Source organism: Diachasmimorpha longicaudata, chromosome 12 (assembly GCF_034640455.1).
Source record: "Diachasmimorpha longicaudata isolate KC_UGA_2023 chromosome 12, iyDiaLong2, whole genome shotgun sequence".
In the NCBI taxonomy this organism is placed as follows: domain Eukaryota; kingdom Metazoa; phylum Arthropoda; class Insecta; order Hymenoptera; family Braconidae; genus Diachasmimorpha; species Diachasmimorpha longicaudata.
In genome coordinates this window covers 3774084-4312370 of record NC_087236.1, presented here as the reverse complement: position 1 = coordinate 4312370, position 538287 = coordinate 3774084, and the positions used below count along the sequence as shown (strand labels likewise).

General features: G+C 36.9%; 16 protein-coding genes and 3 long non-coding RNA genes across 35 annotated transcripts; 11 read left to right on the top strand and 8 right to left on the bottom strand.

Annotated features, from left to right (window-relative positions):
• The first annotated feature begins 31573 nt into the window (after positions 1–31573).
• On the top strand, positions 31574–54546 carry LOC135167980 (homeobox protein Nkx-6.2). The gene is made up of 4 exons (XM_064131746.1): positions 31574–32887; positions 34481–34591; positions 42333–42547; positions 51849–54546. The coding sequence occupies exons 1-4, from the start codon at positions 32197–32199 to the stop codon at positions 52044–52046; spliced, it is 1215 nt and encodes a 404-aa protein (XP_063987816.1). The 5' UTR covers positions 31574–32196; the 3' UTR covers positions 52047–54546.
• An 18868-nt stretch (positions 54547–73414) lies between these two features.
• On the top strand, positions 73415–74279 carry LOC135168108 (NADH dehydrogenase [ubiquinone] 1 alpha subcomplex subunit 12). Its single transcript, XM_064132015.1, has 3 exons — positions 73415–73575; positions 73729–73811; positions 73914–74279. The coding sequence occupies exons 1-3, from the start codon at positions 73478–73480 to the stop codon at positions 74156–74158; spliced, it is 426 nt and encodes a 141-aa protein (XP_063988085.1). The 5' UTR covers positions 73415–73477; the 3' UTR covers positions 74159–74279.
• A 269-nt stretch (positions 74280–74548) lies between these two features.
• LOC135168102 (protein abrupt-like) lies at positions 74549–78082 on the bottom strand. Of its 5 annotated transcripts, none has more exons than XM_064132007.1 (7): positions 77896–78082; positions 77046–77251; positions 76738–76957; positions 76072–76254; positions 75541–75862; positions 75158–75250; positions 74549–75084 (listed from the first exon to the last, which is right to left on the bottom strand). In XM_064132007.1, the coding sequence occupies exons 3-7, from the start codon at positions 76951–76953 to the stop codon at positions 74822–74824; spliced, it is 1077 nt and encodes a 358-aa protein (XP_063988077.1). In that variant the 5' UTR covers positions 76954–76957; positions 77046–77251; positions 77896–78082; the 3' UTR covers positions 74549–74821. The 5 variants fall into 5 exon arrangements, with proteins under 5 accessions (XP_063988077.1, XP_063988076.1, XP_063988079.1 ...); XM_064132006.1 differs by having other exon boundaries at positions 77046–77254; positions 77896–78047; XM_064132009.1 differs by lacking the exon at positions 77896–78082 and having other exon boundaries at positions 77013–77313.
• A 113-nt stretch (positions 78083–78195) lies between these two features.
• LOC135168097 (uncharacterized) lies at positions 78196–87368 on the top strand. The gene is made up of 4 exons (XM_064131992.1): positions 78196–78434; positions 78819–79030; positions 79208–79405; positions 79691–87368. The coding sequence occupies exons 2-4, from the start codon at positions 78840–78842 to the stop codon at positions 85365–85367; spliced, it is 6066 nt and encodes a 2021-aa protein (XP_063988062.1). The 5' UTR covers positions 78196–78434; positions 78819–78839; the 3' UTR covers positions 85368–87368.
• Positions 87369–87769: 401 nt separating this feature from the next.
• On the top strand, positions 87770–92371 carry LOC135168101 (transcriptional repressor protein YY1-like). Of its 2 annotated transcripts, none has more exons than XM_064132003.1 (3): positions 87770–88311; positions 89465–90059; positions 90584–92371. In XM_064132003.1, exons 1-3 carry the CDS (start codon positions 87825–87827, stop codon positions 90696–90698), a joined length of 1197 nt encoding a protein of 398 aa, XP_063988073.1. In that variant the 5' UTR covers positions 87770–87824; the 3' UTR covers positions 90699–92371. The 2 variants fall into 2 exon arrangements, with proteins under 2 accessions (XP_063988073.1, XP_063988074.1); XM_064132004.1 differs by having other exon boundaries at positions 87772–88311; positions 89504–90059.
• On the bottom strand, positions 87811–88864 carry LOC135168110 (uncharacterized). The gene is made up of 2 exons (XR_010299987.1): positions 88383–88864; positions 87811–88083 (listed from the first exon to the last, which is right to left on the bottom strand). It is a non-coding gene; the product is annotated as an uncharacterized LOC135168110 (long non-coding RNA).
• A 583-nt stretch (positions 92372–92954) lies between the features above and the next one.
• On the top strand, positions 92955–95916 carry LOC135168104 (zinc transporter ZIP9). The gene is made up of 5 exons (XM_064132012.1): positions 92955–93228; positions 93290–93428; positions 93899–94125; positions 94225–94359; positions 94623–95916. Exons 1-5 carry the CDS (start codon positions 93133–93135, stop codon positions 94872–94874), a joined length of 849 nt encoding a protein of 282 aa, XP_063988082.1. The 5' UTR covers positions 92955–93132; the 3' UTR covers positions 94875–95916.
• A 1456-nt stretch (positions 95917–97372) lies between these two features.
• Positions 97373–101003, top strand: LOC135168103 (spermatogenesis-associated protein 6). Of its 2 annotated transcripts, none has more exons than XR_010299985.1 (6): positions 97373–97829; positions 98101–98460; positions 98596–98715; positions 99068–99165; positions 99233–99672; positions 100400–101003. XR_010299985.1 is itself a non-coding variant. In XM_064132011.1 (6 exons), the coding sequence occupies exons 1-6, from the start codon at positions 97782–97784 to the stop codon at positions 100437–100439; spliced, it is 1017 nt and encodes a 338-aa protein (XP_063988081.1). In that variant the 5' UTR covers positions 97375–97781; the 3' UTR covers positions 100440–101003. The 2 variants fall into 2 exon arrangements, 1 of the variants encoding a protein (XP_063988081.1); XM_064132011.1 differs by having other exon boundaries at positions 97375–97829; positions 99233–99583.
• On the bottom strand, positions 100307–105617 carry LOC135168105 (ras-related protein Rab-30-like). Its single transcript, XM_064132013.1, has 5 exons — positions 105478–105617; positions 105296–105379; positions 104679–104862; positions 104421–104572; positions 100307–104066 (listed from the first exon to the last, which is right to left on the bottom strand). The coding sequence occupies exons 1-5, from the start codon at positions 105562–105564 to the stop codon at positions 103956–103958; spliced, it is 618 nt and encodes a 205-aa protein (XP_063988083.1). The 5' UTR covers positions 105565–105617; the 3' UTR covers positions 100307–103955.
• A 192-nt stretch (positions 105618–105809) lies between these two features.
• On the top strand, positions 105810–114642 carry LOC135168100 (neprilysin-2-like). Of its 6 annotated transcripts, none has more exons than XM_064131998.1 (10): positions 105810–105950; positions 106654–106898; positions 107827–108011; positions 108098–108343; positions 109290–109501; positions 109656–109805; positions 110349–111063; positions 111558–111802; positions 112066–113029; positions 114046–114642. In XM_064131998.1, the coding sequence occupies exons 2-9, from the start codon at positions 106879–106881 to the stop codon at positions 112402–112404; spliced, it is 2112 nt and encodes a 703-aa protein (XP_063988068.1). In that variant the 5' UTR covers positions 105810–105950; positions 106654–106878; the 3' UTR covers positions 112405–113029; positions 114046–114642. The 6 variants fall into 6 exon arrangements, with proteins under 6 accessions (XP_063988068.1, XP_063988067.1, XP_063988066.1 ...); XM_064131997.1 differs by lacking the exon at positions 105810–105950 and adding an exon at positions 106000–106174; XM_064131996.1 differs by lacking the exon at positions 105810–105950 and adding an exon at positions 106000–106299.
• On the bottom strand, positions 110402–114166 carry LOC135168109 (uncharacterized). The gene is made up of 6 exons (XR_010299986.1): positions 114027–114166; positions 112138–113681; positions 111550–111664; positions 111220–111453; positions 110674–110808; positions 110402–110531 (listed from the first exon to the last, which is right to left on the bottom strand). It is a non-coding gene; the product is annotated as an uncharacterized LOC135168109 (long non-coding RNA).
• A 3598-nt stretch (positions 114643–118240) lies between the features above and the next one.
• Positions 118241–119911, top strand: LOC135168106 (glutathione peroxidase-like). The gene is made up of 2 exons (XM_064132014.1): positions 118241–118398; positions 119099–119911. Exons 1-2 carry the CDS (start codon positions 118392–118394, stop codon positions 119698–119700), a joined length of 609 nt encoding a protein of 202 aa, XP_063988084.1. The 5' UTR covers positions 118241–118391; the 3' UTR covers positions 119701–119911.
• Positions 119912–120313: 402 nt separating this feature from the next.
• Positions 120314–144393, bottom strand: LOC135168098 (putative epidermal cell surface receptor). 3 transcript variants are annotated; one of them, XM_064131994.1, is made up of 13 exons: positions 144187–144393; positions 142803–143132; positions 142347–142680; positions 131080–131514; positions 130059–130542; positions 129252–129466; positions 127955–128307; positions 127314–127578; positions 125202–126422; positions 123995–124446; positions 123636–123887; positions 122348–122899; positions 120314–121493 (listed from the first exon to the last, which is right to left on the bottom strand). In XM_064131994.1, exons 3-13 carry the CDS (start codon positions 142465–142467, stop codon positions 121389–121391), a joined length of 4455 nt encoding a protein of 1484 aa, XP_063988064.1. In that variant the 5' UTR covers positions 142468–142680; positions 142803–143132; positions 144187–144393; the 3' UTR covers positions 120314–121388. The 3 variants fall into 3 exon arrangements, with proteins under 3 accessions (XP_063988064.1, XP_063988065.1, XP_063988063.1); XM_064131995.1 differs by having other exon boundaries at positions 122323–122899; positions 142347–143132; XM_064131993.1 differs by having other exon boundaries at positions 142347–143132.
• Positions 121761–123531, top strand: LOC135168111 (uncharacterized). Its single transcript, XR_010299988.1, has 3 exons — positions 121761–121904; positions 122355–122691; positions 122793–123531. It is a non-coding gene; the product is annotated as an uncharacterized LOC135168111 (long non-coding RNA).
• A 637-nt stretch (positions 144394–145030) lies between the features above and the next one.
• On the top strand, positions 145031–147669 carry LOC135167846 (CCR4-NOT transcription complex subunit 9). Its single transcript, XM_064131450.1, has 3 exons — positions 145031–145496; positions 145835–146229; positions 146499–147669. Exons 1-3 carry the CDS (start codon positions 145170–145172, stop codon positions 146698–146700), a joined length of 924 nt encoding a protein of 307 aa, XP_063987520.1. The 5' UTR covers positions 145031–145169; the 3' UTR covers positions 146701–147669.
• A 74-nt stretch (positions 147670–147743) lies between these two features.
• Positions 147744–156281, bottom strand: LOC135167845 (sodium-coupled monocarboxylate transporter 1-like). Its single transcript, XM_064131449.1, has 13 exons — positions 156028–156281; positions 155332–155491; positions 154812–154877; positions 154460–154579; positions 153494–153648; positions 153016–153156; positions 152600–152708; positions 152401–152510; positions 151053–151236; positions 150395–150481; positions 148537–148718; positions 148128–148314; positions 147744–148051 (listed from the first exon to the last, which is right to left on the bottom strand). The coding sequence occupies exons 1-13, from the start codon at positions 156216–156218 to the stop codon at positions 147986–147988; spliced, it is 1758 nt and encodes a 585-aa protein (XP_063987519.1). The 5' UTR covers positions 156219–156281; the 3' UTR covers positions 147744–147985.
• Positions 156282–166150: 9869 nt separating this feature from the next.
• Positions 166151–197883, top strand: LOC135168091 (metabotropic glutamate receptor 6-like). 3 transcript variants are annotated; one of them, XR_010299982.1, is made up of 14 exons: positions 166151–166392; positions 183239–183438; positions 184481–184640; positions 185864–186000; positions 187585–187733; positions 188427–188623; positions 189347–189663; positions 190281–190503; positions 190596–190718; positions 191544–191876; positions 192555–193037; positions 193622–193997; positions 194699–194779; positions 194857–194909. XR_010299982.1 is itself a non-coding variant. In XM_064131985.1 (14 exons), exons 2-14 carry the CDS (start codon positions 183280–183282, stop codon positions 194946–194948), a joined length of 2787 nt encoding a protein of 928 aa, XP_063988055.1. In that variant the 5' UTR covers positions 166151–166392; positions 183239–183279; the 3' UTR covers positions 194949–197883. The 3 variants fall into 3 exon arrangements, 1 of the variants encoding a protein (XP_063988055.1); XR_010299983.1 differs by having other exon boundaries at positions 193622–194001; positions 194857–194893; XM_064131985.1 differs by having other exon boundaries at positions 193622–193954; positions 194857–197883.
• A 756-nt stretch (positions 197884–198639) lies between these two features.
• LOC135168095 (protein grindelwald) lies at positions 198640–219918 on the bottom strand. Of its 2 annotated transcripts, none has more exons than XM_064131990.1 (5): positions 219761–219918; positions 213521–213838; positions 206183–206245; positions 204044–204192; positions 198640–203570 (listed from the first exon to the last, which is right to left on the bottom strand). In XM_064131990.1, the coding sequence occupies exons 2-5, from the start codon at positions 213723–213725 to the stop codon at positions 203283–203285; spliced, it is 705 nt and encodes a 234-aa protein (XP_063988060.1). In that variant the 5' UTR covers positions 213726–213838; positions 219761–219918; the 3' UTR covers positions 198640–203282. The 2 variants fall into 2 exon arrangements, with proteins under 2 accessions (XP_063988060.1, XP_063988061.1); XM_064131991.1 differs by lacking the exon at positions 219761–219918 and adding an exon at positions 219267–219285.
• A 1323-nt stretch (positions 219919–221241) lies between these two features.
• Positions 221242–520627, bottom strand: LOC135168092 (growth factor receptor-bound protein 14-like). Its single transcript, XM_064131986.1, has 13 exons — positions 519926–520627; positions 507254–507659; positions 487011–487195; positions 485227–485383; positions 477688–477818; positions 476848–476928; positions 476545–476676; positions 406803–406835; positions 282364–282591; positions 276077–276184; positions 231175–231443; positions 228420–228513; positions 221242–227618 (listed from the first exon to the last, which is right to left on the bottom strand). The coding sequence occupies exons 2-13, from the start codon at positions 507303–507305 to the stop codon at positions 227349–227351; spliced, it is 1740 nt and encodes a 579-aa protein (XP_063988056.1). The 5' UTR covers positions 507306–507659; positions 519926–520627; the 3' UTR covers positions 221242–227348.
• Between the last annotated feature and the right edge of the window lie 17660 nt (positions 520628–538287).

Genomic DNA, 538287 nt, shown 5'->3' with positions numbered 1-538287 from the left:
ATCAATATCTGCTAAATATTAATTTAGTTAAATATTTATTTATCGATATCTGCTGGGTCTTTTAATTATTTTTAAGATACCTCAGCCTTCATCATGAATCACAATCGTTATCACACCCCTGTAAACGATTTACCTGCAAAACTGGGTTTTCGCGCCCTGTGGAGTCACCCCCGGGGTGCCCTAACCCACTAGATACTACGAAATTTCCAACAAGACTGCATAGTAAAACGGGATTAATGCTTGAGGAGGACATAACGCTTGAATATTATGAATGAAAACGTAGTAGCAATTTTGTGAATGAAACTGCGGGCGGTGACTAGCTCAACCAGAGGAGTAAACCCGACAAAGGGAGACCAGTCACTAAACACTATTTTTCGGGGGTGGCGCACCTGTCCAACTGGATATTTTCAACCAAACTCACCTTCCAGGTTCATTCATGAGAAAGCAGTGAATTCCATCTCACTTCGCCTGGTACTAAAAACCATCAAGGACACCTTCAGGGAGTCACGTCCGGTCAATTTTTCCGTGAGATTTATACTCCGAGCATTGACTTGGACAAAGGACATTGACAATGAGAGTCAAACAATTTTCCAGTTTTTTCCGCCTCGTCTTCGTGATTTTCCAGGGGTGTCAACGCTGCGGTGCTCGGATTTATCGGAATTTAATCCTATTTTCTTCATCTGTAAAGAGAAAAATCGGTCAAAGGTGTGGTAAAATAAAACTGAGAAACTTTATGGAAAAATTTTGTGATTTTACATGAGGCCAAATGCGCGGGAAATTAAATAATTACGCGAATTACGCGCGTTTTAATGTAAAATTTTGTAGAAAAAAAAATTTGATACCGATTTTCTTTTTGTTTCGTTTGATCAAAAAACTCGTAAATCTAATGTTTCCAACAAAAATTGACCCATAAAGATGGTCAATTGTCATCATTGTCATTTTGTCAGAGGTCGAATTGGTTTTTGTTGAGATCTAATTTTTATCCAAAATTTGTTTCTATGTAAACAATAAATTTTTATGTATTTTTGGATTCGTGGTGATCAAAAACGTGCGCAAAGCCCCACTTTACCCACCACACGTCGAAAAACTTTGTATGAAACATATGTCATGATCACGTGACTATAAAAATCTCATTATTTTCCAACGCTCCCACTAAATTTTGTAAAATTTCTGAATTTTTTCAAAATTTCCAAAAAAAATCGCATGTTAACCACCAAAATTTTCAAATTCTCCGCAATTTGTGCCGATCTATTATCTCTCGGTATCGACCAAATCATCCCCAAAAATAAAAATCACGTTTCATCCCCTAAATCCCTGTACCACAATTATTTCATTCAAATAAATTCCTTTCAAATTTGTATATTGTGACGACAGCAATTTTCCACTCGTTTCACGATTTTACCACATCCTTCTGGCCCTTTACACATCAAAATGGCTGATCCGTGCAGATATATCAAGCTGAAATCCTATTTATCTCATCTCAAAAAAGAAAAATCGGAGACAATCGCTTGAAAGTATTCTGAATAACAAAAGTATCATTGGAAGGATGGGAAAAAGGGGATAAGACGTGTTTACCAGGGAAAACTGATACTGTTAAGCGAGAGGATCTCCGGGCTGCCACCTGAGGCACACTTATAGGGTGGCTTTTTTCAGGGGTTTGCTGGAAGGGGGGTGATAATCATCACGTGACTGGGTGTGAAATGTTTTCAAAAGCCTTTTCTCCGTTTGATGGTTTGCCTATGCACAAGGGAAAGGGGAGGAAGGGAGAGGGGGATGAAGGGAGAGGGGGTGGGGGGTTGACTTTTTTAGAGGGTGTATTTTTTTTAATATTATGATTTTGAGTAATTCCCGGTTAGCATCTGTCCAATGGCGCGACTGTAATCCCGGATGGGATTAATCGTGTTATCTTATCAATCCTGTTGGTTGTATTTTGACTGATATTGAGTGAGAGCGATAACACCGGGTGAATGGGAGATGATGAAAAATATGAGTGGCTGACTGATAATAATTGCGGTATCGGAAATTAATTGGAAATGTTAACGAATTCATGGAATCGATTAGCTCAATTATTCGAAATGTTTATCGGGGGGTTGGAATTTATGCAGGTAATTTACATTATAAATTGTTTTGTCGTTTTGAAGGGATATTGAACACTGCGGTATCGGTTCTATTTTTTTTATTCTCAAAGTATTTTTCAAAATTTTTTTGTCAGTAGGAATAATTCGAGATATTCAAACTTATCGGATATTTTTGGAGAGTTCAGAGGGATGATTTTTGCAGGTTAAAAATACCGAGCAGGAAGGGCGAGGGTTTTTCTGCGAAAGTTATCTCGATTGGGGAACGCAGGGAAACTGGAGGGAAATTTCTGATTAGTTTTGAAGGTCGAGGGGTAGTTGGCTGGATTATTTTTTTCATTACAATTTCAAGGAATTAAATGTGTGGCATTTCACGTCATGTGGTATGACCTTTCACTTGTAGTTGTGGCTCCACAAAATGCAGAGAATTGTTTCCAAATTGTGGCTTTCGTCTTCACCGTAACATTTTTTAAAATTTTTTAATCAATAATTTCCAAAGATTCTCCTCCAAATCAGCTCATGTCGAGGTAAAGTCTTTGACCTTGATTTTTTCTAATGACACTTTTGGGGTTTGAAACGCGTACAAATTGTTCATCAGACATTTTCATTGCTCAGCAACAAACAAGAAAATATTCCAAAAATATTTTACTTGTACCACGTGACAGGAAATGCCACCATTTGACTGGTTGAAATTCCGTTAAAAAAATACTCTATTAACATTGTCGTACAAAAATCTCGAAACCAACCACCCCTCGGGGTTGAAAAACCAAATCCAAACGAAACTAAACCCACCCTATCATCAATACCACCCCCAGAAAATCAAAATTATTTTCCATCACTCATCACCTCCTCTAATTAATATTAAATTCCAACAAAATCCCGTCACACATCCTCACCCCCCAAAATCCATTTCCTCCCCCATCCCTCTACATTAAATTATTTAACCCCCCACCAACCCCCTCATCATTCCGATCTTGTTCTCGTTGTCTGGAATACGGATTTCATCGGATAGCAATATAAAAAAGACTGCACACTAGGAGGGGGGTGACAGAGGGGGTGAGCGACTTAAGAGTAGCTGATGGGGGTAAGGGGTTGGAGCCAACGGGCCACGTTTGCAAGACAACGAACGAATGGCAGGCGCACCCATCGGAATATTAAAATAATCTGTGATTACTTTCATAAATCTGGGTCTACCCCTGCCTCCACCACCCCCTCACCCCCACCCCCACCCACCCCCGCCTGTTCATCTTTCGTTTTCTCTCTTCACAATCTATATACATTTCACATCCAACCATTTTCCTCGCGTCTCCACTAACTGTGAGCCCCTCTACCCCTCCTCAAGCCCACCCACCCCCTCATGAAGGGAAAAAAGAAAGAGAGAGAAGTCGCGCAGTCACAGATGTGACTGTACCCCTAATGAGCGCGCTATTTTTCACGAGTATTTTTATCCCGTTTATTGGCCGTCCGCTTCACAAACTGTCGGCTGGATATTAATCATCCCTTCCTCTTACGACTCGCCTACCTATCGTTCTCACTCACCCCAAGAGGGATTTTATTTCTTTCGAGGATAAAGGAAGGTAAGACGAGAGGGGTGACAACGACGACTTTCGTATATCCGCGAGTGAAAAAGGGATTTGTTGAGGGAAGGAAAAACGACTTGACATTATTTTTCTTCATTATTGTTATTAAAAAATTATGAATGTGGGATAGGATTACTGGTGAATTATACAGTTGCGTGTGAATGGTGGCCCTTTGAAGGGTTGAATTTTATCACGGAGGTATTTGTTTATTTATAGGTTTATTTATAGGTTTATTTATAGGAAGAAAAAATAGGGTAAATTTATTCAATTCCTGTTATTTAATTTTAAAAAATTTTTGTTTTATGATTATTTATTCATGTAATTAATTTATTGAAAATTTGATTAGGCTCAGAGTCAAATGGAGCACTGGAGTTTAACAACAAATGCTGTTTTTGATTAATCATCGGAGAGAGTTAAATTAATTCCTCAAGAATTAATTTCGTATTCTCATGACTAAAAAAGGGATTTGTCTAGGGGTGGAAGGGGACCTGGGGGGGGACTTGGCATTCTTTTCGTTCATTATTTTTATTAAAAACTCACAAATGTGAGCTAGGATCATCGCCACTTATACAGTCGTTTGTCTTGGATTTTTTTTCTTTGTTTCGTCACATCCGAGGGTTGGTGACAGAAAAGCACGTGGATTTGGACTAAATAGGGTGGGAAATAATTTATTCGGGAAGAAGAATGGATTTTCTCACTTACAGGTGAGGACTTGCATCTCCTTTTATAAAAAAATTACCAAAAAAAGTTACTCCTGAGATTTAACATAAGTCAAACTAATTATTAATTGAATAATTTACCCATTAAAATTAAATCGTTTATTGAATTTTTTCTTGAAGGAAATTTAATTGAATAATTAATGTATTCCATTAATTTATGTCTTGAGGGAATAGTGATTGCACAATTTAATTATTTAATAATTAAGACACTTTCAACGTCTCAAAACAAACAGAAGAAGACCTGAGTTGATAAATTTTCCTTTAATTAAACCTTAAACAGTTTAAACTTCATTATCCCCCTAGCCCTCAATTAACCCTCCCAAATCGCGACTACTGCAGACAAAAGTCTGCCAAAATGGACCGACGGGGCAAGATGAAACCCTGAAAATCCTAACAGGAGATGAGGAATGACCGACAGTCGGCCGACTGTCGGCCAGCATTGGCCAAATGTCGGCCCACTGTCGGCCATTCCTCATCTCCTTTTAGGGAACTCACTTCTTGACAAAACTCAAACTGTTCATTCATTCTCTCGTATATTTATTCTCTTTTATCACTTACAATACAATTTTATCATAATTAACATTTACTGTCACAGCGATGAAGGGGCAGAATATTTTTCCGGAGTATCCGGGGGGTAAAATCGAGGTTCCAACCGGTTAAGGGCTCATTCAACTCTCGTATTTAAGTTCCAAATCAACTCTGAGGTCTCAGCGAAGACCAAACGAGAGTATTGAGGCCCAGTGAGGGACTGAAATGTCGACTCGGGGAGTCTTCATCGACCATTAGCAAGTATCTCAATGCAAGGGTTTATTCGTGGACTATAAATCGTTATAATGCACCCTCTATTGCCAGACCGGTTGGGGTGTTTCTCAATGTGTGTTACATTGAATGAGACGAATATTCAAACAGGCGACGATAGTCATTCTTGACTTCTTTCAAATGTTTGTTATGCTAGAATGAAAAGAAAAGGAAGAGATGGTGAGGGCTAGGGGGAGGGGGGAGAAGGTGAGAGGGGGGAATACCTGATGTCGTGATTGTTGAAGAGGCAAATGTATTTCCGGTGCCGGTTAAGAAGGCGGAGAAGATGCTACTGTCACAAAGGAGAGGATTAAATAGATGGTTGACCGTTTTAGATGGTTGTTTAGTGCCTCTGACGAACGAAATAAAGCATCAACTTTTTTTATAGTTTCTCACCACCTCATCCCCCGCTCCCAGTCGTGTTGGTCAGGTATTTAGTCTTTTTCTAATGTGTGAGGAGATTTTTTAATTTATCATGACGACGAGAGATTCATTTTCAAAGGCGAGAGGAGATGATTCATTAGTTTTTTGGGTGAAACTTTGGGGATTGATGCAGTTTTCGAAATTTTTTTTAGTTTTTAAGTGAGAGGGTGTACGTGACTTTTGGTAGCGTGGAGGGGGATGCGGTTTTGAAGACAATTTTGAGGGAATTTTTTGGTTTTTTTGGGGCTGCGCGTTATTTTTGTGAGTTTTTGGAGAAAAATTAATTCTTTTAGTCACTTTTGCATGAGGTCAATTCGGAAAAAATATTGTTGGAGGTATTGGCATTTTTGTAATCCTCGGAATGTTGGCTTGAACACGGGAGTCAGTCGGGATTTTTTATCCGGTTATTGACGTAAAAAGATTTTTTACAATTCTGTAAAATTTTCGGATTTTCCGTAATTTTTATCTGAATTCTCCGCTCAAAATTGCGATACTGTAACATAAAATTACGCAAATCCATTCCATCCATTACGCAAATGTTGGAAAAGTTCCACAATTTTTGTTAATATTTTTCTCGTATTTTTCCGTCTTCGCAATTAAAAAAAAAAAAGCTCTTTTTTTATCGCTTATTAGACGAAAATATTCCGTCGTTTGATGGCGGATATGTATTTCGTACCCTTAGGTATTATTGTAGGAAAGAAAAACAGGCTCGGATCCACTGGTGGATGGAACACAGGCCAGTATATCCCCAGTGAACCCCAGACACCTGTACATCCGACGAAATCATTGAGATTCTTACGATATTTCGTTTCCAAACTCTGTTGTCTGAAATAACAGGGGCCCTGGAGGGCATTACAGTGTGTACTGACACGAATACCGTTCTGTCTCCAACAGTGACCCGAAGCCAACAATCTCCAATTTTTTTGTTAGCCCTGTCTGTTTACACTGCAAACAAAACTATCTCCTGCATTTTTTATTGCAATTGGTTTGTGACGAGAAAAAATACTTCCGTCATTTCGTCAAATTTTTTTTTCTGTTATCCTTTTTTTTTATTATCCTTTTTTTTTATCAACTGGGAGAGCAGCTGAGTCTCTGCATTCCTCTGACGAGTGCTTGAATGTCATTCGGGGAATCAATAAAAAAAAATCCCTGCCATAAACCATGTGTAACGTCTGCTGTAAAAATGACAGAATTATAAGTTAAATATAAAAAGGGATGAATGGCACCTTAAATCAGACGAATTACTCCAGTCGAAGGCACATTGTGCATCCAATTATTGGAGTTTTATTGGTGGAAAAATATATTTTCCTAGGAGAGAATATTTCTTGTTTGAATGAATTTTTTTGACAGGATATTTTGGTATAAAAAGAAATTTTATGGACGATTGATTATTTATTTGCAGGGGGGGGGGGGCACTAAATGTGATTTCGGGGTTAAAAAGTGAATTTTAGGGTCAACTGAAAATTCAGGTATTTTAAGAGCACATGAGAATGAGAATTGTTTAGTTTATCATAATTTACAATTTATTATCGACATTGGCTGTCGAATTATATTAAATTTCAGGATTTTTCCTCAATCGAATTCAGTTTTATTCTATTATCCCTCAAATTAACAAACCTATTTACCAGAATTTATTTGATTTACTATTTAAATAAATAAACAAAAAATTAAAAGAGAAATTTCCCGTTCTGTTTCATTTTTTTACAAAATCCTGAATTTTCAAAATAAAATCTTCTTTGATATCCGTAAATTTCCACCGTAAAATTCAGCAAAAAAATTCCCCAAATTTTACGGACCTGTCCCGGAGTTATGATTGCAAATTCTGTAATTTTTACGTAAATTATCACTCAAAAATTACGCTCCTGTCGTCCAAAATTCTCAATCGCCTCCGTAATCGACGATCGAACATCGTAATTTATCCAGAATATTTCTCTCCCTATAAAAGTACCATATTTACCATTTCACATAATCCACATAATGTTCAAATGCCGAATTTTTTAGTGACCGATGTTGCCGAGCTAATCGTACAACCCCCCAGGAAAAGGAAGATGGATATACGCGACATCGCTCCTAAAATAACGTCACGCGTTTTGCTTTATTGCCATCGGGAATATCCAATAAAAGTCCCAATAATAATGCCCGCGGATGTTTTCCGATGCACCATATTTGATTTAGTGTCGGCCATTTTGTGATCACATATCTGCCTCGTAAATCTCCGAGTGGGTGGTACACCCACACATGTCCATTTGTATGTGTGTCCTGTTTCTGGGGTGTTCGCGTGGCGCATAGTGGCGCCACCGCATAAAAATATCAAACGTCGATGCCCGCCGGGTTCAACCCCAATCCTATGTAAAATATTGCTTCGCGATTTCTGGATACGCTACCTCCTCTCCTTCTGTGTGTGATGCTGAGCGGCATCGAACACACGGCGGTACCGTGCCGCATGCAGAAAAGCTTCGGTGGGTGGGGCTCCATTGGCAATAGTAATTTTTTAGTGATTTAAAAAGAGAAATTCTTTCCGTCGAATATCGAACATTTTCTGGGATTCGAAAATGATTGTGACTCTAGACTATTCAACTATTGTTTAAAAATCACCCGGGAATTGTTGACTGAACTTTTGAACTTTGTTTAGAAGCGTTTAAGCATATGACACGAAGGTTTCACTCACTCGTTGAAGTCGTGTATGTGTTGCGCACGCAGAATTAATTGGATGCGCCTTAAAATAATGTAGGGAATACTGCACTTGTGTACGAGACCGAACGCGCGCGGAAAATGAAGGATGAGTTTTGTTTCTGTCATATAAATCAATTTGATTCACCTTTGATTCGTCCGAAAGCATTTGACATCAACACTTGAATCATAGTGAGTGAGTGATCAACACTTGAATCTCTCTCTCACGGTGAATCATAACGATCTTTACATTATGTTTTAAAATTAGCGCCTAAAATTTAAACGACCAATAGGATACTGGCTACATCTTTGCGAGATTTCGATTCGATTCGAGATTTTCGATACGATATGTGGCTCTCCTTTTTAGAATAGGACCCAGTCTTTGATGTGGGAATCGGTTAGAAGCGACTACTTGTTCCTTCGAATGTTCGAGTGTAACTGACTCTACAACTAATTTTACAAATCCACTCAGGGTCTCGCCTACTTCTTCTGGCACGAGGGATCCATATTGAGGTTTAAATTTTCTTATGAATTTCGTTGTATGAACGAACCCAAACTAAAGTAGTTGATCGTCAGGTTATGGTATTACTTGACCCTCAGTGAAGTGAAGGACGCATGCAGCCAACAGTTCCTTTACAACATGTCCTAGGAGATGAGGTTCGGGATTTTACAATTCAATGGTTTATTATATCAACTGCCAAAATACTGAACATATAAAACAATCACGCGCACACGTACAGGGTCCCAACAAACTTCTTAAAAATATCTGGGTTCCAAAGGTCGCGAAGAGCTTTTTGATGAATAAAAAAGATCTTTCAAAGGCCAATTCGTCCAGAAATAATTTATTCTTCAGTTCTTCGGAATATCATTTATGTTAAACGTTTCAGAAAGACTTTCTTTCCTCGGAGATTTTCAAAAAAATATTTTTTTGAAGATTGCAACAATAAATTATCTTTCGAAGACGGAGAAATCAATTTATCTGTCGAAGCTTTCATCTCCTGAAGATCTTTGCGATTCATTTCTCCGTTTTTTGCTATTAAAAAAGTCCCTTAAACTTGAGATAATCATAAACCCACGTTTTCAACTTCAGGTGATAACAAAAGTCATTTAACAACCAATCAAAACATCTTTGGAAGACAATTTCCTGAAGAATAAAACCATCTCCCGAAGATCTTCACCTAAATGAAGTATCTCCGCTGGAATTCGCCCTCTGACGATCCGTCTAAATCCCCGGAAAGTTCTTCGCAACCTTTGGAACCTCCTCCGTGGTCACAACCTCCAGCCCTTCACCCAGACATCCCCAACAAAATGATCCAGATCATCCACATCATCAACATCTTCTGGATCTTCACTCCTCACTTCATCTTCGTTACACCTTTCGAGTGACGCCGAAGGCGTCATTTTCCCGCCAAAATTCTTGGTAGCGGTGGTGCGATTGTTTGCTGACGGTTCGCTGAAGACAGTCCTGGAAAGAGAAAGGGAGAGGTCGTCTGTTTCACGAGGGTATGTCTGGATGAAGCAGTATATCGCAGTTATTGTCCATTAGGAGCGAGCGGCGGCCATCCACGCCACAAACTTACTTTATGATATTGCCGTGCCCCCACGGCACTGGTGCTTGCCATCTCTTCCTCCCCCTCCCTCCGCCCCTCACAAGCATCCACTTGGCCCACAGGATATTCCCACCAGGAGGCAACGGCGCCTAGCAATCCAACCTCATCCCTTTCTCCCGGGAGATAACAAATCGATCACACCTCAAGGAGTCAAAATGACGCATTGAATTGATACTTGACCTCGGGAAATTTATCTCCTCAACCAGAACGTCCCTGCCAATTCCTAATAAAACGAGCGGGAAAAAAATACGTGAGATATTGGCAAGAATTTAATGGAAACGTTGATTGGTGCAACACATACAGACATTTGTTCCATTATATGAGCGACAACCGGACGCCGAGAGGTCGTTAGTGGATTGGCCAGAAGCGAGTTATCCATTTCGAATCTCATATACAGTTTTATCATTGTTGAAATGAAAACGAGGGAATGAGTGAGGCTGGAGAAACTGGAAAGCCATCACGGTCGGATAATTCATAAAGTTGTAATGATCGGTTATTTTTCCAATCGGTGACTCAATTATTGATTATCGGGTTTGGGAGTTGATGAAGGTGGTTGTTGGTTGCTACGATTGGAGGGATGGATGGGAGGGTGAAGTAGATGTGATGTGCTGAAGGTGTTTCAGATGTTGTGGGAGAATCGTCGGAATGTTTTTGGGGGGTTTTCATGGTGATCCCGAAAATGTTCGTCGAAAGATTTTTGGGAGAATGTGTTACGGATTATTTTTTTATACCGATTTGAACCAGTCAAATGGTGGGATTGCCCGTCACGTGGTACAAGTGAAACGGTTTTACTTCGGATATTTTTCGAATATTTCTCTGTTTGTTGCTGAGCAATGAAAATGTCTGATGAACAATTTTAAGCGTTTCAAACCCCAGAAGTGTCATTAGAAAAAATCAAGTTCAAAGACTTTACCTCGACATGAGGAGATTTGGAGGAGAATCCTTGGAGATTATTGATTAAAAAATTTTAAAAAATGTTCCTGATAATACGGTGAAGACGAAAGCCACAATTTGGAAACAATTCTGTGCATTTTGTGGAGCCACAACGAGTGAAAGATCATACCATATGACGTGAATTGCTAAACATTTAATTCCTTGAAATTGGAATGAAAAAAATAATCCAGCCAACTACCCCTCGACCTTCAAAATTAATCGGACATTTCCTTCCAGTTTCCCTGCGATAATTTTGAAGGTCTTGGGGTATTGCCACTGAACACCCCTTTTTGAATCACATGTCTGAACAAATATTGTCAGTCAAAAATCACTTGACAATTCTCCTGAAGATTTCCATAAAATCTCTGGACAAATGTCGGCTTTTGCAAAGGGGATGACTTGACCTTTATCATTCCTCTGCTGCTCTTCATACATCCGCAACCCAACCAACTCCCACTGAATCATCCAAACTGATCAATTAAACATGGCGCCGACTCCTTGAACCTGACCCCACCACCATAATCACCCAAATTAAGGAATCTCACTCCCCCGAACATCATACCGAAGACCACCCTCCATTGAATTTCAAAAAACCCCCCCCAATCTCCATCCAACCGCGAAATTCACCTCAACCTCCCCCCTCCCTAAATCCCAAAACTCCCGCTAGGGGTCACCGCAGCGCTGTTTCTCTCACTCCTTCCCGCGTCACTCTGGGCCCATAACCTAACACCACCGAACTAAAAAGAAAAATGGCCCCCAATCCATCCACATACCCCCAAATCCAGACAATTCAAAATGTATTTTCAACCACCCATGAGAAACAAAAAGCACAACCGTAAATTGAAAAGAGTGAGCGAGACAAAGCGACTAGTGGGGGGCAAAATGAAATGAGTCTCGCGGCGCGCCGAGTAACGACCAATTAGATAACAAAACGTCAAACAATAAAACCCGTCATGTTTATACTGCCACGGGGATAAAACCCTGGGCATTCCTATTCCATGATTGTATACAACAAACGAGGATATATAGTGTATATATCTACGAGTGATGTGTTGTGTGTGGTACGAGGGAGATGCTATAAACTATACGTTATATACGAAATAGGGATATGGGATATAATGGTATTTCGAGCCGGTTTTTGCTCCAAAGTAAACCCCCCACCCACTCCCCTCATCCCTGCGCCCCCCACCCCCTCCTGTTCTCCCCCCCATTGGACACAATCGAGTAAGACCAAATCGAAATATAACTTTTAAAGCCATCCCCCTTCGTAGATAGCAAAATCTACCCTTCCCACCCACCCCTCACCACCTAAAAATGTTTTCCTTCGAATGTACCTTTTGCAGACTTTAAAATCCTTATCATCACCGCACCATCGAGACAGTATCGATATCCGTGGGGAACAATGGGGTGTACAAAATAGTAAATTCTAAAGTGTGATAAGGCCCCGGATTTTGTGGTACACCAATGGCTGAAAATGCTTCAGCCAAAGAAGATGAAAGCAATCTGTAACAACCCTCTTTGCTCGGCGTGTGTGTAACAGGGAATGAAGTGAGGGGGGTTGATAGGATTGTGGGGGTGAGGTAGGTGTCCTACGGTTGATGCTCCAAGCCCACTCATCCGAGGGATCAGGGACGGTTAATTGGCATGACAGATAGAGGGTGCGAGAGAAGTTGTCGCTTAGTTACATTACGCCAAATGATGAAACTGATATACATCCCTTGTAGGTAGTGCTGGAGGTCGGGGTACTGGTGGATGTGAAGGATTGGGTGAACGTTTCTGTTTGTTCTGATTGTCGATGAGAATCTAAATAGATTGCTGATCAATCGGGTGGGATCTGGGAAAAAGGTGATTGATGGTGGAGATTCGGGAAGTGCATGACGGTGATGTCTTTGGAGATCATAATGTTGGGGGGTAGGAGGTTTGTTGATCGATGATCGTGATGGTGATGATGGTGTTTGGTGGCTGGGGGGGTTTGGTGGTGTCATAGACTGGTGATTTGAGTTTGGTCGATTGGAGAATTCTCGTTGTCGTTATAAGATTTGGATGTCATATGAAGTAGGAAGATCATCTCTGAAGACATCAGAGAGTATTGAGAATGGTTGATATGTGTGGACAGTAATGAATCGTCTGTCTATAGGTGTTTTCAGTCCTTCTCAGTATGTTATGGTTTTTATAGTTTTTCTGGAAATAGTAGAGAAATGTTTAGAATGTTTTTAATAAATAAAACCAGAGAAGAAACAGAAAGGAATTAATGAACAAGGGCCTTTTGTCAAAGGGGTCTAGAATGATATCTTTGGTCACTGAGAGTCAGTTGATCTGGAGACATCATACCATAATATCATACCATCATACCATGGCGATAATAAATAATTAAAGTTAATAGTTAAATCGTTTTTTATATTATTGAGACAATCCCTATCCATAATCCAATAGTTTTTGGAATGATGAACTGAGAATAAATGAAAGACTTTAATTAGGACGATCAATCCTTCGATTTGTAAAAATAAATAAATTTATATTTTGTTGGTTTGGAGTTGGACTCTCGGTGTGCAACAATCATCCTGGACAAAGTTGGCTATAAAACCCAAAAAAAAATGAAATAATGAAACATTCCTCCTCACAAATAAAGTTTCAACCAATAAAAGTCAGTCATCGAAAATTATTATCCAAAATAAATATGTGATTTTAGTTTCAGACTGTTGATTTCGTGTGAAAGCTTCTGAACAATTGTACACGCATAATTTAGTTAGCACATACACTGGTCATATCGTTTACAGTTCTTCCCTTCTCCATAGATCATCCCCAGTGGATGGAGGGGGTTCAGCAAAATTTCCCATTCCCCCTTTTAACCCCTCTCTCAATGCTGACTTGTTATTAAATTAATCCTTCGTTTAGCCAAATTGATGCATTGATATCACAGAGCACTCATAACTCACAACCGCCCTCGTTCTATCCCTCTACCAAGCCCGGGGTTTGCTGTTTTCCATTGTCATCTCTCTCCCACTTGAATTTACCATGTATTCGATGCATTTATCTCCGTCGATTCAGTGTAACCCTCCATGTGGTCGTAGAACTACACAGTAAACTCTATGCGCATGTTTATTGATACGATCGTTCGATAACAGTGGGAGTAAAAAAATTATTAAAAATCACTATTATCCAGACGAAGAGAAAAGTCGGAAAGGTGACTGCCAGGAACTGGAATTGAGGTGCAACATGTTAGAACACTGGAATGTGTTTAACTCACACATAAAAAGTCCTATCAATACTGTGATTTTTTTAATAAATTATATGTAGCTTCGTAAAATTTACTAATCAGCACTAAAAAATTTGGTCTATCATTTTTTATTTGAGATTAAATGAAAAATTGACAGAAATCTTTTAAAAATTCCCATCTCGGTCAGTTTATCCTATCCTATTTATAAAAGCAGAAGCACATAAATGACGTTCATCCGAGTCGAAATCGCGTAAGGTCTTTCCCATTGGCCGATTAAATGAATGAAGTTTCGCATTAGTCGAAAAGACGAAAACGTTCGTGTTCCTAAAAGCATCCATTGTGAATCAAGTTACCTCTCTCATCATATTTATACCAACGACTTTCACATTCGTTCTTTTACGGTGTGATCGCCCTTCATCAGTCTATGAAAGCACAAGCACATAAATTAAATTAAATTAACCACAGAAGTCATCGACTAACTTCATGTGTAAGACTTTCTCCTAATTGGTCAATGTGTTTGATGCGGGAAATCAAAAGAGGGGCAGTCGGTCTCGTCTACTATTACTAGGCAGCAAAGTAATTGTTTACATAGAAGCAAAATTTTTACTCAAATCGTACTATAAAAATTCTGAGATTTTTGTCTTTATGCATAAATCACATCTGATTGCCACAATCGTCAAATGACGATGTCATCTGGTGGACAGTGCGGCCAGGAATGCCTTGGAACGTATTATTGTCCAAGTTTATCCTTATCCTTTTCTTCCACCGCAACCCTGAGACAAATCGCCTTGGGAGCCGTATTCTGTGGCTTTTCCTGTACCCACTTTTGGACACATTGCCCATCTGACAAACTGACCGAAGAGCACGCGTTGCGCTCTGGTACCTCTTCCTCTTCCACTCTGTCTTTCGCCTCTCCATGGTCTACGAGAAAAGGCCACATTATCGGACAACTGCGGACAGGTCAGTGGCCATTTGTACACATTCAACCAGCGATAACATTGTCTCGGTTGTCCGGGAATTAACGGCTGTGGAGAAGATTAAAAATTTGGTGAATTGATTTTAAGGTGACGGATGTGCTACTGAACTGATCCGGATGATGAGATGACCTTGGCGTTGGGTGCGGTGAAGGAAGTGTTTAATGGAGGGACAGAAAATGATGAAGAGGCTAATAATATTGTCTGGATGAGAAAGAGAGGACGAGGGGGAGTACAAACGATCTAGGGGTGATTGTTTACGTATTGCTGAAGAACGTTTTCGTGTTCAGGAGTGGAAGGGATGCGGTGTAGGTACTGAAGGGCTTGGGGTGGGTTCTAATTACTATGAGAGGATGCAGGATATTGGGTTGTGGGTAGGGATTGTCTTAATAATATAAAAACGGTTTAACTATTAACTTTAATTATTGATTATCACTATGGTATGATGGGATGATATTATGGTATGATGTCTCCAGATCAATTGACTCCTAGTGACCAAAGATTTGACACTCTAGACCCATTTGACAAAAGGCCCTTGTTCATTAATTCCTTTCTGTTTCTTCTCTGGTTCTATTTATTAAAACCACTCTTATTGAAAAGAGCAAAAACAATACGATCACATTACAGACCTATATAAGTCTATATCAATACTACGAGGTCATCATTTTTTTTGCGTCACCAACATCTGCTGAAGACCTTCCAACGATTCCTCCGATCACTTCTTAAAGATCTTCACACCAAAATTGATCTCCTCCGATGATGACCACATATTTCCATCAATTCTCCACCAGAGCATTTGGAAACCCCTTCCACAGGTTTGTTCCTCCCACTATTCCACCCAAACCCTCCACCAAATTTTCCTGAATTCCCACACCTCTCATCACTCCAGGAATTCTTGTCCAAAGTCTCCAGCATACACGTATCCATCATGAAACAATCACATTAAACCTCCGAAGTGAATGAACTGCGCGAGTGGAGACGCCCCCAGCTAACTTCCTGCCATAATAACGTACAAAGTAATTAAGGACATCGGGCGACAGCTACTAGAAGCAGCACGAGATGAGGATGATGAAGGGAGAGAGGAGAAGAGGCTTTTGGTTTGCCTATGCTTGGAAATTGTGAGGAAGGACAGGGTAGAGACACTGGCGGAGGGGGGAGGGGAGGGGGGGAAACGTGGGTTGAGTTAGAGCACAGGAGGAAGGCACACCAGCTATGGCCGTTGGCGGACAGGTTGGGGAATGCGACATTTACATAGTAATTAAATCGCGGACGAGCAAGTGGGACCACTGGGGGAGATACTGGCGCTTGGAGCCATTACAGACGCATTAGATTGCGGTAAGCACTTGTTTATGGCACACCCAAACCCGTAGTTTCTAGCGCCCCAGTAGCGCTTTATACTCTACTCGATTTCCAACCCAACCACCACTCCACCTACCCCATATCCACAATGATGATGCCATATGACTGCACCTGATTCTCATGCATTCCAAACTATTTTTAGAATGTTTTTTTTTTTTTTCGGTGTTGGTGCTTGCATCGTACGGGTGGAATTGTAGAGTGGAATTTTATGGTAAATTAAGCAGATGGGGTGGGGTCTCGGGCAGATTGTTTATGTGCAATGCAATGTGATTTATTTTATTATATCAGGACATATCGTGTATTTAAAATCAAAAGGTCGTTTATGCTGAGGAGCTGAATTTGTGGGGTACTTAAGTCTAGAAAGACGACCTCTCGCGAGTGCCTTTTGGGGTTTTGCGGTGATGGGATTGGACGACAGATGCCTCAGTTTCGATTCACATTTCAAATTCTGAATGGAGGGCTCTTTTTTATGGATTATGGGGAAGTTATGGTCTATTTATTTGGTTAATTACAGCTTTCAATCATTCGGGGTGGGATTCGAGGAGAAAAGATTTTGTTTGTCAAAGATGTCTCGGAAATCTGGAGAAGATTTGTTGACAGATCTTCGGAGGACAATTTTTGTTTGGGGATATTACATTTTCAAATGCAAAATTTAGGACATCTGGGGCAAAAATAGTCCTCCGAAAATCTTCTGAAGAATCTTTTACGTCACGAGGGAAATCTTTTGAAGATCCTTAACGATTCTTCTGATAATTTCTGGAGGATCTTCGACAGACAATTTTTTCAACCCCCAATAACAGTGAAAAAACCTCCCCTCGAAGACATACGAAGACGAATAGTTCAATAAAAATTACGTGAAAGTTCTGTAACTCCCGACTTATCGGATCCCAGATCCGATAAACATTACAAAGGATCCAATAAAAACTCCGGATCGCTCCGTAAAAATTACGCAACTCCTTCTGTACTTCTTCCTGCACCTTCCGTAATTCCCTGATAGACGCCGACGAATTGCCGACACTCCGCCAACACTCGACGCACTGTTGGCCGACCGTCGGCCGACAGTCGGCGTGTCTCCCTTGCCACCAGGATTATCATCTGTCACTTGCTTCGAAGTTACCCAACTTCTTCCCAATTTCTACTCAATATTTCTCCTTAGCCAACAGTCTCGGTATCTGAAAAAAATGTTTTAGCGATTTTAGTGTACCGTAGAGAGTTTGTTTCATTCGATCTTTTCAGCGCAGCCCCACATCCTCCACAAAAGGATCTTCATGCCATACCGAACACAGAAATCCCCCACAATCAGAATTTCGTGTAACATTTTCATTGAATACCACATTGACTAACTTATCTAATCAAATTTAAATGTGAAAACATAACTAGAGAGAGAAGTCAGAACAAACAATTGTATCCAAAAGCGAGGTACCTTAGTGTGTCTCCCAACACAAATGTAGCCATAAAATTCTCAACAACACATTGTTGAAAACGCTGGTTTGGCCTTACCCGGGTAGCGAGGATGGGTTTATATTCCGTATAAGAGTGAACCGAGGGAGAATGAGGAAAGTGGAAAGAGAGAGTATCGCAGTATCAGTTGAGGAGAGAAACAGTGGAGAATGGAGTTGGTGGTGGGAGGGTAGTCACCAATGGGGGTGAAATGAAGAGATAGGAGAAGAAGAGGGAAACGAGGAGGGGGTGGTTGGGGGTGAGAGCACGAGAACAAGAGAGAGAGAGAGAGGGAGAAAGGGAGAAATTTCAGGGGAAGGGGTGGGTTATATACCACCCCAAGATTCTCTACCCTGTTTTCCCCTTCTCGGGGCGAAATGGGCGGGTAAAGTCGAAGGCGAATGAGAGAGGGGTGAAGCTTGTAGACCAGTGGCTGTTTGAAAAGAGATGGCACTTGTACTTGTGTTGGTGTGCTTCTGACTAAGAGGCCCAACATTCAGGGTACAAAACCACCGTGTAACGTACGAAATTGAGTGCTGAATCCCGGATTACGCGAGAGAAAAGCTTCCCACCCATATTTCCGCTTTTCCTCGGGCTCCGGTGAGAGTGAAAGAGAGAATTGCTGGGTTTCGGCGAGGGGCGGGGGGAGGGGGAAGGGGGGAAGAGATATTTCATACGAAGAGCAAAAAGATTAAAGTTATATACACCTACTCTGGTCTTAGTTTTATGTACGAAGGAAAATTTTTGGTAACAATTGTCCTGAGGTTGTGATGAAGGTGTATTGTTTATAAAAAATTATGTGTAATTGTTTAATTCCTGGTTTTTTTTGGTGAGAAATATTTTCCTGGGGAATTTTACCATTTGAGGTCTAGGAGTTTTTGTCTAGATTTTAGGGTTTACAATTTTTGGGTGGGGGAACATTTTTCTGTTGGTGTTATGTGGGATTGTATATAATATAATATTATGTGGTACATGATGTAATGTGATGTATTGTAATGATAGTTCGGGAAATAATATTTTAATTATTATTTCATACATAAGATAAATAAATAATAAGTTTTAAACTTTTAAAAATTCATTCCGTTTTAAGATGAAATTATTTAGTGTAATTTCTGTTAAACAATTATTTTATCATATTAAATAATTGCTTATACTTCATTAGTATTCAATTCATTTGGAATGTAGAGGAAAATTACTGCAGTAGACCGAAATATTCCTCAAATTAATAAAAAATTATTTAAGCAGCGGAAAATGTAATTTTTACCGAAAAATTCTGTCTGCGCACGTATTTCCCGACGAGTTGTCTTCTGGCTCGGTTTGTCGGCCATTTCCGCCTATTCGGTGAGGAGAAGGGGAAGAACTCTACGTTTTACCAGCTCTCAGATTGAGTTTATTTTCCCTCTTCCTCGTGACACACACTATCGTGTTTCTCCGTCTCTTTTGGCCGGGGCGAGGGGGTAAAATGGTCTTGAATAATATCGTGGCGATGGTAACAAAAGTTCTTTTCCCTCAAACTCTCGGATTTTTCCTCGCCTTTTCCTCTCTCACCCCGTCTATTTTATTCTCTTACGTAACATCCAAAGTGTCTCTCAATTTGTAAGTGAGGTATAAATCTGTCTGTTCGTTTTCACATTGTCTCGATTTCTCTCTCCCAGGAGCACTTCGTGGCCGGTTTGTTTAGCATTTTATTTGTATTTATATGGCACTCGGAGAAACCAACATTTTCCCATATCTTTTTAAATTTGATTTATCTCAAGTTATTCTCATTTAATCAGAGTGCACGAAGAGAAAAATCTGGCAATTTTTATAGTTTCATTCCGATTACAATTACGGTACTGCCTTACAATTTCGGCGTAAACGCAACCCCGAGAAAAATTACTATGTCACTTCGCAAAAATTAAAAATTTGATGCAATATTTTCCACAATAAAAACCAACATCGGTAATAATCGGTTGTATTCGGCGCTCATCGTTAACCAATCACAATGACATACCGAAAAATTGCTGTGTCCAGAAACGGCAAAAAGTGAGATGCTCACCTTTTATGGAGAGGGATTGTCTCAATAATATAAAAACGATTTAACTATCAACTTTAATTATTTATTATCGTCATGGTATAATGGTATGATATTATTATGATGTCTCCAGATCGATTGACTCCTAGTGACCAAAGATATCACACTCTAGACCAATTTGACAAAAGGCCCTTGTTCATTAATTCATTTCTGTTTCTTCTCTGGTTTTATTTATTAAAAAAATTCTAAACATTTCGATATTATTTGTAGAAAAACTATAAAAATTATAACATACTGAGATGGACTGAAAAACAGCTGTAGACAGACGATTTATTTTTGTCCACACATATCAAGCATTGTCAATAACCAATAAAATAATTTGACCTAGATAAGAATTTTCTATCAATTTATTATTATTATTATTATTATTATTATTATTATTATTATTATTTTCTATTATTTTTCAAATAAAAAATAATATACCACATATGAGGCCACTTATGATTAATTATAAAATTATTACAAAATTAACAGTATTGATAGGAATTGTTATGTGTAAGTGAAAGACGTTTCGATAGTTTAATGTATCACACCTCGATTTTAGTGCACAGTAATTTTTCACAAACTTCTCTCTCTGTGTGGAGAGAAGAGTTGGTTATACTGGTGGATGTTTGAAGAGATTGTGGAAAAATCGAAAAGATTTACATTTTTATTAAAAAACATTCACGCGGATAAAACGACACTTGCGGGCGAGATAACCATGAACGAGATGACGGAACATTCAATTATCTCAGTAATCCGGCTATTATAGCCAACGGATTTACTAGGCGAATTGTGTAAGGGGTGGGAGGGAGGGGTTTTGAGTAGGATACCCTCCAGGGACACAAATCTAGGGAATTGTTGTCTTTTCGGAGGTCAGGATGTGGAGCAGGACGATGGAGCTTTTCCACTCATAACCAATTCAATTTCGAGGGAACAGTAGTGATTGTGAAGTTACTTTTCTCTTTGATTACTTCGGGGCGGCAATCGTTATTTACTCGAGGATGGGACAGAGTGCGGTGGAGAGAGGATAAGTGAGGAGTGAAGAACATTGATCTTCATTCGATTGTCGTTTAAGAATATCGAGGAATTGCTTCCGGTCGGTGGTTTTTTTTGAAGGAAAATTTGTGGTTCGGGGAATATTTTGGGTTTTCAGAGTTTCAAGTTGTTTCTGGCAATTTTCGGAAATAAATTCATGGGAATTAATTAATTAGCGGGGAGAGCTGTGGGGTTTTTTATTTTTTTTGTTGTCACTTTATTATTGTTGTCATGATAAGTGAGTGTTTATGGTATTTTATTTATAATTTTGAGTGTTGTTCAAGGTTAAATAGCAAATAAACAGAAAATAAAATTCTGATATAGAAAATTTATCTCTGTGAACCCCAGTTGTTTTTCTAAATTAAAAAAAATGGGCCCAAAAAAATTACTTGACCTCCTGGATATCCTTAAGGTCTTTGTTACTTAAAATATTAACTCCCCAGTATTTATTAAAATTGTTATAGCAAACAGTTAAAAAAAGTAGCAAAATGATGACTTTATGCTCGCGATTGTTCGGCTTGAACTTAACATACAAATATTTATAATTCGGTTATAAAATTTTCACGTGTCTAAATGAATTATCACGAATTAAAGTTGATTGGACTTGAAGCTTCATCATTAAATACAGTAAAAAAAATAAATCGACGATTGACGGTTTTGTTGTCGAGTAATAATTGCAGAAAGTTCATAAATTTTCATAATTAATACGAATTACAATGGCAAATATACAGTTCTATTTAGCTGTAGATGGACAATACAATCAATCAATCAAATGAAACTGTCAAGAAATTATGATTTAATCTGATCCGTTTGACAGGGCACAAACTTTTTGCAGAAACTGGCGCGAAAACCTTAACAACTGTCAGGGGTTTCTTCCGCGAAAATGCTTGTTAACGTTACTCCACCAGAAATGATAAGCGATAAATTCGTCTTATCGTCAATACCATCAACAGATCAATGTTTAACGATTTTGAGAGATAGACGCGCATTCTCTCTCGCGTTTCACCCGAGTTTGGCAAACATTTGCGCGAACCATTGCCGATGCCAGAGAAGGAGAGCGGAACCAATGGAATAAACGCTTAACTCCTGTTACGGCTGATTCGATAATTGATTGGTCTGCAAAACTATTCATGTCGATTGAATTTCATAACTGAAAACCTCAATCAGGATAAACTTTACCAGTTTACCATTCATGAGTGATGTGAAATTGGATAATACACTATTACGAAAATGTTTTATCGTCGACTATCTCGTGCGCTCCATTCGTACCTTGTAAGTAATTAAAACGCAGATCGATAGATGAGGGAGACAGGGGGAGGTGGGTGATGGAGTTTACTATCGTTCGATTCGATTTGATACGTTCAATCGGGTGGAACCGAGTCAACCGGGATTAAATTATCTTTATTGAGAACATATGATGGCTATGAAAGACTGATTGGAACATTCGACCGTCTGTCGTTATAGTTCAAAGTGAAATCGATGGATAAATTAAATATTGGGGTTGATAGGGGTATTTTTAGGGAATTTTTGCGTAGGGGGTTGGGAAAGGTCTTTTGGAAATTATTGGATTGTGGGTAGGGGTTGTTTGAATGATATAAAAACGATTTAATTATTAGTTTAATTATTTATTGTATGTCTCCAGATCAATTGACTTTTAGTGATGAAAGATTTGGCAGTCTAGACCCATTTGACAAAAGGCCCTTGTTGATTAATTCATTTTTGTTTCTTCTTTGGTTCTATTTATTAAAAATATTCTAAACATTTCGGTATTGTTTGGAGAAAAATTATAAAAACTATAACATACTGAGATGGGATGAAAAACAATTATAGATAATTCATTTTTGTCTACACATATCAATAGAAATATTTAGAAGAATTGACGGAGAGGAATGTTAAGTAACAATTACGTATTTATTTTATAATTATTGAGGAGATCACAGGAGAAAACAATTTTTGGTTGAAAATGTGCGCAAAAGGGAATTTTTTGAAAACATTTTCCAAAGTCAAATTTAGATTTTTTACGTCGACAACATGATCTTAAAAAATATTTAAAATTCAATTTAATGTAAAAAGTTCAAAAAAAAATTCGTGTTCCTCCCGGAATTTAATAGAGAAAAGTAATAGAGTTCGTTTTTTGTATGAAATTTCATAGACTGTAAGTTTCGAAATTTGGAAAAAATTCTGAAGCTGAAAGAAAAATCCAAAAAACCAATTGTCTCTTTAAAAACATCCAAACCATCTTTCTGGGGCCCCAAGAGATCCTTTCAACGAATTTTTGCTGATTCAATAGAAAATTTCTGAAAAATATTTCACCCCACAATATTTTTCTCCCCGAGCATTCGGCAAAAAACAATTCGTGATGTCCTGAAAATTAAACATATGTCCGACCAACTCAAAAGCCCAACATGGGCGTTTCGTTGTTTCAACTCAATCCTATGTACAATTTTTTTTCGAGGGGAACTCAATGGGGTGGAGTTATCGAAATGCCCGAAATATTGTTGCAGGGAAAAGCAGGGATTATTAATGCTCAGTCGGCAGGTCGTAAAAGGGCGTAGGGTGGCCGAGAGGGGGTGGTATATACACGGTGAAAAAAACAAGCCAGGATGATAATGCTGGGTGATATATAGCGCACTGTTACTCCTGTCGGTTTGTAAAGTATAGACCCTTGGATAAACTTTTGTTTTATTATTATTTAAAGTGTTGAAATCTGCACATAAGATTTATTTGCACAGTCGCTCTAACACTAAACTCTTAACTTACATTCCTTTAAATATTGACAAATTATTGTCTGCTCCATTTGCAAATTTGTTCACTGGACAGAGACAAAAATTATTTATTTTTATATATTTTTTCCATTTTTCAAGAACAATCATTCATTCACTAATTTAATTTCACATTAAATTCCTTCAACAAAATTTTGAAAAATCATATTAGATTTTAATGGAAATCAGGTTAATGAACAATAGACTTTTAATTAATAACTATTTTATTTTACAATTATGTGTTCACACTGCGAGAGCAGTCGTCGAACTGACAAACGATCTTGAAATTTCAAAAACCAAATCATCGTCATTATGGTTTTTTTCTTTTTATAAATAGACATTTGTTTATATTATTTAATAAACATTAATTAGAGTTTTCGTAGTAAGACCACACAGACCTCTCCAAGAAACAATAGCCTCATACTATAATAAATATAAACTCATACAAATCTGGAATTTGATCGCATTGTTATTGCTCTTTTCAATAAATCATTTCCCCCATTTTTTTCAAATTAAAAAATAATAAAAGGCAAATGACCCCCTTCTTGATGACTATGAATACATAATCATCCAAACTCAAATACATAAATCACTAGCCAATCACGTGCGACCTGCGCGTCCCTCCTTTGCAGTCGAAATAAAAATGTTATTCCCCAAAAAATCAGATTTGATTTTTTTCATATAATAATATGTGAAACTAATCATGAACGAACTACGCAGACCATAGGCCATTACTTCTGCGTGGATATCCCGCATTGAGACTCATGTATATGTGCTCACAGAGGCCATTTGCAGTCTCCTATATACACTTGTGACAAGAGAGGGCCCATGAAAATACTGTGGGCTGAGAAAGCCGACAGGGAATTAGGGGGAGAGACTAGGGGTGACCGAGAGACGCTTATTAAATTAGTAGTCCGTTACCTATAACATTAAACGCTCCTCCCCACCATCTCTTTCTCAACCATTTAAAAAATTATTGGTTCTCATTTCGATTACTTCTTTTTTAATGAATAAATTTTATCTCCTCGGGGGGGCTGAGACAGCGTGATTAAACTTTTATCGATTGAAATAATTTTGAGAATGATCGGGGAATGTTCTAGGGAATTTATTAGCTTTGCGATAACAGTGAGAAATTATTGTAATTTTCATTAAATAATTTTTGAATAACATACGCAAATTAGAAAATATATATTTTTAATTAAGATGTCGCCATTGGTTATTGTTGTTTGTATTGTAAAATTGTATTCTTCCCATAAATAGACATTTGTTTATATTATTTAATAAACATTCATTAGAGTTTTCATCGTACAATGACCTCATACTATAATAAATATAAACTTATACAGGTCTGTAATTTGATCGTATTGTTTTTGCTCTTTTCAATAATAATTAATGATGTTTTATATATTGGTAATTTGTTGAGTTAAGGGAAGACTTCATAATTAATTATTTTTAACAGTAATAAGGCCATTTGTTTTTGTATAGATCTATATATGTTGCTATTAAAGTAGAAGAGATTCTAAGGGAGGCTGGGGAGGATGTGAAGCAAAGAAAGACATTTGTAACATCAAGGAAATAAATAATAAATAAAGAAATAATTTTAACAGTAAATGTTGCAACTCCGTCGCTCCAACGCACCCTCTGCCCGACTCACTAGGACTGGACGATCAGCGTCTCCAGTTTGCGCGGAGAATGACACTATAAAAATCGTCAGATTTATCGGTCCGTGATTTCGTACATTGGGTCATATGGCCCAAATGTACGAAATCTAATATTCGTCTTCACACATATGCCATTTAAATCAGTCCTTCTCGTTCCTTCTCGACGCACGTTTCAATTGCATATGCGGCTTACTCCTGGATTACTGTTGCGGTATCCACAAGGGGCGGCTCAAGAGTAAAGCCCATCCAGTTTCTAACCACCCGGTCCTCTCCATCTCCATTACCACACCCCTTTTTTCACCATTAAATCCAATATGTTGGGTAATGCAATGGATCCCCAGGTCTGTACCTGAAAAAAGAGATGAGAATAATAAACTAGTCTACGGTTTTTTATTTTTTTTATTCTCTCCTGTTGGATACGTCTTGAGCGACATTTTCTGATGAATTAAGTAAACAGTCAACGTTTACTTTCCACTGACACATGCAGACGACAAAGCAGCTCAAAAGATCAAGGTGCCTAATAATGGACGCCCCGGAGGTAGGGGAGGACGACCCAGCGGACAAGAAAAAAGTGAGTGAAGTGAATGCCACTGTGTATTTGTATAATACCCCTATTATGTGCTGTTATTATTATTGCTATACGTGGTCGAGCATCGAAAGTCAATGCCAAGGGACAAATGGTGAATGCCGAGAGGGGAGATGACGCCCATACTGTTGACCTGTGCCGGCTAATTTGACGTCTGAGCTTCTGGTAACAATTGTCGGGGTGAGATCTGATTTTTTTTTTCTTTTTCTAACAACACGCTTGAAAGATCAAAATGTTTGAATGAAAATTTTTGGCGGATTCGGGGACTTTTATCTCCCGGTTTTCAGGATTTTTCGGGACACCGCCGGGTGACAGGAGCTGCCGGAGAAAGCGGATTAGGAAATTGGGGTGAGGAGTGTTCAATAGGTTTTTGACTTTTTAGGAGGTTTAGGGGAAAATTATATGGGTTCGAGGTGTTCGTACCCTTGTAACTATTTTCCGAGGAGAATTTTAACGTCAAAAATCCCCCAGATCATTTTCTCACACGATGAATGAGTGGTAATTTATCCTTAAAATTCCCTTCGCCAATCAATTTTGGGTGTAAATTAATTCCTTTCCTTTCGCCACTTCACTCACTGATTGACGGTCTCGATGTCGTCCGAAGGGTGGCATCGCCGACAGTCGCCCGACGTTAGGCCGACTGTCGGCTGAACATCGGCCCAATGTTGGCGATTCATCAGCGCGTACTGGGACGGTAATCATGAACAAATATTGAATAAAACCGTCGTAAAGAATATTTTTACACGTCCCAATTGAAATATTGAAATTGTTGTTTCTCAGGGTGCAAATATCTGGGATACGCCGCGTGTTTCCATCGACATTTATCATGAACTCCGGGCTCTAGGATAATTCATGTCGTTTTGTATTGTTTGATAATTTTTCTCATAATTTCTTCTTATGTCCTCCGGCAAATAGACAGCAGTGGAAGGAGTCAGGGAGTACTGAATAAAAAGGACAAATTGTAAATAAAAAGAGGAATAAAAAAATGGCGGGATCGATGAGGGCGAGACGCAAGTATCGCCAGCTTGAAGAGATTAGTCGCATCTGCTGTGGCGCCCCGAATGAAAACACTCATTCAATCGATGTTACATATACAGCACATTTTGTTATAACAGTTGACAAACGTGTGATCGAATATGCCAACGATGGAAAAATATCAACCACAATAATGATGTCGGCTTTCTGCGCACGTACGTAACAGATCGATCTTCCACTAGTTATTATTTAAGCCACAACGTGACGTCATTAATATCTCGTTAGGGACGTTGCGTATAAGGAACAATGACTTGGGTACTGTGACAATGATGCATCGGGCTCATCGTTATTCCTTTATTTTCTTTGCTCGCAGTTGGGTTTTTTTTGGAAATATTTTTCCCACAGATTTTTGGAGGTTCGAGCGAACGCGACGACTGAATTGGCAAAATGCATTTCTGGAAATTTTGATGGATCCATTTGGGTTGAGGAAGGCAGGACGGGAGCGAGGGAGAGAGATATTCAGGAAAATTAGGAAACTTAATTTTGTTTATTGAGTGCAAAAGTGGTCGAGAACATTTACGCAACAGTTTTATTGCAGTTTTTCATTGAAAATTTAGATAAAAATCACAGGTTTCTAATTTATTCAGAATATTAATTTATGGATTTTTACCGGAGATTGATGTGAACTCAGAAATTAGTATAAATTTATTCTTTTGAATGATAAATAAATAGTTGTAGTTGCATTACTAGTAGTTAAGGAGAAAGTCAAATTTAGTTGACTTTAGTACAAATGTCATAGAATATATAGACCGATATCCGATTAATTTTGAAGGTCGAGGGATATTTGGCTGAATTATTTTCTCATTCCAATTTCAAGTAATTAAATGTGCGGCATTTGACGTCATATGGTATGATCTTTCATTTGTAGTTGTGGCTCCACAAAATGCAGAGAATTGTTTCCAAATTGTGGCTTTCGTCTTCACCGTATTATCAGGAACATTTTTTAAAATTTTTTAATCAATAATCTCCAAGGATTCTCCTCCAAATCTCCTCATGTCAAGTTAAAGTCTTTGAACTTGATTTTTTCTAATGACACTTTTGCGGTTTGAAACGCGTACAAATTGTTCATCAGACATTTCCACTGCTCAGCAACAAACGCGAAAATATTCCAAAAATATCCGACGTAAAACCGTTTTACTCGTACCACGTGACAATTATATCCCTCATTAAATATTTCACCGATAAATAATAATTTTAATTCCATCCCCTTTCAATAAAAGACCCAAATAAATTTCCAATTGTTTCCCCTTAACGACTTCATGAATTCCTCCCTTCCAACAATTTCAAAAAAATTGTCCCGCTGAACAATGGGACCGCTGAGAAAACTGTCGAAAAATTTCTTGTTTGACATTTGAGAAGGTGAGAATTGAGCTCAACTACCGTAAAATTGGAGGGCAGTGGCTATACATCTGACGTTTGAGGTAAGTGACAGCTGCGGCGACCTCGGTGCTGCTCTTTTTCCTTCCTTTTCACCTTTTCTCCACTCTCCTTATTTTTTCCCCCCCTCACCACCCTCTGGGGTCCTATCGCGACTCACTGGGCGCATTGAAGCGTTATATGAGTCCCATTGACTCGACTCAATGCTAGGGCTATACATGATGATGGCACGGGGCGCCGGTGCGATATCCTCTCCAGCACTAGCGCTTCCACACAAACCTCCCTCCCTCCCTCGTTTTCAGGGGGGGAATACCCTCAGTGGAATTGGAACCGATTCCCGAACTGTCGTCGGGGCCCTCTACAAATTGCCGTGCGGAGTCAATAGCCGTGCAAATGGGACGATTAAACAGCGACAATCTACGAGCTTCGCTCCGAAAGATTGATGTCAATTTTTTTTACTCCTTAATTTTCGAAAAAATTGGGGAAAAAAATGTGATAAATGAATTTCGAACTGTTTGAGATGCTGTACATTAGGAGAATCGAAATAGGGTGGTTAGGGGGTTGTTTGGGGGGATCATTAGGGAGGGCTGAGGGGTAATCGAGAGTTTTGAAGGGACAGAAAAATTATTTGAAGTCACATTTTGGTTTTTTAGAAATTTTGAGGGATTAAATAGTCAGAGTAATTGGTATAAGGGTAGTTAACAGGGGGTGACAAGTCGTCAGCTCATTTGGGGGGTTATTTGCAGTCGGCGGGGGTGGGGGAAAATGAAAGGGCAGAAATTATTTTTTTCGGTAAATTGAAAAAGGGAAAAATACGGAATTCGCACGTGAAGGGTTGAAAAACACGAAACGGGAGGATTTTTATGTTAATTCGGGATGAAATTATTACTCCCAAGGAACAACAAAATATCAACACCACATAATTTTGCATCAACATCCCCCACATCATCAATTTTTCATTTACCCTCAAATAAAAAATAATCAACCCTCAAATTTTATAGTACCCCTTTGCAAAATTCTACCAAACCCCATATCCCTAATTACAAACTTAATTACAAAATTTAAAATTACTATTCTATCATATCAACCCCCCCCCTTCCCCACCCTCCATTCTACCCCCCGACACAATAATTCTTCACAAACTCTTCTCTCCATCCACTCACTCATGCAAAAAATACTGACAAATAACCCAAAATTCAAAAGTACCAATTGCCATCCAAAACCTGGGAAAGTTCCCTCTCCCCTTGCATATCCTATCAAAAAAAAAAAAATCCAAATTAACACATATAAGGGGGAGATTTGGGTTTGAGCGACTACCACGACGTGAATTATCCACGGCTGACTAACTGCATACCTAATCCATTAAGTAATAATGGTTCTCGCATCAAAAGTTGCATCGACGTGACTTTCAAGGGACCGGCCATGCGAAGGGGGAGGGAGGGAGGGGGGGGGGATAGCCCGGTGTTACCGCTTCTCTCATTCAATTCACGAGCAAACGTTCGTATGAAACACACACTGTTACCCCTCACTCTAGACCCAATGGGGTGGAGGGTGAGAGGGGGGTGGGGTGGGGATGTATTCTTTACCTGCCAAGTTGTCGTTAATAAAGTTTGATGTTGCGGAAAATTAGGTCTCAATTACCCCCAGGCCTCATTATTGTTCATCTCCTCACTACACCGTACCCCTGAAACTTCCACACAACGGAATTGCAGTCTTTCTTTTGAGGATATAAAACGTAATAAGTGAAAGATCAACATGAGGGATGAAAAACATTCAATCCCCCCCCCGTGTCCCCCGATGCCGTCCTCTCACCCCTGATGACACGCTTTTATTACTGTAACTGAATTCAATTGGAAATCATGGACAAATGGAATCTAATATGCAAGGCAATATGTGACGTTCAATTGTCAGTGAATTTGTCACATTTGTATACGTAATTATGATTGTATTTTATTGATTTATTGAATTATAACATATGTTGATGATGAAAAAAAAGATTTTTATGTTTAAAAATTTTTTTTTCATTGAAAAACTTTTTTTTTTTTGTTAAAAATTTCAATTTTTGGTTGAAGAAAATGGATGAGGTTTTGCTCGGATTATTATTCCAGAAGAATTATTTATTTGAATTAAATTTTGTTTATTAGAAGTTAGAAAAAATGAGAATTAGAAAAAATTATAAAAAATAGTTATTGCAGAGGAATTGACTTGTAAGAAGTATTTATTTATTAAAAATTCTATTTCTTCGGTGTTGTCATTCCCAAGAACAACCACCTTAGCTTTAAATTATGATAATCACACTACTCTAGAAGATGACCATTCACTACGTGACCTTGAACGAACTCCACTAATCATTATTTCGTTTTTAAAAATTTCCAATATTTTCCACAATAACAATTTCGACAAATCATTATCATCCAACGCCCACAATAACTGCAGGACTTATCTCCAGGTAATTACCACCCTAATCATATTCCAGAACCACAACTGACACTTCAAACTCGACCAGAATCCTCCCCTAATTACTCCCCTCCATAAATAAAAAAATCAAAAAATAAATTCCCCTATAAACGAATATCCAAAAAAAAAAATTTCCTCCCCGAGTGACTCTCCCCTCAAAATAGACCTCCGACCGACCAAATCACCGGTTCATCTTCAAAAATTCCCCACCCCCCAGACCAATTCATCCATAACATCCTAAGTAGATACCCACTAGCCATGTCCAGCCCGTTAGAATCACTTTACCCTCTCGCATTCAGCCAAAAGTAGTAAACCCCGTCGGAGTGTGCGCACATATCTCCCTCCCTCCCTCACCCCACCCCTACCCCTCCACACCGCCCACCCACCCACAAAGAGGTCCGAGAGTTGCCCATTTACCTCATCCCCGTTGGAAAGCGGTTCCACTGGGTAGTGGTGGGTGTACGGGCGCGTCTCTTGTTTTATTCAGTCGGGATCATAAATTACGAGTTTAAACACACAATGAAAGACGCTTAACAAGAAGCTAACGCGAGATTGAGAGGACACGCCCAATGTGAAGCGAATTGAGAACTTCCGGTGTAGCAGGATATTTTCCCCACCAATGGGATTTCACGTTGGCCACGCCTACTGTAGTAGATGGTCACCCCAACACAACCAGAATCCATTCTCTCCCCCCCCCCCTCCACCCCGTCAAATGGACCAAGAGATGATAGAAAGAGAGAGAAATGATCTTCTTTCCCCCCTTTTCTATTCACCAGAATGTGGTATTCCCAGACTGGTAACGCCTACTCTTCCAGCAGTTGAGGGAAGTGAGATAGATTGAGTCTTTGGTTGGTAGAAGGAAGAGCAGAAGGGGGAGATGGAAAACAGACTCACTCAACTAAACTGAAGAGAGAGAGGGGTGAGAGAAGGGGGAGGAAATATCATCTCACCAAGGATGCAAACGATCCTGAACATTCGACTCAGTGTTGTCCAGCCACGAGCACCTAAAAACCAAACTCTCAATAACCATCAAGGACATCAATTGTGAAGTGAATAGGAACATATTGATATGAATCGTAACAGTTCAAGTGGATGATGGTGAAGTGATTCTGCGATTGGATATATAATTAACAAGTTGATTTGTCGGGACCTAAAGGTGGTCGTGGTAATCACGAATCCAAATAGTTTGTTGATAATTACGAGGAGTCTAGATCTCCAGATCGTCTGGGATTGGGTAATTTGGTGACAAGTTGATGCGATGACATTGCGGTTGAATTGCCAAAGGATTTGATTGTAAACTCGTGGTAGCATCCCCATTGACAGTTGGACTGTCACTCGTAGTTGTCTTCTTTAGTCAGTCGAGTTAATAAAAAGTTCTGCAATTGATCTGGTGACAAATTTCATTTGAAATTATTATGCGCGTAGCGAGATGGTGTGCTCCGTGACTAGTGCTGAGGAAATCCGTGACAGCGGTGCTACAGAGACCGAAAGATTGAAGGATACGTCTCAGCTCGTTGGCACTGGATTACTGATTGACAGTATGTCATCGCTTAGTGATTCACATCGTCGTAATGGTCACATTGATGCTGGTGATAGGAGTTCATCAGCTGGTTCATCCCTGGGATCATGTTCACCACCACCAGCATCAAGTCATTCACCACCACCACCAAGACCACCATGGCTCCATGATTTTCATGCAGCAGCATCACCGCATGTTCTACAGTTTCTGAATCTCAGTGCTGGTGCTGGAGGAATGCTGGGGAGTCAGCCGTTGGCTGCATTGCACTCGATGGCTGAGAGGAGTCATCAGCAGAATCAGCATCTTCAGGTGCAGCAGGGACTGCAGAGGCAGCAGCAGATGCATTTGCCGGGTGGTACTGTATCAACACCACCACAGGGACAATCGTCACCTACTGGGAGTGGAAAGCATAGTCCAGCTACGTCGATTACGTCCGTCGGTAGTAATCCACATGGTATTGATAATATTCTGTCAAGACCAGCTGCTGCACATCCACAGGCACCAGTATCTGCTGCACATGCATTGGCACCAGCATCAACTCATCCACAGCATCTCACGGCTCCGAGATATGCTATGCATGCGGGATTCACCGCATCTACGGGTAGGGTTTCACTGATGTTGAATTGTCTGCAAGATATGAGTGATGGGGATTTGGAAAAAAATGACAGAGAATTGTTACGGTGATAGGAAGATGATGATGATGAAGTTTTAACGAATGGAGTTGGACGGAGGGTAGAGTTGGCTCCGGATCACCAAGTGATCATTCCTTGGGAGATGAATTCAGCATTGAGGGGCCTTATTTCCTTTTCCTCCTCTCAAGTGAACCCCTGGTTACCTGTTAACCAGATAATACATTTTTGGTCATGTTGAACTCTATGATTCGGTGATGGCAGACAGGAATCCCACGTCGCTGAGGTTACGCAGCTGGAACTTTGCCAAGTTGGCTATTCAAAAAGTGTGGGACTGTCTTTCCGAAATCATATGACAATATCACATGATCATTTTTGGGAGTTAGATAAATTCTGAGGGATTGAATGCCTTTAGAATGCCAACAAATTAAATGCCACCTTCAGCTGAATTCTTGTCATCCAACTTTTTGTCTTTCAGTTCCGAAGAGAAGAGATTCTTGCGTTCGGCTTTCCTAAATATGATTCCACACGTTGGATCAATCAATCAATAATTAGCTAATAATGATCGTCTCCGGTACAACCTGAGTCGAATTGAACGTTCTTGACCTTTTCCGGAGAGAAAAATCTGACAATTTTTGATCGTATGATTAGTGTTGTCTTACTATCTTGACACACACTCCAGGCGTGACAAAAATTACTATGCCGCATAGTAAACTTTATCGTCTTAGAAAAACTTGTATATCGACTTCATAAAAATTCAAAGTTGCCAACATTCGGCGCTCATCCTTAACCAATCGCAATGAGTTACCAAAAAATTGTTGAGTCGCACAGGAAAAATTAAAAGAGGCCCAATAAAATGAACTGACCCAGATAGGAATTTTTAAAAAATTCCTATCGATTTTTTATTGACCCTCAAATAGTGCTGTTTAGTAAATTTCATATAGAGCCTCGATTCTGGTACCCGGCACAGTAATTTTTCAGATTCTCTCTCCGTGGAGTCTTTGACTCTCCAGGTTCCCATCATGACAAGTCCCTCCACCACTGGAACACGACCGGAACTTCTTGGAACGGTTCCGTGAGACTTCCTGGTATCTCCTACCAAGAATCCTCGTCTAAGCCACTGCTTCCTTTATTCGTAATCCTAGATCCTGATGCGCTTGATCCCAATGACAATCAGCGATGATGATGATCATCAAAGTGTCCATAGCTTCCATACCTTTTCACCCATTTATCCAATTCAGAATCTAGTGAACCATCCTAACAGGAGATGATGAATGGCCGACAGTCGGCCGACATTTGGCCAATGTTGGCCGACAGTCGGCCGACTGTTGGCCGACTGTCATCGTCATCTCCTGTTAGAGCAACACCGATAGATCAGCACATCATCATCGGGTCATGATTACCAGGTTCCTCTGATTGATTCTGACTGTTGAATCTCTCCAATCTCGTCAATCTCCTGTTCACCCCAGGTCCACCCGTGATTAGACTCCTCCATATTTTATTTCAACAACTTGATGACTGTCGAGTGTTTTACAAGCCAGATTTTATTGCAGAGTTTCTTTCAGGTCTCGGGCAGTTTCAGCAGAGGACAGAGGCCCGTCATCCCGCGGTTTATTGGCCCGGTCTTCAGGGACTCGTCAGCGATCCTCTAGCGTGGCGGGCCAGGTTGCACTCATGTGAGTACATTTTCTTTCTCAATTCCAGTCTTCTGGAGAAAAGGGCGGGGGCGATTTCTTGTAAGACAAGAAACTGAATGTGTACATTGGGGGATTAAGACAACCATGAAACCGCGTGTAAATCGTACCGAAATTGCACGGCAACACGTGACACTGAGACGCCCTCACTTCCCTACTTCCCCACCCTCTCCAAAAGCATAGATCATGCCGACGGTGTGCCACATGTGGCGGATTGGTAGAGATGAGGAAAAATATTCCCGGGAATAGAAGAATTCAAATCCACAGTTGTTCCATGTGCTAACGCATCGGTTTTTGTCATTAAAAATTGGAAAAAAAATTATAAACAACAATTAATAGGTAAAATTCGCGGATAGTTTGGGGATAATTATTGGATTATGGATAGGGATTGTCTCAATAATATAAAAACGATTTAATTATCAACTTTAATTATTTATTATCGTCGTGGGATGATGGTGTGATATTATGGTCTGATGTCTCCAGATCAATTGACTTTTAATTACCAAAGATTTGGCAGTCTAGACCCATTTGACAAAAGACCCTTGTTCATTAATTCCTTTCTGTTTCTTCTCTGGTTTTATTTATTAAAAACATTCTAAACATTTCGATATTGTTTGGAGAAAAATTATAAAAACTATAACATACTGAGGTGAACTGAAAAACAGCTATAGATAGATTCATTTTTGTCCACACATATCAAGCATTGTCAATAACAATATTAAAAAACGTCTGAGTGAAATCAAAATTGTCCTGAATTCGGAATGAAAAACTGATTAAACACTTTAATTAGTATTTAACACGAAAATTTCTATTTTATTTAGATTTTAGTGCACGATATCTTGATTCAATTCTGTAATTCAATCCCACAGCTCTCGCCGTCGGTCATAAATTTATTATTAAACATTAATTTTAAGACTTTGATAATACGCGAACCTATAATTATATTTTTCATAATAATAATAAAAAATCGGTCTTAAATATCGAAAAAATTCCCACAATTTGAGGAATTTCTTGTGATTTAGCAGTGAAAATCAATAAAAAAAATGTAGTGATTAGAATTATTTATTTATCTCTGCATTTTGTATCGTTTAGTCGGAATAAATTCAACTTCCGAGTTTTTCCGGAATGTTCACGGAATAATTTTTAAATTTAATATTAATATTCTCCCGGGAACGTTTTATCCTATTTGACGCTTCGACGTATCGAAAGGCAATTGCGTTGATTTTCCCCCTCGTTCCATCAATGGAGGAGGAAAATCAGGTTGAATTGAATGAAATCGTCCACACGATCATCGAAAACCATCAACATCCACCCCAACAGATAAAAAGAAAAATCCAAAGATGTAAGTTCTTCATCTCTTCGTACGCCACATGTGTGCATGACCGCGGAGGGGTGATTGAGCTTATCGTGGTGGTGAATTTTTTTTCAACAGTGGAAAAAAAACCCCTCGGGTTTTTCTTTTTCCCCGAGAACAAGGGGGTGCTGAACGCCAACGGGTGACGCCCTCTGTTCGCCGTCGGATCCCTGATCGCATTGAATATTATGAGCCGTTTTATTCAATATGTTCAAATTTTTCGATGGATAGAAATTCATTTCAATATTATTAACGATGGCCTAATTAAAATTGCAAATAAAAATTAGAAGCGGATCAATCGTGATTAACAAATGACTGGAAAATCGTTTGATAAATTTGGAATTTGATTTTCAATTCTTAATTTATATTTTTATTAATTGTCACTCGATTGTCTTCGGTTGTTCTTTAAAATATATTTTATATTTTCAAAATCACTTGAATTCTAGAATTTTTCATGGAACTTTAAGTTTCAGTATAACGTAAAAATACACATAATTATTAACTAATTAGACATTTCCTGTTATCGTTGATATAGCGGTAATTATTATTTATATTAAATTCATTTTCTATTGGATAATTTGACCTCAAATTGAATCAAAAAAATTTACAATATGGATAACCCAACTGCAACACTTTCTTCATTTGAAAAAAATTCTTTCAACCCTCTCTCTCCCTCAGTAGACGATTTATTTCCGAATTCCCCATTTCCTAGCACAAGCAACAAACTATAAGAAAAAACTGCTAATTACTTTGAATTATTTTATGCCAACTGACCATTTACTTCATCGAAATATTTATTTATCCATGCAATCCTTTATTTCTAAAATCCAGTAATTCCATGACAATTTTAATTATGTTTAAATTGACATTAATTATATTGTTCTACCACATGATCATGTTCATTATAACTTTGAGTGAACTCCTGCAATAATTATGAGCCTTAAATAATTCATCAAAATTCTTTCCTCAAGACAATCAAAAATTTAGAAAAACAAAATAATTATTAATAAAACTGAGTCAGTGTCACATAGAAAATACTCATCCTCTAGCGTAATATAATTGTCGTAATTTAAACCCACCTCAAAATACAATTTTGAAAAATAAATACTTCTCCGACGTAAACGGATCTTTGGAAAAAATAATTTATTTCCATGCAGTAATTTGCAAACGAAACAGACTTAAATTATATAAAAATAATTTTTCAATATTTAAAGTCCTGTAAGTTAACAATTTGGCATTAAATCGAAAGTATAAATAAATCTTATGTACAGTTATCAGCACTTTAAATAATAAAAAAGAAAAAGCAAAAAAAACCCTCTCTCTTTCTCTTTCTCGCAGAACAACTAGATAATTAAAAAAATAAAATAATAATACTCAACATTTATTGATTCATCAATTTTAAAGTTATTTTGAATTTGTGAAACACGAGTGAATGACGAGTTATGTTGTGGTCAGATTAAAACGCGAATAAACTTGGTAATACCTGACCCAAGACTATCCATCAAAATCCAACGATATAGAGACTCAGATACCTAATGTACCAGAGAAACAGAGACAGTATGAGTGAGGAATACATAGTTCAGCACACGTGGATGATACGTTTCGAGTTATATATTTTATCCTCGTGGAGGTAGTGCCTCTCATCCTGGATGTGCCTCGTGAGGCCGGAACGATCGCCACGGGAGCTGGCTATTTATGCCCTTATACACCCATGGAATCCATCTATAAAACTCTTCCTCCCTCTCGTCGAGCATAAACGCTCGTGGATACACGGATATAAAACTATCATCTCTTCTTCTTCATTCCACCCCTGCTTCGCACTTTGATATCCTCGACAGAATCGTGTTATGACTCTGGACTTGCTGACGCGACTGCTCCACAGCTTCTGGTCGGCGATTTAATTTTCCACCGTTCGATCCACTCACATAACTGTTTATCTTATTTTTTTACGTTGCAAACGCTGTCATCGAGTTCAATAAATAAATAATATTTTCAGGTGGAGAAATTATTGTTTATACCGCGAAATAAATGAGTACACAATCAATTTAGGAGGAATTGGTCGGGTCATTTGTGCTTTCGTTCTTCGTAAAAAAATTACGAGCTTTTTTACAGGTAAAGGTGAGGGGGGAGTTTTGGAAAATTATGGAAAATGAGGGAGAAGTGATGGACAGGAGGAGCACTAAAATATTTCATCAGGAAAATTTGACGCGCGTTGAAGTCAAGATCGAGTGTTTGATAAGTGTATGATTACGATTATGTGATAGTGTAATAAATCGATAATAATCGATTGAATTATTAGTTCGTCGGGAACAATTACGTTACAATTTTGTGTTTCCCTCTATTGGATTATGGATAGGGATTGTCTCAATAATATAAAAACGATTTAACTATTAACTTTAATTATTTATTACCGCCATGGTATGATGGTATGATATTATGGTATGATGTCTCCAGATCAACTGACTCCTAGTGACCAAAGATCACACTCTAGACCCATTTGACAAAAGGCCCTTGTTCATTAATTCCTTTCTGTTTCTTCTCTGGTTCTATTTATTAAAAACATTCTAAACATTTCGATATTATTTAGAGAAAAATTATAAAAACTATAACATACTGAGAAGGACTGAAAACAGCTATATACAGACGATTCATTTTTGTCCACACATATCAAGCACTCTCAATATCCTCGATAATGTACCTAAAAATTCACTCGACACTTCAGATTTTTTTTCTTAATTAATTAATTAATCAACAGAATTTCTGCAAAAATAGGAAATTTTTCTCGTTATTTTTTCTGAATATTTCTCTCTGTCTTACACTACTCGTTTTACTGGTTTCATCATTGTTATTATTATTATTATTATTCAAGCATTTCTGACCACATAAAGCTCGATATTCACAGATATTTCATCTTCCATAAGTAGTGGACATTTATATGAATTGTTTATCATTATAATATTAAATCTGGGTCAAGTCATTGTTCAGTTTAGTTGTTTTGAGGAACATTTACGAAAAAATTCTTTGATTATTAAGAAAAGAATTTCAATTTAGTTTGATTAGAGAGTTCTATTGGGTTCTGCATCTGAATAAAAAGTTTATTGTAGATAAATTTGATGAAGACTTGATAGATTCGCATCCCCTCGCAGCAGTCGCACAATAGAATACAATTCCCGGGCAAAAGACATTGAACGCATTTGGTAGAGCTAAAAAGGACATCCCGACAGGGTTTGGAGATACCCAGGAATATATATGCGCCTAGGATGTGGTAAGCAGCTCGTTAGAACCCTCTCCGCCGACTGGCCATTATTGCCTCGTTCCGTATTCCGTTACAAATTGCTTTATTAAATTAAAGTCCCACCAGGGCCGCACACACACACAGAACTGCCCACATTAGACTCAACTGTATTCAGGTCTTAATTGCAGATGACCGTATTTCGGATTAATTCATTTTCTCGCGTGAGCTTTCGTGATTTGGATGATCTTGAAACGAATGATCATGAAAAAATGAAACGTTTGACGAATTTTCGAAAGGTCATTGCAACAAAAGAAAAATAATCCAACGGAAAATAGTTGTTGCCCTTAAAAAATAAATTTATATTGTCAATGGAAGATTTAAACAAATTTGGATAAAATTATGTATAAGAATATTTTTTAAAAATGTCTCATAATCGAAATGTTAATCTTTAAATGTCTTCTGATATAGAAAAATTATTTTTCACTAAAAATCTTCCAAAATTCTTCAGATTATTTTTTTCATCTCAATTTCAACCAATCAAATGGTGGCATTTCCCGTCACGTGGTACAAGTAAAACGGTTTTACTTCGCATATTTTTCGAATATTTTCCTGTTTGTTGCTGAGCAATGAAAATATCTGATGAACAATTTGTACGCGTTTCAAACCCCAAAAGTGTCATTAGAAAAAATCAAGTTCAGAGACTTTACCTCGACATGAGCTGATTTGGAGGAGAATCCTTGGAGATTATTGATTAAAAAAATTTTAAAAATGTTCCTGATAATACGGTGAAGACGAAAGCCACAATTTGGAAACAATTCTCTGCATTTTGTGGATCATACCACATGACGTGAAATGCTACACATTTAATTCCTTGAAATTGGAATCCTCGACCTTCAAAATTAATCGGATATCAGTCTTGGGGTATTACCACTGAAAATTCATCGAAAGACCCCCAGAAGATCTCCCCAGTGACCCTAAAAAATTATTTCGTCCATTTATAAGACACTATCTTCCCAAAATGTTCGAAATTTTTCTTCCAAAAAAATATTCAGCAGAAGCTCTCCTTCAAACATATCTCCAGCCCATAATCGTCTTCCAAAAATTCTCCAAAGAATTTCTCAACATCGCCTCAAAATCTTAAATCCCCCAAAGATCTTCCAACGACCCTTCCAAAGATTTCCAAAAAATCCTCGACACAGAAATTTTTTTCCACCAATCCTCATTCAAATCACGTAAATAATTAAATATTTAGCAATCCAATAAACCGATTGATCCCCAATTACCAGTTCAATCATTGACTTCTGTCCACTGTTCTCATGGGGAGGGGGTGGGGGTTGATTGCCAATAGAGAATCAAGTTATAGATCCACTCTGAGAGCACCAAATGGTTCGACTAAATCCTTCGGAGTGAACAGTTCATGAGCGTAAATTGTCCTGCCACAAATTGCGGATATAAATGTAGTAGACTGGGCGAATACATAATGTGCTTTTGGTAGGAATACATTATCACACGTCCCCTCCCCCCATTCCCCCGCGAGTTCAACGTATCGTGGCCATCGAGGGCTTTTACGTTTAATTTTCATGCGGATAACCTCTCATCAATTATAAATAATTACATGGATATTGTAACCGTTATTCATCTTTTATTGAATATTTATCGCGATTCAAACGTTATGAACGAATTAATCTCTGTTTTTCTTGATCCCTTTATATTCAGAATGGTAAAACCTTGATAGCAGTAGCACGTGCGAGTGAAGTATCAAATGGATGGGGAATTTATGATTTTATTTTTCATGTTGAGTTGAATTTTCAAATTGAGAAGATTTGAATACATTTCAAATTTTCATCATTCAATTCTGAATCTAATTGAGAGTGAAAAATTCCCATCAATCGTGAGTGATCAACGTTATTGGCATTATTTAAACATTGTTTAGTAATGGATAAATAATGTAAATTATTTAAGCTGTTGAAAACGTTATTTGTGGATGAGATGTTGAGTTCTGGTGGAATTTTGAAGATGAAATAGTTTGACATTTTTCAGAAGACGATTTTGGGGGAAAATTTGTTCAATTGTCTTCAATTGTTAATGAAAAAATAGAAAATTGTTAGTGAGTCAGTGGATGCATTGCGTGTCTCGTGATTAATATTTCTTTTGATTCGGTTTTTAAATAAATTAATTGCCGTGCACATCAATTTTTAAGTCAATATGATTTATGAATGAACTAATTAATGTACTAAAAAAAATAATTATTTGTTTAGAATTGAAAAATCGCGATTTAATAAAAAAAATATAATGTTAATAAATATATAGAGCTCTAGATTTTGGTACTATTTTCAATTTACCAGGACTCTCCTCCCCTTCCGAGCAATTTTTCATCCCTCCAGACTCCTACACCCTCTCCCCCTTCATTAGGAAATGAATCTTTTTACAAGATTTTCATCAATTTTTCATTTAACCTTAAATAAAAAATGATAGATCTTCAAATTGATGGCACAGTATTGATAGGATCTTTTATGTGTGAGTAAAAGATATTATATTCCAATATTTTAGGGTCCGGTATAGCAATTGCTATACCGGACCCTAAACAATAGCAATTGCTATTGCAGTGAGAAAAGTCTGTGAGAAATTAATTTTTCAGACTTTTTATTTCGTTTAATATTTTCAGGGATATTTCAAAAACAGATATTTTCCAACTCGACTATTCAGTCAAAAATACAGAAGATATTGTGGATGAAAAATACCGAGTTTATTATACTACCCCGCAAATATTCCTGAGCTCCTATAACAACGTTACAAGGATTTTATGGAGGCATATTCTCCCAGGGCTCCCACTTGGCCACTACAGCTTAATCCAACGTTGAATTCCTTCTCACTTTTATCGTACACAAGCTTTCTCCACAACTTTTGTAAGCAAACCAACCCTCTTTCGCCCAACTGCTGGCGTAATTACATTTTTTTTAATTAGCACATTTCCAACACTACTGGATTATTATCTGTCTCGTAACAACCATCGTGGCGTCCTGATTTTCCACGATTTTTATGAATTCTCTTCTTCATAATGTTAAAGATTAAAATGCCAAAATATGGAGACTACTTTTCTTCGTTTAATTAATCGTTAATATTCTGTCATTCAGTATCACAGCAGCTGGGATGTCAACAATCTATGGCAGGAGCAGCGGGTGGAGCTGGTAGTGATCACGATAATGGGAAGAAAAAGCACACGAGGCCGACCTTCAGTGGACAGCAAATTTTTGCGTTAGAAAAAACGTTTGAACAGACCAAATATCTCGCTGGGCCCGAGAGGGCCAAGTTGGCATATGCATTAGGAATGTCTGAGTCACAAGTCAAGGTCAGTCAAACATTTACAATTCTGAGTAGAAAAATATTTATCTATTTGAGAATCTTGGATTGTGGATGGGGATTGTCTCAATAATATAAAAACGATTTAACTATTATCGACTGACTCTCAGTGACCAAAGATTTGACACTCTAGACCCATTTGGCAAAAGACTCTTGTTCATTAATTCTTCTCTGGTTTTATTTATTAAAATCATTCTAAACATTTTGATATTGTTTAGAGAAAAATTATGAAAATTATAACACACTGAGATGGACTGAAAACAGCTATAGACAGATGATTCATTTTTGTTCACACATATCAAGCATTCTCAAGAGAGATTTATCATAGATCCTCAGAAGAATCATGAAAAAATCTTCGAAAAACCTCCCTGGTGACCCCAAAAAAATTTTTAAAAGACAATTGTTGTTTAAAAATATGTTAACAAGAGAGAACTCTTTGAGAATCATTTTATTTTTTAATTCTTTCAATTCTAAATTATGAATATTTAATATCGTTTCTCTTCAAAGTGAAGGTCAGACGTCAATTATCATCGGAAAAAAATATTCTTTCGAAACTCCGGCTCCCAAAACACTAAAAGACAATCCAATTGATTTACCCTCATCATCTTTCCAACATTAAAAAAAAAACAACAGAAAAATGTACGAATTCACCCTCATCCCTAACTTGGCAACCGCGACGCCACCCCCGCCCATCCAGTGGTCGTATTGTCCATGTCCCTATAGCTCACCCCGTTTTCATTTCCCAACTCCCTCCCCCAGCTTTTCCCCGTTTGAAAACCACCCACCGCACACACCAGCCCCCATATTTCCCTCTTTCCGCTCACTCACTCACGTTTCTCTCAGTGTTGCGCTGTCATTGGCTCGTTCCATGCCCGCCATATTTACATTTTTATTGAAAGCTATAAGTCTGCATTGGGTTTGAGTGATGGTGAAAAAGGGGGATGAGCGAACGAATGCGCGACGGACACGCGGTTTTATATACATGTATATAGGTATAAATGCCCAAAGGGTGGGGTGAAAAAAATTTTTAACGAAGTGAGATAGAAAAGTGAAGGATATCTGGAACTCACGAGAAGGGAGGGGGGAGGAGGAGGGATATTCAATTACCTTGGATTTTCTCCTGGAAAAGTGTGCGATTCGCTTCAGGGCCATATAAAGCATCGTTCACGCGACCGAGATTACCTTCATAGGATATACGAAAACTCGTCACAGTGACGCTTCGAGCATTTTTACAGTAAAATGGATTTTCCAATGGAAGTTATCAATTCTTTAATAAACGCGAGAATTAATTTATATATTTGTATTATATGTTATTATTATAATATATAATGCATATAATATATAATATATAATATAGATTATATACTTGATTTTTATTGCCGTTAGACGGTCCTCATAAGTCTAGAGATGTAATCAGCCTTCCGGCCATTTTACAGATTATATAATATATATGATAATATATATAATATATTATATTATATAATCTGTATAATCTGAAGCCGATGAGCTAGCCAAAGACGAGTGCTGGAGGCCCTCTCGGAGGGAAGTGGAGCACGTAGGCGTGCACACTGACTTTGTGAAGGACCTAGTCAAGGAACGTGGGGACAGGAGGATTGTGGTTAGATGGGACTCGGAAACGGGCGCCAGACACACAAAATCCCTCTTGGAAAGACCCACTAGGAAGATTGCAGAAGCTCTGTTGGGCCTAAACAGGGCTAAGCTCCGAGCTATAGTGGGGTTTATCACTGGACACTGGCCCCTGGCTCTGTACCTATCGAAAATAGGCAAAGGGACTGACCCCCTGAGCAATAGATGCGGGTTAACGGAGGAGGATCCTCTTCACCTATGCACAAGATGCAGCGGACTCGATGAAGTCAGATGGAAGGTTTTCGGGCCCGCTTGCACAGATATACATGTCGACAGGGACGGTATCAAGGGAATCTACGAATTTGCGCGTTGGGCACAGATACTCGAGACCATCGACTAGACGGCTGCCTAAGGCGGACTGTAAAATGGTCGAAAGGCTGATTACACTTCTGGACTAATGAGGACCGTCTAACGGCAATAAAGTCAATATATATATTTATTTATTTATAATAGTAAATAATAAGTTTAAAAAACTAATTGCAACAGTCAAAGGTCACTCATCTCTTCTTGCCACGTCGCTACTAACACAATACATAACGTACACTACCAAATGCATTCCACATAATATATTATATACCTCACATCATACATAATACATTACACATGATTAATTTTTTCTCAACTCAAAACCCTCTCATTTCCCAAATTAACTCTTCCTCCCCAAATCAGAAAATCCCAGCTACAATACATCGTCCTGCGCACACGTCCTCCTTAACAACCGTTTACCCCGAAAAACAGATTCAGAAATCACTGTCTCACCCCCTCCTCCCCCACCCTCACCATTTAATGTTCCAAGCTGAGAGGCTAGTTAGGGAGTGTCAAAGTGCCGTGACGGAAGTGAAAATCCCATCCCCCGCCACACCAAAGACCATATTGAGAGGGTGAGCAGGAGCAACGGGTGGAGGTAAAAGGGGGTGGCAGTTGTTTACGGCGGGGTAATCTGCTCGTCGACGTATACCAATATCGATGACGTCAATTAATACTCGAGGTACAATTCCAAACCAGCTCTCCTCTACTCGTCGTTTTAACGTTTCCCTTCGGCTATAGGTATGCACGTGATATTCCTCGGCCATTCCCCAAGCCTCCCATTTTCCTCACCCTCCCACCCTCTTCCTCCCACATGTATCATCATGGTGGGATAACGTATACTGGGAAATGGCATGGCACGGGGGTGGCATACCGTGGTGTGATAAATCACGCCAGCAGGCGGTGTTTCCCTTCATTCACCCGGTTCCACCACACACCACACACACACACACGAACCCAACAAACCCAGTGGTTGTTGGAGAACGAGAATTCGGGTATACGAGGCTCGTCTCCAGTGTTACCCCCATCCACTTTCGTCTCGCATACACCCATTTGTGCACCTCATGCACTTGACTCCATAATGTCCGCATTGCGTTCTTCAATTATTGGTACATCATTTTTCGTGAAAATGAGAAAATTTTTACGGGATTCGATGGGTTGTATGGAAGGTTGGTGGGGTTATTAATTGGGGGATGATTTTTATGAGGTGGATATTATGTCGAGGGGTGTCATGAATTTCAATTTGTCATTTGGGGTTGTGAGGATTTTTTTTTCTTTCCGGAAAATTCCGGAGTTTTTCTTGAGATTAGAGTTTCGAGCAAATCTATTCCTTTTGCGTTTTCTGTGTTTTGGGGGTAGTTTTGTTTGTTGTATATTTTGGTGGATGAAATTATGGAAATTCAAGATGACAACCACCGCTTTTAGGTGCATTTTAGCTGGAAAAATTAGACTTGGAGGGGTAATTTTTGGGATTAAAGTAACCTTCCTCCCTCGATTAACCCCCTGGAGGTCGGACTTTTATCGGAAATTTCTTTCGAGGTATAATATCGTTTCGAAAATATTAAATTGAAATTTATTCTCGTGAGAACAGAATCATAATTCTAGCGGAGCAGAGATAAATCGAAAACAGCGAAAAACACCAAAAAGAATGAGTGGCCCTCTCACTGGAATATATCGATCGTTTCAACATCATATATACACACAGATTCCCACCCCACTACCAAAGGATAACGTATAGACGCGTGGAAAGTTATAACGCTGTATGGAATATGTGTGCAGGTGAATGACAGAAGGTATAGTCGTGCGATAATACGATTCTCTGTATTCCGCTCTCGTCGCGGCGCCCCATATCGATATGTTTCCACTCTCCTACTATTCGAGAGGGCGGTATCCAAACCTACCACTCGCACCGCACGATATATAAAAAAAACGCGAGGTTCACTGGTGAAGGAGAAAAAGCCGAGACGATCAAGCCGCTTCTGAGATCAAATGGCTTCAGCGATTCGTGTTATCCCCTCAATATTATAGTTTTATATCCGGGAAAATTTTTATTCCCCTACGCATTTTGTACTGTAACGGGGCTAGACGAATTTCTCTATCCGGGGATAACTTCATTATTTTGAAATCTTCAACGATTTTTCAATTCCCACGTATTGGATTTTAATTGGAAGCCAGGTTAACGAAAAATATACGATATAAGTAAGAGCAGTTTTATTTTATGATTATGTGTTGACACTTCGAGAGCAGTCGACGAACTGACAAACGATCTTGAAATCTCAAAAACCAAAGTATCGTCATCATGCTTTCTTTCTTTCCATGAACAAAGATTTCTTTATATCATTTAATAAACATAAACTGGAGTTTTCGTCGTAAGACCACACAGACGGCCTCTCCAGGAACCAATGACCTCATAGTATTAATATAAACTTATAAAGGTCTGTAATGTGATCGTATTGTTTTTGCTCTTTTCCACATAAGGAAAACGAATCTTAATCGAAATACTAAAAAATGAATAATGCTTTAAATAATGAATAACCCTCAACTGTCATGTCACTCCGAAGTTACGAGAGTCTCCGTTAGAGGCGTAGTAGATGGCGTTTAGCGGAGGGTAGGTAAGCACCTATACTCCTAGGAGCTGTAATGTATCTCGGTGGCGTCCGGTCTTATAATATTTAACCTATCGTCCTCAAACCAGTCGGATAGGAAGCGCTTTCCGCGCCTCAGTAACGAAAATATAAACTCACACATGACGAAGAGTTACCGATTGCGAAAGTGATTGGAAAAATTGAGGGGGTGATGTAACTTTTCACGGTAAAAATTACGGAACGATACGAAAAATTTATCGATTCGTAAATTTTGGTCATAATTAGTTCAATAAAAAATCCATAACCCTCCCTAAAAATTACGTAACTCATTACGAATTATTTACAGAACTTTCGCGTTTTTTTACTGCGCGAAAAATTCCCTAGAGAAATTTCATCTGAGACACTTGACAGTATCGTCTTCAATATTGATTTAAAAAATAGAATAACACATTGTTAACCGTGGAAATCGACCATTTGCCCTCAACAATTGTACAAAAACCCCATAAAAATATTCATCCCCTCGATATTTTCCATCCTGAGGAATTTATGTTCCATGGCAATGAAATCGTACGGTGTTGGAATAAAAACCGATGGGGAAACGATCCGGAAAAGGCTTCAACCCCCTCCTCCCCCTCCTGCTGTGCGCTTTAAACGTCATTTCAACACAGGTCATCGGTCACCCATATCCTCAATACTCAAATGCATCACACTGCACCTTTTATCCTCCCTGTCTCTTTTTATTAATCCGGGGGTGTAAAAAATTGTGGCATAAAAAACACGAGATAAATCACTGATAGTGAAACAATAGCAATAAATTTTTAAAAATCAAAATAAAAAATGAATAAACCGCCCAATATGCGCAATTTTTTTATTCAACATAAATCCACCGACTATCAATTGGGATCGGATTGTTATCTAATTTAGTGGTGGGGGTGAGGGGCGGGTGCGGCCAAAATACGCGTTAAAAGCGTTCGAGGTCTCGTGGTTTTATACTCCAGCTTTAGAGGGCAATGTTACGGGCTTAGATAATCTTGATTTAATAAATCTAACAGTTGTGCACCGGTTTTTAGGGGGTGGTAGGGTAGGGGGGTGCAGTGCGTGGCTGTAGGGGATGGTGGTACCCCCTTCGGGCGAGAAACGACAACGCGTGCGTAACTAATACGCAGTTGGGGTAAAAAAAAAACCGCACATTTAATCCGAAGCGCAGGGGCTGCTGACACCCAGAGGCGATCTCTTTGAGGACTATTTTTCTGGATTAAGGGATGGATGAGTGGAATCGGTACAGTTTCGGTGATGTCATCTGATGGATGATTGAATGTTGGGAAATTAATTGGGGTCTCAAGTTCGATGAAAAAGAGAATGAAGAATAGTGAGAGTCTGTTGGGGTTTTATAAAGTGGGGAGTGCGCTGAAAATATTCAGTTAAAATTAATTATTTGGTACCTGATTGAGGGGAAATACGTAATGAGGTTGGGGAACATCTGATGGAACTGGTGGGAATTTTTTTGGAACATTTGGTGAATTTTTTTTGCTGAATATTTTTTGTTTGGGAGTTTTTTGGTTTTAATTTTGTGAAAAATAAATCGTAAGGTGTAAACGTTCCTTTACCGAACTATTCCATTTAGTTTATAATTAAATATAGAGTCGTATTCGAATAGTAAATAAAAAATAAAAAATAGAAAATATTGAATTGAATTAAAATTGAATTCTTTGTTTAGTTTAATTATTTCCTAATTTTTTATCAATATTTGTAGGTCAATATCTTGTGTGTTAAATATAATACACATAAAATATAATATATAATGTATTTATAATTATTATAAATCATTATTTATGTACAAGATATTTTTAAAATCATTTTATATTAAATTTGGCGACAGTCGACTCAATTAATTTCTTCTAATAACATCGATTAAATAATTTTAGTCACCAAAATTTATAATATTTCTGCATAATACAGTGACGGAGGTATTCAATTAATCTCAATATTGCATTGAATAGTTTTTCACTGGTTGAATTGAGGTTGATGAAGCGCATTGGCCGAGTAGTACTCTCAGAATGGCGATAAATCTCGACGGATTTTCGCCCAGTCGACGCGGTATGGTCGGGCTATTGGACGACTATATGTACGCATTTCTCTCCCTCACACTCATCGGCATTCGCAGCTCTTCAGAAGGGGTGGGTTATGTGTTTGTGTTTATATATGTGGGACGCAGTTGCGGTACGATGTTTCGTGTTTCGAGTAACGCGCAGTAAACCCGATACATCAAGCTACGTTATTAGCTGGCCACGCCACAAATCTCTGGGTCGTGTGATGGTGGGGGTGTGAGAAAACCTTATTCAACTGCTTCCAGAATTCACATTAACTTCATCAATTTATTTGGAGTAATTAATCGCGAGAAAAGTGCGCAGAAGAACCTCTCTCTTTGGGGCATACATATATGCCCCATTAATTATTATTATTTATTATTAATTATTATTATGAACCCAAACCTGACAATTTATTGTCCTTAAAAGGATTTACTAGAAATATTCAGAAAGGAAATTATCCTTCGATATTGGATAATGATAGGAATTGTTTTAATAATATAAAAACTATTGAACTATTAACTTTAATTATTTATTATTGTCATGGTATGATGGTATGATATTATGATATGATGTCTCCAGATTAATTGACTCTTAGTGACCAAAGATTTTACACTCTAGACCCATTTGACAAAAGGTCCTTGTTCATTAATTCCTTTCTGTTTCTCTTCTGGTTCTATTTATTAAAATAATTCTAAACATTTCGATATTGTTTAGAGAAAAACTATAAAAATTATAACATATTGAGATGGTCTGAAAACACCTATAGACAGACGATTCATTTATGTCCACACATATCAAGCACTCTCAATACTCAAAAATCTAAAAAATTAATTATCTCTGGTCGAAATCATCAATTAAATAATATTAAAATATCAGTTAAATAATACTAAAAATATCGAACAATATTCGAAACATTCTTCCAAAGATTTCCCAAACACATTCCAAAGCCACATATTTTTCTGCGCCCTTTCCACCCCCGAAAATCTAAAAAAACCCTAAAAATTATAATTCAGAAAATAAAACTCCACTCTCATTGTCAATCATAAACAACTAAAAAAATAAAATCCAACCCACCAATCTTCATACTCAGATTACCCTATCCTTAACCCCCCTCGCCTCCCCTCAGCCCCACGATTCTTTTGTTAGAAGAAAGGCCCAGGGATACACTCTCCGCTTTCTCCTTCACCGGAGTGTTTTAATTTTCATCCGAGCAGCTATTAACTTTTACGAGTAGCCGTTTACTTTTTAATCCGTTTAGCTCTCGACGAGCTGAAACGCTTATATCTTTAATTCAACCTCTCGGCAAGCGTCGAGCGGTTGAATACAGGAGAAAAAGATGGTGGTGAGGGTGGAGGGTTGGGGTTTTACAGTACAAGAGGAAGTGTATGGACTGGGTGAGCTAGTGAAGCAAGACCGAGTGGCGTCGGCCATCGAGAAAACTCTGGGGTTGGAGGGGGGAGGTGGATGACGGGAGGGAAAGCAAAGTGCTGTCGGTATACACAGCGAAATGAGGGGGAGGAGTGAAGGGGAAATAGGGGGGAGGGGGTGGTTTGTGGGTGCAATCGGTACGGTGGCGACTCCCCTGACGCCCGTTACGTTAATTAAATACATTGTTGCGGGGACACAGTCACTCCCAGTATGTACCCTCGTGCTTTATAGGTGTGAAGGGCACCTATCCCCTCCACCACTCCCTAAAACCACTCACCGTTGCCTCAGGGGATTTTTTTTCTTTGTTTTGATGATTTTTAGGGGATTTTTTTGGGTTTAATTCACGTGATTTAAATTGATTTCGATTTAAACGATAAAATTTGAGGTTTTTTGAGTGGAATGTCCTAGGGGTTGATCAGTGAAGGGCACGTAGACCCTCCACAAGCTGTTTAAAATATTCAATGTTTTTTCAGGGGATTTTTTTCTTTTTTTTGATGATTTTTAGGGGATTTTTTGGGTTTAATACACGCGATTTCTAGTTGAGCCATAAATTTTCAATCGCGGTGTCTGACCTCCGCGGGTCTTACCTACTGCGGTGCATGGATAAACAGTATCCGAAATCCGCGCATCAAAAAAATTCCAAAATGAACTTAAATTTTAATGTAATATAAATGAAAAATTACGCTCTGTTCCATAAAAATTCAGTGTAGTTTTAGGAACAACAATTAGACATAAGTGAGGCATTATTTACCCTAACAAAAACACTATCTTCCAAAACAAAAATAGCATTTGATTTTTATATATCAAAAATTTATGAAAATACTCGCTTACCGAACAAAACAGTAGTTTTCACCAAAAAACCTGCACCAGTTGTGTATGAACGGTACCTTATCCCCTTAACAATCTCCATCTCCACCTAAAAACAACATTAAAATAAAATTAAGTGAATACAATTTTTAGTCTTCACCAATGGCATCAGAAAAAATTCAAAGACAAATTTCAATTTTTCAAAAAAAAAACTAAAAAACTACGTTCTGTTCCACTATAAAAATTCCAGTAATTGTGATTAGAAAATTTGAGTAATTCCCCCTCCCCTCCAGTTTTCCTCTTCTCCTTTCGTTTGGGTTCCCCCAGGTCTCTGAGATTTTTTTCAATCTTCGCTGAACCTGTGGATAACTAAATTATAAATTAAATTATATTATAAATTAAATAAGTATAATTTTTGTAATTTCAGGTATGGTTTCAAAACAGAAGGACCAAATGGAGGAAGAAACATGCAGCCGAGATGGCAACCGCCAAGAGACGACAGGAGGAGGTTGAGGGGGTAGTTGGGGAGAATGAGGATGGGTGCAGTGACGGTGAGACTGAGACGAGCGGTGAGACAGCCGCCAAGAGGCTCAGACGTGAGCTGGAGCAGCAGTACGGACCGTGAGGAAAGATGAGGCACGGGGGTGGAAGGCGTGGCCATGGACTATAGGGGCGGTTACGTTGTGTAGGGCGCGAGGGTGCACTGGGCGTTCAGTGAGGGTGAGCTACCGTTGGTATTCCCCTCTGGACGGAGAGGAATTGCCGAACGAGAGGGAAAACCGAGCCCTTTTTTTTCAAAACGTTGATACTACCCTCACCCCCTCCCTTAAGTTCCGTTTTATTCCGGTCTTTTTATTTTCTATTTTCATCCCTCTCGACCTGTCTCTCATCCCGGTGGATTTTTACGCGCGATACTGCCGGCGAAAAAGGCCAATGACGGGGAAAATCTGCCGCAAAATCATCGCGAAGTCAGTGCAATAATTATTTCTTTCGTACGTTTCGATTTTTTAAGAGGGGGAGGGGTGGAATGGTAAATTTTTTAGTTGGTCTAGGGGATGAATTTGGAGGATGGAATATTTTCAAGGGAAATTTTTTGATTTGACGGAGAGAAATATTTAGGAAAAATTGCGTAACTATTAACGTTAGATAATTCAGAAACGAGCGAAATTTTGAAATATTTTTTGGCGGGAACGGACGAGAATAATTTCGAAATGGCCTGTAAGTTGTCTGGGCCTCGTCAAGTTTAATTGCAAGTCCCAGAACTATTGCAGCTCGGATAAATGTATTGGGGATATTTTTTAAGTTTTTTTTGGTACTGACTGAATATTTCTCTTCGTGTAATGAAATTTCTATTTTTTTTTGGTTTAAAAAATTTAATGGGAATCAAATCTCATGGGAAGTTGAAAAAATTCTGCAGATTTTGCTCCAGAAGTCTTCAAGTTTTTGTAGAAAATTGAGTTCATCAAATAAAATGTTTTTTTCTACATATTTTGTATTATTGCGGATTTTTGTATTATATCCGCAAATATTCAGTATTTGCGGATAATGAGTAATTATTTTGAGTGAAATATGATTGGAAAATAATTTCGTACTAATGCCCTACTGGGCTCATTCGATACAAAAATTCCGTTGACAAATTTTTAGTAAAAAAATATTTCTTCTTCGAAAACTTGAAAAGAGTGAAATTTAATTCTAAATTTAAAAAATACTAAAAATCTCACTCCACAAATTTTCCACCAAAAAAAATCTCAATCATTTCCTCGTTTACTTAAATCAATAAACAACGGTTGAGTTCAATTAAATCATTAATTTTCATAACATTTAACTCAGAAATAATGAACAAAAAAATCACGTTCGAAAACTTGAAGACAATTAATCCAATTTTCATTGTTATTTCATCAAAATTACTTAATTAACACTTTAATTTTTATTTTTTAATTTCTATCAAATGAAAATTGTTTCCTCTATCCCCGTCAACGACACCAGTGAAAGAATTATTATTAAAATCCAGAATAAAATTTTAATTTACCTCCCAACAACTTCCCTTATTTCATTCGATCTCGTCAAGTTTTCCTCTAAAATTATCTTGACATAATTAAATTGTGTTCTACCCAAAAAACGGACCGATTGTTACATAATTTGGGTAGTCCATCAAATTTCTTCCTTCAACTGAAGAAAAAAAAAAAACACTTGTATATTCTGTAGATAAAAATGATAACCGTGATTGTGATATTTGGCGTTTTAAATGCAACCCTTGATGTAAGTAGACGTAGGCAACAGTTGTAATATTAATAATGATCTCGCGCAAGGAAAACAAATTATTCTACTGATTGTTTTTTTGGAGGAACAAAAACCCAACAAGTATTATTACTGAATCGTACACGCTGAGAAAATGTTTTTCATGGTGAGTGAAAACGATAGATTATACACGAAGAGAAAAGCCTGAAAAATTACTGAACCGGTGACTAAAATCGAGGTGCAAAATGGTAAAAAACAGAAATGTATTTTCCTCACATATAAAAATTCCTACCACTACCGTAAATTTTTTAATCAATTTTGTAATTAATGATATGTGGCTTCATAAAATCTACTAAACAACACCATAAAATTTGAAGGTCAACCATTATTTATTTGAGATTAAATAAAAAATTGCTAGAAATTTTTTAAAAATTCCTATCTGGGTCAGTTCATGTTATTGGGCCTTCCCCGAGGTCGATACAGAAGTTTTCCTAAGCCGATAAATAAATTTTACTATGCGACATAGTAATTTTTCTCAGGTCTGCAGTTTGCGCCGAAATTATGAGGCGACACAGTAATTTCTATCGAAATCACGGGATTAAAATTGTTGGATTATTCTCTTCGTGTACCTGTATAGCTCGACCTGCACCGAAGGTCGACGTAAAATATTGAGAGAATGGGCTAAACTCATTATTTATATATCCAACTGTACAGTAACATTCGTTTAACACCATTGGGCTATGAAATTTTAGCGACAATCTGTATAAAAGAATTACAAGGAATTTAAGATTAATGAAATAAAGACACTGTATAAATTATACATAAATGTTACTCATCGCTTGTGTATTATATCTCTGATTTAATAAATGGCATGATATCCAATCATATCCGTCTGGAGTTATTGTCCCATTACATTTAACAATTGAAACACCTTTCCCGAAGACGCAGGAAAAAGATTTATTTTCGTTACTGAGGCGCGGAAAGCGCTTCCTACCCGACTGGTTTGAGGACGATAGGTTAAATATTATAAGACCGGACGCCACCGAGATACATTACAGCTCCTAGGAGAATAGGTGCTTACCTACCCTCCGCTAAACGCCATCTACTACGCCTCTAACGGAGACTCTCGTAACTTCGAAGTCACATGACAGTTGAGGGTTATTCATTATTTAAAGCATTATTCATTTTTTAGTATTTCGATTAAGATTCGTTTTCCTTATGTTGAAAAGAGCAAAAACAATACGATCACATTACAGACCTTTATAAGTTTATATTAATACTATGAGGTCATTGGTTCCTGGAGAGGCCGTCTGTGTGGTCTTACGACGAAAACTCCAGTTTATGTTTATTAAATGATATAAAGAAATCTTTGTTCATGGAAAGAAAGAAAGCATGATGACGATACTTTGGTTTTTGAGATTTCAAGATCGTTTGTCAGTTCGTCGACTGCTCTCGAAGTGTCAACACATAATCATAAAATAAAACTGCTCTTACTTATATCGTATATTTTTCATTAACCTGGCTTCCAATTAAAATCTAATACCTTCGTTTATATTGTTTATGGTTATATATTTTTCCAAAGAATAAATGGTTTTTAATTAGGTCTATTTTTGTCATTCAGTGGGGGTTACCACTGAACCCCCCCCCCCCTTCCCCCCACCCGGAGTAAAAATTTCAGCAATAATTACCCGAAAGTCCCGGAATATTCACTTAACAAACGCCAATTTTTCTCCAACATAATGTGAAAGAAATCTCGTTTCGTAGTGAAGAGACAAATTTTTTTTATTCAAAAAAAAACCGTCACGTCAATATTTTCCCTCTCACTGTCCTCATAAATATGATTAATATGTAACGGTTTGTTTTTCTTTTTCCCGAAAAAAAACTGACATCACATGGACATCTCCCCCGTCGAAAAAAATTAAGTAAACGACTAAAAATCACTTGACAATTGTCCCTGAAAAAAAAATTCTATTTTCTCAACTGTCCTGTTGCTGTCATCACGATGTCCCTCACGGATGTCCGCACCAGGGGGGGAAGAAAAAATCAGAATTTCCCCCAAAACGACCGGGTGATTGTCGTCGCTAGTTTCCGAAACTCCCTCCGAGTAATATGAATAAAACAAAAATTCTATTTTGAGATTGGGTGTCACGTGACTGTATTCGTGGCACTTGATGGAGCGATCTGAGAGTACGAGATGGGAGAGAACGAAGGGAGACCCATTCAATTCATCGGAAACGAATATCCAGGTTCCCCTCTCATCACTTTCGGTGTTTAACCACCATTCTGACTGTCCCTTTTCTGACATCAGTAAAGTCGCTACTGATTAAATGCCACCGACGTGCCAATTGCTTGGGAGTGAATCCGAACATTTCTTCTATTCCCGTATCAATCGATCGGGGGATATTCGTCGATTTTTGTTTTTCGAGGACATAAAATTAATTTAGAGGAGAAATTTTTTTTTAACAAATTTCAAGTGTTCAGTTCTGAATGTTGGATTTTTCATTAACTAAATATAAATACATATTTATTTATATATATATTTATTTATGTATATATTTATTTATTTATATATTTCCATACATAAATTAAATTAAAAAATTAAGAAATTCACACGTCTTTTGCACTTAAAATTCTCTAATTTTCCCGAATTTCAACCCCCAAATCCCATTTCAAAAATCTACACTTCCAAATATTTCTATCCACACCCTTTCATCCCCCAAACATTGCATCCACCTCCCACATAAATAAATATCCACCCAAAAGCGCTTCATCATTTTCTCAAAAATAATTTTCATCATCGCACATCAACCCCTTCCTATAAATAATGAACTTCCCACCTCCAAAAATACAAGACAACAGAATTCACATCGACAAGTGATAAATACAAGTGTACGACTAGAATCAATTTACTAAACGGTAGATTAATTTAATAACGAGCACTAAAAGGGGATCTGGGGGTAGTAGAGTAGTGGGGTAACAGTGTTTCACTGCGGGGGTAAAAGTCGATCGAAGTGGTGAGGCCAAAAGGGGGAAAAGAGAGAGAGGAGGGGGAGGGGGGGGCGAGGGCACATCGAGCGTAACGAGAAACGGGGGAATAGTTACGAAGTAGGTGCCCCCTTTTTCCCCCTTCGCCCTCACCCCACCCCATACTCACCCCACAGCTATTCATTTGGCTAACAGGCTGTTATGATTAAGTTTGCCAGACAGAGACCGAGGCAATCCGAGTGCCATCTCACTGCCAACCCCTCGGCTTTTCTTCCTCAATGCTTCAACATTTTCTACCCCCTACCCCTAACACTATCTTGCGCCGAGTTTTGTCCTGCCACTTCTCTCCTCCTTCATTCCACAGCCAATCCCTCGTTTCTACCAGTGTTGGAGTCACACTGTACGAATTAAACTACTGCACGTAACTTATCCCATTCCGTTTACGATCCACCAAAGGATCGTCCAAAACGTTTCGGCTAATAATCTGATTCCACTTGATGGGGTACGAGGGGCATTATTTGATATACATTTGGATGATTAATTTTCGTTCTGCAATTTTTTTTTTTTTCGCGGAGAAATATTGAGTGGAAATTGTGGAACAAGCTCGCGGGGGTTGCAACAATTATTGGGATATTTATGGGGTGATATGGGGATTTTCTTGGGGATAATTTTCATAGGAGTTAATTAGGCGACGATGTAAACAAATTTCGTGACGCTCTGGAATAAAGGAAAAGATGGAGAGAAAAATGTGATAATTTTTATGGTGTGAATTTGATTAAAATTACTGGTGCCTTGTAATCTGGAAGTAAACTGAAAAGTTGAGAAAAATTACTATGTCGCGTTGGAAAATTTATTTATCGGGTTATGAAAATATTTATATCGGTTGGGGAAAAATTCAAAGTCTCGTTCAACATTTTCCATGACGAAGTCCAACGTCGGCAATGATTCGGCGTTCATCGTTAACCAAAAAATGAAGTAAAAAATGAAGAAAGGCCCAATAATATAAACTGACCCAGATGGGAATTTTTTTAAAATTTCTATCAATTTTTTTTTGAATCTCAAATAAAAAATGATAAATCTTCAAATTTTATAGTACTGTTTAGTAAATTTCACGAAGCCACATGTCATTAATTAGAAAATTTATTACAAAATATATGGTATTGGTAGGAATTTTTACGTGTGAGTAAAACACAGTAATTAAGGTAGAGTAATTAAGGCACAATAATTAAGGTACAGTAATTTTTCACAAACGTTTCTCTCCAAGTAGAAATTTTCATTGAATATTTCTCTCCACGTGGATCTGGATTTTATTAAAGATAATTTGTACAATTGGATCGTTAAAACCTTTGAGGGTAAACTTAAGAGATAAATAATTAGTTCAGTCACAAATTTAATGACCTTTAACTTCAACAACAATAAAAAAAGAGGATAAAATCGAAGGATTCCCCTGAGAAAGACATAATAATCTTGTCAATCGAGGGCCCAACTGATCACAAAGGCTACTATTCTTAATTAAAAATAATTCTTAAAAATAACTTGAACAATCCATTTAACCCCCAGACCCAAACACCCCAAACTACCCCCCAATTCTCAAAAACTCGAACAAAACACCTTCTCATCACATTCACCACCGCCCTCCACTTTCCACCCTTCCACTTAATTACCAACGACCCCTCACAATTATCCTTCTCCCACTCACTTAAATTCCTCCACCCCCCCTCCCCCAAAAATCCAAATTCCACCCGTTCGACCCAAATAATCGCTCTCCACCCCCCCCCCCCAAATTGAACCTTCAAACCCAAACCTCCCCGCAGTCATCATCGAATTGAAAAACGTCTCCATGAATCCTCAACCACATAAAAAAAAAAAAAATCTCCCCAAAGATAAACTCACCCCCACCCCCTCCCCCGAGAAATCCATTATTAATACAAATATAACTTTTTTCAAGTCACATAGTGTCTTCACACTCGTCTGCACACATTCCCCCCCCCCCCAACCCCCCAGCCAATTCACTCGGCAACACTCCCTTATTCTCCACAAGCAAAACTTACCCCCGAAACCCCCAAAAAAAAAAAAATTCGTAAAAAGAGTGTCACACTTGCTGCTCCTCGTTCATACCATCGAAGGGTGAATACAGGAGAAATCTTCCTATTTCACCCCGAAGAAACATGATTTTTGTTTCCATTAGCGAGTGTTTTATCGCTCGTTGTCACAAATGTACAAGGATACGAGTGTCCTGGTCTATGTGAGCCATTAGAGTTTCCAAATCCATGGCAATAAATAACCCGACACGCTTTTGGTTTTCGCCCCGACACAGACACAGACACGAGTTAAACGTGTGGATTGAAAATAGGGGGTTGAAATTTTTGGATATGGTGTAACAATTCTCCCTCCCACTGGTCGATTCCATCCCCAGCTCTTGTGGTACCCTCTGAGAACAAGTGACTTGCCAAAAAGCTGAATGTCTCATTTTCTCACGACTTTTAACTCGATGACACGTCGTAGGCGAATGAAGATTTGTCGGTGACCGCATTGACAGGGATTTACACCTGTTTTCGATTTTGGAAAGTGTCTCGAGTGGGGGTGAAACGAGTTAAGGAATTTGGTTGGATGGGGGATGAAGAGGGAGGTAATTGTTGGAGAAATGGTTGATTATTATAAACTAGAGTTGTAGAACAAAAAATCTGTTTATTCATAAGAAAATAAATAAATTAAATGAACGGAATTTTTTTTTAATTAGGAAAATTGATATTAATTAAATTAAATATTTTAAGATATAAAATTTACACTTTTTGTGACAAAAATATGAGCACAAAGAGATTTTTTTGATAAAAAATTAAGTGACAGTCAATATTATTCAAGAAGAAACAAGGAGATTATTATTATTATTACCATTGTTAATAATAAATTAGCAATATTATCCAAATTGACATTCTACATATGAAATTAAAAAAATTAAATTATGTTTTTATCTCCTAATTATTATGTCTCAAAATTTCCCTCAATTTCCAATAAAACGACATTTCATAATTTTTTAATCACCAAATCCCATTCACTCCCAATCCCACCCTCTTAACAATCAATCAATCAATTAATTATTCATGACATATCATTATTTCTTCAACCACTATATCTTCTATCCGTAATTTAAACATTTTACCCCATTTCCCAAATATTGAAACATTAATGCATCCGTTTTATTGTTTTGTTTTCCTTTTGCCAGCGATATGGGAGTGACTGAAGTACGGAAATAAAAATAGGGTGGGAAGGGTGAGGGGTGAAGAAGCAGTAGAAACGATGCTATCGGATAGATATCGTGAAGCGACATTTTTATGCCTCGGACGGGGCGCCACCGACGAGATTTACTGCCAGTTGCTGTGGTATACCAGGGGCACCCACCACCAGTCACCCTGTCATACCATCGGTTGACGGGGGGGTAGGGGGATGAAGGGGGTCGATGGGACAGGCAAACATACCTACATCATCTGGGAAAAATCGGAAAACATTTTCGACGTTATTATGCCTTTTATTGGGATGTGGGGATTTTATTGAAATATACCTGAATCCCGAGGAAATCATGAAATGAATGAAATTCTTCGGTAAAATGTAGAGGATCGAGGAAAGATTGAGTAAATTGAGATGATTGATGAAACCATTGGGTGTCCGGCGATGAATAAAGTGGGTCTGATAGATTTTATGGATGGTTTTGTAGTTTTATTCTGGTGGAGGAACAAATTTTTCACGAGTCGTGGGACAACAAATCTCTGGAGAAAAATATTTTCCCAGATTACGGATGTGTCGCTTTATTACCGATTCTCGGTGTTTGGTGAGTTGAGACTTGAGATTGATAGTTGTGGATGTTCATTCTTGTTTTGTGAGGATTATGTAAAAAATTAAGAAAAATAACAGAATGTTTATGATAACGAATTTTGTTGGGAAAAGTAAATTCTACAAAAGAATTTTTATCAAGATTTCAATCATTTCTTAGAGATTTTGAGATATTATGGAGAAAATTAAATTAGAATATTTCTTAAATATGGTGGAGTAGAATAGTAATTATATAGTATAATGTAATAATGTGATATAATAATGATTATTAAGTATTACTGACAGTATTGATAATGCTTGATATGTGTCGACAAAAATGAATCGTCTGTCTGTAGCTGTTTTCAGTCCATCTCAGTATGTTATAATTTTGATAGTTTTTCTCTAAACAATATCGAAATGTTTAGAATGATTTTAATAAATAGAACCAGAGAAGAATTAATGAACAAGGGCCTTTTGTCAAATGGGTCTAGAGAGTCAAATCTTTGGTCACTAAAAGTCAGTTGATCTGGAGACATCACACCATAATATCATACCATTATACCATAGCCATAATAAATAATGAAAGTTGATAGTTAAATCGTTTTTATATTATCGAGACAATCCCTATCCACAATCCAATATCAACTAATAACAATTATTACTATCGCATTTCCTGAAATTTCATAAAATCCAAACCTCGTAAATTCAGCACAATTAAAATAAATTAAAAACACTCTCAATCCCCAAAACCCCCAACTAAAATTACCCCCCATTTTATTCCCAAATTCACCCCATAATCCCCAGAATATTCTCCAACCTCCTAGATGTCACTGCTGCATAACCTCTCTCCCCAGCGCCCCCTCTAAACTCCAAAAAATTAAAAAAATCCTCATCTCCCACACCTGTCGCCCTATACCCTTCCCCTCCCCCCAATTATCAAAAGTCTCAACCCCCCCATCCCCCACTCCCCTAATCCTCACCCAAAAAAACAAAGTCCCTCATTCAACGGCTCAATATTTTCAGTCCAACCCATCAAATCCATTCCCAATAAATATTTTCATTCTCCCCTCACCCCCACCCACCCCTTCGGGTATCTCAAGTGAATAGAAAAATCATGGATATACCATGAGCAAGCTGGCGGGCTATATACCCTCCTTCAGAAAAAAAAAAAAAAAAAAAAGAAATGGAGAACAACGGGGAGATTCACCAATAATAATGTAAGAGCACTATCCCCCGAATGCTCGGGAGTGATTGCGAGCATGATTGCGTGGAACGAAGGGAAAGCGAACCAACACGACTTTTATATCCGAGCTCCTGGATTTTCATATCGTTTTATCGCTCCTACATTTGCTCTACCCGTCATGTTTATCTTCCAGCACACTCTGACTGCCAGCGAGAGCGACGAGCTGAAGCGCGAGAGTCTCATTCGCTCCCCCTCTCGCGCCATTTTCTTTTTCTTCTTCTTTTAGTTTTTTATACATCTTCGTTCCTGTCGTCCCTCTCCACCCCCTCCGACGCTCCGTATTCTCTGTTCGTGTCTCTCTCTCTCTCTCGCTCTTCCTTTCTCGATCCGCTTGCGTTCTTACCCCTTGCCATACACCCGGTTTCACCCTCTCGTTCTCCTCCTCCAGTTACCCCGGGGCAATATCATTCTCATTCATTTTTATCTCCGGACTCATTCCAATCTCCTCTCTCGCAATGATCAGCGTCGCTGACTCTTCCTCCTTTTATTATTGACCCTTTTTTATGGATTTCGAGGGATGTATAAGAAACCCACCCCCGTGGTCACTGGCACTGAGTTTATACTGGAAATTTTTTTTTTTAATTTTTCGGAGATAAGTTTTTTATCGGTTGAGGATGAAAGTTTTTTCATCGCTTCAATTTTAATTTTTTCGTTACTGAGGCGCGGAAAGCGCTTCCTACCCGACTGGTCTGAGGACGATAGGTTAAATATTATAAGACCGGACGCCACCGAGATACATTACAGCTCCTAGGAGTATAGGTGCTTACCTACCCTCCGCTAAATGCCATCTACTGCGCCTCTAACGGAGACTCTCGTAACTTCGGAGTGACATGACAGTTGAGGGTTATTCATTATTTAAAGCATTATTCATTTTTTAGTATTTCGAATAAGATTCGTTTTCCTTATGTTGAAAAGAGCAAAAACAATACGATCACATTACAGACCTATATAAGTTTATATTAATACTATGAGGTCATTGGTTCCTGGAGAGGCCGTCTGTCTGGTCTTACGACGAAAACTCCAGTTTATGTTTATTAAATGATATAAAGAAATCTTTGTTCATGGAAAGAAAGAAATCATGATGACGATACTTTGGTTTTTGAGATTTCAAGATCGTTTGTCAGTTCGTCGACTGCTCTCGAAGTGTCAACACATAATCATAAAATAAAACTGCTCTTACTTATATCGTATATTTTTCATTAACCTGGCTTCCAATTAAAATCTAATACCTTAGTTTATATTGTTTATGGTTATGTATTTTTCCAAAGAATAAATGCTTTTTAATTAGGTCTATTTCTGTCTTTCAGTGCCGCCATACGCCGCGTGCATCGAACGCTATTTTTCCTTCCAAGTCCGCAAAACTCCACTTTCCATACGTCTTATAAAAGAATTAATTGTCCTTTACCCCTTCATAATTTCTCTTTCTTTTTGTTAGTAAATAAAAAAAACGTTGAACGCAACATCGCCGACAGAATTAGATATTCATAACAATATCAATAATCACCTGAATGGTGAGACGAGTGTGAAAATGCTACTGAACCAAACAGTAGTACCTCATTGGTCATCATTAGTGGATATTTTTTTTTTTCAACTCATACATAGAGACCATTGTCGGTATCCCATAGAGTTCCTCCTCGTCAGAGACGTCAGAGAGTTTAAACGTTTGTATTCCATGAAAAAAAAACCAGCTGAGGATTATTTCTAGTCAGTTTTCGAGGGGAATAAGAAGCGGGAGAGGGACCGGAGGGCAAAAGGATATGGAATCGGGCCTCTTCACCGCATGGGGGCTTTTGTCGCTTCGGTTGGATTATAGTCACTCTGACGATGACTATCCAACTCCTTTCAGGGTAATGTGCTTTTAATGTTGATTAAATTTACGAGAACTTTTGTGTGCATCTCTCAGGTGGGAGAATGTTAATGTGGTTGATTTCATTGTGGTTGGACTGCCCACAAATGGTTGGTGGAATATTGGTATGCCATATATTTTTACAGCTGAATCATGAGGCAACAGGACAATGACCAACCTTGAACCGGAATGAGGGTTGAAGGTAATTAGTTTTGACTTTTTGGAGGAATTCAATGGATTGACTGAAGGGAGCTAAAATTGAGGAAAACGGAGAGAAATTTTTTGGAAAAATTATACGACGAGTTTTGGAAAAAAAGATAATATATTGGTGAATAAATCTAATGATTTTAATGCAAAATTTTTTGGAATTTTTGAGAAAATTCGAGGAGATTTTGTGGAATTTTTTTACAGAAATTCGGGAAAAATTGAAATTTCAACCGAAATTTTTTGTAAATGAGGAAAATTAAAGTCTCGTCTTATTATTAAATAAGAGAGATCTTAATTAAATTATAATTAACGCATGGTCGCGTAACAAAGTAAAATATTATCGTACGAGGACGACAAGTAGAGGATTATGAAGACTGTGAAGTTGGCAACACGAGGCGTGACAAACTTCACACGATTAAAAATCCGAAGGTCATCTCAGCTCCGAATGCCATAATTCACTATAAATGTAAAAATAAATATGAAAATTATGTAGTAAAATTGTTTGTGCACCTAAACAAACGATAAATGTCCCATAAAACATGTGGAGATGATTTAAAAAAATGTTATCGTCCATTCGTAAAATCAAAATACTCCGAAATTAGATTTTAAAAGGACAATTTAAACTGATCACCCTCAGCCACGTGTAGACACGCCACTAAAACACCAGATAAACACAAGCGGCTTCAATCTCAATAGAACCAACAATTCAGAACAAGAGGGCCACGTGGCAAAACGACTTTCTGTATATCATTCGACAATCTAAAATCGCATCTTCCCGTTCACGGATCATACACGACGTGTCGAACAAGCCTGTGTACAATTATTAGGGGTGGAGAGGGCTGAATCAGGAGAACGATTTTCGGGTGGGATAGGAGCACGTGCCGGCACACGTTGTGGGGGCATTACTTTCAGTTGTATTATCCGGAGGTGATGAGAAAATGGGTGTGATTGAGCGAGTAATTTTTACCCGGTAGAGACTATCAGATGTATTTTAACACTGTCAATGATTCTGCGGTCAATTATCCCGGAAAAATTGACTCAAACGATGAAATAAAATTTTTCAATCGAACAATTTCACGTTAAATACGAAATAAAAAAAACCTCATGTTCCCGATTGTTTTTGCAATTTTTTCTGAGAAGAAATATATGAGACCGAGTTCTCGTAAAATTTTTAGAGCGATTAGATTTTTTTTCAGTGAGTTATGAATTTTCGAAAATTTAGAAGTTTTTATTTTTCAGAAAAAAGTGAAATAATTGAATTTAAAATTTAGAAATCGAATGTATTATATTATTAATGACTTTTCCAGTAGTAAAATATTTGTAAACTAAATTTATTAAATTTAGGATCGGTAATTTTAATTTCGAAAATAAATAAATTAATTTTTAATGAATTATAAATGATTATGCGAAGAAAAATTAGTAATAAAAAATTGTGAATTTGACACGATATTATTTCTATGTTCAGTTCCATTTTGGTCCAAAACTTGTCGGACCCTTGATAAGAATTTCTAAAAAAAAATCGGTCGACCGGTTGTAGAACAAGCGTTAGCTCAGGATTTTTTCGTACTGACACGTCAAGTTTAACACGAAAAAAACCATCTGGTGTAACACTGTCATAGTACTCGCTAATATTTCCCTTCACTCCTTACTTTTCACCCTCTTCCGTTGTCCCTCAAGCCCTGAGTCAGTTGAAAGTGGTAGAGCTGGCACTTTTAGGTATATATTATCATCATGAAAACTCCACGTCGCCAACACGTTACTAATGATTGTTAAATCGCATTCTGGGGGAGAAGTATCAAAGTCGACTTTGGTGACACACGTTTGAAATTTTTTGAAAGAAAATACGTATTCTCAATGCATGAATCTCACGAAGAAGGAGGAGACAAAAGTTAACATACTTTTGAGTTGTTCAGAAGGTGAAGACTATTCATGACATTTTTTTTTTTAGTTTTCAGTGTGCAACGGACATCTGACGAGTTGCGCTTAATTCAAGAAGAATTCACGTCGGTTTGGAACAGATTTTTCCTGAAAGGAATGAAAAATTGTTGAAAATTCTGTAAAAATTGTTCTACACGAGAAGAAAAATTCAATAAAAATTACAGAACCCGCAGTTGACTCCACAATTATACAATCGATTATGAAATCGATTATATTCGACTGTATCGTAATTTTTACGAACGACATTTCAACCATTTCCCTCGTAACGCATGAGGAGTGGCTGACCCTTGGCCGGTGGTGGGCTAGTCCTCATCTCCTGGGAGAATTGTTTATCCAAAAGAAATATGATTGACAAAATTAGAGATCGAAGTCGACCCTTCCCGAGTCGACATATCTGCCCTTCTCTGGACCTCAATACTCTCGTCTAGTCTTCAGTCAGACCTCAGAATTAATTTGGAAATCGAATACGAGGATTTAATGAGTCCTTAACCGGTTGGAACCTCCATTTTACCCTCCGTGTGCTCCTGAAAAATATTCTGCCCCCTTCATGGCCTCCTAAACTGTTTTTATTACTATTATTGTATTTTGTATTTATTATTAACTAAACAATACAATAACACTTGAAGGTATATCATTTTAGATTTACTATTACTATTGCTATGACTATTACTATTACACAATAACATTTGAAGGTCATTTCTATCATTTTTTATTTTCTATTACTATTGTATTGAATTTTTCCAAAATTTCTATCTCGGTCAGTTCATTTTATTGGGCCTTTTTTCATTTTTTACTGTGTCACACATTAATTTTTCGGTAACTCATTGTGATTCGTTAACAATGAGGGCCCTAATTCTTCGCAACTTTCATCCAACTATTTCTCTCCATTTGATTTTGGTATCTCCTTCTCATGACATGACTCACAAAATCCGAGGGGATAATGTTCAACTTATTTGTGAAGTGTCCGAAATCTTCATTGGATGATATGCATGAAAGAACGCTTAACGATCACTCGATTTTCCGTGTAAGGGGGTAACGGGTGATCGATCGTCGAGCGCTCTCTTTTTCCCCGTTAATGACAAGCGAAAAAAAAAAAATAAGTTGGGAATGGGGATGGTGAAGACGAAGGAGATCGTGTTGGCTAACCTCTCACTGGAGATCTGCATGAAAAATGTTGGGGATTTAACCGTCGTCAGCCACGACGCAATGATAACGATAATGCGAGGCGACAGTCCATTAGGATCGAGGGGGAAGAGGGGGAACGAACGATTCTTGCAGAGTTGTGACGAGTCTAGGTGGTGAGGAATGGGTGATCTCTCAATGTTCATACGTCATTGTCGTTATGGGGATATTCCGGGTACATAAAACCGGTAAATCCAGATGTTAGTGTTGTTTAAAAAGAAAAAAGAATTTTTAAAAAAATTTTCTCTTGTCATACTCTAGTCGAGTTTCTACATTTTTGCGGTACCATCTCGAGTCGACATATTTATCTTCGATTGCATCTCGAACTGAGAGGCCTATAACTCTGGTAGGAGATGAGGAATGGCCAACAGTGGGCCAAGACTCGCCCAGTGTTGGCCAACGCTGGCTTACCCTCGGCTGACTGTCGGCGATTCATCATCTCCTACCAGGGAAGGTCATCGTGAGACCTGGGGATCGAATTAAGAACTACATTAGTTTTTGAAGCTCAAAAAGACCTGAAAACACTAATTATTTCCTTTATTTTCATTCTAGATGTGAAATAGTAATAACAATAGTAATAGTAAATGCAAAATTATAGAGACCTTCAAATTTTATTGTGTTATTTAATTAATTTTACGAATCCACATATCTATATCTAAGTAATAAAAAATCCACCTAAAATTCCTCTAACCTCAAAAAACAATTAATCATCCCAATCATACCGTAATTATTCCCCAAATTTCCCTCCCCATCCCCTACACCAATTTTCCACACTATCACTCAAAATCATCCAAATAAAAAAAAACCCTTCGTCGTTCTACCAACGTAAACCCCAGACAACCCGACGAGTAACTCCCCCAATTATCTCCAATTATCAAAATAATAATTCAACCCCCTTAATCACGAAAATCGTAGTACCCATCAGAATCAAGAAATATATTTTCCATTTTAAACCCTTAATCACCACCACCCGTGTATACCAAGAACTTTCCTAAAAAATTATCAACCATCCCTTCAACCCCCCTTCCCACCCCCTTTCAACCCCCTAAAACTTCAACCGTCAACTGCAATATTTCGCGGGCTGGTTCTCACCACTCGAAATAAGCTTCACCGAAGAACCAAGGACCTCCTTCTCTCTCCACCCCTACCCCCACCCACCCCCTTCTACCCCTCACACCCCCACGGGGGGTTGAGTACTTGAGACTCGTAAATAGTTGGTCGGCATTTTTACGAGCGATATGCGTTCTTCGGGATTCGAGTTTCGACGAGTCTCCCACCACCCTCAACCCCCCCCCCAACCACCCCACCCACCCCCCCAACCCCCTCCTCTAGCACTCTGTATGCCACGTGATTAATATTACGAGAGTTTGCGTAACTCGTAAAGTTAACATACGTAGTTAGAGTACTTACGGGCGTTACTCGGCCGCTCGACACCCCCAACCCCCCCCCCTCCGCCCCTCTTTCCACCCCATCCACCCCATCTTCCTGTTTCCCTTTGGTCTCGACGAATTTTTCCATCTTTCTCATTCTTGGCTCTCGCGATATGAAGAAAAAGTAACGGAAAAAAATGGGGGTTGAGGAGTACGAGGGGTTGAAGGGTGGGGGGGGCGTTAACGTAAGAGGCATACCCATCGACACTGTAAATTTATTGTCGAGTTAAATCGTTAATATCTGCTTCCCGTTGGCTTTAAATCAATGGAAAATATTCTAATTGGAAATATGAAAAAAGTTGGCACAGCCTGAACGTAATGCCCTCGTCCTTCTCCCCTTTCACCCTGGCTTGAGACGAAAAAAAAAAAAGGTGGGGATGAAATGGGGAAAATGTTTAAGGAGATCATAAAGTCTTCGGGAGGGTAAAAATCAAATTGTATTTTCTTTAAATCTTGAACGGTGAGGATCATAAGGAGTGAATTATTATTTCTTCAACGTTTTGTTAAGTCTTAGGGGTGAGGGGGTGGGGGGTGGAGGTGGGTTATGGGAACATGTGAGCGGGAGTGGCTAGCAGATTTTCTCGGATGGGGTATGGTAATGTTATGAGTTGGATGTCGTGGTGCGAGAGGGTGAGGGGGAGGAGGGATGAGGGATTGGCGGATGTGGAATTTTATTTTTTGTAGATTTTTTATTTTACGGATTTTATTTTTCTACCGACGTTTAGTTTATGCGGATTTTTTAAACAAATTAACATTTTGGTTTAGTCAAGTGTTTCGTAAAGAAATTTTTTATTAACCGCGGAGTTTGTTTAAATTTTAAGAGAATAAAATAGTTGGATATCTTTTTATAATAATTTAAAAGAAATTAGTGGATCGTTTAGTCATCGTAATTTATTTTGGTCGTTAGGGGAAGTTATTGAACTGTTTAATGAATTTTACGGTAATTTCTACAGAATTTTTCCAGTAAAAATTACCAAGAAATTCCGTATTTTGCGAACGAATATAAAGATCGGATAAAAATTACGAGAAATGAAGCAATAATTACCCAACTGATCAATTAAAAACGTGTGATTAGCTGAACCCCAATGACTGTCTCCTAATTTAACATTTCAACGTCACTCTTCTGCAACAATAATAAATTAACATGAACAAATACTGTTGGAGTATTAATTTGACTGACATATTTTTATAAAAAACCAAATGACTCAATCGAAGGGAAAACAAATCTTTCCCCACCAGAAAAAAAATAAAAGACAGTTATTTGGAGGGGTTGAGCATTTACACTGAAAATCCTCGCAAGTGTCCGGTCGGCAAGTTGTCCTTACATTACCATATCATTGAAACTTGTAAGAATTCAATTTGTATGGCACACGTGGTCGGATGAAGGGATATTTGCAGATGGTGCCATCCCATGGGGGGGTATCGTCCATTATACAGATAAATTTTGGTCGCTACAGGGTATAGTAGTCCTCGACTGTCCGCGGTGAAGCTGAGGTTTTGGCCCTTTTTACCCCCATTTTCCTTTACCTTTTTTTATACGATATTTTATGCCAATCTGAATGGCTTGACCATCACGATTCCCGGATCATCTCACCATTTGTATTGTATACTTTTCAAATTTTTTTTGTCATTCATTTTCCATTGTCTCGTGAGAATACCAAATATAGAAAGGGAGACGAGCTTTGTTCAATGATCTATCAATTGATTGAAATGTAAATTTTTGGAGATCGACATTTAAATATTTGGAATAGAGGGTAATTTCGTGGGAACAATTTTTTAATCTGTTACTATTAATAGACTAAAAGAAAAATATAATGTTGTTAATCATGTTTGCTTTGGACAAACAAAAACCCGAAATTTTCATTGAAAAAACAGCTTCAAATTCTTGCCAGGGGAATATTTAATAATTGGTCAGACTGTGATTGACTAGATAACGAAAAATTAAAATGATTAAATCTGATGAATTTCAGAATCGCATCGTAAAGCAGAGAAAAATTATTATTAACGTATTTAATTATTCATTCATTGCTACGAATTCCTTTTAGAATATGATACTACATTGGGATCTGATGGCACACTTCTATTATAGTTTTCCCCTCCAAGTAATCACTACAGGATTTGTATTTTCTAATGAGATTTTGAGCCGCGGTGGGTCGAGGATTTTGCGGAGATTTTCAACAAGAGTTCAATTCTCTTTCTAATATAATTCAGTTCGCCGAATAAGGGAGGGCATATAGAAATTTCAATGAGTTTAGGGGAGGGACAGAGTAACGTGAACCCGTTTTTATTTGTTGGAGTGACTGTCAAATGACGCACAGGCGCCGAGAAAAACGCGAAAAACGTACACGAAGAGAAATTTTAGGTAAAAATTAGATATCCAGTCTAATTTTCGAACAAAACTTGACCCAAAAAATTAGTTGATGGCCAGTTCGTCCCACATTTGGCCCTCTAGAGGTCTATTATTTATCCAAAATGTCTTTAGGTGTCGAAGATAATTTTAAAATATTTCTGGAGCCATAAAAAATGGTAAATTGTCTTACGAATCCAATGCCATTAGATTTATTGCTCTATCCAGATTATTAGACTAGGCTCTTTTTGCTCTAGGGAGCCCAAGAGCTGAGAAAAACTTAATACGAATCTGCTTCAGTTAATCATCATGGCATCACCCCGCAATTAAAATTATAACGCCACCAATTTTAATTTTCAAAAAAACGTAAAAATTAATGGAATCTCCCAGCATTCCACACGAAAAAACTCTATTTTCCTGCACAGAGAGAAAAATTATAAAATAATTACATATCTGTTCTATAATCCACCAGTCAAAACAACATTCTATCAAAATTGTGGAACAGTAACGCACATTCTTAGTGAACTTTCAGGAAAAAATCCAAAAAGTTTCAGAAAAATTATGGAACGTTCAGTAAAAAATACGTAACTGTTTCGTAATTTTTACCCAATATTCTTTTGACTGGCAAATTACGAAACAGTTGTGTAATTAAAAAAAAATTTTCCTCACCATGTGTCACCTCCAGAACAGCGAATCTCAATCTTCACCAATTAATTGAGAATGTATATTCTGTTAATTGTATCACAGTACTGACATTGCCATGCATATCAATGAAATGCAGATGCTGTGAAGCTGTTAATACACCAAAGCTAGACTGACATTCCATTCGTATGTACCATGATCCGTCGTATCTAATTAGGTAGCTTCCAACGTAATGTCATCCAGTGCAATACCGAGAGACTATTCCAGCCTTCTCCAGAGGCACATTACCGTATATATACTTGTATGGCAATCCAAAACCCCTGTCTACCACAATCAATGATTTATTCACTCCAACAGTTTGATAAATCATTATCACAAAATTTTTACCCTGTGAACAATCAAACACGAATGATTACTAATTCGATAATATTTTTTTTTTCATCTGGATAATCATTTGAGTGGATACAATGCTCATTATCCGACACAGTGTGGCAGATTGGAGGATAATTTGTAGCTGTATTACGGAGATTATGATCATCATTTATGACTTTCACTTTGCGAGTTCTGAATGGCCGATTTATCACACCAGAATGAGAGGATTCATGGTAATAAGATGAATTGGAAGGTTGATTCGTTATTGTTTGCCGGTGATTATTACTGAATATTTCTTGAGGCACAATACAACTTCGGGAGAATAAAAGTTTTTTCAGAAGGTGTTTTTTTGGGGTTTCATTATTGATAATGTGGTATCCATTACTATGGCATTATCTGCATGTAGCAAAAAAAAATCGAATTGACAAAATAAAAATTTGGAAACAGATTTTTTTTTCGTGTTTCAATGAGTATTATATTACGATAATTAATGTTGTCATTAATAAAGAATTTACGAATTGACAGAAAAAAAATTTGGAGGTACATTTTTGTTGGGTTTAAATGATCATTATATTACGCTAATTAATGTTATGATTAATACGGAATTAAATAAATCATTGATTTGTGGTACTGGAATTAATGCAATTGTTAACCTCATGTTCTTATTTTTTTAAGTAATTTAATTACTTTAATTTTGATACTCGCAGAGTTAGAAATTAATTTTAGAATTTAGAAAGATTGATTTTATTTAGATTGACACTACGATAAATTCTTGTCCCAAAAATATTCAATTGCATAATTAATTTTGCAATTGAATTTCTCAGTGCACTTGGTGAATCGAGACTCCAACGAAATTTCCGAGGGACAGGATTTTTTTTCTATGAAATTCCCCCCCGTTTGATAAACAAAAAAGTTAAACTGCATTATCTACCAATAAAATCTCAATAAATAATTTTTGCCAATGTCATCTACGTGTGGACAGCTCATCCACAATTTGTCGACGAATTTTCGACCCATTATTTACTCGGTATAAATTTAACAAAGAAAATAACTTTCCAAATGATCGCCTAATCAATCGTTATGACTAAAAGAAACACACATAACAATATAATATTATTTTTTGTTGTTAAAACCATCAGAGATACAAAGAACTGAGGACAAAAGTCCTCAAGGTCTTCGCACTTGATAAACCAGACCAGCCCCCCCTCCCCTCGCAGAACCCACCAAAAATAGCCAGAACAAAGAAGAAATGTTCCTGGAGTGTCTGATAACCATTCAGACAGAAGTATATGATTATTATATTATTTAATACATTAAATTAATTGTAATTATTCCTTTTTGGAATGCTAATTTACCTCATTTGGCCAATTGTTCTCTGCTATTACAATTTTTCTTTTGTCTCGCCTCTTGTCCGCCATTTTTGCACAAAAGTGGAAGAGTTATACCCGGACAATAATCTTCACGATGATTAGTGTATTAATGCACCTTGTTATCATATTATCATGATATTTCTACCTTTCTCGTTCCACCTAGATTGTTGCTAGTTCTTCTTCTTTGTTTATTCACTAAAAACCAACAATAAAAACGTTTTTTTCACTAATCACACACAATAGCTCGACCGTTCGCCACTGTTGATTTTGGCACTGACTTCGCCATCTGGCGGTGGTGGGTAAAGCTTCACCTGTAGCTGGACCCCCTGGCACTTGAGTTTACTGTCGATAATGGCGACAACAAAAATCTTCTGTACCGAGACATAGAATTTCGATCCTTTATTGATTTTATACGGTTTACATAATCGGATATTTTTGAGGGAATTAAAATGAGTTTCGTAAAGAGTTATTTAAACGTTCTGACCAATGCTGGAAGGATCATCAAGCAGAATGGAGGAATCCTGGGCTGCGTCCGTACACTCTACAGGTAGAAACCCAAAAATATCTATCAAAATCACTCAAACTGACCCCGTAAACCCAAAATATTGAATAATTGTTTTGTCGTAGAGGTTATGTTTCCCTGACATTTACGTCCAGAAAATGTATGCTAATTTTATCTTCACATTCTCAATCAATACAGAATGGATGACTTGAAATGGGGTACTTGCATTGGAGAGGATAAATATGGAAACAAATACTACGAGAATAACTATTATTTCTTCGGTGAGTCGTCGACGTTTTACTTCCTCATTCTCCCCTAATCTCGAACTCCCTTGAAAATGTCCCTTATTACTCCAATTTCTGTGTATTTTGTACCTTTCCCAGGTCGAAACAGATGGGTAGACTACGCCCATCACGTCCACATGAACTACGATGGCTCCCAGGTACCCCCTGAGTGGTTTGGCTGGTTGCACTACAAAACTGATCTTCCACCACACAAAGACCCAAGCAGACCTCAGTACAAATGGATGATTGATCACCGGATGAACCCGTCAGGTACTAAGGATGCTTACATGCCCTACAGCACGACTAGGACCAAGATCGAGCCATGGAAGCCACCTCAGTGCTGAATAAGCAACAATCAGCAGTAGATTCTGTATTATCAATCCAAAATTTATAAAATTTAATATTCGTCGAGTCGTCCAGATGTATTGGACATATGTTCCATGTAAATAAATCGTCGGTCTGCAATTTATCGATTCTTTCTCTCGATCCTGGCACCTTCAGGAGGAGAATAAATTCTGAAATACAACTTCGTGTCCTCTCGTCACTAATTACACATGACAGAGATGAGCTTTTAATTTTTTCCATCTGTGAAGACTTTCAGACATTTCTCAGGCACTGTTTCCTGATCAAAAGGTGATTGGGATTGTTTTTGGAGGGACTATTGTAAATAAATAAAAACTATCACCATCAAAACGTGATAATAATAATCATAATGAGCAATCTAAACACTCGAATTAAAAAATAAATAATTCTTTTATTTCGGAACGTTATAACATCATCTCTACATGTATTTCATCCATTCGAACTCATATTTTATTTGAAAAAAAAAAATAGAGATCTAAACACTGATCACTCATAAAACTAGTTTGGCTACCTGTGACTGAACTACTTCAATCACACGTGTTTTGGATCCTTGGAGGTACAAAAATAGTATGAAAATCTTCATAAGACTGGAATGATTCAAGTGATCTCCCCTTGACTCATGTTAATACTCGTATTTTAATGATTCAATCTGTCTCCGAGGCCTTCTTCTTCCGATAATCCTGCTCGGACTGATACCCCGGGGCATGATTGTGCTCATGAACACCAGTTGGCATGAATCTCTCAGCTATCACAGCGCATTTACCACGACAGCCACGATGCTGCTCGGCACATCGATAATGCGAGCGATTCAACACGTCTGAACGAGATGTTAAATTGTAAACGTAGCCCTCGTGGACGAGCTGAGGACGACCTCGGGCTGATAGTCTATAAGTCACTGGTTCCACGTCTTGGTAAAGAAAATTATTGTTATTAAGAATTTTTTCTGTGGATTAAGTTAATTATCTATAAATTAATCTTACTTTCTTCCTCTGCGTCTCGCACACTATTGTTCGTCGGAATGGTTTCATCCTGGTCTTCAAAATCTTCTTTCGTCAAGTCGATAGAATCATCCGCTGATAAAAATAAAAAAATATTAAGTGAATTAAATAACTTAATCATTTATCGTTACCTACACTAACTTACGATAAAAAATATTTTAACACTTCCTTTAATTATCTACTATCGAATTAAAAACTATAGATCTTCGAATGTGTCTAGATCTATCAAAAAACGACGTAACAAATCTCAGATGGTCCAGGAAAATCCTAATAATTACTGTAAATCATCTTCAGGGATTAATTACACGTGAGATTGAATGGAATATCAATAATTCCAGTGTTTTTCCAAAATGATATCAACCCACCAGTTTTCTGGAGATCATTTTCAGTCGAATTCATCGACACATCACACACAGGATCAGTCTCCTGCTGATCATCATCACTGGGTGCATCATTCTTCGGGGAGAGACTCCTGACACTCCCCTGATCCCCAGAATTCTGGACACTTGATCCAGAACTACGTGTTCTCTTCAAAGGATTTGCAGAACCACTCGTCTGGAGTCTTTTCTTCGTCACTCTGTCTTGCTTATTCGACTTATTATGGTCCCCTGATATTCCACTGTTATCAGAATCGCTCTCGAATTTTGCAAGTCCATTTGAGAGACTCCCATTGTCGTTGGGCACGTGCTGCAATATTGAACAATCGTTAGTGGATTTCATTGCGTCTCATCATCGAGGGCGAAGGAAATAATCAGCAGAAAATAGCCCACAATCAGCCGGGCGCCAATGAATTACTTAATACACAAAATCAACAGACTGGTATTCAATTTGTTGGGGGAAATTATCCAGATTTGGGGATTTAGTGGCAGTAGAGGAATAAATAATTTGATGACAACCTTCAAATTTTGTTTGTCGAGCGTTAGACCTTTGACCTGGAGCGTTTCAGCGACTCTCAGGAAACTGGCCAGCTCCTCTTGTTTCACATTAACTTCCCCTTGATACATGAACCTGAGAAGTGCATCGACTTCGGCGTAGCTCATGTCTTTGAGGATCACTACCGGATGCTGGCAGGGGTTGGCCTGGAAAAATTAGTAGTTTAGTAATTTAAAGTTTAGTAGTTTATGTATCTCATCGTAAAAAAAATCTGGACATTGATTGCCGGAAATTTGTGGAGAAAACATTAATGATAAAAATAATTGGGGAATTGTTGTTGCAAATTGCTTTTAAAACAGGGGTTTTTTTTCTAGTTCCAAAGTTCGAAAAATTTAGTCTTCACTTCCATATGTAGAGTTTTGATTGGAAAATAATACATTAACAGAGGCCTCACGAAAATGTCATACAATTTGCAAATAAAATACAATAAATGTCATAAAAATTCGCATACGAAGTAAAATTTGTGTACGATTAGTGCACTGTCAAAAGTCTAATACACTTTTTGCACAAATTCACGTAAAATTAAATATAATTTCGTAAAGGAAAGATCAAGTTTTTCCATTAAAACATCTCCTACATGATCTGCCCCACCTTTTCTAAGATTAATCACTCATCTCTACGTCAATTACCTTGAAAATATCCTGGAAGTAACTACTACAAACCGACAGAACGAGCTTGTGTGCCTGTAGAAGTTGTCCTTCAACAGCGATTGTCACATCCACCAGGTCCTGATTGTTCAGATGTGTCAAGAAGCCAGAAGATAAATTATTTGAAAAATTGTTCCACCTGAGGGCGAACTGCTCAGACGATGGAAAACTGTCAGCCAGGGCCATTGTAGAATTCATTCTTCTTTAAAAAAAAATATGGAATTTAATTCATCACAAACTCATTCAAATCCACTCACTGATTTCCTCTCCCTGAAGTGATGAATTATCACCTGAATGGTTGGACTCTTTCCCGAATGGTCGAATCGACAAGCTCTTATCAAAATCCTCTGGTCAATTTTTCGGCTTCGCTAATCTAACGACGCGGAATAAATGCCTCTCGGTGAATTGTCTCGAGGAGACAGTTGATATCACATTGTGACTGGCCGTGACATCAATTCGTGCCTCATCACTTACGAATGAGTGTGGAGAACGTGAACTTCTTTTCGAACAAGAGGAAAAAAAAACAGTAAACAAAAAGGAATTAGTGACAAGCTATTTATCTTCGGTTGAAGAAAAAATGTGGTTAGTTGTGAAGATAAAAGGAGACAATTGACAATTATCTCAACTGTGGCGTTACTGTCGCCATTTCATGTTTGAATCCCAATAAATCGACGAAACTGCGACGTGAGAGAGAAAATTTCAGGTATATTTTCCTAGAGACCGTTGTTTCTCGTCATCATCCCCATTTTTCCATAAATAATGTTTATAATATTCGTTGGACATTGAACAAAAAATCCAACTATCCGTTATCATCGATTAGGGGACAATAAATTAGCAAATGGAGGCTGTCAACACGTGGGACGTAAGACAAAGGAAGTTATAGGTTATGTTTTCTCTGAAATGTTGAATATCACCTCACGATTCTTCGATATTCTTCATTATTCTCCTGCGCAGTAGACAATTTTTTTTAGATAATGTGAGGTTATGATCACATAACTCAGAAAATACCTTTATTTCTACTGCTCAGGGCCATAATAAATCATGATCATGTGATTATAACCTCAAATTCGTCAAAAACCACTCAACTGTCGTTAGGCATACGATATTTTATGGATCCAGAACAAAACCTGGGATTCTAACCTCACTTTATTCGATATCTCCCACATTCAATTCTAACAAGTCGACGAGAATCGATTGACCTGTTCGTGGAGACGTTCGATAAGAAAATATCATCAGTCAAATTTGGAGTTGAAAAAATCTTAGCAAAACACCTGAAAAAAATGAAAATAAATAAGCCTAGGCACAAAAAATGGCGTTGAACGAATCTCGATCTTCGAATCAGACTCAGAGTCCCACTCGTCCGTTATAGCAATCGTTCTGAAAATATCGAGTATCGAATCGTGGAGTATCGATACTCTAAATAATCGATGTCATACCATCCCTACTCCCTGCAAACCTCACACATGAAAACGAAATTACTGTGCCAGTATCGACTAGGGTACAGTGCAGTGCAAGAATCACCAAAACAACTCCAAAAAATCGAGAAAAAAATCATCAAAAAGAGGGATAATAACTCCAGTGGATGACTGAACCGAGTGAAATGTCTCCTACTCCCGAATTTTCTTGTCCACCAGTTCTCCGGTGTCCGTAGTCTGCGAGGGCGGCGTGGAACCGACGAGGTAAATACATGTATATATAATGGATCAATAAATTATTGGAAATGGAATATTTCCTCCGGAATATCCCGCATTGTTCGCCAGAAACCGTTAAAATACTGAAAAACGTCAGAAAAAAATTACTTCACATTTTTCTCGCGAAAATCACGATAGAGTCACAAAGAAATTTGTCAGAATCGATCGTAACCTGGACGAAAAATTAATGTTGGACTGTCTTCGGAGTCTCGAGTGACACAAATGGAATAATAATCACATCACTACGTGATATCACTCCAAACCTTCGGATTTGTCTTAAAACATATTGAGGAATTAATAGATTCATCGATGATGTGTCTCGGTGGAATTTAGAGAGGTTTTTTTTAACATGTTTTGCTTTGGTTCTTCAAGGTGATGATGATGGAAGAGTAGATGCGCCTCATGGCTGGAGGCACCGGCAAGAGGGGAAATTTTTACAGTGGAGACTGGACATGTGAGGGAAAGACTAGTCGGTCGATTGTTCATAGAGTTGGATTGAGTGAAACGTTTGAGAGACGAAAAATTTTGGAGAACAGACGTACTTACATTCACAACATTTCTACACTCCAACAGAGTATACTTAGGTAATTCCACGATTTGTTAATTAATCTGACCAATCTTTTTTTCAACAATTTGTTTCTGATTGGCGATTGGAGTTCAAGAGAGGTTTGTTACCCTAATGCAGTCATTAACTCATTTTTTTTTTATTGGAACAGTGGGGGGTGTATTTTATGTTGTGGTGATTGTTGTTAATTTTCTAGAATCTTTTCGGAGTGTCTGCATTGCGATCTTTACATTATACACGGATCATACTTACTACAAACAAACACTTGTATCGTTAAGACAAGAGCTCCGAAATTGTACGACGTGTTAGAGAGTTATTTCGTTGATGAGGGGAGACCGAGCAAATGCGTTCTACGTTCCTTGGATATTTTTCATCAGGTCCAGGATTTTGTGAGGTAATGATCCTCGAATATTATTTCATAAAAATAGGTGAAAATTTCTAATGCAACAAAAATTATTTGGTTTAAATTACCTCATTTTATTTGGCTTGATTTGATGACAAGAAAAAAAGAAAAATGTAGTAGATACAAAACATAAGATAAATTAGCTCATTTAGGTTGACCCTCTCATTACAGAGTTCATGCCCAACACATCATAAAACAATTAAGAAGAACAAGTCGTTAAGAAAACGAAAAAATTGTAAAATGTGGCTCGTAGAAATCAAACCAAATAAATTTCAGATTACTTTACTGCAACTTGGACATCACCAGGGAGGAGCTCTACCTCGTAGACTTACTGATCACCCAGGGAAATGACTCGTCCTCCCCAGTGGTATCATTACCCAACGATGTGGACCTAACTCCAGCCTCAGAAATGGCAGACTCCGGGCTGGAGACCGGCTCATTCAGTCTCCAAGAGACAACAGAATCCGAGAACTCAGGGACAGACTTCGAAGAGTCCCACATAACGGACTACATCTCCACCGACGATGACTTCATCAGAGTCTCGATAAGCGGAGACATCGAGAGATCAAAATCCCAGAATCAGAGATGCCAGGCTCCTCCAGAGCGAATACCCCAGCTCCCCAGGACGAGTAATAGTTTCCGTGGGGGAATAAAACCGGATCCTTCGTCGTCAGGTTGCTCCTCTCGTGAGGATCACGACCCGACGACCTGCGACGTCTCCTCAGACACCTCAAAATATGAAAGGGAAGTGTTGAACGAACCGTTCTACGATTCAGACCCCAACGACAATGATCAGGGCTCGTCATTCGTTCCCACAGGTTCATTCGAGTTCATCGAGCCTGAGAATTCGTTTCCCATTCCTCCGCACCCTCAAAAATATATCCTCGACAACAACCTTGAGGAGAAATCCCTAAAGCCCGAGGCCCGAAGCATGATCGTGGAGAAGCTTCAGCACGAGCTGTCCCACTCGAACGATCCCTCCCTGAAGAAGAGTTCCTCAAGCATAAACAGCTACTACTTCATCGACGCATCAAGTCTGAACGATGAGCCTGACATTGGACTGCTCCTCTCGAAGGACGAAAAATCCGGAACATCACTTCCCCCATACCTGGAGGACTACATTCCCTCGAGAACCGACGTGGACGGTGATAAAGCGAGGAAGTCCTCTTTTCAGATGCACCACGAGAACATCGCAGAGTTCCAACGAGAGTTGAAGCTCACAGAATATCTAGAGCCCATATCAGAGCCCAGGAAGGTGAGACGAGTAGATTCAATAACTGAAGAGAGAGTGGAGAAAGTCGTTGAAAAGGAGTCGCTGGTGGTGGAGATCAAGGAGGCTGACAGTGGTGAGAGCAATCATCCCTCCCCCTGCATTGATAACAATAAAAAGGCGAGGGAGAACGAGGTGAACGACATCTCCCTGACGAATGACATGTTCGAGGGGGCTGTCAACAATTCTGGTAACTCAAGGAGATCTTCACTGATAAGGGGAAATACTTTTGAATTGGAAACTGGAGATGAGAAACTGTCGAATCTTCGTCAGGAGTACGAACGTCGTCAGGGGAATTTGGTATTCAAAAATTCGATTCCTCAGTACTCGGGGCACAGAGTGGACGATGACTTGATGTCCTCGTCGTCGAACTACTCGATTTCTTATCCAGAGTCGGTGAGGGTCAAGGACCTGGGAGCAACTGGAGAGAGTAATGGGGTGTGTGGACTGTTGACGAAGAGTGCGAGTGATAAGAACCTGGCAGAGTGCTCAGAGACTGACGACAGCTCTATAGCAGACTGCACCAGTCTTCCAGCGACCTTCGAGCCACATTTCATGTCCAGCAGATCTGGGACACTGAAGAGACCCAGGAGGGACGAGATGACGCCGATAGTGTCTGGTGGTGTGAGCTCTGTGGATTATTCCAGGCCTGTGGACAGTCCCACTGTGAGGAGAAAGACTGAATCGACTCCAATAGTGTCTGGAGGCGCTGTACTAATGAATTCACGAGTGGAGAAGGTGGGAAGACCTACGAGAATGTCCTCCTCGATGACGACGTGGGTGGTCGACATGAGCGATTGTGGGAAAGTGGCGAAAACCAACAGCTCCCTGGGGGACATGTCCCAGAGTTTCTCTTCAGCAGAATGCATCACCAAGGGATTGAACAGGTCAAAAGGTAGTTTAGGATTTTTCGTCAATCTGAAGGACATCGCTTCACCCCAGGACGAGACAGCTGGGTCTACCTCCAGGAGGGAGGACGCCACCAAGTTCTTCGTGGATTTATCGTCTGAGGCGTCTGGAAAAACGAAGAAAGAGACCAATGGGAGGGAGAAAACTCCAGATAAGAAGAATATATTCTCGATGTTCATCGATCTGAGTGACTCAGACAATGGAAAAAATCAGGGGAAACCTTGTAGAGCACAACCGAGGAGCTCAGATGACAGTGGAAAGGAGGGAGGAAGTGAATCCTCACAAGAGTCCAGGTCCACTGAGAAGAAGAGTGTCTTTATGTATATCGAGTCTGATTCACCAGTGGTTAGACGAAGGACTCTTTCAACATCAAAACCCAGTTTTCAGAGGCACTCGTGGAATGTGGAGAAGGTCCAGGGAAATGGGCTCAAGGAGGCGCCTTTTCGTAAGGAGCACAAACGAGCTAGATCGGTATCAATTGATCCGGAGATTCAGAAAAAATTATCACAAAATACTGGGTCTGTTTGCTCCCTCAATCAGGAGAAAACTCAAGCACCTGTTGATCCTCCTAACGAGTCCTCGAAGCCAGAAATTCCAGAAATAGTTGATTACGAAATTAGAGATACTCCACCGAACTCCCACGTGGAGATCATCAACGAGGACATATCTCGTTGTGCAAAACGAAATGAATTAAAGGATCTCATGAAGAGTGATATGGGCTCCAGTACTGAGGCATCAGTCGATCCAAAAGCTGAGGATGAGCCCTCGGACGTCTCTGTCTGGGAGAAGACGGGTACAGAGAGCACAGAAGGGCATACGAGAAAATCGGAGACCTTTGACATCAGTAGTGGAAGCGCCAGTGGTCCCTCCTCCAGTGATAACCAGGAGTTCGAGATATCAGGGTACACAAAGGATAGACGACAGGAGGTGTCTAGCAAGGTGTCAGAGACCCACAAATCTCTGACCAAGACCATAAAGAAGATTGAGGATGAACTCGAGGAGGATTACGACGACTCCCAGAAGACTATTCCAGACACAAAGGAATCAGCCTCTTGTTCTGGATTCGTTAGACTCTCGGATCTGGACAAAACCCCAGCGAAGGTGGAGATCACTTCCTCGGAGGACACTACGAGAATCACCAATCTCTCATACAGAATGAGCAAGAGCATACCTGAGACCTCCTGGGTGGAGAGCAAATTGGCCTTGAACAGAACAAATGGCCCCTGTGCAGTGCGAACCCTCAGCACCAGGAAATTTACCTCGATAATGAGCACATCATTACCAGCTAAACACAAATCCCCAATCGACGAGTTCCAGAACGATCTGGACCCAGAGATGATCTCAGAATCAGACATCAGCAGTATGCAATCGAGTATGGGACGGTCAGGGGCTGATGTCAGCACTGAAGAGACTGAAACCTCGTCGTTTGCAAATGTCAAGCCCTACAACAGACTCGGGGAGGACCTTCTGAGGATGTTCCTTGAGGAGATTAATCCTGACGTTACCATCGACGTCTCTGGTAGGAGAATCAGGGCTCACAAGTGCATTTTGAGCTCCAGGTGTCAGTACTTCGCTGCTATTCTCAGTGGAGGTTGGATTGAGAGCGCTGGGAATGTCATCTCCTTGCAGGGATACTCGTATCCATCGGTTCACTTTGCTCTCTGTCATATATACAGTGGTGAGAGCAACATTCCTGATTCCATAAGTATTGTTGAGCTGGCAACACTCGCTGATATGCTGTGCCTCGAGGGACTGAAGGAGGTCATTGGATACACCCTGAAGGTGAAGTATTGTCACTTATTCCATAAACCCTGCCAGCTCTGTGCTGTCGGGGTTCTTGAGTGTCTTCCATTGGCAGCTACTTATGGCCTTGACGAAGTGTACAGGAAGTCGTTGAGGTGGATTACCAGGCATTTTGTCAGGATCTGGCCCTGCAAAGCCTTTGCAACTTTGCCAAGGGAACTCATGGACAAGTGTTATCATCAGCATATCGTTCACATGTCGGCTGACAATGTTCTCCAGACTATAATGGATTGTGATAAACTATTAGCAACTCTCCCCAATATACGATGGGCAGAACCAGTCTTCAGGATGGTGTCAAATCTGTTGGAGACTGGACTGAAGTTCATGAGTGATAATTTCTCGTCAGTTCTGAGTAACGACAGCTTTCAAGCTCTTGGAAGAGATTTATCTTGGAATATCAGTAGACTTGAGGATAATGTTCTTGCGTCAGCTGATAGACTTCCTCCTGATCAGGCCTGCAGGAGTTACTCGAAATTATTTAAGATGTTGGGGAGCGTTGGGTGTGAGGATCATAAGCAGTGGAACCCCCTGTTCGTGGAATTTCTGAAGAAGATACAGGGACGTGTGGAGAAGTGTCTGGTTAAGGAGGCGCCCAGGGCTGCCAGGACCACCACCTGGTTGAAGATGGATCTGGAGCTTCGGAGGAGGATCCAAGAGCTCGCCTGTCTCGTTATACTTCCTCATGAGGGAATGAAGAGGACCACGAGACACACCAACTTCGGGAAAGAATCGAAAACCCCTGGCAAACCCGTGGGGAACAGAAATGTAGATCTGAGGAAAGTGAAGATGGCGAGTTCAGATCACACTTCCAATGCTTCAAAACCCAGCACAAGTCAACCGAAGAAAGTCATGATTAAACCGAAGACAGATCCTCTGGAAAGAAAGATGCAGGATACTAAGGCTATTGTTCAGGGGGAATCATCAATGAGGCCAAAATCCTGGCCGAATAAATTGGAAGTTAAGTCTAGGTATTTGGAACCCAGGACTAAATCAGCTCCCAAGGATTCAGTTCCCCCCAGTTTACCTGAGAGAATAGGTGTCCAGCAGAGAAGGAAGATCATGATATCATCCTCTGATTCTTCGAGAACATCGAGTCCAGCGATGAAGAGGGCTGTTGACAAGAAACCCCCCACGAAGATGAAGCTGTCTGTGAAGAAGGATGTGAAGGCATTGTCCACTGATAGCTTGACGGAGTCCTGCAATGTCAAGGGCGTCAAGAAGGATGCTTCGGTGAGCAAGAGCTGTGGTATCACTAGGCCAGAGTCACCCTCCATGAGGGTGAAGGAGGGAGAGATTGGACTCTCTGTTGATTCATTGGCTGAAGTCAAGAAGAAGCCTGTGGCTGTGAAAAAAGTTACTGGGAAAATGGACACGTCGATGTCGACTGACAGCCTTATGGCTGATGTTGCTGGGAAGACGGCGTCGAATAAAATATCCCCGACGCTTGGAAGGATTGGCAAGACCCAGGAGAGGGTGAAGAAGTCCCCACCGATGACACAAAAGAGCCCTCTCAGTGTCGCTAGGCGGCCTGTTAGGTCGGTTGAGAGCTCCACTGCTGCTAGTAGAAATAGAGCTGCTGCAACTAGTGTTTATCAGGGATCACCTAGTCTTAGGAGGAATCTCCTGGATGCTGCCAAGATACCTGATTTTGGGAGGACTGTTAATGGGGGTTCAAAGGTTAGCACAAAGCAGAGTACGCCTTCCACGAGCACACCGCCTGTGGGGAAGAGGGAGAAGAGGGACAGCAATGCCTCCAGCAGCGAGAGCCCCAGCAAAAGATCACCGAAGTTGAATGGGGTCAGCAGACCTCTAAGGGTCGTTGGGAAGAAGACTGGGAAGGGAGTGGAGGAGAAGAAGACGAAGGTGGAGGCTGTCAAACTTGGAGTTGGCTCCAGGTCTGGGACTTTCTTGAAGGATGAACCCACTATTCTTAAGAAGTCGGATATGAAGACGACGCAGGTGACGTCGTAAGGGGTTGGGGAGGTGAATTTTCGTTTCATTTGGTGACTGTGGGAGCGGTTTTGATTTTTTTTTATTTATTTTCTGGGGCAAAAGGACGTCAGGTGATGAGACACGTAGTGGAGATTCTGGTAGAATGGAGTGTCTTTAATTATTAATTACTCGGGATCGGTAGAGTAGAATTCGCCGATTTTTTTTTCATTTTGACGACTTTTTTTTTATCTGTAAGTTGTGAAAAAATCATTCGTTTTTAATCTACGGATTCTGAGTTATTAACTATTGAAAACGTTCCATGTTGTGTCGGGCATGATTTTCTTAGGATGGAGACACGAAGTGGAGAAGTATTAACAACGTTTTTTAGTCAAGAAAATAATGAAAAAGTGGCTTGATAATACAGTCGTTCTTTCAAGTGACTGTTATGTCTTAGCACTTAGTCACTTTTCACAATGACAAGGTCATATCAATTTTTTTTATCCCGTCTTCGTGCTTCATTCGACGAAAATATTCCACACAGCAACTGTCAACATAATGGGAAGCGAGCATTCAACGAACTTAATGTTACCTTCAAAGTTTTTATGACTTCGAGAGCATTCGATATTAATTGAATATTTTCTTAATCTCGAGACCCAGTTGTTTTGAAAGAAAATCGTGAAGGAACTTCTCGTAGAACACGTTCTCACTGAGATAACTCCACATTTGATTCAGGTTTTATTAACGAACGGAATTTGATATTAACAAGTGGAGGTTTTTCTTAATACCAGAACAGTTGTTCTACAATAAAAAATCAGGACTCGTTTTAAAACAGACATTTCATCACCTGAAAGACGATTCTTCTCACGTTTTATTTTAATTCCTGATTATTAATTACTTACATCAAAATGAAAGGAGAATCCAATCGTTAATTTTTTCATCACCTGACGTTAGTCCTCTTCGTCCCAAATACTTAATTCAATTTCCTATTCTCATGAAATCGATTGAAAATTTGAAAAATGAAGTGATATACTTCCTCGAGACCCAAAAAATTAAAAAATTTCCAGTTTATTGGGGAAAGTCCTTGGGTTTTTATCACAAGCCCCAAAACTTGTGAAAGTGATAATTCCATGTGAGCAATACGTTAATCGTCCTATGTAAATTACCGAAGAGGAAAAAAAACGTTGAAACTTCTGGCTTTACGAATGGTTTTAATAATGCATGACGTGAAGGCATTTATCAATTATATATATAGTTTAAAAAAAAAATGCGTGTGCTATGAATTAACCGAATACTTGCCACCGTAGGCAGTGAAAAGTAGATAATTTTTTTATTTTCGATCTTCATTTTTTACTCGAAACAATCATTTCGCCCTCTCCCTTTGCAATTTTCTCGACTCTTCGTAAACAATTCCATGAAATGAAAAAAGTTATTGAAAAATTAATCATTGATTGTTAAGTGGCTACATACTTAGTAATTAAATAGATATTTAAAAGCCAGTTGCTGATACGGCAGATTAAAATGAATATTTCACACGATTCGATTGAGTAATTATTCAAATTCGAGAGATTGGAATTTAATTATCGATTAAAAAATGGAATAGCAATTATGTTCGATTTTTTCTAGTGAGCTTTGCTATTCACTGAATTTATCAATTATTTATTATGGCCAACGGATTATGGATTTTCATTTTTTTTGCGTAGAGAAGAGTTGAATATAATCCTGCCAATCGCAGTGCTGAAAAACTGTCATGCAGGACATGTTATGATTGGCAATTTTCCATTATTCAACGTATCGTGCTGATGAAAAATATTGAGGAACAGATCGGGGGGAGTTTTAAGACTAGAGGCAATTCGTGGCCATTTCAATGCGCAAGGTTATTTTCTCAGTGGATTTATTTAACGAGACATTGATATTGTTTTGCATTTGCAATGTACATTTATATGCAATATTTGTATCTAGTCATTTATATATTTTCAATCATTTGAATTTAATGTAAACGTTAATGATAAATATTTAAATACAACGGTAAAATTATGAAAATGTTTGTGACGTTTATTTGAGACCTGAGAACCTATTTTCATGAATTATGTCGAGCCCACGACTTTCACGTGCGTTAAATTAATAACTTTAAGTGCTAACTATTGAATCCACAATTAAAAATTCAATAATTACCAGTTAAACTAATAAAATGAGCCTCACAATGAGAATTTGGGAATATCCTGAAGCTCCATAAGACCTCCAATTACCCTCGATGCAATCACTCAGAGAAGAAATGAGTATTTAAAGCCTAATCAGTAACAAATAAATAATTATAGTGGAAGAATAAGCAACAACCGTCAAATTACATTTTGAATCGCCCGCCACAGGCGTCCCCTCCCCCCGCCCCCCGAAAAATACCAATTTTTCATTGTTATCGATGTGGCAACCCTGTCCCCCCAGTCCAGTGGTGCGTCGTGCGGCCCCCGTCCGCAGCAAAAGGCCATTTTGATTAGTAACATGGCGTCAGGCGAGATTAATATGGCGTCCTCGGACATAATAACCGAAGTTGAAATACAACCGGACATCCAAGAGGTAGAAATTGAAACGATACCAGTTGAAATACCGTGCGAAACTGTTGAAACAACAATTGAGGGTGATGATGGTCAGCCAATAATATCTCTTCAACCACTCCCCGAGCCAGGACGTGAGGAAATCATACTACAGACGCAAGAGGAAATTGTCGGTGGTGATCCCCTCAGCGTTTACGATCAAATACCTGTGCCAGACAACGATATTTATGTTGAATCGAGTCCAGGACCATCGCGAAAGGCAACAAAAAAAGCGAGAAAAGGGGGTAATTCGAGATTTCGAGGACCTGATCATACGATATTTGGAGAAATGGGAACTGAAACCAAAACGAGAAAGTGGGAACAGAAGCAAGTGCAGATCAAGACACTCGAGGGTGAATTTTCGGTGACAATGTGGGCATCTGGAACTGATGACGGTGAGTGGATACATATCAAGGACTTTTTATGACAGTTTGATAGGGCATTTTGTTTTCTCAATTATTCTTACCACCGACAGGGCAATAATTTTTTTTATCCCTCGAGTTATTTCACTCACACGTTCGTGTTAAGATGCCACTTGGATACACCGACGGTGACTACGCACTTCCGGTTTAATCCAATCGATAACTGCGTATTCGAGCACGTAGAAATGTGATAAATATGTTTAGGAGTGACATTTGGGGGATTTTTTGACTATTGAAATACCGGCGATCTCCATTGACAGTATCTGTTGTTTGTTTTGATCGTAGCAACGCCATTATGATGTCAGGGGGCAGCCATATTTTGAAAATGGCTTCTTTTTAGCGATCTTGGAAATGGGAATAATGGCGGCCATTGTCGAGCCGCCATTTATTGGACTGGGGGAACAAAGATCAGATTTTGTCACTGATTTTGTCGGTGAGAGTGATCGGTCGATGGAGTGATCTCGTTGGGACATCAGTCAACAATATCACAGATGTTTTTTATAACTTTTTCGGGCATCAGGGGGGACTTACAGAGGCCCAGAGAGGTCTACCGAATTTTTGGAATGTTATCATTAGAGATTTGTGTCTTGTGTCCGCCATATTGGCAATCCACAATGCACTGCGACGCGCCTATTTTTGGTTCAAATATTATTTGTGATTGAGTTGATATCATTGTTGTGAGTCGAGATAAGGGTGAGATATTTGTTTTTGTTTATCGAGACGGGGAATTATCAACTATTTTTTTTATTTACTTCCGAATGGAAATGAATTTGAGTTTTGGATTTTTGTGTTATGTCAGTCCCTATTATGTTCCAAAAACTTCAAAAATAGTCTGTAGACCGAACCCTCAAAGTAAAACGAACTTGTTCTCTAATTATTTGCTAATAACCCCCCTCCCCCATGAATAATCCCCTTTTTTAAATTTTTTTTCGTCTAAACTGGCGAGAATTTTGAATCGTTTTCGTTTCGTTTGTAGTCATGTATTAGACGAATAGAATTATAAAAAAAATTCACTCTCAAAGTCTTCCATTTGGAAGGAAAAAAGCTAAAATACATAAATATCTAGAGACATAAATGAGCAATGCCATAGCTTTTGTTTGGGTTTGCTTGTTTGTTGCTGTTAAAGGGAGTGTCCTATTAGCGTCTCACCTGGTGGATGTTCCAGATGAGGGCTCAAATCCTGAGCCTGATCCAGATTACACCGAGTACATGACAGGAAAGTCATCGACAAAATTCAATCACTCCGGGAGCTCTGTGTCAGATGGTATGCCAGGTCTTGATTTATCAGATCCAAAACAATTGGCTGAATTTGCCCGACCTGGTCATAAAATGAAAGTACGCAAACCACCGGCTTTGGATGGTGTTGAACGTACTATTGCCTGCCCCCACAAAGGCTGTACCAAGATGTTTCGTGATAATAGTGCAATGAGAAAACACTTGCATACACATGGTCCCAGGGTCCATGTGTGCGCCGAGTGTGGTAAAGCTTTTGTGGAGAGTTCAAAACTTAAGAGGCATCAGCTCGTTCACACGGGAGAAAAACCATTCCAGTGTACATTCGAGGGATGCGGCAAGAGGTTTAGCCTGGATTTTAATTTGAGGACTCACGTCAGGATTCACACGGGGGATAGGCCCTATGTCTGTCCCTTCGACGGCTGCAGCAAGAAATTCGCACAGTCTACCAATCTTAAATCACACATATTGACACATGCAAAAGCAAAGTAAGTTTTTGGGTTTTTTATTGCTTTTAAACTGTATTTTTTAAATTTATTTTGATTTTTCGATGGTTTTATTACTCATTAAATCTTTTATTGAATCTCCAGTTTTTTATTTATCTTTAAGTTATCAATTTTTCTGTTTATTGCGAAGGCCAGTCAAAAATTAAATGAAGTCTTCTAATAATTACACTGCAATAGATTTTACCTATTTGCAAAAATTTTCCTTTAGTCGAGGTAAAAAAGTATTTTTTAATTTTTTAGTAATGAAAATGAACGAGTTATTGGCAATTAAAAGTATCTGACTTGCAAGGTCACACCAGAAGGCCATCTATATGAAGATTTGTCACTTCGAAATACAAACATTTGTTCAATGGCATAAAACTCCTTCATTTTTCATTTTGTTTTGAAAAAAAAATGACGCATCCAATTTTTTTCTTAATATTTTCGTTTTAATTATTTTTTTTGATTAAAAAAATTATACAACGAGCCAATTTACTCTGTCACACCTAATCAATCGATAATTACAGATCGAGAAATTCCATTGGAAGGCAAGTAGCACAAATTCAGCTCCAACAGCCCCAATTCGTTCAAGTTGAAGTGGCAGACGTCGACAACCAGCAGTTCATCGTCTACGCAGATTAGCCCCCCTAAATCCGCCCTCCCCTATTACCGTTCTTTTCATCCCTTGACGAAATCTAATTATTCTCATAATATCGTAATCATTTACGTGAGTAATCCCAGAACTGTGTACATATTTACAAAAGAGAGACGAAAAAGAGAGAAAACGATGGAAAAAAAGGATTTGTGGCGCTTATAGAGAAGAATTAAAAGATAATTTTCACAATTTAAACTGTCAAATGATTTATCAGCTCCGTGTTTTTTATGATAAAAAATATAGTACAGTGATGATTGAAATTAACTGAACACCAGGGAGCACAACACGACTGCGAGGTTAATGAATTTAGAGTGAAGAAGAATAACTGAACAAGTGATCTAAACGAGTAGTTGTACTTGTTTTTGGGGGAAAATATGCGAGATAGACTGATGGCGCACTGCTCAATTTAATGTCAGATGAGAAATGATTAACGAATAAATGATTACATTTCCAACAATGTAGTGCGTGCTCGTCGAAATACATGACTGTATATATTTATAAGTGAAAGTTAAATATTGTATACAGTATATTTTGGAAGATAATGATTATTCAGAATAAAATCATGAAAGAATTTTTTCTCTGCGAGGAATAAATGGTAAAACAATACAACAATTGTCGAATGTTTGATTTTTCTACTGGAACATTTTTTCATTTGTTTCGGGAATAAATCGACGAGTTGAAATCATAAATTTTATTGGGCGAATCATTCGCGATTCTGCAGCTTCTTAATGCGTTTGTGATCTTCTCGGTTTTTATTTCAATTTTCTCGGGGACTGGGATGGGGCTGTATTTTTCCCGAAAATTTCATTTTTCATATGATATACTAAGTATTTTGTCGTTCCCTAAGAATTTGTACTAATTTTATGTTATTCGATGATAAATTAAATAATACTGTATAATTAAAGTTTATTAGTTTATGGAAAATGTTGCCTACAAAATGGAGTTTTAATTAATTTCATGAAGAGAATAAAATTTTTTTAAGCTCAAAATCTCAATTCCCTGAATTTCGATTCAATATGATTAAGTTCTACCTTGAATTTATTTCGAATATATTTTTTAAGTCTTGTTATGTTTTACGAAGAAAATTCAGGTAGAGATTATTCAAAATGACATTTCAGCTTTTGGCATTTGTCACAGAAGAAAAATTCTAGAAGAAATTGTTAAAAATTTTCATGCAAATGTTTTGAGGAATTAGTTTTAATTTTAAAAACTATTATGATCTAATCATTTATCAACACATTTTGGTTCGCGAAATTTAAGACAAATCGAGGAGAAATACAGCCCCGAGGGTTCCCAGGATGTGTCAGTGGATGGAAATTATTGATAATTGAGCAGTAAAGAGGGAAGAAAAATGTGCAAAAGTCGTGTTTTTATTACGGGTCTCTGATAAGGTCGAGTGTTAGCAATACGATGATTCAACATGTAGCCTTAATAATGAACTTTATTGAGTTTGTTGATAACAATACGAGGATTTAATCGGAGAGCAAACGCAAAATTTGAGAGAGAAAAATAATGAGCTTTGACATCCGATAATTCCATTGGCCTATTATATTAATAGCGGATATGTATAAGAGACTAGGAAAATTGGAGTAACTGTACACCTCGACGTTACAAATATTACCTTGGAGTTAAAATACATCATTAACGTTTTTCCTTTGCATTTATTCACCTTTTATTAATGATTGTGTGTGCGTGAGTCGGGAGAGTTTGGTGTGAATGGCCGATGCTTAAGAATTTGTATTTCTGATATCATTAGAACAGAGATAACTTTTATTATCAAATATAAAGAAATATTGAAATATGGGGTAATGTTGATTGACTATGTCACCAATGCAAGACGAGAAAATACAAATATTTCTATTGTATCGTAGATTGAGTTATTTTGAGTTGCTGGAGATGTTCCTGAGGTAATTATGAAGGTACGTTAAACATTCTGTTTATATTTATTAGATAAAATAACAAAAAACAATTGTTCTTACTGCACAGTCGATTGATCAAATTCCTTTGAGGTGTCGAGGGAATTTTTAAGATGATGTTGAAGATAAAAGTAAAGTTTTCTATTTTTTATTCATTAATTGAAGGTCATTTGAGCAGAAGAAATAAGAGATAAACAAAAAAATGTACCTTAAACTGGTGCTTGAGATTTTACTTTTTTTGCCACTTAAAAATTCGAAATGGCCTTGTGTCGCCTCACAGCGTCAGGAGTTGAAAACCCTGGAATCAGCTGACATAACAAAAAATGTGTCAACATAGTGTGTACGTCAAGCTGGGGTTAGGGATAATATTTAGTTGACGATCGTAGCATGTGGTGAAGTAATAACCTGTTGGACAGATGGTATTGTTGACGCTGGTATCATTGATAATTCTCAATTGAACAAATAAAGCCAAGATTCATTGAATTATCAAACTTGGCATTCGAGAATGGAGGAAACTGCTGTCCTTTGGATGCTAGCGGTGGTGATGCTGGTGGGATCGTATCTTGCTGGCTCCCTGCCACTTGTTATGAACCTCTCCGAGGTAGGAATCATTGTTGTACTTGTCTGGGAACTCAGTTGATGGATAATTTTTCTTTGTCAAGGATAAACTGCAGTTAGTTTCGGTTCTTGGGGCTGGCCTTCTAGTGGGTACCGCCCTGGCTGTGATCATCCCGGAGGGAATTAGGGCACTCTTCAGTGAGGCTACTAGCCCTGCAGGCCAACATTCACATGATGAGCACAGTATGTAATTTTTGGTGGAGATGAGAAGGAAATTAAAGTATAAGAAATGATCCAAGACCCTATTGGAGACGGAAAAGTGTCATTAGTTAATCGTAAATAACTCGAGTTTGACAGAGTGAAATATCGATTTTTTTATCTCATTTTCAAGATTTTTTGATAAGCTTTTAAATGAGCTGTGACTTGTAGAAATCGCATCATTTTTTCAGAAGTTATTGTGAAGAATGCGTGTATCAAAAATATTATTGAAATAATATCCAAACAGGCTATCGCAATTTCACTCTTCACATTTCGAAATCACTGGGGTCTGGGTTTAAAGAGCCTCGTGCTGATGACTCAACAGATTGCCTAATCCTCATTGTAATGTAGCCACCACATTACTCGCGGATTCAACAAAATTGTCTGCCATAAACAACAAAATTGTTGGACAATTCGAAGAACTATCGAATTCTCATGATTTGGGTTCATTTCAGGTGATTCTCACAGTCTCATTGGAATCAGTCTCGTCCTGGGCTTTGTTTTCATGCTCCTCGTGGATCAGTGCTCCAACAGAAGATCAGGGGGGAAGGAAAAAAGTATGACAGCTACTCTAGGACTCGTAGTCCATGCAGCAGCTGATGGAGTTGCTCTCGGAGCTGCTGCAACGACATCCCAAGCTGATGTTGAAGTCATTGTCTTTCTAGCTATCATGTTGCACAAAGTAAATATTCATGCGATATTCCTTATCAGCATGTTCATCCGTTATCACTCGTTATTAATAAGTGCACTTTAATCATTGATTGTTTATTATTGATTTCAGGCACCAGCAGCTTTCGGATTAGTATCTTTTTTACTTCACGAGGGAGTGGATAAAAAAAGAATTAGTCGACATTTATTAGTCTTTTCATTGTCTGCACCTTGTCTCGCGCTTATCACGTATTTTGGCATTGGAAAGGTATGAAAATAATAATTTAACAATTTTCTACTGCATAATTCAATTGACAATTTTATGTGCATTGTTAAGATTTTTTAAGTGATTGAACATAAATTATAAATCTTTGATTAACAGTTAGATATGAAATGAAAATAGATATTTTTATGACAGCGATGAATAATTTGCTGGAAAATTCATTAGATTTTTATAAAAAATCAAATGACAAAGTCATTCATTTCCATTTATCTTCGAACTATTGTTACTAAAAAAATAATTCCCCCCAGGAAGGAAAAGAAACACTCAGTAATGTCAACGCAACAGGTCTCGCTATGCTATTCAGCGCTGGGACATTTCTCTACGTCGCGACAGTTCACGTTCTCCCAGAGCTAATGACAAGGAATAACAACGCTTACTCCCATCTGCCCACAGCAGAGGGTGTGCCCGTTCCATCGTCAGGACTAAAATTCAAGGAGATCGTTGCTCTCGTAGTCGGCTCACTCCTCCCTGCCCTACTCACAACGGGTCATCATCATTGACACAAACGATTCCCAACATTTGATTTTGGTGATACTGCGAAGAACTGGATGCGTTGGTAGGAACTAAAATCATTCGTTGATTGGTATTTACGGAGTTATTGCTGATGTCTTCGCACTTTTCTGTTTCTCTTACGATTTTCTGAGGACTTCTCTTGGTCTGATTGACGCAAAAAATTTATAATTTCTCTCTAATTTAAAAACCGTAGATTTCTTTGGGAGAATCTCATCAACTGGTTCACCAGAAATTACTAAAGTAGGGGAAAAGTCTCCGGATATCGGCAAAAACTCTTTAAATAGTTTCGATGGGTAAGTGCAACTCACTGGGCAATCTGATAATATTCATAAACGTCACATGAATTTCAAATTCTTTCATACAACTTCTTTGTACGTGTACCTGAGAGGTTTTTGATATATTGTTGTTTTATTATCGTTTTATGATATTGGGACATTTTTCCATGCAGAATTGGGTAGGGTATCATTTCCATTGGGGGATTATTGAGTCTCTTCGCGTCACTAGATGTAAAATATGTCAAAATGTCTTAAATTCATTTAAGAAAATGTCAGGTCTTTTGTTGGAAAAAAACCCACTTCATTAATTCATTTGTCAGAAATCATCCACTTGAACGTTAATTATCATATTTTCAAAGTATTTTTCCGTTGCATTTTCATGAGATAGGGCCCAACTCTGCAGGTGGCTCTCTTAAAAAATAAGTCTTCAATAATTCCGAATAATTATGATTTTTTACGTAATTTATTCAGGGAAGTTATCGTGAAAATTTGTATTTTTATTTTCATGGAATTATGTAATTAAATCTAATCATGTAGATAGAATAATAAAAGTGATGTGTAAATACACTTCACATCAGTTGTCACATTCGTGAATGTATTCCGGGGACTGATGAATATATGGGACTGAGCGTGACTCTTTGATTTAGCTGACAATGTGAAAATTATACCATGATAAATCAACAATTTTCGTTGGAATCTGTATATTTTGTTGAAGTGGTGAGGATGATTGAGAAATAAAAAAAATCAAAACATATTTTTTTCTCAGTTTATATCCCTGAATTTATTCTTTGCTCTGAAGATTGTTATAATTAATTAATAATGCTTTAATGTCTTTGCGTACATTATTTATTTAAAAATGGCCATTTTGTCAGGGGCGTCTTTTAACCGCCTTTCGTTTCCACCTCTAGGCCTAACTCATCAGAAACTGCAGCAGTCATCTCATTAATTTATTATCTCTTCCATTGTTTTTTTTCACATTTTCTTTTGAAGATTCTTCATGGATCCAATTAAGCGCCTGTTTTACACTGAACAGTACGAAAAAGAGAATCGAAGTGTCAAATTGGTTGAAGACTTTATTCCACTCCCTAAGAAACAACCAGTAACTGCAAAATTCTATTCGAAATACGAAGGACTGACTTCGGAAAAGGTACGAGACGACGACTTAAAATTGATCGAGAGATTCACTGAATCAGTGCCATGTGACATCTACACTTATCATCCACCGACCACGAATATGCAGTCAGTAATCACTTTCCCAATATTAAAAATTCCGTTAATATCTCACACCATTTGAAGATTAAAAATTCAGATGTTCGAGAACAAATCAAATAAGTTGCAAATTTTAGTGTCATTCCTTGTTTCATTAATTTATGTCTCATTCTGCAGTTATGGATGGTTCAGTCAGCCCTTAATCCCCAGGTCCACTGATCCAAGACTTCACTTTCCATTGAAAGAATGTGAAGTTGTTAAAACCGAAATTAGAATTAAAGACGCAGATAAAGGATTGCCACGAGAAAAATTCACCGGAACGCCCTTTTACGTCTGAAAAAAATGTAAATGTTCTTACATTTGATGAAACTAATAACATGAGATAAAAATCGTTGCAATCATCGATTTTTAATTTTTTTCTGGGTGGATCGACGCCCACGTAAAGGAGTTGAATTAGTCGAAATTAGCTTCGTGTTGTCTACAGCTGAGTCTGTAATTATCGCATTAAAATTAATGAAGGTCTTCAAATGTCAGCTGATAATTATAATCGTGATAATGTTCTGGTCTTTTTTTGGTTCCGTTGATGTGAACATTTTTTTTAATTGACATTTATTCGTTTATTTCACTCATCAAATCGATATTTAGACATTTTTGTTGTATTTTCAGATTTATTAACTTTATATATTTTAAATTCATAGGTTTGTATTAGTGAGTAGATATTTTGGTTTTACATTTTTGAATTCACGATATTTTGTTGTTTACTATTTTTATTTTAACCATTTTTTTCTGTAATATTTTGTTATGATATCGTTTATATATTTTTTTTGTTTTCTCGTTTTCCATTCACGTTCAGGGAACAACGGAATTGGAATTCATCATTATCAGTCCCCAGGAATTTCTCAATTTTCAATAACGAAAAACATAACGGAACTTTCAATGGAAATTAAATAAAAAAATCTGTTAAAAATATAAATCTGTTAAAAATCTCTGGAAAATGCACCAGAAAATTTAGACAAATTGTCATAACTCAACATTATCATTCCCTCCTCGAATTATTGATGAATTCCCCAGTGAAATACGTCAACCGTTCGTCAGGCATTTCTTCTAACCTGACGATTCCACGTGTTGTGGTGTTGTATCTAAGCAACGAAACGTCGTCGACGTCTTGAGACGAAGGCCTTTGCACCTGTCACCAAAAATTTCGTCTGAAAATTATTTATTCCCCAAAAATTACCTCATTAAATAACTCGACACTGCCTCCCCCTGGAAACCTCATTAATTAAACATTTCTTCACAATATGTGGATAAGTATTACTTCTCAGGAGGTTGAAATCAGTTTCGATAATTGTTGAGGCAAAATGACGTTGAAACTGAAGGAAAAAATTTGTGACTATTTACGACTGGAGAATAATGGCAGCAAAAGGATTCTGTGTAAAAATAGATTTCGATTTGCAAGCAGTGAGTACTTATTCACTTTTAATTAATTTACTCCCAGAGAAAATATTGAGTCAAAAAAAAAATTCACTTCATTGTCAATTTCAATTTTGCAATTTACTAAAAATTCATAACAATTTTTACATCAATCAATGAATATTTTCATGAAATTCTATAGAATGAAAGGAATTATTTTAATTTTTTTTTTAATTATTAACGAACCCTCTGTTGAATAAAAGAATATTGATTGAAAATAATTAGATGAAAATATAATTAATCATTGCTTTTGCTTCAGATAACGTGTCCTGGAGTCTGGCTCTGTCCAAATGGCACAGTAGCCCTTCGTATCAACGCCTTCAACTCCCACATTCAGTCCCGGAAGACAACTCCAATATTTCCCCTTCTGTTTAACGATAAATTTTTGTTCAGAAAAATATTCCCAGGTGTGTGCAGTCTCAGTGATCTCCAATGTTGTTTGGAGAATGAATTTATTTATGCTGAGTTGATTCAGTGGCCATCGGTGGGATGTAAGGGCGTGATTTTGGGTACCTTTGAGACTAATCTGGTGGACCTACTGTATCCGGTTCCTTGTTTCAAGGGCCTGTTGTCCGGGACTGATGTGGATCTCTTAATGGAATGCAGTAAATATTTTCCGGTACGTAAAAATGTATTTCAAAAGGACAGAACTCTTCTAGTATCTAACTGCCCTCATTAACATTTGATTATAAAGTCCTTAAAAATGTTGACTTCACCCCTGAGCTATTCATATTAATTTTAATCTCTTCTTCAGGGCATCATAGCTCCAAAAATCGAAATTTCCACGAGAACTGTGATCGAGGAAGTCGTGGGAATTCGCGATTCGGATATCGCTGGATCACATGTCATAAACCCAAAGTTAATTAACTCAAAGGTAACAGAAGATATAAATTAAAAAGATTGATAAGAAGTTTTAAAAATTCTGTCGAATATTGAGATATGAAAATTAAGATAATTCAGTTTGGGAAACAGTTTTATTTGTTTATATGAATGAAATGTTGAAGATAATATCAATAGTATCCGAAATTTAATTTAGATAATGCGAGAATATTTGGAAAATTAATTAAAATGTTAAAAGCCTCTGATCCTGTCGGTGAAATATCGACCAGAGGGTGAAGCTACTTTAATCAGACTCACTCAATTATGAACCCTCACGTCCCAGCTCATAAAGAAACTAATTCATTAGAGTGACTCGTCTTATCCACTCGATTACTATCTGATAACAGGGACGTCCTTGTGTTCATCGAAAAAAACCACCAGTGGGTATAGTACGACAGAGAAAGGTGTGTCACAGCCAGGGAAGACCAAAGTCTCCATCGACCCGGTGATTTTTATTTCTCTTCGTCACTGATGATAAATACTTCTGCTCAAGGAATCATTTAACTTCACAGCTGCCAGCATCACCATCACCACTACTGCCTCACCGACTCCCTGCTCGTCTCCTCGAGGACTAAAAAATCGGAAAGTCATGTGAACCAGTGCTACCAGAATACGAACAAGTCATCGAAGTCTTTGAGTCCAGGTCCTTGTCGAAGAGTTCTCGAATCCTCTGCTCTTCATCATCGATACCATGATCTTGACGACTGTTCTGTCTGTGTCAAGTACAGAACGCTGTTCCCAAAGAAATCGAATCATGAGAATATCTGTCAGGGCGACTCCGATACTCGTAAAGAAGCTATTTACGGTGTTTGTGATGTTTCCAACTGCACTGAACACGCCTCGTCAAAATCAACTTCTTCTTTGTACGTAGAAAAATGAAATGTCCATCTGATGATCGGTCGGTCCCAATGAAGCGATTTTTTTTCTGTTTAGAGTGAGACATGTCAAGAGAGTGAGTTATTTGTTCGATTCAATTGATTTTTATAGTTAAAGTGGTTCTACTTTTTTAAATAAATTCAAAGATTGCGGACAATTAGACAAAATTTTGAGAAAACTCGATCAAATGTGGAATCGATTTTTTTCCTTAATTTAATTATTGTGTTTTTTAAAAAATGTTAAAAGATTAGAACTTGAACACAGTGGCATTAGACATAAACAAATTAAACAATTTTTTAACATTTCGTAGAAGATAATCCACCGTTTGGGAAATACGTTATATTATTTGTTTATAAGAAGGAAACGGTTCACAAGAATATCAATATTTGACTTTGAAAAAAATTTGTTGATGAAATTAGTTAGAAAATTTGCCGATTGAAAATATTCGAAAACGGCGTACCCGGTCGGTAAAATACCGATTTGATAGTGGAGATACTTTAGGGGGATCCCCGGAATAACTGAAAAGAGGAAATGGAAAAATTATTGAAGTAGGGGTAGGACGGGTTGGACAAGTGTTAAAATTACGATTTTGCGTTTTTTTTCATTCAAAAATGTTTGTGGACCACAATTTTCATTGGATTTTGGTGCATGAGGTCTCAAAATGTTCGGAATATTCCAGGGTAAAAAATAATAATAAATGAACTACAAACCACATATAATTTTCTCATAAATTCACTTGTTTCTCCTGTTACATAGGTTTGTAGATAAATTTTGCAAATATCAGTGGGTATTTTTGTTTTCAGACTCCAGAGAATGAGGAATCTTCAGAGATGTTCCAGATGACTAGGCGTAAATGAGGAACGAAAATGATAATAAAGAAAAAATCAAATTTATTGGTAAAAAAAAATTATGCTAAATTCATTCACCAATTTTACGTTCCTAAATTCAACTAATCAATTATACACATTTTTCAGTTAATATTTGCATTATTATTTCACATGAAAATGCTAAACGTAACATATCCAGCCTCCACCGAGAACAATTTTGTTCCACATTTTTTTTTAATTCCAATACTTTATTCCCACGGAATTGATTTAAAACTCAACTTTTGGTTCTGTTCTTTTTCTCATGCTGAGTGATGTATTAAGTGCATACAACGTATTCTAGTAATGATCATGGTAATTAATAATAATAGTTAAGTTCCCTGGTTCGTAGCACGCGCCTTACCGCATGGTAATGATTGCCGAAATGAACTAATAATCAGTTGTAACGCAGTGTAATGAGTGAGTGAGTACATTCTGAACGTTTACATATTCATTATGACTCTATCAAAGTCTTTAAATATTTTTCTCATCTCATTGAACATCACCTTATATTAAACAATTAAATTAATTTTCCGAAAATCAATGTCACGTGGTTGAGTAATTTTTTCCCTCCTGTTTTTCGTAAAAATTTCTTAGGATTTTACAGTAAAAAACGACGACTTTTTCGAAAATTACAATTCGATGAATTGATATGTTTTTGGTTTATTCACTGATTGTTCATTTATTCATATTCTTCAGGGATCAGGATCAACCTCAGGATTTAATTGACAACGAAATAATATTTTTTTTAATATCAAAACATCTTTCTCAGAATATTTTGCAATAATATCGTCAGAAGAATAAATTCATTACGAACGATTGATAAATAATTTCACTTCTAAATATTTGGACAGAAAATATTGAGAGACTTTTTTATAGCAACAGAGATTTTATGATTTTTTCACCTGAAGTCATGTGTCAAACATCATTATATGTTCGATAAATAATAGGGGTCTGTAATAGGGTAATTAAACAAATTAGCTCTCTGTAGCAACGTCCTGATCCCAAGAACTCATCGAAATTACAGTGAATTTTAGTGTTGCGTGAAAATGACTAATAAAAGCACAGTGACATGATTAAATGTTTCGAATGTATCCTAATTTGTTTATTTAATTATTGACTACGAACCAACGTGACTATCCCGCGGATTTCCACAATTCTCGTCTAGTTTATCACTTACAAACGATCAATTCCGCCATCTTGACCTCTCCAATTTGCTGCCCGATTTTTTAATAAATTATAATTATAATAAAAAATGGTGGATCAAGTCGGAGAAGTCGAGATCATGGGCTGATCGAGTTGGCATGTAATGCCCCAAATAAATTCTAAATAATATCTGTTCAATCAAATTAGAATATTCTCGCATGAATGCAGTCTACGAAGAACATTTTTAGGGTAGAATGGATAAATTATTTATCTATTCCAAATGATCACACAATTGGTAAACAATGCGAAGCGCGTGAATATCTCTTTACTTAATTAAATATGAATAATGAGATTTTGGGTGAAATGAGTGTGAAATACCATTCCATGAAATATGATGCGATATAAATGGAATTAATTTTTGTTTTGTAACATGAAGGAACTTCTGCAAAAAGTACATAGGGAGTACAAGTAAATGGTACATGGAGTTGATTTTTCGACAATATTCTTCGAGTAATTTTGAAAATTTTTTCGAAAGTCCCAACTCCCCTGTCCACACAGATTTGTGGAAAAAAAATTGAATAATAAAAGAAAAAAACTGAGGTTCGAGTGAACAATCTTAATTCCCACTCCCATAATGTTTAGTTTTACTGCAAAAGTTCCTTAAATAACTACAAAAACATTACGAATTAAAAACGAAATAAAATTGTTAACTCATTTCACCAAAAATCTCATGATCCATATTTTAATTGAATCCCTAACATGAAAATTAATACCTTTGTCCCTTAAACAATGAACATGTAAATTGTGTTAAGCAGCACCAGCTGTGATACACATTCATCTCAGTACTAAATTTTTAATAACATTTTTGAACAAATTACGACGACTAGAAGTGGCTAATAAAGACTCAACATTTGGTAATTGCAGTTGTTTCGTAAAAGAAAAAAAATTATTAACCTTGATTTTCTTTCACCTCGAATAATATAAAACTTGTAATATACTCTAGTTAAATTAATCAATTCAATTGTTAAACTGGCTAATAATTAATTTTCTCAGCTGTTTGTAATTAGAAACGTAAATGCAATAAATCATTTTCAATTTTATAACATCATGTATACAGAAGCCCTCTCAATTTTGCATTGAAGTTGTAAAACGTCTTATTGCAAATATCTACAAACTTGTTAATGATAATAACAATATTGATAATTGCATAAGAGTCATATGAATTATTTATCAGTTAAAAATTTAACGATAGTTCTGATTAATAATTATGGCTGTTCCTGTAAAAAACAATTGTTTAATATTTCCTTTTGGAATTACTCTTCTTTGATATAATCGGGGGGGCTCATTACGTTTTACGACTTCCATACAAAATCAATTACGAGACACCAAATAATGCTAAAACACTGATAAAATTATTCATCAAACGTAACAAAATTTAGTTGACATCCGGCAGTTAAAGTATCCTAAAAAAATTAAACAACGGTAAATAATAAAATCCCTTAAGGTTGTTGTCGTCTGACAGTCTTGTGCCAATCTTTTGACAGTATAATATCCTCACGTGATATACCTTCTATTATAACTGATTTTAATTACATAAATTAAATGTTTTTTTAATAATTTAATCTCTTACACTCCATTTAAACACGCGAAGTTACCAAAATTTTGCAAAAATTTCTATCTCAAGTTCGCAACGATCTCAAACAGAAAGTGATCATTTTGCAGCTCTTGTTCCAAATATTTACGACAAAAATTTAAACAAAAACTACCGAGCAAATATCGTACACGACAACAACCTTAGAATTAATGCATCTCTCGACCGTAATTAAGCGAAATGATTGAAAAACCTTGTCGTTAATTCCTACTCCTAGCGAGATAGATAAAAAATACAAGAAAATATAAAAATTTACTGCTGAATATTTAGTAGTTACGTTTGTACATAAAAAGCAAACGAGGCTAGACTTGTTGCAATGCAAATACGCGATGAAAAAAAAATCATTCCAATCTACGACGATTTCGATTGGACTTTCGTCAATTCTTTTGACTCGATGATTAATAAATAAATATAAATACATAGAATCAGTCACCCTCGGGAGGTTGAAACCCACGGGAATGAGGCATTGAATACCACGTGAATCGAATAGGTAACCCTACGACACTATTTATCACACTTCAGCACATCTGGACTATGAAAACGAGTCGTATAATGCTGTTGTGGCTAACGAAAGAATTACCAGTTGGTTTTTCGTGAGGACAAAAACTTCTTCAGGCCACCAGGTGTTTTTGCAGAACTTCCATTGCACCGTTAGTCGCATTGTTTGTTTAACTTTTATAATTTTTTAATTAGAGGTCCTTAGGAAAATCGACTGCAGCTGCAGGTACCGCTGTCTCCAATTGACGTTGTCTTTCCATTTATTGACGTTGCGTTTGTCTCGTATCGAGGTAATTCCTTGCTTCGTGCTTGCTGTTTAATAAAAAAAATAACAAAAGGATGTTCACTCAGTTAAGTCTATTTATATGGTGCATTACCTTGAAAAATCAATTGACTTCATTCTTCAATTTAATTTTAATGTATTTTTTTCTCGACTTAATTCGCTTTTCTATTTATCTATATAATCCCCTGGGCTATTTATTGTGCCAATATACCTTCGATGTTTTTAAGGGATAAATTGTATGAAAGATTTATATAGATAAATTTTTGAAAATACTTTTTCATCGTTTGTTCTCGAGCAAAAGAAATTCAAGTTCTTGGATTTCCTCGAAACCATAAAAACATAATAGTTCTGTTACATTTTACAACCGTCAGAATGTACCTCACCTCCATTAATTCCGCAGCAATCTCCAGAAACAATCTCTCAACGTTTTCAGCTTCTTTTGCTGAAGTTTCAAGGAAATACATTCCATGTCGTTGAGCAAAATCCTCTCCAACGTGAGTCGGAATTTCTCTGTCCTCTCTATCAATTTTATTTCCTAGGAAATTAATTAAAAATTAAGCCAGGGCATGAAAAATTAATGATAAAATGGTAGAAGGACAGGGGTTTAGTTCAATAAAAGGGAAATATTTTAGACAACTTACCAACCAATATCCTTAAAACTTTGTTATTAGCGTACTCTTCAATTTCTCTCAACCAATCCGGTAAACAATCAAATGTTGGTTGACAAGAAATATCGTACACGAGGATTAATGCATGAGCTGATCTGTAGTAACTGTGGGTGATCGATCGAAATCTTTCCTGGCCCGCAGTGTCCCATATTTGCAGCTAGTTCAAAGGCAGAGACAGGTCGTTACATAAATGTTAATAATGATGAAGAGAGAAGACAGAATATCCCATCATCCACAAATTTTGATATTGCAAACGTCCCTCAATGGGACATATGAGAAGGTCAAGTCAATGATTGTCATCATTCCCAGAAAAAACAATCAATTTCTCCATCGAAGTATTTATTTAATGAGTAGAAGCCTTTTATGAATAAAAAAAATAAACTTTTTCAATGTTCTGGTGGATACACATGACTTGACCCCAAGAGCTGATTCCAGTAAATATAACTGACAGACTAATGATTGATATGTAAGAACATGATATGGAACAAGAACAATTTTTCCATCAGTGAATCGAAGAATCCACTTTCTACTATGACACCAGAATCTTCATTACTGGACAAACATTATTTACAATTAAAAACCATATTTACCTTCACTTTTTCATTCTCGACCTCCACAGTTTTGATCATAAAATCTACTCCTATCGTAGCTCCCTGTCCCGGAGGAAATAAACCCTGAAACAGGCAACGAAAACGTAGAAACAATGTTCATCATGTCTTGAAAATTATCAATTTCCCTAAACTTATTTTGGATAAACATTCATTAAAATTACCTGTGTAAATCTACGAACGAGACACGTCTTTCCAACGCCGGCATTGCCGACAAGAACGACTTTAAACAAAAATTTATAATCCTCCATTGCATTTGTATCAGCACCACGAATTGTCTATATGTCCACCTTGTAACACTGTTCCATTTATCAAACAAAAAAGTCCCACTTTCCTTGTTCGCTCACCTTGACGATTTGATGAAGGTTTCCCTTCCGTTAAAAGATTGTGAAATAGCTTTCTCCAAGGAGCAGTGAGGTATTTTGACAAAAAAAATCCGTCAACACGAGTTCACCAATCGGATGTTAACAATTATCAGCTTCAAGGTGTGAGCAAACAGATGGTGATTAACCGATTGTTGTCACTAGACAATGATTTCGCGATGATGACAAGGAATCGTGGATCATTCTGTCACACTGACGTTTCTTAAGGACTGATGACCACCACCAACACAAACAAAGGGAGGGACAGATGTTGTGTAGGTGTCCCATTGACTCCAGTGGTGCCGTAGGGTCCCTATGACTGCCATTTTCTCACTAGATTTTACACCAGCGTTCAATTTCCGATTTAGAAACGCACAAGGACATAAATAAATTAAGTTAATTACATAAGTTATCAACTAACTTCGCGAGTAAGACTTTTTCCTGATTAATCAACGCAATCGCCATTTGTATACGTACAACGCGGGAAATACAAATTTTAGTAAACTCCAGTGATTTAATTTTAAATTAATTCTAGCGATTGATTTGTTTAAAAAAAAAAAATTCAACAAAGACATTTTGTCAATTAGTGAAAGGGTGCAACATAATGATGACGACAATTCAATGGTAATATTCTAAGTTCGTAAATGGTATTTAATAAATAATAAAAATTGAATGGAATGCCCGTCATTAATTAACCCATCAATGAGCCTCGGAATTTGATATCATTAGTGATAAGGAATATTAGCACTAGGTGATGTTCTTTGGGAACCATTAATAGCGCATTAAAAAGTACTTTGTACAATATCACAAATAACAAATATGGCAGTAATTTGTTTTCACTGATTTCGACAGAAAGTCTTTGATGAATTTCATGACATAATAATTTTCTTAACCGATTATTTTAAATGATATTAAATGGCAACACATGATGTAATTTTTTTTATGTAATAACTGAAATTATTGGTGATTTTATTTTAGAAAACTCCACATTATTTGACATCATCTATAGAGCTGCAAATTTTAATCTAAAAAAATAAATGAAAAAACGATAAGGCCCAGTGGTTACTCCATAACACAATCAGAGCATTTTCCTTCTTATAAAAGGGAGAAGGAGAGACTATTAAATACGAGGAAGAAATACGTGAGCTTATTCAGTCTAGCTCAGACACATCTCTGATCATCGTCGAATACCTGACGAACAACATGCAACAGTCTGAGACAAAGTAAGTAAACAAATTTTTGTCATAAACATTTATTCTACTATTTTATCATATTTTACATTCGACAAATTTTTTGTTTCGATTTTTTTTCTCAATCATTTCGACTCTGCGATACGTTAGTTTCTGGTGCCATTTGCAAGGGAGTGTAGGGTCCAAAGGGTGAACCTTTATACGAACCTGGGGGGATTCCCCGGGTGTGAGAAACGGTCCAGGTAAAAGGGGTTGACAGGTAAATTATTATATAATTGACAGGAGGCAGGAGGCGATGTAAAACAAAGAAAAGCATTTGTGACATCAAAGGAAGTGAACTGAATGCTAAATTTATACGATGGAATGTCTAGAAGACATCGTGGGACCTTTGACCAATGTCTGGATGACAGGAGAAAGGGATGTGATGTCTTGGTTCCATGAGAACCTTTGTGTTCCCTTCTGATGAATAAACAATGATCAAAGTATCGGTTCGAGGTATCAGTTGATATCAATACGTCTGTGGGATAACCGAGTGATTTAGTCTTTTTGAGCTTTTCCACAAATAAAAATGAGAACTTGGTTTCCTGGTTTTGGAGTGCAAAGTTGATAGGACATCCAATCATCTCCAGTGCTAATTAATAAGTGAGTGGGGGAGTCTTACAAATATTTCTAAGAGATATAGAGGGATGATCGTGTGACTGTTGATGGATGGACTTAGGGTTAGAGAGAAGACGTCTGGATCTGAGGGTCAAGAAGGGTCTTAAGGGTTAGCATGATGGAGACTGTCTACGAGGATTTATCTACGAAGAAACTCCAAATCAGAGTTATTTATTGGGGTATTTTAATGACTATTGGGGTTGAGAGGGGAAATGTGATTTTTCTACTGAGAATTAGCAGATATACGACACGTTCTAAACCAAAATTCCTATCAATTTCTGATTATTTTGTATCTTTTTCACAGAATTTTTGTGAGATCGAATCGTCAGTCGACCTTGAAACATGGACCAATGGTTGGAGTGGTGTTTCCTGTTTTTTTATTCCTAACCTCGATGATACCTGTTGGCGAAATGGTACCAGTACTGAATATGTTGAAGGATTCTAATGGGACAGACAACATCTGCACCACTGCAGTATGTCATCATATAGGTACGACTGGGAATAACTTCCCTGTTCAGTAAATGAACTGAAAAAAGTCTTCAAAGACAGAAAATAAATTTTATTCATGAATTCAGCTGACGAAGTAAAAAGGAAAATGGACCCAACCGTTCAGCCTTGTGACGACTTCTACAAATTCGCCTGCGGTGGATTTTTAAGGAATACTTTGATCCCAAGTGATCGAGGTGAGGTGACCATGTTCTCTGCCCTCAGTGATAAAGTTCTGGATCAGTTGAGGAATAGTTTCGAGCAGCTCAGCCCTTTGACGGAACGCAAACCATTCAAGCTTGTTCAGGACTTCTACAATGTTTGTATGAATGCGAGTGAGTTGATCATTTATTAGATCAATAATTATCTTTTGATTAAAAAATTGTATGAAATTTATTTTTCGTAACGTAAAGAACAGGAAATAGTTTGTTTAAACTGCTGCTCACATTTTATCTGGAAGCTCTAACTGCTTAGCTCCTCAACTGGGAAAATCAAGTCATTAAGGATCATTAAAGGATCTCGTGGTATAATGATCCGCAATATTGGCTCAAACTGTTGCAGAATATATTGAAATACTCCAAAATGTTGGAGAATACCCTGCACTAAGAGACCAAATAGTTTTTGTTAAATATTCATTTGCTGCAGAGAAGTATTTATTTTTTCAGTATTCCATTTCTCCAGTAAATTTATTACTATAGCAATACTTGTTCTGTTCGAATCATGTTAATTAGATTGTTCTAGAATATGTTCATATTAGCAATAACTTTGTGTGAACTACTTCAATAATTGTGAGCAAAAAATCCCTCGAAATCGTTCCCTCCGGAACATCAGAAATTCAGAGAAATGAAAAATCATTAACGGCTTTCATTTCAATTTCTGCGGAACGTTATCACACTCGAGAGCATTAAGATTGTTATCAGCGAAAGCTAATTAAGCTCCTCCGGGACTGACTCAATCCAAGAAATATAATTTTTGAGAAATAAATACTTCTCTCAAGTAAATGAATATTTAATCAAAATATTTGTTGTCTCAGTGTAAAATAAATGAAATTATTCTTCTTGTTCTGGAGATTCCAGAATATTCCAAAACCTCTGGACTAGATTTTTCTGTTCTCACCTTCGAGGTCGTTCTAAAAATCAAAAGTTTGAAGCTTCCGTTTAAAAACAAGAGAAGCTCAAGAAGTTTTTTGCGCTTTTCTCCGATAATTCCATAAATATAAAATAAATTTTGTGTAGATATTATCATTCATGTTAATTTATGAAAATTTATGATAAATTCTAGCGAATTGTGAACGACAACCCATTGAAACACTCCGCAAGGACCTGCTGAAGTTGGGAGAATGGCCACTACTAATTCCCAATAAGTGGGTTGACCAAGAATTCAAGTGGTTCCATGTAAACTTCAGGTTCATGTTGCAGGGACATAAAGAGAGTCCTTTCCTATCCTTCGACAAGGATGAAGTGTCAGGCCTCTATAAACTATCAATTAATCACGTACGTTGATATTTTCAATTCATAAACAATCCCGAAGATTCAATCGCGATTTCCCTACAATATAATTTCCATAAATCCAAACTTTTCTTCTCAATTTCTGTTTTCAATGGAGAATTAATTTAAATTAATATGATGTTTTTCTACTTTTCTGTAGAAACATTTGTCTACAAAGCAGAGCTTTAAGGAAAAACCAATGCACGCTTTAAATTTCATGGTGGATCTACTCGTAAATCTCGAAGTTGAACGGGACGTTGCCGTCCAGGAACTCACCAGCGCTATTGAATTTATGGAACATTTAAATACGGTAATCACATGGATTTTACTACGCTATATTATCAGTGTGAAAAGTATCGCTTTTGCGCACGCACGAGTAACTTATTTTATTCCTTTATACCTGGGGAATTCAGTCTTTTAGATGGTAATGCAAGAAAAGTCATTCATTAAAGCACAGAGTCCATAAAATTCAAGGTCTTCTTACGTAAAATAAATTTCTCGTGCGTAAAACGAACGCAGGATGAAAGAATTCGCGTTAGTGACGGTTCTGACGATTACAAGACGCCCTAAATGCGACAATTCCAAGTACGAAAACGTATCGAGGTCTTGACCCTGGTCTTTTTTATTTTATTAAAAGATTGAAAACGCTCCCAGAGATTATAGGGGAGATTGCTGACGGTTATGGAGCGACTTCAACCGGAAAACTTCCTATTTCTGTCGGTAAGGCATTATCAGGGAGAATGTGGCTAACTGGGTTGGGAGCTTTCTGATTTAGGAGCTCCAGGAGGCAGGAAAAATGCGAAAAACGTAAAAATAGATTTTTAAACAATTTAATTGTGTATATATTTTCCAGATATCACAAGATAAAAATTGTCACAGCGCAGATCTCTACAAAAACCTGACGTTGAACAAACTGGAGAATGAAATTCCTGGAATTCCCTGGAAATGGTTTCTCTTTATCAAAAATGGGGCTGGCATTGAACTAAACGATAATCAAGTCGTCATGATCCCTAACTGCACCACAGCGATCTTGGACCTGATTGAAAAAACACCGAATAAAATCCTGGCCAATTATGCTATGCTGATAGCAATGGACACGTTGGCGAAAATGGAAAACGAGAAAATCTATGCATTTCCTCAGTGGAAGAGATGTGTCAAAATTGTTTCCAATTATTTACCTGTAGGGGTTGAAGCTCTTTATGTTAAACACCACTTTCTCGAGGAAAATAAGGAAAATGTTGCGGAAATGGTGCAGTACATCAAGCATCAATTGATGCAGATTCCCCAAACGGCCGATTGGATTGAGAACGATTCTACGAGAAACCAGCTGCTTCAGAAACTCGCACTTTTGAGCGTGAAAATTGGTTATCGTGAGGAACAAATCAACGATACAATGCTCGATGAATATTACGAAAATTTGGAAATTAGTCAGAAGAATTATTTACAGGCGAGGTGGAATATAATATTATTTTATCGTGGGAAGAAGAACTTTGACAGTTCCTCCTGGGACGAAAATCAGCGATTAACTGCGGTTCAGGCATTTTATAAGTTTGTCCATAATACGATAGGTGAGTGAGCACTATTTTGACAATAATATAATGATTAGAGTTGATAATTAATTGAATTATTCTAAATATTAACGTCCGCGAATTTTAATTTGCTATGAAATACTGATATAGACAACCGATTTCTGAACAAATCAATTTTTCCGCCCTGATCCTCACCTTTTTCGTTCTGGGATTGGCACTGGCCCTTTCTCGAACTCGAAAACGTGAAAATCACTAGGGAAAAATATCCTTCATGATCAGTCCCCTAGGGATTTTTGGTCGTGTGAGATATCGGTCCTTACGTTCCCCTCGGACGACAATCCAATGTGACTAAAAATCCCTAGGGCCTCGAGTGGTCATTGGTTCCATCAGGAATGTTCGTAAGCAATTGATGAACTATTGGTGAGACAACTGATGACAATTGATGAGAATTATCGATAATAATTATTCATGAAGCTGTCATAAAATATCGGATTATTTATGCGCACTTGTGTTATCGGTACTGACTTTTTCAGAGGTCTCAGCTGCGATTCTTCAGTCTCCCTTCGTCAACAATGATCGTCCAAAGTACATGAACTATGGTGCCATTGGCAGCATCATTGGGCACGAGATGATTCATCACCTGGCGAAACAGATATCGTTCGATAACGAAACTGATCTGGTTGATTGGTCGTCATCAGCGAAGGAAAAATTATTGTCAAAATCTCAATGTATCATTAATCAATATGGAACCTATTCAGTGGAAGGGCTCAGGCTGAATGTACGTAAATCATCTCACACATCTGCTTAATGGTTTCTCTCAAATACAGACCTAATTAATTTTTCATTAAACTAAATTTTAAATACTTTCTCCGAGATTAATTTCGAGTGGAAAAATGATGAATTTTTTTCAATCCCAATTTTTTTGGCTGAACTCTCTCCCTAAATTTTTAATTATGAACTAAATTCGCAAAACACTATTGAGCCTTCAAATAATCACCTGATAAATTCCATTATAATTAATATTTCTTTGATTACTTGCAGCTAAACGGGTCGAATACTCATCAAGAAAATACAGCTGATAATGGTGGGACAAAATTAGCGTATCTCGCTTACAAAGATTGGTCCTCACGTAATCAGCAGGAGTTAATGCTCCCAGGGCTCTTCTACACTCCACAACAAATGTTCTGGATAAGTTTAGCCCAAACATGGTGCAGTGTTCACCAGCCTGAGACCCTCAAGCAACACATCAATAATGATATTCACAGTCCCAGCGAATTTCGTGTCCTGGGACCACTATCGAATTCCCTCGAATTTTTCGAGGACTTCCAATGTCCTGTGGGCTCTAAAATGAATCCAAAGGAGAAATGTGTGATCTGGTAATTGTTTAATAAATTATATAGGATAATAAATTGAATGACCGAAGTTTTCGTCTACATTTCCTTCAAATACTCCGGAGTCCTAGAGGACTTAGGGCCCAATCCGACCAGATTTTCGAGTTCCACAACTAGAAACCTTCAAAAATTACCGGGTGAATAGTTTCAATGGCGCCACTGTCGTCCTGGTGACATCGTCAGGGCCATAAGATTACTTGATGTGGGTATTTCACGTACCCATGAGGACGCTGAGTCACCTTTCTGATCTAATCCCTCAGTGTTATTCAGACTTTAACGTTGACAGACCCTGCCCTGCCCATCAGCTCAGACCATGGCTACTCCAGGGGCTGAACTCTCCATTGAAAGCACCAGAAAAACGCAAAAAAAAATAATTACGAGAAAATGCTGCGTTGACGGATGTCATAACACATCGCTCAATGCCCCACAGTTGAGCTTCCATGTGTTTCCACAGCCAAACTTGAAGTATTCTATTGTTACATCAAATAACCTCGAAACTCGTGTTGACATTGATATACGTGAAAAGTGGATTGAACTGTTGAAACCCACGAAGCTATTAAAGTATTCACGAGTGTGTAGTTCTCATTTTACGTCTTCTGATTTCCAATTTCCAGGTGAGTTTTCTCTGGTTTTTATAATTGTCTTCACCATTTATTTACAGACTTATATGTTTGTATATAGGTGAGGTTTTTTATGTCTAGTCGTCTAGTCGTTCAGTTATGACCTCATAAAAAATTGACAATGATTTTTGCAGTGGTAAAGAGACAAAATCTCATCTCTGGAATTTTTTTTCAGATTTTTTCAATGTTATTTTTTGAAGCTTTATTCATGACTTATTGAAATATATTTTTACATTATTTTTTCGTTTGTTTCCTGACGTCAAACCTTTTGGTTTATTGGGAAAAATTCAGAAAGCTTTGGAATTTGATGACAAATTTGTTGGGAGCTGTGACAAAGTGGTTGTCGATCTGGATGTCTTCATTTCTTTGTTGTTTGTTATCATTTTTTATTTTTCAATTCACAATGACATTGGAAGTCTAAAAAGGTTGTTATGTCATAAAATATTCTTAATATTTGTAGGAAATGAAAAGAAATGCTCATCGAAGACTTCTCCAATTGTTTGTGGGCTGTTATTATTTCTTTTGCTGTTTTTTATTTGTTTTTGTGTTCTCAGTTGATTCTGGCTCGATATTTCTCGTTCTTCTGCATTTTCTGATTTCATGATTTCATTTCATGATCCACCACCACAGGGATCATGAGTCATTACTGAAAATGTCTCAATATTATGATTTTTTGGGGGATTTTACATTGAAGGGTACGAGAAACTGAGGGTAGAGTGAACAATCTGAATCCTCATTCTTATAATGTTTGTAGTTATTCTAGATATTCCTTAAATAACTATTAAAACATTACGAATTAACGATGAACTAAAATTATTAACCCAATTTCTTAAAAAATCTCATGATCGATATTTCAATTGATTTACTAATGTAAAGTTCCTAAAAAAATCTGGAAAAAATCGTCATTAATTTTCGAAGAAGTCAGGGTCAATGACTAGTCAATTTAAAACAGAATACCTAAGTACATAAATATGTTTTGATGCATTCAAACCTTTTCATTTAATTTTCAGAATTTTCTGAGATATGCGGAACCAAGAGAAGGAGATTGAAACAACATGCCATCCCCAGTCGGAATTTACCCACATATGACGATGATACACCATCAAAAGCACCAGAGTTATACAACACCTCGTCTCCGAGAGTTAGCACATCTCCATTAGAGTTACTCACCACCTCAGAAGAAAATATCGACACCCCACCAGTTGCAGAAGAGACTGAATATCACTTTCCCCGATATCCAAAGAAAATCCGCTACACAGAATCCTATCGAACAGGATTTCTCAGCATCGAGTTTTCTGAAAATTATAGATAAAAATAATGGCAATTAATTTAAGGTAAATTAACGTTTGAGACGGTCGCATTAAAAAACATTCCACTCAGTGTTATTCACTTAAGAACATTTAATGAACGACTCCAGTTCGCTACGATAAATTGTGTTCCTCAGAGAAATTAATATTTCAAAACTGAAATAATTAGAGACACATTTAGCGATGAAAATGGACGTTCAGAATTTACGAAATTCTGGAATTCTTGAAGAATTATTCTGAGTGAAAATAATGTGGAGTGTTGGACTATTGTGAAAGAAATAAGAAACAAGTTGGACGATATGAATTTGTGTCAATTTTTTATTTACAATATCCCACCCCTTCTGACCAAAATCATCGAGTATTTCATAGTGATATAAACAATTAATTTTATCAAAAAATTTACAATTACCGACGTACAATTGGGTACAATTTTTTTGTTTTAACGAGATCACTTATACGGTAACTACCAAAAGGTGTTGGTTAACAACGTCAGTTGTTAAAGGTCCTGAAACTGAATTCCTACCTTACCATCTGCAACTACCAAGAAACAGCTGATCAACAGTTATTCGGTCAATTCGAACATCCATTGTTTTTCTGTCAACAAAGCAACAAAACTCTGTTAAAATATCTCAACAAGAGTAATTGTTATATCTTGTGAAAATAATTAAGCTCGAAATTTCCAGGAACATTAACATTTACGAAGAATTCTCGAACGAAACTCATCGGTTGATTGTCATGGAATCGTTTAGGGTCTTATCAGGGGAAGTAGAATCAAGTAAAAACATGAGGACCCACCTGGAGGTACCAATATGTATAACTTCTTAATGACAGGTCCCATTTATCGTTACGTACGAGAAAACCCGAGAAGTAAAAAAAAAATCGTCAGCTCGTCGATACAATCACAAAAAGGCTTTTGTCATGAGGTAAGTTGAATACTCTAGGGATGAGGGAAGCAAACAGAAAGGATTGTGACCTATTTAAAGGGCCACCTTTGAGAAGGGAACGTGATCAAATTGATTCTTCTAATGACAGTCAACATAATTTATTTATTTTAATAAAATACAATTTTTGACATGTGGGTATCACAACTGAATGTCCCAATTTGGGTTCCATTGAAATTACTAATTAAACTATCACTTGAATATCTAGGGTCACTGGAACTTCAATATTAATTGAAAGTGATAAATCCTCGGAGAGTTCTTTCATTTATATTATCGTAATCTGGGAAATAATTTTTCCTCGTCCCTTTTCAGGAGGAGAATGAAACGACTGCAGCAAATCCACATGTTAGCAAATACATTTTTGAATGATTCAAACGAAAAATGTGCTCTGAAAACGACTGAGGGACACGTAGACGAGGGGATGGACGACGTTCGTGAAAAATGTGATGATCAAAGTGGAGATTTTCTCGTTTTTCCTCCGACGAAAATCAAAGAAGAACCAGAGGATGATATTTACCTTCAAAATTCAAGACCAGAAGAGGAAATTTATCGTCAAAGGACAGGACCAGAGGACGATGACATCACTGGAAAGTTTCTGACGATTTACCAACCGGAAATGAGACTAGAACCTGAAGATTCTGATGACAATTTCGAGGATTTCCCCCTAGACCCGAAATTATCAGACGAAATGTCTCAAGAAAGTGGTGAATATTGTTCGAGGGTTCAGCAACTGGGATTTATATTGGAAGAAAGTCACGTGAGCAAGAAGACGTTACTCAGAAAACCTGCAGAACGTCGGTATCTTCCACCAACAAAACCCGGTGGAAGAAGGCGATTAGTACGTTCTGCGAAACGATACAGTCGGAAGAAAATTTTCCGCACTAAGTAGGTGTAATTTTACATAATTTTTAAAACTTTTACACTAATTTCTCAGACTGTTTATTTTCATGAACCATAAACAACGGGAATTCCAGGAAAAATCGTCTGGGAAATTTTTGTTTTACCCTTAGTAGAAATAATCTGTGCGAAATTTGATAATTAAAACCAGAGGTATTGACCAGAAATGGTTAAACAAATGATCAATTACACTGACTAAAAATTATGACAATGACAGCCAATGATTACGTCACAGTTTCCCATATGAATAATCCCTCAGTAAAATTAGTAAAAATTAAACCAATTTAATTAGTTAAAATTAAGTCTAAAAAGACAATATAACTTGCAACACAATCTTTGAAACGCTTCCATTAATTTATTGAGCTAATAATTGAATTTATCCATTTAATTCTACTAATTTCATTAATTTATTTTATTAATATTCCCGTTCATCAATCAGCGGTCTAAAGACCCATATTTATTCCCCTAGGAGGCTAATGAAGGCGTTGGAGCAGGCTCGTATTGTAGAAGCTGGACTTTTGGGCAACGTATCTCCAGTAGAAGACAGAACTGTCGAAATCTGTGAAAGTGTCTCCACAGTCCAGCCACAAGAAAATGAAAAACAAATTAGACTAATGGGAGATGAAGATTTTGATAAAATATTTGAGAAGGAGAGCTTGTTGGAAGACCTCGACGATCTTAACGAATTACCTGTTGAATTTAAACTACTAAACATGATACTCAGAACAGTGGATGACCCACCAGAGGTTGAAATTTTGGATTTTTAGGGGGAAAGAAGGGATGGAGGCACTTGCTGGACAGGTCTAGGCGAATGAAAGACCACGAGGGCGTGAAAAATTATGATACCATTAAGAGTTGATTTTCAGAAGTTTATAGCTCATCAAACAAAGAAGATGTGCAATGTTTTCCATTTTCTGTTGACGTTTCTTCGAAAAAAATTATTCAAACGTACTTTTTGTTTTATATAAACATTAAACCCAAGTTTTGTGGTCGTTATTTATTGACTTATTTATTTCGTTGCATCTGATATTCCTTCTAACAAAAGAAAAGAATAATTTTAATATATGGTAGTTTTGGAATTGTTATTAAATTTGATATCCTGTCTTTCTAACCTCAAAAAACACTTCTACTCGGCATCTACCCCTTTATTGGAGAATTATTTACTCATTAGGGATGTTGTACTTGAATAATCTTCTAAGTAGCATTAATCAATCTTCACTGATAACAATTTTCACCTGGGGGATGCTCCATTTTGTTGTTAATCCGAGAGAGAACGATGGCAACGTTATTTTCCGATTTGTTGGACCTGAATGTCCATTAAATTTTCGATTACAGACCCATTCTACCCCTGAATGGGCTCTCCATAAGGGTATGTACTTCGATGCAATTTTACATGGCCTTAATACTCACAATTAATCAACAAATTACTTAGCCCACACGTTCTGCTCTGAAATCGAGTTTGTTTTTCTCTGATTCTGACAGAAAAATGGGTCATGGAGAGGGGGCATAGAACTGGGGTCACGTGACACGTTTACAGTGCCATCTTTTTGTTAATAATAATTATGGATTGTAATTAATTTGCAAATGATACAAATATTATCACTATCATTTCCAAATTACTTCACATCCATTAAAGTTAATTTTTTTTACCTTTTTATTTGTTGTTCGCCAAATATTCGGTTCAATAGTTTTTCAACAATTTCTTTTGTTCTCTTAATTATGAAAATACTCTTCCACTTCTTTCCAAATTATTTCCTGAATATTTCGGTGATTATTTTTGCAAAATATGTGATTTTGTTTGCCAAACTTATGGTGATCTCTCATTTGCTGGCTCGGGCCTTTTGGACTTTGGGCTTTTTTTTAACTTCATGTTCATCCGTCGTATGAACTCCCTCAAGGTCATTTTATTATAAGTAATGAACACCCAAACTGGACCGGTTTGGAGTTTTTTCTCCGCGTAAACAAGTCCTCACAAAGAGGGTTAAACCATGATTTTTGTTTCTTTTTGTCGACTCACCGGTTCACGATAAAAGTCGCAGTTGCTTTGGCGAATCACTTCATATTCGCGAGACAGTGGAGGCAGTCACGTAGTCGCAGTTCATCGAGGAGTATATAAGCTCCGGAAATAAATCTTCTGGCCTGTTGTCTAGTTCTTTGTGTCTAGTTGTGGAGTTGTTGAATACCGGCGTCCATCACTCATTGTTGTACAAAATGTTGGGTGAGTGCAGTTCTGTTTGTGTCTGGGTGGGTTGGGAGAGATGAGAGAATAAATTTTCTCAGATAAATCTATCAATGTGGCTATAAAATTCTACTGAATTTTCGACTTTAGGCTTCATCTACTGAATTGTTTAATTGAAAATATTATGGAGAAAAAAGTGCAAGAATTATCGAATCGACATGTTTTTTGCCAAATTGTCGTGGGCCAATTTTAAATTGTAAAAAAATTTGTAGAAAAATCTAGTGAATTCAGACAATTTTTTGGATTTCTAGTAAATTTTCTGATTGGATTTAGGGGTATCTATTAAATTAGTTATCAAAAAATGTTTAATAGAAAAAGAACAAAAATTATTCCTTCAAAATGTTTCCCATTCTCTCGAAAATCTTTAAAAAAATTAGACGAATCAACAAGAGATCTCCCTGATGATCCCAAAAGATTCTTCGAAAGATCTCCAGAAAATAATTTTTGTTTCCCATATCTTTTAAACTCAACTCCCGAAGATCTTCGAAAGAATCTCCTTGGGCCACCCGAGAGCTTCTGAACATCTTCCAAAGAATCTTTTTGGATCACCAGAAAAATCTCCCAAAGATCTTTCAACGATTCTTCTGCAGAATCCTTCAAGATCTCCAACAAACAATTTTTTCATACAATACAAACTTCTCTACAATTCCCCTCTTTTAATTTAATCAAAACAATTAAGGTCTAGCTGTGTTGCTGTCCATGTGCCTCCTGGTGTCCGCTGATCTCTGTGAGAATGGAAAGGACGACCACTGCATGGCCCAGGATGGTCCCTTCAACCAAGACACCGACTGGTCCAAGGCCCAGAGCATCTACCAATTTCACGCCCGTGACATTCACGGACAGGACGTATCTCTCGACAAATATCGTGGCCACGTCCTTCTCATCGTGAACGTTGCGAGTGAGTGTGGGCTGACAGACGTAAACTACAAGCAATTGGTCGAGCTACACCAGAAATACGGGGACACAAAAGGCCTGAGAATTCTCGCCTTTCCATCCAATCAATTTGCCAATCAAGAGCCCGGTACCTCCGACGAGATTCTCAAATTCATTGAAAAGTACAACGTGAAGTTCGATATGTTCGAGAAAATCGACGTCAACGGTGATAATGCCCATCCTCTCTACAAATGGTTGAAGGAGAAGCAGGAGGGGCTAATAACCGATGACATCAAGTGGAATTTCACTAAATTCATCGTCAATAAGGAAGGAAAAGCTGTTGAACGTTATGCACCAACGACGAAGCCCCTCTCCATCGAGCAGGATCTTCTCGGGTACTTGAAATAATTCAAATTACACAGATAATTGGACTCTGTCTACTATCCCTCAGTAATCTTAATTTCAACTGAGTTACGTACGTCTGTTATTCGCGATGTAGACCTTGCTACTTCTTCATACCTAATAAAGATGATGTAAGACGTTTTAGAGAAGTCTAAGCCAAAATAAATTTTGTATTTCAAAGGACGATAAATAAAAACAATGATAATTGTTGAAAGAACGTTTTTGTGATTTTTTTGTTGTTTTTTCTGGAGAAGGTTTACTGGGTATCTAATTAAATAATTGGGGATTAGGTGGAGGAGTGTCTTTGTTGACTAATTAGGGATCTCTTCAAGGAAATTGGACAGAATTTTCCATGTGATCAGGAAGAGAGGCTGACGAATGTTATTTGATTTTCCACAATTTTCCTAATAAACTCGATTTGTTGTTTTGATTGGAGACTTTTTTTATATCTTACGATGACATGGGGCAAATTTTATAGAATTTTAGGTTGAAGATAAATTTTCTATCCACCAGTACAACAAATAAATTGTTACAAATGCCAAAGGTCAATTATTTTCGCTCTGAATTTGTCATGAAAGAAATATCAAAATTGTTGTCATGCAAAGAATATCAACGAAAATAATGAACGAATATTTTCTTTATTTTTCTGAATTCATATCTGTCAATATATATAGAAATTTCATTTTGTTAATACAAATATATACTGTACATTTTTTTCATCATCCCTTCTGGACAACGTACTATTACATAAACCTTACGCTCTATTTAAATACACGATAATGATGATAATAATTAGATAAACCTCTACTGATTAGATTCAATTCGGAGTTTCTGATATCAAGTTCAAAGTCTCCTATGACATGTAACATGATTATTTCGTTTATGTTCAGTCACTAAGATCGTGCGACGTAAGTTACATTATTGCACAGGAATTCTATATACACGCTTTCATGTTGAATAACAATAATTTCAATTATAGAGGAATCTCGAAGTGAAATTATCAATGAAAACGTTTTTTGCAGTTGACCCAGTTTTTTCGTGAAACATTTACAAAAAAATCAGTACGACCAATTAATAGACCTCTAATTTTCTCTAAAACTGGGTAATTCTGGTGAAAGCGGTCCCCTAAGTGGTTTTAGAATTAGAAATTCATGGGAAGGAATTTTTATAGAAAATTGTTTAATAAAAAAGTTGCATTAAATAACGTATTTCTGTGGAATTTGTCTGAGATCTATAGAATATTTTCGGTTAAAAAATGTGCAGCAAAAAAATGTTCATTGACTTTTCCGCAAAAGTTTAATAACAGAAGTTTATTTTGTTTAAAACTGATTCTATTGATATTATTCGTCGGTTTAGAAAAGAGAAGAGTGAAAAAACCTGTGAAATTCCTGTTGAGAAAGTCCTGGACTGACGAAAAAAAATATTTAAATTCCTCCTTAATGTTATCGGTTGTTATTCACACTTGGCAACATAAAATAAAAAAAAAAACGTTGTCGTATAAGTTATCGATGTCAAACCGAAAAGAATCATCAGCACGTTGAAAAAAAATGGCAGTTTTACTGGTTCTAAGTTCAAGAAATGAAGGTGATGTATTACGACACTGGACTGACAAATGGACGGATAATTTTGTATCTCCATCGATATAATGTTTGTAATACCGTCATGGATAACTACAATTTCCTGGAATTCCTCGATTAAACGCTCTCTTTAGTATTTGTATCATTTGAATTGATGGTTGACATCTCGTGCTCAGTGGCTTTGTTGTGACCATTCGTGATTGTGACTGCGTCCTCACAAGTCTGAAGAAAAAAAAATAAATTTATGTAACTGAGAGCGAACAAATGTAGTTCTTTCAGAGAGGCAAAAGTTTCTAGTATTCACAGAAGAGCTACTGACTCTTAAAAATGCATTTCTCTAGCAAAAATAATGGTAAATAGAGTCCAAGAGAATAAATTTTCGGCATTCGCTGTGAAAAAAAAATATTTCAAGGTAAAAACATCACTGGATGCGTGAAATGAAAGGAAAAAAGGAGAATTGAATTGACAAATGAACAAACGATCGTAATCGATGGATAAACTAATTGCATAATAAGCTAGAAACTTCTTTCTCAGCAATGCACAGAGAGAAAAAAATTATTCTCGCTGAAGATTGATATTCGTGACAGAAGAAAATATTTTCTTGGATATTATTCCTCCAGGGGAGGAAGTCAGGTATTTAGTTAAATATCTTAATTGGTTCTAAATAATGAATAACTTCATACCTAAATACCTGGTATTGAGTATTTCGTAACAAGAAAACAAATTAATCTGTATTATAATTAACTGATAAAATGTGGACTTTTAGATTTTTACGATAACTTTGTTAGTTCGTTCGTAGTTATTTAAATACTTAATCCTTAATGAATCCTTATCAGCAATTGTTTATTCAATAACAATATTCCATTTCCCGATAATTCCCACCCCTGAAAATGCATTTTCTTCACCAGGCGATGCCTATCCCAAAGATAAACCTAAAAGAAATATTTTCTTCTGCAAATACTCCCAATAAAATCAGAAATCACATATTGTTGATAACAAAATTATTTTCTCTGTGCAAATAAAGGAAAGATTGAAAGAGCAAATGAATTACCCATAGTTTCTTGTTGTATTTCTACCTTATAGGAAGGATTATCATAAGCTGACGTTGTTTTCCTCGGTGATATATCAGCTTTGCTGCTGGATCTCCTCTTCATCAGCATCATGAGTAGTATCAGAGTCGAGAGAATGGACAACGACGCGAGAATAGCAACAATAACCAGGGGACCATAGTAATCCCCCTCGTGAAGGGGAATCGATGCTAATTTTCCCTGATGAGTGACACCAGACTGGAGAATAACACCTGGCTTAGTCACAAAATCCTGGACATTGCTTTTCTTAATCCGTCCATTGGTGAGATAGACTTCCAGCCAGAGGCGATACCTGGTGCCTGGTTTCAAATCACTGATCAATGTCTTGGCCAGTGAGTCTCGTTTAGCTATTTTAAAGGTGCTCGTGTCCTCTTTTCCTGAGTCACTCTGATAGATCGCACGATAAATGTTGACGTATTTGTCCTCTGGATAGGGTACACCACTCCAGGAGATCTCGACGTCCTGGGATTTCACGGTTTTTATTTCGACTTTGACGTCGAACGAGTAGGGGTCGGGCTCCACTGCTGTTATTATCTCCACCTGGGGGAGACGAAAGGGAATTGTTGATTAATTGATTAATTGATTGTGAAGTATTTTTATCGAAATTTCTTAGAGGAGACGGGAAAATGGTTTCAAACAAATTTTAGATGAAAATTAGAGCTCTAAGGGGTGAAACGAGGGACGAAGGTTTGTTTTGATCAGCAAAATTACCCTCCCAAGTCTAATTTATCCAACAAATCTTGACGTAAAAAGTGATTGATTGTCATTTCCTTCCACGTTTCCCCCGCTAGAGGAATTGTAAAATATTGTTCCTTGAAAAATGATCAAATATTTCTAGAAATTTTTTAATTAGCAGAGTCTCATTCTATAATACGTAGAAACCTGGGAATTAGGAAAATTTAATTGACGTGGTGATCAACAGTCACTTTGCAATCCACCTGACAGCAACACGAATATGCCCACCCCTTCCCTTCTCTCGTAATAAAGTGACAGTTCTTGACATTTTACGGTAAGACTAGGGTAATTAAAAAATTTCTAACATTTAATAATTTTTCAGAGAACAATTTTTTAAAATAATGCTCCATAAAACCCCGCAGGAAATCATTTACTTTTAGTCCTTTTAATCCTTCCCCTGTCCTCATGCTCTGCTAACCCAGGCATCACCGGGTTTACATTTATTGCAATTATGTTAACATATAAATTGGAGAAAAACTATTCCAGATAGTTCAGTGTATCCAACCGGACGTTAAATCCTCATATTCAGGAGAAGACTCACCGTTTTATCACTGACGAGCTCAGTAGTTTGTCCCGGAAATGGAATAATCGAAATTCCAATTTCGTAGACTGTCGCTGGTTTGAGATTCTCAATTATGTAACTAGTGACAGCGCGATGAATGAGTGGTGTGGCAGCATAAACTTTTCCATCATGTTCTTTGTACCTCAATTGTACGCCGTCAATGAACTGCATCTCGTACTCAGTAAACTTCTTCCACATGACGTTTACCCAACTGGAATTGGTCTCCACGACCTGGAAGATTCATTATTGTGAATGAGTTTTTTGTGGATTTATCTGCTGTCAAAAGGATTCAGTTGTGATAAGTTCATTTTTATAAATAAATGTATGAAAAAAAATACCCGGAGCTCAGCGTCAATGGGAATTTGAGGGGGAAGAGTTGTCAGTTCCTCGTGTTTCTCCAGCGTCATTACATTATAAATTCTGCTGGTGGGGCTATTGGCAATGTCCTTGAGATTGACAGTGACTCGAATCTGGTACTCGGTGGCGGGTTCAAGGCTGTCCAGATCGAATTCCATTTGTGGTGTCTCGATGAGGTCATGGGGAGGGATGAATATCTGAGACTTCCAAGTCGATGGATCGTGGTTTGACTTGTCGTTGGTGTACCGTAATTCAACGCGTCCATGGAGACCAACGAGAACTGGGGGAACAGTGAATACTACACGAACTGTTCTGTCGTCCAGTGGATCCAGGGCTTTGATGACTATTTCGTCAGAGGAGGACTGGCTGACCTTGTCAGGATAAGAGCCGATTCCGTGGATGGGAAAGCCCGCTGGGAATCTGTCTGTTACTCCTATAATTTTTTATAAAATTTTGAGATTTTTTGAATGAGCACGAAATTATATACTTTTTAAAATTGTTGTGTGTATAAAATATTTCCTGGACAATTTTTGTTCACATTTTTATGATGAATAGGTACAAAAATAGTTGCAAAATAATCACTTTCTGATTGAGAAATTGTCCGTTTTGAAGTTGAAATATCAGTTTTTGAAATTTGATTAACTTCTCACGGATTTAAACGGAACGTTAGGGATTAGAATTTTTGAACAATCGACTGCTCGATTGTTTTTTCAATTAAAAATCGTTTGGGGGAACCTCTACCATTGACTACAGTCAAAGAAATTTAATCGATCGATCGTTTTGTTCTCGCGGAATAATTACAAAAAATTCAAATTAAGTTAAAATTTCCTCCAAAAAATGTCCAACAGTGAAGTCACTTTCAAGGCCATATGCTACCGAATATGGAATTCAATGAAATTCCCAGGAATTCCAAATTTCGAACCGTCAAGATGAATTCAAATTAATATTCCCCAGAATTTCCTTGAATTCATCCCACCGTAAATTGCGACAAAACACAAAAAAAAAAAATTCATAAAACTAATTATCATAAACTTAACAAACACCATAACATCTAAACAATAATTAACAATACCAAAAAATCATAATATGAACTAAAATGAAACGAAACATTTGAAAATTCCACTTTCCCCTCCCAAATGAAATGAATGAAAAGCAAATGACATTTTCCCAAACTAATCCTTCACGAACCTGAACTGAACGGATGATTCAAATGTGTGACAACTCCTGAATTGGCAATCTGTCCAATCCTGGGTGGTGGAGGTGGGCCATTCTGATAGTTATGAACAATAGCCGGTTGATTAGGATACTGTTGAAAGGGCCCAAGATTCGAGTCGTGCTGGCTGATATGAGCGAGCAGTTCCTCAATCTGATGAGGTGAATTGGGTACCTCAGACCTGTGAATATGATAAGTAGTTTCTCCATTTTCATTTTTATGAGCAACAACCTGCGGCCACTTCTTGATGGGCTCCTGCACCCCAAAGTAATTCGGTTGTATCTGATTGGTTCCCTGATTGGGCTCGCCATGATTCGATATCTGCTGATGAAACTCGTAGATACCAGGATGACCCTGAGCCGGTGGATGATCCAGTTGAGTGAGGCCAGGATGATGAAGGTTAATTAAATGCAGCAGATCATCCGGAACGATTTCCTGTTCTGGTTTACGCTGTCCTGGTTTTATTTTTCCGGCGAACTGACCCGGAGATTTTGTCTTGGAGTCGTCGGTGAAGCCCTCGATGCTGGGGACCTTCTTCTTTCCTCCATTGGTGGCAACGTACGGTGGCCCCACGTCGGCGTTGTCAAATTGATTGGGATCAAAATGACTCGGTGGAATGTTCTCGCCATTGGTGGGTGAGAAGGTGTACTCAGGTCGATCGTTGTGATTCAGGGAAACGAATTGGGGTTGATCTGGCCTCTTCTCGGGCTGGGAGAGTTTGTTGGGGTTTTTCGAAGGGACATCAATGCTCGAGGGGTCCTTAGGGAGCCCTGGGAACTTGCTTGGGGCCAGTGGTCCTGGGAAACTGTGACTCGGTGGAAGTTGCTCGACTCCGTCTTTGTGGGGCTTCGTTGGCTCCAGAGGTTTCTTCGCGTCTGGTTTTGTCTTTGATTTGTCCTTTCCATGGGGTATAACGGGCTTCTCTGGTGCTCGAGTCGACAGGCCGAATATATCCTCGATGCTGGACTCGGTGGGCTTGTAGCTGGGGTTGTAGGGGCCGTTGTAGTAGGGGATCATCGGGTGTGATACGGAGTTTATGGGGGGATGACTGTGGATTATCGTTGGGGATATACTTGTTGTGGTTTTATCGCTGTCTGGATGGAATGTTGATGCTGGGGAGGTGGTGTTGGGGGGCCTGAGGGTGTCTGGGGGATGTGGGGAGGAATTGGGGCCCGGTTGCGCGGACGGGTTCATCCCTGGAATGGAGCAAAGACGAGGGTCAAGTTTGCGGTTTTCAGGGTTCGCAGGCGAGTTTTTTTTACGGTGATAGAAAAAATGGGTTTTATCGAGATATTTCGTTTTTGTGACGAGTTGCAATTGCTGGAAATAATTTGAAATGCAGGAGATCTTCTACGGGGGGACGTCAATCATTTGTCTACGGTTTTTTTTTTAATTTAAAGGGATTTTCAATGTAATGGTAAATTATTTGAATAAAATTCTCTGGATTAAATTAATTTTTTCTATCGCTGTACAGAAGAAGTCTCAATAGAAACATGAAGACATGCAATTTTTGTCAGTCAAATGAAGTTGGGATCATCCGGGTTTTCGCTGATACCTCAAACAATAAGATGGATAGAGTAGTAAATCCAATGACATTCGTTTCCGGAGGTGATTTGCGATTTTTTTAAGACTCTGGCGATTCCCTAAAGTCGGTTCTGACATTTTTCGCGGTTTTTTCGGGTCCTGGGGCTCCTAGAGGAATAATTCAGCAAATTTTGTCTAGTTTATTCAATTGGATCTTCAGGAAGTTAAAGAAATTTTACTTAAGACACCTGATAAGGCGCCTGAATTTTTCATCAGTCCTTTTCGCAGATATTTTACAAAATAATATCGATAGTGCGATAAATGCAACGAGATTTAATTCGATACGCGATTTTTCTAAAGCTCCGGGAATATTCTAAAATCCATTTTCACGTTTTTCCCTCCTTTCTCGGCCCCTGGGCCTTCTACAGCAAATGAATGCAGATGTACCTCCACCGAAAGACATGATTAGTAGATCTCGTTGACTACTGGGGCATGTAGAAGAAATGAATGAGATGACATGAAGATGACAACGCTATGAAAAATAAATAAATTAAAAAACTTGCCTGGAATGAGGTGTGCGGCGTCGCAGACCCAGTGAGAGCAGCACTCATCACCAGGTAGTTTTCTCAAAACTGCTTGGTTGGATGGACAATGTAATGTTGAAGGTGGTAGAGCTGTAACTGGTGGACATGCAGCTTGACATGCTACTTTTCCCATTTCGCAGTAACATCTCTTCTCACATCCTGTTACGTTACTTGGTATTTCACTCCAGTTGTCGTACGTTCTTCCTTCATAATCGCACGAGCCATTGTTTCTGCATCGAACTTGCTGCGAACATTAACGTAAAATATAATTTTCAATAGTGTTAATTAAAAAAATTATGGAAACTGAAGTTGTAAAACGATCTAGAGGTCATTAATTTCATTGTATTTCCCGAAAATTCATAATTAAAATTGAAAAGAATCCAAATTTGTTTTTAATTTATAATTTATTGTTTAATTTCTCAAGCAACAATGTTCAGACATTTCCTTTGCCTTTGGAAGAGTTGATAATGCACCTCTAGTGTAATTAAAAATAAACCCACCCCCAGGTCGACCTTTTGCCGACTCGATCACCTGATTTTGAATATTTTCATTTCCCAAATTTTTCAGTTAATTGACGGAATAAAATTAAATAAAATATCTGGAAGATGAAGTTTCATTACCTGGGGACAGCACTGCGGCTCCTTCGGGACGAAATCCGGAGGGACTGTCTCCCAATCGAGACAGTGTGGATCCAGAACGTCCAATCCGAAGTCAGTGGGGCACTCAATGGTGACGCATTCGGTTTTTGGGCCCTCACTGCACATGCAAAAGGATATGCACTCGTCATACCACTCGGCCCCGATTTTGTAGGATTTACCCCGATGGAAACAGGAGTTTTTATCCATTTTTTCAGTTATGTTGGTCTTAATTACTTCCGCTGGAAGGTTCACACGAACTGCGGGTCCTGTTCTGATTCCCTCGGTGATCCGGACGTAGTAGCTGTGCGCTGGCTCAAGATTTGATATAATTCCATCTGTATAAAGAAAAATTCTGTGTTAATGGTTTTTCGTTTCAATTACAATCCTCATATTTACAAACTTTAAACACTTTAGCGCATCAGAAGGGGGGAGGTGAGGAACGGGAAATATCCAGAAGGTAAATCATTCTGTAATCAACACGTGACGACCAATAGTAAAATATTGTTCTCTGAAATTTTTTTTAATATTTTTTTTACATTTTTTAATTATCGTAGTCTTACCGTAGGATGGCTAGAGGCCCTGGGAATTAGGAAAATTTAATTGAGGTGATCAACTGTTGTTTTATTGCGAGAGAAGGGGAGGGGTGGCCGGGTTCATGTTGCTATCTGGTGGATTGCAAAGTGACAGTTGATCACGTCAATTAAATTTTTCTAATTCTCAGGATTGTAGACTTTTACGATAAGACTAGGGTAATTAGAAAATTTCTAAAAATATTCAATAATTTTTCAGAGAGCAATATTTTAAAATAATGATGTATGAATTGTTTAGGAAATCATTTACTTTTAGATACGTCTCCTCGCCTTATCCTCCGGTCAGGTTCTACATTTTTAGTTTTTTTAATTTTTTTTTCAGGATATTTTCTATTTTTCTGTTGCATCTCTACTTGATGGAGGACTTCACAAAAGTTAATATAAAAACAAAGACGATTTATTCCAGATATTTGAGTCCATCCAATTGGGCCTTAAACAAAGACCTCCTGTTGTTCAGTTTCTTTTAAAATAAAATTTTTCAAGAAAAAACGCTAAAAAGAAATGTCAGAAATAATATTATCTGCATCTAAAAAACATCGTCATTGAATATATAATTATCAACAAGAGAGATTGTTGTTTATGTCTTTGGAGCTAATGAATATCACGAAGAAAGGTCAGAAAAAAATCAGCAATCGCTTATTGTTGGATTTCATTAGTTCTTATTGTACGCAACGGAAAATAACAATTACCTTTGTCAGGTTTTCGTTGCCTCCAGACATGGCTATTCTCAGAAATTTCCACAGCAGCACCATTCGATAATTCCGAAGACAATTTGAGTTTAATTGCTGTCGAATTTAGTACTTTCACGTCAGCCAGATTAACCGTGAGATCAGCAGCATTCTCTGATTTGATCTCGTGCTCACCCAAGCTCACATCGCACAACGTGATAGTGCAGCAAGAATCTCTGGTTAAAAAAATAGTAATTGGTATTGTAGTAGACACTTGAAAAACAATTAAATGATTATGAAAAGTTGATATGATGATTACGATCTTGGAATTAAGTAAAGTAGATGAAAATATGCGGAAGGAGCGAGAGTTTTCAGGTGAAAGAAATTAATAATTGCGAGAAAAAATCGGCGAGGAAACGTGAATGGCAAGTGCATAATTAGAAAGCCCAAGGGTATTATTATTGTCTTTGTTATTTATTTGCCAAAAGGCTTTCCGGATTATTGAATTTATAAAAAGTAAAAAGTTTTTTAAAATAGACATTTAAATCCTATTTTTCCCATTTTTTTGGTGCGATTGATGTTTACAAAATATATCAATCTGCCATTTTAATTAAATTATTATTAAAGTGTGTCATTATTAAACAATAATTTCACTTTTATTCAAAATATTTAGGTCAAGAACCTCCCCTGGTATTCAATATTTATCTGCTCCTTGAACTAATTAACTTAATCACTTCATTACCGAAATAAATGAACTAGAAATGAAGATGAAATGCAGGAAAGGAACAAAGTCTTATTTTGCTCTGATAAAAATAAATAATTAATCACCTTGGATCTGGCAGAGCAACACAACGATCATGTTGCTTCAGTCCCGAGCTGGTATCATTGGGTGGACACCTGGGTTGGCACTTCAGAATGCCCCCAGCTTCGCAACCACAGACCTGGGAGCATCCATCCTCGATTCTCTGACCCCTCATCACCGTCTTGTTCCCAAAAACACAGTTCTCCTCGGGTTCTGGTGCTGAATCAGCGCAGACCAAGGTAACACAACATCCATCTGCATCAACATGATGCTCCTGGCACAATGGATCAAGAGTTCCTCGACCTGCCCTGAAGGTTGGGCTCACACATCGTGGCTTGCAATCTCTCACAACTCCACCTTCACCACAAACACACGTTTCCTCGCATCCTCTCAATATTTTCTCACCAACTGGGTACATCTTGTTTCCATCTTGACAAGTAATAACTGGAGAGGGAAATGTTGGGTGGATTGTGGATTTACTTGCGTTCTGGTTTGCTACGAAGTCACCTCCTGCGGATAGAAGTAAATTGGTATGTGAGAGACCCAGTAACCGGACGGTGTCGTATTTCCGTGATTGGAAGCGGAGGGGGGGGGGCTGTTCATAGACTGATTGGGTGACATCCTGATTGCCAAGTGTGATCGATTATTCATGATTACTAATTATTTCCCTGATTACCGATTTTAATGAACTAGAAATCAGGGGAATCCCAAGGAAAATTGTTTGGGGAATTTTTTTGCTTTAAGAGGGGTAGGGATGACGCGCGGGAAATTTGAAAATCAGCAGTGATGGACTGACAGGGAAGTCATTGAACAAATGATGAATTGCGCTGACTAAAAATTATGACAATTACTATTAATGATTATGATTTAATTACGAATGCGGGAATGTGATTTCAATGATTACTCGCATTTTCTCTGTGAATAGTCTCTCGTGGAGGGCTTGAAGGGTCAGCTTCCTCGAGAGTTGAGGATAATCTTCAGGAATGATCACTGATGGTGATGATTAATAAAATTGTGATGAGTTTTAGATTTAAAAATAAAACAAACCTTCAATTTCTTTATCCTCATCATCCATACTGACATCAGACAAATCAGTCAGGTTAGCATGCAGGGAATTGGTGGGCTCTGGAGCTGTAATATTCAGGGCTCGGGCCCTGGAGCCATCCGAAGTCGTGGTGATGGGCTCTCCGCGAACCAGGAACGGTGAAATACTTTCAATGTGAGAATTTGTTTCATTGGTTGGAGGTCTCACAGTTGGAAGGAAAATAGGAGATTCATCAGTTGTCTTCGACGTCAAACTCTTCATCAGTTGCTCCTCATTCTTGACATCTTTGGATTTTTGATGTTTCGTTTCATCCTTAAGTTTAAACTCGGTAACTATCGTTAATTTTTTCTTTATTTCCAGGCCGTCCTTGGAGGGCTTGTGGACCTCGAGGGTGGAGTTGTTGGGGTCGAGAGGAAGAACTCCAGGAATTTCTTGATCTGAAAAAATTAAATAGAAATAATTAACTCAGTTAGAAATGAGGTTTTTAACTATAATTACAACATTATGATTATTATTTCTCTTAACGGACACCAGCTCTGGGGAACGGGAAAGTTGTTGTCTGTTAAAAAATTTTCGCCTAAATTTTCCGGGCGAACATTGGAAATTTTTGTTGCAAGAGAAATTCAGTGAAATTTCAGAAAATTTCGTGGAAAAATCAGACGAAACTTGAAATTTCCGTAGCATTTTCCTTTGAAGGCGAAAGAAAATTAGAAATTTCTGGCAAATAGATTCTCGAATTTGGAAACAGTGGGGGGGGGGGGGGGGACTTCATTTGAGCGAAAAAAATCGTGAAATTTGTTGCACGTCATCAGGGTCTTGAGTCCGAAAATTCGGCCCACTATCTCATGAGACCCACTTGGCGAACCGGATGTCTGACAAGGCCACCTGGCCATCACTGCACCGGTGGATAATGTAACAGCGATGCCCCAAAAACTAGTATGTGACACAGCAGATAATGAAATGGACACAGCGTTAAAAGTCACCACAGGAATTATATTGTAATCGTTACGCATCACAAAGCGGTTTTTCCCAATGCCATGTGCAGACACGATTAACGGTACCCGATCATGATTCAGTGGCGGATAATAGTGGGTAAATCAGCGGTTCATTTTACACTCGTTGATCGACAATATGTTCATCAAAGTGAACTATCATTGAACAATCATTACTGTCTTCCCAGAAAATATAATTTTAATTAAGAAATTTTCAATATTGAGATTAGAAAAAAAATGAGTTCTACTGAGAAAAAAAATATTTTTGTCAAATATTCATTGACTTGGGGGAAGTATTTATCTATCAACAATTTTATTCCCTAAATTGGGTCATTCTCAGAGGAGATAATTAGTTTCTAATTATGACAGTGTTATTGCTCTTGAGTATGACATATGATTTGAATAAAATTTTTTGGAAAAGATTTTTCAAAATACGAAAAGAACTAAAAATTTAGTCGTCACTATCCAGACAGTTTAACACGATAAATAATTATTGAGTATAGTATTTCCATTAATTTTCACGTTAAGGTATCGCACATGTAAACGAACGAACAGTAAAAATTGTTAATACAAAGCATTCGCAGTTAATTTTTTTCTGTACGTGTGAGTAACCATAAACATTCAATCTCGCCATTCCGTCTAGTGTTGGCAGTACAATCTGCGAACATTCTTCGTAGATCCTGATGCATGTATTGCTGCAGGCATCCTATATATTTCTTGTCAGCATCTGTCCAAGTCTCCAAGGTTTTCACTGGAAAAGAGAAGGCGCCTGGAGGTGCGTTGATCTTTCGTAACTATCCGAGATGCTCGTTGTACGGCATTATGCAGACCAACTCATTCATCCGATGATTAATTCATTAAAAAATCATCGTTGCTCCTGTAATCCATATCACTTAATTTGTTAATTATAATACCGAACAAGAGTGAGCCCATCTTGACCTGCGTTTGCAGGGAAATTATTGAAAATAATATCCTCATTGGGGATGAGGAACAATCGAGGGTTGTATACAGGTGAATTGGATTGAGTTGGTCTCGTGGGGCGAACAAAATTGTCATTGTTGTCTTCATGAAAATGGTGATTGGAACGTGTGCCATCAATTAATTAAAACTTTTATTCTTTTCATTTTCGAAATTTAATGACTCATTATACCGAAGATATGATTTGGATTTTTGAAAAATTCTTGGATTCAACGGGATTAATCCAATTAATTTAAACTAATCTCATTACCAAATACGAATAATTCACTGGGGTTAATCCAATTAATTAAAATTAATCTCATTGCCGAATACGAATAATTCGCTGGGGTTAATTCAATTAATTAAAATTAATCCCATTGGATTAATTGGGTTATCACTCATAGGACAGACCCTGCATTGTCGAGGACTCACAGAGAAAGCCAATGATGAAAGAAAAGGAGAAAAACAGTGCATTTTCGGGTCTTGAACATTGGTATTAGTTTAGTGTTTTAGTTGTGACTTGACCCTAACATCCTAATCATCAAATGATCCTAACATCATTTTGACTGCATTGTACTTTAGAACATACTGTTACCTTCATAAAATAAACTTAATCATATCCTTTTTATTTGACTTGATCCTACATACGTATTTCGGTAAATATTTATCACAGACACATTTATCAGTGAAAAACTCCCTAGAGGGAGAGAACATGGAAACCCCGAGTTGAATGTATAATTCGCACGTTTAACGGCTGCTGTTTCGCAAGGACAGGTTGGTCACGCAGTTGTAAAACTTTCGAGAGGCGTCGACATATTTCCCTGTCACGAGAGAACCGGAACGAGCTAGGTCGCTCCCTAGGCCAGGTTTATATGCAATAGTTTGGTCTCTGACCGCTCGTTCAGTTTCCCAAGTGGAAAAATGATAACCGGAAGTCTTGGAAATTCACGGTTTGTGACGTCATGTTTGGATATTATGGTTGAAAAATGACATTATAATAACTAAAAAAATGGTGTAAAAAATGTCATTAGGGCATTGAGTACTCGAATTTTTCTCACCAGGTGAAAATTATGGGAAGTAAAAGTGTAATATAGCTTGTCCTGTCTTGTATTACGGTCCATGATTGCCCTCATCATGGAGAATACTATTATAGAAAATTATCCAACTGAGAGGACGTGAACTATTTGGATAAAAAATATTAAATTCATACTAATAGAAAAGATTTTTAAGAGAGGCTGGAGAGGATGTAAAACAAAGAAAGACATTTGTAACATCAAGAGAAATAAATAATAATAATAATAATAATAATAATAATAATAATAATAATAATAATAGTATTAAATTCATATGGTGTCTTGTCTAAAATTTAAAAATAAAAAAAAAAACTGAATCTTCAAGAATTTTTTAAGTTCAGAATGATTTTGATTCATTTCACCTTCAAAATGTTATAAAAATACATTTTTTATTAAAAAAAATTAGGTCTCAAATGCAGTTTTTGGAATTGATTCGTTCCAATAAATAATTTTTTTCTAGGGATTTTTTTGTTGCGTGATATTGTCGTCCGAGTCGAAGACGAGGCAACAACACGTGATAAAAAATCCCTAAAAACGTGAAAATTACTACGGGAAAATATCGGTGTCATAGGGATTTTTAATCGCGTGACATTTTCTCGCCTGCGAGTCGGACGGCAGTACCACGTGAGTAAAAATCCCTAGACGACTGAAAAAGAAACCAAAATTCAGAAGATTTTCGGGACGGAAAAATAATAGAACGAGAATAAGAAAAATAAAACCACTAGCTCTGTAGCTTCGTCGTTAATGTAGTGGTCTCACTCGAAGAAAATTACGAGGAATGAAAGTGTACCATAAATTGGCATCTCTCACATTACGACCCATGATCACCCTCATAATGAGCAATATAATTGCACGAAATTCTACAAATGAAATAAACGAGAGGAACTACCGCCGTAATAATTATAAAGTACATGTGACTGCATTTAGAAACGTGAAATAAGATAAAGTGAGGAATTTAAAAATATTGAAAATTTGCATAATAGTTTAATAATAGTTCTTGTTTAACATTTAAAGTGACATTACAACGCACATATTTTATAATTAAAAAACAGTCCTCGAGCGTATTCTTGTAAATTACTGAATTACTCACTGCAGTAAAAATAATTAATACAAAACGCACCATAAAAAAAATTAATTACACAAACTGGTGTCAGAGAATTGGAAATATTTTTAGTTCGTGTATCCAATTTCCCTCAATTATAGTAAAAAATGGCATTACAATGACGTTAGAAAAAATGTCATTAAGGTAATGAGTTTACGAATTATTTTGATCATAAGAAAATGATGAGAAATGAAAGTGTAGCATGAAGTTGTATTTTTTATGGTAACATCCGACAATGGGCCTCATGATGAGCAAATGAGCATCATTATAAACAATTCCCTAAATAAATATAATATTTAATGTATAATATATAGAATTAAAAACACTGGCTGCAGAGGGATTCAAACCCACGGCCTTCACGTTATTAAATTATTGATCGTTTGACAGAAGATTACAATAATTTAAATTAAAAAAAAATTAATTAGCAAATGGAAAATTTGCGTAGTGACTTTATAATAATTTTTGTCACCTTCAGAGTGATACAACAACGCCTACATTTTCAAACTAGAAAATTATTGGTGCAGTAAAAAGTAATAATGTAAAACAGTCAATAAATATAAAACCAAATAACATCTGTAACAGGAAAATAAAAATAATATTTTCTGCTGAACAGCTAGTTCTACGGTACTCTACCCTACTTACTCTCCCCCATCATAATAATTATAAAATAATTCCAAAAATTAATGTGACATATTTATTTAATTTTCATTTGATGTGTTTGTTTATTACCATGAAAATGATCCGATTATTTTATTAATATTTTAATATTTTCTTCGTTCTGTTTTTTTTTATTTCGACACTTTGTCACACTTTTTATTTATTGGTGTCTCCAATTTTGATTCTGGACTTTTAAAAAAATTTTGATTGAACATTTACTCCCACAATCAATGGTAAACTCTGTCGTGAGAGCCCTCCGCGTCCGGAAAGGGGGTACGGCCGGTTACTGGGCCCTTCATGGTATATGCAAACGACGAGACGAAAAAAAAAACGAGAACGATTTTATCAATTGTCAGGGGAAAAATACTATTCACGGGGATCTTCGGGCACGATCCTGGGGGTGCATGGCATGTGCTACACGAGTATATCGCCTGAAGGATATTTTTGTCCCTCCAGGACACGATTTTGTATAATGACTTCTCTCCCGGTTTATTCTCCTGGTCAGTCCTCTTCGACGACCTGAGAAACGTCGTCGACTGATTGGAAGAATTCTGCGCATCACGAGGCAGATGTGAGGGATATACGTTAAAATAATAATAATAATCATTTGCACTAACAAAAAATGTTGTTCAACTAAATTAAATTGAATGAAGGGCCAGTTGGATAGACTGAAGTATCTGGAATAGATATTTTTGGTCTTAAAAAAAAAATGAAAATATGTTGAAAGAAAAAGTAAAAAAAAAGTGAAACCCGGTCTTTTTAATTAATATGTTACGATAATTGTAATTAATTGAAAGTGTAATTAATGCTTGATTTGGTGGTGGAGGGGGACAGGGGAAGGATTCTAAAAGGAAACGATTTCCTGAGGGGTTCGAGACGGATTATTTTATTATATTCTTTTCTGAAAAATTATCAACTATTTTTAGCAATTTTTAATATCAATAGTCTTGTTCTATAGTACGTAGAACCCTGGGAATTGGGAAAATTTAATTGAGATAGTGATCAACTGTCTTTTTTGGGTGAGAAGGGGAGGGCGGATGGATTGCAAAGTGACCGTTGATCACCACCTTAATTAATTAAATTTAATCAACGCCTCAATTAATTTAATAAATAAATAAATAAAATTAATCACCATCAATTAATTTAATTAATTGAGGTGGTGATCAACTGTTACTTTGCAATTAACAATTAGAAAATTTCTAAACATATTTACTAATTTTTCAGGGAACAATATTTTACAATAATACTCCATGAACCCCTCGGAAATTATTTACTTTTAAAGCCCTGTCCTCTCTCCCTCCCCCACCAAATCGAGCATTAATTAGGCTTTGCATTTATTGTAATTATCTCATTACTACAGACTACACTTAATGTTAATCTCTTAATGTTTATTTCTTCAGTATCACAGAGAGCAGAGGAATAAAACAAAAACCAAAATTTCTTAAATCTAATTTGACAGCAGAAGTTAACTAAATTTTAAAGTTGCAAATAAAATAGAAAAACTAAAAATATCTATTGTAAATGTTTCAGTATATCCCATCGGATCATAAATATCCCCTCAATTTATCTCACAAACATCTACATTTTTAAATATAACTAAATTAAATTTTATTGAATGATAAGTTCAGTAATACACAATACATATTTTATATACATTATACATATGTATAATATACATATCACACATATCATCTGCAAAAAACCTTATCCTCCTCAACCCCTTCCACAATTTCCAAAAAAATATCCAAATTTTCCATAAATTACCAACAATTAACTGTTTCAACAATGTTAACTTGCAATTTACCTTAAAATTTGCTATCGTACAATTTTGATGATGAAAATCTCTCAATAATTACACACCATGAGTCCGTCATAAACCCATCCAACTAGTTGCCTTTCCCCACAAATTTTCAGAGTAATGGGGTCACGCTGTCATCCACGAAATCCCCGAATGAACATGAGGCAGGTGAACCGTATAAATATAGTGTTAGACGCACATAATAATCACCCCCTCCCCCCGTTTCCCTCGGGGTAAACAATCTGAGACATGAGATTTTAATCGCGCAACAACTTCACGAATTAAAAAAAAAACATTCTCACGAGGTAATGAATTACTTCGAGCCTCATTTCCTCAGCATCAATGACCCAATCTCCTGGGTTGAGCTGTGTGCATACGTTGGTGAACACCACGCGTTAATGATATCGTCCGTTATTCGTGCGAATTCTGTGAACGCATTGGAGAGTGAACAAAGTGGGAGAAACTTGAAGAATAATGAAAATTGAGATCACTGGGTACCGTGATGACTTTGGATAATTAAGAGGATGAGATGATAGAATTTTTGAAGGTTCAAGAAGACGAAGTTGAATTTTTTGGTAAATTTTCTAGTTTCGTTCCGCCAGGAAAATTATGGGTTTCAAAAGAATTTATTTTGGGGAAAAAAGTTGGAGATGTCCGGGTGGGACTGGAAGTCATAGCCTTCGGATGACCGGTTTAAATGGCCAGTGAAACATATCTATATAGTTTGTAATATTTAATTTTTAACGATTCGTTTGCTAAATAATGAAAAATAAAATGTTTGTGAATGTCAAAGGCCAGTTCTACGATATCCAAAAATATTCATTCATTGAATTTTGGTGGTATTTGATCATCTGTTTTGTTGCATAACAAATCCATTGATTTTTTACTTTATTTATGAACATTTGATGTGGATTTAATTGTCTTATTATTTAATAGCTCCATGAAAATATGAATATTTTCGCGAATAATTGCTCTGATTATCTTAATTAAATTATTTATATCCTGAGGGATGGAAAAATTCTGATTTTAATGTTTGAATCCACTGGAAATGTTATTTTTTCCATAAAACATTCTGTTAAATTCTAGTTTTTTTTCAATTAAAATTCCAAATGTGATCGAGTTTTTTTATAATTTCATAAACTTTTCGATAATTTCTGAATTTTTGCAAAGAGTACAACAATTTTAATGAGAATAAAAATAATATCTCGCCCCCTATTTGGCGCAATTGACGTCATTAAACATTCCTTAAACAAATAAATTCTTATTCATGAAAGAGCGGTAAAAGTCACTTATGCTCTAGCAATTACCACTGCCATTGCAAATTGTTCTTCTAGATAATGCTCTGGAGGCGAGTGAAAGGCCCATTGAAACAAGACAAATAGCTGTTTTTCGAGCTCCTCTCGAGTCATCATCGCCCCAGGTAAAACCCAACCCCAACCCCGACCCAATCCCACCCAAAACTTCATCTCCCATTCAAAAACGTCTGATAAATTGCCAAAAAATTCCCCTGAGCCCCAAAAAAAAAATGAGTGTCACTCCGGAATGTACTCCAGGATCCTTCCCCCTCCTTGGAGCCTCCAAAATTTAGAGGTCACGGATAATTCGATGATAGAATATGCGCAGAACTTCGACAGGTGAAACCAGACCAATAGAGAGACATCGACCAAAAAATGGTACACATGAAATTCAAAGATTCGCCTTTCTTGGACGTCGACTATTTTTTAGTTGATTATTTATTTATTGGAGGTTCGATCTGAATGTTGAACTAAATACTTGATAATAATGTATTTAGTATTTAGATTTGATCTAAATACCAAACAGGTTTTTACTTGATATTTCGAGATGTGTCAACTACTAAGTATTTCGAGTGTTGATGAATAAACAATACTCAACTAATTAATTACTTACACGTAAAGAATCCAAAATATTTAGATAATTCGTTACGTGGAAAATATTAAATCGAAAAGTATTTAAATACTTTCTATTTACAAAAGATCTTTCGGCTGAAAACTGTTAGAATTTTTCAAAGATTTTTAAACGATTTCTCTCCCCCGAAAATACCAATTAGTGATCAAAATTCCAAATACTTGATTATTTATTTATTGGCTGTTTGATTTGAATGTTGAACTAAATACTAAACAATAATATATTTGGTATTTAGATTGGATTTAAATACCAAAGACGTTTTTACTTGATATTTAGAGATGTGTCAACTACTAAATAATAAAAAATTTAGTATTTCGACTATTGCTAAGTAAAAAATACTCAACTAATTAATTACTCACACCTAAAGAATCCAAAATATCTAGATAATTCATTACGTAGAAAATTTTAAATACAAACAATGTAAATTCTTTCTATTTACAAAATACCTTTCAGCCCAAAACTGTTAGAATTTTTCTAAGGTACATTTTCAATCCGGATTTTCAACCGATTTCTCTCCCCCGAAAATACCAATTAGTCATCAATATTTCAAATAGTATCGAGCCAGCACGTGGGTGGATGACACTGTCCCCGCAATCACCTTGTCCCCCGAATCCTACTCCTCATGAATTCATAACACCTTTTCTACTTAAGTTTTATGAGTCACTGAAGAACTCGCCGAGGTTTTGCGCAAAGTGGTTTAACCCATTCAATGGAAATCGATTGTTGCGTAAATATGTCCACAAAAAAAAATGAAACATCTCCCGGAAGTCTTGTTTGCCGACGCATATCGTTTACATACTTTCCATGAGCACACGTTCACCCTGATGAGCCTGAGTACTCCACAATATCCGCCCTATTTTGAGCCAACGAGGAGCTCGAAAATGGGATAAATTACAGGAGTCGAACAACATAATGAGAAATAAATGAGAGAAGTCAGTTCCACAGAGGCGGATCGGTGAGACTCGATTTCCCCTGTGGAATCCATCGCGCGTTGCCGACTTTCCACACGCTGAACAACGTACCCTATGTGTATCGATAAACAATAAAGCTTCTAGTGATATTTAAGGTCGTTGCTGTGCGACAGTCTCTGGAAAAAGTTGATGGCCTGCAAAACGATCCCAATTATAGCACAATTTACTGACATTATTTATAAAATTTTTCCAATTATTACTCGAAAACAAAACAGTGAATCGATTATATTTCTTTTTGCTTCATTCAATGATGCGATTGTTGTCCTAAACAATTATTGTTTGAATTATTGTTTGAAAAATTATCGAATCGTTGATTTTTTTTACAAATTTTAACTCGTGACGTTCCTTTCAAACAGGTGAACTATCAACAAAATTTCAAAAATTTCTGTTGAAAGGACAATTTCAAACCGAAACTGATCGTCTTGGAGTTACTTTGTCGAACAATTCGCCCTAAAAATTTAAACAAAAACTGTCGATTAAATATTTTACACGACAACAACCTTAAGCCTAAACTTCAATATGTGAATTTCAAATTTTTCCCATCGAATTCGATCCAAAATATTCGAATCATTAACCCGTTAAAATTAAAATACCGAACACTTTGATTATATTCCGAGTTCGATAATTAATTAAGAGGAATTAATTTACATTCAGTCAAGAGGTGAGTTGTCCTCCGGATACTCAACAAAGATTAAACTAAAACTGGTTGTCAGGGCCTTTCTCGAAAAACTGTCGGGTCAATAAAGTATCCACCCCCTCAAAAAAACTTCCCTTCCCCCTCGACTACTTCTGCTCGTAAAATGTTACTCATAATTAAGGAATGATAAACATAAATTAGTGCGTCGTGTAGAAAAATTCTGTGCGAAGTTTTCTCATTCCATTTCCGGTCCTAGGTCAATAAGACCATAAACTATCTTTCAAAAGCCAGAGCCATAAAAATATGGGATGAACGATTTAGACAATCAGGTCATCGTTTTTTATTTTATTCGTTGTTAACGAAAATTTATTTGCGCCAATAAACTGAAGGTGTTCGGGGAAAATTTGGAGTTAATTTGGAAAATGGTGAGTTGTATTGTGTACTAGTGCTTCGAAATTATCAGATATAATATATAATATATAACATATAATGTATATATGTTTATAATAAAAAATTGTAAACAATTGGAAATGTTTGAATACTAAATGGGATGAAAAAAAAACCTAAATAAAGTGTTGATTTGATGATTAATCTATTATCTTAATATTAATTTAATATATTTTATACTGAAAATGTTTATTAAGACAAAAATATCGTATTGGATTCGTATTCTTTTGGATTAAAAATAATCCTATTCGTCTAACGTTTTAATTTCCCTCAGATTTAATTAATCAGTTGGAGCTACACTTCATCAAAAAAACATAAACTTCGTCTATATTTAAAACATCTCTCTATAAATAAACAATTGTAGTAAGACAGAAAAAGTGTTCGCATAATTGACAGGTTTATTACGATTGGGTTCAGAATTTTTGATTTTTTAATGATAAAATAATTATGAAAATAAATAAAGAAAAAGTGTGTGCATGAGATGAGAGAGATTTTCCCGATCGATCGTCTTAATTTACTCAAATATCAACGTCTAAAACCTATTAAATAAACATCCTACTCCCCCTGCTGTGTATCCTCCAAAAACTGGGGTAAAAATACTGAAATTTTTACTTCGAAAAATCTCCAAAGATCAACAACGAGATTATTCGAAAGATGAAAATATTTAACGTACGTTAATCGTCGTAAAACCCTCGTATAAACGACTTACCAATGACATCCGATCGCACAAATCTCAGTCTCGCACGATCGACCTCTGCATAGCCGTCCCCGTTGTGGAGGCATAACGCCACCAGGACGAGGAGGACAATCCATATTCCCTGAATTCGCATCCTACCGCATTCTTCCCACTGATAACAACAATAATAATCCACCGATGTTATTTCAATCCCAAGAGACAGCACTCACACCCACTTTTCCACTCTGTAATTCTGTGTCACTGGCACTGATTTTTTTCTCATCAAACTCGATAAAAATTCTCCTAAACAACGATCCCAACGTCTTCCAGACAATTTTCACGAGACATCAGTTGTCTTCAAACGATCCTACAACAATTAATATCTTACAATTACACTGATATCTCCAATTAACATAGAATTATCTGCAAAATACTGATTGAATGAGGTAAATAAAGCGAAATACAGAGCTCGAAGAAGCGGGACTTTACCTCCTTGAGGTACCGAGTACGGCTGAAGACGATTGTACAAACGTGAAGGTGATGGAGGCCTTATTCCTCGGAGCCCATTCCTCCGCCTTCCTTTCTACCTCCAGTTCAAGTCTCTTTCACACACTCATCGGTTTAAATACATGAACCGAACTACAGTGAAAAGCCGATTGACTGTCCCACTCTGGCTTTTACCTCTGATCCTCTTTCACTCACTCCAACAGGTTCATTGCTTTTTCGTATTCGGCTCGGCATCGTCTTGGACGCTGAGTTCTCTTGTGTACAATTTTCTGGCTCCCTTGTCCCGCAAACGTGAAGCTGTCTCCGTTCTACCTGAGGAATTTTAGACGAGTTGAGGCACTCTTTTCAACAGTTTACAGCAGGTAGATACAGTTGCACGGTGGAATACCGATAGATGCTGTGAGGGGAATTACGGATCGGGAAGTGACCTGATCTTTTTTTTTTTCTTTCGTTTGGTTGATTTTCTGGAATTTTCCAGAAGTGGGGATGATAAATTGCAGGTGTTCAGGGACATTTTTGGAGATTATTTGGTGAAGGGGGAGCTGCGTTGTCGACTAGTGCTTCAAAATTATCAAATATGATATATAATATATCACATAATACATATGTATTCATGAAAATATTTTTTTTTTAATTTTAAAAGTTGTATTTGGTATTTTGAATGCTAAATGGAATGAAAAAAATTCTTAAATGAAGTGGTTTTATGGTTAACTTAGTATATAATATTAATTTAGTATATTTTATGCTTGAAATATATATTAAGAGAAAAATATTGTAGATTTTACAGAATATATCTTGTTGGATACATATTTTTTTGGGTTGAAATAAAATTCTATTTTTTCAACGTTTTAATTTTTTATTTTCCCCTTCGTAACGTTTTTAGATCAACACAAGTCGATTTATTCGATTAATTATTGAAATTCGATTAAATATTGAGGGAATGCGAACCAATATGCGATAAATTCGAACCCTCATGTGATCGAGGCATGAGGTTCCTGTTTGGAGCCCTCAGAATCAACGATTGAAAAATACAGTTCACTTCAATCGTCTAAAAGTGCTGATATATTTCGTTAAATCAATGAATTCTTTCGTCGTCACTATTGGAAAAGACTTATTGTTTCATTTTATCAAATTTTCCTTTCAGTGAACTTGAAATAAACATAAAATATACTTGAACTAAGTACATGATTATACATAACTCTAGTACATTCGGTTTCCAGTGGTAAAAACGATAAGAAAATGATTGTCTCCCCATTTTTTTGCGTACTATTAACTGATCAAGTAAAACCAAAACGTTAATCATTGATATGGGGACATAACCTCTTCTGAATGACGAAAAAATGTCGAATAAAACACAATAGCTTACCTTGGAAGATTTTCAGCAAAGGCTGCAGCTGCCATAATGTTAACAATCTACTCGTTATTTAGTATTTGTTGATTATTCACTTATTGTCCATTCACTTCACCTTTGGCATCTCCAAGACACCCCTAATCCGTCAATCATTGACTATTCGACACCTGACTGTCACGAATATTCAACCGAATTCACTGATTCAAGAAACAAACAAAGGAGTCGTGCAAAATGGCGACATTCAAAACAATGTCAGGAGCGTACGACGTAACGAGCCGGTTTGGATCCCTCTGGCCCTCGCCACATGTAGTCACACAATGGTACGGCCATCTTGCGTTGGTTTCTACAACATCCACACGACATTGAAGATAAACTCTTGAAGTATTTGATCTAATTACAGTAAATTCGTATGTAAATACCCGAAAAATCATGAAAAATCCAACATGGCCGACAGATCAGTGATAATTTATGTTTTTCAATAATTTCATTCCATATCGATAGGGAATCGTTTGTAGTTCAATAATTAATTTGCCTAATTATTAGTGAGTCGATAATGTAGCACACACAGGTCACTCCTAGAGACGCCCTGTCAGCATGAGGCTTCGCCTGCTCCACACAGAGGTCGCCACGTATGTTGAACGTGTGAATATTTATTTATAAATAAATGAGAATTTATCGAAATATTCTAAGTTCAGCATAAATGGGTAAAGACCTAGTGCAAACGGTAAAATTACTCCATTTACTGAAAATCAATTCTCTGGACAAATCCATCGACTGTCGGTAAAGAAGATTTATCCCCTCGAAGTTTAGTATTTCTCCGCAATTCCCTTCTCCCAAATAAAACAATCCGACGCTCTACACCGCGATCGTCATCAAATTCAGTGAACCCGCAAGCGAGAAAAATGGAATCCTAACCAATTTCTGATAAATAACAAGCAACACTTGTTTACCAGTTCTACCAGTGATAATAAGCTTCAATATTCATTGTGCAGCGTAAAATGAGCTCTCAACAAAGTCCAGCGTCTTTGCAATCGTCGGTTGATCGTGAAAAAGTATATACTTGGATCATTGAACTATCAAATCCGGAGACTCGTGAAAATGCACTTCTAGAGTTAAGTAAAAAACGAGAGGTCGTGCCAGATTTGGCACCGATGCTGTGGCACTCGTTTGGCACAGCTGCCTCATTGTTACAAGAGATTATTAATATTTATCCAGCTATCAATCCAGCTACTTTGACTGCTCATCAAAGCAATCGAGTTTGTAACGCCCTAGCGTTACTCCAGTGTGTCGCTAGTCATCCAGACACTAGATCAGCATTTCTTCAGGTATGTTTCATAAATAACTACGTAAAATTACAGTAAAAATGATAAATATTATTATTGTTCAATAATTTTCTGATTTTTTAAATGAATAATCAAATATTTCTCTGGGGACAATACACTTGAACTGCGGTTATGCCAGCTGATCATCTTCACTATGTTCTGAACCAATGATCCAATTTAGATGAGTTACGTCTCATTTTCAAGCTCGAAAAAAGCTCTTGATTTTGACAAAAAAATAAGAAAATTTCACTCTGCCAAAGTGTCATTATACCTGTCAACACTCACCGGCTTTCCGACATAACTCAGAAATAAGAACTAAAACCTGTTAATTGTTATTACAGGCCCACGTTCCTCTTTTCCTCTACCCCTTTCTCCACACAGTCAGCAAAACACGACCGTTCGAGTACCTGCGTCTCACTAGTCTCGGGGTTATTGGTGCATTGGTGAAGACAGATGAACAAGAAGTGATAACATTTCTCCTGACGACAGAAATAATTCCTCTCTGTCTCCGAATAATGGAGAGTGGATCCGAGCTTAGTAAGACTGTAGCTACGTTCATTCTTCAGAAAATATTACTGGACGACAGTGGTCTGTCATACATCTGTCAGACATATGATAGATTCAGCCATGTTGCCATGATTCTGGGAAAAATGGTGCTGTCACTTGCCAAAGATCCTTCAGCGAGGCTTCTCAAACATGTTGTGAGGTGTTATTTACGACTGTCTGACAATCCTAGGTAATTATTCGTTCATTATATTGACTATTTGTCGTTCACAAATGCCTCAAATTTACATTCCTAACATTAACTTAATTAACGTCAATTTCTACGAAAAAAAGTTGGAATTTTTTCATCGGATTTTGTTGTATTTTCTGTATTTTAACATTAGCCCATTAAATTACGTATTTGTTCACATCCCTTTCGCAATAAATTTTCAATAATTAAAAATAATGTTCCACGCGCTGTCCCCAATTTTTATAAATAATTGACTCTCTGAATTATTTCAGAGCTCTCTTGGCTCTTCGACAATGTCTCCCAGACCAGCTCCGAGACAATACGTTCGCAGCATGTCTCCAAGAAGATAAATCGACAAAGCACTGGTTGAATCAATTGCTGAAGAACTTGGAGACAGGCCCACAGCAAGGCCCCCCAACCCAACCAGGCCAGCCTGATCCTAGGGCCATTGGGATGTCACCTCTCACATCCTAATACAATTTTTTCGAATGGAAAAGCCTCTAGGCAGGCCTCCACGATTTATCAGAATGAAAAGATAAACATGATTTAAATAGTACAAAGGGTACGATAAACTGTCACATTAGTCAGGTACTAGGAACAATCGAATTAATACCTGAATGACATCTCAGATATGAAGAGTATGAAATATTATAAGGCAGCCTTGTGATTTTGATACTGGCTCTGGTAGATTAATATGACGTTTCTGATTAGTAATGTAAAGATTCGATAACTGTAATATTCGAGGATGAGGATGGATACATAGATGCATCGACAAAATGATTATAGAGTTGTAATTAATGTCTGGAACGTTATATTCGTGTATATACTGAATGGAGTGATGAAGACCGAAGATGAAAATGAGATAACTTCGGCTGAAAAGATGTACATAAATTAAAAATAGGCAGAAATTAATTGCCATTATTTTTTTGCCTCTTGAATACATCTGTACATTGAAGACGACCTCCAGATAAATTGTTTTTCTCTTCTGCCAAATGATAAATACCGGATTGTAATTAAAAATATTAAATTAATTACGTATTTCATGACCTCGTGGCTATCAGTATACAATGGGGGTTAATATTATCTTTACAATATTTTGTATGTTTTATCGAATTTAGTATTTAGCATCGTGTACCGGTAATTAATTACTATTAAACTGACTTTGTATTTATAAGAGAATTATGTATTTTTTCATTACTTCTTAAGTTTTTTGCTGTTACCGAGTGCATTGCTGATGAGTTCTTGGTATTTGAATGAATGAAATTTCAATTGTCGGAAGTGGAATGCAATAAATTGAGGAAAAACTATAAAATTGTTTGATTTATTGACCGCTTTCAATTTTTTGCGTGTAAAATAGTTTTGTATAGTTAAAAAAAAATTCTGAACGCAAAGTCTGTAAAAACTGAAGGGAATGAATAACAAATAAATAATACTGCGTTTAAATATTTTCTAGATTGTTTATGAACGTTTTCACATTGTTTTTCGATTTTTTTTCATTTACAAAATTGTGCGATTTTTTTTTCTCGACAGATTCTACTATAAAAAATTCAGCTCTAAATAAATTCCAATAATAACTGTAAAATATAATAATATATAACATCTATCTAGACATGACTCTGTAGATGAAAAATCATCTGAAAAATAATGTAACTAACATTCGGAGGTGGTTGACTGGTCCTGAATAACAAAATGCTGGGAAGTTTTCAAATAATTAGACAAAAAATTTATCTAAAATTATATTTTATTACATTTATTTTCACTAACTATTCATCGCACGTTGATTTCCTCCACCATCGCCATTGATTTTCCCCAGCTCCGTGGAGCCCTGAAACATAATCAATTCTACAAATGCACTTAAATTTTCCAACAAAATAAGTTAACAAAGTGAGTAATAAAGTCACCAATTTGTCTGGATTTGTTGGAAACAAAAATCTATGAACAATCGGTGTGTAAAGTTTTTTATCGGCTAGTTCGTATTTATTGCTTCCGGTGAGCCAGGACACAAAGAGACCGACGAGGATGGCCGTTATAAATCCTATCCATGTGTACCACAGGTACGATAATCGATACAGGAAAAATGGCTCAGCCCTATAAACAAAATCAGTAAAATTATTGACATTTTGTGGCGAAAAGTCGCCCCTTTTCAACGATTTTCCATTCCACTCTCAATGTTGTTGTCCTTTAAAATATTATTTACAGTTAATAATAAGTAATAATGGCTATAAATTATTTAAAAGTAAATGACAATCGGTAAATTTGTAAATAAAAAATTTAAATATCAATTGGTAAAGTATGATGAAAATTGCATACGTCATTGAGTCGTTCAAAACTCCAGTAAAATTTGAAAATTTCCTCTGGATTTCGGCGGAACATCCGTCGGTCGATACCGGTTTCATCGGATACGTGATAACTCCATTGGCGAGTGCTGTTTGAGTACCCAGTGATATCCAAGCCACTAGATTCAGACTCAGGATGGCACCGACCAAAGCGCCCTAGAGTTCATCAACAAATTACCATGTTAATGAGTTGTGTGAAATTTTCACTTTGATAAACATGCGCATATTCACTCCTATGGTATTATATAAAGTGGTGTTTGTGCTCCAGTAGATAGTGAACGAATGATTCTCTCGAGCGAATCTAGACCTTATGCGAAGTGTTATGTTCATTTTACTATCATTCCTGCACATTTAACGGGAGATATCAAAATTTACGGAATTATAATTGATTTGATCATTTTACTAAATAAATCGGAAAAAACAGAAAAGACATTTAAGGTCCGGTTGGATAGACTGAACTATTTGAAATCGATAGTTTTTCCTCCTTGAACCCCTCAGGACGTCATTTACTTTTCTAATCCTCACCTCTCCCCCTTCGGCATCAAATGAGGCATTACCGGTTTTGCATTTATTTTAATTATCCTAACGTATAAATTAAAAACGCCAGGTTCCATATTTCTATTTTATTTTCAAAAAATTTTCATTTTTTTGCATCTCTTCTTGCACTGGACTTGACGTCCAGGAGGACGTCAAGTCCGTTGAACAGAAAAAAACGAGGAGAATAAATTAATTAAAGTCCTGGAGGCGTAATGGTTAATTTACGGGATTAATATAAATTTTTCTTTCACGAGAGCAGTAAAACCGATAAAATTAATAAGTTTAGACGCGTTAATATATTAAAATTTTAACAATTGATTTAAAGAATTTGATAAATTTTCATTTAATTTAATTTCACATAAACATTTTTAACGAGAACTGTCTCTTCAAATTGTTTAAATGAAAATGTCTGACTTTTAATTTTTTTTTGTCTTCTGAGTGAAGGAAAAGAAGTGGAAGATTTAAGACTGGAAATTTTGTTCTCGAGTGAAAGATCATTTTCCATATTTGAAAATTATAACGTGAGAGGTGGCGCATCGGTTACTACAGGAGAATAATTACACAATAATTAATCAGGAAGAGGAAGACGTCCAGGACTGCACGTCCTGGACGTCCAGGACTGCACTAAGTTGCAAAAAAAAGGAAAAACAAAAATTGTCTATTCCAGAGAGTTCTGGGTACCCAACTGAGCTTTAAAGTGATTTCTTGGTCCACGAAAAGCGTTAACAGCTGTCTATTTCCTAATTTCGATTAAATTAAGTCTCAATTAAACGATTTTGATTGAGATATTTTTTTTCTTGACACGAGCCTCACAAACCCAGATTTTGTTGTGATAAAATCAATTTCTGACTTCTTAAAATATCGAAGCAATTCTGATAATCATTCAAAAGAACTTCAACAGATCTTCAGTTAAATTTCCCTCGAATAGCCCTAATTCCCCATTGAATTTCGTCGTGCGCTTGAAGAGTGTATTCAATATTCCACAAAAAGTTCAGGCATCACTCATTCCAGAAATGATGAAAAGCTTTAAAAATAATTCACCCCCAATACCGCAGTCATTATTCCATATTATTAACTCGTCCTTTTCATCTCTGCTATGAAAAGAGAAGAAAATGAGAAATGGTAGAACTCCTTTAATCATCCTCCGTCCCTCTTTCACTCAGTGCACTCATGACCTCTGATTTACGTCACCACTTTTCATTACTTAGACGCCACGAAGAGTATGAAATCCGCAATGAAACTGGGCATGCATAGAGACACATATATATTAAAGGAATATATTCGTCTTGAATTACCCGAGAATTTGCCTGAGGGAAAAACATTCCCAAAGTGAAAATACCCAGCAATGGTCCGGCCGTTATGCTCGAGAGACTTTTTCCTGCCTGAAAGAAAACGTCAAAGATTAATAAACTCAACGAATTAAGACACTAATCAACTCATTCACTAATTCACAATGATTTTTAAAATTATTAATTGGGTGTACTAGACTGTGAGGAGAGTGGAGATTAAATTTTGTGCTTTCGGTGGATCAAAAAATATTTTCTTCACCGATGATGCCATTTTTGAGGCCCTTATGGGCCTATAAATATTTTCTTCACCGATGATGCCCTTTTCGAGGCCCTTATGGGCCTATAAATATTTTCTTCACCGATGATGCCCTTTTCGAGGCCCTTATGGGCCTATAAATATTTTCTTCACCGATGATGCCCTTTTCGAGGCCCTTATGGGCCTATTTTTACGAGCTAAGATGCAGTTTCTTTCATCTCAACAGGGATTGGCTGTTTAGAGTACGTTAAAACGGTTTTTCCGGTTTGGTATCGTCGACTCCAGGCGACTCGCGGAGGGCGAGGAATAAAAACCCTTGGGGCACTCGTCCTCAAATAAATAATTATTTAACTTTTGATTTATTTAAAAGTTAAGGTCGATTAGAATTAATTTAATGGTCATAAATACCTGAATCAACCCGGTGAGTTTCTCCACAAGAAATACAAGTCCGACGCAAATACATCCAATGAAAACAACTAGGAGTTTCATGATTCGACTGGCAGCAACTTGAGACACAGGCCTCTTCAACAATGGATTTATCATGTCTTCATAAATAACTCCTGACATTGAATTCAATCCCGTTGACATTGTACTGAAACACATGAATTAAATTTTGTTGCGGTTAAAACAGAACAAATTTTCATTTTTTTCTAGCAATAAAACATTTAAAAATAACGATTAATAAATATATAATATATTCTTACATTATATATGTCCTATATATAATAAATAACAATTGTATATCATGGAAAATCATAAAAACATATCAAAGAAAATGTTTTGGAGCGTTTTAACTTGAAAACGTGATAAACTTTTTTTTTTTAAATAATCGTATTTCAATTTAAAAAAACACATAAATGTTTTCACATTGTCATAAATATTTTTTAATATTAGGGTCGAGCTCCGTAATATTATATTTTCGCTGGATTCTCCAGTTAAAAAAATAGTAACATTTTTTTTCTAAACGACATTATTATAATTTTCAAAATCACAACATTTTTTTGCTGAATTGAACAGTTCCTCAGGGCCACAGATGTCTCTACCCCTCGCAGAATGTTATATTTTTCATTATATCACTCGCTAGTATCAAACAAAGTATTTCTATTTTTATTACGTCCGCCAGACGCAAATGCTCTAGAGAAGGGTTGGGATGCCGTTCCCCTTTTTCACTCGTGTTTACGTGGACTTGTTGTGCACGTTATTATCGAAGTGCCGAGTTTGCAGAGTAAATATTATTGCATCCCTGTAATTTCCCTGAGAGGGAGCGCGTCACTAGCAAAACATGTTGATCATTTGGAAGTCATAATGCGCACTGACCATCTAGGATTGTTATCACCAATGTAATCTCGACTGAAAAGATTTGTTCTTCTGCATATCATGATTTTTATTAGAAGATTCTGCTGGTTTTGAATTTTTTAGTTTCATCCAGATTTATTACAAAAAAAAATTTATAGAAAATACTTGTCACATGATTTCGCACAGTAAATGACGAATTAAATTGTCTAACGCAAAATAATTAATCAAAAAATGTCAATAAAACCCTAGAAATTCGTATAAAAAATTTAGTAGACTTTTCCATGATAATTTTTTCAATTAAAATTGCTCAGTTCTTTAATTAGAAATATTGCACTTTAGGATATTTACCCCAGGATTCGGAATTTTCTAATTCTGTTTATTCTCTTGAAGAGATTAGTTTCAGTTGAACTGTTATTTTGTCCTGAAAATTCGTATGTGAACAACAACACAATACATTTACCTCAATGCAGCACTGAATACACCAGAGACAAACACTCCAGGAAGTCCAGGAACGGACTGGGCGATTTCCATTACGAAGAATGGGAGGAGTTGATCCGGCTTGCGTATTTGCTGATAAGAAATTTTTCGCTTGAAATTCACAGAACAGAGAGACATTCGAAAGCATGAATTTTTTTTTATTGATATCGTCCAGTACTCACTCGGGTTTTCACTGGATCGCAGTCATGAAATGCAGCATAAATGACTGTACCCGTGTAGCAGCTGAGAGAGACTATCGATATTATTCCTGCAGCCATGATAACAATAGTTCTGAAACAAACAAAACATATTTATAGCTGAGGAGTAATCACTGGAGTGATATTGATAATAAAACTGCAACACGTCAATTTTGATTTTGAAATTTCCCGCGCACTATTCCTACCACGGGTACAGGGAAAATTCCCCAGACGATTTTTCCTCGGGATTCCCCTGGTTTATGGTTCAAGAAAATCAGTGGAATCGATTAAAAACTAATAGATTCAATAAATTCAATAGAAATTTAGCAGATTTTTTCAGAAAATTCGTCGTTTTTTTATTGAGTTTGTCAGCGTAATTTTTAAATAAATATTTTACTCACATTTTTGCTTTTCTCAGGTTTGGCATTGATAAGCACCGCTGAACCATCATCTGGTTTACCGAGCAGGAGGCGAGCCAATTGACGTAATTGCCCACTACCACACTCCAAAATGTGTGTCTAATTGTGGGATCTGGATCCATGCTGTTCGAACAATTAATTCAGGGGTTAATCAAGACGACAGATAATTCGATTTGAATGATAAAAAATTAAAGGATTCCAATTAGCTCTAGTGTTGACTAATCTACTGCTCTACAATTCTCCAACAAATATCTGAATAATCATGAATTGCATGAAACTGCAATTAATTCCTATTTCTTTCTCAATTCCATTCAACAATCACAACATTCAATCCTTTGCTTCTCAGCAAAAACAAAATAATATCTCATTCCCTGAATTTTTTCTCATTCACTCGAAGCTTCGTGATTAAACTCGATAATTATCGGCGAATTTTCACAAGTTCATCCTCCTAGATAATTACTTGAAGAACTCGATTCTCCCGGAGTGTACATTTCTACTCCACACTTGGCTGAACCCACCAGCTTTAATTGTCCCCAGAATAGCGACAATTATAACTCCACCGAACATAACAATCGTTTGAATTGTGTCTGTCCATACGACTGCTTTCAGTCCGCCCTTGAAAATAAAAAGTTTTCTGAAAGTTAGTTCAGCTGAGAGTATTCATTCGTCCTGAAATAAAGAGTTTTTAGTTGCAGAGGAGGTACAATAACAGAAGTTTTTTCACGCGGAGAGAATATTTTTAGAGAAATATTCCAGTGAATAGTGGGCAGAGATCAATGAGTGAAATAAATCTCTAGGAAGATCCATCAAATTTGATGGATTTATGTAATTACAGACGTGAACTCACACTTTTTGTCGAATTTTTTACGAAGAGAAGGATTATGGTACAGAAAACTAAATGAATATTCATCGCTACTGAGGATTACTATGTTATAGTAATCATTACTATTACCATAGTAATCATAGTAGTTATTAATGAGTAATGATAGTACTCATAGTAATGATTAATCATAGTAATGATTAATATGGTAATAGTAATTTTATTAATAAAATTATCAATTATTTTATTACTATTAATAATTACTGTGAAGGTCAACCGAACAAATCGTTGACCATATTTTTATGATAAAGTCTCTAACGTTACTGATAATCTCTTCCATTCACTTCCCCCCCTATTTGTCTAGTGGATGATCTTCCCAGACGTCATTTTGACACTTTTCGTCGGTCATTTTAATCGTCTTGTTATCTCCGCCTACTATCAAGGAAATTGACAGACATGAATAAAGGAAAAGACCAATGACACTGGAGGAAACTCTCGTGCACGTCCTGGGATTTCAATTTTTCAATGTTATTAAAATAAAAAAATAATCAGTATCATAAGCAAAATGAGTCAGGAAGTAATTAACATATGATAGGATTTTCTTACCAAAGTTGTGTAGAAGATGCAAACAGCGCAGACGATAGGAGAGACAATGTGCATGTCAATTCCGGTCACATGATTGAAGGCTAACGCTGGTACGTACACCACCATTGGAATATAGAGCAACTGCAATTTGAATCAAGACGAAAATTATTTGTTCAATGCCCATGGCGCCACTCACTGTGTGGATGAATGGAGTAATAGGGTGATAGTGAGCCTGACGATGATATTTGGACCATTGACCTTTTTCATTCACAAAATAGTGCTTTCATTCACAAATAGATTTTATGAATATTTCATGGGGTATCATCATTATCATTATATTACCAATATTAAACGTCAAATATTTCATTATCACCATTTTTATGAGGAATATTATGGAGCCGAGTAGTCGCACCGCTGGACTGAATCGAAGTTCTAAATACTGTAAACAAAATAAAATAATAGTTCAATAAATTATTTAAAATGTTGTCGATCCGCCAAATTTAATTAATTTTAGTTTAAAAAATTTCGCGTAGGAAATTAATTGTGAGCCGAAGATCTTCTTGGAGAAGCAAATATATTCATTGGAAGATCTTCAAAGACAATATTACAATACAGTGAAAGACAAAGTCTGCATTTGACTTTGAAAAACATTTTTAAAAAGCTCTGAAGCGAATAAATATTTTAAAAAATTGTCTTTCGAAGATCGTTCAAATAAACTTTTAAGATCATCAGAGAGATCTTCCGAGCTTTCGCTGATTCATCTGAAGATTTGTAGAAGATCTTCGATAGACAGAAATTTCTCTACGTGGGATAATAAATAATAACAATTCTTTCGGCGAATTTGACACAATTTCATTGTAATTCTCTACTGATTTTATTTGTTTATATTTTACCTCATAGGAAGATGTGATCTGCAGGCCGTAAAAGACGGGTAAGTATACAATAGCCATAGTGAGTGATACAAGACCATCTCCAATCACAGTTGCCCACAATTGTGTTCCATACACGTACATTTCAGCGGGGAATCCCAGTAGTGCAATTCCAGATATGTAACTAGAAATTTAATGACAAAGAACTGGTTAATTTTCACCCAATAAAATCTATTCTATTACTAGAAAACGACTATAAAATTAATACTAAAAACTTAATGCCAACAAATACTTAATTTTCATCCAATAAAATTTATTTTCAACTTCATTCGACTGCTGGAATTTTTTTTATATTTAACAGCCGTTCTCCATTGTTATTCAGAATAAATAAATATTTTAACAAACATTAAAGTTGACATTTTCCCCCACATAAAACCGAAAATCCCCCGACCGATCTGTTCCAAAATCTAATCAGCGCTGAGTCACGTGAAGACCTGTCGATCGCTTCATTAATCACCTCGAGCTTATAATTTATTATTAATAAATCATTAACGGAAGTTTGGGTCCATACAGTGACACCCACACATACAGACATCTCTTGGAAAATGGTCGAGGATTGCAGAGCCCTCGAAACGTGAAGATACGATGGAGAATCGAAATTTGCTTGTGGAGATGCTAATTTCCCTGATGGGAAATTAATAAAAATTTATCTGTCATTACCTGGCGATGAGTGACATGCTGATTGGAAATATCGTCATATTTTTTCCTCCCACGAGGTACTCAGCGACTGCATCAGGTGTTTTTCTATCCTTCCAGGCATAATAAATTCCAACAGCTGCCGACACCCCCAGCATCATCACGAATATCACACAGTCAAACAGATCAAAAAATCGTGTCTCATCCATTGTCATGTATCACTGACAGTTCTCTTCACTGTGATTCTTCTAGGCGTGCTCTGAATGACAGAACGCACGAAACTGTGATCCAGATTGTCAGCTTTTCAGACGACAATCATACACAGGAGCACGAAACGACCCGGGGATTGAATAATTGCAGCATTCGTCTGTCTTCATTGGTAGCACCACCTCAGGTTGAACCATCTCTGTTCATTTTCTGACAATTGTTCGTGTATAGAATAACCCGGTGGCCTTTATAATCACGAAGTTACAATCCACGTAAGTTCAATTGGATAAAATCCTTTGTAGTTCGCTAGGGGAACTGCAACACGTGGTGATGTTTTTATAGGATTTTGTCTGGATCTAAAAATAGATTAAATGATTTTTTGTTCATTGACGGGTTATTTTGAACGAAAGTTCGCATGGTGGAATGTTTTTTCGACGTGTCTACTGGGTTAGAGAGAACAAATTAATGAATTTACAAAATAAACTAGTTGATTACGATAATTAGTAGATAATTATGTTGGATTGATATTTACCTATCAGATGCATTCGATTTTTCTATACAATTTATTTGATTCCGATTTTTTCTGAAGACATTTCTCTGCTTTATTTTTTTTTTCGTTTTGGTTTTCTCGTCCAGGGGCTGGCCCTGGGTTGACGATATCCTGCGAGTAAAAATCCCTATGACATTTGTCCTGAAATAAACTATTTATGACTGAACATTCCAAGAAGTTTAGGGTATGGTGTGTATGCTCTGTCTTCTTGTCTTTAAACTGAGTTTCATGATTGGGACCTTCGTTAATGTGTCATCAGTCCCAGGGGGTTGTTTTCCTTTGTCATTTTATTTAGTTCCTCTGAGGGAACGAACCGAAAAGGACGTCCCTTCCAAGTGTGCAACTAAAAAGAATTAATTACTTCACTTATTAACCAGTTCGAATTATTTAAAATAAATTAATCCCAATTTAATTAATTCAATGAGGTTAATTAAAATTAATCCAGCGGGATTGATCCAATTAATTAAAATAAAACCAGTGGGATTGATCCAATTAATTAAAATAAATCCCATTGTCAACTACGAAGCAAAAAAAATGAAGAATTTAAAAAAAAAACAAATCATATCTTCGGTCTAATGAACCATTAAATTTCGAAAGTAAAAATAACAAAAGTTTTAATTGATTGGTGGCACACGTTCCAATCACCATTTTCATGAAGGCAACAATGGCAATTTTGTTCGCCCCACGAGACCGGCTCAATACAATTCACCTGTATACGACCCTCGGTCGTTCGTTATTGGCAATGGGGGTGTTATTGTTGAGTCCGAAAATTCATGGACCTCCGTAGCACAGAGAGATGCATTTACGATCCAGCCGATGGGATATGCCAGGGAAATCCGATTAGGTAACTCTCCTTCCCCCGTCGTTCCCTCCTTCCTCGACATCCATTTTACCTCATCGGTGGCACCTCCACACCACAAATGCATTTCCCAACATCGCTGGATGCTTTGTACATAGGGGTGAAACCCCAGTGGTTGTACACTGTGGTTAAGTTTTCAGTTTGTACGATTGAATTAAACTGGAACAATGGAGTTTCGTGAGTGCACTTCATTATAGCGAAATTTAGATTAAAAATGTCTTGATTTTTTAATTTTGAGTCAAATGTATTTTTCGAAGGAAAACAGGTGGAATGTGGGTCTTGTGCTGCATGCAGAACGTGTCAGGGTGCGTAATGGGGTGAGGTAAAGTCAATCCAATCCAATCAAATCGTGATGTCACTGCTTGGATTAATCACTGATAATGGTCCTAAAATTAAACTAATCATGTGATTAAAATTTCTTAGTTATTACGTTGATTTTGATTTTCAAATTTCCCGCGGGTCATTCGTACCAACGGTACAGCAATAAATTCCCTAAACGATTTTTCTTGGGATTCCCCTTGTTTAAGATTCATGAAAATCATTTAAGACGGGGAAATAATCGATAATTACCGAATGTAATCGTGAAAATTATTGATGATTACGAGGAATCGATTACACTTGATAATTAGGGTGTCACCCAAATCGATTGTGAACAACCCTTCGGTATTTGTAGTGATATTTTGAGAATTTTCGGGGGGAAACGGTTCATGGGATTCTACGTTATCAATTTCCATAATCGGGAACTCTAAAAATTATTGATGAGCTGTATTTGCGGATTACCGACCGCGTTTGGTCATGAAATAATCACTGAATATTCGAAGGGTCGATGAAATTGACGAGAAGCGACAGAGTTGGATTGAGTTAAATATTTGTTCATCGTTTGTGCAGCCATGAATAATACAGAAGGAATGGCGCAGTAACTGGCACATTCGATTTCACATCCACCCACGTGCGAATGGTGGGTGTTGATCGAAATGATGGTAATGAAAATGTTGGAGGTGTTGGGGATGCAGCCCACGCAGACGACGAGCTTTCCAGTATTCTGAGAGCCTTCCAAAGTCAGTGAAATGGGGTTATTCAGAAAGTTGAATGGATTAGGTGATTGTATCATTCATTTTCTCGAGTCGTCCTGGGGAGGAGACGTACAAAGTTGTCAAGACAACGACGACTCGAGTAGAAAGGTTTCTGTCGGTTGAAGATCCTGGGAAGACAATTTTCAGTTGGAGATGTGTTTAGGGAAGAGCTTCCTGAGAAAATTTCGTAGAGGCACAATCAGAACATCTTTGGAAAAATATATTGTACACAGAAGAAAAAATATTCTTGAATCAAGGATATAAACTGGCACCTGGACCAGTGAACTACCTTTTTTTGTTGGGGACTACTTTGACTTAAAAAAAATATATGTTTAAAATGTAGAAAACGAAAAAAAAAATTTTTTTCGTACATTTCAAAATACAAATAAAAATATATTAAAAAATCAACATGATTGAAGTTTGTGGTCGCATAAAAAAAAATTTTCTAAAAAGTGGTAAAATATAGACGTTCACATGAGAGCAACTCCTTAAATACGACACCGAGTTATAATATAATTCAAGCACCCGAATTCCCCACAAAAAAAAAATTTTTTCATCAGGCTATTGTCTTCTGTAAATAAATTAAATAATTCAGAAATGTTCATCTTCGAGATGTGTTCTCAATGCCCTAAAAACGACCGCAAGACGGTTCCACTGAATTTTATCTCCTGATGACAACAGGACTCGTAACTGCTCATTACGTTCTCCCCCTCCGCACGAATTCACTAGTAAAACCCGGAGAAATGTCTTTGGCAATCGAATTTCCTGGAGACTGGAGTTGCTGGAAATACCCTGGAATAACCGCTTGGAGATGGCACAAATGAACGCTCGGTGAAGGGACAATTTTCGCAGCAATTTAAGAAGACAGGAAGAGCAGAGAGGTGATACAAAAAAAACATGAAAAGGATGAATAGAGATTGCTTTCCACGACTGGAGCACATGCAAACTCGGATGTCATGTAGGCTTTACGGCTCTCAATGCGATCCATCTGATTCTGCGATAGCTGGCCCCGCGGCCCTGTGTCTCATCAGCGATTTTCAGGTATCGATTCCACTTTGCACTTTCAGCTCCAACGTTTCAGTTTTTTATGTGCGGATATTGGGGAAATGAGGATGTGTTCGTGTTTTTCGAATCCTTGGAGTAGCCAGATTTTTCAAGGACTTGATATTTATTTAGAACTTTGTCTCGAGGGATTATACATTTTATAATTGAGTGACATCATGATCCTCAGGTGAAGCTGAAGGATTTTCTATTAAAAAAGGCAGTGCAGCGGTTTGTCGAGACGATGTAGGGGGCCCGGGGCAGAACGGGGAATGACTCCTAAAGGATAATTTTTTAAAAATTATTTACAGGGTTCAATCTTGATTTATTTATAATTTATTTTAGCAGTAAAGAGATAAAGTGTGATAAGTTGAAACCGAAATTTTCGAAATTGTCCATTTGTCTCGTAAACGAGTGATTTTAGGAGAAAATGTCAAAAGACCTTTTTTGTAGCTGATGAAATTTTCTACAAAAAAGTATTCTTCACATTTTCTTACAAAATGGCTCCCTTCGGAGATAAATGCTCAATAATCGAGAGTTTCAATGTTAACTTTTTGTAGTTAAGCACTTCACTACTGATCTGATTAATTTCATTTATTTTATTTTTAATGACTCGTATATTTTACATGTTTTCAATTCTGTTTTATTCCATTTTTTATTGTTCAGTTGCGAGCTCTTCAGGGTTACAAACGTTTTAACGAGTGCGGAGTGAATTATTTTAGATATTGCGCCCTTATTAATTCATGAAAAAACGGTTTTTCGATAATTTTGAATATTTTTACGGCACCCCAACATGCCCTGGGTAACCCGTTATGCCCCCGACTCTCTTATAAAGATTGTAGAGACCTTAGAACGTGAATATCTGACAGAAAATCGATATTCGATTTTTAGTGTGACTACAATATCGGAAATTAAGAAATAAAAACTGGAGAATAATATCACTTATAATCCTAGAATAATTATTTTATAAACTAGTCCATTTCATCCCCATTTTTTATAATAATTTGTCAATAATAATTTTACCGATTTCAGACGTTTTCCTGGGAATCCCGAGACTAGAAATCGTTCAATGTCTCACTCCTCGCCTTTTGCTGCTGAAAAGTCCAATCGAGATCTACAGAATTTTCTACGAAATTCGTTTGGTATGTTAATTAAATTTTTTAATATGCAATTAATAAAATTTCTATACTCCATATACCTTCGATATACTCGATATACGTTATGATCGATTGGAGCTGTCGAGTGCGGTGACATAAGCCAATCACTTCCTCCTCTCCCGTCACCTCAGCCTCGCCCTTCTGTTTTCTTGAACGATTCCCTCGAGGAATGAATAGACTCCAACATCGTTTTAATTATTCTGATGAATCTATTGTTTACAACAATAAAAAAAAATAAATATGGGTTTAAGCGAATAAATAAATTCACTACCGAAGTGGTAAAACGAGATAACTGAATTTCTGCCTTCAGTTTTTGAGTAATATCTCAGAATCTAAGAGAGATACCGCAATTTTTGTCATAACATTTATTGTAGTACTGAAATCACTCTACAAAAAAGGTTATGACAAAAATTTTGCCATCTCCCCTAGATTCCGAGATATTCACTTAAAATCGGTCAGCAGTCAAAAGTGACTTATCTCGTTTTACCACTTCGTTACTAAATTATTCTTCGACGCTGCGAAATAATTTATAAAATATTATTTATTAACACGTGGAAGGCACCTCACCAGGGAACACCTTCTTCAGGAACTAACAACAATAATTTTATACCCACAAAGCGACACAGTTTTTTTATAGAAAATTTAGCAAATGTTTAGAGTTAAAATCGCTCTCGAGTGCGGAACGAGATCGATTATCAATTATTCCCTCATCAGACCTATTTATATTTATAATTAATATATTTAACGTATTCATTACGAGATGTAATCAGAAGTGCTTTGGTTACTCTCGACTGCGTCCTAATTCTCCCCAAGAGTTTGACTTTTTGCAGTTCTGTTTGATTTGCTTCAACTCTTCTAAGAGACTTTGATGGGGATATTTATGCTGCCATCTGATGTTAGGATTCCTCTGCTGCTTTCACCCCTACATCATCTTCAGGAATCGTCGGGAAAGTGTCGCAATCGTCTCCCATAAAGCGGCGAAATGTTCCAGGTTCCTGGGACATTTTAAATTTCTACAATAAATGCAAAACAATATTTTTGCGAATGAAAATCAGAGGAAAGCAATCTTCGAGTTCCTGTAGATGTGTCCATATGTCTGTTCAACAGGAAATCATGGTGAGAAAAACACTCACGACACCAATTTCACGATTCGTTGAGCGTCTTCTCCTCAGAAACTTGATAAAAATACTCGAATTTTTCCGTGAATGCATCCTTTCATGTCATGCTGTGCTCTTTCATCCCTTAAAATTGAATTCAGGAGTAGAGAAAAATCATAGAAATTCGTCCAAACAACTCTGGGTTTACCTACATTTCGTATTACGTGCACCTTCAATATCAGAATTTGCTGGTTGCAAGGAGAACGATTATTTCGTACTGCAATTTATTAGTTCTAAGGTTGAGATCACTTAATTTTTCGTCGAAAAATAATTTTATCTCGAAAAATAATTAAGAAATCGTTATAAATCCGACAACATTAGATTCATGAGTTGATTTATGATTTTTCTGAGGCCCCGGAAATATTCTAAACTCGATTTCCACATTTTTATTAGCTCCTGGGGCTTTTAGACCGCAAGAACCCAAATTTGGAATTATTTTCGCACAACATTTAAAGTCAGATGTCCTATTCTATTCTTAAAATTTAATAATAATTATATAATAATTAATTACGGTTGTGAACCGCCCAATTTCATTAACAGTTGAGCCAAAAAATAAACAAAATGAAGATAATAATTTTTATAAATTCAGACTCTTGAGGGTTTCAATGATTAAGACCAGGTGAAGAGCCTCCAAAGATAATCTCCTTACTCGGGTGAGAAATTAATTCGAGGTCTGGGTGGGATAGCTCCAAAGGTCCTCCTCATACTATAAATTAATCTAAACTCTGCATATCTTCAACATCTCCTTTTTTCCCAGTTCATTATCCCAAAAAGTCCTTCATGACAATAATTCACCCAAATTCCAGTCCAAATAACGAAATAAAAAAAAATAGAACTCATTATTCAATTTTTTTCTACACAATCGCAATAATTCTCGATTAATTTTTTTTTCCTTAACAGGATCTCGTGCAAGGATGTAACGGTGTCCTCGGGTGGATATAAAAATTCGTCGAAATCTCCTTCTTAACAAAGATTGATCCCCACGACTCGACGATGATTTAGAAAAAATGCAAAAAAAAGTTGTGAGAGGTAAAAACTCTCACACCGCGTTTGCATCGACGATCCCTGTAATCTCGAGTGCCATCAGGAGCGAATTATCTTGAAACGTGGGTGACGATGGTGGGTGGAGTAGGTCTATGTGAAACAGGCAAAGACGACGTGAGAGCCGCGTATCGTGTGGAATTATCTTGACATTCTGGTGCAACCGCATATCGATCCACCGTAGTATTTCGCTAGGGAGGTATCTGTCTCGGTTATTTTCTTCCACATGGCATGACGAATGCTGATGAAACTTGACGGTTACTTTCATGCCATTTATATCCATAATCATGAAAAAATTATCGATACTATAATTAAAGTAACACTTGATTTAATCGAAATTTTCAGGTAAATTACTGGGCATTTTTTAGCATCAGGACAATCATCAAGAGGATCATCAAGACAGGAGAAACCTAGAGGAATATTCAAGGTCAATAACACTGATCATATATCCGTCCCTTTATTCACATACATTGAGGTACATACACCACATACTCTGACGTATATTATGATATAAATCTCCTGGGGAGATGTACATAGACGTAATATATAGCGAGAATCTCGCAATGTTTTTACGAGAGTCGTCTCGTGGAGCTGTTCGAATTGCAAGTAGAACCTGTGCTTTATGTAATGGCTGAAGGGATGTTACCCACTGGCTAATTGAAACTCATCCCCACTAAGTCCTTTGAGGGATTTATCGTTAAACCCGTGGACACCATATGGCTGAAGATGCGTTCAACAATTTGTTTTTAATCTCAAAGATAATATTTTTTTTTATTATATAACATAATTATATCTATAGCAAAATTATATTATAATAATAATCATTGTCTGTAGTATATAATATTCATGATATATTATATTATATACTACATATATATAGGATGATATATTATATTGAAGGTTTTGCTGAACGTTTCAATGATTAAAATTTTAAATTAATTCAAAATTATAAAATTTAATTCTTCAAAAATTATTATTATTATCTATAGATTCTTTACAACTAATGGAAAAATTTAAATCACTGAATTTGTTAATTATACAGAAGATTATCGAGGGATCGTAATTATTTAGGTAAATAGTGTTGAATTTTGAGCAGAAAATGAGTTCATTTTTTCAACCAAAAATTTCAATTAAATTTTTATTGTAAAATCTTTGTTATAGGAGTCTTTGTTATGTATTTTTCGTCGTGTACATTCAACATAAAAAATAGAATGTTCTTTTCAACCGTTAGTATGTAAAAAAAGTATACGACAATCTTACAGACGGTTTACATTTCACGAATCCTTTCCAGGAAGGGAGAGGCTTGACGAGAAGCTTCCCATAAAGTTTCCTGAAAGAAGGATAATAAAGAAACGATGAAGAAAGAGTGTACACGTCTCGGTGAAAAGAAAAAGCTTAAAGTTGCACATAACAAGGATCTTGGGATTTACGTTGTACAAGAATACTTTTCACCGTTGCTTCTCTGTACACGTTTAATACCAGGGGCTGGGTAATTTTTGTCTGGTAAAATGTGTAAAATTTGTCGTGAATAACAGCTTTGACAATTCTACGAATGAGAGAATTCAAAAGATTGGAGAATTCTTCGTCGTTGAGTTTATTTTTCGAGGGTCTTAATTTTCTGGAAGTCTCGATCCTTCGGTCCTTTTGTCAGAGAATTTTTAACAAACTAATGAATGACTCGGTTTTATTGAAGTTTCAATTTTATGGAAGTTGCTTTTATCGTTCTCGAGCTGGGGAAATTTATTCATCTAGATAAATTGAAAATACCGAGAGCAAACAAAAGGTGGAAATGCAATCAGAGGGAGAACAACATTGCGCGTGGGTTTTATTGCGGGTTTAGATGAGGAAAAATATTTGGTTGACGGGGTACGAGTTTTTTGGTCGTTTTTGGGAGTGTTTTTGCAGGATTTTTTGATTTTTTTAAATTTACGTAGAGAAAAACATTCAGACTCTGTCAAAGAAGATTTTGCCAGAAAATACGGTATCATAAACTCGATCGATAATTAACAATTGTTTTGATTGTTAATATTTTATTCGTCTTGCTATTGGCCCATTTTTCCAAACGCTATTTGCGTGACTACGACCACATGGAAATAGTTTATTTATATTGATTGGGATTTTCGGAGAAAAATTAGAAATCCAAGAGATTTTAAAATTAATTAGCTCTGCGTTACACTTTAAAAATCAATTATTTTTGCCAAATGTTTATTTACTTCAGAGAAATATTTATTACTCCAGTATTATATTTCTCCAGTAAAGTCGTTACACCAGCAACTCCTACTCATTAGGCTTTAATTATGTTAATTAGATTGTTTTAATTATGAGCAGTAAAAAATTTCTCGATAGTCTCTCCTCCAGTAAATTATAAATTTAGAAAAACAAAAAATTGTTTACGGATTTTATTTAAAGTTCTGTGATCAGTGAAGGCTGTCATCAGTGAAGGCTAATTAAGCTCTTTTGGGAATCACTTAATTCAAGAAATAATTTTTGATAAATAAATACTTTTCTCAGGTAAACGAATATTTAATAAAAATGATTTTTTTTTCGCAGTTCACCCGAGGATCTATCGATCGCGTCATTGATCACCGCGAGCGTATCATTAATTAGTGATGAATCGTTCAGCAAATTGATGTGTAAAAATTGCAGATATCGTGAACCGAAAAAATATTATGGAAAATCGATTTTTGGGACTAATTTTCACCGATAAAAATCGTCTTTTAATTCGAATGAAGTCATTATATTTATTAATAAATTACTCATTAAATCTTATTATCGGAAGGTTAAAGAGCGTGAAATAAAGTCTCCTCGAGTGTCCTTTGGATATTGGAAACTCATCGTAAATAAATTAAAACAAAACTTTGCAATCACAGTCGGACGAGCGGAAAACGCAAAGAGGATAGAGTTAACTTTTATCTTGAAGGGTGAAGGGATGATAAAGGAGCCAACCACTGTACACGGCAATTGGCCGACGATGGTGGTTGTTTCAGCGCGCGCGCAAGTTTCTCCAACTGAAACCGAAAAGCTAGTCTCCAACATTTAGTGTACGTCGCGGCACCGTACGCACTGCGACGATAGCTGAGTTAATTCGAAAATGGATCAGTAAATCATTGGACTCGAGGAAATGGAGTGAAGTGAAGTTGGAAAATTAAAATTTTTTTATTTCCTTATTTTATGGAGAAGATATTTCAGTGGAGAGTTAATGCATCTGTCGGTTTGTCGAAGGGAAAAAATTTGTTTAGTGCTTTTCACGAGCTTTTTCACGAGAAGAAAAATGACGAGTTGGTGGTGGCATTGAGAGCTTTCTGTGAGTAGATGCTCATCTTATATTACATGCGTACCGATTATTTCAGACGTCACTCCCTTTGAATTTGGAAAGATCAGTCGAATGATTTTAGTTATTTAGAATATAATTTGGGGAGTGAAATGGAAAATTAATCTTCTTGAATTATTTATGATTTTTCGATTGCTTTCTGCGATTTCGATAAATGTTATTTCATTTCGAAGGTATTTTTATGATCAAAAGAGAAAATTGATGGAATTTTTAGAAATTGATGAGTTGATTTTTTAATGAGTTTTATGCTGTTGAATCGTTTTAATTTTTTCAGAATTTTTGCTGAATATATTGTCATTGTTTTAATATATTTGAAAATATTTAAAGAATATTTAAAAAGTTCACAAGTTGTTCCTTCAAGCATTTTTATTCTGTTGAATCTCTCTAATTTCCACATAATATTTAATAAATAAATTGTCATTTTCTTCTGATACATCAAATTAAGTCTAATTATTTAAACTTAATTTTGAATAACTTTGAATTTAATTTTTAAATTTTTCATTATGATTTTTAGAATTATAAGGCGGTCTGGTAGACATTCGGTCTCGTATCATCAACAATTATTTATAATTATAATTAATTTATCATCGATGTTATCATTGAAAATCGAATACACGAGGATCGACTACAAAATCCAGTTGATTGAAGTGTTTTTTTCCTCATTACCATCGGTTATTATTTATAATTACTGAGGTCATTATTTACATCAAGAAAATGTTTATTAATATCTAAGAAAATATTTATCCAACGCAAGTAAACCCCACTCACTCGACATGTTTTAATTAATGTCGCCCCATGATTTTATTGATCAATTTCTCGACTTAACGTTCCTCAATTAACTCGTGATATTTCTAACAAATTGATTCCCCTAAATTAAGCGAATTGAGACAATTAAGTAGCTAATAACCGACGTAATTGCTCAGTGACATAAATAAATGTCTATTGACCGAAAAGGAAACCTCAGTTCTGAAATAACTTCACTGAAAATCAAATGAAAATATAAATAAAGGATTTCATTGCGTCTTTTAATTGAAAATTTAATGTGAAAGTCTTTTAAGGTTTTACACTTTTTATGGCGGATTCTGCGACTTATCAATAGAATTGATTCGTCTGGTCCTTTCACCGGTGTGAATCCACAAAAAATTAAGGATTGGGAATTCAATGCTCGATGCTGAAAGCTAAAAATGAAGAAAAATAGGGCAAAAGGAGAGAATAGTAAATGCGTTTTCTTCTCAGTACGAGGGGATTAGAGTCAAGTGGTGGATAAGGACCACACGTTCTCATAGCCATTCGTTATTTATGAGGATTTTTTTTTCTAGTGGATGACGAAGGGAATAAGGGTGATTCACATTGATCTTTCATCATTCATATTCAATTCGTGTTTCCCGTGGAAAAATTCATTTTCAATTAAGTCAGACGCAGGAAAATATATTATTGTTGATGGCGACTCCATGATTACCAAGGGCAATCGATCATCTGTGATTACTCTGATTACCCGAGTGATTACTCTGACTTCCATTGCCGTTATTGCTAATGATTTTCACGATTACCTTCGGTGATTACCAATTATTTCCCCGATTACACTGACTTTCATGAACAAAAACGAGGGAAATCCCATAAAATCCGCTAGGGAATTTTTTGTTTTACCTTTGGTAGTTATGATGCGCGCGAAATTTGAAAATTAAAATGAACTGGGTGACTAGGGATGGATAAACAAATAAATTACACTTACTAATAATTATCTCAGTGATTACCACTGATTGCCGTGTGATTCTAGGGCTATAGGGATTTTTTGTTTGCAAGACGACGTCACGCGATGACAAAAATCCCTGTGCTACTCGTCCTGGGAGATATTAACGTTTTAAAAAAATGCAGAAAAGAGTTCGCATTATTTTTAAACTTTATAATCCTTTAAATAACAATAAAACATAAAAAAATATCAATTTTTCGGATGAAATTTAAAAAAAGTGTCTCAACTTTAGAACGGAAAATCTCAACCTCAAAATGATAATTTTGCACTTAATTTTTTAAACTATTCACCATGAAAATTTCAACAAAAACTCTCCAGCAAATATTCCACACAACAATTGTTATTCAATATATGTCCCCCTCCACGTACATAAATAATCGAAACGATCAATCGAAACATCTCCTATTTGTGAATAAATATTTCGTCGAGGAACTCGTCAATTTCCCTCTGACGTTGTATAAACGAACAAACGAACTAAATCAAGTAATTACCCCTATGTGCCACATTCGTTGGCCCCCAGGGGTTATAGGAACCGAGGGTTTGCCGGAATTTACGAACCCACGTTGTATAAACCTGGGGAAGTAAGAAACTTTACTCCGCTTGAGAGACCAAAAGTGATTACCACCTTGCCAGGGACAAGTTTACTCAAGCACTCCTCTTTACTCACGAGTTGGTGTTGTTCTGATAATAATGCGAGAGGGAGTCAGAAATTACGGAGTTCTAAATACTCAATCTTCTTGGTGACTTGTTCGTGAAGGTCTATGGATCATCGTGTCAGGAGGAAAATTCTCTCAGTATTTATCAGAATGTGAAGGCTTTAGACTTTGTAAGTCTGATTGTACTTCATTTTAAGACGAGTGATATAGGGATTTTTTAGTCTGGTGGGGGTTTGGACAATGCAATGGCTAGGGATTTTTATTCGCGTGGCATTAAGTGCAATGTCTAGGGATTTTTTAGTCGCGTGGCATTAAGCGCCACGTCTAGGGATTTTTATTCGCGTGATATTGTCGCGCAAATCGAAGGCCAGCACCGATATCTTAGGCCAGTAAAAATTCCTAGGACACTAATAATAATAATAATCAAAATAATAATATATTTTTTGGCAATAGTTCTGGTGAATTTTTGTGGTGTCTAGTAACTCGGTCGGTAAAAGTGAGCTCTTCCATGTTTTATTTTTGCTTTTGACTCGGACGACAACGTCACGTTCCTATAAATCCCTAGGGCACTAATAATGATAATAAAAATTACCCTTAACGGCGTTTCCGGTGAATTTGAGGGGGAATTCCTGTGGTATCGTAGTCGGTAAGAAAGGCCGGTTCCATATCGGCAGACTCGGGTTCGATTCCCGAGTGTGCTAAAGCGGAATTTCTTTGTTTCTAATTCTAATTCTCTTTGATTTTTTGTTCTCATTATTTTTTTTTCTTTCTGAGTCTGGTGTTGGCATCAGTCGACTTGGGGGAACCGATTTTGCTGGACTCTTCGGGGGTTTTCCTCCCGAATTGGCGAGGGATCCTGGCAGTCGATGTGACCTTTCTGGATCCTTGGTAGGACTGGAGTCAGCATTAATTGTTGCTGCGGTATTCGACATGTTGTTAATTCCAATTTGGTCTCTTCCTCCCGGGAATCTGTAGATTAATTATATTTTATATATTTCTTATGTTCTATATATTTATTTAATTTTTTTATTTGTATTCTTATTAAATATTGCATATTATAATGATTTTTTTTTCGTTAATTAAGAGTATTCACTTTATCGATTGAGATAGGAACGAATTTAATTGAAAGAAAATGGCATTTAAAAATTACTTTGTAAACAACAAATCGGTTATTTGTTCATTCATTGGTATCGTCACCAGGTACTGAAATATCTTTCATCGAAATAGAAAAGAAACTTTACATTTTACCTCCGCCATTATCGATATCAGCTAATAATAGAGAATAAATGGAGAAACGATGAATGAGTACAAAGATGGAAATTATTGAGGGGAAATTGACGAAGGAAATCACTCGGGTGTTGCGTTACTTTATCGTCCTGCGGGTAGGAAGTGGGTTGGGGTCAGTATTTTTTGCCTTTTGGAGCCTTGAAATAAAGTCAATGAAACCGATTGCCTCGATCCGACGTTCACTCTCGTCGGGGATGATGATCACCGATGAAGTTTATTTCGGTGTGAATTGCGCTGATCGATAGGGTTTTCATTATTTCACAATCGAAACGTAGTAGTTCTCGAACGTCGTTTGTGGGGGGAATTATTATTTCAGCTGGGCCGAGAGATCAATGGGTAATTATTATGATAATTATTTGGTGTGGTATATCAATCAGGAGGTAATTAAGAATTTTAAATTCTTGGAAATTGTAATTGAAGAATTATTTATGAATATATTAAGTGAAGTTTAATTTTCCCAGGGGAGGGCCTCGGACATTTGGTGAGGCACGATGTATTTAATTGTTTAAATAAATCGGTTTAAATCAATTTATTTAAACAATTAAATACATTAACTGTTTAAATAAAAAATAATAAAATCAAATGAAAAATAAAATGAAATAAAATAACATAAAAAATAATTAATTGATTGAATAAATCGGTTTAAATTAATTTATTTAAACAATTAAATACCTCGGGCGATCACTGGGACGACATCGGCCTGGAGTTGGAGTCAAGATGGATCAAATACGGATTGAAATAATTGGGTGAAGTTCTGAGGAATTGGGGAGTGGAGTTGTTCCTCCGGATTTGGTGAGATAAAATTGATCTGAATTTGATGAAATCAATTGATTCGGTTTTGATGATGCTTGGTGGGGCTGATGGTATTCAGAATGTACATACTCACTTTTGATGTGAACGACTGATTCATGAAACAATCCCACATCAGGTGCCCATCGAATTAGAATCAGACGATTGGAGTAAAGGGAAAAGGGATTGATCGAGTTCGTTTCACAGGGTCTATCCCTTACTGGCGTTAGTGCGATCAAATATTATCGAGTCACATATTTGTAAAGAATATATTTTGGGTTTAAAACATTTTTATAGAACAATTTTATGGTAATAAGTCAATTACTTATTTCTATATACATTTTCCATGAACATCAATTTGATCAGGAAGAATTAAAAATTAATTAAGTTGAATAGAAAATGGACTGCGATGTCATACTACTCGTTGTCATGACAGTTCCAAAATAAATCCTTTGACAACTGTACTCAGATGGGTTTGATCAGATTTAGATGAGAGTAGTTAGAGTAAATTCAGGAGATCATCATCAAATTTGGATCAGAATGATTTCTAGTCGTCTGACAGCATGAGATCATGTCCACTCCATCAGATTCTGATCAGGATCTCCTCAGGATCTGCTGTCATTATTTTTTATCAAATTTACAAAATCAAAACCTGATCAATTCCCGATGAGGACCAACCTGATCTCGATCGAATCAACTTCTGCTCCCACCTCAGAATTTCCCCCTTCAATTCCTCCTCAAATACCTTTTCTACTTAACAAATTTTTATCACCAACTTTTCCACATTTTTCCCTAAAAAACAACAAAATACGCGTTAAAAATGGAAATTCTCCATCGAAAAATGAATTCGTTATCTACCTTCTATTCAATTCTCTTCTACATATTCCCGAATTTTCCTGTGTGCGTGGAAATTGTGCTGGAAGAATATACGATAATTTTGGTGCTCTTGTATTACCTCTGAATAAACCAACCATCGAACGACAATGCATCGATTAACTGCAGACCTCGGGCTGCCGGTATTCATGTTCTACATAACCAGTGTGTACCGAACTTTTTCATGAACCAGGGAGAGTCTATTCTTCATGTTATGTAGGTTGCCCCCCCCCTCCTCACCCCCTCCCAAATGAAATTGAAAAATGAAGGCTCACATTCTTTTGTCTTTGAAATCGATCTACTGACGTAGGACACGATGAAGTGATGAAAAATATTTATTCTGGAAAGACTTGCTGGGGGTCGATCTATCTCGCACTGTTTGACGGGATCACGATAAATATATTTGAACGGTTTTTTGGGTCGATTTTTTTTATTATCTTGATGTGATTAAATGGTAGGGAAGAGGGGGTGGGAGGGGGGAGGGGGAGTTTTGGATAAATGAAAATTGTTGTGAAGATAAGTTATAATTTAGCGAGGGGCTGTTTACAGACGAATTGGGTGACACTCTGATATTGCTGAGTGTAATTGATTACTGCTGATTACCGGAGTAATTAGTCTAATTACTAGTTTTTATGTGATTATCGTGATTAGGAATGATTTTTACGGTTATATCCAGTGGCTAACGATTATTTTAACGATTACAGGGATTTTCATGTATCAAAAATAAGGGAAATCCCAGGAAAAATCGTTTGGGGAATTTTTTGATTTATCGTTGGTGGGAATGATGGGCGGGAAATTTGAAAATTAAAATGAATAGGCTGACTAGAAATGATTAAACGAGTGATAAGACACTGAATAAAGATTATGATGGTGATTATCAATGGTTATTACATAATTACGAATGGGGGATTAATTTGGTTCTACGATTACCCTGATTTTATCGGGATTATCAGCGATTACCACAGCTAGTGACAGCCCATCACTGGAATTTCTCTAGAAAGTTGCTCTGGGTGTAAGTCGTCACGTAAAAATAGGAATCGGAAAACGTTAAAAATATGGTTCTGAGTATTTAGATTATAAATTTCGCTACAAACATGAACCACCCGGGCCTTCCACTCGTAAATTAAACGAGTTTTTTTTCTGCTTTCCATGAGTTCAGAAAAAGATGGTACATCTTTAAACAGAAAGTGGAAATGAATGTTCTACTCGATATACTCTAATGCAAATTGAAAAGTTCGAGAAACATTATTTCTTTCAATTGAGGGGAAAGAAAGTTTTCGTATTTCAAGTTGTAATTGAACTAGTCCTCTTTCAGAGCCACTTCAAGCGAATATGCAACATTGGAATTCTGTTTGTCGGGTGGAAGTTAAAAATTTTATGCACAGAATACTTTTGGCCAGTTATTTCACGAAATGTATTGAAGAACAATTTTATCAAGAAAATTAATATTTTCTTGACAGACTATTTCAATATTAAAATTAATAAATGGATGTGAAGACTAAATCGATGAAGGAATTTTTAAAAAATTTGTTAGTGAACATTGAAACTCAATTTATTGGTAAAAAATTAAACGAAGTTGATTTATTAGATTTTTTTCATTTTTTTCTTTTTCTATTTTTTATTAAATTCTTTTTTTTTGTTATTTTCATTTTTATCGAATGTTTTTCCAATTGCAATCTGGTCTCTTCCTTCCGGGATCCACAGAAATTAATTATACATTATATATTTCTTATATTCCATATATTCCATGTATTTATTTAAACTTTTGTTTGTATTTTTATCAAATATTATATATTATAACTACTTTTAATATTAAAATTAACAAATGGAGGTGAAGATTGAATCGACGAAGGAATTCAAAAAAAATTTGTTAGTGAACGTTGAAACTTAATTTATTAGAAAAAAATTAGAAACAAACAAAAGTCAAAGTCATTAAATTCTATTTTTTTTTGTCATTTTCGTTTTTATCGAATGTTTTTATTTTTTTCAGTGATGTAAAGACAAATTCCTATAATTTCACATCCCCTTTTCCCACAACTTCTGATATAAAACTGAAGTACACGAGTATCTTGCCCGGAGCAGGTACCTCTCGAGAAGTCAGAGAGTGGAGGCCACCCCGGAGGGAAAATTAAATGCGTCTAAAAGGCATAAATAATATCTCGGGTGTTGCATTACAGTATGTGTATTGCTGCGATAACCGCAGCCCATGTTCTCATAGAGATGTTAATATACGATCCATCCTCTCATACACTCCTCCATTACCCAAATTAAATTCTATAATTAACACTTTGAATAAATTCGGAATGATGCACAAGTGGGAGAGGCTATTCCTGAATCTCGAGTCCGACATTATCCCTCATGAAGTTCTAATTATGATGATGTTGAGGGGAAAAATAGTGAATTTTGATTCCACGAGGGGAACTCTGAGAAAGGCCATAGTAGAGACAACTATAATTTTTTTATTAATTAGGGGAAAATTTATAACTTTATACAGTTGAAACTGTTGCCTGACAGAACGATTTATTTATTCCAAACAAAGTTCGTTAATTATTAATGAATGGTCCAGTTGGATGAGGCAATCGATGTTTATCAAATATATAGTTAATAACTATTGACGAATGACCGTTTGGTGGAGACTAATGAATCCAAATAAAAAATCAAAATCCATTCGTTTGTGATAATTAAAAATTTGTTTTTATCAAATATTCATATTCATTAAAATTATTTTTATCAAATATTCATATTCATTTGCTTGAGAGAAGAATTTATTTTTCAAAAATTATATTTTTTGGATAGAGTCATTCCCAGAGGAGCTTAATTAGTTTTCACTGATTACAATCTTATTGCTCCTGAGTGTGATAACGTTCCACAGAACTTTAAATGAAATCCCTTAACGATTTTTCCTTTTTCCAAATTTCTGATTTTCCGAAGAAAAAAAATTTCGAGGCATTTTTTACTGCTCATAGTTATTTAAATAGTTCACTCAAGGCTGTTGCTAACATGAACATGTTCTAGAATACTCTAATTAACAATCTAATTGACTCTAATGGAAAATAGAATATTGGAAAAATAAATTCTTCTCTGAAGTAAATGAACAGATCAAATAACTATCGTATACTAAATTATATTTCGTCCAGTCATCAGTTCTCTTTCTTCCAGAAATATCTCTGTTAATGACAACGAAAATCCAATTTTCGTGAAAGTTATTAAATGTCTTTCTTCGAAGTTAATTGATTGCCTCCAGCAAATCTGTTCCACTCTTTCAATTATCCTCATGTGGACCATATAATTTTTCTAGGGATAATCTCCTCTCAGTCTGATGACAATTGACTAAATAATGGGAATTGGACGGGAAATCGTGGCTTTGACAACTGCAGAAACAGCTGGAATTTATGCTGCCACTGGCTTTCATTGAAAACGTGATAATATCGACTGAAATGTCGAATGAAAGTCATGAATTATTCAGTGAAATGAATTCAACATGAGCAAAAATTGAATCTGCAATCTATCCCTGATTTCTATATTTAACTATTTCCATTGATCGTCATGTTGGAAAGAAGTTGAGTTTAATCCTTCAATTTATAATCACATTACTGTCAACGAATCGAAAGTGTATATTTTTCCACCGCATACCCGACTAGTTTCGTCTCTAGAATTTTTATTTTTAAATTCCAAACTAAAACTACAATTTTTCCAATATCGAGTTACTCAGGTGAATTTCCATCTCCAATGAATTAATCATGAGTTAAAAAATTGAGTTTATCATTTCCATTTTTGCATTATGAAAACAGCCACCGGTAAATTTTCTATTTATATTCAGTCCGTCTTCACTCTCGTACCTGGGAAATTGGAAATAATGAGGAAATGTCGGCTCCTTCCAAACCAAATTTTTACATTTATCCCTGAGGGGTAGATTTATTTCCGCACACGGAGAGAAAAATCTGACAATTTTTATATAAACAAGGAAAACGGAATTATACAATAATTTATAAATTGAGAAAATTTGAGGATTATTTTCTCATAAAATAATCATAAAAATAAAATAATTGATAAAATAATTTAAAAGGTCTAGAAGAGATATTGAAAGATATGAATTTTAGAGTTTTCCTATCTTTTTTAGACCCTGGGGGTGACCATAATTAAGATTTACCAAATCCGATGGGGACTACCTGGATAGACATATCAAGGGAGATTCATAAATACATTTTTTAAAAAATAATTTGGCTTTTAAAAAATTAATTTCGCGTGTTTTCCCACGAAACAACCTAGAACTAATTCTCTCAGTCCAGAATTTATTCATCCGATCCATCAATCACTCAAGTGACTCAGGAAATATTTTTATCGTTCATCCGGAAGAAAAATCCTGCTGTTGGCTTTTCACTTCAATATAATTGATCATTCGAACGAATAAACACGATATCGCCATTTCATCCTCGACTGATCGCATCATGCAATTGTTTCAGTCTCCTATAACTACAAAAATGAAATCAATTCAATTGTTAGTGTTGAAATATACTCTCACTCTTCTACGAATTAATTTCTACGAGTCTATAATCTCAAAAATCAATTAATATAAATGGAAATATGAGGACACCATAAACATAAGCAATTAAGTCATGTGCCAGAGGGACTGGAGACCCTTTCTCTCTACATGACAATTTTTCTCTTGGTCTCTGTGATCATCTTCAGTCTGCTGAGTCAGGTCGTAGGGAACAGCCATTTCTTTCTCGTGCCATTTTTTATAAAAAGTAAAATTAACCTTTTTAATTTACTACGTCCAAATTATTTCTCTGCTCCCATATTCCATTAGTTAGAAAATAGTTTTCTCCAGTGAGCCCCTCCCTCCCCCCTCTCACCCCTCATCGATGTGTTTCCCAATTCATGATTCATAATTCTCCAAAAAAATTAATTGAGTTACTACTAATTACCCCCCCCCCTCCGACTTTTAATTCACTGATTTAGTCTTAAAATAAACTGATCTTTTATTTATGAAACATTAATTTCAACAACTGACTTGTCTGAAAATTCCGGAGCTCGAATAAATTTTTTTACTTGAGATGAGAATTTAGAACAACAATTTTGAATAAAAATTAAAGGATTCTTTGGATTTATTGGACACACAAAATCTCTCCTGAAAAGACTCACAACCCTGGTAGGAGATGAGGAATGGCCAACAGTGGGCCAAGACTCGCCCAGTGTTGGCCAACGCTGGCTTACCCTCGGCTGACTGTCGGTCATTCCTCATCTCCTACCAGGGAAGGAAGGTGGCAGAAATATTGTTGGGCCTAAACAGGGCTAACCCTGGCAGAAGATGAGAAGTGGCCGACAGTGGGCCGACATTTGGCCAATGCTGGCCGACTGTCGGCCATTCCTTATCTCCTGTTAGGGCATCGACTAGACGGCTGCCTAAGGCGAACTGTAAAATGGTCGAAAGGCTGATTACACTTCTGGGCTAATGAGGACCGTCTAACGCCAATAACAGTCAAGTCCTTAGATTTATGTGGTGGGGATGTCTGGAAAAAATGTATTAAAAATATAGATTTTTGGGACTCGTGGACTTGTAGGGTCTAGGGCGGGTGGGGATTCGCCGATGGATTAGGTTTAGTGGAGGTAATTGCAATTAAGCGATATATGTTAGGGGTAATTGAATTGCGGAAAACGCGAGGGGATTAGGGGGATGTGGAAATGTGAAAGAAAATATTAGGGTATGTAATACACGTTGTAATCCTCGTGTCTATCCAGCTGTCGGCTACCGCAGTTGCATTTTGTCTTGTTATTCGTGAGGGCTCATGAGAATTGCACTCTCTGGGATTTTCGTCTCGGAGCCCTCATTGTTTTTTTTAAGAGAAGAGTGTGAAGGGCTCTTTCGGTGAAAAAATTGGAGGGCTGTTCTCGACGGGTTGATGAGACATTCTCATTTATGAAGTTGTAGGTATAGGACGGTTTAAGTTTGTGGTCTTACTGTAACGGGGAGAATCTACTTCAACGATTGAGTTGAGCAGAACTCAGCAAAAAAATATTTCTTGAGATTGGATGAAATGTTTATGAGTAATTACTAGTTTGGGGGTTTACGAAGAGTAATTATAAATTTGGGAGAATAATGATGATGATTTGAGTTCAGAAAAAATCAGAAAATATGAAAATTCTTTAAGAAATTGTCGGGGTTATGTCCTTTAACATTTTGGAATTTTACTAAATTTCTTGTCAAGTCTGGAATTTTTTTAAGTCGACAGATATTTTAAGTATTAATTAAACGGATGATTAGATGTTTTATCGGAAAATTAGCCTCCCAAGTCTAATTTTTCTAATAACACTTCACTTAAAAAGGAGTTGATTATCATTTCGTCCCACGTTTCACCCTCTAGGGCTCTAATTTTAATCTAAAACATCTTTTCGTGTATTTTTGCAACTCGTAAATTGTATGAAAGGCCACTGTCCCAGAAATTAATAATCAAATGTCTACAAAATTACTAATTTTTTTTTCATTTTCTTTTTTTGGAAGACAACAATTTTTTATAGCGTTCCATATCTTATGACGTCACAGAAAATCGTTGGATAGGATTTTGGATTAAATATAAAGGGAATCACGATAATTATCGCATGTAATACCACAAGAGCTCCGAAATTATCGGATATTTCCCGATAGGTTCGTTGCAAACAAATGAACGTGTCAAGTTTTCCAGTTTAAAAATCACGAGCGCGAAGCGCGAGTGATTTTTCTGGAAAACTTAACAAGCTTATTTGTTTGCAGGGAACCTTGAGGGAAATATCAGATAATTTCGAAGTTCGAGTGGTATTCGGGGGATTATTTTTTGCATCCAAATCTTGGCCGATAGAATTGCACCATGAGACATAATTTTCAACGAATTGCCATTTAATCTGTCAGATACAATTGAGGGTTACTTCAACATTTGTTTTTTTTTATATATATCAACATGCAAAATTTCCAGTGTAATTTTCAAGAATATCCGCTGAAATACCGTGTTGACTATACAAAATAACGTCGAATGGTGCAATCCTATTGGCCAAGATTTGGATGGGAAAAATAATCGATATAATTTTATAAGAAAAGAAAAATTTACTGAAAAACTGGAAACCACCAAACTGCACGAAAAAATCTCTGATATTCAAAACCCCCATTCGAGGTATCGATTATCACCTCAGGTGAATCTCATCCGTCCGTTAAATCTCGATCTCAACGTCCACTAATCTAATGGGGGAATCAGATTTATCTGGAAAGGTCGGGGATATAGAACATCGGGGTGTCGAGTATCAGATATTTTTTTTTGCAATGTGGTTTATTCGAGGGGTGACTCCCAGCAGAAATTACCCTCAAAAAAAAAAATTTGAATCAAAAAAATCGATAAAAAAAAATGATTTTCATTGCATTACCTCACAAAATTTAAATAAAAGCAAAAAATGTTAATAAACTTGAAATTCAATGTTCGTTGTCATATTATAACGATCGTTTTCATGGCAAGAGCTCTTCCACTTCGTTGAACAATTTACTACTCAATCCATGCGTAATACATTCCCACGATGCACTAATTGCATTCCATGTGGCGTGAATAATCATACATATGATGACTGTGACGAAGAAAATTAAGAATATCTGAATGTGTAACATATGAATAAATCCCTCCCCCCCCCCCCTCCCCGACGTTGAAACTCCCGGCTAATTATTCATCCAACCTGTGTCGCGTGATATTTTTCATGCAGTAATTATATGAAGTCAAAAGTTGAAGAATAATTGCTGATGAAGTTAAGTAATTACGGAGTGAACTTAGGTGATTTAAGATTTAAGATTTTAGTGAGGTAATTTTTCGTTATTTGTATTTGTTAAATGAAAATTATTTATACGAAGAGAACTACTTAGTGAACCTTGGATATTAATTTAGGAACACAGGTGCTTCCAGGTGTAAAAAAAATTATTAAAACAAATTTATTCGTTATTTTGTATAATCGTGCACTTTGCGTACGTTTTTATGGTGTGTTGTGAAGGTAAAAAGGGGGATGTAATTGTTTTTGGACAAACAATTAAGAATTTATTGTTTAATGAAGTTATACATGTTCTATGGATTTCAATTTTTATATTAAATTGATAATAGTCAGGTAATCGTTATATTATGAAAACTGTATTTTGTAATAATAATTATAGACAAACCGGTTGAAAGCACTAAAAAGAGCAATTTTTCTGTTTATTAACTAGAATTGATATTTTAATTATCTGCGGGTTTCAATCCGTATTATTTATGAAGTTAACAAACCCAAAAAAAAACCATAAAATATGTATTTTATGCATTAAATTAAATATTAAATAATATTTATTACAGTTATAAAAGTTGAATGATATAATTGAATTGAATTAAATACATATATTCAATTCATTTTTAAAAAATATAAATTTCTAATTTTAATTATAATTAAAATAAATATTATTGAATGACAAGTTGAACATATATTTACATTATACATATATACATATATCATGATATTTATTATTTTTTTCAAGTATTATATTATATGATACCTTAGCAAAATAAAATGGTGACAAAAAATATTCCATTACATTAACATTAACATTACGCTAACGTTAACGTTTCGCTACGTGATGTTAATGTCTTTTTTTTTCTAAAGGAAATCTTTATCCAAATCTTCTTTCCATGTATGCGAACGTCACGATATCGAGTGAAACCGTTTGACTCCGATGCAATCGAAGCATTTCACACCTTCTTTATTCTGCAATCGAAACTCCCTGAAGCCATGCTTGGTCTCGATTTTCCTGGGGGAAAAAAAAATGGGCATTCAGTCGATAAAAAACTGCGAACATGAGGTTAAATGAAATTCTCTGGCTTCGCAGGGCTCAATGTCTCGGCGAACAATTCACCATCACTAAATATACGTATACACCTGTCCCAGTAGAATTGCACGGTAATAATGAAAATTGGCACGTAGTCGCAGTGAGAATAAACGGAATTGCTCCGAGTGCTTGTAGACTGGAATCGATTTTGCAGGTATATGTCGTATCCAGAGAATATTAAAGAAAAAATTATCAATATAAAATACGGGGAGGAACAGAGATTTTGTGGAGGATTTGTTGAGTTAAATGTGTGGAAACTGCTTTTATTTGATTAAATCATTGGTAATCGACTAAAGTAACCGTGGAAATCATTGATAATTACGTTAATCACAGGGAATGAAAGTCAGGGTAATGATTGGAGTCGTGTGACTACCACATTGGTAATTAAATTAATTGGTAATTGGTAATCACAGGTAGTCGCTGTCATTATTTTTAGTCAGTCGAACTTAACATTTTTTTTTATTCATTCCCAATCAGTTCTTCAACTTTGATTTTTAGATTTCACGCGCATGATTTCTACCAATGGTAAAACAAAAAATTCCCCAGACGATTTTTCCTGGGATTCCCGTTGTTTATGGTTCCTTAAAATCCCTGTAATTGAGGAAATAATCGTTAACCCCTGAATATAATCATGAAAATCATTGGTAATCGCGTTAATCACATAGAGAATGAGAGTCAAGGTAATGATTAGAGTCACATGACCATCACATTGGTAATTAAATTTTGGTAATCATTGGTAGTCGTTGTCACTATTTTTAGTCACTCGAACTTATAATTTTTTTCATTCATTCAACTTTGATTTTTAAATTTCGCGCGCATGATTCCTACCAATGTTAAAGCAAAAAATTCCCCAGATGATTTTTCCTGGGATTCCCCTTGTTTATAGTTCATGAAAATCAATGTTATCGGGGAAATAATTGGTAACGGCCGAATATAATCGTGAAAAATATTTTGGAAATTATCCCCGAGCTCTCATTTCCCTATAAAAATCGAATGAAACATTTTAACCAAATTTCCCCAATTTCATTGACAAATGAGATCAATACATCGGTAATGATATCATCAATGCATGCGCATCACTAATGTAATTAGCCCCTGGTGTCCTTCAATTCGAATGGCTCGGGGGACAACAGCACAGGCAGTGGCTGGAGGTATTATGGATAGAACGAGCATAGTTTACAGCCACTGAGTATAAACGGGAGACACATAACGGGATGGCATCCTGACGCTCATTGTTCAAAGACAATTTAGCCCTCATTACCTTGGTGATTAAAGCGCTCCATTGGTGGAGAATCCACAGCTACTGGAGTGACAAAGGGGACGAGAGGGCTCTGTCAGGGGGCTAGGGGTCTAGCAGAATCGGGTTATTATCTTGACCCGGGTCGTGTCATTTTAATTTGCTAAGAGACATTTTCTCAAGTTCTGTCTCAGGAGAAATTAAATTAGTATAAAATAAAATTAGATAATTATATCGTGTAGCTTCCATCGATGTTCTTCATATTTGACAATTATTATGTAATAATAATGCCAATAATTTGCAGATTTACTGGGCTAAAGGACAGAGGAAGAGGATTTTTTGTTTTTCTTCAGGAAAAATTTATTTCATGAAGAGGATTTCACTGGACTAATTATGATTGAGATGAAATTATCTGTTCTCTGAGATAGATTTGATTGAAAGAAATAGAACTTCTCTAGAATTGAAGTTCCTTTCGTTTATCGGAATAACAAGAGTATTTGATTTCTTGTCAATCACGAGTTTTCTTTTTTCCGGAAATTCTTTGGTGCCCTTGAGAACCAAAATCATTCTCATGATTAAATACGTGGTTACAGTAATCAACACGTTTCTACGTTTTTTCAAGTTAATTATAATTGAACGGAGATATTCATATGGTGAATCAGAGAGGACATTGTCACGTGGAAAAAAACTTTGAGATTGAAATGAGATATCGTCAAGTTGGGAGAAGTTTATATTTCTTCCCCAGAACAACAACATATTCATTTACAATAACGAAATCACAGATTACGGCAATCATCCACTAATTTGGATATTACAAACTTTGTTCAATGTGATGTATGAGAAGGTCAATTCAAAGATTGTCATCATTCCAAGAAACAACATTCGATTTACTCATCAAAGTATTTATTTAATGAGTACAAATTTTTTATTAATTCAGGAAATTGGAAATTTCTCAGCAGGAGATCATATTTGTTTAAAAAAAATTAACTTTTTCATTCTTCTGGTGAATAAATATGTCTTGACTCTAAGATCTGTTTTATTTGATCCAAATAAATATAATTCACAGAGAAATTATTAATATTCTAATTAATCCTACTAATTGATATTTTATATTTTAAAAAAATCTCCATAAAAATCGCATTTATTTCGGATAAAATTTTTTTCTGAATTAGGAAAAATATATCAAAGTAGGCCATCCTGAGGTACGACTATCGGCACTTTACACTCGAACCAGTGAGAATCGATATCCCATTGTTTTATGTCACGAGAGTGAATCGCACTTTCCCATTCTGATTCAATAATCCCCTGATTTTACTTATTTACCCCAGAGTAACTCGTATGTTGATTCGTTTCTTGGTTTTGTGCAGGTCTTGACTGACGGAGTCGGGGAAACGTTGGATTGGAGAGAATGAGGACTTTATATTCAATTTGTTTGATCCTTCTTGCTGCTGGAGTCACCCTAGCCCACGTGAAATCGTACGTGAATGTTACGGGCGATATTACTCTCGGTGGACTCTTTCCTGTTCATAGGAAGGGGATCAATGGCCAAAGCTGCGGAAAAATTCAGGTAAAGGTCTTAGGTGACGATCAAAATGCCCTTTCAAATTTTTATTTACTGTATATCGAGGAAGGTTTGATTCTTGATTGGATGGATCACTCGAGATCAGAAATTGATTGTCAATTGGGATTACTGTTCACTGACAGAACGATTTATTTATTCCAAACGAAATTCGTTAACCCTTAAGGTGGCCCCACCCTTAGGTGGGCAATTTACCGACCGAATACAGAGCTTTTGATTTTTTTCAGTTGCCAAAGTTACCAATTAATTGACAGTAAAATTCTAAAAAATTCCTATACATTCAATATTAATTAAATTTCGGAAAGTCTTATATTTTTTAAAACTTTTTCTGCTTGTAAATTAATAATAGAACTTGTTTCTCAAACGGTATATTATTTCTTACAAAGTTTAAAAAAAATCTCCTGATTTTTTACGTCTAATAATCAAAAATTCAGTGACACTCTGTCAAGTTCTGATTTTTAAACTTTTTTTCAAACTAATTAACCAAAATTTAGATAAATTTATCGTTCAACATATTTACTCTAATTGCTAATTCTATTTATCATAGTTACGTTAATTGTTAAAACAATTTATCGACAAAATGCGGATGTTCTTTTAAATTTTGGATGCCACCGGCAAAAATCGTTTGCTGGAGTTTTCCAGTGTCCGAAAAATATCTCCAAAATATCCATCCAATTCTGCCATTATTTTTCCTATTGTTTCGTCTGCATGAAATACAATGAAATTCAACGAATTTCCGAAGCACCTTCAAAAGACCAAAGCTCCAAAAGGTCAGGAAATACTAGATCTTGAGGGCCTGTCAGACGCCAATGTTGGTCACAATTTCCCGAGCCACTTGACTCCCAAGAGAATCGAGGGATGCACCCTCGAATCGCCGAATCTGGCTCAGGTCCAGCTCACCAAGGGGAGGGAAGCAAAAAAAATAATGGAATATCTGCACTGGGGCAAACTCAATCGATTCGTTCTGCAACACGCACCATTCAGCTTTCTCCATTTTTCTCAGTGCAAATTGGCTTTTCTCTTGTTTCAGTGGCAGGATGGAATTCAACCCCTGGAGGCGATGCTCTACACTGTCAAACAAATAAACAATGATCCAAAGCTTTTGCCTGGAATTAAACTCGGAGTACTGGCGTTTGACTCTTGTGATAATGCTAATTATGCACTTGAGCAGGCACTTAATTTTGTTAAAGGTGAGTTGTTTGATTGAAACATCAGAGTGGTTTGATTTATTCGGTTTTATTGGTCGAATGTTTGTCTCTGGAGTTGGTCCAAGACCGTTGAAAATCCTTGACTAGATTTTTCGGTGGTATTTTTGGAAATTTTCAGTGCGTGGAATTTCTAAGTTGATTTTAGAGAAAAATGGAATGAAATATTTTGAGTTTAGTTTCATTTTTTAATGTAAGTTAATAGATATGAGGAGAATTTATTTAAATTATAGACCCAAATTGCGTTAGAAAAGAATATAAAAATAAAAGAAAAATTAAAAAGCGAAAAACGATAAATAATTAATGAGAAGGGATTTTTTTCCATTAATTGTGATGAACAGATATTGTTGGAATTTTATATTCTTGATTGTTCAAAAAATTGCGAATAGGGTTTTTTTCTGTTTGAATTTTTACAATAATTTCTTGAAAATTCCGAGTAATTTACAAAATTTTTATGGTTCCACTCTTAAAAAAATCATTTCGACAAATATTGAAGATAATTTCGTACGTTTTTCGTTCCTAATTTATTATTTCGATTAACATTTCTAATGATCTTCTCATTAAACTTAAAAAAGTCATATTTCCACTGGAATTTTATTGAATTCCAAAGAAAATTGCATAATATTTCCAAAATTCTTTTTAACTACACTACGAATGTTCTTGAATATCTTAAAAATTGGAATAATCATAGTCCAATTAACCCAATATTAATAATTATATTAACACTAACTCTTTGATTAAGAGTTCAACTCAAGAATAAAATTTTACTGCCCATAACCTGGAGTTTAATTGAACTTTCATTAAAATTTCCCTCATAATAAATTACCAAAATTGCTCACTGCAAGAACTTAATTTGCACTTTAAAAAATGATTATGAAAATAAAGACAAAACCTAATTATGCTTAAGACTAACGAATTAAGTCAGTTTTAAGTTGAATTTTGGGTTCGACAAATCGCAGACCCAAATGGAGAATAACTTTTGTGAGCAATAAACTATCGACTTAATTTAATCAAATAAAAATATCCCACACCCTCCACTAGATAAATATTCTATTCCTAACTATCTCGAATCTCCACATCAGCATAAAAAACAACTAAAAAAAAAATCACAATATTCTCTACGTCAAAACCTCCTCAACAATTCGCATTCACCGCAACATCCGGGAATCCATTGAAACCCTTTAAAATTCTTTCCTCTTGATCCACAGGTTTCATAGCTCACGGCAATGAATTCCACGAGCAGGAATTTCAGTGCTCAGACGGAAGTATTCCAAGATTCCTGGGCGGGAGTTTCGACAAAGTCGTTGCGGTCCTCGCAGCTCAGTCTAGTTCCATAACACTGCAGGTGAGTGGATAAAAAATTAAACAAAAATTCGATAAAAAATTCCAGTGTTGATGGATCAAACGCCACACACCCTCGAACCTACGAATTATCCCTCGTTAGCGAAAATTCCCTGTGACCCTTTTCCCGTTGCGCCCTGCGGCGTAAATAATCTCGTCAAAGGGCGAAACATTGAACGCTGTGTAGGCTCCAATGACGCCTTCCCGGGGCACAAAAACAGTTGGAAATTTCCGATATTTTTAACCACTAATTAATAGGCAATTAACCTTGTCAATGGATCGGGAGGCTTTATACTATGTTGTTGGAGGTGATTATTTGTTCGAAGAACTATAGTTTGCGAATAAATACTACAGGGTCACTGGTAAAAATTTTATTCTGCATTTTTCAGTTAATTTTCATTGAAAATTCCAGATTTTTCGTTGTTGGAAATTGGAAAAATAAGTGATCAGTCTTTTTAACTGGCCTGAATGAGTGAATTCAAAATGAGGGCGTTAAATGCCTGAGCAAGGTTTAATATTAGTCCCTGATCAGTACCTGAGACTGGCCCGACCAGAATTTCCAATCGAGTTAGTGAAAAATTCGAAATTGAGGCGTTAAATACCTGATCGAGTCCTGATATCAATTCCTGATCAGTCCCTTTGCGTTATCTGATCAAAATTCGTACTTGAGGGACTGGAATTTTGAAAATAAAGACGTTAAATGCACTCAGGTACAGGAAAAACCCCTGAACCTTCAGATATTACTAAAATTCCATAAAAAGTTCCAATGAATCGTGAAATTCTCCCCTTCATTCCATTTAAAATTCCCAGATTTCATAGAATTTTCAGTAAAAACCTGACCTTTCATAATTTCCCTCCCCTAAACCGCATTCAGTACCACGTTCCTGAAGATTACCAGTCAACTGCGATGAAAATTCTTTTTCTAATAATATCCGAGACCCCTCAGGCGATCAGTTCTCAATATTTTTTGAAGCCCAAAAAATGACGATTGTTCCACTCTTTCATAATCCATTTTCCCCTCATTTCCCTTCTACCCCATCCCCCCTATTGCTTTGTTGAAAAAATCAATTATGGAGCCATTAGATTTGTCAATATGTCCAGACTATTTTTATTAAATTAATCGACTGGTGAAATTGAATTGATGACATCTCGGGGGAAAAAGGTGGTCAATAGCCCAGAGACCCGAACAGAACAAAACATTCGCCAAACTCAATAACACATATTGACTTAGGAACCTTTCAGGGCGGATATTCAATTTACCCAGCACAGTTTTTTTGCAGAACATTCGCTAGTGGTTCTGAAGGCAGAAGGCAATTTATCAGCAACACACGAGCTGTATTTTTTTATTAAATTTTTGTGAACCTTCAGGGTCTCATTCGTATGGAATATAGTTCAACTATTTACCCTAATGTTCCGGAAGTTGACCACAGACTTCCGGATGTCCCTCAGCATTCCCTAAAAATAAAATATGTTCACGTTTCAGGACATTTGACATCGTTTTTGGTCGACAAAATAATTTTTATTGACATTTTTTTCTTGAATTCAATTATCCTCGATGATGACAACTTATTCGATATCTGAACTCCAGGTGGCCTCGATGCTCCGACTGTTTACCGTACCTCAAATATCCTACATGGCAACAACCCCCTCGCTCAGTAACAAGGAGCGTTATCCTCATTTCTACAGGACTGTACCGAGTGACCTCAACCAGGCCCACGCGATGCTGGAGATATTGAAGTGAGTTTTTCTATTTTCGTTGCTCTATAACTCCATTCAAATCTAATAAACGTCGATCACCCATTCCCCACCTTCGACAGCAATGGGTTTGATTTTTTGCACAGCAAATGAGTCTTTCAAAATTATCCTGCCATTTAAAACTGATTTAAAAACTCGAGACTAAAAAATTATTGTTTTATCATTAATAGTTCCACACGTGACGCTATTTATTTATTTACGTAAGACATTTGTTAACGTGAATGAATAAATTATATTATTCATATTCTCAGTCTTTAGTGGACCAAATATGTGATTTATCCCCAAACGATTTTTCTGGGAATCCCCTTTGTTTATAGTTCATAAAAATTAGTGGAATCAGGGAAATAATTGGTAATTAAATAATAATTATTGGTAATCATTGTTATAATTTTTAATCAGTACAACTCATGATGTCTTGAGCGATTGCAAGTCAGTACGTGAATTTCAATTTTTAAATTTCGCGCCCATCATTTCTAACAAGTGTAAAGCAAAAATTCCCCAAGTTTTTTTCCCTGGGATTCCCCTTTGTTTATGACTCATAAAAATCATTGGCACTTACACTTACACTTACTTTATATTTGAATGCACTTACACTTACTTTATATTTGAATTACCGTAATTTTCTGGTACAGTAAATAAATTAATAAATTCATCACCACAAATAATTATCCCCAGACGATTCGGCTGGACTTACGTGTCAGTCGTCTACTCGGACACAGAATATGGCAATCGTGGATACGAGACACTGGTATCCCTCGCGAATAACTATTCAATCTGCTTCAGTGCACCACAGAGAATAGACAAGGAGCGTTTTGTCGATGAGGACTATGACAATGTCATTCGTACAATTGCGAACAAGACTGAAGTTAGAGGTAACGTTTTCAATCAATTTGAACTTATTCCCTCCCCTCCTTTGTACCCAATTCACTCTGACCCATTGTTCTCACTGGATTTTACCCCTTTTGTTCAGCTCTGACACCTAAAGTTTAAGGGAGAGTTTCAAACTGTTGCTGGAATATTCAGGTGGAATATTCATTCAGAATAAGTTTGAGAAATTGGAAAATTTATTTGAGATTCAGCTCGAATGAACGATTTGTTGTTTTTTTATTTTTTAAATTGCAAATGTGTCAGCCACTCACTGAGAAAATCAGTACATCAATCAAGCCGTCGAATTAATTAATCGACACATGGAAATTTCCAATTTCTCGTCATCTGAAAAAATAGTTTGTGGGTTTTAAATAGAAAAATAAGTTTGAGAAATTGGAAAATTTATTTGAGATTCAGCTCGAATGAACGATTTGTTGTTCTTTTATTTTTTAAATTGCAAATGTGTCAGCCACTCACTGAGAAAATCAGTACATCAATCAAGCCGTCGAATTAATTAATCGACACATGGAAATTTCCAATTTCTCGTCATCTGAAAAAATTGTTTGAGTTTTTTAAATAGAAAAATATAAATTTACAAAATTGTGTCCAGTACATATGTTCTCTTTCATCAAATAAAGTTGGACAATCATTTTTCTCATCATCGTCAATCAAAATATTTGCGGTGTACCGTAGATTAATTAATCAATTTTGAAAAACGTGATCTGCAGTCGTAGTAATCTTCTCCGAGAGGAGTACAACCCTTCGCGTATTGGAGGCAGCGAGGAGGCTAAACCTGGGGACGAGGTTCGTTTGGATCGGAAGTGATGCCTGGTCCAATACAAATCACCGTGAATTTCTCAATCCCTGGAATCGCAGCAAAGACGAGGAAATGGTACTCGAGGGGGCACTCGCTGTACAGCCATTGTCGAGACATCTCGAAGGGTTCGATGACTACTTCAAGAATCTGTCTCTCAACCATGAAAAGATTAATCCCTGGTTTCGAGAGTTCTGGGAGAACTATCACAGATGCGGGAAAAATGAAAACGTGAGTCACTGAGTCAAATCGAAAGTGTCATTGTCAATCGTGCAATAATCGATAATGAGAGTGTATTGAATAAGTAATCCTGAGGGAGAATTTAACGAGTACTCGATCATTAGTCGATTGGGTATTGACTTGAGCACTTGATCACTGTCTCGTTGGTTAATCGATGACTAGGGGACGATCAATCGATCGGTGGTCGAGTGCTGGTCGATAGGTAGTCGATTTTTTATGAATAATAGCGTCTGAAAATGTCGATAATTTAATTTACACGATAAGAATGTTGATTATCGAAAGACTACTGACTCGAAAATAGAAGAGAAAAGAGAATGAAAATTAAATTTTTTAATTAAAAATGTGGATGTAATTTGCATATATTATTTTCATATGAAATATAATACATAATGTATTGATATATTATGTTTTATAATATATATAATAGATAAAAAATCAAAAAAGTTGACAAAAAACTTTTCACACATTTTTTTTAAAAGATCTTCAGCAAAAAATAATTTTTCTACTCGAGTCATAACCGAATAATAACAAATAGTGAAAGAAAAATTTAAATACCTTTGGAAATTGTCAGTTAACCCAAAACATTGTCATTTCATTGTCAACCTCAGGGAACATCCTGCAACGATCCGTCACTGAAAATAAATTCTGAAACTGGTTACAAGCAGCAAAAGTTCCTCCACTTCGTACGTGATTCTGTATACGCTGTAGCGCATGCACTCCATGACATGTATGTAAATGTATGTGGTGAACATTACGAGGGTATGTGCGAGGGGATGAAACACATTGATGGTGAGACTCTTTCCAGATACTTGAATACGGTCACGTTTAAAGGTGAGAGTGCTTTACACTGATTTGTATCAAACACTCGAGGCAAATTGAACAAACATTTTCGTAATGACAATTGTGTTTTAATGTGATTGCAGATGAGGCGGGGAATCCATTCAGATTTGTTGACAATGTCGATGGCCCATTGAGGTACACAATTTTGAATTATCAGAAAGATAATGATGGAACTTATCGATGGCACGTCGTGGGTAATTACACACGTGAGTTGAGAAATATTTATTTTATAATTATTACGAATTTCAAAAACAATTTTGGTAAATGTGTCGCTTCGTTCCACATCGTGAGACATAAAAAATTGAATAAATATCCAAAAAATCAAGTTTGGAGAACGAAAAGTGGTCACTTTTACCACTTCTTTCTCACTTTTTGAGGATTTTTTATCAATCACGGTATCATGTCGGCTGAATGTTGTCAAAAATAATGTACCTTCAGATTTAATATTTTTTTCTTCGAGTTTTGAAACATTTCTCAGCGGGAAATGCTAGATTATCATCGTTAGGTCATTAGTATTCACAATGTCCGAGAAAAGATGTGAAGAATGGAGGTAGCAGCGTGGAAGGAATGAAAAAAAGTGTAATTACGGAGACAAACGATTTGAAGCGCGAGGAAAAATTGAATACAGTAGAGAACTATCAATATTCAGAGTTGAATAACTCTAGTATCGGAGAAAAATTGTGGAAAATCCATGTGGAGATGCATCATTCTGAATGAGTTCAGTTGTGTAATCGATTTTCCCCGAGGATTTATCCTCCTGAATTTTAATTGACTGTCAACGATTTTCGAGGAATTCAATCTCTCATTTTATTCCGTTAAAATTGATCTAATAATTTTTTATCTATTAATTTAATCCACTGATATATCATCATAATTAAAAATTTCATTCATTTAGGGGTCAGTGACTCTCCTAAATTAATTTTCCATCGACATTTCGTCATTCCAACTGTTGGTGTTAAAAAACATTTTTTTTTACCGACGAAAAGTATTAAAAAATCACTAATCCCAATCGTTATCTTCTCTCAATTCAGAAAGCGACTCTGGGAAAGCGATTCTTCACATAAACTCAACTCTGATAAAGTACCGTAGTCAGGGTGAATTGGGCCGCAAGTTCTTTCCAAACTCATCATGTTCAGAACGCTGTCTTCCCCATCAAGTGAAAGTTCGGGAGAAAATTGATCCCTGTTGCTGGCGATGCAGAAATTGTGGCTTGTATCAATGGAAAGTCGATGATCACAGGTGTGAGGACTGCGAGTGGGGAACAAGACCGACTAAAGACAGAAAATGTTGTGCTCCCATTGAAGAGGACTTCATCGATTACTCGAGTCCTTGGGCGGTTGGAACGATGGCAGTGGCCAGCTGTGGTAATAAGACGCCTCATTCTCTCGTACATAAACTTTGACATAATAAAAATGTGAAAGTTTATGGTGGGCTGTCGTAAAAAAATTTTACTGCTGTTGTTCGAACGTAAAAAGTCATTTTTATTTTACGTATATTTTTTAATTCTTAATATTCTATCATTTAGTAGCTAAAAATTCGTTGATTACATTTTTTTCTCATTATTTATATTTTTTTTAAATGAATTATTGATAAATAACGAAATTTGTTACTGGAGGAGTGAAGATATTGAATTAATTCTTGTTCAGAAGTTTAAATGGGTCATTCCGTTAAATATCGTACGAGATTTAAGCTCCAACTTTACGATACGTTTTTTACGCGACATCAAATGGATAAAAAATTTTTCTCTTAATACTTTTACGTATAAAAGGGAAGATTTGTTATTTTATAAATCGCATTAGGGAATTAAATACTTTCCAATGAATTACTTATTCAAAACGCGTAACTATTCGCAGTTTTTTTAAAATATGAGATTGAAAATTAACAAAAGAAATTGTGATCATTTTATTACTCAGATACGGTATCTGAAACTCAATATAATTAATTAACTCAACAATTACTTAATCATTCCAACCGTGAATTAATTAATTCACTGGTGAATTAATGAATGATTCAACTCAATAACATTAATTTTCATTTCCCAGGAATTCTCCTAACGATATTCGTCCTGTCAGTGTTCTGGATCTACAGCGACACCCCGGTGATAAAAGCCTCCGGTCGTGAACTATCATCCCTTCTCCTCCTGGGTACCCTAGTATCATTCCTAATGACCTTCGCAATTGTCGCCGAACCGACCACCGAGACCTGTGCAATTACCCGATTCGGTATTGGATTATGTTACACCCTCTGTTACGCAGCCCTGGTCACCAAGACCAACCGAATTCACCGGATTTTTAATAAAAAATGCCACAGCCCCCACAAACCCAAGTACACAAGCCCCAGATCACAACTCGTCATCACTGGAATTTTAACATCCGTAGAAATTATTATTAATGGGATTTGGCTGCTGCACGTTCCACCGGCTATTGCACACTCTTATCCCACGAGGGACTCGAGACTGCGGATATGCCAGGGGCTGGAGGACACGTCTTATATGGTGGGATTGGTCTATCCTTTCATTTTAATTGGTGAGAATATTTTTCAATTCATTATGATCCAAGAAATTAATTTATCGAGAGAAGTCCATTAGGACACAACAATTTTTCTTATTAAAATTGAATATCAAAGCGAACGTTTTTTAAAATAATTATTTATTGATTATTTATTGATTTAGTGATTATTTATTTATTTTTATTTATTATTATTAGACCGAAGAATAATTTAAAAAAATTATTTCTCCGGTCTGATACAGCATAATTTCCTTTTTTTTGTTAATCGATTGACACTAATTCTACATTGTCTTTTATTTTTATTAAAAAATATCGAGTGCTTAATTAAAAAAAATAAAACTGTTGAAATGGCTTCTATCGACATCTCCAAAGAAAAAAATAAATCTCACAACTGAAATAGGAAATCAAAAATAATATGATAAGAACCTCGATGAAATCCGCTAGAGATAAAGATTTTTTTATCATTATGACAGTCATACAAATTTATTTTTACCATTTTACATATTCACTCGTCCGTCTGGTCGTCAAGATGAATATTCCATGAATTCTCGTTACCGAAATGTCAAATAATTTATTGGTAAATTATGTATTTGTTGCTCCAGTTGCCTGCACGATATACGCAATTAAAACGAGGAAATGTCCGGAGGGATTCAACGAAACCCGTCACATAGCATTCACCAACTACACAACGATGGTCCTCTGGCTGGCATTTGTACCGTTGTATCTCGCCTCGGCGAGTAATTCAATTCGAGTTGTAACACTGGCCCTATCGCTCTCCCTCAGTGGTCTTGTGCAGCTCGGTTGTTCCTTCTTCCCGAAAGTTTACATTGTGCTGATGAAACCGGAGAAAAATACTAAAGAACTTGTCATGGCGCAGCACAGGAGCTCGTCGTATTTGGCAACACCCTCGGCAACACCAATCGTCGTTCTCAATGGTAATCCCTTCTTGTTTCCCACATCATCGAGAAGGGCGTAAAAGTTGGTACAATATTTCAATCATCATACTGTCAATTTTCAATGACAATAACGAATAACAATTTACATAGAAATATTTGGATGTGAAAATTCCACGGAGATAAATGAAATTAGATGAAAATTATGGAAATTATAATTCTGTAATTAGCAATCACGATTTTTATAATTTTTCGTCAATTTTGACTTTTATTTATTGCCAATGGAGAATAGGTGAAGCAGAATTTGCAGAATATCAACTTAATTTAATTTATTTAACATTAATATTATATAACATGTGATATATATTGTTTATATACATTATATATATTGTATTAATCATATGAATTTAATTTAATCTTCGAGAGGCGTCACGTGACGTTCGTTAAATCGAATTTTTAATTATTTTTCATCTTAAATAATTAATTCTGATGTTCATTTGTGGAAATCAAAAACAGTTAAGTTCGTTCACATTTTTCTTTACTTTTTCTCGTATGTTTTCACGAAAAATTTTCGAAATTTGCTGTAAATAATTCTAAAATTGCGGTTTGTCATCAACGAATTGTCAACGTGTGTTAAATTTAGCCACGGAACGTCATTTCGAACCCATCCTCATATTCTCCTAACGGATATAGCAAATAAACATCGTTACAATCGTCAGATAATACTTTAATATGATAAATTAGAGTTAAATCATCTGAAAAAAATTATATTCGTATTTTCGTCAGGTCGTGCCATAAAATCTAGTCGGAGGGGGAGTCAGTCATCCCTACGGTCTTCAAGAGTGAGCAGTAATGCATCGAATTTCTGTAAATATCGTTTGGTTTTGCTGTAAATACTGTTTCCATATTTTGAAAAATACTAAAACTCATTTTCGTTGTTTCAGACAATTTAAAGCCTCTCATAACTGACTCGGATACCGGATCAATGGAAGGGACGACAGAGAATGCCAGTGATACCGAGATAGTCTCATCCTAAAAACCCCGAATATTAGATTATGTTAATGCATAATTGATATGAATCATCGCGCTGTTGAAAATTCACAATCCTCATTCCTAATAACACACGTGGGTTGTCCTAATCTCCAACAGAAGTTTCTTGAAACTGACGATTTCATATTTTCAGTATTTTCATGAAATTAAAAGTCTGACGGGAAGTGGTAAAAGGAGGTAAGTGCATTTTGCATAGGATAATTTCCGAATGAAGCCCATTTCCAAATCAGAGTTCGCTATTTTTTTTTCATTTATCGTTTTGTATTCATCGAGAACGAAAGCTTACGCCCTTCTACCACTTCATTCTTCAAATAATTGAAATGTCATTCTCTGAAAAAATCGAAAGTTTTCGTAAATAATCAAAAAATAACAACGATTGCGCCTTCGTCTGTTTTTTTATGAACGAAATATTCGAATTGATGAATAAAAATTAATGACAGATTTTTTCATTCAAACAAATTATGAAAAATACAAATTTTTTTTGATTATAATTAGGGGAGACCTGATTGACGCCATGAAAATCCCCGATTGAAGTTGGACATTGCATTGGAAGAAAGAAATTAAATTTGTAGACTTTTAGACTCTCTAATATTTCTAAAGAAGAATAAAATGGCTGGAAATGACTTAAAAAGCTTTCCGCTAGTGTTCCATATTCCTCGGGGGTTTCGTTACCCCCAAATTTCCCATTTTGCCCGCATTTCCCCTAGAAATTAAAGATCATACGATTTAAAAGAATTAAAAACACTTTTCGCTCGTGTCCCATATTTCCCTATCGTCCCATTTTCCCCGGACTCTCCATTTCGTCCAAACGTTCGACTTTTCCCGCGTCACTTTCAGAAGTGAAAAATATTATTTAAATGAATGCTGATGATTATCGAAAAAACAAAAATCGTGGGAAAATTAGTTAATTAAATTTACAAATGTTGCATTTTATTTGCAACAGAGATCTACTTTATAAAGTATACTGTACTTAAATGATACTTTACAAAGTTATGAAATTACAAACCCAAAAAAACGCTTTTCCATTAGCAATATTCATTGCAAAAAAATCTGTCGTTCTATTCGTTGACATTATTCACTGAAAATATGAAGTTCACGTCTGACACTCAGTTTTAAGAATTTTCTACTTAAAGTAGCTCTACCCTCGGGTCGGTATCTTACCGACCGGACACACTGCTTTTAAATATTAACAATTGCCAAATTTTCCAGCCAATTGCAGTCAGTATTATCTGAATTAAATCTCGGAGAGTCTTACCATTTTTAAGATAATTTCTTTCTTATAAACAAATAATAGAACTTCTTTTCCAAACAGTGAATTCTCTTTCTTGGAATTTTGATAAATTCCTCGATTTTTCTAACGTTTAATGACCAAAAATTTACTGACACTTTGTTAAGTTCTGATTTTTAAACTTTTCATTGAATAAACAAACGAGAAAAGGCTCGAGCTACTTTAAAATCCTTAAATTGTCAACAGTGTCGCTCTGGTCTTCCTCTAGTGAATTCACCGATTCAATTGCAGAATCCAATGAATTGTACAGAAATAGATTGAACGGATTAAAAGCCTTCAGGACCAATAACCGATGCGAGAAATGATTAAACCCGTGATCTATTGAATTTAAACAAATTGGAAAACATATCGTTAATGTAAGGAAAATTAAAATATGTATATTAGCAATTATCTAGGGTCTAAGAGAATATTTGTTGAAAGCCATATCGATGCATATATTGATATAGTTATAACTGATAATTAATCTATTTGTTATAATGATTCAGCGGGCTGTGTAATTAATCACAAATGCGGGTATTATAATAGAATATATCGAAGTAAACGCTTGGCATTTCACTCCGATCATTCTAGGCTAATTTCATCGTAAAAGTGTCGAATGTTTATTGTTTTATGAGCAACATTGTAAATGTTATTATTTTTAGAAAATGCTGGAGTGCAACTACGAGTCGAGGGTTCTCAGACTATTGATGAGACGCAAACGAAAAAATTTCGGACAAAATTTTGTGGATTTTAAGGTCTGACTGTCTTTCTGAAATATCTAGATGGTTTTTCATTTCATTTTTTAGCCACGAAGACGTGTAATTTTATATTGATTCTTTGTCCCTATGATATCTATAATTATTAATATAATTTATAAAAAATAGTCGGATGATTCTGCTGATGAAATCAGTAACGAAGGGGTCAACAAGATGAGTTGACTTCCCTCAGAAATCTTTGAAAAATTCATCGGAAGATCTTCGAAAAACAATTTTTGTTTGAAAATATAATCAGACAAAAGTTTTGTGAGAATATTTTTCAAAGTCCAAAGCGGAAAATGTTTGTAAAAAAATTTTTTCTCCCGAAAATCTGCCAAAGAATATTTTTACATCGTGGGAAGATCTTTCGAAGAATTTTCGATGATTTTTCTGAAGAATTTTCAAGTTTTTTGGAGGAGAATAATTTTTCTACTCGAGATACGTTTGTTGTAGTACTCGATATCCTCCGCAAAAATATTTTAATGAAAATTTTTTTCGATTTTCCCCCGATTCCGAGATATTCAAAACCTCGTCAATTGTCAAAACTGATTTTTCTCGTTTTATCACTTTGCAACCGAACTCCGCTAATTAATTTTCGGAGACTTTTCGTAATTGTCGAACAAACATCGAATTCTATTGGTTTCTCCTGCTGAATATTTCCCATTCACCATTTGTATAGGAGAGAACTTGAAAGAAAACTAGGGAAAAACTAGGGAAAAGTTCGATAGATTAAAATTTTTCTATTAAATTTTTATGTCTGTGCACTTTTTATATTCAACGGGTATATGACATATCTTAGTTGTTCTGTTCTCACGGTGCCTCATTAAATTTATCTTTAATTTCCACTGAACTGTACATATTTGTATATATGTGAAGGAAATAAATTATAATTACAGCATAAACAATATATAAACAATCTATGCGCAGCTTTCCCACTCATTGAACGTGAGCAAGCCCTAAAAAGCCCTATAAATCAGTAGATTATCATGTACTGAACAGGTTTTGATAAATAATTCCCTAGACAGAGGGGATAAGGGCAAAAAAATCTACCTCTTCTCCGACAGCTCGAGGCTAGTGAATGACTGCAAGGAGCTGATCCCTAAGGTCGCTGTGCACCATCAGCTAGAGCTGGTCTGGATTCCAGACAACGCTGTCATCCTTAGTTACACTAAAGCCACTTCGTAGCTTGTTGGCAACTGAGCTGGCCAAGAAGGGGTGTCTAAAGGTCGCGCCTACCGGGGAGAACGTACGTGAAGGGTAAGTCCACATCCCTAACAGGAGATGAGGAATGGCCGACAGTCGGCCGACTATCGGCCAGCATTGGCCAAATGTCGGTCCACTGTCGGCCATTCCTCATCTCCTGTTAGGGTGAAGCTGATGGAGCTGGGTAGAGTGAAGCTCCCGGGCTCACTAGTGGGACTCATCACTGGCCATTGGGCCCTGGTCCCTTATCTAGCGAAAATAAGTTGGCGGAACGACCCCACAAGCCCCAATGCCGACTCAGAGTAGAGGACCGGCACCACCTGAGCCCTAAATGGAGTGATCTGGACGATATCCGATGGGATGTCCTGTACCTCACCAAAAGCCAAAAGTTTAATAAACAATTTCGACAACTAATTATTCTCATTTACAAAAAAAATGATTTTCCACGTGAGTTACAGTTTGAAAATATTTATTACCAAATATATACAAAAAAATTTCCAATTGCGTCGTATCAACAAATAATCTTTTACAAATGACAACTACAAATACAATAACCACAACTCTATGAGAAATTCACGATAAAATTGTTTGTTTATTCTAGACAACTTGAATTAACAAATTTCTCATGAATTTTTAATATTTTTGAAGGCACTTAATGGCTAGAAATAAAAGTACGTGTAACTCGGGCATAAACTTAGTTAATGTTTTAACTTAATTATGAGCTGTACAACAATTGATGTGATGCCGGGTGGTATTAGTAATGGTTTAAATTCCATTGGAAAATAAGTTTTATACTTTTAACTACAATATTATACTATACTAATCCTAAAAAATGGTTAAATAATTATGAATAACATGGAACGATCGTAATAATAACATTTTTCGTTCTTAAAAATAAAAAAAAGAGAAAACAAATCAAAATATTCTAGATAAAAGCTTTTAGTTGTAGCGATTCGATGATTTTTGTGATATAGTTAATATTTATTATTCAACTATGGATATTTTATAATTCTATCATGAAGAGCTATTGGATAGCAATAATTTTCATTATCCACAATATTTAATTCAATTGCACTCACAATTAACGAAGGACGGATGGAGTAATTACCCCTCGAATGAATTAATTTCAATCATCAGGAAGGACGCACCAATTAATTGACGCGCAACAATACCATTCATTCCAATTTCCACTCGATAACCCATTCATTCCAGGCGATGTTGGGCAGAACAGTATTCCATAAATATTTAAATACTTTCGGACTCGACATTTTCCACGTACTAAATATCGAAGTATCGGAATTATTTACATTGTAAACGAACAAAGTAATTAAGTATTTCTGGATTTTGTATTTATGATCAATCAAACTACTAAACATTTTGTCATTTAATATTTAACACATCTCTAAACATCAAGTAAAAAAGTACTTGGTATTTAGCGCAAAACTAGATACCAAATATTTTATTATTCGGTATTTAGTTGTAAACTAAATACTAAATTGTTGAATACTTAATATTTAAAGACGCGTTCTAGGATTTTCTGACTAATTTTTCGACGTCTGCATTGAACGAACCGTTTCTTGTTTAATGTTATTAATGTTGGGTTATTAGTAAATTATTTAGTTTAGAATTTTTCAACATAATGTGTCGATGTATAAAAAAAATCGAAGCCTATAAATTTACAATTTTGATTTAATTTAAGTCAAGCTCATGAATTTCTTCGAAACGATTGTCAATATTAAATTGATAATTAGAAACGTCTGGAATTTTAAAGGCCTATTAGTCGATTAATAAAGTTCATTAGTGTCATTCACTCATTTTTAATTAGAAATTATCATAAAACTTTAAAACTCCATATTTCATCAGTTAATTTCAATGCAGATTAATTTTTTTGCTATAAAAAATCTTAAATATTTCGATATTCAGCATTTTTATCGTTTGTCAACACTAAACTTTAATATTTAGCGCCAAAAATAGTATTTAAATATAATTATACTTAATTATACCCAACATTGATTCCAAATACAATTAAAACAAATACAATTAACAATATACATCGCATACACAACGAGCGCTCATTTATTATAAACCTCGACGATTTCGTCATTATTTTGATTAATTAACAATACTCATTATGAATTGTTGGTGATTAAAATCACGGCAGAATTCTACTGCTGAGATAAACTTAAAATTAATAGCTGCCACGGGGCAATTAATATCCTGAATTCTGGAAGACGGAAGACCCATCGGGGAATATTTAAGTCACTGTACAATTAATCTTAGATTATTTCTCCTGAATTAACTGCTTCCGTCGATAAGTGGTATCACTAATAAATTATTCTACCCTTAAAGTTATTTAGTACTAGTTCGAATAAGATTTATGATAGTAGATCGGTCAGTTTGAGCAGAGGAAACGAGGTGATTTGTGAAAATTATTGGAGCTGGATTTCTTGAGCAAATTATTTGTACATAATTTTTTTTATTGAGCAAATCGGTTGGTTTCTTATGGAAATGATACCGATCGTGAGTTTTGAGGAAAAATAATATTTTGTATTGTATTTTTCTGGCTGATCCAGGGTAATTTTTTCGTCTGATTTAAGCCGATTTAACAGCCCATTTGAAGCTGATTTTTAGGCCTAATTTAGGTCGATCTTAGACCGATTTTTTAATCTGATTTAAGCCGATGTTTCAGCTCGATTCAAATCGACTTTTCCCTCTAATTCAAACCCATTTTTTTGCTTTTTTAAAATAAAAATATGAGACTTTTCCAATGAGAACGTTTTATACAACCGATCTTTTTGCGAAATGAATTGTCGACAAATTTTTTACTGAACAAAACAAAAAAATCGATCGCTTTTTCACTGAAAAATTGTCTATCCGACTCTAGAATACAGAATTATTGTTATAATCTGATGAGGGCCTGATCAATTTCTCATCAGGAAAAACCTGATCAGCTGAATCCTGACTACAATCGAATTAATTTCTGATCCTGACTCAGTATCTGACCCCAATTTACAGTGACAACTGTCAGTTTAATTTTTTTTCTCATCACTCGTCGTATCAAAATCTCTAACTCGATTTTTTTTTCGATTTCCATTCTATCGTTCCTTTTTCTGAATTTTTTTTATGCTACAATCATTTGTGCTTTCTTACCGCGTTTCCTCGTGAAACGTGACCGACCTATGCAAAGCCTGCGTTTATTGCACTGCATTTGCACTCAAGGCCTTTCATGGACGGAATGGCTGATAAGGATTTCGCGTACACTTAAGAAATAAAACTTGCCACTGGAAATCCAGGGCTCAGTATCGAATGTTGTGTAAACTAAGTCGATAAATGTAGAACTAGGGGAGAATGGGGTGATACGGACGCTTTGGACATTTTATAAATTTTTTTCAATTTTGTTATTCAACAGCGAAGTGGTAAAACGTGATTAGTTGAATTATTTCTGAGCCGAATTTTTGAGCGATATCTCGGAATCTAAGAGAGATAGCGAAATTTTTGTAATGACATTTGTTGTAGTGCTGACTTCGCTCTACAAAAAAGGTCATAATGAAAATTTTCGTATCTTCAATGGATCTCGAGATATTTTGAGGTAAAGTCAAAAATGACTTATCTCGTTCTGCCATTTCGATGTTGAATGGATCGAATTGTTTATTGAATAAAATAATTTTTAATACTAAATTTGTACTATTTTGTAGTATCAGAAATGTTGATATTTTGATTAGTACGATTTTTCTCGTTTTAATTAAAATTAAGAAACAATAAAATAATTAATGATTTGCATTATTCATTAAAATGGATAAATAATCCTAGAAAATAATTTACAAAATTCGTGTATATATATTTTTGTTGATAAAGTGATTTATGTTGTTATGAAAGTGTCTATTTTGCCCCGTCCTCCCCTCTGCGTAATTATAGGGGTGCGGTACACGGAGACAAAAATTAAAGAAAAATAACCGGACGAGACAAATCATCTCGGAGTAATTTTCGATTGAAGAGAAATTTATCCAATGAAAAATTACGAGATAATTAGGTAATTTTACTCCGTCAAATCCGGAAAATTCACCAAATGTGAGGGTAATTTCTACAGAAACTATCAAATTTACCCTTCAATCCACATAAATTATCCCAAAAAACATGAACACTAGCTACGATCAACTAATTACGATTCGTACGACTGTGGTAATTACTGATAATCGTAAGAAAATTAGATTAATCATTGGAGTCACATGATTATCACATTGTTAATCAAATTTTGGTCATCAACACATAATCATTGTCAGTCACTCTAATAATTTATAGTCAACCTAACTCATCATTTGTTGAGCCACTCCTAATTAATCCATCGATTGTTATTAAAAAAAATCATTGGGTCGTTGATTTTTGAATAATTTATATCCCTTTAAACCCGTGAAACGTCACCCAAATTTCAAAAATTTCTATTTCTACCTCGAAGCAGACGATCTCGAACCGAAAGTCATCATTTTCTAGTTTTTTTTTTAAACTATTCCTCATAAAAGTTTAAACAATAACTGTTGAGTAAATATTTTACATGACAATCACCTTAAGCCATAAAATATTCACTAAAAACATTGAAAAAACGGAAATCTATCCCAACTTTCACGACAATTTTTACTTAACTTTTCTCTCCGTGTGAACCACCTTTTTCTGCATTTACAAATTAATTAATAATGTTCTAAGGGCTACTAATTTATTTAATATTGATTAAGTCGCACAGCCGCACGGTTCACGAATGTGGAGAACAGTCGTGCTATTAGTAAAAACGATTAATTAACCCCCAGATGAAGTGTTTAATCCCAAAAATTTCCAAAAAAGACGATGTTACAACTCCCCCTGAAAATCCCTCGATCAATTGACCGATTTTCCATAAATATAAAAAATCTTTCAAGTTCCAGAGCTGAAGAACATTTCCAAACGTTCAAAAGTCGATTAAAATAGCGACAAACTTCAAAATCTCAAAATTTAAAATGCAGTAAATTCATAAAAACAGGGGAATGTCTTCCTCAAGGACAACTTTAAAAAATCCAAAATCTCGAGAAGACTCTCCAGTCTGGTGAATATTTGTTTATAATTATTATTAGAACGAACTTTCCTTCTTGACTTTAGCTGGTGCTGTCTCAGGACTTGGTGTCATAGCTGGATTATCGTAGGCGTAGTCCAGCGTGGTGTCTTCACTGGGATGTCGCCTGGACAATGGAGTACTCGTGGTATTGGGAGTACTGGAGGTACTGACATTGGTACCATTTCCTTGACTAGCAGCTGCCACTGATCTGCTTATCGTTGGCATTGTCAACTTCAGGACATTTTGTTGTTTAGTAGGACCTGCCTCGACATCATCTCGTATTTTATTGTTGTTTATTTTTTTCTGAAAACCATTCTCAATTATTTAGGGAAATAGATAAATTAATTAATTAGTTTGGGCTCAGGTAATTAATTACTTTGGGATCGATTAATTAATGATATTGGGGTCGATTAATTAATTAGATTGGGATTAATTTTCTATAAAAAAAATTGTCTGACGTTTTTCGTTGCCGATTTAGTTCGTCAAAATTATAATAAAATAATGCAACTTATACTAGAATAAAAATTCTGTAATGAACAAATTTTCATCAATTTGTTATGAGAAGTTTTGTGTTGTTAAAATTCGGTTTGAATAACTTATAAAATCTGGAATATTTCCATATCGATTTTTTATATTTTTTAAAATACCACTGAAGGTTTTGAAATCGATTATTTCTCCTCCGCAGTTAACGATATATTTCTGAAAATTGATCATTTAATGATTGATAAAATGGAAAGGTTAACAACAATGCAACAAACTAAAAATTCAGTCATTACCTTTGTCCACTTCGTTCCACAAATTTTTTTCCACGCGCCCTTCACTCTCTTCCCTCTCACAAATGTCCACAGATAGAGACATATCACACCGACCAATGAAATTATAGAGAGAACTAGCGCAATTCGGATCTCTGTTGTTTGTCCAGAACCTGCAAAACAATCCCGTTATTATCCAAATAAAAAATCCCGAATAAAATATCCGAACGAAAAACAAAAAATTAATTAAATCCAATAAAAACTGTTTTCTGTCAATTTGATCAGAAAATTATGGAGAATTAATTAAATTTAATAAAAAATTGTGTTATGATGCCATCCAGAGTGGACCCTCTGATCATGTCACCATCAGGCCCTCATCAGGCCCTCATGAGGAATTGATATGAGAACCTTATCAGGTATGTACGCCTTAATTTTTAATTTTCCACTAGGGAACAGTCTACCTCATTAATTGCACGCTAGATCCACAATGACTGACGTTTTATCTTTTATCGCAGTTCCTATAATTACCCGCACTTTAAAAGAGTTTAACGGGGAGAAGATCGTTAATGTACCTCGTAAGGAATAAAAAAAATTAAGTATACATGGGATCGTTCAATCACCCAGGGAAATGAGATTTTTTTTTCATCTCCCGGGGCGGAGGGGAAAACGTGAGGTGAAAAATTCCCACGGTCGGGGGCGGAGGGGGTTGGGTGGGTAAAATGGGTTGAGGATGAGCAGGGAAGCGTATAGAGTCGATAAACGTGATCTGGACGTTGCTCGTGGCACCCACTGGGTTAATAGCTGTAAAAAACGAAACTTGAACGAACGTAACTGTCCCCGTTGCGGGATTTACGAGGGGAGTTTTATTCTCTTGAGTTTATCTGGGCGAAAATATGAGACATTTTCTTTTATACTTTTTGGGGATCTAGAAAGGAGGAAATATTGGTTGAAAAATATTTACAATTTTGATATTTGTTGGGAAAACACTGAGAGATTAATATGATTTTGATAATTATATTTTTTTTTTGAAATTATATTTTTTTAGACGAACAAATTCGCAAAATTTCCATTTGAAAATTCGTTTTAAATTGTCAGAGAATATTTAATTAGTAAAATTATATTTTTGGATTGATATTTGCAGACAAAACACTGAGAGAATAATATAATTTTGGCAATCATATTTTTTTAGGCGAATCAATTCGCGAAATTTCTATTGGAAATTCGTTTTAAATTGTCACATATAATACCACAAGTGGTTCAAAATTATCGAATATTTCCCGATAGATTCGTTGCAAACAAATGAAGGAGTCAAGTTTTTCAGGCTAAAAAATCACGAGTGCGAAGCACGAGTGATTTTTCCTGAAAAACTTGACGACTTCATTTGTATGCAGGGAACCTAGAGGGAAATATTCTATAATTTTGAAGCTCGAGTGGTATTCAGGGGATTATTTTTCCTATCCAAATTTCGGCCAAGAGAATTGTGCCATGACATGAAAAGAGGTTTATTTGGTTATGTGTCGTTTGTTTACCAAAATATTCAAAAAATTATCGCTGATATTCGAGGTAGGCTATACAAAATATCAACAAATGGTGCAATTCTATTGGCTGAAATTTGGGTGGGAAAAATAATCAGAAGAATATTTAATTAACAAAATTATATTTTGGGATTGATATTTGCAGACAAAACACTGAGACAATAATATAATTTTGGCAATCATATTTTTTTAGACGAATCAATTGCGAAATTTCTATTTGAAACTCGTTTCAAATTGTCAGAAAAATATTTAATTAGCAAAATTATATTTTTCGACACACAGATTAATTCACAAGAGGGGGGGGGCTTATTAATTATTTTAGAGGGAGAACATGAAGAAGATGATCCCCCAGGTCTCCGACGATTAATTCCAGGAAAACCCTTGTTCGAAAAATAATTATTGTAAACAAGGGCTTCAAGGGAGGTGACCTTTGGATTTTTCTGGGGCGAAAAAAAAAATTTCACGTGTCAGGGGTTTGTTGACATTTAGGGGTCCACGAAGGGGGGGAAAAAAACTAGGACACGATCCGAGATTCCCTGGACTGAGGTCCCTAATCTGAAAGCCCTTTCACCCGAGATAACTCATGAAGTCTAGGGCTCATTAATATTCAAAATGTGCTACAACTCACCTCTGGAGACGCTGTCCCCTCCCAACTCTCGACGAAGAACGTATCTCTGATCGTGGAGGAACTCTGGAAGGGAAAATATAAATAAAAAAAATTAATCAATTCATGAGTGGTCACCATGTGACTGGTAATAAATTATAAACTATGAAAATCAATTATGAATATAAAAATTCAAAACACTTGATCTTGTTATTTAATCACTTTTTGGTTGATTAAGAAAAAGGTAAAGGAAAGAAAAGAATGAAATTGATTTTAGATAAATAAATAAAAGTATTTTTGTTGAATAAATTTTCACATTTGGAAAAACGAGTAAATCTTTCATAAATTATATAATAGTTTATGCAGTAGATTGAATTGATTGGATCGATTGATTGAATTGAATATATTTATATGTATTTAATCTACTTAATGAATGCGTAAATTTTTAATTATAAGTTAAATCGAATTTATTGAACAATAAGTTTAATGCGTAATATATTTATTATATTTAGCTTCCATTCAATTTAATTTAGTGATATCTTTCATGTATATTTATATTATATGTATATGCAATATGTATTGTATTATATATGATATATGTTATATTATGTAATACTTTAGTAAATAAAATCGTGACACGAAACGTTGCGTGAATTTTGTAATTAAGGAATCGTGCGATATCTTTAACGAATCGTCTGACGTGATTTTCATTTGATTTTGACCTGAAATATCTCGTGAAAAATAACTAACAAATCTCGTTTGCAATAAATAATCTCTCCCAATCCAAAACCACCAAAATTTCTAAACTGAAATTCGCAATAAAAAGAAATTCAATTTAATTAAAAATCGTAAGTCAAATTTTTTTCCCCAACTTCACCAAAAATGACTAATTACCGAAATTATTCCCTAAATTTTTTCCGGAAATTTCTGTGTGAACTTCGTGTTCGTCCGGATACCGGTGCCTCCGCAAATTGTTCCAATAAACCCAAACATCTCTCCTCTCATTTCAAGTAATTCTCGTCGAATAAACGATAAACTTCCAAAGATTCAGGACTTTGAGACTGCGACGGACGTGGCCGTTAATGACTGAGCGATAATCGTTACATTTAATGAAGCAAGTTTTGTGGTGGAACCAAACGAGGTTTTGGACGGAGTCAAAAGAGATCGGGGGTTGGGGGTGGGGGGTGGCACCGGAGGGGAATTAATAGAGGCGATAGAGTCTGGAGAAATGTTGCTCCAAAGAGTTGGGAGTTAACATTTGAAATGTCGGAGCTCGTTAACGTCTTCATGTGCCAAACTCGATAACTAACGAGGACGTATTGCTTACGGCAACATCACGGAGAGAAAAATCTGACAATTTTTATAGTGTAAGTTCAATAAAAATTATTGTTGCGCCCTACAATACAAACAATACAATTACAATAAACTGCAGACGCGAGAAAAATTACTATATCGACCTATATCGAAGATGGCCGCTCAATGGCTGATGCAACATTTTCCATGACGAAGTCGAACGTCGGAAATAATCGGCTATATTCGCCGCTCATCGTTAACCAATGAGAATGAGTTACCGAAAAATTACTGTGTGGTACAGTAAAAAAATGAAGGAAGGGTCAATAAAATAAACTGACCCAGATAGGAATTTTTTTTTAATTATGAAAATATATAGAGAATATATAAATATGTATATGTATGTATGTATTTGACGTAATCAATTTTTTTTCTTAATGAATGACAGTAATGATTACTATGTCCTTATCTCTCTTACTATTAAAATACTTTTCGAGTGAGTAAACTTATTGAGGAATTTCTCAGACTTAATTTTGTACATTTCCTATGATCCGGTCATTAGAATCACGCACCAACGACTAAAGACTAATTACTTCCAAACTGATATGTTTCCAAATCATTTATTTAAATAACTTAGTCATGAGGAGATACCCAGGACTCCATTAGAGGTGCTCTTTAATTAAATAATAACAATTAGAATATCAGATTTAATTTTTTTAAATTCTTTGGAACCCTTAGAATCGATGATTGACGGATTCAATTATTTTAAGACACATTAGTTAATTATTTCGTTGGCAAATATTGAACAAAAGCGAGTGATTGAGTAAAAAATAATCTAAATTTAATACTAAATTTTTTTTTGGTGGAATCATCAAAGTAAACATATAAATTCTTAATGTGAGAATGATCATTAACATTGACATTGTACGTTCTAATTATGTTATGAGTCATTAATTTCGCCAGAGTGATTAATAACCGTTTTTACTTCATGAAAATTGTACTCCCTAAAAGTGGAGAGATTTTACAAAACCCCTAGTTCAATTTTTTATTTACTTTTTGTTAAAAAATAATTAATATCTTCAAGAATCTATCACTGGTCCAACAGTGATGGGGTAACCGCTTAAATTGTTAGAAAACGACTCCTGTAATTTCGAATAATGAATCGAAAAATTGTCATCACTTGATTTCACGAAGAATAAAAAACACAAAATTCTAATTTTTTTTTAAATCTAATCATTAAAATTAAGATTTAACTCTTCGACAACAACAAAACTATTAATTTCTTCATAGAGAACTGTGTCAACTTTTGATTTTTTCACGCGTTTTTTTATAAAAACAGAAATGATAATTTAATTAAAGAAAAAAATTATGATTTCAAATGTGATCGAGTTTCCAAAAAATTTTAGATTTTAGTTTTTAATTTAATTTTTTTAACACAACAAATACAAAAATGATCTAAAATTTGATAAAAATATTATCTGTCCTTGTCCCTCACAAATTCTACGACAATTCTCGAACCTTCGATAAACAAAAGTATTTAAAGTGGTGCCTTACACGACACCCCAGGAGAGTCCAATACATCCATTCAATGTAAACACATCTTGACGACGAATATAAATCTTAATTTCAATAATACGACACCGAGTTATAATTTCTCCCCACCTGTCACGAATCCCGAATTTTTTCATAATTTTTTAATTTATCAAAAGGGTAGAGCCACTTTAAGAATCTGATTTTTTTTTTGTTTGTGGTATGCGCAGTAAAATATGTGGCGCAGGTTCAGTCGTGATGGTAACTCGCGACCAAACAGAGCATAAATTCCCTGGTCCCCTTCCTGACCCTCCCAACCCCTTATCCACCCCCTCTCACCCCCCCCCCCCCAATTCCACGACCGGGGCTATTCTCAACTGGTCATAGCGGGTCAACTGTGTAATGTGTAAGCTCGATGCCCTATGGTACCGGGTTCTTCAAGCAAAGAATCCTCGGAGAATCTTCAAAGCTTTTCACGTCCCTCAGAAATTGAATTACTCTCTTAAACTGAAAATTCCTTGGAGTCGTCTCAACGGAATTGAATGCATTAATCAAACCTTGAGGCTCTTGACTTAAATTTAAAATGAAAAATATAAATGGGATTGAGATGATACGCGAAAATAAATTTTTAGTAGTTTATAAAATGCTACGACAGTAAAAATTGCTATGGTACATCGCACTACAAACCATACGTTGTTTATTTAAAAATTTCATGTATAACATAGGGAAATTTGAAAGTGTTGCAGTTTAAATTTGGAAAAATGCAATTGTTTTTTTACTGATTAACATCGTACTTTTTATTTTGGTTCGCACCATTGAATAATCGTGAATTTATTTTTGAGCAGAGCGATTCTTCAAAATCAGCTATTCAAAATTAAAGAAATAGTATTTTGTAGAAAATGAAGAATTTAATTTTGCTATGATATTAAGTTAAAAACCAATCGAGTATTTTAAAAGTTTATTGATGTTCTGGTAGTTATTTGAGTGATTCATAGAAAATTTTGAAGAAAAATTTTCAAAAATAAAATTTACCACAGTAAATTTTAATTTTGTAACTTCTATAAAATCAAAATTTTAATTGTGTAATTTCTATAAAATCAAAATCTTATAAGTCTTGTAATTTGATTTTACAGAAGTTACAAAATTAAAATTTACTGTGGTAAAAAGAAAAATTAAACAAAATCACACAATAAAATTGAGAGGGGATTATTCTAGGACGTCTTTAAATCCAACTATGGTCTGCCACTGCAATGCCAACATACCAATTTTCCCTGTAAACTTCTTTCCGTATAATCTGTATTGATGTATCCTGGGTATCCTGGGGATCTAATGTTGTTTTGTACTATCAAAACATTATTTCTCAGTCGGAGAATTTCGCACGAGGGTGACTCACCTCCTCAGCATGTGGATCATGCATATTGCATGGATACCATCAACCTGCTACGCTGGTGGTGCCAGTTGTGTCTAGAAATCGATTCCGAGGGTTATCGTACCCCAGAGACTCCCCTCCTGCTATCACAATTCCTTTCAGTCGCCATTTCACAAACTACTTCCCTACTATTTCTTAAACTATTTCCCTAGCAATTTTTCCTATTTCACCATTTTATGAACTACTAAAAATTCATTTTCATGCACCAACACACCAGAAATACGAAGCTCCCGATATCCCTGAGTTCCTAAACATGTAGCTCATGAAATCAGGACCAGATCCAAAAAAATAATCCAGAAAAAAATTGTTTTCGCCAAAAAATATTCATTTACCTCAGAGAATTTTTTATTTTTTCAATATTATATTTCTCCAGTAAAGTCATTACAATATCAACACTCATTACATTTTAATTATGTTAATTAAATCGTTCCAGAACATGTTTTTGTTAACAATGACCTTGACCGAACTACTCAAATAATTATGAGAATTACAAAGTTTCGATAATTTCCTCCAGAAAATCAGAAATTCACAAAAAAAAATCATTAGTCGATTTTATTTAAAGTTCTCTGCAACAAAGTCATAAATAAATTTATTATTATTACTATTATTATATATAATTAATTGTTTTTATTTATTTTTTATTTCCAGATTATTTTTTATGGAACATTTCTTCTGCCTCAATCAGACTCTTCACATCTTTCACGTGTTCGGGAGGGGGTGGGGAAAGGGGGGAGGGGTCCGTTCATTGAGGGGACCCTCTCCTTCTATCTCTCTCTCTATCTCAGGTCAATACAATTTCTTTTGTGTCCCGACTAGAATAGATCGGAGATCGACTACCTGCGGCGCCCAAAAAATCTAAAATTCTTCAATCGAACGAGCCACGAGGACGAGGAAGTCGCTAACCGCGTGGGAATGGTGAACGGGGGGCGGATGGAGCCGATGACTCATCCGGGCAGAGTTGCGTGAAGTGAAACGACGAACAGTCAGGTGGGATGTGAAGTCTTGAATAGCTCAGGTGTTGCTGGTGTGGACTCAGGTGAATTTATTTCACGAGTCCCAGTTTTTAGTGAATACGTTCGGAGAAAAAAAGGCCAATAATTTGATGATTTAGTACTGAAATGTGGGGTAGGAGTTTTGGAAATTTGGGGGGACTGTCATTTTTACTGGGAATTTGAAGAATTTTTTGATTGGAAATTTAGAATTTTTGCGAGAATTTTGGGGAAGGAATTTTAGGTCAATTGGAGGGGAGAAATTGATTGGAAATCAGGGAATTCAGTGGAATCTGTCAATTGCGGTGTAATCGTTAATTTGTTTTTTAATTATGTTTTGTAATCGTCAGTTGAATTGGGGGAATGAGACTGATTAATTGAATAATTAATTATCGGTTGAGTTCATTAGTCGAATTCTGAAATATTTTATCAGATAATTTCTGAGGTTTGAGAATTAATTTTGATAGTAAAATTCTTTTGGAAAATTTAGAATTATTTATTCACTATTTAATGGAAAATATGACTGTTGTCGATTGTTTACGACTCGTTGACTTCATTATCTAAAAATAAAATGAATAGAATAAGAGACCGAAAGATGAATAAACCAAAAAATGAAAAATATCTCAAAATATTTCTTTCAGACATATAATTGTTATTTTTTTAAACATTTTATAAATTGAAAAAAGTCGACAAAACCCCAAAAAATTATGAATTAATCAATTAATCATCAATTAACTTAAATATTCCAACTCCAGAATATTTCATTAAGTAATAATTAATTTCTGAAGACTGATGATAGTTTGTTTAATCAAAAAATTCCTTTGTAAATTTTTGAATGCGAATATTGTCAATTATTTTTAATTATTCGGAAATAACAATTTGCTTGACAATCAATAATCACTTGTCGATTATTTTTCTACTGCTAATTATTAACAGGTTTATTCTTCCGTCATCGGTTATCGCAATTGTCCTTCAAATTTGACTCAACAACCGATAGAAATAATGATGATACCATCACATCTCTCGCAATCCAATCATTTATTCCCCCACAACCACAATAACCACTCATTCACAACTTTTTCTAAGTGTTAAAGGATCGATTTTCTGGAACTCGAGGAGAATTCCGTTGCATAATCTTTTATGAATGAAGTGATGACCATGAGTTGAGTCGTATTATTAGTCATTTTGACGTACGTCCATTATAAATGAAAATACTTATTAAATAACAAATAATAAACAGTGTTTTTTTCATTAAATTTTTGCGGCGAACGGTTAACAAAATCTGTGGCAAAATGACCGCATTCACTTTACGATTGTCCTTTTTGAACTTGAGACAGAAATTTTTTAATTTCAAACCTTCTCATGTGTTTAGATGACGCGTCAGGAATTACAATTTTTTAAAAATCAACGGCTCGATAGTTTTTCAAATAAAAATTTTGAGGAGTAGAAACCCCGTCAGTGAATACATAAAAAAAAAATTGAATCGATTGGCTGTTTTGTTAGCGAGAAATAATTACAGAAAATTTGTAAATTGATATAATTAATTAATAATTCAAAATAGTTAAAGAGGAAAATTTATATTTATAGTCTAGCGATTAAAAATCAATGCAATCAATCAAATAAAATTGTCTAGTCTCAGGTGATTGGGGCATTTTACACCGCATTAACTTTTTGCAGAGACTGTCCCGCAGCGCGCCCTTAAGCGACGAATAAATTGAAATTCCCTAGACTAAAAATCAATTCCATCAAAAAAATCGAAAAAAAAAACATAAATTCATCGAAGAAACTATTTATTTATTTATTTCTTTATCTTCCGCTTGCATCAATTCCCAATAAAAAACAATTTACAAACAAAACCGCCAGAAAATCTCAGAAAAAAAATTTTTTCTCTTTTGATCTTCAAAAAAAAATTGGGAAAATTCTCAATCCAATGAGTTTTCCGCAACGAAATTTCTCTCAGAGTTTAAAAAAACATTCACAATATTTACCCCCGACATTGATCCCCAGGTGTTTCTACCTGCGATCCCCCTGTTTTTCCGCATTGGACGCGCGTATTTTCCGGAAAAAGGATCGACCACATTTTTCACAACCTCATTAACTACACAAATAAGAGGAGACACTCACCCTGACAGTCTTTGACGCAGATCTCCGGCTGATAATTGTGACTCGAGGTGTCACAAGCTGCTGTGCAGGGTCGACACTGGGTGTCATAAGGACTGCAGTATTCAGTGGTTGTGCACCTCTTCTGCCCGCACTTTGTACCAGCCGGGTCCAGGGTACCCCCCACCGTCACAATCAGGAACACTCCGATGATCCAGTTACTCAACATTTTAATTCCTGGATTTTTCCGGAATTACTCACACAAGGGGATTTGTATTTCCCATTTATTGAGCGTTTGTTCTAATTGTAGTCGAATGGTTCGTTCCTCGGGGGATCCATAATCTGAAATGAATAAAAAGAAAAATTGGAGGGGCGGCTCCTAGGGGAAATGGTGAGGATCATCAGTCATCACTGGTGATGATTGGAGTCATGTGATCACTACATTGGTAATCAATTGTTGGTAATTAGGGGGTAATTATTGGTAGTCAGTGGAAGTTATGATTTTTTCAGACGTTTTTAGGCAGTTCCGCGATTTTGATTTTCAAATTTCCCGCGCATCAGTGAGGGTCAAGCAAAAAATTCCCCAGACGATTTTTCGGGGATTCCCCCTGTTTATGGTTCACGAAAATCGATATTTTTTAATTGTTAAGTGTTAAAAAAAATATTTAAATATTTTTAAAATATTGAATATAATTGGATGTGACTACAGGTAAAATTTATAACTTTATAAAGTTATAAACAACTTGACTTTGTTTAAGTTATAACAGACAGAACAGCGAAGGGAACGAAGGGGAAATAATAGTAAATATTATTTAAAAATAATCTTACTATGATAGCGATAATATTTTAAATAATGTCAATTGTTTATTTTTATTTATTATTCTAGTTTCATTCAGCAGTGGATTATTCAATTCTTTTTCGCGGAATCTGTGAGTGGTTCTTCACCACGAGATACTGAATAAAATAACTCACAACTAATTTCCGAAAACTTCATCCTTCACATCCTCCTGTGGTGACACTCCAGAAAACTCAGTTATGTGTAACAATATTTCCTGAATTATGTAAATCAACGATTCAACCAAGGACGAGGAAACATTACCAGCGCATGACTCATCAGTCAAGATAAAAAAAAAAATATACACACTCGTGTCTTTCACCATTCGGTAAATGTCAATATGAACGTTAATGAGGGAGAGACACTCACGATTTCACTTCAACTATTCCAAGATGGAGAACGATAAAAGGCACGTACTTTGATAAAAAAAATAACTATCTTTTGGAAAAAAAATTTAATGAGTTGTAGAAATTGTTGTTGCATGTCTTCAGAATATTACCATTGTTTTCTGAGAGGTGGGGGAATTGTATTTCAATTTATTTTTCAAGGATTCAGTTTTTTATGAAAAGAATTTAAACAATTTCTAAATTGAAATTTTATTTCAATTTAAAAATTGTTTAAATTTCCTAGACTAAAAATCAATTTTTCAATTAATTCTTCTTCAATCAATAGAGAAAAGAATTTAAACAATTTAATTTCAATTTGGAAATGGTTTAAATTCTGATTCTTAAATTTAAAATAAAAAATATTCAATTTAAATTAAAGTAATTTTAAATCGAATATCTTTTCTTTTTATTTATGAGTTTTTTTTTATGAAGATGCAACTTTTCCAAATTCAGCTCAGGTTCAGACGAAAATTGCATAAACCAAACCTAACGTTGGATAAAAAATTGATAAAATAATTGAATCAGGTTCTAACAATGATTTGATCACATCAAATTGATCAGAATTTGATAAAATCGTTTGACTCAATTCGGACAAAATTTATTTCAGCAAAATTCCTGACTGATCATTGCAATCGAATAAAAACCACAAAACTGATATCGATTACCCGAGTGAATGTTCTGCATGAAACAAAATCCCCTTTCCCCGGGTAAAAAGTTAGCATCGAATGTAACAACGTCGAGACATCGACGCGGAAACCCGAGATCTCTCGGGTTAACCGCGACGGCAGAGGAAATTGCATTAAGGAATGACTGAAAATATCCGAGAATAATGAGAGGATGCCGTAGGTGTGATTAATTAATCATAATATCATGATAAAGCCGGCATAGTTATGGAAGTTAGTCCTTTTACTATTTTTCTTACTTTAAAACGCATAATTTATATATTCATTTACTATATCCCCTAGACTTTATTACTATATTATACAGTGATTTCCCCCCTGCACCTACGGTAAATTTTCCCACTTAACTATGGAATTCTTAACTATGTACCATAGTTAACGTTACTATACGAAAAGGCACTTTTCACGATATTTATCGAGTCAACTACCATTGAGAGTCCTAAAATAACCTACGTTAACCGTTACTATATCATATAGTAAGCGTTACTATAGCATAGTAATCATGCGATTGCACATTAGTAGCCTAGCCGTCGTATTACTATGCCATAGTATCCCTTACTATATGTACTATGCTACAGTATACGATATAGTAAGTATTACTATGCTATAGTAATGATAGTAAAGGAAATTATATCATCGTATAGCAATGATAGTAACATAATACATAGTAATCATTATTGTACTCTAGTATGACTATGCCTACAATAATAGTAGAGTAAAACTATTATAGTTATATTTGCATAGCATAGTACAGCTAAAACTATAGTTATAGTAGATTTACTATCCTATACTATCACTATGCCATATCATAGTAATGATTACTACATAACTATAAACTATAGTTCTCCCGACAAGAGATTAATATTCCTATTTTTCTCTCTGGAATTTTTTTTTTACTTTTGAAAAATATAGTCATAGTTTTGATTTTTACGTTAATAAATATAATTATTTGTTCGTTTAAAAAAAATAGTTTTTTTTTATGGTGTCTATTGTTTGTGCACATGATTCATAGTTAAGAACTTTCAGTATTTCCTTTCCTCCGATTTTCATTTTTCACTTTAAACTGCGCACACTCGATTTCTTACGTAATTTCACACACCATAGGGTACGACCATCAGTAACGAGTCGCGCTAACGCAATTTAATCGGCTTCGTATTATACGTGGCCCATGGAATCACGATAGTATTCTTTGTCCTTGAAAAAAAAATGAGTGGAAAAGGAGTCACGATGACTGCAGGGAAATACAGCAGTTGCGGCAGGGCTGCGCAATTTAAATTCAACGAATTTTCGGGTGAATATGTGCGGAAGGGATGTGCACGAGCGTATAATGAGATAGGGATGAGACAGCGAAGGGAAATTTTGCCTCGAAGTTCTAGGGGAAATTATTAAAGGGATGGAACTGCTCACTTGGGGTAATGGGGTTGGTAAATGAATTTTTTATTCGATAAATTTGGTTTTAGGGATTTAATGTTATTAGTGATTTTGAATTTTTGGTTTATGATTAGGGGTTGTAAAATGCGATGGGAGTTTGGGGACAAATTTTTTTAATTATTCTGATAATTGAAACGGTCATGGGGGCGTCGATTGATCGTTAAGAACTTGGGTTTTACGGAATCTTCAGCGGGAACTAGGAAATTGCGAGGACTAGTTGGCTCGGTGGGGTATTCCTAGGGGAAATGGTAATTAAGCGGCAATTATTGGTAGTCATTGTCATAATTTTTCGCCGGTGTTAATCATTTGTTCAGTCATTGCGAGTCAGTCCGTCGATTTTAATTTTCAAATTTCGCGGGCATGATTCCTACCAAAGCCGAAGCAATAAATTCCCCATACGATTTTTCTTGGGATTCCCCTTATTCATGGTTCATCAAAATCAGTATAATCAAGGAAATAATTAATTGTAACTCGTCATTTATTCAGCTATTCTCAGTCAGCTCATCGATCTTAAGTTTCAAATTTCGCGCGTATCATTCCTGCCAATTAAAAAAATTCCCCAGACGATTTTGCTTGGGATTCCCCTTATTTATGGCTCATCAAAATCAGTCTAATCAAGGAAATAATTAATTGTAACTCGTCATTTATTCAGCTATTCCCAGTCAGCTCATCGATCTCAATTTTCAAATTTCGCGCGTATCATTCGTACCAATTCAAAAAATTCCCCAAACGATTTTTCTTGGGATTCCCCTTGTTTATGGTTCACGATATTCGATGGAATCGTGAAAATCATTAGTAATCACTCACTACAATCTGCTAAATCATTGGTAACAATCGATAATCACATAGGCAATGGCAATCAGACTAATCAGTCTAGTAATTACGCACAATCGATTGCACGTACTAATCGGTATCGGTTGCGTCGTGGGCGTTCGTGTCGCCCATTCCTTCTAAATGGCGCCTCGACTTTCAGTTCAATTTTCAATTTAAAAATTTTTTACAAACGTAAATGACCGGTAGAACCATATGGAACATATCCTTGACTCGAGCGTTGGCGTCTCGACTCCCCGATCGGACGTCCCGGAATGCCGTCGGACGGGTTCAACGGTGCCGCGCTGAACGAACACCGATACATGAAAAAGAGAGAGAGAGGGATATTGTTTCATGCAGCAGGAGTCATGCTCTGTACTCTGGAGTTTTTATTCACAAAATGCAGTTACAATGCGCACAATGAGACGGATGTGCACCACCGGTGGTCTATTTTATGCACAAAATGTCCGGAGTCAATCGAAAATAAAAATATTCTCTCCACTCGGTTTATTGAACAATAACAAAATTTATTGAAAGCAAAATCGAAAATAAATTCTCAACTAATGCTACCATAAAAATTCTTATTGCGGTTTAGTGTATCGTATTTAATTCCCATTAATAATTTATTTTCTTTTAAAGATTAATAACATTTTTATTGAGTCACTTTAGTCGATAACTCGAGTTCAATAAATTTTGTTGATCGGAATTCAGTTCTGAAGTCAATGAAAATCGATAAATTCGTGGTGTAAATCAATGAATCGATTTTCGTAGAATTTTCAGTCAGTTAATTAGTCAATTAATGAGCAATTAGTCAGGAAATTATATGCAATGGTCGCATTAATTTTCAAAATAACACAATAAATCGATCGCATGCAAAAAAATGACGAAATAAATAATTCCTTCGCGGGATGACAAAGGATTATTGTTAGGAGTATTTCCCGACGTTAGATAATTAGTTAGTGAATAATAATACAGGAAATATTCCTCTTCCACGTTAAGAGAAAAAAGATTTTTTTTTTTTCTACGATTCTTAAACATTCGGTTGACGCTGTCGATTTCCTCATTGAATTCCGCGAAAAATTCTTGAAAATTATGATGCGTGCGCTTAATCTCCATTCAGAAAGCCATTGTTCGCTAATTAATAATTAATCATTATTTTTTAATTAGTAAATCCTCCCATCAACGAGTTCCCAAGTCGATTGCGATTGAATTAAATCGAACTCACGAAAATTGGGGAATTCCAGTGTTAAATAAACGAACCTGCCGAGTATTTTCATTAAATTAATTAATTAATAAGTCAGTTAATGAGGTAATGAGAAGGAAAGTTGATTATAAACAGTAAACAACTTGTGCTAAAATTTTCCGTGACACGAATTTACGAAATAAATCATTCGTCAGCGGAATGACACAAACAAATTGTTAGGCTCGACTTCCGATAAATTATTTTATCAACAACAAAAGATGATGAAAAAACATTTTTGTTGTCCTACGATTTTCCAACGTCGTAATTAATTCAATCGGTTTACAATGAAATCCTAAAAATCGAGGAATTTTGAATCTAAATAAGTAAATCGCGCGCGTTTTTTTTTCATTTAATTAATTAATTAATTAATTAATCAATTAATTACTTGAGGAGATATAAACTTGTTGCAAAACTTGATGCAAATCCGACATTGAAACCGTCGCACAGGACAATCGTTCCATTAACGTCTTAAAAAACAAATTCAAAAATCAAAAACACAATCACCACAGACACAACACAATTTACCGCTGCAAAATCCGTTTCAAATAAACAAATTATTAATCACCTCATCATTACAGATCACAAAATAATTACTCAAAATATTTTCCTTCCCAAAATCACCGAAATCGTCATGAAAAATCGTTCGACTAACGATCTCCCCCCGGAAAAACTGAAATTATTCAACTCTTCGTCCAAAATTTTCAAAAATTCCATTCCCCTTCCAAAACCATAAATTCAATTTATTCCGTCAATAAAAATAAAGAAGTCACTTGTCGCTTTCACCAGATCGCGCATGCGCCCCGTTGAATTTCCAAAAAACACTCGATTCATCAAATTCAAATTAAAAAAACACTCGAAAAACACTTTAAGACGACTTACATTATTATTATTCTCCTTAAAACCTCATTTTTCCGGTGATATTGTTGTTACCATATTGTTCACCGATTTAATACTATTTCACACCTGAATGTATCGACTTCGTGTGGACGACTGTCGATCGAGACCCGTCGGACAGCACAAACCGAGTCGAACCTGACCGGTTCGACTCTCCCACCTGAAGTCAAATTATTCCCCTTCTCTGCACCTGCGACCGACGTAGCTAAGTGGTAACGTACGTTCCTATAGTTCAACCTGGTGGCCAGGTATTTTTTTACCTGTTGCCACTGTGTGCGTGCGCAACCGAGTCAATTGTTGAAGAAACAATGGAGGATAACGCTCGGCTACTGATGAATTTCTTATCAATTTTGAATTGTTGAAAGGACGATAAGGGGCCGGACAAAATAGACGTCCGGTAACTGGGGTTGTTTATTACTGTAAGGGGGGGGGGGTGATAGGATGAGATAAGGGGAGAGGTAAGAAGAAGGGGAGGGAAGTCTGTCGATTTTTTGATGTAATGGATGAAATGGATTTTGTGGTTTTTAGTTTTTTTGAAAAATTTTGTAATTTTTTTTTGTTTGTCATTAATTTTTTGGGGGGGATTGGTGCCTTTGGGTTCGGTGATTACGAATGTGATAACGATTTTGGTGAAGTTAAATCGTTATCGAAGTCCGAGAGTGTCTTGAATATTTATTTATAACAATTTGAATGTTTAAAAGTCGATTTTGGTGGAGAAATCGATATTTTCGTGGAGAGCAATATTATTAGATCGATATACCTTGATTTATCGATTTCTGCTGAATTTCTATGCGAATAGGTGAATCGAGATTTCGTGGTGATTGTTGATTGTAAGAATCGAGAGATTCGATTAGTCGATGGCGGGTCGATTGAAGCCGGAAATGTATGAGAATCGAACTTCAATCGAAGTGATATTCAGTTGCTGGAGAGTCAATCGAGAATCGATTCAAAATGGAGGTGTTTTAGACTCGAATTTCAATCGAATTGTCAGTTGTTCAATTTAAATGTTAAATCTTCGATTTTGGTGGAGAAATCGATTTCTGCGTTCGATACCTCTCTTTTACAACCATTTCTATCGAATTCCTATACAGAATATTCCAATCGATATAATCGATATAATCGATTCTATCCACTTTGATGATTTTGTTAACAATTAAAATAATTTCTCAATCAAATTTCGCCAGTTGTTCCCAATTATTTAAAAAAATCAACGTTTGAACGTCCGCAGCTTCGATTCAACTGAACAAATCGATCTTTCCCTTTTTCCAATATCAAATCATCAGTCGATACCCATTAATTAATTCAATTAACCCACAAAATTAATTACTTCGAAGTATCACCATTCGGTTATTCTACGCAAAAAAAACTCCAAAAATCTGTTCTCCCGCCCCATAAAAATTATAAATCTAAATCAATAATTATTCCTCAATTATCTGTAATAGGACTAAATAAGTAAACTCAACGACTTGATATACATATATATTTATTCATTCATTGTGTATTAAAGGTCCATACAAAGATATAACAATGATCTTCACATATTGCGGCGCTACAGGTGCTCACGTTTATTGCAGATTACAGATTTATTTGACATTTCTACAGAACTAAAATTCATCCAGTGAAACTAAAAAAAACAAAATATTCAATAATAACCAGTCGTTCCTCATAATCGGGGGATATGTCGCAAAGTTTCGTCCTGCCTAGGAGCCAATTGTCAGAAGTATCTGTTAAGTTGTTGTTAATTAATTTAAATTGCGTTACAATCCACTTAACTTCGTTTCATTCATATTAAATATATATTTCTTGGGTGAAAGTTCATACCTTCATTCAATAAATTTGAAGTTATTTAAGGGGGTAATCATTGTGAGCCCACTTAGGGTTTAATTTACACATATACATTATATTTCATCGGTTAATCCTCCAGCAAATTATGGGACGAGCTTTTAATTATTATGTACACGAGGGCTTTATTATTCACGACGTAATTATCGTTAAAACCCACACAATCGTGAATACTTATACCATTTTGTTTATTTTTTTATACATTAAAATCTGCTCTGTTCAAGGTTTACAATTGGAAATTTTAATATTATTGATCGTCAATATTCCAGCGCAAACAATGTGTACAATTTTTAATTCATTAGTTTATTCAATTTTATTTGGTAGACAGTTTGTAATAATTAGTCACTATTATTAAATATTATTTTTTCGGTTTGTTATTATCATTAGATTTATTTAGTTATGATGATGAACAGTGAGACACGTGGAATATGAACAAGAAATTAATTGTGATTTCTCTCACTGTTCAATATCAAAATCAAGTGAATGAATTTGCATTATCTTTTTTTTTAAATTATAAAATCGCTAATGATGCAACATCAAGTGTTTTTGTGCGTTTTCTTCAGTTGAGAAGAGGATTCAAGTGGTTTTTATTTATTTATTTTTTTATCTGTTGGGTTTACCAATCGGGGAAACTTAGTCTATCGTAGACACCCTGTAAGTTATGGTTTTTGCGTTTATTTTCTCTTCTCGAGATTTGGTTAATTTATTTATTTATTTTTCTTGAAGAGTTGAAATTCGCCTATCAAGCACGCATGGAAATATGTATAAAACACTGTTGGTACGACTTGCCGTAAGTCGATTATCAGAATTTTACTGACGATGGTTTTAATACTGATGTATTTGTTAAGTTTTTCTTCTAGTCTCTAGAATTAAAATACAAGTTAAATTAACTTCGGTGCGAACGCGCACGTGACGCTCTCAGTCTTGAGTCGCACTTGGATTTAAGAAAATTAATTTTTTTGTCGCTTCGAGGGGTCACGCATGAAAAAATTTATAGAAAAAATGAAGCGAAGATTGGGGTGGACTAATCATGAAAAATTTTTTATTACTCTTTTTTTTTAATCAGTGTATTTCTATTATTACTGACACTTTAGATTTTATTGAAATATTTTTCATGAATAATCCACGATAAATTTTCTGAGGTTTTTTTTATTGAAAAATGAAACTAAAACTTGAAATATTTGGGATGAAAAATTCGTACTTGAATTTTATGAAAAAATCGGCGGAAATTTAATTATTAATTTGCATTTTAGCTTTTTGCAAAACTTTTTCTATCGAAACATTTTCTATGACAAGTCCTCGACGCATTTTTTGAATTTTTTTTTATTGAAAATTAAACGTGAAACAAAAAGATAAAATATTTGAGATTGATTTTTCGTGTGGACAATGTCTTATCTATAAAAATTATTGTTTAAAAAAAAATCGAATTTGTAAAAGTAGGTCTCTTAACTAATTATTATATTATGGAAATAGGAGCACTTTAATGTTGTGCTTCAATAGAAATGTTTATCCATTTCAATTGAGATGTAACAGAATTTTTTAGCCGATCCTCAGTTTTTCTATAAATTTTCATGCGGAATAGAATAATTCTGCGGATTTAACGCTTTTACACAGAACTTTCTTCCTCATCGTATCATAGAATTATATTCAAAATCATTGGGGAGATAATTTTGTTACTTTACGAAGAACTAATCAAGAAGATTCTACAGTATTTCCCCTACAAAATCCTCAAAATTCATAACCGAGGAACTTCCTCCCAAATTTCCTGTCTTTTTTCTGCAAAACCTTTGGATATTCCATACAGTAAAAATGTTGATTCCACAGACTTCTTAATAAAAAAAAGTCCTGCAGTTACAAAATATCCCTAAAATTTCCTGTAGAATTTTCTCTTCATCTGTTATCATCAGTCTCCAACTGAAACGGGATTAACATAAAAAAAATATATGCGTTACGAAATATTAATGAAAGTTTGGATTATCGTACTGTAATTAAAACACTGAAATGTAATTAAAAATATGAATAAGTACAGTGCGTGATTTTGGCAAAGTGGATAAATGTTCAGATGAGATATCGTTTCAACGGATTTATTTTCATTTGTATTTAAATTCGTTAAAGGAGTCAATATACTGGCCGGCGCTAGAACGGAAGCGAAAAAAAGTTCGTTGGGGCACATTAGCCACCGTTCACGAACCGTATCTACTCTTTATCACACGTCTTTTTGCTTAATTCATCATGCTTTGCACGTATGTACCGATATTAATGACGTCAAGCGCAGAGACGTCCGTGAAATTTATTGAACATTAAACGTTTTTTATTTTCTCATTTTTCTTAAAATTTTGAGCATCAAACGTTTGATCGACGATCAAACGATGGAGTATTCACAACTATTTAGTTGGGACTGGGGATTCCCTGAAAATGTCTCGCTCCTTCTGAATACTCCATTGAATAATTAATTTACTTCACTCATTCGCTTTCTCAATTTTTACTCCATTTTATTCCGCTGATTAATTCTAAAGTGAACATTGTGTCCATCAAGAAATCCTTAATTGTCATGTTCTTAGTTTTTTTTAAATAGAAAATTATTTAAAACTAGATCTTCGTCTCCTAACAATTGACTTAACTAATTTAGTAACTAAATAATTAATTCATTCATCAGGTGAATTAATTATTGTATTAATTGAATTAATTAATCCACGCTGAGTGTTAGGGGACGTAGACATTTTTTTTTCAATCTCAAATTTGCCTTTTTTTTGATTTCTTGACAGTCACAGTCATAATTTTCAGAAAACACGGCACCTAAATTTCAGTCTTATCCAGACCTCTGCGTTTGCCGTTTAATTCGGCTCTATGATTAATACAAAATATACTCTATTTACTTTATTTAATTTTTTTTTTCATTTTATCTCATTAATAAATTTTTTTTCGACAATAATATTTAATTAGTATTAATTCGGGATTAAATTGTCTGCCCACTGCATTTCCACGATTAATTCGCATGAATTAAAAACATTTTTGCTGCGTAATTATTTTTGAATGATCCACAACTTGAAAATTCAATGTTGAACGACCGCCATTCAACACTGATAATCAAAATTGTCGTAGGGTCAATATTTCCAAATCGTTGGAGTGATTTATGGTCTACAAGGATTGGCCTAAATAGACATATTTACACGAAAGGCCAAATTTCATTGAATGACATTTAATTTATCAACAAATTGATTCATCAAAAGGGAATTTTTGTATTGTATTTACAACAATAACAGGAAAATGCAGTGGCCAGAGGTGAATAATTCCAATGAACATTTTTTACGCTCATTTTACAAAATTGTTTTTTGTTTATTGATTACTCTAATGTCGGGTTTTATTTTTCATCGCTAAGGGAAAGCCCTAATCTTAATGTCTAATACAAAGTGCTGGTTTTTTAAATAATTTTATCGTCATTAATGAAGAAGTCATTAGCGCTTGATTTGAGGAAAAAAAATTATCCAACGACTTCTGTCATCTTACAATGACAAAAGGCAAATAAATAATTCATGAAAAAATATATTATTAATGTATCGATAGAACTAGGGTTTTTTTTCATTTTCGATGAGTTACATTAATACATTGCATAAGTTATTTTAATTTTTTTGTTTATTTTCTGAAACAACTGTTCAGTTTATCGTTTTAGTTCACTCTCACACATCTCTCGAACACCTCAAAACGTTCAAAATTATTATAATTTTCATTCGGGGGAAAATTGTTATCCACAAATAACTACAGCATTGTCCACCACTTTCCCTTGAACGTTGATTGGTGATCAATTATTTAGCCTAATTGAAATAAATTTAATTTCGAATATTCTACCTAGACAGCCAAAACTCAACGCCACCCCCTCGAGGTGCTCCCGCCTCCCCCTGACCACAATCAATTAATGAATTCGGTAATCAATCTTTCTCTCTCATTTTTTTCCTCTCATCTATCATCTTTAATTATCTCCTTTAAACAAATTTAACTCATTTGCAATATTCCTCCCCCTTCCTGCATTCACCAACCCCTTAACACGAGAGAAAAATGAACAGATCAATCGCGTTACCGTGAACATCTCGAAGCTATGAGATCAGCAGATCGAAGAGTCGATTTAAACTATGCAATACTAAATTCATACGTTTTTTCATTGCCTCAAATTTTTTTTTTACGCCAATAAAAATAAAAAAATATCTTAGATCCTAAATTTTTTTCATTAATTTCCGCCTCGATTACTCAACATTTTCAGTCGATTTTTGTGGTACTATCAATTCAGCGAGGGATATACTATCTCCCTCGCTCGATGAGATAAATCGATAGCCTCGTAAGATGAATCGATTGTTTATTGTAAATATCCCTTCAGTGACAGCGATGAATATTTTTATTTCACTCTCTTGCCAATTAATTTCATCACTTATTCATCACTTGGACGATCCTCTGTGGCACATCCCTTCGTAAAAATTAAAAAAATCCAACTTCTGACGCTAAACCACCCTCACAACTATTTGTTAATACTCCAGTCAATGTGGGGACGAATTTTTAAAAATGAGGGGCAAAAGGGGAAAAAATTATCGACAAAAAATTTCGGTATTCGATTGATGAAGAACTTTATCAATCGACCGAGACAAAAGAGCTGAGGAAAATGGTGAAATATGAAATGATTTTACGTGTACACTCGGCCGAAATTGGTCAGTCACACCCTCTCATACTTCCCTCCCTCCCCCTGAACTATTGCAACCCCTCAAAAACTCGTTTCAAAAGTCTAAAGATTATATGCACGACACGTAGAAAATGGAAAAGACACGTTTTTTTTTTCATCTCATCTAATATAGTTTTTTATACATCGCTTTCTGTCGGGGTATAAAGGACCCCAACGCACCAGATTGGAGGTGAACCTCGACTACTGAAGCTTGTAATTTTTTTTTATTCAAGGCATGTTATTTAAACAGGAAAAATCCCTCGGATTTTTAAAGTGAACTCGTGGACATGCACCTGAGAGTATTCGCACGAAAAATTGCAGAAATAACGAATTAGACGGACATTCTATTGAAGAATTCCTCAGTGAATTCTCCCTTTTTTCCTGCGCTTCTTCCTATTTTTATTTAAAAAATGAGAGAATTCAACAGAATTTTGTCGCGAATTCGCGTCTTTTTGGTGTGACATCATCGCTACCGTTTGCATTAACAAACAATCATTCAGTGAAATTCCCAAACTGGCAAATGAGATGGAAATCCTATGAAAAAATTCCCCAGTGAATTCTCCCTTTTTTCCTGCACTTCTTCCCCTTTTTGTTTAAAAAAAATGAGAGAATTCAACAGAAATTTATTACGAATTCGCCAGTTTTTTAGATGAAATATGTTCGTACGTGTTTGTATTGACAAAAATCATTTTGTACGAAGAACAATCCACATGAATTGTTGTCTGGTGAATATAGATGGCACATAACCATTTTTTTAATGACAAAATAATAAAATTTCGGTCCACAACTGATGCTCTAAAATTTTTCATGTCCCAATGATTAAATTAATGATCACTACGTGTCCCACTCGTCGCAGCTGCTTCGGAACATCGTCCAGCAGCCTGATGGTGCCGATCGTACACAACTGTCATTAACATAAACTTTGTCATCATCAACACTGTCAACAATAACAATTTCATCGACATTCATAGAACTGACAGTTGTGAAGCGTTTTGTGACACCAGCGGACTGCTGGGACTCCTATACTCAACTTCTCGATGTTTTACTATCAATTTTACGTGGACTGTAGGTCGATTTTGTTGACGATGGTGATGGTGCTGCTGATAGTGATGATGCTAGTGCAGCACAGCTCATTTCACGTGCTCTCGCCACACTATTGCTGACGTAGTGCGTCAGTCTCGTTGGAAGGGAGCCTGCGTTCAGTTTGTAGAAGTCAACGAGCTGAATGAGATCGTAGAATTTTGTCACACCCTTGTCCAGGGTGTACAGGAAATTGCGGCCACTTTCGTCCATCGTCTGCGAAGAGAATCAAAGAAAAATGTTTATTGATGAGGTCAGAGGATTTTTTTTTTCGTTGAGGGGATGAGATTAATGAGAAGGAAGTCTTAAGGATATTCGAGACTTTTGATGAATTGCAAGAATTTTTTAGGGAGAATCGAGCAGATTTGGAATCGGAATATTTTTGTTAATTTCATTATTGTTTATTTAAAAAATAGGAAAGTCAGAATTCAGAATTTTCTTGACTTTGCCCAGGGAATCAAAGAGAAATATTTATTAATTAATGTGGCTCTACATTTTTGGTAAATTGAAAAAAGTTTTTTGAGAAAATTAAGGAGATTTAGAATCGTAATATTTTAGTCAATTTTATTACCGTTTGTTTAAAAAATTGAAAAATCACAATCCAGGAATATTTGACACTTCGTAAAACATAATGCGCCCTTTGAAAAACAAGTTATGTTTATTTATAAAGAGGAGATGTTTAAAAAAATATCAATACTTACCGGAACTTAATCAATATCAATACTTTCCGAAGTTTAATTTAGATAATACTGACTGTCTATGATTTATTTTATAATTTTACCGGGGCAATTTACCAGTACTGATTAGTCGGAAAATATTCAAAAGCCGTTTTGCCCCGGTCTCCCCAAAGAAATGAGACTTATTCTATTTTCCTGTGATTTCCATTCGAAGTTATCATTCCTCAACTCATGTTCTACACAATAACATCGAATATTATCATTTTCAATTCAAGATATCTTCGTTTTTTTTCCACAAGTACACTTTAACAATTTAATAATTTGCATTAAAGATACTTACAGGTTGTATTTGTGCATGAAGAATTTTATCTCCATATTTATAAGTCAGGACGAAAGCACCTGGATGGCTCTTGCTCTCTCTCACGAGGAAAACCCTAAAATAAAAAAATATCATCCTCAGTATTTCATTTACACATAATTTATTTATTAATATCATAATTTATGAGAACACGAATTTGATCGAATCCATTCCTCGGCACATTACAATAGAAGAAAATATATACAAAGGACAACTGTCACAGGAACACCATCACAACCCTCTGTTGCACTTTATTCTTAAACAACAAAAGATAAATAATAATAATCACCCAGTGAGTGCAGAAAATTGCTTTTAAATCCGCGAAACAACGAGAGATGAATAAATAGATGACATTAGAAGTGGAGATAAACAGATTCAACGGATTACATCTGAATTATGCAACCTGTGATAATCAAACAGTTTAATCAAGATGAAAGGGAATAGACCAATTAGACGAGACAAACGACACTAATGCAGTCTCTCAATTTTTTTATTTCTTTTCCAATGCGATTCGTAAGAAGTATCAAGGGAAAGGGGTTGTACTGGCTGGAAAATCCGAGTGAACTGAGAGATCTGCTATTTCACCCCCTTCTACCCTCATCGCGGACGGCAGCACACTGAATTATTCAAAGCGAATTTATAATTTATATCCGCAGGGATAAACGTGAAAGAGGGAAAATACGGGGGATGGTAACTTCCATGGAGACTTCTCTTCTTGTCGTACTCTTCTTTGAGGGTTTTTTTTTTCTTTTTTAGAGGACTGGGAGATAACGGAAAGGAAATGATAACGAGAAACGAGAAAATGCAGCAATTTGTCAGACGATGGATTCAGAAGTTAGTTTTTATTTTTATTTTTGGCGCTGATTGGGGAGTTCATGAGAAAATGTAATGAGAGTGATAATTGTAATTATAAGAAGTTTGTGATGATGTTGGGATTTTGGGTGAAAAGTAGTAGAGGAATTTTTAATTGTAATTGTTTTTAAATTGAAATAATTTAATATTCCAATTTATTGGGTCTTAATTTTTAAGATTCTAATGAGTAACTTGGTCATGTGTTAATTACTCTATCGAAGAAAATTACAATCGTAATTAAGGTCGAAGTTCTTCTCGAAGATAATCCAACGAGTGAACATTTTTACTGATAAAAAAATCATTTTCACTCGATTTATTATTTAATTTATTATTTCCAGTCATTTAAAATATATAAAATCGAACTGGAAATATCAATCACTTCTTCCTGAGTTATATTGACCGAATGATAGAATAAAAAATTTATATTGATAAATAAATAAAATATCATTAGTGATTTTTTAGACAAATGTTCGATAAGAATTGAAAATTTCTTAAGAGTCGAAATTTTGTGTTTTATTTATTATACGTAAATTAAACCTCTGACATTAAAAAATGTGTAATAAAATAAACTAAATAAACTAAACTCTTCGAGAGGGAAATCCTGCGTAAGAAAAATTGATTGATTGAATGACTCTCTCGATGCAAATTTCCGCTCTCAAGGCCCACAATTGGTCAAATAATCCTATCACTCATATTTCCAATTTTGAAATTTTCATATAATTTTAATGAGCCCTCAGCCTTGCAAAAACCTTCAACATGTCAAAACAAAAACCGAGTAAAACCCCTAAACTTCAAACGGCTGTTTTATGAGACCAAAATTACACGACTTGCCGGTAAAAATCATTGTTATTTACGATTTTTGCCCCTTCGCTGGGTTAAACAAAACCAAAAGGATAATTGGTTAATTAAAGTACGTGGCTGGATATTTTTATGGATTTTTTTAAATACTCCGGAGAAGGTACCGCCTCGCATTATGCTCTCCATGCTCATTGGTTTTTTTTACAACCCCACGGCCATTTTGAATTACAGTGTTTAAAACATCAGACGGTACTCTTACACAGTCCATTACGTTACCAATGCTATTGCTAAATTACAGGGATTTCAGGTGAGTTTTTTCCATTCATTCGTTCTTTCAGAATATGAAATTGATACTGCATCATTCTGAAGAAAATTACCATTCCTTTTTCTCAGCTCAACTGTTTGTTATTTATTTTCTTCTTATTTATTTAAACATTATTCATTGTTAAGGGGTGAGATATTCCTACAGAAGGAAAACAAATCCGAGAAAAATTACCGAACCAGTCAATTTAACAGAGAAAAACTACCAAATGAGAGATTAATTTTTCTGCTGAATGTTATAATAATTTGTTTATAATAATTCAATTTTCTGGCAATGATTTTGCATTGACAGCGAGTAAATGAAATCAATCAGTTGGATTAAATTTTTCTGGACTGAATATTTTAAAAAAAATTTGGAAACTCAGAGAATTAATTTTCGATCTAGAAAAATCATTAACTCAAAAATTATTTTTTTTTAATCGATGAAATTGTTGATCAATAAATTTAATTTGTTTTGACTGTATTATACAAAGCGGTTTCTGTCCCAAACAATTTTTATTTAAAAAAATATCGAGTCGTTGATTAAAAAAAAATTAACTTGTGACGTTTCATCAAAAAACGTGAAAAATTTCCAAAATTTCTATCTCAAATTTAAAGCAGACGATTTCAAGCAACTGGTGATGACATTGCACCTACTCTGTTCACGTTTTCATAATAAAAATTTAATAAAAAAATGTTGAATAAATATTTCACAACTTTAAATGAAACCCAGTCCTGGAAAAAAGACAAATAAATTACCAATCGGTAATAATTGCGGAATATTTACCCATCGATGCTGCCATTTTCTCGAATGAGACTCGCCGCGGTGTCTCTGTTGACTTCCCTGTGGAACCAGGGCTTCAGGACGTGGATACCATCTTCGAGAGGGGGTTTTCTCGAGACAGAACAACCAGGGGGTGACCTGGAGAAAGGACGCCATCTCCGTCTCCACATCAGTCCCTCATTCTCGGCAATGTCCCTCGCTTCCTTAGGATCATCCACAATTCGACCCACACTACCAGTGAAGTCCATTGCCACCCTGGATCTGTATGATTCCTGTAATCATTTAATGAAAAATTGGAAATTATAATAATGAGTTTGGCACTAATATTGGAAAATTAAAAAAAATGGAACATAAATATTTTTATTCATATAATACATATAGTATATAACATATTATATGTTTATTGCATATATTATACCCTGTTTGTATAATAATGTTGTTTATATAACACATAAAAAATATTTAAATATATATTTTATATACATTGAACTTGTTATTCAATAAAATTGACTTCACTGCTCATTAAAAATTTCTAAATTCATAAAATAAATTAAAAATATCTATGTAATTAAATTGAATTTTATAATTGACTTTTTGTGATTACAATTAGTTTTATTGAATATTTTGAACTCCTTTTTTTGTATAATTTTATGGAACGAAAGAATTGTTTTCATCCGAAAACATATATGTAAAAATATAATATGTGTTTTCTACTAAGAACAATTCCATACTCTTTCTCCTTTCACCACATACCATAAAACACTCGCGATTTTACACAGAAAAAAAACTATTCTTGCCAAATGTCCATTTATTTCAGAAAAGTATTTATTTTTCAAAATTGTGTATCTTCCATCTAATCACTCCCAAGAGGCACCGAGTTACGTTTAAATAATGATAATCATATTACTCCAGAGGCTGATTATTTCGTACGTGACCCGGACTGACCCCCTCAACAACAACTAAAATAACAATAAAAAATAGAAAATAATTATCTCCCTAAATTTGTCTAAATTTCCGATTTTCTTGAGGCAACAATTCCGATAAATTATTTACCCCTCATAACTACTCCCAGAGTTCACCCAACATTACAACCCCACGATCATATCCTCCAACAATATAATTCACCCCCAAACAAAACCTCTTTCCCAACGCAAATAAATTTCCGAAAAATAATTTTTTTTTTTCAGTGCACCATAACCAGAAATCCTCATCCCCCCGTCGGTCACTTATCCCCCGAATCGGAGATGATGTTTCCCGATACTTTCCATGACCCCAAAGGAAAATAAAGAGAGCCCCAGTGACAGAGGATTTTCCCTCGTGATTCAACGAGACAAAAAAAAAATGAATTCGAAGAGAACGTTTTCGCTTGGAAGCCATATCCCAATGGTTTTCATTGGTAATCCCCAAAGTTTCCACTTCCCTGGGCCAACCCAGGGATCACCCTTTATGCCGCACAACCCCTTTACCCACCTACCCCCCACCCCCACCCACCCCACCATCCCCCATCCACCGAGTCACCGCTGTACATGGTACCATCCTCAACTTCTCCAGATATCTACACGTTCCTACATAGGTATAGGAGTACCCCGTACCTCGAGGAAAAGAGCTAGACTCGGGTGAACCTGAACAGGGGAATCCCCGAGGCTTTGCTCAGTGAGCGCTTTGCCCCAGCTTACCGATTAACCCCCTCCTCCCCTCCTCCCGTCGATTCACCCCATTCCTGGGATGAACGTCGTACCGATACTTGTCTCGGTTGTCGATATAAAGGGGGTAAAAGGGGTGAAGGGGGATGTTCTACACGAAGAGCTCGCGCGGAGGGAAAAGTCTCAGAAATATTCTGTGGCGGGAACTTCATTTTTTTAAAATTTAAAGTGAGGGGCTACGAATTTTTGAAGTTACGGTTTCAGTCGATGATAAAATCAATTAGAAGTCGATATGGAATTAATCGAAGTCGATTTGAAATTAATTGAAATCGAATTGAAATTAGTCGAAGTGGATTTGAAATTAATCGAAGTCGAATTGAAATTAATTGAAGTCGATTTGAAATTAATCGAAGTCGAATTGAAATTAATCGAAGTCGATTTGAAATTAATCGAAATCGATTCGGAATTAATCGAAGTCATAAATCGAAGTCATAAAATTGTCATATATATACATATATATGTCAGTCAAATTTTAATATATATATATATGTACATGAAATGCATGGCCTCTCAAGCGTCCATCTTGTCGTCGCCCATTACACCTTGAATTCTCACGAGATCGATAAAGAAGTTCTCCCCAGTCGATAAAGAAATTTCACTAGACAGCACAGTAATTTTCCCCGGAATCACACCCTAAAAATTCACAAATTCTTTTCGGGAGGTTCGAGATTTTCGAGTCCTATCCAGCACACGCGACCTACTATATCGACCGGCTAACTCGACGAGGTTCATGAACACTATTCACTGACTATCGAGGCAATATTTACAATGAGGTATTTCTCAATACGATCGAGGCTGTCGCTAATGCACCTCTTGTACCGCACCTCTCATTTATCGATTTCCTAACTCATTTATCGATTTCCCAACTCAGTTATCGATTTCTCAACGCACTCATCGTTTCACCTCGCTCAATGGCGCATTAATTCTTACGACAAGAAAAATAATGAGATCAAAAAAAAAAATTTTTAATCCTCCATCATATCGTTACAGTAAAATCTCCAACGCATTTCAAAATACAAAAAAAATATAAACAAAAAAATATAAAATCGTCACAAGAGGGGGAGAGGGGGGGGTAGTGGTGGTGGTGGAGTCACTGTGAGCCTTTCCCATTTATCACATAATTAGTAAATATTTAAATTTCCGTTTGTTTATTTCCCCCGGAATTTCCTGATATTTTTTTCCTGAAGATGAGAAACAATTTGTTTACATACAAACGACATATTTTGGAACTTAAAATTTTGTAATACACTTTTCCCTGTAGTCGCCCTTTTTTGGCCTGATTTTTCCCTGAAAATATTCACTATTCTCATCCTGAAGGTTGAGTACAACTACAGTTCAAGTACAAGACTGAAGAATTAAAACGGAAGTACTCAGTTATGTTAGTAAAATGGAACAGTCATTACACATGAGTGATATCACACGTGTCGGAAAATTAAAGTGAGCAGTTATCTGTAATGTCACCCCTGCTATCACGAATGACCTGAAAATGTCATTTTCCTCGAAGTGGATTTGTTGAATAATACGGCTTAATTATGATAAAGTGAACTGTTAATTCCTCGTAGAGTTCTTTCTGCAGGAATTCAAATCACTTGAGGATTCCCGCGTCTCTCCGAGCGCCGACGGAGGCGCCCGAAGGGCGCGCTCAGCGCCAGAAAATGGTCTATCACATGTTCAACTGAGGTGAGAGTTGGCGGATGATCATTCCTCGGATGAAAAAGTGTTTTTTTAAGGTTTGGAGTGATTGCAATTTTTTTTTATTTTATGAAAATGGTGGGAATTTCAAATATTGATATTGAAATAGGAAAAATTGTATTTTAATTGAATTAAGGTTATTAAAAGCCAATTTATTATATGGAAATGGTAATAATAAATGGATTATTATATTTTAAAATAATACTTCCTTTAAATAAATTAATTATTTAGTATTTTGAGGTTTAAAAAATGTGTAACTTTTATTGTTCAATTTATTCGACACATATATATTATATAAGATATTATATTATACATTATATAATATATTATATACTATAATACGGTCTAAAGTGAAAATGTTTCGTCTCCAATTCTAATTCTCTCCAAATTTGTTTTTCATCTTTTGAAATTATCGTAATTCATTTCTATAACAAACAACTATATAACCTCCATAATATTTACCACATAACACATAATATATTTGTTAAAAATTTTTAACTAAAAAAATTGAGTTTCCACTGTATTCGCTCTCCATTAATTCCCACCAAAAAAACAATTATTTTTCAAAGAAGAAAATTGCTTGACCAACACTTACCAAATCTCTCACTCGACTTTCTAATAACAAAATGCTCACTATTCCCCGCTCATTACCCTCATCATTAATTTCCAACCAACCCAACGCTCCAACGAAAAAAAAAACTGAAAAACTCCTTTCATCAACCAAAAAAAAAATCTAAAAAAATTCACACTATTACATTCCCTTCAGTACTTTCTCCACTTGTTTTTCCACTAATTACCAACAATTTTCATCCGCCATTTTTCTCCATCTGTCAAACTCCCATCACTCCCCAGGTGTCTCCATTCCCCACGATCTGGCGCCCTCCAATGAATTCCCCATAACCAATCGTTTGATTGATCATCGAAACCAATGACCTCGCAACTCCGCTATTCTTCATCTCCCTCCCCTCCCGCCCCACCCCCTCCCACCTCCACGAGTCCGCAAATAGAACAAGACGAATAAAAAAAATAATAAAAAAACTATAAATGTCAAGTCGTCTGTTCGCAGCTGAATAGATTCAATATATTTTTTTCAAAAATTCCACATCTCCAGCTAAACTCAGTCTCAACGCACAGTGATATTACCGCGGTCTTTTGTATAAATTATCGATGGGTCGTGTGGGTGGTGTACGTTGACCATTTACACCTGACTCCTACGCATTGAAATGTATTAACAATTTTCGTTTGTGTTCACTGGGGTCGTGAGAGCCAGCAATCAATCAGGAGAGAGAACGTGTGTTGTACGCAATGTTTGGATTGTTTTTTTTATTTATTTTAATTGTTTATCGAGGAATACATGTACATGGGATTTTATCCCACTCGAGTGGAGTTGCCGGTAGCTGAGGAAACCTTTCCACACGCCTTAACTTGTTGTTGCGACATCGATTTATGATCGTTTGGTTCAACAGGGAGCGCGGGAACAGTGTGGACTTTTCGGTTGATTTTTATTTAAATTATTGGGATTGTTTTGTTGAGCTGGGGAGGGGCGGAGGGGAGAGGAGTGGGGGGAAATCAGTGAGGTTGAGGTTTAGTTGAGGTTCAGGTGACAGTGGGGGGGAAGGAGACCTGATGATGGGTTAAAAAGTGATGAAGTGATTGGATCAGGTTCAGGGTGATGGGGTAGGGGGTTTTTGTTGGAATTGGGTGGGGTAAAATTGATCAGAATTTGAGGGAATCATCTGATGGAGCTTGGATGGTGCTAATTAGAATGTACATGTCCACTTCTGATGTGTAGGACTGATTTAGGAATCAATTCCAGGTCTGATTCTAATCAAATTAGAGTGAGATGATTAGAGTAAAGGAAAAAGGATTGATTGTGTATTTCACAGGGTCTGTCCTTTTTTGCGTTAAATTGATTGAATATTATCGAGGTACATATTTATAAAGGACATTTGTTTGAGTTTAAACAGTTTTATAGAACAATTTTATCGTAATAAGTCAATTATTTATTTCTAAATATATTTTTCTTGAATATCAATTTGAAGAGAAAGAATGAAAAATTAATTAAATTGAATAAAAACTGTACTGCAATGTCATACTACTCGTTGTCATGATAATTACAAAATATATCCTTTGACAAGTGCAGTCAGATGAGTCTGATCAAATTTAGATCATAAAACGTTGGGAATATCTGACTCCTCAGTTAAGACAGGGGAACGTCACCAAATTTAGATCAGCACTTCAGGTCCTGACTTCAGACTCAGATCATGTCCCTCCACCAGATTTTAATCAGGATCTCCTCAGTCCTGTTGCCCTCATTCTCGATCAACTCCCGATGAGGACCGCACCCCACAACAATTCCATAAAAACCCCGAAGATTTTCCTCATTTTTCCGGACTCTTCCAACTGTCCCCCAATTTTTCAAACTATTTCTCTCCTCCCCACCAGATCAAACCCACTCACATTCGCACACTACATCCCCATCAATGTCCAATCCCACCCCAGTCCACCCGACCCTAAAACGCAATTAAATTCATTCACCGAAACCCTGAGACATCCCCTCCTCCGAAAATACATCCACCCCCAGCTAATATTTTCAAATGGTCTCCTAAACGTCCAATGAACCCTAATAACCCTAAACCACACCAGTACCAAACAACCACTGGGTCATCCCCTGATGTCCATCTCTCCATCAACTAATTCCCTCCACCACTCCCTCCATATTTTCCACGTAGACATTGAGGTGACATCTTCAACAACATTCACAACCTCTCCCCTGAATTATCTGATTCCTCCCCCCGCCCCCTCCCCCACTCGTCAAACTTCCTCATCTGGATTTCCGTAACATTCCACTGCAACTGGGCCATTTCGCACTCCAGAATCTAGATAACTCCTCATTTTACGGAGTCTCCAGCTCTTCGTCAACTTGGAAAATGTTAAATTCAGGTAAACTCGGGTAGTTCCTTCACCCCGGGAAATTCCGGCGAGTCGAGACGTGAATTAAATCGTCAACTGGTGAATGAGAGTGACGTAAGTCACCTAGAATTTCACTCGAGGGAATAATTCAGGTGAAAAAGAAGAGATGAAATAATATTAATAAAGAAGAAAGGAAATTGGTCAAGTCTGGGTATAGTATAAGTACTATACTATACTATAAGTACTATAGTGTTATAATGTGAGTACTATACGTACTATAGTGATATAATGTGAGTACTATACGTACTACAATACTATTGCCTAAATACTGTGCGTGCTATAGCACTATTACACAAGTACTATAGTACTTATGAAATAGTACTTAGGCTACCAAAACCGTATGTGTATGTATGTGCTATAGTATAAGTACTAAGTACTAATTATATGGTGCTATGGTACTTGTATAGTACTCAGTGATTTAGTATTATAATCGTAACATAATTACTAAAGTACGTATGGAAAATAGTACTTGAATCGTTATAACTATTGGTGATATACTCTGTGTTGTAGCACTATATTATGAGCGCCTATCGAAGTACTATACTATGTACTAGTACTCAAGTATGAAGTGTATAGTGATATAGTACTTATAGTATATCATGTACTCAAGTACTATATCACTAAATATAGAGCCAATAGTTATAATGGACTAAGTACTATACAAATACTATTTTAGGAACGTGCTATAGTACTTCTAGTATAGTAGTATGCTATAATCCTGTATTTATAGTATAGTAGTGTACTATGCTCCTGTACTACTATTATAGTATACTATTGCAATAATAGTAGGGGTAATTACTGTATTCTAATACTAATAATCACTACTATGCTATTGTTATGAAGACAATCAATTATATCAGAATTATAATCGATTATTATTATGACCCACCCCTTACCTTCCCCGATGATACAATAACATCTAAATTCATCGACATAAACCCCTCTCCTCCCCAATACATCATAGTTACTCATTCCTATTTTTTCAGACGAAATACAAACCCCTAAATCCATCACTGAAAAACATCCCCTTCGATAATTACGTTCTCAACTCACCAATAGTTTATCCCAAATAGAAAAAAAAATTCGTCCGAAGCAAAAAAATTATCGCACTTTTTCTCTGTCTATTCCAAAATTTTTTCAACCCCCGCTGCCCTCTTCACCCCCTGGGCGCGGCCGTTAATTCATCAGTAAATTAGTGTCTGGAGTGAAAAGTTTTCATTGAGAAAGATGCACTGGGATTTCCAGAGGAAAGAGGTTTTTAGGTATCCGCCTCTTCGAACTGAGCCACTTGCACCCCCCCCCCTCCCGGTCTTCCACCCCCCCACCCCACCCCAAAAACCATGAGTACATTGCTTCAGCCCTGAAAAACGATAAATCCCCCTGGAAAGCCCAAGCCCACTTCCTCTCGAGTCCGGGTCTTATTTTCCGAAGTGGCTTATCCCTCTCTCGTCCAAAATCCACCCCCTCTCCACAATCCACCCCCTCGCCATCGCTGAATTCCAAGCTGTATTTCCCTCGTGGTCGCAATTCTTCTTTCACTATTCTCGCTCGATCTCCCCCGAGCAAGAAGAAAATCTCAAGAATATTCCGTCTGCCATTAGCAGTGGGATTACCATTTTCATTTATCCGGATTTATTACCCCCATCGTTCCATCACTTCTACCCCCTTCTCTCTACCACCCTCAGCCCCTGTGTCACTCCCACTCGGTAATTTAATGTTGACAAATTGGCTCTCTGCACTTTGCCAAAAACTGCTGACAGTGCATCCACCGGAGTTGGGAAAAAAATTTTGAATTATGGGATTGAGGATCTTAGATGGGTTCAGGATGAGTTATCGCTGAGTTTATGACCTAGTGGGTAAATAAATTTAAGGTCTATTTATTGTGGTGGATTTTTATGCGCTGACGATGAATGATTTGAGGTGAATAGGGACGAAAGGGAAAGGGGATTATTACGAAGGTACAGAGAGAGAGAAATATAATTTTGCGAATGTTATTTGTTTTGGATAAACTAATGTCCTAAATATCTATTGCAAAATCTGCTTTAAAGTCCTGTCAGAAGAGTAATTAATTGGGAAAATTAGATTTTCGATCAGTATAAATGAGGTTCATTTGGGGAAACTTCGGGTCTCGTTAAGGGGGTTGTTGTGGTCAATATTTAATGGACAGTTTTTGTTTAAATTTTAGGGGTGAATTGGTCAAAAAAGGAGCTGCTAAATAATCACGATTTTTTTTAAATTGCCTGTTTTGAACTTGAGATAGGAATTTTTTTAAATTGTAGGACTTGTGCAATTTTTAAGTGTTTAAATAAAGCGTCAGGGATTATATTTGTTTTTAATGACTGGGTGAACAGTTCGTCAAATAAAAATTATCTGGGGTAGAAGTCGCTTCATTGAATACAGTCAAAAAAATCAAATCGATTGACCATTTGCTGCCGAGAAATAATTACAAAGAGTTCATAAATTTATATAATTAAAAATAGTCATAATGGAGATTATTTATATTGGGTTATGGGTTTTAAGATTAAATTAAATAACACCTTTTTATTTATAAAAACTTTAATTTAAAGAATTCTAGACAGTCAGAAGGTACTTCACTGTACAAAAATCTACGAGAGACTAACTAGGCAAGACAAGGTAGACCCACTTGCCCTAAAGAGGGTAATATAATTTTCACCCCCTCCCCGGAATATTTCCTCTTACTATTTACTATACCCTCTGCCCAACAGATACACTTAGAAATATCCAGAGGAAAATAAAAACTAATAAAGAAAACTGTGGGCATTTCCCTTGATTTTACAACCAAGGGAAATCCCAAATAGTATGGCCATAAACCATCATTACTTAAAATAATAAAATTGGAGAAGAGTGAATTTTGTATATGGGGAAATCCCCAAAATCCAACAATTTATTTACATTTCAACTGTCTATAGACAATGTAATTAATCAAGTAAGACTATAGATTATTCTTTAATCTGGGCCTTTGTAAACCGCATAAACTTTTGACACAGACTGTCCTGGAACACCGACCTTAACATGTATTTATTTGTTTTTATTTATTATTATTATTTATTTCCTTGATGTTACAAAAGTTTTCTTCTTTGTTTCACATCCTCCCCTCCCTTCGACTTTAACATGTACAATTTACCCAAAAACAATCGAGTCAATTGCTGTAGTGAATACTTGAAAAAATTTTCTGAAAAATCATTTTCTTCGGTCTCACACCCCATCAACTTTTTGCAGAGACTGTCGTGCGACAACTACCTTAACGAATTTCCTTTGCAATAAATAAATTCCAAACAGTCGCCAAGAAATTTAAGCCAAGAATTTTCCACAGCCCTGTGAATGATGAAAGACAACAAGAAAAAGCCCGGAAAGTTAATGCAGACGGAGGTGTCGATAACGATCAAAAAAATGGATTTTTATTGCCCAAATGGCCGACAACTGGCGAACACAGCATAATAAAGCAACGTGGGGGGAGATCGGAAGGAATAAGGGGCCCCTGTGGGGGTGCGAGAGTCGTGAAAAATTTGCAATCGTATAAACATGACTGGGCTGAATGTGATGTGTTGGATTATATTTTTGTGTTCACGTACACAGTGAGTTGTGTTGTGCAAGCAACGGCGACGTTAACGACACGGCAAAATGTACATATAACGGGTCTAGCTGTGTGGTGTAGCATAAATGTTGTACGAATGGGTGTAGACGCGGTGCAAATAAATAACTCGACATCAATTTTCTCATCGTCTGAATAAAATGGAGTCGAAAATACGAGAGAAGAGAAGAAGAGAATATTTCATTTTCACGAAAACGAAATTTTTTTTTACAACTTTAAAGAATTTACACGAATCTGGAAAAATATTATTTGACTTCAATTAATGACCTGTATTAGTACAATTAGTCACTTTAACTATGGAATAAATTCAAAATTTTGTTCACTTATTAAAGTGACTAAAAATTTTAGAATTTCGTAGACAGAATTTTTTCGGTTTATTTTCTTATTTTCGTTCGAAATTCCTGGACTGACAGGATAAACTGCTTAACTATATAACTATATATTAGCAGGATTTTGTAACTATTAATGGATCTTCTTCATTATTACCTCGATATATTAATAGTTAATGAATCATGATAATAGTTAGGAAGATCCATTACTCGAGCTATTATTAACCAACTAATCATAGTAATAGTTAACAACATCCATTAATACTCGATTCATAATAGTTAACGCATCACAATCACACTGAACAACATTCGTTAACCCTCGATCCACTAATAATTAACAAATCACACCAATAGTCAACAAGATCCATCAATAATTAGTGAACACTTAACCAATCATAGTAATAGTTAATACCCCTCCTTTGCCGCAACTGAATAGTTTCTCCCAGTCTCTTACCTCCCCATAACCCACTAAAATAAACTAATTCACAACTATACAAATTCATAAATTTTTCCCAGTTACATAGTCACCTAAACTCATATAAAAATTCTACAACATGATATTAAACATCATACTAACATTATATACTACTTATATACCAGTTATATACCTACTTAATTATCCATCAACTTTTCCCACACATTTACACACTCGTCCCACCACCAATCACTTGAACAAAGCCACATACATGAGTTTATTCATGATACCCCCTCCACAACTATTACCCTAAAATGTTATATACCATGTTACTACATAAACGTTTAATATTCACCGTACATAGGCCATCGTTCATGCGCATTACACCCGTCGACTCAGCCACACATACTATCCCATACACGTCATCCATTCCAATGGTATATACACAGTTGTACGTGCCAGTGCAACTCGCTGGATTTATGGTGTTACATAGCATTGCACATAGTTGTATGTACACGGAGATGGAGTACAGGAGGTGGGGGGGGGGGGGGGAGGGGGCCTACAGAAGGTATGAGCATCCCCGCGCTTGGTCAGACAGGGGGGGTGGGGGGGGGGGGGGGGGTGGGGTAGGAGATTACGCGAGCAAAGAGGCCGCAAATGAGCGCGCATGCGCATCAATGAGGAGGGGGGGAGGATCAAGGGTTCAACCCTCGGCACGCATTCAACCTCTCCAGCCCCCCCCTCCCCCCGGGCAAGTTCAACTTATACAACGACAGCTGACGAGTGCCTAGCAACAGGCGTCAGGGGTTACCAACCCCCTCTCCCCCCCTCGACCCTACCCACCCCCTGTTGATGGCCGAGACATTATAGATTTTCGCGATTTTAATGATAAGTTTATTGAAATTCTCATGTGTTGTGTAGTTTTTAGTTTTTAGGTGGAATGAAATTTTCTGGGGGATGAAAAAATGGGGTTGAAATTATCGTATGTGGTGAATGGAGAATAGTTGAGATTACTATGATATGGGAGATTTAAGGGTGATAATAGGGTAAATGATATTTTTCACTTGACTTTGATGATAATTTTTATCATGTAGAGGGGTAGAAATTACATTGATCAGTGGTAAGTGATACTATGGGAGTATAGTAATGATTACTATTTATTATAATAATGATGACGAATTATTATGAGATGGTTTAGGATTGTGGATAGTGTGAATGATACTATTCGTACAACGAGGCCTTTATCATACTCGATATCACGGTAACTATTACAAATATCATAGCTGTTGCCATAGTTATGGGAGTTAAATAGTTCTATTATTTTTTATATTTTTGAAAGTATTATTTATCATTCACTATCCTATAGCGGTTTTATTACTATGTTATACTCATGATTACTATAACATTACTATGCTATCGTAATAATAATAATAATAATAATTGTAATGCTAATGTTATAGTAATGATTACTATAACACGATTATACATACCATAGTAATCCATACTAAATAATGATCATCTTCGCGTGAATAAAAATTCTCTTTATCTTCAGAACTTTCAAAAACCCTCAGAAAAAACTAATTAACAAAATTAATATTTTCTATAAAAATTATTTGTTACTGCGGAAAAAAATAATTGTTTATAACATATCAATGCAATTGCACCAATAACTATGAATGTATTACCTTCGTAACACCACAATATCACCGATAATGTATTAATTATAACCATCCCCCCTCCCCCCTCATATTTTTTTTCTCCTCCACGCGTAAGTCCCGAGTATAACAGGCCGATGGGGTAAGGGTTGGATGAAGGGTGAGGGGTTGAGGAAGAGAGAGGGGTTTGCATGCATGAATGATAGCAGTAGCTCCCAGGGATATCTTTGGTTCAGAGTGTCACGATGTACGTGTATATTTGGCACATACATATATGTACTCATACCTATGTATTCGTGATTACATGGGGTCCAACCCATGGACCATTCGTAATCGTATTTCATAGGTCTGGAATAACCGAGCCTGCAGTAACACACCGGTGCACGTGCGCAGATGTTTCTAATGTATGAGTACTTTGTGGAGGGGAGAGGGGGGAGGGGAATCAGTTAATTTATGCTTCACCCAGTGGAAAAGTCCACGTGGAGATTTTTTTAGTGACACAAGGCTGTATCAACAGTCGCTTTGTCAAGGGGAATACGTCGGTGAAATTTAAAAGTCCTGAGAGACTTTCGAGTCACATACGAATCATCGATTTTGTCCCGTTCCTGGTGAGGTATATATGTAGGTTCAATATGTATTATATGGGCTGTATATGTATAATAGTATGTGGTGGACATATTGCATTTTTGGGGCAAATATTTTATGTATGGGTGAGATGGGTGTGAAATGTATGTGGGTGATGCAACTATTGGCGTAACTATTACGTAACTATGTGGGGAAAAGTCATGGAGGAGAAAACTATGTGAATGTTCGGGTTTAGGGAGAGTGTGTGGAATTTAATATGTGTTATTGAACTACTATGTTAGAGTAATGATTACTATAATATGGGAATTATTACTATTATGGTATACTATCGTATAATAACATAACATAGTAATTATTACTGTAATGTGGTCATGTTTATCATTACTGTATTACTGTATTACGCAGTTATAGTACTAATAACTATTACTATTACTATTAATACTATAACATAGTACTGTACTGTAACTGTGTGGTATTAGCTACTATACGATAATATAGTAATAACTATATTATAGTAACATTCGTAATCGAACCTAGATCAGTTTGAGATACAGTAGTAGATTACTATACCATAGTAATGCCAATAGTAACAGGAAATTTCCACGAAATATTTCACTCCACGTCAATGTACCACGTAATACTGACCTAATTATTCTATCCTTATGCCCTTAATTTTCTAATTACTCAGCTCGTGATTTTTCTCATTCCTCGTCCTTATAATTTCATCCCACCACCGAGTTATTCCACAATTAAATATACTCCTCGAGTATTTTATAATTTTAATTAAAACGTTCTGATTAAAACATTCTTGTCATCCCCCCAAGAATTTCCTGGAAAGAAAGAAAAACTCGATTTACCTATTTCTTTTCCCATCCACCTGTTCCTCCAAGAAATTAAAATACCTCTAATGAAAAAGAATGTACCCTCATCCCTCCCCGAACGCGAATGCTTTTCATTTAAATCATATGAAAATTTAATTCTGAATTCTTTCGTAATGAGTGAAATTCCGTGAATTCAATTCTATTAAAATTCAACGATTTGAGGGAATTAAAAATCCACCCTATAAACTGTATCCTCATGTCCAGAGGGCTGCTATGGGGGGTTGAAAAACAAAAAATTCTTCAGATTGTGTTTACACGGTAGCCCTCCCATGTTCAGTACTATTGTGAGCTGTTATCGCTCGATATCATGCGTTTCATCAAGCAGTTACGCGTCTGACATTTCTTTCACTTGTTCCTGAGAGGGCTCTTGACACCCTCACGAGACCATAAAACAGGGTGAGTGCGGCGAGAAAACCCGTTGACAATGGGCATTCAACCTCGTACAACCCCTTTTTTTTTTCTTGATTCTTTCTGGTTTCTCATCCCTTATGGGACTTTACTACAGACTAACACGCAGGGGATATCACCTTTTATGATTTTCACCCTCTGTTTTATGCACCAGAGAGCTCATGGCAATGATTAAAATGACAAAAAATTCATTTCCAGATTGAAAAAGTTCAATTAAAAAATGACAAAACATTTTTTTACTGAACTTTCTTCAAAATTCGAGTTCTTAAGTCTCAAGGTACGTCGAGACTATATTTTTGTGGGATTTTTATGGGTAAATTTAGCATTTACTATGTCATAGGAGCTTTATTACTGTATAGTAATAGTATAGTAATCATCACGATGCACCTGTGGTAATAGTTACTCCAGCAAATAGTAACTATTACGTCAACGTAATGTAATTACTATGTTGTCATTATTATAGTAATTACTATTATGACATCATGTTATAATAGTAGTTACTATGGTTAATAATCATTACGACCTTATACTGCTATGTTATAATGATTATTATTAATCAATGTCGTAGTGATCGTCACTAGTATTATAGTAGTGTTACTATGCAAGGGTTATAGCAACACAACTATCGCGCTAATCATCATTATTATATAGTATTTATTATAGCAATAATTAAACACCGATTAATTGTATGTCATAGTCATCATCACAACAACACTGTAACCATAGTAATTACTATACCATAGTAATGATTACAGTATAATGAGTATAGTTATCAATACTATGATATAATAATTACATAGTAGTGATTGTAATAGTATATTATTGCAATAGTAGTTTGACTAATCATTACTATGACATAGTAAAGGTTATGAGATTAGATTAATTCTCGTTAGGTGTAAATATTTATATATTTTTCTTCAGTAAAAGTCGTTTATCTCTTTATGCAACCGATATAATAAATTCTCGTAATTAAAAACAATAAATCGGATGAAAATAGTTCGTATTACCATAAACCGAGGTCTTTCCAATTCTCATTCTAATTTCATTCGTCGAATCCCGACATTTATTAAGAGAATTGTAATTAGATTCTCCCATGGAATTGAAATCCCTTTTCACTGTAGTTTGCGGTTACAGTTGTAATTTCTGTCGTCATCATTTTCTAGTAGTAATTGTGGTGTAATGATAAAGTGTATGACCAACTGAGGATGAGTACAAATGTGACACATTTATTGTTGATGTCTTGATGATGGGCCAAAGGGTTTTGTATATTTAGTAATGTCGGGGTTGTCTTGTGCTCAACCACGAGTGAACCTTGCGTGCCACATATCCCGTCATGCCAGTAAATTTCATCGGTGTAAGATTTTATTACGTGAGTTTTATTGCGTGGAAATTCAATGCGTGTCGAGACCGCACCCATTATAAATTCTTTTCAACTGAATTGTTAAGTGGATAATGCAGTGATGAATTTTTTTCCGAGACATCCAGTTGCTAACGAGTCACCAGAGTGGCAAATGGTAATTGATATTTTTGGTTTATTCACCGGAAATTGGAGGTAATTTTTTTACGGAATATTTCGGATGGAGGTTTGGTCATTAATTGGTGATCATTTCGGGGAATAATTGAGGGAAATCGTGGGGAAAAGGTTTGGCGATAATTACGAAACTATTCGTTCAACGAACTGACTTTGATTATGAAATAGAGGAAATTTTTAATGAAAGTGTCGCAATTTTTTGCGGACCTTTCGATTAAATGTTATGTAATAATCTTGAAAATTTGGTGGTTTTTAGGAAAAATTACGTCATCATTTCGTCATATTTTCGTGGAGAGAAATTTTAGATAAAAATTAATTATTTCCATCATTATTACATAATTTTTATCCCAAAATGTATTAAAAATTAGTATCTAATCATTAAATTTCAATTTTTGTTCAGAAAAATATTAGAAAACTCACTCTCCAATTGTTTTTTCAATCAAAATCAATTCGTTCCAATAATTTAAAACCACTTTTTCCACATCCTTTTGTTGTTTTATTCATTTTCATTACTTTTTTAATTGCAAATACGTCAGAAATATTTTTATTAGAACGACAAAAAAATACTACTATCATTATTATGATTTATAAGTCATTAATTAGACCAGTAGATGATCCTCGAGAGTTCCGACCTTATTATTATTTATTTATTATTATTTTTCACTGGGAATATATTTTTTGACACAAATATTCACTTGAACTATTAATATTTCAGATACAGATCCACCTGCGAATTTTTGTGGGTTCAGTTATCCCTCGGTTCTTGGAATATTGGGACCAGACACTCATCATTATTATTTTCTAACAATAGAAAAAAAAACAATTTCCTACACATTAAATTTCCCCGGCCCATGTGATTTAGCTTATCAGCTGACAGCGGCTGTTTAAAGCTGTAGGTAATGCAGTGCATGGCCAGTGTCACGCGATACAAACTGCCAGAGTCGTTAGAAATACATTTTCAACGGGGGAGAAATCATTTCGTCAGCAAACTAATGGTGAATTAATTTGTTTTATTTTTATATTTTTATTGAATTTTTGTAGATGGGGGGTTTCACGTCGGGGGGAGATTGATGAGGGTTTTTTTGCGGGGCTGAAGAAATGACGATGAATGTGTTTCAGGAATTCAGGGGGATGGGGTATAAGGGATGGTAGAATCTAATGGAGATGAGAATTTTTGGAACGAATTTTTGATTATTATATGTGAAATAATTAAGTAATTCTCGAGAAATATAATTCAGCGTTTGAAGAACAAATTATTGATATTGTCAACAGTTTTGTTACCGACCGGGGGAAGACTAGGGGTTCCTTAATTTTATAATTACCTTAATTTTTAATTGAAATCATGTTATTAATATGATTGGAAAACCGTCAGAATAAATTATGAAATAAAATTGGAGAATCAAAAACCGCCTCAAATTAAATTCTTTAAAACTGTGATTTTAATTAATTATTTAATACTCCACTCAAACAACTTTATTGATAATCATTAATAAATATCCACACCTCATTATTTTTCTCACAGTACGAACGTGCTCGAATTAAAAAATACAGCTGTGAATCACAACTATAATTTTCATTAAATTAACGCGCACATATTTCTCCTAGAAATCTTTTCCTGGACAGAAAAAATTATTTTTAAAATCAAGTGTAACACACTTGACATATTAAATATTAATATCATCTTAATATAATTTGTATATTCTATAATTACTTCACGCATATTCATTACAAATAAATGTCGTTATTAATAAAAATCCTCCGTTCAAATCAAAACAATTTTCAATCGTATTTAATTCCCCTTTCTTTACCCCTAAAACCTAAATTCCTATTCTCCCTCACCACCCTCCACCTAATTATAATTTTAAATTAACTATATCGCGCCCAATAGCGCCCTAATTCTCGCAAAAATGACCCTATAAGTCCATCAATACCTCAAACCACCCGATCAATCCCGTCAACTAATCACCGAACACACGGAATAACCCTCGGTTCCCTCCTGAAATCATAGTAATCCCGATCTCTTAATAAACGAAAACAATTACCATCTGAATTACTCTCTGCGATATCTCACGGACAGATCGCAATAGTTGAGCCCCCGAATGGCCCACGTAAATCACCAGGTTATTGACACGACCATTCATCATCATAAAATATTCCCTCGATGTCCTCCGCACGAGGGATTTATGTGAAATAGGGTTCACGCCAGTCTGAACTGATTATTTGACATCAATGCACCTCTTAACTTGCTCAAACGGACTTCGTTGGTCTGACTGACCCCTGTGACCTCCGTGAAGTTGGCACATGACCTTGATCGATATTAAAATTATAGTTGTGAATTACAATCGGATGGACGCGCAGATATTTGGTAGAAATCGTTTCGTGTCGACGGAAATATTTTTTTTATCAATCAAGTATAATATAGTTAATATATTATATATTAATATATGGGATATTATATCAACATAGTTAAAATTGTATGAATGTAGTTAGTAGATTTAATATTTGATTTAATCCGTGTATTTGTTGTACTTAAAACAAGTATATTCTTATTGAATTATTATAATGCACTATTGTTTTATCAATATTATTGTATTATGCTGATAGTAATTTACTATGTAAAGTATAGTTTCTACTGGATCCAATATATTCGACTGTCAATGTTCTTTAGTCATAAAATGCTCGCAGCTTTCGTCATTAATTTATTTCTAAACTAGTTTTTTAATTTTTTAATTCGTGTAACTATGCACTGCATTTGGTTTTTGGTACACGGTGAAACGGATAGATTACTATAATAGACATAGTAGAGAATAGTATGATAGTATGATGGGAGATTTATAAGAATACCATACATCATTTTCCTGCTTGAACTTTATCGTAACTTTTAGGATGCGGAATAGTAGAAATTACATTGCTCTATAGTAACTAATACTATGCGACTATAGTACTGATTACTATAACCTCAAACAATCGTGACGAATTATGTGACGCTTTACCATTTTCGACATGGTAAATGCTGGTATCTACACATCGGGCCGTTAACTACTCTCAATATAGTGGTAACTATTAAACATATGATAACGTTTATCATAGTTATGGAGCGAGTCATTCTATTATTTTCCTCTTTTCAACGTATGGTTTATCGTTTATTATATCCTATAGCCTTCGTTACTATGTTGTATAGTAATTTTTCTGATGCACCTATACACATAGTACATTTTGCCCGCCAACTATGGTCCCCGTACTCATGTACCATAGTAAACCATGCGATATGGTATGTTTCACGATAACTATCGATTCCGCTGTGCCCTATCGTACTCTTTCTACAGCACATAGTAATCATAACTATGTCATAGTTATGTAATTACTATATTACTTCATTACTATAATCATCATATTCATCAATATAACATAGTAATGATACAGTAGTGCTACCCAACTATAGCATAGTAGTAATAGTTATAGTAAATCATCACTATAACATAGTTATGCGAATATTCTCATATTTTTTTCTCTATCTAACTCCAATTCGTTGAACGCGAATAAAAAAAAAAGTAAAATCCTATTTATTTTCTCATAGTTTCATCACCTCCCCATAGTTTTGCATTCCCCAAACATTGAATGACCTTGACTTAATTACCTTCAAACTCAAATAAAATACTTCTGGATTCGCTGATCGAATACTTCAACAAAAAAAAATGAATCTGGGGACCTTGAAAAGCCACGGGTACCCTACCCCCCCCCCTCGCCCCTCTACTTTTATTCGTCAGGAAGGGGTGGGGATAGAGGCATAACCGACGTTGAGGTTTCTGTGGTCACGAAGCCCTTGACGATGAAATAGCAGAACCGGCATCCTTTTCATGGTGGCCTTGACCGTGACCGGTCCAGGCCCCTCTCCTCACCCCTTTGCCCCACCCGTTGTATATAGTACACGTGATCTCACTCGATAGGAAGTGCTCGCGGTTGCGTCATCTGAACAGTTTTACGTTCGACGCACACGCGGAGTCTAAACTACTGATGACCTTGAAAATTTTTCATCTTCGAGCGCGTGAGGAATTGATGTGTTCGATGCATTTGCGATTGCGACGGAGATGATTCACCCAGTTATATCAGAGAGATCCGGGGTAATGGGAGGAGTTTAACAGTTTTTGATATTTTTATATAAATGAAAATTGCAAAGTTCATTTAGATGTTTTGGAGTTAAGAATTTTGCATGTTTTTTTTTATTAAAAATTGGGGGATGATGTGATGCATGCCCTCATTATTCTCTTTGGTCTCATTTATGGAATGCCCTTAATTGATTAAAAATATATAAAATCATCTGAAGCCTCAAATTTATTCGCAATTTTAAACAAATAAGGTGTGTATGCGAACTTTTATGATTGAAACGTTTGCTGGGGTCATTGATAAAAAATATATCAACTTTGTTTGTAAATAATTGAAAGACGAATTTACGAATTTAAATCGAATTAAGTTATAAGGAAAAATGGAAAATCGCTGGTATAATGTTAATGACAGTGTAAATAGCCCCAAATAAATTAGTAATAATATTAAATAAAATTTCAGGAGAATGGATATGACAATTCCTTAATTTATTTAAATTTATAAAATTAAATGAATATTTCTTATTAAATTGCAAATTGAATTGTCAATCAAATGAGCATTTTCATCATTTTTCCCCTCACAAAATTATATTTCCTGTCCTTTTGATTTCTTGAAATCAATGATTTCCTCTCACCTCATCCCATTCTGCCCCGGTATTTTATTTTCAGCGTAACCGCGTAAACATTCGCGACTAATTAACGTCGAGATGAGGACCGTTGTAGGATTCAACGGTAATGATTAGTCTTCTCGTGGAGTTGGGTCTCTGCAATCGAAAACTTCAATATACAGAAATGGGGTAGAATGGGGGGGGGGGGGGGTCCAGTGGTCGCATGGAGGAGCACTGTGAAAAGGTAACGAGCAGTGCTTTGACTAAATTAGACCTTTAACGCCGAGGAAAATGTTTCTGGGAATGCTCACGTTCGCCGTAATACGGAGAATACTTGCCAACGTCGCTTGAAGGTTTTTTAATGACAGGAAAATTCATCTTTTGTGAAGGGGAAAAAAGCGTAATTAAGGGCCCACATGTAGAAAATTTGAGGATTTGTTGAATTTCAGAAGAAAATGAAATTTCAATGAAAAAGTTTTTTTTTATTCGTGTTGAAAGGATTTTTGTTGAGGATAAAACTAAAAGCAAAATCAGAATAAATAATTAATTATATAATTAATGAAATTAGGAGAGGTTTAATGTTTATTTAAATATTGATTTCAATGAGAATGTTCTGAGGATATGAAATTAATAGTTCGTTAATTGTAGAAAAATTTATGGAAATTTATAGAAATTCGATATAATTTGGTTTAAATATTCACGTTTTTATTGTTAATTAAAAGAAGATCGGAAATATCCACGAATGTGACTTCGGGAATTTCTTAATGAGTGTAATTAAGAGTAATTCAAAGTGCGCACGTAATAAATTCAAGTGTTTGTAGATTTTAAGGAGAAGTGAAACGGTATTAAATTTTTTATGCAGTTCCACAACACATGTGTCGGCCATTTATGAAGGCATATTTATTTAAATTAATACAAATCCGTAAAAATATATTTTTAAAAATTTGTTAGATCTAAAATCTGTCAATTGCAAAGGAAACAATTTTAACAATTTTTAATCCCAATTCACTATCCCGCGTAGAAAAATTATTGTCTATCAGAGATTTTCCAGATTTCTTCAGAAGAATCATCGCAAGATCTTCGAAGATCTTCGGAAGATCGTTCTAGTGACCCAAAAACATTTTCAGATGACAATATTTTCTTTTGAAGATGTGTTCACCTTCATTTCCAAAAATATTACATAATTATATAATTATATAATTATAAATATTATATAATAAATAATATATAATTCCACGAAAACTGTCCTCCGCAGATCTTCCAAATAATTTTCTAAGCTCATCAGGAAGATCTTCCGATCTTCCGATGATCTTCTGAAAATTCCTAAAGATCTTTGTACCTCATGGATTCAAAATCACCGAACGTAATCATGAAAATCATTAGTAATCACGTTGATTACATGCCCTATAAATCATTCCAATCAGTCCGCCAATCACCAATAATCGATCCACCTCATCATCAAGTATTACCGATCCCTCGAACTGCAATCGACAACTCAAAAAAAATCATAACAAAACAAAACAAATCATAACAAAACAAAAAAAAATATAACAAGACAAAAAAAAATCATAACAAAATAAAAAAAAATCATAACAAACGATTTCATCCCCAAAACTAATTAATCAAAAAAAAATTCAGCCTTTCATTGTCATTTCTCGTGTTATCACTCGCACTGGATTTTCCGTATTCACCTCGAGAACTCGGGAATTCCGGGAGAGGAACTTCGTGAAGATAAATGCGGGTAATCTAGTACCACCCCTTTCTCTGTTCTGCGAGGTACCATTGGACTATGCAAATTCAGGACCATTTTCCACCGCGCACTACACGACCCTCACGTTTCCCTAAGTCTTTGTGCATTTTTATTCTATTACATTTATATTTCCCCTTTTCTCCTCCGGCATTTTCCCCGAGAGCCTCCCCTCGTTTTATCATCCCCCTCTTCGCCAGTCATTTTCTCTCCTCTTCTTTTTTCCAACACACAAATCACACGAATTGATTTTTTTTTTTTCGAGGATCCAATGGCCTCTGTTATCTGTCCCTCGAGTGGAAAAATTTTCTTTGCAATTTTTTTTTTACTTTCATCCCCTTTTATCATCTCTCGCGCCTTCTCGCTCGCTCTCCCTTTTTCAACCCGACACTTCATGCATTTTTGAGCGGCACGTAGTCGAGAGAATAACCTGGATATTTTACGTTTCAACGTTCCAACATTTTTCCATTCAAATATATACTTTTTATCCCCTCTTGTGTCTCTACTTTCTATGTCAGTCGCTTTCTTCTTCGGGGGTGTTATTTTCTTTTCTCTTTTCGGAGGGTTATGCTCGCCCCGCCAACTGTTTTATGCATGGGGGAGATGTGAGACATTTTGGGTGATGGAGAGGTGGGTCAGGGAAATTTTGGGGGTGAGAAGACGGGTGGGGGTGGGTCTGTGAAGTGACATTCAAAAATTTGGCGATTCGAGGGGTCTCGGGGTAGTTTCAAGGTGGAAGGTGTGCGGTGATTTACAGGGGGGGTTTTTTTTTTTTTTTTAGTTACGTTTATTTTTCGTAATGAGATGGAACGCGCGCTGTAATTATGAAAATCTTAATTGACAATTTGAGATTTAAAGAGTTTTGAATTTAAAGTAATCACTGTCGAGAGCTGTGAACCGATGAAGAATCAAGGCGACTGATTTTCGAGATATCGATTTATAAATATCGATTATTCTCATGGATCGATTAAAAAGAATCGATAGTCGCATCTCGATATGCGATAATTCAGCAATACAGCATGTTTTCTTGAGGGATATGGAGGAAGAAAATTTTGCGGAAGAGTTGTGGGAGTTTCTCGGAACGTTCCGTAATTATTGTTTAAATTTTAAGTGAAAATCGCGCTTTTTGGGAAATTTTCAAGTGATTTCTCCCAGTGTTTTTGGTTTTTAATGGAATCTATGCTTTCGGAATCGCTGATTATGAATGTGATAGCGATTTTGGGGCTATCAACCCTCATCTATTTATTTGTAACAATTTAAATGTTTAAACTTCGATTTTACTGGAGAAATCAATTTCTGTTTTCATAGAATCCAATATTATTAATTTGATTTGAAAATTAAATAATGTGGAGTAGAAAAATAAATAATTCTCGGAGGTTAATGGATATGTAAACAACCCATTGGTGAAAAAATAAATAAATAATTCTATCAAATAAATGGATATTTGCCCAAAGCAATTGAATCAAAAAATAATTCTCTAAAATAAACTGATATTTAGCAAAAATAATTCTAATTTCTCCTTTTGATTTCTGCAATTTTGGAACAATAAATAATTCTCCAAAGTAAATAAATATCTGGCCAAAATAATTTTTAGTTTCACGTGAGGGATATCAGTAACCCCTTGAGCAATGCATATTATTATTATTATTATTATTATTTGTTTTTTTGTTAACTAATGGACTTTGCTGGGGTAAAATTCAAGGAAAAATGGTGGAAAATCGTGAAAATGATGTTCTCTGGAAAGCCGAGGATATTGAATAGTGCAGAGATGAGAAATGGAAACGAGTTGAGTACCATGCCAGCTAAACGGAGGTTAAACGTAGTTGGACGTTGGCCAACGTCGGCTTGCACATGCGGATATTTATGAGTGGCGCTAGGGAGCCCATATGATTAAGCTCTTCAAAGTTCCCGTCTTAAAACTATAGAGTTACAAAAGTGGTGGATAAAAATGAAAGTGAACGGTGAGGATACGTATGAGTTCGGGAAATAACGTCAAGTAAACTGTAAAGTTAAATTTATACCATCATTAAAACTGTTGTAACTTTTAGTGCTCCACTATTTCTTACAACGACGTGAGTTAAATTGAGACTGCGATTCAATCACGAAATTTTAAGTTATGAGTTTGAAGATCATTCGAGGAAATTGTGAGCTCTGGTGAGGCGACTTTCTAAGTCACTTTGTTATAACAATCAATTGTTTTCGAGGATTCTCCGGAATTTTGAATGGTTTTTGATTATTTGATAAAGAAATTATGATTGAAATAAATAGTTGTGGAATTATATAATTATAAAATGCTAGACAATTATTTTACAGTTATCTAATTTATTTATTAATTATTGGTGAATGAGTCGGTAAACTCGAGGAAACTACGAATTTTATGGGTAGTTTTTGAAATATTATCCAAAAATCTATGAAATAATATTCAAAAGAAGATTTCAAAGAGATTTTTAACGAGAGAACGATCTTCATCATTTTAATTTTTCCAGAAAATTTTTTTTCGACTATTTTTGACAGCCCAATTGTTCGCACATCTCCAACCAAAAAAAAAAACATTCCTAATTAGTCGAAAAAATTGTTTTTTGAAGATTCTTTTGACCCACCAAAAACCCTTGCAAAAATTTTCAGAAAAATCTCAAAAATCCAGAAAAAATGTTAAACACAAATATTTATCTGCACAGCTGAGTAAAAATGAACAAAAAACCTCAATTTTCAATAACCCGCGAGTCCCAGCTGAATAAAGTGAAAAATTCCCGCCCTAAATTCAAATCTTCCAATTTCATTTCTCAAAAAACTAAAAACAAACCAAAAAAAAATATTTTCCTGCCTAAAAAATATTAACCTCCCTCCTCAATTAAAAAGCTAAACAAACCCCCAATGTCATCTCCTTTCAATCCTTTATTTCTCAAAACGCACCCCTATATCTCAACCCCCTCTCCCCACCCCAATCCCAACTCCACCTAAAACCCGTACACACGATGGCATTTTTCCAACGAAAATGATAAATTCCATGTCACTACTACGAGCCCCCGAAGATCCTCTCCACCCCCTCCCCCCCCCTCCCCGCCAACCCCCAACCCACCCTCGAGACCCCATATATTCCGCTATGCGGTTATTTACCATGTACCATTTCATACCCATGTATCCCAGCAATAAGGCGAAAGAATATAAAATGACGCGGTTTATTGACAGACATATACCCCCTTGAAATTTCCACCCTCTCTCAACCCCCTGCTGTTGGTTTTGCACGAGGGTTTTGTATTCCCCGGAGCTGTACAACCGGTGAACCCCCTCTTGCACAACCCCACCCACTCACAAGCCCTTTCCGCCCGCCGATCCGACCATTGAGGGTTGGGTGGAGGGTGGTGAGGAGGGGGGAGGGTAGGGGGAGGGTATCTGCTCGTCCACCGAATCCCACTGTTCGATTTGCCCGGACAACTGGAACGGAAATGAAGAAAGGTAACGTGCATGTTTCGTTTCACGTTCCGTTTCAATCCCTCACCCCCTGGCAAGCTCCACCACCCCCTGGCCAACCCCTTGGGCAACTTCTACTGCATCCAATACAATGCCCATCGCTCCGGAGGCCCCAGGGATGTGCCACCACATCCTCGATCGACAGGTTGAAGTCTAGGAAATTTTGTTTTTCTTTTGCGATTCTCGTTCCATTCGAGGAAAGAAATAAAAGGAGAGGGGGAGGGGAGGGAGAGGTTTTGGGGGAGAGGAGCAGGTTTGAGGTGTGAACTTAGGGGTAAAATGATTGTTATTGTTTGGATGGGGATATGGGAGTTAAGGGAGTTCTGTGCTGTGGTCGGTAATTTACCGACCGAACGCCGGCGATTGAATATTTTTGTTGATAAAATAAATAATTAAGGGATAATCACGAATCAATTAATTATTCAAGGATTCATTAGCAGTCTATGAATAATTAATTTTGCTTTCTTTTGTTGTTAAAAAATTAAGATAGAGAAGAGAATTTTTTTTTCAAGTAAAATAGAAAGTTTTGTATGAACTTTTAATTAACAGCAAGCACTTTATTGGATATTTGGGATTTTTGAAACTCACGTTTAGTCATTTTTATTGTTTATAAATATTTTAATTGATACAATTCTGTGATAAAACGAATTCCCGAAATAATAACAAAAGAAAAAAATAATAAAACTACAAATAATTCGTAAAAAAGTTTTTAAAAATTTATTGAATATTCAGTATTTCTAACGCTATCAACAAATTAAACGAAAACGTCACGATCTCAACCGAATAAGTACCAAAATAGAAATAAAATATTCATAATACGTTTTGCGTTAGAAATAAATCTATTGAAAATTAAAAAAATGCAATTAGGCCACCGAAAAATCAAAAAACACTCGTCAGTGTTTAACAACCATTTGAATAAATCATGCGAACTCATAGCGTTACGTAACATCACCGTTCCGGCGTCGATTAGATAATGTTAATAAAAAAAAAACATTTTTTATTTCAACTCTACCCCGGAAATCACTGTGTGCCCCGCGGCCCATTATCGCAAGGGCCAGCGCGTGTGCCCAATCACTGTAATCGCCTCCATAATAATCATAATGTATTGATGTATGGGCTGACTGGAGGAGGCAGAGCCTTCCATATCGGGTTACCCACGGTTATTCGACACGAATGATTAATGAGCGAGTGTAGGAGTACACTCGCAACACACGTAAGTATGACCTTGGCATCGAAGATCAGCCGGTGAATTTTTCGAGTTTCCAGTGATGAGATGATGAATTCAAGGAATTTTATTTAAATAATGTACCATTCGATTTGCAGCACCAAATAGACGGAAATAAATTTTTTTTTAAAACTGGTATGTTGGCATTGTAATGGAGGACCGTAGTTGGATATAAAGACGCCCTAAAATAGTCACCTCCCTATTTTACTGTGCGATTTTTTAAAAATTTTATTTTTACTACAGCAAGTTGTCTTCAATGGGTGCACTCAATGTTGTAAAAACAACCGCAAGATGGCTGTACTGTATTTTAGCACGTGATTACCAGAGGGACCCCGACCCCTCACGACGTCGTACGCCCCTGACATTGTTTTGGACGCCTCCAGTCCAGCACAACATCGTTACTCTTTAGTTTGTTTCGGGGATCAGTGAATTTGGGGAATGGTTTATTGATGGAGGAGAGTTGTTTGGAGATGTCGAAGGTAAAGTGAGTTGAATGGACAGTGAATGAGCAAAATTTAAAAAACTAGAGATCGAATAAATTAGTAAAATTATGGCGTATGGAACCGTTTCTGAAAATCCTCTACAGTAGACTTTTTTTTGGTGTTTTAGTTATAATTTTTTCTCATTCATAGGACGTTGACTGCACATATTGATTGATGTGATGTGAAAAATGTGACTCAATGGTAATGATTTCTAATGATATCTTAATGTCGTCAGCCCATTGTCCGGCTAATGACCACTAAAAATGTAAAACTATTTTCGTAAAATATATTCATTCAATTAAATTCGAAAACTCATGATTTTTTCATTTCCTCAACTGTCTAGAATTGTAAAACGCTAGACTGGAAAAATTTTCAGTTTCCAAATGAATTTCCAAACTTTAGTTTTAGTTTTGATTGACCAAAACCGCGTTCATTAAAGTATTTCAATTTCTCGAAAACTATCACCTTTCGAATCGTAATTTTACCCTCAACTTCTTATCGTTTCTGTCTTTCAATTCAAAAAATGGGAAAATTAAGCCTTAAGACAGTGTCTTACCCGTCAATTACCATTTCTAACATCAATCAAATATTAAAAACCGAAATTTTGATCATTACACCTAAAAAAAAATCTCGAAATCCTTCTCCACATCTTAAAACACAATCCACCCCCCGGAAAACGATTTCTACTATTTCTTCATAACAACAAAATATTTACAAAAATATCAACAGTTTCCGAAATTCAACCCACACAATCCCAACTACTCATTTACCCCAATTTTTCACGCAATCAGTCCCAAAATTTCCGAACCAAAAATATTCCAACCCTCAATTCCGTCGGTAACTTACCGACCCAAGAACCACCTTAAAAACCGAAAAATCGTTTTTTACCCACCCAATCGATTCCACCCACTTCCTCAAACAATCCCACCCAAAAATAACAATCATCATTTACTTTTTATCCTTATCAAAAATTACATAACAGACAATTCGATTCAATAATTTATCTGACGTTAGCAACTTCTCTTTTTTTTTCTCTCTCTTTCTCTCTCTCTCTCTCTCTCTCTGCAGGAAAGAGAGATAACGATAAGTAGAAAATACTCGTTTTGCCAGACTCAATGGCAGCGCTGTATCACAGCAGCTGTGGAGTGGTCTGGGGGGTGTTGAGGGGTTTCGAGAGGGTGTGTTCAATGTCAAGGTTACATACGCGCATGCGCATTTGCACACCAGTTGGTTCATGAGTGCGAAAGACCCCCGATGCCCAACATACGGAGTGGAGTTATGTTCTGAGTGAGATACATTATCCGCTAAAGGGGTGGTGGGGGAGGGGGAGGAGGAGGTGGCAAGGGGGTGGAGGAAGGGGGAATTATTCATGGTTTATGTACCAAGGTGTGTTGATATCGATTAGCTCTTTCGTTCCAACACGAGAGAGATGCACTTATGAAGTGAATTCATAGTTTTCCTCTGTATCATTATCTTAAATTGATCAATTTATTAATGATTATGCATTTTATTCACTGAGTGAACATCGACTCTTTGAGAAAATGTTTCTAATTTTATAAAGTGGAGGATAAGCGCCTGATGATTTATGGATTTATTCGTTTTGAAGAGTTTTGCTGGGTTTTATTTTGAATTTCCCGCGCGGAAGAATTTTTGTCTGGAGAAGAGATTTTGGAAATTTTGAGGGGATCATGGGAAGGTCGTTGGGATTATATTTGTTGGAAGATATGATGAATACATGACAATAAAAGTCCGGTATAATTGCGAGAATTGTAGGGGAAAAGGAAAAAATTCTGTAATTTTTACGGTTTTTTTGGTATTTTTTACTGTAAAAATTTATTTTTTTGGTTTTCAAATGAATGTTTAAATAAATTTTAATGTCGATAAATTTAAAAGTGGAAGGGAGGAGCCAGAATGTCATTGTAAATTAAAATCTTATGATCTTATGATTTTAAATCGCTTTTAAGGTCCTGACGCGACAGTCTCTGCAAAAATTTCCTCAACTTTCTGTAATTATTCCTCGAAAACCAAATGATGAATTGATTTCCTATTTTTTGACTGCATTGAATGATGCGGTTTCTACCCCAAAACATTTTTATTTGAAAAACTATCGAGCCGTTGATTTAAAAAAAATTCTACTGCGTAACGGACCTAAACACGTGAAACGTAATCAAAATTTCAAAAATTTCTATCTCAATTTTAGAACAGACAATTTCAAAAAAATAGTGATCATTTTTCAGCCCCTTTTCTCAACTATTAACAATAAAAATTTGCAAGTAACTCAGGAATAAATAGTTTACACGAGAGCACCCTTAACTCAATTAAACTCCTCAATTTCATCGATTATTTTTATTTTCCCACTCCCTGTAATAGTTTATCGCCCCTTCGGGTTGAAGTTTAATTCACTTCCAGCGTTTAACGACGTAACGCGAACAAGTTTAACGTGTAATTTAAGTTAACGTTCCGGTAATGCCAAGGTTTAGGAAGAACCTCGACGTGAAGAACGTGTCCTCGAGTGCTTACTGCGATTAATTAATTGTTCGTACGTTCGTCGTACCGCAGCCCAGGGAAAGGATCATTCTCCCTCGTCCCATTCACTTTTCGGGTACCACGGAATGGCCCTTGACGAAGAGACAACGAGAATTGAGAGGAAAAAATGAGACGCTTATCCTGAACGATAAACTTTCGTTCAATCAAGTGAACTCTGGAAAAATATAATTTTCCCAATCAAAAACTTCTTCTTATTTAACTTTTCTTAATTTTCCAAAATAAAAAATAAGAATTTCTGCGGAATATTTGGCATATTTATGCTCCTTTTTGAAGAATAAATTAACCCCTTCCTCCCACACCGCTAATTACCAAAGTCCCAAAATTGTGGAATGTAAATTTTGAAAAATAAAAAATTTTTACAGTTAAAAATCGAAAATTTCTCACGAAATCCTGAGGCCAAATAGTTTTGGAAACCGAAATTAGTATTACATAGGAAGATAGTACACATCTAAAGTAAACTTCATGTATGTGTTTCAAAGTTCATCCATAGGACGAAACCGGTTGCGCCCTCTCCGCGCCAAATTTGAATTTCCCGCCTCGTATATGAACACGTGATGATTTTATCGACTAATGAGGCATCAGACTAACATAATTCATGGGTTGTGTTTTAATGAAGAGGATCATGAGTTCTTTTTATCGTGTTTGTACCCCCAAATTATACAAATATATGATATAATGATATAAATTAGTATATCAGTAGATTTTATTTTAGGTCAGAGAAATTTTATTCTGAAGCGCAGTAAATTCTACTCTTTCGATCCACTAATTGAAGTCCCAAGTCCAGTAATATAACACCAGAAATAACTGATTAATTTCTAAAATATTCCTGACCGATACAGTAATTTTCTTCTTTATCACAACAAAATTTCTCTAACCTAAAAAAATTTTTGCTAAACGTCAGGATAAAATTGAGGTAACGACGACTCATCGTGGAATTTTATCGAACGATTGGGTGATTTCTATCGGAAATCTATCTCCACGTTCTGTTTCACGAAATTCAATATAAAAATCTATCAATCAATATACAAATCACTGAACCAAATTTCATTCTACATTAGAGAAATTCTATCCCAACAAAAATTATATTACGACACTATTTACCGAACAAAAAAAAATCGTTGCATCAGGTTTTTCCAGTGAACTCAACAAATTATCACTCCATGCGATTACAACTAAAAAAATTGATAAGAAAAATGGTTTATCGAGCAGAAGTTATCATCAATTATAAAATCATCAGCTCCAGACGTCACAATCTCCCATACAACTCATCAATTCCTCATAATTCATAAAAATAAGACTGTAATTAACCTCATAAATACGATAACGCCACTAACGCAAATCGTTATCTAATTTTTCAAATTTCACTCAAAAAAAAATTTATCTTTCCAGATAGAGCCTCGGTATTTCCACTTCGTCGTAGAATCACGTCAATCCAAGTGTTAAAGTTGAACTTGAGAAGTGCAACAGCCACTTGAAAATCGTTTTCCAAAAACTTTAGAAATTCGTATCCACTTTTAATTCCCTCCCCCACCCTCTTCTCGACAACTGCACCGGACATTTAACCTTTTGGCCGTTTCAACGAAGCGTTTTCGCTGTTTTACGCGATAATGGGGTGGGCCACGGATAAATTTTCACTCAGGGGATTTCAAGCTACAGTGGGGTAGAAGGGGGGCAGTGGTGGCGGGGGTTGTGGAGGAGGAGAAAGGTTATTGGATTCCGCAGTCTGCAGAATGCAGCCAGACAGACGAGTCCATTGTCGAGGGAAAAGCCAGTTAAAGTTTTATCCATCTACCGAGCTTCCTCGCTTCTCCTGGGCTTTTTTTAAAATTTTTTTTCAACTGTCTCTTCACCTCTCACTCGCCAATCTATTTTACTTCATTCGTTTTGGTTGACAACAGTGGGAGAAAACCGAAGAAAAAAAAAGATTTTTATCAAATGTTCATTTACTTGAGGGAATTATTTATTTGGAGGGGGTCACACTGGGAAAAAACTATAATTTTGATGATTAAATATTTTTGGGATTTCTGAGTTTAGAAGTGATTTTCGAATGGAAATTTCGGACTTTTGATTTGAAAAATTAAATGAATGGGATTGGGAAAATTATATTTTTTACTGAGTGCAATCATTGGTGAAATTACTGCGATACTTAAGACTGCAATCACTAGAAATCTAGTAAAATCACTGGATTTTATCGATTCGGGAGGTTTAGATTGATATCACATATCGATTGAGTCGATGAAATCATAGGAAATAGGGTAATCGGAAACTAACAGATAATATTCGAATATTATACCAAAAAAAAAATTTATTTTATTGTTAAAAGGACTGAAAAGTGCGATTCGACAATTGCTTCGTTCGATTAGATCGCACTTTTTAGTCCCTAAAGGACTAAAAGATTGTATGCGATATGGGATTAAAGTCATAAAATAATTTTCCCCTAGAAACACAATACAATACTATTTTCACTCCATCTGTGGTATGTAAAAATTCCCAAACGGATTTCAGACAATGGGGGGGGCTGAGCCCCCCCCCCGCTCCCTTGTGTTTCAACGTGCGGAGCACATAGCGTACCTCCCTGAATGCGACACAAATTGACGGACTGCGCAAGAAAGCAGATTGCAAAAATCAACTCGAGGGGGGCGCAGCCCCTCCCGGAGTCGGAGATCGCGGCGACGAGGGGGCATAGCCCCTCTGGGAGTCGGAGATCGCGGCCACGGGGAGGCGTAGCCCCTCTTGGAATCGGAGATTGCGCCGACGAGGGGGCCTAGCCCCCCTCCTTCAATAAAGAGTCTCAACTTCAAATAAATACGATTTCTAATTAATTATCTAATGAATGCACCGTTTATTTCATAACTGAAGTCGATTAACTCCACAAAAATCGATCGTTATGCGTCTCGACTCTGAATGCATCACTAGTCATGAGATAAGCGCTTTGCTGTTTAATTCTCTTCGTGTAATTTTTTACCGGACCTAAAGAAAACGATTAAACCAATTAAAAATAAAATGAATTCATCCCCACTAGTGAATACAAACGTCGGCCAATAAAAAAAATTCTACTCAACTACGCAACTCCCTCCCGTCCAATACTGCAATCACTCATCCAGCTGTGATCGATCCATCATGCGAGTGGTTCACGTGTACTTTCATCATTGCATAACAGTTTAAATGAATAACCAACAGCAGATCATCCGAGATGAAATGATCTGTCTTAAAAATTCGTTGATAATCTCCCGGGAGCCCTTACCCCATCTTCCCAGCTCCTCCGTCATCCCAAGTGCTGTCTTTTGTCTTCTCCGAGCGGTGTGACACTCTCACTTACAAAACGAGTACTACAGAATTACCGAGATGATAATAAAAAAGGAAAAAAAAAAATGAAGTGGAGATCGAGCCCGCCAGACGGCTTGGAGTCGAGTGGGATTCCTCGAGAGGATAATCGAGATAATCGAGGAACGAAACGAGGAAGTCGGATCACGTTTCTGGGGGAGTGAGATCGGATGATACGTCCTTGATGCTTCCACCCCCCACCGAAAGGTATTGTCTGATAATTTTTTTAAATTTCATTGAGTACCTCATTGTTTACAGGAAACTAATGGGGATTTTTTTGGTAATTGATTTTGTAATTTTTTATTGCAAAATCGATAGAAGTTAATTGATGAAAATATCGGTGATATATTTCGCAATCAATCAATAGAGTTGCGAAATTATTTGTCGGTATTTTATACTGAAGGGGGCCGAGTCCCATTCTCACTCCAATTGTGAATCCGGGGAGGGGGGCTCGGCCCCCACTGGTATGAAATAAACAGACAAATGATCCGGTGACATCCAAATTCATCTGTTTATTTCGTAGTAGACGGAGACCACCCTCTTTTCTCGATTCGCTCGTGAACCCCGCGCGGAGGGGGGCTCGGCCCCCCTCTGATACGAAATAAACAGACAAATGATCTGGTAACATCAAAATTCATTTGTTTATTTCGTAGTAGAGGGGGACCCCCCCTCTCTTCTCGATCCACTCGTGAATCTCGTGGGGAGGGGGGCTCGGCCCCCCTCTGGTATGAAATCAACCGAAAAATAATTTTGCAACCCAATTCATCGATTCTGAAAGATATAACCGATATTTTCATCATCAAGCGGACCGCGTCCCCCTTCAGGCTCCGCTCGTCTTTCCCGCAGGGGGCTCAGCCCCTCGCGTCCTCGTAATACGTATTTTTATTTTTTTTCACGCAAAATGGAGTTGGTTCTGTATTTTGGGGTATGTTTTGACGAAATGTGGACTTATCGCTTCGAAAAACTGATGGGAATTGAAGGAAAAATGGAAAATAATAAATTATAATTGAAAAAACGTTAGAGAAAAGAAAATGGACGTTAAAAATGAAGTATCAGATCAAAGGGGAGTAGATACTCTATTGTTTTTTAATTGAGGACATCTTGAAATGTAGATTTTGAGACATCTCAATTGGCTGTATGAGATAGCGAGGATGTACTAGAAAGCGGAGTAGATCTATCGCAACTACTGGAGATGCAATCAAGGGACATTGAACCCTCCACTTCTCCAGGCTCTCAAGACATTCATCAACTGGGGGTTCAAAACATCTTGGACATATCCTCTTCACTAGAGGTCTGTGTCTGCTCCGAAGTTATCTTCGAGAAAAGGGTTTCGCTATTTCTTTTATCGGAGATTCATTTACCTTTTACTGAGGGGAGGGGGGGGGTGTGATTTGAGGAAAATATTGAATTATCATACGTCTAATTTTTTAAGTAGATCTAGCGTTTTAGAGAATGATTCGTTATGTAAAAAATTGCTGTTGTGGTTAATGTTTAGGGAGAGTTTGTGTTGATTAATTGATGCATGTGATTGTAATGGGGGAAATTGATTTTGGTAATTAAAAAACTACTTTAATCTGTTCTCTTAACTTGAAGTGTGGATTTTAGTTAATAATTATCGAGGAATTTGATTGGGTTTAACATTGAATAATTAATGGAAATCATGGTTTTGAAGAATTCAATTTAGAGGCAATTTTCGATTAATGTTTTAAGGGTGGGGGAGTTTCTGATCACGAAAATAAGGGGTTTAACGTTCACGTAGAAACTCTTGATCGATCTTTTCAGTCGATAGCTCATCACTGATAGCTAAATTACTGTTTATGATAATAAATTCAGGAACTCAGTCATCACTGCTCTGTTGATATATAATTAATATCAATCATTATTGTCACTGTAGATCAATATGATCATCTAGACAATAGAAAACTATATGAAAATCCAAGTTGAATACCACTGATCAACAACTGCAACCCCTATAATTTAGTATCACCTTCTGATTCCCCCATTTTATGAATTCAAATACTAATTATCGTGAATTTCTTAATATCCCGAGACATTCATTATTAATCCAAGATGTGATACCACCTATTACCCCACCAATTAGTCACTCACATGACCAAATACCACCCCTAGAAATTCACCTACCCTAGAACTTCACTCCCCAACAAACCCCTCAAAATCGCACCTCATCACGTTCCTCACCCTCCCCAATTTATTTAACCCATCTTACAACCCTATCCCTCACAGAATCCCATCCAACCCCTAAATTAAAACCACCCTTCCTCCCCCTGTCATCCCAAAACTGCCAACAACCCCCACAAAACTCCCAAAATCGTCTAAAAATTCTCTCACCGATCAGAAACTACTCACCATCACAAAAAACTACCCCTACCCTCACCAATAAAAAAAATTATTATTGCAAATTTATTTATTTATTATTGCAAATTTATTATTAATTTATTATTCCAAAATGCTTACGTCCGGATACTGGTAACTGCCATTCCGTTTAACACCCTTTCGTTACCTATAATCCCAACCACTTTGACCTCACTCAGACACTCTTCCACCCCATATCATCCCCCTATTTGCCAATCTCCCCCCCTACCCCTCCTGTATACGAAAAATCCCCTAGAAAATCCCTGTCTCGGGATTTTCCTCCTATAAATCCAAGTGGTCGTTCAACTGGAACCACCCGGTACCAGAGCCGAGGGTAACGAGACGACAAAAGTCTGAGGAAACTCCGAGTATTTTACCCGTGAGGAACCAAGAGACCTCGACAAATGCCCCTCTGCCCTCTCACCATCTCAGGGGAGTCGTAAAGTTAAATTAAAAATTTCCATGCGCAACGGCACAACGTCGGCCATCGCCAACTTCAAAGAAAATAGAATACGGGGTTTGAAGTAATCATTGGTGACTCGAGGGGTGGATATGGAGTGGGGTGGGGTAGGGGAGAAGGAAAATTGGGTGAAATGTGTAATGAAGTAGTGGGAAAATACATGAAGAATTTTCTTTTCGGATTAGGGATGTTTAGAAGAACAGGAATTTTCCAATTTTTTCGGAAAACTCAAGGAAAATTTAGTATTTGGAGCAGTGAAAGGACATTAATTAGCGAATTTATTTAAATGTTAACAATTTAATTTTTGAGGGGAAGTTGAAAAGATGATTTACATGATTATTGATCGTTTTTTCATTAGTTTTTTGTTGGATTATAATTAGAATGATATTTGGAATTTTAAATGATTTGTTAGTGGAAGTTTGGAGAGTGGGAGAGAAATATTTTGGTAAAATATTTTGTAGCTTCGGGGAGTTATTTAATTTTTCATAATTAGATTCTTCCGGCACAAACATTCTCAGAAAGTTTTAAGTAGGGTTCGATTATATTTTTATCACTAAGTCGATAATTAGTCATTTTTATTAATTCAGATTTTTTAGAGCTGAAAGTTTCCATGGATTTTTTTAGAGTTTATAATTATCAATGGAATTCACTCGACAGTAGATAACGATCATGTTGTAGAACAATGTAATTGACGTAATTGAAAACCTCATAAAGATTATTTATTAATTATTCGATTAGAGAAGTACTGCCAACAAAATGAACGCCCAAATTAACGAAAAATGGAATGAGATTCTAAATTTTGGTGCCGCAAGAAACGACAATTTCCCACTTCACTTAAACTGAATTAATTACCTACAAAATAATGAAAAATTTGTCGTTATTTAAATGGACTAATTTCCCTTAATTCTCTGAAATAATTAAATTGAACACGATAAGAACAAAATATAAAATATCTAATGTAAAATTAATGACAAAATACACAACGAATTACACAATTTTACCCAAATAAAAACAAATTAAGTAGAAATAATCAATTTTCTTCGCTTTTCCCCTAAAATTGGAAACTTTCACTGATAAAATTCTTTTCAATTACAAAATTATTGCTTCATGAACAATTTTGTAATTATATTTATTACTCAAGACTCTCCTCAGAATTAATTATCGCATCCATAATTCTTAATCGCATCAATTATTATTTAACATTAAAATTTTATTCTCATCTCGTGACGCTAATTGGTCTTCACATGTGAGTGAGGAAAATTAGGTTAATTGACATTTGATTTACATATGACATATTCTTTATCATATTCTCTGTCAACGACGGATTCGTCAAAAAACAGTGACCACCAATTCTTTAATTATCTCAAAAAGGAGCACTTTTACGGAAAAATGACAAAAGACATTTTCTGTAGCTGCGAAAATATCCAACAAAAAACATTTCATGACATTTTGTCCTAAAACCACTAATTATTGACATATTCTATCTCGAAAAACCGTCAGCTCATGACGTGAATTGGGGTTCACATGTGAGTGAGGGAGATTAGGTCGATTTAGATTCGAACTCCCCGATAATATGGCGTGCTCTGATGAACGCTGTATTGGAAAGCGCACCAATTGGAAAATTAAGGGGAAAGGGAGGGAGGGCAGTACGACCAATTACCCATGGGTTACCAAGGCGAAGCCCTTCGGTTTCCCGGATTGAGCCCGGAAAATTATTAGGGCTTCACACGAGGGGTCATCAAGGCCCTGCGAAGTACAGACCGATTCCAATAGTCGATTTTGGAGGAGATGAAAACGCAACCGCACCGGCGACTGTTCAATACGCGATATGTACCTAATCACTAGCCATTTCCGGTTGCATTCAATGTAGAAATTATCGGTGCCGTTGAGGATGGAGAATTTATTCTGCTGAAGATCTTCAGAATTTGTGAGGACAATCATCGAAAGATCTTCGAAAGGTGTTGGTGACTGGAAAAGATTCGTTGGAGGATTTCCGGAAGACTGGATGTTTAGAAAATTTTTGGACGGTTGAAGATCTTGGGGGAATCGTCGGGAAAGTGATGGAAAGATCTTCAGAAGATCTCCTTGGTGATGTTGAAAGCTTCTTTGGAAGAATGCTTCATGAGAATATTTTCTAAAATAGCATTTGGAACATCAAAAAGAAATATTCATCAGGAAGATCTTCCGAAGATCTTCTGATGATTCTTCTGAAGAATTCTGGAAGATCTTTGGTGGAGGATATTCTGTCTATGGAAGATGTTTCAGAATTTTAAGAATATTTTCTAAAGTCCAATCCACAACATCTTAAGACATAAATATTCACTTCGAAAATCTTCAAAGAAATTTTCCGAGTCATCGAAGAGATCTTCCGAAGATCATGTGATGATTCTTCTGATGAATTCTGGAAGATCTGGTAACCAATACCCGGGTAGCACAATTAGCGTCTGTCGAAGATCTTCAGAACTCTACAAGAATCATCGATAAATCTTCAGAAGATCTTTCAATGATTCTTCCACAGATCTCTAAAAGATCTTTGACAGACAATACCAGCGCAGCAAAATTTGCTTATCAAATATCTTCCATAAATCCTCAGAAGAATCCCCAAGAGATCTTCATGACGATCTTAAAAGATCCTATGACCGATCGTCGTGGCGACCTCAAAAGATCATATGTCTGATCTTCATACCGACCGCAAAAGATCACATGTACGATCGCCATGAAGATCTCAAAAGATCACGAGGGCAATCTTCGTGAAGATCTCAAAACACCATATGGGTGGCCTTCGTGAAGATCTTGAGAAATCATGGGAGGTCTTCGCGATCAAAATCAAGAAGATCTATCTTCAAAATAAAATTCCGAACATCGTCCGAAGATCTTCCGATGATTCTTCCGAACAATTCCCGAAGATCTCCGGCGGTACAATAACATTCCAACCCCAACGTCTAATCCCACTTTCTTCATAAATAACCCATAAAATAAAACATGCAATAATCCACCGACTCCATCCAACCCGTCACTTATTTTTTAGTGTCACTAAAAATTGATGAGAAAATCATTAAAATTCACAATCGCAAATGCCAGATAATTAGGAATAAATTCCTGTAAATCAGTAACTTGTTTTTAAAAATCAAAACCACTTATCGCTCGCGGTATCAATAAAATTTTCCATAAATGGTTCACGCGTACCATGATATTCACTCTAGAATAAAATTGTTATTAAAAGGCTCCACGCAATATTCTCTCATTATACACAAGATTTTACGATCATAACCGTCGATTGGTGGAGAGAGAGAGAAAGAGAGAAAGAAAATTTTTATTCACAAACTTTACGAGCTTTACATCCCTCTCGGCTCGCCCGCATACTCCAGGAATATCTTTTTCCCCCGGTAATACGCAATCGAACATGTGATTATGCTAAGGCACAACAGCCACGTGTGACCACCCCCCTACCGACCCCTTCACCCCTCACCCGACGAAAACCAATACCGGAAATATCTGTTGAATAAGACGGTTTATACAGACGAGAAAACCGGGAGAGGCCGATCGTTACTTCGCTCGCTGATTTATGATCGAGTAATAAAATGTAGAGATACAGGATTTGGAGGAGAACGTAGGAGTCGAGAATAGATTTAATAGATTGATTTTGAAATTTAGTGGCCATTTCTCATTCGTGGCATTGAGATCGTTTGATGGAAAGAAATCGTGACATTTCGACGGTTCGATTTCCTGGTGTTCAAAAGACACTGGAGAAGAAGTGCGTTTATATCGATAATTCTTTGTTCTACAGAAAAAATTTGGGGGACATATTTGCAGGAAATGTTATGAGGTAGAAAAAATGTTCTATGACATTTTGTTGTAATATTGGTGGTTATTGAGTTATTGACATTTTGGAAAAAGCGTAAATAATAGATTTGTGAAAAGACGGTGATTAGAGAAAATTTAATTATCTTGAAGAGGAGCACTTTTACGGAAAAATTGTAGAAGACATTTTTTGTAACTGAGAAAATTTTGAATAAAAAACGTTATGTGATATTTTGCCCTAAAATCATTCGTTATTGACATATTCTTTGTTGTGTTCTCTGCCAACGACGGATTCTCAGTCAACGACAGATTCGTCAAAAAACAGTGAACACCGATTCTTCAATTATTTCAAAAAGGAGCACTTTTACGGAGAAATGACAAATGACATCTTCTGTAGCTGCGAAAATATCCAACAAAAAACGTTCCATGACATTTTGTCCTAAAACCACTAATTATTGACATATTCTCAGTCTCAAAAACCGCAACCCTCCAACGACAGCTTCATTCAAAAAAACACTAAACCCTAAATCATCAATTATCTCCAAAACGATCATATTTACAAAAAAATCACATACGACCTTTTTCGTACCTGACAAAATTTCCCCCAAAAAATGTTCAGTAACATTTTCTTCCCCGACCCCTCCCAACTGAGATAATTCACCTTTAAAACAACACCAACAAAAAATCTCCCTAACTGAATTACCTACACATGACTCACCGAAACCCCGAATGCTGATCAATTTCAATTTTCCCGATTTATCTCATTGTATTCCGAATTCATAAAAGCCATCACCCCCACCCCCCACCCCTTTTCATACCGAATATCCCGACTATCGAGTCCGTTGTATGCATAACCAATGGACTTTTCGTGTTGTCCGATTCTTTGATGGAAATGAAATAGAAGTGAAAAATTGATGGAGTGGGTGGATGCAGGAGTGATAGCCAGTAGTTGTGGCATAACTCGAGGGGTAGAAAGAGGCAGGTATTGCGAATTCCTATACCTCGACTCCTCCCCCCTCCTCTCCATCCCCTATCAACCCCACCGGTACCGTCGTTGCACCGAAAACTAGTCCTTCCACGAGTTTTATGTTGCCTCGTCTCTTTCGCTCCGTTTCACCTGTGCCCTGGGGAGATAGACCAACTGTGGAGCACAGGAGGACGGGCAATCGTCGGTAACAAGGGAGGAAGAGAGACAGAATTACTGTGCAGGGCTAGACCGGTCGATAGTTCGCGCGTAGCAACAGCCGGCCGAGGCCTTTTTCCTGGGTTTTTTTTTTCTTGGGGGAAATCTTTCGAGTTGGTGAGAGCCATTTTGTAAATTTCGAGATTGATATTTAAAGATTTTTGGATTTTTTTTGGAGTTTGAGGGATAAGAATTGAAAGGGGTTGAAAAAAATGTTTTTTGGGTGTTTGGGGTGTGCGGTGGAATTTTAGGGAAGGGAGGGGGTTTTAGGGGGTAATGGGGGTTGATTGAATGATGGAATGTTTGGAAATTATATTTCGATGGAAGGGGTGAATATTAAGGGAAATTTTGCAATTTTTGGGAGTGAAATTGTTGAGATTTTTGGTGGAATTTTGGAAATTAATGGGAGTGAAAATTTAGATTGGTGGGATGGATAATTAGACAGATCTGGGAGGTTTTGGTTCATTTTTCACCGGAAGTGAACGGAAAACTAGAAAATTTTTGGCTATTTTCGTTCGCATATCGATTTTAGTTCCGAAAATTTACTGAATTTTTTAAAATCATAAATTACGTAACTTCTTAACTTCTAAATCGTTCTCAATATCATTTTTCGGAAAATTAGGGATGGACGCTCCATGAATTTCCACTTTCCTAAGGGTGAATTTGAAAAAGGAAAAGGAAATTCTGTATCTCAAAATCTCCTGACGAAATGATGATAATTTTATGGTCCAAATGTCACCTTAAAAATTGAAGAAATTAAAAAAAATTGAAAATAAAACTAAAAATTTCCCTTGATCATATCAAAATCATCGACGATGATCCACAAATTATATCCAAAAATCACAAATTATACCCATCAATATCCCCTCCCCAAATAATCAAATTTCCCTCCTTCAAATCTCATTTAAAACCCGAAAACCCTCGAATAAAAAAATCCCCAATTTCACTCCCCCATTAAAATCACCCCCATCAATTCCACTAAACCCATTCCATCCAATAATCAGAAATTCGATTGCAGCGAATTTCCTCTGTACATTCCCGATAATTCTGATGTAATAAAAGATGTGACTGATGAAACATTCCAACTGAACATGAAATGTTTGATTATTTAATTTCAAATTGAACGCATCGGGGCGTGGTACATTTAATTTGTCCATGATTACACAGATCCCACCCTCCCCCCTCCCCCCCCGAGGGCGCCACCGAGAGGGAGGGCGAGCCAGCGAGGGATGAATTGGAAGTGATTAATCGAGACTTCTATTGTTGTCAATAAAAAAAAAACATGAACAATGGTAATACCAGTGACCAATGAAAGAGAATAAACGATTTTACCGGTGAAAATAACCGCCCCTCGTGCTACATACAAAAGGGGATGATTGAGGTCTGGCCGAGTGTTGGCTGGTCGATCAGGAAATCGGGTCGCAGGATGTTTCCTTCCGGATATTCGTCTGCAGCGACCAGACTCATCCTACAGTCGTTAAAGAAAATACGACGTCTGGAGGAAGTTTAAGTACCCGACGGATCGTCAAACTTTAACGCTTTGGGAGAGACTACTATCAACTATGGAGGAGCTAAACTGATAACGTGTAACGAGGTACTGTCGGGGTAGACGAATAAAAGATAAAAATACTGGGGAAAATGTTTGTTCCTCTACTTTGATTTTCCGAATCATTCGGAGTAAGTTTTGTATAAAATGGGTGGTGGGATGAAGGGGGGAGGGGGGGGGGGGGAAGGAGATTTGTTGTTTCAATTGGGGGGTGAGGTAGTGGTGGGTGGATGTTTGTGATGGTGGGGAGTTGCTGATCGGGGAGAGGATTTTTAGACGATTTTGGGAGTTTTGTGGGGGTTGTTGACAGTTTTGGGAATTACAGGGGGCGGAAGGGTGGTTTTAATTTGGGGGTTGGATGGGATTATGGGAGGGATAGGGTTGGAAGGTGGGTTAAATAAATTGGGGAGTGTGAGGGACGTGATGAGGTGCGATTTTGAAGGGGTTTGTTGGGGAGTGAAGTTGTAGGGTAGGTGAATTTATGGGGTGGTATTTGGTCATGTGAGGGACTAATTAGTGGGGTAATAGGTGGTATCACATCTTGGATTAATAATCAATGTCTCGGGATATTAAGAAATTCATGATAATTAGTATTTGAATATATAAAATGGGGGAATCAGAAAGTGATATGAAATTATAGGGGTTGCAGTTGTTGATCAGTGGTGTTCAACTTGGATTTTCATATAGTTTTCTCTTGTCTTGATGATCATATTGATCTACAGTGGCAATAATTATTGATATTAATTATATATCAACAGAATAGTGACGGATGAGTTCCTGAATTTATTATAATAAACACTAATTTAGCTATCAGTGATGAGCTATCGACTGAGAAGATCGAACAAGAGTTTCTACGTGACCATTAAATCCCTTATCTTCGTTCTCTCAAACTCCCCCACCCTTAAAATATTAATCAAAAATTGCCTCAAAATTTAATTCTTCGAAACTGTGATTTTAATTAATTATTTAATCTTCAAATAATGTGATAACGATTTCGTTTTCGTGATCACAAACCCCTTCACCCGTATAATATTAACCAGAAGTCACTTAAAGATTTAATCCTTCGAAAATATATTTTTAATTAATTATTTAATCGTCAAACTTCGATTTCTCTGTAGAAATCAATTTCTCTTTCCACAGACTCCAATCATCAGACTCTTATCATTTCACCTCCCCCCCTCGTAACGGAAAGTTCATCCCACAACCCACCAGGTCCCACCCCTCAACGCACCCCAATCCCACCAATAAGACAACACCCACCCCTCCCCTTCCTGTACATTTAACCAAACTTTGTTTACACCCCTTTAACAAAATTTTTCCCCAGAAGAAAAAAGTCACCGGTTGTCTATCGCGTGACGTAAAGACCCAACTTTCCCACAGTGACCACTTTCCACAAACTCAATTCCCAAGAATGTAATTTTCTTCGGGATAACCGAATCCCAGAGTTCACTCTGACAATAACACCGACTACAGGGGGATTTTCCTTCTAACCCTCACGTGAAAAGTGTTTAGATGAGGCGTCCAAAGCTTTCAACTTCAGAGTCTTCGCTTTACGGCGACGCTCGACGTTAGTCTCATACAAGAGTAATGTACCGGAAAGTTCTCGTAAGGCTTCTTAAAATTATTTTTCCACTGTCAATATGGGAGAATTGAATTACCCGGAGAAATTCATTAATCGCGAATCAAAATACCGCGACGAATTTTCAAAAATATCAAATTACTGCACCTCTCACATATCACAATTTATTTATAACAATAATATTCTCATCTGTGGGGTAATATCTACAACTGAATTATTGTTATTGTCATGTCTATAAACATCACTGGAGTGGAAGGGTAAAATTTACGATGCGCCTTAAGGGCGGAAAAATCCGAAATATTATTTAAAAAATCAAAATCCTAATTTCTTATCTCTTCGAAATTTATTTTTCGGAAAATTAAGCTGAGATATCGTACTGTCCCCTGACATTGACGATTATTATCAAAAAGTTAACTGGAAAAGTTTTGACAGTCGATAAATTATATTTAATAAATTCAGTTGTGAGAGCTCTGAAATTTTTTTTTGAAGTTTCCAGATTTTTTCGGAAAATATTTGAGAACAATGTGAAGTACGTCACGTGGAAATTGTGGTATTTCACCCGAAAATTGTCGAATTCCCTGAGGGAGGGAGTTACTTCACCCCATTCCAGATATTTCCACAACTCATGATGTCACATAAATAGTTCAGCAAATGAGAAAATGAAAATTACTTACACTTGAGACATCGTAAGTTCTGTAGTGATCGTTGGGGCTGCTGACATCGGCCTGGTCGCACTGTTTATTCTTGAACGCCCGATAATTCTCCCTCAGTTGTTTACCATACTACAACAAAAACCAAGAAATAATTACAATGATGCAAAGTTTAACAAAAATTCTGAATAAAAAAATTAGTTCAATAAACAACACTCTGAATTTTACAATAAGTCAACGTCAAAAGAATGACGGATTTAAGACAATAATCGTGCGCCAATTTTACCAAACTCAGATTCATAACCTTTTTCATTTTGTTAATTTATCGTCGATTCAACTCCCTTTACCATCGACATCTCCAAACAACTCTCTGTCAATAAACAATTCCCCAAATTCCCTGATCCCCCAAACAACCTAAAGCCGAACGCTGTTGCTGTGGACTGGAGGCGTCCAAAACAACATCAGGGGCGTACCACGCACTGCGGGGCCCGGGTACCTCCGTTCATCACGTCCTAAACTACATTTTCGTCATCTTGCGGTCATTTTTAAAGCATCAACTGCACACATTGAAGCTACCCCAGATCCCTGAAAAAATCATTTTTCTGCCACCCCCAGAATAAACTAAAAAATTCCCTTAAATCAACTATCAAATCTACTTAATTCACATATATCTCTTTCTCTCTATTGACATCCTCTTACCCCATCCCCCAAATAAAATTTAATACCTCGCAACAAGCGTTCGCCAACAAATCTTAAACATGCGGTTGACTTGGCAAAACATTGTCAGCAGTGGGGGGCAAATATCATTTATCGCCCAGTTGGTTTTGGAAGTGAAATGGCCCCTCCTTGGGGGGGTGGCAAGGGGATGAGCGAGATAGTGGAGAGGGGCTCAAGGAAGTTGGCTAGTTGCGGCAGAATCAAACTCCACTGGTCGTACACCACAATAGGCCAAACATCACCTCCAAATGTTGAGATTCAAAGTTTCGTAATTTCCTCCGTTTTACTGGAGTATATCACCCGTGTGCCTCTCCTTAATTTATGTACAATTTGCATGTATATACGGTTGGGTATGTGCGTCATGTTAGTTGGCAGTAACAGAAGGGTCGTCGCGCAGATAGATATAGCTGGGGGATGAGGGGGTTGGGGGGTGAGCCGCGTATGTATCCGCGGTATCGACCCAGTAAGAAGACAGGCGGACATCGCAGTCAATCCTCAACTCACCCCTTCCACCCCCTGGGTTCTAGATTTATCATTTATAATTTATGTTTGAAAGTGAAGATGAGGATGAAGATTGGTTGGAGATGATGGGGGACTGGGGAATAAAATTCCGACGTTTGGATCCAGGGATTAAAGTCAGTTTTAGTGACGAATTCTGGGGAAATTAGGTTCAGGGAAGCTGAGCTGGGATTAAAAATTGATGGGATGGTAGTTGGGTTTCATCTGATCAGGTTGATCTTCATGAGGAATTGATCAGGTTCTGATCCAGTGAATTTGATAAAAAATAATGGCAGCAGATCCTGAGGAGATTCTGATCAGAATCTGATGGAGTGGACATGATCTCAGGCTGTCAGGTGAACTGAAATCAGGCTGATCCAAATTTCGTGATGATCTCCTGAGTCTGATCAGACTCATCTATGTTTTGGAGTTGCCATGACAACGAGTAGAATGACATCGCAGCTCAGCTTCTCTTCAACTTAATTAATTTTCCATTCTTTCTGATCAAATTGATATTTATGGAAAATTTATTTAGAAATAAGGAGTTGACTTATTACGATAAAATTGTTCTATGAAAATATTTTAAATCCAAAAAATGTTGGGGACAGACCCTGTGAAATGTACAGAGTCAATCCCTTTTTTGCTTCACTATGATCGTCTGGCTCTAGTTTGATTTGAATCTGACGTGGAATTGATTAATGGATCAGTCGTTCCTATCAGAAGTGGATATGTACATTCTGAATAGGCTGACGCAGGGGAATCTTCATGGTACTCGATTCCCCTTTTCTATGTCACTTATCTTCATGAAAATTAATTTTTGAAATGTTTTGGAAACAACGAGGCAGAACAGGTCGTTCTATCCCACATAGCTTCATAACATGTAATTAACCGATGCACATAGGGAACAAGGCGATGTTTCCTCCCGAACAACTTCCCTAATTACATACCTGGCGATGACGTGCCCTCAAGACCAAAATTTCATTCAAATGGCGAGACCATGAAACAGAACTGAAGTATTTCCAGGAGATTGAAGTCAGAAAATAAAAATATCCCGCGTAAAAAAATCTGTTTATCGAAGATCTGTCAGAAATCATCAAAACAATAATCAAAAGTTCCTTCGAAGATCTCCCTCTTCCCCCTAAAAGATTCTTCCAAAGATCTTCAGAGAGATCTTATCAAGAATATTTTCTAAAATCAAAATCAGATCATTAGAAACCCACATCATCTCCCAGGAATCTTCGAACAAATCTTTTTGGGTCATCACCGAGATCTTCCAAAGATCTTTCGCTGATTCTCCTGAACAACTCCTGAAGATCCTCAGCACACAATAATATTAAGAAACGCGAGATCGGGCCCTCAAAACCAAAACTTCATTCAAATGAGACGAAAATAAAAATATCCCACTTAAAAAAAATCAGTTTATCGAAGATCTGTCAGAAATCATCAACAGAATAATCATAAATTCCTCCGAAGATCTTCCTCTTCCTCCTAAAATATTCTTCTAAAGATCTTCAGAGAGATCTTTTCAAGAATATTTTCCAAAATGAAAATCACATCATCAGAAACCCACATCACCTCCCAAGAATCTTCGAACAAATCTTTTTGGGTCATCACCGGGATCTTCCGAAGATCTTTCGCCAATTCTTCTGAAGAACTCCGGATCCTTCGCACCCAATAATTTTTACAAATCCTGTATCGTTCACCCCTCTCATCTCGAAACGAGATAATTATTTCAGCGACTGAGGGAATCCTCGTTACCGAGAATCAAAAGAGTGGAGCACTTGTATTTTCACAGTTGCCATGGCCAAGAGAGACGACTAATTGAAGGTGGCTCCCAGGCATTACGAAGCGCGTTCGAATAATTACGTAATTGAATGACCCGAGGAGCCATCGGCAAGTGGATGATAGAGAGATAGCTGAAGTAGAGTGGGTTGTAGAGTGGATGGAGGCGAATGATAGCGCTTACGGCTCAACTACGGTTAATGAGTAAGCCCTGGATCGGAGATAATGAAGTATGTAACTTCAGATGATGAGACAGACTGTTATTAATTGAATTTGGGTAGGAATGAGTCAATTGATAGTTGGAAGCATTGATCGAATTCATTAGTCTTTGAAGTGCCGCAGAAATACTGCGGTGATGAGCGGGGATTCGGTGATTTATTGGACCAAATAAATTATCGTTCCTTATCACAAGACATCAAAACTAATGTCCCACAAAAGAACTGGAATTTGGTAGCAAATTAATCCAGTGATTTGCGTCTGCTCCATCCATTTAGAAAATGTTATCGACTGAAGGACATGCAGTGCGGACCAAGACAATCAATCCGATTTAGCCGGGAGGTTCCTTTTATCCTCCCCCATTCCGAAGCTCTCAAGATGATGAAGAACTCGATCATCAATTGGTTTCCTTCCGCCCGGACCGAATGCATCAAACTCACGAGGAATTTCGCGAGGAACGAAACTGCTCGTCGGAAGACGGACGAAATTGTCGTCTCCTTAGCGAGGAAATGATCGTTCATTCCGTAAGAAATTGCTGATGCTGGGAGAAGTCAAGGAACTAGAGAAAATAAGGACTGTCCATCGCGAAGGTATCGTCCATCCCGAAGAAAGTACAGATAATACCGAATAAGACAAATTTCTCCCAAGAAACATCAACTTATCTCAGCGACAATCATTCCAGCCAAGAAGCTGACGCAACGTTCCTCATCGTCAACAATTTCCACCACCGAGAGATGATGAAGAAGCGGATCTTCAATTGAATCACTCCGGGTCCATTGATCGAATGCATCGGACTCATTACGAAACCCGTTGAAGACCCGAGATTTACGCGGAAGGATATCCCCGAGTCTTGTCTTCGATGCTCGCCTCAAATCTTTTCCTTAATGCCGGAAATTATCGTTTCTTCCAGAAGACAGCGCAGATGATATCGAATAAGTGAAGTCCCGGCGAAAATTCAAGTTGTCTACTAGAAGCTGACGCGACGCTTTTCATTCCCTCGAACCATCGGAGAAATCCGAAGGAGGGAATCCTTCCGCTGTTTTTACCCCTAGCCCCCACCCTTCCATGATCGACGCAGATTGAAAGCGACGAACAGGGACGCCCGATGGAGAAACGTATAATCCTGGACCTCCCAGACTAATCCACGACTCCGCAACCCAAAATAAGAGCGACCGAAAAAAAAAAAAATTGAGTATGAGCTACGTAAAATGCCAAAAGAACTCAACTCAGAGCGCTCGCACTGGTGATCCCGGACGAATATTCTCTCCTTCCACCGGATGATGAGAATGAGGTGGCCCGAGGTTCAGCTACAAGATAAAAGTAGTGTACATAGGTATAGTTTTCAATGATGAGAGAAGAAAAATTGTAGAGACACTCGGCAGTAGAAAACTGTTGGTGCATGATGGTTTCTTCTCTGAGATATCCCTAAGGGGCCACACCATTCTGGCGTCTTCCTCTTTATTTCCTTGCTCCTCACAAAATGAAAGAGTTACAAAGCCCTCTCCGCCCTCCTCACCCACCCCCCCACCCCTCATGCTCGAAAGAACTGTTAAGTACTACCTTCTGGCCGAGCGGGAGATGTAAAGAGAAACAACGAAAAAGGAAAATAACTGAAAGAAACCTAAAATGAAGAGAACGATAAAGTCTGAGAGTGAAGTGGTGAAAAAGGATGATGAGAGAATGGAAGTGGAGGGTAAACAGGGAGCCATGGGTATGGTGAGAAATCTCGAGAACGGGAATTGCACTCTGGACATTTTTTTATTTTTGAAAAATAAAAAACTGTATTGGTATGGGCAGGAAGGTGAGCCAGTGGAGATTTTCTGATGGTTCGTATGATGCCAAAGACATCATGAAATACTTGAACTTTGCTCGGTGACAAAGGCATGCTTAAGCACCACGTCGGGTTTCAAGGGCAGTCTCAGACGCCACTTCGCACAGTTGTGAATAACACCCCCCGCCACCCTTCGCACATATTTTAAGGGGTAGTCCGTCATTTGGTTCTGGGGAAAGACATCCCGAGGAATTTTACCCACCGTAATTTTATGGTGTGGGGTAATTCATTTCGGTGTTTTTAATCCTCGGGAAAATTCGTCTCCGCAAGATCAGCTTTTAGATATTTTCATCTGATTTAGGGTTTTCTGGGCGGTGTCTGGTGGATATTATTGTTATTGATTGTGTAGTTGCAGATGAGTTTTCGGTTTGGACGAATTATTTGAGCTTTTCCGGTCATAACCTTCCAATTTTCCAGTCATACTTTTTGAGAAAAATGGAAGTTTTTCTCAAAAAGGAATGGAGGTGTTCCCGCGCGGCCACCCATCCTTCTAGTGACCACACTCAGCGATGCTTAGCTTTTCATAACTGAGTCGGTCCATCGTTACCGTGCGCTGATCCGATAGGGTATATTTGTTGGATTGTCGTGGATCTGGTATGTGATACTAGATGTTGACTGCATCACAGTCAACAGAATATTCTCTTTTTTGAAAATGACAGTTGTCAACACTCGTTATTAATTAATTTTCTTTGTAATTAATACCGTAGCAACGTCGCAAAATTAGATGACTCGAGTCTTTCGCCAATATCTCCAAATCCAAGAGAGATATCGAAATTATTATAAGAACCTTTATTGTAGTACTGAATCTCCTCCCCAAAAAAGGTTCTAACAAAAATCTTGCTATCTTCCGTAGATCTCGAGATATTCATCAAAAATTGGACCACCATCAAAGGTGACTCATGTCATTTCACCCCTACGCTACCGACTAAATTTTTGACTATTTTTTGTTTAATCTTCTAATCTTTTTAGGATGACTTTGGATGCGATTAATTACTCTGGTGATGACTTTCCTCCGGCTGCAATAATCCCCCATAACCTTAACCAGGACTTGTTTAAATAAGATTAAATGACTGGACTAAAACCGTTTTTGACTGAAATAAAATACGTTTTCAGGTGTCTCATTCACCATTCCCCAAACCATTTGTCAATAACATTATGTGTCTGCATGTTGCATTGTAATTGGACGAACAATTTACCAAGAAATTGCTCTCTCGCCCTCATGGGAAAAACAGGAAGAAAGGGGGAAGACTTGATTGATGCACTGTACCTTAGCGAACCTCATGGCTGTCAGCCAGCAGGTGCGTGACTTTTCACTGTTAAATGTTATGACCTTGAGGCCTGGCACCCCGGCCTCTGTGTCTTCGGCTTCAGCGTTGCTGGAGGGCCTCAGACAGGCGCCCCACTCGAAGGGCGCGTGAAAGTACTTCTTTGCGTTCGGAATCTTGTACACGTGGTAATCGGACAGATGAGCAAATGGCACCGGCTGATCGCTATCCTGAAACAAATAATGTAAATAATTAATATTGTTACTTGTACTCATTAATTTGTGGTTAAAAACAATTCAGTATGTGATAAACCGGAAATAAATTGATGGAAAAAATTGCCAACACGAGAGTAAACAATTGCTAACGGTGATTACATATCCGGAATGTAAATACCGAGTGGTAAAAGTTGTCTCTGAAATGTTTGCTGATGTTCGAAGACATTTCCGGGTTTGGGTTTGCAACGGAAAATTCATAAATAGCGCGAATATCCAATCCCGTTAACATTTAATTGACTTAACCATCAAATAATGTGTAAAAAGTCTCTCTCACTTCGTATGTACCTCATGAATAATATAATATCCATTCGTGGAAGAATAATTTCGTAGTTATTCGTACGTGAACCTGCGTGTTATCATGTCCCATGATTAGGGTTGTTTAACAATAGTACAGGCTCACATATCAATACAACAAATTGGCTGGTTTGTGAAATGGCCAACGGCCAGCCAACGTTCGGCCAATGCTCCGCCAACACTCGGCCATTACACAGGGTATCCCTTAATTTCTTGTGAAGTATTCACTGGATGAATACTTATCGGGAAAACGTTTCAATTGAATCGCTAAAGCGGGTGTATTTGCGGGCTCCCTCGAGTCGTTAAAGACCATGGGAATGGAATGAGAAATATATATTTCTGGAAACGAGAGGATAAAAAAAATGAGAATTGTGTGTAAGAGCTGAGGCATAAGACGTTGAGCTTGGTAGTGCACAATAATGAGTTATCAGGAACGGCTAAAGGATTTTGCAATTATTGCTTCGGGTTGATCGAAAGGTGAATTAAAAACTGGGGAAAAGGAGAAAAGATCTTCGGAAGATCTCCTCGGTGATCGAAAAAAATTCTTTTGAAGATTTTCGGAGGGTTACATTATTTCTGTAGATTTCTCGTAGGGCGAAGATCTGAAGATTTGTCAGAAATCTTCACGAGAAGCATCGGAAGATCTTCCTGCAGATCCAGAAGATCATTGGGAAGATCTGTCAGAAATCTTCAGAAGAGCCATCGAAGGCTCTTCAGAAGATCTACCTCGAGATCCCAAACATTCCTCAGAGGATCTTCAGATGATTCTTTTGAAGAATTCCGGAAGATCTTCGACCACAACAATTTTTCTAACTATTAACGATCATCATATTCTTCATATTCACCTCTACCATTCGTTAATACTTAACAAATTTCGTTTGAAATAAATAAATCCTTTATCGCGGATCCTAAATGATTGTTCATTGATTCCTGAGACAATGAATGATCCCACAATGAAGAAGATGATTAATTAGATGATGAATTGGATTCCATGAGCTGAAGCAAGTTATTGCCATAATTGACAAGGTAAATGTTATCCCCGACCCGGTGAATTTAGCGTCAACAATCCAAGTATTCGTGCGACGTTGCATTGTTAGTCAAGACGCGCGCTGTGTACTTGGCCAATATTAGAAGCTCGCAAGGCGCCTAGCTTGGAGATATTTCACCTTGGGAAATCCTGTTGGCATAGAGGCGATTGTAACTGGCGCTATTCGTTATACAGAAGATACGGAGAATATAATGCAGCACCGTCAAATATTTGAGGACCAGTTCAGTGTTGTAGAGCTGCACATACCCACTTCCTTCACACCCCACAAATGTATCTGACGTGTATTCTCCCACTCATCTTGCTCTTCCAGTGATTATCCAACGAGAGAAAGGTGAAACGTATAATGGACAAATTTGTCCTGAGAAAACAGGGCGTCTAAGTTTGCAATTAACAAGGGTAATAAAAATTAAGATTGTGGACTTTTTATCGTGTCAGACGGCGTAGAAAAACTTGTCCGTGGAATCATTGAAAAATCTTCGGAAGATCTGGTGAGCACATTTTTTTGAAGATCTTTGGAAGATCGGATGACCCCGAAAGTTTTTGTGGAAGATCGGGCGAGCCCAAAAATGAAGATCTTTGTAAGATCTGGTGAGACCAAAGGATTTTTTGAAGATCTGATGAGCCCATACGATTTTTTGGAAGATCTTCTGAAGATCTGATGATGTCCAGGGATTCTTCGGAAGATCTAGTGAGCACAAAAAATTCTTCGGAAGATCTGGTGACTCAAAAAGATTCTTGGGAAGATCTGCTAATCATAATCAGATTATTCGGCAGGTCTTTGGAGGCTCTGGTGACGCCAAAGGATTGTCTGGCAGATCTGGCGACCCCAGAAGATTTTTTGCAAGATCTGGTGGTCCCAAAACATTCTTCGGAAGATCTTCTAAACATCTTCTTGATTTAAAAATATATTCGGAAGACTTCACAACATCTTTTTAATTTAAAAATATGTTCGGAAGACTTCACAACATCTTTCAACAAAGTTTTTCACACGTAACCAAATTGATTGAAACATGACATCTGAAGGTGTCTTGTTGATGTAGTCGATAGCAAAACTAAAATTAGACGCCATTAATTCATCATTGACAAAAGGGGAAATCTGCTATAAATCAGAGTCACTCATATCTATTTAGGTCCTCCAACTTTCACAAACTATTTCCATCAAAAAAAAAAAATTCGTGGGACAAGTTTTTCAGATCTTCCCTCATAAAAGTTTCCTCAATTCTTCTGGTGATCCAATTACAAAAAGAATTCCTACGCACTAGTGAATGCAAAGTTACCCCAGGTCAGAATTTCACGAAAAAACCTGGCGATCTGACCCATCACTGGATTTGATCGCAATGACCGATCAGTCGCTTTCTAGAAACAGCCCATTCATGTCCCCTGCAATAAAATTTTTTCTCTCTGTCATCTATACCCAACGACGATGACGCGTCGATGGAGAAAGGTAGAAGCCGGTTGAGAAGGATTATTGTTTAAAAAAAAAAATGCCGAAGAAATCGCAAGAAAAAAAAAATACTTAAAAAGCCATCTGCAAGAAACCGGCTGGCAAGCCAGTCTCGGAAAGGGACCGGCTCAACCGGTTCGCAAATACAATTCCAGAAGTCAAGATTAGCCATTCGTGATTAAACGATGATTCCTGTTGCGAATTTTGAGTGGCTCATTCCGATAAAACAACATCACTGATGAATCGTTGCACTCAATCCCAACCGAGCATCACCTCCAGTAGCAAGAGAAATCATCAAAACGTATGAATCATAACCGTCTTCAGGATCATCCAGTTGTTCAACAGCTCATCCAGTTGATGAAGTCAATCTCCACCGCAATCAACCACGAAAAACCGTTAATTTAAATATCAATATCGATTCTGCTCGTGGCCGATGAATATTCATACCTCATCAGCCCATCAGAATCTCTCTAACTGATTGATGAGAACCGGATGACTGATTGAATGATTTTCGCAATAGCGAGGATTCAATAAACCGATCAACCAATCGATTCAATCAATCTCCCCATCCGACGTATCGTCGATCTTAGCGCATCGAGTAAAATTCTGCTGTCGTCACTCTCCAACAACATTTGATGCTCGAGTTCAGCTGATAACAGTCCCGAGGATCATCAGAATGTCCCAAAAATCGCCGAAGGCCCATCACCGGATCCGCGATGAGAAGAAAAATAAACCAACATCCATTAGATGATTTTCGAGTGAGGGTCGAACGTCTTAAAATATCGAAAAATTTACGATTGTTGGCATCCACTTGGACACTGATTATTCGCGTGGGCCCTCGTTGAGGATGAGGGTCGTTGTCTTGAGAAGTCACTAGTCTGCGATGATGACAAGGTGGTGATTATATGATCGCCATTTCTGTGATATGAATCTTCAGTGGAGCATAGGTCAGGTTTCCTTTTTGTGGATTCCTCACCACCAAGCCAAGATGGATTTAGGCACTCGGCCAAGACGAATTGGGAGCGGTTGCTTATTTTTCTTAACTGACTCGAGATTGACGTTGAATCCTGACCATACGGTAAACCCGGCATACGTTTGAAATTAAAGATGACATGTTGAGGATTTTAATGGAGAGAATTGGAGTAGATCCATCAAGAATAGTCAGCTTTGAAGAGTTGCATCCAAGGTTTTGGGATTCATCAAATACACGCGAGTTGCATAACGTAAATTTGGGATGAAAATATACTTTGGAAGTGGGAGATGGTGATGATGATGGAGTAGTGGTGTCCAGATTACTGCGAAATTAACGTAGAAGACGAGAGTTTAAAGGGATCCTCTCTCAACTGGATTTTGGGTCATTCATCGTGCTGTCAGATATCAGGGAAATTGTCGGGTTGGAATCATTGGTAAGGTGATGGCGAATTCTGATTAGGCGATTGATATGGCGCACGTTTGATATTGCAGATGACATACAGGAAATTTTGAAAGAGAATCAGAGGAGATCAATCAGGAATAATCAGATTTTAAAAGGTTAGTCTTTGGGCTTCATCAGACAGTTCATGTTGCATTACGTAAATTTGTGCTGAAAAGTCTCTTCGAGAGTACCAGGTGATGAAATTGATAATGATGAGGATGTTGGTAGTGTCCAAATGACTCCAAAATGACCAAATAAAATGAAACTCGAAAGGAAACAACTTTCAGCTGAATTTTGGACCATTCATCATACTATCATGAATTAGAAAAATGATCTTGTTGGAATCAGAAGTCAGTCTTTCGGCTTCATCAGACAATTCATGTTGCATTACGTAAATTTGGGCTGAAAAGTCTCTTCGAGAGTACCAGGTGATGAAATTGATAATGATGAGGATGTTGGTAGTGTCCAAATGACTCCAAAATGACCAAATAAAATAAAACTCGAAAGGAACCAGCTTTCAGCTAAATTTTGGACCATTCATCATACTATCATGAATCAGAAAAATTATTTTGTTGAAATCAGACGTCAGCCTTTAGGCTTCATCAGACAATTCATGTTGCATTACGTAAATTTGGGCTGAAAAGTCTCTTCGAGAGTACCAGGTGATGAAATTGATAATGATGAGGATGTTGGTAGTGTCCAAATGACTCCAAAATGACCCAATAAAATGAAACTCGAAAGGAATCAACTTTCAGCTGAATTTTGGACTATTCATCATGCTGTCATGAATTAGAAAAATCATCTTGTTGAAATCAGACGTCAGTCTTTGGGCTTCATCACACAGTTCATGTTGTATTACGTAAATTTGGGACGAAAAGTCTCTTCAGAAGTACCAGGTGATGAAATTGATAATGATGAGGATGTTGGTAGTGTCCAAATGACTCCAAAATGATCCAATAAAATGAAACTCGAATAGAATCAACTTTCAGCTGAATTTTGGGCCTTTCATCGTGCGATCATGGATCAGGAAAATGACTTCGAATGTCTCTGCAGACAGTTGGATTAACCTCGCAAGCAGTACAACATTACCCGAGATAATCCCACCGGTGAAACTATGATTATAGATCCGAGGCTGAATGTAGGCCATCACTGTACTGTATTGCCAGTATTAAGAACCCGTGTGCGACTGGCATTATCATTACGGTAATAACGCAAGAGTGTAACGGTGAACGCACTGACGGAAGTTGACGATGACAATGATATGAGATACATAGCAATAGTCGACCCCACATGTGAGTTTAATCGGAGTATTACGAATGTCATTTCAGTTATTCATAACTATCGGCTGGAGTTTGATGATGAAAAATACTGGAAGTGGGACAATTTAAGTGAAATTACGAAAAATTGTTAGAAATATTTTGGACATCAACTTGAGCTGTTGTAAATGTTACAGGAAATAACGGAAACATTCGGGTTGTTTATGATGTTTAGGACCCAACCGGGATTAGCCTAGAGAGGATAGGACCTTGTTTTTGGGCCGGACTTCTCACCTGGGACTCACCAAGGGCGACGGACATCAGGGACATTACGATCTCTTGAGTAAACCGTATCAGATTAACACAATTAAACTAGAATTAAAACAAATTAAAACAATTTAATTAAATTTCTATAGAGTTCTTGACTAGAAAATAAATATTAGAAACTGAATTAAGATCAAGACGTGATATTGAATAAGGAATAATTATTTATAATATAAATAATCTGACCTGCTCATGTGAAGCAGAATCTCAAGACTTTGATCACATCTTGTGCCCAAATTTCCAAATCCAAAGAAACAAATTGTTAACTAGATTAAGAAGGTCTTCTTAGACAACTGACAATTTTGTAAATGAAACAGACTTTAAGAATATATAAATAATTTGTTAATATTTAAAGGAATGTAAATTGAAAATTTAGTATTAGATTGAGTAAATAAATCTTATTTACAGATTTCAATCTTTTAAATAATAAACAAAAGACCGGATGAAGATTGAGACGAAAAATTTAGTGGGAAATATTTATTTCCAATAAAATTATCTTGAAAATTGTTTATTCTTAATTTCTGGGACGACGAATCCTCTCGACAACAATTCCCTAGAGGAACTGCCATGAGCGCCAAAAGGGACAACACCCGGGACCAAGTGACATCACCATAATAAATCTTATTCATTCGATTCTGTTTAGGATAAAAGAGAAAACAAATACTATAGCTCGAACTTCTCAGAATTCCCATAAATAAAAATGTTCATCATTGTTGAGGATAAACAAATGGTGAAAAATATCAGATTCAATTGTTGCCTCGTATTATTTCAATCAGAAAGTCAATAGAAAATTATCAAAAGAGAAAAGGATTTTCCCAAGTTTTTAGTCATCGACAGAAATTTAGTTGTCATCAATTCAAGTTTTGGAGAATTTGAAAAAATTCGGGGGTGAAATCCTTTCCTTTTTCGAGACTCCGAAAGTGGAATAAATTAATCGAATGGAATGATCGATTGGCACTTGAAGGCGTTGATCTTTATCGATATCGTAAATGAACGATTTGAAGAAAACCCACTCGCACAAGTCGGAAAAGTAATCCTGCTATTAATGGAACTCTTTATTGGATTTTCCTAATCGAATTTGGATTCAACGCGATTCTCAGAAGTCATTCATAGGTTCGAGCAATCGATTATCACAATTCAAGCGAAGGCACTGAGAGAAAAATATAATTTCGTCAATCACATTTGTTTTGAGCCAACAAATGCCCTAAATTCCCTTCGAAAATCGCCTCTAGATCCTCGTCAGAAGAATATTTAATTAACAAAATTATATTTTTCTCTCAGTGCGCGAGCTTCGAAACAATATTAATTTTCCGAATTGAAACGATTTAACGTAAATCGAGAATTTTCATCTCAATTGGGCCGAATGTAATTTCAACGTCCTTATACTCATTTTGCAATTTCATAGAAATGGTTATTGCAGGTACAAGAAAATGGGAAAATGGAAATGAAAGGGAAGGGGTTGAAAAATATTGCGAATCGGGTGGTGGTGCTAGTGGATTTGGGGTGGAGAATACACGTTAACGAGTTTATTGTTTCTCGCTTCAGCATTTATGGAAACAAAAGTGCGCCAGTTGGTTCGAAGAGAAGTTAAACGTAGGTGGTAAGTGTTTCAGGATTGTAGACGATAAAACGAGAATGTACTTTTGGCCCTTTTCATTACTTTCCTCCATTATTTTGTGCACTGGACTGGAATGATATCGTTTGCTTTGATTTTATCTATAAGTCGATGAAGCGATGGTGCGTTTCATAAAATATCGTATCCCAGATTTTTGGAAATTTCCTGGTTGAATTATGCTAATTACCTAATTACGAGATCTGCTCATGCGGAAAAGTGTAAATTAGAGAAATTGGAAGGGCGATCACTACATGGATCAAGGGACACCAGATGTGCTCTGAATACGGTCACTTAGAACAGTCTGTCCTGGCTGAACGTCGGCTGAGTGTCGGTTGAACGTCGGCTGAATGTCGGCCGAGTATCAAGAGCATTGCGGAAGCGAATATGGAGAGGGTTTGGAGATCCAAAAAAACCTTCACAACCTTAACAGAAACAGAGGATATCAAACGAACCTCATTTGGAAAATTGTTTTTCTAGTTTTTGTCGTTGACCAACTGATTAATTAAAAACATGTGATTGGCTGAACTTCCCCGGCCCTTCCTCGGGTGCCATAAGGGAAGGTTTCTAAGGACTGCCCCCAGATACTGGAGCTCAGAATCAGAGCTTATGGGCCCAATGGTGAATCAAAACGTAGCGTCAGACGAAGGTCAAAAATCATATCCTAATTACTTGATTGTTTAGGTTCAGATGTCACTTAATTGTGCTCATTAATTAGGGAGAATTGATGATCTCATTGATCTCATAACTCATTGATCTTCAGCACTGATGATCGGAAAAGTGCGTCAGTTGGTTCAAAAAGATGACGAACGTCGGCTGAAAGTATTCGAGAATTTATACGATAAAACGAGAATGTCCTTTCGTTACTTTTCATTACTTTTTCCCTATTATTTTGTTCACTGGACTGGAATGATATCGTTTGCTTTGATTTTATCGATAAGTCGATGAAGCGATGGTGAAGTTATACTTGTGAAGAGACTTTGAATCCTCTGTTTCCTGAAAAAACCGAGACCCCAGAATTCCCAATAATTCCCCACGCGGAGTCAGTGCACCGGAACATTGGAACCGCTGGTCAGTTCAATAGTATTCGGCTATCGATTTTATGGCCTGACCCAGAAGTTGATTTCACCAGAGACAAGCACGCGGTCTCTGGCTGTTAGACGATGCACAGTGACCGACGGGTTTCGGCCTTGATTTCGTTGGGTGAACAATTTACGAGAAGATAACGAGTCATGTGATGGATCACTGGACAAATGACGTGGGGCATTCGGAAGGTCGTATACAAAAAAGGAAAATTGATGGTTATCAATGAAGATTACGGGGACAATTTCGATGGTTTTGTGGTGGCTCCTGTATTCGATGATTGATAATGTGACACGTTGATGATAGTAATTAAAGCATATCGTCTGACTAATTACTATACCCGTAGTTAATTATCAGCTGTCACAGATCTTCTAGATTTCTCCAGAAGAATTGTTGAAAGATCTTCAGAAGATCTTCGTGGTGATTAAAAAATATTTTGTTCTGAAGATACTATAATTTGACTTTGAATTATCGATTAAATAACGTGACTCATCGTTGAAGGATCTTCATAAGATCTTCATGATAATTCAAAAATATTTTGTTCTGAAGGTACTATAATTTGACTTTGGATTATCGATTAAATAACGTGACGCATCGTTGAAGGATCTTCAGATCTTCATGACCCAAAATGATGTTTGTCTGAAGATGTTCTGAATATGACTTTCGAAAATATTTTTGGAAAACTCTCTTCCGGAAATATCTCCTAATAAAATTTGTCTCCTGAAGATCTTTCGAAGGATCTTTCTGGGTCACAAGATCTTCCGAAAAACTTTTGATGATTCTTCTGAAGATTTTTGAAAGATTTTCGAGAGACGGAAATTTTTTTACACGAGATTATCGTCGATTATGAGTAATTATCACTCTATGGATTTGGATTTTTGTAAATTATCGTGGATCAATCGACGGGACAATCGAAAAGAATGAACTGCATTATATTTTCATGTGAATTGATTGATGGGGATGAAAAAACGAAATGATTAATGATTCGATATAAACGAAAAAATTCAAAACGTAAATTTGAAGGTTTACGATTCCATTCAAAAGAAAGAGAACTAAAAGATTAATCAATCGATCATAAACTGATTGGCAGTTGATCGCCGCCGACAACTGCCAATCGTACAATTCTTCCGTCAATTATTTATTTATTTATTTAAAATTCAGGTGAGACCTTCATGATTCGAATAAGTTTGCCATTAGCTCCATCAATTTCAACTCGTCCTTCGATTTTTCCGCTTGGCAATGGCGCAATCTACTTAAATTTCAAATGCCACTAGAAAAAAAAAACAATGTGAACGCTCCAACAGAATATTTCCGCGTCATGACAGAGTTGACAGTGTGTCAAGCTTGAAGAAATTGAATATTCTAAATGACGAGAATTTTTATAACATTCGCTGGGTGATTGTAACCTTGATGATTGTTCAGAATCTTCATTTCATCGGAAATAATAGTCCCTTCTGCTTTCCGGGTTTAAATTAGGAGACACCCGAAGGTTACACAGATCTTCACTCCCACTTTCTTAATGGCTAGAACTGTCCCCATGTAATTGCCGTTCCGTTATCTGCAGAATGGATTTTACAGCGCCTTAAATCACACTGAAAACATTTTTTTTTTCGTCGCCTACAATAAAAAAAACGAGAACGAAATCCGGGAATTTAGCAAATGATTGAGTCCCTTAAGGTTGTTGTCATGTGACCTATAAACTAATCATTTTTGTTTAAATTTTTATGCTGAATAGTGTAAAAAAGCAGCTGGAAAATAATCACTTTTCAATTGAAATCGTCTGCGTCAAACTTGAGATGGAAATTTTTCAAATTTGGGCTAATTCTCACGTGTTCAACCGGAGCGTCACCGCAAAAATTTTTGAAAAATCATCGGCTGAATAGCTTTTCAAAAAAAAATTCTTCGAGTTCAAAGCTGCATCAGGGAATGCAGCAAAAAAAAAAATTAAATCGATTGACCGTTTTGTTGTCCGAGAATTAATTCCCGAAAATTCGTAAATTTACAAAACTAAAAATAGTTACATTAAAAACTTCATAGTTAAATTTTGAACGGTGAAATGTCTCGACAATTCGTCGTTCCTCACTGTGACTCTTGTTATTCAACTGGGCACAAATATTCTCCTGCGATTCGAGCGACTGACGACTTGATAGCACTCGTAAAATACGACGACGTGAGGGAATAAAAATCTCGAAACTGTTCCCTTTAATATTTTTGTTTTCCCCTTTATCACTATGAGAACTTCAAAATTCCCCGGTATTTTTCCCCCAAATGGTTCATTTTCATTTGCCAACTTTCCACCGACTCTTCCCCTATCTCTCCCCAAACTGACGTAATCTCATGCAAAACTTGAAAAATACAATCACCAGTTCGTGGATAAAACTCTGGCATTTGACGGTGGCCTAAAATAACTTTTCTCCGGGTCAAACTTGTCGAGAGAAAAAACAATTAATGAAAAGTTACAAAAGAACAAATCCAGTTCTAATATTATTCTCAATTATTAACGCCTACTAATCATAACTATAACTTAGTAAGCACTACTATGCTATAGTAACGATAACTATACCATATCAACTACTATGATATAGTACCTAGTATTTATTGTGGCATAGTAGATGGCCTAGTAAAGGCTATAACATAATACATAGTAAATACTATGACATAGTACATAGTAAATACTATAACATGGTAAATGTTATAGCATTAGTGAGCAACATAGTATATGGTGCATGTGTGGCTATACCATAGTAAGCATTACTATGTTGCATTACAGCTGCATAGTAAGCACTATAATTGCATATATCCTATTTACTATAGCATAGGACATAGTAAGCATAACTCGTAGTGACACGCTCACCGGTGAGGTTTACTATGGTGCATAGTAAAGGATCATATAGTTGGACAACTACTATACAACATAGTAGTATAGTTTATATATGTCGATAGTAGCATTTACGACATTCACAATGGTAAAGGGTCCCATAATAAGTCGTCATCAGTGCTATAGTGAATAGTAATTATTACTATAGTCGCATAGTAATAGTTACTATAGGACAATGCAATTTCTACTACTCCACGTGACCAAAATTCTCATGAAGGTTGAGCGGAAAAATCATTTACTGTATCTTTATAGTAATATTTCCGATGTCATAGTAATCTGTATGATTACGAACATTTAACTATTAACTATGGGGAGTAAACTGAAAAATTCATTTTCAAGTATTTAGCCAAAGAAAGTCGTTATCAATTAGAACAATTGAGATGGAAGAGTGAATAGAAAATTAATGGAAACGACTCGAAAAAAATCTCTTATCCGAATATTTTCTCGCTTTCACTTCGAGATAACGTAAAAGTCATTTAAAGTTAAGAGTCATTTAAACTTAAAAGTCATCGTCGAATGTCTCTGAATGTGACTTTTTTATTTCTCCCACAATTTTGAACGCACAAAAGGAACAGCTAATGGACCGAAAAAAAAAGTGTTAAAATAAAAACTCCAGCAACAAAGTGCCAAAAGCATTTAACGAGAGAGGTTTTTTTCACGTTCCATAATTATGCAGATGGTTGATGACTGTGCGAGAGCCAAACTGCAGTAAATAATGAGTCTCGTCTCGCTAGGAAGAGTCCTTTCACCCTGGCTCAACAACTGGTGGGTAATTGCGGGAGAAAACTCATTCGGTATAGTTTTCTCTCAACGACTTAAATCGCAGAGGCAATTGTACGAGTTGCAACAGTGTTAGTAGGGAATTTGTTGATATTTTTCCGGACAGTGCGAAGAAAGTCGTGGGCTCGCGTGACGCCAGACTCCAGTTGATGTTTATTTTATTTTTATTAAAAATAATGTTGTTAATGGGGGAATCGCATGGGAGGATGAACTGATGGATATTTTCACAGAAAATTTCAGGGACTGACAGTTGTTGAGAGAATCATGTTTTGTATTTTCTGAGAATACTGGCTTGTGAATTTTGGAAAATTGTGGGAAATCATTTTTCGGAATTATTTCCAGTCAAATGCAGTGACGAGAGATTTTTCAGAAATTTTCGGAAAATGTGATGTAATGAAAGAAGTCAATCCATTCTTTAATTTAATTAATCGAATCAATTATCATGTGGGGTAGAAAAAAATCTGGATATTGAAGATCTCTCAAAGATCTTCAGAAGAATTGTTGAAGATCTTCGGAAGACAATTTTTGTTTGGAGATATTATATGAAGAGAACTTTTCGAGAATATTTTCCAAAGTCATGATCAGAATAGTTTTAAAACAAAAATTATCTTCCGAAGAATTTTTTGGAATCGTTGAGAAGATCTGCTGAAGATCTTTAGATGATTCTTCGGAAGATTCTTGAAAGTTTTTTAACCGACAGAATTTTTTACGACGGAATCTTTTGAGGTCCTCAGGGAGATCTTGCGAAGATCGTTTGATGATTCTTCTGAAAGTTTCTAAGAGATCTTCAATCGACAGAAATGTTTTCACGACAGAATCTTTTAAGGTGATCAGGAAGATCTTCAGAAGAAGCATCCCAAGATCTTCTGAAGATTCCCGAGAGGTCTTCAATAGACAGAATTTTTGTTACCCAAAATTCTCATAACAAATTCCGTTAAAAATGAAATGAACAATTAAACAGTTGTAAAATTCCATTAAAATGCACAGCTTTGAAAATAAAAAAAAAATTCCAGTTATGACTCATTTACGTTTTGCGTTTTAATTCTCGTTCACGTGGGATTTGATAATTTACCAGGAAAAATTCATCATGCGCGATAAGTAAATACCATACGAGAAGTGATATTTCATATTTTGCCGAGTGCAAAAGTAGCTGGAGGTTGCTGTCTTCGGGTGAAGGCACCGAAACGATAAATTCCGATGAATTTATTACGTGCCCCCCAGGTACGTGCCTATCGTGATGCAGGTCGTGGCAGTCGGCGATTACCCACGTGCATCACCGGAGTACTCCTCCTGTTTCCTCCTCCCAATTTTGCGGATTGAGCTTCGTTCGCGATTCATGCAGTCGAGGTCCCTCGAGATCGCACATAATAATTTTTACCCACTTCATCGGGCCCCTCGTCAAACTTCACAAGTTTCATTCTCTCATGCAATGCATGCCATTTCCTCAGAATTCCAACTTCACGGCAAGTATTATTATAATTTCAAAAATTGAGGTATGTGACGGGGAAATTGAAGTGGAATTAATGAGGGTATTCTGAGAAATAATTTTTGTATTTTTTTTTTCGGAGGATTAATGGGGTTTAACGACATGCGAATATTTACCATTGGACATACCTGAAATGCGGGAGATTGAAATTATATTTTTGAACAAATAATAAAATAATAAAAATATTCATCTCTTATTTTTTACAATGATGTTCTATAAAAATTACTCGACAAGTAATTAATTAATTAATTATATTTGGGAGCAAATTATAAAATTTATTGTTCATCTCTTATTTCTTACGATGATTGTCCATACAAATTACTTGAAAAATAATTGATTAATTAAATAATTAATTAAAAACGTTATTTTATCTAGAAATTACCGATTCATAAACATTACCAACTGCTCGGTAAAAATTCGAGTTCGAGATCGTTTTAGAAAAATTAACAGATAGATGGAATTGTTTAGGATTATTTTTCGAAACATTTCGTAACTTTTCCTCAATTTTCAAAATCGTCAGATAAATTTTCCTGAGCAAAGGTAAAATAGCAGTAAAAAGACAATTTAAAATATTTCCACACTTGTTAAATGACTTAAACAAGAAAAATTTGCAAATATCTTCAAAAGCCTTAATTTAACTTGACAATTATCCACTTAATTTGCGTTTTCAACACAATTTTTAATCTTCAAAATTCATAATTCGTCACCTTAACACAATATTTTTTTTATCAATAAAAAACTGAATTACTTTATCCCAATTAATTATTTATACGAATCATAACGAGAATCACTATCACAACAATTTTCAATGAACCGTCAAAAACCGCTGAAAATTCCTGCGCGACCTGACACAATTTCCCGAAAATTCTGGGGAATTTTTCATTTAATTTTTCTCCGCGCACTTTCATAATCCATAAAACAATTCGACCTCCGTAATTTCCACTAAATAATATTTCTTTTCGTTCGCTGACGAGTGAAAAATGGACGAAATAATCATAAAAGTAATTGGGAGTGTTATTGAAATTCCGAGCGGGTATTGACAAAAATTATCCGACCCGGTGGACGGGGATGAACGAGAGGGATGAAGGGATGGGGGAGGGAAAACTCGGGGAATGCATTTCATTAGCCATCGGATGTTTCCAGGGAATTCGAGTGAGGCGAAACAATGGAAGGCAAATAACGCTGTTGTACAATGGTGAGGGGGTGGGGTGGGAGGGGGGATGAAGATTAAACTACATACTGAGTGACATGGAGTAATCAGGGGGTTTTCAACCCCCCGGATTCTCCGGGTTTCCGCTCCTGATTTGCGAATATTAAAAAATAGGGGAAAAGGGGAGGTTTCAATTTACAGAATTTTCATAGAGGGGGTGGATTTTCCGGGGGGGGGGGGATCAGGGGAAATGGGGTGTTGATTAGGGGGATTTTGGGGAGGATTAATTGAATTGATTGAATAATTTGGGGGGGGGGGGGTCTGATTGATTGTGTAACGGTTTTTTTTGGGGGAAATTGATCAGATTAAATTGATCCTAATTTGATGGAGTCATTTGATAGTTTGGATTGATGCACAGAAAGAAATTTTGGATAAAATTTAGTGATCTAGAGGGCGAAACGTGGGAGGAAATGGGAAGATTAGATTTAGATTAAATAAAAGTTCAGAATATCTGACTTCTGAGTGAAGACAGGGGACATCAGAAAATTTGAATCAGAAGGATTTCAGGCTGTCTGACCTCAGACTGAGATCATGTCGACTCCATCAGATAATGGCAGCAGGACCTCCTCAGGATCTACTCCTGCCATTATTTTTTATCAAATTAACTCGATCAGAATCTGATCATTTTCAGGTGAGGACAGACCTGATCAGATAAAACGTAACTGCAGTCCGATCAATGGCTGATCCAGCTCAGGATACCTGATCCGAATTTCCACTCCAGAAGACTCTGAGCTGACCCCACATCTCTCATATTTTCTCCTGATCATTATCATGATCAATTAAACAATTTATTCCCAAAATTTCAACTCTCTAATTAATTATTGTAACGAAGTACAGAAACTTGACTCATCTCTCGCCGGAGTTTTTTGAAAATATCTAGGAATATAAGGGAGATAGCAAAATTTTTGTCATGACCTTTATTGTAGACCGCAATTAGTTTTACAAAAAAGGTCATGATGAAGATTTTGCTAACTTCCTTAGATTCTGAGATATTCATCAAGAAGTGAGCACTCGTCAAAAGTGACTTATCACGTTTTACCACTTTGCTACTGATTTTCTTCAATTTCCAGACGACGTAAGTTCTTCAAATCCTTCGCTTTTTTCTTTTCCATGAAAAATATGAAATTCAAAATGGAGAAAAACAATTTTGAAAGAAATAAAAATGAAAACTTTAATATCAGATGAGGGTCACGTAGGTAAATGTGAGCTACATCTGTAAGACCGCGTTCACATATTGAATTCTCGTCTCGGATCCCAGCGGATGCTTCGAGTTGACGGGCAATAGTCGAAACGCACCCCTCGAATCGAGTTCAACCCCTCTACATACTACGATAAGGGGCAGAACGGGCCGGCACGATTTGTAACAGAAATTCCCAACACGTACACTTTCGTGTGAGTGAAGACCTGGACAGACGATACAGCCACTCGCGGAACGAGAAAAAGAGTTGGATGAGAGAAAATAAAAATGAGACAGAGGGGGGGAGGGAAAAAAAAAATTGGAAAAAGGGAACGTGAGAGACACGAGAATCGAGCGTAAGAGGATCGTCTCGATTCTAACTCGCTTTCAATTTCCAGGGCGTCGAGAATCTCGAGACTCCACTTCGCTCGTAGGATTTTTTCTTCGACATTTTTGAATCTCGATTGAGTACATAAACAAAATTTATTTTCTCCTCTTCGCGGGGAGAAGGACTTTAATGAAATTTTAAAGAGAAAGAAGTTGAAGATCAATTATGAAGCGAGAGAAATTATTGGGGATGTTACGTCAATTTTCAGGATTTTTTTATGATGAACAGAAAGAAAAGTACGAAATTCCGCGTAAAATGGGGGTCAGGAAAGTTTTACGGTAATTTATCGGATATTTTAGTAATTTTTATGTGAAAATGGAATTTTCGGAATGGAAATTTCCGGTGGGAAATGACGATACGATGAATCAAATTTTACTAGACCCTTTTTCATTCGATTTTTTCCTGGAAATGAGGAAAAAGGAGATAATTTTGGGAAATAAATTGGTGAATGTCAAGGACAAAGGGAGGACAGGACCCGAGAGGACGATTGGGTCCACTACCCTCAGTCAGGATCAGAAATTCATCTCACCGTAGTCAGGTATCACCTGATCAGAAATTGATCCAATAAATTTGATCGAAAATAATGGCAGCAGCAGATCCTGAGGACATCCTGATCAGAATCTGATGGAGTGGACATGATCTCAGGCTGTCAGATGACCTGAAATCAGTCTGATCCAAATTTGGTGATAATCTCCTGAATCTGATCAGACTCATCTGACTACACTTTTCAAAGAATATATTTTGGAATTGTCATGACAGCGAGTCGTATGACATCGCAGCTCAGTTTTCCTTCAACTTAATTAATTTTCCATTCTTCCTAATCAAATTGATATTCATGGAAAATGTATTTAAAAATAAGTAGTTGACTTCTGCGATAAAATTGTTCAATGAAATTGTTTAAAATCCAAAAAATGTTCTTTATAAATATCTGCATCGATAATAATCGATCGCAGTTACACAAGTAGACACTAAACTCTGTTAAATGACTGCAGCCAATCCCTTTTTCCCTTTCCTCTGATCATCTGATTCTAATTTGATTAAAATCTGACGTGAGATTGATTCATTGATCAGTCGTTCAACCAAATTTAATCAAACGATTTGTCCAAATGTCATTCTGAATAGCACCATCCAAACAGCATCAAATGATTTCATTAAATTCGGATCAATGACCTGATTGACCAGAACCTGATCCAATTATTTAATTACTTTTTGATCCATCATCAAGTCAGAAGGCCCTCGGGAACAATCAGCTTCTTCCGACGATCTTCGATGATCTTCGATTTTTTCTGAAGAATTGTATGTGTGCAAATGCGAAGAATCGGCCGATTTTCTTTTCAATTCTCTTCACCGCCTCATTTCCTCAAAATCCCATGACAAAAGTTGTTAGCGCAAGTCGGAAATGACTAGTGGACATTATCGTAAAAAGGAAATAGACAAATTAAAGATAAAAAAGCAACAAACAGAAACTCGTTTTCGCTTCCACAAATGGCGATTGCGTGTCCCGCATCGGTCCACACCTTGTTCACTTCTTTTATTTCTCTCTCTCTCTCTCCCTCTCTTTTCCCCTCATGTTCTCGTTGCACCTGGGAAAGTGGGGACCATGAATGGAGGAGAAAGAAGGGCACCAGGTGGAAAAGTCCCCGTGACATTCCAACATTTCGCATGTTTTTCAGTTTTTTTTTTCTACTGCAATTACGATTACCGTCGATTTTACGCCGTAAAAAATGTGTCTTATCCGTTGAAATTTTACGACTGAAATTTGAAATGTCGTGAAATAAACCGTACGACAGATAAGACATGTCTACAAGCCCTCGAAATCTGATAACAATTTTTAAACGATTTTTGTATTGTTCGGTTTAGAAAAATTACTGTCTGCCAATGATCATCCAGAAATCTTCAGATAAATCGTCGAAAGATCTTCGGAAGATCGTGGAATTACGAATGATTTCTGCAATTACACCGATTTTCATGAACCGTAAACTCGGGGAATCCCAAGAAAAATTGTTGGGGAATTTTGTTGCTTTGCCGTTGGTAGAACTGATGCGCGGGAAATTTAAAAATCAAAATCGACGTCGATTACAAATCTCTAAACGCATAATAATTTACACTGGATTTTTAATGATGACAGTCACTATCAATGATAACCACTTGATTACCAATACAGTAATCATTTGACTCCAGTGATAACCCTCAGCTCGCTGCGATTACGTGATTACCAAACGCACTGACACCCCCACTTCCCTATAAACAACCCCTCACTCCTGGCATTCGCCCCACGATCCACCCCCTAAACCACCGATTCCCATCATCAATATAACTCTCAATAATGATAACGAATCGCCCTTGAAATTACAACCCCACCTTCGTCGCTCCCTTCAATATTCCACCGGTCCCCAAACGATTGATTTTTCTTCATTAACGAGCCGCAAAATAGCGAATCCTCATAACTCACAATTCGTCTCTAATCACTATCAGGCGCCATATTTCCCTGAATCGATGGGGGTGGGAGGCAATGGAGGACAGCTGTTCATTAGCCCAATCTAGGCGAAGAGTCTTCACTAGGCAATTCATGATACGATTGATCTATTTACGTATCCCAGAGACGTACAATCCGTGACATTGAGAGGAAACGCGAATCGTTCAATTTGCTCAATTAATTTAACTCGAGATAAGAAGCTCAAAGGCCTTCGAGAGACTCGGGAATATCATGTGTTCGTGATTAGGTGCATGACACGTGCTTAAGGATATATGCACCAATGCCCCGAGACAGACCAGCTGTACAAGACATTCGGCAGTTCTCTCTCTTCTTCGCAAATGTATTCCCTGTCTTTGTCTTTGCTATTCTGCACGAGTGAGTCTGTCACGTTTGTGTGGATGTGGGGATGTGTGTATGGGTGAGCGAGAGAGAGAGAGAGAGAAAATGGCGGCCTGGATTTTTTGAGTGTCGGCAGAATAGCGTTTTAAGATCGTCTCGCATCGGCGCCCGGGGGCCTACGGTGTCACGACGTCACACATTTTCATATTCTCTCACCATTATTTATTTAAAATTCTCACATCATTGTCTTGCGCTTCCTGTTGGTGGAGATCGCTGTTTAGTGGAGTTAGGGCCTTTATTTGTGGGTCTATAGTGGAGATGTAGGACCCAAAAGGCGAGAAAATGAGAGAGACTTTGGAAAATTGGAAGCGGATAGACCTGGGCGACTCCTGGCGGTCGTTAAGTGCACTGGGTGATATGGAGATCGTTCGGGTGTTTCCGTCGGTGTGTCTCGGGACATTACGGTGGCCGAACCATTCATAATGGCGTCCCACATTGTCAGTCATAATTTACACGGAAGAGATTGAAAATATAGTGAATTTTTTGGGGTCGTTAATGGACCTCAGGTGGCAGGTCTTTTTTGTATAAAGACTTCTACACTAATGAATTATCGCATGATCAAGTAATCGATTGTCTTCATGGGGTCCGCCATGTTTGAATAATATTATGTCGATTTCTAAAGACGACAGATGAGTTTTTTGATGAAGATTTTGTTAATTCGTGGATAGTTTAAACGTAAATAAAATAATTAATTAGTGACTCTGAATTGTGTCATGAATTAATCTTCTGAATTGAGAGGACCTTTCAATTATCGAAATAATTTTGTCATCAAAAAAATTTTTCAATTTTCTCTTAAGAATTTTCAGTTGTTTCCATTGATTAGATTAATCAGGGAATAAACAAAAGGTAAATTGTTCAATTAATGACGACTTAATTTGCCTAAAATTAAGCCGTCATTAATTAATTATTATAAACTCCAGATAAAACTGACGCAACAAAACGATTTAATCATTTAATTTAATTACTCCCATGAATTCATATCCCAGCACGACATAAATAATCAATTTATAATCAATAAGAATATTGTTCATCTGTTTAAATAATATTTCGAGTTATGTTGACGCAAATTCACTAGAAATTTCATAGTAAAATGAAAAAAAAAATCAATGAAGCCAAATAAAATTGTCGATCGATTAATAAAACAGGAGCCAGTCATGTCTGTGTTGACAATTCACCCCCTCCACCAGTCCGATTAACGAATGTTATTTCACCACGACAGAAATTAACCCCCATGTTTTGACTACTCCAATTCCCTCGTAAGTGACGAGGCAGTTGCGTATGTAGTCAACACATTCGAAGAGGTTTAATTCGAGCATTGTTTTACCGCAATGGGAAAAGTTTGCTGGCTTTAGTATTTGTCGAAAAGTTAACCGTTGATTACGTGGGTTAATGTTACGGTGGTACCTCTGCCCTATTTTTGGTTTTTGTTTTCCAACATTTTCTCATCAATTCTATAAAAGACCAATTTGTGCTTGTCAAGTAGTGATAGGATGAGGCTTCAATGGCGGTGCTAGTGAGCCAGTGCCCGTTAATTACTTGCTGAGGTTAATTAGCACGCGGTGAAAATGCATTTGAAGCCAGTGAATTCGTTCAAATGCATCAAATAAAACCGCGAAAATTCAAATTTTTTTCATTGGAAATATTTTTGGAAAAAAATCTTGAGTGTGCAAATCTTCCGAAGGATTTTTTTGGTTCACTGGGGCGATCTTCAGAAGATCGTGCGACGATCCTTTTGAAGAATTCCGGAAGTCTTTGGTAGATAACAATTTTACAACGTGAATTTTCGTTTTAGTGCGGGAATTTCAGCTGCAAAGTGGTAAAACTAATCTCTTAGCTGAGTTTTTGAGTAATATCTTCGAATCTGAGAGAGATAGCGCAATTTTTGTCAGAACACTTATTGTAGCGCTGGATTCGCTTCACAAAAAACGTTCTGACAAAAATTTTGCTATCTTTCGTGGATTTCGAGATATTCATCAAAAACTGGGCGATAGTCAAAAGCGATTTATCTCATTGTAATCATTCCCTTTCATGGGAATTATTTCCTGATTATCGTATCCTCATTTATTTCCGAAAACTTGGTAAACATTGATATATCATTACTAATTGTTATTCTAGCCGAAAGAAATTAAATTGACACAAATACAGAATTGCACTCTTTCCCTCCAAAATTCTCGAAACAGTCGGTAATTTTTACCCTGCGATGGCATTAATTCTCATTTCATCAGAATACCATATATTAATTTCGATTAAGTTTCGATTAAATCCAGGTAACAACAACTCATAATAGACTTGTATAGACCAGGGGAAAAATTACCGAGAAAAATTCTCTCCGCGGGGAAAATAAACCAATAATTTCCGCCCGAAAAATCAGTCTCGTTTTCTGTTAACCCCAGAAGTTCATTACAAAGTTTTTTTTTCTTTCCAGTATCGCCATTTACTATGTCATAGTAACCGCTTACAGCAAATAATGAAGGCTTAAAACCCACTCCCAGGCGTCTTTTTATAGAATAAAAAAATGGCGGGAAAAAGCTTCTACCGTTAGTAATTCGATATAAAACTCAGAGAGTGTATGATTGAGTAGGCGTTCTGTATCCATTACCAGTGTATCGTTCCCCCTGAACTGATTATTATGGGTAAAGGGGGGGGGGGCACTTTGTAGGACAGATGAAATTGAATAGAATCCCATTGGTTGAACGGAAAAGCGCTGTACGAGAGTCCTTTGTGATACGGTCAACTATCGTTGCGCCCGCTGGCGGTGAATCTTTTGTTGGAGATTTCGCAAAAGGGAAGTTTTATTTTCCGGGATATAATGTAATATGTTTTCCCTTCATTTCACATATCCCTTTCACCTCGTACACTTGGTGATCTTCACGAGGATATACCCGAGAGAAAAAACTCAATTTGGGACTTTTGATTGCAAATTAAAGCTTCAAAAGTCCCAATTTGTGAATCTGGGAATTGGAAATTGAAATCTTCTGAAGTTCAAAATCATCGACTGGAGGATTTTTCAAATCTTCAACTTGTGAATTTCAAGTTTCAACTTCGGGTTTTATGAGTGAAATTTTGCTGAAAATCTTTGAAATTTCGTTTTCGTCTTGTGGAAGATTCAAATTCAAATCTGTAAAGATCAATTCGACTTTGTTTTGATCTAAATCTCGCGTAGTAAAATCACTGTCTCCCAGAGATCTTCCAGAATTCTTCGGAAGAATCATCAGATCTTCGGAAGATCTTGCGGATCCAAAAAGATTCCCGCAAGATCTTCAATGAAGACAATATTTATTTCTGAAAATGATGTCAATTCCACTTTGGAAAATATTCTGAAAAAGTTATCATCAGAAGATCCTCCAACGAATCATTTAGACTCTCCACGGAGATCGATCGAAGATCTTTCGATCATTCTCCTGTAGATTTCTGGAAGATCTCCGACAGACAGAATTGTTTTTACACCAGAATTGTCTATCGAAAATCTTCCTCAGAATTCTTCAGAAGAATTATCAAAAGATCTTCGGAAGATCTCGCAGATCCAAAAAGATTCCCCGGATGATCTTCAATAAAGACACTATTTTTTTTTTAATATTCCGCGTGTGATGTTTGTTTAAACTATTCTAAAGTAAATTAGCAAATACATACCGCGTTAATAATATGCAAAAACTATAGAACAAATTCGTTAAAAAATCAATGGCTGACTATAGACTATATTGGGATCCTCGATATCGGAATGCCTACGACGCGGAAGCATCTGTATGTGATGCACCCCAGGTGTTTCTGCATGTGTTTTTGCGTCAAGTTGGATCTTCTCATCCCTCGGCAATCGCAAGAATTCAGTTTATAGTGAGTGCATTGCGCTTTTCCTGGCACTGGTTCGCGGTTCGATGCAAAAATAACTAAACTTTTGGCCCCTACAACATGAGCCAAATATCTTCGTGTAGCCCACCGTTGGATATGTTACGATGGAGAATAAAAAAATTGACCAGATCCATTCGTTTGTAGGAGCCAATCAGTTCAATCAGGTAGAATAAAATATTGATCATCAGATACGAATTGGAACCCGGTTCCCGGATAAAAATGAGATCCCAACGACTCGTGATTGACTTTCACAGATCGATAGGATAATTATCATCATAAATATCACGAACTCAGGATCTACTCGATTTCGGTCCCAACTGACCTGGATTAAGGAGCTATAGGGCCCCAAATTCTGTGTAAAATTATCGTCATAGCGATCTTCATAAGTCATCTCACAATAAAATTTTTTAGTCTGACAATTTGGTTTTTATTATTTATATAATTGAAGTAATGGCAGATCGTGAGTTGTGGTAACAGATGATACGCAGATCAAAATATCCGTCAGAATTCTTCAGAAGAATCATCGAGAGATCTTCAAAAGATCTCCGTGGTGATCCATAAAGATTTGGAAGATTTTCGGAAAACAATATTTTGTTCTGAAGAAGTTCTATAAACGAAATATGTGTTTCGAAGAATCTTTTCGGCGAACCAGGTCTTCCGAATCTTCAAAGATCACAACATCTTCTAATTTTCGAAGATCAGATCTTAGAAGATCTTCTGAATCCTCTACAACCACATTTTTCTGAATCTTCGAAGATCGTCTAAATCATCTAAACCTTCAGAAAATCTGAATCTTCACAGATCAGACGATCTTCTGGATCTTCACTGACTTAATCTGACTCGTCGGCAGATTTCTGAAAGATCTTCATCAACCAGAAACCTTTTCCCCAAAAAAACCACTAAAAAACTAAATTCTCTAACGATCTTCCCAGCTCTTCTTCACCGTCCAAAACTCATGCCTCTCCCTCGTCCACATCCGTATCATCATCATTATATTCTCTCTCCGTCAGTCATTAATCTGTATTCTACCCCGGCACAATAATATATCTGTGAGAATAACACGCGAAAACTTCCTGCGCATGATGAAGTGCAGAAATAATATAAAGATCGAGAGTGATTGATTAAGTAGGCGATAGGAGACAGGAACGAAGGAAAGGACTCATTTACGATATTCCGAGGACGAGACGATTCGATGATTCATTGGAGTTGTGATGAAGCACATTCGAGGAAGAGTACCACGTCCCTCAATCAACTCTAGGGAGATCTTTTTTTTCTTCTCCGAGATTTCTCAGCGTCAATTTCGCGGTTTTTATTCATTTTGGGCGACGATCACCGGTCGCCGATGTTCCTGGACTTATTATTTATAGTCTCGATGTATTAATGCGAAGTTGTCTCGGCCAGGAAGTGGAACGGGAAGTTTAATCGAAGTACAGAATGTTATATATCGATGGGTAAGTCGGGTTATGGTTATGCGATAGACAACCGCGTCAGGCACATGATTAATCTACCGGCGGTTAATAAAGTTCCTGTCGAGGGATTTCCTTGTTTTTATCCGGATGAAAACCGCTAATAGATCCTGCGTAAACAAATCATTGTCGGCCGCAGATCTTCCGGAGGTCTTCAGGTGAATCGGGGGAGGATCTTGGAAAGAGGTCTCTGGAGGTGACGTAAGAAGATTGTTCGTATCTTGGAAGACAATTTTGCTTTCGAATGATGAATCGGAATTTGGGATCGGCAGGGAGATCTTCAGAACTTCGGGGTTCCGAAGATCTGGGGCAGATCATCGACAGACAAACGTTTCTTGGAGACGTGGAGGCCATGTAATTGATCGTCGATTGAATATTCGCGAAGAGAATCATAACGAAATCATGAGAAAATCATAAACACAAATATCGAATTCTCGGTTTCATCCCGACCTCGATTATCTGTTAACAAAGGACTCGATCCTTATACCCTAGTCCCGCGAGCGAAGAGAAACGACCGATCCATTCACATTAGCATAAAAATACATTTTTTGCGTCCCGTTACACTATTCAAAAAACTTGGCGAAATTCTTCTTTTTTTGTTCCTCTCGAAATAATCGGTCCCAGTAATTCGTCACGTTAAACGTCACTAAAAGACCGTCTGGGCCTGTCATCCATTTTATTTTACCAACGCGCAGAGAGAAATATTCAATAAAAAATCGAGCGGAAGAAAATTTGACGGAACTAGTTCAGAATTTTATCGCAACTTTTCCTCATTTTTATCCAAATTTTCTGTCAAAAATCGCGATATCATTACGTAAATTTTCATATCCACTGTTTTCATTGGTCAGCGAACTTAAGTTAACCATGAAATTTACCGAATATCTTTCTCGGTCCGCAAAACGACACAGAAAGTAAATAAATAATACGTTAAAACCACTAGCGAAACGGTAAAACTGTTCGCCAATTTTTTGAAACTTGATTTTTGGATCTCAATGGACCTCTGAAACAAAATTAAGTTGACCCCAGACACCATCAGCCAGCTTCACGCGCAAGACTCCGTCCTCATTGGTCAGTACAGTTCCCACGTGATCACATTGGATGCGGGAAATTCAAATTTGGCGCGCAAACCCTGTTCTCAGTTTCATTCGGTTAAATTCCGAGTGGGTCTACCGCGGAAATTATGCGAAAAAATCAGTTGCTATGCGCGAATCTTTTTAATTGTGTGTTTAATTGGGAGAGGATTAGAATCAATGAGAATAGCATACGCGATTTAGGTGATGTAACTAAGTTTATTTTTTCTTTAAATTGCCGCGTTTTTATTCAATTACGGAAATTAGTCTTGGAGGTAGTGGAAGGGGTAGTTGGGTCGTGTATAGATACTTGAGAGGACTCGGTCTGTTGTTTGGTTTCGAAATATGTACTTGGCCGATACGCTTCCGCGCATCTCGATTGAGAGTGCTTATGTGTGAGCAAAAATGAATCATCTGTCTATAGCTGTTTTCAGTCCATCTCAGTATGTTATAGTTTTTATCCGAACAGCACCGAAATGTTTAGAATAGTTTCAATAAATAGAACCAGAGAAGAAACACAAAGGAATTAATGAACAAGGGCCTTTTGTCAAATGGGTCTAGAGTGTCAAATCTTTGGTCACTAAGAGTCAGTTGATCAGTCAGGAGACATCATACCAGAAAGATATACCTTCTGCGTGCGATAATAAATAATTAAAGTTAATAGTGAAATCGTTTTTTATATTATTGAGACAATCCCTATCCATAATCCAATAAGGACAGCCACAATTGTTTCCTTCGGTTTTTCTGTGAAATCTGTCTGTTTTGACGAACCGTTTTACCCCGTCGCTCCGGAAATGATGAAAGGGTCTAGTATCTCGCGTGCCGAAATGAAGAAGATGAATCTGAATGACAGTGAAGTACACACTCAGCGGGTTTGTGCACCAGCTTGTGTTACCCTCGTCTGTCATAATACTGGAGAGAACAAAATTGGAAGAAAATTGAGAAGAGAGAGAGGGAGTGAAAAAAATGAGATGAAGGCGGAAACGTGCTCGTGACTCGTAATCTTCCGAGGAAGCCGTAGATATTCGTCTAAAAAAGTTTTCTAATTAAGGTAGGAGTATCGGCTTTCACGCCAATCACGGGGACTGTATATTTTTCTCAAAGTTTGTAGTTAACCTTTCGAGAATTGAACAAATGATGCGATTCCCGGTTACTCTGGTTTCGATGAAGATTTTCTGTCTGATGAACGACGACGAAGAGACATTTGTACAGAGGGAGTTGAAATTGAGAGGATCGCGGATTTTCCTGGGGAGATTTGGAACGAATTTGGGATCTGGAATTCAAAATTTTTGGAGCTTTTAGACATTTGTGCATATCATTGATGATGTTATTAGTCTCCACAAGAGGACTTTCTGGTCGTTGGAGATTATTCAAAGATTTTTGGAAGAATCATCGAAGGATCTGCGGATGATCCTCCTGGTGCGTCCGGAAGATCCTTTGGACGATATTCGGGAGATATTTTAGGTAAATTTGGAAGTGAATTTGGAAGAGATCAGGCTTGGGTCGAAGTTCCATCAAAGCAGACCTGAAGGTGGGTCTAGAAGTGATTAAATCATTGGATCAGGATCTGATCAATCAGATCACGACAGTTTTCGACAGGATTTGATCACATCAGATTGATCCAAATTCGGTGAGATCATTTGGTACATTTCGAATGATGTTTGGTAGGACCAAATATATTCAAAATGTACATATTCACTTCTGATGTGACCGACTGATCAATCAATCAATCCCTCATCAGATTCAAATCAAATTAGAATCGGACGATTAGAGTAAAGGGAAAATGAGATTTGTGGATTTGGGAAACGGAGTATTGAGGGGCAGTTTTCAGGGCGTGAGGCCGTTACATATCTGGGCGTATGCCAAGGACCCTCCTCGAGGGTGTGATGTCAGGACTTTCGAAAAAGTGGTGCCATCGTAGTAACGACGTCTGTTTAATGACAAAAATGCATGTTTTTTTCATTCTTTAATTTTTACGCGCACGTTAGTGACGCCTCAACCCACCCCCAAACATTTTTTCACTCTGATTATTTGAACCGAAACCCTTGCGTGAGCTGCCCCACCGACATTCGAGTTTTTAAACTTTATTAGTCCCTCCAAAAAACCCCTAATTCCACCGACTACCTCTCCAGTTACCGTTATTTCCATAATGAGCTTATGCCGATCGATCGGCATTACGTACCCTGGTTAGCCTTTCACGGTGTTCAACGGGGATTTTTCACCCCTCGTGGCACAAGAAGAGAAGAAATTCCGAGATAACGATGAGATGATGAACTTCGTAACAGTGAGTTAATCATGTTTCAATGATAATGAAATTATTCCAGGAAATTGTTGGAAATTTACGGATTTAATTGAGTGGAGGGGAGGGGTAATTTCATGGAGTACTCGTTAAACCGATTGTTAATTAATATTTACGAATCGGTAGAATTCCCAGGAGAATTTAATTTATGAAAACGCGCAAGACTTCTTCGTGATTGGTCAATGTGTTCGAGGCGGGAAATTTGAATAGCGCGCGGTTTTAGTGTCGTGTTTCTTCGACGCTCGGTTGGAGAGGGTCACGGGATTAGGAATCGCAATGATAAATATATTGTTGAAATAATGGGTTTATTAGAAACAATCGTAATTATCAACGTACGGAAATAATGAGCAAAGTAACTATTTAATAATTATTTTGGTTGCAATTTGCAGCGGCAGTTTGAGGTTATGTATCACTTTTCAAATAATTTCGACCGGATTTTAAGGTGAAAAGAAACGACTGCAAATCTTACGGAGCGAGAAAAATATTCTGCGTAGGATGTGATAGGGATGTGGTTAAAAAAAATGGGACTGACCTTTTTTTTGAATTTTTTAAGGCCCCCGTAGGGACAAGGGGCACGTGCTGACCACTTGAGATGCGCCTGTCCTCGGGTACAGTCGTAAAATAGAAGAAAAAAATTTGGGAAATTGTTCCAAGGGATTTACAATTGGTTCCTCACGTCGTATTTAACCGTTACTTTTTTTTTATTCTCCCAAACCAGAAACGTTACTTTGTATTTATGACTTGAAAGACAAAATTGGAAAGTGATGTGAAGACGGTTTAGTCCTCTAAAATTTTCAAAGAATTTCGGAAAATATCGGTTGGGTCGAGTGGTTGGGTCTTCGCTGAAATTTTACGATCAAAATAATAGATTTTGACCGAATAAATCACCGAAACTTGTCAATTAAACAAAGTCAACTGTGACCGAACGAGTAATTGACAAATTCTCGTAAAAATTTGATATTTTTTAAAATGAAAGTCTCCGAGCAGAACAAATTATTTACAAATTGGAAAATTTGGCAAATAATTTATTAATTAGAAACTACCTGAAAGTATTTACAATATAAAAAATTTCGTAAATAATTTAGAAATTAGCAATTATTTGAAATTATTTACAAATTACAAAATTTTACAAATAATTTACAATCATAAATAAATGTAAATCATTTATAATAATCAGTAAATATTACAAATGACTTCAATCTATGAATTTTCTCCTCTCCTCCCCCCACCCAAATTAGTTCAGCTAAAAAATCCTCGTAAAATCCCTTGATATTTTCCATTTTCCTCCTAATTTTCTAAACCAAAAATATTGCAAAATTGATTTTGCTACGCGAGGCCAATATAAATCGTACGCCTGCAATGCAAATATTATTACACTCGAAGGAAAAAATTGTGGATGCGGTCATGGGGGTGGGGTAGAGGGGGGTGGTTATCAAGGCTCGACGGGGGCGTAGATCATAAATCTCCCCGAGGATTCTCTCTCCATCGATTCTCATTCTTCCCCTCCCCCTTCTATTTTTTACATCAACTCTCCCCTCATTTCCTCCCTCATTTCTTCTTTCACTCATTCTCAGGTCGGGTATTATCTCTCTTTTTCTCATCTCCTCTTACCACACAATCCCGTGGAGGGCGGGGAGGGGTGGGGGGTGGTTCCGGGGTATGAACTATATACATCAAGAGATCGTTCTTTCTTCGGTGCCTTCTCTTTTTTTTTATTCCACTAGCGGTCGAGTTACTGCGGGCGATTTGTCTCGATCAAGTGGTCCATCCTATTCCTTCTCGCCTCCCCCTTTCCACCCCCTGGTTGGCCACCACGCCGGGTTTAACCCCCACTCGTGGCGGAGGTGAGGGAAAGGGAGGGAAAGAAATTGCGGGGACTTCGATTCGTCTTTATAAATTCATTTGGAGAGATTATAAAATACGAAAATTGATGGGTTCGAGATTTTTCGATATCGGGGGGATGACTTTTGCTAAATTAGGGAGGAAATCAGTCAATATGGCGGGGGAGAGAGCGGGGTGAGTGATTATTGAGGGCGAATGACGGTGGAAATGAGTTGTCTGCATTTTGAAAATATTTTTTGGAGATTTGTGGGACCATAAAATGATAATTTAGGGGGATCGTTGGCGATGTTAGTGGTTTGTTGGATAATTGTTGGAAGAGCGGAATGGCTGATAATACTGAATGTCTTAATGAAGGTTTTAATTAGTATTTGCAATTTTGAAGATTGGGATTTTATGGTTTTTTTTTGTGGAGAATGAGATTTGTATTTTTGTTTTGGGAAGGAAATTATTTATGAGGATTTTTGATGATTTTTGGGATTCACAAGAGAATATTTTCTCGCCTTTTTCCCACGGAAATATTTTTTTCTGTTTCAGTGAAGGAACAGAAAATTATAGAAAAAATTATGTAGAGATTTCGACATTTTAGTGAAACATGAAAATGTGTTGGATTTTCCACAGAACAACTGAATTCTTAATTAATTTAATTGAATTAAATTCAATTAATTTTTTAAATTCACATAATGTTGATTCAACCTTCAGTAAAATTTTCCGGCAAAATTACATCGAGAATAATCCCAGTTACCTTCCTCCCTCATCCAAAATCCTGCCCCTGACTTTCCTGTGACATCACAAGCTCTGAAGCGCTCCATAAATTTCCCATCTCCCCTTCACCGAAAGAAATTTCGGATAAAAATCAGACCTCCAGAGGCCGAAAAAAGGGGCCAGTTATTTTTACCCCAAAAATTCCTCTCCAAAGTCTAATTTTTTCTAATCTCAACCTAAACCTTAACCTAAAAATTCCTCGACTGCCATTTCATCCCACGTTTCACCCCCTAAAGATCAATTTGTTACTAAAAAATTTCTATCCACTTTCTCACCTCCAATAACTCACACCAAAATCTTCCTCTAATAACTTGAATATCACTCAATAATAATAAATTAATTCCCAATTAATTAAAAAACGCCTTAATTATTTTCTCAACCCCTTAATTAATTTCGTAATTCCTTAATTAATCCCTTAATTCCTCAATTTCTTCCCAACCTTTTCCACGAAAATTCTTACATTTTCCCACACCTCCCCCCGGACATCATCCCACTCCCCCCCAGCCCCCACCTCCTCCATCTACCCCCCAACTCCCACCCCCTTCCTCGCCATCTCGTTCGCGGTCGGAAAAGCCCCCCCGAGACTGTCTCGCAATCGACTCTGCACTCCACCCCCCCTTGCATTATTTCACCGTGTCCCCCCTATCCACCCCCTCCCCCCCAACCCCCCAGTACCACTCAGCACCTGCCACACCTCGTTAGAACACGAACTGTCGTGCCCGCGGGATCGTAACATTTCTCTCGATGATCAACCAGCACTCGCTGTATCCCAGTTACCTTCTTCCTCCAACTTGATGGTTTTCCTGGTAAATCGTGCTACCACCACCGCATAGAAATACCCAGTGATAATACCCCCCCGCCCCCCTCAACCCCACCAGCCAACGATCCCCTGACCCCTTCTACCGCATCGCACTGTGAGCACGAAAATGTCGTAAAAGTGAGAGACTCCGTCTCCATTTTTGTTACCAACAAATGGATAACTGGGGTAACTTTTTTCAATGGTCGAGAACAAAATGAGCACAACTGTAATGACAATCGCAATTGTAATTTATAAATGTTAATTTTTTTATCGTTTCAACGTGTCGTGTCATCAGAAAATATTTTTTATTATGAAGATCAGAGATGATGGGATTTGACAGTGACGTTTTGTGGGAAAAACATGATTTTTGATCGGTAATGGAGGGTTGTGACGATGCGATTTTGATGAGTTAGAGGTCATTTTGAAGTTTGGGGAAAGTCGAAGGGGATGAAAAAAAAAATTTGGAATTTCACTCAGCGAATGGGGAGTTATTGAACGCTAAGGGCGGTTGAAGAATGTTTGAGTCATGAAGAGGTGGTTTCTGTTATCATCGATATCTCTGAAGTGAATGATGCGATTTGGATGAGCCGGTTTTCATTTTGCAAGTTGAAAACATATCTTTCGAATGAAAAAAAAATTGGGGAATTTCACTCTGCCGATGTTGCAGTATTGAAGATCGAAGTTTTTCTTTTTATATCCGTATTACGTAATATCCTTCACATGTGATAAATTATATATTTTGATATATTTCACGTATTGTATATTATATATTCATAAAATATACATCAGAAAATCGGGTAGACTCTTCCGTAAAACATAATAACTCTTTTATATTATTTATTTTAATTTTAGTTTATTATTGTTAATTTCATTTCCTCTCCGATCTGCGAATTTTTCTCGTTAAATTTTCCATTAAAAAACAACTAAATAAATAAAAATATTTTATTCCCCTTGCGGTTGTCCTATCACCAATGATTGAGTGAGTGAATAATAATTTAAACCCACGACAGCTAGTCATTATATATTTACCTCAGTTAGAAAGGATTTCCTTACGTTTCTGTAATTGTCTTCATTGCGGTTTTATTCACCTCGACCACTTGAAAGTAAATAATGTTTATGATATTCCGAGTTTCTCTAGTTGAAATGATTCAAATTGGTAACAACTCACAAGTCATTTCGCTTTTTCCAACGAGGGAAATGGGATAACTTTTATTTTTCAGAAAGATATCTTACAAGTTTGAGTGAGTGCAGAATTCCCTCTGCATCAGTTTCACTCCAACTCTTTTTCATTTTATCTCGTTTCAGTTCCACTCGTCTGTTATATATTGAGATACTGTGAATACTGAATACTTTAACTTCATTATTTTCTGAAATAACTTGGTGAAACTTTACTCCGTTGAATCGTCCAACTGCAGTTTTAACTCTATTGTTTCGGAGTCTACCTTGAAACAATTCAGTTTTTTTTTCAAGGGGGTTGGGGAAGGGGGGGGGGTGAACAAAGGGTACGAGATGAAAATAATATCGCAGAGAGAAAGGGAGAGATGGAGATAGTGAAATAGGTTTTGAAATTTAAGTCAGATTTTTAATCGAAAGCTATTTTTGGAAGAAAGAAAAAAAATATGATAAGGATTGTTTTGGATTTTAGTTAATTTGGGTAGATCGTCTTTGTGCGTGGTTTTAGGGGAAAAAGTCAAAAGATCTTTTTTGTAGAGAATTAAATTGTCTATGAAAAAGGTTATATGAAGTTTTGGGCTAGAACCACTCGAAATTGAGTTAAATTCGCGTTTAATATGTGATTTAAGAATGATCTGGTGTAGAATTCATATTGATGGAAAAGGGAATTTTTTTTATTGAAGATTTGTTTTGTTGTTTATTATATGAAAACAAATATTCAATCAAAATCTCCTATTCCGGAATGAGATTCAGAAAAGAAAAATTTGGAAAAGATTTTTTTGCCCCTTTCCCATTTGTTTTAATTTGAAATTCCACATCCAAAAGATTTCCACTTGAATCTCCTCCAAATGCACCCCCAACTGCCTAACCACCCTTACCTGTATATAATATTCCTCCTAAAGGCCCAAAAATATTGCACTCAACCCGGACACTTCCACAATCCTCAACACTGAACAGCAAAATTTCCACTGACCAAATCCAAAACTCACAATTCGAAACGCAGTTGCTGTCCTACGAAATTTAATGGTGAAGACTGCCCTCAACGAGTACTTTATATGGGGTATATTAGTCCCAAATGGTCTTTTCGTTTATGGGTCTCTGATTTGGGATTGTAAATCCCAAGGATTTCGATTAGAATACGCCGGCCCAAAATTTGGTGCCTGACATTAACCGAGAATAAACCGAAAATTCCTCGGGTGGATTGAGACGAGGGAAAGTAAATAAAATAAGATATACTAAACTAAAAGTGCGGTACTGATTTTAAATGTTCTTGATAATTGTCCATGCGCTTATAAAAAAAGTGGATCTTAAGATCTCATGAAGATCTGCCTGATGAGTTAAAAAGGTTCTTTTTTCGATTTTTGGAAAACAATTTCTCAGGTTCTTAGGATCTCTGGGTAGAAAAATTATTCGCTGCTAAGAATCTGTTGAAAATCTTCAGAAGAATCATTGTAAGATCGTGTGAAGATATCTCTGAGGAGTCGAAAAGGTTGTTTGGAAAATTTTGAAAAGACATTATTTCGATTTTTGAAGATCCCGTATGGAAAAATGATCGTCTGGCAAATATATCTGATTCTAATTTTTCAGAAGAATCATTGGAAGATCGAGTGAAGATCTCCCTGGTGAATTAGAAACGTCATTTATAAGTTTTCTAGAAGAGAATTGTTCATTTTCTGGAGATCCTACGAGAAAAATTATTACCGGTTAAATATCTGTTAGAATTCTTCAGAAGAATCATTGGAAGATCTAATGAAGATCTCCCTGGTGATCCCGGAAAATTCCCTGAACGATTTTCGATCGACACCATTCTGTCTCTGAAGATCCCACGTCAAAAAATTCTTCTCCCCCAAAGATCTGGCCGATTTCTTCATAAAAATCATCACAAGATCTCGTGAAGATCTCTTTAGTGGCCTAAAAAAATTATTCAAAAGATTTTACGAAGATACTCTGCATTTTCCTTCGCAAAATCTTCTTCAAACCCTCTTTTCCGAACATATCTGCAAACAAAAATTCCGAAGATCTTCCAAAAAATCTCTCGAATCCACAATGAAGATCTTCATAGCGTTCAGAAGATTCCTGCAAGATCTTCCAAACCCAGAAATTTTTCAACACGCCTCACCAGCAACATCTTCCCAAGATCGTTCGATGATTCTTTTCAATATTTCCACCAGATCTTCAGAAGAGAATTTTTATTTTCTACGCAGAAAGTCATGATCGCAATATCGCGATATTTCCACCGATAAACCTATTCATCAATCGCACAGTCATTTACAACCAATTGAATTCATTGTTCTTCATCCCCTCCCCTTGTGCGATATGATTCGGCACAATGAAATATCGTAATTGAAATAAAGAATAATGAGAATCCATTGTCCATGAGATTTCTCAGAAGATACATCACTCAAGATCTCGTAATATCCTGATATTCCGCGAACGCGAGTTCACCTAGTCATCAAATCGTTCGAGAAACAGAATACAAGGAAAGAAATTTAAAGAAAAAAAACTGCCATGTTGGCATTGCACTGGCAAGCCGTAGTTGGATTTAAAGACGTCCTAAAATACTCTATTTTATTGTGTGATTTTCTTTAACTTTTCTTTTTGCCACAGTAAATTTTAATTTTGTAACTTCTGTAAAATCTTTTTCAAAATTTTTTATGAATCACCCAAATAAGTACTAGAACATCAATAAATTTTTTAAATACTCGGTTCGTTTTTCTACTTATTATTATAGCAAAATTAAATTTTTCCTGTTGTACAAAATACAATTTTTAAAATTTTGCATTGCAGATTTTTAAAAATCCCTCTGTTCAAAAATAAATTCACGATTATTCAATGGTAATTTTGATATGCTACATTGTACTATTGTTTAAAGCACTTATTTACTGCGAACTAAAATAAAAATTCTGATGTTGAATCGTAAAAAAACAATCACATTTTCCCAAATTTAAACTGTAGTAGTTTTCAATTTTCCCATGTTACATATTAAATTTTTAAATAAATGACGTGTGGTCTTGTGGTGCGATTTTCCATAGCAATTTTCATTGTGGCAGCATTTTATAAACAACTAAAATTTTCTTCAAGTGTAAATGTCTGAAATTAACTCATATGAGTCAGCTACTACCGAAGAAATGCTGCGTTGCATTTATTCATTTGAATAATAATAACTGCATGTGAATGCACAATGTGTCAGTTTAGATTTAATTTCATACGAAATTATATTTCAATTATTTTTTACGCAAATTCACATGATTTTCCTGAAATATTTTGCAGTTCGCGAACCGTAAGTTTCGTAGTTTCAACTGAATTTTCTTTTCTTGGGAAACTATTTTTTATTCTGAAGACAATTTAGGTCCAGAAATTTTTCGAAATATGAAACTGCCCTTTGAGAACTAAGAACTGGAGCTCTCGGTGGATGTGGACTTGAGGAGGTGAAGTAATTTCTTCTCCCGGTGTACCATATCAACAAGAAAGATGAGAGACTGGCGCCAGGATCTCGCCAGGGTCAGCTGGACAAGCGCAATCCGGGGAAAGTAAACCACTGACATGTCATTTAATTGAATGAAATAGACTGAGAATTATGATTAGTTTGGAACGATTGAGGTGAATTGGAAAAAATTATAAAAATAAATTCGTTGATGATTCAATGGAACAATTCACAATTTCACAATTTTTTTTATCAGCAAAAAGACGAATATGTCATAAATTGCGAAAATTTCGATGAGTCCTAGTAATTTTCCCTGTAAACTTGAACTGAAACTGTATTTTGCGAAGTTGCAAAAATTATTTTTTCCTCAAATTTTCGAATTCAAATCAAATTTTAATTTAATTCGCATGAAATTAAAGATTTTCCTGCCAGGATTTCATCGTTTCAGCCCCAAAAACCGTTGAATATGTGATAACAAGTCCTCATTAGCGGGAATAAATGTTAATAAATATTTAGTATTAAAAGAAACGTAAAATTGTTGATTTACTTCAATAATATTGCACTCTATCAAACCAAAAAATGACTTCTCCAGCAAAATCGACGTTCAAACGTTTAAATTGTAGCAAATACCCATTCGAGACTTAATACCATCAAACTCATTATCAAATTCCTAATTAACGAGTCCCAAAACAAACTCCAACAAAAAACTTAATGAGTAACAATAAAAAATTAAATTGGAAATTTTCCAATAAAATCAAAAATCAAAAACAGCTCTCGATCACGTCATCATCGATCAAATCAAAAAACCCTCTCGATCGCGAACAATTTATTATTAAAAAATTATCAACAAAAATTTGTTTATAGTACGATAAAATGTATTCCCCAAAGACAATAGATGTTATCAATTTTCTCCAGTGAACGTGTCAAGCCTGAGAACCACTGTGCTTTCTTTTTCTACCGACCCAAGACACGAGTGACACGAGCCCCGGCAAACAGCTGGCTCGCCGTTATTTGAGCCCTTTTTCCATTGTCCGATAGTGTATTCTCTCTTTCTCTCTCTCTCTCGCGAGGTCGATTGCCCCCGGTCAGGCCAGTTGAAACGAGTTTCACCTACAGTCATTCATTTGCCTCCGCCGAAACAGCATTTTGAAAAAAAAAAGAATTGGTGAGTCCCACAAGCCAAGAGGGGAGGTACGATAAAACTTTCCCAATTAAATTGTCACTCTCATGATTTAATTTTTTCATCAAACGCTCGCACATTTTTTTTTCTCCCGCTGTCAGTCATCTGGACCCGTGGAGGTGTCGGAGGAGAAGAGGGTGAATGGAAATAAAGGGAGGATTGCGCTTGGCAGTGGCATTTGACACATCGAAAATACACGACGTGAGTTACTGCGTGTGACAATATTTATTTCAGAGATGAATTAATACTGAGAGGAAAAATCGAGGAAAAAAGTTTGATTTTTTCAACTAATTGGGGGTGAAATGATTTGGAGCATTTGTCACAACAAAGGAAATAAACTGAGTCTAAATACTGAAGAAGAAAATGAGTTTATCGACTGATGGAAAAAATTAGTTGACGTAATTGAATGAATCGAGTGGAATATTTTATATTTGAATTATTTATATTTTTATTTTTTTATTCACTATTTCATTTTGAAGTTGTAAATGTTTTTTTCGTTGTTTTATATCGACTCTTGCTTTAATTATTTATAATGTCATTAATTATCGGTTTATCTTCCAGTTTAAAGGGACAGAGGCCAGAGAAAATCCTTAATTATTGTCTTCATCGCTAATTTTTCCCGATTTTAGGGAAAATTTCGAAAAATAATCTTTAGTTAGGACAGGAAGAGATTTTTAGTAATTTGTAAAATGTTACTACTGTAAAAATTGATATGGAACATCGCCCTACAAGACCATATGTCATTTAAAAATGTAAAATGTAACATAGGAAAAGTAAAAAATGCTACAGTTTACATTTGGAAAAATGTGATTATTGTTTTTTACGATTTAACATCGGACTTTTCACTTTAATTCACAGTGCAAACACAGATACAGACTACCTTAAAATAGATTGAGACAAATACTTTGAATAATACAATTATGTAGCACATAAAACCTCATTGAATTTATATGCAAAATTTAAAAAAAGTATTTTGTACGAAGTGAAGAATCTAATTTTGCTATGGTAATAAATAGAAAACGAATCGAGGATTTCAAAAGTTTATTGACCTTCTAGTACTTATTTCGGTCCTTCATAGAAAATTTTTAAAAAGGTTTTATGGAAAGGACAAAATAAAAATTGACTGTAATAGAATGAAAACTTTAAGAAAAATCACAAAATAAAATGGAGAGGAGATTAAATCCAACTCTGGTCGACCATTGCAATGCCAACATAGCAAAACTATATTTTCCTGAATCACTTAAAATTTATTTACATCAATTTGTTATCAGTAATTTCGCAAAATTTATTGCCTTAAAATACCACAAATACTCTCAAAACAAAAAATACTTTATTTCTTTCGGAAGGAATATTTATTTGTCTTCATCCAAAAAATATTTTTTTGATTCACCAATTTTTTGTTTGCTCGGTGTAAGTAAAATTGGACAATGCGAAGGAAGGGAAGAGAAATAGGGACTGGATATCGAGAACCTTCAAGTAAAAGAACTGCTCATCCCGAGTCCCTTCCACAGACGATTGTCTGGGTCAACAGGACCTGTGCAAATCCCTCACATCTGGAGGGTCTTTCCAAAGAACAAAATTCATCTTCAGGTCAGTGTACCTGCGGTAAATCTTCGGAGGATTTCCCGTGCAAGCAAACGGTGTCTCAGATTCGTCGATAAAAAAAGAAAAATTTATTTGTTAATTTGAGGAAAATCGAGAGCCCATTCATTTGTTAAATTACTCCATCAGTGAAGACTGAGATCACTAGAAATCTAGTGAAATCCCGGGACTTCCTAGATTTCCAGGGTCTTTAGATTTTTATCACTTGCAATCGATGACATCCCACGAAATCGTGTAATCAGAAACTAACGAATCCTCTCAACCCTTTGCAACCCTCTTGATTATAAAGAAATTCTCATTTTGAAACAAAAAATTGTAATTGAAAACCAAAGAAAAATATTTGTAACGTCAAAGGAAATGAACTAAACTCAATTGACTAATTTAAAATCTCATTAATCAATACATTTAACCCACAATCAAGTTACAATTGTCCCAATTTTGCCGAACATTTTAACCAAAAACTTCTCGAGACAGAATTTTCCCCCGCGAGCCCTCAATTTTCTTTTTTAATTCCAGTGTTTTTTTTTTCTAGAAAATCTGCAAATTTATTTTTACTCATCAAATTTTCCATTAAAATCTATGACTTCAGATTCACTAATAACAAATATGATAACGATTTTAACAAAATCATCTGTCATCTATTTATTTACAATAATTTAAACGTTTAAACTTTCGACAATTCCTTCGAAGATTTTCCCAAAATCTTCCCTAAACACAATTTTTCCCACATCATCCCTTAATCTTTATTTTTAATTCTAGTAGTTTTGTTTTGTTCTTCCCTCTCCCCCCCCCCGCCATTCGCAATTTTTTATGATTTCATTCATGTGCGAAATTGAGAGGAATACAATTACTTCACGAGGCACCTGACAATCGAGTTTGTAACGAGACAAGAAATCCAGAAACACGAGAAACGAGAGTGAAACGAAGTGAAGATGAGAAACATCATCCAATATACCAGGTACACTCGTCCCTCATTTTCTCTCTTTCCGTAGATTTCCAGGGAATCCAATCTTGTTGGGCTACAACTGGTTGTACACAACCAGTATGTATTCCACCCTGTGAAATCAGAAACTCGATAACTCATTCGAAAGTTTTCGTTTTCCTTTTTTTTTTGTGTAGATTTTCTGTTTATAAATGTCTTTATCTTGTCGCGAGGTGAAGCCATGAATTTTCCATTGGTTTGGGACTATCGGAGGTGAATAAACAAATTGAAAGAATGAATGGTAAAAAAAGAATTGTCGGTTCTGATTAAGTTTGAGTAGAATGTGGGAAAAATGATTGGAATAAATTTTCTTTAATGAAAATTAAATTCTTCAAATAGTTTAGATAAATAAATGATGAATATCGCAATTAATAAATGTATGTAATAATTAATTATGGGTCCAATGGCCCTTTGCAAGAAAATGTGCTGATTTATGAGGAAAAAATAATGAAAATCTGGCAAAATCGGTTGGAAAAAAATTTTGTTCAATGAAATTAAATTCCACAAACAATCCAGATAAATAAATGATGTACGCAACAATAAACAAATGAACATAATAATTAATTATGTGTCCAAAGGCCTTTTGCAAGAAAATTAATTAATTTATCACAAAAAATAACGATTTCATATCAAATACAAAATCGATATCTGACTTTACTTTAAAATCCATAAAATAAAATCCTCATCATCGCCGAAACATCCCCTATATCTCAAAAATTTCCCCACACTCTCCCTCACCAATTCCAAAAACCCAATATTTTTTTCCTTTTTTTTTTCAAAAAAATTATAATCACAAAACTTTTGATTGCCTCTGATTTCCCCCCAACTTTAAGCATTTTCGGTGGTAGAAACTTGGAAGAAGGAAAACGGAATAAAAAGAAAGAAAATGAGGAAGAGAAGCTGGTGAATCGGGCCAACGGCAGGCGTTTGCAGTATCTAGAGAACCTTTTACGATAAAAGCGCGACCGCGATAAGACGGTGACAAAAAGGCAGGCGCAATGCCCTGATAACGGCATTTCGTTCTCCCTCGGTTCCTCTCGCTCTCGCTACCCACAAATCTCCTTTTTTCAAATTTATTTTTTTATCATAGTTCTCTTACCACCACCACCTCCCTCTCACCCCCTCTCACCCCTTTTGCAACGCTACCAATTCCCTTTCGTTGCAATATTTTATCTCGGCTGAGGACGAAAAGCAGATAATAGTGTTATGAATTTAATGCGAAGCTGATGTAAGTCTGATGCCTTTCATTTTCATGTACAAAAAATATTGGAAAAATGTATTAAGTCGAGAATAAATATTAATATTAATTAAGTTGTGAATATGGAGAGAAAAATTGTGAAGAATTTACGATGTCCGGAATTAAAATTAAGGTGAAAAATGGTAGAATAGTGGAATGTGCTTTATTCACACATCAAAAATTCCTGTCAATACCATAAATTTTGCAATAGATTTTATAATTAATGAGATGTGGGTTCGTAAAATTGACGAAACAGCACGATAAAGTGGACTCATTTTGGTGGCCGACGGACTCCGTTATGGGACCTGTTGCATCAGCCATCGAGCGGCCATTTTCTCGTCGCCCATTCGATTGGATTTTTAGGAGTTCGATACAGAAGTTTTCCTCAATTGATGAAGAAATTTTACTCGGCCCAAACGTAAATTTTTTCAGTCACTTTTGTAATCAGTGAGCGAATTTATGTTCCACCATTTTTACTCAATATTTATGTCCGTTTAACAATCAGAAGAGAAGACAACCCACCCCTACGTCAATATTTCCCTTCTGCTCATTTATATGTCACATGCAATAAATCTCAAACCCTCATAAATTCATTATTGAAGTGAATTATAAACAGAAAAAAATTAATCAAATCCAATGACAAGTGATAACTGTAAAATCCCCGAATAATTCAAAATTTTATACTGACGTCCTCTCATATTTTATGAATAAATTTCCTATAAACCTGACAATTTTTCTTAAATTCACAAAAAAAAAATCTGCAAAACCGAGAAGAAAACAGCAATAAAATCTTAACAAACTGCAATTACAAATACTCCAAAATTACTTGACAAATCATTTCCACCCCAGAAAATATCCTCAACAAAAACAAACACTATAGTGTTTGTTTTTGTTGAGGTAGGGTTTGTTTTGTAGTATAACTCATCGAAATCCCCAGATCTATCTCTAAAATAAAACTACCCCCTCCCCCATCCCCACCAATTTATTCCCACATTCATCAAAAAACCAGATTACACGACCAACTGCAAATCATTAATCTTCATTATTCCCCATCGATATCCCTGAATATTAATCACGAAAAAAATTCAATAATCTAGTCATCGATGTCCACACTAAAAAAAAACTATATATTCCCTTAGCAAATGAACACAGAAACCTTATCGAATGAGGGCAGTCTATGGTTCATTGATCTGTACCTATCGAAGAATAAATTGCAATAGTTGAATAAATTTTCAATGACTGCTGACAGTGCCCGGTCCAACTGTTATGATTATACTCTCCATCTCCCCCGAGTAATTCCCCCCCCTCCGGGCTACAGAAAATTTTATGCAATTGCTGAGAAATATAAAGAAGAGAAGATATATATTCCAAGGTGAGTCCAAGATGAAGAGAAGACAGGAAGTTGGAATATATGGCAGTAATAAAATGCAAAGTAGGCAAACGAGTTCTGTCGCTTTTCCAGTTGCGGTTGCATTTCCGCTTCTCCCCCCCCCCTTCCCCCCGCGCATCATTCCATTTTCACCCCTCCCACCCCCACCTTTCCACTGATAATTTCTCCTCCTCCTCCTCCGGCCCTCAAAAACTAGCGCCCGTACCATCAGCGAAAAGTTGGAGAAAATTGAGGGGAAGAGGGGGGTGGGAGGGACGAGGAGGGGGGAAGTCACTGTTGGTCTCGATGGAGTCGCGCCGACTGTGAAAATTTTGAAGTAAATGAAGTGATTTTGTGCCAAGAGTTACCTCCAGAGAGAATTTCATTATTGCCAAAAGTAATCAAAAAGTTTTCAACGCTGAATATCACACTTGAGAGAAATTTTCTGTCGTTGTGCTGAGGGAAACACCGGAATTCACTCGAAATTTAGCAAAATATAAACACCGAGTTGGTCGACTGGTGAATGTCAAAGAGGTCATTGGTTTGAAGGTCACGGATTTGAGATGAAATAATAGAGAGAAAAATACTGGCGTTATTTTTATACGGGGCAGAGTGAATATGACCTTGAAGTGGATGTAATGATTTGGGAAATTAAAAGTTAAATGAAGATATTTTATTTGTAGTCACAGATTCAAATTTCGATTTTTTGAGGTGGGAAAATGAAGGAATTTTTGGACATTTGTTGGAGGATAATCTGACGTTTGGGGAAAAGAGTTGTGTTATTTGTTTATGAGACGGAAATGTTTATGAAAATATTAAGAGTGTGGGAAATTTGGTGAAGGTGATGGGGATTGTGAGGGAATTTTTTTTTAATTTTGTACGGAAATTGTTGGAAAATTAGCAAAATCAGTGGAATTTATGCGAAAGTGGTGGATCCAGTCGACAAAATAGCGATTTGAGGATAGAGTTACTTTGAATTTAATCTACGGTAGATTTTATGGTGGATTTAAGGTGATTTCCGACGTGATATGAGACAGATCATTGGGCTAGATGTACGGTAAATGCAACAGTTTCTGATCAGCTGAGCCCAGTGCTCTGAGCGGAAAGCGGATAAAAATAAAAAGGTCAATTGAGTCCAATTGAAAGCTTTTTCAACTTGAACTCTGGAGATTTATTAATAATTATCAATAGTATTTTTGAGTTTTTTCTGATCAGCTACACGAGGGAAAATTCAAGTCAGTTATGCTGGGTTAGGATTAGAAGTTGATCTGACTGGAGTCAGTTTTCGTCTGATCAGGTCAGTCCTGATTAAAAAATGATCAGGATTTTAATCCGTAAATTTTCTCAAAAAAATGGAAGTAACATAGTAAAAATTACTATGGAACATTCCGCAATTATTCAAATGAACAATTAACTGGATAATCGATTTAAAGACATTAAGAGCTCTATCAATAAATAAAATGATTGAAATTCTAAAAAAAAAACCATAAACTCACGAAATCAATCAATAAAATTCAGTACAAAAAAATTAATTTTTAATAGTTTATAAAATGTTACGATAGTAAAAATCGCTACGGAACGTTTTAATTTGGAAAAATGCGATTGTTATTTTACTATTAAATATCACACTAGTTATTTCAGTTCGCACCATTGAATAATCGCGAATTTAATTTTTCTACCATAAAAAGTAGAAAAACAAATCGAATATTTCAAAAGTTTATTCCCGCTCTCGTACTTTTTGGGATCATTCGTAGAAAATTTTGAAAAAGATATTATACAAGTTACAAAATTAAAATTTACTCTCGTAAAAATAAAACTTAAAAAAAATCCCACAATAAAATAGAGAACTATTTTAGGACGTCATTAAATCCAACTATGGCCCGCCACTGCAATGCCAACACACCACCATTTCCTCTAAATTTCTCCTCGCACATCCGGTTTTTATCTGAACCTCCCCTACCCAATCCCCACGATTTTACCCCACCAGGATCAACGCACCAGAGTTGACCAATCCTCACCGAAAGAGGATTCCCCACAATTCTCCAGAAATTTCCTCCCAAACGCCATCCGAACTCTTGAATTCCAACAATGCTGGGATTCCCCGGACTATCGCATGGTCTCTGTTAACAATGCGTTGGTGAATTATCACCGAGGCGCGTGGCACGACACTAAGGTACTACCGGGGCCCAAGAAAAGAGGGAATCGTTTCTCTCTGTATCAGGCCCTCATCTCCCTCGATCCGGTATAACGGAGGGAGGCAAATAAAAGTATCCAATGGTGAAGAAAGAAGAAAAAAAAAACTGAAAATCCGAGAATCCGTGTGGAGCAGAAACGGCTGAGAAATCTAAGAGGCACGAAGTGTGTCGTGAGGACACCGTAAAGGAACACCAGATGTATACGAGCGAAGAGACGCGTAAACTTTCAGATCTTTTTCAACTACACGAGACACTACTGTATACAGAAGCAGGAGGGCTCGCAGAAGTGACATAAATTTTCATTAAATTCACTGGTTAAATCGAAACGATAGAGAGAATTTTATTTATTTATTTTTATCGATAAGTCGATAAGAGAATTTTTTAAAATTGGGGTAAAATTTTTTTTTATTACTTGGAGAGCTCTGAACATTGATTGTTCAGTTGTTTTTAGATGATTATTAGGGATGGCGAACTGAAATGTTGGATTTGGAGGGTTTGGAGGGAGGGATGATTTTTTCGGTATTTATTGATGAAATTGTTTCATAATATTGAGGTGAGATTGAAATGTTTTAGGGGATTTTAAAGTTTTGTTTATGGCTTGTTAATATTGTGAATGGGAATGTCGAATGTATTTATTTGAAGAGTGAATAAAAATTCCGAAATGAGGGAAATTTTTAATTAATTTACAAGAAATAAGACTAATTTCGTTAGAAGAACATGAAAATTTTACACTAAAATCCAGTGCAAGTCGTCTTTTTCCCCCTAGAGAAGTGGAAAAAATTAAATTCTGTGTTAATGACAAAAATTGTCAGGTAAAATGTCTTTTTATTGAATCTCCTCAAAAGAACCTCATTATTCCCGAATGACTAATCAAAACATTGAATTTTCAAGAACGCCTGTCTCAAAAAAAAGAAAAGACCCAAAAGAATAAAATACAAAACAATCGCCAAAAATAAAAACATTGAATTCCATATCATCTCCAAAAATTTTCAAACAAAACAGCTCTTTTTGTTTAATTCCCTCAAAATATTGGATTGTCACCGTCGCCTGTGTAGATAAACAAAAGATGAAAAAACCCAAAAGCATAAGAGACAAAAAAGAACTAAAAAAATCGAAAAAAAGAAATAAAAACAATTAAATTCTTCGTCATATTCAAAATTCTTCAACCAAAATAACTTTTTTTGTTTAATCTCCCCAAAAGTAGCTCATTTTTTCCAAAATAACCACCCAAAATCATGAAATTTCAACCTCTGCCTGTCCCAACGCTCGTAAAAAGGGCCCACCAAAATATCAAAATGCTCTGGCACAAAAAAAAAAATTAAAAATTCCACCGAAATCAATAATCCCGGACCTCCACACCTCGCCACCGAGATTCCACTCCTCGTAAACCACCGCATTACCATAAATCTTGATAATTTCGATAATTACACAATGCCAAAAGTTGCCCCCGGGCTTTCGAGATACTTAATCGCGATACGAGTAAATGATATAGGGCCCGATCGAGTGTATCGTATTAATCCCATCGGCTGGAGTGAGACGAGGCACCAGGAGGAAGGTGTGGATGGAAATAACTACATGTGTGAGTACAGTGGGGCGAGGAGGGGGTGGGGGGGTAGGGGACCCTGGGACGAGATATTGCACAACGTAAATCAACGTTTATTCTCCACCTCGCCATCCTGGATGACGTATTCGCTCGCCTTCCGGAGTATACGTTCAATCCAGAGGTGTTTGAAAGACTCCGAATTTAGGTGAAAAAAAAATGGAAAAAAGTCCCAAAATTTTTGAAGAATTAGAAAGACTTTTAATTTATGTCCGAAAAATGTCATTAAAAAGTGTCGAAATTTTTGAATCGCTTGAAAGAGCTCTAACTTTTGTGAGGAAACTGTCATAAAAAAGTCCCAAATTTTGTGGAGACGCTTGAAAAACGTAATTTTTGAAAGATAAATGTCAGTAAAAAATCGGAAAGGTTTTTGAAGAACTTGGAATTTTTGCGTCGAGAATGTCATTGAAAAAATCCTGAAATTTCTGAGACTTTTGGAAATTATAATTGTGGCAATTTTAGCAAAAATATAGAAGTCCCAAAATTTTTGAAGATTAGAAAGACACTGGATCTTCGTGAGAGAAAATGTCATTAAAAAAGTCCCGGAAGTGCTCAAACGTTTGGAAAATTTTGAATTTCGGTAGAAAAAAAGGTCATAAAAAATCACAAAATTCTAGAGGCGTTGGAAAGACTCCCGATTTTCGCGAAATGAATATTGAAAAAGTCCCAAAACTGCGGAAGGATTTGAAAGACTCCGAGTCTCCGTGAACGAAAAATGTCACTAAAAAAAGTCTCCAAATTCCAGAGGAGTTTGAAAGGCTCCCAATTTTGGTTAAAAAGGGTAATAAAAACGGCTCAAAGTTTTCGAGGCGTTCGAAAGACTCCTAATTTCTGTGATAAAAAAGGTTATAAAAAAGGCCCAAAATTTCCGAGGCGTTTGAAAGTCTCCGAATGCCCGTGAAGGAAAAATGTCGTAAAAAAGTCCCAAATCCTTTGAGTTCTTTCAAAGGGCCCGAATGTCCGTTAAAAAGAATATTAAAAAAACTCAAAATTTCCGAGGCGCCTGAAAGGCTCCCAAATTCGGTGGAAAAAAGGTCACAAGAAAGTTCCAAAATTTTCGAGTCGTACGAAAGACTCCCGATTTTCGCGAAAAAATATCATTAAAGTCCAAAAATGTTCACAACACTTGCAAAACTCCAAATTTCTGTGAAAAATAGTCCCAAAATTCTCGAAACATATGAAAGACTATCAAAAAATAGTATCAAAAAACTCCCGAAATTTCTGAAGCATTTGCAACACTCCCGATTTCCCCTAAAATCAAAATCTCACGAAAAAAGTCCCAAAGTTCCAAAAACGTTTGCGACACTCCGGACTTCCGTGAGAAAAACATCAAAAAAGTCCCAAAACTCTATCAGCGGTCGCAACACTCCGGATTTCCGTGAAAAAAACGTCATAAAAAAGTCCCCAAATTCCAGAAACGTTCGCAACACTCCGGATATCCGTTAAAAAGCCTCAAAAAAGTCCCAAAATCGCCGAAGCACCCGCAACACTCCACAGATCCGCGAAAAATGTTATCAAAAAACCCTCAAAATTCCCGATCCGTTCGCAAGACCCCGAATTCCCCTCAAAGAGTCCTCATCAGTCCCAAAAATCCGCTTTAAAAAACGCAAATTCTCCTGGACTCACCAATTATCCGGAAAACTCTCCTGTCCGTCGTTCCCGTACGCAGAAATCTTCGTTTCCCGTAGCCTCCAAAATCAAAACTTATCACACTCCACAAAAAACAAAACCAAAATTGTTCCACTCGCGTAACTAAAAACCAATCACTCCCTCAAAATCAACCGAACAAATGATTCCCCGATTGGTCTCCTAATATCACAGTTCACAACTCCGTTTCCCAAACCCGAATGCAAACGACGACCTGACGTTCCTCTCTTCACTGGCACCTCCGGTCCTTCGTCCAATCACGATTAACTATTATCACAAACTGTCTCTCCCCCGATAAACTTAAACTCGGAAAATTCAATTACTCCGGCCCGAGAGAGACTTTCTAAAATCGTACAACGAAATAACGCGAAATAAACGATTGAATCGGTCGTTGTTGCTACCACAGAGACTCTTTCCACTCGTTAATAACCCGATAAATCACTGATAACTCCTCTAATTATCCGATATTCACCGAAATAATTAATCTATCAGGCGATCTTATTTTTTTTCTTTTCCTCACAAAAGATGGTAATGTGCCTCCACGAGAACGAGGAAACGTCGTCTCCCTTCGGTGTTTCAGCGCCAACTGACAGTGAGCCACCGTTCGCCGGTACCCTCGTGCACGAACAAAAGTCCGAAGTACCCCGATATCGCACGGGAATAACCGAGGACCGGCCAGTCAGCTGGGTAACTCCGGTGCAATCTGTCTCACTCGGTATCACTGGGTAATAACCACATGGCACAGTCGCAATGGGCTAACGTGGTGGCGCGCTGGCGCTCGACATTTTCCAGTCACTGTAGTCATGGGGCAAAACGGAATAGTGGGCGGGGGAGGGGGTGATGGGTTTTGGGGGAATTCAAGGGGAGGAGAGCTGATGAAGATTGGGGTGCAGAAAAATTTCTGTCTGATTTTTGGGAAGTTTTGGGAGGATTTGGAAAAATATAATTTTGGAAAATGAATTTTCTTGTAGCGAAAATTTTTTATTTTAGTGTTTAAAGTGCTGAGTTTTCGGGAAATTCAAGGAGGGGGAGGAGAGTTGAGGAAGGAGGATTGGAGGGTAGAAAAATTTCTGTGTAATTTTTGGGAAATTTTGAGAGGTTTTTGGGGTGGGGGGAGGTACTGTGGGAAAATTATAACTTTGCCAACCGAATTTTCTTCGGGCGAGAATTTTCTTTAGTGTTCAAAGTGCTGGTTTTTTGGAAAATTCAAGGAGGGGGAGGAGAGTTAATGAAGATTGGGGTGTAGAAAAATGTCTGGCAGAAATTAACAATATTGTCTTCCGAAAATCATCATCATCATCTTAACGAACGTGCAGTGAAAAAATGTGTAATCTCTTCGCAATTTCGACTGGCAGATTACGGAACAGGTACGTAATCTTTAAAAAAATTTCTGTCCGTTCATTCTTACCCCCAGTAAATTCCCAATTTCCCGAATTCCTCTCGGGATTCCGCGTATGACTTACGAAATTTCGTTTAATCGGTGGCGTCATTGGTCATCGCGGAAGATAATCCTGGAAATAATCAATAATCACGCTAATCACATAGCCAACGGAAATTACGGTAATCAGGCTGATAATCACAACTAATCGGATACACTCGGGTAATCAGAGTGTCACTCATCAGTTCATCACTAAATAGCCCGTCGAATTGTCATCTATGGGTTTGACTTATTTGTCAGTTAACTTATAAATGTCTATTAAAGAAAAAAAAATTGGACTTTGAATGGTTTAATTTCGATTGAACTGGGGATTGCAAAAAAAAATTATTAAATGTCTTAATAATTTCCCGAAATTATTGAGTGTCTTATTAATTATTAAACGTCTTAATAATTTCTGGAAATTATTTCCAGAATTAGGACGTGTACTAATTATTAGGACGAAAGTATTTCCCGAATTAAGTCGTTTAATAATTATTAACATGTATGAACAATTTCCGAAAATTATTAAACATTTTAATAATTATGAAGCGTCTTAATAATAATTAAACGTCTTAATAAAGATTAAAAATTTATAATTTCCGGAAATTATTTCCGGAATACAGACGTCTTATAATTATTAAGACGTCTCAATAATACCCGTAATTAAGGTGTTTAAGGGTCGGTTTAAGGTGTCTTAATAATCATTCCCGAATTAAGCCGTCTTATTAATTCCCGAACCTTATTTTCAGAATTAAGACCTTTCATATTCACTAAGACCCCGCGTAATTTCCCCTAATTTCCCCCGAAAATTCCCCCAAAAAAATCATAAACCTCCCCGCAACCCCTCGCCGAGTGGCCCCGAGTCGTCAGCGATTGGTCGTCGTGCGCGAAGAAAGGAAGAAATTCACAACAAAAACGAAGATGAAAAAGTACGACTGAACGAGAGGTAGACGCCGGAAACGAGCCGCTCAACAGAGTTACGTGTCCCTCTGGCTTCTTCGCGACTACTCCAGGGTTCTACCTATACTCCGGGGCAATAAAACCTCCGGAGTTGAAGAATAAAAAAAAAAAAAACGAAAACGAATTGAATCGAGACAGAACAGAGGAGAACTGATCGAGGGGGTGGTGGAGGGCAATTGATACTCAGTCGTCTTCACCAGACGACTTCCGCTTAGTGGGATTGATTTTTCAGGGGGTTCTGTATATGAGGCATTGAAGAACTGGCCTCTGACATGAATTGTTATGGCGGAGGTGGGCGCTAAGTCACTTGGCAACGAGTTATGTCTCCTTCACTTTTACTCTTGAAAATCATAAAACCACGGGATTTTCGCATAACGAGTGAAGAGACATAAAATAAGTTGAATAGATATTAACCCTATACCGTATGCAAATGTCCTCTTCAATTTTATCCACATCGTGTGCATGAATATCCCGTATTTATTTACGTCGAGACGTAAATGAAGTTGACCTTCCGATATTTGAACGTCAATTTGAGATGAACTCAGGGCGTGCTGAACAATTTCTGGCTGGTGAAGATCTTCGGAAGACACTTCGAGGTTGAATGGAGATTTTTAAGAATATTTTCTGCCGCCAATTGCATAAATAGTGTGATGCGATGATTTTTCAAAGAATTTTTTGGGATCTACTGGAGGATCTTCTGAAGATCCTTCGATTATTCCTGAAGGATTCTGAAAGATCTTTGGCAGATGATGATTTTCGAACAGTTTATTGTCTTCTGAAAAGGGGCAGAAGAATTTTTAGGGGTCAACAGGGAGATCTTCTGAAGATCTTTCGATGATTCCTCTGAAGAATTCTGAAAGATCTCTGGCAGGCAATGATCTTTCAACACAGGTATCATCAGAAATGAGTAGTGACTCCCGGAAATCTTCTGCCGAATTTCTCTGAATCAACAGGAGATCTTCTGAAGATCTTTAGATGATTCGTCTGAAGAATTCTTCAATACCTTTGACAAACAATAATTTTTTACACGAGATATTATCAGAAAGAAATATTGTCTGCCAGAAATCTTCCAAAGAATTTCTCTGGATCAACCGGGACATCTTCTGAAGATTTTGCGATGATTCTTCTGAAAAATTCTGGAAGATCTTTGACAGACCATAATTTTTTTACGCGTGGAACCTCAGAAAAATGTGTTGTCTTCCGAAAATCCTCCAAAGACGTTTTCTGCATGAACCTGGAGATTTTCTGAAGACCTTTCGATGATTCTTCTGACGATTTCTGGAATATCTTTAGCAGACAATAATTCTTCAACGCCCGAGGACCAAAAAATCGATGTGTTTTTTTTCTCTCGGAGATGTGCAGTCGGTGACTCAGTTGAGTGGAAAAGTTTCTGCCACCTTGGCGATTTCATGCCCTGGGTCTTCCTCCGGAGTACATTTATCAGCTGTTTTCACCAACTGACTCGACGACGAAAGGTGAACTTCTGTATTTCTAAAGCTGTCAACGGTTCGTCGAGGGAAACGACGATTTTGATGGATGAGCGGAAAAAACTGAAAGAGAAGACGTTTCTAGGTGACACTGAGGACATTCCAGTGGTAAACTGACGAATATAAGTTGCTTTTGATGAACAGCCGGTGCTTAAAGTTGTTGTTATATAAAAACAATTGGTCAATATTTAAAAAAATATTGTAATTTAGTAGGATCTATTGGATCGAGCTTGATTGAGACTTGATCAAGGTGGATCGAGCCTAGATTCTCAAGGTTGAAGCGAGCTTGGATGAAGCTCGAAAAGTCACAAAGTGTCCGGCTGGAATTTCCAGCCTCGATCGAGGCTTCACCGACAATCCTCGATCAACCCTTCGAATCGCCCGATAATTCCCCAGTAATTAATTATCATTGATAACTCCTTGAAGTATTTTAGGGGAATATAATTGGGTACATTGAGGCACGTTATTTATGAAGCTAATAATTATATGGGCTGAATGGAAGATTAGCGTCTGAGTTTGAATCAGTCTTGGATTCGACAATGAAATGAAGCTTCGTTCTATCCTGGGCCCCTCCAGCCTGGAAGACCAGACTCTTTCAAGATTCAATTGACATTCCAAGGAGCACATACCGATCAAGTTGGATCGATATAGGATTCAACGGTGGAATCAACATTGCTTCCACGCTGGGTCTTCCAGGCTCGATCTCCAATCCTGGATCTACATTGTCCTCTCCATGATCACCATAGAGAGTCAATGCTTCATGGACTTCGGATCCTGGGATATTTCCCACCATATGAAGCACCTACGTTTTTAAAATCATTGAAAAAGGAATCATTCAACGATGGAATCAACATTCCTTCCACCCTGAATCTCCCAGGCTTCATCTCCAACCCTGAATCCACCTTGTTCCCATCATCAAGATGGACATTCCCCATCTCGGAAACAAATCCCAACCACAAATCTCCACCCTCCAATCAGAAATTAAAATAAACTTATCAAAATTGGTCCCCCCAATTTTCTCACAAACGATTCACCTCTACAATTGTCGAATGACCTTGAGCCCCATAATATTAACCGAATATTTTCTTTCTCCCTGTGAAGGAAAATCGTGAAAATATTTTACCCCACGTGACACATTTGCATCTCCACAGCTACAAAACTGGCCCACTCTTGTAAACAAAAAAAAATCCCTCGCAGATCGTTTAACCGATATTTCACCCCCTCCTCAACAAAAGTTGACTAAGTGTTGTGTGGAACATGCTGGCTTGGACGATAATGGAGGAAAAACTTTTTCCAAGACCAGATGTTTATTCTTTTCGGCTGCACTCAATGACAAAGTGACTCCCGAGAGATAGCCTCGTCCAATCTCCAGTATTTTTTTTTACCCTCTTTGTTTCGGAAAACATTCTAGTGTAGAGTGAAAATAGGGGTGGGTATATGTAATACTCGGGGATCGCTTTCCGATATTCCTTCACGGCAACTGATTTCGGCATCTGGAGAGGGAAAATGTGCGAGAAGAGTCGATCAGGAATTTTCACCCAGAAGAAATTGTGGAGGCTCTCTTCCGTTATATCCTACCCCTGCAAATGTTCCACCCTCACACTTCAGTTTTTTTGGGGGATTTTTTTCTCTCATCGGGAATACTAGTTGTTTTTTTAATAGCGGTATTGCGGATCGATATTGTGGGGTGAGTGGTATATCCGAAAAATAGAGTCTTTCTTTGGGGTGCACTCGTCTTTGAATATCATTTTCGTAAATACGATGTTTTAATTAGGTCACTCTGTATGATATATGTAATATGTTATGTAATATATTGTTTTGTATTTGAAGCTTTTGTCAGGTTAGAAAACAATACCGTTACTAAGGGGCAAAAAACACTCGGTTTATGGTGTAGATGAACTCATCTGAGGGGAGTCTGTCTGTCGAAGATCTTTCAGAAATCTTCAGAAGATCCATCAAAAGATCTTCACAAGATTTGCCTCCTGATGTCGAAAGATTCTTTGGAAGGTCTGCAAAAGGTAATTTTTGTCTGAAGATATTGTCACGCAAAAAAATATCTGCCTGTTGAAGATCTTTCAGATCTCTTCATACGAATCATCAAAAGATCTTCGGAAGATTTGCCTGGCGCCGTCGAAAGATTCTTTGAAAGGTCTTCAAAAGACAATTTTTGTCTTAAGACATTCCCACGTAGAAAAAATATCTGTCTGTCGAAGATCTTTCAGAAATCTTCAGAAGATCCATCAGCTGTTCTTCAGAAGATCGACTGGACGCCTCAAAAAAATTCTTTGGAAGGTCTTCGGAAGACAATTTTAGTCTGGGAATATCCCCTAGAAAAAATATCTGTCTATCGAAGATCTTTCAGGAATCTTCAGAAAAATCATCGAAAGATCTTCAGGAGATAATTCTTCCTGGATCCTATATTCTAGCAAAAACTCTAACAATATCTTCAGAACAAACTATTGTCTCCAGGAAATCTTCCAAAGAATCTCGTGGCGCCACCAAGATCTTCCGAAGATCGTTCGCCGATTCTTCTGAAGATTTCTTCAAGATCTTTGTCGGACAACCATATTTCAACGCGGTAAAATCTATCCGTTTCAAAATGCCGCCCAACACATCGAGTAGTGAATGAATGACCTCTTCAAATTGACCCCAAGGATTTCATTGAATTTCGATTAAAATTCCAAATTTCACGATCATTCTCCGTCAAATCATATTCAGTTTTCTTTCAATAGTATAGGAAGAAGATATTTCTTCTCTGGAATTGATATCGATTGGACTTGTGGTGGTTATGAGTCGCATCCGAAGATAATGATGATTTAGGGGAGGGGGAAGGGGCGGGGAGGGGGCAGACGGGCTGCATAGAGGACACTGAGAATTGATAAAGATTTTACGATCATCGATTCATTCCCCTGAATTGAATTATTGGAGATGGAGATTGTATTTTATATCATAGAGATGATGGGGTACTGCGAGATACTATTAAATGATAGTGGCACGGGAGGCGCTTCGATCAACAGTCGAAATCAGTCAATCGCAATCACCGGGGTTTTGCGATTGCTATCAATGATAGGGGTGAGAGGGGGAGGGGGAATATATGAGAGCTCAGAGATATTTCTTCAATGGGAGTTCTCTTGTTCATCAATATCATGAGATGAAGAGTTTCGTGTGCGGTGAACGGAGAAAAATATTATCAGTTGAAGAGTTTTCGTGCCGGTGGAGCAAAAATTTTGAAATTTCAATGCAACGTTGAAGGACATTCCTAGACGGGGGTGAATTTTCTAGAAAAATAATGGATTGAAAAAATTGGAGGGGTGAGTTGATGTGAAATGAAGGGAGAGGGCCAGCTCGCGTAGAAAAAGTTTCTGTCTGTTGAAGATCTTCAAGAAATCTTCAGAAAAATCAGTGGAAGATCTCCCTGGTGAGTCGAAATATTTTTGGGAAGATCTTTGAAGAAGATTTTGTTGGATATGTTCGGAAATGAGACTTTTGAGAATATTTTTCAGAGTGAAATTATGAAGATTTTCAGAGAAAACTGGCTACTGAAGATCTGAGGGTATTTTTGGGACACCATGGGAATATTATGAAGAGCTTTCGATGATTCTTTTGAAGATTCCTGAAGGATCATCGACAGAAAAAAACTTTTTAAGTGGGAATATCTCCGAACAAAAGGCGGTCTTTCGAAGATCTTCCGAAGGATCTTTTGAAGTCACCAGGGAGATCTTCTGAAGATCTTTCGCTGATTCTGCGGAAGACCTCGGGAATATCTTGGATACATATAAATATTTCTACGCGCAAATCTTCTGGAGTCACCTCCAAGATCTTCTGAAGATCTGAGAAATTCGGGAAGATCTTTGGTCTCGCAGGTCGCTTTGACGCACGTGTCCTCCACTAATAAAATATAAATATAAAAAATATAATATAATACATAACCTGGTGAGCAAAGTCTAATTACCAATCAAATATTATTCGGAGAGAAACTGTCCGCAACAAATATAATTTCCAAAATTAAATATTTCTCTCAGGTCTCCTCAAATAATTAACAAAAACAAACGATATAAATTGTGTTATCCTCCAATAAAAAAATATTACCAACGGAAAAATATTCTTCGTCTCCCCGCAACTTCATAAACCACAATTTCCATGGAAATCCCCGGAATAAAGTTAAGAATGTCTGAATGAAAATTCAACTGCCTGTGGGAAAAAAAAATTGAAAACTTACGATCTCAATTCTCCGGAGAAAATGGAAATGAAGAAAACGATCGGATCACTCGATTAAATTCAGGAGATATTCCCTCCGTCACCACTTACTTCCCCCCCCCCCCCCATTCCTTTCGACCCCTCGACGGAGTATTCGCGCACACAAACGTTGATTCCCACCTCTTCCTCGCGAATATATTTTTTTTTCCGCCGGAGCCCCATCGATACAGTACAGAATGCGGGGTCCTGGCTCCTATAAATCCGGCCATTGTTCTCTCAGGGTGGTCAGTAACGCCCCCTTTCAAACCGGCAAAAGGGTTGTCATTTAACGTGCGGATATACCGACGAGTGACGACGTGGAGTGAAAGGGCCGGTTTTTACGAAACTACTTGGGGTACCCTCTGTGTCCTTTACATAATGGTAACAAATATTTCGTGTCCTTGGGATCTCGAGTGGAGCTGCAGGACTCCATTCATGGCTTTATACAATCTTTGAGGATCCGTTTCTGGTTCCTTTATTTGGAATCGTTCGATTTTTCTGGTGAAAGCGGAAACTTTTTCTTTCTAATTCTAATTCTCTTCGAATTATTTTGCTGCCCTAAGGAGGTTAGATGATGTTTCTGGTGATTTGAAGAGTGAATTCCTGTGGTATGTGCTAGCTCAGTCGGTAAAAATGTCCGGCTCGAAAACTGGAAGCTCGGGTTCGATTCCCGAATGGGTTTTCATTTCTAATTCTAATTCTCTTGGAATTATTTTGGTGCCTAAAAGAGCTCAGACGGTATTTCTGTTGATTTGAAGAGTGAATTCCTGTGGTATCTGGTAGCTCAGTCGGTAAGAATGTCCGATCGGAAAACCGGAAGCTCGGGTTTGATTCCGGGCTAGGATTTTCTCTCTAATTCTAATACTCCTCGAATTTTTTAAAGTCCCGCCTTACGTGCATTATACACATATAGAGGGGCAGAATAATTGTGAGCGATTCGATGAGAAAAGAAATTCTGAGGGGATTAGAATTAGAGAGAAGATTCCGGGTTAACGCGACCGGAAATCTCTCTTACCGACTGAGCTCCTTCACGACTTATTCTGGCAAAATTCATCACAATTTATTTAATTAGAAATCAAATTCACCAGAAACTATTTCGTCACAAGATCACTTTCTGGAGTGGAAATTCAGATCAGCTACCTTCAGCTGATCTGCGTCATCTCGTCTATTAATTTTGACTGAAAACTTTCAACCGAAAAATCGTCAACGAAGGAAATTTCGTCCTGGAAATTTTCGCAGAGAAAAAACTCTGGAAATCGTCCAATCACAAACCAAATACAGTTCAAAATCAATAACAATCAGTCCTTATGAATCTCTTTTACAATCAAGGACTTGTTCAACAATTTTATTAATCAGTTTACGTAATTTTGTTTATCCAACCCCCAATTTCTCCCCCATTATTTATTCCCAATTTTTTCGTTTTTCATTGAAGAGAAATAAACCGATGGCCCAGTGACCTCCAGGCTCAATCATCCCCGCGTATTTAATTGTCATTTTTAATTGATGCTAGGGGGAAAATGGGGATGGAACGATGGCCGGGGGATGCCAGTGGTTGATGATGTGGTATTGAGGTGACGTTTTTTAAATTGGATTTTTAGGATTGTTTTCAAACGATCACATCCAAACAATTAACTCAATTAAAAATCGGTTGAATTCCACAGAGATTTCAGTCCACTGCCCCAATGGTGGCCAACCGACTAAAATATCATGACGCCAATGCAAAAGAGCGCAGTGGTCAGACAGTGGGCCTGCGGGGCTGGGGGGTGGGAGGAGGGTGGCATGAGAAGGGGTGGGGAGGGGGGTAAATTTTCACAGTATATAAGCCGACGAGATTTCGCGCGTCACTGGGCTCACACCATCGGTGGGGATTTCTTTGTCCCACGGGGGGGTGTGCTATGCGGGGTGGAATAATATTCGCACACACAGGTCTGTGGTATTTTTAACGTTTTCCCTTTTGTCACTGAGTTTTACGGGATCGATCGGGTATTCAATGGGAATTTAGAATTGACGGGGATGAGATCGTGACTAACTCAGAGGGAAAAATAATTTATTTTGTGAATGTGAATGTTTGGTCTGTAAATATTTGTTGTAGGGAAAAATGAATTGTATTTGTTGAATTTTTTCATAAATTTTTAAGCTCTTTTTTTTCGTGAAAAATCGTCCGATAGAGAAAACTGTTCATTTTGTAAAAATGAGTTATAATTATCATTTATTATTATTATTATTATTATTATTATTATTATTATTATTATTATTATCATTGATTATTACTAGTATCATTATTATTAGTTGTTTGTGATGATAATCTGATTATCTAATTTATTTTTTGAGAAACAGTCAAAGTAGCCGACGTAGAAAAATTATTGTCTGTCAAAGATATTTTGGAATTCTTCAGAAGAATCTTGGAAAGATAAGAAGATCTCCCTGGACACCACGTAGATCTTCAGAAGATTGTTCACCGATTCTCCCAAATAATTCTGGAAGATCTTCAGCTGACAATAATTCTACCCGGAATTCTAGAAGAGAATGAAAGTCTCTTCCGGAAATTTTGGAATCAAAATTCTCGTCTGAAGATCTTGGAATAGACTTGAATCGTCGTCTTAAGATCTTGGCTGACAGAGGGATATTCAGAAGAATATTCCGAAGTCATTTCCAAGATTCTCTTTTCTGAAGATCTGGGAATCGACTTGAATTGTCGTCTTCAGATCTTCTTGGTTGACAAAGGGATCTTCAGAAAAATCTTTCGAAGTCATTTCCAAGATTCTCTCTTCTGAAGATCTTGGAATCGACTTGAATTGTCGTTTTAAGATCTTCTTGGCTGACAAAGGGCTCTTCAGAAGAATCTTTCGAAGCCATTTCCAAGATTCTTTCAACGATTCATGAACGATAGTCGGAAGATCTTCATTTTTCTGTCCCACCAGCGACTTCGGTTACGTTTGAGAAATAATTCCAAGAAGTTGGGGAACGGACAGGAACGGAGAACGATCAAGTGCGTCGACTATTCGATTTGACTTTACCGTCACTCGTGTAACAAGCATCCGGGAATGAGACGCACAGATAGTTGAGTGTGCGAAACGATGGAAGCCACAGTGCGGTTTGAAACGGCGTGGAATACGATCAGAGGAAGTAGTCACTGCGGTAACAAGTGTCTTTCACGAAATTGCTTTCAGCCTGAGAGATCAAAACCCCTAACATTAGACTTTTATTATTATCGCATGTACTACCAACGTCAAAGGATTGTTCTGAGCATGTTTTATGGAATGAAACATCACCATAAAGATTTCCGAAAAACGTTTTAGATGAATTGGAGACAGATATGTACAGCTCTTTCGCAAATGTTTTTTAGCAGAATTTCAATATATTGGAATTCTTTGAATAGGTTAAGATCATTTTGCGACGGGTTTTAATCGAGGTAATTAAAGGGCTGATTAAATAATTGCATGGAAGGTTGTTATTGAAATTAGATGAAGGATTTATTTAATTGCGAAGGGAATTTATTCAACTGAAATTGAATTTTTAGAATTTTTTTCTGTCGGGATTCTTGGATTTCAATTAAATTAATTTGGTTAGGTGAAATTAATAATTTATTTACACCAACTAATAAAGTCTTTATAGTGGAATTCTTTGAATAATTTCAATTCATTTTGAGATCATTTTGCGAGGAATTTTAATCGCCTTAATTAAAGGAATAATTAATTAATTTCATAAATGTTTCAATTGCGAAGGGAATTTGTTTAACTGAAATTTAACTTTTAGAATGTTGTTGCTCTAATTCTTTCACTTCAATGAAACCAATTTAGTGGATGAAATAAATAATTGATTTCCATAGATTAATAAAGTCTTCGCGTTAGAACTCTCTGAATAATTGGAAATTATTTTGGGAAAATTTTAGTCGGATCAATCAAACGACTAATTACTCAATTTCCTCCCACTTTATTCCTGAACTGAAACGAACGATTTATTTTCCGTACCGCATACTCCACATTTCAATTTTCCCATTAAAAAATAATGACCCATTCGTCATTAAAATTTTAATAATTGACAAGTTCGGGATTTCTCTCCCGGATCGCCCTAAAAATTCAAAATTTCTCTCCAATCCAGACATAACTGTCCGTCGTAGTTTGATGCTTCCACACCGTATATTTTATTCCGCTGTCCGTTGGCTTAAATACGAATTTCCGTACGGCACGTCGGACGTTAGTACGACCGATAGGACGAGAGGGCAGGTTGGCAACAGTACGTTCACCGAGAGAGTAGAGAGGAGACACAACACAGCGCCCCATCCTGAATATTCATGAGTCAGACCGAACGGTGGATGGGCCGCATATCGGCTTTGCCCGTTGCCCAGGGTGAAACCAAAGTGACGGCATAGAAGGGGCGACGTGGGGGGGGGGGGGGGATTACACTGGAAAAGATAGAAACGGTAACACAGTTTGTTGGACCCTTCACAAGTGCTACCGGGAAGGGAGTTTCATTAGTAGTGGCTGAATATATATGTCAATATGAGAGGCCCGTTACGTGAAGAGGACATCATCGCTTGGCACTTCTGGCACCCGTCGAGACCAAAGTCGAAGGCTCATTGGTGTTTCAGGATGAACCACTTATTCCGGTAATTGAGCCACAGATGGTACTGTTTACGTGAGTGGAAATTTGGGTTCGGGAACTTTTTTTTTAATTTTCCCGCCCTTTCTGCCCTTTTTTAAATTTTCCCGCCCTTTCTGCCCTTTTTTGGGTAATTGGGCGTTGGAAACCCTTTGCATACGACGGTGGATTTTACTCTGCACCGCATTCCCCTTTTTCGAGAACGCAGGAGTTGATATGGGAAATCACAGGAAAATAGGAATTCAGGTTCAGTACCTTGTTTTTTTTTAATTTTCCCGCCATTTTAGCCCTCTTTCGGCGAATTTGCCCTAGTAAACCCTTTGCATATGGCTGTGGATTCAACATTGCATCGTATTTACATTTTTATAGAACGTAGGAGTTGATATGAGAAATCACAGGAAAACAGGAATTCAGGTTCGGGACCTTGCTTTTCAAAATTCTCCCGCCATCTGCCCTCTTTCGGGTAATTGCCCTAGCAAACCTTTTGCATACGACTGTGGCTTTTACTCTGCACCGCATTCCTCTTTTTAGAGAACGTAGGAGTTGATAGGAGAAATCACAGGAAAATAGGAATTCAGGTCTGGTACATTGTTTGTTTGAATTTTCTCGCCATTTCTGCCCTTTTTCGGGTGATTTGCCCTGGTAAACCCTTTGCATAGGGCTGTGGATTCAACACTGCACCGCATTCACACATCTATAGAACATAGGAGTTGATATGGGAAATCACAGGAAAATAGAAATTCAGGTCCGGTACCTTATTTTTTTTAATTTTCCCGCCCTTTATAGGGTAATTGGCCCTTGTCAATCCTATGCATGCGGCTGTCGATTCTACGCTGCACCGCACGCATACTTCTATAGACCAGAGGAGTTGATATGAGAAACCACAGGAAAAACTTATACTCGTACAGGTGACTGCCTTACCGACAGTCTCCCGCCTCAGGTCGTGAACAATTCGCATTCGCTGGGTTTGAACTGAGAACCTTCCGCACACTGGGCAAGCCGCACAACGTTAATTTATCTTAAGTATAATGTCCGTCAAAATCGTTGATCTAGTGAATAATAAAAAAACGATTTACGAACGTGCAACTGAAAGAAATGAGATACAATAGAATCAGATGAGTTTGATTAATTTCCTCGTACCTTCGATGCTTGACGGCAACAAAGAAAAATATTGTCAGATACGATGATCCGCTTGTCACCGCCATCCTCGAGTGCCATCGTTCCCACTTCGTACTTCCGACATCCACTAATTATCTCGCGATACTCGGTAGCACGTACTAAACCGCTCGATAGAGTTGGAAGAGAGACCCGGTGTCACGATCCCACGAGTTGTCACTTTGATTTTCGGTTGCGTAATACTCCCTTGACTCGTCCCCCCCTGAATTTTATTTTAATAAATACGTCAACGGCCATGTTGGGACTGGGGTCTTTTTGGGGATAATGCCACGTGCGTAATACGCGGATATTTGAACCTGTGATTGTATATTTATTCATAGGGAGGATGTAAACTGATCTCGGATCAGTAAAACTGCGATTTTTTTCGAACTGAAAAGATCGATTTTGTGGTTCAATTAAATTTTGAAGTCGAGAGGACGAAAAAAATTTTGTTTTCGATAGAGTAATTTTGAACTGAGGTCCCGTGTACTAAAGTATTTACTAGAATTTTCGTTAATGAATTTTCAGTAATAAATTATGTGCTTGAAATCATTAATGAGGCGATCGATGGATCTTCACGATTTTCCGTTTTTCCGAGAAATCTGGAAATTCTTATTTAGTCATGAGGTTTTTTGTTGGAATCTATTTTTTGGGATCGTTGAGTATGAATATGATAACGATTCCAGCGAAATTAACTCTTGTTTATTTATTTATAACAATTGAAAGGTTCAATCTACGATTTTGCGGGAGAAATTGGTTTTTGTTTTTATATGGTGCAATGTTATTATTTTGATATCACTATTTTCCAACTATTTCTATTGAATTCTCGCCTTTAGTAAGAAGATGAGACAATACATAGTTATGTTGAACATTTAGTATAATTAATATTAAATAATTTTTTTATGAAATTTTCTATATTGAAGAAAATTTAAAGAAAACTTCACTTTGAAGAAAATCCAAAATTTTCGGTTTCTCTTGAGACAAAAAATTCTTAATCAATCACTTTAAAATCTCTAGAATCCATAATTCAATGTCTTCATTAAAAATCGAAGACCCAAATCAAAATACAGGGAGGGGATGACAAATTTTACAACGAAAAAGGGAAAAGTCTCCAAAGACTTCTCACTTTCAAACTCTAATTTTTCGCATTTAATCCGCTGTAAAAAAATTATTGTCTACCACAGATCTTCCAGAATCCTCCAAAAGAATCTTTGAAAGATCTTCCCGACGACCCAAGAAGATTATTCGGAAGATCTTCCGAAGACAATAATTTTTCTCAAAAATCTCTCCTCCGAACTTTATCTCCAAGAAATCTTCCAACGAATCTTTCGTGATCATCACGATCTTCCGAAGATCTTTCAATGATTCTTACGAAGACGTCTGGCGGATCATCAACAACCAGAAATTTTCCTTCACAAAATGTGACACTATTTTCCCGAAGTTTATCCGAAATTTCATCAAAAAATTCTTATCACTCCACCACATCGGGATCATTCATTCCATTAGATTGTAACCCATCAATTTTCCCTCCCCCAAATAGCTCCCTGACGACACTGGTATGTTTATGTCACCGAGATACAAGAACGTCGGCGCCCGGACATGTCGTGTCGTTAGTCTTGCGAACGGGAAACGAGTTCTCAACATTTTTTTTTTTCCTCTTACAAATTTTTTTTCGCCCCTCCTATTTGTACTTCTTCTGGCCGGTGCGCACTAGACGAGCATCAATTACACCCGTAGGATATGTCTCTCGCCCAGCGGTGAAGATCCAGAGAAAAAGAGAGAGAACTCAAGTGCAGTCGCGCGTTCGTTTATGGTTGAGTGAAATTTTTTTGCTGGACTGAAAATTATGCGGACTAGTGAGCCCGATTATTCCCGCTACTTTGCCGCCTGCGATTTACTTTGAAAATACAGTACAGTGTCAAGACGAAAGAGGAGAGGAGGTGAAAAAATTTTTTTAGCAAGAGGAAGAGAAAAATCGGTGATTTTTTTTATCGTGTCATTCCAATAAAAATTACTGTACTGTCTTAAGATGTTGGCGGAAACTCTAGACCTGAGAAAAATTGCTATTTCGTCTACGAAATTTCGGTGTACGAAATATAACGAAATATAGGAAATATAACGAAATATACGAAATATACGAAATATTAAAAAATATACGAAATATACGAAATATTTCGCATAACGAAATTTTGTAGTGAAATTTCGTTATCGACCTCGTAAAAATGGAAAGTCTAATGGGCGACGAGAAGATGGACGCTCGATGGCTGATGCAACTGATCCCGTGGTGGGGACCGACGTCGACAGGAGTCGGATTTACTCGGCGGTGATCGGTAACCAATTGCAATGAGTTAGTGAAAAATTGCGGTGCGCGCGCAGCATAAAATGAGATAAAATAAGTTTTTTTACTATTCAACATTCGATTTTTTATTTTAGTTCACACCATTGAATAATCGCAAATTGATTTTTGAATAGAGCGATTTTTCAAAAATCAGGTATGCAAAATTAAAAAAATAGTATTTCTGGTGCTTATTTCGGTTATTCATAGAAAATTTTGAAAAAAATTTTATACAAGTTACAAAATGACAATTCATTTGAATCTGAATGAAAAAATATTTCAAAATTTATGATGTTGATAAAAATTTTTATTTGTTAAGGAAACGTATTTTACTAGTCTAGCATTTTCCACCTCGATTCTAGTGCCCGACACAGTATTTTTTCCGCGACTTTTCTCTTCCTGAAGAGGTACCATGAGACGCAACAAATAAATGTTTGGAGAAGTGCAAAGAGTTAAGTGAACGTAAATTTTCGAGTTAGGAAGGGGTGAGGGCGTGATCTAGGATAATTAGACGACTCGAGTGGGAGATTATGGAAAGGGTCAATTATACGTAGCTGGGCTGGAGTAAGATTTACCGAGGCTGAAATAATAATCGACAGACGGGTTATGCATTATAGAACGAAGGTAACCCCGACTGAATATTCAAAGCACCGGGAAATCCTTAAAAATCACTTTTTTCGCATCATTAATTATTCATCATTCGATTATGTAATTCATATGAGGATGAATTATTAATTTATTTAATGGAATATCATAATTGAATTAATCATTTATGAGGATCATCCCGTGTCAATATTGAACGAGTGCGTGGGACCCGGGGGAAAATAATTGAAGAATTTGTGAAATTGAAAATCGCTCGTTGGGAGAAATAAATTAAAAATTTTATATGAAAAGAAATTTTGGGTCAAAATTGGATATTCAGAGGGTTAAACTCGGGGCGAGGGTTAGTTTCATGACAAAAATTAGATCTTCAAGTCGACTATTCCTGACAAAAGTCGATCTAAAAATGACTGAATGTCGTTTCGTCCCGCGTTTCATCCTCTGAAGGACCAAATTTTGTCCTACGAAACGTACGAAATTTATCTTTTTGGACGGATATTATTTCATACCAAAATAGAATTCTATTTTTTCATCGTTTTAGGTCTTCATTTTTACAGTGGGTTTACAAAAGTGCGGAGATAACGAAATATTTCGTCGGAAATGGGTCGTTATTCCATTAACAATATCTTATCGCACGCGGTTCAATCGATATCGCCTGCAAATGTTTTTAGATTAACGAAAGGTGATACGTTCAAATAACTATTAAAATTCTGTGGATTAGTCAGAGAATACGAACGAATATATCATCATGAGGTTCGTGTTTCGAGCCCTCAGAGTCAATGATTAAAGGATCGAAATATTTCTTAATTTCAAACACGACCGAGTGGTTAAATAAAAAACTAATCACTCCGTTTTACTCAATTTTTCTTTCAGTATAGGAAAATTTTTATTTTGAAGATCTTTCAGAAATCTTCAGTATAATCATGGAAAAACATTCGGATCTTTCGAAGAATCTTCCGAAGAATCTTTTTGGGTCATGAGGAAGATTTCCCAAAGATCTTCCACCGATGCATCTGAAGATCTTCTGAAGATCCCTCACCGATTCACCTGAAAATCTTCCGAAGATTCATTTGGAGATCTTCCGAAGATTCTCCAGCTATTCGCCTGATCTTCCGAAGACCCCTCAACGATTCTTCTGATCTTCGGAAGATCCTTCCACAAGTCTTCTGGTCTTCGGAAGATCCTTCACCAATTCTACTACTCTCCCCATGATCTTTCCACACTTCTTCTGAAGATCTTCCAAACCTCTTCATCAACCAAACAATTTCCCCCCCCCCCAACCTCTCCCTTTCTCCCTCAACATTTCCGCACTCCCACCATTCAAATAATACAATTCCCCAAAAAACCCACTGTCCATTGAAAATTTATTTTTTCCCACCCACCCCACTATATCCCACCCGTCCGATAACTTAATTATCACGGATTGATGTTGTCAGCCTGGCCTTCATCAATCCTCATCCGACGACAAAGCAGAGGAAGCCAAAGATGACGCCTGGAATTATCGATCCGCAAAAAGAACTCCAAGTACAAAGGCCCCCTCTTTCACTTATCCCCATTCGTCGTTCCTCATCTTGTCTCGAATAAAACCCCTTTCTCTCAAAAATAACCCTCTCCCCTCCCCTCACCACCCCCTTTCACCCTCCGCCACCCCCAGACCCTTTCCAGATCCTCAAAGTCCTCTTCAGTTCACAGTGTCATATCTCCAAAGTGCGAAGATAAAAATGCACTCTTCCACCCCCTCTCCGCCCTCTCACCCCTTCACCTCCCGGACCCACCCCCTCCACCCCCCCCCTTCCCCACCGCCCGCCCGACGCTTCCTATATGGACATATATTCTCCAAAGCGACAATATTGAAAAAAAAAAAAATATATGATAAAACGAGGGTAAAAAAATCGCAGTCTACCCCCTCTGCCGGTTGTATGCGCTTGTTCTCCCTTCCGTGGACGACTCGCATATCGATCGTTGCGCACGCGGGTTCATGCTATAGAACAAAGACCCCCTCCTGCCCCTCCATCACCACCGCCACCCCCCTCACCCCACCATCCCCCCCCCCGGCCTCCCATGCACACTCAGCCATTGCCCGCACCCCTCGGCGCGCTCTTCATGGGTTGTCTTCGTTGGTAGCCCCTGACAACGGTGTACATACCTCTCCTCTGCATATACAACCCTCCGTGTCTCATCTTTCATCAAATTTTTTGGTAGAGTGAAATATGAGGGTTTTTTTTAAAAGGGGTATTGAGGGATTTGGCGAAGAGGGAGGGGGTGGAGAGGGGAAGGGAAGGGGAGATGGAGTGAGAGGGAGGGGTAATTGGGTGGGATTAGTTTGGAGGATTTTATTGTTTTGGGGAGTCTGTTGGGTCCTATTATTCATGATGATTTGCATGAACTGGGGGTGGAAGGGGGGGATTATGACGGGAATTTTGAGTTGAAACTGGAGGAAGTTTCAATTTCTTGTGAATTCGGGGGTAGCAAAATTGTTATTTGGTGAAGATCTTGCAGAATGTTGGGGAAGAATCGTTGGGTGATCTTCGGAAGATCTTCATCGTGACTCAAAAAGATTCTTTGGAGGATTTGTGGGAGTTTTTTTTTTTGAAGATTTCACGTAGAAAAAATTTTTTCTGTTGAAAAATCGTCAGAAGAATCATTTGGGATCTATGGAATATCTCCCGGGACCCAAAAGATTCGTTGGAAGATCTTCGGAAGAAAAGGATTGTTGAGAGATATTTTTAGAAGTGTTTTTGAAGGGTATTTTCGAAAGTCAAATTCAGACAAAAATATTGCCTTCCGAATACTCCTTTGAAGAATTTTTTTTCGTCACCAGAAAGATCTTCCCATGTTTTTACTAGAAATTTGAGACAGATCTTCAAAATATTTCTACGTATTTTTCTGGTACTCTTCTAGAAATACCCAATCCCATGGATTATGACAGAACTTCAGCGAGAATTTTCGAAAATTACTGTCGAGAAAGAACTCACCATAAAAAAATACCAAAACCGACAGGATAAATCTCCAAAATTCAAAAAACGTCCCCAACCCATTAGTCAAAAATACTCCCCAGTGTTTAGTGCTCCAGTCTTCCAACGAGTCTCATTAAAAAAAATTTTCCATCACCCCATCGTCCCCAAGAGCCCTCAAAAAGCCACCGACTAACAAAATAAAAATAACAAAGACGAGACCTCTATTTACATCCCATCCACTCCTCTCTCTCCAAACAAAAATAATAACACCGAATGACAACAACCCGTCAAATTGATTCCGCAAACTCGTCCACCTCTCCCCTATTTATAGATAAAACACTGGATGAAAGTTCCGGAAAACGTGTGACAAAAGGGCTTTACTGGGAACACAAATAGAGTTCTCAGACGCGTGGGATGCAAGGGAATTTCCCGCTACGCTTGGGACACACAGCCATTAACCGAGGTGTTTTATCGATTGGCACACGCGGGGTAAGCGTGCCGCCAGGACAAAGAGGAGTGTTGGGAGGCCGCGTGCGCCACTGCCACACAAAGGATAATACCCTACCTCCAACCCCTTTTTTTTCTCCCCCTCCTCACCGGTTTTTCTACAAAAAAAAGACCCTCACACATTCCCTTTCCGCGCTCCAAATCTTACGTCATCCTGTGTGAGACTCCTCTCGGGTTTACTGGGGTGGTGGGTGGGTGGGGGGTGGGGGTGGGAGGGACAAAGACCCCGATTCGTCATATAACACATGCTCTATATTTCACTCGACTCGGGTTCTTAAATCTCCTCGTGCTCTTGCTGTTTTTACTCTCCCGTTTCTTCCGAAGTCGAAAAGTTTTTGGCTGGTGAAGATCTGACGGGATCTTCAGAAGAATCGAAGGATCTTGGGAGGATTTCATTGACGATTCGAACAGATTTTTTAGAAGATGATTGGGTGGAGGTATGTTGGGAAGGGAGATTATACAGTTTTCCAAAGTCGAAGAAGAAGATCGGTAGAAGAAATAGTGTCTTCCGAAGATCTTCCAGGGATTCCTCGGAAGAGTTCCGGATCTTTGGGAGACAATGATTTTTTCACGGGGGGGAGGGTCTTCAGAAAAGCATACTGTCGTCAAAAAAGGTACCAAAGAATTTTTTGGTCATCAGGGGGATCTTCCGAAGACCTTCCGCAGATCCGTCTGAAGGGTTCTGAATGATCTTCGACATAAAATAATTCTTCTACACGGCCATCTTCAGAAAAACATAATGTCGTTCTTCGGAAATCTTTCAAAGACTCTTCTGGGGCCGCCAGGCAGATCTGCCGAAGATCTTTCCATGGATCTTCCGAAGGATTCTAGATGATCTTCCGCAGACAGCAATTTTACCCGCGGGATCTTCAGAAAACAATAATTCGCGGCAAGAAAATCTCGCGAAAAAATCTTTCTGTGTCACCAGGGAGATCATCCGAAGAGCTTTCGGCGTCTCTTCTGAAGGATTCTAGAAGATCTTTGACGAACAATAATTATTCCACATCCAACATCATGTCCAAGGTCAGATCAGCATGATTTCCGGCTGCCTGACTTCCGACTGAGCTCCTGATCACCTTCCGATCAGGATCTTCTGAATTTTGTCGCCACAAGTTTCGACCAAATTTACCACTTCAACCGGTGATCAACGACTGATGAAGACTGACCTGATCGAATGAATTCTGACGCCGCTTTGATCAACCTCTGATCCTAACTCAGTGTATCTCTTCCGTATTTCCACTCGGGTAGACAATTTCCACCAGTTCTCCGAGTGCAATTCTCCGAAAATTCTATGTACATTGCATTAAATACTGGACAAAGGACGAAGTAGTCATTGTTTATGTCCTCGCACACTGGAACAATCCCTGAATTTGGAGAACCACCATCGACTACTGGATTCACTGGGTGGGCCAGGGTGTTCCACCCCTCGATTAATCCTTCATAAAGGAGAACTCTCATGGCTCTCTCCAGTGGCCCTGGGTGATATCACGGAAGTCCTTTCGACAAAAGGGGCGGAGAGCCGCAGTGAGACTGGGTCCGAGAGTTTCCCCAACCAGTCGTGTCATCCCGGTGAAGGGAAATGGGATATCGTACAGAACGCCTTGTGTTTCCAACCACCTCTCCACCTTTGACGATATTCAAACAGTGAAGATTCCGCTGGTAGATTTCATTCATGAGTTACGGATTGTGCATTAGTGATGTAAGGGTGGGATATTTTGAGTTCACCAGTTTTGTTTCGTCTCGTGAGTTGATGAGTGAAAGACAATCCCCACGTGGGAATCACGATATTGCTGTATCTACGTAGTGTCTCCTGGGGTCTTCATAATTCAGGAGAGAATATGGAGTCGTAAGGATGCGGATGATGCACGAGCACAAGCGAATATGTAAGAATTTTCGAGCATAAAATACTTGTTTATTATCATTGAAAATGGGCAACTGTAAGGTTCGGTAAATGGATCATTGTTCGCCAAAGATCTTCTGGAATTCTTCGGAAGATCTTGGATTTTGGTCGGAAGATGTTCGGATTTTATATGAAAAAATGTTTGTAAAAAAATCTCTTCCGAACGTATCTCCAAACAAAAAGTATCTTCCGAAGAATCTTTTGGATCATCAGAGATCTTCACAGATTGTTCGGAAAATTCGTGGAAGATCTTCGGAAGTGAATTCATTTTTACTTCATATCACCAGAAAATCTTTGGAAAAATCTTTTGTGGTCATGAAGATCTTCCGAAGATCTTCCGACGATTCTTCTGAAGAATTACCGAAGAGCTTTGGTGGACAATAATTTTTCTACGGAAGAAGTTATGACGAATGCATCGCTAGTTTTTTCTCATTAAAAATGGTGAAACAAAAGTTAATTGAAAACTTAATGAACTTAATCCCTCCAACGAGTTGATTCGTTAAATTACGAACAAGTTTTTTTAAATCACAAGAGTTCCCCCGCTCGTATTCATCCACCGAGACAAAACGATAATAAGATTCTTATGTTTTTGTTATCACTGGCATTGTTCACGTTTCTGAGACAAAGGATAAATTTGTAGACAAGCGTCTCAAGGGGTTGAAGCATTACATCTTTAAGACGCAAATCTGTCTCTTGTCTTACGCCCCTCCTTCGCCTCGGCCTCCTCGGCCTCGTTATATCTCTTTAATTCTTTTATTAAGTTACTCGCCCTTTTATTCCCCCTACTCAATCAACATCGCTGTTATTCCACCCGGAACAAATGACAGGCCGTTCTCTGAAAAAAAAATACAGTAGGGAGATTCGTTAAGCTCCCAGCACAGCCTCAAAGACTGAAAGAACAAAGGGACGCGTGAAAGCGTGTGGAGGGCGCCCTGAATTTATCAACACCAGACCGGACGCCCACGCTGATCTATCACCTCATTTACACGTGGGAAGACTCATTTTCTTGAGTCAAATTTAAAGGAAAATAAGTTTTGTATCTGAAGTCGGTTTGCCGGTGAAATATTGTTGTCTATCAAAGATCCGTAAGAATTCTTCGGAAGAATTATTGGGGGATTTATGGAAGATCAGTCGGATGTTTCAAGAAGATTCTATTGACGATTTTCCAAAATAGATATTCGTTTGTGAAGATATTCTGAATTTAAGGTGGGAAAATATTCTTAAGAAACTCTCTTGCAAATAAATCTGTAAACAAAAGTTATGTTCCAAAGATCTACCGAAGAATTTTTTTGTCTCACAAGGGAGATCTTCCAAAGATCTTTCGACGACTCTTCTGAAGATGCCTGAAAGATCTTCGATAGAGGAAAATTATTCTGCGTACAACATCTCTCAATAAAAATTGTCATCCGAAGATCTTCCAAAGAATCTTCTAGGATCCTCTGTGAGATCTTCCGAAGATCTTTTGACGATTCCTCAAGATATTTCCGGAAGATTCTCTTGTGGTCCACAAAGATTCTGTCGACTACTTTAGGAACCCAAAATCTTTCCACGATTCTTCTGAAGATCTCCGAAAGATCTTCGTCAGACAGATTTTTTTTACACACAACATCTCTCACCAAAAATTGTCTTCCGAAGATTTTCCAACGAATCTTCCAGCATCATCTGTGAGATCTTCCGAAGATCTTGTGACGATTCTTCTGCTTTCCGAAAGATCTTCAATGGACTCCTCAAAATATTTCCGAAAGATCCCCCTGTGGTCCAGAAAGATTCTGTCGATTACTTTCAGATATCAAAATCTTTACACGATTCTCCTGAAGATCTACGAAAGATCTTCAACAGACAGATATTTTTCAACGCGAAATTCCGCTTTTCTCCGTATACTCGAAGCAGCTATAAAATATAATTGACTCAAGTACCTTTTCCCCGTGAAAGTGGAATGATTTCAGTACCTCGATACTCGGATGCAAAACTAGGACAGTGAACAAGATACGGTAAACCGATGAATAAAGAAAATGAATTTTCACGATTCAACGCATAAATGTCACAGTACCCACCACAATGTCATACAAACCAGTGTAAACATAAATCCAACACCGCCATTGTGTTTGCGTGTGGTATTGTCGTGGACACAGAGTAGTTGGGGATGAGGATCATTGTTGAGTTGCTGAGAGGAGAAATTGGGGATCATTGGCATCCTTTTTATTCCTTTCATCTTGGGTCAGAGCCACTCGAAGGTCAGTCCGGTATCAAAGAGCAGTACAAAGGGAGGATGATGATCCGGGAAATCAATATGGACAATGGGAGATACTCCCGAGAATCCTCGGGAAAAAGCTTTCTCTGGTTTCCCGGTTTCTTCAAGTTCACGAGGAGATTTTCCGAGCTGGGCGAACTCCAGGGGTTTAATTTTTTCGCAAGTCCTTTTTGTTGACGACATTCGCCATTTTATAATTGTTGTTGTCCTGAAATGTTTATGTGTCAATGGCTCACGGACTCGGAAACTATCCCCATTCGTTGGGGATGAGTTAATTCGAGTTCAAGTTAATTCGAATCTTCCGATGATTCTTCTGAAGATTTATGGGAAGATCCTCGAAAGATCTCCCTGGCGAGCTCAAAAGATCCTTTGGAAGATCTTCGGAGGAAAATTCTCATTTCGAGATGTATCACCAGGAAGATCTTCAGAAGAATCATCGGAAGATCTCCCTGGCGAGCTCAAAAGATCCTGTGGAAGATCTTCTGAAGGCAATTCTCACTTCCAGGTGTGTCACCAGGAAGATCTTCAGAAAAATCTTCAGAAGATGTCTCTGATGGTCCCCAAAGATTCTTTGGAAGATGTTCGGGAACCAATAGTTCGTACTGATAATGATTTTCCGACGATCTTTTGGGATCTTTAGGGAGATCTTCGGAAAACCATTCGGAAGATCTTCCAAAAGATCTTTTGGGATCTTTAGGGAGATCTTCCGATGATTCGTCCAAAAACTACTGAATGATCTTTAACAGCCGGAAATTCTTCTACCGAGTCCCTCGACGATTGATTCAACCCCCTTAGACCTCCGAACTTTCACCCGAATTTACAGCTCCAGACCCCGACTGCCACCACCGCGTGACGTTTAAAGACGAAGTACCAAAATCCGAAATATTTCTCTCGAAAAAGCCGCGCGTTATATCACTCACATAAGTTCTGATCCCTCGCCTTTTCTCAACGATTTCACTGTATCCTCGATTTTATCCCCGGGAGCCTATCATTTCCTCGTCCACACTCGATTAACGTTCTCCGGGGAGGTGGGGGAAGCCGGCGAGAGGGAGGGGGGTGATGATACGGCAGTTCATGAGTCTCCGCTCACCAGACAACTTCGCACTTCGCCCGGGGCTCCCTCGAGCAAGAAAAATAGTGAAAATGACGTTCTTCAAGGAAAACAGGGAGAAATACGATCTGCGCCATTTACTTTGTCTTCGGCGACCGAATTCCGGAGTCAAAATCAAGTCAAGCCAAATGACATCAGTGATATCCTTTCGGGACGAGCTTAAAGGAGATGCTCCTGATTTTTATTCTCTAGTCTATAACACCGACCGAGGAATTCGCTTGATCATCACGAGGTTCCATGGAGATTACGAAATGGAGTTGCTACATTCCAAGTAAATATTCGTTATCATGATGTTGGTGGACAATCAGAGATCATTTTGATTGATGACTCTTAATAGGTCTTCCTATTGATCGATCGTTCTGCACGCCATTTCCCTGACTACGACGACGCAGAAGTCGTTCATTTCTATTGATTGGAATTCCGAGTGGACATTCAGCTCAGGGTCAGATCAAAGTCGCATCGAACCAGACCTGAAGGTGGGTAAAAACCTGGTGAAGTAAATTCTTCTAATTGCGTGGGATCTATTTTATTTCACTAACAATTTATAATTAATTCCCACTCACATGTACTTCATTCAAGCGAAGAAGAAGGGAAGATCCCCCGGGATTCCTTCCATATCCACCGAGCTCTTCAAGGCAAGGGTCGTAATTAATATTCCACCGATTATTGTGAAGCCGCTAATAGCGTCGGCATGACAACTTCAGCGATTCTGTTATTGACGAGAGTATTATAATATTTCGGAAATACTTGGACTACTTTGTGGAACAATGGCTTTGTTGAATCGTCTCGTTCATCAAAACGATCCGCGAACGAACCACCGAATGGCGGAGTTGAGCAGCTGCTGTGACGTTCGTGAGGATCTCAAAATATTCCCCTCATCAATACCGACCATCTAATTTTTCCGGTGATAATGAAGTCGTTCCTGCGTCGTTAATGAATTTTCAATGCAACCACCGACGAACTCATTTATTCAGTCAGAGAGATGGGGTTTTCCTCTCTCTTTCTCTTTCTCTCGCTCCCTGAGACTGAAAAATTCAACTGTTGTCCGGACCTTTTGTTCCTTTCGCGCGTCCTCTGCGAATTACCTTGCTGAAGAGCGGGGACAGGGATTTCATTAGCTGATGCCGTTCAGCCGAATGCTACTCTATGTATCCGTTTCATTACGTAGAACTTTGTCGTGTCTTTCACCTCTGGGACAAATACGGTTCACTCGGCTCCGAGGTTCGTGTGGGATGTCCGCACTCGTGAAGACCAATTTCATTTTCAATCGGTTTCTGTTGTCGGGCTTTGTCGGGATTTCTTCGTGATGCGGAGCGGGGAAGTGGGGAATTAAGTTATCAGATTTCGAGTGTCTCATTGAACGGAGAGGAATTGAATAGGATTTCAATTAAATGGCGGTTTAAATACTGAATGTTTCATCGCTTAATTGTTGGGAGTAATAGGGAATCGTTAAGAGATCTTCGAAAGATCTTCCTGATGACACATCTCGAAGTGAGAATTACCTTCAGAAGATTTCCAAAGGAGCATTTAGACTCGCCATGGAGATCTTCCGAGCATCTTTCGATAATTCTTCTGAAGATCTTCCTGGTGACACATCTCAAAGTAAGAATTACATTCAGAAGATCTTCCAAAGGATCTTTTGGGCTCTCCAGAGAGATCTTCCGAGGATTTTCCGATGATTCTTCTACAGATTTCTTGAAGATCGTCGACAAAAAAAATTTATATGCGGAAAATCACCTGATGATCTTCCAAATACTTCAGTCTGCAAAAAGCATCCTTTGAAGACCTTCAACAGAAATTATCTTCTAAATCTGTTTGGCACAACAGAATAATTTTTAATAGAATCTTTCAAAGGTATTTGGCAGAAGTGGATTAATGATAGATTTTTCTGTCTAACGTCCCAAATTAAGAAACTTCTCAACGCAATCATTGGCTATCTTCAAACCGATCAAGCCCCCGAAGATATCGGGAGAATCGCCGCACCAGTGCTCCGGATATATGCCGCTGGAGTTGATCCAAACGATTAACTGTTCGTGTCCTTCTCAAAATAGATGAGTTAGGAAAGACGGTTGTGATGCATTCGCATAGAAAATAACTGGTTCTGTCATGTACATAGCCGTTGAACGCGTATAAAGATCTGAAATACCACAGAGGATGGTTTAATATTCTTCCCCATTCCTCCCTTGCTCGTTCTCCCGATGCTTCTATCCTCTCTCACCGTTAATGCCTCTATCAGCTGAAAATCTTGGGATGAAATGCTCCCGGCGCATCAGGGTCGGTCATTGCACTCACTGTTTTTGTGGATTAAATTGGACAACGCAATTTTCTCTCGCGTTGACTATTTGTTTTACTCGAACAGATGTTGCTCTGATGCTTTCACGTTGCATAAAATTGGGATAGTAATGGGAGAGATTTTTTTTTTTCATCTGAGAAAATTGCATTGTTAGGCGGGGGAAATATGTTACGTGACCTAATTTCGAGGGAAAGTATATTTAGATTCTGGTGGAGCTCGGGATGTGACGGCAGAAGTTGCGGGAGATTTTTTGAATTTTTTGAATGGTTTTCATTGGGACTACTGTTGCGTGTAGAAAAGTTTTTAATTGCTGAAGATCTTGCGACAATTTTCGGAAGAACCATTGAAGGATCTTCGGAAGATCTTTTTCGTGATCCCAAAAGACTGAGATCTTTGAAGACTTTTCTTGTTTAGGAATATTTCGCTCATTAAATCATTTGCTTGTGAAGATCTTTCAGGAATCTTTAGAGGAATGATTGAAGGATCTTCGGAGGATCTTTCTCGTGATCCCAAAAGACTGAGATCTTTGAAGACTTTTCTTGCTTAGGGATATTTCATTCATAAAAACATTTGCTTGTGAAGATCTTTCAGGAATCTTTAGAGGAATCGTTGAAGGATCTTCGGAAGATCTGTCACGTGATCCTAAAAGATAAAGTTTTTTAAAAGACTTTTCTTGTTTAGAGATATTTCGCTTATAAAAACAATTTCTGGTGAAGATCTATCAGAAATCTTTACAGGAATCGTTGAAAAATCAGCGGAAGATCTCCCTGCTGATCTCAAAAGATTCTTTGGGAGATCTTCAGACGACACCTTTTCTTTAGCGATATTTCTGACGGCATTTTTTGAAAGACATTTTCCCACCTCTAAACCTCTTCAAAAAAAAAAATTGTCTTCCAAAAATCTTCCGCAAAATCTTTGTGGATCATCACGATAATCATCCCAAGATCTGTCAAGATCCTTCTGAAGAATTCTGAATCAATTCCACAATCAAACACGAAACCCTCAAATCCAAACTCACAAATAACTAAAAATGCAACTAACCCCTTTCATTATTCCAAATCCTACCAATAAAATCGAAGAATCTGGTTAATTCAACAGTTAAAAGGCAATTCCATTCTTCCACCCCTACTTTCATCCCTTAATCACTCCCCTCAAAACCCGAAAACACAACCCTTCTCAACCCTACCACCACCTCTCACCTAATCCTCTACCAATAATTCCCCAAATCCGTACAAATGAATAAATTCCAAGTGAGCGAACCCAATTCCACCCGAAAAGCCCCTCCCCCCGCCCCCCGATCCCCACCAAAAACTTCCTCAATCCTGAGTAAGAACTGGGGAATGAATTTTTTATCAAAGCCCAATTTTAATCAGCAAGACTGCCTCCCAACCAAAGCAATTCATTCGCTCCCAACCACCTCCACCCCCTCCACCCACCCTCATTGCCCCCGGGTAACCCGATCGAATACAATTTCACGCAACTTCCCACCCCCTACGTCGCTGCCTCACCTCAACCCTCGAAAATATTCTAAACCGTTGTCAAATTCAAATACCGTAGCAGTAACCAATACCCCACCCCCCACCCCCCAATAACCATAAGCAGTACCATGAAATAATAACGACCGGCTATTATTCCGAGACGTGTAACGATACAACCCCCACTTTTCCGTATCCACTGGTAGTCGAGCAAAATGCGACTACAATACCACCAAAGGCACAACCGGAATAGTCTCCGTGTGGTTATTCTCATGTGAATGTGATTCCATAGTTCAGGATTTAGCTTTTCCCGGAGCCCCGGAGGGGATGTCGAGAGGGGTGGAAGAGGGAGAGAGAGAGTTGGTTGGCCATGTGCGGTCCACCAACGACTTTTGGCTGTCCTGAAAATGGCGGAAATTGGAGAAAATTCAGGACAATATAACCCGTAGGATGAAAAGTTTATCCATAACCAACACGACTTGAGTATTAAAGTGGACCTACCCTTCCAGGAAATTCAGAGATTATGGAAAGGTACAGAAATTTTTGGAAATGTCGGTAAGGGTTGGAACCGCAATTTTCGCGATTTAATTAGCCATTGTTTTAGAAAAAAAATCGGAGCTGAATGCGGCGCCTTTGGGCCACTTAGCGGAAAGGGGGTAGAAAGGGTCGCAGTTCAAAAAAAGGGGTGTGTTATGGAAAAATGGTACATTTTTGTTGTAAACAAAAGGTAAAATCTGAATTGTTGATCGTCGGACGTGAAAAAATCCCGCAATTTTTTGATACTTCGGAAACGATAGTCCACCGTACGGAAAACAAGTTCTATTATTTATTTATAAGAAGGAAATATTTATAAAAATGGCAATACCGTCAGAAATATAATTTAAGTACCACAGACTACGTCTGATTTTTTTTGGAATTTTACTCGTGCAATTGACTCGATAATTTGGCGACTGAAAATATTCAGAAGCAGCGGATTCTGTCGATAACTTACCGACCCGAGGGTAGAGCTCTTTAATCAACCAACACTCGTCTCGCCCGGCTCTTGGGTACGTGTTGGGGTGATGTCTGAATGATAAGAAACTGGACGTGCCGCTGGACAAATGGTTGATTATGGGGAACGTTTAATGGATTGGGCGGGCGGGGGTGGGAAGGGATTAACTGCAGTGATAGGGGTTAGGGGGTGTTAACGGGAGTTCTTAACTACTAGAAACGATTCGTTGACAGCAATTAAATAGATTGCCCGCGTTTACGAGTCCATATACAGATCCAACCCTTTATTTATTCCAAACGAAGTTCGTTAACTCTTAACGAATCATAAAACTGACTATAAACAAATTAAATATTCGTTAATAATTAACGAATGGCTGACCTCTTTGACCATCAAGTCACCCCTCATTTTTTAAATAGTCATTCCTTAACTTCTACTGTGATGTCGGTATCTTACCGACCGAGTTCCCTGCCTTATCAGTCATAGGGACTTTTTTCGGTGCAGACAACAATACCAAGCCACGAAAAGTCCCTAGGGCGCTCCTCCTGAAATATACGATGTTTTTCCAACCGTAAAATGTCATCTCACGATTGTCTTTCGAACAGAAAAATTCCCAACGATTTTCTGGATAATTATGATTAAACTTTTCCGTCCGCATCTGTGGGGTAAAAAATGCTGTGGTGGTGGGGATGCTGGACCGAGCGCATTGGGAATTTCCAGTCCAATTCGCCCTAGTGTTTTTCCTGATGTAAACTTTCTTCTAGCGCCGACCAAGAGAAGTAAACAACATCCCGCGGCATCCAATCGATTCTCCGAGTGTCAGAAGTGACCTAATTTTGTTTTCTTGAGAGTCGAATTGGTTTATTTGGGGGAAAAATCAATTGGCTGATTTACTTTTGATGGTTCAGTGAGATTATTGATCTATTTGGAAGTTGTTTTATTGGGCGGGGGGGGGGGGGGGGAGGGGAGAGAGTAAACAGGAAAGATGTGGTGAAATTGAATGGATGAAGAGGACTAGGGAAAAATAAATGTCCGGAGTGGGAATTCAGCTCAGGTTCAGATCAAAGTCCTATGAAAGCGAACCTGACGATGGATAAAAGGGATGAAATGGTTGGATCAGGTTCAGGGTAATGGTTTAACGGGGTTTTTCGGCAGAATTTGGTCGGATGGAATTGATTAGATTTTGATGAGATGAGTTGATCATATCGACTTCTGATGTGGGAATCAATCCCACGTCAGGTTCCAATCAAATTAGGGTCAGAGGATTAGAAGAAAGGGACAAAGGGATTGGTGGGGTACATTTCACAGGGTCGATTACTTGATTGGGGATATTTTTTTGGATTTTCAACATTTTTATAGAACAATTTTATCGTAATAGGTCGACTACTTATTGAATGAAGAACTACTTAAATTGAGTGGGAACTGAGCTATGATGTCATACTACTCGCTGTCATGACAGTTCCAAGATAAATTGTTTGGAGAGTGCAGTCAGGTGAGTGTCAGGAGATTTAGATCATAGCACGTTCAGAATATCTGACTTCTATGTAAGGGTAGGGGAGCGTCATCAAATTGGATCAGGATGACGTCAGCCTGAGATCATGTCCACTCCATCAGTTCTGATCAGGATCTGCTAGTGGCATTTAGTCCGCGAAGATCCACTTAGTCCCTTCCCAGGTATGAATTAAATGAACTTTCAATTAGTTTTCACGTTTCTAAACGTAACTTCTTTCAAAAATTCAAATATTTACCTCAAAATTCCTATCTAAAGGCCTATTTTCATGAACCAAATGACGACGAATGAGCAAATCTACTGTCAAAAGAAGATGTCCTCAATTTTAATAATTACCCCCCTACTTTCTACAACAAATCCCACCGCAAAAATTTCCTCATGTTTTGTTCTCAACCCTCAATAACATAAATTTTATTTTCTAATTAAAATTTGAGAAAAAGAATTCTAGTTAAAATAAAGACGCCGAAGAAGCCAGCGGCAATATTCACATGTGGCTTATGCATGAAATCAGCGTGACGTTTGTGTTCCCCCTTACTCCCTTTATTGCTCACGAATCGTAAAATTTTGTTTTCCAATTGTTGTTTTTTCTCACCACAGAGGTCCCTCATGCCCGTCGGTGCGACCATCATGGACGAGACCCACGTGGCCTTTTCTGGCCCGCGTCAAGAGAAATCACGATAATTCTGCTGGGGCTACAGTCGTCATGTGGTCGTAAAAGTTTTCGAATTATAGTTCGTACGGTCGTAAAAATTTTTTGGGAATGTATATATACACCAAAAAATGTGTGTGCCATTCACCCTTCGTCTCCATTGAGTTCACGGGACTTTAGCAAATGCTCACCTCTTGCTCGTTCATTTCTCAGAGGCGGTTTTTTTTTCCCTCCCTACCCTTGCCATGTGCCGGCGGCGCAGCTTCCCCTTTCCAGACACGTTTTTCGAGTGTGACGTTTCGGGCGAGTTACGAGCGGGAAACCGTTCGTAAAATTGTCGGAAATCGTAAAAATCTTGGGATGTCTCATCGTTTTTGTGGGGGGTGGGGGGTTGCGCTTGGTTCCTGTCGGATTATGGAAACGGGGGTTGATGCCAGCTGTCGAAAAAACTATTACATGCTGAAGATCTTCACAGGGTTATTGAGAAGAAGCGTGGGAAGATCTCGTTGGTGAAACAAAATGATTCGTTGCAAAATGTCTGGAGAGTAGAATTTTTGGGAAAGATCTTCGCGGATTCTGTAGGAGAATCGCCGGAAAGATCTTCAGAAGATCTCATTGGTGAATGCAAATAATTCCTTGGTAGATTTCCGGTAAAAAATATTAGAGCAGATCGTTGGAAGAGCTTGTTGATGATCTAAGAAGATTCTTTGGCAGATTTTCGGAGAACAATATTTTTTTTCTGAAGATCTCGCGTAGAGAAATTATTATCTGCTCGAAATCTTCCACAATCATTCAGATAAATCGTCAACAGATCGTTGGAAGATCTTGTTGATGATCTAAGAAGATTCTTTGAAAGATTTTCGGGGCACAATATTTTTTTCTGAAGATCTCGCGTGGAAAAATTATTATCTGCTCGAAATCTTCCACAATCATTCAGATAAATCATCAACAGATCGTTGGAAGATCTCGGTGATGATCTAAGAAGATTCTTTGGAAGATTTTCGGGGCACATTATTTTTTTCTGAAGATCCCGCGTAGAAAAATTATCATCTGTCAAAGACTTTCTAAATTCTATAAAGGAATCATCGGAAGATCTTCAAAAGATCTCTTTCACGACCTCAAAAATATATTTCCTGCAGATCTCGCATGGGAAACGTATTAATTAATGAACGAAACTTCATGAACATTTTCACTTTTGAAGAGCTCAGTGTTACGACCGAAGTCCCATAAATAACTTGAATATTGAGAAACTCCGACCGGAAATGTCAGTTGGAAATTCTCTCCCTCCCATTTGGCAAATCCTCATGAATGAATTTTTCCTCCGAACCTGTGGGTATTTTTCACCCCAAAAAAGCCGGATATTCGCTCTCCCCCCCGCGGCCAATCCAACATATTAAATTTCTCCGTTGAAATCACCCCCTCCCCTCAACGACACAACTATTGTCAAACTTCTTTAGAATTCAACCAAGCACCACTTTGCCACTGTTTTTACGATGCACAAACTATTGTTACCTATTTTATTGGCTCGTCACTCCTACAAGGGCCCATCTGCATGCAGCGTGTGTTACTCTATCGAAAAAAAGAAGGGATCGAGGGTGAACAGGATCAATTTTTATTCCCTATAAAACCCCTCACCGGCGCTTGTCGTAATAAAATCTAAGATTTATGGCACGAGTGTTTGATAATCTCTTTTGTCAGAATATCCTATCGCTTTTCACGATTCTTCATTTCAATTCGAAGACAATATCTGAGATTGCTCAAGTCCGGTGATTTTATTGAAAAGTGAGGTCTTGGTGACGTCACAGAAAATTTAAGAGCTCGAGGGGTGATGGCTGATGTCTCATCATTTTGAGATTTTTTAAACAAATTTTTGGAAAACGTTTGATAAAATTGATGTGACAAAATATACGGGTTTTAATTTTATTGATTGATCTGCGTAGAGAAGTTATTGTCTGCCAAAGATCTTCCAGAATTCTTTAGAAGAATCGAAAGCTCTTCATGAGATCTCTCTAATGAGACAAAGACATATTTTTTTTAGAGATATTATGAATTCGATTTTGCGATATATTTTTAAAAAAGTCTTTTCCGAACGTCCGGAATACAGAAATTATTATCTGCAGAAGATCTTCCAGAATTCTTCCACTAAAAGACGTCGAAAGATCTTCGGAACAAAAGTTTTGTTTAGAGATGTTCCGGGTAGGAAACTGTCTGCCTGTTGATTTGTGGTCTCTCACAAATCTTCAGAAGAACTATCGAAAGCTCTTCCGAAGATTTCTCCACTGATCCTAAAGGATTCTTTCGAAGATCTTTGGATCTTTGACAATTTTTATTGAAAGATTTTTGTGTAAAGATGTGAGAAAAATTTGTCTGTTGAAGATCTTCCTGAATTCTTCGAAAGAATCATCGAAAGCTCTTCGGGAGATCTTTCTGGCGAATCCAAAAGATTCCTTTGAAGATTTTCTGAAGATCATGTCGGAATTAATTTCCAGACAAGAATTTTCTTCCCAAGATCTTCCTAGAATCTTTTGAGGTCATCAGATAGATTTCCCAGAGATCTTCGGATGATTCTCAATAATAATTTTTCTGCTGCAATAATTTTTCTGCTGCATAATAGCACCGAGATTTTCATAAGTAATTAAGTGCAATAAGACTTCAATTACCAGAGTCTTCGAGTCGATTCTGTTTCAGGAATTCACGATTAAATCTTTTAATCATAAATTTCTATGAATATCTCAGAATCCAAGCTCTTCAGCATTAGCTTTTGAAGATCCCTCCAAACATGTCTGAAAGACATCCCAAGGTCAGCTGTTCCACACGCGACTTCCCCTGATCGTAGACAATCGGACCCACTTTACCAGACCTCACGAAATTTCTATTCTAAATTTTCCCAGAATCATTTTGGATTTTTCCCTCCCTTTTTCGAATCCGTAAATATTACGACGTTTCCCTTTCCATCCCTAACCCCCGTATCACATTCAACAAAGGACAACAGAAAATTTTGGTGGGGGGACAAACGCGTCCGCTCAATCCTAAACTTTAATTCACAAACTTCGTCTTCCCCCTCCCCTCCCCAGGCCCAGAATCTTCGAAAGTCAAAATTATTTTTCAAAATCATTTTACACAGCTTCCAACCCTTATCAAAAATTTTAAAAAATATCTTATTCAATTTAAAGCTTTTGATCGAACATCTGGAAAAAGGAATAAAATCCCCGAATTTGAGGCCCAACTTTTCCGGGAAAATTCGCCCCAAACATTTGGCGGATTCTTCCTGTATGAAGTAGTTATTTTAATCTCGTTTCAAGCCCCTCCCTCCCCCCACACCCCTCTCCTAGGAATAAAAATACCAACCGGAAATGTTACATTAACCCCGAGTGAAAGCAATGGAAAAAAAAAGTATAATAACGAAGGCAAATCAGATATAATTTTATGTAAACTCGGTGTATGCAAAACATTTGTTCCCCCGCAGTCGTAAAACTTTTTACGCTCACCTCTCCCCATATCTCTCCACTGTACTTTCTTACCAGTATTTCCATATAATAAACAGAGTTACCGGGAAAAGAGACTCGAGTATTTCCGCAAGTAAGAGATAAGTGCGTTTTTTGATTCGTCAGCATATTTGTTCACTCCCGGGAGAGAGAGGGAATGAAAGAAAATTCAGTTCTCCCTCCAAGTTATTTCTTTATCCAGCACTCATGAAGCTTCTCTCTAGTTTCCAGTCTATTGTTTCAGAAAAATTCAGTAATTTTAAAGTGGCGATACCCTTTTAGTAAATTTAAATATAATCGAAAAACACCAAAAATTTTTTGAAAATTTCATCGCATGTGGAATCGTCATTTTTTTCAACTTAATTATCTTTTTTATTTATTCATAAAAGTTTAAAAATCTGAATTTAATATTGTCTTATGATTCAAACCTGAATTTTTGATTATTACAAAATTACAATCATTAAAGAATGCCCTGTTAACAAAGAAAAGAATTTTTTAACACTTCGTAAAAGACAATCCGCCGTTTGGGAAATAAGTTATATTAATTATTTATGAGAAGGAAATGTTTAAAAAAATATCGGTATTTTCCGGTATTTAATGCAGGCATTACTGACTGTGTAACAATTTTTTTCGAATTTTATTCCCTCAATTAATTAGAAAATTTGGGGGCTGAAAGTCTTCGAAGGGAGCGCGTCCGGTCGATAAGTTACCGACTTGTGGGCGGAGCTACTTTAAAGCTGCATTAGACCGCTCTTTACCCTTTGGCCCCTCTATGAATGACCCTTTCAGTGTTGTCCCGGACGCATCCCTTCCTCAGTCCAGTTCGTCCTTGATGAGCCACCCCCACCCTCTCCCTCGACCCCCCTCCCCAAACGCTGTGCTCTTATTAAGATCTTTGAAATGGAATTTTCTAAGACCCACTAATTGCCTCATCACGAATTAATACCTTTACACCGCCCTTTGTGGCCGTTTGTCGGGTGCCCCCAATGAATTTGTGATTTCAATATGGAGGGGAGATGTTAATGTAGGGGTGGGTTATTAATTGAAATGTGAAATTGAAAATTTCTGGGAAATTTCAGGTGATCCGGAGACTGGACCGTTTTCTGGGTGTCTGGCGTTGAAAAATTATTGCGTGTCAATGATCTTCAGACGATCTTCCGAAGAATCTTCGCAAGATCTTCAGAAGATCTTCCTGATGACTGAAACAGATTCTACTCAAAATTTTCGTAAGACAATATTTTTTTCTCAAGATACCGCATACAAAAGTTCGTCTCTGTTGAGAAATCTTCATAAATCTTCACAGGAATCACCGAAGAACCTTCGGATGATCTGTCTGGTGACTCAAAAAGATTCTTTTGAAGCTTTTCGTACGACAATATTTCTTTTCGGAAGATCGCGCACCGAAACATTTTTATCTGTTGAAGAATCTGCAGAACTCGTGAGAAGAATCAGTAAACGATCTTCAGAAGATCTCCCTGGTAACGCAGAAAGATTCTTCCGAAGATCCTCCTAAGACAATACTTTTTCCTCAACATTCCACGTGACAAAAAAATCTGCTTAATGAGGAATCTTCAGCAATCTTCAGATGAATCATCCAAAGATCCTCAGAAGATCTCTCTGATGACCCAAAACCCTTCCCCTGAAGATTCTCGTAAGACGATCCTCTTTCCTCAAGACATCACACATAAAAAACTGTTTGTCTGCCGAAGAATCTTCAGAAATCTTCACAAAAATCATCGAAAGATCTTCTGAAGATCTCCTCAATGATCCGAAAAGATCCTTCGGAAGATCCGAAGACAATCTTCGTCTAAAGATACGATCGCGATAGTTCTGAGCATTAATTGGAGCCCAGAGAGCTGAGGGCAATTGGAAAAACGTTTCGATGAAAAAATACGAAAACTTTCTTCTCTCATGTTTATCCTTCCAACAATCGAGTGTTTGCACATCTGATGGATGAGCCTCGGGAATTGATCACCCCTCGATACCATCAATATCGATTGCACCATGGAAAGAAGAGGGGAGAGGAAAGCGAAGACAAAAGCTCAGGAAATTTACACACAAGACGGAAATACTGTCGCCCTGTGAGGAATGTCTGAATTGTTGAGGTATAAAGTGAACGTTATCCAAGTGACATTCAACTCGTTGGGGCTATCGGATAACGAAATCCATTGTCTCCGGTCTCTTCTCTCTCCAGTATTTCGTTATACCCTATGTATTATGCATTGAATGCGCGCATCTTATGCGAATCGACTGGCGCGAAGTGCAGATGACTCGAGTGGAACGAAAAAAATTCGAGAATTTTTCATGGAAATGTCCCTCTGCACTTGCGATTATTGCATTTGCTCAAATGGACCATTCGCGGATGTGGGATAATTTAGGCAGAACGTCGGTAATTCGGGAGGGAGAATAAAGCTCCGGTAAAAATTACGCAAAATTTTGATTCCCACGTCGGTCATTTTACCATTTTACTAGGGAAGAGGGAACGAGGGATAAGTCAGTTCTGAGTGGGATCCAGTTTTTGAGGAATATCTCGGAACCTAAAGGAGGTAGCAACATTTTCATTAGGACCTTTTTTGTGGAGCGAAGGAAGGGCTATAAATGTTATGATGAAAATTTCGCTATCTCTCTTAGATTCGGAGATATCGTTCAGAAAGTCGACTCGGAGATAAGTTGGCTCATCTCGTTTTACTATTTCGCTACTGATTTTTTTATTCTTCTTCGAGTGGAAATTCAGCTCAGGTTCAGATCAACATCGTGTCAACATCGTGTCAAATGATCATTAGGGCTAATTCGACCCGATTTTCATCTGAATCTGAACTGAATTTCCACCTGAAATTATGAACCTAAACACTTTTTTCCGTCCTGAGGTGAAAAGTCTCGAATTTTCTCTTAAAAGTTCTGAACTCTGATCCTAATTAATTAATTCAACGTTCAACTCAAACAATTTTATTGACAATCATTAACAAATATCCCCACCTCAAGCAATGATTACTTTCAATTACAGTTAATTAACAATTTTTTAAATCCACCCTTCATTCCACCCCCTCATCTCAACCGATCAGAAACTGTCGCAGGTACCATACCAAATAAACCCTCCCTCTTCCTCCAGCCAATTAATGGGTCAAGTAATTAACGAACCAAATTTAAGTAATAATAAGGGAGGAAAAACCCCAAAAGAACATTCGTCACACATAAAACGACTCCCCAAATGGCAGAGACAAATGGCACATTGAGTATGCCCATATTCATTCTGGAATAGTCCAGAAGGGGTGGTTTGTTAGGGTATCAGGGTAGCTGCTCCCCCAGATCGATATGTCCTACTGAACCCCAACCGAATGAAATTCTTCGCTCATCCCCATTTTCTGGACAATACCCGTTGTACGAGTTTTTCCCTCCCCTCCCCCTCACCCCAACCCCCATATACTGACGTATTTCTGTTCGCGCCCACTCTTCGACATCACGATTTGCCACACCTACTCAATAACCCTTGTAACTTCCCCTATTTTTGTCTATAAATATATGAGCGGTCCCGCATACATGACACTTGTTCGATGGATAAAGAATAACAAACTCCACCTAATGCGTCACAAATATATCAGACGAGGGGGTTGATCGTGATGATTCAGCCTTTTCTCTGATTTATTTATTATCTAACATGATAAATAAACACAATTTTTTCCAGTAAAACACTTGACTAAAAGATTTATTTTAATCAAGTGTGTTTTATAGCTGACCCTAGTGCATTTGATTTTCGATGACGACATTGAGAATCAACTGATTTTTTTATGAGTCTGTTGTCACGTGGAAATATATTAACATATTTCGAAAGATTTAGCTTCAATGAGGGCATTTAAGGTTTTAAAAACGACCGCAAGGCGGCTAGACTGCATTTGAGCACGTGATGAGCCGAGGAACCCTAATCCGTCAGCACGTGGTACGGCCCTGATGTTGTTTTGGACGCCTCCAGTCCACCACAACGTCGTTACTCTTTGGTTCCTTTGGGGGATTAGTGAATTTGGGGGAATTCTTCATTGACGGAGGAGAATTTTTTGGGAGATGCCAAAGGTAAAGTGAGTCGAATCGACAGGGAAGTGACAAAAACCAAAAAGACAAGAAATCTTATGAATTCGTGGGATTACGGGACATGGAGTCGTTCCTTAAAATCCTCCACTGTAAATAGAATAGAACCGAATCAAATATTTTCTTCCGAAGAATCTTTACGGGCTGATCCGGTCATCAAGAAGATCTTCTAGATTTTTCCATGATTCCCCTGAAGTTTCTTGAAGATCTGCCACCGTCACAAAGTCCTCTACGCGACTGAGTAAATCTCACTTCATTCAATTCTAATTAAACTCGCTTCGATATCGCCCTTTTCATTTGCTCACCAGTGCATAAATTACGGTACAAAGAAAATACTCAGAGATATCTGAAGACTCCTCTGTTCCACGTGAAAAGTAGCTCATTGCTATGAGGGAAGAAACCCCCCGACAGTCACGAATACCGAAGAGCCAAAGTAAGGGTTCCACTGACTTCCAACTGGAGCTTTTGGACGGATGTACACGGAAGTTTGCTCTCTCCATTGAAACAAGTTTCCATTAAAAATGAGGCTTTAAATCACTCCATGCCAGCCAACTTGGGTACGGGGGGTGCTACCGAGGCGCCAAGAAAAAAAATATATATCAAGGGTGTGGGTGGGTGGGTGTGTGAGCCACCTCTTCTCACCCCTCCTTTTTTTCCATTCAACGTACGCCTGGACTTCGAGTGAAAGAAAATAAGGAAGTTGGAGGAGGGGAGAGAATAAAAGTCGTCTTCAAAACTCCTGTACCGGGGTGAGTGCAAAAAATACTTCCTTCTTCATCTTCAACGAAATTCAAGGAAAAAAGGGGTGGGGGAGAGAGGAAAATGTGAAGAGAAATAGCAAAGTGAATGGGAGAAGGAGTAGGATTTTGACGTGAACGGGAATGAGTTGGGGTGATTTTTTGATGGTAGGTGTGGCGGTGGAGAGGTCCTGGGGATGGCACCAGTGCTGGAATGTCGGATAGTATTCAGATGTAGGCGGAGACAAGAGTATTCGGGACAGATACCTTGACCTAGAATTGGAAATTGAACTGATCAGGTCGGTCTTCATTTGTCTGATCAGGCCAATCTTCATTTGTTTGACTCGGCCGATCTTCATTTGCCTGGCCAGGCCGCTCTCTATTTGTTTGTCCCGACAGATCTTCATTTGTTTCATCTGGACGCTCTTCATTAGTTTGCTCAGGCAGATCTTCATTTGTTTGATCAGGTCAATCTTCATCTGTTTGGCCAAATCAATCTTCATTTGTCTCGCCAGACCGAGCTCCATTCGTTTGGTCAGGATAATCTTCATTTGTCGACCCACTCGATCTTCATTTGTATTATCAGGTCGCTCTTCATTTGCTTGATCGGGTCAATCTTCATTCGTTTGAGCAGGCCGATCTTCATTTGTTTGGTCAGGTCGATGTTCATTTGTTCGATCAGACCGCTCTGCATTTGCATGATCGGACCGATCTTCAGTTGTTTGAGCAGGCCCGATCTCCATTGCTTTGGTCAAGCAGATCTTCATTTGTCTCATCAGGTCGATCTTCATTTGTTGATCGGGGCGGTCTTCATTTGTTTAATCAGGTCAGGCGTCATTTGTTTGATTAGGTCGATCTTTATTTGTCTGGTCAGGTCGGTCTTCACCGGAAATTGATCAGGTTTTGATCCATTGATTCATCAATTTTTGATTCGACAAATTTCTACTGATTCCCGACCTGATCCAACGAACCCTAATTACACTCAGATCAATATCTGATCCTAAATCAGCTTAACCCGATCCGAATTTCCCCTCGCGATCATGATCCTGGAAAATTTGAAAATCAGTCTACTTTCCCCATAATTCCCCAACTTTAGAAATCCGTAAACTATGTTTTCGCACTGACTCCTGCACACAATAGTCGCCTCGAGTCCCGTTGATTTATCGTCGCCTCGACGTGGCGCGTGAACGCGAGACTGCACCAGAGGGCACATCTTCCCTTCCAACCCCCTATCACCCCCCGACCCTCAATCACTCTTTTCACGTAAGAACTAGCGTCCCGCGGAAACAAACGGCGAGACCCCACTACAAACAAAATATACTCAGGGGCGTACGTCGCATCGCGTCGTAATTCTTGATAAAGCCATAGCGACCCCCATGGAGATGTAAATTACCTGTCGCAGGGAGTCGATTAATAATCGCACAATATCGCACCTCTCGTTCTGGGCTTACACGAAAAAATTTTCGTACAGGTACATTATTTATTTATGCGCACTTGCAAATGTACACAGCTTTGATTATATTTTTTTACGAATGAATTATTTATTCTGATGAATTATTATTGTCATAATTTGATTTATATAGGTCAGTTGTGGGGATACAACGGGTGTCTGTGAATATTTCATAAATTTTTTTGACTCCGCCAAAGGGCTTCCGGGGGTTGACTCTTCAGAAGTGAATAAGTAAATAAATAAATCAAATTAATGGATGAATTACTACGTAGAAAGGTTTCTGACTATCGGAGGTCTTTTAGAATTCTTCCGAGGAATCATTCGAGGATCTGCGGAAGATCTCCCTGGGGAACGCGAAAGATTCTGTTGAAGATCTTCGGAAGACGATTTTTGAAATTTTTAAGAATATTTTTCAAAGTCAGAGCATTTTCTGAAAGTGGTATTGTCTTCTCGAAATATTCAGTAGAATCTTTTTGGGTCACCAGGGAGATCTTCAGAAAATCTTTCGTTGATTCCAGTGAAGAACTGTGGAAGATCTTCAGAACACAATTTTGGAGGTTTTAAAAATCTTTTTCAAAGTCAAAGTCAGATCATCTTTAGATTGAAATATTGATCTTTCGAAGATCTTTCGCTGATTTTTCTGAAGAATTTGGGAAGATCTTCAGAAGACAATAATTTTTCTACGCGGGATAGGGCAGGAAAAGAGAAAATAATTAATAATTCTGTGACTATTTTTCGGAAATACCAAGAAATTTTACGTTAACAATATCAGAGTGTTTCTCCACCAAAAAATTGAGATTTTTCTCAATTATCGTTTTCAGAATATTCATATAAAATGTCCAGAAAATTAACTCCATTAACCTCAATTTTTTCGCCCAATAAAAAATCATAAAAAATAGACAGAAATTCTCAGCTTCAATTCTCTTTCCATTTTCGTAATTAACTCCTGAATTCTTAATAAACTGAAAATACAGATCTGCAGACTTCAGCAGAAATAATAATTAAAGTGAAACAAGAGAAGCAGAAGGATGAAGTTATGTTTTCCCCCACAATCTACGGAGCCTGAAGACCATTTGAGACGAGGGAATGGTCGTTTTGTTCCAGTAAAGAATTCACCTCGAAACTTTCCAACTCAATAAATCTTTTATTTCTCTTCCTCGTTACACAATTTCCACCACCGGCTTCGACTTCACGAAGCTAGCAGCCATGCCGCCTCCATCTGTTCTTATATCGGCAGTGGATCGATGGAAATTCACTTCCTCATTAGATTCGATTAAAGAAAATTCTCATGAAGTTGAGCTTTATCAGCTCCAGTGATTCGAGTTCTCTAAATTGTTGAAAATTTTCGTTCACTTCGTTCGGTAATTTTTCCGGTAAAAAGTAAGGGATTTAGGTGATATTTGACTTTTTTGAAAAAAAATTACGTTATAATTTCTATTCCTGACGATTCACCGAGAATTTTCCATTTGTTTTTTCCCTATTCTTGTTGTTTTTATTATTAATATTATTTAGTAAATGATGTCATAAGAAAACCAGCAAAATTAATAAATTAATAGAACTTTAAAATGACTGGATATTTTTATAAATTAAGGATGGAACAAGTCGAGAAGGTGTAAAACACATGTCTTGTAACACCAAAGAAAAATAAATTATTATTATTATTATTAATATTATAATTATTTAGTAAACGATTAATTATTGAGTAAATGAAGACGATGGTAGCAAATTCTTTGAAAAGTTTCTTCAGTTTCTCTAAATATTTATTTTGCACCAGATTTTTTTTAAAGATTAAAAATCATTTAAACAAAATAATGAAATCATGGATGAACTAGAGAATAAAAAATAATGGAAATGCCGTTGAAAAAAATCAATCAATTAATTAATTGACGATTGAAATTCAATTTACTGATCGTGTTTTTTCGCCCATCGCGTTATCATGGAAATTCTCGTGTTTGTTGTTATCGAACTGGAAGAAGAACGAATAAACAATCAAATTAAGACTGGAAAATTGAAAAATTTCGAGGGGAATAACGATCTGTCTCAAGTTGAATAGAGGAACAGACAAAAACTTCTGTTTCAACGCAGAAAATTTTAATTAAATAACTGAATCTTCGATGGTGGAAATTTTTTTTTGGGTAAAGCAGAGAAAAAGGCAAATGAATTTAAACCAGACATCGCAACAAAGTAAAAATGAAAAATTCCAGTGATAGGAAAAAAAGAGAAAGAGCCTTTTATCGAGGGAAAATTAAGCGGTGGAGAATGAATACCGAATACTATTTCGTTCTCTTGCATAAAACTTCCATCAAATTGTTGAATTTACCGATGATTGATCCCTTCGATTCTCGCTAAATACGAATACGTTTTCCCGGTGGTGCCGTAACTGCGTATCACCCCATCAAATTTCCACGTAATATCGAATGTTCCCGGGGTTAAAGAGCGGCTAGGGGTTGGATTTTTCATGCGTTAGATGAGGTAGCGAGCGAGAAATTCTCGAAAATTGCCTCGAGGGCGAAATCGCGTTAGTCGTTTCAATCGCCGGGGAAATAACCGGCCAACTGGATACATTTGTGACGTGAAATTAAAAAAAAAAAGAACGATATAAATAGACCGGGGAGCGTGTTTCGGGCGCGTATCCCTGTAAAATGGTTTTCTCTTCATTTTCCGGAGCCGATCGATGAATTTTCCTCGGCGGATATTTGAAATTCATGTTCGTCGTTTGCTGAGTGATTCGGGGAGGGGGAAATTGGGGGAAATTCGGGAGTTTTGATGGAGTTATCGAGGGAATTGAAAGTTTTTTGAATTAAAATACTGATGAGGTGTCGCAGAAGGAAAAAAAAATTGATTTAAGTGGATTCTATGCTTTATTTGCATTTATTTATTTATTTTATTTATTTATTTGGATTTACACGTGGATTAAATTGTTAATATTTTTTAATGGAATTGCTTTTATAGATAACCCTGATTTTTAAGAAATTCCCCGGAATATATTTGATTTTCTGTTTCAGTTGTTTGATTTGTTTTGGTTTTTAACTTATGAGTGAAGGGGGTTTCAACGCGTTTATTGTTCCATTAATGAACTACGCGACATAAAATAAAAAAAATCCTTAAATTAAGGGCATCTTATAATTAATTTAATGTACATCTACGGATTGAAATTAAGATTGTTGCCACGTGGATTAAATTTTTAATATTCTTTAATGGAATTTTTTTATAGATAACCCTGATAATTATCTTTACGAAATTCCCTGGAAAATTTTTGATTTTCTTTTGTTGTTCCCTTAATGAACTACGCGACAGAAAAAAAAATCCTTAAATTAAGGACATTTTATAGTTAATTTAATTTAAATCTACGAACTTGAATTAAGCTTGCGTCGTGTCAATGAATTTTTTTATATTTTCTTATAAAATTTGTATCATAAATAGTCCTAACAATTACCTCTAAACCCTTCCCCACAAAATTTCTAACTTTCTATCTCTCTTCTCAACTTTTCCTAAACAATCATCTCCAAATCCTCCACCAATTCTCTCCCTTCCCCCCCAAAAACTTTCGAGAATTCCAAAAAACTGAAAAATCCCCAGCACCTCCTTACACCCACCTCAAAAAATCCCTCCCCTCCCCCCAAATCCCAAAACCCCATGACTCCAATCAACCCCCACCCCACCCCCTCCCCCCAATATCTCACCTCTGCCCAGACAATCTCATCCCCAATCAGAATTCCCCAACCAATTCGCACCCAAACACTCCATCAACCCAATCCTCAACCCCTCCCCTAATCCCCCTCCCCCCAACAGGTATCAATTCATCCCCCCATGATCGAACCCCCTCATTAGAATCACCCGAAGGCATCAAAGACCCGCGACAACTAAGACAGACCCCATCACTCGCGATGAAGACGCCCGCCAGGGGATGACGGGTTTACGGCGGTCGGTGAGGGGGGCAAACGGGTGGGGGGTGGTGTGGGGGGATGCTTGTGAAACGTGCAATTATAGAGTCAGCCGGATAAGATCAGCAAGCTTGCTCATAAATCATAATGCACTCTCATTGTCATACGCCTGTGTTGTTAGTACTCCAACCCCATCACAAATTTATCCCCCCCCCCCTCCTCCTCCCCCACAGGTAACGATAAGCCGTAAGTGAGTGCACCAATATGTGTATACTAGTGTCTCAAAAAACAGTGTACCAACTACAAACTACCAAGAAAATGTATGGTCTTATCTTGCCTCGGTACGTGGTTTCTTTTTATCATCTCGAGTCACGGAACGATAAGACTCCAACGGTTCGACGTACAGTGTACGGTGGATGGGGTGGGGGGAGAGAGGGTTTTTTTTTATTTATTTTTTAATCGTAAATCAGGAAAGTGTCGTACGAACGAGGCCGTCGTGCCACGACCTCCCGCAATATGTGGAGATTAATGTTAAAATTCTTTCGGTGCGATAACGCGAAGCATCGCGAGGTCTTGGGAGTGGGGGTGGGAGAAGTGATGAAATTTGGAGGGGGAGGGGATGATAGAGATTTGATTCTTGGGATTTGGGGAGCGGGGGGAGGGGGGTGGGTATAATTGATTGAAGGGATTGGGATGAGAATGGGATGAGGAGAATTTTGGATAAATTAAAATTTGAGGGTTTTTAATTTTAAGATTTGGGGAATTTTAATTTGAAAATTTGGTGAATTTTGTGGGTGAGTTATGGGAATATGAGTATTGGATTTCATTGATTAATTTATTGGTATTTATTTTGTCTGACGTGAGATGATTTTTTTAAGTAGAATTTTATAGAAAATTAGTTGAGAGAATTGAATGATTGAAAAAATTTACAATTTGATGAATTTTAATGTTGAAATATGATGGATTGCTATTTTGAAATTTGATAAATTTTACAGGTGAATTATGATAATAAAAGCATTAAATTTAATTGATTCATTCATCGGTATTCATGTTCTCTCACACGAGATGATTTTTTTAATTAAACGATCGAGAGGTATCACAATTTGACGGATTAAATACAAACGAACGAGATGATTAACAAATATTTCCGGGAACTAAATTGATTGATTGAATAAAATCGTAATTTGATGGATTAAATTCGACAATGAAAAGTGGAATTAAATTTCCCGTTGATAAAAATAAAAACTCAGCAGATTGAAAATCCACTATTCAAAAATAGTAAAATTTTATGGAAATTGGCTCTTAATTTCCTGAACACTCACAGTTACTGGAGTTTAAGGCTCCAAAAAATCATGAAATGTCATCGTTTCAGTCATTTCGATTTACATTCCAATAATTCCAATAATATCAACATAAATAAAATACATTTATTCAATATTTGATATCATAATATATTTAATATCAATAATGAATAATAATTGAATATTCTAATATTCAATTATATTTTCATAATCAGTTCCTGTAAAATCCGACTCCATTTTTTAATAATATTTTTAAAAATTATATCCTCAGCAACAATTAATTACTATTTGTTACCCCGTTTAGTATCAAACTTGGAAATTCGCTTTCAACTTTGATAGTTTACTCCATTCTAAGTTTCAAGAACCCTCGTTACCCCCCTTACCCACCCCCTCACCCCAATCCTAACGCAAGTCCATACCGTGGGATACACTTATACTATATCGTAAAATCAAACCACCTTTGGCTCAACGGCTGGTGGCTCACCTTCGGCCAAAACTTTGACTAACCATAGAGGGTGAATACTAGGGGTAGAGAGTTCAAACGGTGAAAACTCAAATTCTATTTGATAAATACATCAAAGGACAGTTGCGTTTGTGCTTTGATCTCGGGGTTACGACGACCAACAATTCTAGAAGGGAAAAAAATTCGTCAAATAAAATCAAAACGTGGAGTGAATAAAAATTTTGGGGAGGAAAATCAAGGGAAGTTTATTTCAATTCTGGGGGGAAAAAAAATTTGTTAAATAAAATGAAAATGTGGAGTCAATCAAAATTTTAGGGAGGAAAATCAAGAGAATTTTATTTCAATTCTGGAGGAAAAAAAGATTTCGTAAAATGAAATAAAAACGTGAAGTGAATAGAAATTTTTGGGGAGAAACGTCAAAAAATTTTCTTTCAATTTTGGAGAAGCAAAAGAATTTATAAAATAAAATAAAAACGTGAAGTAAATTCAAATTTTTGGGGAGAAAAGTCAAGAAATTTTTTTTTTAATTCTGGAGAAACAAAAGACTTTATAAAATAAAATAAAAACGTAAAGTGAATTGAAATTTTTGGGGAGGAAAGTCAAGGAAATTTTCTTTGGAAGTGAATAATGATGATGTTGAGGAGTTCCTGGAGCTGATAATATGGAATAAATTATGACGTAATGAGTTTTGAATGAATGAGGATGTTATAATATTTGAGGAACAGCTGCAGCTGAAGTTTAGGTGCTACCGACTTCACTGAAGGGGGGGAGGGGGGATTTTGATGGTGGATTGATATTCTGGAGAGAAGAAAAAATATTTTTTGAAGATCTTGAAGCGAAAAATTTAGGGTAACTGCGAGTGTTTATGGTGGTGAGTAGTTTCTGATCACTGAGTTGGATTTTTGGGGAACTTATGGACAGTTTTGTTACCGATTGAAGAAAGAATGGAGCCTCTGCTTCAATTCTCAGTCAGAATCATATGATTAATATGATCGAAAGACTTAAAATAAATCGTGAAATGACAGGGACCTGACGAGCTGTCATTTTAAATGATTTGTTGTGGAGTGAAGTTGGAACACAGGTGAATTTCTAGCAGTGGAATTTCATCATGTGAGTGACGAATTCGTGTGATAATAGTCGTTATCACATCTTCGATTAATAATAAATGTTTCAGAATATAAAAAACCCCACGATAATTAGTATTTAAATAAATAAAATGGGGGAATCAGAAACTGATACTAAATCATAAGGTGCGGTTGTTGTTGATCAGTGATATTCAACTTGAATCTTCACATAGTTTTCTCTTGTCTCGATGATCATATTGACCTACAGTGACAATAACGATTGATATAAATAATACATCACCAGAGAAGTGACGACTGTGTTCCTGAATTTCTTAAAATAAATAACATTTTATCTATCAGTGATCAGCTATCGACTAAGAAGATCAAACAGTCGTTTCTACGTGAACGTGAACACGTCTTCTTATCGTGATTAGAAACTCCCTCACTCCGTGATCTGAAACTCATATTTAACTTCACCTCAAACAAATTCATTGATAATTATTACCAAATCGTCGAAGTAAATGAGATTTTGATACAAATTTTCACAAGACGATTGAAAAAATTGCGAACGAGCATTGCCAAACCCTTCGCGAAAGCGATTCTCTGTTGTTAGTACAATCGGCAATAGGCAAAGAAAGGGAAATAAATAAAACTTGAACAAGAAAAATACAAAATCGAGGAAAAACGATCCCGGTGGTCGCATCCAACAGCAGCACAATCTCCCTTCTGCTGTCTTGAAAGTCGCTTCAAACAGAAGTTTGTTTACTCTGAAGACCCCAACCGTTGGGACAATATTTACCTCGACGAAACCTTACCTCTCCTTCGGCACCAGGTAAATACTCATTGATGTATGCTGGGTTACAAGTATAGTGAATACATGAAGACAGGGGAAACCTTATCTTCTTTTTAAAATGGAAACAAGACAGCGTCAAGACTAATTGTGTGACACATTTTACTTCACTGGTAGATAAATATTCATTAAAGATTACAAAATCTTTTACGTAATTAGTATTACCCGAGTGGAAATTGGGATCATTCCGGGCCCAGGTGAGAAATGTCCATCTTGATGATGAGAACAAGGTGGATCCAGGATTGGAGATGAAGCCTGGGAGATTCAGGGTGGAAGCAATGTTGATTCCATCGTTGGATGATTGCTTTTTTCAATGATTTTCAAAACGTAGGTGCTTCATATGGTGGGAAATATCCCAGGATCCGAAGTCCATGAAGCATTGACTCTCTATGGTGAGCATGGAGAGGACAATGTAGATCCAGGATTGGAGATCGAGCCTGGAAGACCCAGCGTGGAAGCAATGTTGATTCCACCGTTGAATCCTATATCGATCCAACTTGATCGGTATGTGCTCCTTGGAATGTCAATTGAATCTTGAAAGAGTCTGGTCTTCCAGGTTGGAGGGGCTCAGGATAGAATGAAGCTTCATTTCATTGTCGAATCGAAGACTGATTCAAACTCAGACGTTAATCTTCCATTCAGCCCATATAATTATTAGCTTCATAAATAACGTGCCTCAATGTACCCAATTATATTCCCCTAAAATACTTCAAGGAGTTATCAATGATAATTAATTACTGGGGAATTATCGGGCGATTCGAAGGGTTGATCGAGGATTGTCGGTGAAGCCTCGATCGAGGCTGGACATTCCAGCCGGACACTTAGTGACTTTTCAAGCTTCATCCAAGCTTACTTCAACCTTGAGAAACTAGGCTCGATCCACCTTGGTCAAGTCTCAATCGCGCTTCATCCCCTCTTCATTCCATCGTCCACTCGCACCTGACAGGTGTCTTCAGTCAGCATCAGCAATTGATCAGTTTGACTACTTCAGATATAACAGTATTTAGAAATCCTTAATTGACTTGAGTAACAGTTCAATTAATTTAAATTAATGTAGTACCAATACTCCATTTGTTTGTTAAAAAATTCTGTTTCAAATAATTTGCAATCGAACGTGTCCATTCCATTACATCGCAAATATTCCAGTTGCTAAGCACGATATGAAAATTGTCATGTCTCGATCATCGATATTCCAACAGCTGTACCCACGAAATGTCTAGTGAATTTCCGATGAAGCATCCAGCGTACGTCAACTTCAAGAATTAATTAATTACCATTGTGACACTCCGGTGCATAATAATTCAGACCTTTTCGTCTGAACCACTGAGAGGTGTCTCGACGTAAAAATTAATGTACGTGACATTCTATCCTATTCTCATTCACCAGTGAGTTTGGCGGATGGAGATGTAATTAATTTATCACTTACAATCTTGAGAAAAAAAGGTGGGGAAGGGATTCGTTCTCGACTGATAAATGGAAATACAGAAAATTTGGAAATATCAGAAAGTTCGAGGGTTGTTAATTAAAATTAACGAAAATCCCGAGTACAAATTTATGAAAAGCAGTTTTTTGGTCATTTTTGTGAAGTCCATAATGATGAGCAATTTCATAGAGAGATAACTATGATTTTTAAGGTATTAAAGGTAAGTTACTCGGATGGAAAGTCAACTCAGGTTCAGATCAAAGTCCCATTGAACCTGACGATGAATCAAAAATTAATGAAACAATTAGATCTCATCAAATTCGGATCAAAAAGGTTACACAATTGGTCAGGACTTAATCCAATTGTCTCATTACTTTTTGATTCTTCGTCAGGTCTGATTTAATCGAGGGGGTACGAACTTTTGAAGTCATAATGTCAGTCGATGATGAAATCAACAGAAGTCACTGAAATCAGGTGATTTCAATCCACAAATTTGACTTTAAAGTCATTCCTAAAATCGATTGAAACCTCTCAAATCGATTCTCGTCATTGAAATGACCTTCAGTCAGTGAAATCGAGTATCGATTCTATATCGAACGCTTAACATAACAAAATAAACCCCCTCTCTGCCAATATTTTTCCGGGAATTAACTCATTCGCCTAAACGTCACACAATCGACGAGCCCTAGACATTGAGTCAAATTTGAATACACATATATACCCATAAAAAATACATATATCCATATATATTTCATATATATATGTATATAGTGCTTTCTAGTTATAAGTTATAAATATCGCAATAAAGAGTTTAATTACGATAATTATTATTATTCCCTCGAATGATATTTGTCATGATTCCAATGACTTAATTTCCATTGGCATCAAATGAGGTCATGTGAAGTCATAAAATCATTGGTTTTGCAGTTTGAAGTCACTGGAATACCCCCCCCCCCCCCGCCGTCACCGAAATCATGACTCGATTCATCTGAAGTCGACAACAAAATTTTCGTACTGTCACTCAATTTGGGACTTTCATCTGAACCTGAGCTGAATTTCCCGTACATCTAGAAGATTTCTCCTCCTTTTGCTCGAATTACTGTTAACATTTCAAGGTCAGCTACTCTCGCAACTCACCATTGCACTTGCATCATACGAATAATGACTTTTCCGTTTATATCGCGCCAGTCGAGACAGGTTTGTCGTGTCGTTCATGACTAACCGCACGTTATCATTTAATCAATAATTTCACGAGAGTTATTAGATTATTCCCAATCGAATCAATGATTGCATCGGGCAAAAGAAAATTAACAAGCCTTATAAGTATCGAGCGGCATTTCTTTAATCAATTAATTAATTAGTTTTCCAAGTTATGGAGAGTTTCGTGTTTTGAATTGAAAAACTCCTTCCGTAATTATCTCGAGAAACTAATGGAACATAAAAGGCTTCTTCTTTATGGTGAATGAAATTGGAAATACTTTCGAGTGAACTCGATATAATTTCTTGTTAACTCCCAGTTTCCCGGATGATTCAACTTTTTTTTAATTAAACTTGAACAATTTTTATTGCTTTCATTGGCATTTTTTATTTATACGTCCCTGGCATCTCTAAAAGGTCGTGCTTTAGAACGTGTCAATATCTTACTAAATTAAAAATTAAATTAAATATCTTAAAAAATTGAATTAATAAACCAATGACTCATATTGTTATTGTTTTATAGAAGACGACATCATTTTTATGAAAAATTTAACTCCGGATTTCACAAAAAACTTGAGCTCTCATCTCTCACGTTCTCCGATCGCCAACCGCAGAAAAATCGCTATTGTGTGCCAGAGATCTTCCCTGAAGATCCAAGAAGATACTTTGAAAGATCTTTGGAAGACAATATTCGTTTTTGAAGGTGTCCTGAATTTGATTTTGGAAAATATTATTGATAAACTCTCTTCGTCTAAAAATTGTCTTTTGAAAATCTGCCACAGAGTCTTTAAGGTCACCAGGAAGATCTTCCGAAGATGTTCCGATGATTTCTGTGAAAATCTCTGAAGATCCTTCGACAGACACAATTTTGTCAACACGAGTATTCCATTCAATTCCCCTTCCTCGTAGAATTTTTCATTAAAATGTATATAATTCCGAAGAGATTCTGAGATCTTCCGAAGATCTCCCGACCATTCCTCTGAAGATTTCTGAAGATCCTTCGACAGACACAATTTTGTCAACACGAAAATTCCTATCAATTCCCCTCCATCGTCGAAATTTTTAATTAAAATATCACCAATTCTGAAGAGACCCTAAAATCTTCATTTTTATCCATCAACTCGGCATTCACTCCCCCTCGCCGTTTATTTTTCTCTTGCCTCACTAAGGAAAAAGGTAAAGGTATGCCCACTGAACCGGAAGTTGAATCAAATGCGGAATACACCAAAGGCAGCCGTAGTCCATCGATCGCTCGAACCCACCATTCCCATCTTCCCCCAGAATATAAAAAACATTTCCCCGACGAACAGAGGAAATTCCGAAAGGAAGAGTGACAACGAGTTCTGCTAAAGAAACATCGGACCAGCGCGAGCCGAAGATGACAAAATTCAGTAAATGTAAAAAAAAAACAGTTGAATCTGGTAAATTTGTTGAATGTAAAAATTTGTCAAGTGTGAAGGTTCAGTCGAGTGAAGAAACGTGATAACTCGTAAATTACATTTCCGTTAATGAAGTGATTCGGATGCGTTTGAAATAACCTACCGTCACGCGTCAGTGAAGATCTAAACCCAATGTTTTCACAGCCGTTCACTGAATTTTTTTTCGAAATTTTTAGCTTCATAACGTAACTCGGGTGGCTAGAATTAAGGAAAACTAAACATTTATGTTTTCTTCTTTGAGTATCTCCAGAATATAGTGCAGCAGGTAAAAAAATTAAATATTGTGGTTCAACAAAATTCGGATGAAAATATAGTTTTCAGACGGTAAAAATAGTCCACCGACAAATATACACGAAAAAACAGTGAAATCGAATATAAAATATACTTTAAATAATCATGAACATGAATTTATATACTTAATATTTACAATAATATACTGCAGTCTAGTATATACGATTTTCGAGGGTAAAATCGATGAGAAATTGATTTTCCCATCATTTTATTATCGACTATAAATAGATCGACGAATAGAATAATTTTTATTACCAATATGTGCGATCGAACTCTTATAAATAACAGAAACAAATCGAATAAAATATTACTATTAATTAATTAATCAATAATCAATAGTATTAATTAATTAATGATCAATTAGATAATATTAATTAATTAAGTATTAATATTAATATATGAAATATTATAATAATTTACGATGGAGGATTTTAACAAATGGCTGCATGTACCACAATTTTACAGATTCATCAAATTCGTAGACTTTTTGGTTTCGTTCAGTTATTGTCGATTCAACTCGCTTTACCTTTAGCATCGCGAAAAGAGCTCTCCTCCGTCTGTCAACAATTTAAATTCCCTGATCCACCAAACAAACTAAAGAGTAACGATGTTGCCGTGGACTGGAGGCGTCCAAAACAACCTCAGGGGCGTACGACGTAATGGGGCGCTAGGATCCCTCTGGTCATCAGGGAGTCACATGCAGGCCGGCCATCTTTCGATCGTTTTTAAATCATATGAGACCGAACGCACGCAACAGCGAGGTGTAATTACAAAATTTATAATTGAAAGTTTCAAAATTTGATGAGTTTTGAATTTAAATCATCGGACGCAGACGACTACGTCCCTGCGGAGGGCGCCGCCGATCACAGAGAGATTCGTCCACGTTTAACCCCATTATCGATGCTATCGACACCTCGAAAGTCAGTCCCGTGGATCCCTCATTGGTTCAGCCGTCTAAGGCGGGTAATTTGAATTGAGGATTTATTCAATTCTGACATTTTCAATCGTAATTTTTGTAATTAACGCGCGTTCGGTCTCGTCCACTGAATAACTCGTCCGTAAAAAGAGTATTCGATATAATGTGATGGAATTATTTAGTTGAATACATTGGCAACATGTTAAACAGTGGTGAAGCTTAATTTTTTTAGAGCAGAATAATTTTATAAATAAAAATTTTTTTAAAATCAGGGGAGAAACGCCAACGCGGAAGTGGTGGATGAAAGAGGAGGCGAGAATGGATGTGTCCGATTTAGAAGAATCATTCATCAAATAATAAAATCGGATGGCAGTTGATGTGTTTTTTTCATCCCACCCCATTCGCCCCGGGATTTTCATTCGTTATTTTCCGGTGTTGTGTATATATGTGTGTGTGTGACCTCGAAATTAAACGATGATTTATGGTTGGCTTCCCACTACGTTGACAGGAGTGAAAAAAATCCGCACGTGTTTATACCTCGGGTGTACACTCGAAACGGAAGACAAATAACAGGGTGTTAAATGCACAGTGTGAAAATCAATTTTGGAGTGAATGGATTTTCGTTTAGAGGTGAGTTTTTTGGAGTTTACTTAGGATTTTGAGCGAGTGCTCTGACTTTTTAGGTTTTCCCGAGGGGAATTGGCCGCGGAATTAATAGGTCGTGTGGAAAATTTTGGTTTTCCGACGATTTTTGGTACGTTTTTGAAAAATTCATCAAAAAATCTTTTTAGATTTTCGTTTAGAGGTGATTTTTTGGGAGTTTACTTAGGATTTTGAGCGAGTGCTCATACTTTTTAGATTTTTCCGAGGGAAATCGACCGCGCTATCAACAGATCGCGTGGAAAATCTCGCTTTTTCCGAACATCTTTGATAAATTTTCTTAAAAAATATCAAAAAATCTTCAAGACGCTCCGCAAAACTGACGTAACTCGCTGCGTATTTTTTAATGAGCGTTTTGTATTTATTATTAGACCTTTCATAATCTCTATCGCACCTTTCTTTCCCTCCGCGAATCACGCATCAGATCTAATCCATTACTTCAATCTCAACCCACCGAATCTCCACCCAAAAACATCCAAAAACCAAAATCCCACGATTAATTTTTCAATAGCCCACGTAACACCCGTTCACCTGAACGACAGACACAATTCGTCGAGGTGTAATTCACGTGGCCAAGCCGGTATACACAGAATGCCAGCACATGCAATCAATGTCGTGCCACACTCCTCATCTATGTATAGAGATGACACATAGGACGCACCCGCAGTTGCCTAATCACTCCCCCTTCTCCTCCCCCTCCCCTTCAAGCGCACCTCAATGCATTTTACTCCATTTACACCCTCACAAATCCCCCTCCACCCCCCCCCCACACACACACACTTATCCACATACACACGCGTGCTTGCACACATAATCAGACGCGCGTGTTCGTACACGTAAACAGACGCGCGCGCGTTCTCACACGTAAACAGACGCTCACGGGAGCGCGCACACTGAGACGCGCACGTTCTCACACGTAAACAAACGCGCGCTAGTGCACACAGGGACACACATTTGTCTGTTTGATCGTATGCAAGGTACCTCTCACATTCAGCCGACGGTATATCGCAGACAATCCGGCGTCGATGCAATATCTTGGCTTTATACCGGTCACGCGCATTACGTAAACTCACACGTTGGTAATATCAAGGCTCAAAATCCATCGCGATATGCTCCGGACGATTTTTCGGTGGTGAACGATGAATTCTAGGTTTTATTAGATTTTCGTGTCACAGTGCAAACATTTGTTTTTCATTCTCTCCGTACCATCCATATTTTTCTTTTCTGGGATATTGGAAATTTCGCATGGGGGAAGGGGGAGGATGGGGAATTTTTGTTTTTTCTTGGGGTTTATTCACCAGCGGTGATAGGGGGGAGGGGGGAGTATAGGAGAGCGATGGCGTTGTCGAATAATATTGAATATTCTGTCTAGCAACGTTTCTTTTCAAATCTCCACGTGGCTTGTGGTAGGGTACGACATATTTAGTGGTTCGGGGATTTCGGAATTCAGTGGCGAAGGGGTGAAATGGTTTGAGAGAAATTTTAGAGGAGAGACTTGACGACGTCTTCAAGAGTCTGTTAACATAAAAAACAAATCTATTTTTATAGTTAATTTATTTTGGAGAAAATCAATTGCTCAATCAGTTCGTTTAGTAAATGAACCGATAATTAATTGGTAAATTTTACCATTCGCGCATTGGCATAATTATTACGAATTTCCAGTGTCCGGAAGTTAATCAAAATAAATAAAAAAAAATAAGGAAATTAAGAAAAAAGAGGAAAAATGAATTAAAAAAATTAATCAAGTGGTACCGAAATTTCGGTTTGAGAAATTCCATCCGGAAGTTAAAAAGAGTAAAATAAATAAATAAATAATAAATGTAAATAAATAAAAAAATTGTACAACAAATGCGAACATTTCAAACAATTTTTAGGTGATTTAAATAAATACTGCATTCTTTCTCTTCGTCTGAAAAATTTAAACCAAAAATTTTCAAGTGTGTCGACTCCAACCTGTTTCCTCCGTACAAACTTGTCCCCCTAAAAACGGCGCTTACGCGTTTTCGGAGGGAGCCCAGAGGCCGCTTGGAACGACGCCAAAGTACCGGGCATTCTACTCTAGATACCCTAACCCAGTAAACCCCAATGCGGGTTGGAGCTGAAACAATGTCCAACTACAGTAAATTCGGGTTCAGTCACATTTACCGCGACTACGGAAACTTCAGGAGGAAAAAAAAATTCCAGAAAAAGAGAAAAAAAAAAAAAAAGCCCACAAATGTACGGCTGTCTTTCTCTTTTCGGCCAATTTTATTTCACAATTTCAGTGAGAATGAGGGGGTAAGTATAGAGCGGGTTAAACTCAGCTGGTGTTGTGTTTGATAATATTTTATTTCTTAAAAATTAAATATTTAAACAATGTCTGGCGAAGTCGAGCAAGCAAAATGCTTCGATTTCCCAACTTCGGACATTGGCCTCATCCACAGAATGCGATGAGCAAAGCCCAAATAGTGCGACGTCAACATCGAACCATCCGCACACGGGCATTGACCGCAAACGCATTTCCGATCCTTGTCAAAATTAAAAATCAGTCTTGTCCTAGCATCGCGAACGATCACACCAAGGGGCGAACTCCTTGAAACTTGAGATACCTGATTCCGGAATCAGTCCATAATTCTGCCCGGCGTTTATCTTTTGTTTCAAGTATCGGGAAAGATAATCACAAGTACGCACATCTTCGTATTGATTATTCCCGCGGTTAGTTTTTGAACCGAATGATCTTGTGCGGTACCGTTTGACGGGTTGCAAAATTACGCGTTACGGCTGCAGTGCAAGATCGAGAGAGAGGACTCATATTAAAACAAACAAATACAAAATAGTGCAAGAAAGAAAATTAAAAGAACAGTTATATAAATCTAAAACTAGTGTTCTGATTGGAGTGTGTCAGCAGCTGAAAGAGTGAGTAACCCTAATCAGGCTATTGTGGTAATATTTGGAGTAATTCATTATTCTCTCACTCATATTTCGCGAATATCTTGTAGAAGGATCAAATTCAACTTGATGTATTACTGTTTAATCACATAAATAATCATTATTGTTATACTTATGGTTATATGGTCTAAAATACATTCAATATCATATAGTTCCGTGAGAGTTTATTTAAGTATTGATCCTCAATCCCTTCTATGAAACAGATGTGCCCAGCACTTTAAAGGTAAGGATCCACGCTAAACAAAAATAATTATTTTATTGCGCGGCTCTGAAAATTGAAGCTGATATTTAAATACAAAATACCATTTCAATTTTCCATATCCAACACTGGCAAAGCCACATCGGTCTTGGTAAATTATCACCATTACGTATTTTCTTTTTCGTTGGCTTGAAAATTTGTATTCGTGTTTTTCTGTGATTTAGAAACGAGTGAAATGAGCAATTTCTGAGAAGGGAGTGTCCTACACGCCTCCATAAATTGAATGAAATTGATAACGTTCATGAAAGTTTCAATTGAAGTGTATTACACGTGCATTTCACATTTTAAAACGTGATATTAAATTATGGGAAAGATCGGAAGGGAAATTTTATGGTGGCATTGGGTGAAAAAAGTTATTGTCCGTTGGATATAAATTATGGAGTGATGGGGAAATTCGGGGGATGTTAACGAGGATAAGGGTTGTCAAATGGCATTGGTGAATTAGAACAGATAAATAATTGTTCATAATTACTGAATGATTCGGCTGACCGGCGACGCGTTCATCCTAATGAACCGTTCGGTGAGTTACTGAGTGTTAGTCAACGAGAAAAATGAATTGATTATTTATAATTAATTGTTAATTGAAAGGGAAGGTTGAAGGTATTTCTGATCACTGAATCGTAGTTTCGATCGTTTGGGAGTTTTGTGGGAATTATCGACAGTTTTGTTACCGATCGAGGAGAGTGGCGCTTCTGCTTTAATTCTCAGCCGGGATCATGTGACTAATATGATCGAAAGACTGTCAAAATAAATCGTGAAATGACAGGGACCTGATGAGCTGTCATTTTAAATGATTTGTTGTGGAGTGAAGTTGGAGCGCAGGGGAATTTCCAGCAGTGGAATTGCATCATGTGAGTGACGAATTCGTGGGATAATAGTTGTTATCACATCTTTGATTAATAATAAATGTTTCAGAATATTAAAAACCCCACGATAATTAGTATTTAAATATATAAAATGGGGGAATCAGAAACTGATACTAAATCATAAGGTGTGGTAGTTGTTGATCAGTGATATTCAACTTGAATCTTCACATAGTTTTCTCTTGTCTCGATGATCATATTGATCTATCAGTGATCAGCTATCGACTCAGAAGATCAAACAATCATTTCTACGTAAATGTTAACCCACCTCATTATCGTCATCAGAAACCCTCAAATTTCCTCAAAAATCTAATTTTAATTATTTACCTTCGAAAAAAATTAATAAATATCCACACCTCAACTTAAAATTCATTTTCATTGCATTTGATTAACCATCTTTTAATTAATCAATTTAATTAATTTAATTCCCATCACTAGGCTCAACTGATCAGAAACTTCAACAGTTATCAAACCTTATAAAAAAATACCCCCAATTTTCTTATTAAATTTCAATTATTCACTAATGTTCATCACAATAATTACCACAACATCAACATATTTCTTCCTAATTATTACAAAAATCATAAATACTTATAATCCCCAACAAGTACTATTTACCCTCAATCTCTTAAACCCCAATACAATTTCATTTAACAATAACAATAATTATTCTCAATAAAAATTAGCAAACCCTCTCCTCTGAACTCTGATCAACATTCAATATTTCCCAGCAGACATCCACATGACGTCATAATTTATTATTGACGTATGATAAACAACTCGCATTGAACAGCACCGACCGATGCCAACTGCCATTCACTTTCATCGAATTTCCCACAGACGTCAATTGTTCCTTTCCCTTTTTCTTCCCCCTCTCCCTCACTCATGTCGATGTTCTTCAACCTCTCGTTTGTGAACTGCTACCCTCTCGCCAGACGTAGTTTCGCGCGAGTTTCCCGGAAAATGGTTTACGATCGTTTCCTCCAGTTTAATGGGCCAGTTGCTCCCTCTCATAGCTCTCCTCAATTGCCAACAGTCCAGGCCACGACTCCCTTTAGCATCATAGCTTCATTCCAATTTTTTTTTATCTTTACTCCTCTCCATCTTTTTTTTTGCCGATCGATGAAGTGCAATCTGTCGGTGGGAATAGTTTTTTTTATGGGGGTTGGATTAGTGAGGGATTGAGACGGTTTTTCGAATCAGGAATCGAAGGTTTAAACGATTTTGGAATAATTCAGGGAAGAGATCGTTGATGGGAGATTGGGGTTTATGTTGGCGAATTAGTTGAGGTGAAGATCGTTTCGGTTGAATGAAGGAATGATTTGATTGGGTTTGGGGAAATGGTGGGGGGTGGGGGAGGTTGAGTACAGGGGTGGGATTATAATTGTGGATATTTGGTAATTGCTGAGATTGGGGTTGGGTGAGGGGAGGGTAGATATGAGTTTATGATCAGGAGGTGAGGCAGTTTGTGATCATGATAAGAAGATGATTTAATATTCATGTGGAAACGATTGTTTGATTTTCTTAGTCGATAGATGAAATATTATTTATTTTCAGAAATTCAGGAACGCAGTCGTCACTTATCTGTTGATGTATTATTTATATCAATCGTTATTGTCACTGTAGGTCAATATGATCATCGAGACAAGAGAAAACTATGTGAAGATTCAAGTTGAATATCACTGATCAACAACTACCGCACCTTATGATTTAGTATCAGTTTCTGATTCCCCCATTTTATTTATTTAAATACTAATTATCGTGGGGTTTTTAATATTCTGAAACATTTATTATTAATCAAAGATGTGATAACAACTATTATCACACGAATTCGTCACTCACATGATGAAATTCCACTGCTAGAAATTCCCCTGCGCTCCAACTTCACTCCACAACAAATCATTTAAAATGACAGCTCATCAGGTCCCTGTCATCTCACGATTTATTTTGACAGTCTTTCGATCATATTAGTCACATGATCCCGGCTGAGAATTAAAGCAGAACCACCACTCTCCTCGATCGGTAACAAAGCTGTCAATAATTTCCAAAAAACTCAGAAAACGACCGAAAATGCGATTGTGATCAGAAACTCCTCAATTTTTAATTTGTTCCTCCCAAATCCCATTTACTTCCCCTCATTTCCCCGAAAAAATCGACCCAAAACATCCCCTTCCTCCTCACTCCCTCCAAATCCTCAATTCCGATCCCCAAATCTTCAGGAATCCGCGGCAAATTCAAACAAAATGTTTTACCACTAATATTCTGCAACGCGAATAATTATAAAAAAAAAATGTGGGACTTGCTTTAAATACGTTCTCCGAACGGCAATTAACCCACACACCCGCAAAGAGGGAAGAATTCTTCCCCGGAAAAATGATTTGTTGATAATGTACAAAGAATACTGTGAGAATAATCCAGTAATTACTCGAGTTCCGAGTAATCTCTGACACGTCAAAGAACCATTGCCAATTTCTGCATTCCCAGATGTGCACTGCAACCCATTCTGTTCAATGAGAATGAGGCAGAGGTGAGGATGGGGGAGTGGTAGAGACCAGGTCGACCTGACTCGTTATTTCTCTCCTCCACACGCCACCCGCCCTCTTTATTTCTCGCTCATCTCGCACTGTTTCAAACGATAATTGCAGACTATCGGCCGTCGCGAATTGCAATTCTGCGGTCGAGTCGGAGAGGCACAAGGGACGATTACAACCATTGAGAACGTAATCGCGTGTGCACACCGGTAACTTTCCGCACAACCTTCTCACTTATTTTCATCTCTGTCGTTTTGCCCTACCCCACAACCGATCCCCATTGCCGGAAAACGTTTTGCGTTTCTGGGTAGAGGAGCACATCTCAATTTTAGTTTCTCCGGTGCGAAGAGAAATATTCAGTAGAGTTACGGAACTTGAGTTGATTACGAATTACAAATTTGAGGGAGACAGATATAAAGAGGCGACGGTAACGTAATTTTTTCCCAAAAATTTGGATTAAAATAACGAAACGCGTCGGAAAAAATTCGTAAAAGTTCCGTCAAATTCTACTCCGGAAGATGTCGCTCTGGAATTATGGAGGAGATATAATAATAATAATAATTTTTATTGAATATTTCGGTTCGTGTGATTGTTATGGGAGAGAGCTCACTGAATTCAGGACAATTTGAAGAGAATTAGAAGTGGAGCGAAAAAAAGTGCGCTTTAACCCACTTGAGGTTTATTCTGAGTCGACATTTGAGTCAGGTACCGCACGCGTAAAGAAATTACACATAAAAATATATTCTTCATATATCTGAATCATATGACATATAAAACGGCCAAAAATGGGATGTGCGAAATCCGTATGATACAATGTAAATCAGGCGGATATATTTCGCATGTTGTTAACTCTCAAAATTACATATTAGACGTATATATGACATTTATTTTTTGAAATATGTGTAAATCGGCCAAAAATACTGTACGTCCCACATATGCTACATATATGTAATATATGCAACGTATATATCGCAAATTTTTTGGTAATATGAGTACATATAGTCGTTGCATATGTACTTTTCTGGGTATCGGCTCGAGCGGACCTGATTTATGAGCTCAAGTTGGCTCTGAGCCCATTTGAGCTCATAAAATCAGGTCCGCAGTGGGTTCAGAGCGCACTTGAGCTCATAAATCAGGTCCGCAGTGGGTTCAGAGCCCATTTGAGCTCATAAAATCAGCTCTACCGAGGGTTCAAAGTCCACTTGAGCTCATAAAATCAGCTCTGCCGTGGGTTCAGAGTCCAGTTGAGCTCATAAAATCAGGTCTACAGCGGATTCAGAGCCCATTTGAGCTCATTAATCAGGTGTTCAGTGGGTTCAGAGCCCACTTGAGCTCATAAAATCAGGTTCGCAGTGGATTCAGAGCCTACTTGAGCTCAGAAAATCAGTCGAATAGGGTAACCCTATTGGCCGAAATTTAGATGTGGAAACCCTCCGATGTCATTTTGATTGACAGTCTCAAATACTGGGCTCTGACTGACTGAACTCTGAGTGGGAAAAATGCTCACAAAAAATTGGTCTCCGTGAAAAAATCAAATTTAAATCTTCCTCAATATTCTCGTGTCTTCGAGTAATTTATCTCCCTTTTATTACCGTCACGATTGCATTACGTAACTAATCACTTCGATAATTTCCAAGATACATTTAAGAAACATGACGAAGGAACGCCGGGACAAGACTAGAGACGACGGTATTTAGGGCGGTGGCGCCAACTTTTGCTCAGTACCTTCACTCGAGCTCTTTTGCATACTGGAATCCTCCTTCCTCGTAGACGAGGCTTTCGGTTGTCAGGCTTAACGACTTTTCGTAATACACCGACCGTGTGATGGCACAGAGGGAAATAGTGAAAAGTAACTTCGTTTTGCACTTGCAAGCGTTGAATGGTTTGGAATAATTTATAATTAACATAGACGTGATCCAAGCGGAATTGAAATTAAAGTTTAATTGCGTGGGTGGGGTGAAAGGGGAGGGATTTACAGGTTTAGTTGAATAGTGCGAGGAATGGATCGGTTGTAATCGATTTTCGTATTTGAATCTCAAATCAATGAGGGAGGGAATTATCTGGAAGATGTAAAATCCTGTCCAGGAAGTTCTGGTCTTGTATGTGATATAGTCAACACGAAATTCGAGTTATGATTTTTGATAACCTGAATTATATAAATGAAAAACAGGAAAATTTCAGGTGAAACGAAGTTCTGGTTTAATAATAATTAATTTTTATAATAATTTTTTGGCCGAAATTGGGATGGAAAATCGTCCGCTCGAACATCACTCGAGTTCCAAAATTTATGAGTTATTTCTCTCAAGGTTCTGTGCACAACACGGACCTATGGGGAAATGGCGGATAATTTTGGAATTTTCACTCGGGTAAATTGTCTCTGAAAAAGTCTTCTGAGCGTCTTTTTGGCTCACAATAAATTTTTTGGGAAGGATTCTCGGAAAATCCTTGGAAATGTATTACAACGCCACATATTGTCGTACATAAACGGGAAATTTTGATTACAATTATGGAAACGTTTGGTAATTATGTCCAGAAGTGTCATTCTTCCAAAAAATGACCAAATTAACTTGAAAATTCAGGTGATATCAGAGAAAAATTACGGTTTTTTCCGTAAAAATCCAGTAACATCTATATTGTTCTATAACGTTACGTCAAAATTTAGATTTTGTAGTAAAATTCCAACAAAAATTACCCAAAAGGTTTGGTAATTCTGTCCATACGTCTCATTCACCCAAAAATAACCAAATTAACTCGAAAATTCAAACAATATCGCAGAAAAATTCTGGTCCATTCCGTAAAAAGTAAGTCACTTCCGTATTTTTCCATGACGTCACGTAAAAATTTCAGTTCTTCGGTGATTTTCCCCTCAATTACTCTTCGCTCCAGACTTCCGAAACTTCTGGGATAATTTTGACAGAGCCCTCTAATTTCATTGACCCCTCTGAGTCGTTCGAGTGCTGATAGCCCCCCATCATTATAAATTCCCCGAAGGAATTTACCCATTTTTTAATATTCAAAGGCGGAAATTTTATCAACTGTCTGGTAATAAATAATTTACATAGAAATTACAATGACCATTACCATCCAATTTACATGTAAATTATTTTCAAATATATTTATCTCTTCTTCTTCATCAGCCCTTTGTACTTCTACCAGCAATTTCCCCACGAGTATATTCACATTAACTTATCTTCAAAGAAAAAAAATAATAATTACAACTGCTCTGGATGATGTAATAATAAAGAACATTCTTTTGAAATGATCGTTCAACCCCTGATATTTTCCCCGTTATTTATACGACAACATGAGTGTAAATGGTGGAGCAGTTAACGAGGATAAAGCCTTATCGAGAGGGAAGCGACGATGCCGGCGGCCCTTTGGCCTCAGCAACGTCATCTCGAGGGTATTAGTCCAGGTGGAAGGATACTATCCACTGTGTATACGGAACCCTACATCAGCCAGTTAGTGGAATATGGCGAGGGCACACACTATGCAATCGCCAGAATTAATCCGAAAATTATGAAATAATTCCCTAGTCCATAGTCGCCCTGGTAACGTGCCCCGTGTGTACGGATAAAGGCCAGAGGATTTGGTACATCGAGCTCGGAAACCAATAATTAACAAATTTTTAACTGACGATTATTGCTATTGCCATTTTGCAATTTTAAATTAAAAAATAACGCAGTTATTTTATAAAATTCGTTTGTGTTATTTCCGTTCTGTGTAATACTGGATTATTGTGTGTTTAAATATATAATATACTATATTATATATTTGTTTACGATATATGTGATTAATATTATTTTTTAAAATATTTTTTCTATTCGTTTTGGCGCCCTGAATTCGAATCTGAAGACCGTTCTTGCGTATCTTGATTGCACGACTATTAGAATCGATTTTCCATCGAAATGGTTCGAGATATCGAAAAAAGTTTGAAACAAAAAATCTTCCTCGATAAAAACTGAACAATTGTTGTCTGATAACTTTTTCACGTATCTCCTTTATTTTTCATAGAATTATCGTTCATATTTTCGTTTTCTTATAGGCCATTCAGCTCTGAAGAAGCTGAATTGAATTCCCTTGATTGAGTATTTTTTCTTTCCCATCATACGAGCAATAAATTGTAATTAAAAGCTCCCATAAGTCGATTAAGCGACTAGAAATATTTATGACGTTTTTGGCCAACTGTCAGTGTAATCCCGGGTAACTCTCGAGCGATTTACGTAACGGTCGTACGCGCTCACGTGTATTCGCTCGTAAAAATAGTCAATGTCTCCTCCTTTTTTTTAGTAGCTGTACACAAATATCCAACCTCCACTGGTGCTCCTCACGGCGAGAAATATTCCGTAAAAATGACGGAACTCGCAACATAGGCTGGAAAATTTTACGTGACAGCCGATGGAGAGAAATAGTTCGATAAAAATTCCGTGGAAGTTGCGTAATTTTCAAATAAAAATAAAGGTCCGGTAAAAATTACCAAGTGCTCCGCAAAAATGACGAGAAATTTCCAAAATGTTACATAAGTCCTTCCGCCCTTTGTACTGGACCTTTCGTAATTTTTATCTGATTTGTATTCTCACATGAAAATTACGGAACGTCTACGTAATTATTACTAAGTATTTCTCGTGTATCGTAACTCTTCTCACTCACAGATAAAATTTCCAAAAAGTTCAGGAAAAATTCCGTAAAAGTTTTGTAAAATTTCTCACAACTGCACTTTAACTCCCAAATAACAGAAAAGAAACCGATTTTTTATTGATTATTTTTCTGTCTGGCGCCGTCGGAGAAGAGAATGCGCTCATAAATCTCAAGTCTGAGCGACTTGTGAGTGACTCATAGAAAACTTGAGCAGATTCGGTTATAATTACCCAAGAACTATCCAAAAACGCCGGTATTTGATCAACAATATCTCAAGGACTTTCATAATTCCCGACGTATCCTTAAAAATCGAGAGGAGATCGACATTTATCGAAAATACTCCGACAAATTTGTAAAGTTGTTTCAAATAATTTTCAGTTATTTTCCGGCATCTGGATGACACGTAACACCCCTCACATCGGGTAAGCGTACGCTCGTAAAACATCCCATCTCCCTCGGTGGCCTTAAAGGGCGACAGATCTAGGAAAAGAGCAGTGAGAACGGCTGGCCCTTTAAACTTTTAAAGGGCTCACGAGAGAGATGGAGGGAAAAATTCCGGGAAGAGTAAATGGCCGATGTCACGGTACAGAATGCCCTGAGAAAGGTGCCACTGCCCGAGGAAAAAAGGGAGAAGTTGGGACGCAAAAGAGAGAGAGAGAGAAAGAGATGACGGGGGGAGGAAGGGCAGGAGGGGGAGAGACAGCTGGAGGAACGGCAAAGAGAGCCGAGACAGCACGTGCCAGTTTGTGATAGGAATTGAGACGTTCAAAGGGATCTTTCGGTATTATGCATTGCTGCACCTCATTTTGGATCCAATTTAATGGCTTCCAGGTGACAAGCAGTCTCTGCTGGGGAGTTTGGACTGACTAATTGAATTTTTCGTACGTCAATTGACAATCAATCTCGGTGAATATCGATTAATACGGGGAGAGAAAAATAGGGGAAAAATTACCATGTTATTTTCGTGATATTGATATGATATCGTAGGGTAAAAAAAGTTTCAGGAAATTTTATAATTCTAGGAAATGCGGATCAGTCATATTTGTTGACCTGATCAGGTTGTGACCCGGCTGATTGTAGACGAATAGACTTTAGTCTGGGATCAAGTCCGGCTGATCCGGACTTGATCGAAGTGATTAAAGCCAGATACCTGAATTTGCGATCAGGTGGACCTGATCAGGTTGTGATCCGGTTGTTTGTAGACGAATAGACCTTAGTATGGGATCAGTTCCGGCTGATCCGGACTTGATCGAAGCGATTAAAGCCAGATACCTGAATTTGCACTCAGGTGGACCTGATCAGGTTGTGATCCGGTTGATTACAGGTGAATAGACCTTAGTCTGGAATCAGTTCCCGCTGATCTGGGCTTGATCGAAGTGATTACAGGTGGATATCTGAATTTACGCTCAGGCTGACCTGATCAGGTTGTGACCCAGTTGATTGTAGACGAATAAACCTTAGTCTGGGATCAGTTCCGGTTCATCCGGACTTGATCGAAGTGATTAAAGCCAGATACCTGAATTTGCGATCAGGTTGACCTGATCAGGTTATGATCCGGTTGATTGTAGACGAATAGACCTTAATCGGGGATCAGTTCCGGCTGATCTGGACTTGATCGAAGTAATTACAGGCAGATACCTGAATTTGCGCTCAGGTTGACCTGATCAGGTTGTGATCCGGTTGATTGTAGACGAATAAACCTTAGTCTGGGATCAGTTGCGGTTGATCCGGACTTGATCGAAGTGATCAAAGCCAGATACCTGATTTTGCGCTCAGGTGGACCTGATCAGAATGTGATTCGGTTGTTTGTAGACGAACAGACCTTAGCCTGGGATCAGTTCCGGCTGATCCGGACTTAATCGAAGTGATTACAGGCGGATACTTTAATTTGAGGTCCGGCTGACCTGATTACAATGTGATTCAAATGCCTTTCGGCGAATTCCAGCCTGAAATCAGTACCACCTGACCCCAAGTAAATTAACCCAAGTGGAAATTGCCTCAGGCCGCCCTGAACTCCGATCAATATGTGATTCTATAGCAGTCAGGTTTGCCTGATCACCTCATTAGCTCCACTCGGGAAAGGAATCACGGATGCTTGAGCTCAGAGTGACCTGATTGGAACCTGATCTAGATGATTGCAGGTCAAAGTATCTCAGTCTGCAATCAGTCCCACCTCAGACTAACTAAATCAACGTGACTGCAGGTGGATACCTGAATATGAGCTCAGGTCGACCTGATCAGAACCTGATTCGGATGATTGCGAGCGGACGGACTTCAGTATGAGATCAGTTCCAGGTCATCTGGTCTTGATCAAAGTCATTGCATCCGTATGTCTTAATTTGAGATCAGGTCGACCTGATCAGAATGCAATTCTTGAAGCACACGCTAATTTTTATTTCATCTTTGTCTCGGTGCCGGAAGTAATTTTCCTTATTTCCCATTTTACCTCCTTTTTTACGGATCTTCTCAAGTACTTTTTCCAGTATATTTTTATCCGCTCGTTAACACCACGACCTCGGCACATCAGTCATCATTTCCCCGTATAAATCAATTCTCTAACCCCAGGAATTTAATATCACCCCCATAGTTGATAGTTTTAGATCGTAAAAATAACGAGATCGAGGAGAAACTCGTGTAATCCTGTAAGACTGGAGTGTGCGAGTATGATATGAGAGGTATGATGGTAACCGATTCGGTGGAGAAACTGAAAATGGCTGTTCGGGGATGATAGAAGGGGTTTTATGTCGGGCTCACATCGCCACAAGGTCGCGGACCGACTGAAAGGGAGAAAATGCAACAGCCGAGTCATGAGGTTGAGACCAATATAACGAGCATCCACTGTTGCCAGGGGGAACTGTAATATGGAGCGGGTACGTCGCAGCTGCATCGTCACATTTTTCAGAGCTCGGTTTTACAACGAAATTTGAAGTGATTAGCAAGCAGAACGAATATATATATGTTGGGATAATTTTTTAAAAGGTAAACAGCTTCTTCCTGATACACTTTATTCAGCTTTATTTATTTACTTTTCACTGTGTTACAATTTATTACTAAGACTTAAAATGACCGAAAGGCTGATTACACTTCTGGACGAATGAAGACCGTCTAGCGGTGATAAAAGTCATTACAGAGACTTATTATTATGATAGCGTCATTCCGTCTGACCTTGAAGAGTAGTTCCTCTGAAACTCGCGTGGAGGAACGTCGTCTCAAAACAGTGGGTCGAAAGGGACTGTTCTCTAAGTCATCTGCGTTCCTTTCTGAGTCCCCAAAAATTACCCTTAACCTCTCCTCTTTGCCTCCAGCATCCCACGACCCTAATGGCCATCTTATAATTTTGGGAATTTTCAAAACTCGATAGACGTGCATCAGGCGGTGGTCCAAAATATTTTGTCTGGTCGTCAATAACATAATAAAACGATCTCACACCTCGACCTTCATAAATAATTATGTAATTAAATATATGTTAAATAAGACTTCCAAAATTTTCCGATACGTTTTTACATCTTTTAATACGAAGGGTGCGAAAAAGTTTACTTTTCCGAGAAGTGGAAAAATAGGGAATTTTATAGCTCTGTCAAGCGTGAATGTTTTCAGATATTATTTCCTGCCAAAGATCTTCCGGTAATTCTTCAGGAACATGAGATGAAGATCTTCGTGGTGAGTTGAAAAGGATTCGTTGGAAGATTTTGGAAAGATATTTTTTTTGAAGAGATCCGGAACAAGATTTTGGAAAAGAATTTTGCGAAGTTATTTCCAGGGAAAAGTGTCTTCTGAAGATCGTTCAAAGGACGTTTTGGGGTCGGCAGGGAGATGTTTTGAAGATGTGATGATTCTTCGGAAGATTCCTGAGATCTTCGCGGCATAAATTTTTATATGCGGGATTTTGTTAAAAGAGGAAGGGAAAGCGAGCACGGGGGTCTTCTCGTGTTCTATCTTATCCCGTATCCCATTTCGCCGCATAATGTCAAGTCAGATTAAAACCACAGGGCCCTGAAGATTATCTGGTCAGTTCTTTCCTGATGGACTCAGGAGACTCATCATGTTTGCGAATCGGATAAACCCGTCGATGACTGGACAGATCCCCAATCGGTAACACCCCATTCCTTTCAACTTTCCACATTTCTGAGGTTAAATTACTTGATACTAAGTGAAATTACTGGTCCTCTAAAGACCTTTAATTCCCAAATTATTTATAATTTAACTTCCCTCTTTTGAAATACGGAATTTTTCTCATTCTCTCACCGAGTTTCGATTAGTCTCAGTCTGCGCTACGGACTTCTCGTGAAATATTTTTCAAGTTCGATTGAGAAATTGGCTAATTCATTAATCTATTTTTAACCCCTAACAGGAGATGAGGAATGGCCGACAGTGGGCCGACATTTGGCCAATGCTGGCCGACAGTCGGCCGACTGTCGGCCAGCCTCATCTCCTATTAGGCACGTGACTGTTAATGCATTCCGTGCGCCGTATTTGAATTTCGCGCCTCAACCACATTCACCAATTAGTAAAAAGTCTTTCACATGAAGTTAGCCAATGGCCCATGTAGCTACATTCATTTATGTGCTTGTAGTTTCATAAATAGGACGCGACCAACGTACGTTCCGCGCCCCCTATTTGAATTTCCCGCTTCAAACACATTAACCAATCAGAAACAAGTCTTTCCCATGAAGTTAGCCGATGGCATATTTATGTCTTTCGCTTTCATAAATAGGATCTAACTCTCCCATAAAACAAAAAAAAACAATTGCAGATCTCGCGACCTTCATCAGCTGTGTCCTGCGAGGGATAAAAGTTTTTAATTAAAATTTCACGACACAATTCTCATCACGCTCTTTCCAACCCCTCCCCCCTAATACAACTCTTGCCATTCTGGTTTCGGTCTACGATGAAGGCACTTGGGTTGATGGCTAAACCAGAGGGTGGAGTGGTGACTGGTTCTTCGAAAATTCTCAACCACGCGCAGGTGCAAAATACAGCTCCCGGGGGCTGCTCTTTACCTGTTTCCGAATAAACGTTATAACTTTACACCGTGAAAATGTGGGATCAGAAGAACGTGCGGGTGAGGAGGGGGGGTTAAACTAAGAGGTGGATGCGAGGGTGATCGAAACATGAAACCATCTCCATGAATATTAATCGTCGTTGGTTTCAACGGGGAATGGGGTTTCGATAATGATCCACCACTCTGTACCTATTTCTCATCGATATATGCAACGATATCGTTTCAAAAGCGTCGGTATATCGAATATAATTCTCGAGGCTTCGTCTGAGCCCTCCAGATATGACTCGAAACTTCATTTCCATTCTCATTCTGTCGTCCATCGATGGGGTTGAAGAGAAAGTGTTTATTTTGCGGATGGCATTATCAATGGGGATTTTAAAACGCTGGTATAAGAGGGGGGGGGGGAGATTTTTTTTTCTTAAACATGTCAACATGAACAGCGACGAGCTCCAATATTGGGAGGGGGAGGAGGAGGAGAGCTTTGAATAAATTTATCCTGGAGGTCAGTGTTTTGATTACAGGGGTAAAATTTTACAATAAAAAGTGGGTATTTTTAACTAAATTCGAGTAAAATGTAGGTGTTATTGTATTTCATGTTAGTAAGGAAGAAAATGTAATATTGACAAATAATCGAATTTCGAGAATCGATAATCGATTTTTAAAAATCGATTAATGGAAATAATCGATGTGTAGGGTAGTTATATCTGGTCGAACTTTTAGAGTATTTGCTATGACAGTATCATGAAGATGATTATTTAATTGGCATAATCGATCATTTGATAATCGATAATCGAGATTATGGAAGAAGGGACACGAATCACTAATCGAACATGGCAGATTCATGAAGATAATCGACGATTCTCGGGGCATAATCGATCCTTTGATAATCGATAGTCGATTATGTACAAAAAACCACACAATTCACAAATCGAATATGACGAATTCATCTCGAAAATCGATTATTTCATTGCCACAATCGATCATTTGATAATCGATAATCGAACTTCTGGAAGAAGGGACACGGATCACTAATCGAACACGGCAAATTCATGAAGATAATCGATTATTCTCGAAGCATAATCGATCATTTGATAATCGATAGTCGATTCTATACAAAAAACGACCCAACTCACAAATCGAATATGACGAATTCATCTCGAAAATCGATTATTTCATTGCCACAATCGATTCTTTGATAATCGATAATCGATTCTACATGAAAATCGACACAACTCACTAACCGAACCCAGTAAATTCCCCCACATAATCGATCACTTCATCCCCATAATCGATCAGTGAAAACATACATCAGCACTAGGTCAACCACCAAAGTCCCCGAACTCCGAAAAACATCGATACTATTACCCCGCCGGCCAAATTCAATTGAAATGTCAACGAAAAATTGTAAAAGCCCAGAAGCAATACTCCCATTCCCCCTCCCTCTCCCGGAGCCCCAAAATACCACAATTCTCGTATTTCAATTTTCCTCAAAAGGAAAATCCTCACATTGTTAAGGAAATTGTCAGCGCCGATATATCCCGTCTCCTGTGTCAGCGGCGTCTTTTGTATAAAGCCATATACTAACGTACGGATAAAATCCTACCCAATAAAGAGAGCAGTGGCAACGGCAATGTGAGCTCGCCACCTCTACTTTCCTCCTTTATATTCCGTTTTCCGTTCCTTATACGAGGAACCACCTAGAGACGTTTCATTTGAATATCTTATGCCGCGGGTTTCACGTGAGAATAAGTCTCGGGGGTTGAAAATCTCACTTGTGCTCAACCCATCCTCTCTCACTTTGGTCTTCACCAAAAATTCAACCCACCCCCCAGAACTCCCAGCCCTTTCCCTGGTACTTTTCCGTACCTACGAATATTTAGGAGCCGTAAATTTCCTGTGGACCCAGTTGTCGGCCGAGAATTTACCGGTAAAATATCATAAATTTCCTCCTATTTCAGTTTCGATAACGAAATTCCCCCAAAGTCATTCGCAAAAATTACGGTAACATAACCACAACATTACCAAACTATTCCGTAATACCCCCTCCCCTTTTCCCGTCGTCTACTCACCAAAAAAAAAAAAAAATTGTAAAAAAAATTGTCGGAGCCTCGAATATCCTCGCAAAAAAAAAAATATATATATTCATCAGTCTCGTTACATAATTAACGACCGCGGAAAGCCCTCATCTCCGTGATTGGCCGGTTCCTCTCTCATCTCCGTAATTGGACACTTCTTTTTCCACCCCCCCCCTTTCGCCCCCTCGCCGGGTTTATGAATTCACCAGCAGTATTTAAAGGGACGTTAAATATTTGGTCCGTCGGTTGCCGGGCAGCAACGCGCATGCGCTCGCATCCCTATACCTTCGCTGTATCTAGCCACATATATATATATACATATATACATGTATATATATATATATATAATCACACTCTTCTTCACTCGGTATTACATACTGTCTCACTTCAACATTTCCAGCACCTGCGCCCGCCCACCGGATAGAGAAAGGGCGTAGGGGGGTTGTGGTGGGGTGGGGGGGGGGGGGGGGTGGAAGGGTGAGTGAAGTCGAGGGGATTCCTCTCTCTGTCTCGCGATAACTCCTTCGCCTGGCGACAGGAGCTGAATAGACACCCCCTTGACGCTACGAGTGCCATTCATCTATCGATCGACATCGAATATAGAACTCTGACTATGTAATCATTCATTCCCCCTCGGTAACAGTACCTATTTCAGTTGTATATTGAATTGTCTGGGGTTTTTGATGGTTAATGTGATGTTATGTGAAGAATGAGAATTGTATTGGTAATTATGAAGGAAAAAGTGATCATTTTTTTAAAGGTGATAAGGGAAGTTGGAGTTGAGATGATAAATTGATGGAGGGGTAGTTAGGGTTCACCTGATCAGGTCGGTTCTTATGGGAAGTTGATCAGGTTTTGATGGAGGTAATTTGATTGGAAATAATGGCAGCAGGAGAACCTGAGGAGATCATGATGGGAACCTGATGGAGTGGACGTGATGTTGGTTTGAGGTCAGGAGAACTGGAATTGTTCGGATTTGAGGTTGGTGATGTTCCTGTATTGGCTCGGAAGTCAGATATTCTGACAGTGTTATGATCTATATCTGATCAGGGTCACCTGACTGGATTTGTCAAGGGATTTATATTGGAATTGTCACGACAACGAGTGGTATGACATCGTAGCAAAGTTTCTATTCAATTTAATTCATTTTTTATTCAATAAATAGTTGACTCATTACGATGAAATTGTTCATGTTCATTATAAATATTCACATTGATAATTCCTTTTCCCTTTACTCTAATCGTCTGACTCTGATTTGATTGGAACCTGATTCATTGATCAGTCGTTCACATCAGAAGTGGACATTGACATTCTGAATAGCATCATCCAAAGTGGATCAATTTGGTCCCAACAAATCTGACGAAAAACACCGTTACCCAATTGATCAGAACCTGATCTTATGATTTAATCAATCGTCAGGTCTGATTTGATGCGAATGTGAATTTATTTCGATTAAATTTACATCTGAGCTTTCAGTGAAGACAGGGAATATGACCCAATTTGGATTAGAATGATTTCAGGCTGCCCTACCTGACACTAGATCATGTCCCCTCCATCAGATCCTGATCAGGATTCCCTCAAAGTCACTAGATCAGAACCTGATCAATTTAAAGCGGAACTTCCTTCTCTCTAATTCTCATCCTCTAACGAAGTGGTAAACTGAGATAAGTTGAATCATCTCTTCCTCAAGTTTATTAAGAATATCTATGAATCTAAGCGAGATACCGAAATTTTCGTCTCTATCTTAATTATAGGCCTCAATTAGTTCTACAAAAAAGGTCATGATGAAAATTTCACTAGTTTCCTCACATACCGAGATATTCACCAAAAACTGGGCACTCCTCAAAACTGACTCATCTCCTTTTACCACTTCGCTTCGGATTCTCTTCCCTTTTTTAAACCGAAGAGGACCTGATTGAAGGAAACCTGACTACCATCAAGTCAACGTCGGATCCTAACTCAGAACACCTCCCCTACATTCCCCCTCAGACACTTTAATCTATCTAATGAACGATTCAATCCAACGTCACGTTAAAGTCGAGTGAAAAACAATTTCTCCAGATTAATACGGAATTCCGTTCATGAATTTATAAAATAAAAACTGAGACGACGCGATTTCGCATAACTCTCTTTACTTCACCCCACCGGAAACCAACCCCCTCAGGTTTTAAGTCCTTGCGTCAATCCGAAGCGCACATTTTTCTCCGTCAATGTATCCAGAGGAAGAGAATTTTCCTTTCCTCCTCTGCGGCCGGAATTATAAATTATTTATACGGGAGGAGATGCACTGAACGCCTCACGTCTCGAATTATCCATTTATATATTCCGTTTTTTGCAGCTGATGTTCATTCATTATTGGGTGAATGATGAAGCAAGAGTATCAGTGTCGCCTATTGAATTGCGAATATGTCATAAGATGATTTATTTGTACTCACCGTTGAACGCCTTAAAGCTGCGACGTTGTGAGGCTGCAACAAAAATGAAGGAAAAATATTATTCGTTTGCTCGCAGAAATGAACATTCAATTGATGAAGAGGAAGATGCAGTAAAAATTGGAGATACATTTTGTAAATTCCAGGAGTGGGGGTGGAAATTGTAGTGGGTTAAGGTTGTTGTCGAGGGACAGTCTTGGTCCTGTTATCTTCCATAGTATTTTTTTACTGTGGTAGCATTTGATAAACAACATTTGTTCGTCCAAAGAAATACAATAGTTAAAAATATAGTTTTTTCTCAGTATAAATGTTCATTTCTTCCAACATTTGACATTCCGTAATTTGATATTCCATTCCGGTTATTGGAAATGCGGTGGAATATTAACGAATACGGGAAGCAGAGACATCGAGACCGAAGGCTAATGGAACCGGAGATACATTTTCCATACACGTATAATCTGAAATTTTAAAGAGCCGGGCAGACAAGATCCTCAAATGCTTTGTGTTTTGAGGGGGAGTACGAAAGTGGAGGGCCAGGACAGGCAAACGAGCTGCTCCAGGCAGTGTTTCCTCTATTTCCAGTCCCTTTCCATTTTCTCATTGTCTCAGTTTCACAGATTTCTCCGGTGGGATGAGTCTCCAACCTTCCAAGCGCCTTCGAGAAGTCCTTGGTACACTCTGAAGACTAGTGTTTACGGAAGGTCTGAATTTAAGACATTCCTATACGAAGGCAAAGGGCTTCGCCAAGTTCTTCCGATTATTCACCGATTTTTCGCACTGGGATTTGAGCCAATCCGAGCGCAGGATTTGCGACTGTTAAACAGGATTTAATTACGAAATTTCCAAACATATGATTTGTGACCTATGACTATGATAAAAAGTGATCGAATCATTGGATCAAGTCCTGATCAATTGTGATCCCGATTTGATGGAATCAGTTGGTTCAGGTTGGATGAACGACTGATCATGAATCAATCCCAGGTCAGGTTCGAATCAAATCAGAATCAGATGATTAGAGTAAAGGGAAAAAGGGATTATCAATGCAAATATTTTTACAAAGAAGTTTTTTTGGATTTCAAACAATTTCATAAACCAATTTTATCGTAATAAGTCAACTACTTATTAAATAAAAAATTAATTAAATTGAATAGAAACTGTGACGATGTCATACCACTCGTTGTCATGTCAATTCCAAAATAAATCCTCTGAAAAGTCTAGTCAGCTGAGTCTGATCAGGTTTAAATCATAACACTTTCAGAATATCTGACGTTTGAGCAAACTCACATGAGCATCACCAAATCTGAATCACAACTATTTCTGACTTCTGTCCTGATCTCCACTGAGATCATGTCCACAACACATTCTGATCAGGATCTCCTCACTACTACTGTTATTATTATCGATCAAATTCACTGGATCAAAACCTGATTAATCACTGATGACAGACCATCTAATCACATGAAACCTGTCGACGAATCCGATCAATCCTGATCCTAGCTCAGGGTTCCTGACCTGAACTCCCCTAGAATCATCATCTCTCCCCACCTCAACTCACTGTCATTCTCATAACAACATACCACCCTCCCCCTTAAATACAACAACAACTCTGACACTCTCTTCACATGAGCTAGACTTCACCTCGAAGTTATGGCATCGCTCAATCATACCGCGAGTAGCCCTTCGATATTCCATGAAATTGAATCGACACTCGCGTTCGTCCAGTATAAAACGCATAAATACGAGTGCAGGTAGACAGTAGAGAAAAAAAAACATAAAATAAAATAAACGAAGAGACCGGGGAAGAGGATTCTGGCATGTGAGTACACTCCGTGATAGTGTGTACAGGGGGCGGGGGGGAGGGAAGAGGACGAGGAGGAGGGATTTTTGGCTCGCTTGCAAAAGGTGCACCGGAACTATGAATCTCGGGGTGACCCCGACCACGCTGAGAATTACGATCTTCTCTTATTTATTGTTATCGCCTTTTAAACCCTATTTTCCAGCTGTGTATATACAGAACATCCAGCTAGAGGGTCAAAGTAAAATACATTAAGGACTAAAGATAAATAAAAGGGTGCGATCGATCTCGAAAAAAAAAAATTTGACTATTTAGTGTCATCGATTGTTAATTAGTTGAAACTTGAGGGAATTGGGATAACTTCATTGCTTTTAGTAAAAAAAAAATTGGGTTATAATTATTGTTATAACTGTGGAGATGATTTAGTTGTTTTTTGAAGAAAGAAAAGTGGAAAATATGAAGTTTAAGTTTTGTGGACAATTATACGAACGATATGATAGTTTTAAAGAAGAGAATTGAACGTTTTCATCTGAGATTTGATGCTGAAGAAATGTGAAAGACTTAGAATTTTCGTGACTTGAAAAGACTTGAAGATTTTCCAAAAATTGAAAACGGATCGAGATCATGTGACGCTTGAGCTTCGTTGAGAAAATGTGAAAAATGATATGGAAAGACTTGAAAGTCTTCATGACTTGACGAGACTTGAAGATTTTTGAAGACCTCATCAGATGCAGCTTGACACGTTCGAATCAATTTCTGATCTTAACTCAGGGAACCTGATCCGAATGTTCAGTCCAATGAGTTCAGGACTGCAATGAGTTCATAGATTTCTGGTGAGTTTCAATGCCATTTAACTTGAAACTTGCAAACTTGATTTGCATAGCTCAGAACTTGATTCAAGTCCAACTGACGCTTGATTCAAGTCGAAGGGACTTGACTCGAACCGAAAACCAAATTTCTTCGCATCTTATTTTAACTTCAACTGAAAACAAAGAATAGAACATCGAATTCAGAATTAAAGATCAGCTCAACTTAAATCAGCTAGTCCATGACTTGAACGCGGATTCCGCGCTTTGATTCAAGTCCTGAAGACATTTCATCTTTCAGAAAAAGTTCTTCCAATGAAATTGCGAATTACATGTCCAATTTTTACTCCACGACAAAGATATAATTCCAAATCTAAAAAATACTATTTTTCGAAGTCAATATAGTACTCCCTATCCCCTAAAATAGTCCCCCCCCCCCTCTTCTTCCGCCAAACCTTCTCCTCCCAGACTGAAGTCCTCAAAGCCCAATCACCCTCTGTCAATAAGTCCAATCAATTAAGTTATTTAAGAGAACATAAGTTGCAGAAATACAACTCCATAAAAATAAAACTCTATAATAATAAAAATACGATAAGTCAGCAGACGTAACACACGCAAAGGATACAAAAAACCCGAGTTTTATATGGAAACTCAACTTGTGTGACGCTGAGGAGTGAGGTGACTGCACCTGATCGTTGGCCTGATTCCAGAGAATAATACTTTTCTAAGAAAAGAATAAAAAAAAAATTGCTTGAAATAGAATTTCAACGGTACGTTACATCATCTTCCGAAGAATTGCGAATGCAACGTCGAATAAAAATATCAGATCACTCGTATAAATTTGGAAAAAAATTATGAATCACAATTTTCAAGCTTAAAATATTTGATAAAAAAATATTATTCAAATGGAGAGAAGTAACACGAGTGCAGGCCTGTAACTCATAATTTTTGTTCAATCCAGTGAAATATACTTCTTCGCGTTGCCTTTTCAATTGTACAAAACGTGAGAAGTGAAATATGCTTTTAGCTGATTGCATGCTATTTGTGAGTAACTCCAGGGTTTTGTCGGCCTTCGTGAGAGGAGCTACATCGTGAAAAAGACGTTTCAAAAAAGGATGGAGAATCTCGAGGTCGAATGGATCCATAAGTTTTGGAAAATGAATGTAAAGACGTGATTGGAATGGCTTGAGAGGAGCTCAACTTTGTTGTACCGTAGGGATAAAATAACATTGCCATGGAACTAGCAGGGAATAATAAAATACATCAAACTCAGATAAAGGTACGATATATTTAAGTATTTTGAATGACTGAAGGTACATTAGAACCGACTGTGATGGTTGAGCGAGTGGGGTGTTGCTCGGGCGGACATCGAGGCTAAGCAACGATTCGTTGGGTTAGTACTTGGATGGGTGACCGCTTGGGAACACTGCGCGCTTGTTTAAAAAAAAAATTATGCGCGGAAAACACGAGGGCGGAGGCTTAGTCTGCCCTTCTAGTCAGTGTGACAGAAAGGTACCGTTCTAGTCAGCGTGACAGAAAGGTACCCTTGTAGTCAGCGTGACAGAAGGGTACCCTTGTAGTCAGCGTGACAGAAAGATACCCTTCTAGTCAGCGTGACAGAACTGAGGGTACACTGGGAGTCTGCACTACCGACCGTACGTACGATAGGGTTTTTCCATGGTTTCCCTTCACCCCTGGGTAAATGCAGTACATTTGGAGATAAAACTTAGTCCCATGGCACCGCAGGGAAAGGGATGCAAGAAGGTAAGAGGCATTGACAGCGAGCCAGGCAGACAAAGAACATTTATAACTCCATAGTCTATTCCCCACTGACTTCCCTTGATGCCCTTCGGGTATCACCCTGGGCCCCGCGCCTACTCCCACTCAGAATTTGCGACACATTTAGGGGCGGAAATTCGGGGTCTTCTCGCCTCAGCCCTTCAGCATGGGCAGACTCGCCAAGAGCAACGGAATTAAATTCTCGATGGGTAAATTGTTTTGTTACGCGTATTTCCCTTAAAATATTACCTCAACCCTAAATCCCTTAATTTACGGTTTAATATTAACCAGAAAATTTCCTGTCGCTGCAATACAAAAACGTTTGCAAATGTGCGTCGAAAAAATTCTTTCGGTCGAAGATCTTTCAGAAATCTTCAGAGGAATCATAGAAAGATCTTCTGAAGATCCGCCCGATGACCGGGAAACCCCTGTCCTGATAATTAATAGTCGACCCACCAGAAAATGTCGTTTTTCTTCAAATAATGTACCGCCAGAACATATCAGTCATCGTCCGCCGGACGTCTGAGATCGAAATATTTGACTGAGGATTTTCCGGGTAAAATGTGATGTGCATTCGCCGAAAACTAACCCCCTTCCGACTTAATTTCATTCTGCATTAAGTGGCGAAAAGGATGTTGACAGAGGGTAATAGATTATGTAAACATCCCTACATTCACCGCATATCTCCAAGAATCTCGAGGAAAGCAAACTTTGCAACTCCCTCCGTACATATTAAAATAGGGGTACCCTGAGGTCGGTACTTTACCGACCGGATACGCTGTTTTTGAATATTCTTAGTTGGCAATTTTGCAACTAATTGCTAGAGAAGTAAAAAAAAAAGTTCTACATAATTAGTAGTGGCTAAATTAAATTTGGCAAGTATTAATAGTTTTTAAAATACTTCTTTTGTCCAAATAAATAGCAGAACTGGTTTTCTTAAGGGTGAATTATCTCGTACTAAGTTTCGACAAATTCCTCGATTTTATTTATGTCAAATGATTCAAAATTCAGATTTTAATCTTTGGATGTTAGGCTTTGGCCAATCAACATTTTGACAAACAAAAACGACTGAAATTTCCGAAAAAATTGCGATTCCAAACATCACCTAAAAATTTCCTAAAAATCCTACAGTTATGCAACAATAATTTTCGATATTTCCTCAAAGGGCAGCGCTACCTTAAGGACCGCTTCGGTTGCGCACGCACGTACAGTCTCTCTCGTACTTGTGAAATTGGAGGCAAATTTTTGCAGACGTTATGAGGAAGGTGAATTTCCGTAGTAAGGAAGAGCCGATGTGCCACGCTCGCAGGTTTTCTATAATCTCCACAGTTTTTACTCCTCCTCCTGCTCCTCCACCCACCCCTCCCCCCTATACCCCCCTCGGCGGCCCTCACCTCACTCTTCCCATCGAGGTGATTGCACCTGTTCTACTGGCTGGCTGCCAGCATCTAGGGAAGGCCACTGGTGAGATACGTTTTTCCTAGGTCGAAGGCCACACTGACTTTCATCGTATTGAGTAGAACATAAAAGAGTGGGAGGGGCGGTAGGGGGAGAGGGGAAAAAAATCAAACTTTTACGGTTTTATGGGGAAACCCTTCTGGTAAAGAGGAAGTAGATGGAATTCAGTTCGAAGTTTTAAAATCTTATAACGTCGATCCAATCGCATAAAATTTCATTGGTTTTATTTTTTTTCAATCGCTTTCGAGGTAAATATTTAATGATCAGATGGATTATTTTAGTTGATGGTTATTCAGTGGAGAGAAAATGTTGAAAATTCGGAGAGAAGCGATTGGGCTTTGGAAGAGTGATGGCGATGGTAATTTTGGAAGTGAATTTGTGGGATATTTTTAATATTCAAGTAGCGGAAAAATGGAAATTTTGAGTTATTTTGAGTTTAAAGAAATTAATATGCAATTGGGGATTGGGAAATAATAAGGGAATTTTTATGGTATTTTTCGATCCGTGTCGAGAATGATTTCTAAATTTTTCTCTCTATGGGCTGTAAAATTACGTACATTTGAAAATTAGTGATCATATGATGGTTCGATGACGCAAAATTCTTTTGACAATACAAAAATTTGCTTTCAGTGCGTGATGTAAATCTCTTTTTTTTAATTAGTAGCGATGATGTCTCTGTTACCTCTACGTTGAATGATAAAAATGCCTCATGTTTCCACATTTCGATTATCGATTATAACTATGACATAATCGATTATCTCTGTGACGCCGCCATGCTCGATTAATGACCTGTGTTGCTCTTTATATAGAACTAGAACACGACCGACGCGCCACCTCGCGCCCTCAGTTCCCAGCAATTTGAATTTCGCGCCATAAATGTCAACCAATGAGGAATGGGTGTCACGGAATGTCGATATTATCGATTCAATTCGAAACACAAATGCATGTACTTTTTAAACTTTAAACACTTTCTAGGTTCGACCGAATCCAGCGCACATCAACATCGATTATTTCGATAAATCGACTAAAAACAATCGATTGTCGAATCTGGAAGTTTGATTAATTGAGAAAATTACATTGTCTATTTTGGTGATATGCATAAACATTTATGATTGTAATAAATCGTTAAAAAAAAAACGATTCTCGAATCGAAAAATTCGATAAATCGAGAAAACCGCATTTTGTGCTTTGGTAGTATGGATTTTCAAGGCTGCGTTCTTCGATCCAAAGAGGAATCATCTGAGGGAAATATTCTTTATCTCATTCGAGAGTAAATTATATCTATGAATCGATTCAACTCGCCACTCCAAAGTTACCCCGTAACCCGAGAACTGCCCGGTAGGACGAGATACCCTATCTTAATTGTTTCGCGTGTACCGAACACTGGTAATTCAACACTGCAGGTGCCCATATTCACGTGATTCTATTGCACAGATTCACAAAACGTTTGCTCATGAACTACCCTAAAAGCCTCCTAAAGATCATTTCGTGATTCCACCATTTTGCGGTAACTATTTGAGTAAATTTAATTCATTTGAGGTACGTGATTACTGGTTTATGATTACCGTATTGATAAGAACATTGTAAATCTTTCATAAGCTTTTGAGCTGTAGTTTTCATGAGAGCGAGATTAACAATTGCCCGCGTGGAAACATTACTATCTGCTGAAGATCTTCCAGAATTCTTCAACAGAATCATCGAAAGACCTTCGAGAGATCTCTTTGTTGAGCTGACAAGATTGTTTGGAAGAAAATATTTTTCCTGAAGACGTTCGGGTTATTAGGCAGATCCTTCGAAGATCTCTCGATGATAGCCTTGAAGATTTCTGAGGGATCTTCAGTAGATAATAATTTTTCCGTATCTGTTGAGTCCGGAGATCTCCCGAAGATCATTCGATAATTGTTGAGAAGATTTTTAAAGGATCTTCAGTAGAAGATGATTCTCTCACGAAGGTTGACCCTCGGACGAGGTCTTCCGAAGATCCTTCGACAATTCCTTTGAAGATTTCTGAAGGATCTTCAGTGGATGATAGTTTTTCCACATCTGTTGACGCTCGGAGATCTTCCAATGATTCTTATGAAAATTTCTGACGGATCTTCAGTAGAGAATTATTCTCTCCCACGAGTTGACGCTCGGACGAGGTCTTCCGGAGATCCTTCGACAATTCCTTTGAAGATCGCTAAATGATCTTCAGCAGATAATATTTTTTTCGCATCTCTGAACGTCTGACGATCTTCCCAAGATATTCCAATGACTCTTGTGAAGATTTCCAACCGATCTTCAGTAGAGAATGATTCTCTCACTCAGGTTGACGCCCGAACGGCGCCTTCCGAAGATCTTTCAATAATTCTCTTGAAGATTTCTGCAGGATCTTCACCAGATATTAATTTTCCCACATCTGTTGACGTCCGGAGATCTTCCGAGTCCGATCTTCAAATCATTCATTTAAAAATTTCTGAAGGATCTTCACAAGATAATAATTTTCCCCCACAACTTCACTCCCAGATATCTTCCGAAGATTCTTCTCAAGATTTCTGGAAGATCATCCACACATCAATTTATCTGCCAGATGACAGATAACCGTCCGTCTCTCATCTCATCTGGTTCTCGCACATTCACGACAGCCGTTATCAAATGCTCACTAATCCCATCACGATAGCTCCTCCCCACCCGGGATAATCAATCGCCACTAGTGCATAAGGATAGTGCAAGTCATCAGAATAGTAAGTAGCATAGCGTGTCAGTTCCACTCGTCAAATTACCTCCTCCACGAATGCCCAGCAAATCGTTCGCCGCATGGAGGAAAACGGTACTACCCTGGAACTCGATACTAGTCCCGGGGAAAGCATATACCGTGCCGAAAGTACACACGTGATGGAACTTAATTCTCCACGACGCATAATTCCGTGATCCACTGAGCGTGTTTGTCGATCATCGTCTTCACCAGTTCGATAGAGATAAAACACGTTCAAGTCCCTCGCAACACGTAACACTCACGACCATTGCTAATGTTTTATCTACTCGTTTATTTCAGATTTTTTTTTCTCTTCGTATTATGGAGAACTCTACGCAACGTGGGTAGCCTCGCTCTGATTAACTATCGGAATCATCGACTGGGAGGGGGGATTCGGTAAAAAATGAATTGTTTCGAGATGTTCATTATGTACTGATTAGCATCGGTTTATACTTTATTAGGAGACAAGTGTTAATGTTAAAGAAGTTTGGAGAGTAGACGGAAGGATGTGGTCAATGAAGATCACGATATTGTTTATAATTTTTTGTAAAAAAGTCGTGGGATTTGATATCGATTAATCGAATATGGCGGACGTAATCGATAGATGGTCGTGTTTTGGCGGGAAATCGGCGGCCACACAGTGGTCGACGCAGGAACTAGTTTTTGTGGAGACCCGACTTCTGGAATCGATTAATCGAAAATGGCGGAGATTATCGATTAATCGAATATTTTGGGTAATTTTGGAAGTGATGGAGCAGACAAATGATTGCATAGCGGTCGTCAATGGAACTAGTGTCTGTATAAAAAAGACGTGACTTCGGTGATCGATTAATCGAAGATGGCGGACATAATCGAATATTTCTGTTGCATTTTACAAGTGACACAGCAAATAGATGAGTCCATAACAATCAGCGATGGAACGAGTCATGTAAATTTTCTGAATCCATTCGATAATTCGCTGTATTTTTTGGGCCTTAAATATCAGAAATAATTTCCAACTATTTTTATTGCATTTGTTGATTTTCTAATTAAATTAACATCTTTGTTTAGTTGTATTTATATTCAATGAACCGATGTCGTTATCCACTAACAATTTCCACATCAACCAAGCACTCTTCCCACAGAAAAAACTCTGTCTGTCCAACATCTTTCAAAAAATCTGCAGAAGAGTCGTCAAAGATCTTCGGAAGCTCTCCCTGATCTTCAGAAGAATTTTTTTTCTTGTGAATATGTTCGTCGAGACCTTTTCGAGAATATTTTTCAAAGTTAATTTGAGAAGATCTTCAGAAATAAATGTCATCTTCTTGGATCTTCTGATGATTCTCCGGAAGATTTCCGGCTCCTCACAGCACACAATAATCTTCAGTATATAATAATGTTTCTACGTGCGATGTCAACGAAATAAAAAATCTTCAAATTCTGGAAAATCCTGAAACAAAAATAGTAATAATCCTCGATCTCATCAAGATCTCAACCGAGAAATGCACAGTTTATTTAAAACTTCACGCTGGCAGATTTAAATCAATTGAAACTTGGTTATCCGCTGAATGCGAGAGTTCACTCATAGCGAGGTTGTTCAGTGTTACGCCCATACACATTTAACATGATGCATTGTACGAGATTTCTGTCTCTCTTTCTCGCTTACCACGCCAGTGGAAACCATGGAGTCATATTTTTCACCCATTCCCTTATATTTATGTTCCCTCGCACGATAAATTCACCACCGTGCGAGTGATTTTCTCCATGGAATGAATGGTTTCTTTATTTTTTTTTTATTCCGTCGTTGTATGAATGTTGTGTGCGTGAGACGCGCTCCGAATGCGTTGATTCAGGAGATAAACTCGGGTTAAATGTTGGCGTGAGTTGTGTCTTCGGTGTGATTAACTTTTCCGGGTGATTTGAATTTATTAGCAGTTAACATTATGCTGAGAACATTTTTATGTTAAATGAATCCTCAATCTACGGCAATTGTGGAATTATCTGAGTTCAGATGGGAGAGAATCTGATGCACAATCGAAAGGCCCCGGGTTCAAATCCCGCTCGGGACTATCCATTTTTTATTAAAATTTTCTTGTAAAATCATATCGAGAACAATTTTAATTCGCTTCCTACTTAATTCTTAATCTTCTTCAACAATTTCTTGTGACGTCACAAGATCTGATATTAGTTTATTGTCTTCGATGTGAGTACCCGATGTACAATCGGAAGGCCCCGGGTTCAAATCCCGGTCTGGACTATCCATTTTTTAGTAAAATTTTTCTTGTAAAATTATATCGAGAACGATCTGAGTTCCCTTCCTACTTAATTTTTAATCTTCTCCAACAACTTCTTGTGACGTCACAAGATCTGAAATTAGTTTATTGTCTTCGATGTGAGTACCCGATGTACAATCGAAAGGCCCCGGGTTCAAATCCCGGTCTGGACTATGCATTTTTTATTAAAATTTTCTTGTAAAATCATATCGAGAACAATTTTAATTCCCTTTCTACCCAATTTTTAATCTTCTCCAACAACGTCTTGTGACGTCACAAGATCTGAAATTAGTTTATTGTCTTCGATGTGAGTACCCGATGTACAATCGAAAGGTCCCGGGTTCGAATCCCGGTCTGGACTATCTATTTTTTATTAAAATTTTCTTGTAAAATCATATCGAGAATAATCTTAGATCTGTTTTCACCTAATTCTTAATCTTCTCCAATAATTTCCTGTGACGTCACAAGCTCTGAAACGCTACATTAATTTCCCATCTCATACGTGAGCATTCGGTCCATAATCCGAAGGTCCCGGGTTCGAATCCTGCTCCGGACTATCACGGACGACGTCAACTCCTCTATCGGGCTTTATCCTGAGAATTTCTGAGTAATTACCATAAAACGGGGACGAAAAATATTCGACACGTCTCTTATTATTCAAAAAAGCAATAAAAAATGGCCGAGTGAGAGGCGAAATGCCTGAAAATCGATAAATTCCGCGGTGGAAATACAATGCGAAATTAGATATATTTCTCATCGCTATCCTATTAACGCATTATCAGTGCCAACTCGAATTACCATAATCCTGTATCAAGATTCACGATGTGCTGAAACCGGTTGAGATTATCAAACTTATGCGCACGCATGCTCGTTATATACACCCTTATTCCGTATCGAGTGAGAGAGTGATAAGGCTTATTTAAATGAGAAGTTGAAATTTTCCCCGGTATATCAGCACTCGTGCGTCTTGTTAGGGATTTGTTGTTATTAAGTGGAATGCTTGTCTGTTATCAGTGTAGTATAGTGTAGGGTGGGGGGTGGCCCCAGGTGTCCTGGGGATACCGGAGCGGATGAAGTGGAATTTCATTGAGTTTCATGACGATGTAATTGAACAGAAGCTATGAATAAAGTTATTGATATCGAGTTGCACTCAGACGTCCAAAGGACTTGGAAAATTTGTAAAATTACGCGGAGACAAATTGTGGAACGAGGAGAACGGAAAAAGGAAAGAAGGAAAGGAATTTGGGACGAATTCCGGGGCAGGATGATTGATTTGGTTGGACGCCATTTGTCAGAGGTCTTGAAAATGCCTAAATTGTCTCAATGCTTGATAAAACAAATGTTAATCTCGTATGAATGATCATCCCACCACTTAAAGGGGAATGCCAGAGTGTCTGGGAACGTCGTCTAAAACCGAGTGAAATAATTCTCGTTCCTCAGTCTTGTCGTCCCGAGGGGATTCCCCGGAGTTCTCCGCAATCCACCCAAAAACCTTATATACACTCCCACAATGCTGTTAAACTCCGGTGTCTCCGTGTGCTTAGGAATAAACCTGAATTATGTAACTGGAGGAACAGTGGAACATGACCGCTTGGCATAGCTGTCTATTATCTCCTCATCCCTGTACTCAAATAGCGTTGGTTGGCCCGGTGTCTACGCAGCATTCACTCAAGAAGTTATCGAGCGTTGAAAAATGTGGGTTTTTTGAATGTCATTCGGAAGTCTTTGGAAGATTCTTCCGAATGTAGATTCAGATTAAAACCGCATCACAATAGACGTGAGAGGGAATTAAAAAGGGATGAAAGCATTGGATGGGATTCTGGCGAATTGTATTACGACATTTTTCGACAGAATTTAATCTGATTAATTGATTCGCCGGATTCGAGGGGGTCATTTGATCCCGGTCAGAAGATGCTTAATGGGCCTGAAGGGATTGGGACTAGACGTATCGACTTTTGATGGGAGGGAATGATCTGGGAGGTACCAGAATTGTTTATGAAAACAACCTTTTAAGGTTATGGTTTCCGGAGAAATCCACGAAACCCTTGTAGGGTCTCTTTCGTCTTGGAAAAATCCAGATCTGCCAGTAGATTGAAGATGTCCTCGCTACGATGGCACCATTTCAAAATACCGACCTCGCACCTATGGGAAACCTCGGGAGATAGTCCATGGCATACGCCCAGATGTGTAGGACCTCGGAGCAATGAAAACTGACCCTCAACACTCCCTTTGCCAAATCCACGAAAGACGGATTATTGTCAAAAACATCTAATGGGATTCAGGACTCAGCGAGCTGCCATTTTGAATGGCTTGGTTTCCATGATTATGACACCCCAATGCTCCATAAGGGAATACCCAAAATTCAGTATATTTTCATGATCTTTTGTGGATTGTGAGTCGTGGAGGTGGGGCGCCATTTTGAATGGTTTGAAGACACGAAATACCCGAAGCCTCGTTATATTATAAAGTTCATTTCGCGTCCGCCAGGAGGCGCCCGGGTGTTGAAGGTCGGAATCTGCCAAAGTCCCTTTCACTTTCATCCCTTTTGGGTTTCATCCCTCGATTATAACAGAAATAAAGATGCCGTGTCCGCTAACCGCCTCCTCTATCAATCAATCCCTGCCAGATTCCAATCGAATTAGAATCAGACGATATCACAATCAATCAGAAAAGGGAGAGACTAGACCCGGCGCAACCCTTCCCCCTTAAATTCCGTCAAATATTTTCACTCCCACGTTTTTCAATTCTCGAAAAACATTCGCAGAAGGCGTGCAAAATTCAGACATTCGCACTTGCCGTCCCTGTCAATGCAGCAACGAGCGTTAAATTCCGCGCATTCCAACGCCGTCAAAGTGCGAAGTCTCCTCGCATATGTGAACGAGTCTCCTTCCCCCTTCATCCCCTCACCCTCTTGCGTCATTCGCAAATAGTGAGAAGAACGAACCCTAGAAAAACCTCTCGGACGCCAGAGCGTCTGGTGTTGCGACGGTGTTCTTGCGCAAGATGTGCCACGGTCGTGCCTCACCTCATTCCCCCTCACCCCCGGATCCCTCTTCTTCATCGCTGTCCTCAGGGTATGATGCAAGGCGTCGTGGACCAGTGCCATAACTCAGACAAAAAACAATAGGAAGCGCGCTTCGTATGTAAAACGCGGAAGCTGCCTTTTGGCACGCACCGAACCAGGCGGTAACTTCCTCAGTCTCACCACCCTTTTCTCTCTTGACTTGATTCCCCTCTTGTCCCGTTGAGCCGCCCCCCTCAGTCCACCCTTCCGCCCCCCTAGTCCCGCTGCCGACGGCACCTTCTTACCTCGTCTGTTCCATTCTTTCTTCTTTCTATCCCTGTGCACGTCTCCGGCGGAAGTTTGCAAAAAGTTGGATGACTCCTGGTGGCACGAGGGGAACCACTCGTCTCCTGTCTTTGTTTCATTCGAGAGGGTATGGAGGGGCGGAGGGGTTGGCTCGAATCCGCCAGTTTCACCCAACTTTTCGTCGCTTTGTGCATTTCTCATTCTTCTGGCCAGCCTCATCTCAAGATTTTTCTCATTAACTCAGTTTTCAGGCGAGTTTTTTGGGGGGCTTTATTGGCTGTTTGAAGTGAGGGAGGGGTTGGGGATAAAGTGTGGGGGGTTTCAGGGGGTTTTAGAGATATTTCGGGAGTATTGGGCGGGGACACTGGGAGCGGGGTAGCAAATGATCCGATGATAGTCGGGTTTCATCTGATTCCATCGGCTCTCATCGGTAATTGATCAAGATTTTTAGTAAATCAGGGTCAGGATCAGGTCGATTCAGTAAATTTCATCGAGAATAAGGGCAACAGTACTGAGATTCTAATCAGAAGGTGGTGACCTGAAATTAGTCTGATCCAAATGGAGTCATGCTTGTCTGTCTTTACTTAGAAATCAGATATTTTGGGAGCTGACTATTCTTTTTAGTCGGTTTTTTAAGGAGTTATTGCTGACATTCTCTCATTTTTCATGTTTTTGATATGTCTGGGAAATGTCTGGGAAATCAACAATCAGATGGACGTCAAAAAAAGACTATTTTCAAGTTTTATCATCATTCAATGACTCAAAAATATTCATAATCTATTATCCTCCGATTTCGATAAAGTTTTGTAAATTTTTGCGGAAGTTTACTGCGAAAATCGAGAAATTCTTCCACAAAGATGAAGCTTCATGTGTCAATTATGAATACCATTAAAACTCAAAACCAAATTTTCCCTTTTTCCTCCCAAATTCGCGAAAAAAAAACTTGAAACCCCCCACAATATCCACATTATCCTCTTAAAATTCTCCCCAAAATTGTTAGAAGCTCTACCTTCCGTCACCATTATCTACACACCCAAGACTTCTACCGAAAAAACTGCAATAACATCATTTGTTGCAAATTTAATTCTCTACAAAAAAGGTCTCATGAAATTACCTCCTAAAACTCCCCCTTCTCACCCTATCGTCATTTTCCTCGCGCTAGAATCCTACAATTCATGGAGAAATTCAATAATTCGAACGATACAAAGAACTATTGAATAATGAAGTCATCAGGTTAATGCATAAATGTCTGTAGAGTCCCCAGTAGCCGTATGGTATAGTTACACATGTGGTCGTCATGGAGCGATGCACGGAAACAATGACATGAATGTGGCGGACGTGGTAATGCTATGCATGGCGAAAATACACTGCACTGGAATACAGAATGACGTATTGTGAATAATAGTGAATGGATAAAGAGAGCCATAAAAATGATGAGAAGAAACATGAAGTGGAATTGAGGATAGGGGAAAGATGGTATTACACGTTGTAGTCTTGTTGGTTTGTCTCGGTTACGCATTAGCGTCTCGTTTTATATTTTTGGGTTGAAAATTTTTCGGACCCTCCAGACACCTCTCGGCCACTATTCCACTGTCTCTGGCCGACGTACCGGAACCGCTTTTGGCGCTCCCGTCTCTTACAGAGTGGGCTACAGTGGATGGGCACGAGGGGTGGAAATGGGTGTAATTTACTCAGTGTTCGGTTACCCAGGAACATCGGTTTCCTGTCAGGATCACATCCTCTGCCTAATTTCGGTGATAATCCTTTCGGATTTTTGAACGATATGAGGGTGGGAAGGAAATGCAGATCAGGTTCAGATCGAATTTGAATTGAAGATCTGATTAAAAAATTCATTGAAAAGAGCAAAAACAATACGATCATATTATAGACCTATATAAGTTTATATTTATTATACTATGAAGTCATTATTTGTTGGAGAGGCCGTCTGCGTGGTCTTACGACGAAAAATCTAATGAATGTTTATTAAATAATATAAACAAATCTCTGTTTATGGAAAGAAAGAAACCATGATGTCGATGATTTGGTTTTCGAGTCTTCGAGATCGTTTGTTAGTTCGGCGACTGGTCTCGAAGTGTGAACACATGTAAGTAAAATATAATATAATATTCAATTGCTATTACTTAAACGTTTATTCATTTATTAACCTGACGTCCAATTAAAATTTAATAAAATCATTAAAGAATCGAATGAGTGGATCAGGTTTGGGGGAGTTAGGGAACATTTTCGATCGGAATTGGGTCAGATCAATGGAGATTCTGATTGATCGATGCGGATTTGATGAGAACAGTCGATCGAGGTGGGATTTTTTAGACTAAAAATTTGTCTTCAGATAATTTCTCTCGGTAAATACAGAAATATTTTTCCCTTTTTTATGTGCAACGAGTGTAGTTTTATGTGTCTTAACTAAACGAATGATTTCAGTGACTTCGGTAGATTTCAAATCAACTTCTAATTGATCTAATTATCGACTAACACCATGACTTCAAAAATTCGCAGCTCTACTATATTTTAAGGGATTTATTCTTTATTTTCTGTAAAAACTAGAAAACCCTCAAACACTTATTATCAATAACCTTCAAAATGTTCTCTTATTTCCACAACTAAACAATTATATAAATACATTTACCGTAGTACGTAAGTTTAATCCTTAGAAAACATTTGTAATCCCTAAAACCATCACGAACATATAATTCCACGTAAAACTAAATACTGACGTCAACGTGCCCTGAACCTGGGCCTCATCCCTCCAATTTTCCCACCCCCCATTTTTCCAAAAATCATCTCCTGGAGACACCCCTTCATTACCGATCGAGCTCAGTTCCAGAACACTCATTACGCGCATTTGTTAACGATTTCAGTGCCTCAAACGACTCAAAGATTTTTTAAAACTCATTCGACCCTTGAATCCTTAATATTCAACCGATCATTCATTTATAAGTTTTAAAAAATCGATAATAATTTCACGTGACAGCAGTGGAAAAATTCTAGTCTCTGGATTATCCCCGTCAATGTCAGGATATTAGTTTCCTGCGTTGATTACCACCGATACTCATGTAATTTATATTTTGTCTTTTTGCATAACTTTGGGTCGTGAAACATCTGAGATACGATGATAATTTATCGTTATTCGTTATTCGTCGCTGTAAAACACTGAATTTTCGAATAAGGAATTTAACGAGTGCATTAGTATAGATTTAATGGCATCATTAGGATAATTTTTTAACATTAAGTTGAATATTTTATGGGTAACTCGTGCTAATTCTCTGGTATTAGCATTCAGTTGCGAGTTTCAGAGCGTTCGACAAGGAGATTCATGAGTTTATGATTACCATTTCATCCAAAATGGCTCCGAGGGGGAGAGCTATATCGACAATTTAAGAATTTCATATTCCGTCATTATTTCAGATATTTAGAGCAGACGAGTTTTCATTTATTTAATTGGAGTCCATGACATTGAGAGACTTTTCATTCGGAATATGAATTATTTAAAAATTTTATGGATGGAATAACAATTGGTATTCACTCGGGTCTTTAAGCTTTCTCTCTGCGGATGTATTGACACGATTCATTGACAGGTGACACCTCTTAAACCCTTCAACATTGTTTTTGTTATCTTTCGATTATCCGAGTCGAATAGGTGGATAAACAAAAGGCTTTCGAGGCTCTCTTTTGCCTTCGAACAATGAAATTTCAGTCTCGGAAATATCTTTCCTCGGAGGACGGCGCGGAGGGGTATTTTTGATGGAAATTTGATGTCCAGAGGACGAAACGAGGGAAGAAATAAATTTTCCCACTTGTTAGGTCAATTTTTGGTGGAAATATTAGACTGGGGAGTTCGATATGGTCGAGAGGGAGATCTTTAACGAATCTTTTGATGATTTTTATTAATAATTCTCGAAAATCTTTGGTACATAATCATTTTTCAATGCGACTGCCTATAAAACTAAGTTTGACACTTTTTTTTTCAAGTCTGTCAAAGACAATTTTTTTTTAACTCTTCCAAGTGCTAATTTTACAATTGAATAATTAAAAAAAATATCCCTTGATTATAGAAAATATGTTTAACTCACCAAAAAGCCCTTTGTAATAATCTTTCCAAATTTTTGATGAAAAAATTATAAAAATATTTGAAAGACCGACATTTTGCTACGGGAATAATTATTAATAATAAATAAACGTTTAAAAATGATCGTTCGTTGCAAACCGCTATTAAACTTTCTAAGACAATCTGATTGTCTCTCATAAACATTAAAATTACTAATAAATTATTTAAATAATTTCAATTATTTAAATTTCACGTTTTTGTCGAATTTTATGGGGTAATTCAGTCAAAATCGGTCGTTTCCTTAATTATCCCACTAAATTAAAAATATCTAATGACTAAATTCTCCACAACGTCCGTGGAATCACTCGGTAAAATCGCTAAAGTTCGTAAAATAGACTTCACCCACGTGTTCATCGGTAAAATGTACAATTTTACAGTTCCCCTGAATTCCTTTGTTTAAACAATTTTATGGTTGACGTAGACGTAATGACTACACAGCATTTTCTACTTCCATTCTGGGAGATTCGAAAGATAATTGGAACAACATACGTAACTCCCTAATCAATACCAAAAAACTTATTATCGCAAAACTTGAAGGGACATTAACCCAGAAACAGCGTAAAAAATGACTGACGACTTTTCTTGGAAAAGCACTAGTGTGTCTCCGACAATTTATCCTCGGGAGTCTCGAGAAATGAGTGGAATAAATTACCTCCGATACGTGAGTGCTATTAAGAATCATAAATAGCGTTTTAACAGTTATTCTAATCTAGATAGAGGGATCTGCGAACGCGGCAGAGCATAGTGATGGAATTATGTATACATTCTAGTGATATGTATCGCACGGGTTCGATAATAGCACCACCCAATTGGATCGTGACCTGTGAGGTTGACTGAAGGAGAAAGTCACAGGATTTAAATAAATAAAATACAAAAATATTGGGAATTTTGGTGAAAATTGAGAGTTAATTAAATGGAGATAATGAAAATAATTTTCAAAAATAAAATATAAATGATGTGATAGACATCTGTCTTTGGATAGATTGTTATCCGAGTGAGTGTTAACAATTAATTTTTGACTGTCAACAATTAATGGAGTGTAAATGATTCTAAACAAATTAGAAATTATGGAATTATGGATAAAATGATAGGATTGATGTTATGAGAAAATTAATTGAAGGGATCCAGTCATCCTACATTCCACCAATCAGTTCACCCTTTTTCAATAACTAAGTGCAAGTGTAATAATCAAGTTCAAACACGGAATTCAATCGACATCGAATTTTTCAAAATCTAGACAGTGACAGATCAACATCTCGAGTTTAGACTCATATAGGTCTGTAATGTGATCCTATTGTTTTTGGCCCTTTCAATAATTTTAGATTTAATCGAACCGTCTTTTTTTTTTTTTTTTTTTTTTTTAAATTAAGCATTGAAACCTATATGGCAGGTTTATTAGCTGAATTGTAGATACAATATAGAGTACTACCCGTATGGGCATTTATATTTTCAGATTACATTCTTTCAGAAATTTATCAATGGCATTAATAACTATGGGATTTAAATCATGTACAATATTCGACATTGTGCACGGAAGTTGACAGTATTTCACTATTTTGTTCATCATTTTCTTTCTCTGTTCTTCGAATCTCGGGCATTGCCACACAATATGGTTGATGTCTTCTTCTGGGTAGCTGCATTCACATGTAGGGTCTTCGATAATTCCAATTCTAGCCAACGATGCGTTCAAATTGTAATGATTTGCCCTAATCGAACCGTCTTAGGATCAACACAAGAAAATATCCATCGACAGTACAATTTTAATGAACACAAGAAGACACCCGACTTCAAGTTTTATTTACTGGTATCCAACACACGTTTAAATTCATTATATTATAACTATTCAATTTCCAATATTTATCTACTCAAATTCCCCATCAACGACGGGACAGGGAGGGGGTAAAATATCAAGCGAAAATCCGGGTGTATTTAGAATTGAAATTGCACTGAATACAGTTCTTTCCGAAATGACGATCTACAGTTAGTGACAACAATTGTACTCTGATGGAAAGTTGGATGCGGCAAAGTCACGTCTTATGTAACACGGGGTATTGTGGGCCCTCGCTAACGCAAATTCGAGTGAGTGAGGCAGAGAAAGGTGGGGCGGGGGGGGGGGGGGGAGACGGGATGGGGAGAAATTTCCGAGTAACGGATTTCCGGAGTGCGTTACCATACGCCGTCGAGGAGTCAGCCTCAATAGGGCTCTGGGATGAACTTTCTCAGTTGTACGGCGCTCCCCTTCTACGAGGCACTCAGGTGATTAGGTGCACGTAGATGTTGAAATGAAAAGAGTGAGATTGGGGAGGGTTGGAGAGAACTCTCAAGTGAGGTGTGGCTCGGTCTATTTATTATTTTTCTTTTTCTGTGGGAATGATATACTGGGGAGTTGTGGGGGAGAATTGTTATTACAATTATTGTTGGGTACGAGGGGAGTTTCGGTATTTTTTCATAAAGAAGAGGAAAAGTTTTGGGACTGGGCGGGAGGTGAGGGGCGCGTTGGTATAAATTTGTTGGGCGATAAAAAAAAAAATTTGGTAATGAAGAAAAAATAAATAAAAAAAGACGAAGGGCTGGGATTTTTTGAAGTCATGACGTCACTCGATGTACTAATGTAAATGTGTTTATGTATTTTTTTAGTTGTGGAAATGAGAGAATATTTTGAAGGTGATCGATAGTAACGTTCGAGTGTCAAAGTGTCAAATAAGGGTTTGAGGGTTTTCTAATTTTTACAGAAAATAAAGAATGAATTCCTTGAAATATGGTGGGGTTATGAACTTTTGAAGGTATTGTGTCACTCGATGATGAAATCAATTAGAAGTCGATTTGAAATTATCCGAAGTCACTGAAATCAAACTTTTAGTCACAAACTTTTTATCGTGTGACATAAAGTCGTACGAAATTTCAAAATGTTATCTCGATTATTTTTTGACAGCAAATGGGTTCGAGGTTCGAGTCCTGACCGGGTTAATGATGGGATCTAATGAGAATAATTCTCCTATTAAACAACTAATTACTCAGCTGCCAATTAACGAAAAATTGTTCCCAGACTTTCCAACGCCCGAACGGTACAACAGATGTCTTTATGGACGGACATTTCCTCTAAGACATGTCCTTAAGTCGGATGCGAAATGCTCGGGCCCAAAGGGCCATAAACGCACGCCTAGAACTCGTGTAAAAAGTCCCGAGACCAGAGAGTAATTTCGCTTTACGATATTCAATACAATACTTCTTCCATTTCGAACAAGAAAAACAGTCGACACTTCAATCAAAATTTTGTGGGAAAAAATTTTCCGGTTTGTGATGAGGGGCCTTTTTCTCAGAATTGGGACAAAGGCGATTCCATGAACATGGGAATGTGGAGATGTGTCGGCCATCTTTGGCGACGCGAGGCGACTTTTTTCCGCAAACAAATGAGTGTTGTATATCTACTATTTAAAATATTTAGTTAGTACATAAACACAAAATGAAATTTAGGTAAAAATTAGGCCTCCAGGGGGCGAAACGAGGGATGAAGTTTAGTTTTATCACAAAAATTACCCTCTCAAGTCTAATTTTTCCAGCAAACCTTAACCTAAAAACTGGTCGGTTGTCATTTCGTCTCACGTTTCGCTCTCTAGAGGTTTAAAATTAATTCAAAATTTAATCTAAATGGGCCGCAAACAATAAATTTAATCCAAAAGAGCCGTAAACAACAAATGTAATCCAAAAGGGCCGCTGACAACAACAGTCAGCGCCATAAAAATCAACAAAATAAGTTCCCGCCATCTGATGGAATATTCCCAACCCTTCCACACCCCTAATTCCCGTTTACCACTTTCCCAGTTTAAAAATCCCTTCAAATTGTTTTATTACCCCCGAATTTTAATAAATTACTCTTCAGCACATGATCAGAACCTCACGTCGCCATCCGACCTCATCCCGTTCTGCCCCCCGAATCCATAATTTGGGAGTTCTTCCACTAGTCCCACCCCAACCCACCCCCAGAGGTCGTGCTCACCCAACCACCCACCCTCGAGCCCTTCTGCTTCCGCGACGGGATGAAATGGACCCAAGAGCATGAAAACTTTGGGTACTATGGGTCAGTTCCTCCCGAGAGTCCACAGGGTAAGAATGAGCCCTTCCTTAGTGCGTTTAAATAAAATTTGGGGGTCAAACTCAATCCGTTTCGACATTTTCTAACAATTCCAGTCTTCAATTCACTGGAATTTATTATATCACTCCCCACCACGAAAGTATTCCCTACAATTTCACATTCCCAACTTCATCCACCAGCTCCTCCCTCACTCCTAAACCACTGAAAACTTCCCCTACCCCATGAAAAAAATGCCGACCCTCCAGATTAATCATAAAGCCACGTACTCGGCAACATAAATACAGCGCCACCAGTTTATAAATACGAAAGTGACTTGAACGACTTCGTCTACTTTTCTCGATTTTCCGAGGGTGCATGCACGTGGACAATTTTCCGTGCATAAGAGAAAGGCGAAGAGAGAGAGGGAGGAATAAGGAGAGTGAGAGACAAAAAGAGAGAGAAAGGGGAGGAGTCAGACTAAGAGAAAAAGAAAGGGGAGGGAGAAAAAGAAAGAGGGGGCGGGAGTGACAAGAAGAGAGGGAGATGGGGGAGGAAGAAAGAGAGAGAGAGAGAGAAAGAGAGAGAGAGAGAGTAGGAGAGAGAGAGAGTAGGAGAGCAAGAGAGTAGGAGAGTAAGAGAACAAGAAAATAACAAAGTAAAAGAGTAAGAGAACAAGAGAATAGCAGAGTAAGAGAGCAAGAGAGAAAGAGAGTAACAGGGTGAGAGAGCAAGAGAGGAAGAGAGTAACAGAACAAGAGAGTAAGAGAATAACAGAGTGAGAGAGCAAGAGAACAAGAGAGAAAGAGAGTGAGAGAGCAAGAGAACAAGAGAGTAACAGAGTGAGAGAGCAAGAGAATAAGAGAGACAGAAAGACATTGAGAGAATGAGAGAGTAGGAGACCAAGAGAGCGACAAAGTAAGAGAGCAAGAGAGAGAGAGACACACACCCACACATGCACACACACACACAGTGTAAGAGAATAAGAGAGAGAGTAGGAGAGTGAGAGAGAATTTTATCACCGCTACTGTCTCAAGATTTTCAACGACAGTCTATACCGTATGGCAATGTACGCCACAGCAAAGGTAGAGGGAGGTGGGGTGGGCTCAGGTCAATGACCCAACACCGAGTACTGTTCTAGGAGAATAGCTCTTTTGCAAGTGAATGTGTGTCACGTTTACCGAGCCACTGGTTGTGTCTCTCGCACTCGTATATATCTGTGGATATTTCACATTCACGTGCAACTGAACATCCCACCCATGTGCATTTGTATACGAAATCGAATGTTTATACTAGTATCACTGCATCACATATACATGAGGACCTTTTATGCAGCCCCTACCTACCTCCCCTCCGCACCCTGACGTTAACCAAATTCCTACTAGCGCTGATATCCTCGTGCGGCGTATGATGGCCCCGACAAACTGATGGAAAAGAGAGACCCACCGCCCCCCCGCCCCACCCCACCGCACGGTATGTTAACTCACTGACGTGTGTATGTGTTGGGGCTTTAAATACGTTGCGTCGTTTCTAAACCGCATTTGCACGCAACCAATGTACCTTTGTGCGTGCAAATGCGCTTCAAGTACTTTAGACTTTTTTTTTTTACGTCTTTTATTGCTTTACGAGGCCTTTTTCGGAATCACGGCATGACCGCTTTCGCCATTTTTTTTTTTTTCGTAATCATTCGTCATTTGAGAGAATTTTATGGCAGATTTTTTCTTTTTGTGACGAATTGGAGAGGGAGAGGGGCTTTTGGGGGGGAATTGATGGCTATGCACTTCGAGTAATGAATGAAAGGTCATTTTATTAATTGAGTTTGAGGGGGGGGAGGGAGGGGTCGTGGGGGATTTATTTTGTTGTTAATAGGGAAGGACTGGAGTGCATTGAAATTGTCGATTAATACTTGAAAATTATCGGGGGATGTAGTGGATTTTATTTTGAAAAAGTTTTTTTTTTATTCACTTTGAAATGTTTTTTGGAACAAAAAGTATTTGTTGAAGATAATTTGGAGATTATTTATTTGTTATCTAAGATGGGGAATTATTCTTCTGATAAGTTTGTGAAGATTTTTTGCGGATGAAAAATTATTTTTCGCGAGGACACGAAAATTTTATTATTTGAATTTTTTTTTGTAGGTGCGATAATTGCATTTTGATTAATTAACAGGTTTCGTTAATTTGGTCGCTTATGTAGGATTCAAAAGAATAAGATGGAATATAAATTTATAATTAATTAAAAAATACGAAGGGAACGTTTATAAATACGTTAGACGACTTTATAATTCGTTAATTAATGTGTTATCAATTTTATTTATATTATTTGTAATTTATTTGAATAGAGATTTTTATGGTGTTGTAGATTTATATTTTTTCAGCTCCTAAGGGCACGTGGGGCGGGTTCGAAGTTTTATTTTAATTAAAATCTATTGCCAATAAAGAAAAATGAAAGAAAATCCAATAAAAATTCATGAGTTTTTAAACTCGTGTAATCAAATCCAAAAAAATCGCAGTAAAATACAGAATTTATGTCAAGGATGGTTATTGAAAATCAAATGAAAAAATTGGAGTCTCAGAAATTGTTGATTAAACTTAGAATTGTTGCACATGAATTAACCCACATTTGGGGGATATTTTAGGTGAAATTTGGTCCTTGAAGTCAGACCATACGGGAAATCACATTTGTCCTCTGGTCTAAAATTAATCTAGTTACACTTCAATTACTCTTGAAAAAACATGTTTGAAAATTACGACCACACTTCAATTCAGCGCACATTTACTGTTAAAAATATATCAACCGAAACATTCAATTAACTCTCAACTGGCTTAATTAACTCGTCCAGATGTTTTGAATTAAAATATTAGTCTGTCCTCAATTTTCCACCCCTTTCCCGCCCCCCTTCGTTCCGAAAATTTTGAGGTAAGAATACATCGAGCGGCAATCGATATTAAGATATTTTACGATATATTAACGATATAATGGTTAAGAATAAAAAATATTTTTCGCACAAATCAACAAAATTTTGAATTATTAAGTAGGAGATCGATAAGAAGTTATAAATATAGTTTACAAAAGGTTTTTATAAGCATTTGACAAAGTGAAATACTTTTTACAGGTACAGCAAACTTCAAAATTATTTTTCCGATTTTTAAAAAATAAATTGATCGAAATTTTTTAAAAATTTCCTATTTTCAGAGGAAAACTTTCTTCTATTACGCAATTTTCCTATTTTTGTGGTTGAAATATATTTGGAATTAATTACTTTCCTGAAAAAAATATGACGATTGTTTCTGTGTTGACTAAAATCTTCTTGATTAATTTATTTCAATTTAAACAATTTTTGTTAAAATTTTTATAGTAAATAATTCGAAAAAAATCGCTGTCAAATGATCACTTTCAGTTTGAAATTATCCGTTGCGATGTTAAGACAGAAATTCTTGAAATTTTGGTACTTTTTCCCGCATTTCTATGGAGCGTCAGAGATTCAAATTTTCTAAAAATCAAAGACACGATATTTTTTCAATGACAAATTATTTCACATAAAATCCGCGTCATTAAATAAAGCAAAGAAAAACCAAATCGATTGACCAATTTCATCTCCAAAAATAATTCCAGAAAGTTGATTAATTAATATAATTAAAAACGGTTACAAAGAAAAATATATTAGTTATATTTCGCCTATTCATTCGTTTGACAGTCCCCAAACTTTTGGCAGGGACTGTCGCTCGAGAACCTTAAAATTTCCTAACGGAATTGTGGAAAAATTGTGTCGGAGCGTTCCATAATTTGTATTTTACTCGAATGTTTGTAGTCACTTCTGCAATGGACAATAAAAATTATGTTCCGTAATTTTTAACTGAATATTCCTCTCGGTGTATGTGATTGAGTCATACGAGGTCTATGCGCTGTAATTTGTTCACGCAATTTTTATTGTATGCAAAAATATGCAATAGATCTCGAGAGTGACGGTTGTATCCAATTCAATGTACCGAGGGATATTTATGTTTACTGTCAGCGATAAGATAACACCGACATTTGCTTAGTGCAGCGATGTTTATTTTTAAATAATGGCGGAGATAGCCTTTCGTGGGGTTTCGTCATTTCGACTTTTGATGCGCAGTTACATTTCGCTGTGCAATTTTTTCCTATTTTTCCGATGATTAAACATTCGAAATTCGTCGGAATGATTTCACGTAACGAAATGAGCACAAAATTGTTGTCAAAGTTTTTTGAAATTTCACTTATTTCAATGTAATTAATGTAATTAATGAATTCTTATAGATTTTCGCAGTTATGTTAATTGTAAATATAACTTTCAACAATCTGATAGTAATTATAATTAATTGTAATTATAATTAATATCTAGATATTTTCCAACAACAAAAAATGATAAATCGAAAGTGTTTTTGGATATTTAAATAAAAAATAAATGTTAATATGATAACTGAATAATTCAGAAATAATTTTGGAAAATCTTGAAATTTTACGTTCCTCAACAGAATTAATTTGTTAATCAATAATCGCTCAAGTAGAAAATCGTCGCCAAAATGTTTAACAATTCAATGAATTCAATATAATTAATATCATTAATGAATTCATATAATTTTCCACGATTATATTAATTATAAATATAAATTTCGCAATTCGAATTGTAATTTAATTTGATGTAATTCAATTGTCACTAATTTTCAAGAAAAGTCAATAAATACAGTTTTTTTGGACAATAAAAAAATGTTAATATGATAATGGAATAATTCATAAATAATTTAGGAAAATCCTGAAATTTCAAGTTCCCCAATTAATTAGTCCATCAATAATTGAATGAATTAAATTGTATTAATTTGTATTTGTATTAATTTGCCTGACTTTATTTGTCAATCGATAGTGACTGATTTTGAAAAAAAATTTTCTCTCGTGAAATTGAAAAATTCAGTAGTCGAAGGGATGAAAATTGTGAGAAACCGAGTGGCTCTTCCACTTTTTCTCTCCGTCTCTCTCACTTTAATCGATGATGAAGTGGTAGAAGAGGAATGGAAACCAATTCAGGCGTCTTCTGTTCACGTAACAAATGGAGATCATAAAGTTCGTGGCTCGTTCATTATTGAAGGCGTGAGTGTCGATCGACCGTTGAACCCAATTGCCCATAGTCGAGGCACGAATCGCCACCACTTTGTTCGACTTCTCTCGAGGACTTTGAAAACTCAAGTTCGATATTCAATACTAATATATGATTCATAATCAACCAGTTGGGGGTAAATTCAACTTGTCCACGTAATTATTCGTAATTAAATTCTAAAGTCGGAAATTCCTATCTACAGTTTCTGATTAATTTAAATTTATTCAATGATTATGTTAAAATACACAAAATTGTTAGAACATAACGATTTAAAATGTAATCGAATTGTATAATGTAATCAAGTTCGATTACATTTTGAATCACAATTTTTTCCTCGATTTAGTTTCTATTTAAAAAAAAAATTAAAATTGGAACTCAACAAATTCTGTCATTTGTTTAAAAGAAAGAAATCATTAAAAAAAAAATTTTGTGCCTCATTTAGTGTCTGTTTCTAATCGTAAACTGAAACGATAATTAAATCGAAGAAAAAATTGCGATTCAAAATATAATCGAATTTTGTAATGTGATCGGATTCGATTATATTTTGAATCTCAAATTTTTCGATGATTTAATTGTTCGTTTTGGTTAAAAAAAATTAAAAATTAGAACTTGACAAGTTCTATCATTTGTTTATAAAAGAGCGATGATTTTATAAAATGTCAGTATTTTCCTAAATTTATAACTTCTGTTTGTAATTGTAAACGGAAACGATAATTTAATTGAGGAAAAAATTGCGATTCTAAATGTAATCGAATTATCTAATATAATCGGATTCGATTACATCTTAATCCGCACCTTATTAACGTAATTTAATTACTCGTTTCTGTTAAAAAAATTGAGAATTAAAACTCGACAATTTTTATCACTTGTTTATAATAAATAAATGATTAAAAAAATCTCAGTACTTTTCACAATTTAATTCAGTCGCCAAATTTGGTGACTGAAAATACTGAGACAGTTTACCCGGTCGGTAAAATACCGACCTGAGGGCAGAGCTACCTTAACATATTCAGTTACTCCTCTGAAATTCAGAAAAATTCGGTACAAATTACCTGACAAATTGTTATTACAAATATAAAAATATTCCTTTGAAGTTCGTAATTGGTGATTAAAAATTGTAAGTGTATCGTAATTTTCCGAGTAAAATAGACCAGAATTCAATTATTTCTAGAATAAAATAACTCCGATCGCGCGTGTTTAACAGCTCGAAAGCAATTATAATTGCGGATAAATTTCTATCAATAAAAGCCTTTCCAATTTCACGACCATCGAAGTTCGTGACCCACGTTGCCACTGTGAAACTTTCTCACTTTCTCGTGGTTGAAAAAAAAATCCACACATTATGGTCAGTAAATAAACCACAAAAGAATTCCCACATCATCAAATAAATCATGAATAAACTTCAATAACACTAATGGCAATTTCTCCGTTTGTTTTTTAAACCACAAAATAAGCCATAATCGTCAAGAAAATCCCGAGTTTCGACTGAATATTTAACGATAAGTATTCGACCCGAAACAGAAAATTCGATAAATTGAATTTTTTGCAGATTTTATTTGAGGAGAAAATTTTTTTTTTTGTTGGGAATAAATTATTTCTGATATTTATTTCTGATATTTTTATGTTATATCTTCAGACCAGTTATGACCAGGTGAATCGCATGCGATTGCACGTATGAGAATTATTGTTAATTAGAAGATTATTATTCAACACATGAGCTTGGATAACGATTCACTAACGATTATTAACATTTGAAATTAGTCTGAATGATTTCACGTATGAAAATGAAGAGATAATTGTTGCCAAGAATTTTTAGTAATTATGTTAATTTGATGTAACTGATATAATTAATGAATTCATAGAAATTTTCAAAATTATATTAATTATAAGTGAACTTTCAGAATTATAATTGTACTTTATCAATTAATTTTGACCTGAAAATCACTCGTTTTATCGCAAAATTCTCGGTAAATCGCAACAGCAAAAATCGTTAAATCCAAAGGATTTTTGAACAATAAAAAATGTTAAAATGTTAAAATGTTTCAAGTTCTCCAATAAAATTTATTTCAACTTTTTTCTGGACTGAAAAATCAACACTCGATTATTTCTAATTTCCAATGAAAACTTAATTAATGAAATTAATATTTAGAAATATTACCGAACCCATTTGCCATCATAAATTTCCAAAAAATTTCCTGGAGATAACATTAAAGAATTGTCAACTCTGAGTGATTACTTTTTTTCTCAAAATATGTTTTCATTTCTTTAATTAAAAATGAAAATTAAAAATCTACAAATTTATCTCGCGGTATTTCTGATCACCGACTCCCATTTTGACAATTTCCTGAGTTTTACCGGAATTATGGACATTTTTATTACCGATCGGGTTAACACTAATTCTACTTTAATTCTCAGTCGTAATCACATGATTAATATGATCGAAATATCGTCAAAATAAATTATGAAATGGTAGAGACCTGACAAGTTGTCATTTTCTCGTGGAGCAAAGTGCCAGCGCAGGTGAATTTCCACCAGTCAAATTTCATCATGTAAGTGACAAATTAGGGTGATAACAGTTGGCATCACATCTTCGATTAATAATAAATGTCCTAATTAATAATTAACATTTCTGTGCACAAAATGGAGAAATCAGAAATTGATACTAAATTATAAAGTGCTGCAGTTGTTATTCAGTGCCATTCAACTTGACTATTCATATACTTTTCTCTTATTTCGATGATCGTAATGATCTACAGTGACAATAACGATTAATATAAATTATACATAATTTTAATAAACATTTAACTCAAACAAATTTATTCATAATTCAGCAGCGAAGTGCTAAAACGAGAAAAGTCACTTTCGACTACTCCAAGTTTTTAATGAATATCTCAACATCTAATTGAGATATCAAAATTTCCCTGAGAACCTTTTTTGTGGAGCAAACTGAGAACTACAAAAAACGTCATGACAACAAATCAGCTATCTCTCTTAGATTCCGACCTATCGTTCAAAAACTCAGAGGTAAGTCAACTCATCTCGTTTTACCACTTCACCACTGAATTATTAATTAATTCAAATAAATTTCTCTTCAATCGAATTCGATTAATATTTTTTTACCCCCCCCCCTTCCCACCTCTGGGCTCAACTGATCACAAACTGCGTCAGTTACCTCAATCACAATTACATAATTTATGTAAACGATTGACTAATTCCCAGTGAACTTCTCACCGAGCGATAAAGCTCCCTCGATTAAGCAATTATAAAGTGCTTCCTCATTAATACACGATCAAGCATCCATCACATCCATATGATTTGCACACATGTATTCACAAGATGTACAATATGTTGTATATAATGTACATGTTCCGTGAGTTTGAAGAATTAATGCAGACGTATCTGGTCAAGTCACGTCCACCGCTCGACCTATGGCCCCAATTAACGTCCAACTTCTCTCGTGCCCACATTGAAAGATATCCACAACATTTTCTGATGTTTCATTCCAACGTACCACTAGTGCTTCTTTTCTCTTGTAAATTCTATAAATTATACCCTCTAAATTAGTACAGCGAAGAGGACTATTCACTGTAAATTGTCTCTGTAATGTTCACTCAGATGTTTTTACGTAATAACCAGTTGTTTTATTTTATTAATGACAGCTCCATAAATGGTGGACAGCCTGGTAATGTCAACAGCTATGCAATATCAAGTGAATGGAATTGATGGATTTTATTGACGGAAGATGTCAAGAGTTATAAATCAACTCCGGGACAAATTGTTGAGGACTGGAAATATGTTAAAAATTTAGTGTCTCATTATTGTTCGTTTATCTCGAGAAGTAATGAATTTAAGAGAAAAAGTGTAATGACATTTTTTGTCGGGGGTTTTATTATCGATAAAAAATGTCTCTTGACATTTTGTCGTAGATTTAATAGTTATGGAGATATTTTCATTAATGTCATGAGGTAAAATCGCAGGTTGTTACAAGTGGAATAATCTAGTGATTTGTGTTAAATTATTGTTAAATTATCCCGATAACGAGGAGTTTGACATTAAAATATGAAAAAATGTATTTTGTAGAGGAGTTAATAGACAACAAAAGATGTTTTTGTAACATTTAACTGTACAACTCGTCGTTATCGACTTAAAGATGATGTGAAGAGGGGATTTATGAGAAAATCGAAGCGATCGCTTTCGCTTTTTTTTTAAATTATTTTATAAATCATTAATCGATTTCAAATGACAATATTGAGACTCCATTATTTAACAACAGTTGTAGAATAACAAAGTATTGCCTAATTTGAACTAAAACGGGTGCACGTGAATTAATTTTTCATAAACTTTGAATATCACTGAAGCAACAATTTTTGCCGATTTCGAAAATTCGGGTAATAATTATTAATTACAAAAAATTAACACTAGGGCCATACTATGAACTTCCCAACTCACCAATTCCGTATTGGAATTCAATAAAAATAATAATATCGCACTCTATGAAAACAGAAATCGATTTCTCCTCAAAATCGCACTTCAAACACTTCAATTATTATAAATAAATAAAAGAGATTTTTTTGCTAAGATCATTATCACATTCATCATTAGTGAGTTCAGGACCATCAATTCCAACAAAGAAACTAATTAATAAAAAAGATTGAAGATTTTCCGAAAAATCGGAAAAACCATTGGATCGATTTGTTCGAAAATCTGATCGATCGCATCATTTATTACTAAAAAATCGTTAACTAAAATTTTCGGACGTACATTGGTACACCCATACACACCCCTACGCATAGATATATACACACATACACACCCATACACACACGTACACAAAAATCTCTGTTAAAATGATCTCTGCAGATGGCGAAACGTCCAAATGTGAAGATCGAAATATGATCGATAATTGAAATTCGATTTTCGGTGCGATCACTATAACTTCTCTAATGTCGGCAAGTTAGTCAATGTGGAAGGCTAGATTGGGGTTAGAAAAACTAGGAGCGGGCCTTCCTCGTTCATAAACTTTCTCGTAAAGAATTCTGCGTGCGGTGATCGCCGCACACGTTGCCCTTCTTTACCCTGAGTACTGTAAAAGGCTTAATGTGACATGCGAGATTGCTCTCGTGTACTACTAAAGGCAGTTGCAATTGTGCTTCTTCTGGGATTTTCCAGTTACTTCCAGAATCTTGTGTAAATCATTCAGAACGAAAAGAAAAAAAATTAGTTCTCATCAAATATCACTGCACCTCACTCAACTCTCAATCCCACTTCATCCAGTCTTCATTCCATCGCCCATTCGCACCTAATTAATTACCAAACCTCATTAACATCAACCAAAGTCTTCTACCAGCGTCAAAAATATTAAAAAACCAAAATCTCGTTCGTTCACCAAAAAAATATCCCAACCTTTTTCATATTTCTCTCTCCAACCAAAATTCAACGCTTCTCGCTGACTTTTTGAGCTGCACTCAAGCTTGAGCTCAGCCTTGAGCCTCAAAATTCAATCAAACTTTATCCAAAATCGAATCTTAATTTTCTTAATTGAATTTTTTTAATTTTTTAAAAATCTGATAACTAGTTCTTCTAGATAATTAGATAATTCTAGATAATTCTAGATGTTCTTCTTTCGCGAGAGTATCTCTCCACCGCTCTACAATGATCATTGTACCTTGAGCCAACGACGCTCGAGGACAAATCCCATTGTTCCATTGGTCGCTCAAAACGCGTAGGCGAATACTCAATGATAGACCGTGTAAAGCGCTTGTATTTGCATGATCGAGAGAGCTCCACTGTGAAAGAATACTTCCGATGATTCTCGGTAGTTTTCCACTCGTTGACTCCCCCCCCCCTCCCCCCTCTTGCGATTTTTTACTCTCGAGATTTACATAGAATGAATGGAACGCGAGGAAAAAAAAAATGTGAGAGCCGATTAGGAGCAGCCGAGGAGGTGTGGTACTCGGTGTCATATTTGCGTCAACTCAGGGCGGATCATGGCGAAAAATAAACCCGAGGAGTGCCTAGTTTTCGGACGTTTGCTTGTCTAAAAAATGATATTCATCATGAGGTATTAATACGCTCGTGAAGAAATATTAAATTTGACAGTGATGAGACGTCGACGTGACAGTGCGCACTCCTCGAGTGAAAATACTTGAGATCTTCGGAGTAGAAAAAAAAAGATGATATTTTTGGGGTAATTAGGGGGAGGAGGAGAGGTTTTTAATTGGGAAGCTGATGAGATGAGAAATTATGTGTTTCGTTGGGTAAGAGAGGAGGAATGTTTAGGGTGCGAGAGGTGGTGTATTTAATTGAGAGGTTTTTCAGTGAAAAATGGTCACGAGGGGAAATGAAGGGGGTTTTAGGAGGAGTTGGGGGTGGGAGACGAAAAAATTGTGGAATGTGAATTTTGATGAATTTCAGGGGAATTGACATTTCTTGATTTTTTTATCGATATATCAATATTCAGTTCTTTTGATAAGTTGGGGAATATATTTCATTCTGTTTTTGAATTTTTATCGGGTTTGAAGTAAATAATCAGTGAAAGAACTGAAATTAAATTTTCAAAAAGTCGAAGTTATAGTTCAAATTTGATAATTTGGGAGAATTATTTTAACTATTTCTATGGAACCGCGAGAGGAAATTTTTTTCTGCTGAAGATCTTCTGAAAATCTTCAGAAAAATCCTCGCGAGATCTTCAGAAAATATTCAGATATTGAATATTCCGTATTCTAGATAACTTTGAGAATATATGTAATTCAATTTTGGAATTCTTATCATGTCGTATGGAATAATAATTAAAAGAACAGAAATTAAATTTTCGAAAAATAGAAGTTGCCGTCAGAATTTTATAATCACGTACATTTATTCCAATTACTTCAATCGAGAAATCTTCAGAACAATCAGTGAGAGATCTTCAGATCACCCTGATGACCAAAACATGTCTTCACAACAAAACTTCTTATCAACATTTTGCAAAATAAAATTTATAACATTTTTTCGAAAGAAAATATTGTCTTTCAAAAAATCTTTTTGGGTCACCAGAAGATCTACCAACGATTCTCCTGAAGATTTTCAAAAGCTCTTCAGTAAACAAAAATTTTTCAATGCAGAACATTACATTCACCATTCTACAAACTCTTTATTACCTGAAAAAAATGTTTTTCATAAAAAAAAAATTATTCACGTAAATAAATCACATTTAGTGCAAACAAAAATCCCACCAAACGCCCCATTTAGATTTCCTCTATTAATTCATCAAACCCGCCTCATTCTAAACAAATAAACACACATCGATCTAACTCAAATATTTACCGACATTCCCCCAATAATTAACACGATCCAAACAAAAATAAAAATTCTAAAAATCCAGTAAAAATTTCCTTACGATCCATTTAACTCAGTCATTAATTAATTAATTCAATTGAACCCAACAGATCCCTCTCCTCACCAATACAAAAAAAAAAATAGGATGGGGCAAAACGGGCTGTAATTTAAAATAAAAAAAAAAATGTGATTGATGAATCTTTCATATCTAAGAATGGAAAGAGAATAAATTCTCATTGAACGTATAAAATACGTCAGGTGAGTAGACGCATAGTCAGCTAGATAAGGGGGGAAAACGCAGCTGTACGAGGTCGATCGTAAATCGGTGAAAGCCGGGTATAGGCGGTGCGACTGACCTGCGCAACACGCACGCACGTAAGCCTGGTAGCGTGTGACACGATGTGGATGGAGAGAAATAAAAAGGAAAATAAGAAATAGACAGAGAGAATGGGGAGGGGGTGAGAGGGGGGGGTGGAGAGAGACCGGTGGCAAAACAAGAGATTGCAGGACACGTACGTTGCCGAGGTTCTGCGTGCTGTGAATCCTGGCCATCGTCAACTATTATAAACGGCGTGTGTACGTGGAAAGCACACGCCAAACGATGAATGATATTCGGGGGATTTTGCTGTTTGTGAGGTGAATGAAAATTGATCAGTGTGTTCGGTAACATCAATTTTTCAAATGATTTTTGAAAAATTGTTACTGGGTGGTTTTCACCGGGGAAATGGAAAAGTCGGGTGTGAAGATGGTGATAATAATAATGATGGTGGTGGTGTTATTGATGAATAATAAATAATAATTTTTGGGGTTTTAGTGATATCATTGATGAGTAATGAATGGTAATGATGGTTTGATAATTATTCTCGAAGAGAATTGGAATTAGGGAGAAATAAATTGCGGCGTTAATTTAGCCGGGAGTTGAACCTGGGTTTCGTAATATTGCACCGGGTTCTGTTGGTGACTAGGTTGCCGGATACCACAGAAATTCACGCTCAAATTTGACAGAAAGTGTCTAACTTGGTTTAGACATTAAATAATTTGAAGAGAATTAGAATTAGAGAGAAATAAATTACGGCGTTAACCCAGACAAGAGTTGAACCCGGATTTCATGGTATTATGGCGGGTTCTGTTACCGACTAAGCTACCGGATACCACAGAAATTCGCTCTCAAATTTGACAGAAATTGTCTAACCCCCTTTAGACATCAAATAATTCGAACAGAATTAGAATTAGAGAGAAATAAATTTCGGCGTTAACCCAGACAAGAGTTGAACCCGGATTTCATGGTATTATGGCGGGTTCTGTTACCGACTAAGCTACCGGATACCACAGAAATTCGCTCTCAAATTTGACAGAAATTGTCTAACTTCCTTTAGACATCAAATAATTCGAAGATAATTAGAATTAGAAAGAAATAAATTGCGGCGTCAACTCAGCCTGGAATTGAACCCGGCTCCCCCAGTATACGCCACATAGTCTCACCGACTGAGTCACCACAGAGTCCTCCCTCATGAAGTTGATCAACAACTAAAGATAATCCACATTGTTAACCTTTTATTCATCCCATTGGTCGATGAATCTAACCCCCATTCCCACACCAACAACGACAACCAACTCGATCTGCATCGATTCCCATTTTCCTCGGTTCGAGTCGATTTAAATATTCGAAAATTCCCGAACCACCGTAATCATAAACTACGTGTCATCCCCCAGAAATCGATTGACTCCTGAATAATTCACTCATAAATCGTCTGGATTAATATTCATTGCAAATTTTTTCATCTCCACTTCATCCATCCAAAACACTTCACCCATTACAAACTCAAAAAAAAAAATCAAAATCAATCCATCCAAAAACAATTATCCATTACAAAAACGTGTCTTCTGTTATTCGACAAAGCCAAAACAGACAGTTCTCCACTTGCATCATTAAATCACCGACTCAAAAGCTATTTAAACCATTTAAGCCCTAATAATCCCCATAAAAAAAAACCCCGAATGCTCGAGCCATAAAAACGTCACTCAGAGACCATAAAAAATACTCCCCCGAGGAGAATTCCCTGACTCCCATTAAGTTGCAGTGCCTTTTATATATTTTTCAGGTACGTCAGAATGTTCTATAATGCACAAGAGTAGACTCGCTGTACAAATGTGTCATTACCAGCGTTAATACAGCATTAAACGTTGAATACAGGCTTTTCTACTAGCAGCACTCAATCCCTCCCTCCCTCCCTCCTCGCCCACTGGCTCAATCCCTCAAATATCCCTGTCCCTATTCTGCCCCTCTTTTTACCTCGTCCCTCATCTATCCAGAAGCCTAACCCGTACATAACGCTTGCCTAGTAATTTACATACACAACGTGGGATGTCGTTCGCATTAATGGATCCTCAGAAAGCCACACGAGTAACTCGACGACAATTATTTCACACGAGTGATTTTCATTTATTTAAGGTGCATTTTCCTGATTACAATTCACTGACGTTCAATTACATTTTCAATGAAATATAACGTGTTGACTGATTAATTGCTTTGGGGAGGGGAGGGGGAGGTAATGTGCGATGAGGATTGGGGTTAATGATGAGGTGGAATATTTGTAGTGATGGAGTGAGAAAGAAAAATAATTTTACGAAAAATTCTTTTGTTTAGAAAAATATCTTTGGTTTTTAAAAATATTTTATGTGACGTTTAGGTAAATGAGTTAGTTTTTGGGATAAATGTTGGTGGAGAGGAGGTTTATTTTGTTGTGTTGAGCACTCGATATAGAATCGATACTTAATTCCATTGATTGGAAGTAATTTTCATGACTTGAATTGATTTGAGTGGTTTTAATTTATTTTAGGAATGACTTCAAGGCAAATTCGTCGAGTGAAGTCACCTGATTTCAGAGACTTCGGTTGATTTCAAATCGATTTTTAATTGATTTCACCATCGACTGACCCAATTACTTCGAGAGTGGGTAGCCCCTGGGTGATAAACGACTTTCTGGGACCGTTAAGATGGGAGGATGAAGAGATTTTAATGGTATCAGTGGTAGAAAAAATGATTTTTATTGAGATAAGTATCGATTACTAGGACTGATTTGAAATACATAAGATGATATGGGGAATATCAATCATTTCTCTGAGAGTTACATTTACTGGAACCAAATAAAACAGCTCTTGGAGACAAGTCATGTGTATTCACCACAAGAATGAAAAAGCTGATTTTTTAAAAACCAAATATGATCTCCAGCTAAGAAATTTTTCACTTTCCTGAATTGATAAAAAGTTTGTACTCATGAAATAAATACTTCGATGAGTAAATTGATTGTTGTTTCTTGGAATGATGACAATCTTTGAATTGACCTTCTCATACATCACATTGAACAAAGTTTGTAATATCCAAATTAGTGGATGATTGCCGTAATCTGTGATTTCGTTATTGTAAATGAATATGTTGTTGTTCTGGGGAAGAAATATAAACTTCTCCCAACTTGACGATATCTCATTTCAATCTCAAAGTTTTTTTTTCACGTGACAATGTCCTCTCTGATTCACCATATGAATATCTCCGTTCAATTATAATTAACTTGAAAAACGTAGAAACGTGTTGATTACTGTAACCACGTATTTAATCATGAGAATGATTTTGGTTCTCAGGGGCACCAAAGAATTTCCGGAAAAAAGAAAACTCGTGATTGACAAGAAATCAAATACTCTTGTTATTCCAATAAACGAAAGGAACTTCAATTCTAGAAAAGTTCCATTTCTTTCAATCAAATCTATCTCAAAGAAGAGATAACTGATGTTCATTATGAATTCTTTTATTATTCGAAAATCGGTTCACCTAATTTGTCTCCATTTTTTTCTTTGCCCAGAATAATCATCATCGCAAATGAATAACTTCAATGATTATGAACATTAAAAAAACTCTTCAAAACTCTCTCTAAAGAGCAGAAAATTAAAAAAAAAATCATGAATTAATAATCTATTATTGCTTAATTGATTAATTACTATGTAATAATCGTTACAGGAGTTCATTCAAGGTCACCCGTAAGGCTGTTTAATTAACAACAAATAATTAAAATTCTGTTCAAACTCTCGAGGGCTTGACTCGCTCAAAAAAATGGATTTTTGAAAAACAAAAAATACTTTTCCGAAGTAAACGATCTTTAAATTTTTTTCCCAAAAAATATTTTTTTGTTAATACACTAAATATTAGAACAAATTATACCCAAGTTATACTATCCATTTAAAAATTATGTTCTTTTTCAATACCAATATTTCCCCATCATTTGATGAAAATCAGAATCAAAATTTCAGAATTAATCAGAATCAGAAAATTAATCAGAATCAGAGAATTAATCAGAATGAAAAATTTCAGTTTTTAACTCACAAAATTCAGAGAGAAAATCTTCAACAATCCAATTATAAACTCGCTTCCGGTTATTTCAACAAAATAAATCAGTCAGTGGATGAATGACATTCAATTTCCGTTGTTTAATCTCTCTACAATCACGCAAACATCATAATCCATCACAATAACAAAAAAAAACTCGAAAAATCCTAATGGAATTGAACAAAAAGTCCTCTAATATCGCGGAAAACGGTAACGCTCGTGTCTAGCCAATCGCACTCACGAGGGGATTTCCCCTTTATTTCTAAAAAAAACTAGAATGATGGATTTTATTAGGGGCCCTCCGGACACAAATTTCCCCGCAAGACTCGGTTTCGATCGATGTGGAGCCAAAGTGGTAGGAAATGATGGGGAAAAAGTCGGAAAAGGAGAGTCACAGCGATAAAAAGCGAAGCCGTGAGATTACGATTGGATCGTTAAATGCGATAGCAATGAGGCTGGCCTTGGCCGATCCCGGGATTAATCGGCGATGTTATATCTATCATTTCGTAGTGTACGTGCGCATTTTCACGGCGGCTGCGGAGAGAAAAAAATTATTTAAAAATTATGAATAGTTAAAATGGGGGACGCTCCAAGGTGCTAAACCCGATACCAACCGTAAACGTACCGTATATTGTTCATTTATCAATATCATCGTTAAAATATTGAAATTTAAAAAAATATTAAAATATTAAAATGTATTTATTGAATCGGATGGGAAATTACGAGAAATTATGAGTTATGAGGAGTGAAAAATGCCGGTGATGATGTGAAACAAAGAAAAAACTTTTGTAACATGAAAGATGAATAAATTGAATTGATTATTTAAAAAATAATCCGCCCATTTTGTAAATCGCCAGTTAAAATAATATCTGGTTATATTTATGGAACAGTTACGTAATTTTTCCGTGAATTTATAGGAAAAAGTTCGGAAAATAATAAGTCGAGAGAAAATATGGAACGTTCAGGGAAAAGGGCGTGACTGTTCCATCATTTTTACTGAATTCTGTTTTAACTGGGAGATTACGGAACAAAAACGTAATTTTTAAAATCTTGGGGGCTGAAAATTTCGACGGATCGCAAAGGGATTTCTCTTGGAAGAGATTAAAGTCGCGTTTTCTAGTGATTTTTTGGAAGATGTAGTAATTAGGGCTCATTATAACGGAATATATTCGAAGAGAAAAGCCTCACAAAAATAACTATAATAATAATAATAACAATTCTTATCAATACCATAAATTTTGCAATAGGTTATGTAATTAATGATATGTGACTTCACAAAATTGACGAAATAGCTCAAAAAAATTTGGAGCTTTACCATCAAATCACGGTTTTCCAGAAATTATTTCCAAAGCGAAAATCAGATCTAAAAAAGGTTTCTTCCAAAAATCTTCCAAAGAATCTCTTGAGATCATCGGGGGGATCTTCTGGAGATCAATGAATCTTGTAAATATATATATGCGGAGGAGTGTTTCCCCGAATTTATTTCAAAAGATCAGATGATCACATTCAGATGAGCCGAATATCTGAAGGAAAAATCTTGCAAGAACTTCCAAAAAAAATTTTTAGATCATCATGAAGATCTTTCAAAGAAAATCGTACAATTCTTCTGAACATTTCTGAAATATCTCGACAAACAGAACTGTTTGGCGGGTGGAAAATAATTGAACGATGATTCCATGTTCCAGCTGCGTAAATAAATTGAAAAATAAATTTAAAAAATAAATAAATAAACAATAAAAAAATTTTAAAATTTCTTTCGTCAACTTCCCAATGGCGCTTGTGGCGCCCTTCTAGCACCGTAAATTGTACTTGACATAAATATATTTTTCCCGTATTTTATTGAGCCAATCTAAGCTCACTGAGCATTCAAAACATACCATTCTGCCCCACTCGAGATAATATATTTTTTATATTCTCCGGGGTCTTTCATGCCCGTCAGGACATAAACCGTGACTGAAGCCTTGAGAATAGGGTAGTGCAGGGTGATTCCCCGTGGCTTTTGTAAAGGTCGTGCCTCCATTCAGCCTTTTGATGACCTCACCCAACAGCCGTAAAGACGTACGAAACGAGCCAGCGGTGAATAGTCAAATCGTCCATAAAAAGGTGTCTCCTTGGATTGACACAAATAAGATCCAGTGTCAACCGGATTCGAGAAAAATCTGTCGGGATTTTCATTGATTCTTGCGAATCTCATTCGGCTGTAGAATCAACCGAGGATTGACGGTAAATTGACGCTTATGACGTACAATTCGACGTAAAATTCGTCTACAGAGAATCTTCATTAAATCTTCATCTTCAGGGATCTTCAAAGATCATCGAAAGATCCTCCTGATGATTGACTGCGAGGGAAAATTCCCCACATCTCGCGCAGGAAAATTTTTGTCTGTTGAAGATCTTCCGCAAATCTGACGATTCATCGAAAGATTTTCTGAAGATCTTTCTGGTGAATCGAAGAGATTTTTTGTAAGATTTTCAGAAGACAATTGGTTTTTCTGAAGATGTGAATTTAACTTTGGAAAATCTTGTTAAGGAGTTCTCTTCCGAACATATCTTCAGACAAATATTGAAGATCTTCTGAAGAATGTTCTGTGATCACCAGAAAGATCTCCTGATGATCGTTCAGGGGTTGTTCTGAAGATTTGGTGAAGATCTTCCGCAGATGAATATTCGTGCATATTTAATTAAAAAAAATAAAAGTCCTGTGCTGTTGAAGCAAAAAGAATCCTTACTCGTCTGAAAACTAATCCCTTACAGTAAACAAAGTGAAAAAGATCTGGCAACAGATTCAATTCCGCGATTACATCCCCCTCAAAGTCCTTTTGATTCTTCATTTTTCCCCTCAAGGATAAGAAAACAACTAAAACAACAAACTTAACAATTCAAAATTATCAATAACTCTTCTGAAGATTCGTTAAAAATCCGTCGGATCCAATCTCGTCCGAAAACTGATCTCTCACAAAAAAATCTGTAAAAATAGATTTAATTTCGTGAGTACATCCCCCTCAAAGCCCTTTTTACTCTTCATTTTTTGCCTCAAAGATGCTAAAACATCCAAAACAACAAACTCAACAATCCAAAAACCAAAAATCATCAATAAATCTTCTGAAAATTCCTCAAAAATTCGTCGGATCCAATCTCATTCAAAAACTCATCTGTCACACTAAAGACAACAAAAAAGATCTGTAAATAAATTTAAATCCACGATTACATCCCCCACCCCTTTTATTCTTCATTTATCCCCTCGAAGACTCCAAACCACCCAAAACAACAAACTCAACAACCCAAAAACCAAAAATTTACCGCGATAATAATCGCCCGACGTACAGCTTTCAGTGGGCGTCGTCAATCCTCAAGATCACGAGGGGGCGTTTTCCTCAACGTCGAAAAGCGGAACGATCAATCATCCCCCCCCCCTTCTCCTCTTTGCCGCAAACTGGTGAAGGTGAGTTCGCACAACTTACCCTCGTCTCGGCTTTTAAACGTCGGTAAAAAGAACGTCTCGGTGGGTTATCGGTTGAGTTTACATTTAGGTATGAGCTCGCAAGTAGAATAACTGGTGGTGGAGACTGGTGAGGGTTAAAAGCGGAAATGCCTCGGCAACGGCTGAAAGGGGTCACCGACCGTCCTCCCCCTACTGCGAGCCGCTGGGAGGGCCACCTCTAATGATAATTATATTCGCATTAGGTGCTCGTGAGTCGTGCTCATTCATCAGCTTGTCCAGCGTTTACCTCGTCCACTTCGCTTATAAACGATTTAAAACGTGCGATTCATTTTTGATTTTTTTCCTTCTCTCCGGTCACTGAAACTGCCGAAGTAATAATACGAGATCCGAAGTAATAAGAGCATTTAGAAATTACGAAAAAATGGCGGTAATTTACTGAGCGAATGGAGAAAGCGAGTTTTTATGGTTTTAATAGTTTTGTGGTGAATTTTCATAATGACGAGGAAATAAACAAAAATAAAATTGAATGGGTGAGGGGGTGGAGGGGAAATTGTTGTGTCACTGTCTGGTATAATCATGGGTAGGTGCAGGGAATCAGAGTAGTCGGAGGAACATGATTATCACGTTCGTAATGAAATTATCGTAATGAGAGCGAATGGGCGCTGCAGCGCGCGGTGATGATAAAAAATTTGATTTAAAATTTTGTAATTAAATGAGGTGTAAATTTAAATGGGGTTGTAGGGAACAGGTGTGAGACAATGAGGAATCAGGGGGGGGAGACTTTCGAGATATCGATAGTCTCGATGTTTTTTTTGTAGTGAGACGAGGTCGAAGGTGTGCTAGCGAGTGCGGTAATTATGAAAATGATTGAAAATGTGGAAATTGAATGAGTTCTGAAGTCTAATTAGCTGCCTTAGGTGACTGGACTAATGAAGAATAAACGTGACACTTTCGAGATATCGATCATCTCGAGGTTTTTCCTTTTTATAGAATTGTAATTATAAAAAAAAACAAAATTAAATGAGTTTTACATTCAAATTTGGCGCCTGAGACACTTATGAACCACTGAGGACTCAGCGAGCTAGACTTTCGAGTTATCGATAGTCTCGAGTATCGACACTCATCCTATTTACAACAGAACCAACTGATAATCACTGGCAGTCACTCCCACCATTTCCCCCGAAACAATAAAAACCCATAACTAAACTCCTCATAAACAAAACCATTCCCGAAAAACCGCGTTAATAAATTCACCAAAGAACTAACAACCCCCCATCACACCGACAACAATCACATCGATCATCACAATCCCAACAATCGAACAATTTCCCCCCAAAAATTCTTAAAATCCAATCAAAATAAACCCCATCAAAAATTGCACCAAAAATTCCAACATTTTCTCTCCCAAAAAACATTACCAGCCATTTTTATCCCATAAAAAATATCTAGAACGTTAATAAACATAAATATACGTAATATCCCCTACCCCTACCTCCCCCCCCCTCCCTCAGAAAACCCCACCTACCAATGATTGATTGAAAATTACGTATTCCAGAATGAATAATTATCCCAGTAAACCTGTCAAAATGAGTTTACAGGAAAGCATTAAGTTTGTTGGTTAATGGCCGAGCGGAACCATTGTACATACAGGCGAGGCAATACATTTTGAATACGCAATTGTTCATGAATATATGTATAACAAGCAATGTACACTAGTATCCTCTTCCTGTTCTGGTCAGTCAAAGGACCATTGTTATTAATGAAACCCAGCCGTGTATTTCAATGGATTTTCCGCTTCTTGCATTACCCCCTCTCATATGCCCTTGCCCCCCCCCTCTGCCAACGTCGCCCCCCGCCTCCACCCCCCACCCTGTGGTGTCCATTGATTTTACAATTTTAACGAGAATTAACAGTACGTCTTCCAGACATTTTCATTACAACAAAGTCATTAATAGTGTCACGTGGTACTGATTGTTATCAAATTTAATCAATACAATTCGTGAACGTAAACGAGACATATCCGTAGTTCACTTAACGTCGTTGTAAAATACCTCGTGATTGCATAATCGTATTTCTAATGCTGATGATCGTAAAATTGAAGCAATTTGTTAGGATATTCGTGTGGAATTGTTGATTTTATGGTGTCATTCTGGGGGATATTAGATGTCTGGAGTTGATTTAACGTGTTGTGAAGTTATTGGCTATTGAAGATCTTGAGGAATTGTCCGGATGAATGATCGAAACTTTGGAAGATCTTGTTGTGGATAAAAGAAGATTCTTTGAAGATTTTTGGAAGAGAATTTTATTTTTATTTTTTTAAGTTGATTTTGGAAAGTATTCTTGGAATGATGACTTCGATTATATGATCATCACTTCCGGATGTTTAATCGAGCGGTTTGTGGTAAGAAGATCTAATGAAGAATGTTTCCAAATTATGCAAAAAGCACTTAATTTCATTGAAATATTTTTCTTTCTGTACTTTTTCTGATTCTTTCACCACATGAAAAACCACCGGACAATTTTTCTCCCCCTCCCCTCAACACAACACACTTTACACCCTTAACCGAAACTCCAGAACGTCCATTTACCCCTCCCCTCACCCTCACCCCCAACGTATCCGAAAAAAAACTTGGAAAATCACATAAAACTAAATTTTTCAATTCACATAATCCCTTCAAAAACAAACAAAAAAAAAATCCTATCGTACCAAAAACACACCTCGATACTATCGATATCTCCTCCATCCACCACCCTCATTCCTCATTGGTCCACAACTGTCCAACGCGGCTAATTTAAATTTACAACTCATTTAATTTTCCACAAATAATTTTCAAAAAAATTCCTATATTTCATTCACCCCATTCGAAGTCATTCAATATCCAAAATTGCTTCCTACGGCATAAAAACCAATGAACAAAAAAAATTCAAAAGTCAAGGAGCGATAAATAAACGCAATAAAAAAAAAAGGATATTATTGCTGACCAGCAGAGAAGCGCAGAAAATTCAAAGCGTTCGCCGGCGGTAGATGACTAGCTTCGGGTGGGAGAAAGATGAGTGGCAGCCGGGGTGGTTGCGAAGGGGGCCGGGGGGGGGGGGTCAGGGGAAATGAACGCGCGAGTGTATTTTATCGCACATTGAGGATCACGTCTGGTCTGACCTCGCTTGGACCCACTCCACTTGGTCTTCTTGTCTGCACTCTCATGGTCATTTCTCCTTGCTCGTACTTTACCCCCTTCCACCCACTCACTCCCCCTCTCCCCAATCCTTGATGTCATCAAACATTATACGACCACCACTGTTCGTGTAACAAGTCTTGGTCAGGAATAGGTCGGCGTGTTCGTCCCCTAAAATCACTGGATTCTTACACAACTGCCCCCCCCCCCCCAGCCAGGGGGATGGCTCGTGGGGTGGAGGGACGATTTTATGATCTTTCCATTTGAGTATTTGTACAGGAGGTACACAGGTAGTGAAATGGCTTGTGGGGGTTGTAATAATTTTGAGTTGATCCGATTTGAATTTTCATTAGTGTTGACAATAGTCTGTGTCGTGTATAATGGAAATTTTAGTTGGAGAAAGGGTTTGTTTGAGTGGAATTGAGGGAGGTAGTTGATTATGTTGGAGGGAAAGACGATTTTAGTTGTTTATAGTGGTTGTTTAGTAAAAATTGGTTGGAATATAGAAGTGAGAGTCGAGGGCTGTTGCCATTCTTAGGAGATAAAACAATTTGCGGGGAGTAAAGTGGTCAGTTATAGATAACAAATATGTGATTGTCTTGAGGAGTGCAAATTAAAGGTGGAATGTATTCTGATGTGTTGAATTGAATAATGTAATTGAGATAGTGTAAATAACAGAATTCTTGGGTCTAGGACTTTACATAATAAATAAATATGAAAAAAGGATTTCAAATAGGAAAATTATTGAATAATTTTTGGTGGTCATGTATAACATAATTTGATATATTAATTAAAATAATAAACCCAAATTGTTACATGAAGATAGTGTAAATAAGCCAATCCTTTAGTTCTAGCACTTTGAACAGTAAATAAATATTTAAAAAAGGCTTTTCAACAGTTAAATTATTGAATAATTTTTACCATAATATACAACATCCTGATATTTTCAATTAATTAATGTAGACAAAATACAAAATACAAATAGTCCAAATAACACAACTCTTGGATTTCAGTTCCTCAACTACCAAAACTTAAAAAAATAAAATAAATAGAAGTAAAAAAATAAAAATATCAAAAAAATTTCTTAAACATCCAAACTATTGAATAATTTTCGTCACCACGTGAACCCAAAAACGGAAATCCCCTCAAGACACCCGATAATTAATAAAATAATTATTTTTCCCCCGAAAACTTCACGAATAATTCTCCAACCCACAGCATCAACGAAATTCCCAACTCCCATTGGATAATTCGTGACGGAATTCAATCATCATTCACCGGTTCATCCGATCATTCCATTATCCCGATTACGAGTTATTGATTTCCCACATACGCACAAACGATTGAAATACTTCCAACGTCGACTACCAATCGTACTGATCAATCATTTTCCCTAATCCCCTGAATCTAATGACTCTAATATCCATTATTGTTCATGAAATATTCGACTACGGCATTACCCGCAAAATCAATCGATATAATTATACCCGGCTTTATCATACATTGTGATAGTCACCGGTAATGTGAAGTTGAGGCGGATATGCATGCAAAGCCGGGAAATTGAATCTTCCTCGTGTGTCGGCCGGATGTCTGTCAATCGCAAAATAATTAGTTGGGGATTCAAGTCCCTATTACTGCGACACATTTTTTTTCCCCTATTATTCAGAAATGATAAGCGACGAGGGTATTTTCAAAATCGAGAATATGTCATGTCGACGCGTGTATTTCCTTTCAATATGTGAGTAACGAGCAAAAAACTCGGTTTTCTGTTGTGAAAAGCTCAGGCGCTGGGGAGGGGAGGGGGTGGGGCGATTATTATTATAAATAGACGAGACAGGGAAGGGCAGATGAAAAATGAAGCAACAGAGGAGAATAAAAAGCTGATGTGTCTACGACGTAGACATTTTGCAGACGACTTTTACGAGCGATGATGTAGACGTCATGTAATTGTCCTGAAAAACTGACTTTCGAAGGGGAAATGGAGAGGGTGAATGAGAAAAATTTGGGAGGGGGTGGGTTGTTTAAATGTTTGGGATAGGGGGAGGGAATAATGGGGATATTTGGATACGATTGTCCTGGAGGATAATCGAGTTTAGGAGATTTAGTCGGTTGGGGACTTTGGAGCTTAGACTGTAGTTAGGAGACTTGATAGTCTGGTGAGTTGGGTCAGGTTCAGGTCAATGTCGGATGAGAGGAGACCTGAGGGTGGGTCAAGAAGGGATGGGATAGTTGGGTGAGGTTCTGAGGAATTTGATTAGATAAAATTGATCAGAATTTGAGGGAATGATTTGATTTAATTCTGATACGAACGACTGATCCATGGAGCAGGTCCTCATCAGGTTCCAATCGGAGTGAAGTCAGATGATTGGAGGAAAGGGACAAAGGGATTGGATGTGTTCATTTCACAGGATGTCCTCTACTTGCGAAGATTTTTTGGATTTTAAATATTTTTATAGAACAATTTTGTCGTAATAAGTCAATTCCTTGTTTATAATTACATTTTCTATGAATATCAATTTGAATAGAAAGAATGAAAAATTATTTAAATTGAATAGAAACTGTGCTACGACTCGTTGTCATGACAGTTCGAAAATAAATCCTTTGGCAAGTGTAGTCAGGTGAGTGTGATCAGATTTAGATGAGAGTAGTTAGAGTCAATTCAGGAGGGCATCACCAAATTTGGATCAGAATGACTTCAGGATGTCTGACTTCAGACTCAGATCATGTCCAGGATCTCCCCAGTGCTACTGTCATTATTTTTGATCAAGTTAACTGGATCGAAACCTGATCAATTTTTTATGGGGATCGACCTGATCTGATAAAACCTGACTAGAGTCTAATTAATTGCTAATGCTATCTCAGGGTCTCTAACACGAATTTCCACTCGAATATTTTTCAATTTTTAATATCTACCAACTTGACAATATTATTTGGACGAAACATTTAAAAAATGATCAATAGATTGTCAAAGGACTGACAATTTTATGGATTTCACTAGGTCAATGTCAAGTTATGAGTCAAATTAGACAAATTCGATTCCTCTTTTGAAATACTCAATAACGATTTTTATTCTCTTTCCTGTGGGAAAATTCCTGCTCCATCGCATTCAGAGATGGAGATGCATTGGAGACAACATTCAGGATTAATCATCTGAACTCCATCTACCAGTCCTGACAAATTAAATTAGGCAATTAAATGGGTATTAACTGAGTTCTTCCTGCAGTCACAAAGTGGTAAATCAAGTTGACTCATCTCTCAGTCCACTTTTCCAACAATATCTTCGAATCTAAGGGAAATAAAAAAATTTTCGTAACTACATTTTTTGTAGTCCTCCCTGCGCTCTACAAAAAAGGTTCCAATGAAAATTTGGCCATCGTCCTTAGATTCCAAGATATTCATTAAAAACTGGTCACCTCTCACCACTGGTTCATCCAAATTTACCACTTCGCTACTGCATCGTACCAATAAAATTCCATAAACTGATATCGTTCCCCCAAAACAGGACCAAAAAACCCATGACAAACCAACCTCCCATTCTTTGGTCTCCACCATCACCAGAATAAACTTCACGATTCGGGCAAATCGCGTCTTATTCCCAAGCAATTGATAATATCTTCAAAATGCCGTCAAATTTTATGGACTTAACTCACTAAAAGAGGAAACACCGATAGAGATCATGAAGAATGCACCTCCAACCTTGTCCGACGTAATCTATCAACACCATCTTTATGACTTCTTCATGGAACATCTCACCTTTGGCAAAATGGTAATTCCCCGAATCATCTACATATATCAATCGTCTCGTCAGAAAAAAAAATCCCCGAGAACGTAAAGGAGATTGTTGTCGTGTCTCGTACACCGAGACGAGGCAAATGGGTCTCTACGGAATCACTTCGTCAAGTGTCTGAATTCATAATTAAATGTCCCAACAAAAGCCGACACAGTCCGACAAATTTCAAACCAGCAAATCAGTAGAAATTTTACCTCCCCTCCGTACGTGTCACTTTCAGGAATTTGGGATTAAATTCTGTGGCATCAAGTAACAGTGACTGCATTCGTAACTGCATTTGCAGCAAATCCTCATGTACATGATGACGAAGTAAACAGATTTGATGAACTCATTATGCAAATTAATATTTTGACGTGACTAAACGGAGGGAAAAATTACTGTTCCGGGTACTAGACTGCAAAATGCTGGACATACTAAATGCTAAAATCGAGGAGGGGGCAAAATGGACCACAGATATGTCATATGTATTTTTTTTTAATTTTCAAAAATATCTGTGGACCAGTCAGATGACAAGGAATTGTCTTCCTCTGATCATCCATCATCTCCAATGGCCCTGCAATACTTTCTCCATCGTCAGGATTTCATGAGCAGAGTCTGGATCATTTAGAACTGCCAATGCCTGATGACGATGGGCTTCTGTTGACTCCTGACATTCAAACATTGAGTGGTGATAGCATCGTGACATTTGAAGATACACAATCAGGAGAGCATCACCAATTTGGATCAGAATGATTTCAAGTGCCTGAGCTGAGAGATCATGTCCCCTCTATGAGATTCTGATCAGGATCTCCCCAGTGCTACTGTCATTATTTTTGATGAAGGTTACTGGATCGAAACCTGATCAATTTTTGATGCGGACCGACCTGATCAGATGAAACTTGACTAGAGTCAAATCAATTTCTAATGCTAACTCAGGGTCTGTAACACCAATTTCCACTCGGATATTTTTCAATTTTCAATGTCTACGAACTTGACAATATTATTTGGACGAAACATTTAAAAAATAATCAATATATCGTCAAAGGGCTGTCAATTTAATGGATTTCACTAGATCAATGTCAAGTTACGGTACTTCCTCCACTGTCAAGATCTCATGAGCAGAGTCTGGATCATTTAGAGCTGCCAATATCTCCTGACAATGGACTTCTGTCCTCTCCTGAGATTCAAACATTGACTGGTGATAACACCATGACATATGAGGATCCCCAATCAGCGATTCAGTCAAAGGATGAAAACATTGAAGAGACTGGAGAACAGCAGATGATTACTACGAGGAATTTCAAATAGGAGAATTCCCAGGGTTGAAAAAACCAATATGAACTCAAACCCCAGTGTCACGGTTACCACCCCTCCAGCTGACATTCGCACGATGCGTTTCTCAGAGTCCAGATCCTGTTGAAGAGGTCCACGTCCTCCGATGGACCTCTCTTCACCAAGTTATTGTCCTGAATTTGCTGAAAATCAAAATAAAAAAAGCCAAACGACCAAAAGTCAAGAAAGACACGACGTACTAGACCCCACGGCAGACGAGGAAGACAGAGGAGTTCGGGAGGAACCAGAACTACGTCCAATGACGGTTTTTTCGGTGTGGAAAACGTTTCTATGAATCAGAGGAGCAATGGATCCAATACCAGACGTGTGAGGACTGGACTCATTGCGCCTGTGCAAACGTAGATGTATATATATTTAAAAAAAAAAATTCCCTGACCCATTTCGCCCCCGGAGGTCTGTTTTACCCCTCAGTCCATTTTGCCCCATCCTCAGATTTTTCCCTCCCCTCATATTCAACCCAGAATCGCAAAGTTGTACAATTTGTTCGTGACAATAGTCTACGGACGTCACTTTAAATTGATGACAAGCACCAAATTGTCCTGCCACCCCCAATCCTATATCTCATCCCTCAACTACCCCCTCTCACGGGGATGAGTACTTTATGTCTCTATCTATCTGTGGAACACTCGTAAAAACCGTCTTTTCGTTGGAAGCACTGTCTGACGTTTTACCCGCCTTCTCATCGACAATTTTCGTGAAGCCACCACGCCTGTTTGCTGTTTCAATTTAACTCATTCGAAAATCAACGATCCATTATCACGAAGACCATTATTCACGTACCTGAGGTACGCCGTTGTTGGCCAATTTCTCAGGATTTTTTTTTCTTTTATTATTCCAAATGGAAAAACGTTTTTTGTTAAATTAAAACCTCTTCCTTTTTCTATAGCTTTTTAAAGTCGCTCTAGCCAGGGGTCGGTACGTTACCGACCGGATACGCTGTTTTAGAATATTTTTAGTTGACATATTTCCGGACGACGTGCGCGAATAGAATTACAAAAAATTTCGAGATGGTCCGTATTTTTTGCAGCAAATTTTGCGAAGTTTTGATATTTCTTTACGACATTTTCTTGTTATAAATAAATGGCAGAACTCGTTTGCCAGACGAGGGCCCTGATAAGAGATGGGGAATGGCCAACAGTGAGCCGACTGTCAGCCAGTGTTGGCCTCCTCTCGGGCGACTGTCGGCGATGGCTCGTTTCGGACCAGGAGGATTATGTTTCACGAAGAGTAAATAAATTCTGTGATTTTTTTACGTCTAACGATAAAAAATTTATGGGAATATGGCGAGGACATGTGATAATTACTGCAAAGAGGAGACTATTGTATAAAATTAAATGAAAAAAATTCCAGTAATTTTTATTCATTACTTCAAGAATAACTTTGTTAAAAGCTAATTAAATTATTTATTTGCTACCACCAAAAATGACTCAATTATTTTCCACAACCCCTGCATTTCCCTGAAATAAATAATTATTCTCCTAGAAATTTCACTCGTTTAACCATTAATTCCCCAAACATCCATAAAACATTTCCAGAACCCCCTAAAAATTTCCCCACAACTCGATTAAACATCTTTCCAACCAAGGAATTGTACCATAATTTTTCCAAAAAATTCCCCTCCCCCCCTCCACTACATAAATCCCTCTGCTGTCTGGAATAAACCAATCAACACCAGAAAAAAAAAAAATTCTCCTCTCCAGCGATCTGTCGCCTACTGTTTTCCCCACGTATTTCCTGCATAAATTCCCCCATCAATTATCAAATTAATAGTCCCTCTACCCTCTCACCTTCCTCCCCCCCCCTCCCTCCCACCCGCCACCCGACCCACCGATACCCAATAAAATTTATTTATTCAGCTTATCCAAAGAGCAAATTTTTCCCTCCGCAAAATCCCCATCAGCATTTATATTTGTAATCCCCTAGCAGTATTCTTGAATGGACACGCGATAATGTCACGTACGTGAGCGTGATCATGAGACACGAGGTGGATTAAGCCAACGGTAGAGACACCTCAATCCTCACTCGCACGCGATAGATTCAGCTCTGGCTAACATGTCCCTGAAATAAGTTCCTCATTATACTATTGCAGCGAAACCTCAGGACTCTTTATTTCTTGATTCACTTGATCGAAATTAAGATAAACTCAACTCTCCCCCCCCCCATCCCCCCCTTCACCAACCGCCCGCCGGGGTAGGTATTATTTATCCGGATAAAACTATTATTTTGCATAGACCGACGAAGGAAATTGTCGGCTTACGAATGATCAGATTAACAAAGTTGATTCCATCACTCATCCGCTAAGTCTCTCGTGTTTCGATCTAGAGATGTAATTAGACGTATAATATTCACCGGATCTCCCGTCCGTTGGCAGGAAATATACATTTTTTTTTTTCAAGGAGATGGAGAGACAAGAAGTGTGACAGAAGGGGTTTGTGATGGAAGGTATATGAGAATTTTTGTTTGTAGACACTAGGGTCACTGGGGCGGCGACGTTGATGCCGAGGTAATTCGAAGAGAATTAGAATTAGAGAGAAAAAAATTGCGACGTGAACCCAGCCAGGAGTCGAACCCCAGTCTCCTAGGATCGCGTCGGGGAGTCTTACTAACTGAGTTACGAGATATTACAAAAATGAAGTCTTAAATTCATCAAAAACACTTCCTAACGTCCTTTAGGAATCAAATAATTCGAAGAGATTTAGAATTAGAGAGAAAAAAATTGCGACGTGAACCTAGTCAGGAGTCGAACCCGAGTCTCCTAGGATCGCGTCGGGGAGTCTTACTAACTGAGCTACCGGATATTAAAAAAATGAAGTCTCAAATTTACCAGAAACACCTCCCAACGTCCTTTAAGAATTAAATAATTCAAAAAGAATTAGAATTAGGTGATGGCGGTGGTTTTACCTTTGCTCCATCACTAATCGATTATCGATTATAACGGTCCACTAGATTAATCACGATATCTCTTACTACATTAATTTGATTTACCATTAATCGATCATTGATTGAGTGCCCAATCATCGATTATAACAACGATACAATCGATTACGTCCACGACCATAAGTGACCCGCGTCCCTATTGAGGATATGACACATTAAAAATCTGTTATTACCCCCAAACAACCCCACAAACACAAACAGACCCTCTTTAAAAACAATTTTGAGAAAGTAGTTCTCACATCTAAGCGTTTCAAACGAAAATTGACAAATCCAAAAAAAATCACTATTACAATTTCTCGATTTGGAAACAAAAACGAGAGATCGCCCTGGGAATGGAAATCACGTCGTTATTTTATCGCGTTTTTTAAGCCTCTCGATGATTAAATCTGTTGGCTGGGAAAAATATTTTAGAATGAATTTTCATAGTGAGATGGTAACGGTAAGGATTGCAGAGAGAACAAGTGTAATTGGTGAATATCGTTGCTGTGTTTTGCATTCACTGGTTTGCGTCGGCCATGACTATTAATCTTCCCTCTGGCAAGATGACTGATGGACGAACGAATGTAAACGCCCCCAGTGTACATGATGCTTTGTATATTGCAGTTATGTGTAAGGTTATGCGTCTTCGCTTTTGAATATTTACCACTGATTTAGCGCTTTTAATATATTTTCTCAAAGGAGCGTGGGCACTAGCTCGAGCGATGGAGTAAGTACCGCTGGTTTCATAATTCCAATGGTCTCGCGTTGAATTCCCTCGAAGAGAGAAAAATACGAGAAAGGTTGAGAGTTATTTTGGTAGACGAATGGCATTTTGGTTTTTTAATATTTTTGACGCTGGTAGAAGACTTCGGTTGATGTTAACGAGGTTCGGTCATTAACTGGGTGCGAATGGGCGATGGAACGAAGATTGGATGAAGGGTGATTGAGACTTGACGAAGGTGGATCGAGCCTAGATTTTCAAGGTTGAAGCAAGCTTGGGTGAAGCTCGAAAAGTCACAAAGTGTCCGGCTGGAATTTCCAGCCTCGATCGAGGCTTCACCGACAATCCTCGATCAACCCTTCGAATCGCCCGATAATTCCCCAGTAATTAATTATCATTGATAACTCCTTGAAGTATTTTAGGGGAATATAATTGGGTACATTGAGGCACGTTATTTATGAAGCTAATAATTATATGGGCTGAATGGAAGATTAACGTCTGAGTTTGAATCAGTCTTGGATTCGACAATGAAATGAAGCTTCATTCTATCCTGGGCCCCTCCAGCCTGGAAGACCAGACTCTTTCAAGATTCAATTGACATTCCAAGGAGCACATACCGATCAAGTTGGATCGATATAGGATTCAACGGTGGAATCAACATTGCTTCCACGCTGGGTCTTCCAGGCTCGATCTCCAATCCTGGATCTACATTGTCCTCTCCATGATCACCATAGAGAATCAATGCTTCATGGACTTCGGATCCTGGGATATTTCCCACCATATGAAGCACCTACGTTTTTAAAATCATTGAAAAAAGAATGTATCCAAGTATTGACCAAATTTGTTAACCCAAATAACATTATAAATTCTAAATTAGTCCCAAAAAATAGGTCAATTAGGCTGAGAAAATTCTGGAAATTTCTACTTCAAATTTCGCTAATGAAATCTCAGTCTAAATCTTCATACTAATTCATCCCATGTCTACGCACTCCATCTTGTAATACCATTGTTTATACAAGACCTCATTGGAGTCTCCAACGCTGTGTTAGCGGTATCAGTACATCCAGAAACCTGAGATTCACGTATTAAGCTTGTATGGGTGTACGACGCGCTGATACACAATTTCCAACAGTCGGAATATCTCTCTCTAATAGTAAATTGTGACGGATCATATTACGAGTGTACGTGCTACATCACAGAAATTCAGTGAGCCCTCAAGATTATGACAAGACGGTATGAGACGGTGTCTGAAATCATCATGTGCTTGGGAACTTGGAATAAACTATTCGGAAATTCAATTCACGTTTACGGAGAGAAAAAATATTTTTAAAAAATTATATGATAAAGTGTGACAGGAGTTGATATAAAGCAAAGAAAAATATTTGTAACATTAAAGGAAATCAACTGAATTGAATTAAATTGAATTATACGATAAAGTGTAAACATCATGGGAAATGCTCTCGAAGTATTTTTTATAAATCATTTTTTTTATGTTTTCCACCTTCTAAATTTCGACATTTCCTAAAAACTTTAAAGATCAAGATTATCTTGTTAATTGACTCGTTTCTCACCTCATACACAATCGATATTTAAGAATATATAATAAGACAACTTATTTATATTTTTGTTTAGAAAAATCGGGCTTTATAGCAGAATAAACCAATAGGTTCGAATACATAAATAAAAAAAATGGAAAATCATCGAGACTGAAAATCTAAAAAAGCGCCAGACCACGACCGTAAGCCCTTCGGTCCCTTCCGCACGGCTGCCCAAAAGAGCCTCTGAAGCATACTCCACCCTTAATTTCACCCCCAAAACCCGGCATTCAAGCGATTGCACTGATTCTCAGTATGGCCACTTCCCACTTTGTTGATAAAATATTCCCTCCCGAACAAAGAAAACATTAAATTCCGCTGGTTTAGCAAAATGATGTACTCAGGGATTCTCCCAAGAGTCTCATGGAAACCCCAACCGAAAATCTGAACAATTATAATTTTTTTATTTGTGCATTTAAACCTATTGGTTTATTCAATTACAAAAAACATTTTTTTGTCAACAAAAATATACATAAACTGCTTTCTTATACCTCTTCAACATTCAGTACTCTTCAATATCCTTAAATATCTAATTTACATGAGGTGACGAACTAGTCAATTAACAGAATAAAATTTATTTATAAAATTTGCAGAAAATTGCGAACTTCATAAGGTGGAAAGGAGCCTTCACTTTGCAGTAAAGTCCACTAATAAATTGTTGATACTGTTCATAGAGTGAACAGTGCCAGAGCACATCACCAGAATCTTCAGATGGTTCACCACATCTGCAAGCAGCGGATCCAACATCTCCAATCCTTTTCAATTAACTGGCTGGGGCTAAACCCCAACGATCCACTCTGGCCTTGTTCACCCAATCACAGATCCTCTCACAGTTGGGATCCGGTATGTGTGCACGTGATTATTTTATCCATTCAGTATCGTGACATTGGAAGCAATAGTTATTAAATTGTATAAAATTCCAAAGCTCATCTCCTAGGACATGTTCTAAAAGAAATGTTGCCTGCTTGCGTCCTTCACTTAGTCCACGCCATAAAATCCCGTTTGAAACGGTTTGAAGGGTCAGGTAATACCACAACCTGACCATTAACTACTTTAGTTTCGATTGTTTTATACAACCAAATAATAAGAAAATTTAAACTTAATGTGGATCCTCTTGCCAGAAGTAGGCGAGACCCTGAATGGGTTTGTAAAATTAGTTTTGAGTTAGTTACATTCGAACATTCGAAGGAATGTTCGCTCTTCTAATCTATTATCCACAATACGAACTTGGTACAATAAACTTTATATCTCACAAGTGCAACATTCCCTTTATTATTTCAAGGCGCATCCGCTTAATTTCACGTGCGCAGTTATACACGATTTCAACGAATGTGTGAAGGTTTCGTGTCATATGCGTATACGCTTCTACACATTTATAGCTTTAGGATATCGATTACACCAATGTTCGAAGTAATTGATTTCATTACGAGTGTTCATTTCCAAAAATTAGTTATCGCTACTAATGAAGGACTTTCATTAAATCCTTCAGTGAAATCTGTAAAGGAACGTCAGATTCGATCGTTAAGAGGGTGAATTATTGCATTCCCTGGAAGATGATCCTGTTCTTCATTTCCATCTGCTCCCATGGGGTAATGGAACCCATGTGAATTTAACATTTTCAGATTGACTTAAGCATTTGAAGTATCACTTGGGAATCGAATTTACGGAACGAATTCGAGACCAAAATATTCAAAAGCCCTTCCAAAAATTCCCTAGTGTATAATGCACTGGGGCATTATATTACACTTTGTAATAAAATTATCCTCACAATTGTTCAAATATAATCATGTCATTCTGCAAGTTGTGCATTCATGGTGAAAAGTTTTCTAACTATGAATGCCACTCCCCCCAGTACAGTAGTTGGTGTTGGTGTACACGAGGGACTCACCATAATTCAGCTAATGGAACCGGGGTATGTCATAGACTTCTAACCACAGAGGGCTCTGGAGTTGGTACGAGTTGGATTTCCACTGACAGCGGACGCCGTTGTCTGGTGATACGATAGGATTTGCCTAATTGACAGCGCGTGCAAGCGCCTATTAATAACAATGATTTATACTCAACCAACTAGTCATTTTGATACCACTGTAATTAGTTCGTAATTCGTGATATTTCTCGCACTGGCTCTTCTTTCAGATTCAGTAGTCACCGGGAAGAAATCGGGGAACTTTGTGATTGGGTCTGCGCGGAGAAGAAAAGTTTTCTGCGGGAGAATCATTGAGAGATCTTCGGAAGATGGTGGGGATCCAAAAGGATTTTTTGGAAGATCTTCCGAAAATGATAAGTTGGCCTGAAGATGTTCTGAATTTAACTTTGGGTAATACGTAGAACAATTATTGTGTATCGAAGATCTTGCAAAAATCTGCAGAAGAATCTGCGAGAGATCTTCAGAAGATCTCGTGATGATCCGAAAAGATTCGTTCAAAGATTTCCAGTAGATAATATTTTGTTTGGAGTTTTCCTTTGGATAAAATGTAGAACAATTATTGTGTGTCGAAGATCTTCCGAAAATCTGCGAAAGAATCATCGACAGATCTTCGGAAGATCTTCCTGGGGATCCAAAAATATTCTTTACAAGATTTTGGGGCGATAATATTTTGTTTTCACCGTGTTCTGAATTTAACTTTTAAAAATCTTCTTAAAAAGCTCTCTTCCAAACATATCTTCAAACAAAATTTGTCATCCGAAGATCTGCCACAGAAACTTTCGTAGTCACCACGAAAATCTTCCCTAGATCTTTCGGCAATCCTCCTGATCATGTCAGGAAGATTTTCGAAAGGCAGAAATTTTTCGCAGAAAAACCCTCGCGCTCGGGATTTTCAATCTGCAAAACTTATCCCTCTCGTTGCTGCGCAACGAAACTCTCCGGAAATGTCCGATAATTTTGAAGATCTTCAGTATTACTACTAAATATTTCGTAACGTAAAACCGGTACCGAAGGAACTCCAAGTATCGATGCTTTTACGGTTCATCAGGACTTCGATGGTTAGATTTAATGTTCAGTAGTGTGTTGTCATCCGACTTAACAACCGAACAAGTGAGATGTACAAGTGTACAACGATTCCCCTAGAAAACTTTTCCCCCAACTCCCCCAACTTCTCTGGAAACTCGAGGTTACGTTGGAGTAATGGATGGTTCGTCATCCCCTTGTGCTGGTAGTTTTGAATATATTTACGAGAAATAGAGGTGAGAGAAAGACGAGGAGAAAGAGCCAATGGGAAGAGAAATGCTAACCCTTTGGAGGGGTTGTGAACCAGCTGTGCTATAGGACGAGGAACATAACAGGGAGTCCCGCATTATGCAGCAAGTATCGCTCATTGCACGTGCCATTGTCAGCTGTCAAGTACAATGGAACGCCGGGGGTTGGAATCGGACCACTAGTGTATACGTTTGAGAAATCCAGCTCATTGTCCTCTCATTGGCCGAGAGGTTTGGATATGATGAACTTGTCGATATCAACAGCTGCCAGATTTTGTAATTTGATGGATTGAGTCAATGGTTACGTCAAGGGGTCGACATTCTGATGAAAAGCATTCAATGATCTGACATTCATCACGTTTTATGGGAGAACTACTGTGAGGGTTTGCTTTGACCAGTTTCATTGATTAATTCCGATGGAGATTAATCAAATTTGGGTGAATTGTTCGGTCGTGACAATCAGAAGGTACCACCGATCGATTGAACTTTCAAGAACTGAAGGCTTTTTCTTCGAAGGTCAACAGCTGAATGATGATTTGGGTTTGGAATTGTTGATAAATTTTGATGAATGAGGTTGATATCACCATTTCTGAAGGTTTTGGTGATTGTCCCATAAATACATCAGCAGATTTTTCATTGGAAACCGAATTGCGATGGATGAAATCAAAGTTTTTAATGAAATGATGTTTTGAGAGATTTAATAAGACAACATTCATCAATTTTGAAACTCAAGATGATGAGTTCTTATCGCTTTCCAAAGCAAGGGAAATATTTTAATTGTGATCAACACAAGTTTCGAAAAAAAGTACTTCTTTCTCTTCGAAAATCCAATTGATTTTGTAATTTGATAAATTGAGTCGATGGTTACGTCAAGGGGTCGACATTCTGATGAAAAGCATTCAATGATCTGACATTCATCACGTTTTATGGGAGAACTACTGTAAGGGTTTGCTTTGACCAGTTTCATTGATTAATTCCGATGGAGATTAATCAAATTTGGGTGAATTGTTCGGTCGTGACAATCAGAAGGTACCACCGATCGATTGAGCTTTCAAGAACTGGAGGCTTTTTCTTCGAAGGTCAACAGCTGAATGATGATTTGGGTTTGGAATTGTTGATAAATTTTGATGAATGAGGTTGATATCACCATTTCTGAAGGTTTTGGCGATTGTTCCATAAATCATCAGCAGATTTTTCATTGAAAAGTGAATTGCAATTGATGAAATCGATGTTTATAATCAGATGATGTTGCTTTTTGCTGAAAGAGAAGATTTAACGAGACAGCATTCATCAACTTTGAACTCAAGATGATGAGTAGTCATTGATTTGACCTTTTCATTTATGAGTCTGAACGAAGGTTTACGAAGTTCGCGTCAACTTTTGCGCAGGATGAACAGAAACTGGTGACAATCCATTGAAATTCCGTGAACACAGCACCTCCTCATTCCATTTGAAAGTTCTAATGCTCCTAAATTATGATGTGCCTTATAAACTTTGATATTTCTATTGATAAATTCCAATGAAAGATGATGTTCCATCCACATGACTTGATTCAGTCCGTTAAAACTTGGAGAATTATTCAACTAATTAATGAAATCAACAGACAGACAGACAGATTGTAATCAATAAAAGGTTTTGAAAAAATACTTCTTCCCCAAAAATCCAATTGATTCTGCTGATTATAATTTCCAATCACACGAGAACGATTTCACCATCACGATTGTCCCATATTTCAAGTGCTTCCTGATGTCAACCATGACAGCAAAGCCAGAAACCCATGACGGTTCATTCACTATCCAACGCAACCCATGAAATATCAAATTCGATGATGACAGGTGACACATGGTCAACGCATGGTAACAGTGAACAATGAGAGCATCAAATTGAACCCACAGATGTTTCCCACAATTCTGCGTGAATATTTTCCCCTGAATATTCTGGATATTCCACTCACCCCAAAATACAATCAATTAAGCAAAAATAAAAATCCAAAAACCCGGGGTGTCAAAGGTGTGCAATATTACGTGAAATTAAAAAAGGTCTTGCAGGAAGGACTTCATCATTAGCTCCAACATCGTCAGCAGCAAAATCGATATAAATTATTCAACACTCAATAATTCAATGATTGAAGTGCTGTTTGCGTTCCTCCGAATGTACATCATTACCGAGAAAATTTTTGAAATTTGAATAAAGGAATAACGTCGTTTCCTTGGAAAATGACTTTTCAGTTGATTGAAGATTCCAGTGGTAAACATGAACGTGAAGTATATTGGAGGGAGACTTCGGAGATATACGTGGGTCATCGATATCAACGGTTTCACAGCACCCGAGGAGGATCATCAGTCATACTTGTTTGCCAACCGGCTGTCAGCCCAGTTACCAGGGATGAGCACAACCCCATCTCCAGTGCTATACGTTCCCCAGACCCATTGGCCTTTCATGAGACTTTATGGATTTTTCCTGGTTCTATGTGGTTGCTATGAGCTGAGAGGGGAATGGGAACAACCGGTGGAGGAAAAAATATTTGAAAGAAAAAGGTATCAGAGAAGTTAGTCAGGGAAAAATACTATTCCGACGATAAGAGAAGAATTGATGTCAGTCTTTGGTTCTGATCAACAGGAAAAATTATATTCTGAGGTATTTTTTGGGTTGTGATGGAGGAGCTGGAGAATAACACGCGATAAAATATTTTTAAATAAAAATATCATGTGATGAAATGTTATTAATTGAAAATATTACTCGATGAAATGTTATTAAACAAACATATCAGACGATGAAATGTTATTAAACAGAAATATCACACGACAAAGTATTATTAATTAAAAATATCACATGATGAAATTTAATTAACCCAAATTATCACACGATTATAAATTATTAAGAAAACTATCACAGATGGAAAAAAATATTGATTTTAAAATTATATTTCAAGTTTCTTTCCTAATTTCCTCGATTGAATTTTCGGGAATTGATTGAGTAATAAAATAGAATCAGCAAACAAATTAAAACACATAAGATCTTGTGAAAAATTATTTTTAACGGCAAATAATATTCTTACAAATAATATTTTTCCAAATGATATTTGTAACGTGTAATATTTCCGGTAATACTTTCCGGTAATATTTTGTCAGATAATATTACATTTCTGTGGCTATCTAACTTACCATCAGAGTAAAGATTTCACTTCGATTATTTGGTAGGATAAAATGATTATTTTGGAAAATACAAATTGTTAGGCTCTATATAAGATCATTCTCGAGGGCATAAAAATGGATAAAATTACTAAAGTAAACGTTTCCCCCTAGAAAATAATGGGATTGAAAATTTTACTCCGATGGTAAGTCATACGGTCACTGAAATGAAAGTTGCAGAGACCTCCGAACTATCATTTACGATGAATTATGAGCATCTGTGTGTGTATAATGTGATAAGAATCATCATTCAAAGTCCTTATTACAGCACTAGCATGACGGATAGTTTACTTGAAGATAACTATGAGATGCCTTCGATGGCGGTTCATAATGAACGGTTACACACTCGAATAAAATCCAATCTCAAAAAAATGACCTCATTCCATTCTGCTTTCCCTCAAATTACGACATTAACGAGACGACTCGTGTGATGGCACTACAGAAACGCGTCGTTCAATCAAGCTACACCTTGTTACGCCATTATCCAATGAAATCAAGCTAGCTTTATTCAATGAGAATGAAATCCATTTACCACCGAATGAAACTACTCACAACTCAATTCGACCATTGGCAATTCGTACAATGGGACGAGTCCTATTACCACGAAAACCATTTCTAGTTTTGAACGAATCATTCGGGGTTTTTTTTACCAGAAATTCATTAACAAGAGAGGAATTAATATTTTTAAATGAACATAAAGAGAAAAGTTGGTGAATAATTAGTGTAAAATTGGGGAAATATTGGATTGTGTTTAATTCACATAAAAATTCCGGTCAATACTATAAATTTTGGAGTTTATGTTGCAACTAATGATATGTAGTTTCGTAAATTTGAGGAAATAGCGCTATAAAATTTGAAGGTCGATCATTTTTTATTTAAGTTTAAATGAAAAATTAATAGAAATCGTTTAAAAGTTCGGATCTAGATCAGTTCATTTTATTGTGACTTTCTCCATTTTTTACTGCGCGCGCACCGCAATTTTTCGGTAACTCATTGTGATTGGTTAACGATGAGCGCCGAATATATCCGATTATTGCCGAGGTTATGGTACCTGTTGCCTCAGCCATTTGACGTCCATCTTCCCGTCGTCTTCAGACTGAATTTTTACGAGGCCGATGTAGAAATTTTCTTGAGTGGATAAAGAAATTTTACTAGACGATATAGTAATTTTTGTAAGGTCTGCAGATTCCGACGAGATTGTAACGCAACGACAGTAATTTTTATCGAAATGACACAATACAAATTCACGGATTTTTTTTGTTTATACGAGGGGTTGGTATCACCATGAAAACCGATTCTAGTTTTCAATGAATCTTTCGGCGACTTTTCACCCGAAATTCATGAAGAATCGAAGGATTGATATCCTATGTACAAAAACACAAGCATATAAATGATGTTAGCTACGTAAAACATTTACTAACTTTAAGCGTAAGGCTTTTCCTGTATTGGTCAATGTATCTGAGGCGGGAAATTCAAATGTTACGCGCGAAGTCCGCAAATGGTCTCGTCCTATTTATGAAAACACAAACACATAAATGAAGTTAACTACATCGAACAGTTGCCAACTTCAAGTGTAAGACTTTCTCCTCATTGGCCAATGTATTTGAGGCGGGAAATTCAAATACAGCGCGCCGAGCGCGATTTTTGAAAGCAACAAATGAAATAATTCCGGGGATTTTATCTCGTTTCTAAATGAAACGAGACAAAATCATAGAAATCTTGGAGTAGCATGATTAAAGACTTTCGGTAGTTCTCTCAGTAAGTAATCACGCGACTGCATATCACCAGATCCGCTAGTGCAGGTTGAACCCGTGTTGTATAGCTGTTACTATGACCCACAGTCTTCCTCCCCTTTTCCTCCATCAGCTCCCAAGTCTCAGAGTTATCGTTCCAGCAATAAAGCGTCATTCCCCCGAGCAATATATTATCAAGGATTGAAATACTGCCGAGCAGCATGCTCGCCCTCCGTTTCCTTGAGTCGCGAAACTTGAGTTTCAACATTTTCCCGCTGCTTACATCCAACATTCAACAATTTTATATTCTCACTCCCGTGTATTGTTACATTGCTACTCATATATCAATGATATTTACGATCGTCTCCATTATCATTTGCAATCTTATTTGATAATTAACCATTACTGTGGTGGAAAACATGAAGATGATTGTGTTCACCGGAAACTGGATTCATTAACGCAGCTGCGGTGAGCCCGAAAAATTAGTGAATCAAAAAAAATATTTTTGAGTGGTGATACAGAAATATTTTTTAGAAAGAAGTGAATTATGTTTTATTAGGTCAGTTTCGTTTTATTCGGCCGAAAATTTGATGAAATGGTTAATAAATGGAGAATAACGAATTTGTATTGAGTTGGGAAAATATTGTTTTTGTAATTTTGGACGAAATATTTCTTGAATTTTCATTTTTATTATTTCTGTGCGGGAGAAGAAATTAGCTGCGATGAACCAAAAAAATTAGTGAATCAAAAAAATTTTTTTTGGATAGTGGTAAAGAAATATTTTGTTAGAAAGAAAGGAATTATTTTTTATTTGGATGGAAGTTGTGGTATTTTAAGGCTATAAATTTATCAAAATGGCTAATAAATCGAACATAACGAATTAGTATTGATTCCGAAAAATATTGTTTTGGTACTTTCTGAAAAAATATTTCCTAGAAATGAACGAATTATTGGTTAATAAATGAAATGATTAATAAATGAAACATAATAAATTTGCATTGATTCCGGAAACTACTGTTTTGGTACTTTTGGAGGAAATATTTTCTAGCACTAAATAAATTATTTTTCATATCGATGGAGTTTGTTGTATTTTAAGACAATAAATTTATCAAAATGGCTAATAAATTGAAAATAACGAATTTGCGTTGATTTCAGAAAATACTGTTTTGGTACTTTTACCCAAAATATTTCTTAAATTTTCACTCGTTATTTCTCTCACTGTATTTTCCTGCCCTTTGACCAACTTCAATCACTAAATTCCGGTGGAAAGAGACATCAGAAACGGTTGAACGAGCCCTTTGGCCAGTCTATGGGAACACAAGTCGTTTATAACTCGTACGATTGGTAACTGGTCAACGTCCTTTCAATGAATTTGAAGAGCCTTCAATCCTCCGTTACTTTCGCTCCCGCGATCATCAATGAGAAGTGAAACATGAAATAAATCATTAAACCGAAGTACTTCTCATGAAAAATCCATAACTAGTTATTGAACCAGGAAAAAAATGGCTCATTCTTCCCAATAAATAAGTCGATACGTCGATCAACTGCCGATTCCTGAAGGAGCTATCGATATTTGATGCGATTTAATGAAAGACGCAACATCCTCGGAATTCTCATTTTGATTTAACCGCATACGTCGACAAAAGCCCTGAGATCAAAAGTCAAAACCCATAACTGAAGGGAACAAGCGTTACTATGGGGTAAAATGGCCTATAACCAACGATTCGATATAATATTGCCGGTGCTCTGGTCGAAAGGGGGGGTATCGATTGGCATTCCGCGCTTGCGAATAAAAGGGATGAACTATAGAGACAGATATGGAGTAGAAAAAGAAATTCTGTGATTACTATGATATTAATTAGTGAAATTGCACAGGTGAATTTACACAAAAAGAAAAATTTGTGAATTTTTAGTGCGATTTCCGATAAAAATTACTGTCGGGCCTTACAATCTCGCCGTAAATTGTAAACCTGGCAAAAATTACTATTCCACATAGCAAAATTTTTTTATCGACTGAGGAAAACTTCCTTATCGACCTCGTACAAATTCAAAGTGTAATGGGCGACGAGAAGATGGAGGATAAATGGCTGAGGCAACAGGTGCCATGACGGAGAGCGACGTCGGGGATAGTCGGGTATATTCGGCGCTCGTCGTTAAAATTCTGGTGCGCGCGCAGTAAAAAATGGAGAAAGGTACATTAAATTGATTTAGATAGGAATTTTTAAGAGATTTCTAACAATTTTTCATTAAAACTCAAATAAAAAATGATAGATCTTCAAATTTTATGGGGTTATTTTATAAATTTTACGCAGCCACATATCATTAATGACAAAATGTAGTAAAAAATTGATGGTATGGATAGGAATTTTTATGTGTGAGTAAAAGGTATTTCAGTATTTTTATTATTTTGCACCTGAATTCTAGTGCCCGACGGAGGAATTTTTCTTTTCTATGATATTGCAATTACAACGCTTATAAAAGCTCTAAATTCATGGTGATGGAATGGATGGGATGGTGAGAAATAGTGCGATGTAACCAATTGGCTGTAAATTCAGGGATCGCACTGCGAATGCCGGGACAAGAGAATTTCGTGCAGCGCGGTTTATTGCCGCTTGCCAGTGATTAAGAGTCCCGGTGCATGCTCCGTTGAGCAACCATCGATAAATCGACATGGTACATGGTGAAACAATACTAGATTTTTTTACCGAGATGAACGCCGGTGGTAGAAGATGGGTCGAATGGAGATCTGATGAATGATCCGAGTGAAGCATATACTGAGACACGATTAATATCGAAAGAGACGCACTGAGAGAATAATATCATTTTGCCAATCGTATTTGTTATAAACAAACAAATTACCGAAAGTTCCATTTGATAATTCGCTTTAAATTGCTGTCAGAAAAATATTTAATTGGCAAAATTGAATTTTGCCAATTAAATATTCTAGACGAAGGACACTTGTCAATCGATGCAAATCAATATTTTTATTTAATTTTTATTCCGAACGGAAGTCGAGTGTTTGACGACCCTTTCGATTTTCTAATTTCAATTCTAAGTTATCTAGCATTGGAACCCATTTTAATTGTTATTTAGAATGTTATGAAGCGCGAAAAAATGATATTTTTAAATCATGTCTGTGTGTGTGTGTGGGAAATTTGAAATTTTGAAGATTAAATTTAAGAAAATTGTGAAAAAATACAGTAAAATTTGTAGTTAAAAATCTGAATTTTCAACTTATGATAGCTATCCTTAACCTTTACTATGATACGTCATTTCAGCTCGATCGGTCCAGCAGTTCCTGAGATCTACCAATTTTTGCAAATTTCGTTTTTCCTTAATATCTCAAAAACTACTGTAAGGATTTCAATTTTTTAGTTTTCAAAATACTCGTCCCCATAGGTTCTATCTATATCGATGGGAATATCCATGTTTTTTCGGAGGGAACTCCGAGATATCTTCGTTTTTAGATTTTATCATTATAAACGTTATGAACATCATAACTTAACAAAAAATGGAGATAACGAATTGAAACTTTGTACACTTGTAGCTCTCATAACGTACAATACCACTACTTTGGATGGACGTAATCCTCCAGGTGCTTCCGGAGATATAAAACCTTTTGCGTGAATGTAATTCCTTGAATAACTCATGAACCACTCAACTGATTTCAATTTTCGTTTTTTCAAAATACTCGGCTCAGTGGGCACCAGTCGAAGCTCTAAAAATACGCACACCCGTTTCTACAGAAATCCAAAAACATTTCCATTTTTCCGATTTTTAAAATATTTTCACTATTCTATACTCAATAATTTAATGAAAAACTGGGATAGAAAGTCAAAATTCTAAAAGAGCTTTTATGATATGAAGGCATCAGACGTAGGATAAACGCAAATCTGTCGTGTCTTACAAAATTTATTATTTTGTTAAAGTTCATGTTACTAATAAATTAAATATATCACAACTAACCCTCATCGCGAAGATCTACCTTTTCATTTTTGAAATCGAAATCCTGCGGCTCCATTCAGAAGCCTACTACAAATCCAATTGTTATAAATGAATAAAAAATAATAATAAAAAATAATAATAATAGGGTGTCGATCACATCACTTCTGTCGAATAGCTAAAAAACAATACTTAATTCTCAACCCAATATTTTCCATCAATTAAGACATTTACATCCTCATTATTAGTACGTCATTCATTAATAACCGATTTCATTCTTCATACAGTCAGTTCCTCCCTAAAAACGTAATTAACCTCAGTTCAATTTACCCACAAACTCACCCGGAAAATCGACGAAGATTACACGATTGGAAAACGTGAAAATGAGGAAGTGCTATGGAACATTCATACGCCACCGAGGAACGAGGTAAACGAGAGAACCGATAGAAACGGAAATGACGGCAATTGTCGTGATCACGTTTCAAATATCCAGGAAAACCTAATTGTGTACGTGCACACAAGACAGACAAAAAAAAATTTGTACTGATTCATAATTAATGAGATAGACGAGAAAATTGATTAAATTTTGGGCGATGGAACTATTCATTGACAATCGCGTGTTCCAAGTGGCTTGACATTTTCCTCTTCAGCTTTTGAAATATTCAAACTATATCCAATCAAACGACAATTCCCAGCTATTGAATTACATCGTCATGATTTCGTGTTACAGAAATTCTCATTTAATAGAGAATAAAAAATTAACTATCGTTGGTTGTAATTAATACTTGAGACAATCTCCGGTTGTCTTCCAATGAATCGAACTATTGTTCCATAATTGAGCCACGGAGGTGAATAGATAGGACTCGGTTATGCTACACTCCCTCACTTTTGACGTTATTTTCTCTTGATTATGAAGCCCTAATATATATCCGTTGTATGAAGAATTAATCCCAGCGCTGCAGCGCTAATTAGTCGCGAACGGTGAGGGGCGATTCGAGTCTAGTTTCGTATGAACATAGCATACTTAATTTTCCGAGAGATCCAATCGTAACTCGCAGAATATTATTTGTTGTTACCTCATTTAAATATTTTTTCCAATTGTATTTGTTTTAGAGAAATAAATGTCTGAAGTTTTCATTGGAAAATACATTTTCAATTCTTGTCACAAGAATATTTGATTAGGAAAATTAAATTATTTTCCACGGCACGAACTTACTTACTATTAATTATTATTTGATAATCATGATGATTCATTATTTAGGAATAATTTTCATAGACAACAATTTCGGTTTTCCTGATGCCCAAAATTTTCATTGGAAAATCCACTTTAAATTCTCCTCAAAAAAATATTTAATTTGGAAAATTACATTCAACTCTTAGGGTACGATCTATGTTATAATTATTTGTTACGTATTTGCTATTAATTATTATCTATCATCGTTAATTACTTATTACCTGAGAATAATTTTTATACACAACAATTTCCATTGCCCTGATGGCACACGAACATATCATCGACCCTCGACGATAATTGAAATTACGAATGAAACGATGTAATGATGAATCACTTACCTTTTTGGCGATGTACAATTTTCTATCCTGAAGCATCATGTAAATTTTCTTCCAAACATGGGAATTGCCACTCTTCAGCCAGACAGCACTGAACACAACCGGACACGTTTTATCATTTCGCATGATATAATCCTGGAATTTTCAAAAAGGCTGTTGTTTAGGGAAGAAACATCATTTCAATGGATTTCAGTTCTCTCATTCACTCCCTCCATCATCAATTCACCAGTCGAGGCTTTATTCGAGGAAATATGAAGATGAAATGGGAGAGAGAACGAGAAATTCACTTAATATAATTGGTCTTACTTTGAGTTTACTCTCGAAGCTGTCCATGAAATGTCTCTCCTCGATGTTGGGTATTTCTACCATATCGGGTGGAAAAAATAGCTGCAACGTATAATAAGAAATAATGGATTATTTCGAGCAATTGTTGAGACATATTTTGCAATGCGTTAGTGTGGGTTTAAAGTGGCAGTTCATTGTCATTAATATATTGCGGATAATGCCATAATTTGAATTGCAATGGGAAAACATCAGGGAAGCGTACGCCTTTATGATTTTTTAATGTCTTTTTAATTGCACATTATTTTTCAAACTTGATGTCTTGAGTGGATGAGGGTAGGATATCAAACTTTCATGAATTTGTAATTATGGCGCAGTGGAAATCGTTGTAAGTAATTACAGTTCATTAATAGGACAACATTCGGAGCAGAAGTTTAATAAAAATTGTGATAACGTCAGTTTGACATCACTTATCTGTACAGATCCACTGTTTACTCATTATATAAACGAGTTAACATGTTTTACCACATGTGAACATTTATCGGTTTTGCAATGTGTCCCAGAACAGATAAAAGTTTCAAGTGAAGTCAGAAAATGTAGATTCAGTACAAGTTAAATTGTTTCTGTTTTACCCACAAAAGCAAATACACTAATTTCTACTTTACCGATAGCGGCACATCATATGTACCTGCAGTCGGTAACTTTACTGTCGGTCGATAAATGCAATTGCAAGAGAATTTCTTCTGGTGACTGGCGAACGATCACGTTCGTTATGTACCATCAGCGTGTTAGTAATTATGATATCAATTATTTTGTCATTTAAGATTTTTTCCTTCAAATGTCTCTAGGAAGGTTTTTACGTACCTTTGGATTAATAAATAACTCGTATTTTTCGTAATCTCTTTGGAAGTAGAATTTTCTTTCATGATGAGAAGCAAAAAGTTCCATTTCCTTGTAAACTCCGAGTATATCCTCATGATCTTCCAATGTTCGTTCTGAAAAAATATTGAAAATAAAAATCTAGAAACAGTGAGGCTGTAAAATTGAGATTTTGTATCATACGAGTGATAATCCGAGAATTATCGTGCGATACTACAATCAGAAACTCGATGTTTTATTCTAGAAAATCGAAGGGGAATTTAATCGCAGACAAATAGAGGGTGAATCGCTGGTCAACATATCGATATATTTCATTTCGAGTACATTCAATAAGGTACATACACCGGATGCGCGCGATGCTTGTAAATAAATCAATGGAAATTCATTTCTGAATGTCTAGGATACGTTAACATTTGAAAGAAGATCACGACGTACTTCGGATAAACCTCGTACGTTCCACAGGGCCTCATTAAAATGTTACGCCAATTATGTAAATGAAGTTTTATGGAAATAAAATATAAGAGCAAGCGGCGGACATAATTCACGTGATACATGCGATCTATTCTGTTTTTGTTTCAGCGATCATTCACGGAAGGACGGTCATTAATTTCTCCAATATCAATGAGAATGCTAATTGATCTAATAAAGCAATTAGGGATTTTATAATAAAACAAATTTGTAGGAATAATTTGTCGGTAAAAGTCGACAACACAACTTTGGAAATTAATAGAAAAATTCGGTTGATGGTATCAGATGAATTCAGTGGAATATTTTTTTCTAATTTCTTTTAACGAACTAGATATTTGTTTAATTGACAATAAAATGCATTTTTAAATGCTGATGTTTGTCATCAATGGAATAAACTAAATTTAAAAATGAATTATAACAGATTCGTCGAATGAGTAACTTTAATTGTTCGATTGTTTAATGAATATCGTGACATTCATTTTTGATTTTTTTTTCCACGAAAGGAGACGCAATAAAAATTTAGAAAAATTACTATACTCACTATCAACTATACTGAATTTATTGAAAATTTTTATTTGATTAATTTTGCTTTGATTGACTGTGAAAAAATTTGTGAACAATCAACTCATTTTTACAGGAACTAATCATTCAGTAGCTGTTATCGAATTGTTTATTTGGAGAAACACGTCACCCCAACTAAATCATTCCATAACTATCAACGACTATTGTTGTTCTAGTTGAATAAATCCGTTCGGTAATAATTATCAAACTTCGTTAAGATCAATCGAATTCGTTTATCAGTGGACTCATTAAAATCGTATTTACTGTACTAATTTGATTCTTGATGACCGTGACCTTATCTAGGGTAAGACTAGAATCGCTACTTTTGAATAAAAATTCCCCAGTTCTTTTGACCTAAGACAACCCCACCCCCCACACCCCCAATTTGTGAATATCGATTGCGCAGGGCGCTGTTTATTGAGGTCTCCCAACCAAAACATTGACTTTTGCTGCTATTTGCGGAGTCGTATACAAGTCTACCCTGTGATGATCATAACAAGGCTACCATTTCCCTGATTATTTCCTGACCGAGAATGAAAAATTGGAAAAGGAGTCACTGAATTTTTCAAAAAAAAATATGATTTTCCCTATTAACTATTTTTCAGACAAGAATTTAAAGACTTTCCAATGGGAATTTCGGACATTTGTTTGTCCAAAACAAATATGATTGTCAAAATTATATTTTTCTGTGAATGCAAACAACTTAATCCGCTTGATACCTCATGTCCCTGAGGATCAACTTTTAATATGAGAATATAACGACGTCAGAATTAACGGGAAAATTTGTGATTCTCCCCGGACTGTAAACAAAAACAAGACAAATATTTTTAGATATAATTTTCGTGATTAGTTAAGTCGAAAGCAGTTCCGAGAACGAAATTATTTTCAATTTGATAATCAAAATCTGCCGCATTTAGGAGTCAATATTTCGTTGGAATTGATTGGAGGATAATTGGTTATAACGCAAGTTGGTGGCAAAAGTTATAGAATATTTCAACTTTTTGTTTAATTATTATGGAAAATGTACTTGAAACAATGAGGAATTTAAAGCTCTATCCACACGTGGGTATTTTACCGACCGGATAGACCACTTTCGAATATTTCCAATTGGCAAATTATGGAACTAATTGCATCAGTTATATTTAAGATATTAATATTCAAAATTAAGATTCAATATAAAAAGAATTAATATATTTTTTTTAATTTTCTTATTATAAACAAAAAATAGAATTAATTTCCCAAACGGTCAATATCAAGAAATCCCTTGATTTTGTTACGTTTTATAATCAGAAATTTATATTTTAAACTTTGACAGCAACGAAAATGTTAATTTTTTCATAAGACACTGCGTTAAGTTTTTATTTTTTTTAATGACTCATAATTATACAAAAAAAAAACATTCCAAATATGATCGAGTTTCCTAAGAATTTTTTTTAGTTCTCCATAATATTTGAATTTTCTAAAAGGACAGAGTAAAGAGCTTCCTGATCACTATCCACAACCACTTCCTGACTAAAATCCATTCCCACCTTCAATTCCTCACTTTCCCTCCCTCAACAATGAAATTTAAATAATAATTTGATAAACCAAATCACCACTTTCTAATTTCCCATCAATTACCCCCAAGATCCCCCCATGCAACATTTCCAATTCAACCATAAAGTGACCTTGAGTACCACCAGAGACAATCAGAACCATCAACATCTCCAACACTTCAAAAACTGATCGTCGCCTGCCCCACCAGCGCAGCAGGACATATTTGAAAGTCTTCGCAAATCGCAAAGGACAGAACAACAAATTCAATCCGACTGACGAATACTGCAATCCTAACTTTCTAGAAGCTCCACCAACATCAGCACAAAAACTTTCACCCGATAAAGCTCCCCCTCTTCAAATCTTTCACCCTAACACAGAGAAGATATCAACCTCCATTCTCAGTATTTTGAAAAAAAGGACCCCATGACTACAAAAAATACTACCCATGGAAGTATCGAGGTCAATCCTAAATACGTTCGCCATTTCTTTTTTCCACCCCCAAAACTACGACCCGTTTTACGAAAATTTTCCCAACATATTCCCACCCCAATTGCTCACAATTCAAATTCATTGCATTCACGTCTCTATCATAAACTATATTTCCACTTACTGAACCCCCAGAGGAGCTTCTCCCCCCCGAATGATCGTCCAGAAGTCGCTTTCACCCCCAAAAACAACTCCATCTCCTAACTGGCTTCGAATCCCTGACAGCCGCCATTTTTTCCTCCCCATTATTCCCGTTATCAGTCTTTATGCTCTCTCTCAATTGTTGAGTTTTCCTCGCGGATAGACATAGGACACGATAAATAAATGATTAGGTCGGTTTATTAATTATCAGGAGTCACTACAGAATGACAGAGTTTCATGAATCTACTGCTTCCAGCTCCAGGAAAAATTTTGTTAATAAAAAAAGTGACTGTTCTAACTAAAGACCTCACTGAAGGTTCCATCAACGATAGTTTAGAGGCAGGATATAGTAAATAAATGATTAGATCAGTTTATTAATCATCAGGAGTCACTACAGGACGACAATGATTCATGAATCTTCACCTTCCAGCTCCAGGAAAAATTTTGTTAATAAAAAAGTGACTGTTTTAACTAAGGGCCTCACTGTAGGCTCCATCAAAGATAGTTCAGAGACAGGATATAGTAAATAAATGATTAGATTAGTTTAGTAATTATCAGGAGTCACTACAGGACGAGAAAAATTCATGAATCTTAACCTTCCAGCTCCAGGAAAAAATTTGTTATTAAAAAAGTGACTGTTTTAACTAAAGACCTCACTGAAGGTTCCATCAAAGATAGTTTAGAGGCAGGACATAGTAAATAAATGATTCAATGAATTTATTAATCATCAGGAGTCACTACAGGACGGGAAAAATTCATGAATCTTCACCTTCCAGCTCTAGAAAAAATTTTGTTATTAAAAAAGTGACTGTTTTAACTGAAGACCTCACTGGAGGTTCTATCAAAGATATTTTAGAGACAGGACACAGTAAATAAATAATTAGATCAGTTTATTAATTATCAGGAATCACTACAGGACGACAAAGATTCATGAATCTACTCCTTCCAGCACCAGGAAAAATTTTGTTAATAAAAAAGTGACTGTTTTAACTGAAGACCTCACTGGAGGTTCCATCAACGATAGTTTAGAGGCAGGATACAGTAAATAAATAATTAGATCAGTTTATTAATTATCAGGAGTCACTACAGGACGACAAAGATTCATGAATCTACTCCTTCCAGCTCCAGGAAAAATCTTGTCATTAAAAAGGTGACTCTCCTACCCAAAAATCTCACTAAATATTCTATCAACGACAACTTGAAAGACGAAAATCCGAAAAGAGAAAGGTAACAATATTTTGTCCTTGTGCCACTGTTATCGTCCGAGTGTTTACATCGAACCCAGGACGATGCCCTACGCGACGCTATTACCCTCCCCCACTCCTCCCATCCTTGCGCGTCCCTCACTGGGCGTCTGTTTTGATGCGCATGTGCAGATATATTATTGTCTCTCTCCTTGTCTCTCCTTTCAACTCCCCCCCCCCTCATCCTCCTTCTCCTCCCGCCAAACACCCCTTCACCCCCTACAAACGAAACCATGAGTATCGCTTCACCTCGTACGGTTATCATGGCCATTCCACTCACGTGCATGCGCATCATCTCGTAGTACTATGAGTACACATACATATACACATATATACACCTGTCTCCAGTCGATTCCCGCGTATTGGATGCGCATGCGCAAAACTCTACCGCCAATAGCAATCCCTTAGCGGTTGTACGGGTGTGTGAGGACTTCTATCTGAGATGATTATTGAAACTGTTATAATTAATTATGGGAATAATGATGATAATTATGATTATGATGTTGGTAGGATTGTTAGTTCTGATTGAAGATCATTTTCGTTCTAATTATGATGTGTTTGGGGGTTTGTGATAATGTTGATTATGGTTGACATCAGGAAAAGGTGTGACGATCTGGACCTGAAAGGTCTGACTGGAGAAATTCATTGAAAGTGTCGATGTCAAGGAAAATTTTTGAACGAAAATTTGGGGAATCTATTGTTTTAAAAGGACGAGCTTTCAATGTATTTTCATTTATGAAGAGAAAATTAAGGGAAATATAATTAGCATAATTTTCTTCGTTTGTGGACTAATCACGTATTTAAACTTGTTTTGCCAAGAGCTGATAAGAATTGAATAATTCGTTTTCCTTTTAAGGGATTTCCATATCGATTGTAGTAAATGATTGATTTAAGATAATTGTGATGAGTTGTAATAAACCCCTTAAATAATGAGAAATTAATTAATCTGATAAACAAATAAAAAAGACCAAATGCACATTTAAATAGTTACGTTAAAATTGATAAATTTTCTTCTCTAGGATTGAAAATAGATATGAAAATAATCAAATTTCCCTCCGACTTCGATCTCTCCCCCCCTTTCGCTTTACACCCCATCCCCCTAATCCCAAACTCGCAAAAAAGACACAACATCAACGTTAACATCCCTCCTTGGAGATGATCTTCAAATTGTCTGCATTATGTGCACGTCACCCTCTCCACCCACATCTCATTTCATGATTTTTTGTTCCGCCTGTCACCCTAAAAGCGAAATAGGCACCCGAAAGTGCTCTCTTATGTTTTCCCATCAACCCCCACAACTGCCACAGCCCAAACTTACGGGGATAAGCTCAAGGAGCTGCAGTGCAAGCTTCGAAGATAATGCGAGGAGAATCTCAACAAGAATATCCCAGCATAAATCCTTGAGCATAAACTTTCTTAATAATCGTTTCAAAGTTTACGGATATTGAAAAAAAAAAAATTAGTAATGAAAATGAGGGAGAGGAGCAATTAGACGTCGATGAGAGGATAAAAACTGTGTTAATGAGTGAGGAAGCTTGAGCACGAGGAGAAATGTCTAACGGTTAAACGATGTCCGAGTTGATCGGACGTTGGAGCACTTAAATTTCGTCATGAGGTTGTAATGAGGAAAGCTTTGGAGGGCCAGAAATTTTTAACGACTTATGGCTTGATGAGAATTATTCGTGGGGGGAAGTCATTTGAGAAAAAGGAGGATGAACTGATTTTATCGGGGAGAAAATTGTGAGAATTGTTTTAATGAATTAACTTTTTTTTATGTGAATCAGCATTTTCACATGTTCATTGATCATGTGACGTCATTAATTTTTTTTGAGAGTGAAAAAACGAGTGGGAAATTGAAGTTCTCTTGTAGATAGTATAAATGTTGTTGATAATTAATTAGAAATTTAATTTTGGGTGATTATTCAATTATGTGCGGTAAAGGACGATTTACGCACTTTAGCGCGTCTCAGGAAGTTTCTTCTTCTTTTTTTTGAATCGATTCGATCTTTAATCGATTTGTGCAATTGATGATGGCTGGGATGACATTAATTTCAGAATCTAAAAATTTAGAGCACTGTCAACAACTTTATAACACTATTTGGTTCTGTAAAACTATAATTTTTTGTCTATTGTTGTTAAATTAGTTCTCTCATTTATGTAATTTAGCGAAATGAACCCCAGGGGTGGAATACTTTGAAATAAAAAAAAAATCAGTAATCACCCCGGACATCGGGTATGGATTATCGATCAGATCGTCACGTTTCAAAGTCTCTACAATTTTCGTTAATGATTTTTTAATAATAAATGGTACACCATGATCTTGACATAACTCACTACTGATTAGATTTTAAAACAGATCGTCTAATGGTTTGTCCATTTTTGCTGTAAAATTTTCAAATTTTTTTTACTCATCAGGTTTTTTGTTGGAGACTGTCTTTGGACGCGCTGATGATGAACACGATGATAATTCTAGCGGAATCAATCCGTCGCCTGTTTATTAGTAACAATTTAAATGTTCAAACTTTGATTTTACTAGAGGAGTGAATTTTTGTTTTTATAGAGTGCAATATTATTATTTTGATCCCACCCTTTTCTGACGATTTATCGTGAATTTCGACACCAAAAAGGCGAATTGGAAAGTTCATGGTGGGGTCACACCCACTTTAACCAACTGTGAACACCAATAAATATTAAAAAAACTCACCCCTATTTGGATTTTTGAATTTGATAAGAGTTCACTACGAATTTTCAGATGAGAATTCAAAAAAATCGTCGGGAAACCAAAAAACATTTCATTCGATAAATTCCCAAGGAACGATTTGACATAAAATCAGATTTACAAAATCGATTCCCCGAAAACTTCGATCATATTTCGTTGACGTAATCCAACCCATAAAAAACCTATAACTGATCGACTGAGAATCGCCTTTCGTTCGCAAGGAAAAGGAAAACATTTGTTTTTACCCTTCGTTTTGCCCGAAAACTCGTAAAAAATCATATTTCAACGACTGAAGATCATCAACGACCGTTTAACAACCTCACAGAGGGCATAACCGGTTGAAATATAACGTGAAAGGCGGGTACTCACCAATTCCAAGTTCCGTCCAGGTTTCCACAATCGACCACTCCACTCCACTGACTCGATTCTTCACCTTGAGCAATTCACAAAGATCCATTGTACGTAAATTCTTCTCAACGACTATCCTCCTCGACGTCAAATCGCTATTGTAGAATGTGATCTCAGCCTTGAAGAAGATACTCAAGTTAAGACATACAGCAACACAATATGAAATAAATCCAGAAATAGATCTGAACTACTTTATAGTACATTGTGAACGACGCCGGGAAAACAGCCGTTTTTCAATCCCTGGCGTTAAAATAGCAAACGGGAGTTGAAGACGTGAAAATAGCAAACGGGAACCGAAGGCGTGAGGATAGCAACACGAGCCGAAGTTTATAGTATTAAAAAAAAAATTCTCAACGATTGATCAGACGTATGTTGTACTAATCGCATGCAGTCTTTGTCGATAAAATAATTAAAGATAATTTACAGAGAGCTTAATGAATTTCTGTTGATTTTCTGCCCTTTTTGAGGCATCCAAGTGATGAAGTTACTGTATTAATATTGAAAAACTACTATTAAAGGCTTCGCCTTCGGCTCGAGTTGCTATTTTCACGCCTTCAGCTCCAGTGGTTATTATCACGCCTTCGGCTCAAGCGGCTACTGTCACGCCCTCAGCTCGAGTGGCTATTGTCACGCCCTCAGCTAGCGTTGCTACCACATCCGCGACTGAAACGGCAGTTGCACCGACGTAGCTCACATACTATTTTTTCGGACGTGGGGTGCGATATGCAATCATCCATAATAATAAATAATTTTGTTGGAAAATTTGAACACAGCTCTTCGGTTTATCTCAAAAAATCACTCGACAACGTTTACGACGTGTAGTCCCTTTCTGAAAACTCTTCCAAACACTTCATAAACCTTGTCGAGTGATTTTCAAAGATAAACAGAAGAGCTGTGTTCTAATGCTCCAACACAATGAACCAATACATTTCACTGGACCTCAAAAATAACCCATTTGTCATGACGCGATCGAGTTTAGAATCACTCCGGGACTGCAGACGCCGGGGACGGGAGAGCAGCCCACTGCAACTCCTGCTCGATAGCTGCCCAGATATTGTCACGTCCTAGGTGGCGCTGATGGCTATGTGCTCGATCTCGCTTGGGAGTTTGAAGATTTGAATACGCGCCAGGGTTTTTGTGCGCGTTGGCAGAAAAAATAAAGGAAAAACGATAATTTGTTGACATTTAGTATATTATAAAAATGAGAATGAAGTGCTTATCTTAGCTATATACATACAATAATTAAAAAATACATAGAATTTAATTGACTATCTGTTTTTAAAATGTTTTTCACATACAGCTCTCCCAGCACTCAAATCATCACGATTTAATGCAATTCTCCACTCTGCTAATCTTTTTTTCGTAATCGAAAAAAAATGTACAGAATATGGCATTATTTTTTCTTCGCCAAAACCACAGAAAGAAAAACACAATTTGAACGCACATTCAATATCAGGATTTACCATAGAAACCGAGGAGTGGGGATGAAAATCGCAGGGAGGGGATAGAGCACATAACATCCGGCGCCATCTGGATCGGTGACAATAACGGGGCAGCAAATCCTTATGGGCTTCTAGGTGAGTTTCAGTGGGCTGCGGGAGAGTGTCAGGATGTGACTCGTCTCCCGGTCCCAACCGTGTTTTTAGTCAGTCCGTATAAACACCCTTTCGCAATGTCTAGAGCCCCGGGATAATGTTTATCCACCCCCAGTTCGAAATAAGAAATATCTTTAACATGTGATCTACCTGTTTCTCGTCATCAATTTTCTCCTTCTGGCGAAGTTGGGCTTTTCTAAGTCTCATCAACTCGTCGAGATCGAGCAGGGAGGGCCCAGAGGCGAGTCGTTTGTAGTTTTTCGATTGGCCAGACGAAAAACTGACGGATCCCAGGGCGCCACCCTCCAAACAGGCGCACATTTTTGGAAACCAATCTGAAATGTTCAAGATAATCCTGATGAGAAAATCATCGAAACATCAATTCATCAACTGTTCATAACGACTTAGACTTAACGAACTCGATTCTACGAGTTATCAGATCGCAATCATTGATGTGAAGACCCAATTCAAGGTTTTTAGGTAACATAATTAACTCCGGGTTTCGTGCACTGGTGGGGGGAGTTATTAACTATGAAAATGGTTTGATCGTTTGGATCTTCAGGATCTTCGATTTTTGGAAGATCCTTTTGAGGCTTCAATCGGCGGAAAAGTTCCAGGCCGTTGGAGGCAGGAAGTCATCTAGAATAGAGTCTTCAGTGATCAATAATTGGATAGTAATGAAACAATAACACAACTGCTAACGAATATAAAAGCATCATGTCATTATGTTAATGAAGTGCCGAATTGGAGCCCCTCTTGTGCTCTAATCCTTTGGTTCGTACAATCTGGGCTCGACCACTGTCACAACGTGATAAATTCATTCATTTTACGCGATCCGGTGGCCATCGTTCGACAAAGGTGAAAAGTGTAATAAACATAAATTATAGGATTACATATTAAAGTTGATAAGTGATTCCAAAAAGCGATAGAGAAGTCCTGTCGTGGTCTGACAATCTGCACGATTTTTCCTCTTTCAGTCAAGATGAAAGAGATTCATCATTTTTTTTATTATAAAACTAATAAAATGCGGTGACTACACGTGATTGTCAATCGTGAAAAATTAATTTCGTTAATTATTTCAGTTTTGTATTTGCAAAGAGTGCAATGTGACAACCTCTGGATTGTTGTTAAGGTACGGAATATCGAGGCGCGAATGAGGAACATTAATTGCATTTATCGATAATTAAAGACTATTGAATTATTGATTTTTGTGTGAAAATGAAAATTAGAAGAAAATTTTTTGTAGAGACGAATTTGCAGATTCCGAGGCGAGAAGTTTGTGGTTCCAATCTGCGTAAAAATCTTATTTTTTTTTCATCTTAAATATTTTGAATCTTATTTTTTCGAAAGAAAGAAAATGCAGAAGTCATTTGATATTAATTGACGAGAATTGTCTAGTGTTTACAACAATGAAATTATGAATTACATCGTGATACAAATATATAGACTGAGAGTAAATATAATTTTGCCAATCATATTTGGTTTGGACAAATAAGGGTCTGAAATTTCCATTGGAAAATCCGCTTTAAATTTTTGTTAGAAGAATATTTAATTGGCAAAATTATATTTTTTGATCAGTGAATTCCAGAGATATTCTAAGACACTCAAAGCACGATATCGAAAAAAAATCTATCGAACTTTACCATCTGAAATTGATCGATTTGTATGGGAAACTAGAAACTTCTGAAATTGTGTTTCATAAAACATCGAAAGGGGCGGAAAATGCGGACATTTTCATCGGGTAAACAATCGCCTTAAAATCAGGAACAATAAAAATGACATCACAGCGTGATTTTTAGAAGAATCCACAGCCATATCCATAAACCTCATAACTCGTAAAATGGCGTAACCCCTCGTGAACCAAAAAACCCAAAAAATCAACATAAACAGCATTGCTCTTCGACTGAGATCAATTCCCCAAATTTTTTATGTTAATTCATATTTCCCGCGCTTCGTCTCGTTGATATCCGGAGTAGAGGGCGTTACAGTATTAAAAAATTTCATTTTTACATCATTTTCTATTTGAGTTTAAACGAAAAATTGCTAGAAATCGTTTAAAAATTCTCATCTAGATCAGTCAATTTTACTCTTCCTTCCTCCATTTTTTACTGCGCGCGCAGAACAATTTCTCGTTAACTCATTGTGATTGGTTACCGATGAGTGCCGAATATATCCGATTATCCGAATGGCCCTGTGGCACCAGCCATTCATCGTCCATCTTCTCGTCGCCCATTCGACATTGAATTTTTACGCAGTCGATAAAGCAGTTTTCCTCAGCTGATACAGAAATTTTACTACGCGGTATATTAATTTTTACCAGAATCACACGATCAAAATTCAAATTTTTCTCTCCACGTGTTATTCTCCTCACTCCGTCACACCGAAAGTATATCATGTGACAATATATTTTTAAATTGAGACATTAAAAACTCTTCAACTTCATCACGCTCGACTCGTGCCGTCTGGGATCGTCCTTGGGTTGTCTGGTCAGAAGGTTGAAAGGTCGGATCCCAGCACAGCCCAGTTACCGATTATTGATCGTAAACACATTCTATGACATTGTTTATGACACCCTAGCCTCCCCCCAGTGTTCATCAGCCACAACAATATTTCCAATATTTTCATGTAAACGAACGAGGTAAAAATACATTCGATCTTTGTCCTATGCTCTTGCCCTTCTCCATTTTGTGGAATCATCCTCGCACGATCAGCTCTTGATTCTCGTGATGTTGGGATTCTCACAGATCTCACGTGTCTCGACAACGATCCGAGCTATTCATCACTTCATATGTAAAAATAGGGACAAACGATACAAAAAAATACGAAAAGGGAGAACAGAGAACAATATTTGGTGACATCAATGTCTTAGAAAAGGAGAGAACAGGGACTTCATGGGAGACTTTACCGTATGTAGTAGCTCGCATCATTTATTTCTGGTTACGATTATAATACACCGAAAAAAAATTCCTAAAAAAAATCGGTCAAAGAAAAAATTCGGTGTTGACACAGGTAATTTGAATCCCGGAAAAATATCCCCAAGATAAATCTTAATTCTTCATTTTTTAATTTATTTCAGAACACTTTTCATTTCAAATGAAATTTTCCGAAAAAAGGATTTATTTTTATTAAATTATTCATCACATTCACAATTTTTGCTTTCATACAAATTAATAATTTTTGTTTTATTTGGGAGGGGGGGGGGGGGGCTTCGCCCTCTGGACCCCCGCTGATGGTCTGCCACAGAACCCCTCTGCGTTAGTAAATTAAAAAAAATGGGGGGGGAGGTTTGACAGGCTCGAAGAGAGAATGACAACGGGGATGATATCCGTGACGAAGGGGAGCGGAGGAAGGGGATATTTTTTCGCCGCCCGCCCTGTTTCATCCCTTCCGGCTTCAGCTATTCCACCCCTTCGCTACCGAATTCTTTCGCCCCTTTCGTCTGAAGGGATTTCATCCCTATGCAACTGAACTCTTTCCTCTCTTCTCCGCTGTCTTGACCTATTTTACCCCTTTGTTACTAAACCCTTTCGTCTTAACCCATCTCACCCTTCTCGTACTGACCTCTCTCGTCCCTTTCGTCTTAACCCATTTCATCCCTCTCCAACTGAACTCTTCCCTTACTTTCCTCTCCTCTCCTCCGTCTCAACCCATCTCACCCCTCTGCCACCGAATTAATAACTCAAACAAAATATCGAAAAGCCGTCAAAATTCCCAGACCTTCCCCTCCCCCCGAAACTCGATGAGATTCACCAAACTTTGATAAGGCACTAACTTGGCTCCCAAACTCGCTGTTATTGACCACTGATGATACACCCCTAACTTCTAAAAGAATTGTATACCACTGGCAAAAGCCGAAGTTTAACAAGCGCCCAGAGAAGCCGACATTAGAATGTCGATCTACGTCGGTCTCGATACATCATAATTTCTAAATCTTGTTCATCCTCGATAATGTGGCTTCATTATCCCCCGAACAATTCCACCAAAACCCAAACTAGAGTTGAAAAGTTCCCTCTCTTTCCTCGGTATCAACCCTCCTCACACTCACCTCGTACCTTTCTGAATGAGTTAAAATGAATATCGCAATTTGGTGGAGGTCTGTAACATCAGCCGCACTCTTCGCCTTCCGGCAAATGTATTATATCCCTCCCGGTAGGTCGTAAAAATTTAGCACCGATAATTGCTGGGATACGATACAGCCACGGGCGCCCTACCTCGAACCCCGTTCCATAATGCAGTTACAGTGCCAGGAAGGTTCGTCTCGACGAAATAAAAAATTGTTGAACGGGTGTATGTACAGTAATTTTTTCCGAATGGTAGGGAATAGTCGATATGTGTGATAATTATTGGGTTATTTTTTATTATTTAACAGATGATTTGAACTTTTGGATTAAAATTTGATCTTCAGAGGGCGAGAGATGGCGCGAAATGACAATTAATCATATTGGATTATGGATGGGGATTGTCTCAATAATATAAAAACGATTTAACTATTAACTTTAATTATTTATTATCACCATGGTATGATGGTATGATATTATGGTGTGATATCTCCAGATCAACTGACTCTTAGTGACCAAGATTTCACACTCTAGACCCATTTGACAAAAGGCCCTTGTTCATTAATTCCTTTCAGTTTCCTCTCTGGTTCTATTTATTAAAATCATTCTAAACATTTCGGTACTGTTTGGGGAAAAATTATAAAAACTATAACATATTGAAATGGACTGAAAAGAGCTATAGACAGATAATTCATTTTTGTTCACATATATCAAGCATTCTTAATAAACCACTTTTTGGGTCATGTTTCGGGGGAAAAATTATACTTGAAAGGGTAATTTTTATGATAAAACTAACATTCAGCTCCTGAAGATCTAATTTTTACCTAAAATTTATTTCTGTGTCATCAGGATCACGTATTTAAATATCACCCTCAATATATAAAATCAATAAAGTAGTACATAGGCAAATCCTTGATAACAGTAAAATAGTTCTGAATTCAAATTAATCGTCTTAGATAAACATCAATTAAAGAGGAATCAGTCTGAGAGACTTTCGAGATATCGATAGTATCGATATTTGTCCCTTTTACAATACGATTACGGGTCTGATACTGCGTCATAAACCCGAATAATCATTGTGACCTTGAAACTGAGGAACCTCTGCAAGGTTTCCATACCCAACGAGACTGATCCCACCAATAGTCCAATCTTTCCAAGGTTTCGATGAACTAAAATTGCATTTCTCAGAGTGAAAGGTGTATTTCTCATTGTTGACAATCACATTTCTGCTTGAACAATCATGTGGAACCCTTCAATATTGATGGGAACCTCATTACCCTGAAGAAACGGTAGATTCCTCATCGACTTGACCCATTCACACCCAAAATTATGATCTGTCCCTCTGATTCGAAGAATAGTAATTAATAAGACAGTCCTGCCTAATTATTGGGCCTCCACCTGTGGTCTTTCAATAGTTAGCTATCCTTGGATAATCATCATCGAGATAGCAAGCATGTGCCATTCATCGTCAGCCAATCCTCCATTGTTGGGTTCATTACAATAAGAATTGAAAACTGCGCAAGAACGTCAACAAGTACGGGCTATGGAAGGAACGACCATAAACTCTAATTGCTCGCATGAGAAAGCATCGTCGACTGGTGTATTGAGACAGTATCATTGGCGTAGGTTGTGTATAAATAACTATACGACGTACGTGAGTGTGTTCACAACAGCCCTGGTAATGTGCAGACAGAGTGAACGAGTAAACAAACTGGAAGAAAGATATCCCGGGTACAACGTAGACCCGCATGTCCAGCCTTGGCCTACTCACCTCCTCTATCTACCACCTAGATACCATATAGACATATCTTTCCGGATTATTATCATTTTTTTTTTGTTGATTTGGAAGATTTAGGACCTTCTGAAGGAAGATGAAGGACTGCGAAAGAAGTGAGAGGTGTTTGGGTTCGATTATCATGCCATGATTACGATTATTAACTGAATATGGTGATGGTACCATCTAGATGTCTTACAGACATATTTTTCTGAATTATTATCAACTTTTTTTTTTGTTGATTCAGAACATTTAGGACCTCCTGAAGGAAGATGGAGGAGTACGAAATAAGTGAGAGATGTTTGAGGTCGATTATCATGGTGATAATTACGATTATTGATTGAGTATGGTGATGGTACCATCTAGATATCTTACAGACATATCTTTCTGAATTATTATCATTTTTTTTTTTGTTGATTTAGAAGATTTAGGACCTTCTGAAGGAAGATGGGAGAGTACGAAAGAAGGGAAAGGTGTCTGGGGTCGATTATTATTGTAATCATTACGATTATTGATTGAATGTGATGATGAGGACAATTGAACATGTTTTTTATCGAAGGGGATTTTGGATCTTGTGACTTAAGTTAGTGCTACAAGGCAGCAGATCGTTGGACCCGAGTAGAAATTTGGTTCACATCCACAGAGTTAAGATAAAAAATTTATACGAAAGTAGTCTGGTTTCACCTGATTACGTCGGTCTTCATCAGAAGTTGATAAGGTTTTAATCGAGTAAAGTTCATCAGAAATACTGAAGTCATTCTGATCCAAATTTGGTGATGCTCTCCTGAACTGACTCTAACTACTTTGATCTAAATCTGATCACACCCACCTCACTACACTTTTCATAAGATTTATGTTAGAACTGTCATGACAACGAGTCGTAGCACAGTTTCTATTCAATTTAATTAATTTTTCCCTCTTTCTGTTCAAATCGATATTCATGGAAAATGTAGTTAGAAATAAGGAGTTGACTTATTACCATAAAATTGTTCTATGAAAATCGTTAAAATCCAAAAAATCTTCCCAAATAGAAGATCGACGATGTGAAATGAACCCAGCCAATCCCTTTTTCCCTTTACTCCACTCATCTGACTCTAATTTGATCGAAATCTGATGTGGGATTGATTCATAGATCAGTCGTTCACATCAGAATTCGATATGAACATTCATAATGACTTCCGGCCCACCAGGAATCATCCAAATTGCATCAAACGACTTCATCAAATCGAACCAATTTGATCCGATGAAATTCTAACGAATCTCAATTCTCATCAAATTATTTGATGCATTTTCTATCCACCATCAGCTCTGGTTGGATACGAATTTAATCTGAACCGGAACTGAATTTTCCTCTGGACTTATTGAGAGTGTATGGTATGTGTGGACAACAATTAACCGTCTGTCCAAAGTCAGTATTTCATAGTTATTCTCAGATCCGCCCCGAAATGTTTAGAATAATTTTAATAAACAGAAACAGAGAAGAAAAAGAAAAAAATAAAAGAATAAGGCCCTTATTTTGAATGGGCCTAGAATGTGGAAGCTAGTCACTAAGGGTCAGTTCCTCTGGATACATCACAGGATAAAGATCTACCTTCTCCGTGCGTTAATAAATAATTAAAGTTTATACCCAAAATATTTGTATTGGGATATGAATAAAAGTAGATAAATAAATGTAACAACACAATCAATTACTTTAACTTAAACATTTAATTATTAGCACGAGGAAGGCACGACTGACGTAGAGGACCATTGCCCAGAGACTGAACTCTTACTATTTAAAAAACCTTAACGAAAAAACAAGAAAACGTTTATGACTCCAGAGGACAGAATTTCCTTTGAATACCACATGTCGTAAGGATTGCAACGCTCTCAAGTTCGGACCACAACAGATCATAAATTAGTCATTTTCTGGTGACTCTTTCAAACACATCATAAACCTTGTCGAGTGATTTTTAAAGATAAACAGAAGAGCTGTCTCCTAATTTTCCAAAAATTTGATATTATTTAGCAAATCCCTATCCATAATCCAATAAGACTTTTTGTTGTAGCAAATGAAGAATTTCATTTCCTCAATTTTTGATACCACAAAGTATATGAAAAACCCATTCTCAGAACATCAAAATGGACGTTTTGTATCAGTCCTCACGTTCTCCAACGTTGTCCATTTATCCTGAATCAACAGCCATCTCCACTAACTACGTGGACGTACAACTCTTCCATTTAACAGATCAATTACTTCGACAACTATTCATTACATTTGCTTCCTACATCAGTAACGGATCGCAAAAGTCTTGTCTGAGGCATTGCATACATGTTCTGAACAGCAGTACTTCATTGTAAATGAAGTGGAAGCCACTATAGCATGAGGTTCTCCAGATGACTATGATCTTCTCCGTGAAAGAAAACGTTTTGAAGATTGTGACGTAGGTCGTCAGTGACTAGAGGTCACATGCCATTCCACTTTCTTATTTCGGGGAAGTGGATCAATTTCTTCCGTCAATTCCTGGTACACCGAAGATCATAACAAGAATGACCTTCCTCGGAACACCCGAGTAGAACCATTTTTCTCGGAACTCCTCGTGTTTATGGCTCGTGAAAATCAGCGTAATCGGGTAAATCAGTGGTAATCACCGAACGTAATCGTGGAAATCATTGGTAATCATCGAATGTAATCGTGGAAATCATTGGTAATCATCGAATGTAATGGTTGGTAATTACAGTAATTATATGGGTAATGAAAATCAGGATAATTATTTTGGTAATTACGAGTGATTGATTATACTTAATAATCAATTCTTAGTTGTTTTTCATTCGATTATTCAGTGAAGAGCCCTTCGATTAGAACGGAAAGTTCAGAATTTTTCCAATAGAATCAATAGTACCCATAACTTTCTTCGTAATGAATCGAAAATTATCGTTTCTATTAACATGAAACCATATTATTTTCGATTTCATAGATCAATTATTTATTTTGATGTGTTTTCCACGTTGATTAACGTTTTGTTGAGTTCAAAAAGAGGAATCTAGGTCCTGGATTTCAGCTCTTCACTGTTAATTAAGCGGGAAAATTAAGTAAACGATGTTAATGTTGAGTTAATTAACTAATTAACTCAACGAAAGGAGAATTTTGGAATTTTACAGCCCAAATCAGACCCTCAAAGTTACGAATTCGGTTATATATTGGCTACCGCGTTTAGAAAAATTTCCATTTATCGAAGATCTTACAGAAATCTTCAGAAGAATCGCCAGAAGATCATTAGAACATCTTGGGGGCCCTAAAAGCTTCTTTGGAAGACAATTTTAGTTTCGGAAAGAGCTTTCTAAGAATATTTACCACCCTTAAATGAAAATTCAATGAAAAAACCTTCAGGAAAAAATTTTGTCGTTGGAAAATCTTCCAATGAATCCCTTGGGATCATCAGAGAGATCTCTCGAAGATCGTTCGATGATTCTTCTGAAGGATTCCGACGGATCTTTGGCGGACAATAAATTTTTTTAGTGAACATGAAAACGAGGATAAACTTCTTGTCCACTTCGACGCGTATCGAATAGAAGGGGCAGTAAAATGGCGATAGCGTTGTTAGAATTACTTGAAGGCTATTTTACTGCGATTTATGTCACAATGAAGAAGATGGGAAGCGTAAACAGCCTATCAGAAGTGTAAGATAAAAACTTTTCAATGGGATTTATATTACATCAAGCTTCACCTAAAACTTCATTAAACCTCCATTCCTCGATTGGCAGATTTTTAATGCCTTCACCTATTTATAACATTTATTTCTGCCTCAGTAATAAACTGAAAAATTGATATGTAAAATTTTTAAAACGACTACGTCAGTACAGAGGTCACTACTTCGTCGTCAATGAAGTGTTAGTGATTCTAAAAAAAATTTTTGGTCATTTTCGTTTGCAGTACCAACACAAATATGGAATCGATATATCTCATATCCAGGCAGTACTAACACATAAGTGCAATATACACACACATGTACGCGAAAATAAATTTTGAGTAGTTTATAAAATGTTAAGACAGTAAAAATTGTTATGGAACATCGCACTACAAGACCATTCGTCATTTATTTAAAAATTTCATATGTAACATAGTAAAATCACCATTGAATAATTACCAATTTATATTTAAGCGGAGGAATTTTTTGAAATTAGCTATTCAAAATTAAAGAAATAGTATTTTGTAGGAAATGAATAATTTAATTTTAATATGATAATAAGTACAAAACGAACTGAAAATTTCAAAAGTTTATTGATGTTCTGGTACTTATTTATAGTAAATTTTGACAAAAATTTTTATAGAAAGTACGAAATTAAAATCTACTATTGCAAAAAGAAAACTCAGAAAAAATCATACAATAAAATAGAGAGAGGAGCCAATTTTCGGACGTCTTTAAATGCAAGTATGGCCCGCCAGTGTAATGCCAACATACCAATTTTTCGTTAAATTTCTTTTCGTGTACAATCCAAGCAAGGAAACACCCAGGAAGACATCAAAACCGTAGTCAATGGACTTAACTGAATCAAATCAACGAGACAATCAACAAAATCCAACAAAATTTCGAACGAAAATTCTCCGAAAAATCTTGAATTATAATTTTTTATCGATTTTCATCACAAAAGAACAATCTTACATATCTCAGTTTAGGTTAGTGCGTCAAGGTCACACGTTCCATTCTCTTTTTTTCAACGAAACCAATAACTTTGCTCCATTTACCTCAGAATAGCCACCGTAAAGACGATAAGGAGTACAAAGTGCCGCAGAAAACAATAAATATTCGTTTTAACAATGAAATGCGGAGTCTTAACAACTTTGTTTATAATCAATCAATAGTTCCCACTAATTGCATGAGTACACAATCCCTCGGTATGACAGTTCAATTACGTCTCCAACCAATTTATCCCATCCTCTTCCATACATCCGTAATGAACCGGAAAATTGAAACATGAAATTTTGATATAAATGTCCCGGATACCAATCACCGGTACGAAGTTTGTGTTTCCCATTGAAAAAAAAAATAATAATAATGTTCCCTGTTGTGTGCAATCAGTTATGGAACATAAGTTAGTGAGCTTGCATAAATAAAGAGCAACTCTCCATTCCACGGTATATAATCATGAGCCATAACCTGATATCACTGACAGCACATCAGCTCATGTCAGGGCACAGCACACGTACGCGATGAACGAATTTTCAGCATTCAAAATTGATAGCCATTTCATTTTCATCATTTGACCCAGTGAATATCACGTCAGCTGATTAACATTCAATGGATTTTGCATTGTTTATACCACATTGACCTTAAACAGTATTGGCAAAAGGTCGTAGGGGAGAAATGTCAATGGCTGACAGCTAAGTTCACTGGTGGAAACAATAATTTTTGAGATATTTTTTTATTGAAATAAGTATCGATTACTAGGACTGATTTGAAATACATAAGATGTTATGGGGAATATCAATGATTTCTCTGAGAGTTACATTTACTGGAAGCAAATAAAACAGCTCTTGGAGTCAAGTCATGTGTATTCACCACAAGAATGAAAAAGCTGATTTTTTAAAAACCAAATATGATCTCCAGCTAAGAAATTTTTCACTTTCCTTAATTGATAAAAAGTTTGTACTCATGAAATAAATACTTCGATGAGTAAATTGATTGTTGTTTCTTGGAATGATGACAATCTTTGAATTGACCTTCTCATACATCACATTGAACAAAGTTTGTAATATCCAAATTAGTGGATGATTGCCGTAATCTGTGATTTCGTTATTGTAAATGAATATGTTGTTGTTCTGGGGAAGAAATATAAACTTCTCCCAACTTGACGATATCTCATTTCAATCTCAAAGTTTTTTTCCACGTGACAATGTCCTCTCTGATTCACCATATGAATATCTCCGTTCAATTATAATTAACTTGAAAAAACGTAGAAACGTGTTGATTACTGTAACCACGTATTTAATCATGAGAATAATTTTGGTTCTCAAGGGCACCAAAGAATTTCCGGAAAAAGGAAAACTCCTGATTGACAAGAAATCAAATACTCTTGTTATTCCGATAAACGAAAGGAACTTCAATTCTAGAGAAGTTCCATTTCTTTCAATCAAATCTATCTCAGAGAAAAGATAACTGATGTTTATTGTAGAATCACTTTCGTTTGAAAATGATTAACGTGTGTCCAAATGAAATCCTCGGATAAAATTAATTTCTTCTATCGACGTGGAAGGAATTGTGCCAAAAGTGGATGAAAAGACAAATATAAGAAGTATGTCAAAGGCTACGACATTATTGAACTTAATGAAATGATGATTGAATAATGGAGCGAAGAATCGGTGGAAGTTTGCAAAACAACACAGACAAGTTTCGATCCAAATTGTTGCTAATTTAACGATTTCTCTTGCACTCAGGTGACATTTTCATGACGTCAGGTGAACGTCTGTCGGTATTTCGTAAAGTGAAGCGAGGTTAAGTCTATTTTCAATCCATAAATAATCGGAAGCTACCGGTAGCTACAGTAAATCAATTCTAAGAAATACAGCGATATCAAATCAATTCACTAGCATATTCTATCAGCATTAAAATAAATTTAAAAAAAAACTATTGTCGCATCATTTTTTGTTAAAAACTACTGTACCAACAACTAAAATCAAGATGCAAAATCCTGGAAATACCGGAATGTGTTGCATTTACACATAAAAATTCATATCAATACCATCAATTTTGCAATACATTTTGCAATCTATAATATGCGGCTTCATAGAATTAACGAAACGGCACTATAAAATGTGAAAGTCCATAATTTTTTATTTCAGTGTAAACGAAAAAACGATAGAGATCTTTTAAAAATCACGATCTACATCAGTTCATTTTACCGCCCCGTCCTCCATTTTTTACTGCGCGCGCACATGAATTTTGCCGATGAGCGCCGAGTATACCCGACTATTCCCGACGTCGGTCTCCGTCATGGGACCTGTTGCATCAGCCATTTATCCTCCATCTTCTCGTCGCCCATTAGGCTTTGACTTTTTACGAGGTCGATAAAGAATTTTTCCTCACAATTGTCTGAATAAATCGTATCAGGGCAAATCATTACAATAGGATTGGAATTATTGAAAACTCTACATGTGAATGCAGCTCCCCAGAAAAAGACATCAACCACATTGTGTAGTAATGCCCGAGATTCGAAGAACAGAAAAGGAAAATGATGAACAAAATAGTGAAATACTATTAACTTCCGTGCACAATGTCGAATATTCTACATGATCTAAATCCCATAGTTATTAATCCTATTGATAAATTTCTGAATTAATGTAGTCTCAAAATCTAAATACCCATACGTGCAGTACTCTATATTGTATTTACAATTCAACTAATAAACCTTGCATATAGCTTAATAATAATGCTTAATAATAATAATAATCATTTTTTGAAAAATCCAACTACACAACAAAAACGTCAGCGTGCAGTGGACATTCGCAATATCATTCTGTAAAGGACAGATTCCTAGAATTTACAACTCTAAGAAATTCAAAATTGTATGTGACACCCCAACGAATATAAAACTCAGACATTGTAAGGCACCAAAGTAATTTTTATTTGAACCCCATGACAAAATTTCACTGATTTTTCCCTTCGTCTGTCTTCCCCATAACTTGATTGAACTTTACGTCCTACGGTTTCTGTCTAACAAAATTTCCTAGGACAAAAATATAAATTTACAGAATAAAATTTTTAATTTTTATCATCTTATTCTAGACTTCCTTCCTCGATCAATACCAACGTATCAATCACATATGAGCACACCAACGACATGAATTAGATTACTTTCAAAGTCCCAGATTACCCCATTTGTTAAAAGTCCTGGTGACAGTAAAAGGTTGTCCCAAAGTTATTCACCGAATGAAAAAGAAGACGTTAGAATACAAATGGTCGTGAGATTACGTGGTGGCAAAATACGAGTGGAAATGTTCAAGTTCCTGGCCCCTCGCCAGGGGATATAGAAGTCACCAAATTGATTGTCTTTGATGGTACAAAGTAACGAATGTTGAACCGCATCAGTTGACATTACGGAAGATTGAATAAACATATGACTTCCGTTTCCGGATCGAAGAATTCGGTTGATGTTACCAAATGAATTCAGTTGAATATTTTTTTCTCATTCGTGTGAATGAACTAAATATTCCTCTGACTCAACTATTCCTTTGACAACAACTACTTTCATCAACTACTAATTTGTATTGACACGTCCAAGATCGTTGCGTTAACGATTGACTTATTTCCCACATCGACAGTTGATTAGCGTCAAGTTAATTAAACGCTGATATTTTTCAGACGGAATAAAGTCAATTAAGAAGTGAATTTAAAATTAAATCGTAACAGGTCGATGAGGTGATCAAGTCATCGCCTAATTCTGTGGAACTGTCACGTTTAACGAACATCGTGACGTCTATTTTTTAATTTTTTTATTGATGAAATGAGAGGCAATAAAAATTTCGAATAAATACCGCTCCTCGTTATTAATTATAATGAATTTATTGGTAAATTTTATTGTAATTACTTTTGCTTTGATTAAGTACGAAAAATGTGGAAAATTGCAATGGATTAGAGTCACTAATTTTAACTAATGTTTATTCAAAAACTCTGTCTGGGTGCCATCATCAATAACGATATTTGACTAATTACTATCTTAGTAATTACTCCTCAGCTTTGTGGAACCACCCGCACCGATTCTGACAGTTTTTTCCACTAAATCGTGCCACTAAAACTTAAAACAGTTTCAACGGTTTCTGTATCTTCCGTTCGTAGTACTAAACCCCAGAATGTCACCGAGTTACTCGTAGAACTGATTTATTGCTGTCTCTAAACAATTTGAGCCTCGTAAAGGGGTGAAATTGCCCACATTCCTCGGTCAACTGATGTCACCGCAATCTCAGAATTAAACGGACCACATCGAAATGACAATGGAAAAGCCACACACATTCTTTTCGCATATAAAAGCCCTAAAAGTGCACGAAGAGAAGTATTCAATAACATTTACGTACTTTTTCCATAATTTCAATGTAAAATGTGGTTAACAAAAATTTGAAGGAAGTGTTGAGGGTGCACTAAAGCTGTGCCAATACAACAATCTAGTTAAGCGCATAGAGTAATTTCCTCAAATTCTCGGAGCTTTCTATTACTTTGTTATAACAAAGCACAAGCACATAAAGTAAGTTAGTGTTTTAGGCCATTGGCTAACTTTACGCGTAACAGTTTTTTTTCATTGGTCAATGTGTTGGAGGCGGGAAATTCAAATAGGGCGCGCGGACTGCGCATTAGATTTCGTCCTATTCAAGAAAAAACGAAGACGTAAATTAAGTTAGTGCTTTAGGCCGTCGGCTAACTTCACGTGTAAGACTTTTTTTTCATTAGTCAATGTGTGGAAGGCGGGAAATTCAAATATGGCGTGCGAGGCGCGGAATTAGTCTCGTTTATTCAAAATCGGTGATTGTGAGTTAAATAAAAGGGATTCGATTGAATTGATACTTTTCTTCACTTGAAACTGCTGCCAGGAAGACATACACTGAGACGAAAATATAATTTTGCGAGTCAAGTATTCTCTTGACAAAAACTTACAGCAAATTTTCCAGTGGAAATTTCGGGCATTTGTTGGTGGAAAACAAATGTGATTAGCAAAATTATATTTTCCCCCGAGTATACGATATTATCTTAAAACGATAATCGCATTCACATAAAAGGTCAGAATGCGATTGACTTCAGAAATGAAAAGTCAGAAATAAATTTTTTTTTCAGGCGATGAAGGTTGAAAAAGATTTTACTAAAAATAGGAAGATATTGTTGAAGGATTTCACTGACTGTGATATTCATAAAATACTGTGAATGGGTTATTCTAGACGAGGTGCGACAGACTTGAGGACTATTTGAACTTTCACTAAAGTTCTTTTGGTACTTCAGGTCAAGGTATCCCGAATCTCCGATTACGAATGAGTAATTAACTAAATTCTTCAGGTGAAAAAGAATAAAAAGAGAATGAGTAGTGAGACCAGGTGCTGCTGGAAAGTACAAATATTACCAGGTACTGTACCATAATATTCTTTACATCCTGTTGGAAATCGTCATGCTTTCCAGCCCACAAGGTTCATCATCTTTCGTCACATGAAAAAAATTTGCTGAATAAAAACCTGATTGATTTATGATGAGGGCCGATCTGATCAGATGAAACTTAACGTCTACCTGATTGATTTCTGATCGGTTTCCGATAAAGATCGACTTGATCAGATGAAACCTGACTATGATCAGATCAATTTCTGATGATAAGTGAGCTGATCACATGAAACCTGACAGCGATGGAATCAATTTGATCAATTTCTGATGACGACAACCTGATCAGGGAAAACCTGACTACGATCGGATCGATTTATGATCAATTCCTGCTGATTAGCGATCTGATCAAATGAAACTAACCACCATCGAATCAATTTATGATCAATTTTTAATAACAGCCGACTTGATCAAATCGAATCTGACTAAAATCGGATCAATTACCGATCAATTTCTGATGACCGACCTGATCAAACCAAACCTGACTACGATCAGATCAATTTATGATAAATTTCTAATGACGATCGACCTGATCAGGGGAAACCTGACTACGATCGGATCCATTTATGATCAATTCCTGATGATTACCGACCTGATCGAATGAAACTAACCACCATCGGATCAATTTTTAATAACAGCCGACCTGATCAAATAGAACCTGACTACAATCGGATAAACTACCGATCATTTTCTGATGACCGACCTGATCATACGAAACCTGATTACGATCAGATCAATTTATGATCAATTTCAGATGACGACCGACCGATTCAGATCAAACCTGACTACAATCCGATCAATCTATAATCCTAACTCAGGGTACCTGACCCGAATATCCATCCGGCTGAAATCAAATTCACAAATATTCATTCAAAACTCCCTGATCAATAGCCAAAATCGATATGCGCCATGATCTCTCTTTCCTGCCTCCAAAGTCTCTTCTTAACTAAATTTAAAAACTAGTTTATAACAATCAAATTTTTGCGCGTAAGTAGGTTTTCACGTTTCAAAATTTTTAATTAACCATCAATCAATCAATCAATCACGTCCGAAATTTTTTAATTCAAATTAAACAACTACTTCATGCTCATCTTGTCATCTGTGAAAGACTTATTTAGGAGTCTCTTCACTTTTATCTCGACATATATTCGCGTATCGCTAAACGATTGAAAAATGTATCAGAGCACATCCTCCTGTATCTTCATCCTCTGTAGGGAATGCATTCAATATTTCGGACCATAAAAAATCGAATCATCAGTTATTACGCCTCTCGCATTAGCAGTCGGAATTCATCTACTGCATTCATCCCTCGGGATTTACCCTGGCTTAAGACTTACTCTTTGAAATTCTACGGGATTACGCAATATATCAGCATGAGGGAAGAAGGGGGCGGGGAGAGACGGTGAGGAGGAGGAGAGGAAGGGGGAAATATTAATGCTGGCGATGGCTCATTTCATTTTCGCTGTAATCCGAGTCGTTCGTGCTGAATGTATTACCAGTTTTGAAGGTTTCCGAGTGAAATTCATTCGATGGAAAGGCGAATAGTTTGCGAATATTAGTTCATCGGTGAAAATAGAAAAGTGGGGGGAGAACTACCGAGAGAGAAAGAGAGAGTTTCTGATTTTTAGAACAAAAAGGAAGAGAACAATTTCAACACATCATTTACAAAATAATGTTGAATCGTTGGGGAATTTTTTTTACAATTTCCGAAATTTGTTAATTAATATAAAATATTAATTAATATATGTATAATATATGAAATATTTGGAATGAAAAACGTAAACATTGAAATTAAATTTGTTAATTAATTAAATTTCTTCGTTGATATTAAATTATTGATCGCATGGTTTGTTCATTGACATTCTTTGTTCGTTAATTAATCATTGAAATACCATAAACTTTTTATTAAACTCAAAATTCGTTATTCATAAATTATTTATAAAAATAGTGAGAAGTTGAAAATCTGGTGATTTTCCTCATTTTACAAATTTCCCTCCAAAAGTTACTGGAAATTTCACGGACAAAAAATTATAAATGAATAATTAAATTACGCAATTAAGTCCTTCAGTCATTCTTTATACATTATTAAATAAAGAATTTGAAAAATGGGAACTCTCACACTGAATGTTAAACAAAATCATTTTGTAATCATCGTAAATCCTAGAAATTAGAAAATCAGAGATTTTGCTCGAAAACTAAAAATAATTTTTATCTTAATGTACCATAAAAAAAATTAATTCATAATCACGATTAAATTTCTTGAAATATAAACAAGATATTGATAATTAGCTTGAGTGCCTCGTGAATGTCCCTAGCGCATGGAAAAATCAAACTAGTTATCGATTAAACAAAACATTTAATCGAGGCAAAATGATCAGAATTGTCATGCGTTGAGCCCAGCAGTATCATGTTCATCACGAATGACAATGGAACATAAAATACGAGTAAGTAAATTGATCCATAAGCTGTGCAAATGAGACAAATTGAAACAAAATATTCAGTGTTTATGTTTTTATACGGGATTATTGTGCATTGTGAAGCGATGATACAGAAAAAATAATATCGATGGATATTTCGGTTGCCCAGTGGAATAAATTGTTAACCGACAATTTTTTCATATAAAAATATTCTGTATCATATGAGAGGAATGTTGGGTGTCAAATTTATCGTGCTACATTTATGGTACCTCATTTTTAATGTAGATTATTTAAATGTGTTGGAATATTGCATAAAGGGCGAGACTAATTCATCCGGAAAAGAAAATAATTCCGTTCAACAACATTTACGTTAATTTATTCGAAAAAAATGAGAAACAAAACTCAATGGCCAGTAAAGATCTTCATATTTTGTCGATTTAATGCCAACAAATTGCGTAAATTATTCAATAAAAATTATTGGTTCAGATTAGATTTCATTTTTGAAGGGCAACATCATTTTTAAATATTTTTTTGAACAAATTTGAATTTTAAATTGATGTGAATTACTGATTTGTTAAGTAATTATTTTGTTATCGATTGTAGAAACATTAGAAAAACAATAAATGTCTCATGTACCAGAAATATTTTCTCTTCTCATAACAAAAAAATTACAAAAAATGAAAATAAATTAATTGTCTTTGAAATATTGCGGTGAGGGATGTGAATTCTTTAGCCGGAAGAGGAAATATTCCAGTTAAGACTTATTTTCCGGAATTTATTTTCCAACGAATGAAGTTGTGAATTTTTTACCACCAAATTACACCTCTAACATGCAAATTAAAACTGTCAAATAAAAACATCAATTTTTTTGTTGAGTATTAACTTTGTAATAAAGCGAAATTTATCAGTAAATTCCTTCCCTTCAAGGAAATTAAAATTTAATTTGCGTCGACCTCGTTTTTCTCATTAATAATTGTCCGTAAACAGCAAAAGAATTCTTTTTAATCATAAAAATGGTATGAACCGGATGTATTTTCTCCCCTTACTATACCACCAGTGAGTTAGTTTTTAATCGTCAATAAATGCCTCAATTTTTATTTCATTTTCAAGGCATTTTTAAAGCTTAAAAATGAGATTTATTTATTCCCAATCGTCTCATTCACTCGTGAGACATTAACAATTCAATGTTATCCCACACGAAGAGAATGTAAAATTCAAAATCACTAACGAAAGATAATCAACGAAAACGATAGCTAATCCAGTAATTTTTACTCGTTTCGAAATAAATTTCAATTTATTGTTTAAATTTTTGGGTGAAGAGAAAAGTTGGGACAGGTAAAATTAGAGAATTGAAATTTGAACGATTTGAATCCTTCATTTGGGGAATAAATCAATTTCAAGGATATCTACTATTAAACCGATCTGTATTTCACAGAAAAATCAATCACACGTTCCATCAATTTTCCTGGAAATCTCGATTTAAAAATAGGAAAAACATTTTCCGTTGGGAATTTATTTTGTCAAATTCTCGCTGACCTTTGAAGGCCGAACATTTCGTGGACTGGGATTATTTGAAGTTTCTCACAGCTAATTCATAAAAATATTTAAATATTTCGAATATTAAATGTCAAATGTTCAATCGGATTTGATTAACCTTTGTATCATATATTTGGCAAATTAAATTGTTAATCAAAAATTGTTTGATCTACACGAGGAGAAAATTCCAATAAAAATAATCCGAACAGTTTGAAAATTTTAAATTAATATAACAAATTATAATATTCAAAAAATCATAATAATTCCCTTAACATTTTTGGTCCTCTAAAATTGACTTATCGATTCTAGTGATTAATATAATTTCGTATTCTACAAATTACTGTTATATTTTTTAAAATAATTTTATATTCTCTCCGTGTACCCTCCCCCCACATCTAAAATACATAAACGTCAACGAACAATAAAAATACGTTGAATAATTAATCACGATTATACCTGTTAGTGTTATCTACTGAATAATAAATAATTTAATACTCACGGTGATGCGTGGGATAATTATTGTTGTTATTCGAGAAAAGTCGGTAATCCATGGTGTCGAGCCTCGGCGTACACAATTTGCCAGTAAATCGTCGACTGTCCGTATTTATTTTTGCACGTTTAAACAATAACTCAAACGTATTCAACAAAAGCCCGAACGTAAGTTCTTAATTACAGTCTGTTGTAATCCGGACGTTAATTACCCCCAATGATAAAATCAAACACGAAGAAGGATCGATCGATCGTTATGACGAGTCGATATGCCAATGAGCACACGATAAACTCATGAAGTGACACCGATAACACGGTTTACCATCCACACGTATCATCTGATTGTGTCTATTAACAGGACCGGTGATATGTATGTAATGTTGGATACGTCAAGTGGCCGAAAAATCTCCGGATGTCTAAAAAAAAAAAGAAAATCAAATAAATAAATAAATCAGTGGTTTTGTGGAGGATAAAAAAAAAATTCTGGTTTTTACACTCGCGGAGAGAAATATTTTATCGAAGAGGTGTTCATTGATCGATTGGGTAACACTCGGATTAGGGAATGTAATCGATCAGCGGTGATTACCAGGCTAATTAGCCTGATTGCCATTTTATGTGATTACCGTGATTACTAATGAGCTTCCGGATTAGATTTGGTGAGTATCAATGAATTCCTCGATTGCAGGGATTTTTAAGAGTCATTAACGAGGGAAATCGTGACTGTTCAAGCGTCACCGGAAATTTAATTAGTTTATGAAATATACGGTTGGAAAAATTATATTACGGGGACAGTTCAGGCATTAAAAATCATGAAATTTCAGGTTTCATTGATAATCTAATACAGTTTCAATATTTTAAGTGGCATAAGAATGAGAAATTTTTTTAAATTTTTAAACAATCTAAACCAATTGAAATTTAAAAAATCAAATTTTTAAAAAATTTAAATAAATTCAATTTTTTTAATTTTTTAATTTAATAGGCATATGAATTGCATTAATTATCACTATTTTCCAAGTTCAAGAATATATTTACAAAAATTTTCCGGATTTTTCAGATAAAAATAGGAGTGCACGACCATTCGCGACTAAAAAATCTACAGATGCGACTGGCAAAAAATATACCAAATCTCTTTATAAATATTTGAGAGACTGATTGATAATTTTGATTTCGTAATAAATTTCATAATTAATGATATGTAGCTTCGTAAAATTGACGAAATAGCACAATAAAATTTCAAGCTCTATAATTTTTAATTTGCGTTTAAATTAAAAATTAATAGAAATCCTCTAAAAATTGTTATGCAAATTAGTCCATTTTACTGCGTCTTTCTTCGTTTTTTACTACACTCCACATCACTTTTTGTCAACTCATTGTAATTGGTTAACGACAAGCGCCGAAGAAACCCGATTATTGCCGACGTTGGACCCCGTCATGGAACCTATTGCATCAGCTGTTTAGCGTTCATTTCCTCATCGCCCATTAGACTTTGAATCTTTACAAGACCGATATTGAAGTTTTCCTAAGCCGATAAACAAATTTTACTGCGGGGTATCATAATTTGTCAAAGGCCCGCAGATTCCGCCCAGATTTTAAGGCACCACAGTAATTTTTATCGAAATCTCCCTACACTAATTCCCGGATTTAACCCTCCGTGTAGGCTGCATCACTCTAAACAAATTTATTAGAAATATTTTTGCCACGAGCTTGAACAATTGACGAGTTAGAAACATCTCAGGGAATAACCAAAAGCCCTCGACTTGTTTACGACCTGACCAGCTCAACACATGAACAATCCCATAGACAAAAGGGCCCTGTCGTTGAGACATATCTCTCACCCTGGACGAGCCAGGGGCGAGGAACACCCTCGAAGGGTCTCACGAGCAAACCACATCGGATTATCAAATTAGCTAGAATTATATCGAGCCCTTTATCAGAAACGAAATATTAAAAACCGAATAAAAATCCAGATGTGAAGCTAAATTGAACAATAAATTCTACAATAAATTGTTAAATAATATAAATAATATAAATAGTTGAATAATATTATAAAAATAAATTTACATTTCCATCTTTCTTATCAAACACACAAACTATGACGAAATACCACACGACAAAATATCCCGAACACAAATAGAAAATCTGTTCTGTTGAATTTCTGATTCAAATAACACGAGGAAGAAACTTAATCTTATATTTTGTGTCTTATGTTTACAGTCAATAGTACCACATATTTTTGTTGTCGAGAATTCTGAGAAGTATGAACCAAGATATTTATGTTTTCTTTTTGACCCTAAACAGACTCAGCTAAATAAAACCCATAATAGCGACGTTCTATAAAGTCCAGGGTGTTGTACCTCTTCGTTACCCACCTCAATTCCCCCAAAAAAATTGATGACGATCCGATGTCTTCCAAACAACCAACGAATAAACTATTTCAAGCCAATTATATCACCGTTTCATAATTTAAAATATCCCATTTCCAAAATGTACCTCTAATGAATTTAAAATGATCCCAAAACTTCCAAATATTCTCTTATTTATCGCAATAAATAACTAATAAAATAATATTAATGACCAATAAAGTAACTCAGCAAAATGATTCACAAAAAAAAATATATTTACAATGTCAATAATATTAAAAATAATATTTTCCACCGTCGTCTGACTGGATTATAACGACCCCAACAACAACAAACCAAAATCGAAATTCCATTCATAAAAAAAAGATCCCAAAGCACATGTAGCGTGTACGATTTTACGACTTATTTTGCATTATGTTGTACCACTGGCATTCGCCCGTTCACGGTTCCCTCAACCCTCCCCCCCCCCTCCCACTCAATCCCCCTATCCCACCCCCTGCCCTGGTATCGCATACCGTCACATCCATCTTTCTTTGGTTGAGAAGCCGAAGCGAAGTCTTGGGACCACACGGAGAGTTCTCGTTTTTCTCAACCGCATATATATTTGTCTCACTTCCACTACCACCACCACACATCCATCTTCATTCTCTCTCTCTCATCCACTTCAATCTCCATTCTTCGGCTTTCATTTTGTTATTTTTTTATTTTTTTATTTCTCCCTTTTCCTGTGTTACATTCGCGTGCTTGGATTTGAACTTGTGTACCTGGAACACTGGAAGGCAGATGAGGGTTGTAACAACGAAGAGGAGGCATAACAATTGAATCATACAGCAAAAGGTACCGCGATGGGCACCTCAAACGAGCCAAAGATCCTTGTTACGTTCACTGAACAAGACCTGATTTTCTGAGGAATGTTGAGAGTCGATTGGATACACACAATGTAGAATGAATTTATGAAAATTAAGGTGAAAGGGGAGGAATATATTGGATGATTTTAGTTGAGAGGGGGGAGGGAAGTATCAGGTGAATTTTAAGACGATAATTGGTCTGGGAAGGTTGGAGAGACCTTGAAATGTGAAGATATGATGGAAGATCGAGATTCGATTGCTGGTGATTTACATGACTTTCCTGGATTGAGAAGTTGAAAATTAATCGAGCTGAGTTTATGATTTTCAGATGAAAAAGAAAGTGGAATCATCCAGGTGAGAGATGGCCAGCGTGAGGATGGGAAGAAGGTAGATCCAGGATTGGAGATGGAGCCTGAGAGACCCAGTGTGGAAGCAATGTTGATTCCATCGTTGAATGATTCCTTTTTTCAATGATTTTAAGAACGTAGGTGCTTCATATGGTGGAAAATATCCCAGGATCCGAAGTCCATGAAGCATTGACTCTCTATGGTGATCATGGAGAGGACAATGTAGATCCAGGATTGGAGATCGAGCCTGGAAGACCCAGCGTGGAAGCAATGTTGATTCCACCGTTGAATCCTATATCGATCCAACTTGATCGGTATGTGCTCCTTGGAATGTCAATTGAATCTTGAAAGAGTCTGGTCTTCCAGGCTGGAGGGGCCCAGGATAGAATGAAGCTTCATTTCATTGTCGAATCCAAGACTGATTCAAACTCAGACGTTAATCTTCCATTCAGCCCATATAATTATTAGCTTCATAAATAACGTGCCTCAATGTACCCAATTATATTCCCCTAAAATACTTCAAGGAGTTATCAATGATAATTAATTACTGGGGAATTATCGGGCGATTCGAAGGGTTGATCGAGGATTGTCGGTGAAGCCTCGATCGAGGATGGAAATTCCAGCCGGACACTTAGTGACTTTTCGAGCTTCATCCAAGCTTGCTTCAACCTTGAGAATCTAGGCTCGATCCACCTTGGTCAAGTCTCAATCGCACTTCATCCAATCTTCATTCCATCGTCCATTGGCACCTAGACAACTACGTCATCTACTTGATTCTAATATTATATACCTTTTCCCGGGAATTTGTATCTCAAAAATATCTGTCTTTGGCCAAAACAATAGATAACTCAGAAGATAATATAGAAAAACCCATTTACCCCTCCTCCCCTCCCGTCCTGCCCCATCCAGCATTCCATCACTCACTATATGGCACTCGCCCAAGGTCGAGAGAAAATCACACGTTAGGGGAAAACCTTGTCCCAGTAAAACCATCTCTTTTATGAGACTCCCGTTTGTGACAGCTAAACTGTGAGATTAGAGTGGTCCAAAGATTAGGTCGAGACCTTTGGTGAAAACCTTCAATATGACGATTGTTCCTAAATTACTCAGAAACAGGTTTTCCCATCATTTTTAACTTTGTTCGCACACGTCAAAATGCTTTTTCCAAATTTTCGAAATGATTACAAAACAAATGGTACATTCCTCTTGACTTCAAAGGGCATGATCACCTTTTCATAATGAATTAGCAATGGGGAGAGAAAAAAAATGCGACGAAATCGTTGAAGGTCAAGTTAAAAATTCGGCCCCATAAGGTTAATCCACTGATGGAAGGGATTAATTATTTCGAAGGACTGGATTTTAGTTGTAGATATTTCCCTCGATCTGGTGACAGTAAACGTTCATTCGTTAATAGTTAACGAATGTAGGATTGATAAATCTTGTCTGACTTGACTTTCGCCCTTCGAGCGAGGCGTTTGTTAACTATTAACGGATATTCATTTGGTCATTTTTAACTCTACAATTAATAGTTAATAGTTAACGACTTTGATTTGGAGAAAAATGAATCGTTCACTGATAGAGCAGGAGAAACTATTCAGTTATATCAAACTAAACTTCTTAACTGTCCTCATTATTCGTTAACTATTAATGAATATTCATTTGGTCATATTTAACTCCATCATTCGTTAATAGTTAACGAATTTGATTTGGAGAAAAAATGAATCGTTCACTGATAGAACAGGAGGTACCATTCAGTTGCATCAAACGAGCCTTCTAAACTAATGACATAATTTGTTAACTATTAACCAATATACGAAATAGTTAAGTCCAGTCGGGACAACTCAATCGTTCCCTCAATGTATATCACAAAAAATGAGAAATTTGGATTCCATCACTTGTAATGCTTTCATTCAGAAGTAGAAATTTCGGAAAATTTGGCCAGGACAACATCTGTCAGACCTCTCCACGTGGAACAATTATCCGCCAAAGATCTTCGGGAATTTTTCAGAAAAATTATCGAAAGTTTTTCAAAAACCCGAAAATATTCTCTGGAAGATTTTCGGAAGAGCTTTTCCCCTGAAGATGTTCTGAATGTGATATTAGAAAATATTCGTAAAATCTCTTCTGAGGACATCTCCAACCAAAAATTGTCTTTATAAAATCTTCCAAAGGATCTTTTGATGTCAAATCTCTTGTCAAATCGAAGTGACGTTAAATCGAACAATTGATTAACAAACGAACAAAATTAATTAACTATTTTCCGCACGTGTTCCCTTGCTCTTGACCTATCAAAGCTGAATCTGGTCAATATACAGATCCAATAAACTTCAGCTTCCACACCCCAGACTAAAAGGACCAAAGTTAATCCCATATTCATAAATATCAAATGTCATTCACCGGCTCAACGTGCGAGTGGACGATATCCAACGAAAAATTCGCCGATTAAAAAAAAAACTCGACTTTAGTCGCTTAATCTCGCACAATGAATTTCTTCCCAGGACTAAAAAGGATAAAGTCGATGGGAAATAAAACTGGTCATTCAGGTATCCTTCCCACAGAATGTCACGCATGTGTGTGACTCCCCTCGAATTTTACGATGACAAACCCATCGCAAATACCACGACTAATCCAACTAGACGGAAAAATCCACTTTTCCCATTGTCCAGTGCATGTTATATCGTACTAGTTGTTGTAAACTTCCAATTTTCATTCAAGTGAGTGTGCGTATATCAGTGTCGACGCCTACATACTGATGGATATTACTTCTGTGAGAGTGGGATGTAACCTGTATATATCAGGAAACTGAATTTACGTGACATGAACATCAACAGTTGCCAAAATTCCGCCTACATGAGTGGTATTTATGATTAATTTTGTGATAGCTTTACACGGCGAGTAAAATTCTTTAAAAATGACGTTCCATAATAATAATTCCCTAATCAACCAACCAAAACAGTATTCAGTAAAAAATGACAGAATTTACGATTTTTTTTCAACGAATTTTCCATATTTTTTCTTCGCGAAATGAAAAATCTGAGAATTTTTATAGTGATTCCGGTAAAAATTACTGTGGTGTCTTACAATCTCGGAAAAAACTTCAGGTCTTGGAAAAATTACTGTTGGAAAATTGGAACACAACTCTTCTGTTTATCTTCAAAAATCGATCGACAAGGTTTATGACGCGTTTGAAAGAGTCATCAGAAAAAAACTAATTTATGATCTGTTGTGCTCTGAACTTGAGACATGTGGTATTCAAAGAAAATTTTGTCCTCTGGAGTCATAAACGTTCTCTTGTTTTTTCGTAAAGATTTTTCAAATAGTAAGAATTCAGTCTCTGAACAACGATCCTCTAGGTCAGTCGTGCCTTCCCCGTGCCAATAATAAAGTTTTCAACTTAAAGTAATTGATTGTGTTGCTACATTTATTTATCTACTTCTACCCATATCCCAATAATTACTATGCCATCTAGGGAAATTTGTTTATCGGCTGAGGAAAACTATATCGACTTCGTAAAAATTCTAATGCAACATATCCCATGAAAAACTCCAACGTCGGCAATAATCGGGTATATTCGGCCCTCAAACTTTCGAGACGAGACCAGATGATACCAAAATCAGTCTCGATCTCATCTCGAACCTTCGTGACAAACCCAGATGAGACCAAAATCATTCTCCATCTCACATGCAGCTCCATCAATCTCCAATTAAACATCACAAAATATCACGATATCATCTCCTAAGTTGTCATTAAATAGCAAACGATTCGTCATATGAATATTCAACTCAGATGAAGAAAAGCTATTAACGATAATTACGTGAGAGCCATTATACCGGAGATTGGGTTATAGTCTCCTGAGAAATGGTAGCAACGATGATCGTTCAGTTTGCACCTACCTATATCTAACTCCCCCCCCCCCACCCACCCCAACCCGCCCCACTGATGCTATTTACTGAATAGAACTTTATGGATTTTGCGTTGAGTCAGTAGTTTTAATTTAAATTCCACAGGATGGATTTTCATCGTTCAGTTATCCGGATATTTCTTTTCACCGAGAGCAACAGGATCGTCTTATCAGTTATCTATGCGGCTCACTCTATTGTCAGTCGAAGGCATAAGAGAACTGTTATTGCTGATTACGCATGAATCGTGTACTGTAGATGGATTTACTCCGGAGATAATGCAATTACGCGGCAACTTGTTACTGTCATGTTCACACTTCATACACTGCCATTACCCAGCAATGATCGTTATCGTGACACAACGGTTATTACAATTATCGAGATTATATATAATCTTGAATTTCTCGGATGTTTTTACATTGTGATAAATTGATTATCGAATGCAATTTCCTGTCGCAAGAATTCAATCAATAGAGTGGAAAATAGTTGAGGGGAAATTGTTGATCGTTTATCAACATGATGGGTTTGAAAATCGTACATTGTTAGTAAATTACTTGGAATTTAATGTTTAAAAATTGAAAGTTAGTGATGTAAGGTTTTTCTGAATGGTATTTACCACACGGAGAGAAATATTCAAGAAAAATTACGTATTTTTTTCGGTTATTTTTGAACAAAATGCGATTGTCGGAAATTTTACCGAATTTTTCCGGGAATTTCCATAAGTTTTGGCTGACTATTTTTAAATTTTGATAAACAAAATACTCAATATAAGGTCATTCCATTGATGAAATTAATCAAATATTTACGATTATTTTTCCCACCCAAATTTCAGCCAATAGAATTGCACCATTTGTTGATATTTTGTATAGCCTACCTCGAATATCAGCGATAATTTTTTGAATATTTTGGTAAACAAACGACACTTAACCAAATAAACCTCTTTTCATGTCATGGCACAATTCTCTTGGCCGAAATTTGGATAGGAAAAATAATCCCCTGAATACCACTCGAGCTTCAAAATTATAGAATATTTCCCTCTAGGTTCCCTGCATACAAATGAAGTCGTCAAGTTTTTCAGGAAAAATCACTCGTGCTTCGCACTCGTGATTTTTTAGCCTGAAAAACTTGACTCCTTCATTTGTTTGCAACGAATCTATCGGGAAATATTCGATAATTTTGAACCACTTGTGGTATTATATGTGATTATATAACAAAGAAATGATTTTATTTCAACTGCAGTTTCAAATGACGCGGTAATTTCTTGTTTCCCCCGAAAAATATTGAATTCTATTAAAATTCCAAAAGGTCTAAACTTCAAGCTACCGTATACCGTAATATCAGCTCATTAGCAATGGGCTCCACGAAAATCTTCAAGATAATAAATCGCACGTGCAATAAATTACCCCAATAATCAACTTGTGCATTTCTCAAAGCGACAACTTTCGCATCATCGTATCACGTATCTTCATGAGTCAGGAGTCACGAGCAATACTCCCGCCAAACAAGTGTCCGTTTGTGCGTCGTTAAGTGTCGGTTGGCATTCTGACGTCACTGAATGGTAAGAGTTTGCCAATGAGAGCGAATATATAGTCAAAACCGTTCGCAATTTTCATTACCGAATGACTACCACCTGAATTCGGATTTCAAATTCATTTAAAATAGCTTTACCCTCGGGGTCGGTATGTTACCGACCGAGTACGCTGCTTTTGATCATTATCAGTTAGCAAATTTTCCGACTAATTGCATCAGTAAAATACTAAATAATTAGTATGTAGTCCGCATTATCTAAATTAGCTTTCGTAAGATATTAATATTTTGATTTTTCTATAAGATACTGATGAAAGATCTGATTTAAAATTTTTTTTGAAAAACCAAAATGTACTTTTCTTGCCTGGAAGTTGATGGACTTTCAAAATCGTTTGAAAATTAACTCAAAGTCCTGATTTTTCAATCACAAATAACTGGAATTTACCAGTTTCATTAATTTTGAAGTAAAAAGAAATGTCTTCCCTCAAATTTTTAGTGAAAAACCTCAAAATTCTTACAATACCAGAAATTATTCACCGGATTATCTTATAAATAATAAGATTATACATGGATACATATATAGATTATACAATATTATTTCTCACGTAAGAAATTGTCACGGATTTACGCAAGAAAATATCGTCATTCCATTAAACTCCGCAGTTATTAATTACGCCACAATAAAATGTAAAAACAATGTGAATAATAAATGAATATTAAGCCTCGGTGATGATGACTTGACTGAACTTGATGCCTACATTTCATTCACTTCATTTGCAATTCATTAGTTTTCCCAGAATGATTAAACTGAAATTTACATTTCCCACTAATTTTGTAATGTAATTATTCATTTTTCAATTGGTCAATGACAAAGTTTCTTAGAGTTTCAGTAACAGTTTTCGCAGTTTTCCAAAATCATGACCGGAAATTAAAAAAAAAAAGTATGTTAATACTAAATATTAATATTAATTTTTCATATTTCCATAATCGGAAATATGGAAAATTTATAATAATAATTTACTGGACACTGACTGAAATAATCCTGAACGTCAGTAAAATGGAGGACTAGATTACATTGAAGATACAAAATTATTGCAACATTATTATTATTATTATTATTATTATTATTATTAGTGGGAATTTACTGTCAACTACCTGAAATAATTCTAATTATCGCATGTAATACCACAAGAGCTCCGAAATTATCGGATATTTCCCGATAGGTTCGTTGCAAACAAATGAACGTGTCAAGTTTTCCAGTTTAAAAATCACGAGCGCGAAGCGCGAGTGATTTTTCTGGAAAACTTGACGAGCTTATTTGTTTGCAGGGAACCTTGAGGGAAATATCAGATAATTTCGAAGTTCGAGTGGTATTCGGGGGATTATTTTTTGCATCCAAATCTTGGCCGATAGAATTGCACCATGAGACATAATTTTCAACGAATTGCCATTTAATCTGTCAGATACAATTGAGGGTTACTTCAACATTTGTTTTTTTTTATATATATCAACATGCAAAATTTCCAGTGTAATTTTCAAGAATATCCGCTGAAATACCGTGTTGACTATACAAAATAACGTCGAATGGTGCAATCCTATTGGCCAAGATTTGGATGGGAAAAATAATCAATAAAATTGAGCAACAGATTTTACTGTGACAGACGATTATTTTAGTTAAAAATATATAATCTCTGATATATTTTCGTAAATGTTAAGAGAAAAAAATATCTCTTTTGGGACGTATATTTTGAGGCCTCACTCTCAGATGGCCCAAATACAATTTCAGGCATGAAAATTACGTTGACATTCAAAATTAGAATAAAAAAAATCCCGCAACATAACGATTGACTAACAATTATCAACATTGAGAATTATTCTGAATTATTTCACCGAAGAAAATCGCGAATTTGGGTAATTTGTTGAATAATTCTGCTATCAGTCCCCCGATAAGACTGAATATATAATTTCAATCTTCCCACTAGTGGATTTACGTTAAAGTTTAAGATTTTAATCTACTGAAAGATCTTAGATAACGATTCTAAATTGTTGGATATTTTTAAGTGGATTTAGGATTTTTTATTTCGTTGGAGTTATTAATAATTTTGGATTTTTTTGGTTTTCCTAAATAAGAATAATAACGTTATTTTCGAGTTTAAGAGTAAAAACTTGATAGGACAACGAGTCTTACGAAGCACTAATTGGTGAGTGAAGGAAGGGAGTCTTACAAATATTACTAAGGAATAGAGGGGTGATCACGTGACTGTTAATGAATGGATGTGGGTGTAGAGAGAGTATGTTGAGATCTGAGGATCAAGGAGGGCCTTAAGGATCACCGTGAATGGGACTGTTTACAAGATTTTATCTGCGAGGAAAATATTTCGAATGACAGTCGTTTATGAGGGTATTTTAATGAATATTGGATTTTAGGAGGGACTTAATTTAAGTTTCAAAAGGAATAATGTGTCTTATATAATGGGAATTTCGGGGGTGTACGACACAGCATTCAGAATTATTTTACCAAAGAAAATCGCGAATTTGGGAGATTTTTCGAATAATCATTTGTTTGTCAAGATCAAGTGACTGTCATTTCTCTCGATTTCAATTTTCATTTACAAGTATAGAAACCAGAAAATATCCAACTGATTATTCAACTAATATTTTACGTCATTGCTTCCCTCTTTCAAACAAATCATTGCAAATATAGTCCCCAGATTTCTCCTTTTTTATTCAATTTAATGCATCCAAGCCATTCGGCTTATTCTGCTAATAGTCCCCTGATAAGACTTCAAATACATAATTTTTATCTTCCCACTACCTGAATTACGTTAAAACACAAGATTATAATTTAACAAATCACTTTGCATAAACATTCCGAATTATTCTGAATTATTTCACAAAAAAATGGTGAATTTGGGAAATTTGTTAACTAATCAATTTCTCGTGAAGGTCAAGTGATGATCATTTCTCTCGATGTTAATTCCCATTTACAAGTGTAGAAACCAGAAAATATCCAACTAATTATTCAACCAATATTTTACGTCATTGGTTCCCTTTTTTAAACAAATCATCGCCAATACAATTCCCAGATTTTTCCTTTTTTTATTCAACGTAATGAATCCACGTGATTTGACTTATTTTCCTAATATTCCCCGATAAAACTTCAAATACATAATTATTATCTTCTCACTAACTGAATTAAATGTACAACGTTATCCCCCCCACAAACGGACTTCACACGCCAAAAAAATCGCTCTCGATTCCGGAAAAAGGGTCTCTAAATTCTGACGCAATATATGCCAGAGAGATAAAGAAAAATTGAATGAAAAGCTAGCGTTCGTGCGTCACCGATACCGCGCTCCATTGACTCGTGATAATTCAATGAATTTGCAGAAATATCGACTCAATACTATTAAAAAATATCATTACCATCGATCCCCCCACCACCAATCCCCATCGATTTTTCTTCATCTCACCCCAAACCCCGTAAATAATTCCAAAGTCCCCCTCATCCCCTCAATTTACCTCATTTAATCCGCTAATTTTGCGCAAACAGTCGTCCGTAAAAGTAAAAGTTCACGATGATGCAACTCAAACAGTGAATCGACAATTTTCCCCCTTCTAATAGCCCTAAATATTATGTAAACAATTAGCCCCTCCACGTGAGAAAAAAATAAACCACAAATAAATAATGCAATTCTCACCCAAAAAAAATGGCGAACCAACAGGTCATCGACACTACCAGAATTTCTGATGAAAATCAACAAAAAAATTATGAAAACAATATCTGATCTTCACGTCACCACCACAATCCCAACCCCTCCCGTTATCACCAACTCCCCATTCCCGAAAGACCCGAAAAAAAAAAAAATATATATCCACTTCTCGGTAACACTAAAACCAACTTTAGCTGTGAATGTAAACAATCGCCCCCCACCTCAAAACACAAAGCACAGATGTCTGTAAATTCCAAGAACGCCTCGTCTCACATGTCTCTCACAACACTAAATTCAGCGTTCACTAAATAATCCTGAAGTGTCACGAAGTCTTCCAGGGTACACTGATCCGTTAATTTGGTGTCTGGAAGGGCACGTTCACGATAAATTAGGGAAAATCGTTGGGTTTTGTCGTTGGAGTCCGGAGGAGACGCGAGACGACTCATAAATCGCGGAGGGATATCGAAAATGCTGAGAGAAAAAGGACTATTTTTCCCTCCCCTTGGACCCCCTCAGGGAAAATGAGGGGCTAAAAAATTCACTCACACTCAATGATGACTATGTGCCACGGTAAATAAACAAATCACTCGATGGTACAACTCATTCGACGAGGATAAATGCTGTAAATTTTAACGGAATACGATGGAGAACGTAGTGCTCGCGTGGTGTCTCGCGTAGTACTAACCTGACGATTCCCGCCGAGGAGAGACAGAACCCGATGAAACGCGCACAATCACACGAGCGCCTCTTACGGAATCTCGGGGAGGATGAGCTGGTGGTTGTGTGTGAGATGTGTGGGTGAGGAAGGACGGGGAGGGGGGGAGAGGGTGGCGTAATGGCGCGAATACTGGGAGAGACGCAGCAGAAGGTGAAAAAAAATGTCTTGAAAGTTTGGTGGACGTCACCGGCGTTGGAGGGAGGAAAGAAGGTGGGTTTAATGGAATATATCTTGTTGGATGGAGATGATTTGGGGAAAAATGGAATTTTGTTGTTCTGATGGTTCAATTCTTCACTTTCAGAGCCCACTCTGATGAACCGGGGAGACGAGGTGATGCAATATTTTGGTGAAAATGGGTCGTGGGGTGTTTTATTGAGAATATTTTGTTGTTGGGTGGGGTGGAGGGCAGTAAGTTGGGTATTGAAATTGGGGGAATGCTCAGGGGATGGGGGTAATATGGGAGTGATTGGGATGCTTGGGTCATGGAAGGATGAGGTTCGTGGTTGGAGCCCTCAATCAACGATTGAAGCAACAGGTTAATCGGGTTGTTCCCTGAAAGGGCTGACGTACTTCGTTGGATCGATTGATTATGCTGTTGATAGTATTGAAGAAGATCGAGGGGTTGAGGCGAAAGAAAATTCCGTTTTACCGAATTTTTCTGCTTGTGTTGGTGTGACGAATGGGCTGTGGTGAATGGGACCAGAATGGAAGGTTAGAAAAAAATTTATAGCGGGGATTATTATTAGTTTTTGGGGGACGATTTCAGGTGTTGACTAGTGATTTTCAGAATTTTTGCGCTGATTGTCATTGGATGTAACTCTAGGGTTTTAGAAAAATTGAAAAATTGGAGATTTTTTGATAACTTGTTCTTTTATTTGAATTTGGGAAATTCTAAAACTATTTATTGTTAGGGTTAAAATAATAGAAGTATTAATCGAAAAGTATATAACATTTTTATTTTCATTTTATGGAGTTGTTTTGGGGAAAAACTTGATCGCATTTGGGATCGTAATTTTTTCCTCGATTTAATTAGATTTTTATTTTTTTCAGAAATCAGGGATTTGTGGGGAAATCAACATTTCCGTTGCTGTTGATGATTAGAATCTGAATTGGTGATCGTTGGAGGTGGAAATCAGGAATTTTTGGACACTTCGTAAAGGTAACCCACCAGTTGGGGAATAATTTCTATTATTTGTTTATAAGAAGGACATGTTTTTAACAATTTTAATAGTTTACGAAATTTAATTTTGATAATATTGACTGCGTATGAATTTTTTTGAATTTTACTCATACGATTTCGTTGGAAAATTTGTCAATTGAAAATATTCAACTGCAACGTAACCGATCCGTGGAATACACGAGAAAAGTTCCCATTTTTCAAAAAGTTCTATCTCAAATTCGAAATGAACAATCTCAAATAGAGAGTGATCCTGTTGCAGCGACTTTTTTCAAACTATTCACCCTAAAAATTAAAACAAAAAATGTTGTGTAAATATTTTACGCGACAAAAACTTTAAAAAATCAGAAAATTTTAGATTTCAGTAAAAATTTAATGGAATCTTATGCGGTATTCTAATGAACTTTTCTAAATTTATTCAAATTTAGAATCTACGTTGAATACGTGATGTCCAATTCCGTGGAATTTTTAATGAAATTGGAAATTTCGTGATTTCTTTTAAATCACTGCCCTCGTTTATCCAAATTTTCTCATTTTTTCTGTATTTCCGAAGAAAAATAGAATGAAAATTTACAGTTCCGTTCGGTTTCTCCTCGAAATTCTTGAATCTCAACGCCAAAATGTTCTGAACGTTCAAGGGAATTGGCCCACCATAAAAATTTTCAAAATTTATCGCGGAAAATTAATACAAAATTTATTAACACTAGACACAGAAAACAGTCAACACAAATTAAAATTATTAACTTACAAATTTCGTGTCTTCCCCACCATTTTTTTCCGCTCATTAAAAATTACTCTAAGAAGAAAGAAACACGTAATTGTCGCATCGATAATTTACATAAAATTAGTGAACTAAATTACCTTTTATAATTATATCGATAATCAATAAGTCCCACGACTATTTGCCATTATATAAGACTATTTGCCATTTCTTTTGTTATAAATCAGGAGACCAAATTAATTTCTCATTATCGTATAAATGAGTAATGAAAAAACTAAGAAAAGTGAATGCTTTCATCTCAAATAATTCGCATAAATTAATTTATCGTTATCTTAAGTTATCATAGTAATGACAACGTTTGACGTCAGAAGCTGTGAAATTCTATATAATCTCAGCTCTTCGGTGAAAATTACCGTACGATAGACGCAACTGCTGAATCGCTAATTTTCCTGTCACTGCAGAGTTTAACTCATTATTTTTTCGGCGCATCCCTGGAAATATTTAATTAGTGATACAGCTTTCATCATTAATTAAATAAATATTCGGTAGTATCTGCCTTCACTAACTGATTAATTGACTAATATATTTTTTATCACCATCTCTATAGACAATAACATTTTTATAATGTTTATTCATTATCACAATAATATTGAGATGACGATAATAATTAATTAGTAGTTTATCTGAATTCTTTCATGAATATTTAAAAAAATATCGTTAGAAATTGCAGGTGGCCCAGCTAAACAGTAATAATTAGAATAATTTCTAAAATATTTAATTATAGAGTAAGTTGAATGGAATATTAATAACTTTCCCGCTTTTCCTACAGTGTCGACAACACAGGAAAAATTCTAAAATTACCACGGGACTATTTAAGCCTATATACATGTTGTGTATGGGCTTAAATGTATAAGCAACAGTTTGATTAATTATTTTCATCATTAAAATTCTCACAGACTATCAGAGGTTTTGTTGAGAATATGTTTATGATTATTTTTCCCACCCAAATTTCAGCCAATAGAATTGCACCATTTGTTGATATTTTGTATAGCCTACCTCGAATATCAGCGATTATTTTTCCCATCCAAATCTTGGCCAATAGGATTGCACCATTCGACGTTATTTTGTATAGTCAAAACGGTATTTCAGCGGATATTCTTGGAAATTTCACTGGAAATTTTGCATGTTGATATATATAAAAAAAAACAAATGTTGAAGTAACCCTCAATTGTATCTGACAGATTAAATGGCAATTCGTTGAAAATTATGTCTCATGGTGCAATTCTATCGGCCAAGATTTGGATGCAAAAAATAATCCCCCGAATACCACTCGAACTTCGAAATTATCTGATATTTCCCTCAAGGTTCCCTACAAACAAATAAGCTCGTCAAGTTTTCCAGAAAAATCACTCGCGCTTCGCGCTCGTGATTTTTAAACTGGAAAACTTGACACGTTCATTTGTTTGCAACGAACCTATCGGGAAATATCCGATAATTTCGGAGCTCTTGTGGTATTATATGCGATAATTTTTTGAATATTTTGGTAAACAAACGACACTTAACCAAATAAACCTCTTTTCATGTCATGGCACAATTCTCTTGGCCGAAATTTGGATAGGAAAAATAATCCCCTGAATACCACTCGAGCTTCAAAATTATAGAATATTTCCCTCTAGGTTCCCTGCATACAAATGAAGTCGTCAAGTTTTTCAGGAAAAATCACTCGTGCTTCGCACTCGTGATTTTTTAGCCTGAAAAACTTGACTCCTTCATTTGTTTGCAACGAATCTATCGGGAAATATTCGATAATTTTGAACCACTTGTGGTATTATATGTGAAAATTTATAAATTTCTTAATTTTTTCAAATTTTTCCTGGATATTCCATAGATATCTCAATTCAAAACGATCTATTAGTCGTGCAAATATTAATGGAAATAATATTTCTGCTGATGTCAACCCTCGTGTGATCTTCTCATCTCATCAGGAATACCCCAAGTGGAAATTCAGCTCAGGTTCAGATCAAAGTCGCATCAAATCAGACCTGACGATGGGCCAAAAATTGATCAAATAATTGTATCAGGTCCTGACCAATTATCTAACGGCGTTTCTCATCAGAATTTGATCAGATCAAATTGATTTGATTTTGATGAACTCATTGGACGACTGATCTATCAGCGGCCTGAGCTCAGACTGAAATCACATCCACTCCAGATTCTGATCAGGATCTCCTCAGTGCTGCTGGTGTCATTATTTTTTAACAAATTCATTGGATCAAAACCTGATTAATTTCTGATGAGGACGACCTGATCAGGTGAAACGTATCTATGATTCGATCAACTTCTGATCCTAACTCAGACTACCTGACGTGTATTTCCACTCGGGGACCTTTAGGAGAAAATTCCCAACCCTCGTATCCTCGGTTTTTCATTCTCAGAACAGCGCCAACCTTCGCCCTTCGTCATTCTGACGCCGACGCAAAAGGCGTAGGCCCGATCTCATTTCATCCACCCACAGCATCTCTCCCGTTTCTTCTCATCAGTGAGAAGATGCCGTTTCGCTACGTTCTTGTTATTGAATTGCTCGCAAAAACATTTCAGAATGTGAATGTGGATTTGTCTTGTGTCAGGGCGTGATATACGAAAGCGACGTATTTACAGAGAATGGGAAATGAAACAACAGAAGGAGACGAGAGTCACAGAAGGAAAATTACTTTGGTCTCGTGTTGATATCATAAATACAATAAACACTTGAATATTATTGCACTAAGCAAGAAAATTAGTGAATCATAAATATATTTTTCTGGATAGTGGCAATGAAATATTTTTTTACAAAATTCCTTGACTCTATCTTTATGATTTTTAATTCCCAGGCAATATTTTTTACAAAATATTTCTTTAGAAAAGGATTTTTGACACTATAAAATAAATAACAAATACCTTTAGGAAATATTTTTTTGCGAAAAAAATATATTTCACAAAATATTTCTTTACTACTTTTCATAAAAAATCACAAGAACTCAAAAAATTTGACTTCCCTCAAATTAGTAGACAGAATTCTGCAGCGAAGTCAAAACTTAATTAACAATTGACTTATCTTCAACGTTGTTTCCTGATGAATATCTTAACAATTCCGGGAAATGGGGGAATTTCCATAATAACCATTTTTGTAGGGAAAAATAAGCTCTACAAAAAAGTCTCTACGAAAATTCGTTCATTTCTTTGAGATTTTGGAGATTTTCATCAAAAACCGAGACTCAAAATAGATGAACTCATTTTACCACTTCACTACAAAATTTTCTATTATTATTCTAAAAAGAAAAATGTATATTTAAAATATTTTTCATGAATTCCTTTTTTGTTGTGTTCATTCTCGAAATTCTACTCTGAATAACTTCCTTATTTGGGAAAAATTACGTTATCAGTAAAAAAAATGACAGAATTTCTTCAAATCTATCAAATTTCATTTCCGTAAAATAGAGAACAATTTTTAACCCACGAATTTCACTTTATTTCTCTTCTGTTAGAACTGAAAATCTGTCATTCTGTCGAAGAATGATTGAAATCAACGGGAAAATGTCCCCCTAAATTCCGACATCATCCTGACAAATCAGGGGGAATAACCGTTGATTGATGAATAGATTCTCCTGTTAGAGGGAATACAGTAGAAATATCAGCTTAGAATCAGACATAGAAAATTCAAGTCTGGTATATTAATACTAAAAGAACACATTGAAAGCCAAAAATCAAAATTCGATGGAGCTAGTCCTGACGTGGCAAATCATTCAATCCTGTAAAAAAATTTTTGATAAAATGATCTTGCAAATTGGTCCTGTGCAATCTAATTCCTTTGGACGATGTCCGAAAGATTAAAAATCCTACCCCCTGAGCTGGACTCGAACCCGCGCCCCACAGGACCCGTCGTCCGGCCGAGTCATTTAACCAATTCGGCCACTGTCGTCAGTGCCTTTTAGTAGTATTTATTTATTTATTTATTTATTCCATCTATATCCTACTCGAATTTTTTCATTATCTTTGCGGTATCCTGGACCGACTTCCTCCCCAATCGTGTCGCATGTACCCCCTGTACCCTTCAACCAGTGGAATTAATCCCATCGCCTCCAGAACCATAATAATCATAATCATTAATCATCACTAATCACCACTTGCCATCCACCGTAACAAAAATGGCGAAAGGTCAATTGTCATTTCACGACGTCACGTAAAATCCATCAATCCGTCGCCCAAAAACCGGAACAATCCCCAAGCCCCACGAGACATTCCCAATCCCTCGATACCTTGACTCCTGCACGGAAACCTCGTCCGGAAGTATTGCATCACCCAGTTGAAAGCGCCTAAACGACATGTATCGTGTGCCGGATGTTAAAATTCCTCCAACTAAGCGAAAGAACTGAACTGAACAAACCGAGTAATCCTCCAAGAGGATGTGAAACATCGAGAAATCCTGAATGAACTACGATGCAAAAGCCGTAGCGGAAGGAAGACCAAAGAATAGAGTCAAAACTCACTGTGAAGAGGTGAACGAGAAAAAAAAAAAGTCGCCTCCAAGGCACCGTGATAAAAGCCAGAATGAACGCCAAAATGAAAGCGAAACAGTGAGGTAGAATTTGCAAAAGTGTGTGTAGTAACGACTGCGATAGTAGTAAAATCACCGGGCGGAAAGAGGCGCTCGAGGGATGCAGGAGAGACCAGATGGTGGGGAAATATCCGACTACTGACGCGATGAGGGAAAATGGTGGTGGAAGAATGAGGCGGGAGAAACCAAGAGGCCGGAGTGGAATCGGTTCAATAAATTCACCGGCCGTTGGCCGACAGGCACACCGATAAAGACAGAAACACCGAGCGACAGAAATTTACCAAGAATGGGAGCTTCAAGTTGACACGAGAGAGCTCAACTAATGGACACCCAGGTCGATTGGAGTGAGACAGAGGGACAACAAACCCACGCCTGCGCCACGTGGTGGTGGTGTGACGCGGTGGTGAGTGGAGAATGGCAATTTGCAGAGACCAAGTACTGAAACGAGGGAGAAAAGAGAGGAACAAATGCTACGGGGAAGATAGAGATGGAGATGCTCAGACTGTGTAGTGAAAAATACGGTCGCGATGGGGGGGGGGGGCGGCGGTAGGAGAGTGATATATATTTGAAGGTATATGCGCTGAGTTCAGAGGACTACCGGTCGATAGCCTCGAGAGAGTGAGACAGAAGGATAACAATACAACGTGGCTCGATGCTCGATAACTCCCGCGGTAAATACCAACGTACTAAATGCATTCCATTGGCCAGTTCACAGAACCCAAACTCCAAAACGCCCGGAGCACATCCACAAACTCGTGGGTTAATGTTACATTGTTGTTAAAGGAAAGGGGGGGGGGATTGTTGGTGAAGTTGCATCGTATTTCAAATAATTTCCACTGCATCGGGTTATTTATGCTGTTGTTTCGTTTTGGTTTATGAGCTCGGTGGACGGGCTGATACGGTACATTATGCGCCTAGGATTGTAAAGTATTTTTGGTGCCTTCGGCGGTGGGTGGAGTGATGGAAGTTTGAGAATAGTTTGTTTTTGATTCTGCGTTACAGATTTTTTGTACGGGGAATCAGTAGTCGGTGGTCAGTTTATTTTTGTTTGATGTTACAAATGTCTTTCTTTGGTTTACGTTGGGGCCTGTCAGTCCCTGTGTGCCCTTAATGACCTTGATAATACGTTCGATACCTCGGGTATGTAATTACTGGATTTGTTGAATGATGAAGGGGGATTCGTTGACGTCGGATGTGGGGAATCGAATGCGTCGTATCTTCGTTTGTCAAGGGCTTTTGTTGTACCCTCAGGAGGTTTTAAAATAATTATTTTTCATTTGTTGTTAGATCTAGAGGCCCACAAGTTATTTATTATCGATAACCTTGAGGACTATTCTCATATTTTCGCAGTTGAGGTCATAGATAAATACATTTTACCTCGTACGTAGTTTTAATCCTTAAAAAAATCTTTGTAATCACTAAAATTATCGAAACGTTGTGAATGTGGGTTCCAAGTAAATAGCGCCAAATGGTCCCAGAATATTTGAACCTTTATCCCTACAGTATTTCCACCCCTCACATCTCCAAAAACCGCTCCTTAAGACATCTCTTAATTATCTTATGCAGTTCAGTTCTAAAACTCGCATTAGTCGAGCAATATCTGACCCATCTGAAGAGTATATCACACCCTCTGAACCTGTCGCCATTTTCGCTATTTTCTGAACATTTTAAGGATAAAGATTATTTTGTTAATTGACTCGTTTAACACCCCATGCAAATTACATATTTAAGTATATTGAAGACAACTGAATGTTGAAGAAGTTAAGAAGATAATTTACAGAGATTTTTAAGAAAAAAAAATCTTTTTTTTGTAGCGAAATAAAACAAAAGTTTAATTTCGCTGATTCATTCATCAACGTCTTCATTCATTCACTGGAGTTCTCATAACCTCCGCATTCCCTATCTTCAACTTCATCTTTTCTTCTCGAACAATTTCATCCCCTAAAATCGACTGTTTACTCTATCGAATAAAATAAAAATCCATCGATTTAAAATGAAAATTATATTTCGCAGTCACTTCGCAAACAACAAATCACTTATTCGTTCATTCATTAGTACCCTCCCCCTCTAAAAATACCCCCCCCCCAAATTCTACATCTTTTCGCAGCAAAACAAATTTGTACGCGTGACTCAATGTTAATAATTTTCTCCCCTCATATTTCTCATTAGCAATAACCATCGAAGGCCGTTTGATTGACTATTCAATCACTCTAAATCATCGTCATTGCGAGCTATTTTGACACACCAATAGCTCCGATAATACCCAGCCAGAGGTTGGATTTGAGGTCACGCTGTGGCAATGGGTCAACCGGACTCGCACCAAATCCATACCTTCGGTGAATTTTTTTTTTTTTTTTTTTTTTTTTCAATTAAAATTTGTTTTCCCCCCGATAAGCTGCAGTTTTACAATGTGCATTCATGAGAATAACCTCCCCCTCTGTCACTCCTCACCACCCTCTTGTGCACCACGCCTGGTGCGAGACGCCGGCGCGCTGTTCTGCGCAAAACAACGAGAGACGCCCTATACCAATGGGGGGTAAGACGAGGAGGGTAGATGTACGATGAGCGAAATAGAATGATAACAAGTCCCCATCGATCGGATGAAACGTTGCCTGGACAACACAGAGCTCACGTCTCTCGAGTGTTACGAAATTATATACCAATGACTGCATTCACATCTGACAATGGCATTTTCATTTTTTACATTTTCATCCCCCCAACGGTAAATTATTGATACGAATTGGGAGAATTGTCACAGATTTGGGGGGATAAATGGAAATACGGTTGGAATTTTTGATGAAAGATTTTCAAATGACCTGAATGGACATGGGTGTGGATCAATGGGTGCAACGAGGACGGAGAGAAAACAAACTGTAGTGGAGCGTTGAACCTCTACCCCTGATACTTGAAGTATCACACGACCTACGTCGTCCCTTTCACCCTTGTTCGAGGGAGATCGAAACCGCCGACCGAGCTTACTCTCGTTTTATCATACGACACAGACCGTTTTTTTACGTCGCAAAATCATCGATGGAATTGTAGTCATTAAAATGCATTGAACGGGTGGATAGATGCGGGTCTCGAGGAAAAATGAATTTTCTTGTTCTGGTAAAAGGAAAATGCAGATTTTTTGAAATTTCCGAGATTGTGAACTAACCCTGGTTCGAACTGAGGCATTGCCGACAGTCGGCCGAGGTTCGGCCAACAGTTGGTCGAGTGTCGGGCGAATGTTGGCCGTTCAGCATTGCCTTCCCAGGAAGTAGGTCAGTCAGACTCTTCGATATTTTCGATAATTATGGAGTACAATCGATAAAAATGTTTTTTTCATAAAAATTTATTCAATTGAGAGAAGAATTTGATTTGGAAAATGAGATATTTTTGACTGAAGCTTTTCAAGGGGAACCTGGTTCTAGTGCCGAAGGAACGAGGTTTGTAAATTGGAAAAGATTTTGATCTTTGGGACTTCTCCATTGGGACCTGGCTTCCGTTAACATTTTTCTCGTCCTCGGATACGGAAAGAAACCTCTAAATTTTCGGTGAATGCCTTCGCTAGACAAGCAATAATTATAAAGACAGGCCAAAGTAAACCTTCAATTTTCATGACTCACGGTTTTCAAAATACCTGAGTTCCTATGCGACTGAGCTCATCCTGAACCCATTTTCTCACACCTGCCGTTTCTGATTCCTCGAAAACTAAAGAATAGTCCCCAAGACCAAGCGATACCTTTTTCCATGACTTACCAAGTGGATCCTTTGGGCCTCATCTTTTGTATTCCAGCTACCTCCTACCTTAGCCCCTCTCCTTATCCCCCTAAAATTCATTCGAAGAAATTACGCTTTCTAATTTGTAACTGAGCGAACACGAGTACACTTTCATCTATTCCCACCCCTCGCAGAATTTTCTTCTCAATTTTTTTCAATTTTCAAAATGAGTTCCATCAAAGATTTCGTAGAGAACAATTTGACTGGAGACTCAAAATATTATCGATTTGTCTCCCATAATAATTTGTCTATAAAACGCCTTATCGTTTAAGATACCTTTTACTAAAATAGTTAAATTATAAAATTCGGTCTTAATTAACAAGATAATTCATTTAAGTGTCAGCGATTGCGTTTTTAATTATAAGTCCATCGACTTTTCGCCATTTCGTGTTTAATTTCCATAGTTTTCTGCCAAACAGAACTGATTAGGTTCCAATCAGGTTAATCGTATTGCTCTAGAGGATAATTATGACGCATATAATCTTAAATCAGCTTCATTAATTATTCTTGTCTATTAAATACACCTGATTTTTTAGGGAAAGAATTTCCACGAAATTTTGATATTGAAGACAAATACTTTGAACAATACTACTATGTATACGAAGAGAACTATTTTTAAAAAATTACGTATCTTTTCCGTAATTCTGGAGCGAAATGCAGTTGTCGGAAATTTTACTGTACGACCGCGGAATTTTTCCTGAAATTTCCATAATTTTCGTTGAAATTAACTGTCAAAAATTACGAAAAATTTCCCCGTCGATTCCCTTATCGATAAACAAACTGCGAATTCCGTAATTTTAACGAAATATTTCTCGCAGGGTAACATAGCAAAATCACCATTGGATAATCGCGAATTTATTTTTAAGCAAAGCCATTTTTTAAAATCAGCTGTGCAAAATTAACGAAATAGTATTTTGTAGAAGATAAGAATTTAATTTTGCTGTCATAATACGTAGAAAAGCGAATCGAGTATTTCAAAAGTTTATTGATATTTAGTATTTAGTTGGGACATTCATAGAAAATTTTGAAAAAAATCTTATAGGAGGTAAAAAATTAAAATTTACTGCGGAAAAAAAACTTGAAAAATTACACAATAAAATAGAGAGGAGACGATTTTAGGACGTCTTGAAATCCAAGTATGGCCGCCATTGCAATACTCATTTCGCAATTTTTCATCGCAGCTTATATATACCATTATATGTGCGCATATACCAAAAATATGTGACATAAACATTACATATATGTAGCATATATGAGGTATACAGTATTTTTGGTTAATTTACATATATTTCAAAAAATAAATCTCACATATGCCCCCACTATGTAATTTTATCATTGCAAAACATGCGAAATATATCTGTTTGATTTATATTTTGTCACATATATTACACATATATTTCGCATACCCCATTTTACATGTCATATGATTCAGATATACGCAAAATATATTTCCACATGAATTTTTCTTCCTCGCAAACTGGCGTCACCCAATTTATTTATCATCATTTTGCCACTTAAATATTCTTCTGACAAGACTTTATTTACTTAAGCGAATTTTTCAATGGAAATCTCGGGCATTTATTTATCCACAACAAATACCATTGACAAAATTATATTTTCTGAGTACATTCCTCCCGTTATATTTTTTCTACTGTCCCTTGTATTTAAACTACACATGTTGTATTCACCCTCCGTTACACTGTTGTCTGGTCTACTCGAGTTTCCCCGGCGCATCATCTTATTATCTCGTTTCATTCTCCATGCGAATACAGTTGGGGAAGGTCTGGTATTAACGGTTCGAGGACCTCGCCAGATATCGCTCGAGTGCGCGTATAGTGTAACCGTCGTGCGCGCACTCCGAGGGTTAGTCACCCTTCGCAGTTTTTTTTTGTTCACCACTCGAGTGGTGCGGAAATTTGAAATCCGATCTGTTCGAGGGTTTTACATTAAAGAAATATTATTTCAATTAAGATGGAATTTTTTATATCTTTTGTATATTACAGGGTAATTATTCTCGAGCAGAGAGAAATTTTGGTAATAATTACCGTTCCATTTGGTAAATGTGTTTTTGGATTTTTTTAATATGTGAATATGTACTTTAATTTTTTCCGATGAGAAATGTTGTTTTGGTGAAAATCAGTAATTAAACTCATGTCAAACTTTGCGGTTTGAATGGAGTCCTTTGTGTCTAGATAAAAATTGTAGGTCTTGTTTAGTCAGTTTTACGATGATGTTATAGTAATTTACATCTATTGTCAAAATATAATATAAATATAAATAAAACTATTCAAGGTTATAACGATAATAGGGGGAATCGCAGGGGAATGAAAGTAATCTTTGTAATCACATGATTACCACATTGATAATCGCATTCTGATAATCAAGTGGTAGTTGTTAATAGTCACTGTCATAAGTTATAGTCAGTGTAAGTCATCATTTAGTCATTCCCAGTCAGTCCGTCAATCTCAGTTTTCGAATTTCCCGCGCATCAGTCCTGCCAAGAGTGAAACAAAAAATTCCCCAAACGATTTTTCTCGGGATTCCCCTTGTTTATGGTTTGTGAAACGCAGCGTAATCGAGGAAATAATTGGTAATCACCGAATGTAGTCGTGGAAATTATTGGTAATCACAGTAACCACAGAGACAATGAAAGTCACGATAATTATTGCAATCTCATAATTACCACGTTGATAATTGCATTTTGATAATCAAGTGGTAATCGGTGGTAGTCACCGTCATAATTTTTAGTCAGTGTAACTCATCATTTGTTCAACCATGCCCAGTCCGATCGGCAATATCGATTTTCAAATTTCCCGCGGCATCAGTCTTACCAAAGGTGAAACAAAAATTCCCCAAACGATTTTTCTTGGGATTCCCCTTGTTTATGGTTTGTGAAACGCAGTGCAATCGATGAAATGATTGGTAATCACCGAATGTAATCGTGGAAATGATTGGTAATCATCAAATGTAATCGTGGAAATTATTGGTAATCACCGAATGTAATCGTGAAAATCATTGGTAATCACATAGACAATGCAAGTCAGAGTAATCAATTGGTAATCACGCATAATCGATTACACCTGGTCTAACTAATAAGAATATTATCCTACTACCAATGATGATTGCGGCAAAGTCGGGACTGATGGTAACATTGTCCACCGACGGTCACAAACAATGATCGATGAATTGAGAGAATTGAATTTGATGAGAAGTTCAATCGGATCAATTTGAATTGATGTGATTACGTTCCATTTACTGATCTCCGATTGTCCTACTTTAACGACAATAACCACTTCATTTCAAGAGCAATTTAACTTGGCCCCGGACGGTGCGACGAGTAACGAACGATGAATCAATCATCCCTCCATTGAATTTTTGTTTCTGGGCGTCTCATGGGCGGTTGTTGTTCTCTGTTAATTTATTGAGGTCGAATAACAACGTGATCGTGGACAGATATGGCGCATAACAGAATAAATCCGGACATTTAAAATACTTAACTTAATTAAAATAATCTTTAATTACGATTGTAGGAATGTTGACAGAACTTTTTGTTAATGAACTTTCTTATCCGACATCATTTCATAGAAACTCCGGGCACTTGTTCCAACAACTAAGTGACCAAATTATTATAAATATATTCCTCTTCCAAAATAATTTGATATTAATATTTAAACCAACTTCAAGTCCCTGAAGTCGTCAATGTTTTGTCAATCGTGTTGATATATCTCCAAAGTTTTTGGATTTCCTTTCGACCTCTTTCATCGTCAACTATTTTGAAATAAGTTTGCGGAAGTGAAAATAAAAGTTGGCGTCGTGCTATGAAAACACCAAAAGAAGAAAATGATTTCAGAATTTTCTCGCATATTTCGAAAACCAAAAAAATGTCAACTTTTTATTCCCATTTTTTAGCTAGAGATCCTAAACTTGTTGCACATTCGGCGACTACCGTCCAAACCCTAACGTAAACTATCCCCATTCTCCTGATCCATAAATTACCCCTAAAATATGGAACGATTAAATTTGAAATTGGAATTTTTACGACTGACAATATATAACCCTTCATCGCTGTTAAACTTCACAAGCGCAAAATGAGAGGATATATTTATATCCGTACGATGTAACCTGGAGTATTATTCCAAGAACTACAGCGACAATGTTGTCGGAGGTGAGGTGATGTGCAGCCATACGGTGATATAAAAAATGAGAAAGCATAAATGCCAAGTTGAAGAGGCGGGAGAAGAAGATCGTCGAGGGAATGGGCGATGGATTTACGACGAACGTCACGAAATAGCACGGGCTGTGAAGGGGCATCATATCAGAGTGAAATGGCCGTCGCCCAGGCACAGCCTCGTAAAACCTAATGAACCCCTTTTCCATCGTGGATACGTTCATTTTGGAGTTTCAATTTTGGAGGGGATGGTCAATAATACCTTGACCGTGGGATCGGGCCACTGGAAGAAATTCTGGCCTCCGAATGGGTTAATTGGAAACATGAGATAGGCACATGAGAGTGGAAAACGAGGTCAGGTAATGAGGTTTCGTCTGATCAGGTCAGTTCTCATCAGAAATGGATCAGGTGTTGATCCAGTGATTTTTAGAATTCACCTGAACCCCAGTCCTCAGATCCTGATCAGAATCTGATGGATGTCTAAATTTCATCAAAACGTCCCCAAAGTTATCAGAAACTCATCCTACTGTACTCTGGTTCGAAATAAAGCATCGCCGACGGTCGGCCGAGGGTACGCCAACATTGATCAATAGTCGGCGGAGAGTCGGCTCACTGTCGGTCATTCCTCATCTTCTACCACGGTAGTCAGTTGGCTGAAAAATAATGGCCCCTGCAGCACTGAGGAGATCCTGATGAAATCTCATGGAGATGTAAATTACATTCACAATTTTCCGAAGTTATCAGAAATTTATCCTACTGTACCCTCGTTTGAAAGGAAGCATCGCCGACGGTCGGCCGACGGTACGCCAACTTTGATCAATAGTCGGCTGAGGGTCGGCCCACTGTCGGCGAGTCGTCATCTAGTACTGTGATACACTGTTCTTTATGATTACGCCATCGTCTGACTCTAATTTGATTGGAATGTAATGTACCATCCAAACTGATTCAAATGATTTCATCGAATTCGGATCAATTCGATCTGATCAAATTCTGACGAAAAACGCCGTTACCGATTCCCCGGAACCTGATCCAATTATTTAATCTACCGTCAGGTCAGGTTTGATGCGACTTTGATCTGAACACGAGCTAAAGTTGCACTCGGGAACGTCTAATCACATGGTACACTGATAGCAAAACGTTTTTTTAGTAATGCAGTTTCTTGAATGAAAAAATTATGATGTGATGATAAAAAATGGATTTACCCGGTTGACCACTTCCCTATAAAATGATTGATGATTCATTTCCGGAAGAAACACTTACGTCGCCCCCAGAATCACTAAAAATTATTGTCCTGCTTTTTACAACTTTGATAATCAAAAGTTTCTCTCTCTTGCGATCCACGACCACAACCCTTCATACATAAACAAGATGGATGACGAACGATGTACACACGTATTCCCCCCATGTTTACATCGGACTTCTCAATGTCGAGTTACTCAGAGGAAGCACCACACGGTCATGGTCGGCTTCTCCATTTGGTAATGTTGTGGATCGTCGTTCAAGGCCATCGGTCAATGACCATTTTTTTCCACCCATCATTTCTTATAGTCTTTACGTACAAGGAATTATCCCATCTAAGACGCTTGTCATTTCTAATACGATACCCACCACGCGCTATAATTATAAAAATCATAATTAGAAATTTGAAAATTAAATTACTTCTGAATTCAAATTAATCGCCTCAGAGAACTACGAACCAATGAGCATCGATAGTGTTGCAAATATATTTAAGACCCTCGAAAGTCTCAAACGTAGTCCCCATCGTAGCCAAATAAGTCCGCATTTTCCTGACTTACCGACTGTTGTTAATACCCAGAGGGGCCCCAGATATTTGGGGCCTTCAAAAACCCCCAGTCCTCAATATTAGAGATGGGATAGTTATAATGATTCAAACGTGTGAGTGTTATTTTATTTTCCTTAGGGAAACTAACTAAAAAGACTAAGGGCCCATATCACTCTGGGCCTGATGACTCACATTATCAACGGTCCCACTCTGCACCTCTGTTTAGACCCAAGAAAATAGAGCATACATCATACCCTAAACTTCTTAGAATTTTCAGATATAAAAATGTTATCATTCGCAAATCGTATTTTCCTCAATTTTCAGACGGGAAATCCCCCAAAAATTTCATCCCAAATTCAATTTCGAACTTCTTCATTTACCAATAAAACATACAAAATATTTTTTGACACGATTTTTTCGTTCGTTCTCCACCAATTTATCGCGCCCGGAAACTGGGTCCACTATTTTCGGAAACAGGGGCTAAGGTGTTCACCGTCCGGAAACCAGGTCACTCATGTTATTCTCCATTTCTCAAAATTATTTTCAACCTCTCAAATACTTCAAAACAAATAAAATATTTTATTCAACAAAATATCACGCCATAGGAACCCGTTCACTTCACATTTACAAAAAAAAAAAAATCATCAAGATTCAAAAATTCCAGGTGCCTCTAAATCTCGGCAGCTCACCAGCTAATAAATGTCGTTTATGAAGTGGTATATTTTCACCCCACGATATAAAATCCATAAATGTTGAATACGTCAAGAAAAAAAATCCAAATGTCTTCCATCGAATCGGTTAATTTTCCGCAAGTGAACCTGTTCCCCTCAGAAAATCATTCCCCACGGCACCATATCCTCACGTCTCACCGTCGATAAATCAAGATGACTTTCAAAGTGAGAGTTTACGTACCCCTCAATCACCCTCCCCCCCCCCTCCCCTCTATCAAATAATCATGACGACCTTTCGCATGTCTTCAGGTTTGAGGCGGTAAAAATCTCACGAATGAAAAATGATAATTCCATCGAACCCCAAATTCGAAACAATTTGACGTGGGATTGACCAGAAATGACTGATGACGTGTCATGAACCTCTTGAAAATCCGAGTCGACGAGGAAATCCTTCTCCTAATGACCACACGCAGATAATCCACGCGCATATAAATAGAACTGCGCAGCAAAAAGAGAACTCGGTTCGTCTACCTCCATTTCACCATCGAGCAGCTGATTCAGTTGTTTTTGTCGTTTGTTCAGTGTATATATAAGTTTATGGCGACTTTCCATATATCTACGTGGAGCTGAAGGCCGTCTTGTAAGAAGATACAGCGGAAATTCTGAGGGGAGTGAAAAATTTAGTGGAAATTACCGGGCCGTTTGGTAGTTGTGGTTTGTTGTGGTCGTTGAGGACGAATTACCGTAGCGTTCGCT

Excerpts from the sequence above, each read along its gene's own strand:
- LOC135168105 (XM_064132013.1), bottom strand. The coding sequence starts at position 105,564 with ATGGAGGATTATAAATTTTTGTTTAAAGTCGTTCTTGTCGGCAATGCC. Across the intron at positions 104,863-105,295 it reads TCGAGAATGAAAAAGTGAAG|CTGCAAATATGGGACACTGC; the intron begins GTAAATATGGTT and ends CCTTTGAACTAG. Across the intron at positions 104,573-104,678 it reads AGTTTTAAGGATATTGGTTG|GAAATAAAATTGATAGAGAG; the intron begins GTAAGTTGTCTA and ends TTAATTTCCTAG.
- LOC135168092 (XM_064131986.1), bottom strand. The coding sequence starts at position 507,305 with ATGGATTACCGACTTTTCTCGAATAACAACAATAATTATCCCACGCAT. Across the intron at positions 476,929-477,687 it reads AGTTATTTATTAATCCAAAG|CTATTTTTTCCACCCGATAT; the intron begins GTACGTAAAAAC and ends TATACGTTGCAG. Across the intron at positions 227,619-228,419 it reads TTCATGCACAAATACAACCT|ACGATGGACGAAAGTGGCCG; the intron begins GTAAGTATCTTT and ends TTCTCTTCGCAG.
- LOC135168100 (XM_064131998.1), top strand. The coding sequence starts at position 106,879 with ATGCAACAGTCTGAGACAAA. Across the intron at positions 106,899-107,826 it reads ATGCAACAGTCTGAGACAAA|AATTTTTGTGAGATCGAATC; the intron begins GTAAGTAAACAA and ends TCTTTTTCACAG. Across the intron at positions 109,502-109,655 it reads ATAAACTATCAATTAATCAC|AAACATTTGTCTACAAAGCA; the intron begins GTACGTTGATAT and ends ACTTTTCTGTAG.
- LOC135168091 (XM_064131985.1), top strand. The coding sequence starts at position 183,280 with ATGAGGACTTTATATTCAATTTGTTTGATCCTTCTTGCTGCTGGAGTC. Across the intron at positions 186,001-187,584 it reads CTAGTTCCATAACACTGCAG|GTGGCCTCGATGCTCCGACT; the intron begins GTGAGTGGATAA and ends TCTGAACTCCAG. Across the intron at positions 188,624-189,346 it reads GAACAAGACTGAAGTTAGAG|TCGTAGTAATCTTCTCCGAG; the intron begins GTAACGTTTTCA and ends CGTGATCTGCAG.
- LOC135168108 (XM_064132015.1), top strand. The coding sequence starts at position 73,478 with ATGAGTTTCGTAAAGAGTTATTTAAACGTTCTGACCAATGCTGGAAGG. Across the intron at positions 73,576-73,728 it reads TGCGTCCGTACACTCTACAG|AATGGATGACTTGAAATGGG; the intron begins GTAGAAACCCAA and ends CAATCAATACAG. Across the intron at positions 73,812-73,913 it reads GAATAACTATTATTTCTTCG|GTCGAAACAGATGGGTAGAC; the intron begins GTGAGTCGTCGA and ends TACCTTTCCCAG.
- LOC135168095 (XM_064131990.1), bottom strand. The coding sequence starts at position 213,725 with ATGTTGAGTAACTGGATCATCGGAGTGTTCCTGATTGTGACGGTGGGG. Across the intron at positions 206,246-213,520 it reads CTGCGTCAAAGACTGTCAGG|AGTTCCTCCACGATCAGAGA; the intron begins GTGAGTGTCTCC and ends TTTCCCTTCCAG. Across the intron at positions 204,193-206,182 it reads AGGGGACAGCGTCTCCAGAG|GTTCTGGACAAACAACAGAG; the intron begins GTGAGTTGTAGC and ends ATTGTTTTGCAG.
- LOC135168104 (XM_064132012.1), top strand. The coding sequence starts at position 93,133 with ATGGAGGAAACTGCTGTCCTTTGGATGCTAGCGGTGGTGATGCTGGTG. Across the intron at positions 93,229-93,289 it reads TTGTTATGAACCTCTCCGAG|GATAAACTGCAGTTAGTTTC; the intron begins GTAGGAATCATT and ends TTCTTTGTCAAG. Across the intron at positions 93,429-93,898 it reads ACATTCACATGATGAGCACA|GTGATTCTCACAGTCTCATT; the intron begins GTATGTAATTTT and ends GGTTCATTTCAG.
- LOC135167845 (XM_064131449.1), bottom strand. The coding sequence starts at position 156,218 with ATGACAATGGATGAGACACGATTTTTTGATCTGTTTGACTGTGTGATA. Across the intron at positions 154,878-155,331 it reads AGATCACATCTTCCTATGAG|TATTTAGAACTTCGATTCAG; the intron begins GTAAAATATAAA and ends TTTTGTTTACAG. Across the intron at positions 148,719-150,394 it reads TCCCTCAGGCAAATTCTCGG|GGCGCTTTGGTCGGTGCCAT; the intron begins GTAATTCAAGAC and ends GATGAACTCTAG.
- LOC135167980 (XM_064131746.1), top strand. The coding sequence starts at position 32,197 with ATGGTGTGCTCCGTGACTAGTGCTGAGGAAATCCGTGACAGCGGTGCT. Across the intron at positions 34,592-42,332 it reads GCGGGCCAGGTTGCACTCAT|TATCACAGCAGCTGGGATGT; the intron begins GTGAGTACATTT and ends TCTGTCATTCAG. Across the intron at positions 42,548-51,848 it reads TGTCTGAGTCACAAGTCAAG|GTATGGTTTCAAAACAGAAG; the intron begins GTCAGTCAAACA and ends TTGTAATTTCAG.
- LOC135168098 (XM_064131993.1), bottom strand. The coding sequence starts at position 142,467 with ATGCGAATTCAGGGAATATGGATTGTCCTCCTCGTCCTGGTGGCGTTA. Across the intron at positions 122,900-123,635 it reads AGCTCGTCAGTGATAAAACG|GTGGAGATAATAACAGCAGT; the intron begins GTGAGTCTTCTC and ends CGTCTCCCCCAG. Across the intron at positions 121,494-122,347 it reads ATGATAATCCTTCCTATAAG|ACTTGTGAGGACGCAGTCAC; the intron begins GTAGAAATACAA and ends TTTTTTCTTCAG.
- LOC135168097 (XM_064131992.1), top strand. The coding sequence starts at position 78,840 with ATGCGCCTCATGGCTGGAGGCACCGGCAAGAGGGGAAATTTTTACAGT. Across the intron at positions 79,031-79,207 it reads CTCCAACAGAGTATACTTAG|AATCTTTTCGGAGTGTCTGC; the intron begins GTAATTCCACGA and ends TTAATTTTCTAG. Across the intron at positions 79,406-79,690 it reads CAGGTCCAGGATTTTGTGAG|ATTACTTTACTGCAACTTGG; the intron begins GTAATGATCCTC and ends AATAAATTTCAG.
- LOC135167846 (XM_064131450.1), top strand. The coding sequence starts at position 145,170 with ATGAGCTCTCAACAAAGTCCAGCGTCTTTGCAATCGTCGGTTGATCGT. Across the intron at positions 145,497-145,834 it reads CTAGATCAGCATTTCTTCAG|GCCCACGTTCCTCTTTTCCT; the intron begins GTATGTTTCATA and ends TTGTTATTACAG. Across the intron at positions 146,230-146,498 it reads CGACTGTCTGACAATCCTAG|AGCTCTCTTGGCTCTTCGAC; the intron begins GTAATTATTCGT and ends GAATTATTTCAG.
- LOC135168103 (XM_064132011.1), top strand. The coding sequence starts at position 97,782 with ATGGCAGCAAAAGGATTCTGTGTAAAAATAGATTTCGATTTGCAAGCA. Across the intron at positions 98,461-98,595 it reads AATGCAGTAAATATTTTCCG|GGCATCATAGCTCCAAAAAT; the intron begins GTACGTAAAAAT and ends TCTCTTCTTCAG. Across the intron at positions 99,584-100,399 it reads TCAAAATCAACTTCTTCTTT|ACTCCAGAGAATGAGGAATC; the intron begins GTACGTAGAAAA and ends TTTTGTTTTCAG.
- LOC135168101 (XM_064132003.1), top strand. The coding sequence starts at position 87,825 with ATGGCGTCAGGCGAGATTAATATGGCGTCCTCGGACATAATAACCGAA. Across the intron at positions 88,312-89,464 it reads GGCATCTGGAACTGATGACG|GGAGTGTCCTATTAGCGTCT; the intron begins GTGAGTGGATAC and ends TTGCTGTTAAAG. Across the intron at positions 90,060-90,583 it reads TTGACACATGCAAAAGCAAA|ATCGAGAAATTCCATTGGAA; the intron begins GTAAGTTTTTGG and ends CGATAATTACAG.
- LOC135168102 (XM_064132007.1), bottom strand. The coding sequence starts at position 76,953 with ATGAATTCTACAATGGCCCTGGCTGACAGTTTTCCATCGTCTGAGCAG. Across the intron at positions 75,251-75,540 it reads AAATGATCTCCAGAAAACTG|CGGATGATTCTATCGACTTG; the intron begins GTGGGTTGATAT and ends TATTTTTATCAG. Across the intron at positions 75,085-75,157 it reads GCGAGACGCAGAGGAAGAAA|ACGTGGAACCAGTGACTTAT; the intron begins GTAAGATTAATT and ends TTCTTTACCAAG.